At 49.4% G+C, this 484,107-nt stretch overlaps 15 protein-coding genes and 1 long non-coding RNA gene across 23 annotated transcripts; 9 read left to right on the forward strand and 7 right to left on the reverse strand.

Moving 5' to 3' along the window:
- Positions 1-4,528: 4,528 nt before the first annotated feature.
- On the forward strand, positions 4,529-8,026 carry TSPAN33 (tetraspanin 33; the record flags this gene model as incomplete). Its single annotated transcript, XM_080355332.1, has 8 exons — positions 4,529-4,633; positions 5,811-5,868; positions 6,069-6,196; positions 6,307-6,381; positions 6,471-6,566; positions 6,848-6,976; positions 7,473-7,634; positions 7,925-8,026. 8 exons carry the CDS (start codon positions 4,529-4,531, stop codon positions 8,024-8,026), a joined length of 855 nt encoding a protein of 284 aa, XP_080211458.1.
- Positions 8,027-11,897: 3,871 nt separating this feature from the next.
- On the forward strand, positions 11,898-17,855 carry SMO (smoothened, frizzled class receptor; the record flags this gene model as incomplete). The annotated part of the gene is made up of 12 exons (XM_080349473.1): positions 11,898-12,156; positions 13,586-13,791; positions 14,621-14,830; positions 14,908-15,080; positions 15,257-15,476; positions 15,581-15,704; positions 15,789-15,881; positions 16,094-16,202; positions 16,396-16,581; positions 16,788-16,936; positions 17,026-17,160; positions 17,317-17,855. The coding sequence occupies 12 exons, from the start codon at positions 11,898-11,900 to the stop codon at positions 17,853-17,855; spliced, it is 2,403 nt and encodes an 800-aa protein (XP_080205599.1).
- A 6,683-nt stretch (positions 17,856-24,538) lies between these two features.
- On the forward strand, positions 24,539-127,854 carry AHCYL2 (adenosylhomocysteinase like 2; the record flags this gene model as incomplete). The annotated part of the gene is made up of 17 exons (XM_080356905.1): positions 24,539-24,955; positions 95,969-96,077; positions 103,759-103,902; positions 104,551-104,651; positions 105,823-105,925; positions 106,890-106,984; positions 113,465-113,571; positions 115,827-115,943; positions 119,607-119,670; positions 120,811-120,899; positions 122,379-122,449; positions 122,587-122,681; positions 123,973-124,071; positions 124,502-124,570; positions 124,656-124,734; positions 125,470-125,590; positions 126,841-127,854. The coding sequence occupies 17 exons, from the start codon at positions 24,539-24,541 to the stop codon at positions 126,845-126,847; spliced, it is 1,887 nt and encodes a 628-aa protein (XP_080213031.1). The 3' UTR covers positions 126,848-127,854.
- Positions 127,855-132,340: 4,486 nt separating this feature from the next.
- On the forward strand, positions 132,341-159,551 carry STRIP2 (striatin interacting protein 2; the record flags this gene model as incomplete). The annotated part of the gene is made up of 21 exons (XM_080363363.1): positions 132,341-132,469; positions 133,835-133,904; positions 135,301-135,375; positions 135,455-135,589; positions 135,754-135,874; positions 138,860-138,928; positions 139,625-139,731; positions 139,849-139,976; positions 140,633-140,821; positions 141,962-142,185; positions 143,855-143,920; positions 144,566-144,629; positions 146,069-146,140; positions 146,423-146,497; positions 147,505-147,602; positions 148,131-148,257; positions 149,938-150,038; positions 152,420-152,486; positions 155,177-155,281; positions 156,300-156,504; positions 159,301-159,551. 21 exons carry the CDS (start codon positions 132,341-132,343, stop codon positions 159,549-159,551), a joined length of 2,478 nt encoding a protein of 825 aa, XP_080219489.1.
- An 18,877-nt stretch (positions 159,552-178,428) lies between these two features.
- LOC308043048 lies at positions 178,429-181,583 on the reverse strand. The gene is made up of 3 exons (XR_013922440.1): positions 181,349-181,583; positions 180,094-180,917; positions 178,429-178,737 (listed from the first exon to the last, which is right to left on the reverse strand). It is a non-coding gene; the product is annotated as an uncharacterized lncRNA (long non-coding RNA).
- Positions 181,584-182,978: 1,395 nt separating this feature from the next.
- NRF1 (nuclear respiratory factor 1) lies at positions 182,979-255,229 on the forward strand. 4 transcript variants are annotated; one of them, XR_013922439.1, is made up of 12 exons: positions 182,979-183,171; positions 201,217-201,445; positions 203,586-203,700; positions 206,914-207,040; positions 207,590-207,730; positions 214,291-214,449; positions 215,433-215,627; positions 217,835-217,936; positions 220,673-220,830; positions 223,980-224,104; positions 244,844-245,015; positions 245,383-245,452. XR_013922439.1 is itself a non-coding variant. In XM_080348864.1 (12 exons), the coding sequence occupies exons 2-12, from the start codon at positions 201,223-201,225 to the stop codon at positions 253,648-253,650; spliced, it is 1,566 nt and encodes a 521-aa protein (XP_080204990.1). In that variant the 5' UTR covers positions 182,979-183,171; positions 201,217-201,222; the 3' UTR covers positions 253,651-255,229. The 4 variants fall into 4 exon arrangements, 3 of the variants coding, with proteins under 3 accessions (XP_080204990.1, XP_080204991.1, XP_080204992.1); XM_080348864.1 differs by lacking the exons at positions 244,844-245,015; positions 245,383-245,452 and adding exons at positions 239,146-239,202; positions 253,487-255,229; XM_080348865.1 differs by lacking the exons at positions 244,844-245,015; positions 245,383-245,452 and adding exons at positions 239,146-239,202; positions 253,487-255,229 and having other exon boundaries at positions 206,914-207,037.
- A 14,720-nt stretch (positions 255,230-269,949) lies between these two features.
- Positions 269,950-322,363, reverse strand: UBE2H (ubiquitin conjugating enzyme E2 H). Of its 3 annotated transcripts, none has more exons than XM_080346024.1 (7): positions 322,087-322,363; positions 295,704-295,780; positions 295,013-295,087; positions 285,159-285,198; positions 283,636-283,688; positions 278,986-279,114; positions 269,950-271,192 (listed from the first exon to the last, which is right to left on the reverse strand). In XM_080346024.1, exons 1-7 carry the CDS (start codon positions 322,137-322,139, stop codon positions 271,107-271,109), a joined length of 513 nt encoding a protein of 170 aa, XP_080202150.1. In that variant the 5' UTR covers positions 322,140-322,363; the 3' UTR covers positions 269,950-271,106. The 3 variants fall into 3 exon arrangements, with proteins under 3 accessions (XP_080202150.1, XP_080202149.1, XP_080202151.1); XM_080346023.1 differs by lacking the exon at positions 269,950-271,192 and adding an exon at positions 271,281-273,625; XM_080346025.1 differs by lacking the exon at positions 269,950-271,192 and adding an exon at positions 275,997-276,118.
- Positions 322,364-324,646: 2,283 nt separating this feature from the next.
- On the reverse strand, positions 324,647-341,844 carry ZC3HC1 (zinc finger C3HC-type containing 1). 2 transcript variants are annotated; one of them, XM_080360936.1, is made up of 10 exons: positions 341,462-341,844; positions 336,717-336,828; positions 336,387-336,537; positions 333,806-333,889; positions 333,097-333,224; positions 330,707-330,864; positions 329,359-329,584; positions 327,931-328,137; positions 327,075-327,284; positions 324,647-325,291 (listed from the first exon to the last, which is right to left on the reverse strand). In XM_080360936.1, the coding sequence occupies exons 1-10, from the start codon at positions 341,587-341,589 to the stop codon at positions 325,223-325,225; spliced, it is 1,473 nt and encodes a 490-aa protein (XP_080217062.1). In that variant the 5' UTR covers positions 341,590-341,844; the 3' UTR covers positions 324,647-325,222. The 2 variants fall into 2 exon arrangements, with proteins under 2 accessions (XP_080217062.1, XP_080217063.1); XM_080360937.1 differs by lacking the exon at positions 324,647-325,291 and having other exon boundaries at positions 327,096-327,252.
- A 208-nt stretch (positions 341,845-342,052) lies between these two features.
- Positions 342,053-368,287, forward strand: KLHDC10 (kelch domain containing 10). 2 transcript variants are annotated; one of them, XR_013922451.1, is made up of 10 exons: positions 342,053-342,172; positions 357,525-357,746; positions 358,253-358,407; positions 359,992-360,140; positions 360,605-360,689; positions 361,541-361,607; positions 362,172-362,219; positions 364,140-364,279; positions 366,560-367,370; positions 368,159-368,256. XR_013922451.1 is itself a non-coding variant. In XM_080349144.1 (9 exons), exons 1-9 carry the CDS (start codon positions 342,058-342,060, stop codon positions 366,767-366,769), a joined length of 1,191 nt encoding a protein of 396 aa, XP_080205270.1. In that variant the 5' UTR covers positions 342,053-342,057; the 3' UTR covers positions 366,770-368,287. The 2 variants fall into 2 exon arrangements, 1 of the variants encoding a protein (XP_080205270.1); XM_080349144.1 differs by having other exon boundaries at positions 366,560-368,287.
- Positions 368,288-370,218: 1,931 nt separating this feature from the next.
- On the reverse strand, positions 370,219-375,170 carry LOC308049955 (uncharacterized protein; the record flags this gene model as incomplete). Its single annotated transcript, XM_080359854.1, has 19 exons — positions 370,219-370,292; positions 370,662-370,770; positions 371,040-371,118; positions 371,405-371,499; positions 371,705-371,853; positions 371,947-372,059; positions 372,281-372,318; positions 372,457-372,575; positions 372,667-372,766; positions 372,962-373,145; positions 373,225-373,366; positions 373,460-373,562; positions 373,648-373,833; positions 373,984-374,121; positions 374,212-374,279; positions 374,400-374,516; positions 374,606-374,714; positions 374,808-374,929; positions 375,011-375,170. The coding sequence occupies 19 exons, from the start codon at positions 375,168-375,170 to the stop codon at positions 370,219-370,221; spliced, it is 2,205 nt and encodes a 734-aa protein (XP_080215980.1).
- A 3,130-nt stretch (positions 375,171-378,300) lies between these two features.
- Positions 378,301-392,047, reverse strand: TMEM209 (transmembrane protein 209). Its single transcript, XM_080357544.1, has 15 exons — positions 391,952-392,047; positions 389,736-389,875; positions 389,566-389,624; positions 388,685-388,816; positions 387,424-387,662; positions 386,888-387,092; positions 386,093-386,268; positions 385,354-385,425; positions 384,302-384,398; positions 382,354-382,479; positions 381,821-381,918; positions 380,173-380,287; positions 379,974-380,071; positions 379,471-379,544; positions 378,301-379,391 (listed from the first exon to the last, which is right to left on the reverse strand). Exons 2-15 carry the CDS (start codon positions 389,870-389,872, stop codon positions 379,337-379,339), a joined length of 1,683 nt encoding a protein of 560 aa, XP_080213670.1. The 5' UTR covers positions 389,873-389,875; positions 391,952-392,047; the 3' UTR covers positions 378,301-379,336.
- Positions 392,048-400,242: 8,195 nt separating this feature from the next.
- On the forward strand, positions 400,243-409,081 carry LOC308048150 (carboxypeptidase A2-like; the record flags this gene model as incomplete). The annotated part of the gene is made up of 11 exons (XM_080357082.1): positions 400,243-400,325; positions 401,902-401,983; positions 402,805-402,939; positions 403,805-403,903; positions 404,525-404,626; positions 404,768-404,869; positions 405,507-405,617; positions 405,934-406,024; positions 406,415-406,614; positions 407,936-408,020; positions 408,894-409,081. The coding sequence occupies exons 1-11, from the start codon at positions 400,261-400,263 to the stop codon at positions 409,079-409,081; spliced, it is 1,260 nt and encodes a 419-aa protein (XP_080213208.1). The 5' UTR covers positions 400,243-400,260.
- A 3,314-nt stretch (positions 409,082-412,395) lies between these two features.
- LOC308049984 (carboxypeptidase A2-like) lies at positions 412,396-422,773 on the forward strand (the record flags this gene model as incomplete). Its single annotated transcript, XM_080359891.1, has 21 exons — positions 412,396-412,460; positions 412,890-412,971; positions 413,856-413,990; positions 414,135-414,233; positions 415,214-415,315; positions 415,390-415,491; positions 415,708-415,818; positions 416,378-416,468; positions 416,600-416,799; positions 417,101-417,185; positions 417,267-417,447; positions 419,130-419,211; positions 419,422-419,556; positions 419,634-419,735; positions 419,880-419,981; positions 420,059-420,160; positions 420,282-420,392; positions 420,615-420,705; positions 421,071-421,270; positions 422,383-422,467; positions 422,586-422,773. 21 exons carry the CDS (start codon positions 412,396-412,398, stop codon positions 422,771-422,773), a joined length of 2,451 nt encoding a protein of 816 aa, XP_080216017.1.
- Positions 422,774-426,604: 3,831 nt separating this feature from the next.
- Positions 426,605-436,977, reverse strand: CEP41 (centrosomal protein 41; the record flags this gene model as incomplete). The annotated part of the gene is made up of 11 exons (XM_080361164.1): positions 436,879-436,977; positions 436,061-436,124; positions 435,186-435,233; positions 431,560-431,621; positions 430,579-430,648; positions 429,980-430,115; positions 428,883-429,034; positions 428,544-428,611; positions 427,866-427,980; positions 427,473-427,688; positions 426,605-426,753 (listed from the first exon to the last, which is right to left on the reverse strand). The coding sequence occupies exons 1-11, from the start codon at positions 436,909-436,911 to the stop codon at positions 426,605-426,607; spliced, it is 1,113 nt and encodes a 370-aa protein (XP_080217290.1). The 5' UTR covers positions 436,912-436,977.
- A 2,149-nt stretch (positions 436,978-439,126) lies between these two features.
- MEST (mesoderm specific transcript) lies at positions 439,127-445,740 on the forward strand (the record flags this gene model as incomplete). Its single annotated transcript, XM_080363938.1, has 11 exons — positions 439,127-439,280; positions 439,886-439,965; positions 441,142-441,219; positions 441,614-441,750; positions 442,096-442,154; positions 442,338-442,378; positions 442,758-442,828; positions 443,536-443,637; positions 444,509-444,585; positions 445,098-445,161; positions 445,623-445,740. The coding sequence occupies 11 exons, from the start codon at positions 439,127-439,129 to the stop codon at positions 445,738-445,740; spliced, it is 981 nt and encodes a 326-aa protein (XP_080220064.1).
- A 976-nt stretch (positions 445,741-446,716) lies between these two features.
- COPG2 (COPI coat complex subunit gamma 2) lies at positions 446,717-471,496 on the reverse strand. The gene is made up of 24 exons (XM_080348497.1): positions 471,424-471,496; positions 469,412-469,464; positions 468,650-468,730; positions 468,024-468,095; positions 466,824-466,903; positions 465,907-465,982; positions 465,386-465,478; positions 464,204-464,290; positions 462,647-462,804; positions 461,313-461,446; positions 460,578-460,645; positions 459,881-460,069; positions 457,818-457,913; positions 456,848-457,091; positions 455,789-455,864; positions 454,308-454,411; positions 453,296-453,421; positions 452,595-452,657; positions 452,334-452,473; positions 450,783-450,954; positions 449,722-449,819; positions 448,903-449,041; positions 448,460-448,558; positions 446,717-447,291 (listed from the first exon to the last, which is right to left on the reverse strand). Exons 1-24 carry the CDS (start codon positions 471,458-471,460, stop codon positions 447,161-447,163), a joined length of 2,616 nt encoding a protein of 871 aa, XP_080204623.1. The 5' UTR covers positions 471,461-471,496; the 3' UTR covers positions 446,717-447,160.
- Between the last annotated feature and the right edge of the window lie 12,611 nt (positions 471,497-484,107).

The following is a 484,107-nucleotide window of genomic DNA, read 5'->3' on the forward strand; positions in this document are numbered from 1 at the left end:
CACCTCGTTCCTCATCCCAGAGTCAAACCCAATGCGGGGCCAACCAGGAGTTCCAGATGAAGAAGAGCTTGGGGGGAAAACTCCTTTAATTTCCTTTCCCTCTCATAATCATTAACATATAACAATTAGGTCGTGTTTACTAATGACAACGCTCGTTACCTTCTCCTGGGGTTGGATCATCCAACCTACCATGCGACTTCTCTGTTGAGTAACAAACCCGGTTGTTGAGTTGCTTCACCCACATTAGATCCCAAATTTGTGTGGTCACCAGAAACCACCCCAGAGCATCCTGGGATCAACCTCGTTAGGTGTAATTACCCCCCAGCACCCCAAATTATCGATTTTCAGGAGTGTTACAACACCCAAGGACACAAATTCCTAATCCCCACCTGCTTTACCCATCACAGGGATTATAGTAATGTATAGTGACCTGTAGTAAAGGAAATACAGATTAATATAGTAATTAATAATAGTAATTACTAATAGCAATCTGTATTATTGCTAGTAATCTGTATTACTACTCTTACTATTAATCTGTATTATTGCCACCAATGTTAATGTTAATAATTACTCATATTAATAGCATTTTATACTATTGTGATAGCAGGCAGTAATAGTCATTAATAGGAATAGTAATTTATAGGAATAGTAATTCCTAACAATAATAATTTCTAGTAATTTTAATACAGAAACTAATGGAAATGAAGCCACCAAGCCCTTGCGTCTGGTGGGATCCACGACCGCGTGATATATAAAAATAGTTATCTATAGATTTTTTAGATATTTATAGTTATATATTGATATTTAGATATTTATAGTTATAAATGGATATTTAGCTATCTATAGTTATCCATGAAAATTTAGATACGTATCGTTACATATGGATACGTATGTATTTATAGTTACATATTGATATTTTGATATTTGTAGTTATACATTGATATTTCTATTTGGGTACAGGCAACAGTTCACACATCTACACTGACGCCACCAGCTGGAATTCAGTAATAACTTGCAATATCAATACATTTGCTTTATATATATATATATATGTATATACACATATATATATATACACTTTCCTAGTGGCAATTATTTAGTAACTTGGTAGGTAGATAGATAGAATATTATTCTATTATAATTCTATTCTGTTTCTAGTCTAGTGTAGTCTAGTCTAGTATATTACAATATATTACATTACAGTATATGATAGTACATTCTCTATATTATATTAATAATATCAATTTTGGATATAATAAAATATATGGACTAATTATATTTTTTACATAATATAAACCACATGATTATTGTATCTTCTGTAAATAATATAAAATTGTACAAATATCAGCCATCCGGGGGTGGGGGGTCTCGAACCACCGACCCACTGGGTGGCGCTGTCGCTGTCTGGGCCGGGCTGGCCCCGCCCACAGGCACGCCCCTCCAATGGACACGCTCCTTCACTCGACGCGCCCATTAACACGCCCCACACGGCGTGGACACGCCCCCTCGTGACCACGCCCCTTTGTCACGTGTCCCGACCGTGTTCCGCACAGCGGAGCTGCCGAGGGTCGGAGGGGACACTCGTGTGTGTCCCCTCCCTGTTCCCTGTCACTACCCCCTCTTTGTCCCCACCCTGCCCCTGTCCTCGCCAGCAGCTCCCGCCCCTGTCCCCACGCGTGTCCCCGCACGGTGGTGGCATCTGGCTGGGGGCTGCCAGGGAAGGACACGTGCCCCCCACCCGTAAGTGCGGTGACACCCGTGTCCCCCCACTCGTGTCCCACATCCCGTTAATTCCACTGCTGGAGGCTGCTGGTGGCACATAGGATGGGGACAGCAGAGTGACATTAGGGGTCCCCTGTCCCCAAATGCCCCATCTCCTGCCCAGCTGCGGGATTTGGGGACGTCCCTTGGCCATTGTCCCTTTCTTGGGGGGCTGCTGGGGGGAACCAGGGTTGGGGTCCCCCTGCCAGGGTCACACCGTGGTCAAGGGGACAGGAGGGACGAGCAGGCAGGAAGGGGGTGGGACATGTAGGCAGGGGACAGCAGAGGCAGCGGGGTGTCCCCTGGGACCCCCAGGTCAGGGGGAACAGTAGCACGACCCCCGATGGAGGAAGATGTAGACGGGTGTCACCTCAACCATGGGGACATGTCCATAGGGGGACATCCATGGGGACACGTGCATGGAGACACATCGCGTAGATCGATGTATAGATCTGATTGATGAACATATAGATCCGGTGGGTGGATGGACAGATCTGATGGGTCAACGGGTAGATCCGGTGGGTGGATGGACAGATCTGATGAGTCAATGGATAGATCCAGTGCGTGGATGGACAGATCTGATGGGTCAATGTGTAGATTCAGTGGATGGATGAATAGATCTGATGGGTCAACAGGTAGATCCAGTGGGTGGATGGATAGATCTGATGGGTCAACGGGTAGATCCAGTGGGTGGATGGATAGATCTGATGGGTCAATGCGTAGATCTGGTGGGTGGACATGCGGATCTCACACCCAAACGTATAAATCTGGTGGCTGCACACATAGATCTGATGGGTGGGCATAAAACCGATGGGTAGACATGTCGATCTGATGGGTGGACGTACAGATTTGATGGGTAGACACATGGATCTACGGGCAGACATGTAGATCTGATGGCTGGACACAGATTTCACACCTGGACGTACAGATCTGGTGGATGGACACGTAGATCTGATGGGTGGTTGTGTGGCTCTGATGGGCGGAGGTACAGATCTCATGGCTGGACTTCTAGATCTGGTGGGTGGATACGTGGATCTGATGGGTAGACATGTAGATCTGATGAGGGACATCTAGGTCTGACGGCTGGACACAGATCTGGTGGATGGACATAGAGATGTGACAGGTGGACACACAGATCTGACGGCTGGACATATAGATTTGGTGGGCGGACATATAAATCTGGTGGGACACACACAAATCTGGTGGGTGGACATAGAGATAGGACAGACAGACACATAGATTTGAGAGGAGGACCATCCATGGACCAACATGGGCACTTTCTTCTTCATAGATGAGGCAGCAGCGCTTGTGTGGGACCAGGGAACGTCCAACCCCACCAAGAGCTCTTGGGCTGCCTGAGGTGGCTTCTCTGGAGACCCAGAAACATCAACCACAGCATTTTTGGGACCACGGGAGCTTCTTGCAGCAGCACCCAAAGCAAACACCTCCCTGGGTGGTGGGACCTGTTGAGTGGTGGCACCTCGGTGTCCCCAGAAGCAAGTTGGGGATTTTTGGTTTCAGTTCTTCTTCCTGAAGTTCTCGCCTTGTTTCAGGAAGGGCTGTGTCAGCGCCGGCAGCTGCTCCCCGGGGGTTTCCAGCCTTGATGAACCTCGCACGGGAGAGAAATGATAATAAATATAATAATAAATGGATTAAATATAGTAACAACCACAGGGTGGTGGTCCCCGCAAACAAAGGGGACCTGTCCCCTCAATGGGATGGCCAGGCCGCGGTGATGGGACAGCTCTTGCCTCTCCCACACCAGCCACGAAAAACAAAAGAGTGACGCACAAATTCAGAAGAAAATTAGAATTTGAGGTTTGGATCCGATTCCCCGCGTTGAGCTGGTAATTAACGCAAATGAGGCGAGCAGATGGAACATGGAGGGGGGAGTGTTGTGGTAGAGGAAGGTTCCATCCTCCTCCTCCTCTTCGGAGGTCACACTGGACACCTGAAAATAAAGAGGAAAACAAAGAAATCCACCAAAGTGTCCCTTTTTTTTACGCAGCTTGCAGATTTTTGCAGCCGAGAGGGAAACGGCAGAGGCTTTGGGCTCTCACTTCCCTGTGTTGTGAGGCCACTGCCTGTTTTGCCCGATTTCAGCAAATTTGGTGTCATAGATGCTCGTTTTGGAGTGATTTCTGCAAATTTGGTGCTATGGCAGCTCCCTTTTGGGGAACAGCCAAATCGCTCCAGTTGAGCGTGTTTGAGGGACAACGGCTCTCCCATGTCCCTGCTGTCCCCTTGTGTCCCTCCCAAGGGCTGTCACTGAAGGCAGAAATCAATTATACATTACAATTGTAATTATAAAATGCAACTGTTCCCCCCATCATCACCCCAGGGCTGGGGGTCTCTGGGGCAGGGACAGCACGATTCGGGCAGTTTTGGGGAAGCGGCGCTGCGGGGTCATCCGGGAGGGATTCTCCGCCCTGGCTCATCGTGTGGCTGGAAAAGTGGGTGCGCTGGCCCTTTAAGGCGGCGCGGCGCCGCGAACAGGTGCGGCGGGGACACACGGCGCTCGGAGGGGAGGAGAAAGCGGCGGATGAGCGACGGGGCGCGCCACCAATGGGAAGGCAGAGTGAGACAGACCGACCAATGAGCGAAGGAAGGGGGTTGGACTCTGCCTGGCTGAGCGGCGCTCACTGCGGGGATGCGAAGTGGGGTCGGGTGACTCCGTGACCGGCTCGGTTGGGCTCGGCTCGGTTCGGCCAGGCTCGGCACCATTCGGCTGAGCTCGGCTCGGCTCGGCTGAGCTCGGCCCGGGGCCATGGCGAGGCGGGCGGCGGGCGGCCTCGGTCCCCATGGGGACGATTTCTCCTTCGTCAGCCCGGTGGTGAAGTACGTGCTCTTCTTCTTCAACATGCTCTTCTGGGTGAGTGACAGCGGGACCCCCACCCCCGGGAAGGACACCGGCGACCCCTCCGTCCCTGGGGGGGACACTGGGGGCCCCCCCTATGCCCGGAAACCCACCGGCAACCTGCCATCCCAGGGGCTCGCTGGGGACCCCGGGCTGGCCCGTCCCTGACCCCACTGGGACCTCACATCCTCGGACCACCCCACCCTCCAGGGTTCATCGGGACCCCCCGGATGCTGGGAACCCCCCCTCCATCCCCGGAGCCCACATCCCCGGGGGTTCCGCGGGACACCCCATCCCTGACCCCCCCCAAGACCCCCAGACAACCCCCATCATCCTCAGGACCTCACTGGGACACCCTTTTATTGCCCCCCATACCTGAAGACTTTTGGGGTACCCATACTCCTGGTGTCACCTCTGGGTGTCCCCTGCCCCCCCCCCCCCCCCACCTGTTGCTTCCCATCCCCAAACTCGCCCTTTGGGGTATCACAGCCCTTTGGGGTGTCCCCCTGCTGCCACCCAGGGCAGGGACACTGGGAGCCCCCGAGTATGGGGGTGACACATGTGGGGGACCCACCCACCAGGTGCCATTGTCACCCAAATGATGGCCTCTGGGCCCGATTCTGACTCTGTGCAGGTGACAACCCTGCAGAATGGGGGGGGACACACAGACCCCTCTCGTCCCCAGCCCATCCCCAGGGACACCTCCTGGACGGGAGATACGATTTCCCATGTTTTGGGGTCTTTTTGGATTTTCTTTAATGTTTTTGAGCATTTTTTAAAGTTTGGGGGTGAATTTTTTTAATGGTTGGGGGGGGTACTTTTTTTTTATGCTTTGGGTACTTTTTGAGGGTCAGAATTTTTTTAGAGGGCTGTTTCCCTATTTAAAATCATGTTTTTGAGGAAGTTTCTCATTTCCGACAATCTACATCCCCAGGTTCAACCACCCGCAGTGTGGGAGGGCTGTTGCGGACAGGGGTGACAGAGGTGGGGACATGCCGGTGCCATTGGCGGTGGGGACATGCCGGTGCCATTGGCGGTGGGCTTTGTCCCCACCTGTGACACTAAAGCACCATGACCTGGCTCTGTAGAGGGGTGATGAGGGGAAACTGAGGCAGTGGGTCTGTCTCTGGTGCCGGGACACCCCGAGTGGGAAGTGGGGGGTCACAGGTTTTCCCCCCATCCCGCTCTGCAGATGATCTCGATGGTGATGGTGGCGGTGGGGGTCTACGCGCGGCTGCTGAAGCACGCAGGTGAGGTTGGGGGACCTGGGCGGGGGACACAGTGAGTGTCACACCCCCTAGTGCCCCCCAGCCCGGCTGGGGGAGAGTGGGATCGATCCTGAGCTGGCACCACAGTGGGGGTGCCCATGAGGGGGTGATGGTGTGGGCTGCCCTGTCCCCCCGGGGATGTGGGGTGCTGGGGGGGCTGCCGGTGACACTCGCTGCGGCAGAGGCGGCGATGGCCTGCCTGGCGGTGGACCCTGCCATCTTGCTGGTCGTGGTGGGCGTCCTCACCTTCCTCATCACCTTCTGCGGCTGCGTCGGCTCCTTGCGGGAGAACATCTGTCTGCTGCAGACGGTGAGTCCTCGGGGACGGCGGGTTCCTTTGGAGTGTCCCGCCCACCCCGGCGTGGGACCACGGTGTCTCTGCTGTGGTCCGCCCCGCCATCACCTTCCTCTCTCCCACAGTTCTCCATCTGCCTGACCATCATCTTCCTCCTGCAGCTGGCAGCCGGCGTGCTGGGCTTCGTTTTCTCCGATAAGGTATTGCTGTAGGGAGAGAGCAGCGGGGGGCTGGATGACCCCCAGCCTGTCCTGTTGGGTGACAACCTCGTTGATGTCCCACTCCGCAGGCTCGTGGGAAGGTCAGCGAGATCATCAACGGTGCCATCGTGCATTACCGGGATGACCTTGACCTGCAGAACCTCATCGACTTTGGGCAGAAGGAGGTGTGGGGTTGACACAGGGGGCCAGGATCTCCTCTGTTGGACAAGGACGTGTGGGTCAGGCTTGGGGGATCTTGGGTCTTGCTTTAAATCCGTGGGCTCCTCCAGGATTTGACGTTTGTGGTGATGCCCTGGTTGGGGAGAGAAAAAGGGGGAGAGTGGAAATGGCTGTCGCTCTCTTGTCATGAAGTCCACGGTCCTGTGTCCCGTTGTCACACCACCCCTGTCACCCCCTTGCCGCAGGACCAGGGTCCACACTGAGTGCCCTGTCCCCTTCCCCACAGTTCAGCTGCTGCGGGGGTGTCTCCTACAAGGACTGGTCGCAGAACATGTACTTCAACTGCACCACCACCAACCCCAGCCGCGAGCGCTGCTCTGTGCCCTTCTCCTGCTGCCTGCAGGATGACGGCGAGGTGAGGATGGCGTCCTTGGGGACACCAGGTGTCCTCAGGTGACCCACACTCTGCACCCTGTTCCTCGGGGCTGGGCTGAGCCTGGAGTTCCCTCCCCAAGAGACGGGACCCACCACTGGCAATGTATAGAACCCTACACCACCCTCTGGGTTTGAGGATCCCTAGCTGGCGGTGCTGCAGCGGGGCTGGGGTGAATTCCCTCTTCATGGGACAGTGGGGGGGGCTTTTTGCAGGCAGGCAGGGACCCTTGGCAATCCCCCACCCAGGTATTGTCCCTTTTGGGTGCTGAGGGTGTTCAGGGAGCCCAGCGCAGGATGGATGGGGCTGGGGACACCAAGGATGGGTTGGCCCAAAGGAAGGGGACACCCTGAATGGTGCCAAAGGCAGGGCTCCTGTTACCCCACAGCTGCCCCCCAAGAGGCGGGGACCCCCTCCCCCCCCAGCCTGGTGCATTTTGTGACCAGCCTCTCTGTGTCCTGTCCCCCCCTTGTCCCAGGCTGTCATCAACACCATGTGCGGGCAGGGCATGCAGGCCATGAGCTACCTGGAGGCCAGTGCCTTCATCTACACCAACGGCTGCATCGACAAGCTGGTCAACTGGATCCACAGCAACCTCTTCCTGCTGGGCGGCATCGCTCTGGGGCTGGCTGTCCCCCAGGTAACCAGGACTGTGTCCCCTGGGGACTCAGGGGGTGAAGGGACCGTCCTGCAGCTCTGCTTTGCTCGCTGTGTCATCTGGGAGATGCCTTAATGATGAGTCTAATTGTAACCCCGGGGGAGTCACGGCAGGATTTGGGGTGCGGTGTAAATATTAGGCACATTGTTGCCTGGAGATGTGTAAACCACTTGTAGGATGGTGGGGTGATGCTGCCTGGTGTCCCTCAGCACCCTCCTTTCCTTCTCTTCCTCATCCTTTCCTCTTCTTCCTCTTCCTCCCCTCTCTTGCAGCTGGTGGGCATCCTGCTGGCTCAGATCCTCATCAACCAGATCAGAGACCAAATCAAGCTGCAGCTCTACAACCAGCAACACCGGGCAGACCCTTGGTACTGAGCCCCGGCACATCGCGGCAGCGCCGGTGTCCATCCCCGTGGCACAGGAGGAGCCGGGACTTCAGTGATGGTTTTGCCAAATCCCGGATCTGTGGGAAGGGCTGGAGGGGCTTTGCTGGAGAAGAGGGAGGTTGGAGCGGGACTATGGCTGCCTGAATCCGTGTGGTGGCTGCCCTCCTGTGGGGTGGGACGCACGGGGACTTTGTGGCTTTGGCAGCCGGTGCGAGAGCCGGGCTGTGCCGTGCTGCCTGGCGGACTGAGCCACCCCGTGAACTGCTGTGTGTCCGTCTGTCCTGGAGGACTGAGAGCTGGTGCGCAGGTTGTGCGTGAAGCAGGTTTGCACTTGGACACGCTTCCCATCTCTTGTGCTGTAGGTGGGTGTCCGTCCATCTGTCCGTCCTCTCCTCATCCACGCACTGAGCTGCCTTCACCCGAGGCTGGGCTGGCTCCAAATTGGGGACCTGCCCCCTGTCCATGGGCACTGCAGCCCCTGCCTGGTGGGGACAGACACTTCTGGAACCATTGCTGGCATGTCCACCCTGGAAGAAGGAACAGGAAGGTGAGGACCCCACATTATCTGAGGGTGGGGGTCCCATCTCTGCCTTGGGGGGCTTGAACCCCTCCACAGGGTGCTGAGCTCCGTGTGGAGGGAGGGAAAGATGCTGTCCCCTCTCATGTGGGGACAGTGTCATGAGATTTCCCTTTGCTTTCATGGAGAATAAAGAGAGATAAGGCTGGACCCTGTGGTCCCTGCTGCGTAGTGGGGGGGCTGCTTAATCGGGGGGGGAGGCGGTGGGGGCAACACCATGGGGGCAATGCCATGGCTCGGTGGGGACAGTGTCAAATCCAGCCCCTTCTCGTGCAGTGCCCCCCGATCTCAACAGCACAGTGCTGGGGGGCCCCCCAAAAAATGGGGGAAGGGGGCAGCACAACCAGCTGGTAGAGAATCCCCCAGCAAGGAAAATTTGGAGGGGTGTTCTCTGCCCTGCTCTGGGGCGCGGGTGACTTTGGGCAAGGCGGGGGACCTGAATTCCACCCCAGGAAAGAGTCCACAAGATTTTGGGGTGCCCTGAGCTGGCGGAGGGGTGGCACCGCTGCCTCCCCAGCATTGCAGGTCCCAGGCTCGCTGCCGCTTTTCGGAGCTGTCGCAAATTGTGGGTGGAGGATTTTTTTCCTCCTCGGGCTGGGTGGTCCCCCCGCCGCGGAGGGAGTCGGGACGTGGCCCAGCGCCGGCTCTTTGTGTGCGGCCGGGAGGCACCGGGGAAACCTCCTTCTGCTGATTTTGGTCCCCCCCATCCAGCTTTTGGCCAGAGGGGGAAAGGGTTGTTGGGGACCAAGGTGACCCTGGCTGTCCCCGGTCCCCTCCAGCATCCCCGGGCTGGGTACTCTGGGAAAACTACCCCAAACTGTCCCCTCTGTGCCCCAAAAAGTGACTTTTCCCCTCCCTCCCCAAATATTTCTTCCCCTAAAATGCAACTTCAGAAAGTCCCACCCCAAAAAACAACAGCTCTCCCCCCAAAAATGCTTCTTTTTCCCCAAAAAGCAACTTCACCTCCCCAAATGTGACTCCTCACCCCAAAGAGGAATTTCTCACCCCAAAAGCACTCACTAGGCTAAAGAATAAATCTCCCCATAGTAAGTTATTTTTCCTCCTCCCAAATTACTTTTCTCCCCAAAACTTCTCCTCCAAACGTCTACTTCTCCCCCAAAAAGCAAGTTCTCTCCCAAAAGCAGCTTCTCCCCCCAAAAGTGACTGAAAAGCAACTTTTCTCCCTTCAAAAGTAACATTTGTCACCCAAAAGTAAACTCCCCTCCTCCAAAAGTAACTCCCCCTCAAAACAAGTAACTTTGCTCCTTAAAGAAATAACTTTTCTTTGCAAAAAAGCAACTTTTCTCCCCTTAGAAGTGACTCTTGTGCCCAAGAAACAACTTCTCCCCCCCTAAAAGTTTTGTCCCCCCAAAAGTTACCCCTCAAAAAAGTGACTTTCCCCCCCCAAAAAGCAACTTTCCCCAAAAAAGTGACTTCTCTTCCCCTAAAAGAAGTGACTTTTATTGCCAAATACAAATTTTGTCTCCCAATAAAGTACTTTTTGTCCCCCCAAAATGACTTTTTCCTCCCCAAAGTGGCTTCTCTTCCCCAAATGCAACTTTTCTCCTCCAAAAATCAACTTTTCCTCCTCCAAAAGAAACTTCTCTCTCCTAAAAAACACACTTTTCTCTCCCAATAAAGTGCCTTTTGTTCCCAACAAGCAACCTTGGTTCCCATAAATTCACTTCTCTTCCCCAAAAGCAACTTTTCTCACCCGAAAAGCGACTCTTCCTTCCCAAAAAGTAACTTTCCTCCTGCAAAAAAGTGACTTGCCCCCATCCAGCTTTCCCTAAAAGTGATTTATCTCCCTACACCCCAACTTTTTTCCTCCAATAAAAGGAACTTCTCTGCTCAAAAAGCAATTTTCCCCCCAAAAAGTAACTTTTTGCTCCCCACAAGAACTTTTATTCCCCCCAAATCCGACTCCTCTCCCTCAAAAAGCCACTTTCCCCCCGCAAATCTCTCCAATCTCCCCCCTCAAATCCAACTTCTGTCTGAAAAAAACAACCTTTCTCCTCCAAAAACGCGGCTCCTCCCCTTTCCAAAGCATCATTTCCCCTCCCAAAAGCCACTTCTCCCTCCCTAAAACCAACTTTCCCTTCACAAAACCCAACATTTTCCCCCCCAAAAACAACTTTTCCCCTCCTCCAGCAGCCCCCCCCCCCCCCCCTTCGGGATAACACTCCTCAATCCCCCCCTTTCCTCCTCAAAACCCCAGCTTTTCTCCTCAAAACCCCGACTTTCTCCTCAAAAACTCAACCCCTTCCTGCCCGCTCGAAAAAAAAGTAACTTTTTCCTCACAAAAAGCTACTTTTCTCCTCAGGAGCGAGCTATCCCCTTTCCTTGTTACCTCCCGTTTTCCTCCTCAAAACCCCCACTTTCCGCCTCAAAATCCCCACTTTCCGCCTCAAAAACTCATCCCCTCCCTGCCCGCTCGAAAAAAAGTAACTTTTTCCTCACAAAAAAGCTACTTTTCTCCTCAGGAGCGCGTGAGCCCGCTTTCCTCCTCAAAATCCCCACTTTTCTGCTTAAAACCGCGACTTTTCTCCTCAAAACCCCAACTTTTCTCCGCAAACCCCCCACTTCCCTTCTCTAAAACTCATCCCCTCCCTGCCCACTCGAAAAAAAGGGAACTTTTTCCTCACAAAAAGCTACTTTTCTCCTCAGGAGCGAGCTATCCCCTTTTCCTTCTCAACTCCCCCTTTACACCCCGACTTTTCTCCTCAAAACCTCCAGTTTTCTCCTCAAAACCCCCACTTTCCTCCTCAAAAACTCATCCCCTCCCTGCCCGCTCGAAAAAAAGGGAACTTTTTCCTCACAAAAAGCTACTTTTCTCCTCAGGAGTGAGCTATCCCCTTTTCCTTCTCAACTCCCCCTTTACACCCCGACTTTTCTCCTCAAAACCTCCACTTTTCTCCTCAAAACCTCCAGTTTTCTCCTCAAAACCCCCACTTTCCTCCTCAAAAACTCATCCCCTCCGTGCCCGCTCGAAAAAAAGTAACCTTTTCCTCACAAAAAGCTACTTTTCTCCTCAGCGAAGGGCTGCCCCCCCCCCCCCCCGCGCCCCGCGCCGCGTCTCCTCAGCCCGCCCCGGCGGGGGGCGCGGGGCCGGGCCGCGCTGAGGGAGGAGGAGGAGGGGGGGGAAGAAGAAGAAGAAGAAGGAGAAGAGGAGGAGGAGAAGGCGGGGAAGCGGCCCCGCTCCGCTCCTCGGCGAGCTCAACAAAGGGCCGTCGGGGCATGGCCGGGGCCGGGGCCGGGCCGCCCGCCTAGCGCCGGGTGCGGGATGGCGCTGCAGGGCGGCGGGTGGCGGTGGGCGCTGGCGCTGGGGATGGCGCTGGCCCTGGGCGGCCGCCGCTGCCCCGCCGCCCCGCTCCTCAACGCCTCGGCCGTTCCCGAGCGCTGCCGCCGCCCCGCGTCCTGCGAGCGGCTCCGCTACGGCGCCTGCCTGGGCTCCGCGCTGCCTTACGCCGCCACCTCCACGTTGCTGGCGACCGATTCGGCTTCGCAGGAGGAGGCGCACGGAAAACTGCTGCTCTGGTCCGGTACGGCCCGGGGGGAGCGGGGAGGGGGACACGGCAGTTCGGGAAAGGCCCGGGACGGGGGGGCTGGGGCATTAGAGGGGGGGACGGGGTGGGTACGGTATGCAAAACTGGATAGTAAGGGCCTGGGGGTGGGTACAGTATGGAAAACTGTATAGTAATGAACTGGGGATCGATACAGTAGAGAAAACTGTGTAGTAAGGGATTAGGGATGGGTACAGTATAGAAAACTATGTAGTAAGGGCCTGGGGGTGGGTACACTATAGAAAACTCTATAGTAAGGGACTGGGGGTCAGTATAGTACAGAAAACTGTATAGTAAAGAACTGGGGATCAATACAGTACAGAAAACTGTATAGTAAGGAACTGGGGATCAATACAGTATAGAAAACTGTATAGTAAGGAACTGGGGATCGATACAGTAGAGAAAACTTTGTAGTAAGGGATTAGAGATGGATACAGTATAGAAAACTATATAGTAAGGGCCTGGAGGTGGGTACAGTATAGAAAACTCTATAGTAAGGGACTGGGGTTCAGTACAGTACAGAAAACTGTATAGTAAGGAACACGGGATCAATACAGTATAGAAAACTGTATAGTAAAGAACTGGGGATCGATACAGTAGAGAAAACTGTATAGTAAGGGATTATGGATGGGTGCAGTATAGAAAACTGTATAGTAAGGGCCTGGGGATGGGTACACTATAGAAAACTCTATAGTAAGGGACTGGGGTTCAGTACAGTACAGAAAACTGTATAGTAAGGAATTGGGGATTGATACAGTAAACTGTATAGTAAGGAACTGGGGATAGATACAGTAGAGAAAACTCTATAGTAAGGGATTATGGATGGGTGCAGTATAGAAAACTGTATAGTAAAGGCCTGAGGGTGGGTACAGTATAGAAAACTGTATAGTAAGGAACTGGGGGTCAGTACAGTACAGAAAACTATATAGTAAGGAACTGGGGATCAATACAGTATAGGAAACTGTATAGTAAGGCACTGGGGGAGGGTACAGTATAGAAAACAGTATAGTAAGGGATTTGGAATGGGTACAGCATAGAAAACTGTATAGTAAGGGACTGGTGGAAGGTACAGCATAGAAAACTGTATAGTAAGGGAACAGGGATGGATACAGTATAGAAAACTATAGTAAGGGACTGGAGATGAATACAGTATAGAAAACTGGACAGCAGGGGCCTGGGGATCGATACAGTATAGAAAGCTGTGGTAAAGGACTGGGGATGGGTACAGTATAGAGGGGGAGCAGTATAGCAGGGCCCTGGGAGTGGACATCACACCCCAGAGGCGCTATAGGGGGGTCTGGGTGCCACATGTGCCCAATTGCAGGGGCAGATGGTGCCGGTGCTCCCCACAGCCGGGGTCTGCCCTGTGTCCCCATGCAGCCAGGGGGTGACACCGCTGTCCCCGCAGGCCTGCGCAACGCGCCGCGCTGCTGGGACGTCATCCAGCCGCTGCTCTGCGCCGTCTACATGCCCAAGTGTGAGGACGGGCAGGTGGAGCTGCCCAGCCAGACGCTCTGCCAGGCCACCCGCGCGCCCTGCACCATCGTGGAGCGCGAGCGCGGCTGGCCCGACTTCCTCAAGTGCACCACCGACCGCTTCCCCGAAGGATGCCCGGTACGGGGGGACACGGGGGGGGCGCGCAGTCACAGGGTGGTTGGGGTTGAAGGAACCTCTGGAGATCATCCAGTCCAACACACCTGCTAACGCAGGGTCACAGAGCAGGTCACACAGGTCGGTCCAGGGGGTTTGAATGTCTCAGAGGAGGAGACTCCACACCTGCTCTGGGCAGCCTGGGCCGGGCTCTGGCACCTCCAGCAAACAAGTTTCTCCTTGTGTTCCAATGGACCCTCCTGTGTTTCAGTCTGTGCCTGTTGCCCCTCACCCTGGCCTTGTGCACCACTGAACAGAGTCTGGTCCATCCTCTGACACCCACCCTGACATATTGATCCCATTGATCACATCCCTCTCAGCTTCTCTTCAGCTCAGCAGCCCCAGCTCTCTCAGTGTCTCCTCATCACAAAGATGCTCCAGACCCCTCACCATCTTTGTGTCCCGCTGCTGGACTCCCTCCAGTAATTCTTTGTCCTTTTTAAACTGGGGAGCCCAGAACTGGACACCAAACTCCAGATGTGGCCTCCCCAGGGCAGAGCAGAGGGGGAGGAACAACCTCTCTGACCTGCTGGTCATACTTTTCCTAACACACCCCAGGGACTGATGGCCTCTTGGCCACAGGGGCACAGTGGTGACTCACGGTCAACCTGTCGTTGACCAGAACTCCCAAGTCCTTCTCTGAAGAGCTGCTTTCCAGCAGGTCCCAGGAGCTCCAAATCCCCACGGGGCAGCGGGAGTGGGGACACACTGGCCGTGGGGGACCAATGTCCACCTTTGGCTATGGGGGTGTCTCCTCCTCCTCCTCCTCACATCTTCTCTTCTCCTCCGGCAGAACGAGGTGCAGAACATCAAGTTCAACAGCTCGGGGCAGTGCGAGGCGCCGCTGGTGCGGACAGACAACCCCAAGAGCTGGTACGAGGACGTGGAGGGTTGTGGCATCCAGTGCCAGAACCCGCTCTTCACTGAGAAGGAGCACCGCGAGATGCACGTCTACATCGCCGCCTTCAGCTCCGTCACCATCTTCTGCACCTTCTTCACCTTGGTGAGACACGAGAGGGACATGGGGAGGTGTCCCCAAAAGAGGACTGGGCACCAAGGTGTCCCTTTCTCCCACACCAGGCCACATTTGTCGCTGACTGGAGGAACTCCAACCGCTACCCTGCTGTCATCCTCTTCTACATCAACGCCTGCTTCTTCGTGGGCAGCATCGGCTGGTTGGCGCAGTTCATGGACGGTGCCCGCGATGAGATTGTGTGCCGGGCCGATGGCACCATGCGGCTGGGGGAACCCACGTACGTGTCACCTTTGTCCCCATCCCACCACGGCCTCGTGCCAAGAGGTGTCCCCAGTATCACGGAGGGCTCTTGGGAGCGTGGAGGATGCTCTACTCTTGGGGTAGGAAGATTGTCTTCCTCCTGGTGTCCTCTCATGGAGGTTGGTGACACTCCTGTCTGGTGTCCTCCCGTAGCTCCAACGAGACACTCTCCTGCGTCATCATCTTTGTCATCGTGTACTACTCGCTGATGTCGGGTGTCATCTGGTTCGTCATGCTGACCTACGCCTGGCACACGTCCTTCAAGGCGCTGGGCACCACCTACCAGCCGCTGCTGGGCAAGACCTCCTACTTCCACCTCATCACCTGGTCCATCCCCTTCGTCCTCACCGTGGCCATCCTGGCCGTGGCGCAGGTAACGGGGTCACCAGCCCATGTCCTGGTGGTTCCCTGCCAGGGTGACGTGTGTGGGGAGGGGTGGCTGCAGCCAGCTGACCCCTCTGTCCCCAACTCTGCCAGGTGGATGGTGACTCCGTCAGCGGCATCTGCTTTGTGGGGTACAAGAACTACCGCTACCGGGCCGGCTTTGTGCTGGCGCCCATCGGGCTCGTCCTCATTGTGGGCGGCTATTTCCTCATCCAGGGTAGGTGTGGGCTCTCCCTGGCCTGGGGACACGGGTACCGTGGTGTCCCCAACCCACCCTGACCACCCCATCCCTCCACCACAGGGGTCATGACGCTCTTCTCCATCAAAAGCAACCACCCCGGGCTGCTGAGCGAGAAGGCGGCCAGCAAGATCAACGAGACCATGCTGCGGCTGGGTGAGCGGGCTCCATCGGCACCGCTCCCTTTGGAATTTGGGTGGGATTGGGGACATTTTGTCCCCTGAACCCAGAAAGCCCCATCTCACCTTCTCAGGGGTGGCTGCAGTGGGGGACAAAGTATAGTGACAGTGGCACAGCCCCTGTGCAGTGTCTTTGTCCTGGTGTCACTGGGGTCTGGCTAAACCAGGGATGTCCCGCTTTTCTTCCAGGCATCTTCGGCTTCTTGGCCTTCGGCTTCGTCTTCATCACTTTTGGCTGCCACTTCTACGACTTCTTCAACCAGGCAGAGTGGGAGCGCAGCTTCCGGGAATACGTCCTGTGAGTGGGACAGGGTGGGGACAGGAGGGCGGCGGGGACGCTGGTGACATCCCAGCATCTCACGTTCAGCAGGGGTTGTTGCAGAGCGGAGAGCCCCATGTCCCCCACCAGCGTTGCCACCACATCTCGGCCCCATCACGGGGTGTTGTGTGTCCCCCTGCTCAGGGGCACCATCCTGCCTCTGTCCTGACAGGTGTGAGGCCAATGTGACCATTGCCACGCAGACCAACAAGCCCATCCCGGACTGTGAGATCAAGAACCGTCCGAGTCTGCTTGTGGAGAAGATCAACCTCTTCGCCATGTTCGGCACCGGCATCTCCATGAGCACCTGGGTCTGGACCAAGGCCACCCTCCTCATCTGGAAACGCACCTGGTGCAGGTGAGACCCCAGGGATGTCACTCCAGTTCTGTGTCACCCTTCCTGCCGCATCCAACATCCTGAGGTGTTGGAGGTTGTCCCCAGGTTCTTGCCCATCAGCTCAATGAGTTATGGGCTTGCAGTAGATCGGTTTTGGAAAGGGATCGTGTGTCCCGTGTGTCCCCTGTGCCACGCTGTGTCCCTGCTCTGACCTGCCATGTCCCCAGGCTGACGGGGCAGAGTGATGACCAGCCCAAGAGGATCAAGAAGAGCAAGATGATCGCAAAAGCCTTCTCCAAGCGCAAGGAGCTGCTGCACGACCCGGGCCGGGAGTTGTCCTTCAGCATGCGCACCGTGTCACACGACGGCCCCGTGGGTACGTGCCTGCGGGACAGGGGTCACCTCTGCAGCACCCTGCTGTCCCCACGTCCCCGCTTTGACCAGGCTCCGTCATTGTTGTTGCAGCCGGGTTAGCGTTTGACATCAACGAGCCGTCGGCTGATGTGTCCTCGGCCTGGGCCCAGCATGTCACCAAGATGGTGGCCAGGAGAGGAGCCATCCTGCCCCAGGACATCTCCGTGACACCCGTGGCGACACCTGGCAAGTCCTTGGGGACCATGTGGGCACCTCGGGGGGGACAAGCCAGGCTGAGGGGTGTTGGGGATGTGTGGGGAAGCACAGCCAGGGGGCTGGCGCTGGCGGGGGGTGCAGGGCAGGATGCAGCCCCCCTCACCCGCCCTGTTCCGTGTCCCTCAGTGCCACCGGAGGAGAGGGCCACCCTCTGGGTGGTGGAGGCCGACGTCTCCCCTGAGCTGCAGAAGCGCAGTGGCCGCAAGAAGAAGCGGAGGAAGAAGAAGAAAGAGGTGTGCCCGAGCCCCGAGCGCTGCCTTGGGGACCCCGCAGCCCCCCTGGCCCCCAGCACCGTCCCTCGGCTGCCCCGCCTGCCCCCCCAGCCCTGCCTGGTGGCCTTTGTCCCCGATGTCCCCCCGGGGCCCTGCCAGCCTGAAGCCACCTTCGCCAGGGAACCGTGGGACGGCCGCCGCAGAGCCAACGTCTTCCACCTCATCAGCAACCCCTTCTGCCCCGAGAGCGGGTCCCCGGAGGAGGAGCACCCCGGCCCCAGCAGCGGGCACCGGCAGCACAACGGGGGTCCCCGCTGGCCCCCCGACCCAGCGCCCCTGCCCCGTGCCCAAGGGGGTATGAGGACTCCAGGCCGACGGGCTGGCTTGGCCCCCATCCACTCGCGGACCAACCTGGTGGATGCCGAGCTGCTGGACGCCGACTCGGACTTTTAAGCCTGGCAGGACGTTACGAGGGGACAGGGACACCTGGGGTGAGACCCGAAGCCTCGTCCCACACAAGGGGACACCGAACGCCGCCCTGTCCCGCTGGGACCAGTCCCGAGTGTCTCTCCGGCCCAGCCACGGCTGATTTCTCCCCTCAGAGGACAGCGTTTCTCCCCACATCACCCGGACAGACTCGATGCACGTTCCAGACTGCTGGTAGAAAGGTTTTGGGGTCCCCCCGGCATCACTGGGAGAAGAGAAACAGGGTGTTGGTGGAACAAACCCCACCCAGGTCCTGCAAGGAGTTAAGGACAAGGGGGCCGCTGCTTTTGCCACTGACAGGAGCAAGTGGCTCCCCCGGGACAGCGGGTGAGCGCAGCTCAGGGTAGATTTTGAGCTTTGTCCCACGTTTTGGGGTGCTGGGACCTGCTGGCACCCCTCACTCACCCCCTGCCCCCCCCCATGGCTAGACGGTACGTAGAGCTTCCAAACACTTGTGCCAATAGGGGTTTTTTATTGTTAAGTTTCAAATCTTTGTGTGATACACCGAGACGTGACGGCCGGGCACGGCCTCGCTCGGGCGCTGCGGCCGAGAGCGGGATGAGCCGACCCCCCGGCACAGGGGTGGCACCGGCATGCCCGGGGTGCACCCGTTTGTCTGGGTACACCCGTATTTCTTCAGGGCTCCCAAAGTGCCTCCCAGCTCCCCAGAGAGCTGAACCAGACCCAAAAAGGAGGGTTGGTGGGATGACGGTCAGAAAAACAGGTGCTCTCTGAGCCACCATGCAAAACAATAATCAAACTTTAAAAACTTGGGGTGCACAAGGCGAACCAGGGTCACCTTTGCTGTCTGGGTGCAACAACCCTTGGAGTAAAGCTTTTTATAATCTTTATTAAGAAAAAATAACCCCGAATTACAGTGAATCCGGCTGAACCCTGAGGCAGGAGTTACTCCCGTCCCTGCTGGGTTTTATCTGCCTGTTATCCCTCTATACATGTCTATTGAATCCTGGTAGGCTCCTGGCTCTCCCGCTATCCCGGTGACAACCACGGGTTAATTTTTGCTGTATAAAGGAAAATCGTGCTGTATCAGTATTAAATTTGCCAAGTTTCCGTTGCCAGCGGCTGCCCGGGGCTTTTTGGGGAGTTATCGAGCGCGGGGAAACATCGGGAGGTTTGTCCTTTCTCGTAAAAGGGCTCCAACTGCTTTAAAACGGCTTTAAACTGCTTTAAAAAACTGCCTTAAAACCTCATCCTGGCTGTTTGACCTGCAGAGCGCAGGTGTGAGGGGACAGAAATGCCTGTGGGTGCTATGGGGACTGTTTGGGGGACATTCAATGGGTTTTGGCAGCAAAGTGGGGGTGTCTGGGGGGGCCCTTTGCCAGCAGATGGCACTACGGGGCTAAATATCCCCAAACCCGCTGTGGGGTGGCCCCCAATTTTGGGGACCGCTGTGTGGATGACGATTTGGAAAGCGTTGTGTTTTATTTTGCTGGGGAGCGAGGCGCACGGGTGCCTGGTTATGTATCCTCTGAAATTTGGGTGGAATTGGCTGGTGAAAATGGCATTTCCCTGCTGGTTTTTGGTGAGTAGGACGCACCAACCTCACTCCACTGCAGGTGGAGTAAAGGCTAGTTCATCTGGGGTGAAACAAAATGTTTATCTGTCTTTATTTTATTTTTGTGGGCTGCTGCTTCTAAAAGAAAAATCCACCGAAGCAGCTGATCCTAAATGATATGTTATTTTGCAACAAAAACCTAAATATTTAATTTTGGAAATGACAGGAGACATTCTGACCCTGTCACATCCCTTTTGTTTTCTCCCTTTGATTTGGTACATGGGCACAAACCCCCCAATTTTTAAGGAAGACAAAAGGGAAACACCCCGTCTCCCTCCCGAGGAGCTCAAGGTGGAACCAGCGCTTTGCTCTAGTGGGGAAAATGAGAAGCAACCAGCAAACCCCACCATTTAAACGGGGTTATGATTAAAACCTCCTGGTAAAAAGGGATGAAACGCCCGTCACGGGATAAATTCAGCGCAAATTCTCTGCCCGGAGCATCCTGCCCTGGCACCGGGCAGGGAGAACCCAGGACACCCAGAAGTGTCACCAGCGTGGGTGCTCGTGGTGTCGGGTGCTGCTCAGGGTCAGGGTCTGCAGGGAAATCAGAATAAGAATTGAGAATAAGAATTAGGAATAAGAATTAGGAATAAGAAGGTGGGGCGGTGCCTTTGCTTCACCTCTCCCACCATTTCAGCTCCAGGGGATTTTCCTGTGGGCATGGGATGGGGACACGGGGACACAGGGACATGGGGACATGGGTGATGCAGCAGCTGCCAGCCCCACCGTGCGAAACCACAGCCAGGAAACCACGGATTGGAGCAGTGAAAGCCGTGTGGTTACCCGCAGCCGCGCTCACGTGTGCGACAGAGCGGGGACAGTTTATTAGGGACAGGGACAAAGCCAAATAGGGTCCTCAGCACCGTCGTGCTGAGATTCGGGACAATCCTGCCCCCCCGGCCGTGTCCCCTCAGCCTTTCCCCAAGAGCATCTTTTCCCTCCAGCTCCTTCAGCACCAGGTTATAAAGCCCCGAGGGACAAATCTCCCTTTGGTGACGCAAGTGTCACCCGCTCAGCTCCTCGGCTGGCAAAACCCAATTAATTTCCCCACTGAGTATCCTCAGGAAAGAAAGGGAAGAGCTCAAGTGCTCACACGGAAATACCATCCTCTTACTTATTATTCTTTTCCCTTTTGGTGAGGTGCAATATTTCAGGCTCCACTTGACATGAGCCTTTTCCGCTTCCCCCCGCCTGCCCTCCCGTGGGGAAACAGCTTTTAATTACCTTCCAGGTATTATTTTAAACGGATTTCCTAAGGAAACGAGGCTCATAGGATTGCACGGGTCTGTCTGTCTGTCTCTCAGGCTGCATATTTGTAGATAATATTGCAAAGATTTTGTGAAAATTGAGCACGGGGAGAGGAATTTCTGGTGCGCAGGCGCCCCTGTCCCTGCTGTCCTGCGTTTAACTGGCTTGGGGAGGAGATAAAAAGGTGGAGGGTCACACGTCTCTCCAATCACCCCCAAAAACGTTCATCTGGGCAAGGCAGGGCGGTTTCGAGGAATCCAGATCATATTGGCTTTGAATCTATTGAACCGCTCGCCCCAGGGGACAAATGTCGGCGCTATCTGGGCGTCTGGTGGCTTTTACCATAATTAAATGAGTGAAGAAGTACGATAGCACGAGGCCAGTCGCAGGGACGTGGCCAGAACAAATCAATAGCTGCAGTAAAATCGGATTTATCGTATCAAATGTCCAAATGCCATTAGGCGGGGACGGGCTGAATCATCTGAACTTCATATCTGTAGTACGGGAGGTACAATCAGAAGGGTTATTATAGGGTAGTATCGATTTCTAGTTTGGAATTGTATGTATCATGGCAAGATGACGAGTGTGTCTGTCTGTCAGCTTACAGGAGGGTATTAGAGTCTTAGAGAATTGAAAAACTTCCATATAAATCTCTTTTATTTTCCATTCCTGGTGTCTGGAAGGCTGTTCTGTCCCTGTTCATGGAGGTGAACACGCTTCATGCGCGGCTGGATGGAGAGTTTGGAGGGTGTTGGTCTGTGCTCCCAAATAACAAGCGACTGGATGAAAGGAAACGGCCTCAAGTTGCGCCAGGGGAGGTTGAGGTTGGATATGGGAACAATTTCTTCCCCAAAGGGCTGTGGGGCATTGGAACAGGCTGCCCAGGGCAGTGCTGGAGTCACCATCCCTGGAGGGCTGGACAGACGGACATGAGGTTCTCAGGACACGAGGCAGTGCTGGGGTGGGGAACGGTTGAACTCCATGATCTTGAGGGGCTTTTCCAACCGAAATGATTCTGTGATTCTGGGCAATTCAGCAATTCATGAGCCGAATGGCTCAGCCACGTTCAATTTTGCAGCTGGTTTTGGTGGGGAAAACCCCAGGTTTTGTTTGTGCAAGACCGAAGCGGGGCTGTCTGCACCACAGCAAACCCACATCCTGGGTTTTACCCTCGTCCTGGATTTTCCTCCCCTCTCTGGTTTTCATGTGCCAGGGAAGCGAAGAGGACAGAGACAACTATGAAATGAGTGACACAGGTGTCTAATCTTGCTCTTCCCTCACCTTTGGGCTATGATATGATCTTTTTGGGGATCTATTTACACTGGTTCCCAGGCCTCTTACAGCTCTGGGAGAGACAGCACCTACTTTATTCCTTTTCTGGCTTAATTTTGTTGTTTGTGGTCATTGTCGGTGCAAGAAATCAGGCTCCTGTGCAGACCTACATGCGGACGCAGCTCTCAAGGGCAAGACTTGTGCCTTTCCGTGGCTGCTTTCTGCTCGCTGCCCGTCTCCTGCCGCTCTCGCCGCGCTCCAGATGTGCAGCACGGGGAAGGAACCAGCCCCAAAATCTCTCGTAGGCACCTCTGGCGCTGCTCTCACAGAGCCCCGATTGTTCGAACCACTCGATCCTCCCTCACCAAACGGCCTCTCCCTTCCTCTCCTGATATCCGTTGTTTTTCCAGATAAATCGTCAGCGTAGGACATTGCTCCAGTTTGCTGGATCGCTGGCGAGCTGCGATATCGTCTGTTTGCTGAACGGTTTGTGCTCCGATGTGACGGAGGCAGGTCCGATTAGTGCCGGGGCGTTTGGGTGCACTGAGATCACTATGCGACCTTTTTTTGAGGAAAGCATCATCTCTTTTGGTACCAAGGTGAAGATGGTGCGCTGAGCCGGGTGGGCGATGCACGGCTGGGGTGCGCGGAGCGCAAAGGACCAAGCTCAGCGTCAGGATTTTGCCCGAGCAGCAGATTCCTCAGTGGTTTTTATTTTACTTGTCAGAGTGTGGGATCCGCGGCACCTGGAGACGATAACATCTGGAGGATTCCTGCCCCGGGCATCGGCGCTGCCGAGCGGGACAAGTCCCGTTTTGCCGTAGAACCGTCGTGCTGCTGGGGCTTTGCACGGAGCCTGCCCTTGTCTTGCGACTGCAAAAACACGCAGCGGGTATAGAAGGGGAGGGATGTTCATCGGCTACAACTTCAAATCCCTCCCACAGCAGCTTTCAAAGGGTTTTGCTTTCAAAGGCCCCTTCTGAGGCTGAAATCTCCCCTGCAACTGAGCCTTCTGATCCCAGGGAGAGGCAGAAATGTGCTGTGAAACCCGTGCGTGGATTTTGATTTCGCTTCACTATGGAAATTGCGTTAGTTCAGCGAAGCTGGGACTTATCCCCACACACAAAGTGATGCGGTTCTTTTCCTTTAACCCCAACCCCCCTCACACATTCCTCCCGTCCTCGCTGCCCCTGGTGCCGCGTTGCCTTTGGAGCCCAATAAATGCTTTACAGCCCTTTCTCTCCTCTCCTCTGTCCCAAGCGTTTTCCAGTCCAGCTGCCACCCTGGCATATAATGAAACCGCTTTTCCTCCTGTCCCCAGTGAGTCTTTACCAACGTGGTGTTGCCATCAGCTGCTGATTCGGCTCTTCCTCTCCAAGCGTGAAATCCTCCTTCGGCTTCTCCAGTTTTGTTGCCCCTCTGCCCCGGTCGCTCCTTTGCCTCCTGATTTTGGGTGGTTTTTGGTGGGCTCCTCCTCTGCTCCCACTGTAGCTCAGCTCATCCCAATCACGGAGCTCACCCGGGGCTTGTGAGCGCGAACTTGGGAATCAGAAACTCTGCTGGCCATCGCAATCTTGCTGATTGTTTCATCCTGCACGTTTCTCACTTCTGGTGGATCCTGAACCTCAGCTCAATCTTGCAGGATTTTGTACCTCTCCACATCCCTCGCTTGGCCCATCACATCCCTTGTGGCATCGAGAAACTGCCCGTTTGTCCCCAACAGGCCCAACGACATCGAACGAGACAGGAACGTTGTGCTATTTATTTTCACAGCCTCAAACACGCTTGACCTGTGCCTAATAGTGATAATAATAACTTAAAAAAATAAGCAAACAACCAAAAGCAAGGATGCGTCTGAATTCCCCTTCCCTAAGAGGAGGCTTTCCTGAGGAACTGGGTTTAGACAAACACGTCCCATTCCTGGCTTTTGTCTGCGCTGAAGAAAGGCTGACGCACGAAGCGGCTCTGGGCTGGCAGAACCTGGCAGGACAGCAAGTTTCTGGGCTTTTAGATGTTGTGCTGGCCTTGCCAGAACATGTCAGCTCCTCTTTTTCAAGGGTTTTGCTCGCGGAGGTGCAGCAGCCCCGGGAGAGCGGCCTGGCACAGACCCTGGCGCTGGGAGGTGCTCCGAGCGCTGCGGACAGTGCACAAAACAACAAAAATTCCACTAAAGCGTGAAAAAAACCAAAAGTTCTCCACAGGGAAGGAGCTCAAGTGCTGCACGGCCTGTCCCGAAGCGCTGGAGGCCGCACGGCCCGGGCGCGGCCCCGGCCGGGCCTGACGGGGCTTCGTCCCCCCCGCCACTCGGCGCCTCAGCCGCGCGGGCGGGACAAAGCGCGGCCCCGCCGGACTACACTTCCCAGAATGCCCCGCGGCGGGCCGCGGTAGGAGGGGCGTGGGCGGGGCGGCGCAAAGGCTGCCGGGAGTTGTAGTCGCGGCGGGGCGGCGGGCGGGCGGACTTCACGTCCCGGCTTGCCCCGCGGCGCTGAGGGGGCGGTGGCGGGGGAGGGGCGGGCGGTCCCTGAGGGAGCCGGAGGCGGCGGCGGCAGCGGCGATGTCGGTGCAGGTGGCAGCGCCGGCCGTGGAGCTGAAGGAGCTGAGCGGCCCCATGGATAAGGCGGCGGGGCCGTCGTGTGAGCCGGTGACCGCTCGCCCTCCCGGGCACAGCGTGGCCGCGGCCCCCTGCTCGCTGCCGGCCGCCGAGCGTGAGGCGGCCCCGGCGTCCTCCTCCTCCTCCTGCGGCGGCGGCGGCGGCGAGCGGCCTCCGCTGAGCGGCTGCCCCGGGCTGTCCGCCGCCGCCGCGGTACCGCCGGGCGCCGCCAAGGTGCCGCAGGCTTCGGCCATGAAGCGGAGCGACCCGCATCACCCCCAGCACCGGCACCGCGACGGCGGCGACAGCGGCGGCGCCGCGGCCGAGGCGCTCATCAGCCCCGACGGCACCGTCACCGAGGCGCCGCGCACCGTCAAGAAGGTAACGGGCAGAGGAAGGGGGGCGGGCCGGGGGCGAGCACACGCCCTCGGGCGTGGGGACCCGTCACCGCTTTGTGCGGGGACCCCAGACCCCCGTGGGGACATTCGCGGGGAACACGTTCACCCCACCAGGGAGGGGGAACGGGCCCGGTGCTTGGGGGCAAGACGCTGCGTCCAGCCGGGTGGGGACCGGCCCGGCGTGGGCTGCCCCGTGCCTGTGTGTTGGTGTGTCCCGGGGGCTGTCGTGGGGCTTCTCCCCTGGCCGTGGGGCAGCTGCCGGGGCCGTGGGGCTTCTCCCCTGGCCTTGGGGCTTCTCCCCTGGCCGTGGGGCTTCTCCCCTGGCCATGGGGCAGCTGCCGGGGCTGTGGGGCTTCTTCCCTGGCCGTGGGGCAGCTGCCGGGGCCGTGGGGCTTCTCCCCTGGCCATGGGGCAGCTGCCATGCCCTGGCTGTGTTCTGGGGACAGTTCTTTGGCATCGTGGGGTCCCATCCACTCCTGGTGTCCCCCTGCAGTGTGCTAAGTGTGGGGTGAACACACACACTGTGGATGTGCCCACGGACACGTGTGACCAGCGTGGTCCTGCCCCGTGGGTCTGTGTCAGCCACACGTGTACCCGGAGCTGTGCTCGCTTGCACGCTCGTGTGCACCCAGGTGTGTGGGTACCCGCTGGATGTGTGCATATGCACCCGCTTCCACACACCCGGGCCCGTGGGGCGTTCGCAGGAAATGCGGGTGCCACGTATGTGAGCTCCAGGGTGTGTGTGGGTTCACATCGGGTTCACGTCCCCAGGGTTATCTGCTCGCTCGGAAATAGGGATAATCAGCAGATAAAAACGATGCCCGTCCCGTTGGTGTGGGAGTGATAATGGGGTGTACCTGGTGCCCGCTGTGTGTGTCTGGGTGTATCGCTGGGTGCACACCCAGGGTGGGTCTGCGCAGGGTGTCCCGTTCTCAGGGGTGCCCCTGGCACGGTCTTTGCCCATCGAGGAAGGACACAGACCACAGTCTACGCAGTGAATGTGTGCTGGGAGTTCACCTGTGGATGTGGCATGTATGTGCCATGACTGTCCTGTGAGCATGTCCGAGCGTGCGTCTGCCCTGTGGGTGTGCGGCACGCGCCCATACGTACCCCCTAGATGCATATGTTTTTCAGGTATATATCCCCCCAAGGTATTAATATATATGCACATACAGGAGCACCCGTAGCTGGTTATCCATGTGTTCGCAACTGCTTTTGTACTTACATGTGAATAGGCAGGCATAGATGTAGCTATACATCCACTTGCGTATATATGAACTCATATGTGCGGAGGTAAGTATGCAGATACAGAGGTGGGTGTGCTACCCTACATCCTGGTATGTGTACAAACATGCATATAGATGCGTACACACATACAGGTGTCTACACGCATGTGTGACATATACTTTTCACATGCAAGGGAAGTATACCTGCTAGTTTACATGGTTAAATATCTACAGTGTCTATATGTGTCTATAGCTGCACAAACGCTGACAGAGGTATATATGCACTAAGGTACACCTGCTTTCCTTGGATGCCTATGTATGGGTGCAAAGCAGCACCCGTGTGGACATAGGCACCTGTATGTTACGTGTGCTTGTACCTTTGCACATCTGCCCACACCCAGTCATACAGATGTAAACATCCTTATAGACGTAAATGCATTCAGACACAAACAGACAGCCCCATATGTGTCACCTATAGACATCCCCATTCCTTTGCATACACAGATTATGCATGTACCAGTGTCCACCTATAGATGCACCTACATCCGCTCTGTGACTTGTTCATGTAGATACATGTGTGCGTTATACATGTCCCTCCAGTGGATGCACCCATGGACAAAATACTCCCCATAAGGGGGGGATATGTGTACTTTCCTATAGATACAGCCTCCTATAGATACACAGGGCCCCCTCCTTGGATGGCTGTAGAGAAACACACCTTTTCCACAGAGATTCCGGAATTCTTGGTGCCTAGCACCCTTCCCTTCGGAAATCTCTGGAGAAGGAGTTCTCCCCCACGACACAAGAGCCTTTTGGGGAATGGAGGGGAAGGAGTGTCCCGGTCACGAGGGGAACCTCCTCATGCGTTAAACTCGGGTGAAGACTTTATCTCCATATTGCTGGACTTCCTCACTCCTTCATGTTGCTGTGATATTTCCTCTCTCTTCAGAAGGCCCAGGATGAGGGAGTTTGTTCCCATAACCGTGGTGTCCCTGAAACTGGAGTCTCTCCTAGAGACTGTGGGAAGCGGCGTGTCCCTGTAAGGTGAACGTCTGCCCGAGAACAGGGGCTGGATCAAGGGCTCCATCATCCCTTAGAAATACCTCCTGGAGGGGTCCAGTTCCTCCCTAAAGGACATTTTTCTGCTAAGATTGTGACTCTGTCCCCAGTGTCTGGAGCCCTGTCCGTTTGATATCCTAATCCCATCTCAATTTTTAGAGACCCTCAGGGTATCCGTATCCTCAAGTGTGCTTGATGCTTCTAAACTCCTCCCTTATTCCCCTCCTTTCTCTCTTTTTTTTGTTAAACAACATAAAGATGTTTTTCCTTACACCTTCTCCTGAAGTCCAGCTCCTGTCACAGCGTCAGACGCCACATTTGCATCACTAAGTCTACAAGGGGAATATTGATGGTGGGTGATGGGATCGTTATCTGAAAACAGCTTGAAGGAACCTACATCTCTCTCGCTGAATACTCCTCAGAGTGCCAGAGGATGCTTTGTAAGAATTTGTTTAGGAGCTGACAATCTGTCTGGTTGCTAAAGGCAGCGAGATGTGTTGATGGAGGGTATCTGGGAGTACATACTGTTCCTTCTCCTTCTTTTCCCCCCATACTCTTGTTTTCCAGTGACTTCAGTGCGTACGTTCCAGAGATTCAAGATGTTTACACACTCCAGATTTACAAACCCGGAGTCCTTTCCGCCGTTTCTTAGGAAGTCGTGTCATTTAGATAAAACACCAGATTTGGGAGCTGTAAGGATTGTTCCCGGTCCTGTGGTTGAAAAATTGGGCACGCGGAGCTGAAGCATCTGGTGAAGGGTTTAGTACAAAAATAAGTCTAAAAGAAGCAGATAAAATTTTTAGTCGAATCCAATAGAATTTTGCTTTAGGACCTGAAATAAAGGTAAAGGTCTGTTAAAATAGATAAGCAAGATCATGTCAAATTTGTAGTGAAAACAATTAAACTGTAGTTCTTCACAGAACTTTCCTGGAATAAAAATATCTTGGTAGTTTTTTCTTGACTGGGTTCTATATTAAAAATATTGTTTTCTTTCCTTTTTGTTTTTTTCATTTCCTTGAAATTTTACCATGTGTTCCTGCCACCAAATGTTTGTTTTGTAGTTTTGACACGAGCACAATAGTTCTTGGTGAATCGCCGCGGCTGTTCTTTCCTTCAATACCTCTCTCCTTTTGGAATGTATTTTACATTGCTTTAGTGTTTTACTTATTCCTGTCTGCCTTTAGATGTGCTAATTAATGTTTCACCCTGGTAGGGTGGGGATGGTACATGTGCCCAGACTGGCAAGTGTTAATGACATTGCGTGTTTGTGTTTTTATTTATTTGTGCGATTGCTTCATTTTGTTGTGATATTGATGCGTAGACCTGATTCTGCAGCCTCGCGCACCTGCCCGTACAAGAAATGTCGGCGCTCCTGCGAACGCAGAGCTCGAAGTCAAGGCCGCCGGGCTCGTCTTCGCGACACCTGCGGGGGTGGCGCCCGTCAGATCCGGGTGAAGATGTTGGTCACGGTGTTTTTGTTCTCGTCGGGTTCTTGCTGTAGATCCGTGTTCTCACGATGTGGCTGGAAGGCCTCGCTCCTCAGGTGATGTTGGGCTTGGCTTTTCTGGTGAGCTGACTAATTGATGTGGCTGTGACCTTTCTGGGTGTCTACACAGGGGGGTTTAGCTGATCCCTCTTGTCTGGTGTTGCTTCAGAGCTTTCTGCCTTCGAGAAGGGCTGGTGAGCGGGTCTTTGACCTGCGTCTGAGGCCTGGGCTGGTGGCCTTGAACCTCAGGGCTTGTCTGGACCTTCTTCTGCCTCTCACTGCATCTCCTGACCCTCTACCTTCCCCCTCTTGGAATTTCTCAGTATGATTCCAAGATGAGGCAGTTCAGGGAAGCTCAAACTACATAAAATCCCTCACTTTCGGCTGAGTTGGTTGTCCCTTGCGATTCCCTCCACCGTGGGGTGACTCAGGGGATGGTGTTTTGTTCTCCCGGCGCGGGGTGAACCGTGTTCCTGAGCAACAGCCTCAGGTGTCCCGGGCTCAACTTAATCCGTGGATGTGAGTCAAGGCCCTGAGTCACACAAATTGTTTACGCTTTTAGATTTTTAACGGTGTTTTTGGTGATTAGATGATCGCTCATTGGCTTTACCCGGGGGGGCGGACTCTTCTGGTTTGTGTTGTTTCTCAGGGCATTTCTAGATCAAAGTGACTTTGCACAACTTCTGGTGACGTTGTCATTGGCGCGTGGGGTGGGAGCTAGTGAGGGGCTGTAATTAAAGACTGCCAAAGTGATTAGCCTTGTAATGACAGCTCTGCGCCCTTCTTTCGTTGAGAGAAGAACATGTACTTAAACAGATGCACTTCTTGCTTTAATTATTGTTAACTACTTGGCGAGTGAGGCTTAGTAACGGCTCCTACACCACACTGGGCAGTTTGCAGCTACACAATTGCTGTTTAAAGTTTTATATTAAGCATGTACTAATTTACAAAATGAAAGGTTATTTATGTGTTTTTTCGGTCCCCGCCGCTCAGTACCGAAAGCACAGCTCGCTCCTTGGATTTCAAGCTGTGTTCTTCTCTCTTTAGCATCATTAAACTGGCGGTTTTTAGAACTGGAAGGTTTGTCGGTGCTGTTGTCGGTGTTTGATTTGCAGGTTTGTCGGAGCTGTTGGTTCATTTGGAAACGAGCACGGTTGCTTTTCCAGCCCTGGAGTGCCCGTGGCCGTAGAAAACTGTGGCTTTTGTCTGCGGGCAAAGCAGAAAAAGCAGAACATAGAGGTGTCCGGTAACGAGGCCGTATCCTTGGGTAATGTCACCACTTCGGTATAACCTTCCTACAACTCCCGGCTGTAGAATTCTCCGGCGAAGTGATTCCACGGCAATAAATGCCTGGTGCTCAGCAGACTGGCACATTCCCCGACCGGCGGAGGTTTTATTCTGCTGCCGCGGTGAACGACTCTCTTGTGGCTCGTCTAAATGACGGCTCTGACCTTGGCTCCCAGCAGATTTCGTCGCCTGCAGGAAAACGCAGCGTTTTCCTTTGTAAACATCTGTAAATTCCTTGTGATGTCCCCACATCCCTTTGTGGGGCGGGGGGATTTTTCGGCAGATGTGCGTTCCGCTCATGTGTTGGTTTTGATTTTCTCAGTTTCGTTCTAACCCCTGGCGATCGCTTATGCCAGGTAATAATTGTTTCCCCCGAGGCTGAATTCCCAAGCGCTGCTCCTAATGAGCGCAATTTGAATGCTATTTAGGAAAATCTTATCACGGGAGGCTGTATTCTTTTATTATGTATAATAATCTTGGGCCTGTCTCCCGATGAATGTACGTAGGTTAATTCTAGAAGGTGCCTGTGTGTGGCTGCTTGGGGCTGGGTGCACAGATCAATGTGTCAACCTTTGGCATGGAGGCTCGGGAATGGAAGAGAAGATAAAGGAAGACTGGGGGAAAAAGTGATAGAAAATTAATGGCTGTGAATGCGCGATTATAAAACACAACGACGTGGAAGTGAGAAGCTGGGGTGCGGTTCAGGGACCTCAAACTTTGGGGCTATGAGCGGCAACCGTGCGTTTTGCTGGGAGGCTGAGGCACCGGATCCCCGTTGCTTTGCTGGGGAAAAAGAAAAATGCTGAACCACATAATAATCTTTGTGTTTCTGTCTTTCCTGGGGGGACAGAAACCTGGTATTTGAATTTACAAGCAATTAAAAGCGTAGTCTTTGCTTTGGCCCTGACTTGACGCTTGATAGATGAGCGAAGTGAAGCAATTGCGACTTCAGGAGTCATGTTTGACCTTTTCGGGTTTTCTTTTGAACTCTGTCTAGTGAGTTGTAAAACAATGTGATGATTTACCTCGAACAAGGAAGGTAAAACTAAAAAGAAAGGGGTGAGGTAGCTCAGATTAACAGGCAGATTTCCCCATCTGACCAAGCGACCTGCAGCAGTGATGAAATTTGACGAATACTAAAGACTGAAAGAATGGAATGAATTGGAATGAATCCAGATGTTCTATAGAGCTACCACAGTGGTAGGGTACAAAAATACCCGCTTCATTTTCTTCTTTGATATTTATTTTCTTCACTTTTGCAGATTCAAACCAGAGACCCAAGCACAGAGCCCCAGTCACGTGAAGGAAAACTCCTCCCCAAGCGCGATGGTTGACGTGCCGTTAAATCCCCCTGTAGAGAGATGAGCTGTAGGCAAGTTGTTGAATCTGAACGATGGATGGAAGAGACAGAGCCTGAAAAATAAGGTCCAGGCTCTAAATAAAAATACAGAGTGCTGCTCGACTTAACTGCGACGTTCTAGGGCTTCATGTGAGCACCAAACTGGCAGGAATTAAGGATGAAATAAGCTTTAAATTTCTTGCGTAAACCCCTCCATGCTCTTGTCTGCTGTTAAGGGCATTTGTAGCAAAAATATATCCCACTGAAATGCCACAATTTCAGCCTAGGGAAGCCATGATGAAGTTCATCTCTTCCTTTCTTCTCAAGGGGCTACTGATGTTGGTCAGTTTTGTAAATCCAAACATAAGGTGGGGAGTCAAACTGGGTCTTTCTGGGAGCAGCTGCTGGACACAGGCCCTGCAAACAGAAAGGGCAAAATTCACAGTTGTAGTTGCAAGAGCTTCAGTTAGAAGCTGCCTTCTCAAAATTAAGGTGAAATATTGCGGTGAAGTGAGAAGGAGAGGAGGTTTAGTGAATTCTGTTTGCGCCGTGCGGAAGCTCTGTGGGACCTCCAGACAAAGGCCAGGCTGGAAAGTGAAATTCAGTGTGTTTGCTGGATTCAGCAGAAGAATTTCTGGGCTTTAAGCTTAATCCACCTCTGAAGTGGGAGATGTCTGTAAGTGAGAAAATAAGAGTGAGGACCGTGGAACAGTCGTTCTTCAGGGAGCTTTGGAGATCCGAGGTCAAAGATTTTAAGGAAAAAGGATGATTTTATTGTAAGAACACTTCTCAAATCACCATTTTTCCGCTTAAGGCCTTGAAGCAGTAAATGCTGTTGTGCTTGTACCCACTGGTTTTGTGTGAACACCTTTAGAAAATGTTTGTCTTGTTTCTAGTTATATTTTGGGGAGGTGAATATTACCTAATTGTGTTGGTTTGGCATTTTTTGCGTCACAAATTGTGCAACTTTTCCTGCAGGCAGAGCCGTGGGTGAACTATTGGCTTCCTAACACAACTTTGAAACTCCAGATAGTTTGTAGGTGCAGCTCATCTAATCTGTGCTTATTCTGAAATACAGTCCCTGGAGGGAAGGACATTGAGATTGATCAGAAGTTATAACTTCTTGTTCTGCAAAAGTGTACATGAAGCTGATGAAATTGGCCTCCTGATTTACGATGCTCCTACATAAGTATGAGCTTTCATATGATTTGTGCTGTAGAGAGAACCTTTAACTCTTATTTTAATTTATTGTAGTATTATTGGAAAATACATGTATAGCTATATAAATATGTATAGAAGTATTTTTATTCTTTGTTTTTATATAGGATATATTTATTATTAGTAGAAATACACAGAGATGGCTCAGGTTGCTAAAGAGCAGAGGCTCCCGTGTGACTTTGCAGCGGCCTCGGTGACCAGCACTGAACTGACATTTGCAGGGACCTCCCTGAGAATCGAATGACACGGTCGCACTTGCGTTCTGTTCATGTCCGAGGCCAAAGGCTTTTCTGCAAATATAACATCGGGACACCCTGGAGTGAGCAAGGAGAGGTGAGAATTGAGAATTTAACGTTCTTCTGCACCCTCAAAAAAACTCGTCGTAGCGCTGGAACGCTTTGGAAAGTATTGGCCACCTTCTGCAAGACATCACCGCGTCGCCTCAGGTTTGTAGATGGGGATTTGATGCGCTGAAATTAAAAGAAATGGTTAATATATTTGGGTTTTCTGCTGCGAAGTGGAGGAGATCTGAAGCTTTTTCCCCAGACGTGCCATTATTAGGTAGGACCGTTGTTGCAGCCCCCGCTGCCCGCGGCTGGAGCCGCGAGTGCTCAGCGCTTCTCAAAGCTCTGGATCATGAGCCATGGAAAAAAACCAACATGATGATCTTATATTTCATGGCCAGATGTGAGACGTTGACTGAGGGCGTTTTGCCTCGGACATGCCCCAACCGACGCACATGCCGAATTGGTCAGAAATGAGTCATTTAATGGTTTATTCCTTTTTATTTTTTATCCTTTTCTGCCATCCATCCACCTGGAGCTCCGCTCTGTCTGCACCTGCTTGCGCAAACTTGCCCGGAGCGACTCTGGCGAAGAAAAATACAGGATTTAATTACATCGAGCAGCATTTAACTGCGTAACCAAAGCCCCTTGTTCTTCTGGAAATCTCCTGTCTCTGTGTTTCGCAGCTCCCTGATGGGAAGCAAAACATCATTAAGTGTAGAGTCTTGCATCTGGTTAAGAACAACCCCAGGTTCCAGTATAAGTTGGGGAATGAGCTATTAGAGAGCAGCGTAGGGGAAAGGGACCTGGGGGTCCTGGGGACAGCAGGGCGACCATGAGCCAGCACTGGGCCCTTGTGGCCAGGAAGCCAGTGGTACCTGGGGTGGGTTAGAAGGGGGTGGTCAGTAGGTCAGAGAGGTTCTCCTGCCCCTCTGCTCTGCCCTGGGGAGACCACACCTGGAATCTTGTGGCCCCTCAGTTCCAACAGGACAGGGAACTGCTGCAGAGAGTCCAGCGCAGCCACCAAGATGCTGAAGGGAGTGGAGCATCTCCCGTGTGAGGAAAGGCTGAGGGAGCTGGGGCTCTGGAGCTGGACAAGAGGACACTGAGGGGGGACTCATTGCTGGGGATCAATATGGAAAGGGGCAGTGTCAGGAGGATGGAGCCAGGCTCTGCTGGTGACAACCAGGGACAGGACAAGGGGCAATGGGTGCAAACTGGAACACAGGAGGTTCCACTTGAATTTGAGAAGCAACTTGTTTGGGATGAGGGTGGCAGAGCCTGGCCCAGGCTGCCCAGGGGGGTTGTGGAGTCTCCTTCTGTGCAGACATTCCAACCCGCCTGGACACCTTCCTGTGTAACCTCATCTGGGTATTCCTGCTCCATGGGGGGATTGCACTGGATGAGCTTTCCAGGGCCCTTCCAACCCCTGACATCCTGGGGTTCTGTGATTCTGTGATCAGCAACGTCAAACCCTGAAACCGTGTTCCGTCCGCTGATGGTGGAAGGTTTTGCTGAAGGTGGTGGTGTGTCGGTGCCTTAATTTGCAGCCTGTGTGACTTCACGTTGAGTGAACAACCTTCTTACTTTATTTTTGCCGAGCTTTCCAGCCTTGATATTCTAATATTCTATTCTAATATTCTTAATAGATATGTATTTTTAGCATTTTACGATGAGAAATGTTTGAACGCTGCTGCGTGCCGACCTTACTTTAAATTGCAGAGGTAGCATTGTTGGAACTCCAGGTATTTTTTCTTTTAGTTCGTGACAGAGCTTTAAATAGGAGCCGGTTGCATTTTTCATGAGCGTCAGAAAGAGGAAAGTCAGCTGAAAAATGAGCTCGCTCCCCAGAACTGCTGAACCGCTCTTATTGCAGATTTGATCCCCAGAGCACGTATTGAAAAGCAGGAGCAGCACCAACACGCCTTCGTCTGACAATTAGGAAACTTTACTTGGTGAAGCGATCGCCGTCTCATCCCAAAGTTACGCGAGGAAAACCAGGGATGGACGGTTCCCATCAACATGACTCAGGGCCCAATTTAGGCGAATAACTCACTGTGGTTCATGCTGGTATCTGTTCCCAGGAAACTTTCCTTCAAAAAACTTGCTGGCTCCGATTTGCTGTTCTCTCCGTGACTTTGGTGTTTCTGGAGGTGGGGAAATGTGCTTGGATCCTTTTCAGTATCGGCTCAGTTGGGTTTTATTGTTTGCAGAATGCGCTGGCTTGTGTTTGATGTGGATTGTTTTGAAAGCCAACTGTCTGCATTCTGTGCTGAGAGATCGCTGCTGCAATTCCCAGGATTTCACATGCACCGGTTCGGTATTAATCAAAGTGCTTTTCTGTAACACTAAACTGTAATTGTTCTACTTTTGTGTCACTGAATCCCAGTTCAAGCTTTGCTGTCTGCTGGTAGTTTGTCAGATTTGAAGAGCCAATAATATGGATTTTATATTGGAGTAATGTAAAAGTAGTTTCTCTTGAAATTTGGTTCAGGTGCATGAGATCTTGTTACTTTTTTGTGCTTGTAGGAGTACGTTGAGGCCACCACTGACACTTGGCTTCCCGCGACGGAACATGTGATGGAAATGACAACGTTTCTGTGCTGCCTTGGTTTGTCCAGCTTCCCTTTGGCTGCTCCGGAGGCAGCGATGGGTTGTGGAGGCGTTGAACCGAGGTTAAGACCAGGGCCCAAGGAGCAATATTGCAGAGATCCTCAGTGTGTGTATTATTTTTGTCTAATTATGAATGGTGACGAGCCACCCGGCAGGTTCAGGCAAGCAGCCGCAGGAGCCGCAAGCAGATACCTGGTGAACTGGCGCTTCGTTTTGTGCCCCGCATGGGCGCTTGGTTTGTCGTGTGGTGTGGATGCCGAGGAGGTGACAAGTTCACAGGCCTTAGTGACATTTGCTGGAACCGTTTGGGGAACTGATCTTCTGCTAGACTGGGTTTGAGAGTCAAGCCGTGCAGTCGTCATGCAGGTCACGCTAAACCGGAGCAGGGAAATCAATATAAAACCAAACCAAACGACAAACTGAAACTCAACAATGACCAAAAAAAACCCAAACAAAACAAACAAATATTAAAATAAACTAAAAACCCCTGCAACAGGTTGGTCCAAGAGGGAAGCTTTGCTAGGCTCTGGGTTTAGGGGCGAGTTTTTCTGTTGGTCAGGCAGTGTTTCTCTTTGCCAACTTAAGCCTGGACTCCAGCCCATGCTCAGCCTGCAAACCTGTTAGGAACGGATTATCTTTCGAATCGCGCTGGCCTGAAAATGGAGCGAATCTCAAGACATTATCGTGGTTGGTGTCAAATCCTGTGTTTTGTTATTTCTGTGCACATTAGAAGATGCTTAATTCTTTAATTCAGAAGGGGAGCGAAGACGCCAAGAGCAGAGAGCAAGTATTCATTGTGGGTTTGTCTTTTTTATTAATGTGTCACAGTAATTTAATGTGTGATTTTAAGATTTTTCTTTTTTTGTGAGGAAAAGTAGGGATTAATACTTGGAGCTTTAGGGTGAACCTATGTTGGTCTTTAGCATTTTGGAAGAGGCAGGAGGACAATGACTCGTCTTCAAGAAGGATGGATTTAGTACTTTCGTTTGACCTTGGTGGTTGGATGCAACGTCCCAGCTCCTTTCAGTAACGTTAGTGGAAATGGATCTTTTGTGGTAGATACTGCGACAGTGTTGCCTGAGTGTGCTCTGGCTCCTCTCGCGCTCTGTGTCCGCGCTTCACGTGTCCTTCAAAAGGAAAGAGAGTCTGGGAGAGCCCATCAGGGCAGGAACAACTAGACCTTGCCAGCCTCCTGATCTCTTCTCCTTGAGGAGTCAGTGTCTCGGTCTCATCCTTGGTACCGACCCCCCCCAGACATTTGTTAGTCTAGAAATGGCTTGTTTGGAACAGCATGTTCCGTATTGACTTTGAGCTTTGAAGGAGGTTGGTGTGAACATCTGCAAACCTGCCGTTTGTCCTTCTTTGTGGTCTTGTGTGGAGGCCAACAGAAGGGTGACAATGGCAGGGTGTTCGTATGCTCAAACCCCTTATCATAGGGGGAACGGGAATAGAATGATTTTTGTTGGAAGAGGCCCCCAAGATCGAGTCCAACCATTAACCCAGCCCTGTCCCTGCCCTGAGAACCTCATGTCCGTCTGTCCAGCCCTCCAGGGCTGGTGACTCCAGCACTGCCCTGGGCAGCCTGTTCCAATGCCCCACAGCCCTTTGGGGAAGAAATTGTTCCCACATCCAACCTCAACCTCCCCTGGCGCAACTTGAGGCCGTTTCCTCTGCTCGTGGCGCTTGTTCCTGGGGAGCAGAGCCCGACTCCCCTGGCTCCAAGCTCCTTTCAGGCAGTTCAGAGATCAGAAGGTCTCCCCTCAGCTCCTGTTCTCCAGCTGAACCCCCAGGTCCCTCAGCCGCTCCATCACATTGTGCTCCAGCCCCTCACCAGCTCCGTTCCCTTCTCTCCACTCGCTCCAGCACCTCAAGCCCTTTCTTGGCGTGAGGGGCCCAGAACTGCCCCAGGATTGGCGGTTTGGCCTCCCCAGGTCCCAGCACAGGGACGGTCACTGCCCTGGGCCTGCTGGCCACACCAGTACTGGTCCCAGCCAGGATGCTGGTGGCCTCTTGGCCACCTGGGCACACGCTGGCTCATGTTCAGCCGCTGGCGCCAACACCCCCAGCTCCTTTTCCAGCCGCTCTTCCCCAGCTGCAGCGTCCATGGGGTTGTTGTGACCCAAGTGCAGGACCCGGCACTTGACCTTGGTGACCCTCAGACAATTGGCCTCAGCCTGTTGATCCAGATCCCTCTGTGGAGCCTCCTGCCCTCAGCAGATCAACACTCCCACCCAGCTTGGTGCTGTCTGCAACCTCTCTGAGGGTGCACTCGATCCCCTCATCCAGATCATTGATAAAGACACTAAACAGAACTGGCCCCAGTACTGATCCCTGGGGGCGCCTGGAAGCCGCGTTATCCTGCAGTTTGCTCTGCTGGTGCACTCAGGACTCATTTTCACCTGTTTGTGATGCAGGAGTGTAAAACTGAAGGAGATGGAGTATGGAGCCTGGAAGTCTCGGCTTGGAAAGGAGCAGGTGGCCAATGCGGTTGGTATCCGGGTCTGGACAGAGATTTTGTAGCAGAACCTGTGGCCCTGGGGTGTTTGTGTCAGAAGGACTGAGATTTCAGCTTGTACCGTCTCTTTCCCTGCTTCCCCATCAGTGTTTATTAAGCTATTTCCTTCAGTGCCCATGGTCTTCAGGGCTCAGGGCTGCTGTGAAGGCCAAACAAGCAGGAATTTCTTGTCATAAACCAGTGACTTGTTCATCTTGCATCCTTCTGCACAGGTTTCCTTTTTCTCCATCCAGATCAAACATTAAAAGTCATCGTATCTTACCTGTTAGAGCCAGAAGTGATTTTGTACACGGCCAGGAATGAGAGATTCCTCTCTATGGAGTGACAAAGCACAAGCAACATGCCGGAGCCCTGTGCCAATATTGGCTTTTCCCCTCTGCTTCTGCTCTATTAGCACCGCTGGGATCTGCTCCTCGTGCTCTGATGGATGTTGAGATCTAAGCTGCTGCCACTTAGAGTGATGACAGGAGAGCTGCAGCTCAGAAGGTATTTTAGACTCTTTTAAACTGAAATACCTGCAGTCATATGTGGAAAATCTCATTTCAAGCTTAAATAGAAGAGTCAAATGGGTATTTTTTTACCACCTGAGCTTTCTTGCCATCATCGTTATTTCCTAATGTAAGCGTGAAGTTTAACTGGCGGGGTTAAAAACTCTGGAGTGGAGAATAACCAAGCAGCAAAATAAATAGCAAAAGCAGCACTGAATACCAGCCTGTCCTTGGGTTTTGTTCATCATCCTGCTGTTTTTTCAGGAGCTGAGGGCCACGAATGCAAGCTGCAATCCTCAAAGGGAGACACAAAGTAAGAAGGAAGGAAAAGATAAGTAATTTATCACGCAATCCGCTTTGTATCAATGAATTTAGGGATGTCTACATTGGAAGGTACACTAAACAAATGTGGGTGTCAAGTCACAATCCATTTGGCGATGGAGTCGTGATGGTTCTTTTACCTAGAAAACACAATTAGGTGGTGTTGGACGTGGTCGGCCTGTTCCTTCACACGCAGGAGGCGAGTTGATTAGTTTGAGCTTAATTACACACAAATTCAGATTTCAAGCATTTTAGCTAAACGAACCTTGGGTTGAATTTTGAAGAAAAATCAAACATTCTTACCCAAAGTAAAATATGTTGTAGATGTTCCAGGGAACAAGGAGCATTTTATTGATGAGTCCTTGGAAGATCTCGTTGCGTAACAGTCCCCAAATCCATGCGTTTCTCCCCAGTCTGTCCCAGGGTTTCTCTCAGATGGTGTCACGGTCCGTTCGGCGATGGACTCGTGATGGTTCTTTTACCTGGATCTCTGAGTGCAAAATTAAGGTGACCAAAATGCCAAGGGGTTATAATTCAATCAAGCAGTGTTACTTTATTGATTTGCCCGTAAAGCGGCACACGATAGAGACAGAGTAAGAAAAGAGAGGGGAAAGAAACAGGGAAAGTAAAGGAAAAGGTGAGAAATGAGGTTGCGTTCCTCACCATCCAGTTCCAGAAGCTCCCTCTGGTCTCCGGTCCCGTGCAGTCCGGCCGCTCCTCCGTCGTGGTTCGGGATCCTGTGGCGGGAAGATCTTCACCGGTGTCCATTCTGGAGTCACCTTGTATGCTTCTTCACCCCCCTGCTCCCATTGTTTCAGCCCAGTCTCCGCCGTCACTTTGCAACCCAGGCTTAACTGCGCAGGCTCAAAGGATTCACGCTTTCTTTTGCCAACGCTTACGTGTGCAGCATTCAGGGTCTTTCTCTGGTCCATTGGGTGAGCTCAGGCCCCTTGGCGAGCTCTGGACATGCTCCTTTTCGTTGGCCGTTGTTTGGGGGAGCAGGTGAGGGACACGTGTGACTGAGGCTGCAGGTGAGAACACATTCTTCTGGACGGCAGCTCTTGTCCCTGGGTCGAAGAGACCCTCATAACAACAGCTTTCCAGAGGCTGGTTTGGCTGGAGAAGCAGGCAAAGTCCACAGCACGAGCCACCCGCTATCGGAGAAACAGTGCAACACAACGCTTCTGCTTGGGCCTCTCTCCAGGTCATTGTCCATCTGTTCTTTTGGTCAGGGCTTCAGTTCTCTAAGTTCTTGATGGCGATGTTCAGGCAAATACTGCTCCATCTTCGGACCGACTCTCACAAGCTTCTGCATCTGCTTTATCACTAGTGAAATATCACAAACTGGACAAAATTCTCCTTCTGCTTCTCCTTTTGAAGCTGCTGCAGGTCCGTGGCTTCGCAGAAAACTGGCTGCAGGGCCATCGCCAAAGGTCACATTTTACTGCTCCTCGCTTTTCTTTTGGGAAAAATCCTGGATTTTGGACGTTTAAGGTTGGGTGAGAGAAACGTCACCTCTTCTGCACACGACCAGGGAGAGAAACGGAGCTTCATCCTGTTGTGCCTTGGAAAGCGCCCATATGGACGTTAGTTGAGGAGAAATCCCGGAGGTTAGGAAGGAGGGAAAAATTAAATGAAGAAGAAAATAGTTCCTATTTTAATAGGGAGAAATAATTACATGGGTCTTTACTCTCCTTAAGCGAGCAGTGGGTGGGTGGCTGTGGGAAGCCTCAGTCTTCCAAAATTCACCTGAAGCCCAAAAGGAAGATTAGAACAGACTTCAGGCAGTTTCTTAGTCCGGACTAAGGTCGGCTTTGCTTATTACAGCTGTGCTTAAATTGCAGGAGTCTTTTCCAAACCATTTCGGACAGTGGTCGAAGAAGAAACGTTTTACAGTCTCCTGCAGCTCCTCCTGCAGCTCCTGGGCTCTCGTGCCGAACTTTCCAGGCTTGATACTCCAGGATTGTCGTGTCGTTTATTCTCCCAATAACTAGGGGTAATTCTTTTCTGCCTTGATACGATCTCATTGTACTTTATTTTTCCTTTAGAAGAAAATTGAGGGGGACCATGAACAAAATAGTATTTAATTGTGGTTCTGCTCTGGCTTGGGCTCATCCAGAACTTCCACATTAAAGAGTGATGAGCGCTTGCTGGAAAGAAACCACAGAAGCAGCACTTCCCTGAGCAAAACAGGGGGTTTGTTTGGGTTCTTAAAAACCTTTTTGCATCAACATCCTCTACAATAATCCAGGCTTTTAAGTTGGTTTAAATTGGCTTATTCAGCGCTAATGTTATGCAAGATTCCTGATTAGCGGCGTGGAGTTGGAAGTTGTGAGACTACTTGGAGCACGATGGAATTAAAGTCACCGTGGCAACCATTAGAATTAAAATAGGCTTCCTTGGGCCGCGCTCCCGGCATTATGTGGAGCATTCGGGGCGACCACGCTGGTTTTTCGAGGGTGTCTTTTGTGAGGCCTCGGCCTCACCGATCCATCAACTCCTCCAGATTCCTTTTTCCCTGCAATATTTCAGCATTCGGGTCCAGCGTGCACCAAACCGCTCGAGTTTTTCTGAGTAACCGTGATCGTGCAAATGTGGGTTCACGGCGCTCGTCTCGCTGAATGGCTCCGTTCGGTAATGCAGAGAATCGGTGCCTAGAATTCAGGCTCATTGTACCAACTCCTGGCTCTTGTGAGAATGCGGAATTCAGAGTGTGCGTCAGTGCTGGTGTTTCGGTGAGTTTGGCAGCGGCTGCTCCGGCGTTTGTGCCGCTGGGAGGCAGAGGAGCAGCACGAGGGGCTGTGAACTCTAGTGCCAAAGCTGGGCTGAAAACCTGCTGTATGGATTTTCTGAGAACCTTGGGGTATTGAGCCATTGTGGTGTTCAAAACCCAAAGCTTTTTTCCTATATTTCTAAGTGAAAAACCACCCCGAGGTTTCTCTTGTTCACTCGCTCATTCAGCTTTTTCTCCGCTGACTAATATTTCTCGCAGGTGATTCCTTGATTCATTTTTAAATGTTCTTCCATGTGTGGAACAGCTAGTTTGCTCTTCTGCCCAAAACAGGTGATCCTCAAAGGAATCATTGCAAGTCGCATCTGAAAATGACGCTCTGGCCTGGCTGTGGATGCGAGGACACGGCCCCATCACCTGCAGGCTCCTGTTCTTCTCTCGGCAACTCTAATCCTGATGGGCATAAAGAAACTATAAGGACACGCTAACGCAGCCGTCAGCACTGGGAGTTGCTTTCCGCACACTTTATGTTGTAAATACCTTTCGGACAGACTGTAGCCCGTGATGTTTAACCTGAATACCAGGTTGATGCAGCAGGAGGAGAAAGAAAAGGAGGGGGGAAATAATGGAAACGGGTTTGAAATCTTGCGTGGAATTCTCTTGAGAGGTGGAGGAGAAGTCCAGAAACTCCATCTGTGTCGCGAAGGCTGTTTGAGCAGGAGCTGCTGGGTTTAGTGAAAGGATAAAACAATAAAGTTGGTGAGGAGGAGGAGGGAGGTTGGAATAGACCCCTGGGGAGTCTTCAGAGAACAATTTTGAACTGAGAAGTGATAAAGGAAGGAGTGATGGGCTGTAGATTTATGTTTTCATGGATTTTTTTATGTCATGGATATCAAAAGCACTGGGTTGCCCGGGAAGCTGTGGCTTAGAGTAGCTTCTTATCGATGACATTCCTGGTGGGATGTGCTGCCATCTGCACCTTCCAGCTTCAGTTTCGGGACACCCGGTAAAGAAATTCCGCTGTAAAATAGTGTGAGGTTGAACGTGGAGCAGCCGGAGATCTGCAGTGGTGCAAGAAACCTTTGGAAGGGAGCTGAGCACAGGAACACAAGAAGCATTTTGAACACAAGAAGCATTTTGAACACAAGAAGCATTTTGAACACAAGAAGCATTTTCCCTTGGAGCAGGTGTGTGTGGAATGCAAAGAAGCATCTTCAGAGGTCAGCGCGTCCTTCAGCGCAGCGTTAACAAAGAGCGGAGCAGATTGAGTGGGTGCCAAGTGGGGCTTTTCGAAATGGAAACAAAACCCGAAGCTTCGGTCTGGGCAGGTTGTGTCTCTGCTCAGCTGGTTTGTCAAACTGTTTCTGTGGTTACCGAACAAACCAGCTCTTTGCTGCGGGGCTGCAGATGAGGATTTATATCACAGTATCACAGTATGTTTGGGATTGGAAGGGACCTCAAAAGATCATCCAGTCCAATCCCCCTGCTGGAGCAGGAACACCCAGGTGAGGTCGCACAGGAACATGTCCAGGTGGGTTTTGAATGTCTCCAGAGAAGGAGACTCCACAACCCCCCTGGGCAGCCTATTCCAGTGTCTGTCACCCTCACTGAGAAGAAGCTTTTTCTCAAATTTAAGTGGAACCTCTTGTGTTCCAGCTTGATCCCATTACCCTTGTCCTATCGTTGGTTGTCACCGAGAAGAGCCTGGCTCCATCCTCATGGCACTCACCCTTTATATATTTGTAAACATTAATAAGGTTCCCCCTTAGTCTCCTCTTCTCCAAACTAAAGAGCCCCAGCTCCCTCAGCCTTTCCTCACACGGGAGATGCTCCACTCCCTTCAGCATCTTTGTTGCCCTGCGCTGGACTCTCTGCAGCAGTTCCCTGTCCTGCTGGAACTGAGGGGCCACAACTGGACACAATATTCCAGATGTGGTCTCACCAGGGCGGAGTAGAGGGACAGGAGAACCTCTCTGACCTACTGACCACCCCCTTCTAACCCACCCCAGGTCCCATTGGCTTCGTGGCCACAAGGGCCCAGTGCTGGCTCATGGTCATCCTGTTGTCCACCAGGACCCCCAGGTCCCTTTCCCCTACGCCGCTCTCTAATATGTAATTTCCCAACCTATACTGGAACCTGGGGCTGTTCCTGCCCAGATGCAGGACTCTACACTTTCCTTTGTTAAATTTCATTAGGTTATTCCCTGCCCAACTCTCCAGCCTGTCCAGGTCTCTGATGGCAGCACAGCTTCCAGTGTCACCACTCCTCCCAGCTTGGTATTATCAGCAAACTTGCTGACAGTCACTCTATTCCCTCGTTCAAATCGTTAATGAATATATTGAATAATACTGGCCCCAGCACTGCACTATGTACTGGCCTCCAACTGGACTCCGCACCATTGACTACCACTCTCTGGCTTCTCTCCTTAAGCCAGTTTGCAACCCACCTCACTACTCTATTGTCCAGCCCACACCTCCTCAGTTTAGCTGTGAGGATGCTGTGGGAGACTGTGTCAAAGGCTTTACCGAAGTCAAGGTGACCACATCCACCGCTCTGCCATCATCCATCCACCTTGTCACATTCTCATAAAGGCTATGAGGTTGGTCAAGCATGACTTACCCTTGGTAAAGCCGTGCTGACTGCCCCTAATAACCCTCTTATCCTTGATATGCCTTGAGATGGCACCAAGGACAAGCTGTTCCATTACTTTCCCAGGGACAGAGGTGAGGCTGACCGGTCTATAATTACCCGGGTCCTCTCTCTTGCCCTAATGCGAGTTTTTGCCCTATATGCGAGTTTAGAGACCTCCAGGTACCTCCCAATGGTCCAAACTGCTTTCTGCCCGCGGGAAAAGAGGAACAAAAGAGAAGCAAGTGGATGTTTGTGAAGGGATCCGCTTGGGATGGTTCATTCTTCATCACCAGCAGGCATGGAAGGGTTGGAGTGTCCGTTCCTACTGGCTTTCACAAAGAAACCCCCACTTGTCACTATTTTTCTGCTGATTCTCGAGCCTTGAACGCGGCTCCGAGAGCCTTTTGTTTCCGCGGAGCTGGATCACCTCGTGAGACGCTGCACCAGGCGGGTTTTGCTGCGCTTAGTCCTTCGCCGTGGTGTAAAACTCGATGTGCGAGCAGAGGGTCTCACCCAAGCGGCAGAGACAAAAAGAACACGTTTCGGGAGGGAAACCTTCACTCATTTCTGGGGTAGGAAAAGGCTTTCAGAAGTGGGGGATTAGGGAAGAGAAAATCTTCGTGTGACTCACCCAACTTAGCTATTTTGTGGTTTTAAGACGGCCTTGGCTGAATTGCTTTAGCTCTCCATACCTTCCTCTTATTTAGCAAGTGAGACAATCCCAGTTATCTCTCAGAAGCAGGTCTGAATGTTTATCACGTGCTGGGTTTGTATGGCACTGTTTGTGCTCACAAGACGGATGGGACCAAAAGCCACTGGATGCTCGAGGAGAACTTCTCAGCCGGTGTCCTGCCGCGGCTCCTCGTGCCGTTCCAGCTCCGTCTCCTGAAACGCTCGTGTCTCTGCTGAATTATTCCCTGCTCCGGATCGCGTCCGGCTTCTGGACACCAACCCAAGGGTTCTCCCTCCCATGTTCTTCCACTGACCCTACAGACCCCACACAAGCTTCATTTCTGACCATCCGGAGAGTTCAAGGGAAGGCTGAATGTATCCCAAGGGGTTAGGAAAGATTTGGGCATGGAGGGAGTTTTCTCCCACCCGCACCGTGTTCCGCAATATCTTTGAGCTTTTAGAAAGGAACAACCCCCATGAAAAAGGATTTAATTAGTTCTAAAGCAGTTTTCTTTTCTTTCTTTAAATTGGTGATGACTCAGACATCCATAAAAGCGCCTGGCATCCATCTCCAGCTCTGAAGTTCTGAAATTTATTGCCTATAAATGTAATTTTTGTGGGGCTCTCTTCAAGCGGCCTCGGTTCCTTGGAGACGGCGCCTGGCCTGTGGAATACACGGTGCCGTACGCAGCTTTGCTGGGAGGATTAAAGGGTTTCATGCCCTTTGATTAGAGAGGATGGTGCCCAGACACTGTCCGCAGGCTTTGGGGTTAGAATGGTTATCTTCTCACCGCAGGAAAGATGCTCCTGGGCAACTCAATGCCGAGAACCTTCTGCGCTTTCCTTTGGAATTTTCCTTGACTTTTTATTTTGAATATAAACAAGCTGAAACGTTTTCTGGTTTCTCTGCAGCAGCTGCAGCAAAATGACCACAAGTGAGTCACTGGGCCGCCTGAGCACGTGGAGCATTTGCAGTGAGCGTTCGTCATGATGCAGCTTCCACGTTACATTTTCTGTCGTCTCGTCTGACTTTAGAGAGAATTGAGCGGGTTATAGGACACGGGAAAAGCTGCTTCTCTGCTCAATCACATGAAAAGTCCAACAAAAGTGTAGTTTTAGGAACGTGGACGAGGGAAGGGCTGGAGTTCAGACGTTAATGCTGTGCTTTTTGGATGTGAGTTTTGAATACTCATCTCCATGTGGCAAAAGTGAGTAGGTGTGTGTGGACCTGCTGAACTTCCTGCCGAAACGGAGCCCAGACAATGGGCTTTTTATACTGTCGGGATTCTGAGCTGCTTTTTTCCCTCTTGTTTATTTGTTCTTTGTTTCCCGCTCGTTGTCGTTTGTCCGAGGGAGCGGTTGATTAAAGGGACGCTTTGGGCTCGTTGTTGAGCGAGAGGGAGGGAGCCTGGCTCTGCATTCACACACTCGACCACAGGCCTGCGGCGAGTGGAATTTAGTTTAAAATGAAAAAAAACCCTTTAAATTCATCCTTCATCCAGGAGATGAAAGGGTATGGATTGTATCATGAGCTTGTCTTTGAGATCAGATCAGTTCTGCTCTTTCCATGGTTTGTCTGGACTTCCTCAGCTTGGGAATAAGTTTGTTTCTATGTATTCCTTATTTTTGATTTTTTCAGGCATGGCAGGAGATAAACATCCTTTTGACCTTTGCGAAGCGTTTCGATGCGTTTCAGCCTCTAACTGTCCATTCCTTGCCCTTGCTGAGGGTGTCGTGAACGAGTGGATGTGTCTTGGCCACTCTAACTTACCCCAGCGCTTTAAATTGACATCACCAATATTTTATAAGAACTTAACGTGCTGTTGAAGCGCTGGCCGAGTCTCTGGTGGGAATGGTGACCTCGGGTGGAAATCTGGGTCTAAAAACCATTGGTTTGTGTTGGTAAGAACCTTCTTCCCTCTTTGTCTTCAAGTTGGGCAAGACCGTTGGGTCATCTCAATGAGTTAGTGCTGCCCAAAGGAGATCTCCCTCGTCCTTTGGTGCTTCCACACCCTCCTTGCTCCTTCGTTGCACTAGGAAGCCTCGCAAAAAATGTTGGACAAGTTGAATGGGTTCGGAAAAGGATCTGTCGGATGCAGAACAGTTGCCACATGGTCAAGAGAAGAGGAGGAGGGAGAGGAATCTTTCCCTTTGGTGCCACGGAGCGGCTGGATTGGATGGCGCAGCCTCACAACTTCATCCACTGTCTTGATTTACGGTATCCCTGAAGTAATTGATGCTGATCTTTATGGTTTCCCCGCTCGCGTCTCCCTAAGTGTCAGCGAATTAGGAAAGCGACTCTCATCAATGAAATGAGGACGGCGGGTCCTGGACAAATCCATTCGAGTTGTGCCAGAAGGAATTGGGAAAATATCCCGGGCAAATGTCAGTTTTGAAATAGCGGGTATTCCTTATCACACGGTGTCCTTTGGCCTCTTCTTCCTGGACAAGTTCGGCCGTGTCTGGGTTCTGAGGTGGCTTTTTAATGCGCATGAAGTCCTGGAAGTGTCAAACTTCGCTGTCTTTACTCACTTTCTGAGGAGGTTTTGACCAGAGGAAAAGAAATGTGATAGGACATATTTCAGAAACAAATAAAATAGAACAAGAGCAGAAAACCACTTTAAAAGCAGCTTTGGAGCACATCACAATACATCAGGGTGGAACTTGAGTCAATCGCTGGAAAGATTTTGATCCCGTGTTTGTTCTGAGGCTTTCACTGATCTGGTTGCTTTAGGTCATTTTCTCCGTGTAAGGTGTATCTAGGTTATCAAATATCTACAGCAGGTGGAAGGAGCGCCCGAAGAGACTCGTGCACGTCCCACCAGGTCAGACGGAATAGCGGCTGCATATTTGAGCTTTTATTTTAATGCCGCTAAGGTTTGCATCGTCATTTCTCAGCCGGGACCGTGCTCGTATTCAGCAGTCACGTTGTCTGTGATTTTGGATACACGGGTGGCTACTTGAATATAGACACAGCATGTCTAATATTTGGGTCTTAAAGTAACTTTGAGCTGATTTAAGGTGGAGTAGGTGCCTTAAATTTTTGTTGGGGGGTAGTGGGAGTTGGGATGGGAGATCCAGAGCTTCGGAGCCTTTGGGGACCTGACTTCCCAAGGAACTGGGAGAACAGGGTCAAGGTGTCCGACCCAAAGATCTGGGTTGTATCCACTCCCAGCTCAGGAACCGCCTCAACCAGCTGCCTCACCCCAGGGAATAAGATCCATTTAGATCCCTGGAGCCCATTTCTCATGAATACGGAGCGGTGGAAGGGAGCGAAGTGCAGGAACACATTTGGGTGTTATTGCTCCGTTTGAAACGCCAAGGAATGCCTAAATTTAACACTGTTCCCTTCACAGCGGATGGACAAGATTCCTCAGCGAGAAGCGGCTTCTCGAAGGAGAATTATCCTCAGTTAGGAGACAGGAGGAGCCAAGGTCACCCCCAAGTGTCTCTGCTCGGGGTTGAACCAGCACAGTCTATGGATAGAAACCGTAGGAATTACATGGTTAAAACCCCCTTGGAAAACGATCAGGAATTGTGTGCAAAGCACAGGGGTGGACTCAAAATGTGTATATGAGAACAGGGTTGAAGTGGCTGGATGGAAACCACCTTAATAAACGACTTCATGCTGATTTTCCTCTATTTTCCCCTACTTCTTCCATACATATTCTTCATGTCCAAGACAATAGTGTTGCTGAGGTGTTAGCGCAGCCCTAATCTCATTGTAGTGTCCTGAGTCCCAGACATCACCTCCTGATACCCCAAAATTACATTTTCCCCTCTTGGTCAGGCTGGCTATGGCCTGACCATCTTCTTATCGATCTTTTCATAGTGTCTTAATCTGATTTTTCTTTTATTTTTAGAAAAAAACATACGTTCTTAGCCGTCAAAAGGCAATTTCTGCTTCTAGTGGTCTGGGCTTTACTCCTTGTACTTTTGGAGCCCTTAGTACCGGCTGATTTTGATGTTGATTTTTTAGTCTTTGGCCTTATCAGGATCAGCAATTAAAGTGCCATTGGCGCTTATCAAATGAATATTTGTCGTTAAGATGGAATTTAATGCTTTACATGATTCTAAAGTCTCCAGATAAAAGTTGCCACCAACCCAAGAGATGATTTTTTAAAGATACTCCACGCTGGGAATAACCCATATCATCCATTTTTCCATAAATCCCCCAATGGTTCCCCAGTTATTTTATTCACCTGTGGATTTCTAAAGCTTCTTGTTGGATTTATTTGCAAATATTGGTTATTATCATTAATTATTGTTAGAAGAGCCCGTGGAGCAATTAGCCAAGACAAAGCCTTTGCTTTTCCTTCTCTGGACATAAATGATTTTCCAATTAGGAGCGAGTCTGCTGGGGCTCACAGCGGGTTTGTGGGTGATCAACGCTCCTGCTTCTTGAAACTTGCAGTGATTTATGAAAATAAACCCTAAAAAAGGTGATTGCCCAAGTCTTGGGCCCAACAGCATCTTCTCGGTCGCACAAAACACAGCGAGATAATAGTCCTGGTGTTGTGGCAGATTCATTATGAGACATTTGTCTTCACACGCAGCCCTAACAGCCTTTGGGGTCGTTACAATTTCATTAAAGTGATGAGGAGGAGTGAAGGGGATATTTGATTTGGAGCGGGGGGTTCAGGATGCTCCGCAAGATGTGGCACCGGCTGCTTCAATGCCAGCCCACCCAAACCAAGTTAGTCGAATTTGGAGTATCGAAAGCCTGGGAACGCAATTATTATTATTATCATTATTGTCTGGAAATAAGCACGTGACGGGTTCCCGGAGCAAACGCCTCCATCTGCGGCCTCAGGAAACAGGAATCGTGTTCCCAGAGCCAACTGGATGCTGAAATGCTGGAGGTTTGGGCGCGGGTGGCGCTGCTGGAGATGGACACGGGGTGCCAGGAGCACCAGATTCTCTGCCCTTAGCGAGTGCTTATTTCCCAATTTAGGGAAAATATGTAAGTTCCCCCAACAGAAGCATTGTAGGAAGGCGCTGGCGTGGGGAAGAGGTGCTGTTACAGGGGCAGCTGGTAAGGAATTGCAGCCACGAGTGGCGTGTCTGGTGGGTCCGCTCTTTTTTTCCTCCCACTCTTTTTTTCCTCCTCCTTTTTTCCTTCTTCCTCTTTTTCTTTCCTCCTTCCTCCTTTTTTTTCCTCCTTCACCCTTTTTTCCTCCTTTTCCTTCCATCCTCCTTCTTTTCCTTCCTTCCTTCTCCTTTTCCTTCTTTCCTTTCTCCTCCTTTTCCTTCCTTCCCTTCCTTCTCTTCCCTTCCTTCTCTTCCCTTCCTTCTCTTCCCTTCCTTCTCTTCCCTTCCTTCTCTTCCCTTCCTTCTCTTCCCTTCCTTCGCTTCCCTTCCTTTCCCTTCCTTTCCCTTCCTTTCCTTTCCTTTCCCTTCCTTTCCCTTCCTTCCCCTTCCTTCCCCTTCCTTCCTTCCCTTTCCTTCCCCTTCCTTCCCTCCTTCCTTCCCTCCTTCCTTCCCCTTCCTTCCCTCCTTCCTTCCTTCTCCTTCCTTCTCCTTCCTTCTCCTTCCTTCTCCTTCCTTCTCCTTCCTTCTCCTTCCTTCTCCTTCCTTCTCCTTCCTTCTCTTTCCTCCTCCTTCCTTCTCCTTCCTTCCTTCCCTCCTTCCTTCCCTCCTTCCTTCTCCTTCCTTCTCCTTCCTTCTCCTTCCTTCTCCTTCCTTCTCTTTCCTCCTCCTTCCTTCTCCTCCTTCCTTCTCCTCCGTCCTTCTCCTCCTTCCTTCTCCTCCTTCCTTCTCCTCCTTCCTTCTCCTCCTTCCTTCTTCTCCTTCCTTCCCCCTTGTTTTTTTTCCTCCTCCTCCTTTTTCCTTCCTCCTCCTTTCCTTCCTCCTCCCTTTCTTCCTCCCCCTTTCCTTCCTCCTCCTTTCCCTCCTGCACTTCCACTGTCTGGAGCCTGGCGATGTTCCTCTCTCCCCTCTGTCCCCGTCCCCGCCGATGTTGGATGTTCGGCCAAGCGCCGCCCTTCGCGTTCCTGAGACGTTGGACTTTGCCAAACTTGAGGAGGGAACGGAGGAGCAGCCCCTCCAGCCTCTGATGTGAGCAGCTTTGGGTGCTCGCAGCAGCACGTCGCGCAACGGGCCTTCTCTGCGGCTTGAGCCGCTTCAGCTACAGCTGCTTTATTGCTCTGGCAGGTCCTTCAGACACATATTTTTGGGAGGTTTGTCACTTTGTTCCAGCAGCATCTGCTGCTTCGCTCTCTGCTCTGACGGTCCCGTCTGTGTTTCCACTGCAAAGCCCGGCTCCACGAGTCTCTAAACACGCTGTAAACGTTCTTTTAGAAGAAATTAGGCATCTCTTCTCGTGCCGGGTTCCCGCTCGCTCTGCAGCCGCTGTTGTACACGCTGGCTGTGTATCTGCCCTCCAGGTTGGGTTGGTAGAACCCGGAGCTGAAGCTCTCATGAAAATCAGCTTTGCGAAAACCGTTAGGTGAGTAGCTGGATAAAACAACCCCAAACTGTCTTCAAAGCATCAGCCCGTGATACCTGCGCCCCCCAACAGGACAGACCCGAGAAGCACAGAGCCCCGGAACCAAATTCTTCCCTAGAATACAGCCAGGAAAGCTTTTGAGGCCTTAAAAAGGGCCAGAAATGGAAGATCTGACCCCAAATTGCAGCTTGGTCCTGCCTGTTGTGGAGCGACGCGTGTGAATGCTCAGAATCCCAACAGCCAAGCCGGTTATCTGTAGTAAATAACACAGCACAACGGCCTGTTGATTGCCTTTTTAAAGGATAAACCTCTATTTAAATACGTAATAATCCTTCTTCATGGGCTTTGGCCACTTTTCTTCGGTAACAAAAATACATTGAAAGGATAAATAACAAAACCTCGAGCAACGGAGTGAAAAGTCAACCTGGAGAGAGGATGTGAATGAAGATAGAAAGGCCAATGAGTTTAATGTTTATTTTCTACCTGCTTCGTAGCAGCTGATTTTCTTTGAATGAATCTCATGCTGATGAGCCGGGGGTTTCTCCAATGTTCATTTCTTTCCTACATCTTTCCAGCAAACTCTGCGTCAGCATAAACTTTGTGTCTTGGAATGGTGCAAACACAAAAAAAGGCCAGAAATGTGCTGGTTTTTAACTCTGGGGTTATTTAACCGCAGCAGAATTGGTAATATCACCTGCTTTAAGAAATCTTGGCCGTAGGGTGGAGGTGACTGTGTTGTGAGCCTGGAAACGGCGTCGCTGGGGGGGTTGGAGTGTTGAGTTTTTAATAAACGTTGAATAATTGCTGCAAAGCTCAGGGATGTGGCGATTTCCATCCTGCGGCACCCATAGTTTGGCTGGGGAAAGGGAAGAAGCGCTTAAGCGCTGCCTCTGTGTTCTAAGGGCAGGGAAAAATGTAATGAAATATAACCAGGGAAAGTGTAGAGTCTTGAATCTGGGTAGGAACAAGCCCAGCTGAGGTTACACAGGAAGGTGTCCAGGCGGGTTGGAATGTCTGCACAGAAGGAGACTCCACAACCCCCCTGGGCAGCCTGGGCCAGACTCTGACACCCTCACCCCAACAAGTTGCTTCTCAAATTCAAGTGGAACCTCTTGTGTTCCAGTTTGTACCCATTACCCCTTGTCCTACCATTGGTTGTCACCGAGAAGAGCCTGGCTCCATCCTCCTGACACTCACCCTTTATATATCTGTAAACATGAGTGAGTCCCCCCTCAGTGTCCTCTTGTCCAGCTCCAGAGCCCCAGCTCCCTCAGCCTTTCCTCACACGGGAGATGCTCCACTCCCTGCAGCATCTTGGTGGCTGCGCTGGACTCTCTCCAGCAGTTCCCTGTCCTGCTGGAACTGAGGGGCCACAACTGGACACAAGATTCCAGGTGTGGTCTCCCCAGGGCAGAGCAGAGGGGCAGGAGAACCTCTCTGACCTACTGACCACCCCCTTCTAACCCACCCCAGGTCCCATTGGCTTCCTGGCCACAAGGGCCCAGTGCTGGTTCATGGTCACCCTGCTGTCCCCAGGACCCCCAGCTCCCTTTCCCCTACGCTGCTCTCTAACAGGTCATTCCCCAACTTACACTGGAACCTGGGGCTGTTCCTGCCCAGATTGAAGACTCTACACTTGCCCTTGTTCTATTTCATTAAACTTTTCCCTGCCCAGCTCTCCAGCCTGTCCAGGTCTCTGATGGCAGCACAGCTTCCAGTGTCACCACTGCTCCCAGCTTGGTGTCACCAGCAAACTGGCTGATAGTCACTCTATTCCCTCATCTTTTTCACCTCTAAAAAGCATAGAAAACCAGAGCAGATGAACAGGGTGTGCTCTGGATAGGAAAACTCTTTGGGTTGTCTTTATTTTTCCAGGGCGGTTCTCATTTCATCCCACGGAGGCTCATTTAGGGCCCAGCGTCACCCCAGCTCTCGCTTTAACTATTAGAGGGAGAAGATTGTGCAAGATCTCACTGTCCATCGTATTTTATTTGAGGAAAAGCCCCTGCAGTGGACAAGGTATTATCCTGTATTAGCTCCATGCCAGAAAACACCATTTATCACTGTGAGTGTGATGAATCCGCAGTTCTGGGTTCACCAAAGACTGTTCGGTAAACGTTTCGCATCCATACGATACATTGGAGGTGATGAATCGGGGCTTAGAGCGCGGAGGCTGCGTGAGCTGCATTTGTTTCGGCATTTCAGCAGTGTTAACCCTTTCAAAAGGCTACTTGACGCTGTGCTGGGTTTTTGGGAAAATAATAGCAGAATAAGCCACGGAATATATACACAAGTGATGTTTCTAATGCGGCAAAACCCGAGGCTTCAGTAATTTTTCCTCTCATTGCTATCAGCCAGCAGGTTTTATGATATTTGGCCACAAAACCTCATCCCTCGGCGGGCCCAGCTGGTGCAGGAACGCCGTCTGCTCTGAGAGCGCCGACTTTGCTTATCAGCTCCCTATCAAACATCACATCGGATGTAGGGTCTCGATCCTTTTCTTCAGCGTGCTCCCCAGCCCGGTGCCGGCGTGTCTGAAGTTCTGCCTGGGATTCTTCGAGGAGTATTTGATGGGATTTGGTACCATCAATCCTTTTGTTGGAGAAGACCATGTGGGGGACTTATTTGGTATCTGGGTTTGTGCTGTTAAAACCCCATTAAAACCCCACTCGTGCACCTACACAGCAGCATCTGGATTACAGAACCACCCTATAGCACAACTGTGGTGCTAAAGGCAGATGAAGATGAAAACAAACTCGGTGGACAATACTAATATTATTGGCAAGTGCGTAACTCGAGTGACAAACACATTTTGAGATTCTGTGAGTAGTGTGTTAATTATTCATTAAGACTTAGAATCATAGAATTGTTTTGGTTGGGAAAGACCCTTAAGATAATCAAGTCCAAGTATAACCCACCCCAGCACTGCCCCATGTCCTGAGAACCTCATGTCCGTCTGTCCAGCCCTCCAGGGCTGGTGACTCCAGCACTGCCCTGGGCAGCCTGTTCCAATGCCCCACAGCCCTTTGGGGAAGAAATTGTTCCCACATCCAACCTCACCCTCCCCTGGCGCAACTTGAGGCCGTTTCCTCTGCTCCTGGGGCTGCTTTGCTGGGAGGTGCCAGAGCCCGGCCCAGGCTGCCCAGAGCGGCTGTGGGGTCTCCTCCTCTGAGCCATTCCAACCCCCTGGACCGACGTGTGTGATCTGCTCCGTGACCCTGCGTGAGCAGCTGGGTTGGACTGGATGGTCTCCATAGGTCCCTTCAACCTCAACCAGCCTGGGATTCTGTGATTCCCTTTTTGCCGGGAGAAAATTGAGAAATCAACATTTTTGCTTTCACTCCCATTCTATCATCCAAAGATTTTTTTAAATGTATTTATTTAAATCAGTCGTGGCGAAAATACGGTTGTTGCTTCTGCGTTTCGTAGCGATGACTTTAAGCAAATCCCCCTTGAGGGAAAGGGCTCACTTGGTGTTACCCAACTCACCCCGTTGGTTTCTCAACAGCTTTGGCAGCGCAAGCAGAGCGAGGATGTGGATTAACGGGAATTGCTCTAATTGATGCTTGTTTTACAGCGATGGATTAAAAAGGTGTTGGATTTCACCTGCTCACCTTGTGGGGATATTGTGGTAGAACCTTTGAGCACCGAGACGCAGAATCTCCTCCATAAACGTAACTTGTGGGCACGTTCTTAAGCACCAACCTCTCCTAAATAACCCTTTGCGTGTTCCCGTGCCTTAACCATAAAACTTGCCCTTTGCTATAGAATAGTTTAATATTTTTAAAAGCATTTATGTTTTTTTTTAATGTGGCAACAAAGAGCACATTCAAAAGGATAATTGAGCTGAAACGCGGGCAGCGAGATCGTTATCTACAAACACGAATAAACGGCTTTAGGAAGGATTTGCTTCTTCATTAACTTTGAAATCTGCTTGTGATACTTTGCAGTTTTGCTTCTGCTGGTTGGCAAAAGGCAGCGCTTGGAGGCGTAGCCCACGGTGCTCTCCTGCTCCTCGCCTCAATCCACTTCAGATTAACCAAAGGAAAACCGTAAAGTCGAATAGATTTTGTGTCCGCTGTAGCAAACATCTGACACCTGTCAGAATTCAGGACGTGAAGTGCCGTTGGAACAAGTTTCGCGAAGCCTTTTAGCGCTTTGTCCTGGTCTGAGGATCCAGAGTATAAAAGGAAGGTGTAAAAAGCAGCTTCTCCTCTAGCACTTTGTAGAATTGTTCAGTATCTGAAAAGGTGGCACATCTGCTGAACCCCAGAACATGTCGTGTTGAAGGGACCCGTGAGGTCAGCGGCTCCAGCTCCCATGCAGTGGCTTGGCCAGTGACACCAGCGCTTGAGCTCTTCTGCATTTAAGTCACTTTTGATGAAGGTAAAGCAAATTTTAAAGTGCATTGGCTGTTCCCAGTTGTAACTTAACAACTCTAGCACTACACCATGGCCCTGGGAACCTCATCTAAATGCCTTTTCAACCTTCCAGGAATGGTGATGGAGTCTGCCCTGCACTGCCCTGGGCAGCCTGTTCCAATGCCCCACAGCCCTTTGGGGAAGAAATTGTTCCCACATCCAACCTCAACCTCCCCTGGCGCAACTTGAGGCCGTTTCTCTTGTGCCGTCACTTGTTCTATGAGAGCAGAGACAATTAAGGGCTGCTTTTCACTTTAACTCAAGACGTTATTTGTGTTACTGTGCTAAACCATCTGGACAAAACACCTTTGTGGAGTGAAAATTAAATGTGTGAAGTGTGGCTGGAAGTCAGGGGTTCACCGGGGTGCGGGAGATAAGGCTGTGGATGAACAACGGCCAGTAGCAAGGATCCGAGTCTGAAAAGTCACCTGGACCTGTGAATCCTTCCCCCTTTTTTTTAGTCAAGAGAAATGAGGAGGAAATGAGCTGGCGAAGAGAGAATCCAGGTGAGCTTTGGGCTGGCTAAGAAGTGCCTTTCTTTCCGTACTCCAAGCATCTTTACGATATTTTGCCTACTAGTAAAAACTGTGGCTGGAAAACCTCTTTTCAAGTTATTGGTCCAAGTAAGAAATGGTTCTTCATCAGGTGGGGAAGACAAAGTCAGTCTGGGTCTTGAACATCAACTGATTTTTAGGGTGAGGCTGGAGGTGAGTGCTCAGAGGCCCCTCAAACTCTCTTTTCCAGAGATGGAATGGAGCGCGGCTCTAGGACAGGGAACGCCTCTCGGGTAATGAGAAAACACCCAGAGAAGATGAACTGTCACAACCAGCTTTTGATATTCCCCATATGTGTGTGTGTAGAGTTTGGGGTCTGGATTATAGCCCATTCCTACGATTTGAGTGCCTTGGACAAACCACAAATGTGTTTTGTTAAAGGATTTGGCCAATTTCATTATGCTTCTCAATATAGAAGTAGTAGTTTCACATTGTGGTGGATCCTAAAGACTTAAGCTGATGTAAGAACCTTGCACTGGGTGTAAATGCGGGTGATGAGGCGTTCAGGACGTGACCAAAGCCTGGGCTGGTTTTTTTGGGCTGACAACAAGTGGAGTTTTTGCACCAAACTTTACCAACCTGGTGCTGCGAGTGGCTGGTAAAGGTCTCGCTGCAGCCCCATCCAATGAACCAGAGCTCGGAGCGAGGTGTAATTAAGAGCTGCTGTAATTAGCTCTGAACTGCCCACGCCCAGGGTTCCTCTCCACAAATCACCAACAATGGGGGGGAGAAGCGGTTTGAGCTGCTTTGGCAGGGAAGCGTTGAGGCTGCTGATTAGTTGTGTATTAAGTTTTAAAAGTCACTCTAGTGCTGCTTCATTTTTTCCAATTAGATAAAATCTGGAAATACCTTTGCAGCTTGGCTTTGTTCACAGCTCTTAAATAATAAATCAGCGCCGCTATTGTTAAACAATGGTTGTTACTGTTCCTTTCCTCCAAAGATTAGGACACCAGCTGTTTAAGCTGCTTTTAGGCTCTGTGCGAAGCCAGAGGAGGGAACGGGCACCTTGTTCCCTGCAAGGTGGGTTCTCTCTGTGCTTTTGAACAGGTGACTTGGCTCAGGTGCTGAAATCCCTTCCGAAAACGCAGCCCTAAGTTCTGGGGATCCTTCCACAGAATGGACGTGATAATCCCAGCTCCCGAAATACGGACGAATGCAGCTTGGTGGAAATGCTGGGAGAAGCTGTGGGAGGGGAACGTGCTGTATTCTTGCATGAACCTCATGCAATTGCTGCTATAATGAGTGCTTTCAAGTGAAATGGTAGGATTCCTTTTCCTTTTGGCTTCAGCTTCGCCATGGTTTGCATCTAAAGACCGTCTAATTCATCTCATTTGCTCCTGGCGTCTACCAGCTGCCTTGTTGCTGTAAACAATACACGATTGTTTTTTTAATGTATCTATAATTTTGAAAAGAATGAGCATGAATGCGAGCTTGACGTTGAACTCAGTTCATGTCGGCGTTTTGGGGGCAAATCTTTAATCTGGCTCAGTCCAGTTTATATGAAAAGCCCAATCCCAGATTTTGAAAGGGCTCCTTATAAAAGGGCCGTATATATTTGTAAATGGAAACACTGCAAAGGGTTGTGAGCTCAAAGTGCCTTTTATCATCTGCCGTAGCACCAGGGAAATTGGGTGGATTCTTTTGATTTCGTTTGCTCGATTTAAGCTCTCGGACAATAATTGACATGCAGCAAGTTGGCTTCTCTATCTGCCCGTGTCTAATGAAGTTCACCTAAGAATAAATTCAAGAAAACCTGGCAGCTTTTATACCAATATACCCCAAATAATCTGCCGGAACTCCCGCTGTGCACACTGGCTTCCCTGGAACCATTTGTTGATATACTCAACCTGATTTAATTAAACCTCTGACCTGGGGGTTCTGCAGATTTGAAGGGAATTGCGTCCACGTTCCTATTTACGATGTGTCTTAACTGTCTTTTGTGATATCTCTATTCACCGCATTTAAATTCAGCTTCTAATATTGCATAAGCAGAACCACATCCAGGTAGGGCCAGTGGTTTCCCGGGTGGTTTGAGCTGATAGAAGTGTCGCCTATCATGGGTCCATCATCTGAGGTCTCTGGTGGGATCTCAACTGAGCTCAAGTATCTCATTGTACTGTTCTTGGCACAGATCTTCCAGATTTTGATACAAGTTTCTGAAATAATAAAATCATAGAATCATTGAATAGTTTGGGTTGGAAGGGACCTTCAAAGGTCACCCAGTGCCACCCCTGCTGTGGGCAGGGACATCTGCACCAGCTCAGGTTGAGGTTGGGTTGAGGATGAGGTTGGGTTGGGGAGGTTGAGTTCATAGAATCACAGAACAGTTTGGGTTGGACAGGACTTTCAAGGCTCCCCCAGTGCCACCCGTGCCATGAGCAGGGACATCTTCACCAGCTCAGGTTGAGGAGGTTGAGGTGGGGTTGAAGTTGGGTCCAGGAGGTTGAAGAGGTTGAGGTTGCGTGCGGGAGGTTGAGTTGAAGAGGCTGAGGTTGGGTTTGTAGCATCTTGGAAGGGTTTGTGTTGAAGGGACCTTCCCAGCTCATCCTGTCCCACCCCTGCTATGAGCAGGGACATCTTCAGCAGCTCAGATTGAGGAGGTTGAGGTGGGGTTGAAGTTGGGCCAAGGAGGTTGAAGAGGTTGAGGTTGAGTGGGGGAGGTTCAGTTGAAGAGGTTGAGGTCTAGTACGGGAGGTTGGGTTGAGGTTGGATTTGTAGCATCTTGGAAGGGTTTGTGTTGAAGGGACCTTCCCAGCTCCCCCAGCCCCCCCTGCCATGAGCAGGGACATCTTCAGCAGCTCAGGTTGCTCAGAGCCCTGTCCAGCCTGGCCTGGGATGTCTCCAGGGATGGTTCATCCACCTCTCTGGGTGGCTGATGCCCCATCATAGAATCACGGAATGCTTTGGGATGGAAGGGACCTTGAAGATCCGTGTGTGTTGAGATGCTTCTGCGCTTCCCTCCTAGAGATGGAAGAACATTTTGAGGGCCATGAGCTACATTTACGTCAGTTTTCATCTAAAATATTTACGTAGCGGTATTTGCGTAGAACTCTTGCCTTGTTTCCTGTATTACAGATAGTTCAGCCTTTCTCTTTTTTAACTTGGAGACCTCGAATGACTCCGCGAGTCTTTTATCCCAAGTGCAAACATTAGTCGAGCCAATAAATGTCAGGTGCATTCTATTCTCACGAAAATTATAGACAGAAACTTGCTGGGGTTCCAAATGGCTCCGCTATTAACCTTTTTGCGCAGAGGCAGTCGCGATTGTCTCTTCCCACATTCTCCATTAACTTGGGCTTTTCACTAGGCTCCTATTTCTTTTTCTATTGAAGCCCACCCACACCTGCTCCTGGAGGCTTTTCCTTCCATTATCTTGGTGGGTTATGTTGAAATGCCTGGACTTTCTTTGTCAGAGCCGGCGTTACTGAGAAATGTTGCTCTGTTAAATGGCTCCTTTCCATTTTGCTGCTGCCGTAGTGATTAAATCCCGTTTCCCAGCGAGCTCTCAAGAGACGCCGCTCAAGGTGGTGACGGATGTGACGGTCAACTCGTGATCCCTCGTGTCACCGCGTGCAAAGGGCTGAGGTTCACAACAAGCCCTGAAAACTCCCAAAGATTTGCGTTTTCTTGCAAAAATATCCCTTTATTGCCACAAAATATGAAGAACAGAGCAATTTGGACAAGAGGAAGTTTAGCTGTCCATTAAAAGCAGAGATGGGGTCTTGAAATCTATTGATAGTGCTTAAACAGATGCTGTTTGTCGAGGAAATCCGGAACACGTGTCAGGCTGTGTGACAGGAACCAAGGCGGAACCCACGGGACGGTGAAACTCATTACAATTATCAAAGGAAACCTCTAATAATTGTAGGAGCAGTCGAATGAAAACACATCCAAAAATAAGGGAAGAAAAAGGCGCTTTTGTTCAGTGACATGAGGTTTTAAATGTTGAGGGTGGGGAAAACGATGGGTATGTTTGTTGTGATCAGGGTTTGTATTTTAACATTAGTGAGGGTAACATGCCCTATTGGAAAAGTAAACCATGTTCAGCATCAGGTGTTTAAGGCTGTAAAGGATGTGCTGAGTTTTATTCTGTTTTGGTTGATTTTGTTTCAGTTATTGTCCCTCAGCAGCTCGAACAAAGCACTCTGGCACCGCCACTTATACATGTATTCACAACTAATGGAAGCGAGAGACACTTGTAGTGATTAGTGCTTGAGAAAGCGTCATTGTGCGGGCAGATGAGGAACATTTCTCAAGCTTTTCATGTCGGGCACGTGGACTCCGAAAGACTCTTCCCCTCCTCCTCCTCCTCGGGAAAGGTTTTGCCAGAGGAAGGTGCAGACGAATTGATTGCTGGAACTGTTGTGGTTTATTAAACTACCAAACTGTACATTTTTCACAGCCTGACAGCTTGTTCCCTGGTGTGTATTTAAGACATCCCTTTAGCTGTGATCCTGAAAGAGCTCTTTTTTAGAGATTTTGAGGTGATGCACTTGGATCACAACAACCCCGCTGGGGAAGAGCGACTGGAAAAGGAGCTGGGGGTGTTGGTGACAGTGGCTGAACATGAGCCAGCGTGTGCCCAGGTGGCCAAGAGGCCACCAGCATCCTGGCTGGGACCAGCACTGGTGTGGCCAGCAGGCCCAGGGCAGTGACCGTCCCTGTGCTGGGACCTGGGGAGGCCAAACCGCCAATGCTGGGGGCAGTTCTGGGCCCCTCACGCCAAGAAAGGCCTTGAGGTGCTGGAGCGAGTGGAGAGAAGGGAACGGAGCTGGTGAGGGGCTGGAGCACAATGTGATGGAGCGGCTGAGGGACCTGGGGGGTTCAGCTGGAGAACAGGAGCTGAGGGGAGACCTTCTGATCTCTGAACTGCCTGAAAGGAGCTTGGAGCCAGGGGGGTCGGGCTCTGCTCCCCAGGAACAAGCGCCAGGAGCAGAGGAAACGGCCTCAAGTTGCGCCAGGGGAGGTTGAGGTTGGATGTGGGAACAATTTCTTCCCCAAAGGGCTGTGGGGCATTGGAACAGGCTGCCCAGGGCAGTGCTGGAGTCACCATCCCTGGAGGGCTGGACAGACGGACATGAGGTTCTCAGGACATGGGGCAGTGCTGGGGTGGGTTATACTTGGACTCCATGACCTTGAGGGGCTTTTGCAACCAAGATGACTGGATGCTTCTAAGAGGGGCTGATGCATTTGGGGTGTTTCCATAGGGCTGTGGTGGGAGATCTGTTGCTCCCCACAGGCTGAGCTCAGCAGCAGCGAGCGGCATTGCTCGTTTTCCTCCCGGTTTGGTGATTTTCGGAGAAGCACGGCTGTCACCGAGCCGCTGCCGCACAGGAGTCGCCTCCTGTCACCCCTCTGCAAAACACCAACATTTAGCACAAGAAGATCCCTCCAGTTATTCCATCGATCCACCCATTTAATCCATAAGACCCGAAATTCTAAAAGCCTTAAAATGATGGAGGTTTCAGAATTCTATGCTTATATAAAATACCCACATTATTTTTTTTTTTTAAGAGACAAGAATCTGGAGGATTTTGGCCGGATAAAGCAGCAGCAGCTGCGTACAGGTTTTTTTTCTTAAATATTCTAGTTAATATCCCGTTCTCACGCAGAATGTGACTAATGCTGCAGCTCTTGCCATGCATGTTAATTCGCCGTGTTCCTGTGCGCTGTTCCCAAATCCGCCGCTGTTATAAAGGCTCCAGATCCCACCAGGGACTGAAAATGTTCCCCCAAACGTCTCAGGGCATGATGCTTGATCCAGGGATGTCGATATTTTATTTTGGCCGTGTGTCAGCATGAGCTACTTCAGGAATAATCTACTCCAGAAATCACTTTTGTTCATTTTGATTAAATCACATTAGGAACATCCCAGCAATATTTCCCTGGGCAGACTGCAGAGACTAAGATTTATTGGTTAAGAACCAATATGTGAAGCACCTGTTTGATTTTTGTAGTGATTTCTTGTCATAATTCTATATGCATTAGTAGATAGGGGGGACAGAACCCAGATTGGAGGCGACTGCGGAATTAGGGAAAGCTCTGGAAAAGGACTCAAAATTCTTCCGCTGAAAAGCAAGATGTGCAGAACCAGTGAAGCTTTGCTTATTATCTTTATTATTATTGCTATTTTTATTTTATGCGTTTAGTTTTAAGTGGGTATAAAAGCTGAAAATAGCTTCAGATGTGAATATATTCAGAGTATTTTGCGTCTCGCGAGGGCTTTTAAGTCTGACTGTTGCTCTCTTGGGGGTGTGAGAACAGCACAAAGCCTTTGGTGTTTCACATCACTTGATCCCCTTGTATGTTCAACCAAGTGTAGGATATTTCTGCTGCATGGAGTGTTAGGGGAATTACCTACAAGAGCCAGAAGAGCTCTACTGATGTATTTTTTTCCAAGCGTGTAATGCAGCCGTCCCGTGTTGACGTGTGGAAATGGATCCTTGGGGTCATGCACCCGCTGCGATGGGCAGCGAGATCTCAATCCGCCCGACGCTCCCAGGAGCCGAAATAACAGCGGCAGCACCTGATTGAGCCGGAACTGTCTTGGGGACGTCTGAATTCCAGGAGCCACCTTCATGCCGTACGTTCCTTAGACAAACAGGTTCCATGGGGACTTTGTTTTTCACTTTGAGAGTCTTGATGCATTGCAGAAGGTGACTACAGGAAAGGAAATGTATTATTGTATTGATAGTACACTTGCTTTTTTAGAGTCAATAGCCTAGTACAGTTGGTTTTAACTTCAGTCAGAATGGTTTGGGTTGGAAGGACCTTCCCAGCTCCTCCAGTGCCACCCCTGCCATGGGCAGGGACTTCTGCACCAGCTCAGGTTGAGATTGGGTTGAGGATGAGGTTGGGTTGGGGAGGTTGAGGTTGAGTTCATAGAATCACAGAGGAGTTTGGGTTGGAAAGGACATTCAAGGCTCCCCCAGTGCCACCCCTGCCACGAGCAGGGACATCTGCACCAGCTCGGGTTGAGGTGGGATTGAAGTTGGGCCAAGGAGATCTAAGAGGTTGAGGTTGAGTGGGGCAGATTGAGTTGAAGAGGTTGAGGTTGAGTTTGTAGCATCTTGGAAGGGTTTGGGTTGGAAAGACCTTCAAAGCTCCCCCAGTGCCCCCCTGCCATGACAGGGACATCTTCAGCAGCTCCGGGTGCTCATAGCCCCCTCCAGCCTGGCCTGGGATGTCTCCAGGGATGGTTCATCCACCACCTCTCTGGCCAACCTGGGCCAGGCTCTCACCACCCTCAGGGCCAACAGTTTCTCCTGAATCTCCGCTTTTAGTTTAAACCCATCACCCCTTGTCCTGTCACAACAGGCCCTGCTCAAAAGTCTGTCCCCATCTTTCTTATGATTCCCTTTAAGTACTGCAAGGAGTGCTAGATGACGACTTTTTCTTCTCACCTGCCTTGAAATAAAGTTGGGGATAAAGCATGAAAACCACGTTAAAATGAAAGGGGGCTGTCAAAGCTCTTGTGCTTGTGGTGGTGCCACTGCGGGCAGAGCGCTCCTGCTCGTGGTTCTGATCAGAGGCTTTGACTGTAAGTTTGTGTCTGGCCTAAAAATTGGGAAATTCCCCATCCTGGAGACATCCCAGGCCAGGCTGGACGGGGCTCTGAGCAACCTGGGCTGGTGCAAATGTCCCTGCTCATGGCAGGGGGGACTGGGAGAGCTGGGGAGGTCCCTTGAGCACAAAGCTTTCTATGATTCTATGAACTCGACCTCAAGCTCCTCAACCCAGCTTCATCCTCAACCCAGCCTCAACCTGAGCTGCTGAACATGTCCCTGCTCATGGCAAGGGTGGCACTGGGAGAGCCTTCAATGTCCCTTCCAGCCCAAACCCTTCTATGATTCTATGAACCCAACCTCAACCTCTTCAACTCAACCTCCCCCACTCAATCTCAACCTCTTAGACCTCTTTGACCCAACTTCAGCCCCAGCTCAACCTGAGCTGGTGCAGATGTCCCTGCTCGTGGCAGAGGTGGCACTGGGGGAGCCTTGAATGTCCTTTCCAACCCAAACCCTTCTGTGATTCTATGAACTCAACCTCAACCTCCCCAACCCAACCTCATCCTCAACCCAACCTCAACCTGAGCTGGTGCAGATGTCCCTGCCCATGGCAGGGGCGGCACTGGGGGAGCTGGGAAGGTCCCTCCAACCCAAACTATTCCATCATTCTCAGGTTCATTGATGCTAAAGGATCAGGAAACACCAATGCAGCAAAGGGTTGTATTTTTCTGATGATTAAGCCACTTGTGTTTTGAGGAAAATGTTTCTGAATCAGTGGTTCGTTAAAACCAACGCTTAGCGCCCGGTATGTTTTCCAGCAGCAATCTCCGCTGCAGAACTCAAACCCATCGCTGGCGCACGTGGCTCAATCCGCCCCACAGCCGTGAAACGTTCGTGTCTGAGGATCTCTGCCAGCTCAACGCCCACTCAATTCCTGCCCCTTTTCCCGGGCAAACCCTTGGGAAGAACCGCCCGGCGCTGAGTTCCCGGTTTGGGCAGCGAGGAGAACGCGTTGTCCCGTGAGGCAGAAAGACGAGGCAGCGATTGCTCCTCCGCTCGCAGCCTTTATTTGAACAACAATAGAGAAAATCCATCGCAATTGTGATGAGAACACACGCTTTAGCGTCTTGCTCCAGTAAACCTGTAGTAGCTGCGTCTTTTAACCAGAAATCCTGTGCGGTGCTGTATTTCCCGATAAAAATAATCACGAGGTGAACTCTTTAACACATCAGCAACTCCTCAGATTACAACTTCAGCACCTTGTTTGACCCGCCAACCTCGTGGCAAGGATTTCAGTGACAATTTTGGGTTCTGTGACCCGTATTTGGAGAGGACGCGAACAACCATGAGATGGGACCGGAGGGACTGCAGGGCAGGAACAGGCTCCTTTCATTCAGAATTTCATTTTCCTCTTTCATCCTTTTTCTGCTCTGCGGATCCTGCTGCCCAGTGATACCATCTTGGGAGTTCATTGACATTCAACAAAAAAAGAGACAATTTTCCAAACCCAGCTGTGAAATGTTGTGTATCGCTCAGCTGGAGCAGCGTGAGTTTGCTCGGAGCTTTCCGACGAGGATATTATCTCATTTCAACCTTATAGGTGTTAATTTCCACTGCTGGCCAGAAAACTTCTCTCCTGGCCTTAGAAACTTTGCATTTTAGCTTGATTTTGAGTTTCGTTTTAGTTTGGTTTTTAGTTTAATTTGGGTTTGATTTTCACACAGAATCCCAGAATGTCAGGGGTTGAAGGGCCCTGGAAAGCTCATCCAGTGCAATCCCCCCATGGAGCAGGAACACCCAGATGAGGTTACACAGGAAGGTGTCCAGGCGGGTTGGAATGTCTGCACAGAAGGAGACTCCACAACCCCCCTGGGCAGCCTGGTCCCCAGCCTGGGGAGACCACACCTGGAATCTTGTGTCCAGCTGTGGCCCCTCAGTTCCAGCAGGACAGGGAACTGCTGCAGAGAGTCCAGCGCAGCCACCAAGATGCTGCAGGGAGTGGAGCATCTCCCATGTGAGGAAAGGCTGAGGGAGCTGGGGCTCTGGAGCTGGACAAGAGGAGACTGAGGGGGGACTCATTCCTGGGGATCAATATATAAAGGGTGAGTGTCAGGAGGATGGAGCCAGGCTCTGCTGGTGACAACCAGGGACAGGACAAGGGGCAATGGGTGCAAACTGGAACACAGGAGGTTCCATTTGAAGCAACTTGTTGGGGTGAGGGTGTCAGAGCCTGGCCCAGGCTGCCCAGGGGGTTGTGGAGTCTCCTTCTGTGCAGACATTCCAACCCGCCTGGACACCTTCCTGTGTAACCTCATCTGGGTGTTCCTGCTCCGTGGGGGGATTGCACTGGATGAGCTTTCCAGGGCCCTTCCAACCCCTCACATTCCAGGATCCTGTGATTCTTGGACACAAGGGGCGATGGCACATGGACGTGGGTGAGGTACCGGTGCCTGCCCACCCGCGGGGATTATCACCGGTTAAACCACGGGAGCGCAGGTTAAACAGCTTAAAAATGTCATTAGAGCTCCCTTAAGCCAATTATTGCACCTGTGTTAATTGTGCGTGGCGACAGTGGCGTTTGGGAAACACAAGACAGTGTTTGCAGTGGCTGAATGCGGAATATCCCGTTGTTTCATTCAAGATTTACAGCGCCGACGTCTCATCTTGCAGGGGGTGTCCCCTTGCGCCGTCTATAATAAACGCCGTTTATGGTTTATTCATTTTTCACGGGCAGTATTAGTGCCTGAGCTCTGCCATCGCATCTGCTTGTCACTCTGGCAGTGAGTCCTTGCTTAAAAATCAGCTGCACCCGCCGCGTTTGGAGCATCTGCCAGAGGCCACACTTGTCCTTCTTTGGGTAAATATATATATATATATATATATATGTATATTAAAATCTGCATTATGGCAACCAGAACAAGCAAGAGTCATCCTGTTGCTGCTTCAGTGAGATTCTCTGTGTTCCAAAGAACAAACCCTGTCCAGCCCCAGGAACCCAAACTGGGTTGTGTTGGGACAGCAGAAACTCACTGAATTTGCTGGCCAGTCCTCCCGTGGGGGGCAATTAAAGCTGTGCTATAATGACGGTAATTGGACGGGGAGAAAGGAGAAGGGGTAAAGGGGCTGCTGGCAAAACAGGGGTGCAAAGATAAATCTGCAGTTTCTCTTTAATTGATAGAAGGGCTTTATTAACAAGAAGAAAAACCTTCGGGTGTTTTGCTGTGGAAAGGTAAAAATCACAGAATCATAGAGTAGTTTGCATTTGTTATTTGTATAGATATATATTTACGTGTATTTCTCTCCAAATCAATTTGCCATTCTCCAAATATGGATGAAAGAAGGTTTCTCATTAAATTATGATGCTTCTTTCCGAGTTCGCAGTGAATTTCCCATCTCAAGTGCCCGGCGTGGGATCCAACACAGAGCCCACCTACCAAATAACATCATATTAAACCGCCCGAGCGTCCCGCTTGCAGAGCAAGGCGAGTTAGTAATCCCTCATTAGTCTAATTTTAAGGATCTCACTTGTATTTAAACCTTCTTCTTGATCCTTTAATACAGACAAAGAATTCCTAATGGACTTACCTGCGCTTCTGATTTCTATGGTGATTTAATGCTGGATTTATTAATTTGGCCGGAGGTTTTTGCAGCACTGGGTGAGTCAGAGCTCTCGTTGGCTACACGCTCTTTGTAACGGCTCCTTCGTAACTGGAAGTAGAGAGAACACAAGAAGTAGAGAGAACACACCTGCATGTTCAGCTCGGCTCCAGGTAGATCTTTTGTTAATGTAACTGAGTGTGAGTTGGGGGGTCAAACTGAGTCAAACAGGAGATTTCAGCGAGCTGAATCTTCGCTGCCTTTGCGTCCTGGACGATGAGAGGTATTGATAGGAAATCAACATTTACAATTAAACAATAAAACAAATTCAAATCCCTATGGACTCAACAGAACGGTGCTGCTGGGTTGTTTTCCAGAGCGCTGCAGCCGTCTCAAAAAGAAGCGCGTGAAGCTGGTTATCAAAAGAATTAATTTGCTATCAAAGGTGTATTTTTAATCCCGACAATGAAACTGGAATTCAGATGGATTTGGACGTTGCTAAATGATGAAAACGCATCAATTGACGGGTGTTAATAGCACTCGATTTCACTGATTAACCTGGAGAAAGTACAAAGGATACAAGGTTGTTTCATTTATAACTGTTTGCATCCCTCTCAGAACACGTTTATTCTAACAACTGGGGTTTGTTTGATTTTTTGTCCCAAATAACTTGGAGTTTATGCTTCAAATTTGGATTGTACTCCATTCCAACCTGATCTTCTTTTATGATCAGGTGACTCAGCTGGTGGATGAGGGGAAAGCCGTGGATGTGGTCTGTCTGGACTTCAGCAAGGCCTTTGACACTGTCTCCCATCATATACTCCTGCAAAAGCTGGGAGCCCGTGGCTTGGACAAGTGCACTCTACGCTGGGTTAAGAACTGGCTGGAGGGCCCCGAGAGTGCTGGTGAATGGGGCTGCATCCAGCTGGTGGCCAGTGCTGTCCCCCAGGGGTCAGGGTTGGCTCCGGTCCTGTTTAACATCTTTATTGACGATTTAGATGAGGGGATTGAGACCATCATCAGCAAATTTGCTGATGACACCAAGTTGGGAGGGAGTGTGGAGCTGCTGGAAGGCAGGAGGGCTCTGCAGAGGGATCTGGATAGACTGGAAAAATGGGCTGATTCCGATGGGATGAAGTTCAATAAGGCCAAGTGCCGGGTGCTGCACTTTGGTCACAACAACCCCCTGCAGCGCTCCAGGCTGGGCACAGAGTGGCTGGAGAGCAGCCAGGCAGAAAGGGACCTGGGGGGACTAATTGACAGGAAGCTCAACATGAGCCATCAGTGTGCCCAGGTGGCCAAGAAGGCCAGTGGTGTCCTGTCCTGTATCCAAACCAGCGTGGTGAGCAGGACAAGGGCAGTGATCCTTCCCCTGTGCTCTGCATTGGGGAGGCCACACCTGGAGTATTGTGTTCAGTTCTGGGCCCCTCAGCTCAGGAAAGAGATTGAAGTGCTGGAGCGGGTCCAGAGAAGAGCAACAAGGCTGGGGAAGGGACTTGAACACAAGCCCTATGGGGAGAGGCTGAGGGAGCTGGGCTTGTTCAGTCTGGAGAAGAGGAGGCTTAGAGGTGAGCTCAGCACTCTCTAGAACTACCTGAAGGGCAGTTGTAGCCAGGTGGGGATTGGGCTCTTCTCCCAGGCATCAGCAATAGGACAAGGGGCCATGGGCTTCAACTCTGCCAGGGGAAATTGAGGCTGGAGATTAGAAAGCAATTCTGTGCAGAGAGAGTGGTCAGGCATTGGAATGGCTGCCCAGGGAGGTGCTGGACTCACCGGCCCTGGAGGTTTTAAAACTGAGATTGGACATGGCACTTAGTGCCATGATCTGGTCAATGGACTGGAGTTGGACCAAGGGTTGGACTGGATGATCTCTGAGGGCTTTTCCAACCCAGTCCATTCCGTGATTCTGTGATTCTTTACAGCTGCCTCTTAGGGACCCTTGTCTGAGAGTGCGGTGACAAGGGAATGTCATTAGGATTGGTCTACAGAAGGTGAAATGCAATTAATGACCCACGTGGCTAATTCCTCTGATGGAGTATTTTGCCCTTAATGGCACAACAAAATTCCACCTGCCAAAAGCGACTCTGTAGGTTGGATTAGAACTTTGCTTCCGGGTTAAAATAACTTGAATTATATTGTAATTTCTGCAGGTTAAGGAGGCGCCGAGTGATGGTTCTATTAGGAGCAGTTAATAGCCAGGGATTTCTGTAGGACACAATAACGGGATGATGAGTCTATAGCGTTGGTAATGTGTTTTTTGCAAATAGCTTTATTTCTGATCACGGCACTGACCCCTCGGGGCGTCCCAGGAACCTCGTGGCATGTTCAGGCACCGAACAACGTCCCTAATGCCAAGAGCCTGGTTTTGCTGAGGTTACTGAGAATGGCAGAGCCAGGGAGAAAAATCATAATTGGGATTCACCTTCAGGGTAAGCACTCAAGGGAATTGCCCAAGGAGATGTCCAGGAGCCATACATAGGTCTATAAACTCAGTTTAGGTGCTAAACAGAGCTCAGGCCTCATGTCTGGTTGGTTTAACACCCATTAAAGGCAGCAAACGAGTTTGAGAGTCTAAATGCGTCGAGACGGTTCAAATTCAGACCCTGGGAAAGCGGAGAGCTGAAATGCATCCTCTAGGCCCCGCGCTGGTAATCCCCACGTGCTCCGGGAGCGCTTAATCAGGCTTAGGAAAGAAAGGCTCTTAAACTGGGGTGGGCTCCAGGCTTTCGGTGGGGTAAAAACCCAAAGAGCATCTTGCCTGGAAAAAGTGAGCAGCAAAAAAGCAGCGGCCTGCCCGGGCTACGCAAGGACACGGGCATAAACCCACCTCATTTGGGGTAGAATTCAGATAAGCATTGGTTTTTATTTAGCAAAATTTGAATTAAAGTGTTTATTACTCAGTGAGGCATTCCTGTATGTAAATTTATTAGCAAAACCACAATATTATATGAGCAAATGTGTTTCTTCTCCTCACTCCAGCCGTTGTTGATCCTGCTCTTGGATGTCCTGCACTCCAGTTGCTTTTTGCCTTGGAAGGACAAACGGACGCCTGGAGAAAAGTGGCATTTGTGGTCAGGAATCTTAAATCTCTGATTTGGAGGCTTTTTCTTTTCTATTTGAGGCGCTGGAACTTTCTTCTCATGGGAAAGCGGAAAGTCAGGGGGACACGGCCCATTGTGACGTATCCGAGGGGCTGCCTTGCTGATTACACCAAGGGCTGCTGATTAAAGCTTTGCTCGTTAACTTCATTTTCCCTCGTTGGCTGATGGCAGAGCCGGAGTGAATCTGCCCTCAGAAACCCCGTCTGCTGCCGCCGTCCCGCGGGGACGGTTCCATGTGTGATTCTGATTTATTCGACTTAGCTTTATGTTGATTTATATGCAACACTGCAGGCTGGGGAAGAGCAGCTGGAAAAGGAGCTGGGGGTGTTGGTGCCAGCGGCTGAACATGAGCCAGCGTGTGCCCAGGTGGCCAAGAGGCCACCAGCATCCTGGCTGGTGCCAGCACTGGTGTGGCCAGCAGGCCCAGGGCAGTGACCGTCCCTGTGCTGGGACCTGGGGAGGCCAAACCACCAATGCTGGGGGGCAGTTCTGGGCCCCTCATGCCAAGAAAGGCCTTGAGGTGCTGGAGCGAGTGGAGAGAAGGGAACGGAGCTGGTGAGGGGCTGGAGCACAATGTGATGGAGCGGCTGAGGGACCTGGGGGGTTCAGCTGGAGAACAGGAGCTGAGGGGAGACCTTCTGATCTCTGAGCTGCCTGAAAGGAGCTTGGAGCCAGGGGGGTCGGGCTCTGCTCCCCAGGAACAAGCGCCAGGAGCAGAGGAAACGGCCTCAAGTTGCGCCAGGGGAGGTTGAGGTTGGATGTGGGAACAATTTCTTCCCCAAAGGGCTGTGGGGCATTGGAACAGGCTGCCCAGGGCAGTGCTGGAGTCACCAGCCCTGGAGGGCTGGACAGATGGACATGAGGTTCTCAGGACATGGGGCAGGGTTCGGGTTATGGTTGCACTTGATCATCTTAAGGGTCTTTTCCAACCAAAATGATTATATGATTCTATATCCACCCATTGACACACAGAGACAGGAACAAATAAGACTTACTAACCTGACAAAGAGGCTTTTCCGTCTCATATCCCCAAGTTCTGGGCTCAATGTTGGGTCGGGACGCGGGTTTTTATCAGCTTGGGGTCTGTTCCCCGCACTCAGATTTTCCAGGATGTTCCCTCTGTCCTTATCTACTGCATCCATGTGCATTGTTTCCAAATGTACAGCTCGCTAGTTCTGACTGCAGTCACCAGTTCCGCTCCTGGTTAGCGCTGGGGCACTCGGTGAGGCAGCGAGATTCAGACAGCCCAGGAGGCTTTAAAAATTGAATTATTTCTTTAATGTCATTGTATTTTTTATCTTACTTTTCATTTCTTAACCTTCTTTTCCCCACCAAACATTTTAGCCTGTAGAAAATGTCCAGATCTCTCCCAAGTTGACGTTCCTGATTCTTGTCCAAATGGTACGATCCTGTGGCAGCGTTAAATACAGGTTGCAGAAAGCTTTAAAAGCTCTGCCGGCGAGGGCTCAATAAACATGGATGAGCTTTAATCTGCCCATTGCTCTTTCGGATCACCTGGCAAAAGGACCTTTTCTATACCATTAATAAGACTCTCTTGTTAGAAGATATTTTAGTGAGACCTAATGCCGTGGGAAAGGTGCTGTACGTTGTCCTTACACCTATGGTGTCCTTACACCTGCATGATTCTTACAGCTACGTGGTCCTTACACCTACGTGGTCCTTACACCTACGTTGTCCTTACACCTACATGGTCCTTACACCTACATGGTCCTTACACCTACGTTGTCCTTACACCTACATGGTCCTTACACCTACGTGGTCCTTACACCTACATGGTCCTTACACCTACATGGTTCTTACACCTACATTGTCCTTACACCTACATTGTCCTTACACCTACATGGTCCCTATACCTACGTGGTCCTTACACCTACGTTGTCCTTACACCTACGTAGTCCTTATACCTACGTTGTCCTTACACCTACATGGTCCTTACACCTACATGGTCCTTACACCTACGTGGTCCTTACACCTACATGGTCCTTACACCTACATTGTCCTTACACCTACATTGTCCTTACACCTACATGGTCCCTATACCTACGTGGTCCTTACACCTACGTTGTCCTTACACCTACGTGGTTCTTACACCTACGTAGTCCTTATACCTACGTTGTCCTTACACCTACATGGTCCTTACACCTACGTTGTCCTTACACCTACATTGTCCTTACACCTACATAGTCCTTATACCTACGTTGTCCTTACACCTACATGGTCCTTACACCTACATGGTTCTTACACCTACGTGGTCCTTATACCTACGTTGTCCTTACACCTACATGGTCCTTACACCTACATGATCCTTACACCTATGTGGTCCTTACATCTATGTGGTCCTTATACCTACGTTGTCCTTACACCCACATGGCCCTTACACCTACGTGGTTCTTACACCTACGTGGTCCTTATACCTACGTTGTCCTTACACCTACATGGTCCTTACACCTAGGTGGTCCTTACACCTATGTGATCCTTACACCTACGTTGTCCTTATACCCTACATAGTCCTTATACCTATGTTGTCCTTACACCTACATGGTCCTTACACCTATGTGGTCCTTACACCTCCTTCCACAAGGGGCTACTGAGCTGTTACTCTGTCCCCAAAATATTGTGAATCCTTGCCTTTCTATTCTAATGAACCACTCTCCCGACAGCCTACTGGTCGCTGTGGCTGGACCATCCCACACGGGCGCCTTTTCAAGTAGAAATCATCTTAGAGTTGGACTTTAAGCCCAGAAAGCAAGCTTAGACTAAAGCTTTCACACTTCATTTACATTTGCGTCTGTGCCGAAATACCGAATTTGACGCTGTGGTTTCATGAAGTTGTTCTCACGGTGGGCAGAACTGGAAGTGGTCTGCGCCCCTTTTAACTTAAAAACACGCATTTGTGCACTACAGACGTATTGATTAAATAACCATTAGTGTCAGGCTGCTGAGTGTATAAGGGATTACAGTAAAAAATGGGTAAGTTGGTCCAGTAAAACCTTTTGTTCGGCTTTTCAAAGGATCCACATTCTGACAGGTCAGTAACCAGACCTGTGGCTCCACAAATAAACTGCAGGTTGGTCCCGAAACCACATGAGAGGCCATGCAAGAAATTAGACGTACGTGGAATGACCGGAGTATATGTTATATACTCAAGTATAACACTCCGAGCACCATGCTTTAAAGAGCAAAACCCAAACCTTTTTCATTTGCCTAAAACTGTGCTCAGAAGCAAGTAGGAGCACAAGAGATTGCAAGGTACTGCTATTAACTGGTTATTTTATATATATATATATATATACAAACATAATATGCAATGGCTGCTGCTATATATATAATATACATAATGGTGGCTGCTAAAGGCTTCATATTTTGTCTGTATCTGAAGACTATAAAATAATAATCCTATAAAATAATCCCGATGCAGAGGAGCGGTGACGAGAACCTTCCTGCAGATTGCACCCGTATTTTAAATGTAGGGAATGAAAGCGCCAAAGGTGTTTAATGGAGTAGAGACTGGGGACAAACAAAGTGATTCAGATGGATGAAACATGAAGATAGCAGAAATTATTTGGCAAGTTCGCAAAGAACTGGTCAGTCTGTCTGGGTGAGTGCATCTAATAGGGTATAATAGGATTTGATTCTTGTTGTTATTACTTTATTCCTCCTTATTTTTTCCCAGTAGCGTTTTTGCTCGGAGCGCTAAGTTCTGGGTTTGTGCAGGGGATGCGCTGGGTTTGCTGTGGTTTCTCTTGTCTCGAAGGAGTCCCCGGTCAATTAAAGTGGGTGCTAATTGCCGAGATGTTGCCTTTCTCCCTCTCCCGTCCTGCTTCTCTTCCTGCCTCGTCTCCCAATTTAACTTTCACAGAAAATGCCCATTTTGAGGGGTTCGGGCCGCTGTTCAAAGCCATGTAAAACCTGCAGTCTGGACTTGAGAATACCTGACCCCTTGCAGTACCACCGAATGGAGACGAGACGCTTCATCGCCACCAACTTGTGGCAATGCGGGCTCTGCGTCTTTAGGACTTTCTTCTGTAGACACCTCTTTTTCTGTAGGTGGATCTAAACTTTAGAATAATTCCCGAATACCTGCTGTTTGCAAGGGAGTAAAGGTGAAAAGTTAGGTTGTGGTTTGGGTTGAAGGGACTTTCAAAGCTCCCCCAGTCCCCCTGCAGTGGGCAGGGACATCTGCACCAGCTCAGGTTGAGGTTGGGTTGAGGATGAGGTTGGGTTGAGGAGCTTGAGTTCATAGAGTCATAGAAGGGTTTGGGTTGGAATGGACATTCAAGGCTCATCCAGTCCCACTCTGCCATGGGCAAGGACATCTGCACCAGCTCAGGTTGAGTCTGGGTTGAAGATGAGGTTGGGTATTGAGGAGGTTGAGGTTGAGTTCATAGAATCACAGAAGGGTTTGGGTTGGAATGGACATGGAGTGGGGGAGGTTGAGTTGAAGAGGTTGAGGTTGGGTTTGAAGAATCTTGGAAGGGTTTGAGTTGGAAGGGATGTTCAAAGCTCCCCAATTCCCCCCCTGCCATGAGCAGGGACATCTGCACCAGCTCAGGGTGCTCAGAGCCCCGTCCAGCCTGGCCTGGGATGTCTCCAGGGATGGTTCATCTACCACGTCTCTGGCCAACCTTGGCCAGGCTCTCACCACCCTCAGGGCAACAATTCCTTCCTCATGTCTGGCCTGAATCTCCCTCCTTTAGTTTAAAACCATCACCCCTTGTCCTGTCACAACAGGCCCCGCTTAAAAGTCTGTCCCATCTTTCTTATGGGCCCCTTTTAGTCCAGAAAGGCCACAATAAGGTCTCCCCAGAGCTTCTGTTCTCCAGCTGAACACCCCAACTCTCTCAGCCTGTCCCCAGCAGAGCTGTTCCAGCCTCGGGTCATTCCTGTGGCTCCTCTGGCCCCTCTCCAGCAGGTCCATGTGTGTCCTGTGCTGAGGACCCAGAGCTGGACCAGCACTGCAGGGGGGTCTCAGCAGAGCGGGGCAGAGGGGCAGGATCCCCCAAACCTGCTGCCCACGCTCCCCACACCCCACAAATGGTTGGATGGACCCACTGCCTCTCTAGAGCTGCTGGTACCACACACGGGCTCCAGTCGCTTTTTCCACCGTAAGAAACGCAGGGAACTGGAAACAAAACTGCAAACAAATGTCAGCACTGGAATTGTTTGGTGTCTCTGTTTTTTAATCGCACTGTTGCCTTCAGAAATGAGTAAATGCCTTTTGTGTTTCATTCATCCCCTCCTCATTAATCTTCTATCTGCTTGTGTTTGTCACCTGTGCACCGGAATGAAACTTGCTGTCGTGACCGCGCTGGTACAACCTCCCTTTCCTTCTCCCACTTTCAAGCCATGTTTTTAAGTACCTCTGTTGGTGATTAGTGGGTTGGTGCCGTTGGTGTTCCCGCAGCTGCCTCTCCTGGGTTTTTGCCATTCCCCTGCCATGCAGCAGCTGTTGTTCAGCTCCAGAACACCCTGAATCCTCAGAAAGCCACATGTGTTGCTACCAAGGTGTTGGGAGAGCAGAACATCCAAATCTAACTTCCCCGTGTGGATTGGGAGTTTTGTATTTGCCTTCCCGGAAGAAAAATAACTGTAAACCACGTAGTTAATTTTGGAGGGGAGGTGGAGTGATGCGCGACTCTTCAGTGCCAAAACCCATCCTCACCCTGGGGAGACGAAACATTTTGCTCTTATGTTTTTCTGCTATACCTGGGAAGGAGCAATTTTGTGTGTTTTAAAAATGAAAGCGAAACAAGAGGTGACCTGTAAACCCAGCGGCTCTGCACCCTTAGGGACCGTCCCCACCTGGCACCTCTTTGCTTGTGGCCTCTTGACACCCCCTCTGCCTCCGGGAAGGTTCCTTGAGTCGCTGCCACCTTGGAAACGCATCCAAAATTTGGTCTTCTCTCCAGACACCTACAAGTCTGGAAAGGCTCCTGTTGTTTTTTTTGGGCTGTAAGGAGAAACGTGACTCGTATTTGGTGCTTTTCCTCCAAGAAGCCGCCAATGGGATTGGATCTGACCAGCGTTCACCTTGCTCGAATAGGATGTGGTGTCGTCGTGGTGAGAAGCATAGATGCAGGATGGCCTCTGTTGGTGCGCGTTGAGTCTCGGCATCTCGCTTGGAGCTTGGCTTTGCCTGCTAAACAAAGAGTTATTTAAAAGCTGGTGATCCCCTGTATAACCCCTGGAAGAGCCGCTCTCCTCCGCTTCAGCCCTTTCTCATTCAAACCTCAACTCATACGGTCGCTTTCTTGTAATTCGTAACATCAGGATCCATTTTTGGCTCACAGAAACTTCCCAGCTCTCGCAGACCTTACCGTTCGTTTTTTATTTGACCGAGAGGATCAGCACGACCGGGCTCATAGGGGTTGGCGAATATTGTGCTGTGGGCAAAGGTGTTGGAGAGGACACCTCCTTCCTGTCAGGGATCCTCCCGGTTTACACCATGTGGATATTTGATTCTTCAAGGAGCACTTCTTCATTCTGACAATGAAAAAATACTTCATTTAAGCTATTCCTGGAATATCTCTTGTGTTTCCTTTACTCCAGAAAGGGGACACATCCAGGCTGGATGGCCGGCGTGACCATGCTACCAGTGGCCTTTTGCCCCAAAGATGATGGAGAAACATCTCGGGCTGTTCCACAGGGACAGGTGCTTGTCTCTGGCTGCTCCACCCAGCTCGTCTGTAATCCCAGCACCAGAGAGATGATATCTTGGAATTATTTATAGCAGGGGTGATGCTGTAATTCAAGAGCAGCAGGAATTCACAGAATCACGGAATCCCAGGATGTCAGGGGTTGAAGGGCCCTGGAAAGCTCATCCAGTGCAATCCCCCCATGGAGCAGGAACACCCAGCTGAGGTTACACAGGAAGGTGTCCAGGCGGGTTGGAATGTCTGCACAGAAGGAGACTCCACAACCCCCTGGGCAGCCTGGGCCAGGCTCTGACACCCTCACCCCAACAAGTTGCTTCTCCTCTTTCAGTGGAACCTCCTGTGTTCCAGTTTGCACCCATTGCCCCTTGTCCTGTCCCTGGTTGTCACCAGCAGAGCCTGGCTCCATCCTCCTGACACTGCCCCTTTCCATATTGATCCCATGAATGAGTCTCCCCTCAGTGTCCTCTTGTCCAGCTCCAGAGCCCCAGCTCCCTCAGCCTTTCCTCACACGGGAGATGCTCCACTCCCTCCAGCATCTTGGTGGCTGCGCTGGACTCTCTGCAGCAGTTCCCTGTCCTGCTGGAACTGAGGGGCCACAACTGGACACAAGATTCCAGGTGTGGTCTCCCCAGGGCAGAGCGGAGGGGCAGGAGAACCTCTCTGACCTACTGACCACCCCCTTCTAACCCACCCCAGGTCCCATTGGCTTCCTGGCCACAAGGGCCCAGTGCTGGCTCATGGTCACCCTGCTGTCCCCAGGACCCCCAGGTCCCTTTCCCCCACGCTGCTCTCTAATAGATCATTCCCCAACTTACACTGGAACCTGGGGCTCATACAGTGCTGCGTTGCCTTCCGCTTGATACCCACAGTTGGCCTGAACCTCATCGTGGTTTCGGATGCAGAAACCCCTGGAGTGTTTGAAGCTTCGTGGGAAAATCAATTTAGAAAACAAAATAAAAATTCCTCTGATGATAAAATCTAGAAGCAGGTTCTGTGAACAGCCTGATTTTGATGTTCGAGCGCCATCAGCAACGCTTCTCAATACTCCTTATTTAAAAAGGAACAGAGAAAATGAGAGCAGAAATTAATTTACCGTGTATTGTATAGCCTGAGAGCCGTCAATGCGCTCGTCTGATTGGCACGGAGCAGCCCACAGTCTTCTCATTCCAGGGTGCTCTGAAACCACGTTTCACCAGAGCAAACTTGTCCTCCTGGTGTCACCGTCTGTTGGTGTCACCCACGTTGTCCAAGGGCTGGGCCGGAGCTCCCGCCTGGGCTGGACAGTCACGGTGTCACCGCATTGAATTAACAGCTGCCCTTGTGCTCTCTGAAAATCCAAGAGGATGGAGAACTCGTTTAGAGCTGGAGGATGAGCAGGTAATGACCTTTATAATTACAGTTATACCATTATAACTAAAACATGATACCAAGAGCTAAACCCGCCTGCGACGCTGGTCCTTGCTGTAAAGCCTGGCCTTAAGTTCCCGCAGACACCCTAATTAAGCTGAGCTGATGGTTCAGGTAATCAACAGCATCATAGATACTCAAAGCTGGGCTGCACGAAGCATGAGACGCAGCTGACGGAGTGGAATCGATTAGCAATAAATCAGTTCCCAGTGAGTATTTGTAATAACTGAGCAGGATGAAGAGCTGACGTGAGCGGATTTCACAGGTGTCGCAGCAAAATCTGAAGGAAAGAGCCTTCCAAATCTAGTTTTGCTTATTATTTAAGAGGATTAATTGTGTGTGTGCTTCAGAAACATCATATCTAGCAGGAAAAACAAGGGAGCACAGCAGGGTGGTGGTGCAGAAACCTCTGCTCGAGTCTTTGAAGAGCTTCTACCGTAGGATGCTCAGCCCATGGCCTGAAGAGTTTGGGCTTCAGTACCATTGGCAGTAAACCGATATTTACACAGGGCGTTTCAAAAAGATGGACCCAATTTCCAAGTCGTTTCAGTTAGAAATTGGCTCCACCTTTTTGAAACACTCCGTATAAAACTGAAAATTGTGCAGAAATTACATAACCCACGGGAAGATGGTTCTGATGTTGCCTTGGCAGAAAGTTTGGAAGTGGGAGAGTTTCTAACTCGCTCGGGAGTTATTATTATTCTGGTTATTTATAATGCTGTAATAACTGGGAGTTGTTCTAAGCGTCTCCCGCTTGGTTGGGTCGCGCCACCATGGGGATTTGAGACAATTTGAATTCAATACCAATTTCAGAACAATGTAACGGAGTTTAAATCTACTCAATAGCAAATACCCAGCTGGGACAGCGAGGGAAGGGGATGTGTCTTGTCTGTAGGCCTGTCCCAGCTGAGCTGGGCCTAAAGCCGTGGATGGGGATGTGCAGGTTTGTGTTCGTGTCCGCTTGGGGACTCCTTATCTCACCTTCATACAACCAAAGCCTTTTCATCTCTTGCCAATCTGCATTGATTTCCCAAGCAGCCGATCACGCCTTCAGGTTGGAAGAAGCTTCTGCAAACACCTGAACTTAAAGCTGTGTGGTCCTCGAACCGCTCCATTTTCTCTCCTTTTTCTTCATAAATCAAGGCTTAAACTTGGGATTTTTGATTCCTCGGGCTCTCGCTCCCCCTCGTGTCTGCACAGGCTTTTGCATCCTTTCATCTTGCATTCATTTCTCCTTACCTTGTTCTTCCAACGTACTTTCAAGGGCTGTCTTGTTTTCACGTCTCTACTACAACAGCTCTCAAGCAAGTCATTGAATTGTACCCAATTTGTCACCAGGAATTCACCACGTATTTTTAAGTCTTCCAGCAATAATTGCTAATTCTTGTTCTTCAGTCAGAGCTTTAGTCCCGTTTCCCTGTATATTCACTGGGGTTTGAGCTGATTTTTTCTCTGCTATGAAACATATCACTGGGCAAAAGTGTGTCCTTGATTCATTGGACCCGACGAGCGTCTCATCTCTCTGAAGGAGGTTTGAACAGCTTTTCCTGGCGCGCGGTGCTCCGCACGGTGCGGCTCTCTGAGCAGCTCAGGGCTGCTAGTTTGAGTTTCTTTTTAATAATAAACGCTGATTTGAGTCGTGTATCTTAGAAACCACCATCAACGGGCAGCTACACGCTGGGGAGTATCAGACAGGATTTATTTCAATGTATTTTCACCGTGCCTTCACCTCCCAAGTGAAGAGAACATGTTAGAGATGAGGAAAACACATCCTTGCTTACTCATTCTGGTCTAAAGCTTCATTTCATCCCAAACTGGATGAGCTGGGAAGGTCCCTTCAACCCAAACCTTTTTATGATTCTATGAACTCAACCTCAGGCTCCTCAACCCAACTTCATCCTCAACTCAACCTCAACCTGAGCTGGTGAAGATGTCCCTGCTCATGGCAGGGGTGGCACTGGGTGACCTTTGAAGGTCCTTCCAACTCAAACCCTTCCAAGATTCTACAAACCAAACATCAACCTCTTCAACTCAACCTCCCCCACTCAACCTCAACCTCTTCAACCTCCTTGGCCCAACTTCAACCCCACCTCAACCTCCTCAACCTGAGCTGGTGAAGATGTCCCTGCTCATGGCAGAGTGGGACTGGATGAGCCTTGAATGTCCTTTCCAACCCAAACCCTTCTATGATTCTATGAACTCAACCTCCTCAACCCAACTTCAACTTGAGCTGGTGAAGGTGTTCCTGCCCATGGCAGGGGTGGCACTGGGTGACCTTTGAATGTCCCTTCCAAACCATTCTATGATTCTATGAACTCAACCTCAGCCTCCTCAACCCAACCTCATCCTCAACCCAACCTCAACCTGAGCTGGTGCAGATGTCCCTGCCCATGGCAGAGTGGGACTGAATGAGCCTTGAATGACCTTCCCAACCTAAGCCCTTCTATGATGCTATGAACTCAACCTCAAGCTCCTCAACTCAACCTCATCTTCAACTAAACCTCAACCTGAGCTGGTGCAGATGTCCCTGCCCATGGTAGGGAGGGCACTGGGTGATCTTTGAAGGTCCCTTCAACCCAAACCCCTCTGTGATTCTGTGCACAGAAGATCCTTCCAATCTGGAAAGGTGATCTTGCCAACAGTGCGAAAATATCACGCCCCAAAATAACAAACTTCTCCTGTTTTCTGCGAATCGACTTAGACAAAATAAATGAATATCTACTCGAGTTTTGCGTGGTGCTCACACAGATTTGAGTTCCACCTTTTTGATTGTTCTCACCTGTGTCTTCCCACCACCCCATCTCAGCCACAAACAGCAAACTTCCCAATTTACAGCATTTAAATTGTTCATGTGGTGAGAGAGCAGAGCAAGGAAGGGACCCTGCGAGCTTCTCCAGGTGAGGTGGGAGCCCGATGGGATGTGTCTACTGGTGCCTCACAAGCCAAGTTCCTTGGTGAAGGGAGGTTTGTGTCAACTATTGCCCCAAATAAAACATGTCGCATGAAGGAGAAGTAAAACAAGGTGATGTTTGTGGGGGCTGATGAGCTGCCGGACGTTCCCAACAGAAAAAGGGCATTTCCTTGAGCATCTCCAGCCAGGCGCTGCCACCCCCCCTTCGCTTCGTCCCGGGCGCCGTGCAGGCGGAAACGCACTAAGAACATACCAAAGTGGGCTCTGGAAGTGATCACGGGTGGCTCATTAATACCTGAGAGCAGAATCCTGCATCATTTGGGGAGGTTTCGGTGAAATTGAAGCCTCAATTCAAGTCTTCAGCACTACAGGGCAGCGAAGGTTTGTGGGCCAGGCTGTGGTGGAGCTGCTGGCGTGGAAAAGCGTCTTTGCAGGAGCAAAGTCCCTTTGCAATCGCTCTGGCTACAAAAACCTTCATTTGTCTTTGCGTTTTGCTCAGCAGAGGGAGCTCCGTCCCCACCAGCCGCTCCATCCCCGCCACTGCGCGATGATATTGATCTACAACATTTATCTGGTTCTGCGGGATGAAGAAGTTCATTTCTAACCACGCTAGGTTGGAAGCTGAAAGCAGTTGAGCATTGGAGGTGTCTGTGTGCTGCTTTGATTGAAGTTGCGTGAATTTTTGGTGGCTCCAAGGACAGTCCTCGCTGCAGGAGACCTGTAGCTTGAAGTACAGGTGTGCGCCTTTGATCTTGCGGCTGTACCGATCGGGGTATCGGCGTTTTGGTGACACAGGGCTAGGGGCATAGGTGGATGGATGGATGGATGGATGGATGGATGGATGGACGGACATCTCCATGCCACGGTGGGGTTGCTCTCTGGGTTTATCATCTCCAACATGGAGCAGAGCCGGGGTTGGCGTGAAATCACGGCTGCAAAACTGGGCTGGACCTGAGCGCTTCACCCGGATATTTGAAGAGAAATGAAGAACTGAGTGAACTTTCGGAGCTGCCCGTGTCACCTGGGCTGACGAGGCTGGTTTGTAACAGGGATCTCAGCTGGGAGAAGATCCAGGGAGCACAAGAGCAGGGGGCTCGGCTGGTGAGCTGGTGCATCCTCCTGCATCTTCCTGCAGCCTCCTGATTCTTCCTGCATCCCGCTGCGTCCTCCTGCATCCTCCTGCATCCCGCTGCATCCTCCTGCATCCTGCTGCGTCCTCCTGCATCCTGCTGCATCCTCCTGCATCCCACTATGTCCTCCTGCATCCTCCTGCATCCCACTGCATCCCGCTGCATCCTCCCACATCCTCCTGCATCCCACTGCGTCCTCCTGCATCCCGCTGCATCCTCCTGCATCCCACCGTGTCCTCCTGCGTCCCACTGCATCCTGCTGCGTCCTCCTGCATCCCACTACGTCCTCCTGCATCCTCCTGCATCCCGCTGCATCCTCCCACATCTTCCTGCATCCTGCTGCATCCTCCTGCATCCTGCTGCATCCTCCTGCATCCCGCTGCATCTTCCTGCATCCCGCTGCGTCCTCCTGCATCCCACTGCATCCTCCCACATCCTCCTGCATCCTGCTGCATCCTCCTGCATCCCACTGCATCTTCCCACATCCTCCCGCATCCCGCTGCATCCTCCCACATCCTCCTGCATCCTCCTGCATCCCGCTGCATCCTCCCACATCCTCCTACATCCTGCTGCATCCTCCTACATCCCGCTGTGTCCTCCCGCATCCTCCTGCATCCTGCTACGTCCTCCTGCATCCTCCCACATCCTCCTGCATCCCATTGCATCCTCCTGCATCCTGCTACGTCCTCCTGCATCCCACTGCCTCCTGCTGCATCCTCCTGCATCCTCCTGCATCTCGCTGCATCCTCCCACATCCTCCTACATCCCGCTGCGTCCTCCCACATCCTTCTGCATCCCATTGCATCCTCCTGCATCCTGCTGCATCCTCCTGCATCCCATTGCATCCTCCTGCATCCTCCTGCATCCCGCTGCATCCTCCCACATCCTCCTGCATCCCGCTGCATCCTCCTGCATCCTCCTGCCAAAAAAATGTGAGTGTAGGGAGTTTCCCCCATGGAGACGTGGGACGGCAACGCCAACGCCGCCACTTTCCACCTGCCTGAGTGGATGGTGAGTTATTTACCTTCGTATTTCCATCCGCACCCAGGGGGCAGATCTGCTGCTGAGTTTCTGGAGGGAGCTTTGGCTCTCGCTGCTCCGCACCAGGATACGCCGGTGTTCAACCCCAACCAGCGTTCATTAACGCCCGATATTAACGAGGGCGCTTAGAATTCCTCCCTCGGCGTTCGCCCCAATTGCAAACGGTCAAGTGACGGGGGGATGGTCCCCATGGGCCGCCCCATCTTGCAGATGCGTTATATTAAAAACTAATCTTTACAGAAATTGGGGAGCAGGGAGGAGGAGTGGGAGGCACTTTGCGATGCGTTCGTCAGGATCAGCGCAGAAAACACCATCTTTTTGTCTGCTTTAATTCTTAGCATCAATTTAGATTCTGTTGTTAGATAAAACCTCTAATATTTAAGATAGGCTTTAGGGCAGCGTACGCTGCTCAGCTTCATTTTGGTGGTTAAAGAAGCGAGAATAGATACTAGAAAACACTAAAATACACTCCGCTTTGCTTCTCTGGTGGAAAGAATTCTCAAAGCAGCTGGAAATATAGTGACATTGCTCCAAATAATCAGGCAGACAAGAGGCTGCGGGTCTGGGGCTGCTCCACGTGTCTCTATGGGGCTGCGCGGGGGCACAAATGGTCACGATTCTTCCAGCGCACTGAAAATCTCTGTCAATATTTGTTGTATCTCCCCAGGATTTTGCGGGTATCTCCATTGCTATGTTCACGGTTGTCACTCTTGCTCGTTCTTCTAAAAATACTTGGATCACTGTAATAAGAGGTTCATATTCTACTCCTGGGAAGCTGTTCTGGCTGCTTTGATCTTGTTCTACAAATAGAGTCCACGCACGGTGATTTGATTCAAGTTTCATCATTCCCCTTGAATATACGACTTGAGGTGCCCCCACTAGCGCTGTCTCAAGCTTTATGGATTTGATTTCTATAAAATTACAGTTTCTTGTTCTGCTTCTCACTTTCTGGTGTTTTACAGACCGCGGTTCTTTCAGCTCCCACCCGGTTATGTCGTATTTATATCAACGGCGAGGAAATTAATGTTGCATGTAAGGGTCGGGACTGATAAACTTTGCATAACGTGCAACTTCGTTTATTGATTGAAATGTGGGTTTTTTTGGTTCTAATTGTAAAAAGTCCAGAATTCTGCTTAAAAACAAGCAATAAACCTCCCCCTAGGGATTCATCCCCCTCTGTCATTTTCTCTTCTATGAATTTAGTGCCGCTGGGGTTGGGACCAGATGACGAAAACTTTCTTTAAATAGATCTTTATTTCTTATGTGCCATTTTCTAGATGGTTTAAACTCCACTATTATACCAAGGGCTTTGGGTTATGTCCTCTAGCAACGTTTTTAATCAGCATATTCACCTGCTTTGCATTTTATGTGGTTCCTCAGGACAACGTGGGGCTGAAAAACCACATTTCAAGTAATAATTAGCCTGAGCTTTCAAAGGCTCATTATCCTTAAGGTCATTATTTCAAGAAGCCTTTTATGTCTTAATGTTCTTACCAAGGTCCTACATTTACTACAGCGAACCTCTTGTTATTAACCAAATATTGAAAAATTATTAATTAATAATAATAATAATAATAATAATGATGATGATGATGATGATAATGATAATAGTTCTGCATTGCGTCTCAGAAGAGCAGGTTGGTTTGGGTTTTGCAGAGCGGCGCCTGAGCCGCGATAGCGATGTGGAGATTTGCAAACCCGCGCGACGCCACAATCAGGAGTTACTGAATCTGCTGCAACCCAAGCTGGACATCCCAATATTTCACTTATTGGGTAAAACACCCCTTGGTTTGTCAAATAATCCACCACTTGGATGTAATATTGACACTGGACAACGTTGTACCCACCGCATCAGGGAGAAATCCGCGGCTGCAGTTGTGGTGACGTTCTCGTCCCGATGAGGATGGGATCAAAATGAGGGGAAATTCTGAACTTTCGGATCTGGACCCTCTGAAATTCCGCAGCCGGTGAGCGCGTGATGCACAAATCCTGTTCTGACTTGGTGTCTTGTTTGGGAAAGTTTCGGCAATTTCAGGTTGCAGAGTTGAGTGATAGTTTAGAGTCTTGAATCGTAATCTATGGGGAGTAAACAGGAGAGACTTTCGCTGGAATGGTCCGTGGTTTTGCCAGGGAAATCTGGTTTTCTTGGCTCGTATCGGAGCATCAAGGGCATGAAGGAGCTGCTGAGCTGCGGGGGATGCTCCTCCAGTATAAATGTATTCGCTGCTAGAGGTGATACCCGTGACGATGGGTATCGTGATGACTCCAGAGACGTTTTCCGTCTCTGACTTCCGAGATCCTGCATTTTTCTAATTACAAAACCCAAGTTGCCCCTTTGTTGCGAGTTGAGGTGATGTGGAAATCACCGTTTCCTCTTTCGCCGACCTTGTTTGGGACTGGGACCAGCAGAGCTGGGGGGACCAAGGGATCTGTCTTAAGCTGGGGGAGAAGGTTCCTCACTTCCTTGTCCTTCCCATTGTCCCCACTGGAGCCGCCCGCTTTAGATCTTGGTTATTTCCTTGTTTCTAAAGGTTTCTCCTTGGCCGCGCTCATCCTGGTCATGCGTTGGATGTTGATGTTGCTGCTGGCTGCAATGGGACCATGCTCTATGTCAATAAGTGCTAAGATGTTGGAAGAGCTTCTTTTAGCTTTATCTCCTGGATTCCTACTACTGTGGCTTATGCTTATTCTTTAAAAAGGATGTAAATTAAGAGTGAGTTTCAGCCATTAAAATGAGCAAGGGCTTGATAGAGAGAAGGGAACGGAGCTGGGGAAGGGGCTGGAAGAGGAGGAGAAGGAGGTTGAGGTTGGATGTGGGGAACAATTTCTTCCCCAAAGGGCTGTGGGGCATTGGAACAGGCTGCCCAGGGCAGTGCTGGAGTCACCAGCCCTGGAGGGTTGGACAGACGGACATGAGGTTCTCAGGGACATGGGGCAGTGACCGTGTTGGGTTAATGGTTGGACTGCATGATCTTGAGGGGCTTTCCCAACCCAAACAGTTCTAGATAGACACGAACTGTGATTTGGTCCTCATTAGCCATCACCTTGGAGGTCTGAGAATCAAAACGGGTCCCAGTCCTAGGAAAAGATAATAAATGGAGGTGTTTGGGGCAGTGATCTGATGTTTGTACCATACACAACCTCAGCCCAGTGCTGACATCGAGAAATATACGGCGCTGGGTGTTTTCAGAGCCCAGCAGATCTGCCACCAGTGTTGGGTCTTCAAGAGGCAATAGCCCTAATTTCTAACACGCTTGGGAATTGCTTTGGCCCAGGTGGGTGACTCTTGGTTCCCATCCTTTCCACCCCAAGTCCTGTAGGTAAAATCAGCCTTAACCTGCTCGTTCTCAAGCTGCTTTTTCAGCAGGAAGACGCTAAAGGGTTAAACGTGTGTGTTAATCCCAGGGTTGGTCTCCGTGTGACCTTTCGGCTGGAGAACTGGAATTTAACCACTTTGAGCTCCAGTTCAAGTTTTGGCTCAGTGAGCAACCTCATCAGGATTACATATTAATTTCAGGCATGCGAAACAATGGAATAAATGGATTTGGACGGTCGTTCTTGATGATCCAGGCTCAGGAGGTGGATTAGGAGAACAGATGCTGCCTGGAACGTTGAAGATTAAGGTCAAAGGCCTCTTCCCGGTTGCGTTTTGGATGCCAACACCTGGTGTCTCTGATACTTCATCCCCTGCTCCACTTTCCCCCATAAAACCAGTCTTGGAAGGTCGAGTGTTGGATGAAACCAACTTTTCCTTCATGAACTGGGATGGGAGGGCAGCAGGAGAAGATTTGGGCTGGGACTTGCAAGGCTGGGCTCTGGTGGGACATCAGAACAGTCATCTTGGTCCCTTCTATTCTACCTATACCAATCTTCACCTTATTAAAAACAAATAAGAAGAGTAAATTAATTCTAACACTTGGCATCACAGACAGATGAGAAGTTTTTCCACTGAGAACAAGGTTTTGCAGGCGGTTTGTCACCCGAATAACCAAGTGGTGGCAGCTCTTGAAGGCCATAGACTTGACCTGCTGGTCAATATGTCAATCAATGGATTTTAATTAGTGCTGTAACTTGCTTTTTATTCCCCACGTTTGGTGCAGGTGGATTTGCAGCCGTTCACGATGACGGGGAACTCATGCGACTTCATTGCGCGGAAAACTCTTGTTTATTCCCTTTGTTCCTTTAGAAGAATAAATCCCCGTGGCTGAGAATAAATTCAAGACGCTCGAACTACGAAAACGCTGCACTCCCAAAGTTTGAAAGCTCCAAGAAGTGAAACGAGTGGTTTCTATTGGGGGGGATTTTATGGGTGGTACAGCATTTGAAGATTTAACAGTTTTTAAGAAGAGTAGAAAATGTTAGGAGCTCATGGCCAAACTGACACAGCGGTTGGGCTCCAACCATCATTAAAAAGCAGACGTTAATCACGCGTGGTTTGTTAAATGATGGGGATAAGCCAGGTTTTACTAGGGTTTGACATGGCTCGCCCTGGTTTTATTTGAAGATTGAGCCAGATTACAAAGGACACACGACTCGCAGAAGATACCTGAGCTCTGCACTTGATTTTTAGCATTTTTATAGAATCGACGTTTCTTAATTTGGTGTCTTAGACTCAGCCTTTACTGCAAACGAAAGGCCCTCTCCTCCCATCCCGTTTCCCATCGCCTTCCTCAGGAAAAGTGCTTGAATTGAATCATCTTGATGTGATAACCTACTGGGAAAAGTCATTTGTGCTTTGGTGGTGGGAGCTTCAAACCCCCTTTCCAGGCTTTCCTCGGCTTACACTGAGCTCAAATAGCTTCTGCCTTAGGATTTCACATGGAAAGTGCCATCAATAATGCTAAAAACTAAAAACTCACCTTGAAAACACAACTTGGGCTTCAGTAGCAATTGAGGCGAATGGTGCTAATCCCAATCTCCAATTTCCTGACCTATTTTCCTATGGGAGATAATACCTATTTCCATTTTCCAGATAATCCCTATTTCAATTTTCCGGATAATCTGTATTCCAGTGACTCTACAGATTCATGAAGTTGGGAATTCCGGGGTTTGTTTTGGTTTGTGTTCTGTTGTTTTGGTTTGGTTTTGGTTTGGGAGTTTTGTTGGTTGGTTGGTTGGTTGGTTGGTTGGTTGGTTGGTTGGTTGGTTGGTTGGTTAGTTGGTTGGTTGGTTGGTTGGTTGGTTGGTTGGTTGGTTGGTTGGTTGATTGGTTGGTTGGTTGGTTGGTTGGTTGGTTGGTTGGTTGGTTGATTGGTTGGTTGGTTGGTTGGTTGATTGGTTGGTTGGTTGGTTGGTTGGTTGGTTGGTTGTGTTGGCTGGTTGTTTTTTCCTCTCACAAAGCGGGTGTTGCTTTCATATACCCAGCAATTTTTGCTCTTTTAGCGGATTCCTTGCAACGTGAAATGCCGTCACGGCTCGTCCGTGTCTGCAGAACCATTCAGACAAACCCCCACAACCAACGTTTCCCTGGCAGCGTTTCCAGTGACAACTATTGAGGAGCAATATCAGATCAGCTCAGTGGTAAACCATTTCTAAAGCGGGTGTGTGTAACAATACGCAGAGCTGGGAGGAGCTTGTTTTGTGTGTATTTAGTTAGAATTGGTGCTGAGGTCAATCAATGGGAATTGTCTTGAGGATGTTGTCAGGGACAAAACTCTTTGGATAACAGCTCCAGGCACTAAATCCAAATTAAAAATAGCCCAGAGAGGTGGTGGATGAACCATCCCTGGAGACATCCCAGGCCAGGCTGGACAGGGCTCTGAGCAGCCTTTGAGCACAAGCCCTATGGGGAGAGGCTGAGGGAGCTGGGCTTGTTTAGTCTGGAGAAGAGGAGGCTTAGAGGTGAGCTCAGCACTCTCTAGAACCACCTGAAGGGCAGTTGTAGCCAGGTGGGGATTGGGCTCTTCTCCCAGGCATCAGCAATAGGACAAGGGGCCATGGGCTTCAACTCTGCCAGGGGAAACTGAGGCTGGAGATTAGAAAGCAATTCTGTGCAGAGAGAGTGATCAGGCATTGGAATGGCTGCCCAGGGAGGTGCTGGACTCACCGGCCCTGGAGGTTTTTAAACTGAGATTGGACGTGGCACTCAGTGCCATGATCTAGTCAATGGGCTGGAGTTGGACCAAGGGTTGGACTGGATGATCTCTGAGGGCTTTTCCAACCCAGTCCATTCTGTGATTCTGTGATTCTGTGAACCTGAGCTGGTGAAGATGTCCCTGCTCATGGCAGGGGGACTAGGGGGGCTGGGAAGGTCCCTTAACCCAAACTGCTCTATGATTCTATGAACTCAACCTCAAGCTCCTCAACCCAACTTCATCCTCAACCCAACCTCAACCTGAGCTGGTGAAGATGTCCCTGCTCATGGCAGGGGGGGAACTGGGGGAGCTTTGAACATCCCTTCAACACAAACCCTTATAAGGTTCTACAAACCCAACCTCAACCTCTTCAACTCAATCTCCCCCACTCAACCTCAACCTCTTCAACCTCTTGACCCAAATTCAACCCCACCTCAACCTGAGCTGGTGCAGATGTCCCTGCTCATGGCAGGGGTGGCACTGGATGAGCTTTAAGGTCCCTTCAACCCAAACTGTTCCATTTTTCCATGATTCTAAGAGAACCAGTCTAACACTGGAACCTCAGGATGGGTGTCGGGTTGGGACCCCTCCAAGGACAGACCTTCTGCACTCGCTGCCCTGGGGGACAGAGCAGGGACCGGCGTAATTAAAAACCACTTTGCCATCTAACAAATACCTTCGTTGTTTTAGTTGCTCATTAGTTAATTTTCTTCTAATGAGGCTCAGTTAACGTAATCACCTGACATTGGGGAAAAGAAAAAAGTGGGGGGGGAGAACCCAAGTTAAAAAGCCTAATTAGCAAGTTAATTATAGCAAGCGGGGAAATGTTCTGGTTACATAAATAAGCTATTGTTGTGCGCACACAGGCCGGGCCACGTTAAAAACCGCCGCAAACTGTCTAGAGGTCACAGCAACGCTGTAATTCAACATGAAACACAAGTAGGGCTTGTTTGCCGGACGCCTCGATAAGTCCCGGGGTCCTTTTCTGCCAGAAAAAGAAAAGGGGGAGTTTGAAAATCCGAGCAGTTTCCCCTCCCGCCATCCCGCAGCCAAAACCAGAGCGGGCAGGACCGGCGTGGGGGAAACTGGGAGCTGTAATGGGGACAGGACCAGGACCAGTGGGTTGGGAGGTGTAATTGGGGTCAGGACTGGGATCAGTGGCTTGAGAGCTGTAATTGGGGGGCAGGACTGGGATCGGTGGGTTGGGAGCTGTAACTGGGGGGCAGGATCAGGTTGGGAGGTGTAATTGGGGAGCAGGACGAGGATCAGTGGGTTGGGAAGTGTAATTGGGGAGCAGGACCGGGATCAGTGGGTTGGGAGCTATAATTGGGGGGCAGGACTGGGATTGGTGGGTTGGGAGATGTAATTGGGGGGCAGGACCAGGTTGGGAGGTGTAATTGGAGGGCAGAACTGGGATCAGTGGTTTGGGAAGTGTAATTGGGGGACAGGACCAGGACCAGCGGGTTGGGAGGTGTAATTGGGGGGCAGGACTGGGATTGGTGGGTTGGGAGGTGTATTGGGGGGCAGGACCAGGACCGGTGGGTTGGGAGGTGTAATTGGGGGGCAGGACCAGGACCAGTGTGTTGGGAGCTGTAATTGGGGGGCAGGACCGGGATCAGTGGTTTGGGAAGTGTAATTGGGGGGCAGGACCAGGACCGGCGGGTTGGGAGGTGTAAATGTGGGGGCAGGACCAGGGCTGGCATGTCGGATAGTATAAATTTGGGGCCAGCCCCTGTCCCGGCGGGAGCCAGCACCGAGAGCTGGCAGTGATGCCGTCATGCCGAACAAGAAGAAATACAATGTGAACGGAGATTCGGGGATTAAACCCCAGGTGAGGACGATCTTTAGCACCATAATATCATTTTTCTATTTAAAAGTACATTAGTTTGTCTCTACCCCTCCCTTTTTTTTCCATCCTTTCCTTGCTATTCCCCTAAATCCCTTATTTCTGGAGCTGCCTGTGTCCTTCCCCTCTCAGAGAAAACCCCCATCTCCGGAGAACTTGATTTTCTCTGGGGAGCAGGAGGTTTGAAAGGGCGAAGCATTGAGCCAAACCTGTTGCTCTGGGGTTGCTCTTTGGAGGAGCCGATGGGTTTGCGAGCAGGGGGTTGCCCTGGAGAACCTGAAACAATGAGAACTGCTCGGTGTAGTAACGTAGAGCAGCTCTTTGTGGTGGAAACCCAGGTCGAAGCGAGACTGAGTCGTTTGAAATGTAATGAGCACGCACCTGCGTTTAGAAGCCGTTAACCCCTTGGATCTCTAAATGTGAGATTTTTCAGCTTGAATTCTATTGTGTTTTTCGGTTGGAGGTTGAAAGCAGCAGCACTTGTGTAGCTCAAGAGCAGGTTGGGCTCTTAAAGTCGAGCAGGTTGGGCTCTTAAAGTCAAGCAGCTGCAGCTCTCAAAGACTTCGTGGTCCCCCCATCGAGCTTTGCCCTCTGCACAGTTGGCTTGTACCTTCAGAGGTGTCTCAGTGTGAGCTGAATGAGTCCAACCTGGAACAAAATAACTGTTTTCATCCCTGTTTTGAACGTCCCCGTCTTCCCAGCCGGGCTGGAACATATCACGTCGTGCCGTCGGTCGCATTGTGCCGTTCACTTGGGATTTAAACCTGAGCTTAGGTCTGGGTGAGCAAGGTCTACTTTGCTCCTTCTGGGTGGATCGAGTTTGCGTTGCTGAGATTTCAACTCAGAAATTCAGACGTGTTGTGGGAACTGGCTTGAGGGAATATCCCTGCTCAGCCTTGAGAAAAGAAGGTCCAGGGGAGTCACCATATTCCAATATTGAAAGGGTGGCTACGAAGAAGATGAAAACTCCCTTTTTACAAGGAATCCCAGGGAAAAGACAAAGAGCAATGCTCTAGATCGGTGCATTTGGCCAAGGAAGATTGGAGCAGATGATCCTTGAGGTCCCATCCCACCTGGTGTTCAATGACTGATTCCCTTTGCATGTCCAAACGATACAAAATCCAGCTCTAAATGAAGGTGGGTACAATCAATGTCTTAAATAAATCAAATGTCAGCATCCTTTCTTGCCTGCTTTCTCTGTTTCTCAAAGGATAAAGCCAAAAGACATCGGTGGATGGTCAGCGTTGGCTAAAACCAGACCTGAGCCTTGAGCTGGTCCCATCCCGACGTTCTCTTCTTGCATTTCCTTCCACCTCTTGGCAGCTCAAGCTAAACCCAGCTTGTGGCAGCGTTTAAAGGGTTTAAACCCTTGAAGGGGCTGAGAGTAGAGTTTAAGTCTAGTTCTAGTTCTGCCTAACTTGGTTCTTGACTTATTTTGCTTTTTGGCGTGTGCTTGCCTCTCAGTCTTGGATGCAGAAGTGCATCAATATTACTGCATCACTTGAAATAGTTGCGTTGAATGTCCTTGAAGAGATGATGCGGGAGGGGAAAATGTGAGTTATAATGTGAATTATTCACCCTTTGTCAAGACTTCCAGTCTCGCTTTGCCGAGAGCGTCATTTCGCACAACTAACCCGGAGCGGCGATGAAGCTGCTCGCCTAACGAGGGCTTTGTTTTAAACGAGAACAAACAATAAAGTTAGTTCAGGCCAACAGCTTCTTAGAAAATGAATTTAAAAAATGGTGTGTGTGTGTGGAGGTCCCACCAGGATCAGAGGTGTTAATCCACAACCCAAGTCTCAACTGTAATATGAGTTTCAGGTGCTTTTTCTCCCTCCCCTGGGCGTCTCCTGAGCCACTGTCGTTCGGTTTAAGATTAGCAGGAAAAAAGCAAAACAAAACCAACAAAAGGGCGTCCAGGTGCTGCTGCAAATCCCCTCCCAGCTCCTTCCCCAGCAGCTCAGGCTCCGAATTCACCAACCTGAGACCCTCATCACCTTTTTCCTTCACTTATTGGCCCAAACCCACCAAGAACCAGCTCTGTGGCATCACCAGCTGTGCCGGCTCCATGGCATCACCAGCTGTACCAGCTCCATGGCATCACCAGCTGTGCCAGCTCCGTGGCATCACCAGCTGTACCAGCTCTGTGGCATCACCAGCTGTGCCAGCTCCGTGGCATCACCAGCTGTACCGGCTCCGTGGCATCACCAGCTGTACCAGCTCTGTGGCATCACCAGCTGTGCCGGCTCCATGGCATCACCAGCTGTACCAGCTCCGTGGCATCACCAGCTGTGCCGGCTCTGTGGCATCACCAGCTGTACCAGCTCCGTGGCATCACCAGCTGTGCCGGCTCCATGGCATCACCAGCTGTACCAGCTCCATGGCATCACCAGCTCTGCCGGCTCCGTGGCATCACCAGCTGTACCAGCTCCATGGCATCACCAGCTGTACCAGCTCCATGGCATCACCAGCTGTGCCGGCTCCGTGGCATCACCAGTGCATCTCAAATGCAACATCAGGTGCTGCTACTTAAACCACTGAGCTCGAATTCCCAGGACAGGATCGAATTCTTCCTGCTTAGATGGCTTCTTTAAACAAAACTAATGTCTCAAAATACCCCAAGGGGTTGGTTAATAGACTCAGTTAATGGCTTTGGGTATTTTGAAGATGTAAATGTTTAACCCCGTTGTACCAGATTGAGTCAGTTCACGCTCGTAGCAAGATTGGAAGTTGGGTTTCCAGTTCCCCTGGGATTTGGCACAAATGGTCAGCGTCAGGCGGCGATGGTTTGGCTTCCAAAGCGATGGGTGCCGGGACTTTACATATTTCCTAAAACTACAAGAGTGTTCTAAATGCTTAAATATGGCCCAGTGGCCACATAAGGAGAAGCGTTAAGACAAGTTCAACCCCAGGTGTGCGTCAACAGAGCACAGAAGGGTTGAGTTCCTACTGGAAAACCACTAATCGTCATCTCTAAGATGTTTACTTTATGTGAAAACCTGAACTTGGGCAGTTTATAGTGAGGAAATACTGATTATTTGGCCTCCTTACTGTTCTTTTCAACCAAAGGCAGGATCAAAACAAAGTTTGGAGAAGGTTCTTGTCCAAACAATGCGTTGGCCAGGGAAGGCGTGAAGCCTGTTCTATAAATACCGATGTTAAAGATCATTTTCCCCATAAAAGTGCCTGGATAGAAGTGACGCCACTTCACTTATCTCGTCTGTGCTCTGCATGTTTTGGAGCCGATCTGAAAATAAATGTTGGTATCTCTTGGCTGGGCGGTTATCGCAGCTGGAACACGGGCAGGGCTGAGCCTGCTTGGGCTGAGCCTGCTTAGGCTGAGCCTGCTTGGGCTCGGCTGCTCTTAAACCCGGCGCTGGGCTTAGGGTTTCACAGACATCCTGGGAAATCTGAAATTACATTCTTTGGGCGTGATTGAGATGGAAATGGACTTGATTTTTCATCTTGGGTCGAGCAGGTGGTTGTTTGTCACCCACGGCAGTTTGTTGTGATGAGATGAGCTCCATTATAAAAGGGAAAATGGAAGATATCAGTGTTCCGTCCATTGGTGTCATAAAAGACGAGTAGATGTGGTGCTTTGGGACATGGTTTAGTGGTGGACTTGGCTGTACTAAGTAACAGTTGGACGTGATGATCTTGAAGGTCTTTTCCAACCTAAAGGATGCTGTGATTCTATGGTCATTGTCAGCGTTGCTGGTAAATGAGAGTTGGTTCCTTCTCCCCACCTTGGGTAATTACATTTTGGCAGTCTGCACATCGCTTCATTTACGTGCCTTATCCTCCATTTCATGCTTTGTTGTATAAAGTTGTGTGCAATAATCTGAATTCCTTGTGTTCTCCAGGTGTCCACGCTCCCAACATCTCCAACAGCCTCGAGCGATGTGTCTGATCTCAAATGTTTCTTAAAAGAAAGCGCAGCTGGGAGCGGCATTCCTGACTTGTTCTCGTTTTTGCTCTTTGTATTTCATACAGCGAACAGGGAGCATCTCGCACGGTCGTGACCATAAACGTGCGGTGGGTCAGTCCCACATCAGCTCTGCAAGCGTTGGGTGGCCCTTTGGGGCGTCTCTTGCCATGAATAACCTGTATTGTTCACATCTTGGAACACTAAGTTTGTGTGTAACCGGGACAGACGTTTTCTGATTTGGGTGGTTAAAAGAGGAGTTTCAAGGTATTTGAAAGACAAGCGTGTCCATGCTGCATCTGCTGGAGGGTCTGAAATGAAACAAAGAGTGCGACTTAGCATACCATACCCCAAATTAAACCACAGAATTGCGATTCAGCCCGTAACTGAGATGGTGCCGGCGCCTGCTCACGGCTTTGGGTTCTTGGGATTAATCAGGCTGTTGGGTTTTTCCGCCTGACTGAACTATTAATTTCTCGTAACAGATCCAGTTTGCTGACCAGAAACAAGAATTCAACAAGCGCCCGACGAAGATCGGCCGCCGCTCGCTGTCGCGCTCCATCTCACAGTCCTCCACTGACAGCTACAGCTCAGGTGGGTCCTCACCGCACCATCACGGGTGAGACGGACAGACGACACGGACCAGGTTCTTCCAGGGTGAAAGTAGTAGATGCCTGTCGAGGGTTAGATTGTGGGATGACAATAAAACCCTGGCAGATGTATTGTTAACCTTACTGTGGACAGGCGATTGGGAGGGAAAGAAGAACAGAGAGAAGAGAGTTGGAAAAAATTAAAGATGTTTTACTAACGCTACTAATAAGAATAGACAAAATAATACAAAATATACAAAACCAATCTTGAAAATCTCAGCAACTGCAGAGCCGGCACCCAAAGTCCTGGACTGGGTTCTGCAGCCAACCGGAGCTGGATTCAGTCTGTCACTGGCCTCAGTTTGCAGGGGTGACTAGCAAGGTCCTCTCCTAATGTTGCCATAAGCAGAAGGGAAAAGGCAAAAAGGGAAAAGGGACGAGATCCTCGTGATCTCCCACTTTTATATGCAGTATTCACGTGAATGGAATGTTATACACAGTTGGTCAGTCTCTTGGTCACTTGTTTCTCATTGCCCCTCTCACGAGATGTCCATCCGTGCTTATCAATAAGTTTGCATTCCATTGCTAGGTTTACCAAAGCATGTGTCTGGTTCTCCAGGAAAATGCAGTTAATATGAAGGCTTTAGCTGACAGGCAAATTCACTAAAAGAGAAACTTGTTTTTAACAAAACCAGGACAATGCCATTTATTGCTACAAGTGCATTTGTATACAGTTCTACCAATTCACGTGTCTCTTCACTGCTGGTTACAAGTTACAGCAGTAACATCTCCTTGGCTCATTTTGCTGTCATCCGTGCTTCTACTCCCTTCTCTCTCTCAACTTGATATCTCCAGATACACCTTTACTCCCATCCTTCTCAAGGGTGAACCTTAATATCTTCAAGGCTGATCTCTGTTCCCATACTCTCTGTCAAGGATTCCACAGACCCACTATAGTTTCCCACACCGCACCTCGTTCCCATTCGTTGTCAGAATTAAAAGTTTAAGCTCATTTTAAAGCAAACTAAAACCTTTACAGTTATGCAAAGTTATGCCTCGTTGTACTCCTGCGTGGAGCAGCGAGTTGGACTCTGAGTGGTTTGGGTCCCTTCCAGTTTGAGATGTTCTATGGTTCTGTGATCAGTGGCCACTCTTAGTGGAGGGTGATCCTGCAGTTTGCAGCAGCTCGAGGGTCTCCCGGTTCTACTGTGTAGCCGGTGGTGTTGGAGGGAAGCCGTGGAAAGAGGGTTGTTGCTTATTTTGCTCATCTTCATGTAGAGCTGGATTGAAAATTTAGTTCCTCTACTGCTCTTAACACCTCTAATCTCTCCTTGTAACCCTCATGTGCCATTGCTGCTGAATTTCCTCCTCTCTTCCCCATCATTTCCTTCCAGGCGCAGCAAACAGTGTTTCTGTTGTGTTTCTGCTTGCCTGTCATTATCCCTTCCCATTCTTCAATAAGTCCATGTGGATCCCACTGTAGGTTTGGACTCACCCATTGCACGTGAAGCTGGAGTCTTTGGAAGAGCACTGGTGACCTGTGAAGGCCACACGTGTCTTCTGGTTTTCCTGCTGGTGTCATAGAATGGTTTGTGTTGAAGGGACCTTCCCAGCTCCCCCAGTTTCCCCCCTGCCATGAGCAGGGACATCTTCACCAGCTCAGGTTGCTCAGAGCCCCGTCCAGCCTGGCCTGGGATGTCTCCAGGGATGGTTCATCCACCACCTCTCTGGCCAACCTGGGCCAGGCTCTCACGACCCTCAGGGCAACAATTTCTCCTTCATGTCCAGCCTGAATCTCCCTCCTTTAGTTTAAACCATCACCTCTTGTCCTGTCACAACAGGCCCTGCTCAAAAGTCTGTCCCCTCTTTCTTATGGGCCCCTTTTAAGTCTGGAAAGGCCGCACTAAGGTCTCCCCGGAGCTTCTGTTCTCCAGCTGAACAGCCCAGCTCTCTCACCTGTCCCCAGCAGAGCTGTTCCAGCCTCGGGTCATTCCCGTGGTTCCTCTGGCCCCTCTCCAGCAGCTCCATGTGTGTCCTGTGCTGAGGGCTCTGGAGCTCGCTCCAAGCTCCTTTCAGGCAGTTCAGAGATCAGAAGGTCTCCCCTCAGCTCCTGTTCTCCAGCTGAACCCCCCAGCTCCCTCAGCCGCTCCATCACACTTGTGCTCCAGCCCCTCACCAGCTCCGTTCCCTTCTCTCCACTCGCTCCAGCACCTCAAGGCCTTTCTTGGCGTGAGGGGCCCAGAACTGCCCCAGGGTTGGCGGTTTGGGCTCCCCAGGTCCCAGCACAGGGACGGTCACTGCTCTGGGCCTGCTGGCCACACCAGTGCTGGTCCCAGCCAGGATGCTGGTGGCCTCTTGGCCACCTGGGCACACGCTGGCTCATGTTCAGCCGCTGGCACCAACACCCGCAGGTCCCGTTTGCTGGCGCTGGTCACTAGAACGCTTTCCTCCAGGCGTGGGTGGGGTGGGGTGGTCACCGTTGTCCTGGCAACACCCAGGTCTCCTCGGCACCTCCCCTGGGAGAACAGGCTCCTCCATTCCTCATGCCTGCCAAGGCCACATGTTCAGGCTTTTCTGGTGGTTTGCATCCAGGCTCACGGTGCAGTACCATCCAAAGCCCTCCCCTCGATGTTCAGGTTGGTGGCCAACGTCTGGCCTTGTGCCAGAGCCGTGGGGAATGAGGGACGTTCACGGTGAGGCTTCAGCACAGCCCTTCGCTTCCCCCCTGTCTGTGACATGGATGCGTTTTTTGGATACTTGGCAGGTCACAGCGTATTTGAGGAGAATCTGGGTAGATATCTGGTAGTTTAAAGCATCAGAAGCCACAAAAACCCAAAGGTGCATCCTACCCTGACCTTCTCATCTGGAGACCTTGTGTAGAACAAGAAATAATTGTGTTTTGGGGTGGATGACGTGCTGTGAGCTACGGTTGGGTTTTGGTTGCAGAGTTGGCTGGCCATGGACAAGTCCCCTTCTGCACACTGAAAGCCCGTGGCCGAAAATCAAATCTGAAGGTTGTCCACCTGCATCTGCTTGGATGAGGGTGTTTTGGGCCAGATCCCACCTGCGTGTGTGGTGTGCAAGAAAGGACAGAGCCCATGGGCTTACACAGGGATGTCCATGTCATCCATGGATGGGTGTGAGCCGAGCTGTGCCACACCAGCCGGCCCCAGCAGCCGACACCAGTCCCGCGCCTGTTTTATGTCCCAGGGTGGGTGTAGGTGACAACTACAGCGGAAGTTGGTGCCCATCTGATAAGTCCTTGTAGGTGTTGACTGTTGAAGCTGTAGGGAACGTCCGTGTTCTTGTGTCAGTCTTGTCATGGTACGTGCCATAACCCGTTGGGAGCAGACAGGATAAATCATAGAATCATATAATTATTTTGGTTGGAAGAGACCCTCAAGATGATGGAGTCCAACCATAACCCACCCTGTCCCTGCCCCATGTCCTGAGAACCTCATGTCCGTCTGTCCAGCCCTCCAGGGCTGGTGACTCCAGCACTGCCCTGGGCAGCCTGTTCCAATGCCCCACAGCCCTTTGGGGAAGAAATTGTTCCCACATCCAAGCTCAACCTCCCCTGGCGCAACTTGAGGCCGTTTCCTCTGCTCCTGGCGCTTGTTCCTGGGGAGCAGAGCCCGACCCCCCTGGCTCCAAGCTCCTTTCAGGCAGTTCAGAGATCAGAAGGTCTCCCCTCAGCTCCTGTTCTCCAGCTGAACCCCCCAGCTCCCTCAGCCGCTCCATCACACTTGTGCTCCAGCCCCTCACCAGCTCCGTTGCTCTTCTTTGGACACTCCAGAGGTTGTAGAGGTGATGGGCATGAGGAAGCAATGAGTGAAACCCAAGTGACTCTTTGCTGAGATGTGGCTGGTGGGAAGGCTGTTGTCCCAGCATCTCTGCCCAAAATGATGACGAGGTGCTGGTGCCATTTGAGTGACACAGGGACGCCTGAATGCGGAAACAGCGTGTCTGTGAACAACCAGGGGTTTCGTGCTCTTCCTGCCCATCAAAACTGGACAAGCTCAGTCAAAATCATCAGCTGGTCTCCAAAATATGTACCATCTGCAAAGGTCAGCATGTGGAGCAGCGTAATCCAAGATGCAAAGTGTCTTAGTGACGCTTTTCTATACGGAATAATGGGAAAAATGAAGGTGGTGAGAGCCTGGCCCAGGTTGGCCAGAGAGGTGGTGGATGAACCGTCCCTGGAGACATCCCAGGCCAGGCTGGACGGGGTCTGAGCAACCTGAGCTGGTGAAGATGTCCCTGCTCATGGCAGGGGGGGAACTGGGGGGCTTTGAATGTCCCTTCAACCCAAACCATCCGTGATTTCATGAAAAATCCTCAGAGACACTGCTACCGCGATCCAGGGAACCCCTCAGCTCGGCTTTGTGGTTGAGAAGACATTTGGGGTTGAAATGGTCGAATCACTTGAATTTCAGCAACTATTCTATCCCTTTCTGCGAAACTCAGGTAGTTCTATTATCTGCCCAAACAAAGATTTTTGGGGAGCAGCTGGTTCCTATTTGAATACTAAAGCACTCTGTTTTTATTACACACATTATGTGGCTGCTGGAATGGGATTAGAACAGTAATATCTTTAATTAAAGGCGATTGACTTCATCCTCTTGCTGTTTCATAACTTTCCAAAGGTTGTGCAGGACAGAAACAGATTTTGTCCTTTTCGCCAGGCTGTAACAGGGGCTGTTTATTTCCAAACCGATGCCAATACCACAGATCTGTGTGGATCCTCATCTAAAATATTAAGCCAAGCTAAACTTTGCTGGGTTTAGGCTCTGAGCTGGGCTTTGCTGGGTTAGGACGTGGGCTGAAGGCGTCTCCTCTTCCCCCCAACATTTTCCTACCATAACAGCGCCCGGGACCTGCTGCTGTTTTCATGTTGAAATAATATAATTTATATTAAAAAGCCACACGGCTCTATGGGGCAACAACCCCGGATATGAAGTTTAATTAATCAACATTCGGATTCTATGGGATGATATTTAGGAGATATCCCGTCAATAAACCGGGTATTTCTAGATCAGAGGTGCTAGGAATCCTTTCCTTTCTGTACTTGTTTTTCATTTTATAGGACAGCAAGGCCAATATTAGTATATATTAGTATGTTTTTATACCACACTGACAATTTAATTACAATAATGCTCTATGCACTCTTATGTGTTATATGTGTGTAACAGTAAAGAACCATTTGCACACTGACAATTTAATTACAATAATGCCATGCGCACCCTTATGTGTTATATGTGTGTAACAGTAAAGAACCATTTGCACACTGACAATTTAATTACAATAATGCTATACGCACTCTTATATGTAACAGTAAAGAACCATTAGCATGTGAAAATCTGGCTACTATCTAGGTGGGTTTTTTTGTTTTAAACCAATTACTTTCAGCCCCCAGAAGCGAGACCTACGGTTTTACAGAACCCTCGGCACAGATTAGCTGTCTTCAAGGAAATAATCCTCCTTTCACTAATCAATCCTTCTAGACCCCTTGATAGACAGGAGCTCGTTATTACATAAGGTGCTCTTTCTGTTACTAAGCCAGGCTCCCGGTCCTCCAAGAGCCGCTGGGGGATTTGCAGATGAATTCAGAGAGCGTTTCCATCGGCGCGTTGTTTGCAGGGTCGGACTTGCCTTTCGCACCCCGCCGAGGACGAAGCCTTTGCGGAGAAATGTCAGCAATGCGATAATTCTCCTCCGTAAGCGGATTAAGGCCCGAGCGGGTCTCGGGGAGCCTGGCACGCTGACAGTGCCAAGCTTCTTTTCATCGGCATCGTTCAAGCTCTACACGGGCACCAGAAGAGAAAGTAACCGGCTCGCTAGGCGCTGCAGGAGAGACAAACCCATGGCTGTGCTTGGGGAGAAGGGTTTAACTCCTTGCTTTGGGTTTTCTGGCATGAAAATGGTTGGGTGAAGGGGTGGTTGGGCTTTACTGCAAGTTCTCGGAAGGGGTTCTTGGTCTCAGTCTTCAGTTGAGGTCTGGACACCTCTGGAAAGCTGCAGCTCTTTGGGAGCGCTGGTGGGTTCCACCATGTCACTCTTGCTAGGACACTGGGTAAGAAGTGCTCACCTTTTGTGTTACCAAATTCCTTTGGCATGGAATTGGAGGGAGAAAGTCAGGAATCCCCACTGACTGTTGGGTGGAACACATCCCTTGGGTGTTTGGTGTAGATCGTTCCCTCTTGGAAGCCGTGCCTGCGAGAGAAACCATCTCACATGTACAGCAACACGTCACCCAAAGCCGGTAGCTGTTGAGGTTGAATATACGATGTTTCCTAGGTAAAGATTCAACCAGCTCTTTTCTGGTCTTGTGGAAGAAAGAGAGCTCGTCATCACAGAATCATAGAATCGTTTTGATTGGAAAAGACCTTTAAGATTGTTGAGTCCAACCGTTAACCCAACATTGCCAAGTCCACCTCTAAACCAAGGCCAAGGGGATTGCTGATGAGAACTGAATACAGTCCACATCTATCACAGAACCATTTGGGTTGGAAAAGCCCCTCAAGATCATGGAGTCCAACCATAACCCAGCCCTGTCCCTGCCCCATGTACTGAGAACCTCATGTCCGTCTGTCCAACCCTCCAGGGACGGTGACTCCACCACCCTGGGCAGCCTGTTCCAATGCCCCACAGCCCTTTGGGGAAGAAATTGTTCCCCACATCCAACCTCAACCTCCTCTGGTTTGTGTGATGCCCTCACATTTGCACATTGTTCCCTAGTGATGCATAATATGGGCCAGCTTCCCTGAGGCTCTCATGGATAGTGCTGTTCTACAAAGGTCATCCTCTTCTGCTGGAACAAATAATTGGATGCCAGGTTCTCATGTTCATTTTAGAAGAACCACACGATCTGGAGAGAAAAGACTTGGATTAAAACTTCAGAAGGAGGAGGAGGAGGAGGTGGTAGGAAGCTCAGCTGAACCAAGAGCTTCACGTTCCAGGTGCTTTGTTTCTGGACAGGAAAGACGAGTGATGTTTTCTAGTTCGTCTCCAAGCTGTCCATGTTGCTTTGACCAGGGTTCTGGTCCTAGAAGATGACAGAGGTCTGGTCTCCCACACTAGAGCACATTCCAGAGGAGAACATGGCACACATGAGCCTCCCCGGCAGCAACTCGTGGCCGTTGCTCTTGTTGAGGAAGGTAGAAATGGAGCAAATCCAAGGGCTGGGAACACCAGTTATAACTGAAGTATTATTAACTAGCAGCCTCCACCATGCTGTTGTTTAAAATTAAATAGGGTCTCCTGTCTTAAATTACAAATCCTAATGTTTTGGAAGTGCTGAAAACATTAATAGGTGTTTCTATTGGCTATTTTAGAGAGGTAAAGGCTTGAGATTTGGGAAGAGAGGTGGGAAAAGGCCGCAGAGGAGCTGCAAAGCATGAGGAGATGAGTCTGTGGAGGACACGGAGATGCTTGAGCTGATTCCCTCCAGCGTGGTGTTGGGTGGAGGTAGATGAGAGTGAGGAGGTCATTGTAGGTAAAAACTGATGGTGGGGAAATGGTGGTTGTGAGGAGAATGGCCCAGCTGAGGATGGAAGAAATTGGCCCATGGACATGGAGAACATCCATGGACACATCCAGCAGATCATTGGCGCCCTTCAGCTGCAGATGGTTTAGGCTTTAGGGAATATTTGGTTGTGTCTCTGACCTTGTTTCTGTTCCTGCAGCCGCCTCGTACACAGACAGCTCTGACGATGAGACCTCCCCCCGCGACAAGCAGCAGAAGAACTCCAAAGGCAGCAGCGACTTCTGTGTGAAGAACATCAAACAGGCGGAGTTTGGGCGCCGGGAGATCGAAATTGCTGAACAAGGTAAACGCGGGCGCGTTCCTCAAGCTCCATGTCATCCTAAGCTGTCTCGTGGGGCTCCTCCTTGCCCCAAATCCTCTTCTCGATGTTCAGGATGTTGGTGATGTCTCAACTCCGTTCTGGTCAGAGATGATAGGGAAATTCTTCTGGATTCGTTGGGGATGCAAAGGAGTTATTGAGTTACACTGTGTAGCTCCAACCAACCGGCTACTGAAGCGCTACTCTAGAGTCAGAAGCATTTTGTTAAAACCAGGAGAAAATATAGAATCCATCAAATAAATTGGGTAACTTTGGTTTGACACGATTGTCTCCAAAAACCCACAGCAAAAGCAACACGGTGTTTAGGTCATTGGAGGGATATTGGAGAGGCTGATCCGAGCAGCGAGTCCCACGGCCTCCTCAGCCTGGAGCAGCTTTTCCTGCAGCCTCACCCGGGCATTCGTGGGTAGAAATTGAAAAATGTGATGATGCTACATCCTAAAGAGATGGGAAAGACCTCAGAGGGTTATCGGGTCCTTTTCATCTGTGTCATGACCTGTTTCATCCCGGTACCAGCCAGCAGGGCGACAAGTGCCGCTGCCTGTTTCTTCCGCGCTCGTCCCTCTGTCTGTCGCGTTGATGGGTTTATCCATTGCTTTATTCTGGTTTCAGAAATGCCGGCGCTGATGGCTTTGAGGAAGAGAGCGCAGGGGGAGAAGCCGCTGGCCGGGGCCAAGATCGTGGGCTGCACGCACATCACGGCGCAGACAGCTGTAAGCTGGAAACTACAGACCGAGACTTTTCATGTCTTAGCCCCTAAAACTGACCCCGAGCAGTTAATATAGAGATACAGTCCCTGCATCCAGCACCTTACACCGAGTATAAAGAGAACTGTCCATTTTATGAACATTTCTAGATAAACAGAGCCTGTGCTTCAGGGCGATGTGATGCTCATACCTATAGATGGTGTGATGATAATTAAGGAAATCAAATTATCTGGATAGTATGAGCAGGAAGAAGGGGGCGTCAGTGGTCAGTGAGGTTACGCAGTTCAGGAGCTGTGGTTTATCTTCCAAATATGGGACAGGAGAGCTTTCTCCTGATTAAATTTAGGACTTTGCTGAGTGCAACCTGCATATATGTCTATTTATATACACCCACATACACATATATGCTGCGTATGGAATATACTGTGAAGTTTTTACTTACTCTATCCATTTTAAATTGTAAAAAAAAAGAAAAAAAAGATTGTAAAATTGTTTCCTGTGCAACTCTGATGCTGCTTAAAACCAACTGCAGATGCCCCAGAAGGTTCCCATAAATAGCAAATAAAAATCCCAGTTGTATGTTGTTCTTTGCATTGTATGTTGCTCTTTGCATTGTATGTTGCTCTTTGCTTTGTATGTCACTCTTTGCATTGTATGTTGTTCTTTGCTTTGTATGTCGCTCTTTGCATTGTATGTCACTCTTTGCATTGTATGTCGCTCTTTGCATTGCATGTCGCTCTTTGCATTGCATGTCTCTCTTTGCATTGTATGTCGCTCTTTGCATTGTATGTCACTCTTTGCATTGTATGTCGCTCTTTGCATTGTATGTCTCTCTTTGCATTGCATGTCGCTCTTTGCATTGCATGTCGCTCTTTGCATTGTATGTCGCTCTTTGCATTGCATGTCGCTCTTTGCATTGCATGTCGCTCTTTGCATTGTATGTCTCTCTTTGCATTGTATATCACTCTTTGCTTTGCATGTCTCTCTTTGCATTGTATGTCGCTCTTTGCATTGCATGTCGCTCTTTGCATTGCATGTCGCTCTTTGCATTGTATGTCACTCTTTGCATTGTATGTTGTTCTTTGCATTGTATGTTGTTCTTTGCATTGTATGTTGCTCTTTGCATTGTATGTCGCTCTTTGCGTTGCTCTTTCTGATGTTTTCTGTTTAAATCCAGGTTCTAATGGAGACTCTGGGCGCGCTGGGCGCCCAGTGCCGATGGGCTGCCTGCAACATCTACTCTACCCTTAACGAAGTGGCCGCTGCCCTCGCCGAGAGCGGTAGGAACCTTCACCCCTTTGTTCTTTCTGCTTACTGTCCAATCATATTTAGCTCATTTACCGTCTCTTATACTTTTCCCTTCATTTTCTTTGATTTAGAATAAACCCGTAGGAGTTGAACAGCACCAGATCAATCCCTTCCATTGGTCTAAAAAGCTTAGGAGGATTTTTCTCCAGAGTGTAAAAGTCTGTAGCACAACTGACAGTGACGCACGTTATTGGCCGCCGGGGCTGTGTGAACATGAAAGTTATTTTGCTAGAAGAAACTAAGCTAAATTTCATTTCGGTTCTAGAAATTTGAGTCATAACTTTGCCTAAAAGGGCTGAAAGAGAGAATTTTCGGGGAACGTAATTCACTAAACAGAGCTGTCCCTGTTGTTGCTCAACTGGGAGATGCCTTAATTCAAATCTTATTATACTGGGTAAGGTCAGGGCTTTGACCATGAGAGCTGGAGACCCAAAAGAAGCCAAACCCACCAGCTGGGCTGTTACCTGCTCTTGCTTACTGAAGCTTAATAATAATTATCATAGAATCATTTTAGTTGGATAAGACCTTTAAGATCATCAAGTCCAACCCTTAACCCATCACTGACAAGTCTACAAATTGCTCATGAGTCAAAATACATTTGGTTCAATTTATGGATAACGTGCCTAACAGGAAGGCAGGTCATCTGACTTGCAGGAAAAGCTTGATTTTGCAAATAAATGTTATTTTTGAGACGGTGTTGCCCTCTCATGTGGTGGACAGAGCTTTTCCTTGGGGGAGAGGAAGAAATGAGGAAGGGTAAAGCTGAGTCCTCTCTGCTGCCTTGTGTGTGTGTCTTCCATGTATCTCTGAAGCTTCTTCTAGAAGGTAGATGTTGAAAAACAATGAGATTGCAAGCACGAGCGCAGTGGTGCGGGGAGCGCGGCCTGCGGAGCGCCCAGCGCACGGGGTTGAGCACCATCTCCCTCTCTGTGCCAGGGTTCCCCGTCTTCGCCTGGAAGGGAGAGTCCGAAGACGACTTCTGGTGGTGCATCGACCGCTGCGTCAACGTCGAAGGGTGGCAGCCCAACATGGTGAGACGCGGCCAGCTCTGAAATGTGCTGGGGCACGGGTGGCTCTCATCTGGAGAGAAGGAAGAGGGTTTAGGGCTGGTCTGTGCTTTCCTCTTGAATTTAGACCTAACTTAGCGGTTAAGGCTTGGTGCTAACACAGCACTTGCCTTCCAAGTGCTTTACAATTAACTACGCAATGCAGGGAATCCATTTATCTCATAGATGTGAAGTCAGGGAGGTGGGTTAAATAACTTCTGCGTGTGGGTCTTGCCTACCAAGCAAGGTGTTGTTTAACGATTTTCTAATTAAGCGTAGTACATTAGTGCATTAGTACAGAGTTTATTGGGTGCTTAATTTGCTTCCAAAGCAGCTTGCTCCAGTTTAAACCAAACTAATTCAATCTAGCCAGGAAAAACCGACTCAAAGTCAGTATGTTCTGAAAAGGCGCTGCATCCATTTTACCATATTTGATTAAATTCACACTTTTGGTCAATGTGATTTTTCTTATCTAGGCCTGTTGTTCCAGAACAAATTGAGGTTTTTAGCTGATTTATGTACGAACACATAACCTGAGGTAACCCAGCTCCACTCTTTGCTGATTTATTCCGCCCTTGTTTCTAGGGAAAACAGAGAAGCCTGAACTAGGTGAGCGGAATAATTTACAGCTGTCAGAAGTGCTGTTTTCATCATGCCTCCGACAGGTTTTGAGCTTATGATCTAAATTAGAGAAAAAGCAATCAAAGGTGGAAGACAGGAGTGCGTCTGTATTGTTTGTTTGCCGGTATCGGCCCGTTTGAGGTGGGTTTTTTGTCCCTCTCGGTCGACAGCTGCTCAATTCCTCACTGTCACCTTCATCAAAAATCCGCCCCCAAGCTACGAGTCTAGACGTGGTTGCTGCTTTCTTCTCCTCTTGGAGGAATAATTTCCCATCCAAAATGTCAGTGATTGAAGAACGTAGCAGAAAATGCATATTGGATCTCCTCAGACCTCTTGATTCTGCGACGCGTCTGTATCTATCGGTGTATTTTCAGACCTGCTTCTGGAGGACAGAAATAATTACTGGGGAGCCCCAAATGCCTCAGATCTAGCGGTTCCTGGAGATTTGCATGCCTAATTTTGGAGGTCCATGGTTTTAGAGGCCAGAAATAGGACGCTGGGCACTGGGTGAAGATCAGGTGTGGAAAGGATCTTCATACAGTTATTTCAGAAGAGAGGAGCTGGCAAAGTTGGGCAAAGAAGCAAGACAAGATTATCCTCTCTGGTACCTCCAGTCTCGGGGCTGAAGCGAGATGAACCTGCTCTGCGCCCTTTGCTCGTGGCAGCTTTTCAGACCGTGCGTCATGTTTTATCTCTCCTGTTGAGACTATTTTCCTCAATATCTCAAATCAAGGAGATAATGTCCTCGGGTTGTAGGACCGAGCCTGAGCTGCTGCCCCTGGCAGCCCATCACCTTGGTATAAATCCAAATTTGACCTCTTTTCATTGAGACGTAGAGTGGTTTGGGTTGAATGCACCTTAAAGACCACTCAGTGCCACTGCCATGGGCAGGGACATCTTCACCAGCTCAGGTTGCCCAAATCCTCATCCAGCTTGACCATGAACCCTTCCAGATATGGGGCATCCACAGCTCCTCTGGGCAGCCCATTCCACGTCTCACCACCCTCAGGGTGAAGAATCGTCTCTTGTCTTCTCGTCTCTTCCCATCAACAAAATACCACCGACACCTTTCAACGTCTTCGATGCTCATTAGCGGTCCTGCGGCGCTTTGAAGGTGTTCTGTGCGGCGCTCCGTGCTGTGGTGCAATCAGAAGAGAAGTGCAATCACTGTTCTACTTCAGAGAAAGCAAAATGGGTCAGATTTGAGCAGGTTTCTGTACGCCACAATGACCCAAAATCAGGGCGTGAAATACACCCAGGAGTTGCTTTGCTGGCCCCACCAGTCCCGTGTCCAGGTAGGCACTGCAAGGCGTGATGGAGCTGAATTGCAAATAAATAGGGGTGTCTTACAGCCCCAAAATCAGAATATTCAATATTTGGGCTTCTGTGTAGCGTTAGTCCATGAGGACAGGTAGCTATGAATACCGAGAGTCTCCAAAAAATAGATACCTTGTGTTTTCTGATGGGAATCACCGACCTTGAGAGGAGTGCTCAGCTTGGACAGGAATGCCTCTTTTTTTCTTATTATTAGTATTTTCTGAAAAATACTGTGTCTGCAGGACTGAGGGTTTGGTTTGGCTTCCTTTATAACAAAAAGTGATCCAGGACCGCGCTGCCAGCGGAGCATTTCAACGCCACCTCTGACCATGCCTTCCCAGCACCTCCTGGTGTTCTCACCACCCCTTTTCTGCAGTGAGTTATTTCCAGCCGTGTTTTGACCTGATCCTGGCTCATTTTAATCAGCTTGTTCTTAGCGAGATCAGCTCCACGGTATCAACTGTTGACCCAACAGAGTTGGAAGGGGACAGGGTGAGATGTTTGTTGGCAGATGGCAACGTGGAATTATTAATTGGAGAGAAAAGCACTGAGAGAAACACCTACTGAGGGGATATGGATACACCTACTGAGGGGATATGGATACACCTACCAAGGGGATATGGATACATCTACCAAGGGGATATGGATATACCTACCGAGGGGATATGGATACACCTACCGAGGGGATATGGATGCATCTACTGAGGGGATAGGGATGCATCTACTGAGGGGATATGGATGCATCTACCAAGGGGATATGGATACACCTACCGAGGGGATATGGATGCATCTACCAAGGGGATATGGATGCATCTACCGAGGGCATATGGATGCATCTACCAAGGGGATATGGATGCATCTACCAAGGGGATATGGATACACCTACCGAGGGGATATGGATACACCTACCAAGGGGATATGGATACACCAGATCAGTCAAAAATCATAACAATTCAGGGTAGAGGAGCAGGATTTGATATCTCCTGGTGCTTGGGTCGGGGCATGGTCACACCTCCAAAAAGAAACGTCCCTGCAGGCTCGGGGTGATGACAGGAAGATGTTTTTACAGGCATGAAGACTCCAGCATCCTCTTCTCTGAGATAAAAGTTCCTCTGCTGACTTGCTGTTTGTTTTTTTTCCGTCTCCTGCCTTCCTAGGAAAAAGAAAACTGCCAGCCCCCAGAATTCTCTTAGAAAGAGGATTATGTGCCCTATTAAATGGGGATTAGTGAAATGAAGACGTCCTGGGAGCCTGGCTGCTGAATGCCCAGCTCGGCTGGCCCAGGGAGCTGCTCAGCCCACTTAACCCTCACCTGCCTCCACTTCAGGTGGATCTGAAGTCCACGGGGACGCCGGGGAGCGGGGTCTGTGTGGAAGACACGTGTTCTACTCTGGTAGGACACCATGTGTTCTCCAGACACTTGTGGAAGAGCAGCTGCTACACGCAGCATTCATCTTCGGTGGAAGATCCTACAATTTAGAGAGAAAAAGGTTGTGATCATAGAATCACAGGCAAGTTTAGGTTGGAAGGGACCTTCAAAGCTCCCCCAGTTCCCCCCTGCCATGAGCAGGGACATCTTCAGCAGCTCGGGTTGCTCAGAGCTCCGTCCAGCCTGGCCTGGGATGTCTCCAGGGATGGTTCATCCACCACCTCTCAGGGCAACTTAATTTTGGTTTCACGGCTGGAGCTGTTATCCGGAGTTCTGTCCCTGACAGCGTGCCCGAGACAATGCCCATGGAGAACCTCAACGCAGCATTTCCAAGCAGCTCTTTGCCCACGCATGACAGAGCGGTGGCTCCGCGCAGCCACCACGTCGTGTCGTGACAAAGCTCGGCAACGTCGTCTTTGTGCCCTCAATGGGGTTTCTGTCACAGGAGCACGGTGGGAGTGTCCAGTTCTTCTTGGTGGCTGCAGACACTGGTGGAGAACTGAAGACATGTACACCAGAGGATCCCTGCTGAGCTCCAGCACTGGCCAGTGAACAGAGGCGCTTCTGCCCGGGTATGACATCTGCATTTTAGGACACCTGCACACCCCACCAGTAGGTTACTAGGACTTGTTTGACAGTCAGAAGTCTTGGACATTGGTGTAGGGAACATGCAAAGAGGAAGAGGAGGAGGATGGTGTAGTCAGAAGTCCTGGATGTTGTTGTGGAGAACATGCAAAGAGGAGGATGATGGTGCAGTCAAAGTCTTTGGTGCTGGTGAAGGGAACATGCAAAGAAGAGGATGATGATGATCACTCCATCAGAAGTCTTTGGTGTTGGTGAGAGGAACATACAAAGAGGAGGATGATGATGATCATTCCATCAGAAGTCTTTGATGTTGGTGTAGGGACCATGAAAAGAGAATGATGATGATGAGGATGATGGTGATGATAATGATGGTGATATTGTTCAGAAGTCTTTGACATTGGCATGGGGAACATACAACGAGGATGATGATGGTGATGGTGATGATGTTGTCAGAAGTCTTTGACGTTGGTGTAGGAAACCTACAATGAGGATGATGATGGTGGTGGTGATGATGCTGTCAGAATTCTTTGACGTTGGCATAGGGAACATACAACAAGGATGATGATGATGATGATGGTGGTGGTGATGATGTTGTCAGAAGTCTTTGACGTTGGTGTAGGGAGCATACAACAAGGATGATGATGATGATAATAACAATATGGGGCAATATGCTCTCGACCAGCATGAGTCCTTGGCATTTCACCTGTCGCCCAGTGAAACCCGCTCCCTGTTTTTTGTTAATTCTGAGTCTAACGGGGGTTGCCACATTTCCCACCTTGCTTGGGCCACCTGAGGCCACCTGGGTGACAAGAGGACTCTGGGAAATGCACCTGCTTGGGTTCTTTTTCCTTTTCTTGTGTCTTCTTTCCCAGACACGCCAGTGGGTCCCTCTCTGAAGCGTTTATTGCTCAGCACTCTCCTTGGGCACATGTTGAGATGCAGCAGGGGATGCCCCGGAGTGCTTGGGACTGGGGCCGCGTTTGTTAAGAGACAAGTACGTAGGACACAAACACCGAGTCTCCAAATAAACTCCACAGTTTATCACTGTTTTCTGCGATTATCGGAGGTTCTGTACTTACAGGGGTAAAAAATAAGCCTTGGTTTAAAGTCTTTGGTTATTCCGGTGACACTATAGAACATCACAAAAATACCCAGATAACATCAACCCACACAAAGGTGTATCTGGACGTGTTGGACTTTCAGCGGTGTTACGATATTCGTGTCCAAAGCCATTACCAGGTATTCCCATATGTTGGATGATTGTAGCACCAGCAGAGAACAGACAAGCTCCGAGACACCTCTTCTCACTGCGAGTTTTAGACTTCTGTGACTCAATTGTTTTCATGTCTGTCCTTTCCAAAACACATTTTCAAAGGGCGCATTTACTTCCTCGTCTTTACTGTTTTTATTAAAGCAGTAAGTCTCAGGCTTTCTCCTCCCCCCTGAAATGTGTCATTAGGAGGAAACGGGTGGCTCAGGAGACTCATGATCTGATAAAGAAGAGTTTTGTAGTTCTGAGGTTGAGGGTCAAAGCCAGAAGAAATGGGCAGACACCCAAAGTTGTTGTGTCTAAGGTTCAGTATTTTTAACACAGTGTTTTATGGTGCAGTTGCGTTATAATTGACATTGGTGGCTCTGCACCCTCCTCCTTCTCCTCCCTCATCCTCCTCCTCCATCCTTCTCCTTCATTCTTCTTCTCCATCCTCCTCCTTCTCCATCCTCCTCCATCCTCTTCCTCCTCCTCCATCCTCCTCCATCCTCTTCCTCCTCCTCCATCCTCCTCCTCCTCCAACCTCCTCCTTCTCCATCCTCCTCCTCTGTCCTCCTCTTCCTTCATCCTTCTCCATCCTCCTCTTTCTCCATCTTCCTCCTCCATCCTCTTTCTTCTCCATCCTTCTCCTCCTCCATCCTCCTCTTCTTCCATCCTCCTCCTCCTCCATCCTCCTCCTTCTCCATCCTTCTCCTTCTCCATCCTCCTCCTTCTCCATCCTCCTCCTCTGTCCTCCTATTCTTTCATCCTCCTTCTCCATCCTCCTCTTTCTCCATACTCGTCCTCCATCCTCTTTCTTCTCCATCCTTCTCCTCCTCCATCCTCCTCCTCCATCCTCCTTCTCCTTCTCCATCCTCCTCTTTCTCCCTCCTCCTCCTCCCTCCTCCATTAGCACTCTCATTAGAAAAGCTGATGACTCTGTGTGGTTCAAAGGCTTTTCCTTCTGTGCTTCTAGGGGATGCGGAGAGAGGAGCTTCCACAGCAATTTTCCATGTTTCCTCTGGCCTTGCCATGAACATCAAGGTCTGTTGGGATTGTCTGACCCGTTCCCTTTCCAGCACAACATCGATGAAGCCACTTTCCTGTTCTGAACAGTCGAGTCCTCTCACTTAAGCTGTCACAATGAGATGCCAAAATATGGGCTTGATTAGGAGTGATTTGAGCCTGTGCTTTATCCCCCTTTGGGGTCAGCAAGCCTCGCTGCATCTCCAGAGCGGTGACCTTGTGGTTCTTTTTCCTACAGATCTTGGATGACGGAGGAGATCTCACTCACTGGATTTACAAGAAATACCCCAACATGTTTAAGAAGATCAAGGGGATAGTGGAGGAGAGTGTGACCGGTGTCCACAGGTACCGGGACAGGCTGCACTGTGAGCGCGGAGATGTTTGCACAAAACACCTCAGGGCACCAGCAACAAAAGATGCCACAGACTCAACTGCATGTTGAACCTCCCTTGTGGTTTTCCTTCAGCTTGGGCTTGGCTTTGCCATAAGAACTGTTTTAAATTTCTCGTCTAGTGAAAGCAACTTGGAACTACTGCTCTGAATTTCAGACAAGGAGCAGAATCACCTACTGCCCATTGGGTGGGTGGGAAAAGTGCACAGGGTCTTGGTTTCCCACCTGGGAAACAGGGACAATGATCATCTCACCTCGTTTTGCAGATGAAAAAAGGAAGGGATGAGGGTGTCACACAAGAAAGGAGGGTCAAAAGCGCCATCCTAAACTACATCTATGGGAAGAAGTGAGATTCGGGAAGAGGAATTGAATCTCTAGTTGGGGTGGGAGTCTGGAAAGGGAAAATATGATGGACTCACATCCATCGACCTGCAGCAGAAGCAGAATTGTGATAGGAGAAGTGGCTCCCAGGGTGCAGAGAGACATCAAAGATGCTCTTCTGGTGGTGTTAATCATATCACGGGTAACAGAAAACATCGGACTGAGGAGAAGAGCAGCAGACTCTGCTCTTTTCTTTATTTTTGCAGGGAGAAAAGCTTGGCTGCGGCGCTCAGAGCTGACCGAGAGTTTGCAGCCAGTGGGGTCAAGAAAAGGACCCGATAACATTTTTAGCATCAGGAATCATTCCCTATTTGGGTGCAAGAGAGGTGCAAGAACAAAGCAGATGTGCAAGAACAAAGCAGATGTGCAAGAATGAAGTGGTCCACAGGCCCAGAGGTGGTTTGTAGAGCCTGACTGAGGGAGCAGGTTCTCCTGCCCAAGCTCTGGAGTGGGAGGTGATTTCCAGATTCTCTTTAGAGCCGCAGTGTAGTGTTTAAATTCATTTGCAGTGGTTTTGGTGCTACCCTGAGCTCAGTGTGTTCTCAGAAGCAGGTCAGGTTGGGGTCTTCTCCAGCCTGATTGCTTCTTGTTCGACATCGTGGTGGTTACACTCCTGCTGCTCTTCAGAGGGATGTTTTACTGCAGGTGTGGTTGCAGCAGCTTCGTGTTGCTGCGAGTCTTACCCTCTGTGGCCATTCCTACTTGAGCTGTAAGAGCTTGATAAGTTACAAGAACCCTCATCTTTTGTGATCTGAAGCAGGATTTGGGGGTTTATCCTTTTGAGGACATCAGAGGGTGGTCGTAGTATCAGCGGTTATGAGGCACATGGCGTCTAGAGCACCTTCTAATCTGCTATTTGACATTTTTGTGAAATGTGTGTTGCCAGCCTGGTGGTTCTTCAGTAGGAGTGGGAAATGGGTACAAATGTCTGGGGAAGGACAAGTGACCAGGTTCCAGTATAAGTTGGGGAATGACCTATTAGAGAGCAGCGTAGGGGAAAGAGACCTGGGGGTCCTGGGGACAGCAGGGTGACCATGAACCAGCACTGGGCCCTTGTGGCCAGGAAGCCAATGGGACCTGGGGTGGGTTAGAAGGGGGTGGTCAGTAGGCCAGAGAGGTTCTCCTGCCCCTCTGCTCTGCCCTGGGGAGACCACACCTGGAATCTTGTGTCCAGCTGTGGCCCCTCAGTTCCAGCAGGACAGGGAACTGCTGCAGAGAGTCCAGCGCAGCCACCAAGATGCTGCAGGGAGTGGAGCATCTCCCGTGTGAGGAAAGGCTGAGGGAGCTGGGGCTCTGGAGCTGGACAAGAGGACACTGAGGGGGGACTCATTGCTGGGGATCAATATGGAAAGGGGCAGTGTCAGGAGGATGGAGCCAGGCTCTGCTGGTGACAACCAGGGACAGGACAAGGGGCAGTGGGTGCAAACTGGAACACAGGAGGTTCCACTGAAAGAGGAGAAGCAACTTGTTGGGGGTGAGGGTGTCAGAGCCTGGCCCAGGCTGCCCAGGGGGTTGTGGAGTCTCCTTCTGTGCAGACATTCCAACCCGCCTGGACACCTTCCTGTGTAACCTCATCTGGGTGTTCCTGCTCCATGGGGGGATTGCACTGGATGAGCTTTCCAGGGCCCTTCCAGTGATTCTGTGATTCTGTGATTCTGTGATTCTGTGTGTTATTTCTCCCAAAATGAGCTCCTGGTAAAAGGTTATTTTTGACCCTCTAGGTGGGCACCGCTTACTCCAACTAAACAAGGTCTCAAGAGCACCCAACAGTAGAGTGTAGGAAAATATTTTTCCATTGATCATCTCTTTCTTCCCGTATTTGTGACAGGCTGTACCAGTTGTCCAAAGCGGGAAAGCTCTGCGTCCCAGCCATGAATGTCAACGACTCGGTCACGAAGCAGAAGTTTGACAACCTGTACTGCTGCAGAGAGTCCATCCTGGACGGGTACGCGCGTGGCCACCCAAACGGGGCCGTGTCCCTTGCTCACGTTGTGTCAGACCCCACGGGGAACTGTCTCAGTGGGTCCCTCCTTCCTGCCACTTTAGGTCATTTTAGATCAATTGATCTGTCAGAGGAGAGCAAAGACCCTTTATCACCTCTGGTCCATGTTATTTCTATCTGCAAGGCATTTTGAGACCGGCTCAGAAGGTCCTAAGACTTATTTGTACAATTGTATGTAAAGCTCTCCAATGCACACCAGAAAACAAACATGGAATCTTCTGTTTGTCGGAGAATACTGGAATAGGTTGGCCAGAGAGGTGGTGGATGAACCATCCCTGGAGACATCCCAGGCCAGGCTGGACGGGGCTCTGAGCAACCTGAGCTGGTGAAGATGTCCCTGCTCATGGCAGGGGGGAAGCTGGGGGAGCTGGGAAGGTCCCTTAACCCAAACTGCTCTATGATTCTAGGAATGATCTTGCAGAGAAGACCTCGGCATCTCTAGAAGTCCAAATTCAGTATTTTTAACTCAGCTACGTGTATGAATGGGACACCACTTAAATTCTGCTACTGCTCCTCTTTTTGTGGAAAGAATGTCTTCTCTTTTCCCAACATCAGGTGGTTTATCAGCCATAGTGATAGAAGGCACTTACATCCCAGTGCCCTTCAAGGGAGCTCAACGAACCTTTGTGCTCTCAGGGTGATGACAGAACGAGATGAAACGGCCTCAAGTTGCGCCAGGGGAGGTTGAGGTTGGATGTGGGAACAATTTCTTCCCCAAAGGGCTGTGGGGCATTGGAACAGGCTGCCCAGGGCAGTGCTGGAGTCACCATCCCTGGAGGATTGGACAGACAGACATGAGGTTCTCAGGACATGGGGCAATGCCAAGGGCAGGTTATGGTTGGACTCTATGAACCTGGAGGCCTTTTCCAACCAAAATGATTCTATGAATCCGTGTTGTCAAGCAACTGCTTCATCACAACCCAGTTTGGCCTTTCTAGTTTCATTTTTTCATCCTTTCGTGTGAATAAACAATAAACCAAAAGAAAGAAAACCAAAGAGGTTGTGGCAGAGCAAGACTTTGTGCTGTAACAGTTACGTGTCTGAAGCGTAGACTTGACTGACTGAACCCCGATCCTGCAGGATTCACAGCCATGTGAGCAAGGAGCCGTGTTTGCGTCCCTCTGTGCTCCCTGTCCCCAGCAGGACGGTGGGACTGGGGGCAGCGCTGCAGCGTCCCCACCGTGCTGTGGTTTTTAGGGTTGGACGGGAATCAGCCGCTGACGAATACGTGGGCACCGGGAACACGATGGATCTTCTGAGACTGTTGGGCTTGAGATGCAGAGTGAAACGCTTGAAGCTGTGATCTAGAGAGGGTGTCAATCTCAGGGATCTTTTTTTTCCTCTCTTCTCTAAAATGTATTCTGATGGAATTGGGTGTTCATGTCCCCACCATCCCTGCTGCCAAATTTTGTCAAAGCCAAGCGAGATTAGGACAAGTTTTACTCTTACAGTTCAGACTATGACATATTATAGTCCCAGCAGACAAGTAAGTGCAGAATCAAGGACAAATTGGACTTTCCAGATGCACATTGATGCTGATGAGATGAACACCGGAGGAAAGCTTGCTCGTGGTGCAGAGGAGGAGCCCTCCATGGAGAAGACTTCGAGAGAATAGACTTTTTATGTGTTGACGACTTGGAGTGGCTTAAAGATTAAAGAAGTCTTGAGATCTGCAGTTCTTGGTTCCTTGCTGACGTAGAAATGTCTCCTGTTTAATCAAGTCCATCTGGCCATTGATGTTCATCTGTGCTACCGCTGCCTTCCATCTGGCAGAGGATCTGGAGACCCAACATAGGTGATCACAGGGTCTCCTCTCACATCTTTTTTCCCAAATTTTGTTGGATTTGTAGTGAAGTGCTTCATTTATCTCCTCAGTTTTGAAATGGACTTCTAGGTAGTGGTCATCTTCGGCCAGGAGAAGTGAAGAAGACTTTGTAAAACCTCTGTGTCCAAATCCAGAGGATGATCTTTAGAACGTGTGCAGGTGCCATGTGAGTTACCGAACCACCCAATATACTTCCCGGGGTGATCTGCAACAGGTGTGGTGTCCAGCTCCATATTTCCATCACTCATTGTTCCAAAAGACTAAATTTTGGGCTCCCTTTCAATGTGATGTTATCCAGCTGTTCCATAACGAGATGTTTTATTATTGTCATTGCAAGGGGTTGGACTAAATGGCCTCTGAAGGTCCTTTCCAGCCCAAATTATGATTCTATGATTGCAGAACCTGACACTAAAGACAGCCAGTGGTTCTTGCTCTTCCTGTCCACCAAAACTGGACAAGTTCAATCAAAATCAGCAGCAGATCTCCAAAATATGTACAACCTGTGAAGCTGAGATGTGGAGCAGCGTAATCCAAGATGCAAAGTGTCGCTAACTGGGCTTTGCTAGAAGTAATAATGAGATAAATGAGGGTGGTGAGAGCCTGGCCCAGGCTGGCCAGAGAGGTGGTGGCTGAACCATCCCTGGAGACATCCCAGGCCAGGCTGGACGGGGTCTGAGCAACCTGAGCTGGTGAAGATGTCCCTGCTCATGGCAGGGGGGGAACTGGGGGAGCTTTGAAGGTCTTTCCAACCCAAACCCTTCCAAGATGCTACAAACCCAACCTCAACCTCTTCAACTCAACCTTCCCCCACTCAACCTCAACCTCTTTAACCTCCTTGACCCAACTTCAACCCCATCTCAACTTCCTCAACCTGAGCTGGTGCAGATGTCCCTGCTCATGGCAGGGGGGGTACTGGGGGAGCTTTGAAGGTCCCTTCAACCCAAACTCTTCTGTGATTCCATGAAAACATCTTGATGAAGTAATTCTTCTAATTAAGTAGCCCTTTTAGCTTTATTACGGCCATGTCTGCTCTGTGGTCATTGGGTTCAAGGCAGCCTCTGTTGTCGGGGGGTCAAGAGTCGCCCCCATATTTTAAGTCTGAGGACTCAACTTTCAGCTCCGTGTTCCATGTGCAGCAGTTGCTGTCAGTGGCTCAGAAACATTTAAAATCTTTACAAAAATCTTCTTTATCCTGTTGTCTTCACCTGTGATGTCTGACGGGCCTTATGGGGAGGTACGCTGGCACTGAAGTTCGGCCCAGGCATCTCAAACTGGGCCAAGAGAAATCCGAGCGGAGATGCGATTAAATCTGCTGTGGTTTTGATCGAAATTCGGTGGGAAATGTAAGGGAATTTCACCTTCCCTGCGCTGCTAACCTATTTACTCGTGTGCTAAAAATAGCCCGGAATGTAGGACACTCTTGGGGGGAAACCAGAAGGAAAGCGAGTGGAAAGGAGAGCTGTGCTTGTGGGATTCTGGCAGTGAATTACCACCTTCCTGCTCCTCTGTAGTTGTTTCTGAGGGGGAATTAGACTTAAAAAAAAGAGAAATTAAGAAAATAATATTTATTGAAAACATTTTAAATATTTCTGGAGTGCTAAACCAACCAGATCCCACAAAAAAACACAACAAAAAGGGATCCAAACCCCAAACCCTTCCCCTTTGTTGCATTTCACTGGTAGCACCCACCCTTATAGAAGGAAAAAGGCATTTTTTTAGGTGCCCTTTGGGTCTTTTCTGCACACAGAATTGATTTTTTTTCTTTCCTTTTTATTTTTTAGCCTTAAAAGAACAACAGACATGATGTTTGGAGGAAAGCAGGTGGTGGTTTGTGGCTACGGGGAGGTAAGAGCTTCGTGATCCCCAGGCGGGCGCTGTGCGTGGAATCAGCGCGTCCCTTGCACGGCTGTGTCCCCGGGCTCCTCCGTCCTGCTGCCCGTTCTGTGCATCCGCAGGCGGCTTCAGACCCGGCGCTTTTACCAAAACCAAAGATTTTCTTCATTTCCAGTATATTTCTTTAGTATGAAACAAACACCAAACCTGAATCTTAAAACGCATGACTGTTAAATAGTCTTAATATCTTTCAATATTCAGATGCTAATACATCATATATTAATACTATGCTTATCTATTATATCTATATATAATTTATCTAGTATATTTACACGTCATATTTCTATTACATATTATATTCTCTATAATATAATATGAACATATCCAGATGCTGAGCCCTGCAGATGTTCTGTGCAGCCGCAGTGTTGCATGCTGAATGGTCGCCAAAACCCATCAATTAATTTTGGCTCACCCCTGTGATTTCACCCCAAAATGGAATCATCATCCTCTCTCAAGGATGGGGATATTCACCCCTCGGCAGTTCTTGTCGGGACCAGTTAACGCCAGTTACGATGGGCTGTGCTGCAGGGGCTGTACTGGGACTCTTCTTTTCCAAAGAGCTGCAATCGGACAATTTACTCCTATGAAATCACATTTTTGGGAAAGCTTGGTCATCGAACCATTCCTGAGGGCGGCACCCTGTATGCTGTGTAAAGGTTAAAGCTCGTTAACCATTGGAGATTAAACCATTAAGCTTCCTAAATAGAGTAAAGGTTACAAGAGGCTCTTCAGCCCGCCCTGAGATAAGCGTAATCTCTCATTGTGCTGGGACGGGGACTGAAATTAGAAACACTTCTATATTTCTCAGTACCTCTCTCAGCTAAGCTTGGCCTAACCAGGTCCTAGTTTACTCCACATTCAGGAGTTTCATGCACCCCAAAATTGAGAACGGACAACCAGAGCTGTGGGGCATTGGAACAGGCTGCCCAGGGCAGTGCTGGAGTCACCATCCTGGAGGGCTGGACAGACGGACATGAGGTTCTCAGGACAAGGGGCAGGGACAGGGCTAGGTTATGGTTGGACTCCATGATTTGAGTGTCTTTCCCAACCCAAATGATCGGGTGATTCTCCGATTCTCTTCTCCCTCCCCAGGTTGGAAAGGGCTGCTGCGCTGCTCTGAAGGCCATGGGCTCCATAGTGTATGTCACAGAGATCGATCCCATCTGTGCCCTGCAGGCCTGGTAAGCAGTTTGCAACAAGCCCAGCTGCTTCTTTAGGCTTTTTTTTTTAATTATTACTTTTCCCAGGAGAACCACAACTCAGCAACGGTCCCTCCAGCCAGGAAAGGCTTCCTGCACTAAAGCATCACCCAATTTATCTATATCCCACGTCCCAGTCTGCATCATCGTAACCACAGTGGCCAAGACTTCAACGATATGGCTTAAAAGAGTTTAACAACATGGCTTGAAAGAGTTTAATGATCTGGCTTGAAAGAATTTACCATGATGGCTCGAAAGATTTACATTATGTGGCTCGTAAGGGTGTTGGGCGTGAACTGCGGCCTTTGGAGAGCAAAGTCGGGCTTTACTGCGCTGTGTCCACACCTCACCCAAAGAGTGTTTTGGTTTTTGTGTCACTTTTGCTTCACGAACCTCTCCTTGCTAACACCAGGAGCCTGACACAGGGCTGAACACACACGGCTCTCCCCTTGCATGGACACCTTGTAATTATACCCATCATTATACTTGTTTCCTGCAAATAAAGGTGGTTTTGGTGCAGAGATGCGGCTTCCACATCCCGAGGTGCGTGATGGGACGTGGCTGGGAATGCAGAGTCCCAAAAACACCCGCAGCCTTATTAAACCCGCAGCCTCTTCCTAACAGCAAGCTATCACAGTGAGAAAACTAATGAGCCCTGCTTAATTAGCAGAGCTGATCAACTTTCGGTTTGCTTGGTGACCTTCACAAGAGGCACATCCAGAACCCGCGTCCTTAATTGTGAATTTGGTTGTTTGCGGCGACCGCTTCCCTGACTCTGCACAGGGAGCTTGCGGTGGAGGAGACAAAATTGCAGTAAATGGGACATACAGCAGAAAAAATCATCTCTTTTTTTAGTAACTATGATTTTGCAGCTTGCAAGAGTCACCGAAATAAGGACTGTCAACAAATCCCAAAAAACCCTGCCCTCGTTAGCCGATGTGCTGAACACACCTTGCTCGGTGCGCTCAGGAAAGACTTGCTGAGAGCTCAGCGCTTGGAAGGGTTGTGTAGCTGCCTAAATATGGGTTGGAAATGTAATGGTAGAGATCTGTAGGCTGGGGGTGATTCGGGTTGCTTTTTAAGATGATCTAAATGCACCCCAGGAAGGATCCTGCAGCAGGAGGGAGTATCTGCATCTCTGGGTGCGCTTTGCAGGAGTAGCGGTTTTAAAAAGATCCGTCTTGACTGCAAATCGAGATTTGCAGATGTGGAGCTGTTGACAGAAAATGTGAAACCCCCCAAATCTCCTCTCACTTCTCCCCCAACAGTCCCAAATCCTCCAGGTTGACTCCAGAAACCCTCCTGATGGTTTGGGGTACGTGGTCCTTTGCGTGCTGCTGCTTTCCAGCCAGGTCTTAAAATGAGTTAAAATGAGTATCTAAGAATCACGTGATGGGGTTTATTTTCTATTTTTGTCATGTTTTTGCTGCTTCTCAGACTTTTTCCCCCTTTTCCTCTTAGCATGGATGGATTCCGGCTGGTGAAACTCAATGAAGTCATCAGACAAGTTGATATTGTCATCACCTGCACAGGTAACGTGGTCCCCGAGAGGGGAGGACGGGTCGTTGGGGATGTGCACCCATAACGGGCCCGTCTTTTCCCAAAGGAAAAGGCGAAAGGATGGGGAAAGCAAAGACGGGTATTAGTGACGGGTATCGCTGTCTGGCAGGTAACAAGAACGTGGTGACGAGGGAACATCTGGATCGGATGAAGAACAGCTGCATCGTCTGCAACATGGGGCACTCCAACACCGAGATTGACGTGGTGAGCACAGGGACATGTGTCGGGAGCGGGGGTGGCACCGGGGGGGCGACGGGGATTTTGAGACCTTCTGGCAGCCTTGTCTGATCCGTCCTCCTTGAGCAAACATCCGGGAGGAGACAAAATAATCCATCGCTCCCCATGTCTCAGCAGATGCTGCCAGACATGTCATTGACACTCCTGTGATCCCAAAGGATGCCAGGGAGCCAAACAGCCCCAGCTTCCAGCGTAGTGTCTGGTGTCAGAGAATCATAGAATGGTTTGGGTTGGAGGGACCTTCAAAGCTCCCCCAGTTCCTGCTGCCATGAGCAGGGACATCTTCACCAGCTCAGGGTGCTCAGACCCCGTCCAGCCTGGCCTGGGATGTCTCCAGGGATGGTTCAGCCACCACCTCTCTGGCCAACCTGGGCCAGGCTCTCACCACCCTCAGGGCAACAATTCCTTCCTCATGTCTGGCCTGAATCTCCCTCCTGTAGTTTAAACCCATCACCCCTTGTCCTGTCACAACAGGCCCCGCTCAAAAGTCTGTCCCCATCTTTCTTATGGGCCCCTTTTAAGCACTGAAAGGCCACACTAAGGTCTCCCCGGAGCTTCTGTTCTCCAGCTGAACACCCCAACTCTCTCAGCCTGTCCTCCCAGCAGAGCTGTTCCAGCCTCGAGTCATTCCTGTGGCTCCTCTGGCCCCTCTCCAGCAGCTCCATGTGTGTCCTGTGCTGAGGACCCAGAGCTGGACCAGCGTAGTGTCTGGTGTCCACCAGCCTCATTCCTTCCCCTAGAAAGCCGGTGAATCGCCCTCTGCAGCCCGATCCCTCTGCTTTTGTGTTATTTTACCATGAAGACCCAGCCAAGAGTTCAGTTTGGTGCAGCTCAGCCCCACCGAGCTTTACCAACCAGCACTGAAATCGGCTCGTTGGTGCTTAGAGCTGAGTACAAAACTAGGGAGTCCTGTCTCAAGGAGAATTTCTTGGCCAAATCCACGTGTTTAAAGCCTTTTTCTGTGCTGGACCGAAGCGACAGCGGCCATGCAGAGTTGAGTTGGTGACCACGAATCCTCTTCAGCCAGAAGAGCTCGAACAATAGTTGTTGCTGGAGCTTTGATGTATTGTAATCATAAAAATAGCTCCAGGTTATGATTCATAAAGCTTTCATTGGTCTGTGGTTGCAACCGGACCCGAAGGAAACTATAAACCCAGGACGGTGTCACCGAGTTGTTTCCTCTTTTCATTCCTATTATGTAGCTTCTGTTTTTTTGACCTTTTTCCAGTGCGTTAACCATTTTACCGCTGTGTTTCAGGCGAGCCTGCGTACTCCTGAGCTCACCTGGGAGAGGGTGAGGTCCCAGGTGGACCACGTCATCTGGCCAGACGGGAAGAGAATTGTCCTCCTGGCCGAGGTGAGTTTTAGGCAAAAGAGCAGGAATTTACCACCTGTTCTGTGCTTGTGGAGGAAGAACACGAGGCTGGATGAGCGGTGGAGCTGAAGTATGTCCAGAAATTGCCTCCTTGGGCCTCGGCAGCTCAAGGGTCTCTCTGGTTGAGAGGTTTGGTGTGACCCTGGTGTGGCCCATGAGTTACTGGAAGGCGGAAAAGCTCTTGTGTTTTTCTTTACCCATCTCCAGAGTGCAGCGTATTTAATCATATTTTAACTTCTAAATAGTTTTACTGAGCTATAGGAACAACCAGGATCTTGGGATTCAAGCGCACATGGTAAATGTTGTGTCATCCCAGCAGGGACTCACCTCACCCGTGGTTCTTGTATCTGCTGTAGGGCTATAAGCTGGTTTTTGTGCCGTGTTGAGATAACAGCCGCTTTTTGCTCCCCAGGGCCGCCTGCTGAACCTGAGCTGCTCCACTGTCCCCACCTTCGTCTTGTCCATCACGGCCACCACGCAGGCGAGTAGCGTTTGTGCTGAGCCCAGAGCAGCGTCTCGCTCCGTAACGCGCAGCAGTTACTGACCTAAGTGTCTTCTCCATCCAGGCTTTGGCTTTGATAGAGCTGTACAACGCTCCCGAAGGCCGCTACAAACAAGACGTGTACTTGCTGCCTAAGAAAATGGGTAAAGATGGACTCATTGCTTTTTTGGTTTGGAGATGGAGCAGGTGGGAGGTTTTGCCGGGCTGGGCTGAGGACGCAGGGGGTGTCGCAGCCTCCTGTGCTCTCGTGTTTGCGGCTCTGCCAAGCTCAGGGTTTTCCAGCAGCTCCTTCTCGCTGGGTCTGGGCTGTTGGCTCAATCGGACGCGTTGTTTCTCCGTCCCACCTGGGGAAAACAGGCTGATGCGCTTGGCCGAGTGCGGGAGTCGCTCCGCACTGATGCTGGGGATTTTCACATCGGGCTGCGAGGACACGTGGTCCCAGCTCTGCCAGCACAGCCCTCTCCTGGGGACACCGCTTTACTGACCACACTTTTGCTGCAAAACTGGACTTTTTTTGGCGTTAATGGCATTATTTGAAACCAGATGCAGCTTGTCCCCAAGCTTGGGCATTAGGTGTGACCTACCAGCAATGTCCCACGATCCTGCAGCAATGAATCACCCGCGCTTGCCCGAGGGAGAGTGTGCCAAGCAGCAGCCCCAGGCGAAGGGTATTTCAGAGCAAGGCTTTCCCCTGCAGCCCAAAATAGACGAGAACTTGGGTTTTCCTCAATCAGCATGAAACATAATCCCACAATTTTGCAGCAAAGGCGTGAAGAGCGGTGCCTTTCCCACCTTGGCCTTTAGGGATGTGGAGGGAACCAGGAGGGGACTCGTTATCTTCCTCTTCCCCATACTAACGAGGCTTGAAATCGTTTCAGACGAGTACGTGGCCAGCCTTCACCTCCCGACCTTCGACGCCCACCTGACAGAACTCACGGACGAACAAGCAAAATACCTGGGACTGAATAAGAACGGACCTTTCAAACCAAACTACTACAGGTGCTGCTCCTCAACCTCTGTCTTTCTTCTTTCCTGAGCGTGGGGTACACGTTGGGGGGCACAGAAGGGATGGGGTTTAATCCTCTGAGAAGATACCAAACACTATCTGATTGTTCCCATTGCCACGTAGAAAGCGGCCCAGCCGGGCAGGGGACAGCAAAGCACCTGATAGTACACGAGCTCCTGCGCTCTCCTCCTCTAGAGCCAGCCCCCCAAAAATAATCATAATTATCAATATAAGCCCCTGGATCGCTGCCCTTTCCAGGGTTGTGTTTGTGGCCAACACCGCGATGCATTTTTTTACCACGAAAATGAAATGGCTTTGCACAACACAGATCAGCCTGGGCAGGTTGAAGCCCAGATCGTTTATTTGCACAAAAGGTGTTTTCTTGGCCTGTGGGTCTTCAGCGCTTACACAAGAGCAACACTGCTCCAAAACCCTCCGGTTTTGGGGTTTGGTGGGTTTTGCTGGGTCCTGAGCTGTTTTCCTGTGTTACGTGCAAGGTTACGGTGCTGCCACGTGGTGGAATTTCCCCGGTTCCATTTTCTTTGCCTGGTCTCAGTGTCCTTGTGGCTTGTCCCGCAGGTGCGGATGCGCTCGCACAGCTGCAGCTCGGCGTCCCGCAGGGATTTAAGCCTCCAGATACAAAAAGCAAAGAGTACAATTTACCCAAATGCCCTATTTTGCTGTGCGTGTCGAGCAGGAGGTGAGAGGAGATCTCCAGGTGCACGGAGCCTCTTTTCCTGCCTATAACACGCAATTACACTTCATCCTGTGCAGCTCAACGGGCTTGCATCGTTAAAGCAAGCACATCTTACGTGTGGCTTCATTTGTGATATAAATCAATCTCCTTTTCGTTCCAGGCCTAATGGGACCCTTCCCATATTCCCATATTCCCATATTCCACCAGTTTAAGCCAGGCTTTGTTGTTTAAGGCATTTGCTCTTGCAGCTTCGGTGCATCCTCCCCAGTTTCTGAGCCACAAACTCAGCTCAGTCCCTGAATCAATCGGGAAATGTTGAATTTTCCCCTTTCCATACTTGAAATGAAAAGCAGCGTTTGAGCGGCGAGGGCATGCGACTAAATACAATGTGCTATTTGTGGGGGAGGAGATGAGGACCGAGTCCCTTTCTAAATAATTAATGTTCTTGGTGTCTCCCCTCCCAAAACACACCCTGTTGGCGCTGGGGGGTCTTCGCGTCCCTTCCCCAGCACTCACCAAACCCTCATTTGCTCTTTCTTTCCCCAGATATTAAGTTCCTGCCGCTGTATCCTAGAGAATCGTGAGGAACAAGAACCCAAGTCTTTTCTCAACTACTGTACAGGATCAAACAGCGTAAGCTTCCTTAAGTTAGAGCCGGGCTTGCTCACATCGTAGACAGTGTGTTTAGGTTATTTATTTATTAAATTAGGATACTGTCCATGCGGCCTCTGCCACTGGTGTTTGTGCTGCCGCGGGACTGCGAGACGGTGGATTTCTCTCCGTTCGTTTCATTTTTCTCTTCGGGTTGTTCTTTTCTTGGGGCTGGGAGGGTGAGGAAGGCGGGGAAGACGCTGCAATCGAATCACTGAGATGGACCTGGGATCGTTTAGCACCGGTGATCCGACATGCAGGACAGGAGCGGCGGGATCCAGCGTGGAGGGCGCGCATTGCTGTCGGTTGTCGTCGCGTCCCGTCGGGCGGAGCAGCGTCGTGGGAGCCGCCTGGCTTCGCTTTTCTCGTGCCATTAGACAACGCAGCAAGGAAACCTCGTTTGCTCCAAGCGCTGCCGACCGGCCGGTGGTCAATCTCACCGGAGAAACCTTGTCGTCCCGCCGAGCTGCCCACGGGATGGTGGACTCGGTCGCTGACCTTGGCCTTAGCGCTGTAACGAAGGATCCGCTCGTTAGCGTCGGCGCGGCGGGAGCCGGGAGCGCAGAGGTGGCGATGGTGGGATAGGAGTCACCACCGCGCTCTTCGTCACGGCTCCGCGGTGTTTTCCTGCTGCTCTTGTTCCGAGTGCCAACCTCCTACAGTTCAACCAAAGTCCTGATCGCGGTGGGGCCGTGGTGGGACAGCCCCGCGGCCTCGCCAAAAACGCTGCTTGCGCACTGGGGAGCCATTCAAACCCAAGTGGAGCTCGTTGGCCGCCCCGGCTGGAGGACCCGTGTCCAGCTGGTCTTTCTCCAGCTGAAATTTCAGCCCTCATTGGAAATCCGTGGAGTTTTATTTTCTAGTAATATTTGTATTGTTAAAATCTCAGAATCCCCTTTGAGTGTTTGAGACGAACGCCGGAGCGATCCCCACAGCAGCGTTGCGCGCGGGGGAGGATTCAGCATCACTAAAACCCTTTAATCACCTCAAATCTCGATGCGTCAGAGCCGACGGAGAACAAATTTACCGTAGTTTCTTGTTTTAGCCCAGGATGTCCCACCCGAACGCTGCGGACAGCACGGCGCGCTCGCAACGTGACTTCCCAAGTCTCCGTGTCTCATCAGAGTCGCTTTTATGGTCCATGTGGAGAGCCTGGTCCTTCTGAAGTAAAACTGCTCGACCCCATGAGCACAAAAGCCTTTGTCCTGTGGCTGCTGCTTTGGTACCCGAGTCCCTCATCAGCTACAGATCCTTGTTTCATCCTCACGGACTTCTTGACCATGATGGAAAAGCTCTTGTGTGGCATCTCGTTAGTGCACAAGAAAGGAAAAGCTTTGGAATTATGGTCTTGGTGGCCAAGTCCTTCTCATGGCTCTTGATGGTCTGAAGTCAGCTTGACCACACGCCGTTCATCTTCAGAGCGAACGTTCTTGTATGCTTGCTTACTCCAAGTTTCTCTTTCAGATTTCTCAAAGGCTTGAGGTAAGACCTTGAGAAGACTTGGAGAAGACTGTAGGGCTTTGAGAAGATTTTGAGGAGACCTTGAGAAGGCTTAGAGAAGACTTTGAGGAGACATCAAGAAGACCTTGAGGAGACCTAAGGGCTTTGAGAAAGCTGTCGAGAGACCTGAGAGCTTTGAGAAGACTTTGAGGAGACCTTGAGAAGGCTTTGAGAAGAACTTATGGCTTTGATAAGACTTCAGGGAGACCTTGAGAAGACCATAGGGCTTTGAGGAGACTTTGAGAAGACCTTAGGACTTTGAGAAGGTTTTCAGGAGACCCGGGGGCTTGGAGAAGACTTTGAGGAGACCTCAAGGAGACTTTGAGAAGAACCTGAGGAAACCTTGAGAAGACCTTGAGGAGACCTTGAGAAGACGTTAAGAAGGCTTTTAGAAGACCTTAGGGCTTTGAGAAGACATTGAGGAGACCTTGAGAAGGCTTTGAGAAGACTTCAGGGAGACCTTGAGAAGACCTTAGGCCTTTGAGAAGGGTTTCAGGAGACCTGAGGGCTTTAAGGAGACCTTGAGGAGACCTTAGGGCTTTGAGAAGACTTTGAGGAGACCTTGAGAAGACTATGAGAAGGCTTGAGAAGACTTCAGGGAGACCTTGAGAAGACCTTATGGCTTTGGGAAGACTTTGAGGAGACCTTAGGGCTTTGAGAAGGCTTTGGGAAAACCTTAGGGCTTTGAGAAGGCTTTTGGGAGACCTGAGGGTGTCGAGGAGACCTTGAGGAGACCTTAGGGCTTTGAGAAGACTTTGAGGAGACCTTGAGAAGACTATGGGGAGACCTTGAGAAGAACTTAGGGCTTTGGGAAGACTTTGAGGAGACCTTAGGCCTTTGAGAAGACTTTGAGGAGACCTTGAGAAGACTATGGGGAGAGCTTGAAAAGACTATGAGGAGACCTTAGGGCTTGGAGAAGACTATGAGGAGACCTTGAGAAGACCTCAGGGCTTTGGGAAGACTTTGAGAAGACCTTAGTTCTTTGAGAAGGGTTTCAGGAGACTGAAGGGCTTCGAGGAGACCTTGAGGAGACCTTAGGGCTTTGAGAACACTTCACCATGGACTGATCACTGACCATAAACTTTAAACCATCTCCACTCCCTCACAAATCTTACCCAGATCCTGCGAGTTTTGGGAAGAGCCCTCCGAGCTCTCTGAAACGCCCCATTGGGTCTTTCCCGCGCTGGAGACCCTCGCTCTGCGTCAACTCAGGTCTCGTTGTCCACGGTGACGTCCCGCCCTGGTCACGGGGAAACGCGACCGCGGGGCCACGCTGAGCAAAAACACCTTTTCTTTGGGAAAACGGGCGTCCCGAGCGCAGCCCCCCAGGAAACCCCGTCCGTCCCGCCCGCCCCGCCAGCCCGGTGTCAACCCATTTTATCCTCCAGGTAGATAGGATCAATAATATAATAATAATAAATAATAATAATGGAATCCCGAGTGGCTTTTCCCACCTGGATTTTTAAAGCTCTTTCCCATGTCGTTCTGCTTCTCTGTCAGCTTTTCCGCTCGCTTGGCTTCTTCCTAATCGATCTGGAATCATATCCTGTGATCATCTCTAAATTAAACGTGTAATGGGTTGGTTTGGGGGTTTCTTTTCTTTTTTTTTTTTAATGTAACACATTTTTAAAGAATTAAGGAAAAAAAAAAAGGAGGTTTAGGTAACACCAGCAAAATCATATAAGGAAATTAATGATGTTCTGAACTTTAGGAATGATCAGACAGAACCTGCCATCAGCCTGCAGCGAGGAAACCAGAGCTCTGCAAACATAACATTTCCAAAGGATGTTTTAAATATTAATGTCTGAGTGATTGTATTAGATCAGCAATAAAGACTCTGTAATCAAAACAAATAAAACGTGGAAAATTCAGAGTCTCCGCAGCGTCTTTGGGGTCCTGGGGACAGCAGGGTGACCATGAGCCAGCACTGGGCCCTTGTGGCCAGGAAGCCAATGGGACCTGGGGTGGGTTAGAAGGGGGTGGTGAGTAGGTCAGAGAGGTTCTCCTGCCCCTCTGCTCTGCCCTGGGGAGACCACACCTGGAATCTTGTGTCCAGTTGTGGCCCCTCAGTTCCAGCAGGACAGGGAACTGCTGCAGAGAGTCCAGCGCAGCCACCAAGATGCTGAAGGGAGTGGAGCATCTCCCGTGTGAGGAAAGGCTGAGGGAGCTGGGGCTCTGGAGCTGGACAAGAGGACACTGAGGGGGGACTCATTCCTGGGGATCAATATGGAAAGGGGCAGTGTCAGGAGGATGGAGCCAGGCTCTGCTGGTGACAACCAGGGACAGGACAAGGGGCAGTGGGTGCAAACTGGAACACAGGAGGTTCCACTTAAATTTGAGAAGCAACTTGTTGGGGTGAGGGTGTCAGAGCCTGGCCCAGGCTGCCCAGGGGGTTGTGGAGTCTCCTTCTGTGCAGACATTCCAACCCGCCTGGACACCTTCCTGTGTAACCTCATCTGGGTGTTCCTGCTCCATGGGGGGATTGCACTGGATGAGCTTTCCAGGGCCCCTCAACCCCTGACACTCTGGGGTTCTGTGATTCTGTGGTCAGGTGGGGATGTTTTGGGGCTGGGGGGACTGGGGGGGCGTGGGATGGGACACCCGGGGGTTTGTACAAAGCCCTGGGGAATGTGCTCCGGTGGCCGCGGGTTGTTTGGGCTCCGGTGACTGTTTTTGCTTCTTGTCCTTGGGGAAAATGGGCAAGTGGTGCCAAAAAGTTCCCGTTATCACTTCTGCTCTGGGCAGCCAGAGAAACACCGACCCAGAGGGTTTGTTGTTCCGGCTCTGGGGAGGGATGTGGGATGTGGGATGTGGGATGTGGGACACGAGTGGGGTCGGGATGGGACCTGTTCGGTTACCCCCAGAGTGGCCGTCCCCCCATTTTGAGTGGAGAGGAGTGAGGAGGGGACATGGCATCTCACCCACCCCCAGGAGCTGGGTTTTAACCCAAATTGTACCGGGGGGTTGGACAACCCGACTCAGTACGGGGGGGCTCAGGGATGGGACCCTCGGCCCCTGCCTGGGGGGGCAGCTGCAGCCCCCCAGGTGCCAGCAGGACCCGGCGCCCTCATGGCCACCCACCTGCACCCTCAGAGCCCCCCGGGACACCCCTGTTCTCGTCACCCCCAGGGACACCCCGTTGACCCCCTCCTATATCCCCAGGGACACCCCCGGCCCCCCCCCCCCCCCCCCTCCATTTCTTGCTCCCACCACCCCCCAAGGGCACCTCATCACCCTGGGGCACCCCGTGCCGCCCAAACCTGTCACCTCCAGGCACACACCATGTGTCCCCCCCCAGCACTCCCCATCCCGAGGGTACCCCCGGGTTACCCCAAATCTCCCTCCCTGCACCCCATTATCTCAGGGTCTCCCCCCGTCCCCATCACCCCCGGGTTACCCCAAACCCTCTCCCTGCACCCCTTTATCTCAGGGTGTCCCCCCGTCCCCATCACCCCTGGGTTACCCAACCCCAAACCCCCTCCCTGCACCCCATTACCTAGGGGACCCACCCCCTTTATTACCCCAAAACTCCCCCCTCCCTGCACCCCATTTTCCTGGGGAGTCCCCCATCACCCCCGGGTTACCCCAAACCCCCTCCCTGCACCCCTTTATCTCAGGGTGTCCCCCCGTCCCCATCACCCCTGGGTTACCCAACCCCAAACCCCCTCCCTGCACCCCATTACTGGAGACCCCGCTCCCCATCGCCCCCCGGGATCCCCCCTCCCCACCCCGAGGCCCCTCTGGCCCCGCCCCCTGCCCAATAGCAGGGTGGGGGCGTGTCCTCCAGCCCCGCCCCTCTGAGCAGCTGGCCAATGGACGCGGCGGGGGCGTGGCCGGGGGCGGGGCGCGGTGTCCGGCCCACACGTGTTCGGTGGCGCCGCGGAGCGGGCAGCGCATGGAGGCGGCGGGCGGAGCGGCCCCGGCCCCGGGCCGGGCTCGGCCGGGCCAGCCCCAGCCGCCCGCTCCCCCGCAGCCCCAGCCCAAGAGCCGGGAGCTCTTCAGGAGCCAGCGGAAGGAGTCCGAGGTAAGTGACACCCCCCGGGCGCTCCCTGTGGCCGCTGCTCGGGGTCGGCAGGGGGACCCTCCGTGGGGTGCGGGGTCCCTGCCGCGGGGGTTGGGGAGGGTCCCGGCCCTGGGGGTGCCCCCGCTGCCCTGGGGGTTTGTGGGGTCCTGCGGGTGCCCAGCCTGGAGGGGGGTTTCCCGGGAAACTTCCCCCTGGCGCTGACACCCCCTCCCCGAGAGCTGGCAGCAGGATTTTGGGGTCCCAAGTGGGTTCACCCACATCCTCCAGCCACCCACTCACCCCCCTCACCAGGGGCTGGGGCCGCAGTCCCCTCTGCCGCCCTTCACCCCTCCCGCCCCAAAACCACTAAACCCCCGCTGGCTGCGTTGCTGCTGCTGCTCTGCCTCGGTGCACCCACCAAATTTGTGGGTACTGGGCTGGGGAAGCAGGACCGGGCTCAGGTCACCAGGATCTGTCTGGGACTGATGTCCCCGGCCACCAGAAAGGGATTCCCCCGTGGGCACCGGGTGGGAAGAAGCTGCAGCTCCCCAGGGAGCTGACCCAAAATAGGTCCCTCTTTGCTGCGAGACGGTTCCCCCCGCAAGCCCTACCCGTGAATTTGGGGTCTGCGTTTCCCTCCTGGCTCCGAGAGCAGCCGCTCGGCCTGGCCAAGCGGATTAACGCCGCACGCGCTTCGCCGAATTCCTGCTGGGCTTTGGCTCCCGAACCGCTGCAGAAACCGGGGGAGAAACAAGCGCTTCGGGCTGAGCCCGGGGCTGCGCGTCCTCTGGGCTCATCAATATTAATTGCGACGATGCGCGTCGGTTCTGAGATGCGGGGACTTGGGATGAGAAATGATGTGACTTCGGTTGATGCTCCGTCCGCGTGTTGCCTCCCCGGGGCTGGCGGCGCGATGCCGCGTTGGGTCTCGTCTGGCCGCTCCGGCATCATCCTCCGGAGGAGTTTCATGCTCCAGTTCCTCGTCCGCAGGGGAGGAGGGGGGAGATCCACAACCCTATGGGCTTCAAAAAGCGAAGCGCGGCCACTAAAACAGCTGGATCTGGGATGCAGGGACAGAGCACAGGGAGGTTTTGCATCCTCCCGGGTGCTTTTGCTTCAAACCAGCCCCAGAGTTTGTTTTGAAGCGTATGTGCGGCTTCAAAATGCATCAAGTATTCCCTGGCGCTTTGAGTCCTGCTGCTGCTTTCCCCGGGACTCAAGAGACGCTGGTTTTACCCTCGCTTCCCAAATTTGCGCCATTTTAAAGCAGCATCGTGCGGACGTCCCTGCAGACCCGTGTCGAGATCACCCTGGAGGAGTTTAACACAAGATTGGGGACACGCAGGGACATGCCAGCCCCCCGTGACCCCAACTCGCTCTCCGCAGGGCTCGGTGGATTGTCCCAACCTGGAGTTCGAATACGGCGATGCCGACGGCCACGACGCCGAGTTAGCAGGTGAAACGGAGCTTGGGAGATGTGTTGCTATTTATACGTGTCCGTTGGGGCGGAAAAACAAAACCAAAGATCCCTTTGGGAGGCGGGGGATGGATATCGAGTGGTATCATCCTTGCCCTAATAGAGCAAGAGGGGTTTATTAATAGAGAGCCACTCGCTCTCTGGGAATGAGCAGAAGGGCCGCGCGGGGACGGGTGACGTGTCACAGCCCGGCCTGGGAGGTGTCACCCGTTATTGTGGGTGTCACGATGGCTCGAGTCCTCGTCCTATATCTCCCGACTGCGGCCGCTTCTTTGCGGTCCTGAGCGCAGCAAAAGGGTCACTTTTAGCTGTTTGTGGCTCAGCTGGCCTGGGTAAAGCACATTTTTGCTTCGAGGGAGCCTTCCTCTTCCCTTGCAGGACCAATTCAGGCCCCCATGGGGCTGCTCAGCACCGTAGGACTTGTAGGGATTATATAGGCACAGGCACAACATTGTGTCTCTCCAAGTCCAGCCCCTGTTTCAGGTCCCAAGCTCTCCGAGCTGCTGGGTGTGAAATCGGTGCAGGTCTCACCCGGGGCTCCTGCCGTCCCTCCCTTTGCAAACTGCATTAAACGGGACACAAAATTACCCCCTAAAAGAAAAAAAGGCTATGGAATTGCAAATACAGCTCAAGCACCATCGCTGTGAGCAGGAGCTGAGAACAGCCCAGCCTGGGCACGGGGTGAGAATCAGAATTGGTTTGGGTGGAAAAGCCCCTCGAGATCATGGAGTCCAACCATAACCCACCCCAGCACTGCCCCGTGTCCTGAGAACCTCATGTCCGTCTGTCCAGCCCTCCAGGGCTGGTGACTCCAGCACTGCCCTGGGCAGCCTGTTCCAATGCCCCACAGCCCTTTGGGGAAGAAATTGTTCCCACATCCAACCTCAACCTCCCCTGGCGCAACTTGAGGCCGTTTCCTCTGCTCCTGGCGCTTGTTCCTGGGGAGCAGAGACAAATGATGAATTTGGCAGCACTAGGCGGTTCCAAGATGCCGCTTGGAGCTCCGGACGAGCTCAGGGCTGAGTTTAGATCTCTGGGGATGTCTCTTCGGGTGTGCAGGGATGTTCCAGAGCCCCGTGAGGAATTTGGCCTCAAGTTGCGCCAGGGGAGGTTGAGGTTGGATGTGGGAACAATTTCTTCCCCAAAGGACTGTGGGGCATTGGAACAGGCTGCCCAGGGCAGTGCTGGAGTCACCAGCCCTGGAGGGCTGGACAGACGGACATGAGGTTCTCAGGACATGGGGCAGTGCTGGGGTGGGTTATGGTTGGACTCCATGATCTCGAGGGTCTTTTCCAACCAAAATGATTCTCCGAGAGGGGTGAAACCTCCCCCAGGGTCCCTGCTGACCCCATTCTATAATCCCTTTCTCCACCAGAGCTGTACAGCTACACCGAGGAGCCCGAGCTCAGCACCAACAGGAGATGCTTCGAGGAGGATTTTCGCGCTCAAGGTACGAGCTGTGGGCTCAGCCCCCAGAGGGGAGCGGGACCCCGGGGAGGCACCGGCTGGCTGTCGTGTCCCCTTCGCAGCGCAGGGCAGGACGTGGCTGGAGCTGGACGCGGCTCAGCACAAAGCCTACGTGATGCGCCTGCTGGACGCGCTGGACGTGGTCAACAGGGACAAGCGGCTCCAAGTAGCACGGGCCATCCTCTACCTGGCCCAGGGTAAGGACCACAGCACCACATCTGGATGCGGCTTCACCTCGGGGTTTGGAGAAGCTTTCTCCTGGGGTCTGTGCAAAGAAGCTCCTTCCCCGGATGGCCCCGTGTGCTCCAGGGGTTCAGAGGCAGCTCTCCCCAAACCGAATCCTCCCTTCGGGCCTCTCCAGGTGTCTTTGGAGACTGTGATAATGATGGTGATGTCCTGCACTGGTCTCGGCACAACAGCTTCCTCCTGTACCGCCTGGGAACCTTCACCGCCTTCCTGGAGCTCCTCAACATGGAGATCGAGTGAGAGGCCCCCACACCCCTCACCCTCCTGGTCCTCTTCCTCTTATTCTTTCTCCTCACCCTCCTCTTCTTCATCTTCTTTCTCCCCATCCTCCTTACCCTCCATCTTCTTTCTCCCATCTTCCTCACTCTCTTCTTATGTCCTACTCACCCTTCCTCACCCTACTCTTCTTCACCTTCTTTCTCCTCATCCTCCTCACCTTCTTCTTCCTTCTTTCTCCCCCAATCCTCCTCATTCTCTTCTTCCATCCTCCTCACCTTCCTCACCCTCCTCTTCTTCATCTTCTTTTCCCCATCCTCTTCATTCTCTTCTTCCATCCTCCTCTCCCTCCTCTTCTTCATCTTCTTTCTCCACATCCTCCTCACCCTCATCCTTTTCAGCTCCTTTCTCCCTATCCTACTCACCTTCATTCTCTTTCTCCCCATCTTCAATCTCTTCTTCCATCCTCCTCACCTTCCTCACCCTCCTCTTCTTCACCTTCTTTCTCCTCATCCTCCTCTCCTTCCTCCTTCTTCTTTCTCCTACCCATCCTCCTCATTCTCTTCTTCCATCCTCCTCACCTTCCTCTTCATCTTCTTTCTCCACATCCTCCTCACCCTCATCCTTTTCAGCCCCTTTCTCCCTATCCTACTCACCTTCATTCTCTTTCTCATCTTCAGTCTCTTCTTCCATCCTCCTCACCTTCCTCACCCTCCTCTTCTTCATCTTCTTTCTCCCCATGCTCTTCAATCTCTTCTTCCATCCTCCTCACCCTCCTCTTCTTCACCTTCTTTCTCCTCATCCTCCTCACCTTCCTCCTTCTTCTTTCTCCTACCCATCCTCCTCATTCTCTTCTTCCATCCTCCTCACCTTCCTCACCTTCCTCTTCTTCATCTTCTTTCTCCACATCCTCCTCACCCTCATCCTTTTCAGCTCCTTTCTCCCTATCCTATTCACCTTCATTCTCTTTCTCCTCATCTTCAATCTCTTCTTCCATCCTCCTCACCCTTCTTCACCCTCCTCTTCTTCACCTTCTTTCTCCTCATCCTCCTCACCTTCCTCCTTCTTCTTTCTCCCCCCCATCCTCCTCATTCTCTTCTTCCATCCTCCTCACCTTCCTCACCCTCCTCTTCTTTATCCCCATTGTCTTCATTCTCTTCTTCCATCCTCCTCACCTTCCTCTTCTTCATCTTTCTCCACATCCTCCTCACCCTCATCCTTTTCAGCTCCTTTCTCCCTATCCTACTCACCCTCATCCTCTTTCTCCCCATCCTCACTCTCTTCTTACATCCTACTCACCCTCCTCTTCTTCATCTTTTTTTAATCCCCATCCTCCTCACTCTTTTATTACATCCTCCTTGCCTTCTTTACCCTCCTCCTTCTTCTTTCTCCCCATCTTCCTCACTCTCATGTCCCACTCACCCTTCCTCACCCTCCTCTTCTTCACCTTCTTTCTCCACACCCTCCTCACTCTCATCCTTTTCAGCTCCTTTCTCCCTATCCTACTCACCTTCATTCTCTTTCTCATCTTCAGTCTCTTCTTCCATCCTCCTCACCTTCCTCACCCTCCTCTTCTTCATCTTCTTTCTCCTCATCCTCCTCACCTTCCTCCTTCTTCTTTCTCCCCCGCGTCCTCCTCATTCTCTTCTTCCATCCTCCTCACCTTCCTCACCCTCCTCTTCTTCATCTTCTTTCTCCCCATGCTCTTCACTCTCTTCTTCCATCCTCCTCACCCTCCTCTTCTTCATCTTCTTTTCCCCATCCTCTTCATTCTCTTCTTCCATCCTCCTCACCTTCCTCTTCTTCATCTTCTTTCTCCACATCCTCCTCACCCTCATCCTTTTCAGCTCCTTTCTCCCTATCCTACTCACCTTCATTCTCTTTCTCCCCATCTTCAATCTCTTCTTCCATCCTCCTCACCTTCCTCACCCTCCTCTTCTTCACCTTCTTTCTCCTCATCCTCCTCACCTTCCTCCTTCTTCTTTCTCCTACCCATCCTCCTCATTCTCTTCTTCCATCCTCCTCACCTTCCTCACCTTCCTCTTCTTCATCTTCTTTCTCCACATCCTCTTCACCCTCATCCTTTTCAGCTCCTTTCTCCCTATCCTACTCACCTTCATTCTCTTTCTCATCTTCAGTCTCTTCTTCCATCCTCCTCACCTTCCTCACCCTCTTCTTCTTCATCTTCTTTCTCCCCATCCTCCTCACCTTCCTCCTTCTTCTTTCTCCCCCCCATCCTCCTCATTCTCTTCTTCCATCCTCCTCACCTTCCTCACCCTCCTCTTCTTCATCTTCTTTCTCCCCATCCTCCTCATTCTCTTCTTCCATCCTCCTCACCCTCTTCTTCCTCATCTTCTTTCTCCTCATCGTCTTCACTCTCTTCTTCCATCCTCCTCACCTTCCTCTTCTTCATCTTCTTTCTCCACATCCTCCTCACCCTCATCCTTTTCAGCTCCTTTCTCCCTATCCTACTCACCTTCATTCTCTTTCTCCTCATCTTCAATCTCTTCCATCCTACTCACCTTCCTCACCCTCCTCTTCTTCACCTTCTTTCTCCTCATCCTCCTCACCTTCCTCCTTCTTCTTTCTCCTACCCATCCTCCTCATTCTCTTCTTCCATCCTCCTCACCTTCCTCACCTTCCTCTTCTTCATCTTCTTTCTCCCCATGCTCCTCACTCTCTTCTTCCATCCTCCTCACCCTCCTCTTCTTCATCTTCTTTTCCCCATCCTCTTCATTCTCTTCTTGCATCCTCCTCACCTTCCTCACCTTCCTCTTCTTTCTCCACACCCTCCTCACCCTCATCCTTTTCAGCTCCTTTCTCCCTATCCTACTCACCTTCATGCTCTTTCTCCCCATCTTCAATCTCTTCTTCCATCCTCCTCACCTTCCTCACCCTCCTCTTCTTCATCTTCTTTTCCCCATCCTCTTCATTCTCTTCTTCCATCTTCCATCCTCCTCACCCTCCTCTTCTTCACCGCGCTGAGCGCGTCCCCTTGCCCGCAGCAACAGCCAGGCCTGCAGCAGCGCGCTGAGGAAGCCGGCCGTCTCGCTGGCCGACAGCACCGAGCTCAGGTACCTCCTCTTTTCCTCCCTAAATGTCGAACTTTGATTGCGGGGTGACAATAAAACCGGGGCAGATGTATTGTTAACCCCCTTTTTTCCCCCCTTCAGCCCCTCCCTCTGCCCCGTTCCCACTCAGCACAGGCGATCGGGAGGGAAAGAAGGGCAGAGAGAAAAGAGTTGGAAACAGTAAAAATGTTTAACTAATGCTACTGATAAAATAGAGAAAATAATACAAAATATACAAAACCAATCTTGAAAATCTCAGCAGCTGCAGAGCCGGCACCCAAAGTCCTGGACTGGACTCTGCAGCCAAGCGGAGCTGGATTCAGTCTGTCACTGGCCTCAGTTTGCAGGGGTGACTTGCAAGGTCCTCTCCTAATGTCGCCATAAGGAAAAGGGACGAGATCCTCGTGATCTCGCACTTTTGTATGAAGTATCACGGGAATGGGATGGAATACTCAGTTGGTCAGTTTCAGTTCACCGCTGGTTGCTCCTCGCGGGATGTGCATCCGTCCTTATCAGCCCAGCGACCTCGCGTTCCGTTGCCATGTCTACCAAAACATGTATCTGGCTTTCAGTAAGGAGATTTTAGCTGAGAGTAACACACCAGGACACTAACACATTGGGTGAAGCTGTGGGACAACCGCTGAGGACAAAGTGTCCTCCGCCTGGCAGTGTCACCTCCCTGTCATGCTGTCCCCACAGGGTGCTGCTCAGCGTCATGTACCTGATGGTGGAGAACATCCGTGTGGAGCGGGAGGAGGATCCCCCCGAGTGGAAAACCTACCGGGAGACCTTCAGGATGGAGCTGAGTGAGCCACAATGTTCATTGTGCCCTAACGAGGTCCCTTCGTTGTGCTGGACCCGCGCGGAGACCCCGGGGATGGGGGAGCTGCTTGGAACCCGCTCTTGGTCCCTCTCTCCGCCAGGTTTCCCTGTGCACACTGACGAGCCGTTTGCTCTTCTGCTCTTCACGATGGTGACCAAGTTCTGCAGTGGCCACGCTCCACACTTCCCCCTGAAGAAGGTCCTGCTCCTGCTCTGGAAGGTGCTTCTGGTGGGTGAACACCTTTCCTTTTTCCAGAAACCGGTCATTTTGGGAACAGTGCTGATGCAGCCAGAACATTCCCCACCATTCAGTCCAACCATAACAAGGTTATTTAGGATGACGCAGGAGGCTGACACAAGGTGAAGAGCTTCTTCTGGGGTGAGGGTTAATGGGGTTAATGTCATTCATGGGGAGCAATATGGAAAGGGGGAGTGTCAGGAGGATGGAGCCAGGCTCTTCTGGGTGACAACCAGTGACAGGACAAGGGGCAATGGGTGCAAACTGGAACACAGGAGGTTCCACTGAAAGAGGAGAAGCAACTTGTTGGGGTGAGGGTGGCAGAGCCTGGCCCAGGCTGCCCAGGGGGTTGTGGAGTCTCCTTCTGTGCAGACATTCCAACCCGCCTGGACACCTTCCTGTGTAACCTCATCTGGGTGTTCCTGCTCCATGGGGGGATTGCACTGGATGAGCTTTCCAGGGCCCTTCAACCCCTGACATTGTGACTCTGTGAGGGTGGGCTGAGCCACGCAGAGGACACGGGGTGGGGAAGATGAATGAAGCCATGACGTGGTTTCATCATCCTGACGGCCCTGAAAGCCCAGAGGAACCAGGGGTCCAGGAGGGTGTCCGCTCCCCGCTCTCTCACCCGTCTCGTTGGTCCCTAGTTCACGCTGGGCGGATTCGAAGCCCTGCAGGCCATGAAGGTGCGGAGGCGCGAGGAGCTGGGGCTGCCGCCGCTGCCCGAGGACAGCATCCAGGTGATGCGCAGCATGCGCGCCGCCTCGCCGCCCACCTACTCCATCGAGCTGGTGGAGCAGCAGCAGCAGCAGAAGCGTGGGCACCGCAGCCGCAGGGTAAGAGCAGGTTCATCCTCCCAGCACGTGGCCCAGACGCTTTTCCAATAGGGACCATTGTCTGTTCAAGGAGGCAACTTGTGCTCGGGGGCGTGTTTCCCTTCCCCACAAGTGCTTGTGTGTTTTCCAGTTTCATAGAATCATAGAACAGTTTGGGTTGAAGGGACCTCCCCAGCTCCCCCAGTTCCTGCTGCCATGAGCAGGGACATCTTCACCAGCTCAGGTTGCTCAGACCCCGTCCAGCCTGGCCTGGGATGTTTCCAGGGATGGTTCATCCACCACCTCTCTGGCCAACCTGGGCCAGGCTCTCACCACCCTCAGGGCAACAATTCCTTCCTCATGTCTGGTCTGAATCTCCCTCCTTTATTTTAAAACCCTCACCCCTTGTCCTATCGTAACAGGCGCTTCTAAACACTCTGTCCCCATCTTTCTTATGGGCCCCTTTTAGTCCAGAAAGGCCGCACTAAGGTCTCCTGGAGCTTCTGTTCTCCAGCTGAACACCCCAACTCTCTCACTTGTCCCCAGCAGAGCTGTTCCAGCCTCGGATCATTCCTGTGGCTCCTCTGGCCCCTCTCCAGCAGGTCCATGTGTGTCCTGTGCTGAGGACCCAGAGCTGGCCCAGCACTGCAGGGGGGTCTCAGCAGAGCGGGGCAGAGGGGCAGGATCCCCCAAACCTGCTGCCCATGGGGCTGGTGACACAGCCCAGGATACAGTTGGATTTCTGGGCTGTGAGTGCACATTGACAGGTCATGGCCAGTTTTCCATCCCCCAGTATCAGTTGCAGCAAATCAGCCCCACGACACATTTGATAGCGAAGAAGTGAAATGACTTCCTGACCCTATGGCCAAGGGCTGATAAGGAGCAAACTGCTCACAGCAAGTTTGTCCTCTTGGAGTTGTTGTGCTACGATCAGAGGATGAAAACTCCTCTTTTGCTAGGAAAGAGATCTTGGATGGTAGCTCCAGAAGTTAAGATGGAAAGTGGGGTCATATCTCCTACAGCAGCAAGGTTGTTCCTTGCCCAGACTTTGGTGGCAACAGCTAGGAGGGAAATCCTCACCGGGGGAACATCTGGGAGCCTGATCTTTCCAGGAGGGAAATGAAATCCATGGAGTGACTTGAATTTCTCCTTCTGCTGCAGCCCCTGGTGAAGCAAGACAGCTTGGATATCTACAACGAGAGAGACCCCTTCAAGAATGACGAAGCAGGAGTTGACGAAGAGGAGAACGATGACGTGGACAGCGGGATCGAGGGGGAACTGGACCTGATGGAGCGGGACGCAATTATCCCCACTGTGCCTGCTCAGCGCCCACCTATTGAAAGGGTGTCGTTCCCCAAGGGGCTCCCCTGGGCCCCCAAAGTCAGGTAAATCCAGCTGGTTTCATCGCCATCCTCCCTAGTCCTGCCTCCCCTGGAGCTCATTGCAGGTTGAACATCACTCTGTGGCAAGTTTGGTGGCCTCTGGCCAGTTGAATTGAAGTGGCTCCACTTCTTTTTTTAGTTTTGATTGGTCCTTTCTGGACTGGGTTTAGCTGAGCGCTTCCCCAGGCTTTACAAACCAAGCGCGGCCAATAAGTGGCAATCCCAATTTGGACAACCCGGGCTGTACTGGGAGGAGGCCGGTGCTGGTGGGAGCAGGGTCAGCGTTCCCAGCCGGCACCGGTGGGGAAGGGTCCAGACTAATCATCCTGGGAGCTGGTTAATGACATTGCCGCCTGCTTTTCGGGTGGGACTCGTGTGTTGCCAGACGAAGCCTTCTTGAATGGCCTTGCTCCAAGGCGAGAAATGGGAGCAAACCATCTGAGGATAAAGAAGTTGGTGCCTTCCCTTCTTAAAAGCAGCTCTGCTACATGTGGCGTAGGGGAAGGATTAGGAAAATAGGGTGAAATCCTCTGTCCCCTTCCCTCTAATCCTTGTGAGGGGTGTTTTTGCTGTTGATCTGAACACATCTGATGGAGCACAAGTGTGATGGAGCAGCTGAGGGACCTGGGGGTTCAGCTGGAGAACAGGAGCTGAGGGGAGACCTTCTGATCTCTGACCTGCCTGAAAGGAGCTTGGAGCCAGGGGGGTCGGGCTCTGCTCCCCAGGAACAAGTGCCAGGAGCAGAGGAAACGGCCTCAAGTTGCGCCAGGGGAGGCTGAGGTTGGATGTGGGGAACAATTTCTTCCCCAAAGGGCTGTGGGGCATTGGAACAGGCTGCCCAGGGCAGTGCTGGAGTCACCAGCCCTGGAGGGTTGGACAGACGGACATGAGGTTCTTAGGGACATGGTTTAGTGCTAGAGTTGGGTTATGGTTGGACTCAATCATCCTGAGGGTCTCTTCCAACCAAATCGATTCTGAATTTAATCCATTATCGTTAAATCAGAGGAGCGAGTACCTTTTCCATGAGGGAACAGTGACAGGGTTAAGCGTGTCTACGCAGAACACTCCTCCCGGGGACACGGCAAGAAGCGCTTTCCCACGTGTGTCTCCACGCACGCAGTGTGTTCGTACTCCGCATAACCTAACGCTCTCAGCTTCAAAATCAAACCATGCTTGTTTTTCTTGGCTGGTGCCTGGAAATCCAGCTGGGTTTCCTTCTGCCCTGGCTCACGGTTCACGTCCTACTTGTCGTGCTGAGACCCCGAGCAGTTCTCATGCAAGACGTGCAGGGTGGACAAGGCGCCAGCTTTGCGCTCTCGGAGCAGCACGTGCTCCGCCAGACTGCAGAGACGACATTTGTTCGCTCCAAGCGAGCAGATGCTGTTGAAGCTGCATATGCTGGGAGCACAGAAGGTGGATAAAAAGGTGCTGGTGGTCGGGAACTCCTCTCTATTTATTCTCACACTCCCATGGAGCTGCACAGCAAATACAGATGGTTTTGGTTCACGTTGCTCCCAACCAACGGGCCAACTGCTATGAAGACCTCTAGAAATCAACCCTCGAAAGCTCAAAGGTTCTTGCTGCTGTCCTTTCTGAGCGATGTACATTGCGAGCTGCTCTATGTCTATTTTCCAACCTTCTCCTTGTTTTTGTTTCTCTGCTGCTCCATCAGGCAGAAAGACATCGAGCATTTCCTGGAAGCGAGCAGGAACAAATTCATCGGCTTCACGCTGGGACAGTGAGTGTTATGTGTGCGGGTCCAGCAAAGCCTGGCTCATAGCTCCTACCTGTGCAGTTTAACTGGTGGGAGCTGTCACAGACCTTAGGCTTTCTCAACTAAACCAGCCTAAGGCGTGCTTGGGACGATGCGGCGCAGCGCTGCATTCTGCTGGGGCTCCAGCAGTGCACTCGGTGTTACAAAAACATATTCTTGGAGATTCTGGTCTCTAAGGACCTCTTTCTATTAAAAATCAGGCCTAGCCCAGAATAAGTGACCCCTGGCTCAAGCCAGAGACTGGTCTGGGGTGGGAGGGAGTTGGAACAATCTGGTATCCACAGCAAATGACCCAGTTTGTGAATGAATCAAGCTGCGGGTGCGGAGTCATCCTGGCACGGGGCATGTTCATTTTTAGACGCGGTGCTGGGCTCACGCTGGCTCCACACAGACACCTGATGTCACCCCTGTTTTTCACCCTGGTTTCACGCCTCCCTTGTGCAGGTTTTGCTGGGGAGAGGGTGGGTCATGCCAACACCTCCCAATTCCTGACCCAAATGGGGTGCGTTATGCAGATTCAGTAAACTACAGGCTCCCTCTGTATAGCGTGGAAGTGTTAAACCGCATCTTCTTCCCAACCTTGTACTTACCGTCTTTCATCGCCCACAGAGACACCGAAACCCTGATAGGGCTGCCCCGGCCCATCCATGAGAGCGTGAAGACACTGAAGCAGGTAAGATGGTGTCTCCTGTATCCAAACCGGCGTGGTCAGCAGGACAAGGGCAGTGACCCTTCCCCTGTGCTCTGCATTGGGGAGGCCACACCTGGAGTGTTGTGTTCAGTTCTGGGCCCCTCAGCTCAGGAAAGAGATTGAAGTGCTGGAGCGGGTCCAGAGAAGAGCAACAAGGCTGGGGAAGGGACTTGAACACAAGCCCTATGGGGAGAGGCTGAGGGAGCTGGGCTTGTTTAGTCTGGAGAAGAGGAGGCTTAGAGCTGAGCTCAGCACTCTCTAGAACTACCTGAAGGGCAGTTGTAGCCAGGTGGGGATTGGGCTCTTCTCCCAGGCATCAGCAATAGGACAAGGGGCCATGGGCTTCAACTCTGCCAGGGGAAATTGAGGCTGGAGATTAGAAAGCAATTCTGTGCAGAGAGTGGTCAGGCATTGGAATGGCTGCCCAGGGAGGTGCTGGACTCACCGGCCCTGGAGGTTTTAAAACTGAGATTGGCCATGGCACTTAGTGCCATGATCTAGTCAATGGACTGGAGTTGGACCAAGGGTTGGACTGGATGATCTCTGAGGGCTTTTCCAACCCAGTCCATTCTGTGATTCTGATTCCACCATCTTGGGTGGATGCAGCAGCCCAGAAAGCCTTTGGGTGGCAGGCAGCTTGTCCAACCTCAGCCCTTGCTGGATTTGCTCCCTGGTACCCAGCCGATGCTCTGGGGTGGGACTGGAGCCACGGACATCTCATGGAAGCGTGGAAATCTTTGGCCAAGATCACCAGGGCCATGGGGGGATTGTAGAGCATCGTCTCATACACATAAATTGTGTGATACAGCTTTTATACAAGTTTGAAGCTCCTCAGGTGTAAGTTCCCAGCCCACAGTAAATGTTTCACGTGAGTTTTAGTCTTCTGCGCCTCTTCAGCTGTTGTGCAGCAGCCCCTTCAGTCTGAGCTCTTGCTGTCTCTGTCCTGAGAAGTCAATCTGATACATCCAGTCAAGGTCTGAACAGCTCGAGAGGGGCTGGATATGCACCTCAGGTGTGGGATCCTCATGTCTGACCTCCAGGTGAAACAGTTACTGGAGGGAGTAAGAGGGTCCCTTCTTGTTAGTTGTCACAGGAACACCTTCTGGAGCTTCTTGTAGGAACTGGGGGGAAAAATGGAAAACTGAGCCTATCTGAGGTCTGGATTGCCTTTTGGAGGCGATCGTCCCTCTCCATTTACTTACAGACTGCTCCTAGGAGTAGGTGGTTATAATCAAAAGCACGATGTGTGAGGAACTTCAGGGGCAGAGGGATGTCCCAGACAAAGATGAGTTCTCCATGTACCTACTGTATCCTGTACACCTCACTCAAATACTACCGGAATCAGCGACTGTTGTCATGGCCGACTGTGTTTCGTCCTTCGTTTGTGATATTGCTCCGCCTGTGTCTGTGTATTTTGGCAGCACAAGTACGTTTCCATCTCAGACGTCCAGATCAAGAACGAGGAGGAGCTGGAGAAGTGTCCCATGTCTCTGGTAAGAAGTAGCTGCACCCCATCACCAGATGGATGTGTAGAAGATTTCCAAGGTGTTATAGAAACCTTAACATTCTCCGTGACCCTTAGGACACACCTTGGATGCTCTGTTTTTTTCTAGAAGTCCGTATCTTGATCAGTGGAGAAAGAGCTGGCGCTTCCATGCAGCTGTGCCCATCATTAAGTCCTCAGGCTGGGTTTTGTGGGGTGACTGACCCATCTCAAGTGTGTGGACTGGAGATACTTATTTTTTTGCCTTATTTCTAATGTTTCTCTGTGCTAGGGGGAAGAGGAAGTCCAAGAAACCCCTTGTGAGGTCTTGTATCGAGCAATGTTGTACAATCTCCCCCAGTATATGGTAAGCCCCCGTTTCTTAAAGAAGAGCTTTTGAGTGGGGAATGTTGCGGATTCGTGAGCTGCATGAGGCTGCTGGGGTGTGTTCAGGGCTTCAATGGTGAGATTTTTGGTGGGAATCCAGAGCAGAGTTGGGTGGAAAGCACAGTCCAAGAGGAGGGATTCAGAGGATCACAGGGTGTAGATACCCAGGGTCACAATCAAATGGTTGGAGACAGGACAGTGGTTGGAAAACAAGACGTGTGTGGAGGATTTGGGAACAAGGAACAAAGTCCTGTACATTGGTGGGAGCTCAAAACTGGCTCCTGCCCTCCGGACAGCAAGGGGAACCACTTGGGGATGGTCCCATGTTGTCTCTTGAGCTGTGTGAGCTACTGTATTTACCAACAAGCTGTTGCACACTGACACAGGAACCTTCACTTCTGACCTCAACCTGTGGTCTTCTCTGGTCCCTTGAGCCTTTGTCCTTCTTGCCACAATTAACTTTCTGCTATGATATCATGCTGATCTCCAAGCGTGACAACTTGCTGGGCCAGGAACCAAACTAAACCATCATCGTGCTTTATGTAGCTCGGCAAACAAGGTGATAACACCTTCAGGTCTCTGCCCACCTGGCTGTGATCTCAACAGCTGTTGAAACGGTGGAGAGACTGTAGGTTACGACCTTCCTTACAGGACATCCCTTGCAGCCTTCCCGTGAGATTTAGCTGCATTGGGCGAGGCTTTGAGCAACCTGGTCTGGTGGAAGGTGTCCCTGTCCATGGCAGGGGGTTGGGACTGGATGATCTTGAAGGTCCCTTCCAACCCAAACCATTCCCCACACTTGGCCTGTCTGTCCATGGTATAAAAGCAGAGGTTGAGCCTTGGCATAGTCAATCCATCATGGTGAGCAAAGCTTGGGCTGGTAAAACCTTATAGAGTTGGCTTCAAGTTGTCCAGTTTCAGCAAGTGAAGGAGAAGGAAGGGGTGTCCCTCCTGGGAGCATCCCATCACACCTGGCCTCCCCTGCAGATCGCTTTGCTGAAGATCCTCCTTGCTGCAGCGCCCACCTCCAAAGCCAAGACCGACTCCATCAACATCCTGGCGGACGTGTTGCCCGAAGAGATGCCGTAAGTCCTTGAGGAGGTGGCCACCAGCCATCCCAGCTTTGCCACAAAGTCTTGGACCGAGCAGGAGGGTTGGGGTTTGCCAATAGGTTCGGTGGGCTCCAGATTTGGGGAAATCTCTTTGGAGAGGTGCAAGCTACTGTTGCTACCAGGGCAGAGCGGTGAAACCAAGGATGTGATGCTGCATTTTCAGGAGTGGAACAATTTGAGCGCAGTCAGTGGCCACTGTGCTCTGCTGGCTAAGGGATACAAATCATAAAATCATGCTAATTGATATAAATCATAAAGAAGCATGAGCATATGGCAGGTGTTCTTCATAACACTCCCCCAGGACTGCTGGCGGAGGGCAACCAGCTTTTTTTTCCCCTTTTTTAATGCACTTTGGTGTCACCAAACAGGAGGGGATGGAAATGGGAGTCCCAGAGGGGAGCGAAAGTCCCTGTTTCTGCAGAGCCTGTCCAGATGAATAAGGACCCAAGAGTCCCTTAGTCCCCCTTGCTCCCATCCCCACCTTCTTTCCCTCCAACCCAGCGTCACCGTCCTCCAGAGCATGAAACTGGGGATCGACGTGAACAGACACAAGGAGATCATCGTGAAGAGCATCTCGGCTTCGCTGCTGCTGCTCCTCAAGCACTTCAAGCTGAACCACATCTACCAGGTGAGCGTAGAGAAGAGGTTGACCATCGCCAAGCTGGTCCTAAAGCCGGGGTGTCCTGATAGACCCTCTCCTAAAAGACATCTCCAGGAAGGGGTTCCACGAGGAGGAGCAGATCGCTTTTCCGTAGCTGCAGGCCAGGATTTGGGTAGGGTTACTCAGGCAGGGATAACCCACCTGCGGTGTATCTCTGACTGTATTTCATCAGGATGGTTTCCACTCACCTGGGAAGAGTTTTCAGGCTTCTGGAAAAATTCATACTGTGGTCGATCAGGTTGAAATTTAGGAAGCAGCACGAGCCTCCGCTGGTAAAAGGGGGTGAGGAAAGATCCTCTTTAGCTCCGTCTCCTCTCCAGTGGCCAGAAATAGTGCTGGGTACGACCTCTCGAGGTCAACCAGTCCTCGGTCCCTCCGCCGATCGAGTTCTTGGGGCTCCGGTTTCAGCAGAGCCTGGAGATCTGGCTCCTAGACGCAATCCGGTTTCTCGTTTCATCTGCGCGGCACCAATCGAACCGGCCACACGTGAGGTTTTCCCTGGTTAAAAACCACAGGGACTGATTTGAGCTGTGGCCTGGGCCCAGTTCTCCACTCGTTCTGCAAGTCCAGCAATTAGCGCTTTGTCATTTTTGATTTCTTTTAAAGGTTTCAGCACGCTACAAATCCATCTGTGTTATGCAGCCCACTGGTATTTATTTGTGCATAAATATAAATCCATTTATTGGATGGGATAAAAAGAAACAACCCCCCCCATTTTTACAAGCCCACATTTGCTCTGGGTCCCCCCATGTCCCTTCACTAATTTTTCCAGCTTCACCCCCAGAACGGCTCCTCTCATTTCTTCCTCCATTGCCGTCTGTTGTTACATCTGCAAACAGCTGTGGGGTTTTCTCCCCCAGTCCTGTTTTATGTCTGATTTCAGACCTGCACACCAACGCAGATCGTGGCGGGGTTTGATACCTTTTTTTGGTCTCGGTTCTGTTGAGATTGGGCATTTCTTACAGCAACAGAGAAACTCCATCAAATTATTGCAGTTCAGCATTGTCTTGGGTCAGATCCTATATATTAATAACACATTAGTTGCTGGCAGCTGCATTTTGAAGCAGTGAGAGCATCTCAGTTCCAGGTAGTGGGGACTCACAACTAACAGCGATGGGATGGGGTAGGATATTGCTGCTATCTGCGTCTGTCTCTTTAAAGAACAGCAGAGGTTTGTTGTATTACACAGCTGTACACACCCAGACCATTTAATGTTTAGAGGGGGAGAGGAATTAAAAGCATATATTAAGGTAAGGTATTTTTCAGTCAAAATTAGAGAAGGGACTGGGCTTAGCGTGTGACAGCAATAGGAATTATTGTGTTTTCTCATGTAATAGCTCCATCTCCTCCTTCCCTCTTCCCCATACATTGTTTTGCCACAGGTTTTATTTTGAAAAGCTGGGTGCTTTTCAAATGGCATTAGATGCAGCTATTCCTAAAAGGTTTGCATGTCTACTCTGTGGAAACAGAGTTTTCCAGCTGGTGGGAGCTGCTGTATACGATGCAAACCTTGTACAGCAGAGTTCTGCGAGGGGAAGACGGTCTGGAGCAAACCATCGAGACCGCTTTGCTTTGGGCTGGAGGTGGGTTTCTGTTCCCAGATGGTGGTTCCAGCTAACGTTGACCCATTTCACTTCTCTTCCTCAGTTTGAGTACGTGTCCCAACATTTGGTGTTCGCCAACTGCATCCCACTGATCCTGAAGTTCTTCAACCAAAACATCATGTCTTATATCACTGCCAAAAACAGGTATGGCCGCTTCTCGGGGAGAGAGAGGTGATGGGGCAGGGAGGTTTGTCCATGAGCCAGCACTGGGCCCTTGTGGCCAGGAAGCCAGTGGGACCTGGGGTGGGTTAGAAGGGGGTGGTCAGTAGGTCAGAGAGGTTCTCCTGCCCCTCTGCTCTGCCCTGGGGAGACCACACCTGGAATCTTGTGTCCAGCTGTGGCCCCTCAGTTCCAGCAGGACAGGGAACTGCTGCAGAGAGTCCAGCGCAGCCACCAAGATGCTGGAGGGAGTGGAGCATCTCCCGTGTGAGGAAAGGCTGAGGGAGCTGGGGCTCTGGAGCTGGACAAGAGGACACTGAGGGGGGACTCATTCATGGGATCAATATGGAAAGGGGCAGTGTCAGGAGGATGGAGCCAGGCTCTGCTGGTGACAACCAGGGACAGGACAAGGGGCAATGGGTGCAAACTGGAACACAGGAGGTTCCACTTGAATATGAGAAGCAACTTGTTGGGGTGAGGGTGTCAGAGCCTGGCCCAGGCTGCCCAGGGGGTTGTGGAGTCTCCTTCTGTGCAGACATTCCAACCCGCCTGGACACCTTCCTGTGTAACCTCATCTGGGTGTTCCTGCTCCATGGGGAGATTGCACTGGATGAGCTTTCCAGGGCCCTTCCAACCCCTGACATTCTGGGATCCTGTGATGAGGAACCCTGAGTGGTGGGACCGAGCGAGCGCTGATCCCACGTGTGGCTTTGGGGCGGCACGTTCTCCATTACAGGAACAGCTGGAGGGCAGCAAATCCCTTCTGCTTAATGAGAAAAACTGGACGGGGGGTTCCGAACCTCTCACCAGACTACTGAAATACACAGACACCCATTTCCCTTGCTGGCAGGCTTGTTTTCATCATTACGTGAACTCCTGGAAAGTGGTCCTGTGCCACCAGGCACCTGTGGGTCACAGCTTCCAAGATCCTGGATGGGGTAGAGTCTTGGAGCTCTTTTCTGCTTTTTCTAGCTACAATTCAGCTTTCCTGAGTCCCTCAGGTTTTGCACAGCCTTTCAGTTCTACTCTGAGCAAGGCACCAGCCCTGTTCTGAGCCTGCGTGGGGACCGGCTGGGTCACCACACGTCGGCGTAAGGACTGAAAGAGCACAACTCATTCACACCCCGGTGGGCTGGGTAGCATTTCCCCGTTTGGAGGGAGGCACCGCAGGGGATGTTGCTGTTAGAGCGATGAAAAGATCCTTTTTGTTGCTTTTTGATGCTCTTTTAGATGCTTTGTGTTGCTGTTGAGCCCCGCGGAGGGCTGGTCTCCCTCCTGCACGGGGCGGTTGTGCAGGGGTGAGAAGGCACGCATGGAATAAAACAGAAAGTAATATATTAATTCTCTTCCTGATCAACATTTCCACTTTTGCTCCTGTGCTTTGAAGGCACATAAGGGAGGAGGAAACGTAGGCGAGGAGAACACAGCTCTGCTTTCCGATGGAGGTTTCACAGGCAGGTTTGAAACGAGCTTTGCAGCTGGATGCTCCAATCTGGGGAGGTTTAACTACCCAGTCTGATACTGGTTTTTCAGACGTGCTGAACATCAGATGCTGCCCTGCAGAATTTTTGTTGCATTCAGACATATAGACCCCAGTCCAGCGATGCTGCAATGGGAAACATCAGAAGTGATGCCGGTGCAACAACAACTTGTGGCAAATGGGCTTCCAGTTTGTGCGTTACGATGGGTAGGAACCAGCGAGGAGCATCTGTCCTTGTGGTCAGACAAGCCCTTTGTGGGGCAAACGCTTTAAAAACGCCTGGTTTAGGGGATGTCCTGACCTTGAGTGTTTATCCTAGATGATCTTGGGCTCGGGGATGGTCACAAGTCAGCTTGTTGCTCAGCAGCTGGATTTAACAACAAAAATAGCGAGTGAGAGGGAATACAAGAACTGAAGTTGCATGATAGTGCACGCTTTGGTTTAGGTCAGCGCTTGTCTCGGGGCACGGATAGCATCAGTATATGTACGTTTTATCTATCTATCTATCTATCTATCTATGTATCTATCTATGTATATATGTATATACACTTTAAAAAAATTATGATTGCCTACTTGTAGAAAGGTAATAGGCCAGGAGGGCATCTTGGAAATGCCCTAGTTTTGAATCGTCTTGCTGGTAATCAGCCGTCTCCGTTTTAACCGAAGATCCATTTTGGTTTTTGGTTTTCCCTTTTTAAAAACATACATATGAATAACTAATCCGTTGTGTCTTAATGGACCCAAACCCTTCGAGCTCTTCCTAATGCGCTCGGGCTGTGCTGCGAGGCCGAAAGGAATCGATGTGCATAATCATATAGGTCATCTTAAAAGTTACTTGAATATTTAGCTGGTTCTTAACAAGTCTCTTCTTTCCTGTATCCCCCAGCATCTCCGTTCTGGATTATCCACACTGCACGGTCTATGATTTGCCCGAGCTCACTGCGGAAAGCCTGGTAAGCAGCACAGAAATGGCCCTTGTAACCGGTATTGCTGTGTGCCAGTGGGCGAGGAAACCTTTCCCAAACCGACCCCAAACCTTCCCAAAATTAGACCTATTTTTTCCCCCTCCAGACTTAAAAGTTCCTCCTGTGGTTATTCTGACTCACTATCGTTGTGCTCTCCATAAAAATAGTTGGGTTTAGAGTTTTCCCTTTTGCTTCTCCAAACGAGGGACCCTGCGTTTAAAAAGGATTCACCCAGAGGCCGTCGCTTCCCAGGTTTAAATTGCTCTGAGCATCCACGTTTGTAAGATGCTGGTAGATGAAGGAATGAACCAAATTCCCTGCGGAGCGGAGCCAGAGGATTCTGGAGACTGGCCAGCGCTGGGTGGATTTACAGACGTTAATGATGAGACATTAATGCTGGCAGGTTGATAAATGCAGTAATTCAAATGCAGAGTGAGCTGGACTCGGACAGGGCGCAGAACAGGGACGAGCTTTGGGGTTCACAGAGGGATTAAAAGGGAGACCCTTAATGATGCAGAGGTGATCTCATGTGTCCTGGATACTAAAATCTTAATTTTATATCATTTTCCTTAGCTTTATAAAGGTTGAAATCACTGAAATAAAGCGAAAAGTTTTCCCTGCTTTCCCCAAGCCAAAGCTGCTCACAAGTCCCTCCAAGGCTGGGGTCAAACTGGTTTTATTGCCTCTGCACCCACAGCATTTCCAATCCGCCGCTGGGATGCAAATTCCTACAGTGAGTTGATTACAGCAGATCAATTTGATATAAAAACCCGCTGTGGGGTGCGTGTGGGTGGGCGTGGGATGGTCACGCGTGGCCAGTGTCCCCGCTCCGTCCTCCGCTGCTGTCCCACGTGTTTATGAGGTTCTTAGGGACAGTGTTGGGTTAACGCTTGGACTCAATGATCCTGAGGGTCTTTTCCAACCAAAATGAAGTGATGATTTCTCCTTTTCGGTGCCTGCTCAGGGTGACAGCTCCTGGATGTCACCCCCCTCCTTATCACCGGGATCGGGCCCTCGGTTTGTGCTGGTCCATGGGCTACTTGCCAAAGGCTGGGTGACCATCCAGCCCTGCCGGGTTCCGCATCCTGGCCCAATGGGGACATCTAGTGACACATCGCCGAGCGCTCCGATGGCTCTTGCTAATCCTTATGCTCACGCTAAGCTCGGTGGCTGTAGAAGACAGAAAATGTTAGGGAAAGTGTTCCCAGTTACCCCTTCCCAGTAGGGTCTGGTCCCCAGTTTGCATTAAATGACAGCATCTCATCGCTTTCCTCCAGCGGACACGGGTGTTGGCCTCACCGGAGACTAATTTAATTACCAAATATGCAGAAACAAACTCACGTGTTTGTCTTTGGGAGGATACCCATGAGTGAGGATGTCATAGGAATGGGGAGGGTAACAGGAGACGGGGACAAAAGGAGGATTAAAGTCGGTTTATCCTGCTCCCCCCTTCCATAAATCTGATGGAAAGACTCTGTGGCTTGAAGCTGTAGAGACAACATCAGGTTGGTGACAAGCAGAAATCCAGCTGCCTATGAAATGGGTATCGCCTTCTCTACTGGGATTTTTTTGGAAAAACTACTCGGTGCAGAGGGAGTGGGTGAGAACTGGGCACTGATATGAAGCTGCATGAGCACTGGTCCTGAGCTGCTACCCCCAGAGCATCCGTGAGAGCCTTGGGGACATCTCGGTGACATCGTGGTGACATCTGCGCTGGGTGTGCAGGAGCTTCCAGCGCAGACGCAGCCTCTACGGCCAGAAAAGTGCATTTGCTCCGAGTGGCTTTTACCCAATCCCGCAATTCAATAAATCAGAAACACTTTATGGTCTCTAAAACTTACACGTACCGTGGGATTTTTACAGAAATTACAGGTTCGGTGCTCGGTTTTAAGAACAAAGGTGGGATTTTCTTGGGTAAATGTAGTTTTGAAGCTGGATTAGACCCCCTAGGGATGCCCAGAGCCTGGATGGTGCAACACAGTTTTCTCCAGGAGCCGTTAAGGCCGGAGCCGCCTCTAAGTGGTTTATAAATTAAGCAGCACTTATTTCCACTCTCCTCCCCTAATAGGTTATTTGTGGGACGCTTCTGCTGCGCTCAGTGCTCTTCAGACATAAAGCAAGTTACTGTAGTGGTGGAATTACTGCTCAAATGCACCATGGGCAATATTTACGCAAGCTGGAGGTGCTTATGTTTAATTAATATTTAAAATATCAGCTGCACTTAAGCCAGAGGGGATCTTTGTTACACAAAAGTCTCGTCCTCCTGATACCAATGCTGCTGTTTGTCATCCTCCGTTGTTACGTGATTTCCTTTTATTTGTCTGTAATATGTCTTCTAAGCATGTGGTAATTTGTGAATTAATTAATATAATTAAGAAATAACTGTTTTCTAAGCAGCGGTGGTCACCAGGCTGTGATTTGCTCTCTGCCTGTAAACAACGAATACAAATCTACCACAATAAATATTTCCTGTGAGGGAACGACGTGATTTCTCTCAGCTCTTCCTCTAAGCCTAAACGCCGATTAAAATGCTGTTTGCAGAATGGTTTTCCCCAGAATCTGTTGGATTCTGAGCAGCACGACGCCAACAGCTCTGCTGCTCCATTGGAAGTCAGAGTAGTGCAGGCAGTAAGAATACAGATTTTCGTGGCGGTGACGCTTTTCTTTCCCCATTGCAGGAAGCCGGAGACAACAACCAGTTCTGCTGGAGGAATTTGTTCTCCTGCATTAACCTGCTGAGGATCCTCAACAAGCTGACCAAGTGGAAGCACTCGAGGACGATGGTAAGGTGACGCCCGTCTCGCCGTCATGCTCAGAATTTCTTCTGGGGCTTCTCCTTCTTTATAACCCGCCCATTTTCCTTTCACGGATTGAGCCTTAAATGCAGAAATACTTATTCTTCTGCAAATAGTGCTTATTTTTATGATCCGCAAGCCCTGTGCAGCAAGCGTTGAATGCTCCTGTTTACCTACTTGGGGTTTGCACCCTACGTGGCCCAGGTTTAGTGCCCCGAGCTGCACTTGTGTGTCTTTATTCCCTCCATTTTTGCGCCCTTAGCTGCAGTAGCAAACACTTTGAATACGCTTAACAAATTAGGATATTGGTTAGCAAAACAGATTAACACCACCTCCTTAGCATTGTCCATTTTAGCAGATGTTGATTCAATTAGACATGCTACGCTTCAAAATCCTGCAATCGCAGCGCAAGGACATGGTTGTGAAGACTTTGACGGGATGTGTTGCATGAGCTTGTCTGATATCCTGAATCCATTCACAAAGCAATTAGAAGGTTAGATGATATGGCCAAGAAATTAACCTATGAAGACTGAGGTTTAGATGAATGGTTGGGGTATTACAGGATGGATTAAGGATTTAATAAAAAATGGTCTAGTTCTGGTGATGGTTGTATTAGTAATACAAGCTTGTCGTTTGTATCTTACAATGTACAGGAGAAAAATCCACGAAAGGTCTATAGCTAGTTGAAAAATAAAAAGGGGGAATTGTGGGGGACTATGGGGGTCCATGGATTCCCTGATGGAGGGTATGGGAACAGAAACTGACCTTGAAGATATTAAGGTGTACCCGTGAGGAAGAAGGGAATCAAAGAGTAACATTGATGAGAGCAAAATTAGCCAATGATACATTAATGCCTGTAACCAACAGCAAAAAGACACTTGAGCTGGTAAAGATTATAAAAAGGCATTGTGGCAATAAATGGAGTCTGCTGTTTGTGCATATGTCTATGTCATTTGTCCGTCTTGATCGCAACACGTTGCGTTAATTCGCGCTGATTTCTTGGCAGATGCTGGTGGTGTTTAAGTCGGCCCCAATCCTGAAGCGCGCTCTGAAGGTGAAGCAGGCCATGATGCAGCTCTACGTCCTCAAACTGCTCAAAATCCAGACCAAGTACCTGGGGCGCCAATGGAGAAAGAGCAACATGAAAACCATGTCCGCCATTTACCAGAAGGTGCGGCACCGCATGAACGACGACTGGGCCTACGGCAACGGTGAGCGGGGCCGGGGGGATCCTCATTAGTGTTCGTCAATATGGAAAGGGGCAGTGTCAGGAGGATGGAGCCAGGCTCTGCTGGTGACAACCAGGGACAGGACAAGGGGCAATGGGTGCAAACTGGAACACAGGAGGTTCCACTGAAAGAGGAGAAGCAACTTGTTGGGGTGAGGGTGGCAGAGCCTGGCCCAGGCTGCCCAGGGGGTTGTGGAGTCTCCTTCTGTGCAGACATTCCAACCCGCCTGGACACCTTCCTGTGTAACCTCATCTGGGTGTTCCTGCTCCATGGGGGGATTGCACTGGATGAGCTTTCCAGGGCCCTTCAACCCCTGACATTTTGTGACTCTGTGATTCTCTCCATGCAGAGCTGTAAGTGGCACACATGGTGCAGGGGGGTGACATTTTTTGGCCCTTAAACTTGTTTGGATCAGTATTGGGGATTTTTTATGAAGCTTTATGTCACCGTTCAGCAGCGTCAGGAGGGATCAGAGAGTCATAGAATGGTTTGGGTTGGAAAAGATCTTTAAGATCAAGTCCAACCATAACCCACCCTGTCCCTGCCCCAAGTCCTGAGAACCTCATGTCCGTCTGTCCAGCCCTCCAGGGCTGGTGACTCCAGCGCTGCCTTGGGCAGCCTGTTCCAATGCCCCACAGCCCTGTGGGGAAGAAATTGTTCCCACATCCAACCTCAGCCTCCCCTGGCGCAACTTGAGGCCGTTTCCTCTGCTCCTGGCGCTTGTTCCTGGGGAGCAGAGCCCGACCCCCCTGGCTCCAAGCTCCTTTCAGGCAGTTGTATAGGGTGAGAAGGTCACTGATTGCTGAGGAAAGGTGGCAATAATTGGATCAGGATGCTCCATCAGGGTCAGCTCCATCTCCACCAAGCCCAGGGCTGCTCTTTCCCATTCCCAAATCACTTTTGCCATCAAGCCACCCAGTTGTCCTGGTATCTGCACCACACATGTGTGTTTAGGGTGGTCGTGGAGTGAAACTCTGACCGACGGCTCCACAGCTCACACCTGAGAAACAACAGCGGTTACAACCCAGCAGTGCGGATACTCCGAACCCACCAGCTGGAGCCCAGACGAGATGTTCCAGTCTGTTTAAATAGCTCTTCTGGGTCTAAATCTGTATTTTTTTAGGTGTCACAAAGCTTCTGATGTTGCCCATGTGTGAATCCACAGGATTCATGAGACCACGTCCTCTTATTCCCTTGTAAGGATGCTCAGTTGCTGCAAGAACTCACCCAAGCTTAGGACAAGAAGAGAAAGTATTAAAATACCTTTTTGCCTTAATAATACAGTCCTAAATTTTTGCTCAGGGTGTATTTTCTTTGTAATGAGGATTAATTAGAGAAATTGGGTAGCATTCCTGTTTCAAAAGAAAACGGGGCAGGAAGTAAAAGCCTAATGTTAACTTTTCACAAGGGGGAAAGGCATTATAATCATGTTAGGGTGTTTAATTCCATCTGTAAAAGATATAATCTATTTTTTTGAAGACTTCTATGCTCTTGATAGTCGTGACGCTAATTCAGAAGAACAAAAAGCTAGACTTGATATTTTAAATTTCACTTTAGGGCTAGTGGCGTTCCCCAAAGAAACAAAGAGCTGCAAGATGGGACTTTTCCTTTTGTTTACAGGGATTTCTGTCCTGCTTTTCTCGGCACGTTGGCTGTTCCCTGTGGGATTAAATATGGCAGTGGAGGGGTTTTTGTGGCACTAACGGCATAAAGCCATGGGACGCCTTGGGTGACTTAAATAGCTTGAGCACTACGTGCTCCAAAACAAGACAACTACCTACATCACCTGCCCTAGAGCGAGATTTTGCCATAAAACCTGAATTTTTAAGCCAAATGTGAAGGATAAATTGGTGTGTGTGTCCCAATTTCCCCAACAAGAGTTAATCAGCAACATGATGACGCGCCCACCTGCACAATCCGCCACTCAGAGGCTGCATCCTGAGCCGGACAGTTCACCAGGAGACGTGATCTGGAGTTTTCCTAGTGTATTAGTTTTATCTTTGTGTATCTGGATTGATACCCAGCTCGGACCTTTCACTCCCTTGAGCGCTGCTGAGCTTGGTCGTCGATGGAGGTTTTTAAACTGAGATTGGACATGACGCTTAGTGCCATGATCTAGTAAACAAACTAGAGCTGGACCAAGGGTTGGACTCGATGATCTCTGAGGTCTTTTCCAACCCAGTCGATTCTGTGATTCTGTGTGAATTCACTGACCATTATGGAGCAAATGACTGTTTTGTATGGATTTACAGCTCATATTTTTGATGTTATATGTTTAAATAATATCAAATATTTAAAATATCGAGGTTGTTATGCCAGTTATTAGCTTTTCAACATCATTCATAATTAAATTTGTCCAAATTTGTAAAACTTTTTCGGTAGCTCATAATAAGTTGGCCAGGTTTTAGGCACGTGCATTAAATCTTAATCTCTGCTTCAGCCATCCAGGGAGATTTTCAGTAAAACTGTGGGGACTTTCAGAAAAAAGCAGGAGCTTGATAATAATAGAGTCTTTAAAATGCTGCAGAGCTGAAACAATTGTATTTCTATAGGAAGCTTTTTGCCTGCCTAAGTAACAAGGGATTTTAATGTATTTCATTTGAATACCTTAAATTAAAATGCATACATTGATTAGGAGTAGTAACTAGGAGTAATTGACTGGCCGATGCTAAAGTCAATTCAGGCACGTGGTAGCTGTAAAATCTTCGTCCTTTCTTTAGATCAAACCTTATCAGAGTGACTTGTTCCTACAAGACTTTGGCTTCTCCTTCCATGCAGATATTGATGCCAGACCGTGGGATTTCCAGGCTGAGGAATGCACCCTGAGAGCCAACATCGAGGCCTTCAACAGCCGCCGCTACGACAGAGCTCAGGACTCGGAGTTCGCGCCGGTGGACAACTGCCTGCAGAGCGTGCTGGGCCAGCGGCTGGAGCTCCCCGAGGACTTCCACTACTCCTACGAGCTCTGGCTGGAGCGGGAGGTGTTTTCCCAGCCCATTCGCTGGGAGGAACTGCTGCAGTACCAGTGAGAGCGACACCTTCGCCTGCCGCTGCTCCCACCGCAATGAACACTCAAGGTGCTACAGACAGAAGATTCCTTGAGATCTGGGTGTTCTTAAGCATGGCTGGAAGAAAAATACTGGTCCAAGGAGAGCAAATGTCTTTATATCAACCCTGCATATTCAACTTTTTGGAGGTCACCCCTTCCCTGTGACTTCTTGGAGGCCAGATTGTACCAACAGACCTGCACAGAGGCCACGGACCAGGTTCCAGTGTCACACAAGCGGCAGTGACAAGAGTGAGTGTATCTGGCACAGGTCGAGCTCAGCGCCCACGTCTGTCTCTTGGCTCAGTTCACACGTATAATTTTGTTGGAAGTGCATCTCGCAAGGTTTTCCTCTCTCCCACATGCTCTGTGCTGAATTTGTTTCCATTTATTCCATTATGGCTGCTTGATGATGCGCTTCCAACACCCTCCTGCCACGAACAAGCTGCCCCGCTTCCCTAACGAAGCAGAAAAGAAGAAATACGTGGCACGTTGTCAACCAGAGGTGACCGATTGACTCAGCCAAAGGAGGTGACATTACCTCTTGTCCCTGGTATCGCTGCTGGGATTACACAACCCATTGAGATGCTCACCAAGGATAATAACCCATAACCTTTTCACCGCCCCCCTTTCCGCTCCGTTCACTCACCATTTATATCAGATTAAAATGATGGGTACGCTATGTGGTCTTTACAGCTGTAGAAGAGGTTGATTGCCACGTTTTTCTTCACCTGGTTGTTTCAGAAGGATAATTACTGCAGCGTTAGGTTTCTTCAGTGCCTTTCTAAGCCTGGAGGAGACAGTAAATGCCACATTAAGCGACTTTTACACAGATTTTTGGTTATTTGGGGGAGTGTTGGTGTCAAGTCTTAAAGCAGGGGGGAAAAGTGCTTTGGGTAATAATTTGATGCCACCATATGAGGAAAAAGCAGACGCTGTGGGCCGTGGCTTGCAGGATGAATAGTGTATTAGGCTTTTGGCAAAGCAGCATGTTATTAATAATGTAGTGTAGGTAAGCACTTCGGCCGTGCTGTTATCGATAAATCGAGCACACGAGAGATAAAAGCGCACGTATGTGTTATGGCAGGATTTGTGCTTATTGCTGTGGAATTGAACCCAGGACGTTTCCTTCACGTGGTTTGCCAAAGGCGTTCTTCAAAGAAACAGCGTCAGTAAACCCACTCACCTTTCTCAATGCGCTTCTGAGCAAAATAAACCGGAGCGACTTTTAAAGCACGTTCATTTACTTCAGCTTTTTTGCTTCCTGCGCCTTAATTTAAATGTTTCCTTTGCTACGTGTTTTTAAAGGGCAAAACCATCCCTGACGAACCGATCCATAAACTCAGCTCTGAGCCCTGTGCATCTCCACTCTGCTGAGCAAAATCCTGCCGCACGACATACTTTGGATGTTCTGTTCCCTTATATCTATAGAAATCAAAGAAGGAAAAGCAGAATTAGGGGCTGTAGATGTCTTCGCAGTGTTTGTGCTCATTAAAAAGTTGTTTTAAAGTAAATTAAAGCAAGCAGTAAGGCGTGAAATACGGACACACAATCTATGGTGGAAGCGCAGTGCTGCCTTTGGGGATCCCAGAACTGGGAGAGCTCTGTAGCTCCGGACAAAGCATTTCAGCGTCTGTATTTAGTTCCTTCTGGAAAATGGCATCTAGCATCTCCCTGCTGGTTGTATGTAAAGATTAAATAGACACACATAAATAAATTAACAACCCCCAAGTGGAGCTGGCAGACATCCAAAGGGGCTGTTGAGTATTTCAGTAGTAGGAATGCAGTATAAATGCTCCAATTTTCAACATATGCTCAGATTCTGCCCTGGGGAGACCACACCTGGAATCTTGTGTCCAGCTGTGGCGCCTCAGTTCCAGCAGGACAGGGAACTGCTGCAGAGAGTCCAGCGCAGCCACCAAGATGCTGAAGGGAGTGGAGCATCTCCCGTGTGAGGAAAGGCTGAGGGAGCTGGGGCTCTGGAGCTGGACAAGAGGACACTGAGGGGGGACTCATTCCTGGGGATCAATATGGAAAGGGGGAGCGTCAGGAGGATGGAGCCAGGCTCTGCTGGTGACAACCAGGGACAGGACAAGGGGCAATGGGTACAAACTGTAACACAGGAGGTTCCACTTAAATTTGAGAGGAAACTTGTTGGGGGTGAGGGTGGCAGAGCCTGGCCCAGGCTGCCCAGGGGGTTGTGGAGTCTCCTTCTGTGCAAACATTCCAACCCGCCTGGACACCTTCCTGTGTAACCTCATCTGGGTGTTCCTGCTCCATGGGGGGATTGCACTGGATGAGCTTTCCAGGGCCCTTCCAACCCCTGACATCCTGGGGTTCTGTGATTCACAGCCCAGGACTGGCTGGAAAGCTCAGGATTCTCTCGGGGGTGTTTTACCTCGTGTTTCCCCCCGGGTTGTTCAGCTGTTCCTCTGTGTGTTGTCACATCTCCTGACACAAGTGGTGTTCTTTATTTTCTGGTTAACCATATTACACCCCCCGTTGTATGATTCCTCCAACCCTTATGATTCCCCTACAACTGAGTGTGAATGTAAAGGAAATACTATCAGTGCATCCAAATTCTTTTACTCTAAATGAGCTAAGGCGGTGGAGGTAAGTGCTTCTTCAAAGAATCAAAAACTTCAAAAAGCCATTGGTATTTGCCTCAAAACTTCTTTCCCCCCCAAAGCATCTCTTTCCCACAACGTTTATGTGGGGAAAAAATAACCAGTACACACAGAATGTTCGTTTGTCTGTATTTTGTATTTAAATCGTGCTTCATAGAAGGTTTCCACAGCTTTTCAGTGGCTTCTTTTTACTGAGGCACAGAACAGCAATACCAATTGGTACCAGGATGTCTGGGTGGTAAAGGATGGTGTAAACTGTTACCTTTGAGTTGTATTTATTTCTGCCAGCACTACAAGTTCTGCTTCCTGGAGAACCCCTGGGTAAAATAGTAACTAGGGGAATGTGCACCTTTTAACTTAAAATACTTGGGTCTCATCATTTATTTATCACACAGACTGTATTCCTGTTGAGATGTGTGACGTTTAATGAGAGTTTTGTATGGAAAACACAGGTTTTAGTTCACACTAATAAAACCTCTGGCCTCAGTACGGACTGAACTGGACTGGCCTAAATGCCACTTTAGCAGGAATAGAGGGAACCTCTATTTTAATGTTGATTGCACCTGCAAACAGATGTGGGTGACTCAGAAGAGCTCTAGAAGCTCTAGAAGAGCTCTCAGAAGAGCTAGGAGACAGCAATGATGAAATAATCATTTTGATAGAGAGCAAGAAAGTTTCAGAGCAAAGTTTGGGGTGGTTTCTGTACGGCCGAAGCAACATCTGTTCTCTTACCCCAACGTGGCTGTTGTTTCCGAACGCTCGCAGGGTCTCAGTTTCTGTCCTCATTGATGCATGCAGAGATTTCTTTCTCTTTTTCTCAGCTTACAGGTGGTTGCTGAAAGTTCCGCTGGGGTTCAGTTGTTTTCTTCAGGAGCTCAGTGCAGACTGTTCCTTTTTTAGTCTTGTTTCCTAGGGATATAAGACCCGTGCGACTGCGCTATTGGTTTCTCAGTCTTCTGTAAGCGGCTTTCAAATTGTTCAGCTAATTTCACACAAATCTGAGTGAAGGATAAAAGGCCTCAAGAATATGAAGTTCCTTTCAGTGTTGTGAAAGTTGGCAGCAAGGCAGTGACTGTATAACTCCCCAGCTCTGCCTTTCATTCCATAGCTAACAGAACAACTTGTTACACAAGTTATATATTATTAATTTGTCAGAGTGAGGAACATCAGATATTATTTATTCTCGCTCTGTTAAAAGGGCCATAACCTAAAATCCCTCCTTTTGTGAATATTTTCATAAAAATGATGACACTGAGCTGTCCTGACAGTTTCCAGAGCTAACGCTCTCTTTATTTATCCAGTCGCGACTACCACAGTGACTTTATGAGGCCGGGTTTATTACCCTCTTAGTTTGCAGAAGCTTCCCTTAATTATTTATCAAAACCTTGCCTGTGTAAACAGGAGCTTGTTTTGTGGCCATGTCCAAGCATCTTCACAAAATGCAGCACTTGACTGCACAGGCTGGTTTTTGTCTCCTTGATCCAACATTTCGGACACTCTTGTCACCGCTGGAATTCTTTGTAGCCTCGATAGTTGGTATAATGTGGTCTCTTGACAGTTGTTTTCACTAAAAGGCGATCACAAGTATCATTATGATTGCTTCTTTTATGCCGTGCGGCTTGTTGATAAAAATCACACTAAATAGTTTTCCCCTAAACACAGTAAAAATCAAATATCTGACCATCTTTCTGGCTCCTCCTGGCAGTGATGGAGATTTTGGGGCTTATTACAAATACAAAGTTCCATCTCACGCAATTATAATAATTAAGAAGCATTTGGCTGTGGCTTTGAATGCTGAGATGTGGTTGTTAGAAGGTACGTGGACTTGGTAAAGGAGCTTTATTAATACTGATAAAAGAGCGAACATATTTGGCTATGAATGCACAAGTACTGAAGGAGGACAACATTGCAGCGGTGGAAATGTTTGCAGGGACATGGTTTCAGCATGAAAATAGAAATGGATGTAGAGAATGAGCCAGATTGGTGGGTAGAGTAAAATGAGGTTTAATGAAGACTGATCAGAACTCCCAGAAATGAGAACAAAACAAAAGCCCAATTAAACATGAAGAGAAATAAAGGCACCAATGAAAGACAGAGGTGGTCAGGAGGAGGTGTTTGAAGGAAAATAATTATCGGAAGGACACGCTGCTGGGAAAGCAACAACCCCAGGTTCCAGTATAAGTTGGGGAATGACCTATTAGAAGTGTAGGGGAAAGAGAGGTGGGGGACCTGGGGACAGCAGGGTGACAATGAGCCAGCACTGGGCCCTTGTGGCCAGGAAGCCAATGGGACCTGGGGTGGGTTAGAAGGGGGTGGTCAGTAGGTCAGAGAGGTTCTCCTGCCCCTCTGCTCTGCCCTGGGGAGACCACACCTGGAATCTTGTGTCCAGCTGTGGCCCCTCAGTTCCAGCAGGACAGGGAACTGCTGCAGAGAGTCCAGCGCAGCCACCAAGATGCTGCAGGGAGTGGAGCATCTCCCGTGTGAGGAAAGGCTGAGGGAGCTGGGGCTCTGGAGCTGGACAAGAGGACACTGAGGGGGGACTCATTGCTGGGGATCAATATGGAAAGGGGCAGTGTCAGGAGGATGGAGCCAGGCTCTGCTGGTGACAACCAGGGACAGGACAAGGGGCAATGGGTGCAAACTGGAACACAGGAGGTTCCACTGAAAGAGGAGAAGCAACTTGTTGGGGTGAGGGTGTCAGAGCCTGGCCCAGGCTGCCCAGGGGGTTGTGGAGTCTCCTTCTCTGCAGACATTCCAACCCGCCTGGACACCTTCCTGTGTAACCTCATCTGGGTGTTCCTGCTCCATGGGGGGAGTGCACTGGATGAGCTTTCCAGGGCCCTTCAACCCCTGACATTCTGGGGTTCTGTGAAGATGTTTTGAAAAGCAATTTTGAAAGTGGGAAGCATTAGACTTATTCGCCTTGAGCAGAGAGGGGTTGAGCTAATGGAAAACACCATTCTGTCTTTGCAAGGTGATGTGTTTGGGTGCCGGACCAGCCGAGTGCCGTCACCATGAATATGATGCAGACCTCTTTCTCAACCCAGTGAACAAACTTCTCTGTTGTAATCTGGAAATGTGACATGTTTTCAAGCACAAGCTATAAGGCAGCGTAAAAAACGTATGTTTCCGCTTGTTTTACTTATCACGGATATTTTTCTATAGAAAATACTGTAATTTTTGCTCTCCTTACTGTTCTCTGTTGCCATGAGTGGGATCCAGGAGAATGTGCTGTTCAGGGGAATTGCTTTGTGATCAGTGAGGAATATTGAACTTCATCGAGCCTAATGAGCTTTAAAATACGGCAAAGCACATCCTACGGGCAGATAAAACAAAGAAATACACTTAATAGCAGAGTCAGTTATACTGTTAAGCGACATTCTTTATTTTATCAGCACTGGGGAGGGCTGGGATCACCGTCCATCAGGGCTCCAAAGGCTGGATGTTCTTGTGTTGCTTATACTCACATAATTATTACATATGCATTACAATTTTTGGAAATTTTGACATAAATCTATACTAAGAAATAATTGATGATGTTAGTTATAATTGTTTCGTTTCTTCCTTACAATACAACTGTTAATAATTAGTTGAATATAAACTAATCACTCTGCTTCTAAATAATGTGTCACTTAATCTTCTGTCTCCCTCTTGTCATGCAGAAGGATCTAAAACTTGAAAAAAATCATTTTGCAGGTGGTCAGAAAGCGTTTATCTCATGTCACTGGGTTAACGATGGGTATGTCTTTTGTAACTTCATCACAGCGTACACTAATTTGGCAGCTTCTCCTCACAGAGAGCACATTTTGAGAGCTTAATGTTTGGGATAAAAATAGGCCCACGATCTAGGCAGAGCCATGGTCGTGTGGGGGTTTGGCAGCAGCATAATTATGAGCTCCGGCTGATGATTTACACTTGTGCTTTTTGATTTTAGCACTTTGGGAGTGAGAGCCTGGTGCTGAGGGATGCAGAACAGACACCCCTCTCCCATCCTTTCGCTTTTTGCCCACAAATAACAAGAATATTAATGTAATAGCCTTCCGAACGCCAATCTTTCTCATAACCTCCCCTCCTCCCATAACGTCCCCTCCTCCTCTCCACCCTAAGTTGTTGTGGTACTTTTTACTTCCTTCCCTATGACTTTTCGCTTTGGTTTTTTTGGCAGTGGGTGGTGCAGGTTCTTTTGTGCTATTTTTGTCCCTTTTTTGTGTTTTTTTGGAGGGCGGGACGGCGGCGACAAAAACTCCCCTCAGCCCCGGAAACCCTTTTCCCGCCCTTTTCCTGAGGCGGCCGTTGAGACCGCAACGGGCAGCGCGCGCGCCCGCCTCGGCAGCTGATTGGGGGAGAGGCGGTGCGTCGGTGCGTGTCCCCGCCCCTTTCGGCTTCACTGCCTTCCACTGCGCATGCGTAGGGTGTGTTGCTATGACAACGCGACGCGGGAAGTAACCAGGGAGGTCGTGCCTGGCGGCGGCTGCCGTGAGGGGAGTTTGCAACCGGTCAGCGGCCCCGGCCCCGCTGCAGGTACTGCGGTGTCTTTTGAGGTGGAGAGTGTGGGGGAAGCCCTGTACAGCTTCGTTTCTTCAGCCGTGGAGACAGGTGAGGTCCTGCCTGTGCTACGCGGGATGGGGCGGGGCGCTGAGGTGGGTCTGGAGCAGCCGGGTGAGCTCAGGTGCCTTTTGCAGGTCGCTGACACCGAGTTGAGCTTCAGGTTTTCGTTTCCCCCTGTCTAGTGTTGTGTTGTTAGAGAAAAACTCAACAAAAGGCTCAAGAGTCCTGGAATCTTGGCAGTTAGTGCATGACTTGATAGGTGGTTGTCTGCAAAGAAACACTTTTAGGGATGACACACCTCGACATGTTTGTGCAAGGGACTAACTTTACCTAATTCTGTTCTTTTCCCCCTTTAACTCTAGGGGGGATGATACTGATACGTTGCACAGTATGTAACCCTCTGCGCGATTCTGTGTAAATCCACACAGTGCTGGCCGGTCTCCACTCAGTAACAGGACATGGTAAGACAGATTTTATTCTTTTGAAGTGTATTGATACTTATTTTTAAGAAAATTGAGTTAATATCCAGAAGGTTCCTTCCCAAGGCTGTGGGACATAAACTGACCTGCCCGAATTCACGTTGTGTGCAAGTGTGCACCTGATTCTGATATTTTAGCTTTTCTTGCTGCTCGTGGCTACAGGCTGTAAAATTTTTGCACATATCTTACAAAGCCTCAAATCTTATCGCTTGTGGGTGAATGAAAATACTGCACAAACGTGGATTTCCCAGTACTTTTGAAGAGTGTTCAGATGTCCCACTGGATCGTACTTTAAAAACTCAAAAGAGTTTTACACTTTTTTGCACTTTTTTTTTGCATTTTTTTAAATTCCAAAGAGTTTTGTGCTCACAATATCTGCTAGAGACCCCGCTGGGAGTGTGTGGAGGGTGTGATTCAGGTAATTGGCTGAAAAACCTGACATAAGCATCTGTTAATCTGTGAGGTGTGCACATTCCAGCACACGATGCGTTCAATGAATTCTGCCCAATGGATTCTACAGAAAACACTTGTCACCGCCTCTAATACATGTCTATGTAGTTTGCAGTCTGCGTGACTGTTTAGGAAACAACTTGCACTCTGTATTTTCTGTCTGTCTTTTTTTCCTTGTGTGGATAGCGAGTCTGTGTGTTTTCTATAGAAATCTTGACTTTTTCGGTACATATTCCTTCACATTGTGTTGCTGGCTGATTCTGGAGATTGTACCCCTGACTGTTCTCATACCTCAGAGCACAAATGTTTGTCTCTCTTAGGCTTAACAGTACAGAGCTGTAAAGACACTCCTTAGAATCGATACCACAAAAACTATTCTACGTATACTTCCCCTAGTTTAAGCCCAGCTGATAGTGACATGTGGCCTTTCTGGCTGTATCTGTGCTAATTCTTTCCAATGAGTTGCTAGGATCTGTTTAATTCCAGTGTGCAAAGCCAGGAAAGTAACACAAACTGATGGGCAGGATGGGTGAGGAAACAATCCAGGGAGTGAATGAGACTCTGGCACATCCATCTCCAAGGCAAGAGGGTGTTCAGGCACCAGCCCTAATCAGCTGGAGGTCACAGGAGCATTGTTTTGGCAACACCTCCTTCCTACATATAGAACAGCAGAGCTGCTCTTTAGATTCGTGTTACCGCTAATGGTAGAAGAACAACTATATTGCAGCGCCTCAAAAAGGCCACAGCTGTAGGAAGGAGACTTGCTTTTCAGGCTTATGATCCACCCGCAGGCCACGAACACACAACATAGGCTTAGTTTACTTCAGGATTGTATCAGTGCATTAATTAAAAAACCAATTGAAAAGAATGGATGATTTCCATTTTGCGCAGAGAGAAGCGCAGGGGAACACTAACGAGCCGTGTCGGATGACTTTCAAGGTTCTTATAGCCTACAGAGCAAATATGGCTTTGGTGGAAGTTTTAATGCTTGTGAGTCATATATAAAATCACCACAAAGTACAGGAGCCTGTGGTGTGAGGGGCTCTGGGCTAAGCCTGCAAGCCAGGACTAAGATGTAATGAAACAGCTGTTCTGGGATATCTTAAGATGTGTAAGACAATAAACATGTCGGATGAGAGGAAATGGCCTCAAGATGCGCCAAGGGAAGGTTCAGATTGGATATTAGGAAAGATTTCTTTCATGGAAGGGGTTGTAAAGCACTGGAACAGGCTGCTCAGGGCAGTGGTGGAGTCACCATCCCTGGAGGGCTTGAACTGAAATATAGATGAGGATCTTAGGGACACCGTTTAGCACTAGATTCAGGTTATGGTTTGACTTGATGATCTTAAGGCTCTCCTCCTACCAAAGTGATTCTATAATTCTATGACTGAGTGGTTTTGTGGTCATTTTCTCTCTGCAGGCAGGTAAAAGCAAACCCAAGCGTGGCAAAGGCAGAGGGTCCAAAAAGAAAGGGCAGAAGGGGACGAAGGGAGTGGATATCTTCAGCCCGGCTGCCATGCTCAACGCACACTACGTCTGCCACAATGTGCCCGCCTTCCTGGAGCTGCGGGGCTTTCCCTGGCCTGGCTCCACCAAAAAGAAGAGGAAGCAAAAAAAGTAACTGGAAAGCAAAGCTTTTGGTGCAAACCAAGCTCCCGAGCGAGGAAGAGACTCTCTTGCAACTTAGACTCATACTGACCCCTCCGCTGGTTAGCTCAAATATTTTACCGTAAACGCTGTTGTGTCCATACAAAGACACTCTTATTATAGCTCAAGCACGGGGTGACAAATGGTGACACTGTGCCATTGTAGTTTCAGCTGTGGCCCTTAGCCATCCAGTTGTGTGTGGAATAAATCGTTGCCCCTCAGCAGTCGGAAGGGTTTGTGGTGGGGTTTGCTTTACCCGCTGTCATTTTTTTACGGGTGGGACGTGCTCCCCAAAAGCGCTGTTGGACCTCCAGCTGCTTTAAACTTGAGCTCAGAAAGTGGATACCATGGTAAGATTGACAGCGTTAAGTATGATTTCTGTAACACCAGTTTATCTGTGTGGGAATCACCCACTCTCTGGGTCAACAGAGACACGCGATGCCATCTAAAGGAAATGGTTACATTTGGGCAGATACGCAGAACTTGACGTTCCAGCGAATTAGCACCAGCTCTCCTTTGGCTGTAGTGAAATCTGGAGCTCTGCCCTAGATATTGTCAGCGATGCTGTTAAGAGTTGGAGGTGATGATGAATCCCCGCCCCCAGGTCTCCTGTTCAAAGTCTTCAGTCTTAGTTTGAACATCCTGGCTAAAGACCACAAGCTTTGTGGTACCGTTCGGAGTTATTTTTCTCCATTTCCTCCATGTTTTTAGTGCAGCCCTTGGTAAACCTTACTGCTGGGTTTCAGTACTTGAAAGGAGCTTATAAAATGGGGACAGACTTTTTAGAAGGGTGTGTTATGACAGGACAAGGGGTGATGGTTTTAAACTAAAGGGGGGAGATTCAGGCTGGACATGAGGAAGAAATTGTTGCCCTGAGGGTGGTGAGAGCCTGGCCCAGGTTGGCCAGAGAGGTGGTGGATGAACCATCCCTGGAGACATCCCAGGCCAGGCTGGACGGGGTCTGAGCAACCTGAGCTGCTGAAGATGTCCCTGCTCATGGCAGGGGGGGAACTGGATGGTTTTGAAGGTCCCTTCAACCCAAACTGTTCTATGATTCTATGAAATTATGAGGCAACATGTCAAGCAAAGCTGTACATCTCTCCCAGATCCTTGTACTGACTAACAGGATTTGGTGGAGTGACTGGGAGGGGTGAGGGATGTGTCCTGAACGGGAAGGAATACAAAAAGGTTGGTATTTTGGAGAAAGAATTAGGAATAGAGACTCAGCAAGGGGCTAGAGCTACTGCAAGGGGAGATGTCCCAGTTCTGCGGGACACCCGCGGGACTGTGAGCTCCCCAGACAGCTCTCACCAAGCCCCGCTGTGATGCACAGGAAATATCACATCAGAATTTCAGTTGGTTTCTCGGGACTGAAACATCTATGGTGCTGATCGAGGCCATTTCTGATTGACTGAACTGCAGGAGGAGGTGCAGAATCTTCCTGGCTTCCAGGTAACGTTATGTTATGGATAACAGAACAATTATAATGTGATCAACCCAAACCAGTAAAGGCCCATAAAGCCTTGTGTTGTTTCTCCGGCTTAAAATGTTCCTCCTATCAGGAGTACTTGACTAGGTCAAATAGTAGTTTTGTGGCATTGCTGTAGGCCAGCTACCATCATTATGGAGGCTACTGCACTGCACCGAGTTTGTTTCATCTCCACGTTAAGAAAACCAAGGTCGGTAATCCCGTTTCCTTGCTAATTAGTCTGTAGTTGGCATGTTCTGCTGAATCAGATGCGGTTTGCAGTACCAGTTTGTTCTATGTTGAGCATCGACGTGTCTTCCTCAGCATTTCCTCATGTTCTTGCTTCCCCATCACCCACCAGGAAGTCTCTGGTCACGGCACATACTTGCAAATATTTCCCCCAAGTATTGGCATTCTAAAGCAAGAGATCTCTTGCGACCTCTGTATAGAGAGCTTTAAGAGACAGATATTTCCAAGCACCGAAGTGGGATCTGCTTAAAATCCCAAGGCCGCCCCGCACCATTGCGGTTGGTTTGGGTTTGGGTCAGTTTGCAGGAGCAGTTCAAGTCCCATCTCCCTGAGATGAAGAAGCGCGTTGCACAGCAGTTGCACGCAGGAGCAGGTGTTTGGGGAAGCAACTTCCTTCTGGGCAACTTGTTCTCCAGCGCCGCGTCGCAGCGGTTTCCGCCGAAGCAGCTGTTATCTGATCCCACGGTTACACGTAAGCAAACCCATTTTACATCGGTGACAGACCGGAGCGACAATGATTTCGAGACTCCGGAGTTTTAGCGTGCGAAAGTTGCTGGAACAAATAGTGAAATATCACAATGTGTTCTCTCTTTGAAATAAAACAAATCTGATTCGTGCCTGGTGAGACTGAGCGCACCAGATGGCGACCAGTGAAGTGCAAAGGACAAAGACTCTGCTTTCTAGTGCATCTGAAAAGTTGTCATTCATTTCTTTGACAACAGATGAGAAAACTCGTCCAACCATCCCGAATTGAAAAATGAAACACTTTTTTTCCCCTTGCCTTTTTCCCTTTTACCTCTCTCCTGCCTCGATCTATCCCAATTTTGCATGTAATTCAGGCTCCCTGGTGGTTAATAAAGACCAACAGACGTCTCTAAAGAAGAGTTTGGGCTTCAAATGGCTCAGTTCTCTATTTAATGTGTCATTTCATTGCCACAGCTGTGCTGCCGACTTCTAAGGGACAATCTTTGGCTCAAGCGGATGTGACTTTATGGGGAGTCCCCTTTCCCGCGGGGTGACATTTGCAGGTATTTCTGGTTTATCACAACCTACAAGAGTCCGATTCTTCGATGGGCTCTTCTGCCTGCTGGGGTGCAGAGCTTGTCAGCTGAGTTCATGATGAATAAAGCCCGTTCTGCTCAAATCCATCCAGAATCCTTTAAGGGGAAACTGCAAGTTGGAGAAGCCCTTTGCTTCATGGGCACAGTGCAAAGGAACTTTGAGGCATTATGTGCATTACTCTTGCAGGGAGTTACATTTTTCTAGTGCTTGGAGTTATATTTTTGTAGTACTTGGGCTCCCTTTGGGTTCTCTATTACTGAGCAGTCGTGCTTTGGGGACACGAGGTTCACGTGTCCTGTAGGGACTTGGACACCAAAGTCCCGCTGCTAAAAATACGCTGGATGTCGATGTGCACGTTGGTGGGTGGGGAGGGGAGAGTCACAGGATGCTTATGGGATGTGAGTGATGGCTATATATATATATATAAAGTTTAAAAACAGGTATTATTCACCACATTTGGTATTAGAATATTTCAAGCTGTGTATCAACAGTCTCCCCCCTTTACTCTTTCCTTCGGTCAGCATTTCTGTATTGCCTGGTATCCCTTATTTTTTACACTAAGAAAAGCACCGTGGATCTTTAGGATACATAAAGCTTGTATCTTTATGTCTCATTTCTCATTTTAGGAAATGCCCTGGCTGTTATTTCCCAACTTCAGGGGGTGATACCCGAGAGCTCTTTTCCTTATAACTGGTGTCTCCATAACGAAGAGGTTACTATGGTGAATTTTCAAAGAAAAACTTTCACCCAAAACGTATATTAGAAGTTGGCACTAAGTAGTGTCAGCAGAAGCAAATAAAACACAGTTTTCAGTAGGTTTACTCCTGTTAACTAGTTTTTCAATATCGTGGTTCCCCACTGACCTTTCTTATGTCCTCCAGGAAGGTGAAAGTCCAATTTTACTCTCTTTATAGAAGCCTCTCTTTCAAGCTTTCTGTTTATTAAAAGAAAATGCACAAGTCATTTCCCCCCCTCTCTTTTCCCAGAAATTGTACAAAAGACCAGAAGGAACAACAGACTCCAACTTACAGAACGTTGCTCTCTGCGAGGCGCCGTCCGGCCACCACGACACCCGCAAGTATCGGGGTTTTCCATTTCGGATGCTGGGATGGTTTCGTTACATCCTAGTGCGTTATTCACGATATAATGACCCAGTTGCTGGTAGTTTGCTAAAGACACTCAGTGAGTTTGGGAGTCCTGCTTCGGGCAGATGCTTTTGAGGATCCCTTTAGAAGAAGCTTCTAGTGCCTTCCCACCCCAACAACCTTGGGGTTGAGAATCCTGGGGAGAAAATACCTTTTTCCTTTAATTTTCTTGGTTAGGCTGCACATAATTTTGTTAAAAGTAAGAACTCTAATTTTAAAATGAAACAGAGTCCTTTAAGGATGCAGCGTTCCTTCTAGGCTATTGCTATATGACTTAGGAGAAACAGACAAAGGGATTTACTGTTAAGGTCTGATATATTTACGACTAAGCTGAAGTAAATTGAGTATGAAATCCTTTTTATGCAAACGATTGGCTTAGTGTCAGCATTTCTACCTGTAATCGGCACTAAAAGAGAGAAATGTTTAGGAAAAATGAGGAAAATATTTAACGCAACACATGGTTATAACGTCTTCCTTGGAATGGCCATTATTATATGCCATGAAGGGAGTAGTTCGCTTGAACCAAATGCTTTAAAAGTTCACCTGTAATTACTGCTGAACGTTAGAATATTTTTTAATATTGAAATCGCAAGTGATAGGCCAAGTGCTCTTATAATCTAAAAGACCCAAATGAACCTTTTTAATGTTGGCGGGTAGACTGGAGTACAGGGATTCTGGGACAAGAGCAAAAGTAATGCTGTCTAGTGCAAGCTGAAAATGAGATTTACCCTCACAAAATATTTCTTCTCTCTCAGGGTGATTCGAGCAGGTTATACATCTCTTGAGGGCTCCTTTTCCATGTCACTTAACAGGAGGTGTCTTGGGTGAAGTACAGAAGATAACCACGGCGATGAGTTCTCCGTGAACACTGACATGTGGAATCAGGAGCCATGAGGTTTGAATTCCAGTTGGGTTGGTTAAGTAAGGGGGTTTTTCTGGAGTTTTCTCAGCAGTGATATGGTCAACACACCTAAAAGAGACTTAAAACATGGGTCATCTCACCTTGCTTTGCACGTCTAAGCCGGATCTTGTCATGCTGGGCTGTCCTTACAGATAAAAGGAGATGGGAAACGGGCACGTGAGGCACGGCCGCTGCTGGACCCGAAAGCCTGATGTTTGTCACACTTTTGGCAAGCCACTCATTCCTTAAAGTATTTCATTCCTGGAAAAATTAATGCATTATCTACAACTTTTTTCACCTCTCTTGGTCTGAAAAAAACGTTTGTAGAATAAATCGGCCCCCAGTTCGTCATCGGATGGACGTACTGTCATAGTACATGATGTAGCGCTTTGCATGTTGAATAGACAGTTACAACTACTTGGATTGCTCGTTGCGTGGCAGGAACCATCAGGCTCCCTTTTCGTTTGCAGAAAATGTTGTCTGTGGTATCTTCTGTGGGTTTCTTCTTGACAGCAGTTCAAAATGTCATGCGAGTTGAAGCTGCAATATGCTGGAGACAATGTCTGTTCTGCGTCATTTGCTTTTGATGATCCTGGGAGCTTCCCATCCTTGATTGAATGAATCCTTCACTGGCAATGGTTGTGGAGGAGCAAGTGGGAATGCTCTGCATGTGGAAGATTATTTTCCATCAGAGAAGAGGAGGGGCCTGTTGAGAATATCTATTTCATGTCTGTAGAGTTTGATTGGGTTGTAAACACGTTTTATCAAGGCCCAAAGGCAGAAGTGAGGGCTGGATGATGTAGATGAATGGTGTCATGTTCCTAGTTTTCTTAAACTGACCTTTCTGTGGAAAATGAGTTATTAATATCTTGCAACATCGGTTGCTTCAGAAGAGAGCTTCCTAACTATGGTTGGTGTTGGTGTAAAGCTTCTGACGTGACTTGCAATTTGTTTATTGGCACAATGCTTGGAGAAATGAAAGGAAGAAAAAGCCAGCCCTTATGAAATCACTGCTTTTTCTAACGCTGTTGATAGTATTGCCTCCTCTAGCAATCTCGATTTTTTAATCTCACCTTGTGAGAGGCAGGCAAAGCTTTATGGCAATGTAAAGCTGAAGCTCCCAGACCAAGTGAACAGGCGTTTTCTGCTGTGGTGTACGGCAGCTTTCCACGCATGAGGCTCTTTGTCTCATTCCAGTATAACCGTGAGCTCGCCGTGGTGTCCCACTCCTCTCAAATGGTAGGGCCCGAAATGGTGTCCTTGAAAGCAAGAGTCCTTCTTCTGTCACCTGTTGCTTTGGCTCCTTAGATACTTTATCCAGGAAGCCCAGCACCTTCCAAAAATAGATATAGTATTTTGGGAGTATCTGATAATTATAGCTTGCCCTTTGGGAACTGCCCAAGCAGTAGCTCTGTTTTCTTAGAAATTACACCTTTTTATTGGTTCCTCGTCCTTTCCCATTGCCTTATGGTTGTATCATTTCGGTTGCCATCATCAGAAAGCAGATAGTAGAATAAGAAAAGTTTCAAGCTCTTATACTGGTAGTTGATACTTTGCTCTTCTTGCCTGAGCCATAACCCACAGCTCCTGACCGTGTTTACAACGATCTCTTACGAAGTGAGGATTATTCTGTCTCCTTTTTCTTAAAATTCCTTGCTTTCAGCTCTTCAGGGTAAGAAAGTGCACTACTTTCAGCCTTTCATTCCTTTGTTGCATTTTTAAAACCTGTTCTACTTGTTGCTTTCCTCTGTGCTTCACAATGCTCCTGCTTCATCAGCACAAGGTGACAATTAACACCTCCGACGTGCAGATTTTCTTCTCACATGTTGCTACACGAGAGCCATAAAACCGAGACTCAGGGGATTAATTTTCCCCTAAATCTAAATGTCTGCATCTGGACTAGTCTTGATTCACAGAGTAAGAGCAGGATGTGATTCCTCTGATTAAATGTATGTGGAAGATTAAAGCAGCCCTGAGTTTCTTGTTTAGGGACAGGAACTTCTAGTGAGACCTGTCCCACGTTTAGACAAGGTTCTTAGGGACATGGTTTAGTGCTCGAGTTAGGTTATGGTTGGACTCGATGATCCTGAGGGTTTCTTTCAACTGAAATGATGATTCTATGATTCTATACCCACCGTGATATATAAGACTTTCCTGAAAAAGCAAATTCAGATTTAGTGTGGATACAGAAATGTAAGTTCCTCACAAAGTGAGGAGTCCAGGGAAACCAAGATGGCTGTGGTTTGTGTGTTCTAGAATCAGAGAATCATAGAATAGTTTGGGTTGGAAGGGACCTTTAAGGGCCATCTACTCCAGCCCCCAGTGATGAGCAGGGACATCTTCAACTCCATTCGTTTTTCTCATTTTTTCCCCAAATAAAACATAAGCCAGGCAGCTGGAGCCTGTTCGCAATGCCGCGGGCTGAAAGTTGCATGGAGAACAGAAATTGCTGTTGAATCTCTTGCTGTGCTGCAGCAGTGATATCTCTGATGCTTTTCCCATCCCTTAATCCTGATGTTTAGTATCTTATGGGAAGTAAGAGTTGTCTAAAGATTGGGATTTGAAACTGAAGATCTGGAAATGTGGATCCCCCTTTTGTGAACGGCAGTTCCTAAAGAATTTGGGGTAAAGGCTGTAAAAAGGAGTATCAGAAAACTTAAAAACTTCTGTGACTGGTGTCTTGAACGATGAGGGTAAAACTGCGTGAGATGTTCTCTCTGTCTAATCTTCCGTTCAGAGGAAACCAGCCCGCCGGCGCCTTTTGGGCACCTCTCTTCAGAGAGCAAAAATACCTCCTGACTTCAGTGCAGCGCTATCTTAGACGTGGCGGAGTGGAGCAGAGCGAGACGGCTCCTTGGCGAGGAAGCGCAGTCGTCTTGAGCTTATCGCTCCTGCGCAGTTGTAAACTCAGCCCTGCTAATAATAGCCGAGTGGGACTGTGTTCAGACGGCTGACCCAGCTGGGGGAAAACCGCCTTGCTGTTATGCAGTTTAGGCGAAAACTGCCTTGAGAAACAAAGAAAAACACATCATAAATATCCAGCTCGGTGTAATCACTCTTCAGTGGCTGCTGGGGGAATTGATTTCCTTAAGAAAAGCAGATTGGGCCTGAAGGAATATCTCGCAATGAGCGGATTCGCAGCCCTGTGCAAAAGGCGTTGCAGCAGCACGTTATTTGGAAGGACTGTATGCTACGGTCTGGGTTAAGAAAGTGGCAGCTGGTTTAAGGAAGTGTCACCCCAGCTTGCTGGAGCAGCGCTGGCCCAGTCCCACAATTTAGAACTGGGCTTATCTAGCAGTAGCGCAGAGCTAGTACGGGACAAGCCTCAGCATGGAAAGGGCTGTGGGGCATTGGAACAGGCTGCCCAGGGCAGTGCTGGAGTCACCATCCCTGGAGGGGTTTAAAAGGTGTTTAGACAAGGTTCTTAGGGACATGGGTTAGTGCTAGAGTTGGTTAGCTTATGGTTGGACTCGATGATCCTGAGGGTCTCTTCCAACCAAAACAATTCTATGATTCTATATTATCTTCAGGCTCTTTGCTTTGTCCCATGTTGCACTGTAACCCTGGACAACTTTAGATGCTTTTCATACCCTGTGCAGAAAAACACAAAGATCAGCGTATGCAGAACTTAAACGACATTTGAGCTGAAAACATGCAAGGAGTGTCTTTATATACAGTAGCACAAAGGTGAAGAGCTAGGTACAAGGATCTAAATTGAAGAGACGGGATATTGAGATGAAAGACCAGAAATCTGTATTTGCAGGGCCCTGACAGGCTCTGGGAGATGCTGCAGGAACCCACTATCCTACCAGGAGCAGCTCTACGGAGTGATTGCACCTGTGAAGATTTTGGTGATTACACAAACTATAACAGCGCTTTTAATCACAAGAATCCACCCAAAACTCAGACTCAGCTTTGGGCTAATCTGGCTCCAGAAAAGCTGTGGCAGCCAGAGCCCAATCAAGGCTACTTATAACAAACCCATTGCATTATCAACATTCTCCCGAGTACTGAAAACCAGCCTGCCTCTTTATAAGCCGTGCAAATCTGCTTTATTGGACGTTATTGAACAATCCACGTTGCAAAGACTCATATTAAAGGAAAGAAATTGATGCATTTCTTTAAATCTGAAAAAGAGGGAGAGAAGGAAACAGCTGAGCAGCTGCGTTTGCAGCCTTCACCCCTTCAGTCTGCACTGCAAATGTTTAAAAACTGCTCAGTCAGTTCAGCTAAATCATCAGGGTGTTTCATTTACAGCATAGTGGGTGAATCACTTGGGATAAAGATGAATAAAAGCTCCATATGAAAGAAAAAAGACCCAGCCACTTTTTCTCCCCTGATGATCCAAGATACCAAGCGGCTGGGGTTCCACCTCTTCCGTCGCTCGCAAGCACAGGCAGCCAAGAAGTCCCAATGGGCAGCAGATGTTGTAACTCGCAGGCAGCTCGGATGTTTTGTGGCAAGCAGACCCTGCAGAGAATTGCTGCCAGGAACGTGTCTTCTGCTGCATGACCACGTGCGGCTCCTTCATCTCCAGCACGCCAGAGATCATCTAAGCCCAGGAAGGTATGAGATTCTTGTTTGTTGTAATGTCTGCTGCCATAAAATAAGCAAGAGTTGGTGTGTTTAGGAAGTCTTTTTGGAGAAATGTTCCTTCTCTCCACATTGGCTTAGCTGACCCGAGCAACGTGTTGGACTGACCTGGTCTACAAGATGTGCTAAATGCGCTACTAAGGGCATGTGTCTCTTCCCCCTATGAAAATGTAATTTCTGTTTGTGGTCCTTAAAGGTCAATAGTACATTTTCACACTTGCACACGTGGTTGTAACACAGACACCCTCCCACAGAAGAAAAGTCTTCACTGGAGTTAGGGGTCTTGTGCACAGACCCAACCGTGGCACCTGAAAACACACAAATCCTGTGACCCAAGGCTGGTGGCACTTTCTGGCCAAAGGCCAAAGGCCACTTAAAACTGTTGGTAATAACCCACCCACGTTACAAAGCAGCGCCAGCTAATGGACCCAGACACCCTGTTCCCCTTGTGCTTTCCCGTGCATCTTTTCCTAAGCAATCCTTCCTTGTTACTCATCTGTTTTATGCTCTGTCCCAGAAGTCACCAACCAAAGACAAGGTGATCTGCCAAAACACCCTGTCCAGTGTTCTGACCTCTCTCCCACTGCCTCACAGCACCTGAGCTGACACATCCAGCTGGTAACTTATCACATTGTTCTCATGTTATTCCTTCCACATTTTCTCTTCCCAGGCCCGGGATGTGGACAGGTGAACCCTTCCGGGCCTGCCCTGTCACCAGAGCTCCTTTCCGCTCCGTGCATCGCTGTTCCTTCCCCAAATGCTGGATATATGTCCTGACCAGCCCGTGACAACCCCATGGGTGCATGGGCCAGGCTCCCTACCCTTCTGCTGGCCAAATGGACATTTGTAGGCGTAGATAGTCTTTTCCCAATCCTTTTCATACAGGATTATGCCTCTGTGACACAACACAGCCTGTACCTCCATGAGAACCTGGGGAGACATGCTGATGCTCGTTTCAAAGAGAAAGAGTTTGCTCGTACTGGGAAATGTTGCCTCTCTGGAGGACCTCTCTGGTACATCCCAAATGAACATCCATGCTGTTTCCTGTTGAGAGGCTTTGGTCCGGTCTCCTCCCTTCTCCCCTCTCCCCTCTCCCCTATCTCCTCTCTCCTCTCCTTCTCCTCTCCCCTCTCCCCTCTCCCCTCTCCTCTCCCCTTCCCTCTCTCTTCTTTCTCTTTTCTCTCTCTCCTCCCTAAAAGCACTTTGAGAGGGGTGGAAAGAAAAATAAGCATGTGCACCAGCCACAGTCCCAGCACACTGAACAGCCACTGACTCATAAACGTGCACTTCCACAAGCCCGCAGTTCGCTCTGCCCATTCCAAACCCATTAGCAACATGTGGTTTGAAAATACACACCTGGATGGGATGGTGAGACGTCATGTCATCCTTCCCTCTCCCTGAGGCAGGAGCAACTCTAGCTACAGCATTCCTGAGTGGTATTTTGTCTGACCTGTTCTTAAAACCTCCAATGGGAGAGACTCCAGAGTGTCCCAAAGCTTTTCCAGCATTATCACATCCTACCATTATGAAATTTTCGTGGTGGCTCACCAAAATTGACCTTCCCGTGATGTACCAGGGCGTGATCTTCCTCCTGCAGAGATCCTGCGTCACCGTGGGTCACACCAGGCCTCTCGGGTGGCACGGTCCCAGGTCTCAGTGCTTGCGACACTGCTCCAAAACTGCCGATTAGCACGGGGGAATCCCGCTGCTGTTACAGCCCGCACCAGCTGCCTCCTTGGCAAGGCACCCGGAGCAGCGAGCCCCGGCCAAAACACCTTCGCAGCTCCGCAGCAAAAGTCACAATCATCTCAGCAATTGTCGTAAGTCATTATTTGGCTTTGATCCACATTTTGTACCTACAGGAGGCCAACGACAGAAATCCAGAGCATCCAAAACTCAGAGTGATTAAGTCTAAGACAACATGAGAAAAGCAGGGGCGTTGTTTTCCCCACAACGCGCACATGGCAGCTAAGATTCCCAAAAAATGCAGGAGCACCATGGAAGCGACTCTGCAGAGCGGACAGTCAGTCCCGAGCTGACCTGATGCGGGTGCCAGTCACCTCAGATGGCTCTGCAGGCCAGGGACACCAATTTGCGTTTGTTTTCCACGCCATGCTTTCCATATTCTTGCATCTTCAGTGGGTATAGTATGGTCATCGCGTCCTGCTCTAAGAAGTCATCTGCTTGTAAAGAGACAAAAAATCAGTGGCTGTGCTTCATGTCACCTATGGGATGAAGTTATTTCTGTATTTTCTGTATTTGCCTATCGTTAAATTTGCAGAATGCAGTGAGCTGGCACACACATCCCCTTTTACAGGGGCTTGTGCCGCATCCTTTGAGGGAAGTTGTAAAATCCCAGTGGTGGATATTAGTATAATGACAAAAATGTTATCATTTTTAGTACAATGACATTTCTACTAGGAGCAGAGGGTAGGCTGATGTCCTGAAGTAAAACAAATTACATACATTCTATGCCAACAAAAATAAAGTTATGATTGCCCTACTGAATTTTTGACCCACCAGATCTTGAGCACAGAGTGCACAATAAACACATCAGATCCTTAATGAGGGAATATTATCGAAAATATTTCGCTTGCCAGCCTGCTCTTACCAAGCTGCTGTTAACTTTTCTCCTAGCTGTATTTCCCATGTTGTTCTTTAGGTGTGGAGAAAACATCTTAAACTTGACAGTTTTGGTTCAACAGACTTCACGTCCCATCTTAAGCCTCCCTCCTACAAAATACAGATTTATATTTGGTTTTATTTCCGCTGCCTCGTTTTCCTGCTGGGTTTTAAATCCTTCTCCTTCATATTTCAGGTTCCTCCTGAAAGTCCAGGGGCAGCCTTTGAATGCGAAAACCTTCTTCTGTGATCCTAATAGATGTCTTGGAGCCCTAATGCAGCAATAAAAGAAATTATTAGTGTCCATATACCACGAAGGGTAATTAATAGGGCTAAGCCGAATTCATTTTATCAGTACCCACCGGGTGGTGCCGGAAACAAGAGGCTTTGTGGCCCGTGTTTGTGTTCAGGGTACAAAGCAGGTGGTCGGGCTGCCAAGGCTCTTTTCACTGTTTATTTTCCACGTGGAAGGGAACCAAGATGCTTTACGGAGCAGCCCCAGCTGTCTCGAGCCGGCGGCGGGTTAAGATTTACAGCTACAAACAGATGGCCCCGCACACACCAGCCAACCTCCTGACGTCTTGGTTTGATCTTTTCTATCTTATTTTATGTTTTTTAACCCAGATTAGCTCAGCAACGTGGTTTCTCCCACCCCAAAACCACCAGGGCTGCACGTGGCACTAGAACTGAAACGGAGAAATAAACTTAAGAGCAGAGTCCATGATACTGTTAAGCGACGTTCTTTATTTTATCAGCGCTGGGATCACCCTCCATCAGGGCTCCAAAGGCTGGATGCTCTTGCATTGCTTATATTCACATAATTATTACATATGCACTACAATTTTTGAAAATTTTGACATACATATATACTAAGAAATAACTGATGTTAGTTATAATTGTTTAGTTACTTACATCTATTAATTATTAGTTAAATATAAACTAAGGTTGGACATGGCACTTAGTGCCATGATCTAGTCAATGGGCTGGAGTTGGACCAAGGGTTGGACTCGATGATCTCTGAGGTCTTTTCCAACCCAGTCAATCCTGTGATTCTGTGAGCACTCTGCTTCTAAACAATGTATTGCTTAATCTTCTGTCTCCCTCTTGTCATGCAGAAGGATCTAAAACTTGAAAAATATCCCTTCGTCTTGCAGGTGGTCAGAAAGCACTTATCTGATGTCAATGGGTTAACGATGGGTACATCTTTCATAACTTAATCACAGTGTACACTAATTTGGCAGCTTCTCTTCAGTACAGGCAGGAAATCCATTGACGAGCAGCGGGCTGGGATGTTTTTAAATACTTTTTCCACAGAAAAGCGCGCTTGGGACCGCAGCGCGGGCCCGATCCCCCCGCAGCTCCCCGCTGAAGGGGAGAACGGGCGCGACCTCCCCAAGATGGCGCCGATGGCGCCGCCGCCCTCTCTGCCCCTCCGCGCCCGCACTCCCTGCAGGGGCCGCGCGCCGCGACCTCCCCAACATGGCGCCGCCGGCCGGCCGCCCGCTCCCGCCGCCGCCTCCTCCCTCGCCCCGCCGCCGCCCCGACCTCCCGCACATGGCGCCGCCGCCGCCCTCGCCCTCCTCATCATGGCGGCGGCGCCGGGCTATGACGCCATACGTCCTCCTCCCCCCCTCTCTCCCTCTCTCCCCCGGCCTCCTCCCGCCGCCGCCGCCGCCGCCGGTCCCCGCCTCTCCCGCTCGCCATTGCGGCGGCTCAGGGCGAGCCGCGCCGCGTCCCCGCTCGCCTCCCTCCCCGGCCGCCGCCCGGCAGAGGCTCCACGGCGCAGGCCCGCCGCAGCGCAGCCGCTCTGAGGTGAGTGTCCTACCGCGCAATCTCCCAGCTCCTCCAGCCCCGGCGCAGCCGCAGCAACGCGGGGGCCCCCGCCGGCCGCTCAGGCACCCCCGGCTCCGGCTCCCGCGCCTCCCCTCAGCGCCGCCGCGGGGCCGCCTAGGCCGCGCTAGGCCCCGCCGGGGCGGGCAGAGCGTGGCGGCCCGCGGGCCTCTCCCGCCCGGCCATGGAGGAAGGGGGGGGCTGGCGGCGGGGCGGCGGCCGCGGGGCCTGCGGGGCGCCGGGGGCCTCTCCCGGCCGCGGCTGAGGGAGCCCGGGGGGACCGAGCGCCCCCCGCCGGGGGGGCAGCGGGGACGGGGAGGGAGGAGAAGGGGGAAGGGAAAGGGGAGGGCGGGTGCGAGCCGGGCCGGGCCCACGCGTCTGGCCGGGGCGGACGAGGCGGCGGGAGCAGGAGCAGGTTCCTCCGGGCCGCGCCGGGGAGGGAACTTGGGTCGCGGCCGCAGCCATTTGCGGGGCTCCTTCCTTCTCCCTTTCATTCCCCCGCTCCCCCCTTTTCTTTTTTTAATTACCTTTTTATTTTCCTGACTGCAAATGGATGCCTTGTGGCAGCACCGCTGCCCTTTTGTATACGACCCGGGGAGCAGGGCAGTGACTTTAAATGCTGTTAATCACTCAAGTTGTTGTTTTTTTGGTTTTTTCCCCATCTAATATCCCCAAAAGGTCAAATAAGTCCTGTCTCTTTGTTCTTGGGTTATACAACATCTGGCTCAGGAGAGACCTGCTTTGTCGCTGAGGTGCTCAGGACCTCGTTGGTGTAAATAATAATTACAGGGCAGAAGTATTTGCCTCAAAAGCCTTTATATGTCTGAGTTTACTGAGTCGTAGCTTTTTGGCAGCTACAGATAATTTTCATAGCGTGGGGAGATGTTTTCTGTGCATGTCTTCAAGATTTGGATCTCTGCTCGATTTTTTGGGGTGTTTCCCCCCTGCACTGGAACCATCTTCCTTATTTCCACAATCCAGGGGTTTTACCTTAGGAAGGGCTGTTCTGCTTTTTGGCTCCGATGCGCTACCCTTGCTGCAGTGCAGACGCAGTTTTAGACCCTCTTCATGTGTCCTGGACACTCTGAGGGGATTTTCAGTGTTGTGGTGGCTCTGTGCACTCATTTTTACAGAGTTTCCTTGGTGACATCATGGCAACTTGTGTCCCCCCGTTAGCAGCAGCGTTACCTTGTCTTCTACTCCATCTGCATCGCAGCTGCTCATTTTTAAAACCTGTTTTATTGAACTTCTAATGTTGGGGAAGTAGACGAGGGAGAAACTTTATAAGTTAGATATTTGTGTCTATGGTAGAAGTGGGAGCAACAGTTTTTGTTGTCGAGGGGGAAGGAGGAAATGTGTGACAGCGATGGTAACTTGGGAAAGGTCAGGGTGACACTGGGTTTCTTTAGAGTTTTGTCCATCTTGGATAAGTACTTAGTGTTTAATTAAACCAGCTCATGTAGTTTCCTACGTGTCTTTACTATTTTATAGAGTATCGCAGTTGGTTTTTATTGTATTTTACTGTATCGCGGTTGTTTTGCAGAAACCACATGTCATGTATGTGCAGGCTTTACCGTGAGAGGCGTGGGCTCTTACCATAAATACAGCGAGCTGGGGAACCCTCTGTCTGCTCCAGCGCGTGGTTTGTGCGGTTCTTACAGTTTCATATACTGCACTGGCATCTGCGTTTGACAAAGTGTGTGGCCCGACGTACGTTCGCGTTCCGTAGGTGGGATGAAGCGCAGGTCTCGTAAAGCGTCGCTCCTTGGCAGCCGGTGTTTTCGATGTGATTTTTGGCGCGGAGCGGCGAAAGCGCCGCCTTTCTGGTTAATGGAAATTTTTCCGCGGACCCCGTTAACTCGCGGCGTTTCGCACCTTCTGTGCCGCGCGAATGCTTCTCTGGAGGTAACTTGGCTTGTCTGCTCCGTGGAACATGTGTGTGATTTATCCTGATGCACGTTTATGCTGCGGATGTGGATCGTGCTGTCCCAGCTGTGCTGCTCAGGGTGCTAGAAGAAGAAATACCCTGAACCTAAAAGTAAATAAACCATCCTGGCAAAAACCAGCTGTAGCAGCGAGAGCCCTTCTCCATAGCTCCATCGCGAGAACATGTGGCATAAACTTGCTCATAGAGATTAAAATACGGTGAGCAAAGGCCACTTTGCTTCTGAGTAAGTTTGGCCGTGTGGGGTTTTACACGCTGTCATAATTACGCTTCAATTAATTGTCTCAGCTTTCCTGGACGAAAGCCCCGCGACCGATGGGCTGCGCAGGTGGCACCATTCAGACCGCAGGTATTTTGGTGTGAGGACTGTTGGAATTTCGTAAGTTCTCTATCGCTCAAGAGCCTGAATCATCTTTTCTTAGACTTAAAGCAGCCAGTTTCACTTCTGGCAAGCTCAAGCCTGGAAGGTTTCAGCCTCGTAAGTGAAATTAAAGAAGCACAAATGGCTACGGGAGCACTGGGGGTCGCCTTTAGTGTAAATTTTGCTTCTAGGCTGCATCAGATCAAACTTGTGCTGCCACGTGCATGCACATGCACTGGGAATATTTCCATTTACCGCTTCCACCTGCTCTTCATTGACCAACTGAGGGAGATTTCCAGCCAGCTTCTCAGTCTCTTGAAGGCTTTGGGAATTATGACTTTTTTGCCTTACCATCCTACAATCTGGAAAAGTGTCCCCTAGGAAGGAAGCAGAGTCCGGTGTCTCTGCTGTGCTCCTGTGTCCCTTTTACCAAGAAAATCTTAATTCAGACTTTTATGGGTGAGAATGCTCCGTGCTGTCAGTGGGAATTGGTTTGTGTCAATGATATTCAGTGCAAGGAATACTGTAAAATTTAGCCTTGAGCTTTATCTTATGCTGCTTCTGAAGTAGATCCATAGGAAAATAAAAATATAGCTAAGATTTTTTGTATTACTGATTACCCGCTGATTACTGACTTATTTAATACTCAAGTTATTAAATAAAGTGATTTAAAAATACACACTTTGGTCTTTTAAAATGACTTATACTGCATGGTGGGGATCAGTCTTCTCCGATGTAGTAGTTCCAGTAGTAGAAAGATGGAAAACAGTGCTGAGGTGGCACTTGAAGCAGATCCTTGTTGTGACTCATGATGAACTTCGTTAGCGCTTTGATGTGCAGCCATTTGTTAAGCACGCTTGTCTAAAATCCGGACTGGCTCCAGCTAATTGTAAATCAAAACTAAGAATAAAAGGTTGCATTTATTCCAGTTTAGTTTTCACGCTTGTCCTGCTGAAAGTCTCCCAAACCACTGAAGATGCTCCGTGGGAAGGAGTAAGTGACAGGTAGCACGATTTCTCGGCTGTGTTTTTTTGTGGTTAAAGGTAATTTATGGTGTTAACTGCAGTTGTTTGTGAAAGGATCCGTTTACCAGTTTCTCACGTTCCCACTGTTGAATGCAGATACTTCGCCCTGCCCCAATGTGTTTATCACTTGCGTTAGTGAGGGACCCTGGGTGTCAGCTATCGTGAATCTCTTCATCGTCTCGTTTTGCGTGTGAAATCCAAACTAGATGAATATATCCCAGCAACCTCCTTGTTTTTCAAGTAATGCAAACCATAAAATGTTGAGCATTATGAGCATCTTCTCCTTTTTTTCCTTCCACCTGCAACTTAAGCTTCCACCAGCACCTCTTGGCCACTTTCCAACATAAAGGCTGTAGCGTTAGCACTGGACTATGGAGAAAGGTTTGAAGGTCCGGAGTCATGCAGGAGCTTCTTGCCTGTCCAGCCTAAACCTGGACCACCCAGGAACTGTCCTGTGTTGGGGAAAATTCAGGTGTATTGTGGATCTGCTGCATCAGTTGCAATGAGGTTCAATAGTTGGGATGTTTGGCTGATTCTGGTCCTGTTGCTTTTGATTTATCCCCAAAAATTGTCATTGAACCAGTTGCCCATCAAATGTTGGGAAGGTTGGCTGAAGTTGTTCATCCCCATGCGATGTCTCAACTCATGAGGAAACATCGGAGCCTGTTATCCTTTGGGAATAGTGGAGTTTGTGTTAATAACTAGGAGCAGACCTTGTGTTCTCAGCGGGGTGTTAGTAAGGGGAGACCTGGGGGTAGGACCAAGTCCCACATTGTTTGGAGGTCGTCCAATGCCTTTAACTTATGGGCAGGACTTGTGTGGGAGGCCGGTCTGGTTTGGTGGTAGATAAATTGCCTGCCAGACTCCACAGAGTCCCTTCTGTTGACAGATAGAAAATGGGGACATGGAGGCTTTTTTTGGTAGGAGTGATAGGTGTCCTGATGCGCTTTGACGTTTTGATGTCAATGAAATACTGTGGTTTTGTTAATTTTTCTCTTCAAGTAAGATATAGCTATAAAAGACTCTCAAGATGCTTTGGGTGGAAGGTGTATTCCATAGGATTGACAAGTCCAGCGTCTCCTTTTCCTTCTGTTTTTCATCCTTTAGAGACCATACAGCATATTTTTGGGCGAGGGGATGAAAGTGGGTGTCTTCACAGTACTGAGTGTAGGGAGCTGCATTCCCTTCTTGGTCCTGGGCTTCCTTGCTCACATTATTTTTTGTTGGGTGTTAATTACTTTCTGCCTGTGTAAGGCAGATGTGTGAATTATTTTATCCATTTGCTGTGTTGTCTATAAATAATCAATGGGCTGCTCAGACTGGCAGCGACTGGGAGGGTAACTCAACTTTTTTTCTTAGAAAACTCATCCGACTTCAAATACATCAGCACAAGAACATGAAAGCATATTTTCATTTCTAGAACGTGCTTCTTGCTCGGACCCGGGGTGATCAAGAAATACATCCGAAAGAAACCAAGTCCCTCCCACCGTTTATTACATAACCAGCTAATTAATCAAATGGGGATGACTTCGAGGCTTGGAAAACTTCCCTGTAGTCTGGGTCAAAAATACTTGCGATCCCACACCCCCAGAGCCTCCACGCTTTATTTACCTTGCAACATCCTCTGTGTAAATGAATTCTTTTCCCCATAAGTTTAATTTTGCCGTCAGCCAGTGGAGGCTCCTGCTGCTGCTCCTGCTGCCGCTTTCTTGGGCACAAAGAAAATCCCTTAATTCCCTTTTGAAAGAGAAGAGACTTCTAATAGTACTGCTCCCCTTCTTCCCTAGAAAAGCTGATTTGAAGCTCTTCTCATAGTTACTTTGGGTGGCAAGTTGGTTTTTTTCCTGGCTTATTATTTCTACGTAGTCAGTATTAATGGCGATTGGCAGGTAAAGCGGTTAATTTGGCCTCTTGCTTGAGGAGGAGATGGTTTATATTCCCGTGACAGCTGTAATATTTAAACCCCGATAATGAGAAGCACATGTAGATGGAGGTGGTGGGGAAAAACTGCGAAAGACATCTAAAATACAAAACTGTAGCAGTAAATAAAGCCTCACGGTGCATTTTCAGTGGATCAGATGCACGGTTGTGCGTTGCAGGAGCTCCAAAAACATTGTATTCCCATGGGATTGGCGTGTTGTGCTGGAAAAGCAGGAAAAGCCCCACTTGAGCGCTGACTTAAGGTGGGTCAGGCCTGGAAAGCCACGATTGCTCCACCTTGGATGTTCACATGCGTGGGAGGGTTGAGATTCTGGTGGAATATTGCTCCTGTCAGCCCTCCTCACCCAAACTAGGAGGGAAATAACTACTTAGTAAGAAGAGTATTAGTGGATGTACTCATGTGTGTGATTGTTATAACCCTGCTTCATCTTTTAACAGATCACTCGCGTTTGACAGTTGAGTTTTGCCTTTACCTGAGTGCTGAGCAGGACACTGGGAGAGCACAGTGGCCTCTTCAACAGCCTCTTTGTCAATTCTAGACACAAAAATACTCAAACCAGTTTTAAATCCAGCGTGCAGGTACTTAAGCAACTCACAGACAAATCCCTTTGATCTAATTGGGCTGTAGATGCACTGCTTTTTTTCCCCTAAAAACTACCCATCTTAATCCCGCACAAACGCAGCTGCAAATGCAACACGTGCTGGATTTCCTCGCGCACCTCGTGCCTCATTTACAGAGGTGACGCTTTCCCTTTTCAGAGCCTTTGCTTGCTAGTTTCCAGTGGTTTTTCTTCCCTTCATCTGCAATCTTTTGCAGGGCAGATGGGTTCTTGAACCTCAGGAAACCTTTGGGAACCTTTGGGAGGGAACTGTCCTTTCCTTTTATCCAGCTCCATGTGCTATGGGGAGCAGATATCCTGTTTTTGGTGGCACTGAACCGAGCCGCGCTGGCCCCTGTCACCTCAGGTGCCCTAAAGGGCACAGCAGCGCAACCGGAATCCCCAAATTCTTCCCCATGTAGTTGGTGTCAGTGGCTGCTGCAGACCTGCGAATGCACAACCTCTCCTCTTAAACAGCATAGGGAAAAACCCCAACAAACCAGACTTAAGCCGAATAAGATCTTGAAAATAAATGTTATTACAGTATGTATTTTGCCTACAGATTTGGGTTTTTTTTTTGTTAAGACAGCATGGCCTGGGTTCTTCATCTTTTTGTTTGCTCACAACATAGAGAGCTGCAGTATATAGGTGAGGGAAAGACTGTGGGTGTTGTGTACTTAGACTGCAGTGAAGCCTTTGAAACTGTATCCCACAACATGTGGAGAAGCTGCAGCTGGTGGCCTGGATGCTGTATCTGCAATGGGTAAAGAACTGGCTTGGAGAACCAGGCCAAAGAGTTGTGGTGAACAGGGCCAAATCCAGTTGATCATGCGCGGTGTCCCCAGGGCTCAGTGTTGGGATCAGTTCTGTTTAATCTCTTTATCAATGATCTGGATGAGGGGATCGAGTGCACCCTTAGTAAGTTTGGAGGCAACACCAAGCTGAGTGGGAGTGTTCATCTGAGGGCAGGAGGCTCCACAGAGGGATCTGGATTGATGGGCTGAGGCCAATTGTCTGAGGGTCACCAAGGCCAAGTGCCGGGTCCTGCACTTGGGTCACAACAACCCCATGGACGCTGCAGCTGGGGAAGAGCGGCTGGAAAAGGAGCTGGGGGTGTTGGTGCCAGCGGCTGAACATGAGCCAGCGTGTGCACAGGTGGCCAAGAGGCCACCAGCATCCTGGCTGGTGCCAGCACTGGTGTGGCCAGCAGGCCCAGGGCAGTGACCGTCCCTGTGCTGGGACCTGGGGAGCCCAAACCGCCAATGCTGGGGCAGTTCTGGGCCCCTCACGCCAAGAAAAGCCTTGAGGTGCTGGAGCGAGTGGAGAGAAGGGAACGGAGCTGGTGAGGGGCTGGAGCACAATGTGATGGAGCGGCTGAGGGACCTGGGGGGTTCAGCTGGAGAACAGGAGCTGAGGGGAGACCTTCTGATATCTGAACTGCCTGAAAGGAGCTTGGAGCCAGGGGGGTCGGGCTCTGCTCCCCAGGAACAAGCGCCAGGAGCAGAGGAAACGGCCTCAAGTTGCGTCAGGGGAGGTTGAGGTTGGATGTGGGAACAATTTCTTCCCCAAAGGGCTGTGGGGCATTGGAACAGGCTGCCCAGGGCAGTGCTGGAGTCACCAGCCCTGGAGGGCTTTGAAAGGCGTTTAGATGAGTTTCTCAGGGATGTGGTTTAGTGCTGGAGTTGGTTAGCGTATGGTTGGACTCAATGATCCTGAGAGTCTTTTCCAATCAAAATGATTCTATGTATTGCGGGATCAAAGGGCAAATGAATTGAAAGGACAAAAGTATAGATTCTTAAGAAGAAAGGTATTATTTTTGTTTTATTTTGTGGTCTGGGACAACTTGTCACGCTTAGTTCGTTACCTGGGACCTTCTGCGCACACAGGTTGAATTCCTGCTGGTATTCCTCATATCTTCACCCAGTTACAGTGTCACCATCCCTCCTAAAACCAGCTCCAGTCATACTGGTGTAACCCACCTTGGCTTTAGCCTCAACCAGCCTGTATTAAGCACCTCCCTGAAGACTCTATCATTAACACAACCATCAAGGAGGGGTGGGCCAGGCTTGCCATTTTCGGGTGGAAATTAGCTAATTAAATGTGGTTAGGGCTATGTCCTTTGCCACTTGCTAATCTGGTTGAATTAACGTGACATGAGGACCGAATCCTTCAGGACTTCACACCTCTAGAGGAGACCGTGCTGTGTCGCGTCGCCACCCTCTCGCTTGCACCCCGCGGTAAAACACGCTTCTATTGTATTTTTCTGTGGTAGTCCAGCATAACCACTAATCCCCTCCATAAAAGAGGATTAGAACCGAGAACATTTGCACCTTAATGCGCCCAGGCTGGGCCGCGCTCGGTGTTTTAGGCAGTGATCCTATTGGGGCGAGGGCCGCTCCGTTGTGCGGTGCCAGGAATGCTGTCAGCGATGGGCAAACGGCAGCTTATTAGGTTAGTAATTCTTAAAACCCCACTTTGCCTGTTAATTAGAAAAGCCGCGTCGAGATGCCTCACTTGCTTCACACTGTTCAAGTGGCTTCTGGGCTGTGCAGATCGAAGTAAAAGAATTTGAAATTGGGAGTTCTGTGTGGTTCTTGAAAGAAAATGAAACAGTTTTTAACTTATGCGAATCGCTTAAAATTTGAAAAGATGGATTTTTAAACAGCGGAGTCATAAATATATGAATTGAAGCTGCAAAAAGGCCGTGCTGCGAATTGTATTGTACATCATTAAATGAACGTCCTAGCGCATGACCAACAGGTGGCTTTCAGCAGAAATTTCAGCAGCAAATGGGAGGTTTTATTCCTAATAAATATGTGTAAAGTCCTATCTGTTTATTCTCCATACTTAGAGCGTGTGAGGTTTTTCCTGCGGTGTGATGTGTTTGCTCTTTTACGCGAGATACCGGTAAAAATCATGTTAATAGGAGGACTTTTGGTTTAGTTTTCTAGAATCAATCTTATTTTAGGTCTTGTCACGCTGAGGCTTGTGGCGCAGGGAATTGTTTCCCATCCTAATGAAAAGGATCATTATACTAATCTTATGCCACGGGAGGACGCTGTGGAATGAGAGCTGGTTTCTGGAGTTTCCTCTTGAGTTACAGCGTCTCCGCCAACACGCGACAACCGTCCACACGTCACCGTGAGCTGGTGTAAAATAAGATGTTCGCTTCAGTCCTGATAGGAGAGGTGTAAACCAACGGGTCTTATCTTGCCCTTGTGCGGGGGATCGGGTGTCGCTGCGGGCAGGAGGCGACGTCTCAAAACCCTGGAAAGTCAGGCCCAGCTCAGACCTTGTGGGGCGTCCAGGGTGACACAGGCTTCACCAGCAATAAAGCCGGGTTTTCTTGGATTGAGGTGTAGGCCAGCAGATTCTCTTCATGAGTAAAGGAAGGCCATGGAAAAATAGGATTTTAGGGTTTAAATGTGCGTTTTAAACGAGTTGTCATAATTAAGATATTCATCGGTCTTGTCTCTGGGGAACAGCGTTGTTTCCTTATCAAACCTGCAGTGGTAGTTCCCTCTAGGCACAAGGACAGTGTCACATTTATCCTGAAGGTGAATTAACAATATTTAACCAGTGAGAGAAGCCAATGCAACCTGACAGGTGAACCATCATGGAAAACGCCAAATCTCTGCTAGCGGGACTCAAACCACCTGCGGGGAAGGACGTGAACATCCTCTTTCATCTCTCCCTATGGAGGAAAGAGCAGGACAAGTTCTGGGTCTCTTGTCGGTACATAGCACAGATGAGTGATGGAGATGGGGGCTTTCCCTTGTGCTTTGGGTTGGAAGCCGCACTCGCGGGAGCCCGTGCAGTTGTGGTTGGCTGCTATAGACCTCCTGCCAGCTCGAGATTTCACCTGGAAGTGGTTTCTGAATCAGCACCACCAGGAAACACTGCGAGCGAGCTCTGTGCCCATGCGAGTCGAGCCTGGCTGGGGATAGACGCCTTTGCATGAGATCTTCCAGCCCGGATCACAGTATCACAGTATGTTTGGGATTGGAAGGGACCTCAAAAGATCATCCAGTCCAATCCCCCTGCTGGAGCAGGAACGCCCAAGTGAGGTCGCACAGGAACATGTCCAGGCGGGTTTTGAATGTCTGCAGAGAAGGAGACTCCACAACCCCCCTGGGCAGCCTGTTCCAGGCTCTGCCACCCTTACTGAGAAGAAGTTTTTTCTCAAATTTAAGTGGAACCTCTTGTGTTCCAGCTTGATCCCATTACCCCTTGTCCTATCATTGTTTGCCACCGAGAAGAGCCTGGCTCCATCCTCATGGCACTCACCCTTTATATATTTATAAACATTAATAAGGTCACCCCTCAGTCTCCTCTTCTCCAAACTAAAGCGCCCCAGCTCCCTCAGCCTTTCCTCATAAGGGAGGTGCTCCACTCCCTTAATCATCTTTGTTGCCCTACGCTGGACCCTCTCCAGCAGTTCCCTGTCCTGCTGGAACTGAGGGGCCCAGAACTGGACACAAGATTCCAGGTGTGGTCTCCCCAGGGCAGAGCAGAGGGGCAGGAGAACCTCTCTGACCTACTGACCACCCCCTTCTAACCCACCCCAGGTCCCATTGGCTTCCTGGCCACAAGGGCCCAGTGCTGGCTCATGGTCATCCTGTTGTCCACCAGGACCCCCAGGTCCCTTTCCCCTACACTGCTCTCTAATATGTAATTTCCCAAACTATACTGGAACCTGGGGTTGTTCCTGCCCAGATGCAGTGAACGGATAAGGCATCTTACCTCCCATCCTGGGAGGCACCAAAACTGGACAATTTCTGGCTGTTGTGATTGGAGGGGAGACAAAAGTCTCTCAAGACTTAACGAGGTTTGACGAACAGCAGTGATTTCGTGGCTCCTCGTGAAAATCATGGTGTGTGATCTCTTGGTTTGTGTCGCCGTCGTTTCCGAATGCGGTTAGTTCTCCTTGGTTAGTATAACCATTGAAACCTGGTTGGAAACCAACTGTATCAGGATGTATTTACTTGCTTTAAAAAACCTGTAGAGGGCTTTGTGCCAGAAGAGCAAAAAGCGGTACCAGACAATTTCAAAGGTATAATTACACTCAAACAGGATTTGATTTTATTAGGAAATAGCAAATGATTTATTTCTTGCTGGATCAGTTTTCCCTTACAAATTATTCCAGGCTGCCTTTGCAGGAAATTTGGATGCACAGCCGGAAGTTTGAAATAGCTTTTAAAATAAAACATGTACTAAGTGCATAGGAAGTGCTTTTTAATCTGATGGTGTATGTGAAGTGTGAAACCTGGTTAACTGTAAAAAAACCTCATCGTGTGGTGTCGCACCCATGAAGAAGCTGCGTTTAGTGAGTAAGAACCACGGCTCCCCTCTGGGTTAGAAAGGGAAGGCAAACCAAGCAGCAAACAGCTAAATCCTGCTTTACAAACTCATTTTCTAGCAGAGATGCTGATGTACGCGGCCGAACGCCACCGGAGGGCGGCAAGAAGGGGCTTAGCAGGCGGTGGAGCTGCTGCGTGAGAATTAACACACCCGGATCACAGGATCCCTGTTGATTAACCCTCCGCAATCGCCCCCGAGAACAAAAGTGCCAGTGTGATGTTGGCTGTTTAATGCAACACAAACGACTTATTTACAACAGAGGCTTGAATCCATTAAGGGTGTATTAAACTCCAGATGCTTGTCAACTTTACGAAAAGAATGGGAGAAAGGGAGGAAGTATCGCACATTTTCTTGAGAAATTGCAGCTTGCCAGCAGCGTTTTGTTGAAGTTAAAACCATGAAGAGGGCGACCGGCTTGAATGATGAGACGGAATATGATATTTTTTCCCATTTTTTAGATTTTTACACTGGTTTCAAGACTGTGCTGAATTCTGGTGTGGAGTAGGGTTGTCAATAAAGAGTTGGTACTGACTGTGGTGTGGGGATTGAACAGAAAATGGGTTGGGAAAGGTAAACCAGGAGTGTTTCTGTTCCTTTGAAACAAATTAGGAAATAGGGCTGGGGGATTAGTCTGCAGAGCGGATATGTAGAATTTGCCTTCTCAAGTAAGTCATCAAAATTACTTAATGTTAGAAAAATAAATAAATTAAAACCCCCCAGGAACATCTGATGTTCCCTGAGCCAACAGAGCAACCACAACATTGCCTTGTCTCTTCGTTCCTGCTTATTTACAGCGTGCCGAACACAACGCTGTTATAAACCCAAAGCGTTTGCAGGCCATGGAGCTTCGTCAGTGCCCTGCTCTTTGTGTTTCGGTGAGTCCCTCACTGGTTAACAGGTTGGTTTATACCTTTCTAAACAACCTGTCTGTGATGTGGACACCAACCTGCACCTCCACATGCACCGTTGTAGGTTTAGGTGTTGACCCCCCGATGTTTCGGTGGGAGGAGGAGGATGCGGAGAAGCTCGATGCAACCTGGTTGATTCTTTTCGGAAACATGAGCTGATGGAAGATTATCACCTCTTTTTTTTTCAGTAGTTACCGTGGCTTCCCACAGCATCTGGTTTGCTCCTGTATAATCTAAATTTAAGGTCTTTTTAGCAATTGAAGGGTAACTCTTCAGAGGACGTCAGGTGGGTCGTGTAATGCAGCCTTTCTCCTGAGCGTTGTTGCTGGAAGAGAAGAGGGTTGATGAGCTGAGCAGCCTCAAACGAGTACGGGGACAGTACCCTGAGCTTGGTTAATGTATCTATTCAACTAATTGGCTCTGATCACTGATCAAGTGGATTCTGGAAAAGGATGTGTGTCTATTAGTCTTCTGTCTTTCCTCCTGTGTCATTTCTAAATCCTTGTATCACTGTAGGCTTGAGATTTTCCACCCGATGAGGCTGGTTCCTCTGGGCACCAACACTGTGCAGAGGCTGGGATGGGATTTCATACCTCCCAAAACCTTTGGTTGGTAAATGTTGTGCTGTTCTACGCCGAGCAGGTTACGTGGGGGCTGACCTCTCTGTTTGCTACTGGGGATTTGCTAATTCTTACATTTTAGTTATAAAATATCACACCTGTGTGGATGTGGTTGCGGGATACAGGTGAACTCTTCCCTTCTGGTGTTCTGCTCGCAGTGACTCTCTCTTGATACGAAAATATGAAGCGTGAATTCTGACAACCAGGATTATTTGTGAATACAGAGCTCTTCATTTAACAAAGGAGCAAGTTTGGTAAGGAAGACAATCTGGTGGCCTTGTGGGCTGTGTGGCACTGGCTTACCAAGAGACATTTGCCCGTTGAGTGGGCTCTGAAGTGTCCAAGCAGAAGGAATATCTGGTTGCACAACTGGACCATGAGAACTTCATCTTAGGTGTTTGGGATGTTAACGAGGCTGTTAGCTGTTCCCCCCCTGTTTCAGAACGGTAGGATCATAGAATCACAGGATGGTTTTGGTTCAGAGGGACCTTTGAAGATCATCTTGTCCACCCACCATGAGCAGGGACATCCTCACCAGCTCAGGTTGCTCAGAGCCCCGTCCAGCCTGGCCTGGGATGTCTCCAGGGATGGTTCATCCACAGCTTCCCTGGACAACCTGTTCCTGTGTCTCACCACCCTCAGCATAAAGAATTTCTTCCTTAAATCTGATTTTTTTTCTTTAATAATTATTATTAGTCTGAGCAAGGTTTCAGATGAATTAGGCATTGTGTGGGATGTGTTCATAAAAATGACCACATGACTTAAAGTGCTGGGGTTTAGTGAATGGTTGGACTCGATGATCCTGAGGGTCTCTTCCAAGCAAAATGATTTGATGAGTGTATGCGATAAATGCTCCTCTCCGAGTTCAGACTCTCAGGGAGCAACGTCCTCTGCTTCTGCAGCATCTGAGGTCCAACCGCTTCAGCGCTCTGAAGGACAAAAATAAGTCCAGAGCCTGTCTAGGAGAGTTTTTCCAGCTGTGCCGCTGTACCTCAGCATTTTTTCTGGGGTGGACATTTTATTTTTGGCTCAGTATAAATCACCCATTGAAGCAACATTAAACTGAGTGGTGGTGCTAGAGGATGATTCCTCTGGTAGGATAACCCATGTGGTTTTTTATTGGTTATCTCTTTACATCCACAGCACAGATTACACTGAGCAGAGAAGACCTTCACTTAAATTTAATGTCGAATTTAGAGGTTTTATGTTCCGTTTCCGTTGTTTTCGGCTGGTTTTGGTGGTCTGGCTTCTGCTATTTTGGCGTGTTTTGCTCCTCCCGCATCTGGTTTTCTTCCAGCAATGGTGTCAAGAGCCATTGATCATAGTTGACAGGACATCAAAGGAACCTCTGAAACCATCATGAAGCAACTCCACTGTGTGATGAGAGGGACTTTATCCTCATACTTTCATTTCAAGCACTTTAAATGACTTTAAAAATACTTCTGGCCGTCATCCAAGGCTTCTGGACTAAGCAACAGGAACGTCTCTGCAGGCATCATCGTGTCATTAGGGTTTCCTTATAGCTGAAAGCGTTGTGGTTTCTGAAGGAAAACAGGAAGGATGGAACGATGTGGAACAATTAATTAATCATGAACAACTTTCCTTTTGTCCCCTGTGCCTGAATCCCTCTTCAAATCCAAGTGCGGACCCTTCGGGTGTGCAACAGATGCTTTTCTGTTGGGGCAACAACAGCATCAAGAGGTTGGTCATAACCAGCAGAAACTGCCCATCGAGGTGTTTACACAAAGTATCAGGAATCTTTGGGAAAAAATGGAATATATAACTAACAACGCAAGGTCTCAACACTCAAAGATAAGGCCCTTCGGTGGAGGCACCTGGGCATTTTCCGAGGGGAAAATGTGCAGGTATGAAAACAGAGCAGAAGCTGGAAAAGTAGAAAAGCAGAGCTCAGGTTAAACTAGAATTAATCCGAATTACAACTTGGAAATGAATTAGTATAGCTTGTGATGCTGTTGTGTGCACAGTTGGGTAGGCTGGGCCCATTACTGAAGAGCTGTAGTAGTTAATGACGTTTTTTCCAGCTTAGTTCTGCTTCTCTATCCGCAGAAAGCTCAAGAGTGAGGAAATCTGGTAGTGCCAGCGAGGAACAAAGTGTCCTGACTTGGGACGGGAGGCGGTGGAGAGCTGAGCTTGATACTGATTATTCAAGTCGTTACTTATCACTTACTGCTAAAAATACCCAAATTCAACCAGGTGCCGAGCGCCAAAGCAGGACGCGTGCCCATAAAAACGGCGTTAAATGCGCCTGTGTTTCAATGTGTATCGTTGCCCAGGAGGGTATTGATGTTCCTTACTCAGCTGTCCATGTGCTGACTCAGAAATGCGGAGTTTTGCTCTGCTACCGAATTTATTGTTAAAAACATCATTTTTCTTGTCACGGAGCTCAGGCTGCCTTGGATCCAATGGGTTCCCTTTGGTGTCCGAAGCATCCGCTGTCTTGCAGTTGTGTCTCCTGATGAGCTAAAAGGGTACGATACTCTCAGTTATATTCTGATAGGACTTTCCTGTGGGTAAATACATCTTTTGTTTTAACGGAAAGCGCTTAAAATGGTATTGCTTCATTGAGAAAAGCAGTGGTGCATTGTCAGGAAAAGCACAGGAGCTTGGGAAAAGTCTGCCTTGCTGAGCTAGTTTTTCCCCTGTCCCTTTCCCCTGTCCCTTTCCCCTCTCCCAAGGTCATTGAGTCCAACTGTTCCCCCAGCCCTGTCCCTTTCCCCATGTCCTGAGAACCTCATGTCCGTCTGTCCAGCCCTCCAGGGCTGGTGACTCCAGCACTGCCCTGGGCAGCCTGTTCCAATGCCCCACAGCCCTTTGGGGAAGAAATTGTTCCCCACATCCAAGCTCAACCTCCCCTGGCGCAACTTGAGGCCGTTTCCTCTGCTCGTGGCGCTTGTTCCTGGGGAGCAGAGCCCGACCCCCCTGGCTCCAAGCTCCTTTCAGGCAGTTCAGAGATCAGAAGGTCTCCCCTCAGCTCCTGTTCTCCAGCTGAACTCCCCAGGTCCCTCAGCCGCTCCATCACACTTGTGCTCCAGCCCCTCACCAGCTCCGTTCCCTTCTCTCCACTCGCTCCAGCGATGGGATGTGGTGTTGGGAAGCTGATCTGTTGGGCAAAGAGCAGCTGTCCTGCTGCCCACAACCATTTTGGGGATAACACAGTATTTTCAGAAATCTCTGCTGGCTGGGCAAGTCCAGACGGGGTGATGGATCACAACCACCGTAGGGCAAGACTAGCGCCGTTTGGTGGTTTTAACATATGTGGAATTGTTCTCATGGTTATGACAGTTTTGACTCTGTACAGAACAGACTTCTTTGGCTTGTTCCATGTCTCCTTTCAATATCTTAATCTTGTTGCTACATCAGAAGCTTCTCATCCCCTGCTTGACAATGCACCAGCCTTCAGCATTTGAACACGAAGCTTTCTCTTAGTGCTTTCTGGGGAATATTTTTCCTTGCGTTTGAAGTGCAGCTTTTTTTTCCCTCTAGAATCAGATGTGCTTAAGTAAAACATGGAAAATGGGTCCTATTTTAAGGACGGGACTCTCCAAAATAATTCCATCCCTATTTTTGGTACCTTCAAGTTGGAACTGCCTTTGGAAGAGTTGTTCCATAAATGTCCGTAACGTTCAGTTCGCTGAGTTGCAGAGGACATGTAGAAACAAGCCTTTAGAAAACAAGCTCTCTTGCCCTATCTCCATTAGTTGTTTCTTTTTTGTGTGACTATTGGTCAGTTTGGTCAAAATAATCCTCTTGACAAAGAGGGTCTGGGTGCCGGTGTCTCGTCAGTCCTGCCCTGATTTCCATGGTTTGCTCAGCAGGAAGGTGGGGTTTGCATGTGGTAGATGCCCAGTGATTATTTTTCGGGCTGAGGATTTTGTGATGCTGTTTGTTTGCAAAGTGTCGTGTATTTGTGGGAAACAGGAGCTATTGAAAGCCTTTGAAGGACAAAACTGTGTGTGATGTTACTTGGCCATGTATCTGACACGCCTCCGTGGTCTTCATCCATGCTTTTGTCTCTCTCCTTCTGATAAACCAAACAGGTTCCCATGAAGAAGGTGCCAATCAAGAGCTTTAAATTCCATGGCTGCACTTACAGGGTCAGAATTTGCTGGGTATCTTTTATCATTCCCTACAGCTGATCATCTCTTTCCTTCTGCTGATGGTTTTGGGGAGTCCCGTTCTGAGGGTTAATGCACTGATCCTTCTAATGTGATTTGAAAATACGTAAGGACGTGCTTTTCCTCACCCGCAAATGTATGGTGGACGCGCACTGAAAATCTCAGCGTAGCTCCTGTCTTGTTCCTTCTACGCAAGATTTATGTTCATGGCGTGTGGTCCTGTGCCCTGCTGACTGTGTAAGCAGCTACTTCGCTCCGTGGTTTACCACTAGATGCATTAAATAAATACACTTTGTATAATATTTGTGCTCAGATTGTAATGATTTTGCCTGCTTCCGGACTCTAAGCAAATAATGCAACAAAAGTGGTCTGTAGAATGCAACTTGCTGCCAGCAAATTTCTGTCCTGGCATCCTCGTGTGTGTCCTGAGCTACTGAGGCTGGAGGAGGGAGATTGTGTATTGAGCATCTTCCCTGGAAACTGGTTTTTGAAGGGGCAAAAAGAAGCGCCAGCTTTGATCAGGCCTCTTAATATGTAGTCAGTGAGGGGTACATAATCTTGGGGTTACAAGGTCACAGAATCACAGAATGGACTGGGTTGGAAAAGCCCTCAGAGATCATCCAGTCCAACCCTTGGTCCAACTCCAGCCCATTGACTAGATCATGGCACTAAGTGCCATGTCCAGTCTCAGTTTAAAAACCTCCAGGGCCGGTGAGTCCAGGACCTCCCTGGGCAGCCATTCCAATGCCTGACCACTCTCTGCACAGAATTGCTTTCTAATCTCCAGCCTCAATTTCCCCTGGCAGAGTTGAAGCCCATGGCCCCTTGTCCTATTGCTAACTGCTTGGGACCTGTTCTCCAGCAATGCTGGTTGTCTCTGGGGGCTTTGCCGTGTTGTTTGGAAGTGCAGATTTTTCAGAACTCTCAAACATCATCTTCTGGATGCTGGTGTAGTTGTTTTTCCCCTCTCGTAGAAGACCAGTGCCACCAGGGGAGGTAATTTTAGTTTCTTGTTCCCTCTTGCTCACGGTCTGCTCACCTGGCTGGCTCACAAACCTTTGCTGCCCTCCCATCAATGTCAGTAACACTCGTCCTGTAATTTTATGATATTTTTGTCTCCTCTGACTGCAGCTATTGATGGAAGAACACGGGGTGACCCAAACAGAGCACATGGCCACCATCGAGGCCCACGCAGTGGCCCAGCAGGTGCAGCAGGTCCATGTGGCCACCTACACGGAGCACGGCATGCTGAGCGCCGACGAGGACTCGCCGTCTTCGCCAGAGGACACCTCCTACGATGACTCCGACATCCTCAACTCCACGGCTGCCGACGAGGTCACTGCCCACCTGGCTGCGGCAGGTAAAGTCAGCGGGATCACAGAGTCACACACGGGTTGGGGTTGAAGGGACCTCTGGACATCATCCAGTCCAACACACCTGCTCACGCAGGGTCACCAGAGCAGGTCACACAGGTCGGCCCAAGCGGGTTTGAATGTCTCAGAGAAGGAGACTCCACACCCACTCTGGGCAGCCTGGGCCGGGCTCTGGCACTTCCCAGCAAACAAGTTTCTATTTATATTCAGATGGAACCTCCTGTGTTTCAGTCTGTGCCCAGTAAATGTCTGGCGTCGTTCGCCTAATGTAGCATTTGTGCAGAGGTAGCAAAGAGCACTTGGGGGTGATGGGTGATCTTGTCACCCGATGGGATGCTCCGGATCCTTCTGCTCTGCCCTGGGGAGACCACACCTGGAATCTTGTGTCCAGCTGTGGCCCCTGAGTTCCAGCAGGACAGGGAACTGCTGCAGAGAGTCCAGCGCAGCCACCAAGATGCTGAAGGGAGTGGAGCATCTCCCGTGTGAGGAAAGGCTGAGGGAGCTGGGGCGCTGGAGCTGGACAAGAGGACACTGAGGGAGGACCTCATTCATGTTTACAGATATATAAAGGGTGAGTGTCAGGAGGATGGAGCCAGGCTCTTCTCGGTGACAACCAGTGACAGGACAAGGGGCAATGGGTGCAAACTGGAACACAGGAGGTTCCACTTGAATATGAGAAGCAACTTGTTCCTGGTGAGGATGGCAGAGCCTGGCCCAGGCTGCCCAGGGGGTTGTGGAGTCTCCTTCTGTGCAGACATTCCAACCCGCCTGGACACCTTCCTGTGTAACCTCATCTGGGTGTTCCTGCTCCATGGGGGGATTGCACTGGATGAGCTTTCCAGGGCCCTTCCAACCCCTCACATTCTGGGATTCTGTGATTATTGCCCTGGCTCTGAATAGCGTTTCTTTGCAAGGTCTGCTGGCCGCTTAAATCTTGCGACACCGTATTTGTGTGTAATACAGAGGTGCTGGGAATAAGAGAACTGGTTTGTACAATAAAAAGGTCCCTGGTAAATGCTGCCTCAAAAAACAAAACTAAAATACAGAATATGTCAAGTCACCGTTATTCTTTTTGCACGAGCACAGGATGGTTAGAGCAGTATGCAGCAGTGCTGGTAGCGCTCAGGTTGGTTGTTACTGATTAACATAACAAAATCTGGCTCTGTAGTGTCAGCCAGAGCTCTGTCCATTACCACGTCCCGTCTCTCAGAGCAGCTGCCTAGAGAAATCGTATCCTCGGATGCTGCTTTCATTATCATCTACCAGCTTCAGTAGCTTAGGGCTTCTGATCCAGGAGCTGCAACTTTGTTGAACATGAAAATATGGTGATTTTTCTGGCCCTGATGTGATCTTTCACCTGTGAAACAGAAACTACACACAGAGCAACCCAAGTCTGCTTGGGAGTCGAAGGCAAGTCCTTGAACCTGCATTAGAGACCACCAGGGCTTTTGGACTCTGCATTTCTTTCTGGAGATCACAAATAGAAGCACAATCCACTGCATGTTCCTCAGTTTACATCCAATTAACTTAATGAAACTTCCCCTTACACAGACCCTGTGTCTGGGGTTTGACACGAAAGCTGCCCTGCCATGGTCCCCACTATTCTATTGTAGGATCCTGCTGAGAACTCTGGATTTTCAATGTATTTCGCATTAAAACTGGTCCTTAATCCCCGGGGAAAGCCCCAGACTCCTGCTGCTGCACTTGAGGTGTCCGAGCAGGATTCATGGCGTTGTACGTGGGATCTTCTCTCCTGCCACCAGGTTCTCCTCGATTGCAGTCAGTTATTTAAAGTTTTGGTGTACTTGAGAGTTTATTTGGTGTGTTTGGAAGATAAAACACATAGAGATGTGATTCTAAGGAAAAGTCTGGACTGAAATACGTGACTTTCACCTGGGACTGAGCCGGGACTTGCCAGTCTTAGGTATGGAGCCTTTTGATAACATGTCTCCGATGCTGGAGAGGAGGGATCCAAACTGCTGGGGAGCTCAGTGGGTCACCCAGTCTGGTGGGGAGACCCTTGAGCCCTTGGGACCGAGCCCTGGTTGGGGGGACAATGGCAATGTCCTTTCTGGCCAGTTCCTGAGCTGCATGTGTCAATTCACCCTTTGTGGGTTGATTTTTCAGGCCCTGTGGGGATGGCAGCAGCCGCTGCCGTGGCAACGGGTAAGAAACGAAAGCGACCACACGTTTTTGAATCCAACCCGTCAATCCGCAAAAGGCAGCAGACGCGTTTGCTACGGTAAGGACTCCATCTGCCTCCGGTGTCGCGGGTGGGAGACCCTGTGCTGGCCACAAGTTGTCCAACATGGGGATGTTCTTTGAGGACCTTTTCTGGAACCCAAGAGCTTTTAGTTTGTGTAAATGGGTTAAACTGCAGCTCTGCTCATCTTTAATGTGATATTATGATCACTAGAACTGATGTGACCATTCTGTTTTAACCCCAGCTGCTCACAAGTTAAATCTATCGTGGTACCATTGCCTTGCAAGATGTTCATGGTGCCTTTAACAGCCTGAGAATCACTGAATAGTTTGGGTTGGACCTTAAAGGTCATCTAGTCCAACCCCCCTGTGATGAGCAGGGTCATCTTAACTAAATCAGATTGCTCAGAGCCCTGTCACTTCTAGTCTTCCACATTCTTTTTCTAGTGTTCTTTCTTACTGTATTTTAAATTTTCCCTTTTCGTCACTATTGCTTTTTTGTCGCTACTGTTGTTTAACCTGTCCCCTCCAGAGCCACCGCAATCTCTGCTCATTCAGAATCTATGCTCTTATTTCTAAAAGGCAAAGAAATCTAAAGATTACATTTAATGTGTTACAGGGTCTATTATCCTCTGTCTGATGTTCATGCACATTTTATTAGCATTACAACAAACTCCACACATACCAGAAGTGGTGTGCGTACAGCACAGACCAACAGTCTTGTATCCAAACACCTTTAATTGTCTTTTCATTATGTTTTTGGTGTGTAAGTCCAATTAACAGCCAGAACTTTTCACCACTTGAACTCTCCCGTTGACACTGACTAATGCACAATACAACATGACCAAAACATGACACGCTGCTTTTAATAGTGATACTTTGCAGGCAGATTGAATGACTTAGTGTCCATCAGGAGCTACAGCTGTATCCCAGCTCTGCAGTGGCACAAAGAATTTATCTACCTAACGAAAAAAGTCTTTTCTGCACTATGAAATGGTCCTATAAATAAATCTGGTGCATGTGAACCTGTATTTCCACCGCCAGCCGAGCCTGTTGTGCGAGCTCTGCGCTGCAGACTGACCCAGCCTGTAGTGCACGGTGTGGGGAGAATAACCTGCCAGAGCCAAAACATTTTCTTTACGTTTAGAAGCTTGTTGTGTAGGCACCGAAGTGCCGTAGCCCTTCAGGTGCCGCGTTCCGGGTGCTCTGAGGCCGCCTGCCTGCCTGATGGCCACCGAGGAGCGGCAACCGCACGGGCTTTCCAACAGCCCAGAGACGTCACCTGCAGTTCCATCTGCAGGGAAACATCTCTAAATATTGCCTGCTGCTATTTAGGGCAACAAAGATGCTGAAGGGAGTGGAGCATCTCCTGGGTGAGGAAAGGCTGAGGGAGCTGGGGCTCTGGAGCTGGACAAGAGGACACCGAGGGGGGACTCATTCATGTTTACAGATATATAAAGGGCAAGTGTCAGGAGGATGGAGCCAGGCTCTTCTGGTGACAACCAGTGACAGGACAAGGGGCAATGGGTACAAACTGGAACACGAGAGGTTCCACTTAAATGTGAGAAGCAACTTGTTGGGGTGAGGGTGGCAGAGCCTGGCCCAGGCTGCCCAGGGGGGTTGTGGAGTCTCCTTCTGTGCAGACATTCCAACCCGCCTGGACACCTTCCTGTGTAACCTCATCTGGGTGTTCCTGCTCCATGGGGGGATTGCACTGGATGAGCTTTCCAGGGCCCTTCCAACCCCTCACATTCTGGGATTTATTCAGAGGAGAACATCAGGCAGGGAAAGACCCTGCACCACAACTCTTCACTTTTAGTGGAACCATGACTTCATTACAGGACCCAAAGCATGATATTTCTGCATGAGATTTTAATAGGTGTTGGAACAAGGCAATTTTTGCTTTTTAAACCAATTTGAGAATAACTGGGTTATTGCGCAAGAGATGGAGTATTTGTCACGCCATTAATTTGCATCATTGAAATAGTGATGGCCAGAGTTTCCATCTTTCCTCCCTCTCTCCTTTTCTAACTTGTGTAAAGTTGATGAAGAATGAAGTTTGCTTCATTATTCTGCTTCCCCATCTGCCAAGTTCCACAACACCCATTGCACATGATCAAACTGGAACAAACTGGGGCAGCGTTAGTGTTAAATAATATTCCCTGGGGGTGGACTCCCTTTCTGTTAGAGCTTCATTCTGGTTTTCCCTCCTTGTCCAGCTCTGCTGACCCAGCCATATTTATTGCAACATTTCTGAAGAGCAAATTCTTTTATTTCTTGAAACATGAATAATGTATGTTTTTTAAAACTCCTGTTTAAGGGAATTCTGACTTCTCCCTTCATGCAACTACTTCATTTTACTACACGCGAGTTACTGACAAAGTGCAGCAGTTTTTTGCGCTCTGATAATTGTGACGTGTTTGTGCTTGGTGTTTACACCGAATCCAGAGGGAAGCTCCAGGTTCTGATTCTGGGATCCCTGCGGAGCTGCTGGTGGTGTTGGTGCTTTTTGGCACTGCGGCTGCTGCTCAAAGCAGCTTCCGAAATGACCAGGACAGGTACTGAACCGCCACCTGATGGAGCGCTCAGGTTATCCGGTGATAACCGCTACTCTCTCTTGCTTCATTAGTTTCTGACACATTCTCCTGTGTTGCTTAAAAGCGAATGGAAGGCGGAAAGTATGTGATGTGATTTTCTTCCCACAGAGAGATGGTTCTGAAGGGACTTGCTGGTGTGGCCGGTGCCGGTGCTGAGCTGTTGCAATATTTCTGGCTCTTACCTGTCGTGTAGTTGTCAGTTTAACGCTTACGGGGCTGGTTTGAGCAGGACTTCGGTACTGGAGAATTGCAGTGGATGTAAAATAATACCCTGTGTTTGCAATCCTGCTGAATCATTCAAGTTCTCTACCTTACAAGTTTTGTATTGCTAATAAATACACTTAGATGGTGACAGAGCGATGTGCAGATTTTGCCGTCGTAGCTTTGCTGCTCTGGTGATTTCTTTACTTTTTACATGAATGGAAAAAGGAGAGAAGGGACAACAATTGACATTTGAGCTGCTGGGCGAGCTTGGGGAAGGCAGCAGGCCCGCGGAGCCGAGGAACAAGTCGGATACGCGGCTGATCCGACCAGCTGAGGCTCCGTTTCTCACCTGCTTTGTGAATGAGCAACGTTAAGAACGGGGATTCACAATGCCCAGGGTTGTGTTCTCACAGGGCTCGCAGCTCATAGCTGTTGGCTGCTTTGTGTTGCAGGAAGCTCCGCGCCACGCTGGATGAATACACCACCCGAGTGGGGCAGCAGGCCATCGTTCTCTGCATCTCACCCTCCAAACCCAACCCTGTCTTTAAAGTATTCGGTGCTGCACCCTTGGAGAACGTGGTAGGTGTCTGTAGGAAAAGCTGGGTGATAAATCAGTCGCCTTCTCTGCGGCTTTCAAGGCAGCCTCGCAAGCCTGGTAGTGAGCCAAAGTCCTATCTAAAACCCCGGGAGGAGGATTTCTGGTTGTATACAGAGTGGTACTGAGGTCCTGCCTTCTCTGCATGAACGGTTGCTCAGCACATCTCACCAGGGCTGAATATCCTGCATTAAACATTAAGAGTCAGAGGGAGCAGGTATTGCTGAGCTGTCTGAACTCAGCTCCACTGTCCATGCTCTTACCTCGCTGCACACCGGACGGTAAACTGAGCAGATCCTCACTGTGATAAATCTTGCTTCAGAACTTTCAGTCCTGTTAATATTTCCACTTGCCAGCGTTACTTGATGTTTCATCATCGAAACGGCCACGTCTTTGGGCCCAGTGGGTGTTTTTTTCTTGCTCGCTGCTCCTGCTCCGCGGCCCCTTGGGGAAGGCGGCCGGCCCCGCGTCCTTGCCCTCACCTCTCCTGGTGCTCCTTACCTTGTTTACCTGAGCTTAACGATTCCCCACAGGTACGCAAGTACAAGAGCATGATTCTGGAGGACCTGGAGTCGGCGCTAGCGGAACACGCTCCTACGCCTCAGGAGGTTAACTCCGAGTTACCGCCCCTCACCATCGACGGCATCCCCGTCTCGGTGGACAAGATGACCCAGGTAAGCGGCCAGATGTGGCAGAACCGGAGAGATTTGGCATCTTGCTGTCACATCCTGTTATTTTGCAGTGGAGCTTATGTCTGCATCTCTAGGGGATGCATTCAATCTCCTCTTTCCCGTGGGACTGTAGCAGCTCAGGTAGTAGTTAGATGTGAAGCTTTGTTATTTGGGCTTATTTTCCACGTGAAACAGTAGAAATGCTGGTAAGGATTAGAGCTCAGGCTGCTGGGGGCGTTCCCTATTGAGCTGTTTTTGTCACCTCGTGTCATCTATGGACAGGGAAGATACTTGTTCCATACCTTACAGTGATTTTTAGGAAGGTCGCTCCTGGAGTAGAGTTTGGCCTTATGTTCCTTGGACCTTTTTGTGTGCTCTCGTTCGTTCCCTCCTTGATTTTCTGCTGCGGATTGGAGCAGAGGGGATCTTGCTTTCTCCATATCTTGTTTAACTCCAGATCAGACCCTGAGTGAGATATTTCTGGTGGAGACAGGGGGGACTTCCCTTTGTCTCCAGGTCCAGCCCTGTGTTAACCTCCTCATTGCTGGGAGAAAGAGGAGAGGACCCCCTAGGGGACCTTCCTTGGTGTAGGAGGGATCATCTCTAGGGACATTTCTGCTCAAAACACCATTTCCATTACTTAGGTGGAATCAGATGAGCTCGCAGTTCAAATAAAATTATACAAAGAAATCTCCTGTACCTTGGCTGGTAACAGATCGTGTTCCTAATCTGTGCCAACATAAGACAAAAGCTTAGTCACTGGATTTTTAAGTCATTTTTAAGTGATTAAGCTGAGTAGCATCCTCGGGCAGTGCGAGTAGCGACGTTGGAGGTGCCTGTACCCACAGCACGTGGGCTCTGAGAAACACGCAAAGGCAACGAGCTGGTACTGAAGTGCCAGAAAGAAATGGGAGAGGAACGAGTGTGGAGGAACGAAATCAGGACATGAGGTTCTTGCAATCCAGTAACGCATCTGAGAAACTTGTCTGGCTTGCAGCGCGCAGAATATGTGCACGTATAAAAAGACCAGTATCAAGATCTGTGAGTTTTTGGCTGTTGGTGTTGCACGCACCTTCAAAGCAGCAATAACAGTGCCAAGCTCTCACTTCAGAGAAGCCCCCGGCTGGATTTATAATGCATATTGTTTATTTATTGTGATAAGAGTCGGAAATGAAATATTTTAACATCAAAGGTCACTTAAGTGTTTTCTGCTTCTATTTTATGGATAAAACACTAATAGCCATAGAATTCTATGGTTAAAATGGTAATACTTTTCACGTTAAGCTAAAAATAAGGTTGGCTTTTTTCTTCCAAATGTGGCATGGCCTCCGTCTTGAGGAAACCTCGCACACGTTGCCCTGGGGTTGGATTGCTCCGTGTCTCCACGTGGGAAGCAGCTCTCCATTCTGAGTTTGGGGTATTTTTCCCGCATGTGCAACACTCCTGTGTCCCCCAGAGTTCCTTACGGCTCTGTTAAACAACAAATGGTTGTTCTTTGTGTTCTGCAGGGCCTTTGGTCAGCACGCGTGCAAACTGCAGATGCAGCAGCGTAACAATGTAAAGCCTCTTATTTGAAGTCCTCTTGTGCTGTGTTATGGTAAAACAAGTATCTTAGGAGCAGCTCTTGTCTTTTTAGTGCGATGTGCTAACTCAAAACAGTCTTGTGAAGGTTTCTCCTAAGCTATATGGACAGAACCCCTGCTCTTCGTGCCCCGTTTGGCCGACCATCGCTGTCCCAGTTAGCCCAGCTTCAGTTTCCCCATAAATTATACAGAAATGATATTTTATAAATGTCTTTAAACATTTTTTTTGAGATCCTGGAATGACCTCAGGCCACTGGAGGACACAGCCCTGGATTGAACGGACAGGTCTGCAGACTCCTGCATGGATTTTCACAACCCAGCAGGTCTCCTTGGAAAATTTTCAAGGAGTAAAACAGGGCATGTGGTGTTTAGGAGATTATTTTGTTACTGAAATCCTCCAGCTGCTCTAGATGGGGTGTTTCAAAAAGATGGACCCCATTTGAAATCACTATATCTCTGCAACCACGAACCGCCCGTGAACGAAACTCTTACAGTCTGTGGAGGGAACATAGAGCATTTCTAAAAAGGTTACTAAAACTTGAGAACTCGTTTGGAAATTTATGTGTAATTGTAACCATGTTGGGTCCATCTTTGTGAAACACCCTGTTTTTCCAGACTTGGGGGGCAAACTTTAAATAGAATGGAAACACATATATGCTGATCGCGATAAGGACACCATGCTGGTTTTGGTTTTGGGGGTTCTTTTGCCATTTGAAATACATTAGTTTGAGAGCGTGGATGGCAACTCTGACTCCCACATCACTGCAACCTGTTGTGCTGCTGGAGATGCCACCGTTTGTTTGTAGGAACCTTGATTCGCAGAGCTGTCAATATCCTTTGTTAACAAGAAATGAGCTTTTTTGACTAAGTTTCACAAAGCCCTGTGGGAAACCGAAATATTTGTCAGTATAAACTGGGCAGCACAATTAAAAGGTGTGTGACAGGGAGGGGAAAAACGAGGCCTCTGCTTCCAGCATCTCCTCAACAAGGAGATGAAAATAACTCCTTTTAATTGCTCTGCTTCCCTTGTGGTCTTGAGGGAAATAAAGCCTTCGCTAGCCTGAGCAAAGATGCGAATGGAGAGCGTCACCCACTTTGTGCAGAGCAAACCAATGTTTTGCGGTGGGGCTTTTACCCCGCAGCTGTTACACAGAGAAATCTCATTGTTTTATGGACTTTGGCTACGTTGACTCTACACGTCAGAGCTGAGTTTGCCGTTAAACTCGCTCTCGCTGATATGATTTAGGAGTCAGATTGGGCAGCGCTGAGGTCAATGCTACGGTCGGCTCTCATTGAGGTCACTAGAGTTTGTTTATGCTTTTCTGAACAGGTGATTTGTGCTTTAATCTGACTTTTTTTTTTAAACTTAATGTGCCCTTATGACTTGCAGGCTGCTTATACAAGCCACCAAAGTTGATCTGGGCCTCTCAAAAATCATCTTGATGTCTGTTTGCGTGCTGCCCTGCAAAAAGCTTTAGCACAAACAGCAGATATCTTGATGTGCATGATAGTTTGTATGTAGGAGAAGCCAGGTGCTGGAAGACGGTCACTAAACTCAGTTTGTGGCTGTCAGGTCCTCTCCATGGAGGGGCAGGGGCCATCCTGCAGTGCTGGACCCCATCGCTGGGCCTTGCTGGTGCTCCCTTCTGGTCCCGGTCAGAGGTGGGATGTGGGGACCGGCAGCTGCCGGCTGGCACAACATTTAAGCTCAGAGTCTGCATCGTGCCTCGAATCCTGGGGGCAGATTTGGGCCCCTCACCTCAGGGCTCAAAATGGCGGCGCCAGGGGCAGCAGAATCACCTCAGGGCTCAAGAAATCACCTCAGGGGTGGAGCACAAGTGTGATGGAGCGGCTGAGGGACCTGGGAGGTTCAGCTGGAGAACAGGAGCTGAGGGGAGACCTTCTGATCTCTGAACTGCCTGAAAGGAGCTTGGAGCCAGGGGGGTCGGGCTCTGCTCCCCAGGAACAAGCGCCAGGAGCAGAGGAAACGGCCTCAAGTTGCGCCAGGGGAGGTTGAGGTTGGATGTGGGAACAATTTCTTCCCCAAAGGGCTGTGGGGCATTGGAACAGGCTGCCCAGGGCAGTGCTGGAGTCACCAGCCCTGGAGGGCTGGACAGATGGATATGAAGTTCTCAGGGACATGGGGCAGGGACAGGGTGGGTTATGGTTGGACTTGATGACCTTGAGGGTCTCTTCCAACCCAAATGATTGTGCGATTCCAGCAAGAACAAGCAGCCATGTCCAGCACTCAGATCTCCAAACCCTGCTGGGTGGCGATCCTGAGCGACACAGCCCGGTCCCCGGCTCTGCCCCTCTGGAACATGAGAGCAAGTCACTCATTCTTATGACTTAACCATGGTTGCAGAGTGGAAGACAAGAAATATTTGCATAAAGAGTAAATCCATGAGCAGACACTTCCATGGGGAAACCCACAGCACCTCCTGCTTTTTGCACTGCTGGCCAGGTGGTTAATTTTAGGTTTGATTCTTGTGGCCGGGCATGAACTGCTGTGTTTGCTGAGTGACAGCGCTTCTTGTTGAGGACACCCAGGCTGACCCTGCGTCTTATCTTTGCCGTGATGAATTTATGACGTCGGCAAACCTGCTCTGGTCCTGCTGCAGAGAGCACCCGCCAGCGAGACCGCGCGCGGTGCGGCCGGGGACACGCGGGTTGTCACAGCAGGAAACCCATGGTGACAGCTTGGTCACGGCCTTGACAGGTGCCTGGCGTTTTAATCTGGATGTTTAAACTTTTAAACTTAAAGATTATTGAGACTAAAATCGGCTGTTGCAAAAAGAGCCAGTGAAGAGAATACCTGGGGGCTTTGTTGCAATTGCCGCTTTGCTCTCTTGCACTTTGAGGTGCAGCCGAGCCCTGGGTGGACTCGACTTTGCTTTTCCCAGGTGCTGCTTTTTGGAGATCCTGAGGCTGAGCTGTGCGACAGGTAGAAAATTCCCAGCAAGCGTTTTGCTCCCTTTTAAAAACCACTTTCCTTAGCAAGGTGTAAACCTTAAGATCGGAGCGTTTCTGGACTCTCCGCACACAGGACAACTTGTTATTCCCAGCTCTGGGGTGCAGTTGTCTCTGCTTTGGGCCATTGCAGATGGTAAAATCAGGATTAGCTCCTTACCACTAACACTTGAGTTTAACAAATGTTAAGAAACATTTCTTAAAGTTTCTCTCAAAACAATTATAGGAGCCTTTCCAAAGCTGCTGCTTCTGTAAATCAGAGTGAACTGCTGGGTTTTTTGCTTTAGCAGAGGTTTGATTTTCGGGTGGTTCGTGGCTGGAGTAGCAGAATGAAGTGGTTGCACCCTGAGAGCTGCAGGGTCTTTGTCTTGGTGCCGTAGCCTGTGCTGCCGGAGTGAGACCTCGTTACAGCACTAATTAGAGAAGTCCTCGCGTGGAGCAGGTTGTAACGCCGCTGCTGATTGTCTCCCTGGCGGATTAAAGCCAAACCCTCCTGAACAAGTGCCTTGAGTAGCCTGAGCCGCTGAACTCCCTGGGACCAGTAATTAATCCAGCTGGTAACAAGGAGCGTGGCTTGTGATCACAATTCGGCAAAGGAGCTTTTAACTGTTTTTGCACCAGAGCCATTAGGAATTGGAATAAATGGGGACTGGGGAGCATTTCAGCGCTGGGCCTGCGGTGGAAGGTGCATCATGGACAGGCTGGACCTGGGCTGGGAAAAAAGGCACCCAAGTGATTTATTTTGGTGTGCTCCCATTTGTAAATGACAGAGCTTTTCTGAGGTGGTTCAGGATGTCCATGGGGTGGGGGAACTGAAATGCAGCTCTGAGCAAGAGAGATTCTTCTAGGGTGTGCAGCAGATACACTATATGGCCTCACACATCTACTGGATTTTTATTGCCATAAAGTCCCCAGCCGCTGCTGCAAACTGCATGTAATGTAGTAAATGTAGTAAATACAAAGAAATTGTTTTCTTTTTACCAGAGCACACTTCAATTTTTCTATTTAGCTGTGTAAACCGGGGCCCGTGTTACATCTCCCAGCTGGGCTCTGGCTTTGAGGAGCGGTCCTGTGTCCAAAAAAGCATCCACAGATCCCAGTGCCTTTAGCATCGTTCTTAGTGGCCTTAGGCATTTTTGCAGAGACCACGGGGACAACCCGCAGTCTGTGAAAGGGTGGAGGGAGATGTTCTTAAACACAGCTATTTAGCTTTAAGTTAATAAGGTTTTCTCCACTGTATGTGGTCGTGAGCTCTGCTTCTCTTCCCGAACCAGCCTTTTCCTGAGGCCGAGCCCCTAGTACAACCCCCAAAAGTTTCATAAAACCCTCTGAGTTTTGTATTGTCTTGGATAACACTGCGGATATGACTTGCTCTTCATGGCAAATCTGCTCAATTTGCTTTATAAATCTATTTTTAAGGTACTATCTCCTGCTGGTAAAGGTGGTCACTAGTTGACCAGTGTTTGTGTGCGCTAAGAAGTAATACCAGGTTGAAAGGTGTCCCCACTCTGACAAAATATTAAAATAGATCCAGAAAATTAGTCCAGTGTGTGTTTTATTCTGCAGGGGTAGAGAAATGTATGTGTGATACTGTGTTTTTTACAGCCAAGCGGCTCGCTGAAGCTCCATCCTCATCGCAGCATCTCTGTAAAACGTACGTCAGCTCACATCTCAGTTCCTGTGGGGACGCTGAGTGTGGTTGTTTTCTGTACGGTAGCGTTTGAACCATGAATATTGTGTTAATACAGTGTGTGTTTGTACCTTATTGTTGCAATTGGCTGATGTAATTTTAGTTTTGCTTTTCCACGTGCTGCTCAGCTGTTCTCAGCTCAGTCTTGGGAGAAGACAGTAAAGTATTTCATCATTTTCTTTAGGCATTGAGGCCTCTTCCAGTTGACGGTTCCAACAGGATGGGACTTAAATGTAATAATTCTGGTACTTTTGAGGTGTATAGTACAGAGATATGAATTCAGGAAACAACCTTCAACTCTCATATGCCGTTTGTTCCAGGCACAGCTACGAGCTTTCATCCCCGAGATGCTGAAGTATTCCACGGGTCGTGGGAAGCCAGGCTGGGGCAAGGAAAGCTGCAAACCCATCTGGTGGCCTGAGGACATTCCTTGGGCCAACGTTCGGAGCGACGTCCGCACAGACGAGCAGAAGCAGCGGGTGCGTATCTCTCATGTCGTGGGGCCAAACCTCGAATCCTGGGGGACAGTTCTGGGCCCTTCACGCCAAGAAAGGCCTTGAGGTGCTGGAGCAAGTGGAGAGAAGGGAACGGAGCTGGTGAGGGGCTGGAGCACAAGTGTGATGGAGCGGCTGAGGGACCTGGGGGTTCAGCTGGAGAACAGGAGCTGAGGGGAGACCTTCTGATCTCTGAACTGCCTGAAAGGAGCTTGGAGCCAGGGGGGTCGGGCTCTGCTCCCCAGGAACAAGCGCCAGGAGCAGAGGAAATGGCCTACCCAGTCTAAGACAAGTCTGCTCTCTGAATATGTAGGTCACTTAGTGCAGAGTCTGCTTCACAGCCTCTTGAAGCCTTTGAAGGGATTCTGTCCCGTCCTGAGCAGCAGGGACCTTTGTACTGAGAGGGAGGTGGTCAAAAATGTGCTGTGAAGCCAGGAAAAATGAGAGAACTGGGTGAAAAAGTCTTGGATATCAGTTGCAGATGATGTTTCTACCAGCCCGTCACAGAGGTAACCAAAGAAAGTCCAGCAAGGGGCAGGACCTGTGCAGGCTGATGTGGGTCTGGTGGGGAGGGGTGCCCAGCGAGGCTGGGAATGGTGCTGTAGCACACGGTGCTTTCCTACATGGGTTTTCTACTTGTCAGCCCCAATTCCTTCCTTAGAATTCCTTGAAAGCCAGTGAAACATTTCACTGAGAAACTTTCCTTTCCCTTGCCCAGCTGCGCCTGTTCTGTGTCTGTACGCAGAAATTCAGTCGCTCTCCAAAGCGGTTTCTGAGTCTTGGGGAAAGTGGGGGATGAGAAGAGAGGAATTAGGTATTTGGGGCCTTTTTTTGGTTCGAGAATTTGTTGAAAACCACCCAATAAAGCCCAGTAAAGATAAGCAGGCAAATCGTAACAGCGGAAGCACTGCAGTTGTTCAGAATGTTTCCTTACGCTGACTCTTTGCTCTTTTTGATTCTGCTGGTAGGTGTCATGGACCCAAGCGTTGCGGACGATTGTGAAGAACTGCTACAAGCAGCACGGGCGTGAAGACCTGCTCTACGCGTTCGAGGATCAGCAAACACAGCAGACAACGACCACACACAGTATAGCACACCTGGTGCCCTCACAAACCGTGGTACAAACCTTCAGTAACCCCGATGGCACCGTCTCCCTCATCCAGGTGAGTGAAAATCTCCAGCTTAGAAGCTTAGAATCATAGACTAGTTTGGGTTGGAAGGGACCTTCCCAGCTCCCCCCGGTTCCCCCCATGCCATGAGCAGGGACATCTTCAGCAGCTCAGGTTGCTCAGAGCCCCGTCCAGCCTGGCCTGGGATGTCTCCAGGGATGGTTCATCCACCACCTCTCTGGCCAACCTGGGCCAGGCTCTCACCGCCCTCAGGGCAACAATTTCTTCCTCACGTCCAGCCTGAATCTCCCTCCTTTAGTTTAAAACCATCACCCCTTGTCCTATCACAACAGGTCCTGCTCAAAAGTCTGTCCCCATCTTTCTTATGGGTCCCTTTCCAGACTTAAAAGTCTGGAAAAGCTGCACTAAGGTCTCCTTGGGGCTTCTGTTCTCCAGCTGAACACCCCAACTCTCTCAGCGTGTCCCCAGCAGGGCTGTTCCAGTCTCGGGTCATTCCTGTGGCTCCTCTGGCCCCTCTCCAGCAGGTCCATGTGTGTCCTGTGCTGAGGACCCAGAGCTGGCCCAGCACTGCAGGGGGGTCTCAGCAGAGCGGGGCAGAGGGGCAGGATCCCCTCCCTGACCTGCTGCCCACGCTGCTGGTCACACAGCCCAGGATACGGTTGATTTCTGGGCTGCAAGCGCACGTTGCCAGCTCATGTTCCATCTTTCACCCCTCAGCACCCCAGTTCCTTCTCCCGGGGGCTGCTCCCCATCCCTCCATCCCCAGCCTGGGTCAATAGTGGGGCTTGACATGACCCATGTTCAGGACCTTGCACTTGGCCTTGTTAAACCTCACGAGATTCACATGGGCCCAGTTCTCCAGCTTGTCCATTCCCATCATGGCAGGCTTGGGATCAAGTTGCCGCATCAGGGAGGTGGTTTAGAGCAAACTCCTTTTGGTAGCTTGACTTGTCCTTCAGGAATTTTGTCTTTATCTGTGTTTCTTAGCCTGCAGGCGCGTTTACCCAATGCTCCCACCCAAAGAACCAGTCTTGTCCTCTCTCTTCCCCACTCCCATCCCTCGTTCTCCTGTTATGGCAGTACAAGCATTTCTGTAGCTATTTGGTCAAGGGATCTGAACTGAGTTTAATGAACCCATTTATAAAAAGTACAATTAATGATGTGGCCACACAATGCCTGTGGTGGCAATGGGATGGAGTGATGGGAGGAGAAGTGGCGGGGCCGCCTTTCCTTAATGGCAGGAAACAGCTTAATCTGTGGCATGAGGTATTTCTGTGCCCCATGTTCTTCATCTTACACTGCAAGCACAATATATACATCACACACCCCAAATATATTTATCCTCGTGACGCTCCCTGGGGTAACGATGCTTCTGTACCATGGTACAGAGGGGGATTCGGGGCAGAAGGGGCCGCGTTCAGGCTCAGTGGTTCTGCAGTTCTCCATGCAATCCTTGTTGGGGGGAGCAGGTTCTGGCAGCTCAGGAATATCAGAAATTTAAGTCCTTTCTTGAAACTTCCCGAAAGCTCCTCGTGGGTGTGGGATTTGAGCCTCGGTTTCCCCCGTGTCCCTGCCCCCAAACCACCTCTGCCCTCGTGCTGAACTGACCCATGGTTTGTCCCTCTTGAACATCATGTTTTCAGTGCAGTCCCAAACATCATTCTCTGTTGATTGTTCTCACCTCACAACCATGAAGGTAAAAACATGTTTGATTTTGTTTGTGTGTTTTCTTTTTCCCCACACAAAAGCTTTTCAGAGGTCGTTACTCACCAGGCTGGTTCTGTTTGCTCACCTGCTAACGTACATTTGCCCTTTGACTAGCGTTTTTTGAGGTGCTGGGCACCTGAGATCCCATTGACTTCCATATGTTTCTATTTAATTCTCCTTAGAAACAAAGCCGCACATCTCCCTACCTTTGTCTTTTCCCAGCTGTTAAATGGGGAAAAGGTAATTTCCAAAGGCGATGGGATGTTGAGGGTGAACTGGAGGTGCCTGGAGATGAGAGACCCAGTGAATGGGAGCATTATAAATAGTAATTGATGTGCAGGGTGTTCTGATCCAGGACCATTCGGTGGTTGTATTTTCTGTGAGCTCTGCAATTACTGTTATTAGTAATTATTATTCTCTGTGGATGCGATGCTTTTTAATATAAGAGCATTTGAGCATCCCTTTGTCTGAATTCTGTGGAGGTTTTCCTGCACTAACCAACGTGTCCAACGGTGTTTTGTTGCTTTCCGCAGGTTGGCACCGGCGCTACCGTTGCCACGCTGGCCGATGCCTCAGAGCTGCCCACCACAGTGACCGTCGCACAAGTCAATTATTCTGCGGTGACTGATGGCGAGGTGAGGACCTGGGTCGTGTTCATGAGGCACAGACCAGAACTATCCTATCTGAACTTCTGTAAACTTCAATATTTACTAGAATTATGTGGTCCCAGGAGACACCAAGCCTTGCTTGGTGCTGTGTTAAGGGTTGACATACATCTGAATGTAAGAATCTATAAAATTTCGTGTAGAAAGTGCTGAACTGTTGTCATTTTAACTCAGAACTGCACAAATGCAATTATGGTGGAAGCCTGGAGATGAGAGACCCAGTGAATGGGAGCATTATTTATAATGATTGATGTGCGGGGTGTTCTGATTTGGACCATTCGGTGGTCGTATTTTCTGTGAGCTCTGCAATTACTGTTATTAGTAATTATTATTCTCTGTGGGTGCGATGCTTTTTAATATGAGCATTTGAGCATCCCTTTGTCTGAATTTCCTCCTTTCCATATTTCATACTTACATATTATTTATTTTGTTGTTTGGACCTGATGATCTTAAAGGTCTTTTCCAACCAAAATGATTCTATGATCTGCTGTAGCAGAGACTTAACAACATACGCACGTACACGTTTGTGTTTTCATATCGAATAACCGTTCTGTGGGTGCTTGGTTGTCAGTTCGGAGTTGGGGGCGATGCCTGGGGTGTTCTGAGCCGGTGGATCCAAAGGATATTGCAGGGCTGTGGGCGAATCCGTTGACCTCTGGATGAAATGGGGCTGTTCCCTTTGCCGCAGCTTTTGGGGAGGTTTGCAGGTAAATCCCAGAGAGAGCTGGATAAACGCACAGCAGTGCAGAGACAGCAGGAGGTACCGTGGAGTTACTGTTCCGCTTACTGCGAAAGTTTCCTCTGCTTTGCGACATTGCAAAGTTGTTTCTGTCGAGGATCAATCAGACCATTTCAACCCTTAAATCTGAACACTCAAATTTGCAAACATTTATTTTCCCACTTTTTTTTTTAATTGAGTAGTAACGATTTTATTGTGTGTGTTTAAGGAACATTCATTCAAGACCACAAATGTACTTTTACCCTCTTTTCTGCCACGCAACCCGCGTTCAAACCAGGCTGCAGGTCGCTTCGTGCCCCTTTGCACGCCGGAATTTCTGGCCGCACAGTGTGCACGGGGGTGACGCGGTCAGGGCGGCTCTGCCTGGATTGTGCTTTCGCAGCGAGAGGTGGCAGCACAGAACAGCTTTGCTCCGCTCCAGACCTCGTTTCCACCTCAGACCCGTAATAAACGGGCTCCGGGGCCGTGATCTTGAAACTTTCCTTTCCCTTGTCCAGCTGTGCCCATTCTGGGTTTTCAGGAGCCGGTTGTATCTCTTGAGATCAGAAAGAAATTTTTCAAAGGCACAAGTAGAGATCAGGGGAACACACGCATCTAATTCCTAACATGAAAGGAATATCTGAGCATTACCTTGGACAAAATAAACTTGCTTTGGGGTTGGGTGCTGTTTCTCTGCACACACAGACCCACAGCTTGCCGGCAGCCTCTTTGGGGGTGTTTTTGTCCCGCTATCTCTTGATTTGAGATACCTTGGAGTTAACGGATGTGTTTATAGGATGCTTATCAGCGCGGAGCAGGGCTGCTCACAAACTCAGTCAGACTCTCTTCAAATCTTTACCGTCTGCAAGTTCTTCCTCTCTGGGCGCTCAAACTGGGTTGCGTCTTTCCTAGAAGATGTTGTGTTCTCTAAAATGAGCTTCCTTTCTCCTTTTTGCAATGCTCACTGCTTCCTCCCTGCTTTGGATCCTTTTGCCCAGGTGCAGCTCTGGGCACAGGACAATGAAGGTGCATTGAACGTTAGGATGGTTAGAAAACTGTGCTGAGCACCTGTGCAAATGCTGGAAAACCAGATTGGCGGCTGCTGAGGAGTGTGTGATAGAAGATGTGAGTGAAAGCACAACAGCGTCCTCCGCTTCTTTAGGTTATTTGGTCCAATGCATATTTCTAGTTCACATCCTGGTGGATTTTGTGGCTGTATACTCGTTATCTTGTGAGCTGTGAACTCCCAAATGGAGAAACGTGGGCAAGGTGGAAAACGAGCAACCGAGCCTGAACTTCAAGTGATATGAGACCTGTCTGCGTAAAGGTCTGAAGTAAGGGAATTGAAAGTACCCGAAATAGATGAACATTTTCCATCTGATGCCTTTTGTTATCAAGTATATTGCTGCAACACAAAGAAATTCCAGTTGGCTCAAACACACCCAAGTTCACAATTGCTGTACCAATAAATCCTGAATGCGAGCACGGACTTTTCTCCAAAATGACAGCGGATGAGTGCAGAGAAATGGAAACAGGGGGACAAGCACAGCCTGTTTCCCTGGAGGACGTGATCCACGTTGGGTTTCCAGCACCGCAGAAATGCAGCTGTTTAATATAATGAAGCGCCCAGGCTGATCTGAACACACCAGTGACCAGCACTGTCCCCTTTTGTGGCAAAGGTGGCCGGACAAGAGGGATTTGTGGGAGATCGAGGAGCTTCGCAGATATTTATGGGTTGCTCTTTCCACGTGCGTGAAAAGATGTTTGGAGGTTGAACATGTGGAGAACAGCAACTAAAACCATGGGCTCACTGGAGAAACTCACTCCAGTGATGTGCTCAGGTGCTCCCTCCCTTTTTTTCTCCAGAGTACATGCAGGATTCTGCAAAAACCTCTTGGAATTCTATGGCACTTCCACTTTAGGAAGCAACCGTGCGTTCCTGGGATAACATCCTACCCTAAGGCCTTTCTTTGTGTTTTTCCCCGTAGGTGGAGCAGAACTGGGCAACGCTACAGGGGGGTGAGATGACCATCCAGACGACGCAGGCATCAGAGGCCACGCAGGCGGTGGCATCATTAGCAGAAGCAGCGGTGGCAGCATCTCAGGAGATGCAACAAGGAGCAACTGTTACCATGGCACTCAACAGGTACGGCGGAGAGATGGCGGCTTTTCACTTTAGCGATGCAAAAACCACTGTGGGAAGTCCTAGTAGGGACTTTCCCGTAGCAAATTCCTGTGTCCAGGTGTCTGCAGGACAGTTTGTGATCTCCACTGTAACCACAGAAGAACACTGACATGGAAATTTCCTGAAAGAGGAAAAGAGAGGTAGTAACTCTACCCTGTAAATGATCTTATTTGTACAGCAAGGGTCCAGTTACAGAAGTGAGCTTGCCAAGCAAGTAAGAGTCATGATGTGCTAATAGCACCTGTTAAACATTCTGATCTGGGTCTCCCTCGGTATTATTAATGGTTTCTTACTAAAAGACACAGCGTTGGCCCCAGCGACATGGGAAGTTTCACACTGCTGAGGTGTAGACAAAATATTTTCCTCATCCAGATCAGGATTTTGGTCTAGAAGCAGCTGTGGGTTAGGACAAGGCACAAGTCCCCCCAGCTGATGGTCAGAGCAAAGCTCTAAGACCTTTTTTATACACAAATGACTAAATGACTCCCCTTGATCTTGGGGGCATTCAGCATCTTGCTTCCAAATTGCTGTTGCAGTTGAATCACAAACACACCCAGAACTGTTTCTTCTCTTTGTGCTCCAGATTCAGGTCCATAGTTATGTTCTTTTGTACTACCATGTGAGGTTGGTTAAGTAGGCTTTTTACTAATAATTTCACTGTAAAATTGCCTTTTTAAAACCAGTGAACTTTTTAGGACACCGTAAGAAGAACAGCTAAAGTCACTAGGCGTGGAATTGCAGGAAAAAACCCATCTCTTGGAATCCAACTTGCAGGATTTTATCCTGTACATTTCCAGGCAATAGGTTTTTCTGTGGGTTTTTCTTGACTAGAACATCAGTGGGCTTTTGATTTTCATTTCGTCCCATCGCTACTAGTTTTAGGTCTGAAGTTCACAACGAGCTGTTCCTTTTCCTGTATTAGCTTAAGCAATTATGAATCCTTAATAAAGAGAAAGGTTGGACCAGATGATCCTTGTGGTCCCTTCCAAGCTGGTATTTTATGATTCTGTGATCTCGGAATCCTGTGGGTGACGCGACCTCTGTCAGGTTTGAGAATGGGAAGTGTTAGACCTCTAGTTAAAGAGGACAAAGTGGAGGTGGGTAATGAATCCATTGATTTGAAGCAGTTGATGTTTGTGGAGCGTGCTGGAACTGGAAAAAGCTTTTATGCTGCAGATCCGTGATTATTTTCAGGGATGCAGCCATGCAAGTAGATACAAATAAATGCTGCGTGAAGTCGGGGAAGCAGGGTTACACCAGTAAATTAAATGGTTTATCCCATGGTTGCTGTGTTGTAGTCGGTTTTCCTGCAGTGTAATTTCCTCCACGTAGCTGTAGGTTTGGAAGAGAGATGAGCCAAAGGGGAAAAAGACAGAACAAGAAAATATTCTGGTTCAGTGACAGTTTTTTAGGAGCTACTCTGAGAGACAGAGGGGCTGGTTAGAAATGGAGATACACCCTGTGTGAATACAGCTGGAAAGCGAACAGCATCTAAGCACAAAATCAGGAAAGAGAAAAAATGAGTGGGAACTTGAGTCAATTGTTGTACACAGAATGAGCAGCATAGTAAGGAAAAGCACGCTAGGGGAAGCTCCTGGGTTGCTTCTTCAATCTCTTTTTCTGCAAGAAGCGCTAAAGAAAACAAGAAAACACCTACTTTTTTAGTTCATTACGGTCAGAAAGGGTAGGAGATTCAGCTGCAGGAAGGAGGTGCCTTTGGAATAATTGTGTGATGAGCTGTAGGTCTCCAGAGGTAGGTAAAAGGTAACCAAAAGGTCTGGAGAAACCTGGACAGCTGCTGAAGGATGCTGTGCAGCTAAATGGCAAATAAAATAAGATGTTAGTACATGCAAAATTATACATATGCAGTGAAATATCTCCTGTGAGGAGCTAGTGGTGCTACCTGTTACCATTCAGAAAGCATTCAGGGCTCTACCCTCCAAGAATGTTTTGTTGCTGCTGAGCAGATATAGTCAAAAGTTGAATATTAGGAATTATAGGGAAAGGCACAGCGAGCAAGCCAGGATTAGGCCCTTGGACTAACTCACGGTGTGGCTACGTCTTGAATAACGTGAGAAATGGTCACTCCACTCCAACAGATGTCTCATATTTAGAAAAATCTAGAAAGGATGAGCATGATCAGAAGCCAGAAGGAGTCCTTGCACAGTGAGTGGACTATGGCTCTTCCGTTTGGGAAAGACATTACTGGAGGTCTATGAAATCATGAGGAAAGTGGTTCTTTTCTGTTCCTCACGATGCCAGCCGTGAGGGCTGCGCAGCCACACCGAGGTGGTGCTTTTTGGGGTACCGGAATGCAATTTTTCTTCCTGCGGCATCTAATGAAACGTGGAACTCGTTGCTACAGGATGTTTTGGAAGCGAAAAAGTTTAAATGGATTTCCAAGAGGATTAAACAAATCAAACCTGATGGTCCAGATGCAGCCTGTGATGTAGGAAATCAATACCTGACCGATGGTTGGAAGCTCAGAGGGTGTTGGAAGGCACGGATCATCCACACCCCTTCCTAAATATCTGAGATGGGCTGTTCTCCCAGCAGGGCTGCTGCGCGAGGACCTTTGGCCTGAGCAATTGAGGAATACCGTGCTAAGCTACCAATCACTCCTTAAAAAGAATTATTAAACCACTTGGCTGGGGGGAAATACTCCTTCTTGGCTAAATACAGAGTTGCCGATGTGATCCTGGTAATGAAAAACCTCAGTTTCAGTGCAGGGTGAACTGGCTGGATCAGTAAGGACAGATAGAGCTCTGTCACATTGGGGGTCTCTACAGATTTCAGTGCCAAAAGAATCAGTTTTGTACCAGAAACTTACTTTGATTGCCCAAAAGCTTTTGGTAAAGTCCCAAGCAAAAGGTTATGAAGGTAAGAAGGCGGCGCTGTTCCAACTAAGAGATCTACAAGCTGAAAAAAGCAGCTTATTTCCATGTATTCCTCTTCCACTGGAGATTTCCTGCTCTGGATAACTTCATCTGGGCCCAGGGAGAATCCTGCCTTTCTGGATTTGTTCTCTTGACCTGGTTAAAACGGCTGCTCCTGGAGTTATTTGTTTCTTTGATGTATTTAATTCCTCTTTCTCCTTCTCTGTGCCACAGTGAAGCAGCTGCCCACGCGGTCGCCACGCTCGCCGAAGCCACTCTGCAAGGCGGAGGACAAATCGTCCTGTCGGGTGAAACCGCAGCAGCAGTCGGAGCACTTACCGGAGTCCAAGATGCCAATGGTAAGGCCGCCAGAAAGTTTTTACTCTGTCTGCATTTACTCTTTGCTCTTAGCCAGGGTTTTTTTCTCTCTTTCACTTGAAGTCAAGTTTTTGGTAGTTAAACTGTTCTGCCTCACTGCAGATGGTCACTGAGGAGGTTGTGACTTAAAGCCCGAATAAAATGGTAGCACTAACCTCTTGTTTAATGCCGTGGTGCTGGTGGCTCTGCTCTTTTCCTCCTTCTGCCAACTTGCTATTGAGCTTTAATTTGGGGTGGGAAGACTGTTCCCAACTCTGTATCTGTACGGTGCCCATCTCAGGGAGCACCAGATTTCTCAATGAATGCAACTAGTCGGTGCTGTAATAAATCATCTCCAAAATGCTTCACTGTGAAGCGGCAGAGTACGACCAACGTTTTATTACAGACTCATTTCCTTCCTTCCTTCCTCAAGATTTATTTTGGATGTTTGCTGGCTGCTCTTGAGCAACTGTCGCTCTTCTGCTCGGTGACGCCCTCCAGTCATCCCTCCGCCGTCGGCCTTGGGTTTTATGCCTCCTGCTTTATTTTCCATCTTGCCACCATGGTCAATAATTCAGATCTCGGGATTCTCTGTAGTATTTCTCACCTATTACCTGGATGTCTCTTCTAACGAGTCTGGTGACTTAGTTATTCCAACTAAGCTCGTAGTGAAAAAAACAGTTTGTAGAAATGAGTTCACAAGGCGATACTGGAGTGTGAACGTGTCTAGTTGGTGCTCACCCACTACCTCCAGTTGCCCTGTTCTTTTGCCTGATGCCTTTACCGTGCTTTCCCAGTTCAGAGATGGAACTCACTGGTTATTTCGATTATCACAGTATCATACAGTATCACAGTATGTTTGGGATTGGAAGGGACCTCAAAAGGTCATCTAGTCCAATCCCCCCCTGGAGCAGGAACACCCAGATGAGGTTACACAGGAAGGTGTCCAGACGGGTTGGAATGTCTGCAGAGAAGGAGACTCCACAACCTCCCTGGGCAGCCTGTTCCAGTGTCTGTCACCCTCACTGAGAAGTTTCTTCTCAAATTTAAGTGGAACCTCTTGTGTTCCAGCTTGATCCCATTACCCCTTGTCCTATCATTGTTTGCCACCGAGTAGAGCCTGGCTCCATCCTTCTTTAGATATTTATAAACATTAATAAGGTCACCCCTCAGTCTCCTCTTCTCCAAGCTAAAGAGCCCCAGCTCCCTCAGCCTTTCCTCACACGGGAGATGCTCCACTCCCTTAATCATCTTTTTTGCCCTGCGCTGGACTCTCTGCAGCAGTTCCCTGTCCTGCTGGAACTGAGGGGCCACAACTGGACACAATATTCCAGGTGTGGTCTCACCAGGGCAGAGTAGAGGGGCAGGAGAACCTCTCTCGATCTACTAACCACCCCCCTTCTAATACACCCCAGGATGCCATAGGCCTTCCTGGCCAAATGGAAGGAGTTGTGTCAAAATAAGCTTAAAAAGGATGCAAAGTGTGAAGTTGTAAAGAAATGTTGTCTAAGGATGGGGCTATTTGGATGCTGATTGTCAAAGGGGGAACGAGCACGTGCGGTTGGGTGGCAGCGCGATGACGTCTTGCCTTGACACTTTGCTCGTAAAGCAGAAATCTGGCGAGATGAGACCTCAAGTTTGGCTTCCATCAAAATCTCATCTCATAGGGAACGCACGCGTTTTAAAACATCGATATTTAGTTTGTGGAGAAAACGAGGCAGGAGAGGGCAGAGTAATTGTAGCCGGGGTGTTGGACTGTCTGCGCCTTGCTGTGGAGTCAGCCAGCCTGAAGAGGGAGCAGAAATGAAGTGAAAACCCTGTCCTGGGAGCGGGGAACGCGTCTGATACCGAGAGGGACGAGCTGGGTTGTGTTGTATTCCGCTCTGCCGGCCACCGGGCGGGAGGGGGATGAGTGATGTGTGTTGATCGAAGGCAGGATCTGCCCCTGGATGCTCAAAACCAGCAACTAATCAGATTTATAAAAGCATGTTAGTGTCCTTTAGCAGATCGGCACCCCTGATTCCTTTTGGTTTGCTTCCAAAATGCTTTCATGGTCTGGATTCCTTTGGATGCTTCTCCTAAACAACTCTCCTCCTCCACACCCATCCTGAGTCACTCTACCTCCCTCACCCAGCATTAATATCATTTTAATGTAGGCTGGGCTTTCTTTTTTTCCTTTTATTTCTGTTTTTTCTTGCAGCAGAGTTGGCAATCAGCTGGGATTTAGAGTGCATTAAGGGGAGAGACTGCGGCATTCTCCTCTTGTGCAAACCCTCGCCCGCGGCCCCTCGCCTCGTTCCCACTCTTCTTCGATTTGCTCTAATCTCCGGTGGTATTAAGGGGAAGGGCTTTTGTCAGCGCGCTGGCCCTCGGAAGCGCCATGCTGTTAGTTTTATTACGTAACCAGCTAATATATCTCCCTTAGGGACGGAGGGAGATGCTGGTATCCATTCCCGCTGTCTCTGTCTGGAGATGGAGAGCAGATGGATTTTTGGCGTTGGCACCGTCGCCAAGGATTTATCTGCTCCCTCCGTACCCCGAAGCCCAGGGTGCGAGCGTGAGCCCGACGCCGGCGCTTGGTTATTTGATGCAGTGGGGACAAACCTGTCTGTGTGTCCTCCTGTCGGGAGGAGAGGAAATGGGGAGTGATTTCGTGTAATTGGTTGCAGGAAGAAGGAAAAAATGACTGTCAGAGCCATAATGGTATTAACCAGCAAATTCTATTGCTTGCAAAGTCTTCATTTGCTGATATTTCCAATAAACGCTTCTCTCTAGGAATGCTTTTACCTTTCCGTAGGGTATTCTGATTTTTTAATGATTTCAATCCCTTACATGCACCAGTTTGCCTGGAAGGGATATAATTTACGCCCATCTTATTGATAAGGAAACAAATTTACTCCCGTCTTATTGATAGGGAAACCGAGACAGTAATTAAATTTACTTGAGGTGTTTAACTTGAGGTGTTTTACTTGAGGTAAGGTGTTTTGTTCCTGATTTTAGCCATTAGATGGAATTATCCTCTTTTTTTAGTCTTTTGTTTCTTGATGTGGTGTTTTCCTCGTTCATTCTCTGCCATGTCAATAATAATTGATACAAGAGAACCGAGGTGGCTAAAAAGGGACAATTTCTGTGTGTCCGTGGAGCTGGGACTGAATTCGGTCTTGCAGGGAGGAGGGAGCCCAGGAGCTGAACTGCAAAAGGGCTGCGGATAATCTTGTGATCGGTTACATTTATAGCGAAGGGAAATAAGATCTCCTCCTCCCATGCAGTGTCAAACTCGCTAAGTGCATTATGGTTTTCTTGCTACTCTAAAGCATCTGCTCCGAGTCGGGATGCTGGAACCGATGACCCCACGGTTTGAGCCTCAGATGTTTTGCTCTTAAGTGGCTGGCGTTAAAGCAAAGTAATATTCATAGCAAGCCAAGGGGATCGTAGCAGCACCAGTTTCTGAAGTCGGTTGCAAACTGAAAATGCTCCGGTAAGAGGAAACTCTGCACTCTGAGGCTGATTCCTGGGTGCGCTACGGGCCGGAGCTGGAGCCGTCCCAGCCCCATGGAGCTGGAGAAGAGAAACTCGATCGGCGTTGGGAAGGAGGTGACGGTGCCAGCCTGCGGCCCGGAGCATCCTCACACTGCAGCCTTTTTGTTTGACATCGATCCGATCCGGGCGCTTGAAAGCAGCTTGGGCTACAGGCTTCCTGGCTTCATCTTTAAATATTGATGAAGCCTTTGTGCCTGCGCGGGGCCGTAGCGATGCGCAGCGCTGCCTGTGAAGGACGGGTCGGTTTAATGGCCTCAGTGTCGTCACAAGCCTGGGGTTATTGTGGTTTTGTGCGGCATTTTGAAGGCAAAGAGGGGTGGTGTGCTCAAAGCTCCAGCTGGGATTCCAAAACAGGGCATGGAAGCAGCCACAGCAGAAAGAGCTGCTGTTGGGAAGAGGAGAAGCGGCACTGGAAGGTGTGAAATCAAGCTGTGATCGGGGAATTGATGTATCAGAGCCACGATAAGCACAGCCAGAGACTCGCTGGCTCCTTGCTTGTCCACCTCGATCCTCACGTGCGGCGACTGCTGCTCTTTTTCCTGACGCCAAAGCAGGTTTTACTGATTTATCTCCTCCCTGTGCTGCTGGAGATGCTCCTGGGAGCACCGATGTGCCTGCTGGTGGCACGGCAGCCGTACAGGTGGGCACCACGCGTTGCCTACAGCGAGTCCTCCCCTTCTCCAACCCCTTAGTCATCCAAAAAACCCAAACCCAGCTCTCCATACAGCCAGAGGGAGCCGTGCTTATGAGCCAGGATTATCGAGTTGTGATGGAAGCCCGGGGAGAGCATTAGGACTCTGACGTGGGCAAAGGGGGATTAGCAAGATCTCTGCTTTCGCAAACAGAGGAAATAAGGCGTCAGTACAGGAGTTAGCGTAGGATACGCACCAGTTAGCGTAGGATAAACGAACCTATAGCGGCATTTAGGGTGACGGGCAACTTGTGTATGGAAGAGTTGTTCCGGTTGGTGATTTCTGTATCAGAAGTGGTTTAAATGCTGAAAAAAAGCCTTCAGCCCTGGGTGAGGTTGCTGAGCTTCCCACATCAAATCAACAAAGGTGTCAGGTGGAAATGTGTCTCCACCCTCGGCTGCGCAGATGGGAGACGGGGAACCCTCCTCTCGGCAGCAGAGACCTCCGGGCCTGGAGCGGGATTGCCAGTCCCGGCGGGTTCCGCAGCGGCTCTTTAGAGTTAAAAACACATCCAGGAGGGCAAGGCAGGACTCAGGATCCCGTTCTCTGCGCTGTGCATGTCTCCTAGAGAGCGTGAAGGCAGAGGGAGATACATCAGGCAAACCCAGCGAAGGGAACTGCCTGTTGGTGCTTTCGGATGCCTCGGGACGGGGAGGTTTGGCACATAGATCTGCTGGTAACTGGTGATATTTTTGCATGAGTAAAAAAGAAGCTTGGGGGGGGGCTTGGAGGCTGATCTGCTGCAAATGTCAGTCTTTAAAATAAATCTTTTTTTTCCTGTTGGATCTCCTTTTTTAGGGAAGATGGAGCCAAATGAGTCGCTAGCAACTTGGCAAAGCGCAGATGAGCTTGCTTGCATCCAAGTGGACAGGAAGGAAAGAGTCAAGCTTTTTGTAGGGCCTTCCCAGTGGGAACAGAGTATTTTAATGAAGTATTGCCCTGAAACAGGTATGATTTCATCCCAATCTGAAAAAGAAGTGAGGAAAATCATTTTTGCAGATGTGTTTCTTACAACAGGGGAGAAGAGGTGAGTGGCAGCCAGCGAGGAGAGCTGAAGCAGATGAGTGAGTCCCTGGGTGCGTGCGCTGAGCATGGAACAGGGAGAGGTGTTTCCTAGAGGATGAATTACTGTGCATAAATGAATTATTGTCAGCAAGGAGGCCGTGATGTGCTCAGAGTAATATACATTAGCACAAACCTCAGTTAAAACGAGCTTATTCTATGCCAAGCATGGAGCTGCTCAACCTTTCCCAGCACAAGGGCCGAAGTATTTCCAAGACCCAGGATCGCTGCTCCGTTCACGCTGAACCTCACCAGGATTTCTGCTCATTTTGGCACAGCGTGCCTTGCCGCTTTAAACCCATCGTGACGGCTCTCGTGCTCTTTACGGCTGTCCTGCATTACTCTTGGGCGCTAATCTTGAGCAGCGCCGGCGGTGCGCTCGGCTCAGGCTGTTCTTCTGACGCTGGAGCTGTGCGGCTTTGCTTTGACATCTTGGGACTGATGACGAGGCAGCCGCCGCTGACGATTAGGATTTGTCTGCCCACCAACCAGGGCTAAAAATAGCGGCTCAGACAAGTCCCTCTTGTACTGGGTCGCTGACCAGATTTTCCCTTCGATCCAACTCACCAGGGGCTACCGACACCATCGTGCTGTTGTGTTACGTGAAGGCAGCTTCGCAAAACACCCGGCAGGGACAGTTTGTTGGGTTGTTTGAGTAGAGTTGGAGGTAGATGCCAAGGCACTTGGATGCTGGTGGCTTTAGGGCTTCCCTTGGCTCATTGAGTGACCTTGGTAAGTCCCTTGATGGAGAAACAGAAAGGTGATTTCGGGGTACAGTTTGGCTTTTGGGGTAGGGAAGCTTATGGGCTCTGTCATTTTATTTCCTTGGGGGAGAACTGTTTATGTGATGAGCACTCGTGATGTACGCAGAGCAGCGGAGGAGCGCAAGGAGAGTCTCCTGGGGGGTTTTGCGCTGCCATTCTGTGTCCAAGTCTCACATGATGTCTACAGGCTGCTCCTTTAGCTCCAAAACATGCCTTTGAGACTGCAAGGAGAGAAGGCAGCGTCCTGGCTGAACACCAGGGATTACTCAGTTCTTGGCTCAATCTCTTGCTGTCCCCTAAAAGACTCTCACCTTTGCTCCTCAGCGTCTTTGTGGTGGTTTTAGCAACCCCCTAGAAGGGAAACCACCTTCCTTGGGGATGGGAGTCACTGCCAAGTCCTTTACTGTTTGGTCACTTCCAGCGTTTCTTCGAGTCCTGGCGGGTTCAGTGAGTTCCCATCCAGTCAATGAGCCGTTCCCCATCTGGCCTTATCTATGGGCTTCTCGATGACCTTACGGCATCTCCAGCACCTCCCTTGCCCTCCCCAGTTCCCCTCCCCTGGTGAGGTTTGACATCCATTCCTGTTATCAGCAGTTGAGACTTACAGGCTCTCCAGCTGTCACAGCTGATGCTGTCCCGGTTTAAGCACAGCCCATTTACCTTCCACGTGTCCTGACTTAGGGGAAATGGACAGGAGGGCTGGGTCTGTTTAAAAATTAAAGCTGATTACAAGGCATTAACATTACATTTAAAGAAATAGGCGGCAGCTCTCCTCGCTCAGCATAGTTGCAATATGTTCCCTTTTGTTCTGGGCTGAGAGAGGGAGCGGGACTGGCATTGACGCCAGGCTGGGCAGGATTTCTGCTTTATCCGTACATTTAAAAGAGAAGCTGCCTGATGTCTATTGCAATACTTTAAAGCAGTTTTGATCTAAGGCAATTCCCATCTTTGTGATTGTTTCAGAAAGCTTAAGTTCTTTTTGCCAAACTTGAATTTCTCTTGGCAAATTCAGATCTACTGACGCTGTGTTTAACGATCTGCCTTCGGAATTATTGTGTTTGGAAACTCCATAGTTGAGGGATCCAAATCGTTTCACACATGGGTCCTCTTTAGTACCAAAATCCAGCTGTCTCAGGAGCAGCAGTCAGCAAGAAAACTTCTTCTCTTCTTTGCTTCATTGTGGCAAATGGATTTTAGGACCTGAGATCTTCAGGGCTGAGAAGGCGAAGGGACGTGGTTGCTTCATGTGTGGAAGGATGGAACCATGAGCGTGTTGGCTTCCCACCATGCCCTGAGCCAGCTTGGGATAACCAACCATGGCTTTAGGAAAGCACACAGGGTTGGTGTCTTCAATCATCTTCCTTATAGAGCCTTGTTTTCACAAGGGTTTTTCACGGCACCGCTTTCCCCCTCTCCCCTGCAGCAATAACCCTATTTTCTCATTGCATAGAATTGTTACTTTCCCAAGACTGAGCTTCCTTCCCATGGTGACACTTCTTCATGAAAGAGTAAGGAGTTGATCTGGCTGGGAACACTCTGAAAGAATGTTCTGCTTGTCTACAAATTCATTGTGGTTGAACTCGAATCCCTATTTATTTGGTGTATTTGTATGATATTTGTCCAGGTTTCTGTTTCATCATCTCCCAGTCCCTCAATAATCCAGGTGGCTTCAGAAGGAGCTACTCAGTGGAGGACGCTGTCTGAAAAGAAGCCAAGCCTTTTGGGAGGCAAAGTGCTGTATGTGGCATAAATCTGTATTCACTGGATCTTGCTTTTCTCCATCTCTTAATGTGACTTTTCATCTGATATTAAATTCACATTGAGTTCCAGGCATTTGTTTCAATTCATGGAGACAAAGTCCTCGACAACTTGGCTTTGAGAGCCACGCTGCTGAGGCCCTGAGTTGTGTTTGAGAGGGGTTTTTTTTGTTGATAGCGTATCGTGGGGGTTCTTATCTCCCTAATGTATATGCAGCCTGACTGTAAGACTTAGATCTTTGAGAAGGACTTTGGAGTTAAACCAGTTTGTTTGGTTACATCAGTGGTTTTGGGGTGCCTGCAAGAGATGAGTATCCTAATCCTTTGGCAAGCTTTTGTCTAAAAGTGATGAGGTTGAATACAAGCAGGTAAGGAACGGCAGTCAGTGTACTTAGTGTGTTTCTCTAAATACATCTGGAAATATATTTCCCCCGGAAGGAGCTGTTGGGCATTGGAACAGGCTGCCCAGGGCACTGGTGGAGTCACCATCCCTGGAGGGTTGGACAGACGGACATGAGGTTCTGAGGGCCAGGGTCCTCTAGGTGGACTTGGCAGTGTTGGGTCCTCATCTCTGTGTCTGCTCAGCCCCTCCGGGGATGGTGACTCCACCACTGCCCTGGACTCGATGATCTTAAAGGTCTTTTCCAACCAAAATAATTGTATTCTCTTGACCCAGACCAAGGCTTGGTTGGCAGAGCTGTCCCAGTGGAGCTTCTTCATGGAGCTCCTGCCAAATTCCCAAATAGGGTGGTGGGTACTTGTGAACGGACCACAGGCAACATCAAGCTGAGGAAAGCAGATTTCTGCTGGACATACCTATGCTGGCAGAGCTCACCTGTGCGTCTGAGCATTCAAACCTGCAAGTGTTGAACTAGGTGGCTGGTAGATTAAGCTGAAATCAAAACCAGCCTGTGTTTTGCTGCTCCTTCCTTCCTCAGTGCTCCCAGGATGAAGTTCATGTGTGATGGATTCTGCCTGTAATAACAACTCGTTCAAACCTATGCTGAGCATGTGGCAGCCCCTCTGTAGCTTTTTGAACCCTGTGAGACACTGGGTATTGCAGCCCTTCTCTGGAAGACCTTCTGACTTATCAGGAGACAACCAAGGGCAACTTCTTCCTGCTGACGCAATCTCTGCTCATTCTTCCGCTCCTCCAAGCAATTCCAAATGAGAGGTCTCTGCTCACCCTCCTTGCCCGCTGGCTTGGTGAGCTGCTTCCCAGAGCAGAGCAAGGCTTACGTCTTGAGTTCATAGAGTCATAGGACAGTTTGGGTTGAAGGGACCTTCCCAGTTCCCCCAGTTCCTCCCCTGCCATGAGCAGGGACATCTTCAGCAGCTCAGGGTGCTCAGAGCCCCGTCCAGCCTGGCCTGGGATGTCTCCAGGGATGATTCATCCACCACCTCTCTGGGAATCTGGGCCAGGCTCTCACCACCCTCAGGGCCAACAATTTATTCCTCATGTCCAGCCTGAATCTCCCTCTTTTACTTTAAAACCATCGCCTCTTTTCCTGTCACAACAGACCCTGCTCAAAAGTCTGTCCCCATCTTTCTAACGGGCCCCTTTTAAGTCCAGAAAGGCCACAATAAGGTCTCCCCGGAGCTTTTCTTCTCCAGATGGACACCTCAGCTTTCTCAGCCTGTCCTTCCACTGGTCATCTTGGTGACCTCCTTTAGATCCTCTCCAACAGGTCCATGCCTCTCCAAATCGTTGGGCACCGTTTCTTCTGCAGCTGATCCCAACTCACCCCTTGTTGCGTGGGGTAGCGATGGGTGATGGTTCCTGCTCTGGACTCTCTGTAGCATCTTTCAGTGCAGATTTTAGCTTACAAGATGCCTAGCCTGCTTGGAGAAATCGTGTCCCCTCATCCCCATCTCTGGGTGGCTGCTGTGACCGCAGGAGACGCTGGGGATGTCACTGCTGTTTCTCTACCTGTGCCGTGCCACTTTTCCCCATTCTAACATTCAAGGGCTTGGGGAATTGAAGGCGCAGCCTGCGATTACACTGAATCAGGGCAGATGGAAAGGGGCTCTTTAATCCTCCCACCTCCCGGCCAAACTAGGCTGCAATCTGCTGTTTCATGACAGCAGGGCACAGCTCTTGCCTTCCCTCGCAGGTACCGTTTGTCTCTGTGAGCCGGGCTGGATCAGGCCACGCTGGCGGAGCTGCGGAAAATGGTCCTGGGCTTCGAATGGCTAGAGGCTGGTCTGACCTCAGGTCAGTTTGTGAGCTCCAGGCTCTTAATGGCTGTCAGTGGGCGTAGGGTGCAATCTGATCCAAATGGGAAGCTGGCTCAAATCCCAGCAAGCTGTTGTTACTGTGGGAGGCATCTTAGGAAATGAGATGGGGCTTTGTGAGCTTCCCCCCCTCCGCTGCCGCCGGGCACCCCACTGGAAGGAAAAACACCCCGTAAGCTCAGCTACAAGCTGGGGCATCCTGCAGTACAGCTCTTCGGTGCATCGAGGCAGGGTTTGTGTGTCTTTTCATTCTTGAAGCTCGTAGTCTTGTGTATTAGACCCAAGTTGGAGCGACTTTTAGCTTTCTGTTCTCAATCTCCCCTGCTCCGTGCTCCATTTGGGACTGTGTGTTCCCACCTCGCAGCCCCGCGATGCGGAGCAAACATCTCCAAACTGCTCCAGGTGCCGCTTTATTTGAATTTGCCTTCAAAAAGTGCTCAGCCCTTCTTTGAAAACAGCCTCAGCTGCTTTCTAAGCAGGGGCTGACCTCTTGAGTTCCTCTATTGCTTTTTTTCTGAGCGTGTCTGGAGGATGGTTCTGTGACTCTATTTATCCTCTTCCTTGGGTCTCTGTGGCAGGGTCTGATTTTTAAAGCCTAAAAGCACAACCCCATCTGTCTTGTGCCTCTGGGGCATAGTAAAGAGCCCTGTCCTGCAACCACTGAGCCTGTGAGCGATATCTCTTGCAGAAATGTTTTCATTGCCCACCAGACCTGCCTATGGCAGAATGATGAAGGTGGCAGGTTTTCATTCATTGTCCCGAGTGGCCACGCTGAACCTTCAGGCTTCTGTTTTTCCAAGTGAAACTTGTTCCTCTTCATTGACCCCGATGTTCGGGGGTTAGATTTTGGGTTCGAAGACGACGATGTTTCTTGCTTTAGGATTGATTTGCTTACGCTTCGAGGCATCTGCAGGTTACACAAGAGCCTGGGGAGGTGCAGCTCCACCGTGGCATCGCTTGGGTGGCCTTGTCCGAAAGTTTGGTGGGATGCCCTCACCTGTGGACACACAAGGAAGAGAGAAGGTAAATTTGTCGCTGTAAGGGCTGTTCCAGCTTTGCTGGTAAACGGACAACATAAGACTAACCCCCGGGGTCGTCCCTCCTCTCCCCTTTCACTGAATGAGTCCTAATGAGAGCTGGGCAGAGGGCTTGAAGGTAAACCCATTTTTCATTGCCCTCTGACCAGTTGGGAACGCTTTTCCTGGCGCCCCTGGGTTGCAGAGGAGGGTGGTGTGTTTGTCCCTGGAGGCCCCTGTCTCCCAGTGACCTTCTCAGCTCACCAAGACAGCTTGGCTTTGCTGTAAAGCAGCTCATGTGACAGCTGTAATCCGCAGCTCGTAAACAGCTGGGCAGGAAGATTGCAGGGGAATCGCCCTATTTTCCTCGCGTTTCAGAGCCTGGCCGGCCAGCACACGAGAGCGGGATGGTGGCATCTGCTTGCTGCAGGAGGTTGTGTCTCCTCGGCTGCACGAGTCCATCAGCAAGTCGTTGTAGTTGAACAGGAGCTTCTGCAAGTCAACGTGAAGCTGCGAAACAATTTCCAAGAAGAAAAAACAAACAAAAAAGCAATTTCTCCTGAAGTGGTTTCCTCTGAATCTTTTCCAAAAGCAGATGTGGTGTTTCTAAGCATGATTTTGACTTGTTCCTCCCACCCTCCATATCCTTTGTTTTAATTTATTCCCTGATACGTACAAATTCCTCTCTGAATGACACTTTCTGGTGGCTCGCGGGGACCCCCTTCTGCTCCAGGAACACTCGGTCACTGGTGGATTTCTTACCATCTGCCCGCAGAAAGTTAAAGCACACGCTGGAGAAGATATGGGCTCTGAGAAGGGAAAGACTGAGGGAGCACTAACTTGGAATTAGTTTACAATTAATCATGATGTTTGTTATTCCCATACCCAGCTTACACATCGTAGCGAACTTTCCCTCCCTGTGGGTTTGACCCGTTACTGCCACAGATCCCTGAGCTTCCTCATCTATTTTCCCCCCATTATTTTGATCTTTAAACCCTCAAGCATGTCCAAAGGGACGTTCGGTGAGCAGAGACGGGTGCTGATGCGTCGGAGGAGCCAATGACAGCTCAGACTGAGATCCAGAGGTTCCTGCACCATGTAGGCAGCGGCAGCTCTAAACTGCCAACAATTCGCCTCAGTTCCCTCCAGGAAGGAGGTGCCTTTGATCAGGTAGGCAGCAGTTGCTTCGTACCCATGTAATCCCTTGGTTTCTCTACCATCTCTGCCAAAAACCCACCAGTGGCGTGTTTGTGGCTCCAATAACTTGTCCACCAGCAGCCTGAGACAATCCCTGGCTCCATGTAAGCTGCAGAACAGCCTTCAGAAGTGGCCATCTGTTACCGCTGCCCTACGACAGATTTGAGCGCAAGACCTCGCAGTGAAAGGCTCTCTGCTATTCCCCTGAGCTGGCTGATCTCTTCCCTTCCACCCCTTCCCATTAAAACAAAACCAAACCAGAAAAAAAACCCCTTTGTGCTCCCAAGCGTTCGGGGACTCTAATTGGTGTGTGCACAACAGGACCACTACATTTAACCGGTGAACGTATAGCTAATGGAAGCTGAGTTGTTGCTGCTGACATAAATATAGTATGTTCAGCTCCTTTGAAGTCACAGGGATCATCATCGGGAGGATTTGTGTTCAATTATCTCCCATCGGTGGATTTGGCCATTGATTGTTCCTGTTGCTCTAACCTGCAGGTACCTTACGATGTCCTCGGCCAAACCTTGTCAGAGATTTCTGGTACATTTTCTTTGCAAAAAAATGATCCGAGTTGCACTTCCAAGTAGGAATTAAGAGGTTTGGAGTCCCGCTGCAAATTAATGCGACTCTGACGGCTGAGTTTTAGGTTTTCTGCTTGTTTGCTGCTGTCCAAGAGGTGCTTTCTCACTTCTGCTCCAAAGGGACCTGCGGTCTGAGCCACAGCAGCCAGCGAGCAGGACTCTGGTCTGAATCACCCACAGAGATGCAAAGCAGAAGGGATTCTCCAGCCACCACCGCTCCTTTCGCTCTCGGCAAACTGTTTCCGACCTGTTCCGTCCTGCCCCAGGACAAGCTGGTGCACAAGCACTTGATTCTTCTCGCAGTTTTTGTCCGTGCGGGTCCGTGTGTCACGACTCTCCCCTTTGCGGGTCCCTGTGCACCCGGGGTGAGACCTGCAGGGACCAAACACCTGGAGAACCCCTGTTTACTGCAAAGAAAAGGGGCATTTCTCTCCCTGCAGCCATCGTTGCCTTCTCTTGGCGTTCAGAGAGGTTTCCCACCGGCCTGGGTGGCTCAGGCTCTGCCCCGGTGCGCAGCCGTTCGGTGCCTTCAGTCACCAGGCTGGAGTCCAAGCTTTTTTTGTTGTCTTTTTTTCTCATCGACAGATGTGCAGACTTTCAAAGGGAGGAATCTGCCAGAGGCAGTAGCATACCAAAAATAAGTACTTTCAGGAGAGAGAGAGAGACATAGGAACCCATCCCACCTGCCACGCAGCCCGGGCAGTGCAAGATGATGGTATCCGAAAAAAGGAGGAATGTGGACTGTAAAAACTTGCTCTTTACACAATACGTTCCACGTCTGAGTGGTGTATTTGCCGTGATTTATTGCTTACCTTGCTGAGGATGGGCCAGGTCCTACACGGGGGAAAAAGGAGGATGGATCTGTGCCAAATGGTCCCTTATCCAGCAAAACACTTAACGCCGAGTATGTGCTGGTTTGTAGCAGGGATGCTCCTATAGCTAAATTTGAAGGGTATGCTTTGTAAAGAGAAAAAAAGGACTCTTAAGGTGTGTGTCTAGCTCTTGTTTCCCCCCAAGGCAAAAAGAAGAGTGCTTACCTCCCTGTAGCAGTGTGGGAACTAGCGGAAGGTAAAGCTCCAGCAGAGACACCAGAGCTGCAACTTTCCGTACCTGCAAGGTAAAGCTTTGAACGCCTTCCCAAGGCGTTATCCTCCTCCAAAAGCCACGCACCTTGCTTGGCTGGGGGTTCAAGTCACCTCTTGTGGGTTAAGAACAGGACTTCCCCCAGCAAAGAGGTGCAGGGGCTGGGAGGGAACATGGGGGGACAGAACCAGTCGCGTTGGACCTGTTGCTTGGCCGTGAATGTGCGCTCTGTTGTAGGAGAGAGGCTCCTGCTGAAGGAGGCAGGGAAATCCTGGGAAAATAGGTTTTTAGATGAAGCCAGAGACTATCTAGTTACGGATTACCTTACTGCCCGAACAATAGCTGCTCTGTATCTCCGTGCGCTAAACGCTCTGTAGTGTATGCTAATGTCCGTGTTCGCATGCGATCCATCGCGCAGCGTAAACTTGCGAAACTCATTGAGGTTCTGAGTCTGTCGTAGCCTTAAAAACGCGTTTTCCTCCTTCCGACGAGGCCGGGCACCTGGATTTCATGGGCTTTGTAGCCTCGTGCTCTGGGGATATGTAGAAATGCCACTTTGGCAGCCATTTCTGCTTCTCATTCATTCCTCATCCCTCGTTACTCCGTGAATAGTGAAGAGTTTTACTGGAGGTGGCCTCAGCTTCTCCGAGGTGGATTTTACTCCTCTCATGTACGTGCAGCCGTTTCTCATCGGGCCCCTCTGGTCCAATTCATCCATTCAGCTCAATATTTGCAAAATACGGTAGAAATATCTTAAAGTATCTTACACTTGCCTCCCACTTACTCTCCTCCCATTTATGCACGTAATGTTGTATATAGAGGTAGAAATATTTAAGTTGTTCTGCCTTATATTAGGGTGTTCCTCATATATGGACTTTGAATTTTCCCTTCATATGTGGACATGGAATTTTCTACTCATATGCGAACATTGAATTTTCTCGTATTTAGACACTGAATTTTCTTCTCGTATGTGGACGCTGAATTTTTTAATTCACCTAGCAAGCAAAATGATGTATTTCCTATGAATACGTTAATGACCCCGCTTAATTCCCCCCTCCCCAACTGTGGTATTTGGCCTTTGTTCAGCCTTTTACACTTGCATTTTATTGTCAGGCTTCCTAGCAGCAGACTATTCAGGTTGCAAGTGGAGCCTGGCAGAGAGTTCATCAGGTGAGTGGATTTGTGCGGTGCTAGTTTGGAATAACGGGATTGAGCTGTCGTCGGTGCCACTTGTTCCTTTAGGTTCCTGGCTATGTGGTGTTTCTTGGGGTTAAAGGGGTTATATCTACATGTCCTTTGTTTTTCTCCTCCTTTCACACTTTCAAGGGGAACATATCCGGTGTCACACATATATATTTACATCCAGGCATCTTGTAATGGGTGTTTTAGCCTCTAGAGATGCACATGCCTCTGGGTGTGCTAATATCTTACAGCCCAATCCTGTTAACATTCCGCAAGCCGAGCTCGCCCTCCTAATTGTCATTTAAGTAAAGAATTAGCGAGGAGCAGGACGGGGCTGTATTTAATAACACTCCACTCAAGCTATGGTGGTGATGCATGGGGCTGTGGGGATGTTGCGATTTGTAAAATTTGGCTTTTTCAAGGTCTCGGACATGATGCAGAGTTAAAGCAGCAATGCAAAGGAGAGAAAACCCCACAAATATGCTTCCGGCATCCATCAGCTTTAGGAAACCATAAGCCCAATGTTGTAGCAGAAAGCTGAGTAAAGAAGTAAACTGTCCCGTGTGTCACACAGCACGGCAGGGTAGATATTATATACTTTTTAAAGCACTGATATATGGCATATTTTAATTAAGTAAATAATTATTTGGCAGAGTTTCTACAGGAACATCTCTGAGCATCCTTGCAAATCACTGAATATAATTCAGTTCAAATTACTTTTATTTTTAAATGGACTTTTGTCATTCAAGTAATAAAAGATTTTATCAGTTTTAGATTAAAACTGCCTTTATTCTCACAGTAGCCTTTAAGAAAACCGCACAGAAAACACAGGACCTTAAAGGCTGTTTTTAAAGCTAGGATAAGAATGGGTCCTGTTACAAAATGCTTCATCTGGAAGAGCCACGGTGGATGTTAATGGCACAGCAGACAAGTCAGTATTTATGACTAAATATGACAGGGATCCCTCTTAGGTGATGATCCAGAAACTTTAAGGTGCTGTATTGCCCACCTGTCCTCTCATCGGTTTAATATCTTGATTTCTCATAAGAGGAGGAGACTGATTTATTCTTAGATGTTTCCTATCTCCATTTCTGAGAAGCCTGGTGCTGATAACACCTCTCTGCTCCGTCTTTTTGATTAACAGAAAACAGACGGTAAGAAAAGCGAATCCTAACTGGAGCAGACATTAGGGTTTGTTGCATTTTCTCTATTTTTAACTTTGTTTCCTATATACATGATTGACCGTGATAGACTGCTAATCTTATCAGGTGTGCCCTTCACTCCGCAGCAAAGGCAGCTGATCAAGGAGGCTTAGGAGGGTTATTCGCTAAGCTTTCAGCTGTGGAGTCCGGTAAAAAAGCTTTCTTTTCACAGGTAGACACACACACTCCTTGCGTGTTTGTCTCCCCTCCCATGTGCCAAATTGGTTTGGTTTTAGGGTGACGTGCCCTGGGGAACCAGCAATGTTGTGTGAGGTCTGGGTAAGAACTGAGCTGGAGCAAACACGGCTTCATCCTCCTCAGCTGATGTCCAAGTGCTGCTACCAAGCTCTAAATTCACCCTCAAACCCCGTGGAGAGGGAGGGACAGGTGACCTTATGTAGGACACAAGGGCTGGAGGCGTGAAGCGAATCCATGGTCAGCAGACCAGGCTGCTGCTTTGCCTTCTTTCCCAAGCACCCTTCTCATGGGAGTTTTCAGCTACATCCAAAGGAGGATGAAACAGACGACCTGAGTTTTCAGATTAATAATTTCCAATGTTAAAAATAATTGCAAGATTTTCCTCGTTGCAGCTGGAAGACTTCTGGTATGTCAGGAAGGGGCTGCAACAACAGAGGTGCGTGGCAGTTGTGGAGTGTCATAGAATCACAGAATCATTTTGGTTGGAAAATATCTTTAAGATCATCAAGTCCAACCATTAACCCAACCCTGCCAAGTCACCACTACCGCATGTCCCTGAGAACCTCATGTCCGTCTGTCCAACCCTCCAGGGCTGGTGACTCCAGCACTGCCCTGGGCAGCCTGTTCCAATGCCCCACAGCCCTTTGGGGAAGAAATTGTTCCCCACATCCAACCTCAACCTCCCCTGGCACAACTTGAGGCCGTTTCCTCTGCTCCTGGCGCTTGTTCCTGGGGAGCAGAGCCCGACCCCCCTGGCTCCAAGCTCCTTTCAGGCAGGTCAGAGATCAGAAGGTCTCCCCTCAGCTCCTGTTCTCCAGCTGAACCCTCCAGGTCCCTCAGCCGCTCCATCACACTTGTGCTCCAGCCCCTCACCAGCTCCGTTCCCTTCTCTCCACTCGCTCCAGCACCTCAGTGTCATCAGAGGAGATGTTTGTCACCACTATTCGAAGCCAATGGGTCTTTGCTGTGTCAGGGAAGAGTCTTGGGATCAGGCTGCCTCACTGGGGTCCTGCTCTTTCCATGGAAATGCTGGTGCATTTGGAGATAATTCCATGAGCACAGCTGTTCGTTTGTCACTTGATAGGCTGGGTTGTCCCCTCCAGCAACAGAGATTCCTGTAAATCAGGAATCCCAGCCCCAGTGTTCTTGTCTCAAAGTACTGCAGCTTAAAAAACTTCCAAAAAAACCAGCCCCCAAGACTCAAAACCCCCCAAAGCTTTTGAATCATCTCCAGAGATCTTGTTGGTCATTTGACAAGGGAGAGCGTGTCCTCTAGGTCAGCTCTCTGGGATGAAGACTGGGCTTGTGTATTCTCTTGGATTGTATATCGAATTCATTGGGATGTGCAATCACACCTGCCCTGCCATGGTCAGCCGAAAGGAGCCACCAGTAACTGAGAGGTGCCTTTGTGAGGATGGTTCGTCTTCCTCTGCCGTAGAGGAAAAGGTAAAAGACCGAGAAATAAGGGAGATTAAGCCAGAGGTGTTTCAGATCTTGGCTAAGATGTGACCCTTCCCCTCTCGTAGAGAGGAAAACAACAGAAAAGTATCTAAGATGCTGTTGCAATGAGCTGTCCTCTCACAGCTAGAGGAGGAAAGCTGGTCTCCTTCCGGTACTTGGAGATAAAGAAAAAAACAAGCATCAGCTTTAAAACAACACCTTGATGTAAGATCCCAAGCATCTGGCAGTCTTTGCTGAAGCAAAATGTGTGGGAGGAAGAATGACCCATGGAAGCACGGTGTTGCATCCTGGCCTGTGCCTTTCTGATGGTGTAGGGCTGGAGGTCCCAGGTCCACCAGGCTTTGGAGGTCACTGAGACAGCAGGTCCTGTTGCTCTGAATGAGCAGAGAAGGAAAAAGCTCATTGAAACAGAACCAGAAGAGACAAGGGTGAGGAACAAACAAGTCACTGACAATATTAAGCAGGTAGGTCACACTCAGGGACAGTCTGAGAGACTGAGAAGTGATCATAGAATCATAGAATGATTTGAGTTGAAGGGATCTTCAAAGCTCCCTCTGTGCCCCCCCTGCCATGAGCAGGGACATCTGCACCAGCTCAGGGTGCTCAGAGCCCCGTCCAGCCTGGCCTGGGATGTCTCCAGGGATGGTTCATCCACCACCTTTCTGGCCAACCTGGGCCAGGCTCTCACCACCCTCAGGGCCAACAGTTCCTCCTTATGTCTGGCCTGAATCTCCCTCCTTTAGTTTAAAACCATCACCCCTTGTCCTATCACAACAGACCCTGAAAGAGGACGGGCTGGATGCAGGGAAGGAAATGGTGGCTCCAGGGCTGTCCTGACCACATCCTATGCTGTTGTATCTTGTTGCATCTTGTGTTGTCTCCTGTGCTTATCTTCTGTTCTAAGGAAAAGTCAAGACTTTGATGTAACCTACTAGATTGCAACACTGGCTTGAGTTCTCCGTCTGTGAGCGGCCGTGACTCAGCTTTGCTATCGGAACTTCAGGTGCCTTGTTACGTTTCTCTTTGTTGTGGTTTTGGCCAGAATGGCTCTTGAAAAGACAGATGATGGATGATCTTGAGGTACGTTTGCGGCCAGCAAACAGAATAAGGACTGCAGGATAAGGACTATTGTTGGGTGGAACAGTTGTTGTGTTTTGAAAGGAATGGTGTAGAGGATGTATAGGGAAGAGCTATGACTGTTGTGTGCCTAGAAAGTTCTCAGAGCTTAAATCGCTCCATGGGCTTCTTGTGATTTGTCAGTAAGCCATTTCTGATGGTGAAAAGCCTTCTGATTCTCATCTTGTCCTGAGAGGCATCTAATTTGAGTCAGACATTGATGCTCTAGCAGTAGCTGGGGGGAGAAAAAGGGGAAAGACATGCTTATAGAAGACAGTTTTCTTATCTTAAAGTAGGTGCCTGTGTTAAGAGATGTCTTCTGCTTCCTTTGTCACCACTGAGTGTGGTAGGATTCCTGAAATGCTTGATTTCTGCCATTGACTTCGGGTGAAATGCCATCCGTGGTGTCACGTCAACACCTCGTATCTTAAGGGACGTGTTCAGTTTGCGGATGTTTCTCTACGGTTGGAGGATTTTTCAGGGTAACGTGACTTTGAGAGCACTTGTTTTAGCTGGTGTTACATGAACTTGTTACAGAGAATGGGTTTGTTTCTCTGAAAATACATCCTCATGCCCATCGCTCGTCTTTCCCCGCTCTTGAAGGCCTCTGAAAGTCAGTCCAGCAGAAGGGAGGTGGTCAAGATGGTCATTTCTGGAAATCTTGGCAAGCCAGTTTCCCATGCAAAGCAATGTGGATTTAACACAGATCTGTTGGGGAGTTCATGATGTGTATGCTGAGCGGTGCTCTTATGTGATAGCACTAACACCAGGGATTCTCCAGCACTGTCTTGGTGAGGAGGAAAATGGTCTTTACTCCAGGTTTCCGTTCAAGGACACAGTTGCTCTGCAGTTATTTAAGTACTGGTAGCTGTGCCACCTTTATTGTAGGCAACGATACCGGCCGTGTTGCCAGAACACAGATGTGACTGCAAACAGCCGCACAGGGCTGTATAGTTGCATAACTATCCTTTTTAAAACCGGTAGCAGTGAAGTGTAACAGGTCCCTCTTGTTTTGCCATGTTGCTAAAATGAATTATACATGGCTGGGAGAATGAGGTGTATCCCGTGGTTGACTATGAACCAAGAAATAACCTCTAGTGCCAATGATTTGTCCACTATGTCCTAGTGCTGTCTCGGATTTGCTTGTTGGTGATTCTACTGTCAGTGAACCAAAGCTTCTTTATGTAAAATGGAGCCTGCAAAACCTTGTTCATGTACCAGGTTGAAAGGAATTCGTCTTAGGCCGGTCCCTGGTGTACCCAGCGTCAGTCTTACCTGAGTTTAAAACACTTCCAATGATGGAAACTTTGCTCCAGAGCTTCACTAACCTTCTGTTTAGCTTTTTGTCCTCCCTCAAGTATCTAGTGCAGCTTTCCATGCTGCGCTTCTAGTTTGTATCTTATTCTATCCCACTCTGGAAAAGACATCAGGTTATTCCCTACTTACCTGCATCAGTCTTGATGTATTTACAGGCTGTCCTAGATATCAAAGCACACCCGGTGTCCTTTCATTATGCTGCCCACCAAAGGCAAATATTCCATTGTTCAGAAACCCCAGCGATATGTTTCTCTGCTTGATTTTTGTGCGTTAGAATCTGCACGCTGATTATTTTGAATTGCCTACGAGAATTCTTCCATCCTTGTCTCCAAAAGCCGCCTTTGGCTCGGAACGAAACGCAGCGATGAGATGGTATCTGCTGACCCGTGTGTGCTGGGGCCCTGTGGTGCATTCCTGAGCGCAGGAATTTCGGTTGGACTGCTCAGCCCTGTGCCTCCGAAGATGGGGAAAAAGAAGTCACAAGAATATCTACTGCAAAATGCTATGGTAGGGGTCATGCTAAGCAAAGTTTCTTTTTGTTTCCTCTTGGTGGTAGCTGGGAAGACTGAGAAGACTCATCTGAAGGAGGTGGAGGTCAACGGCCAGGAAAGTCCAGTGGAAAAATTCGTAGAATCATAGAATTTCACTCTTTTTAGCCTTTTCCATTGTTGGAGTGAGGACTTTATGGTCTTCAGAGCTCTAGCAGGGGGCTGAGAGATGCTTAAGGCTGCTCATGGTGGTCTCTTGCAGCTCTTGCAGGTGTTCAAAGCAAATGATAAACCAGGCAGCTCTCAACACTCAGCCCCTTTTTAGTGTCCAAGAGGGCAAAGCAAGATGGATCAACTTTGGCATCAGATCTGTTTTCTCTCCTTAGTCCTGAGTGCGTTTCTGGTGCCAGTGGATCCCCAAGAGCTGCAGCTGACCATGACTTCTGATTATTTGGAGTGGGCTGTGGAGTCCTTTTGGGAGGGAACATGCACCTCTCCTTCAAGATCCTGTTTCTTTGTAAGATTATGATGTCGACTAGCTAAAAAACAGACAATACCCTATGCTCTGTTAGGGCTCCAAGGTCATTGTCCATTTTCTATTTTGCCTCATAAAATAAATGCCAAGAGCAAATACTTTTGTGCTGCTTGGTGACTCCAGGCCTGTGCCCCTCACTCCTCCACGCTCAGCACTCAGAGCAGCATTTCTTGTGGCTTCACAGCTTCAACAACCACAAACTCCACTCTCTAAACAGCATCCCTCTTCAATTCCTCTTTCACCAGCGTCCCCAAAGATTTTCAAGGTTTGCACCATCTCCCCTTCCCACTCCTGTGGCCCTGGGCTGGTTTGGTACGTCAGATCAGCATCACCCGAGACTCCTGGCTACCAAATGATAACGATTCTCCATTTGCCTCTTGCTGCTCACAACCCTTCCTTTCCAGAGGCTATTCCCACAGGAGTTTGCTTTGGCAGGAGATCAGCTCTCTGTTGTAGCTGATGCTACCGAAGAAAAGGATTTTGCACTTATTGAAAGAAGAGGAGGCTGGTTCCTTTCTTGAGTTGATGTTCAACATGTGGACGTTGGCTGCTGTTGTCTTGTCTGGTCAATAATGAGTTTGGATCCTGTCTCTTCACCCTCCAGGACTTTGCTCTTGTGTTCCTGCTTGAGCACCAGGCAGAAAACATTACGTGCAAGGTCCTGCCATTCACCTTTTCCACAGTGTAGAGGGTCATGCCAAGACATTCACTGGAGGAGCCCATCTCAACTGAGAAGAGGACATCTCTCAGTGAGTGATTAGCAGCTGAGAGGTCCCTCAAGATGACACACTGTTCAGCTTCTCCCAGCCGTTCTGCATGTCTTTGGGCATTTAACATGAGGATTAAGCTTTCAGAATGAACATTGAATGTCCATACAAGTTGTTGAGACAACTCCTGTCTTGGTATCAGTAAGACCTTTCTACTCAGGGTGTGTTTCAAGGCTTGCAGAACCTGACTGTCCAGCTGTAAACTCACATTGCCACTGTGATGAGAGCACACCAAACATTCACAAGACATGGCAGCAAGGTCCTTCATATCATCTGCTGCCAGGTCATAGAATCATCAAATAGTTTGGGTTGAAGGGACCTTCAAAACCCACCCAAGTCCTCCCCTGTCATGCAGGGACATCTTCACCAGCTCAGGTTGCTCAGAGCCCCGTCCAGCCTGACCTGGGGTGTCTCCAGGGATGGTTCATCCACCACCTTTCTGGGAACCTGGGCCGATGTTTCATCACCCTAACTGTAAAGTATTTCTTCCTCGTGTCTGGCCTGAATCTCCTCTCTTTTAGTTCAAAACCAAAAATTACAACCTGATGCTTACAGATCAGCTTCAGAAAGAGCTTCATCCAAGGTTGCCTTAGACTGTTACAACTTCTTCACTGATGGGACCTTTGTGGTGGTAGGATCTGCGTTGGCATTCCACCCCATCTTCCATCCATGATTGCTTCATACCAGGAATGAGATATCCACTAAATAAGCTTTATCGGATGCAGAACCGTGTGAGATGCTGACAAATGGGTCCTCAGCAGCGATGGGATGAATCGGCAGCCAGGATGGTGTGAACCTCACCTTGTCTGTGGTCAGAGAAGAACCAGTTTGTGGAATTGGAGTGTTGAAGAGTGGATCTGCTTTGCTAGTTAACTCTCTGTGCCCTTTGAGCACCTTAGCAGATGGCCTGAGCCACTTTCAACTACCGGACACCATAGAGGAGATAAAAATGCACCTTGAGGAATGGACTCAGCCTTTGATATTGGGGAAAAAAAGGCCCATCTTGTGTTGCTGAGTAGGACAGTGTTCCAGATCCTGAAGGACTGGGAATGTGCCCAACAGTTGGAGACTCCAGTAGTATATTTTCCTCGTGCTGCATTTGCTTGACTCTCAAGGGTGAAGAGGTGCTAAAGCAGGGCAAAAACTTGGCACCGTAGAATCATTTTGATTGGAAAAGACCCTCAAGATCATGGAGTCCAACCATAACCCACCCCTGGCACTGCCCCGTGTCCTGAGAACCTCATGTCCGTCTGTCCAGCCCTCCAGGGATGGTGACTCCAGCACTGCCCTGGGCAGCCTGTTCCAATGCCCCACAGCCCTTTGGGGAAGAAATTGTTCCTAAATCCAACCTCAACATCCTGGCGCAACTTGAGGCCGTTTCTTCTCATCCTATGACCCCCAGTCTCCTGAGCGTTGGCTGTCCTGGATGTCCAGGGCACTGAATCATCCCACCCACATCACCTTCTCCCCCAAAACCCTTGGTAGTGGTTTAATGCAATCACCAGCAACTTAGGATCAAAATGGTTGATATTATACTGCTGCTGACCTTCCCTCCATGTCAGGTGAGATGTCACTGTCGGCCATCGCGTGACTTTTGGCCTCTGAATCCTTTGACTCTCTGGTCACAGGTAGAGCCTTAACCCTTACCCTTCTTCTGTGAGCTGTAGCCTCTTCTCTGCTGAAACAGCAGGAGTTTCATTATCTCCTGCGGCCTGCCGCAGTCCCATGGTTAAAATGCAGCCGTTAATATTGTCTGACCCGGCATCAGAGTCCAGCCGCAGCCGTGTCGGAGTCAATCGACTCTAATCCTTTGATTCATGGTGGCCACTTCAACCTCAAAAGCCTGCGACAGCTTTCCATCTCCCTTGGCCACCCTTATGTCCTGACCCATTCTCCTCCATGGCCTTCAGGCGATGCTGGTCACGCTATAGCCTTCCTAGCAAAGCCAGCTGATGGTCCACCAAAAAAGCTCTTTCCCTGGCTTGCTGCAGGTAAGTGAGAGACAAGACCTCGGTGCTGGCTCCAGATCCCTGTCTAGATGTTGTCCTTGCGCCTGGGCAGCTGGAGCTGGCTCCTCATCCCTGCTGAGGACAGGAGGTGCTGGTAGGTGGGTGAGGTTGGTGGCCAGGAACAGGTGATGCATGGGGGGACAGAGGTATTTGGGCTTCGTGTCTTGCCCACCGCTCCTTCCAGAGGGGCTTTTTGGGTGGCTTCATGAAGGGGAAGCAACTGCACAGCCCGGCTGCATCTCCTCTCCTGCCGGGAGCCCGTGGCCACGGGCTGTGTCACTCAGTTCATCACCTCTGCTGTTGTCGTTTCCCGGGCAGGAGCCGGTCTGAGCAGCGTGTGGGATCTGATGGGATCCAACGTGATCCCTCTTCCCGTCCCTGTTCCTCACAGAGCACCCCGGCACAGCTTTGCAGATACATACTTTTTTCAAAGACTCGAAAAGTTGTCGGTGGGTTTTTTATTATTATTTTTTTGGTCTAATGGATTTCCTGCTTTTAATACAATTGAAAGGGTCTGAAATCCTTGCTTTAGATTAACATATGCCAGCTAGATTAGGGCTAATCAGGGCGCAGGTCTGAGCAGATGCAGCGCAGGGCCAATCCCAGACCTGATTACGGTATCTCAGTGGTTTAATCGTCTCTCTCCCAAGGGCGATCATCTCCGCTTTAACGCACAGCAGCCTCTCCAGCCCTCTCCTCCTTTGCTTCGTTACCACCCCTGGCAGGAAGGCCCCTACGTCAGATGCTGAGGCGATTTACTTTAATCCCATGCAGAAAGGGATCTGCATGTTGCCGTCTCTCACAGAGACTCCCCTGCCCATCCACGCACTCCAAGATGTGGCCACTCTTGGCCAAACCTTGGGTGATACAAACTCAACCTTTCCTAAGAAAACCTTGCTTGGGTCTTCACATCTCACCATCTTTTGATAGCACCCGTCTTTGGCAGCAGCTCTACCCTGGCCTATGTGCATGTTTTGGTAGCACGGAGGGTTCAGGCTTTTAATGTTGCATGTTCTGTGATCCGTGAGAGTAGTGGGGACTGTGGTCTTTGTGTTGGCCACGAGCAGTGACCATGGTTGGGTCCTCACGTCTCACCATCTTTTGATAGCACCCGTCTTTGGCAGCAGCTCTACCCTGGGTGTGTTTGAACGGGATGGAGGGATCAGGCTCTTAATGTTGCATGTTCACGAGGGTAGTGGGGACTCTGGTCATTGGGTTGGCAGTGGTCAGTGACCACGGTTGGGTCTTTGCATCTCACCGTCTTTTGGTAGCGCCCATCTTTGGCAGCAGCTCTACCTTGGCCAACGTGTGTTTGAACAGGATGGAAGGATCGGGCTTTTAACACCACATGCTCTGTGGTCCATGAGGGTAGTGAGGACTGTGGTCTTCGTGTTGGCCATGGGCAGTGACCACAGTTAGGTCTTCGCATCTCACCATCTTTTGATAGCACCTGTGTTTGGCAGCAGCCCCTACCCTGGCCAAAGCACGCATTTTAACAGCAAAGAGGGATCAGGGTTTTAACATTGTGGTCCATGAGGGTGGTGGCCACTTTGGTCTTTGGGTTGTTCAGTGACCACAGCTGGGACTTCACATCTCACCATCTTTTGAGAGCGCCCATCTTTGGCAGCACTTTGAACCAGATGGAGGGGTTGGGCTCTTAACGCTATGTGCTCTGTGGTCCATGAAGGTAGTGGGCACTCTGGTCTTTGGCTTGGCCATGGTCAGTGACCACGGTTGGGTAATCACATCTCACCATCTTTTGATAGAACCTGTCCTTGGCAGCAGCTCTACCCTGGCCAACATGTGTGTTTGAACAGCACGGAGGGATTGTGCTTTTAACACGTGCTCTGTGGTCCATGAGGGTGGTGGGACTCTGGTCTTCGGCTTGGCCATGGTCAGTGACCACAGTTGGGTAATCACATCTCACCACCTTTTGATAGAACCCATATTTGGTAGCAGCCTCACCCTGGCCAACGTGCATGTTTGAACAGCACAGAGGGATTGGGCTTTTAACACATGCTCTGTGGTCCATGAGAGTGGTGGGACTCTGGTCTTCGGCTTGGCCATGGTCAGTGACCACGGCTGGGTAATCACATCTCACCATCTTTTGATAGAACCCATATTTGGCAGCAGCCTCACCCTGGCCAACGTGCATGTTTGAACAGCACAGAGGGATTGGGCTTTTAACACATGCTCTGTGGTCCATGAGAGTGGTGGGACTCTGGTCTTTGGGTTGGTCATGGGTAGTAGACGGTCATTTGAGAACTTCAGTGGTCTCCTTCGGGTAGAAACCCAAAGGGCTTAGTTGGCTTGTTGTTCTGGAGCGGGGATTTGAGGTGCATCCCAGGCCAGATCTCCAGGTCTGTGCCAGCACCTGCTTCAACCGGGACGTGCTACATTTGCTTGAATTGTCTTACAGGAGATTTTCTTCAAGAGGGCTGAGTGTGAGCTCTCATTTCAGTATTTTGTTGCCTAAAACTCTCATCTGTTACAAAGCACCCTGGGAGCTTTGTACCTTCTCCTGACTCCGCACCGTTCCTAGTTGAGCAGTGTTGAACCATCTCCCTAGGAAAGCAATTCCTTGCTTGGGCTCTGACCTGGACAGACGTGGCCGTAGCCGTTCTGGCACGGGGCAGCTCTTTGGCTGGCGCACCTGAAACTTTCCTACCCCCATGAAGTGCCGTGAGATCCGGAGAGGAGGGATGGCGAAGGGCTGCAAAGCTCCGCCGGGGTCACCCACCTGGTCAGCGCGATTAACTCCTAAGCTTTCCTGTCTGTACAGTAAGTTATCTGAGGACACCGAGCCAAGCGCTGCCGCCTCGTGTTATTAAACGGGCGTCCTTGGCGGGGCAGAGCTCTGCTTTCTGCCGCAGAAACCTGAATCTAAAGAGATTGTCCTGCTCTTTTGGGAAAGCCCGGGTCAGGCACCCGCTGTCTTAAAGGGTTTGAATGCTGGTTTGGGGGCTGCCCATCCTGTGCTGCTGGCTGGAAGGATTTGTTGACCTCTAAAAGCTGGTTGTTCTCCCCAACAAAGATGTGGATCATTTCAGAAATGTCACATACGAGGTAGCGTTGACAGGCTGGCTTGTCTAAACCACACTTTGCCAAGCGTACAGGCAGATAATATCAGAGTAGAAAGGTGACGTTTATAGAGTTGTTTTGGTTGGAAAAGACCTTTTAGATCATTAATCCAATACTACCAAGTCCACCACTGCCCCATGTCCTGAGAACCTCATGTCTGTCCGTCCAACCCTCCAGGGATGGCGACTCCAGCACTGCCCTGGGCAGCCTGTTCCAATGCCCCACAGCCCTTCCAACCTGCAGAATTTCCTATTCCCCTTCCCCTGCCCAGCTCTATTGAGCACCACCAGTGCTCCTTGCTATTTTTTTCCACCTCTTTTCATTATTCACATCACAATATCCTCAGGGGCCTCGTTGTTTTGTTGTCACCTTGGTCGGTGTTACCAGGACTCGCGGTGTTTTGGCACAGCAACGCTTTCCTCCGTGGCCAAAAACGTACCCGAAGCTTTGCCAGCTGCACCCTGGGGACATCTGATCCCTTTCTGTAGCGGGACACCCTTGGGAAAAGATGTTTCTTGCTTTGCAGGACCTATCCCTGACTGGGGAAGGGCTGAGAACTCTGTTTGCTTTCCTTTATCTCTGTTATGTATCATATGTGTATATATATGTGTGTAGGTGCCTATAGCCGGTGCCTGGGCCAGTGTGGCTTGGCTGGGGCTCGCTGGTCGCCTTTTACCCGTCTCGGTGCATCGGTGGGGACGCAGAATGAGCCGGAGGAGGTGACTCGTGTTCGGGAGAGGCCGGTGGCAGGTCCAGGGCTCATGGTCAGGACGAGTGGTCCCTGGTCTGCGCAGCCACAGGCTCCTCGTGTGCCACCAAAGCGGGAAGGCGCTTGAGTGGCGGATAGAGCGACAGGGGACGGAGGAGTCGCAGGGAGGAGAAGCCAAATCTATCGCTTCTTCAGCCCCAGGGTTTCCAGTTCTGGGCAAATCAAGCAGAAAAATGCATTTTGGCGTGTGTTCCTCACCTGTGGGTGACCAACCGCTGCTGGGGTGGCACACTCACAGGTGTGGGAGAAACACGTGGGAGCAATCGCTGCCTTCAGCAGAACACGGCCGGGCAGGGGCCTGCGGTACCATCCCAGCGTCTACTTTGGGTTCCTCCTCCCAAATTTCCTCTTTAACCTTATTCTCTCTCTCTGTGGCCGGACAGCCCCGTGACATGGGCTGAGCCGACCACGCTGACCCAACCGAACCCCATCCCATCCCACCGTGGTGGGTGAGTCTGGCACAGCGAGGCCACCAAGCCACAGATAATTACACTGACATGGACATGTCACAGGATGGTTTGGGTTGAAGGGACCTTCAAAGGTCCACCCAGTTCCTCCTCCTGCCATGAGCAGGGACATCTGCACCAGCTCAGGTTGAGGTGGGGTTGAAGTTGGGTCAAGGAGGTTGAAGAGGTTGAGGTTTGAGTGGGGGAGGTTGAGTTGAAGAGGTGGAGGTTGCATTTGTAGAATCTTGGAAGGGTTTGGGTTGAAGGGACCTTCAAAGGTCCCCCAGTGCCACCTCTGCCATGGGCAGGGACATCTTCACCAGCTCAGGTTGCTCAGAGCCCCGTCCAGCCTGGCCTGGGATGTCTCCAGGGATGGTTCATCCACTGCGTCTCTGGGAACCTGGGCCAGGCTCTCACCACCCTCATCATGAACATTTTCTTCCTTATATCTGAATTTCCCCTTCTTTAGTTTAAAACCATCACCCCTTGTCCTGTTGTAACAGGCCCTACTCAAAAGTCTGTCCCATCTTTCTTATGGGCTCCTTTTAGTCCGGAAAAGCTGCACTAAGGTCCCCCCGGAGCTTCTGTTCTCCAGCTGAACCCCCCAACTCTCAGCCTGTCCTCCCAGCAGAGCTATTCCAGCCTCGGGTCATTCCTGTGGCTCCTCTGGCCCCTCTCCAGCAGGCCCATGTGTGTCCTGTGCTGAGGACCCAGAGCTGGACGCGTTCCATCCCAAGAATCATCTCCCCACATCAAACTCAACCCCGGAGCCCCTGCTGACCCCCCACAACCCGTGGCCACCCCAGCCTTGTCCCTCCTGCCGGTCTCACCCCAATCCCTCGAACCCCACTTCTACTTATGTCTTTGCTTCACCTCTCCGCAGGTCTCGTCCAGATCCCGGTCAGCATGTACCAGACGGTGGTGACCAGCCTGGCCCAAGGCAACGGCCCCGTGCAGGTGGCGATGGCACCCGTGACCACGCGGATAGCGGACAGTGCTGTCACCATGGACGGGCAGGCAGTGGAGGTGGTGACCTTGGAACAGTGACCATGCCCAGAGCCAAGATCATGGTGATTTCTTTCCCTCGTCTCTTACGCGAATGATTTTTTTACGCCTCTCCAGAGATGCAATCAGGTGGCATCGAGTCTCCCGGCTTTGGAAGCAAAGGTTTTGTTAACTTTTTGTTTTGTTTTAAAAAAGGAAAAAAAAAAATAACAAAAAAAACAATGAATCCAAGCAGAGGATGTGTGTGAAGTGCGTTTTTCTAGCGCCACTCTGCTCTCGGAGGAGTGAGAAGCCAAATTGCGACGGGACTTGAAATGCGAGGAGATTTCAAAGCAAAAGGAAACGAAAAGCAGCCCCGTAACCCCCGTTTTCAGGACGAGACGCGGGGGAACACGGACACCGCGGCGGCTCCAGCAGCGTCGCCGGCACCTTCCGCACGGCCGCCCGCACTCGGCCAATGAGGTTTGAAGATTTTAAACGTGGACTTTTATATTAAAAAAAAAAACCTTTAAAAAAATATTAAAAAATCCACCGCGAAACGACCGCAAAATAAAAAACAACCCTAAAAGTTTGGCAAAGGCTCCTCTCCTGGGAAAAAGAAATAAGAATGCATGTGTGACTGCAGGGGGGACACGTCCCGCGCTCCCCCCGCCGGCGCGGCGCCGGCCCCGTGTGCACACTGGAGACCCGCTCTTCTCCGCTCTCGGACGCACCTGCCGTTTCACACCTGGGTTTTGGTTTTCTTTATTATTATTGTTATTGTTATTATTATTATTATTTTCTCCCATTTTTGTGGATCTAGACCCGAGTGGCAACGCTTCTCGAGGGGCTCTGGCTGTGTGTCCCCCGCGCCCCCCCTTGCCAAAGAGCCCGTTCCCCAGGACCCCCCCGTCCTCCCCAAAATGTCCTGTTTTGCAAGCGTCGCTTGAAGGTAACGGGGCAAAGGGGGGTGGTGAGCACAGCCCCTTCCCTTTGGGGGACCCCAGGACCCCCCCAATCCTGCGTCCCCCAGCACAACTCTGGGGCCTTTTCATCCCCGTCACCCCAAATCCTTTCCAAGAGGGTTAAAAAACCCCTTTGGGGGGGCAAATGTTACTGGACTTTCCCATGGGCCAAACCCCGCAGCCTCAGCCCCGCCGCGCGTGCAGTTCTGCATGGTATTTAATTGTTCATTTTTGTTTCTCTTTTGGTTTTAATTATTATTTCCAAGTGGCCATTAACGAAGTTCTCCACGTCTTTGCTCCGCTTGCGAGGAAGTTTTCGGATTCTTGTATTTACTTGTTTTATATGCGAAAAAGAGAAGAAAAAATCCGATGTTCTTTGTATACGTTTCTTCTGTACTTTAGCGAGGGGAGGGCGATCTTTCCATAGAAAAGCAGTCCTGGTTCTCCCGTTTCTTCTCATCATTTCCTTTTTTTAATGATTATTTTTTTATTGTCGTCGTGAAGATGTCGGTGGCTTTTCAAGTCAGTGTTTTTGGGTTGTTTTGGCGATGAAATGATGTTCTTTTAGTCCCGGAGGTTTCCCCCCCCCAAACCCTCCCACACCCCCCAAAACGAAGACAAAGACCAGGCAAGTAGCAGAGCATGGACCCCCCCTTGTTTTCCCAGTGTCTATTATTGCCTCATTCAATAAATTGTTACAAATGTGTCTACCCCTGCGTCCGCCTCTCCTGTTTTTGGGGTATTTTGGGGGGGTTTGGTGTATCCTGCCATCCCACCCTACCCTGGGGGGGGTGTTTTGGGGTTGGGTCCCACCCCCCCACACCAGCTCCGGGATTATTTGGGGACTCTTTACTCTTCCAGCAGCAACCTGGGGGGTGAGTGGAAATCATAGGGGTGAACATCCCCCACAGGGGCTTTTTGGGTTGAATTCTCCCATTTTCAGCTGTAGCACCCACAGCCCACCCAGCGCCATCATCACACTGTCCCCACAAACCGGGGACCCCAAGAAGGAGCAGAGAAGCGCAGCCATGGGTTCCAGCAGCTTTATTGGGTTGCAGGTGAATCCTTTGGGTAAGAAAGAAGAGCGGCGGACGGCTGGAAGGACGGACAGACGGAAGGAAGGGAGGAATGCGGGAGGATGCTCATGGGTATCCTCGGCCAAACCAGGAGCTGGTTCTCAACGTGGCTCAATGTCCTTGGATGTTAAAGATGCCGCTGGGAGGGTGACCGGGGGGGCTCTGGGGACCCTGGGATGTCCCCCGGCAGGGCTGGGGTGCCCCAATGGGACCCCGGATCCAGCAGCAGGGCTGGGGGGGGCGGCTCAGCCCGGCAGACGCTGCCGTGAAGCTTTAATCTTCGTTAATCGGGCTTTAATAAGCAGGTCGGGGCCTCCCGCTGGGGCGGCTCGCGCTCGCCCGGGCGCACCAGCGACATTCGCTTTGTGTCTCCAGGCTTTGGGTGGGGGGTGGATCCTGCTCCCCTCCCCACCTGCGCACTGGGGGCGTCCCCCAGCCATTGAGGACGGTCCCAAAATTTGGGCTCCTGTGCTGGGTTTGCCGCCTCTACCCCCAGCCCCCAATCCCAATGCTGTTCTGCCCAGGATGGATCTGAAATTGCAGGATTTAGCCCCAGATTGCAGGAGTTGACTCTAAATTGCAGGATTTGTCCCCAAATTGCAGGATTTGACCCCAAAAGCGCTGCTGGATGCTCAGGAAGAGCCCGGCTGGGAGGAATGGGGTGGGGGGGTCCACAGGGTGACCCCAACAGGGTGGGGGGGGGGTAATGGGGGTGGAGCCTCTTGGGAGGGGGTGGAGCTTCTTGAGGGGGTGTGGCCTGTTGGGGTGGGACTTGGAAAGGCTGAGCCTATTGGGGGTTAAACCCAGCACTGGGGGGAGGGATGGATGGACAGACAGACAGCCCAGGAGATGGATCAGTGGCTGGTTGGACAGAGAGATGGACTGGTGGGTGGGTGGGTGGATGGATGGATGGATGGACAGACGGTATGATAGATGGAGCAATGGCTGGCAGCCTGGACAGACGGATGGACAGAGGGGGTTGTATGTATGTCTGGGTAGATGGCTGTTTCAACAGCTGGACAGACAGAGGGACGGATGGTCATACAGACGACGGGGCAGTGGATGGATGGATGGATGGAGGTTTGCCCACTGCGTGACCAGACAGATGGATGAATGGAAAGACACATGGACAGCCTGTGCCCCCCCCCACCCCGGGAGGGCGCTGGGCACCTCTGTCCGTCCGTCCCTCCCCGCCCCCCGGCGCAGGGAGGATGATTTGGCCGTGCAGCCTAATCCAGCGTGATCCAATCTCCGCGGGCTTACGCCGAAAAACCCGTAATCACCCAGCGCTGCCCTACATATCCCACCAGCCACAGCCCCCCAGCGCTGGGGGGGCACATCCTGCACCCCAGGGGTGGCGGGGGGTGAAGGGGTGTGCAAAGCCCCCCACCCCGCCTCCTTCCCCCAAATATATCGGCCCAGAGCTGCACCTTTGTGTGATAATCCCTGTCCCCATCCCTCCTGCCCCCAGGGGGACACACGGCAGCTGCCACCACGAGCTGCACCAGCGGTGCCTCAGTTTCCCCCTCTCCCCACAAACGAGGGGCTGGGGTGGGTACAGATCCGGGGCCGGGGGCTGGATCAGGGCTGGATCAGGGCTGGGGGTAGGAACTGGCCACCTAATTCCCCCCCCCGCTGCTCTGCCCACGTCGTGGGGCTGGATCAGCCCTTAACGTCACGCAGGGACACGCTCCAATGACCCCGATATGGCAGCTCCTTGTCCCCCCCGCTCCACAGGGGCACCCTGGGGTGCCAGACCCGCTCCTTTTGGGGGGTGGGCGCTCAGCATCATCATCTCCATAGACAGACACCCACCACATCCCCCCAAATCCACACTGGACCCCATGAGCACCCCCAGACCCTGGGTGGGTGGGTGGGGGTGATGCGCAGGGTGTTCGTCTGCACCCATGGGTGCCGAGGGGGCCCCAAATCCGCAGCGCTCCCCCGGGGCTGTAGTTGGCAAGTCTAGAACCACCGGATCCTGCTATCGCACCAGTGTGAGTTCTACCATTGCCAAAAGCAGCCCCGGGGCCCGGAGCAGCTCAGCCAGGGGCCCTGGCACGGGGACAAGGTGGGGACAAGGTGGGGACATGGGGACAAGGTGGGGACAAGGTGGGGACATGGGGACAAGGTGGGGACACGTGGCTATGCTGCGAGGCCCAGAAAGCTGCAAAAAATAGGAAAAATATGTAAAATTCACCCATTCTGGCAGAAAACTCCATGCACGGCGCCCGAGGATGATATGTGGCTAAACCATGGGGAGATGCCACCACCACGATCCAGGAGGGACAAGAAGTGGGTCTCATCCTCCCCACGATGGCCACCGGGGTGACACGGCCTGGCCGAGATGCTTTGGGCTGGGACACCACGTTGGGACGGACACCCACCCAATGGCACCCGTGGATGGGATGGGGTCTGACGGCCACCCCGCCGTCACCCCAATGATTTCGGGGCGCTTCCCCTTGAAAGCACCAACGCTCCATCCGTCCCCCCCACCCCGGCGCTGCTCTCTCCACCTTCTCCCATATTGGCACTACACATAATTGCTCAAAAGCTACAAATCAAAGCAAAAATGTGCTAGTGCCAAAACGGGCCGGGCGGCGTCGGCGACGGCCCCGTCGGGGCTCGCGGGCCTTTCTCTGCTCTGTTTATGGCCCTATGGTAATTCACTGACCGCGGGGTTGCACAGTGAATTCTACCAGTGCCATACACAGAACAGGAGTAGCGAGCTCGCACCTTTTTCCATCATTTTCCCCCCAAAATCCTCCGTAAGCGAGAGCTGAATGCACCCAATGTGCTTCCCAGTTGGGTTGGTGGAGTGCCGGGGCTTTTTGGGGATGTGTCGCGTTGGACGGGGCCGCGGTGACACCGGGACCCGCGTTGGGTGTCATTTCCAGCCACCGCCTTTGTGGGGATATGGGGGCGTCTCCAAAACCCCCCAATGCCTGCAACCCCCCCAACATAATCACAAATCCCCTGAATGGCTGCAAAACCCCCCCAAAAATGTCACACCTCCCCCTCCCAAAAGGTTGTAAACCCCCTGTTTGCAGCCTCCCCTTGCAAAGCATCCAGATGGCTGCAAACTCCTCAAAATGGTGCAAAGCTCCCCAAAGTCTGCAGCCCCCCCAGATAGCAACCAACCCTGCTGCAAGCCCCCCAAAAAGGTTGCAAGCCCCCTAATTGGTTGCCGTCTCCCCCCACCCCACGACGCTTCCAAACCCACTGGATCGACCTCAGCACAAGGCTGCAAACCCCCTAAATGGCTGCAAGCCCCCCCAAAATCATTGCAAACCACCTCCCCCAGAAGACTGCATGGATGTCTACAGCCCCCCTGCCATGGATGGCTACAAACTCCCCAAAAGGTCGCAAACCTCTCCCTAATATTTTATTGCAAACCTTCCAAATGGTTGCAAACGCTCTAAAAATGGTTGCGACCCCCTTTGGACGGCTGCAACACCCCCAAAAAACATTGCAACCCCCCCAAAATGTTGCAGACTCTCCAAATGGTTGCAACCCCCCCTAGAAGGTTGCAGACCCTCTAGAAGGCTGCAGACCCCCCAGAAGGTTGCAGACCCCCCCAAAAAATCTCATGCAGACCCTCCAGATGGTTGCAAAGCCCCCCCAGTGCTGTGAACCCCCCGGGTGGCCGCGACGCCGTCCCCAGCGGCCATGGCGGAGGAGGAGGAGGAGGAGGAGGAAGGCACAAAGTCTCCTTTGTGTTGGTGAAGCCGAGGCCCCAACGAGCCGAGCGGCCCCGGGATGAGCTCGGGGTGCCCCCAAATCCGGTGGCAGGAGTTGATCCCCCCTCAAGGACGCAGCCACCGACCCCTCGCGTCCCGTCCGGCCTCAAATTTGGGGCTGAAGACGCGCGGCGGCGCTCGCTCGGCTTGGCCGTCCCCTCATCGGGGAGCGTTGCGCATGGAGGGGTTAACGCCGGTGGGGACGGATGTGTCCCCCCCCATCTGCACCCACCTTTTGGGCTCCATCAGCAAAGCCATCGCACCCCGAAAGCCTGGAGGAGCCCCCCAAAGCCCCAAAGGAAGGGGAGTCCCCCAAGGCCGCGGCACCGTCCTCAGCTGGGGGACACCGCCCCGGCGCCGCGGTGGCTTGGGGACATGAGTCCCTGGGGCCTGTGGGTGAGGCCGAACCCGCCGCCATCCTTGGCGTGACTTTGAAAGCGACGGCTTCGCCTAATCCGCGCCGTCGGCCGCCCCGGCACCGCGCCAGGCAGGATCGGGCCCCGCGGCTGCGGGTGCCACATCCCACCCGGTTTGAGGATGGGGTGGCAGCTTTGGGGGGGTGTCACCCCCCCCCTTGTCCCCATCGCCCTGGCTCCGGTGAGGCCGGTGCGGCAGCGCGGGCCGCGGGGCTGAGCCTGCCCCTCTGCAGAGCCGCCGCACCCCGGCTCGTGACGTTGGGAGCTGCCGCATTGCGGATGCTGCTCCCCCCGGGCCCCCCCGGCCCCACTCCCGGCAGCCCCCCCAAGGGCTCTGCCGCAAGGCCCGAGACCTTCGGCACGGGGACGTTGGGGTCCCCTGGTCCCCAAGCACCAGTTAGGTGCCCAATGGGGCAAAATCCCATCCCCAACGCCAAAAGGCCACTGGTGTCAGCTGGTGGCATCAACAGCACCAAGATGGTGCTCGGCCTCTGGCTCTCCAAGGGACAGGGACAGTGGCGGCTCAGAGCCATGGCCACCGCCAATGTCATCCCTGTTGTTGGGTGCAGGGGGGGATGGCGCCCGCCCATGTTTGACACCCCAAATTGCATGGACGCAGGTTCCCCCTCCCTGGGTATCATGGCTGGGGAGAGTCTGGGTGAGGATGGGGACGGGGACGGGGACGGGATGGAGGGACATGGGTGGGAATGGGACTAGATTGGGAACTGAGATGGAGATGGGGATGGGGACAAGGAAGGGGACAGGGACAGAGGGATGGGGACAGAGATGGGGATGAGGGTGGACACGGCAATGGAGACAGGGACTGGAACAGGGATGGGAACGGAGATGGGGACAGGGACAGGACAAAGATGGGGACAGGGATGGAGAGAGGCATGGGGAGAGACGGGGACAAGGGTGGGGACGAGGATAGAGATGGGGACAGAGACAGGAACAGGGATGGGGACAAAGATGGAGATGGGGACGGGAACGTGGTCAGGGACGGAGATGGGAACGAGGACAAGGCTTCAGATGGGGACAGGGACGGAGATGGGGACAGGGACGGAGATGGGGACAGGGACGGAGATGGAGTACCCAGGAGCCCCGTTTTGGGGCTAAACCGGGCAGATTTGTGCTGCAGTGCTGGGGACATCCGCCACAGTTGTCCCAGCACCTGGGGGACCCCCTTCACCCCACAGCACCCCCCAGCTGGGGCAGGACCCCACCCTGCCCCCCCAACAGAGGCTTCAGTGTCCCCAGGCTGGGCTGGGGACCTGCCTGAGCCCCCCCGGGTGCCTCCACCCTCCGAAACCCCGGGGTGGTGGCAAGGGTGACAGGGGGGTGTTTACCCGGGGGTGGGGGGCATGGACACCCCCCCAAAAAGCAGCACCCCTCCCAGGCTGGGGGGTCCCCCTCGGCCGGGCTTTCGTTATGGTCGCTATTTGGTGACACTGGAGCTGCCATCGGGGCTGCAAAGCGGTGACACAACACACCGGGTGGCTGGGGGGGGCACCCTCGAACCCCCAAAATAACACCCCCGAGACCAAGGGGCGTCTGCGGCTGCCGGCGATGGGACCAGACCCTCATTTCGTTGTCACCCGTTTTGCCTCTATGGGATGCGAATGGTGCGACATCCCCCCCCATCCCGGCAACTCCCACCGACGGCAAAGGTTTGGGGGGACCCCGCGAGTTGGGGGGGGGCGCTTGGAGAGAGGAGAAGTTGAGGGGGGCTCTGTCTGAATCGGGGGAGACCTCACGTCGAGGAAAAGCGGGGAGAGGGCAGGACACGCCGCCCGGGGCCCGATCCTGCGTGAGGGGACCAGAGGGAAGCGGGGGGTGACCCTGAGCCCCGGGGGGGTCCCCAGCCGGACCCGACCCCCCCCTCCCCGGGGCCGAGGCGGCCGCACTTACCTCTGCTCCCGGCGCTGCCTCCGCCAAAGCGGGACCCGACGGGAGGGAGCGGGGCGGGGGGGGGGGTCACCCCGGGAATGGGCGGACACGGGACCCTCACTGTCCCCCCAGCGCTCCCCGGGGGGGTCCCCACCGCCGCCCCGGCGCTCGCCCAAGTGGCCGGGGAGCGGCGGCGGCAGCGGCCTTAGCCCGGCCGGGGGGGACCCCCCTGCGGCTCCCAATTGGCCCAGGTGCCCCGGAAGGTGGAGCCGGGCATGGGGCGGGGGGGGTGGAACGGGGAGGGTGGGGGGGGGGGCCGGGCTCACCTTGGGCCACCCTCCATACACACACCCCGCGTACCCCACCCCCGGGGCTGTAGCTCCCCCTGTTACCCCTTCACCCACCTCGGGGCGCTGCTGCTGGGACCCCCCAGTGCTCCCCCAGCGCGGGTGGGGCTCCTAAGCCAAGCAAAAAAGGTCCCCCCCGCCTCTTCCCTTCCCTTAATGGGGTGGGAGGCGGCGCCCGCCCATCACCGCGGCCTCGGGGCGGGCGGCTCCATCCCGGGGGCGGCGGCCGCGTAGGGACCGGGGAAGGGCCGAGCCCTAAACCGGCGGTTCCTTCCCCTTGGGGGGGGATTTTTATAAGCGGGTCCGACCCGACCCGCCCCGGCGCTGCCGTCGGGGCCGCTCACCGGCTGTCGGACACCGGACACCGGCGGCTCCATCCCGGCCGCGCACCTGAGCCGCCCGAGCGCGGCCGATCCGGTTTCCCGCTCCCTAAACTACCCCCCCCAGCGAGGTGGGGGGAGACGAAAAACGATCCCGATCTCCCCCCGCGTAGCTTTTCACACCCCCCCGAGCGCAACCCGAGAGGAGCCGCCGCGCCCGCAGCTGCCGCCGCCCGCCCCGAGGGGACGGGGATGGGCTACGGAGGGGGCGCGACCCCGCTGCTGGTTGTGGGGAGGGGGGGACACCCACACGGCTGGTGTGATGGCCACGGGGGGGCCATGGCTCCCCAGCTGTCCCCGGGCTGATGGAGGGGGCCCCCCGCTTTGCCCGAGCCACGGGTATGACCCACACCGCTGCACCCCCCCAAAAAAAATTACATCCCCTCTCCCCGAAAATTACATTCCCCCCCTCAAATTATCCCTCTTCAATTAAAATTCCCACTCCCCCCAAAAATTATATCCCCTCTCCACTAAAATTACATCCCACCTTCGCAAATCATCCCCCTCCAATTAAATTTCTCCTATCCCCCCAAAATTATACCCCCTCTCCCCTAAAATTACATCCCCCCCCTCCCAAATCATCTCCCTCTGATTAAATTCACACCCCCCCCCCAAAAAAAAGACCCACATAGATGCAAACGAGATATAGATATAGATATAGATATATATATATATATATGGAGGGGAGTCACTGCAGCCCCCCGCTTTGCTCCCCCCTCCCCGGAAAGTGCGTGTGCAGCACTGGGCTCCAGTGCAGCAAACCAGCCCGACCAGTTTGGGGCCGGGCTGCCCGCTGGGACCGGGATCGGGTTCCCATAAGCCGGTGGGAGAAGCTGGTCGGTGCCTCCTGGATTTTTTGGTGTGTGGGGGGGTTAAACCCCCTGGGAAGAGGCGTTTGGGGCTGTGAAGCATGGAGGTTGGGGGGTTGGTGGGGGGCGGCACCCCCAAAAGATGGGGGACGCGAGGAGGAGGAGGAGAAGGCTGGGATGGGGTGAGGGTGCTGGATCTTGGGTGACCATCAGGATGGGGCTGAGCTCCATCTTGATGTCTGCTGCACCCCAAGGGGGTGCTGGAGAAAGGGGGAACCCTGGGTGGTCCCCCAGGATGGGTCCCAAACTCTGGGGTGGTCCCTGAGCTGGGACACACTCTGGGTGGTGTCCAAGGGCACAGGATGGTCCTCAAGCAAGGATGAACCTCAGATAGTCCTCAAGACTTGAGATAGTCCCCAAGACCCCGAGGTGGTCCCCAAGATGCCAGGATGGTTGCCAAGGCACCCCAGGTGGTCTCCATGCCATGGGATGGTCCTCAAAGTCTGGGATTGTCTCCAAGAGCCTGTGGTGGTCCCTGAGACCCTGGGGTGGTCCTCAAGTAGGGATGCACCCTGGATGGCCCCTAGACCCTGGGACAGTCTCCAAGACCCCTGAATGGTCCCCAAAGAGGGGGACACCCCAGATGGTCCTCAAGAACCTGGGATAGTCCCCATGACCTGGAGTGGTCCCCAAGACTCCAGGATTGTTCCCAAGCAGGGAAGCATCTTAGATGGTTCCCAAGTGCAAGGATGGTCCCCAAGAGCCCAAGAAGGCCCTGGAGACTCTGGAATGGTTCCTGAGATTCTGATGTGGTCCCCAAGCAGGGAAGCATCCCAGATGGTCCCCGGAAACCAGGATGATCCCTCAGACCCCAGGATGGTCGCCAAACTGGGGGGAACCTTGATACCTAATGCCCAGGGACGGACCATGAGACCCCAGGGTGGTCTCCAAGCAGGGAGGCACCTTTGGTGGTCCCCATGACCGTTCCCAACACCATGAACGATCCCCAAGGCCCTGGCATGGTCCCCAAGCAAGGAGACACCTGGGATGACCCTCATGCCCACCCTGAGACCCCAGGATGGTCCCCAAGCAGGGAGGCACCTTGGGTGGTCCCCTTGACCATTCCCAACACCATGAATGATCCCCAAGGCCCTGGTATGGTCCCCAAGCAAGGAGGCACCTGGGATGACCCTCATGCCCACCCTGAGACCCCAGGATGGTCCCCAAGAGCTGGAAGGCACCACGGGTGACCTGCATGGTGCAACCCAAGCTCAGCGTGGGACCCCTCGGCGCCAGGCTCATCCCTCTCCCCGGCACCATCGATATTTTGGCTCCACGAAGGTACAGCCAAAATTTCATCGGGGCCTCAGCCCACGTAAACTGAGCGGAGCAAATGGCCCTGTTTAAAAATTTACATCGTCTTCTTTTGTTCCTCAGCCGAATATTTAATGGAGAAGGACGCAGAGGAGGCGCGGGAGAGGCAGAGGGGGGTCGGGCAAAGCCGGCACTGAGACCCGGCGACGCTCGGTGCGGGGGCTCGGCCGGGGCCGGGTTTCTTTCCGCAGCTCCTCATTGGGCTCAGATGGGGATGGAAACGATAATGCAATATTGATGTGGAGGGATGAGGGAACGCAACCCGAGTGCATTAGCCAGCGAGCCCTCCCCGGCACGTTTTACGGCACCGGTGAGGCTGGTGCTGGCAAAATCCACCTCCCGAACTGCGAGATCTTGGCTTAAAAACAGGAGTGAAGGTCAGGGATGGGGAGGTTGGAGCTGCTGTTGATCCCGATGGTGTCACCCTGAGGTGGGATGTGCAGGGATGAGCATCCCACCCTGTTGGGTTGGACCACCCCGGCTTTGCGGGGGTTCTTGGTCCTGGGTGGGTGAGGGTGGAGGTGTCAGGTTCGGCATCACCACACTTAGCTGGGGAGAGGGAAAACGGGGGAGGAAGGAGAGGAGTTGGGGAAAAAGAGCTGCAAATTGGGAAGGGAGGGAGAACTCCTGGCTGCAAATGGGGCAGAAATGAGGAAAACAGAGATTAGTTGTCAGCAAATATGCACCGAGCTGTGAAGTCCTGTGCAGAACCACTCCTGGTCACCTGGGATGTGGTCGGGATGGTGGGTCCTTCTTGGACAAGTGTGGCTGTTGTCCCAGCCCCATCACGCTCGTGTTCCAGCTGGACCACGCGTGTTCACCAGACCCTGACCAGACACGTCCAGCACCGGCCTGAGCTGATGCTCAGGGCCTGGATGAGGCCAGGAGGGAACAAGACTCCTCCCCAAACCCACCTCTGTCCCTCCAGCCCTCCCTGAGGGATGCAGGTGGTTTTGGAGGGGGCCCAGGCATGTCGCGGGGGGTCGGGCGCAGCCGTCTCCCACCAGAGCATCATGCATTAGTAATGGCCACCGATCCGCCGGCGCTGACGGCATTTCTTCCAGCCAGGAGGGAAACAATTCGGGACGTAACCGGAGCCGGTGCGGGGCAGGCGGAGCAGGCTCAGGTGTCCCCCGTGGCCATCGGGGTCACCGTAAGTCTCGGTGCCTGTTTGGGGCTTGGAGTGCACGTCCCCTCTGGATGGTGGTTTTGGCAGTGCTGGTGTCCCTTGGGGTCACATCCAGATGGGTGTGCAGCCCCCTCAGCCAGGGCAGCCCTCAAAGGTTCTTTGGGTGTCAAAGGGGGACGAGGAGCCATTCCTGCAGCGGAAGGTCCTGGTACAAAGCCGGGGGGGGACGGAACATCCCGCTCACCCCGTCAGCAGCCCCAGAGCACTGAGCACCCACTGGCTTGTCCCCCACGTCACAGGGGCTGCGTGGCCATGGGGACGGCACCCAGAGCCCCATGGACATAGTGTGCAGATCCCCACAGGGATGACACCCCAGGCTCTGTGGTGGTGGCAGCAAGAACCTGATGGGAGTTGCACCCAAAGCCCCATGGGGATGGCACCCAGAGTCCCATGGAGAAGGCACCCAGTGTCCCTTGGGCATGGCACCCAGATCTCCAGGGTGATGGCACCCAGATCCTCATGGAGATGGCACCCAGACTTCCACGAGGATGACATCCAGAGTCCTATGGAGAAGGCACCCAGTGTCCCTTAGGCATGGCACCCGGATCTCCATGGTGATGGCACCCAGAGTCCCATGGAGAAGGCACCAGATGTCCCCTGGGCATGGCACCCAGACCTCCATGAGGATGGCACCCAGAGTCCTATGGAGAAGGCACCCAAAGTCCTTTGGACATGGCACCCAGAGCCCTGCAGGGAAGGTGCTCAGAACTCCACAGGGATGTCACCCAGAGCTGTGTGCAGGTGACATCCAGACCCCCATGGAGATGGCACCCAAAGCACTGTGGGATAGCACCCTGAGTCCCCTGGAGATGACACCCAGACCTCCATGTGGATGGCACCCAGATCCCAATGGAAATGGCACCCAAAGCACCATGGAGATGGCACCTGGAGGTGTGTGGAGATGGCACCCAAAACCCTCGAGGATGGCAGCTGAAGCCCTGTGGGGAAGGTCCTCAGATCACCATGGAGATGGCACACAAAGCACCATGGAGATGTCACCCAAAGCCCTGTGGGGATGTCACCCAAAGCCCAGAGGAGATGGCACCCAAAACACAATGGAGATGGCACTCAAAGCCCTGTGGGGATGTCACCCAAAGCACCATGGAGATGTCACCCAAAGCCCTGTGGGGATGTCACCCAAAACACAATGGAGATGGCACCCAAAGCCTATGGGGATGGTACCCAGATCCCCATGGAGGTGGCACCCAGAGGCCCAAGGTGATGGCGCCCAAAGCACCATGGAGATGGCACCCAGAGCCCATGGGGACAGCACCCAGATCCCCATGGAGGTGGCACCCAAAACACTATGGGGATTGCACCCAAAGCCTCATGGGGGTGATACCCAAAGTCCTGAGGGGATGGTACCCAGATCCCCAAGGTGATGGTACCCAAAGCATCATGGGGATGGCACCCAAATCCCCATGGGGTGACACCCAAAGCCCTGAGGGGATAATACCCAGATCCCCAGGGTGATGGTACCGAAAGCCCCATGGGGATGGTACCCAGATCCCCAGGGTGATGGTACCCAAAGCACCATGGGGATGGCACCCAAAGCCCTGTGGGGATGGCATCCAAAGCCTGGGTGGGGGGGGGTGTCCAATGCTCAGCGCTTTGCCCTTCAGTGTCCTTCAGCATCAACACAAACAGAGCATGATGAGGCCTCCAGGTCCTCCCAGGAGCACCGAACAGCACCCACCAGCTGTGGGTCCCTGTCCCCCATGTCACCCCAGCACTGAGCTCCCCAGGCAGCACCCACCTCCTGGGGGGTCTGTGGGAGTGCGGATCGGGCAAAGCTGAGCCCCAAATCCCAAGTGGGGACGGTGGGTGGCAGCTGGGATCCAGGGGACAGAGCAGCCATGGGGCCACATCCAGGGGACAGGGAGGGAGCCCAGCACTGGGGTCAGCTCCACCCTGTACTGGGCAGAGTGGGAGGCCACTGGTGTGGCACGGGGGCCACCTGCTGGGCAGAGGGGACAGTGCCACCCCCCCAGCTGGCACTAAAGGCCACCCCTAATTGGAGGGGACACAGCAGAAAGGGGTGCAGGTCCCCAGGGCAAGGGACAGAGTCCGGAGGGCTGGTGACCCCAGGAGGTGTCACCGGGACAGGGTGTCCCCACCCAGCAGCCCCCGAAGGTGCCCAGGGCTGCCAGGCTGGGTGCTGGCAGCAGGTGGCACTGGCACGACACGGACCTGCCGCCCTGTCCCCAGGCTGGACCCTCGGGTGACAAACAGCAACGGCTGGACCTGGAAGAGTGCGGGAGGAGGAGGATGGAGAGGAAGGTCTCACTCAGCGCCACCAAATTTGGGACAGCAGGCACAGCGAGTTAAAGCAGGTTGAGGACAAGCCACATGCCAGGCTGTTGTCACCTTCCCTGGTCACCTGTGGCCCCCTAAATACCAGCTTGGGGTCCTTGAACTGTCCCCACTCCCCGTTACATCCCCCGTATATGTCATCCAAATCCCCCCATAACATCGAGCCAAAATTAGGCGTGATTATACAGCAAACAGCCACCTCTGCCACAATTACGGGCCACCAAATGGCTCCCACAATGGCCGTGGTGTCACCTGCAACGACTCATCCTGCTGCAAGAAGGAACCTCGGAAGAAATCCACCCTACGAGGGCAGGGTGGATGCCCTGTGGCTGCACTTAGCACCCATTTCCAGCCTAAAACCTCAAAAACCAGCACTGGTGCCTCGGTCGTGGTCACCGGGCATGGACGGACATCACTCGGCCACCTGCACAGAGCTGGAGGAGGAGTCAACTATGCCAAGAACGGCCATCAACGCATTGGGTGTGCACAATAATGGAATCATAGATTGGTTGCGGGTGGAAGGGACCTCTGGAGATCATCCAGTCCAACCAACCTCTGCTCCCACCTCCAGCAGATCATCCATCCAACCCACCACCTCTGCTCCCACCTCCAGCAGATCATCCAGTCCAACCCACCACCTCTGCTCCCACCTCCAGCACATCATCCAGTCCAACCTACAACTTCTGCTCCCACTTCCAGCAGATCATCCGGTCCAACCCACCTCTGCTTCCACCTTCAGCAGATCACCCAGTCCAAGCCACAACTTCTGCTCCCACCTCCAGCAGATCATCCAGTCCAACCCACCTCTGCTCCCACCTCCAGCACATCATCCATCCAACCCACCACCTCTGCTCCCACCTCCAGCAGATATCCAGTCCAACCCATAACCTCTGCTCCCACCTCCAGCAGATCATCCGGTCCAACCCACCTCTGCTCCCACCTCCAGCAGATCATCCAGTCCAACACACCTCTGCTTCCACCTCCAGCAGATCATCCGCTCCAAGCCACAACCTCTGCTCCCACCTCCAGCAGATCATCCAGTCCAAGCGACCTCTGCTCCCACCTCCAGCAAATCATCCAGTCCAACCCACCTCTGCTTCCACCTCCAGCACATCATCCAGTCCAAGCCACAACCTCTGTTCCCACTTCCAGCAGATCATCCAGTCCAACCCACCTCTGCTCTCACCTCCAGCAGATCATCCGGTCCAAGACACAACCTCTGCTCCCACCTCCAGCACATCATCCAGTCCAACCTACAACCTCTGCTCCCACTTCCAGCAGATCATCCGGTCCAACCCACCTCTGCTTCCACCTTCAGCAGATCATCCAGTCCAAGCCACAACTTCTGCTCCCACCTCCAGCAGATCATCCAGTCCAACCCACCTCTGCTCCCACCTCCAGCACATCATCCATCCAACCCACCACCTCTGCTCCCACCTCCAGCAGATATCCAGTCCAACCCATAACCTCTGCTCCCACCTCCAGCAGATCATCCGGTCCAACCCACCTCTGCTCCCACCTCCAGCAGATCATCCAGTCCAACACACCTCTGCTTCCACCTCCAGCAGATCATCTGGTCCAAGACACAACCTCTGCCCCCACCTCCAGCAGATCATCCAGTCCAACCCACAACCTCTGCTCCCACCTCCAGCAGATCATCCAGTCCAACCCACCTCTGCTCCCACCTCCAGCAGATCATCTCCAGGCAGAAGATTCCCTGGAAGGGCTTCAATCTGGTGTAGATGGGTCATGAGTGAAGTCCCGATGGGACGTGGAGTCAACGCTGGAAAGTCCATGGTCTTCCCTGCAAGCCCAAGCTACCAGCCATGAAGCATCAGCCAAGCTTCAAGGTATATACATATTTTATTATTTTTTTAAAAAATGTTTACAGTTCTTGAATTATACACAACTATTGGAGAGGTTATACTCTTAGAGAAGAGGCATTTCTTCATCGGGGTGGTGAATGTGCCCGCTGCATCGACACCGCAAGAAAAAAAGAGGAGAAAATAGAAGCAAAAATAAAGAGGTGACTCAACCAAAGGGCAAAAAACACCCCTGATCTCTTCAAGTATCACACAACAGGTACCAAACCCAGGCGGTCAAGCCACGGCCATTTCTCACGCTGTGAACACCCCGCTCAAGTGCCAGCAGGACTCGAACGAGCACAAAAAGAAGCGAAAAGAAGAGAAAATCATCAAACACCTCCTAGCCTTCCCAAAGGAGGGGCCCGGCTGACAGGGACACCCACCAGGAGGAGACGGGACGGGGCGTCCCGGCTCTCCAGCGCGTTTTGAGGGATGGATGGACACGTGAAGAGAGAGATGGGTTGGGGTTCAAGCATGGAGGCAGGAGGATGAGCGCCAAAGCTCTGCTGGGGGTTGTCCCCACGTCCGGATCCTTCCGCGTTCACCAAACCCACCTGCGGGGCGGGAAAAGCTCATCACGGAGGGTGAGGGTGGCACCAAGTGCCACCAAGGGACACGGCAACTCGGCTTCTCACGTCCCCCAAAAACCTTGATGGCAAAAGGAAGAGTCACAGCAACAGAAGCCAAAGGTTCTTTCCAAAATAGCGGAGAATTCAACCCGGGGTCCAGTGGGTTGGCGGAGAAATTCCCGTCACTCCGACGGTGACACCACCATGACAACAAACCCCTCTAGCTGACCAAAAGAAAGAGCTTTCTCGCTTCGATACGGCTCCACCTTTTCTTCCAGGCTACGTAGGTGTAGTTTAATTTACAAACTGTTTGGGGGGGGAGGGTTATTTTGGGAGAAATATGGAGATTTGGGGAAAAAATAGAGGTGAAAAATGATGGAGGGGAAGCTCATGGGGTGCAAACGCTCCCAACCCATCTCAACCCCTAGAAGCATCTTTAAATGTTTATTCTTTTTTTTAAAAAAAGCAGCATTTTGGCACCTCTGTGCCCAGGTGGGGACTTTAGTGGCACCTCGAGGGGTCTGGGACACATTTTTGGGGCTCTAAAGCCCTCGCGGCCTCACCACTATTTTTGGTGGCAAAGCCCCGTTTAGCAGGAGCTGCGTTGCCCAAAAGGCGGCGGGGGGAACGTACGAGAGGTTGGATGCGCTAAATGGAGCGTCGGGGACGCAACACCTGCAAAAGGAAGGTGGGATGAGGTAATTAGAACACTATCGTTATACAATATTGAAAAAATACAAATTTTTATTGTGATTTTTTGTCGTTTTTTTTTCTTTTTTTTTTTTTTAATCTTTTAAACTGATATCACCACCCAGCACTTAACTCTACTCCTAAGTAGCACCTACAAGTAAAGGTTATAGCACAAGCAAACTGCCGCCTCGGCAGATAAAGCAAATTAAACAAGTGCCAGCAAAACGTGGCCCCTCCCGCCCCAAAGAAATGAGAAAGCAGCGTGCTAGATAAGAGTTAAGTACACCATTACATGTTAAATAGTTAATATTACCCTTCCGACAAGCCACAAATGCTAGATAGAGAACTTCAGCACATCACTAGCAACAGCCCTAACGTTACTGCTTGGAAATTAAAGGAAAAAGGGAGGAAAAAACCCTTTGCTTCATGCCCGTAATGAACGTGAAGGAAATTCTTTGTATAGTTTTTATTAAGGAAAATCATGCTAAAGCAAAGTGGGTTTACGAGGGTTTGGTTTTTTTCCCCCAAAAGAAAGGATAGTAATAAATTGATTGTGCTTTATGAATGAGAAATAGGATTGGAAGCTCCCAACCCCAACGACTCGAAACGTCCTAAAGAAACAACAGTTTTGGGAGAATGACGAAGGTACCAGGCCTGACATTGAAAACTCCGCTCGAGTGTTGCTGGGCTGGGGGAGTTTTCCATGCGCTGTCCTGTAGGTCGCATCACAAATGAAAACGTCGTGTCCAAACCCCCCCCAGAACCTCCCCCCAAAAAATACAGCAGGTAACATTCAGCTTGGTTGGAATCTCCAATGCACAATGATCCGAATTCAAGTATCCCGGCATCCCGGAGAGACATTTACTACATTAGATTTTGTAGATTAAAGCGAACAAACAAATCTCAGCTCACTGAAAGACACCAGAAGAAATCAAATGTTTCAATCCAGAAGCATTCTGGACAAAAAAGAACTTAAAAAAAAGCAATAATAAACCAAACCAGAGCAGATTCACTTGCTTCCTCAATTGGTGCTTTTAGGCTCTTTTTTTATTCATTTTTTTCTTTTTCTAGATCATACTCTTCGTTAACTTTTCAGAAATGTTAATCCTGTTGCACACACACAAGCAGATGGCGACAAAGCTGGTGCAGGAGGGGGAACGGGGGGAAAACCAACAGAAAAAGGCAAATCAAATCAGTGCCGATGGATTCGTGGACTACGGGCAATGGGCCGATCTTGGTGGATCTGAAGCTCTCAGCAAGGCAAATCCATCCGGTCCGAGGACCTTCTGAGGAGATGGAGAGTGTTTGCCAGGTGTTTAACCATATTTCAAGCAAGAAAAGAACCCAAAATAATAATAATTAAAAAAAAAAAAGAAATAAAGCAAACTTGAAGCCATTAAAGGGCAGCAGTTTCCCAACTATGACAGTTTGACTTCACATGTGCTCCAGCTAAATCAAAGCACTGTTCAGCAAGCATCGCTTGTGGTTTACTTCTTGTTTTTCCTCCCAGAAAAGGGACCAGCTCGTAATCCAGACCAAGAAAGTGAATTAACATCCAGGTGAAGGTTTTCCAAAGTCCCCAAAGCGAATAGAGCAGTGGTTGGCAGTCCCTACGGCTCGCCAGGGCAGGCAGGAGTCCACATATAAAAACGGACTTAAAATCCAAGTCAAAACTTTGAAGCGTCAATGCTCTGAATAGCTCCATGCATTTGCACTGCTTTTATTTTGATTAAATGCGACTCCGCGTCAAATATGACCAAAGGTTGACCTGAAGGAGCACCTTTCCTTCCACTGTCTGATCTACACGGCCAGTAGCATCCCCCAAGCTTTTAGACCTCGAGCAAAACGCCGTCCCCACGTTGGCGTCCAAGGTGGTGTCTTTGGAAACAGCGATAAGAAAAGCAAACATCTCTTTTTTTTTTCAATTTTTTCTCATTTTTTGTTGCTAACTCCCTACCTACCGGGGCAGCTGTGGTTTTATTTGTTAGCTGACAGTTCAGTAGCACACAAGTCGACTTGGCCAAATGGAATTTTGAATGCATGCATTCGGGCTGCATATTGCTACCAAAATGGAATGTGGGAATATGCTATGCACCTCGGGTTCGAGAAATGACCAAGAAAAAGAAAAATCAAGATCTAAAGGGTGATATATATATATATATATCAATGCTATTATTCATAAAAACCTTGTTTAGTAATAAAAAAAATTGCTTTGTTTAAATATGAATATTATAGTCTGCTTCTCATGGTTAGGAAATTAGAGTCTCTCTGAAAAGCAGGGTTGCCTCTTCTACTACAACTCCATATCCTGAGCCTCGTCTTCCGAGAAGTCGGACATGGAGCTCTCGGACGAGCTGTCCCTGGTGCCTTCTTCCTGTTCTTTTAGTGCTTCTTCTGTTGCATATTTCTGAATGTATTCTGTAGGTGACAGAAAATAAAATAAAGAGACATATAAGCAGCGTATATTCAACAGGCAGAGGGTGGGTGAGCTACGATAACGGCTGGTTGGGTCACGGCGTGTTTGATGAGCTCCGATGTTTCTCAGACCGGAGGCAGCGTCGTCCATCAACAACCTCAGAGATGTGCAAGACTCTTGAAAACAAGTCTGATCCCAAAGCTTCTACATCAGCACCACGTACATTCATAGCTGGAAAGAACCCAAGTTCTCCCTAGTATGATATATCGCACCTAATAGGAGAGAATTCGATTTACTGCCAAAATTGGAGCTACTACGTTGATCTAGAGAACAAACCTAAAAGCCACTGAGATGTCACCGTTATGTAGCCTGACTTTAAGAAATTTAGCTCTCAGAGCTTAAAATGATAGCACAGAACAACTGTCACTGAAGCCAAGCTGAGAGCGAGACTAAACATCCAGGCTAAACTCTGCATAAGCTGGAGCCAAGCTGAGAGCGAGACTAAACTCCCAAACTAAACTCTGCATAAGCAGAGTTTAAGGAAGGATGGGGAGAGCAGAGCAGAAAACTACAGCACTTTCCGTTTTTAAAATAAAAAGCAAAAGCTTCCTACCCCAGCCCTAAACTAAACACGGGGCTGCCCTGGGCTCTGGTTTTACCCTCGGAACATCCAACAGTGGCCACGGGATGAGCTGGGGACCAGCACGGAGCTCTGGTCACCAACAGAAAAGGTGTCACACAGCGGGGTGCAAACCACACGGGCTCTCAGCACCCAGCTCAGCACCTTGAACTGGAGCCAGGAGGAGCAGGAGGCTGCCCAGCAAGCAGGGAAACTGGTTTTACTGGGATTCCTGCCGGCGGGTGGGGGAACTGCTGCCAACTGTGCCTTGTGTGGCTTCCACGGTCACCTCTGTGCACAGGGACGGAGCAAAAACGCAACGTAAAGCGGAGCAGGTAAGTTAGATTGAGTCTGGGAAGCACTTTGTGGATGCAGGAGGGTCCCGCAGTGTCCCCTCTGAGGTACAAGGTGTCCCCAGCTGCCAGGCTACCTTGAGCGGAGAAATTCTGTTCCTTATACATGTGCAGGATGGAGCAGGGGTGAAAATCTGGCACCAAACTGGGCTAAAGAAGGGGTGCTCGGCCTCAGCTTCCAAACCTCCCTCTTATTTATCTCCTCTTTTCCACCTGACAGCGAGAAAGCGGCTTCACAGCAAGAAGAAGGGATGTAACATCTGTATCCCGACAGCAGATCACACGCTTTGGGAAGGAGGGGTGGATGTCCTCACGCTGCTGGTGGGGAATTCCAGTGGTGAACTTGTTACCTTTCCAGATACGAAGGCACTAAAATATGACAAAGCTTCCTCCAAACAGCAGTATTTAAAGTATCTGAAGAAAGAGGGAATACTGCCATCCTTTTGTGCTCGAAGATGAGCCCCTTTGCGTCCCAGTGCCAGCCCAGCAGCTGTCCCAACTGGATGTTCTTCAGTTCCTCCAGGGAATGAGATCCACAAGGAGCATCTCTCCTCCAGGAGCACAGATTATTGCATTTTATTCCATATCCTATCAGCAGGTGGATGCACGGAAAAGCTGCAGAAGGACATGCCTGACGCCAAATAAGCAAGTGCTACAAGACAGGTTTTAAAGACCAGGCTTTGCAAAGCCTGGTTGTTCTTAAAGAGAGCTCTCCTTCCATCCTTCAGCCTCCTGGAAGAGGAAACACTCAGCAAGAGGTCTGGGGGTTTCTTCCACATTTCTGGAGCTGATGTAAGGACACAGAGCCCAAACTCCTTGTTCCATCCTGGAAAAGCTGTGAGAATGGGCTGGAAGGTGCTTCTGAGTCCATCCTCAGGTCCTGGCTGCTTAGAACTGTGTTCTTGGAAGGCGCTTGCCCGTGTCATTGTGGAGCCTCTGCCCTGTCTGTGTCTCCCATCTGCACCAGAGAACAAGATTTTGGAGTCTGGGGAGCATCTGCCACAAGATGGACACTGCAAAGCGAGAACCGGTGCACCAGACCTAATAGGTTAGAGGTGAGAGGGAGGAACTGAAGGAGGGACCCCAAAAAAGCAGCGTGTCCTCGGAGAATTTGGACAGGAAGGTGGGTGGGCAAGAGATACCGAGCAGAGCTAAGGGGATGGATGGGATGCTGACAAGACGTTGTAGGGGCTGCTCCCTTCCCAAAGCTTTCCAAGGATTCTTCTCCCTCTGGAAAAGGGGTTTTTACCCAGAGAAGTTGTTATTCCTCGCACAGTCCAGCAAAGGGAACCCAAGTTTGCTGGAAGACCTTGGATGACAAAGGCAACGCCTTAGTGGCAACCTCAGAAACACATTCCGTCCGTGTTTACCCCAAACTCACCTAAATAAATGCTGTAGCTGCCACGGGAGTCCCCAGAATAGCAGCCACAAGCCAGTGACCAGGGCAGGAGGAGGCAGAAATTCCCCACCGACGACTTCAAGCGCTCTCTGGGTGATTCAGATACAGAAACCAACTTTTCTTACTGTTAGAAAAGACCTAATTAAGCCTAAATCATTGAAGCGAAAACACAACTTGAAGCACTTCAAGCTTAAAATATCTTCTACCAGGAAAGCTACCAAGCCCCTGAGCTTTCTGAAGGTTTGATCTGAATGCTGAAGTTGTATCTTCAGTCTATGAAAGGAAGAAAATGGAAACATCTAAATACTGGCCAAGTGTCTTCCACCAAAGCCTGTTCAAGAAGGGAAAGTCTTGGTGCGCCTGTTCCTACCAGAGACACATCGCTTTGATTCATCTGGAGCAACAAGAACAAGCGGCTGGTACGAGCCCATGAGCCATCTTGGTGTTTCAAAGGACTCGACTGGAATTTCACCATAAAGGCTTACTTGTTCAGGTCTCGTATCAAGAACCGCAAGAACTACAAACCTTGGGCCGCATCTCTAAGGCTACGCCCATCTCTTCGCTACCGCTATGTCAAACAACTGTTCTGTGCGCTCATAACTAAAAAATGAAGAAAAGCAGCAATTATTTATTTGCGCTACCGAGTTTCCAGAGCCGAGAAGCTGCTACAACAACCCATTCCCATCAATTTTAACGTGTCCAAGGTTATTTTTAAAAACGCTACAATATGAGGAATGACAGCGTTTAGTTCCATCTTCTACTTGTCACGCAAGCCTGGGAGGCCGGACTCTTGGGTATATGGAACACAGAACATGTTGCAAGCACTTAAAACTCCTTCCAGATCATCTTCACAGCCTGTACCTGGTTGTCAGGATGGAAACGGAGGAGCAGAATATTCCATTTAGCCTCCCCGAGGGATGTCCTCAGATCTTGAAGGCCTTGCTGTTGGTTAGCATCAGTTTATTTGCTTTCTTTTCCAGGGTGTATCTTTTTCTTTTTGAAGTCATTCATTAAAGCACAGAGGACACCCAAAGCGTCCCTTGTGTTTGCCCTGGAGATTTTATCTGACAAACTATTTTGCCTGGAAGCTTTGTCATATGAAAAACAGGCAGTGGACTCCAGGACACCGAGCAGGCCGGATCTGCAGGGTGGTTTTTACAATCCTGTCACGCAGTCGTCAGGAGTCAAACAAAGTGGGTTGAATAACTCGGTATTTAAATCACAGCTTCGCTTGGCCTCATTTGTAGTTCCGCCCTCAAACAAGAATTGCAGGTGACGAAGAGTCATTTTGCATCGGAACGAATTGACTCAAGGTTTAACCGCTCCGGAGTGATGTTGCAGAGCTGGTGGAAGGACTCTACCAATAAATACTATGACAAGACCAAGCTTTCACAACACTCCGTTAAGGAAAACGGCTGCTTCACAACGATGATCCTGAGGGTCTCTTCCAACTGAATTGATTCTATGAGACGATTAGATCGTGCCACTTGTGGATGCTCCCCTTGTGGAATGGGCCCTGCAAACCTTCCTGGTAGGGCTCTCATGGACAAACGAGTCTTGTGGTTATTCAATAACCCCCCAAAAATAATCAGGTAGTCATGGTGTCTTAAAAATGTAGCTGAAGACCCAATCTGTAGATTTCCCACCACTGGATTGAATGCTGATTGTGTTCAGTGGATCAGGGGAGAAATAAAGTCCATGGTTTTGGGGCAGCCACCACCTCTCTGGGCAACCTGGGCCAGGCTCTCAGCACCCTCAGTGTACAATATTTCTTCCTCACGTCTGGAAATGTTTAACCTGGGCTCCCCCAGCCAACTTACACACCTGCAAACACATCCTGCTCACAGGATACATCATTTCCTTGCTCTTTGAAGGCACCTTTGAGACGTAAAAGCTCATAACCTCATTCGGTCCTCTAGATTAAACTCCTCCGAGTCTCTCCATCTCTCACCTTAAGACGCATCTTCAAGACAATCTGCCCTTGTTCCACCCTTTGAGACATTACTAAGTGGTTTACAGCTTTCTTAAATCACAGAATCATGGAACACCAGGGACCACAAGGATCATCTGGTTCAACATTTCTTGGCACAAGCCCGGTCTAGACAAGCTGGCCCAGCACCCTGTCCAACTGAACCTGAAACATGGCCAATGTTGGGGAATCCACCACTTCCCTGGGGAGATGATTCCAATCACTGATTGTTCTCATCAGGAAAAATTTCCCTCTTGGTCCAACTGGAATCTCCCATGGAGTAACTTGTACCCGTTACGCCTCATCTTTTCCATGGGACTCCTTGTAAAAAGGGAGTTTTCGTCTTCTTTGTAGCCACCCTTTAAATACCATAACATGGTGCTGAGGTCTCTCTGAACCTTCTTTTCTCAAGCCTGAACAATCCCAGTTCTCTCAGCCTTTCCTAATACAAAGGCAGTCCCTGAACTGGGCACCAGTAAACCTGGGCTTAACTAGGAAGCAGCAGAGAAGGATTACTTGGCATTTACGGCAAATTCGCACTCTGTTACAGTACGAAAGTGCTTCATCACCTTGATTGATCACCTTCATCATTCCTTGATTGCTGCTCTCAGATCACTTTCCAAAGAACTGCTAACGAGCCACTTTCTATCCAGTAATTGTGCAACTGGATGGTCCTGCTTCAGTTCTTGGCCCTTCGGTGCTCACACACATTTTCTTCCAAATTGTTTCTTGGATCTCTCAAAGTTGTGCTGAATCCTAAATCCAGTTCGCTTACAGCCTTCCCTGCTTAGGGTCTGCTAATCAATTTCAAAACCCTTCCCCACATATTGCATAAATCACAGGAGCAGCTCATCCACCCCTTATTTCTGATTATCCCCATTAATTAATAAAACGGATGGTGACTCTATTAGGGGAAGGAATGGGCACGGAAAAACAAACACGCAGCAAGGACCTTCCTCATTCCCCCAGGGTGGAATCACAGTAACGTCACTCACGCCACAACATGTTATTTACACCCTTACCTTTAATTTTCTGTTTGTACTCTTCTGGTCGGTGGAGGTACATGGCTGCAGCGTCACCATTTAGAGGATCTATAGGGTTGGGATAGGCCAGCAGCTGGGGCAGGAACGATTCAAATATATTGGTGAGATCTGCAAGTAAAAGAGATGGTTGTTCATGTCCATAGGCCCAGAGTCAGTCTGATTAATTATCCTGCAAGAGGAGCACGAAGCTTCAAGGGCAAATGTGCTGAAAATCTGGGAACAAGTTAAAATAAAGGAAACTGCGTCGGGGAAAACACAGACAGGGCTGCTAAGAGGTATTGCTGCAGCTCCCCAGGTGACTGCACAAACTGTTTAAAATCCTGATGATGTAGGTATAGATATTTGTGGGTTAAGCAAAAAAGTGAATGGTCACAATTGTCTTGTTTCCCATTGAGGCTCAGCCCTGGTTTTAAAAAAGAGGGGAAAAAGAAAAACAAGCAGCACTGGTGCTTCACCCCTCACTGAATTCTCCTCCTATTCCTGCCTCCTTCTATTAACATCTTCAAATGTGTTATGCTCCATGACTAAATTGACAGATCTCAAGCATAAAGCATCTCCCAAAGTGCTTTAGATGATTGTGTTCATAGAAAGAGCAACCAACAAGTCCCTCCTCCAGCTCAAAACAATTTGTGGAATGTGAAGAGCTCACATTAACACCTTGGTGCCAGCTGGCATCTGTCACTGAATAATCCACAACAGGGAACTCATCTGGTGTCGATGAGTAATTGTGGACACACAAAACCCTCCTCCCACATCCCTGAGACAACAAGGAGCACACTTGAGGAGTGAGGGTGTTCAGAAACAAACCCAGCGTCATCGTTTCTCCTCGAGGGCTTCAGAAGGACCACGTGCACCCACACAGAGCGGAGATTAAACCCCGGGTTGGGGCTTGGTGCCAGGTTTATTCCAGCTACTGGAGAACTGGTGATACAGGCAGACCAGCATTGTCTTTCTCCTGGTGGCAGAGAAATCCTGCCTGCAGATGAGCATCACCAGTCTCTTCCAGCATGGACCAGAGCGGAGCTGTCAGGAGAGAAGCCCAACACCATCTCAGAGCCACCACGTGAGCAGTTGATCATAGAATCATAGACTCATTGAACAGTTTGGGTTGAAGGAACCTTCACAGCTCATCTAGTCCCACCCCTGGCCATGAGCAGGGACATCTTCACCAGCTCAGGTTGAAGAGGTTGAGGTGAGGTTGAAGTTGGGTCAAGAAGGTTGAAGAGGTTGAGGTTGAGTGGGGGAGGTTGAGTTGAAGTGGTTGAGGTTGGGTTTGTAGAATCTTGGAAGGGTTTGGATTGGAAGGGACCTTAAAGATCATCTAGTTCCAAGCCCCTGCCATGAGCAGGGACATCTTCAGCAGCTCAGGTTGCTCAGAGCCCCATCCAGCCTGGCCTGGGATGTCTCCAGGGATGGTTCATCCACCACCTCTCTGGCCAACCTGGGACAGGCTCTCACCACCCTCAGTGTAGCAAATTCCTTGTCTAGCCTTCCTCATCTCAACCTGCCTCTTAGAGGAACCAGCCTGTGTGACTATCCCTGAGCCACCACTGAGCCTTGCGTTGCTACTAAATTCAACGAGATCTGATGGAGGGCAGGGACCTCAAAGCCCTCAGCTTTCTAATACTTTCATCAAAATGGGTGGGCAGGTAGGGAGAGACATCTCCAAGTGCTCTCACAGGATGGCTGGGGTTGGAAGGCACCTCTAGAAGATCACCCAGTCCAACCCACCTGCTACAGCAGGTTCACCCAGAGCAGATCGCACAGGGTCGCGTCCAGGCAGGTTGCGAATGTCCTTGGGTAAACAGCTACTCTGGCTCTGGGCCGCAGCCACAACAAACTCCATCGCCAGCAAAGTTACAGCCTTGGAAGAGTCACACGGTAGATGTAGGCAGATCTTCACCAGCACCTCTGCAGATCTACCAACGGGTGTGTTTTCAGAATGCGCTTTCAGATCTTGCTCAAGAGGACTGAAGAAGATTCGAGGTTTTGTCAGGTCTTCCCTTCTTCATCAACACGTCCAGGACATATGGACACTGCGCTACGACTACCTCAGTCGCATAATTCAGCATAAACCTCCCTGAGGAGGAGGAAAAGCTACAGCTTCATACACTCAAGAGTGCAGGGTTCATTATAGCTGATACTTCATCATTCAACTGCAAAAAATAATGACATTGATTGCTACGGATAGCAACCGCTTAGTCTCTGCTATACAGCGACACCACTAAGAAATTATGTGGTTTTAACCCAAAATCTCTTCCTACTATAGAAGCTTTTGCCCCTTCCAACACTGGCAAAGGACAGTGACAATGTCCTTTGGAGCACAGACGGCTCCTTGACCAGGTGTGCCATGACCAGCATGGCAAGGTGCCACCAGCTGCTTCTAGGATCAACGCAACAGCAACTGCAAAAAGGATCCTAATCCAAAAAGGGACCACAAAAAACCAGTGAGAATGCTCTATAAAAATACTTATTTCCATGGCTTGTCCTGGGTGAATCAATTAACCCTCTTTGGAACTGGGTACGGACACCATCAGCAAGAAGTTGGTCAAGTCTGTCTGTGGAGCAGGCTCAAATAAAGTAGTTGTGGCTGTTAGACAACTAACATCTCCCACACGCTGAGCAAGCAGAGCCCTGGGAGGCCACCGTGGTTCACAGGACACGCTGCAGGGATTTTTAAGAGACCTCAGTAATTTCCTCGTCCTTTCAAATCCCAAAAAGTAACATTGGCTTAGCAGGAACGAGTTGAACATGTGCTGGAAGCCTGACCATAGCGCTGAAGACTTGATACTTGAAGGAGAGGGAATTCAACCGTGACGTTCTCAGGAATGTATTGGTAGCTATTCTGGGTCTCTTCCACCTCAGTTGCTCCTTGACTTATCTGACCCATATCCTCTGCCAGCACAGGGGTGCTCTGGTTTAAAAGGGTGACGTTCCAAACAACGCAGCTGTGCCGAGGAGCATCGGGAAATATTGTTTTCCCCTTTTTATATCGTGGTCAGAAATGGGCCGCCTCCTTTTTTTGACTTAAGGAGGCAAAACCCTGCAAGTGGTGACAGTGGTTTGAGGGTTTGATGAGTTCTGAGCGAAGGGGCCAAGCGAACGGAGTCACTCCCACGTCCTCCCCGCAAATTTGAGGCAAGGGAAGGGAAGTTTGCAATAAGATGACCATCAAATAACGTGATTTCTAACATCGAATTCCACCAGTGACTGTGGAACGTGTTCTGTACACAATGAACACCTGACACCTTCAAGTTGCCTAAAACCTGTCACTGATTTCACAAGAAAAACAAAGATTTTTGCAAGCTTGCTGATATTAATACACCACAAGCATAGGAAATAATAAGCTGGTTTCTTCTACCTTTACGAGCAATAATGATGACAAAACCACAGCAGCACCCATTAGGAAACCTCTCGCACAAAGCCCTCCTGTGGAATTATTTGGAAATAGCGCAGAAACCCTATCCCTGCCGGGCTTCCAAAGCAAAACCCGGCCTAGCAGAGTGCAAAAACCAGCACTAGTTACACCGTGGTTTATTTTCTTTACCTGGCCGTCCCCACAATCTGCATTTAAGGCCGTGGAACAGCAGCACACGTGGCACCGAGCTAGATTTTGCGTGGATTGAACCCCACAGGCTCATCCCCAGCAGATATAGAGGTGTGCTGACACCGCTTTATTCCTTCGTCTGGCATCAGATCCTCCCAGGACACAAACCCACCCTTTTCTTCCATTATCTACGCCACCGGGGTCATGGCTAAGCTGGTCTCGCACAACAAAACCAGGTGAAGTGTATGAAACGCATTTACTACGTGAGGACTTCAGGCGTTCGGACGAGGAGTAAAGTTCACCGAGTTGCTATGGCAATTTCCCGCTCGGGATTCACCAAGTCTTGGTGTTTCCTCACCAATTGTGCTGGTGAGGAAGGTGAAGTAGCTTGTCTCTCTAGCAACGGCTTCAAAGCTTCAGCTTCCACAGGTGAAATTCAGATTATCGTGGAAGAATGTGAAGGATTTGATGTGTACGTTCCTCGAAGCGTAACTGAAGTTCACATTGTTAAAATGCAGCCAACCTAGACTAGATACCCAACTGTACATCTTTAAACAATTTCAGATCTCTCTCTAAATGCCATTTCAACGGGTTTTCAGCTATGAACTCATGGTTTATAGCTCTAAAAAGGAGTTATAGCCAGATGTGAGCTAATGGGAAACACAGAATGGAATGGAACAGGTTTCTGGTTCTGTCTTCTGTATAAATGGGTTCATAGTCCTGTGCACAAAGAACAGCAGCTCAAATACACCTACAAAACGTGAACGAGGAACAAGGTTTCACTTTAGACATGGTCACTCTCTTTCAATGCTGAATTATTTTGCAGTTGCCAGACAACACCAAGCAATGGATTGAGCGATCTTTTGTGAGGTTTATGGGATATTTTCTCCTTTCTGGCATAAAAACGGGTCACAAAAGCATTTTCACAGAAAAATGTTATTTTTGACGTGGCCTTGGCTCAGCGAGGAGCCTAAAACTTCAGTTAAAAAACCCCCAAATCAAGCAAACAAACAAAAAAACCAAACAAGAACAACAAAAGTTGACCAAACTGCCTCCAGTTTTCGGGGAAGTGCGAAACTCACCATAGAGAGCTGTCCAAGTTTGATTAATTACATCTAGACATACAGTTCCCGACCTGAAACACATGGAAAGGATGGAATTAAATGCAGTCACGCTCAAAAATACTCTGCGGATTTCATGTATTTACCCCTTCTCTTCCCTTGCCCCACAGTTTCAGATACGCTACGATTCCCCCCTCTCTTGTGGTTAATAGAGGGGCAGCCTTTAATTACATGAATATATTCTGCACAAAAGAAAGGAAATTGTTACCGTAACATCCGCTTCTATCAAATCGCCTGTTCTGGGTTGATGGGGGTTATTAATTCAAGTCATTGGCGTATTATTGTGAAGCCAAAATACAGTTACGATTAGACAAACCCCTTGGAAGAAAACGCACGTGAGGGATGTACTTGACTTCAGTAAAGCCTTTGACACAGTCTCCACAGCATCCTCGCAGCTAAGTTGAGGAGGGGTGGTCTGGACATTAGAGTAGTGAGGTGGGTTGCAAACTGGCTTAAGGAGAGAAGCCAGAGAGTGGTAGTCAATGGTGCGGAGTCTAGTTGAGGCCAGTATCTAGTGCAGTGCCCCAGGGGGCAGTGCTGGGGCCAATATTATTCAATATATTCATTAACGATTTGGACGAGGGAATAGAGTGGACTATCAGCAAGTTTGCTGATGACACTAAGCTGGGAGGAGTGGTGACACTGGAAGCTGTGCTGCCATCAGAGACCTGGACAGGCTGGAGAGCTGGGCGGGGAATAACCTGATGAAATTTAACAAGGGCAAGTGTAGAGTCTTGAATCTGGGCAGGAACAACCCCAGGTTCAGTGTAAGTTGGGGAATGACCTATTAGAGAGCAGTGTAGGGGAAAGGGACCTGGGGGTCCTGGTGGACAACAGGATGACCATGAGCCAGCACTGGGCCCTTGTGGCCAATAAGCCAATGGTACCTGGGGTGGGTTAGAAGAGGGTGGTCAGTAGGTCAGAGAGGTTCTCCTGCCCCTCTGCTCTGCCCTGGTGAGACCACATCAGGAATATTATGTCCAGTTCCGGGCCCCTCAGTTCCAGCAGGACAGGGAACTGCTGGAGAGAGTCCAGCACAGGGCAACAAAGATGCTGAAGGGAGTGGAGCATCTCCCTTATGAAGAAAGGCTGAGGGAGCTGGGGCTCTTTAGTTTGGAGAAGAGGATACTAAGAGAGGGGACCCTATTAATGTTTATAAATATATAAAGGGTGAGTGCCATGAGGATGGAGCCAGGCTCTTCTTGGTGACAACCAATGATAGGACAAGGGGTAATGGGATCAAGCTGGAACACAAGAGGTTCCACTTAAATTTGAGAAAAAACTTCTCAGTGAGGGTGACAGACACTGGAACAGGCTGCCCGAGGGGGTTGTGGAGTCTCCTTCTCTGGAGACATTCAAGACCCGCCTGGACATGTTCCTGTGCGACCTCACTTAGGCGTTCCTGCTCCAGCAGGGGGATTGGACTAGATGATCTTTTGAGGTCCCTTCCAATCCCAAACATACTGTGATACTGATGTACTTACGCTTCGTCGATGTTGGGATGGAAAATTTTATTCATGAATCCTGTAAAGAGACACAGCGGTAAATAGCAGAAAACAGCCAAAGAATTGGACTAGTTTCAAAGAAATACCAGCTTTCGCTATATACGGCTATATAAACCTTAAAATACGCTGGCAACATTCTGATCTTTGGGTCCTCGGCCATTCCCTTGAAATCCAGCAAAACCCTCTGCTTTCCTATGAAGTTGTAACTTTAATCTACATTCGTAAGATATTCAGGGGCAGGGACTGGTGCACAGAGCTACTATTTCAAATTTTGCATCCATACAGCAAATAATCCATCAGTTGGTACCTCTGGTCTCCTAGAAAATAAACCAGCTCAGGTCTGGAATGAGAAAGTTCATCTTGGCTTCGTCCACATTTCAGACTTGTAGATTTGTTCTAGAATCTCTGTTCTGACTTGCAAAATGGATTCTTAAGAAAAATCCTGCGGTTATTTCACTGCCAAGTGGATCAAATATTCCTATTTTAGCAAACAGCAACTATTGCTTCTGATAAAGGTTTGTAAAGATGGGTAAGAAATTCATGTTGGAGATCTTGACTCGGTTCGTCGTTCGGTACAAGGAGAGATCGCGATTTGAGTGATAAAACGGTTGCCATCTGGGCTAAGAGCCGACATATGGATTTAACTCCCTTCCTTTCCGTGTATTATGACATAAATATCATTTCATGTTGACTCGCCCTGCCTGGATTTCACATAAATACAACGTGAGGCTGAAACGACGCCCGAAGCCAGAAAAACCTCTAAAAGCAGCAGCGAGAACTGCATAAACAAGTCGGCGCTAACAAGTGTCGCTCAGGAAAACCTTGCCATGAGTTAGCTTGAAAAACTGCAGCAGACTTAAAAAGGGAAGCTGTAGTTCCATCAAATATTTACTTGATGGCAGCTCTCACAGGTTGAAATCAGGTCACGGATCCATTATTCTGGCACCGGAGAGCGGCAGCGAGCGCCGATCCTGATTCTAAATCCCGTCTCTCGCTTAGTGAGGGGAAAGCAGTGAAATTTCTGCTAACGCACGATATAAGCGAGGCCAGGGAAGACACCAGGTAACAAGAATAGGACGGTAACGTGTAGACCTGCTGAATTAAATACTCTTCATTCCGGTATCTAAGACACAGATTTAACCCAGCTAGACACAGGCAGCCCTCTGCATTCCCTCATTTTGGCTTTTTTTGGATCATTTTACTGATTTCCTACGACCTTTTAGCAAAGCTGGTTGGACCAGGCTGTGCTGCAAACCCACCCGGAAGGTTTGGGCCAACTCTTCATTCACACACTTCAGCATTTAAGCTGCACTCGATACCCAGAGAGATGAGATGAGATGAGATGAGATTAACTTGGCCGCTCCAGCAGCTCCTGTGCCAGAGATTTGTCATTCTCCATCATTTTCGCAATGAACAATCCCTTCTTTCACATCATCCTTAATCTCAAGCTTTGCAAATGAAACCAAGGGAGGACACAAATATCCTTGCCCCACACTCCTCGTTTCTTAGGCTGTTGCCACATTTTCTTGCAACTCTTCAAGGTGCCCAAAGTCTCATAGACACAAACCACCTCAGCCAAGAGTGGTTCTGTTCTAATCTTTCCTTTTCCTGACCCAGAAATAAGCTTCAATTATTATCTCCTCCTTTATTCGAAATGAAAAGTCACCTGCAGCGATAGAACACTAATGTTGCTCCAATAACATTGCGTCACTCTCTATTTATTTTTACAAATATGAAATATGAAGCGAGCATAAACATCCGTGTAAAAACGCATTTCTAATTTAAAGAGGAAGCCAGGAGTAAAAAATAAAACCAATACTAGGGCAGGTTTATGGGTTTCCTACCACAGTCCTGAACACAACACACCCCAATTAATATATTGTGAACTCCAGGTGAGCACCCCATGAAGAGCTCCAAGGGACAGGCTCTTCATTCTGGGTTCTCACCATGGGCTGGAGGTCACAGTCGTGATTCTGTCCAACATGAGTTTCTGATCCATCTTATCTCCAAATTCTGTGTCCCTTCTACCTAAATGGGGCTTGTCCCAAGGTAGGGGAACCTTTTGAAATCACAGTGATAAGGGAGCAACCGATGCGGAACGACGTCTTGCAGGAGTTTTCCACCTCGTGGCTCCACAGGACAACATGAGGTGCCTTGGGAGTCCTTAGTGTTCCCCAAATTATCCAGGTATTTGGATAAAACCTCCTCTTGGAGGAGAACTTGCTGGCAAAACGTGAAGCTGTAAACACTTAAATTACCATCTTAAACCAACATTCATGCTGGAGAAGCCAATGTTTAAGTGGAATGTGAGCAGCAGAGGGGCTGCAGTCAACCCTTTCCTACAGAGATGTCAAGATCCAGGACGGCCCTTGAAGGTAAAGCAGGACTGCAGAAAATCTGTACGGACAAAAAGCCTTTGGGTGATACCAGAATAAACCCTGTACATCCACAAAGGAGTTACACAACACAAAGGGACACATCTGCTCCAGCGCTCGAAGATGCCAAGACCAATATGCAGATGCTGACCTTCAAAACCGCTGGTATTGCAGCAACAGCCCTGCAGTCATCGCTCCTGGGGTTGACAAAAAAGCTTGGAAGAAAAGCGTGTTTTTCAATTAAAAATCAGCCAAACTGAAAGGCTGTCAATCCTCCTTCATGCTGCAAACACGGGAACGTTCACAAAGCTCCAGCAGCTGGATATATTCCAGCATGAAATTCAAGTTCTCTCGCTACGGTCACGGACCAAGCGTGGATGGGGTCTGAAGAGCTGGGTCCAAGTGCTTCACGCTTTGCCAGCAAGTTCTCCTCCAAGAGGAGGTTTTATCCAAATACCTGGATAATTTGGAGAACGCTGAGGATTCCCAAGGCACCTCATGTCGTCCTGTGGAGCCACGAGGTGGAAAGCTCCTGCAAGATGTCGTTCCACATTGGTTGCTCCCTTATCACTGTGATTTTGAAAGGGTCCCCTACCTTGGGACAAGCCCCATTCAGGTAGAAGAGACGCAGAATTCGGAGAGAAGATGGATCAGAAACTCCTGTTGGACACCACACGAGCTTTCTGCACCCTTGGTTCTTCTCCTCCAGGTCAGGAACCGGCTGCAAAGCAACAAGTGGCACTTCAAAGGTGCCCCATTGCTTATCTGAGCTCAAGGTACAACCACCTTTGGTGAGAAACCCCCAAAAGTGAAGGTGGTTTGGGTGACCCCCAAGGGCTGGGGACGCAGATACCAGCACACAAAGAGCTTCTGTGCAACACAGAGACCTCAAGAGCTGTTTTCCCTCTGCTTTTTTTAACCACCGGCCAACCTACTTAATGGATAAAGATGTCCCAAGTGCTCGTGTGGTGTTGCCAAAGGGCCGGATAAGATTAGTCTAAACCTAATGTTTATTATTTCCCCAAACACCCCAAAGCCTGCAATGGAACGTATATTTATTATTATTACTTTTAAAAATCACTTTGTGCTCATTTCAGGGATTATTGTGTGACTGATTACGAGTCCACCAAGAACCACAGGTTGACAAACCGTGATAGAAAATGCACAAGAGCAAGACCTCAGCCCCAGTCCTCAATTTAGTCCCTATTCCCCTTGTAAACTGGGACAACTGGTTTGGTGCATGGATATTCCCCATTTGAAAGGCACAGATCAGCCCACCTTGGGCTGGCAAATGAAATGATTTCTTTTCTATGAAATGCAGAGGTTAGGAGCCCATTCAGAGCACTAACCGGAGCCAAATACAACGTGGTGTCCTCACCGCGGTGGCATGAGGTGCTGTGTAACATCAGCTCGCTCGCAGCACAACAGTTTATATTACCATACTCCAGTTCTCGGCGCTTTTCAAAACAATACCATAAATAATTCCACGGCGGCTTCACGGGGGGAAGAGCAGGACCGAAAAATATGGCTGGAACTGATGGAAAATAGCAGCAGGGAGATCAACTCCAAACCTCTTGCTTGGGGCGAATCGCCGAGCGGTTCTTGGGAGTGGAAAAGCAGCATCCACAAGTTTCAAGACTGGTGCTAAGAGCAGAAATCTCTGGGAAAAGCTGCCCAATATGAGTTTATCTCATAGCTTGGGTGCACCAGCACCTGCTGCCCAAGCTTCACAGGAGGCAGCAAATCTGTGCCAAGCCAAGCTGGAAACACCGACCCCATTTTGCGAGCCTGTTCCCATTCTCTATAGCAGGGAATCCACAGAGTTGTGCGTCAGCCCGGCGGAAAAACAAGGGTACAAATTACCTTCAGGTGTCTCGTCTTTCCCCTCAAGACAAAGCCGAGCGTGTTGGAAAGAATAAGTATTTTCACACAGCTTATAGGTCAGAATAAGGATTGACACGCAGAGGGAAAAACAAGCTCCGAATGGTCACAGGCGATAAGTGACTCATGAAATTCTAAGTGGCAAAATGTGAGGCGAGGCAGAGAGGAGCTGCAAGTAAAAATAGCGGCAGCAAAATTAAGCACAGGGCCAAGCGAGATCTGTTAAACTCTGGCTGGAGATAAACAGCGTTTCATTCCTGTACCGGCTGCCACAATCTCCCATTATATACATATATATACACGGTGGTCCATATGTTTTGTGTACACACTGGGCATTTTGTTTTGCAAAGCGCTTAGGAGAGGGGTGAAATAGAAACGCGAGATATCTGGGGCGGAGATGGGAGGGAAATGAGAACCGTGTATAAATACACAGGAGTTATTGGAGAAATTGAGGCTCTGAGCATATTAAAGGCAAATTTTGCAGCCTATTTGATTCTCAAGAAAGCAGAGTGATTCGGTGCCAGCCTAATATTTCTGCAGGTTTTAACAATACAATAAATGCCGTGGTGCTTCCAAGTAAGAAAGGCTCCCAGGTTTGTGTATTTATACCGCTCCTATCATCTAAGCAGGGCAGGACATTGAAAATCTGCATTTCCTCCCATGTTTATGGCATCAAAGAGCATTAATCTCCGGCTCTTGACAGGCGTACGCGATGATTAAAATCATACAAAATTTCCACAAAGTGTTCTCGTGACTTGGGAACTCAAAACTACTTCAAGTCCTTCACGATTCCTCTTTGAAAAAGCAGGAACAGACTAGAAAGAAAGTTCCCCTGAAGATATAAAAACCCAGAGGGAAGGGGAAAGCAGCCAGCAGGGTTACTGAAATCATGAACAGCTCAGAACTTATTGTCTAAGAGAGAGCAAAAATGGAACCAAACATCTACAGAGGAATGCTTGGGGTCCTCATAAGCACGTAGATATTTACATTAATTGACAAAAAGCATGAAGAGCAGCAGCGTTCAGAGCTTCAGAAAGCAACTGGGTATTTGTCAGGAGTTTTTGGGTTTGCTCCAATAAACCGCTCAATTTCAGGAGGTTTGTTTTCGAGCCCAAAGATCTGGATATTTAAGGAACACGAGCGGAGTTGGTTCATCTCGATGGGAGCTCTCAAGCCCAGAGCCAACACCATAGCCTCACATTTGGCCCCGTTGAGATTCACGTTCTTCTAGGATGAACATTTCCCTTCTTACTGTATGTTGTGTAGCTCTCATTAGGAAAAATCACCCTGCACCAATTTGCGATCTGTCCGAACACCCAGAAAAGACCAAGCGAGGAACAGGCAGAGCCAGACACACCAGAAAGACGCTGCAGGACGCGATGAGACGCGGGAAGCTCTCCCAGGACCGGCTCTTCGCACGTACATCCAGGATGGTTTAGGTCGTGAAGCAGAGACATTATCAGGAGAGCACTGTCCCTGGGGCAGCATCATTTAAGAGATTACAGCGATAATTACCAACCTGAGAAGGGCAGGAAATAAATGCCACACGTATTCAAGAAGGGAGCTGTGGATGGGACAAGGAAGCGAAGATTTTTGGCAGAAGAGCCACCGCACCGAGCGAAGGATTCTGCTAGAGACCCTCCAAAGTGAAAGGGACCACCACCCATTTCGGGTTTACGAGAAGCTCCGCACATTTCCAGATGACAAATCCAGAACCCGCTCTAAAAACCCCTTATCTTCAGGTTTGTCAGTCGCGCTTTAGAAGAGAAGCCGAGTTTTCATGCACCTTGTACTCAGAGCCGTGCTGGGATAAAAGCAATTCGAACAGATTAGAAAGCAACCATTAGCAGTCATTTCTTGTAGAAGTGGCTTTCTAAAATGCACGGATATGCTTCAAGCCATCATGTTATTTGCTGCAAAAAGCCCAGGCCGTGTTCAAGACTGCATTAAGATTTTCTAAGATGGAAAGAAAATTTCAGCCTTCAGTACAGGAGGAACAAGGAGAGCTGCAAAGACAGCATTTTGGCTTGAAGCTTCGGCATAAAAGTGTGATTTATTAAAGGAAAAGAATCTGCTGGATTCCGTGCTTTATGCGAGGCAGTGACTTACATAGATAGTTTAAACTCGGCGTGTCGTCACCGCGGTGGGAGCTGCACAGTGCTGAGAACAGAAGGGCTGCACACAAGCTCCATGTGTGCTCTAGGTGACCTCCTGTCCATTTACGGGCTCCACCATCTCTAAAATCCCCTGTTTCCACCCCTTTACAGATCAGAGATTGGCACGGCAAATGCCTTCCCTACCAATTCCTACTCCTGTGTGATCCAGAGCCCAAGCTGGCTGAGAACTGTGGGGTGAGGACACTGGTGCTCAATGGAACAGGCAGATGTAGGAGAGAAGAGACTCACAGAAACACTTCGGTTGGAAAAGATCTTTAAGATCACCAAGTCCAACCGTTAACCCGACATTTCTAAGTCCGCCACTAAGCCATGTCCCTGAGAACCTCATTGACACATCGTTTAAACCCCTCCAGGGATGGTGACTCCAGCACTGCCCTGGGCAGCCTGTTCCAATGCCCCACAGCCCTTTGGGGAAGAAATTGTTCCCACATCCAACCTCAACCTCCCCTGGCGCAACTTGAGGCCGTTTCCTCTGCTCCTGGCGCTTGTTCCTGGGGAGCAGAGCCCGACCCCCCTGGCTCCAAGCTCCTTTCAGGCAGTTCAGAGATCAGAAGGTCTCCCCTCAGCTCCTGTTCTCCAGCTGAACCCCCCAGGTCCCTCAGCCGCTCCATCACACTTGTGCTCCAGCCCCTCACCAGCTCCGTTCCCTTCTCTCCACTCGCTCCAGCACCTCAAGGCCTTTCCTGAGCCTTCCGGTGATTTGGGTGGCCCTGGTCCCACCATTTTGTGTGTGAGGTGATCCCGCCACCCCTGGGGCCGCCATTTTGAGCCCTGAAGTGATTCTGGTGCCCCTGGGGTCACCGTTTCATGTTTTGAGGTGATCTTGGTGCCCCTGGTCCCGCCATTTTATGCACTGAGGTGATCCCGCCACCCTGATGCTGCCATTTTGAGCCCTGAGCTGAGGGGCCCAGAACTGCCCCCAGGATTGGCGGTTTGTCCTCCCCAGGTCCCAGCACAGGGACGGTCACTGCCCTGGGCCTGCTGGCCACACCAGTGCTGGCACCAGCCAGGATGCTGGTGGCCTCTTGGCCACCTGGGCACACGCTGGGATCTTGTCTCATTTCCCAGCTGGTGAATGCTCCTGGTTCAGCCAGGACGAAGCTGCCAAAGCCAGCGATATCTGCCTCCCAGAGCAGCGCTGCGGCCATCGGAAGGGACCGAGACGTCACCCAGCCCTGGCTGCCCAGATAAGCTGGGCTGGGGCGGCAGAAATGGGAAACCAGACGAAGAAAAACAAACCTCTTCCTGCAGTCGGCCGGGAGCTTCCCCAGGCCTGAACATTCCCCTTGGCGCTTCCACCCGCCAGTTCTTTCCTTCCCGCGGCAGAGCTGAGCCCAGCTTTGCTAAGCCAGGCTGGCATCGGCTGTTTATTCGACCTGAAACAGCCGCACGCCGCTTTGCCCAGGAGGTAACCAGCACTTCCAAACAGACAGCAGAGCAAGAGCCAGATTTTGGGGAGCTTGGCGAGAGAAAAGGCATTTTCAATGACTCGTAGAGCGAGGGAAGCATGTTAGAAAGCCTGATGAGTCTGGAACACGATAGTCGCAACATAGCGGGTTTAAGCAAGCTGACTGAGGGCAAGCTGCTGTACTGAAGACACCAAAAGCAACGTTAAAAGCGACAAAGTGATTTGAGCAGAAAACAACCTCCTCTACACTCACTGCCCTCCCTGAATTCCCAAGGACAAAGACCATCCTTGTGGTGTCAGTTTGGAAAATACAGCTGGGCCAGCTCTGATCCCAGGCCACCTTTTACTCTCGCCCATCCCAAGCAGCACTAAATAAGCCAAACCACCCAAAGGTCAAGCCTACCACCTTCCATGCCACTAAACGGAGCCTAAATCAACAGCAATACGAGTACACAACAACCTGGTTGATGTTTAGCTGCATAAGCATCGTTGGCTACTGGAAAGAAAGTTTGTTTTAGCATTAAGCCAGCAACCCTGATTTCTGATTCGCACAGGAAAAACATCAGGAGAGAGGAAAATAATCTCGAGTAGACTAGCACCAAAGCAATTAACCACAAGGAAACTGGGTTTTATATGTTTTCGGAGAATTTTCCATAGCAAGGCTGCATTTAAAATTACCAACGTGACAGTACCCTGATCTGCATCGGTTTGCGGTGCTTGAGAAGTGAGGGAAAAACGACCGGCAGCAAATAACATCTCGTAAACGGTCTCTAAACCAAGAGGTTTATAGCGAATTTTAAAGCTGACTCAAGAGGAAGGAAAAAAGGTTTCACATAGCTGCAGCAATACTGAATTATTACTCAGCTGCATGCACATTTCTGTGGTTTAGTTCAAGTTTTTCAACAGCAAAAAAAAAGGGCAGCATCAAAACATCGCTCTTTCCCAAAAGGCACGATCCACATTTGGAACTAGACAGATCATTTCTCACACCAGAGAGAGCTTAAATAGAAGGTGCTCTTAGCCTAAGGGTCTATTTTAAGACAGCAGCCAATACTTATCAATTCCAAATCAGGATGTTGATATTGGAAAGGACCCATCTCGTCTAACCCACATGGCCAAGTTTCCACCCCAGTTCTCCTTGGGCTGTTCTCTCCATTCTTTCGAGTCCTCCGGTGGCTTTGGCCACGAGTGAACTTTTCTGACCGAGGAGTCCCGGAGTGACCAGCGCTCAGTTCATAAACCAGAATAGAGATATTGAAACTTCGTGCATCTGCTCCAGTTTTTCAAGCACCATTGGCTATTTTATTTATAGCTTAAGTGACTGGAATAAAGTCAGGTACCAGAAGACATGCAAGTTAGATCTCCGTTACCCAAGGACAAAGATAGTACGGATACGATCTAAAGAGCTTTTCCTTATCAAACTTATTTGCTCCTGAAGGTTAAACAAGCCAAATCAGTCTGGCCAGCTGCAATTTTTCCGCTGATCGGTTCCTGCTTCTATGTTCTTTCACATTTACATCCCCTAGTCCAAGAGGACAGAGGCTCCTGCTTTGCCTTCCATCCACTTTTGGGCCATAGGTGCCAAAAACTCAGTTCACCCCAAGATTATGAACATGCACTGTGGTCTTTGCTCTCTATATTAAATGAGGTATTTTATATAAACAGGTTTCAGCACTTACTGCGGCATCCTGCACCTTATCCACAAATTGGTATATTGAAAAAGCACGTTAGAGAGACTCAGTTCCTCGATACACTAATGTGTGAGTAAATCCCATTTCCAGCTCTTAACCCTTCAGCCAGAAACACCAACTTTCTCCCTGCTTGGCACATGATAACTGGAAATCTATAGCAAAAGCGTTCTGCAGATTGAAGTTAAGAGCTTATGACAGCACCGAGGGTTGGTGCAACTTCCCCTGCAGCCGTGCTGCGAGGAATAACAACTCTCCTGCATAAACAGTAAAAGGATTTTGACTCAAAGTGATTATTGGTTACCTATAGACGGGGATTTGAAAGGGTATTTATCAGGAAGGTCGACTCTAACTTTCCATACTCCACCTTCATATGGTGCTGCAATGAAAGAAACACAGGTATTAGACACTTCACTCAGGAGAGAATAAATAGAACTACAGCATTAAGTAAAACACATTTTGGAAGAATACTTAGCTCCATCAGGGGGTAAGATCTCATATCAAACCTCCTACAGTAAAAGCCTTTTTCCTGACAAGCAATACATGATTTAAACTGAGACTGCAGAAGATCTCGGCACAAAAGCCTCATTGAAAACCGAGACTTGAGAATAATCTACTTACCTGTAGAGATGTTGCTAAATTAAGGCACGCTGGAAACCTGACTTGCGATCTAGTCGTTAGAAAAGCCGTCTTAATTACAAACCCCGCAAAAATACAGGTGGCTGATACAAAACTTATGAGCCAGGTGTTGAAAAGCTACAGATCAACAAGACATTGTGCAAAGGGAAAACCCAGCTCTGCTCGGCTCCACGGGAGGTGGTTCATCCGCGTTAATCCCCACAGTTCTATCTCTCCGCGGCCCTGAGAGCCCTTTGATTCCTCCCCCCAACTTGCATTTGCTCGTCTCTTTTTCCATGCCAGCAGCGTGTTGTTCCACCGTTCCCCACTGCGAGCCATCGCTTTGTTTTTACAGAAGGGCTGCGCCATGTACTTACTTCCTTGTGGTCCATAAAACTTCACGACGAATTCATTGAGTCCTCCTAAGATCGTGACTTCGTGTTTGCTCTCGATACTGATGCATCAAGTAAAGGAAAACATTTAATCTGGCGAAACAAAACCCATTCACTCAGACGCGAGTAACATGCTGGAAGCTTCTCAACCCAAACAGCAAACCCAAGTATTCAAAACACCCGACAAAGTGATGAATTCAATTCTGAATTCAACCTCGCGTCCATTCGACTTGCAAGACCAAAAAACTCGGCGTCTTTGGAGAGATGGTAGAAGGGTGAGATTATGAGGTGCTATCACAGCTGTATTTTCCAACATTGAAAGGAAAGAATCAAAGGAAAGAATCTTCACTTTGGGGAATACAAATGGAACGGCAAGATATCTTTGTTTCAAGTAAGGCTCGGCTCAGACAATTAACAGGGATGTTTTAGCATCCAAGCTTCTGCTATAAATCAGGGTTAACTGATTGGGAACAATATCCTACAGCAATTACCTCTAATCAATAATCTTTCCACCTTCAGCTCCGAACCACAGAGAGAAGGGGCTAACAGTACAGAATAGCTAATAAAACACCCTTAACATCACAGCAGCAGAAACGCACGGGCTGAGAGGAACTGGAGCCAGGTCTCCCTTTTATAACCAAAATTTTTCGCTTGGATGCAAAAGGTTTTCTGCTTTCGAGGCACTAAACTTGCAGCAGTTACGCCGACCCCCTCGCACCTTCACGGCACTGAGCAAACAGGCACCCGCGCACCTCGGCACACGCTGAAATAGTCCCGACCCAGCAGGAATCCGTCTGGGACCTGCCACTGGTAATAGTTCTCAGCTCGAATCCTCGATCGCACATGATGATCCCTCAAGTCTGATTAGAGTTTGTCACATAAACAACTTGAAAAGAGGCTCCTGTATCTAGAGACACCAATTCAATTCCAGCAGTCTGTGCACACGGAGATCCAGGTCCCATTCACGGGATCCATCAGGATTTATTAGTTCCTCAAGTACGATGACTCCCAGATCAGTTTTCCCACAGTTACAGCTTCGAAAGAGTTTAGACGCCAATAACCCTCTTCCCCTCATTCTCCTGGGGAGGGAGAAAAGTCGACGGCGCTTTGTTTTGGCTCCATAAGTTTTCTTGGTTCAGCATCGGCTGCTCTGCCCCCCGGTGAAATGGGAAATAACGCCCAGGAGCAGCTCACAAAGCACAGATCGATGCCTTAGTGCCCCAAACACAAGCGATTTCTCTGCTAAGAAGCTAAAAAACCATCTCTGGGAAAATCTCCATCCCCACGGGTTTGCGGAGGGTTGGTCAGCACCACTTGCTTCAGATCTGATGCTCGGGGACGCGTCACCAAATCTTTTCGTGTCACCCAGTACCGGTTTTAATTATAGGCTTGACTGAGTTTCAGTTCATTTTCAAATACACACACTAATGTAATGGATAACTAACTAATCCATGTTCCAAAACGTGCTCTTACACAAACCCACCGTGTAGGATGAGGCCCAAGAGTGAGAGGTTTAATACTGAAGTATGTTAACACTGCTTTGCGGATCAGGTTAAAAACAAATGGTTTCACTTAGAACTAAATTAAGTACCGCTTAATAAAAACCAGCTCTCCCAGCCTGATCTTCAGAGCGAGCTCCTGAGCAGCTGCAGCTTAGATGCTCTTTGGCTCCCCAAGTTAATACCGACCATAAATTAAAGCAGAGCTTTCTGCACTTAGACTCAGTCCTAATGTTCTCAAGTTCAAAAAACTATTAGTAAGCAACAGGGTGGCATATTTGATTATTCTCCCTGTTGTGGCAAGGACCTAAAATTCCTCAAATAACCCCAAAACAGCGAGTGAGTTCAGTTCATGAAAGGGATGCGTATTCGGATGCAGATGCTGGGTTTGGGAACATCGTTTATTAACGTGATTAATGTTAACAAGAGTTTGAGGATAGACTGAAAATAAAGAGAAATTCAGCAATCAAGCTGTTGTATTAACAAGGGAACCCTCTTGCAGGACGAGGGCAAAGCCTGTGGGGACAGCAGAAGGGATGTGACACGTTTGGAGGATGGTCCCTCTGGACCACGTTCCCAGAGAAAGCTCCACCACGGCAACATCTCCAAGCACAGAACGTGGGCTCCGACCCAACTATTTCCTCAGCTCAGACAGATTTTTTCCATAAGGCCAAAGTCTCACAATCAAATCCCAAATGAATCCCGTTCCAAACACGCCAGCAATTTATCAGCTGTCTCAGATGCAGTTTGGAGACTCATGAGATTTAAGGCACTGAGCTGTGCTCAGGGCACAACAAATCCCTCTCCTGCCAGATCCCAGCATGGAGAAACGCTCCACGTCTTCCACAAATCACATAGAGCTTCGGGAAGCCCCAGGGAAAGAATCAACAAGAATCCGGACCAAGATTTCCACAATTAAGGGGAGCAGACTGTTCACAGCACCCCCTGCGTGTTTCTCCCAAGGTATCGCATCCGAGATTTCCATCCACCTCTTTCACCGGCTACCGATGTAAATTCGCACAGAGCGCCCAAGGCTTCAAACACACCACCAGCATTTATGGGGAAAAGCACTAACCCCTCACCTTGTTTTAGTCTGTTCTGTCCAGGTAAATTCACAGAACCCCAGAATGTCAGGGGTTGAAGGGCCCTGGAAAGCTCATCCAGTGCAATCCCCCCATGGAGCAGGAACACCCAGATGAGGTTACACAGGAAGGTGTCCAGGCGGGTTGGAATGTCTGCACAGAAGGAGACTCCACAACCCCCCTGGGCAGCCTGGGCCAGGCTCTGACACCCTCACCTCAACAAGTTGCTTCTCAAATTCAAGTGGAACCTCCTGTGTTCCAGTTTGCACCCATTGCCCCTTGTCCTGTCCCTGGTTGTCACCAGCAGAGCCTGGCTCCATCCTTCTGACACTGCCCCTTTCCATATTGATCCCCAGGAATGAGTCCCCCCTCAGTGTCCTCTTGTCCAGCTCCCTCAGCCTTTCCTCACACGGGAGATGCTCCACTCCCTGCAGCATCTTGGTGGCTGCGCTGGACTCTCTCCAGCAGTTCCCTGTCCTGCTGGAACTGAGGGGCCACAACTGGACACAAGATTCCAGGTGTGGTCTCCCCAGGGCAGAGCAGAGGGGCAGGAGAACCTCTCTGACCTACTGACCACCCCCTTCTAACCCACCCCAGGTCCCATTGGCTTCCTGGCCACAAGGGCCCAGTGCTGGCTCATGGTCACCCTGCTGTCCCCAGGACCCCCAGGTCCCTTTCCCCTACACTGCTCTCCAACAGGTCATTCCCCAACTTACACTGGAACCTGGGCCCACACTCCGTCACGTTATTCAGATTTACAGAGCGAAAACGAGCGAGTAATGGATAAAAACTTTAAAGTTCTCAATTCAAATGCAGCGGTTCATACTGGTACAAGCAGCCTTGCCTTGTTTCCACTGCACAAATCTACTCTGTGTCTATAAAGGGTCAAGATTAGAGCTACAAAACCAGCCCATAACACATCACACCTGCTAAAATATTTAGCAAAAACACAACCCAATCCCTTTCAGCTTGTTCCTACCAGTCTGGGTGACTCATGGCCTTGCTGCTTTTATCTCCTCCTCATCTCAGTGTATTAATTTGGCTTTGTGTCAAATACAGCCAGCGAAAAGGAGAAAAGAGCAAAATGTGGATACAAGTCAGGTTTCCAACAGATAAGAAGGTCAAAAGCTTTACCTCAAGACCACAGAAACTGAAAGGGCGTCCTGAGGACCTGAAGACAATTTATCTCTGTTCCAAGAGTGTTTTAATGAGAGTAAATGTCAAAAATATTTAGATGAGGATATGGAAAGCGAGTTTATTTTCAAATATCAGTTCAGAGGGGTTGCTAGGAGAGGGCCAGAAGGGAATTTCCCTGCAGCTGATTACAGACTCCACCTACAGCGTCTGAAACGTGGCAGAAGCGCAAAGGCCAAGGGCGCCACGTATTAGCATGACAGCAACATCCACAGCCTCCTATCAAGATCAAGGCTCCGTTCTTCAGGGTTGAGCTCGTAGGAAATTGGTTCTTGGGATAGAATGAGAAGTGATTGAAAGCATTTTGGTTACTCTGAGTTGGGAAAGACCACACAGAACCTTTCGAATCTGAAGGCAGATTGTTCAAACCATCAGTTGCAAATAGAGCGGCCACTGGAGATTTGCCTGTTCCAGGGTTGAGTTCCCATCGTTCCCACTATTCTAGGGCTGTGTCTCCCCTGTATTTATAATAAGAAAAATAGTTAGGATTCAAATTCACACCCAGATCTCCCAAAACCCCAGACGAACATCACAGCCAACAGATGGCCGCTCTGTTCACAGGGTTCAGTGGTTGTTTCCTGGCAAACATTGAGCCTGAAACAGAAAAAATAAATCCCTTCATTAAGTTTCTTTAACATAAGTTACAAGCTTGGGCAAAGCCGTTTGCCAGCTAAAAATATCGCGCTGAAAATATTTTTACAAGCCTAGTCACAAAAGTGGCCATGACACCCTGTCCCGATGAGGCAGACAAAGCAGAAAGGGAAAAAGAAAGTTGTGTATTTATCTACATGGATCTCAAGACAAGTTGCGAATGGTTCTTGCTTTCTAAGGATCTCTGCCATGTCTTCTCCTACTTACGGAGACTTGGCTACAGTTATTCTTCCAAGAATCTGACCAGAGAAGACATTACAGAATCACAGAATGGACTGAGTTGGAAAAGACCTCAGAGATCATCGAGTCCAACCCTTGGTCCAACTCCAGCCCATTGACTAGATCATGGCACTAAGTGCCATGGCCAATCTCAGTTTAAAAACCTCCAGGGCCGGTGAGTCCAGCACCTCCCTGGGCAGCCATTCCAATGCCTGACCACTCTCTCTGCACAGAATTGTGTTCTAATCTCCAGCCTCAATTTCCCCTGGCAGAGTTGAAGCCCATGGCCCCTTGTCCTATTGCTGATGCCTGGGAGAAGAGCCCAATCCTCACCTGGCTAGAACTGCCCTTCAGGTAGTTCTAGAGAGTGCTGAGCTCACCTCTAAGCCTCCTCTTCTCCAGACTAAACAAGCCCAGCTCCCTCAGCCTCTCCCCATAGGGCTTGTGCTCAAGTCCCTTCCCCAGTCTTGTTGCTCTTCTCTGGACCCTCCAGCACTTCAATCTCTTTCCTGACCTGAGGGCCCAGAACTGAACACAATACTCCAGGTGTGGCCTCCCCAATGCAGAGCACAGGGGAAGGATCACTGCCCTTGTCCTGCTCACCACGCTGGTTTGGATACAGGACAGGATCCCATTGGCCTTCTTGGCCACACTGTTGGCTCATGTTGACATTCTAAATATATACAAAAAAATACATATATATTCAGCTTTGCTACCTGAGCAGCTCAAAACTGATCTTTGAGGCAATAACTCACCACTTGGTGACAAAGGGTGTTTTAAAAAGAACATTAATCCAGTTGAGTTTTCCCTTCACTGATGTGATGGAAGCGGAAAGATGGTCCAGAAAGCCACGTTCTGCTCCTTCAGGCCAGCGGTGTGAATTCTCCTGAAGTGTTTGCAAGCAGAATTTTTGCCACATAAATAACCTCTAATATTAGGACTGATGGTTATTCGTGTTTATTTGCTTACAAAGGCGAGGAGCTCTGTGATTTAGCAAGTCCAGCTCAGCCGTGTTGCTGACCACAAGCCTTCCCGGGCTGCTTTGCCTCCTCTAAACTCCTTCATTTTGTTTCTTATACAAGTTCAAAACCACATCCAGCCCCAGGACTTCAATGCTTTAAGCATCAGGAGTATTTATTCTTATTTTCCCCAAGTAAAAGCCCCTGCTCTTTACTCACATTTTAACTTTCTCCACGCTTCTCTGCAGCACATCAGAAGGACAATTAGAAGCGAAAAAGCTTATAAAGAAACAAGAAAGCTCTTCGAGCAGCAAGAGGCAGCACTTCTTAGTCACCCTGTTTGTTGCAAACTCAAGAACTCCAGGCTAAACTCATTCAGATTATTAAAATCCACTGGTTTTCCCCCAAGCTACTTATTCTCATTGCCACAAAGCACCGCTCACAAGCTCCAGCTTCAAGGAAAGGGGTTTTCTAGCACCAGAAATAGGTTCGTTATTTGCCAAAGACCTCGTGTCGCGCAATTTCGGGTGTTGGGTCTGAATCGTCCCCAAGACGGGGCTGCAGTTTTATATCCACGTCCCTGGGGCGAATCTCCATCTTCATTGGGCTCATGCAGGAAATCCCACAGCTTCGAAAGACACAAAACTCATGAAATCCTGCAGCGTGAAGAAGGACAGCAAGCAGAAAACTCTGAAGACAACCAGATTTCCCAGCCCTACACCCTTCTTATTGCAACAAGGAGCCAGAGACAGCGGCACAAAGAGGTTGTTTCACTCTGGGAAGACGACATCCGCTTATGATCGCAGCTGAAAATGCTCTGGAAGTGAGCGAATAGCAAATAAATAACCAAAACGCAACCTGCGCTTGGTCGCTGAGATTTTATTTCATCGCATGCAAGTGTTTTCTTGTTAGAAATGCTTAAAAAAAGCCCTTCTCACTCACCACTTCTCTACCAGATTTTAACCAACTGAGGTGACAAAGCACAGAAAAAATAGCATTATTAAATTATTCTGCATACACCCTTCACAATTTCACATCAAGGATGGCGAATTTCCCCAAGATAAACACCCACATCACCGGCAGCCCCATCAAAAGGCGCTTTCCAAGCGCAACCAAAAGATGCCTGAAGTGCGATGGGGTTTTTTGGAGCAGCTCCGCTCCGGTTTCATCCCCTTGGAGCTCCCGTTGATTTACCACTAATTCGCGCCAAGAAACTGGAGCAATAATGAAAAGGTGGAAGGAAGCAGACGACATTTTGCATACGAGTTGCCTGCTAGGAACCAATTAGAAACCAAATCAGCATTTTTCTTACACCTCAGGCGTCAAACTTGGTTTTCCCTCATCAGAAGTGAAGTGCTGCAAGAAGACAACGTACATCTCATACCACGCTGGATTGAGTAATACGGCCCCTTTTCCTTCATCGCCCATCCCAAACTCTGTGCTGTTCCCTTGGAAAGCTGTAACTTGTTTAGAAAAAGAGATATGAATAGCAGATATGTATTTTGTCTGTAAACAAATTGGAATAAAGTTTAAAATTGTGTTCTCAAGCTCCCACTGGATGGGTCAGTATTTAATTGCAGCGGCAGCACCGAGAGCTCCTTCACAATCAGGTTAGACGTGAACATCACCAGTGTCATTTTGACAGCACATAACAAGCGCTGATTACTGCACAATTCATTTGCATTTACCAATGAGGAAGAATGCAACGTGTCCAAGTGTCAGGCCCTCGTTTGCCAAAGCATCGTTAGCCAAGCGTGACACGGGACGGAAACACATACCGGCTCAGTGACACCTGATTTGACTCCGTTTCAATGCTGCACATTGGACGAAAACGGCTTGAAACCACTTAAAACCACAACCTCGCTTAGTCAAGGTGAGATTTTTAAACACAAAAGGGACTGGACTTGAGGAAAAGGAGTCGCGATGAAGTTGTGATCGAAACAGCTTAAATGATGCTCCTGTGCACGATGACAATGCGGCGTTGCCTCCGCATTTCTTCAAGTTTCAGTAAAAGAGGACACTCTAAAAACCAGAATTTAAGTGCAATTAGTCTGTAATGGTAAGTAACTGTCAATTAACAAACTCCTTAGATGGATTCTGCCTGTGGACTTTACTGCGGCCTTTTCGGACCTAAACAAGGCCAAGAAGAAAGACGGGGATGGACTTTTGAGCAGGGTCTGTTGCGATAGGACAAGAGGTGATGGTTTTAAACTAAAGGAGGGAGATTCAGGCTAAATTGAAGAATTTTTATGATGATGAGGGTAGTAAAACACCAGCCCAGGTTGGCCAGAGAGGTGGGGGATGCCCCATCCCTGGAGACATCCAGGTTGCTCCAAGCAACCTAAACTGGTGAAGATGTCCCTGCTCATGGCAGGGTCAGCACTGGATGAGCTTTGAAGGTCCCTTCGACCCAAACTATTCTATTCTGTGATTCTATTCTCGCAGAAAGGACTTTAACGCGCAGGGCCGTTATGCAGGAGGTTGTCTGGGATAACCAGAGAAGCAAAAAGGTCCTCAAAATACAACCACACTGGTCTCGTCAAACCCAAAGCTCAAGCCTCCCAGAGTTTAGTCCAAGCTGCTCACCTGGCCTGAACAGGGTGGAAATAATGGGAAACCTCACGCTCTCAGCATCAAGTCAGAAGCCACAGAATAAACTCTGCTGACATTAAAAAGTGGAGGGAAAGTCAAGTCAGACCCAGAATCATGAAAGACAAGAGGAGGAGCAGTTTACATGGCCACACATCTAAGCTAAACCACTAGATATTGTATTTGCGGTGCTACAGCTGCCATCAAGAGAAGTTTGTTACCATGGCAATTGTCCATACTGGTGGGAACGGAGTATTTAATGCACGAATAATCGTCAAACTTTTCAAACAAGTCAGAAATTTCAAGTGCATTTTAAATGAAACATCCAAAGGAGAAAATGAAATCATTTCTTTTTCTAGTTGTGTTGGCAACAGTTGATTTTTAATTTGTGAAGATTCAAATGCCAAAACGCTTCTGAAAGAGAAACCACGGCTGTAAAACCACAGAATCGAGAGCATCACCCCAAACGTGCGCTAAACCCGACACCAAGCCTAAGTTAAAACCGCGTTTCAGGGGCTGTGCCCCATCACGCGATTTACAAGAACACAGCAGGTCTGTTAAAAGCAGTTCACATATTCACATGGTTGGAACGCTTCAATAATTCAGACTTCCCGAAGACATGTATTATTTTAAGATGCGGCCTTTTCCCTCGAGTGGAGTTGGGTTTAGGTTTCTATAGACTTTACCAAAGAGCTTTTTCACCCCAAGAAACCTCCAGAGTCATTTAGAAAGTGCGAACGTGTCGAGGGACCCGAGCACAGCGACACAAACCCCCAAACGTACAAAGCAACAGCTCCTGAGGCTGCAAAGCCCTTGGGACGCGACACGGTTGCGGTCAGAACATAGTAATGCAGGGCAGGTCAGCAGCCGAGCCCTGGAGAGAGCTTTGAGATTTTAGAGAAGAGTTTAACAAGAGGAAGGAGAAAGCGTCAAAGTAAATCTTTTCATTTTGGTAAGTTCAGAGGTATATTCTGTTGAAGATAAGCTTAATTTTAAGATAGTCTGGCGCAGTTACCAGCCCTGGAATCAGCGTCCCCATCATCTTCGCTTCCCTTTAGCAGGATCTTTTCTTGCCTGCAAGGGATGCTGAATTGGGTGGCAGAGACGCATCGAGGGGACGTTGATCGGCTGCGTCGGCTTGAGCTACATCATAACACTGAATGGACAAAGCGTTAAACACAGCAATCCTGAGAATTGTTTTAATTAATGCTTCACATCCAGACTTCTCTCCAACAAAAATCCTGATCTCTCCCTAAAAGAGGCTTCGCACAAACTCAAGATTGAACTATCAAAGCGTCAGGCTGGGGAAAATAACTCATTTAGGACTTGGAATCAGAACGATGTTATCACGACAGCTCTCCATATGGAATTCAGTGGGATTTGTGCTGTTGTGTGTGTATACACGCGGAGGTGAGGCTCACCGCAAAGCGCAGGTTTAGCGCAAAACCCATGGCAACATACCAGGAACTGCTCCCTGCGATAAGCTCGAGGACAAGACGCTTGGTCGCCGTCCCAACCAGGACAAAAGGGGCTGGTGACGTGGCTGGAAAAGAGCCGTGGGGCACCCAGGTTGCTGCGTCGCCTCCGCTCGCTTTAAAACCGGGTCTATGGAAGAGCTTGGCTTTGCTGATCTTTGCTATAAGCCTAAAGGAGCCAGCAGCTGGAGCAAACCCAAACATTGGAGCACAAATAAAAGACAGAGCTGGTCTATAAGCAGCTCTCACACCAAGAAGACTGAGCTATGTACAGCGGAGCGTTGGTTTGCAAATACATGGAAATAACCAAGTATTTCTTGCTCACTGAGGTCACACCTGTACTGGGTGTTTTGGGGCTTTTTTTGTAAACCGCCGCCTTCAGAATTAAGGCAGCGACAACTACTTGAAATGGCACCTAGAGCAAGCTGGGCTTAAACTCTTAAGCAAGACTCAAAGCCCAGGGCAAGCATTTGATAGTGCCAGTGAAAATTAAGCCAAGCTGGTCCTGTTTCAAATATTCAACAATTAACGTCCTGAGCTTATGTGCTTAATATAAAAGAAAATCCTACTAGTGAACTGTCACCTATCTGGGTATTTTCGGTACCAAACAGAACAGCAATAAGTTCTCTCAAGGACAATTTGGGAATTATTTTTCCCTCTGAAGAACAGGGCACAACTGACATTTGTTTCTTACAGAATATTCTGCTCCAACATCTCTGAGCCTTCCTGGGATATTATCAGCCAGTCCTCAAAGAAACGAGCTTCAGAACAAATCTCAGAAACCACCAGGATTTCTATAGCACGGGTGTAGGAAATAAAAGCAAACTCAAATTGAAAATTAAGCTAGAGATTAGAAAAATTCCCTTGACCTCAAGTAACACGGGGGAAAAGCCACCGCGTGGCTTCAATCCAGATTTACCACCATGTAAAAGCCCGATTTAAAGTAACACACGATGCTCTACCAGCCCCAGGTGTTCGTCTCGGGGCACCCGTCGTACCCCGAGGCACCTGTGGGTTTCTGTTCCTTTCAAACTGCTTTATTAGAAATACTTTGTTTTTTCAAGAACAAGTTAAATTCTGCTCTTCTCTCATTCTCAGGTTAACAGAATCCCAGAATGTCAGGGGTTGAAGGGCCCTGGAAAGCTCATCCAGTGCAATCCCCCCATGGAGCAGGAACACCCAGATGAGGTTACACAGGAAGGTGTCCAGGCGGGTTGGAATGTCTGCACAGAAGGAGACTCCACAACCCCCTGGGCAGCCTGGGCCAGGCTCTGACACCCTCACCCCAACAAGTTGCTTCTCAAATTCAAGTGGAACCTCCTGTGTTCCAGTTTGCACCCATTGCCCCTTGTCCTGTCCCTGGTTGTCACCAGCAGAGCCTGGCTCCATCCTCCTGACACTCACCCTTTCCATATTGATCCCCATGAGTGAGTCCCCCCTCAGTGTCCTCTTGTCCAGCTCCAGAGCCCCAGCTCCCTCAGCCTTTCCTCACACGGGAGATGCTCCACTCCCTCCAGCATCTTGGTGGCTGCGCTGGACTCTCTGCAGCAGTTCCCTGTCCTGCTGGAACTGAGGGGCCACAGCTGGACACAAGATTCCAGGTGTGGTCTCCCCAGGGCAGAGCAGAGGGGCAGGAGAACCTCTCTGACCTACTGACCACCCCCTTCTAACCCACCCCAGGTACCACTGGCTTCCTGGCCACAAGGGCCCAGTGCTGCAGGGTTCAGCAGACCATGCACAGGCTGGCTCACTCGCAGGTGGAAAATCATCAGGAGGAGCATCACCCTTGGGGTTCTTTAGTTTTTTGGAGCTTGCACTGATATGTTCATTAACTGTCATTAATAAGTCGGTTGATAACGCACCCACGAACAGCACCGATAGGATTTTACATGCAACGTTGTTTGGTTTCTTTCTAAACCAAAGCAAATGATCTGAAGGACTCTACCCCATATCCGAATCACAGAACCGGTGACGTTACGACAACCAGCACAGACCATACACTGTTTGCTCTCAAACCAAAGCAAATGATCTGAAGGACTCTACCCCATATCCGAATCACAGAACTGGTGACATTACAACAACCAGTACAGACCATACACTGTTTGCTCTCAAACCAAAGCAAAAGCTTAAAAACCCTGGTCCTTCCAGGTCACCCGCAATATAAAAGCACCAAACAGCCCCACGTACCAGGAAACAACAGCTCAGTTTTGCTAAAATAAAAGGCGTAGGAGCTTCCTACGCGTCACAGTTTTGTACACAAACATCCACAACAATCCAATATGCTGCTGTCATCACTATTAAACTAATTATCTTCTTTATTCTTACTATGTAATGAGAGCAGTGGGGCACTGCATCCTATTCAGCGCTTCCTCGGTAGATCCTATAAATAAATCCAACGTCTCAGGGCTGGCTGTAAATAGACAAGAAGCACAAGGCAAATGGTTTTGCCTCCGTTTTCTTCTGTTCAGTCTGTTTGCCCATCAGTATTTAAAGGTTTAGCTTATAAAGATGGGTCTATCACTCAGTTTTCCACCTACCCCAAGTCAGGTTGGGTTCCGCTGTACCCATCAGTTGAGAAAATACCGACAGACGCACGTTTCCAAGGGTCGATATTTGCTGTTTTCATCCATCAAGCCACTAACACCAACTGCAAACACCTTTGTCAGGTTATCACCAAACCACCCGTAAAAAGTTTGCTGCTTTATCAGCCTTGGAAATTTAAGAAATAAGGCTGGTGCTTCAGCAATTCTGCTTGCAACCCGGTGCCTTTTGCACCAACAAGTTAAATACTCGCCTGCTAACAAGTGTTTCTAAAAGTCTCCGGCACTTCCGAGGGGTTTTTTGGCCTTTCCCAAAGGATTAACTGCATAGGGTTTTCCTGAAGTTTAAGGGATAAAGATACATTGTGTTTGAGAGGAAGACATGAAAGAGCCACACTCAAGACAAACAATGACCCCCACACCAGCCTCCTCGTGCGATGCAAAGGCGATTTTTCGGGACACGGCGGAGAGGTTGCCAAGGAAAGAGCCAACAAAGTGTTTGGGGTTTTGTTCAGAGATGTGAATGCACAAGCCATGGACAAAACCACGGCCTGGGTGGCACCGGTGCCCAGAACAGGGGGTGCCCTCACCCCAGGACACCCACCACGCTGCATTCTGCCCTCTCTAATATATCAAATACCTTATTTTTTGGTTCTTTCTCCAGTTTCCAGGCTTTGGAGACGGGGCTGTCGCTCAGCAGCTGCACCAGAAGCACAAGCAAGTTGTCCAGGCTGTTTCCCAAGCGTTGCGGCTTTTTCTAGCAATGCAAAGCTCCAATCTCAGCATCTCACAGGAAGGTTTGGCTTCATTAAAGCCTCCAAAATCCGGCACAAGCGACACCACCGCAATCAGAAGAAGGGAAAAAATGTAAGTTCCTTTATTTTATAACATGACCAGCAGGACAGCTGAGGGTGTTGTTAAAACACAGGAATATATTGTCTTCATTGCTGTGGCCAGTTTTCTCCAAAACAACCTCCGAGCGCATGGAAGGGCTGGGAAATTTCCCTGGAAGGTTTTTTCCTAACTGATCATCTTAAAGCACTTGGAAGTGAAACTTCTTACCCAGCAGAAGCACCAAATCCACATGGAGAGGGGCAGCGGGACCGAGGAGCGAGTTTGGACCCGCCAGATGCAGGAGCTTCACGTTACGGCCTCAAGTTGTGCCAGGGGAGGTTGAGGTTGGATGTGGGGAACAATTTCTTCCCCAAAGGGCTGTGGGGCATTGGAACAGGCTGCCCAGGGCAGTGCTGGAGTCACCATCCCTGGTGTGGTTTAAATGATGTGTCAATGAGGTCCTTAGAAACATGGCTTAGTGCTAGAGTTGGGTTATGATTGGATTTGATGATCCTCAGAGTCTCTTCCAACCGAAGTGATTCTATTCCATGATTCTATGATCATCCAGCCCTTTTGCTTCTGATCCAAGAGCTTGTTCTAGCACATCTGCTCCGGCTTAATTATCCCCCTTCCCTCTCAGCTCCCTAACGAGAGGCGCATCAGTTATCTGGCGACAGGAGCCCAGGGGAGTTTTATAGATGAGCCATCCCAATTTATGCCCACAGTCATTTTCCCGATAGCTGCAGGAAGAACGCTCGCCTCAAGCTTTCCTACAGGAATAACAACACCCCAAGTTTGTTAAAAACACAGTCAATCTAAAACTGAACTTTGCAATCGAGTTTCGCATACATCACCGTCATCTAAGCCACGTTATCAATATAAATTCTACTGTGAGAGCACCGCGATTCCCAGCTTTTAGAGTGTTATTGAGCTTTGGAGAGTGAAGGCAGTGCTTGCTTATAATTAGTTAAATTCAGCTGAGACAGAAGATTCCTTGACATCATCTGCTTGGCTCACCATTAGAGAAGGGACAAAGGAACCCTCCTGCAAGCGCGCTAAAACCTAATTAACGCAGTTGAGTCGTTAGCGGGGTGCAGCTGGCTGCAAAGTGGGCGTTTGAAGGATCTCCTCCTTCAGAGACGAGCCGAGAAAATAAAACGAGCCAAAGCTTACGCCACCGGAGAACAAAAAGCCGAGCGCTGACCTCCGCCAGATGCTCCGAATTACAGGTGACCCCCGGCAGACCCGGCGAGGGTTTCAAAGACGCACGTTTCTCGCAGCCTCCTTTCATAAATCAGAATGAGGCAGACTTGACACACTTTAAAGCCACTTTGGATGATGATATTGCCAATCCACAGAAAACCCCTCAATTAACCAGCATAAATAAACAGAATCCCCAAACAACCGAGGAAGTTAAACTAAAGGACGGCTTGAAACTGCCTGGAAATTTTCCCTTGTGCTGTCAGTAGAACTTATTTTCCACCTTTTTATTTTAGCAGGGATGTGGGGCTTGGATTAAAGGAGGTGGGAACATTCTCTACTCGAGATTTACTTTAAGGTTGAAGAGCAAAGCGCTTTCCCTTTGCCCTAAGTGTTCACATCCCCAAATGGGTGCGGATCTCCGGCAGCAACCCACAGATTTCTGTGCTACGGAGGCAATCGACTGATACATGGGCAACCAAAAACTGGACAAGTGTCTCCTTTTATCTGCCAAGAGCCACTATCGACGCAGACACAACTCAAACCTGTTACTTGCGGAGGGAGAAGCTCCATATTCTATTAGTTGCTCAGCAAACCGCGTGTGCTCTTGCCCACAATTCCATCTCCGCGTGGTGTTATTCAGGCATTTTGCAAACAAACCTCAGTGTCGTCCCCGCTCCATGCGATTCAAAAGGCAAAAAGCAGATGGATGTTTCACCCCTTGTCCTCAGCAGGTTGGAGAAATAGGGACCGGGATGCAAAGCCTCGCGCTTCTGGCTCATACGCTAAATTTAGTCCGGTTTGGTAAGGACCTAAAGGCAGTTGCTGTGGGTTTTTGTGATGGGATGCCGCCCGGTCAGCTCCGTTCGGTTCGGAAGAGAAGAACGCACATGTCGCAAAGTCCTGATGCCATTCGGGTGACTTCAGGGAAAGCAAATACCAAAACCAGTTATCGATTCATGCCGATATACAACGGCTTTGAGCCAAGCGATTTTGGCTTCTGATCCACCCTGTGTCTTGCTGAAGAATTAGGCGAATATCCCCCCCCAAACCCCATGTGTTTTAAATGCTTTTGACCACAAGTTTTGTGCCTTGAGGAAAATAAGCAAGAGAAAACCAACACCAGCGACAAGTCACAGTATTTGTAGAAGGTCAGGTCAGGACTCTCTTCTTTCAAGGGGCTTTTTTTGCTGTTTGAAGCTCCTTGTAAAGGCAAATAAAAGGCCTTCAGTGTTGCAGCACCACATGCCGGACCGTACAGCACCAGATCCCTGGCTATTTGAAATTAAATCGACGGAGCATTATGAAGTTCACCTATCTTCAGACTCGCTTCTTGTGCCTTCCAAGTTTGCGGAAAGCTGGGGAGAATTGCACCCCGAATATCCTCAAGTGTCCTTATTACACCAAACTTCAGGTAGCGGCAAAGAAAGCCGTGATTTTGGAAGCCACCAAGAGGCACCGAGGACAATTTAAGGACCCACTTGCTCCAGAGCTGGACATAAATGGACTGGAGTTGGACCAAGGTTGGACTTGATGATCTCTGAGGTCTTGTCCAACCCAGTCGATTCTGTGATATTCAAATATTATTTAAATAAAACACACCAATACAACCTGTGACCCTGAAGAATCCCATTGCGTTCCAGCCACACCAAGAGGAAGCAAATGGATAAACTGAAGTCCAAACAAAAAGGAAACGACATGAAACGCAATATTCATCAGTACGGGGCTAAATCTTTTGGGTCTAACAAGACAGAGATGCTGGTTCAGACTCAAATCAGCTGGTTATAATCTAAGCTGCCCTCCTACACGATTCCCAACCAAATCCAGTGAAAAACTGCTGGATGAAAATACTTTGGAAAGCCCTAAATCCACATGCACAATGTTGAGAAGAGGCAGCACCTCTACACAACAGCCTCAAATCACCGTTGCTAGAACCCCCACAAAGGCAAAAAACCCACAAAACGCATTTCTTGCTATGACTAAACAGGCTCAACCATGAATCTCTTCCCAACGTGTCACACTGAAGTGATGAAATATTCTTCTGCGCCCCAAATCCCAGCGCAAGAATCATCCTCCAACTTCAATGTATTCTGAGCACCACACTCCTCTCCTAAACAATCCATGCTCTAAATCTGTAAAACTGAGTTTAGCAGCAGAAGATGGGCAGGTGGTTTAATCGCCCGCTGGTCAATAAGCCTCATAGGACTGAATATCAAGTTCATTTTTGTAGGTGAGCAAATGTTCTTATGTCTTTCAGAGCCGTCTCATGGATACAAAGGCTTAACGCTATATTATTGCTAATCGTTTCCATTTTACAATATTGTTTCATTTGGCAAGATGCGAGTCTCAATATTACACTGGTGGAATTCAAGCAGTGACCAACAATTAAAATGAGGTTCGGAGTTTAAATCAAAAGGAGGTTCGGAGTTTAAATCAAAAGGAGGTTCGGAGTTTAAATCAAAAGGAGGTTCGGAGTTTAAACCAAAAGGAGGTTCGGAGTTTAAACCAAAAGGAGGTTCGGAGTTTAAACCAAAAGGGGGTTCGGAGTTTAAACCAAAAGGGGGTTCGGAGTTTAAACCAAAAGGGGGTTCGGAGTTTAAATCAAAATGAGGTTGGGAGTTTAAACCAAAAGGAGGTTCGGAGTTTAAACCAAAAGGAGGTTCGGAGTTTAAACCAAAAGGAGGTTCGGAGTTTAGATCAAAATGAGGTTCGGAGTTTAAACCAAAAGGAGGTTCGGAGTTTAAATGTCTCGCTGAGGCTATGGGAATATATTTCGTGCACCTCACCACAACTCGTGTTTTTAGCCGCTAGCGCTGGGGCTCTTCTCCATGTTTCAAATGTGTAAAAGTAGAGCAAAACCTCCCTCTTCTTGCTCCAAACAAATATTTAAGCTCAGCTTTTCAGGGCAACCTTCTCGTCACAAGTTCATGATGGTGCCCACAAGTGGGAGGCAGCAGGAGCCGTAAGCTCATTCCCAGCTCCAAGAAGGGTGAGTTAACACCTCGTGTTCCTTCCCTTTCAAGGGACGTGGAGTTACGAGGGTCCGAATTCTGACATCTCGCCCTCGGTGTCTCGAAGCCGCGCTCATTGGGGTCCCAGCTCACCCGAATAACCGCGCGCGGGTTCCTCCCCTAGGCCGGGAGTATTAAATGACTTACGATGCCAGGCCTGTTAAACAAAACGCCGATCATTTTGCTTCCCTCATTTCACAAATAGTGTCAGGAGGTGGGTTCAGTAGCACCGAGGAGTAAATCAGTATAATCGTGCTGAGTCACATCGCAGTTAGATTTGGTATTTCCAGGATAAACGCTTCACTCCTAGAAGTTTCTTTATCTCAGCCTTGTTTACTTTACAATCACACAAATTACAGGGTTAAAAAGAGAAGTCACCACCAAAACTTTGGCGGAAATGGGTCTACGATACGTTATTCTCGTCCGAGCATGAAGCAAATACCTTCAAGAAACATCGCGCCGCTACGGAGGAGGTAAAACGGAGGTTTAACACCAGCGCCCTGCGTTCGATTCAGCCGTGTCGGCTTTGGAGATCTGCGGGAGAAGGTCAGTGAGTTTGAATTAATGGTATTAGACGGAAGAAAAACACAACCGGTTTCATTTGCCGTCAGCGGAGAGTGTAACAGAGCGTTAGATTCCATCAGCTTCCCGTGATGAAGATGGTTTGGTTGGATGTATCAGCAGGGAGAAACCTTTCCCCACCCCTAAAAAATATAAAGAAATGAATTTAAAAGGGACTATTCGCCAAACAAAGCAGCTTGGGAACGCACAGACACAAAGGGAAGCTGTGGACTTCATCAGTTACCCACTCTGTGCCACGTTCTGTTCCTCCAGCTTTCAAAAGGTTCCTCTCGGTTTAAATCTGACGCTGAGTTTAAAAAAAGCCGAAAGCGCCCAGCTCAAAATGCACTTAAAACCAAACCTGGTGTCTTTTCAAAATAATAATAATAATAATAATAAAGATTTGGCTTTAAACCATTTGCAGTGGACTGAGCGAGACTTAGAGGAGCAGCATATGCCCTAAAACCAGTATGAGTTTTAACTCTTCAACCGCATCCACACCGGTGATCAAGAACCAAACTACCCCTTTGCAGCACAGTTTTAAAATAGCGTTTAGATCTAGAGACAACTTAAAGAACAAAAGTATTTTTGAGCTCTGCAGACAACCTGAGTTTATGTTCTCATGCAGCTTTTCTATCGAAAAGAACGCGTCATTGGACCTTGGCCCCTGCCCGACGCGTCATTTTGTGGCTCCCGGTCCTGCCACCGCCGAGGCTGAACAAAGCAACACAACCCACCGAGAATGAGCTTCAGTTAATAATTCATCAATCTCTTCAACTTTGCATCTCTTAATCTGCCACCACAGAGGTTACGCAGGGACACGCAGGTCTGCTTTAGCGCCACGCATTGATTTGACCCTTTTGATGCTTGATAGCTGCATAAATACCTGATTCTATTCTAAACCCCATTGGGTTTTAGGCAAAATCTCAGGCTTTCCAGCCTGCCAGAGTCTCTCTCTCCAGCACAAACACACTTAATCTTACCTTTCAACATCCTCCCTTGCTCAGGGGCCAGGAACAGGCAGGCTGGGCATTTTTCAGCCTCTCTAAATACCATTTATTCATTACACATCTCACTACTTCAGCGCCTCTTGTTCGCCTCCGTTTGAATATCATCCATCCCAATATAGTCGAAATAAAAGGTCCACAGACTAGGAAAAAATCAGGTAATCAGGAAGGCAGCAGTGATTTGTACATTTATGATTTACATTTTAAGTCCCCCGGCTTTGCATTATTAGGAAATAATGCAACAATCCAGCTGACAATCAGCTGTCAGCTTTTAAGCTCAGCCTTTCGCAGGGGATGCTGGATGCCTCCAGGGTTAAGCTCGCCTAAAGGGCTGCGACTGTCATAAACGGAGACTTTCCCTAACGAAAACATTAACACAAATTTAAAGCGTTCATTTCTAAGGGTGTATCATGAGAAAACATAAAGCCAGCTACAGCCGGATAGTGCAAAATGTTTCCATCCAGATCTGTACAATCTCAAAGAAAATATCTTACATTTCTTTCTCCTCCAAGGAAAGCAGAACGCAGTGATTTCTGGAAAGCAGCATTTGACCCTCTGAAAAAGGTGGAAAAATGCCTTCCTCACAGCGAATCGTGAATATCTGCAAGTCTACAATGCTTCGGTGTATGCGGATCACGCAGAAAACGCGGGCGGGCTCTGTAATTTGTGGTTTAAACAGGATTAGAGTCGACAGACCACCAAAGCCCGGCTTGAAAAACGAGGGCCGCGGAGCCACCCCTCTACCTGATGCGAAACGTTTAACGCCAAGAAAATGTACTGTGAGTGATTTGGCTTCCCTTGGAAGGCTGAATCAATTTGCTCCGGGGAATAAGTCAAATGATTTAAGACTAGAGGACAGCTCGTGGAAGCTGCAACGGTAAGGAAAAGCATCAAAATATCTTAGTCCTGAATCCAGCACCAGTTTGCAGAGAATCATTAAGCCTAAGAGGCAGCAAAATCACCTTTCTTTCCCCTCTCCAAGAGACTAAATCCACCCACAATCTCAGACAAATCGTTATCAGGGACGCTGCAGAACGAGATGGAGATGGAGGATGAGATGGCGTTGAGAGGCGGGCGGTCGTAAGGCCTAAGAAACCAAGTGGGGACGGCAAAGATTAAGCTGAGATTGTCTTAGTAAACGCTTGGACTTCTCTCCGAGGGCTGAGTAGCATTCAAAGTGCATCGGAATCAGGGAACAAATAATCCTGACCGGCCCAAGAAGGTGGGGAAAATAAATAAAGCAAGCGCGTGGTTCTGGCAGCAATAAAACCAACTCGGACTGTTTCCTCTACCGCATCCATCACGGGGTGTTTGTGAACAGCAAGGGCAGTTTTGGAATCGACAGCGCACGGGCTGCACGGCCGCGTAGAAACCAGAGCCGGCAAGGCCGGATGATTCCTCGGTCACGCGAGCTCTATTTTGGTGAAGGAAAACAAAGAGCGACGCTCCGCGTTCGTTATTCCAGAAATACACAGACAAAATCCGCGGGGACGCGGAGGGAATGAAAGGAGGGGAGCGGAACGCACACAATTAAATGCTCAGCTCCTATACACACATATAGAATATGTAGAATATGTTATTGGGCAATTTCTCATCTTTGCTGTCAGAATAATGTCCAGAACTGCAGGAGAGAAAGCAGAACATTCCGACACCTCTCCCTCGTCACCTCTAATTTAAATAGGCATTAACTATAGTTATTTGGCTGGGACGCTGTGCCTGTCGCTTTAACTGCGGGCACTTTCCTCCCTTAACAACCTGTTATGTGTTTATCCTGGTTATGGCTCTGATTAAATCACAGTTTAAGAAGGGCACCAAGTACCAACAGGTGCTGAGAACACGAAGTTCTGCTGCAACCAGCGATGGCTTTAGATGCACCTCGCTCTTCCAAACTGCCCCATTCCTGCTGCTTTACCTCGCTACAATTAAAATATATGAAAATAATTGAGGAGAAAAGTCTATTAAGGCTCTGAATTGAAGGACTCTCCGCAAAAAGGACCTAGGGAAGGGCAGAGGGCTCTACGAACAGGATCCTGCCCAAGACATTGAAGTTATTTCTCATTGTTCTTGGGTATCTTCCCCTCGCTGATGGGATTTACATGGAGGCAGCAAAACTGGAACCTCCAAGGAATGAGCTGCCCCCACCTCGTCCCACAGCCATCCAGGGATCAGCTCCAAATCCCCCAAAAAAGGCGCTCAACACCTTGTAGGATTCGTTCAGCACCTCGTAGGATTCATTCGACACCTCGTACGTAGGATTCATTTGGCACCTCGTAGGATTCATTTGGCACCTCGTAGGATTCATTCGGCCTCCGGTTTGCTCACCTTGCTCCAGGTCCAACAGGTAGGCACAAGGTAAAAGGGTAATTAAGCACGATTAATTGATGTTCGTCTAAAAACAAGGTAAGAAAACACCGTGCAAAACCCACGCTGTCGGCGAGCTCAGAAGAAGGCGGCAGCACAACGCGGGGCTGAACCTCCTGCTTGACGCTCAGGTAGCAAAGCACCCAGCAACCTCAAGGTTTTGCTGCCAAGCTTTTCATAAAATCGCTTTTTATGTACTTAAAATAAAAGAATGTCATTTTAATGCCAGCGCGCAGTGATAGCCAGAACCGGGACAAAACACAAGCTGTACTTACACCAAGATTAAATGTAATATTTCCCCGGCAAATGAAACAAAGCAGAGCCTCATCGGGGGGGCATCTTGGACTTAATCCTACGTATTAAGACTTGAACAGGGTTTGGGAGATTCGCAGCCGCGCTCGAGGTTCCCAGCGTTGGCTGTCGCTGCCGCTGAGAAATGTGGAGCACGTGGGAGCGCGTTTCCAAACGCTCGTCAGCGTCGCAAGATGTGTCGTGATGACACTTCAAAACAATCACCTACTACCAATTCGAGCCCGTTCGGATCACAGATCTTCACTGGAAAAGGGAAAGAAAAAGATACCAAAACCAGACACAGCAGCAAAAGGAGAGCAGGGACACCATTTTACAACTCAAAGCTGCTTGTTTTACTGAAATCCCGCCTGCCTTTTTTTTGCTTTAAACCGTTACTACAAAGAAACAGCCTCCGCGATTTGTTTAATCAGCATTTAGTAACGTAATGGCAGTTTAGTCTTAAGAACTAGGCGCCTAATCCTAAAGACGACTACCACGCTATTCAGAATACCAAAAATCACCACTTGGAGTCTGGGGAATGAGACGGAGAAATAGTTAAAATTACCCCTATGTAGAGCAACACAAAGGCTTTCTTATTATTTTAAATAGGGGATGTGAAGCTCAAACAGGCGCTTTGCTCCGAGCTGCCTCAACCGAATTCATATTCTACAGTTTCATCTCAATGACCGGCGCAATTATCTGATTAAGCAGGTGCACGGTGCTTTCAGGTCCGTTGGACGAGCCCGACGAGCTTCAATAGCCCCCGTGATCAAACCGTGACGAGGCAACAATGGAATCTACAATACGAATCTACAGCTCCAGCCGAGGGTCCATCCTTTCAGAGGGGTAAAAAACCCCCCAAAATCATCCAGCCACCAGCAAAGCCGCCACATTCAGCTCTAAAAGCAGCAAGATGATACCCCTGGAAGTTGCCATTTAGGCAACAAAGATGATTTATTGTTTTTCCTCTAGTCGGTTTGGTTTTGGTAGAACGATCCGTGGGTTTTAAGCTCTCCTAATGACAGGTAGCAGTATATTGTAAGCAGGGTTTAAAGCGGGTTTTATTTATAAGCTGCAATGTGTGCCGGCATTTCTGAGGGTTTTGGGGGAGCGGGAGGGCTCCCCTGGTTCTGAAACGGGGTTGTCGCCACATCTTTGTGCGTTTTGAAGCACCACCGTGCGATTACCCTCATCCCCAGAGACCTCATTAAAACGGAGCCCCAGAAGTGGAGCAGAAAAGCGTCGCGCGACGTCGGAAAATGTACATTCTGACTCGGAAAAGTTTCCAGAAATGTCTATCCTTTCAAATCAAAATAAAGCAACAACAAAACCCCACCAAACCCTACCAAAACAAGACATTCCAGCACACACGCTCTTCCCCCCGGGGACAGGCCAAAGAGAACAAAGCCACGTGATGGGCCGATTGCTCAACGCGGCTCTTGGAAGGTGTTCAAGTCGGATGATAAGTGCGGCGTTAAGCCTATAACGAACAGAAAAAGGAATTTATCCCAAATGTAAACTGTGTTCTACCCTTTGCCTCAGCCCATCTCAGCGGAGCAAACACGCGGAGTTTCGCGATTACAAAATACTCCGGCAGGTAAACTAAGGAGCTTTGGACCTTTATTCTCCTTGACTCAGGACGAGCCTAAAATTAGAAGGGAGCGCAACGCTCTGTGTATTATGCTTCCCGGTAACTCCGATGCTTGTTACAAACCTTCAGCTTTATAAACTGGTCAGAACATGAAGCTGGGCACTATTTATAATTCCTCTCATGCACGGAACAGGGCGACACTTCCCTTTTCCAGCTCCGATGCTTTAAAAATAGAGCTCGGGGACTACAACCCAGCCAGGAGCATCTACCCACAAAAGGAGGCAAATAAATCAGCGCGAAATAAACTCCCGTCCAAGGGGAGGCTGCAAACGGCTCGTCTTGGAGCGGCCGTCTCGCTCCTCGCTGCAGAACAATAAACCCCAGCTTGGAAGTGGAAAAATTGGGCTGGGGGAGGGTTAGGGGTGCCGGGGTGTGACCCCAAAACGGGTGTAAACACGCCGGCTGGGACACCCCATCAGCTGCCGCTTCGCTCCGCCCCGGCCCCGGTTTCCGGGTAGTAACAGAGCAGCCAATCCGCGGAGCTGCGAGCTCGGCCCGAGGCCTCTTCCCCGAAAAACACGGCTGGGAGGGTGGCAGCTCGCCCCGAAACTCGGGGGGACCGGAGATGGGATCCCTAGCACACCCTGAAGCCCCCCAGGGTAGTGGGGACATGCAGAGGTTTGGCTTTAAGCGCTTCTACCAGCCCAATGAGACATCCCGGTGATTCCAGGCTGCTGGCAAGCAGGTCCCGAGGTGTTTTGGGGGGGCACGGAGCCTCTTTACAAAGCCCTGAGTGCAAGTGGGGTGCAGGCAGGGCCCCCCCACTCTGTGGGTACACAGGAAACGTCAGCAATCACGATGGGGGGCAGCAACCCCCCCAAAATGGGAGGACAGGGCCTGCCCCGGCGTTTGCAAAAACGGGGAGAGAAACAATGAGTGACTCAGAGTTTCAGCGCATTATTAAACGCGGGTTCGACGCATTAACACACGGGGCTTCCCCCCTCCCCACCTTCCGAGGGCCAAGCAACCTCTCCCCTTTCTCCCCCCGCTCACAAAGGAACGTCCACAAAAGGCCACGGACGTGGTAGGATTGAAAATTGGGCTAATAAAAAGCCCCCCGTTCGGCTCCTAAACCTGTCAGAGCAGGAGAAGGCAGCGGTGTTATTCACTCCGCTCGGCACCCCCAAAAGGTAGCCCTTGGCAGGCTGTAAATCCCTGCCATTATTCTCCATCAGAGACACAAAAAGGGAAACTGTAATGAAAATGGCAGCAAAAAGGGGAGGAAAAATAAAATAAAATAAAACCCAACACAACAACAAAACCCTGGAGCCCCGGGGAGGAGCAGCTTTCAAGCACATTCCTTCAGATGAGCCCTTCTCCGGCCACCTCCTCACTCCCACATCTCAAATCAACCCCTTATTTCAAATGGAGCTTCCAGAGATGAGAAATCGGCGTCTTGGGAGCCTGGGCCTAGTGAGCTGAGCTCAAACAGGGCAGGCGAGGCAAGTCAGACAAACAACAGCAAAAAAATAGGCTGGGGAGGGAGAGAGGGAGGAGTGAGGAGTCATCTGACACATCCAACTTCCCAAGTTTGTTGTCCGCAGGACACCGACCGCTCGCCCCTCGAAACGCCGGGAAGGTCGCGCTTCACCGTGGGGTTTCTTTTGTCAGGGGGGGAAATAATAAAAGAGAACAGAGCAGGAACTACCCAGCGTCGGGAGGAATGTCAGATATTCGCGGCTTCCTACCTACTGCCGCTAGAAATACAGAGCGAAGCCACTTGAGAAAAACCTGCTCTTTGTCTCCTAAAACGCTGCGATGGCTGGAGATGTTGGCTACGAACCGAACAAAAAAGGGGGGGGAAAAGAGAGGGGGAGGGGAAACGGGAGAAGCGGTGGATCAGGTTGGGCCTCGGCCCCTCTCCGGCCCAGATCTCCTTCCAGACTATCCCTGAGGAAGATTATTTATCCCCCCCCCCCACAAACACACTAAACAGCTGGAATTCCCGGCCCTCCTGCCCGGTGCGATTAAGCATCGATCACAATTGGCGTTCGGCAGAGTACGACATGTGTGTAACTTTAAACCCCCGGATAAAAATAGCTCCGATTCAAGCCCGATCGGTAGTCATTTCCTATTTGCTTAAAAACAAGGCGAAAAAAAAGAACTATATAAATATATATATATATATATATAAAGAGCAGCTTTGTAGAGAGAAACACGCAGGCTGAACGGCAAACAGAAGTTTCCTTCGATAAGCCGACCTCACGGCACAAACAGGAGCGGTGCTGCTCCTCCCCCCCTCTAAAAAATAAAGAAACCCCCCCAAAAAAACCAACCACAAAATCCAAGTAAGTTTATCTGTTTCTGGAAACTCAATCAGACCCGTTTCTCGACCCCCTTGACACTCATTGCCATCAGACCCAGGTTATGCTGAGGGTGTTCAGGCATGTTCAGGCAATAGAGGTGAAAAACATTTTGGCCACTCTTGTCATTTTTAACCCCTCTCGGTCGCCACCTCATAAACAAAAAAACCAAGCAAATAACAAACCAATCCTAGAATCAAATTCCCAATGATATTTTTCAACGCCACCCACACTCCAGACAGAGAGAACAAGGATTTGCCACCCTGTGAAAGGCCAAGAATAAAGAGAAGGAAGAAAAATATAAACAGATCTAACAAGGAAGGTGGTGGTGGGGGAATAATAAAAATAATAAAGGCTAAACGAGCTGGAGCGTTACATAAATGGGACCTTTCGGGAGATGGGCGCCCTTTGCCCACCCCCCGGTCACCCAGCCGCCCTGGGGGGGGCCCCCCCTGCTCCCCCCAGCCCCAAATTAAATCCCTAAGCCAGCAGCAGAAGGTTCGTGAAGCGCAGGCTGAAATCGGGGAGGAAATAATCAGAATAAACACCACAAAAGCCTTTCTTGGGGCTGTGGCTGCGGGAGCTGCTCTCCCCTTCTCTACCCACCCCCCAAAACTCCGGTCGTTGGGGGGGAGTTTAGCAAGGGGGGGGGCACCTGCAGGGACACCCCGGCTGGGGGGGTGAGGGGGATAAACCCCCCAAAATAAGGGATGGGGGAGGGGGGGTTGAGGCCTCCTCCCTGGTAAGGGGGGGCCCTCACTCCATGCGGGGGGCAAATCCCACCCGCAGCTCTAGGGACGGGCCTAGGCCTGGCCTAAGCAAAGGCCGCCGCCCGGGGGGGGCGACACCGGAGGGGGGTCCCCGGTTCCCCCGCCCCGGTGCAGGCCCGGCCGAGGAGGCGGAACCCCCCCCGGCGGAGGGTGACGGTGCGGGAAGGATACAGCTTGACCACGTCGGTATCCATCCGCCTCTTGCCCGGGCTGGGGGAGGACATGGTGGCCGCGGCCGCCCCCGGTGCTCCGGGCGGGCTGTCAGCGCCGCCGACCGGGGACGCCGGGCACCGAAGGGGAACGGGGGGACCGCCGGGCTCCGAGTCGTTGGGTCCTCCCCCGGCTGCCGCTGTCGCCGCTGTTGTCGCCGCTGTCGCCGCCGCCTCCTCCTGTGGTGCCGCCGGTGCCGCCGCCCGGGCCCCGCTCCGGTCGCCTCTGCCGAAGCCTCTCTCTGGACCCCTGACGTCACTCGCAGTGACCTCACCGCCCCGCAGCGCCGCGATTGGCTGAGGCGGCAACGCCGTGTCGGCCCCGCCCGCCCCGCGGCACGCCGGGAGTTGTAGTGCTGGGGAATGGGGGAGGGAAAAGGCGTAATAGAGGAGCCACGGGTTCGAGACCCCGGTGGGGACAATCGCGAGTGTCAACACCCTGGGGGTGGCGCGGCCACTGTAACACAGAATCCCAGAATGTGAGGGGTTGGAAGGGCCCTGGAAAGCTCATCCAGTGCAATCCCCGCATGGAGCAGGAACACCCAGATGAGGTTACACAGGAAGGTGTCCAGGCGGGTTGGAATGTCTGCACAGAAGGAGACTCCACAACCCCCCTCGGCAGCCTGGGCCAGGCTCTGACACCCTCACACCGAACAAGGTTCTTTTCATATCTAAGTGGAACCTCCTGTGTTCCAGTTTGCACCCATTACCCCTTGTCCTGTCATTGTTTGCCACCGAGAAGAGCCTGGCTCCATCCTCCTGACACTCACCCTTTAGAGATCTGTAAACATGAATGAGGTCACCCCTCAGTGTCCTCTTGTCCAGCTCCAGAGCCCCAGCTCCCTCAGCCTTTCCTCACACGGGAGATGCTCCACTCCCTTCAGCATCTTGGTGGCTGCGCTGGACTCTCTCCAGCAGTTCCCTGTCCTGCTGGAACTGAGGGGCCACAACTGGACAGAAGATTCCAGATGTGGCCTCACCAGTCACCTGGGGAAAGCCACCACTGAACCCAATCCACTCCCCCACGCAGCACGAGTCACCGTCCCAGCTTTCCGGTGTGACACCAGCAAAGCATTTCAGTTTCCCCAACCGGACGGGGCGGGGGAAGCACCTGCCAGCGCCCCGGAGGTGACAGCAGGACGCGTGACCGTGGTGCTAATTGGTGTCCCTCTGTGGCACGGCAGCTCCACGCCCGGGGCGGACACCCCGCATTCCTGACCCCGGCGTCACCCCAAAATTACCCCAACGCTTCCGCCCCATGTGATGAGGAGACACAGCTGAAGAATCCCAAATTCCCTTGGAAAAGCAGTAACTTCACCCCACTAGTGTGCATGTGGGGGGTGATTTCTTCCAATTATGAGCCAATACTCCCCTCTAGCCTCAAGCTGGGCCAGGGCGGGACATAATACACCTGAGGGGGTGCAGATTCACACCCCAGCAGGATTTTGGGCTGGGGGGAAAGGGGAAGGGGTTATATTTGAGCAGAGGAGGTAGAGTTTGGGGGGATAGAGGGTCCCCCATTTTCCCAGTCCTCGTTGTTCCCTGACTGGTTCCAGGCAGCTAGGAGAACAGAATGGGGAAAACCAGGATTTTCTCTGAGTTTCTTTAAATCGTTGTATTTCACCTGTGTCATCTCACAGCTTTGCAATGGGGATAATTTCAGGGCGACAGGGACCATCCTGTCGCTTTTGGGGTGCCTTATGACCACTCATGCAGCACCCAGACCCCCATGTGTGGATGCACAGCAGGTTTAGGGGCTCCTCTCAGCCCTCCAGGGGCCAAAAATTGGGGTGTACCCCACAGCAGGGTGTCCCACCAATGCCCAATCCATCTTCATCCCTTTGGGGGTACCCAAGGGATGTGGGGGGATAACACCCCCATCTCTATCCTGAGTCCCAGCCCAGCAGGGCCATGGGGTGAGGCAGCTCTTCTTTAGGGCCATGGAATTAGGACCCTCTTAGGAATGGAAAGTGACCCACCCAAACTCAAGCCCTGCATGGATGCACCCACAAATTTTGGGGTTCCAGGAGAGCAGGCGTTGCCTTCCTCGGCACAGGATGGCCAGAAAATACCCCAAAGGGGATGAGGGCAAAATGAGACGCAGAAGAAACCCCAGTGTTGGAGCTGGGGAAACTGAGGAAGGGGCTCCTCCCTCCAAAGGGGGCTCCTTTGCTCAAAAGAAAATAATACATTAAAAAAAATACATTTCCTTGTGTCTTCATTCATACCGGTGCAGCTGTGGAGGCCCAAATGTGCCTGGGTTGTCTGTGGAGTCTCAACCCTCCTCAAAGCCCCTTTCCCGATATCCTTGGGGGTGAAGATGACAGATCAGTGTCTCCCTTCTTGGCTTCTTCTACCCTTTCCACAAGGACCAGTCCCTCCCCAGCACCCAGCCTTGTGGCCTCGAGCCATGGGAAGGCCTAATCCACCTCTTCTCGGTTTTTGGCTGCATCCTGGGTGATTTAACACTCTGGGGAGGCTCTCAGCCCCCAAATAAATCTGCTTTGGGCAGTTGATTGATGCTGAGGTATCAAGCCAGGGGCATCTCTGCATGTACAGGGGCTGAGACAACGGCAAAGAGCCCAAATCAGGCAGGGGAAGCGGTGAAACGAGGAGTGGGAACCAGGAGAAGGAGGCAGCCGGACACTGATCCCACAAAGATGAGCATCCAGAGGGATACAGGAGCCACGTGCAAGGTCCAGAGCTTATCCCACCCCGGGAAGAAGGACCATGCCAGCAGTAAGGAAAAAGAAAAAGAAATAAAAACAAAAGAGAAATGTTTATTCCCACCTGGCGTCACTTCCCTGCGCCGCTGGTGGCGAGTCACAGCTGGACAGGACGGTCACCCCGGTGAGGTGACCACGTCTCCTCGTCGGCCCTGCGCGCCCACGGCACGTCCTGGCTCCGCACGGGGCCAAGGGCCACAGCAGCAATTTGTGAAGGCGGGGGGGGCGCTGAGGAGGACAGTGAGGGAGGAGGGGGTCCCAGCGGCTGCTGGGCGCTGTGTTTGGCATGGAGCATCCTCAGTGTCCCCTCCCCAGGGGAACAGAGATGCTGCGGATCTCTGCTCCGTGCTGCCAGCCAGGCGGCAGTTCGGTTCAGGAGGAATTCATGGTCTCCCACTGGCGGAAAATACGGAACACTTTGGAGGACTTGACTGAGAGACTCTGCGGGAGAGAGGAGCAAAGCGAAAACCAGAGGTTAAGGCACCAAAGGTTAAGGGACAGCCCTTAAAAGGGGGCGATAAGATGGGGAAAGACTCTTGAGCAGGGCCTGGAGCAATCAGACAAGGGGCGATGGTTTTAAACTAAAGGAGGGAGCTCTAGGCCAGACACGAGGAAGAAATTGTTGGCCCTGAGGGTGGTGAGAGCCTGGCCCAGGTTGGCCAGAGAGGTGGTGGATGAACCATCCCTGGAGACATCCCAGGCCAGGCTGGACAGGGCTCTGAGCAACCAGAGCTGCTGAAGATGTCCCTGCTCATGGCAGGCGGGGAACTGGGGGAGCTCGGAAGGACCCTTCCAACCCAAATTATTCTACAATTCACCCCAAAACCCCTCAGGACCTGCCCACCAAGTTTGTGAAAAGAAATCATAGAAAAAAACAAAACAAAAAAAACCCCACCAAACCAAACATATGAAATATCCTAATTGGCTCCCAAGACATCAATTTGCTCTTCTTATTTATCATCCCTATTTACCACAACTGGAGGGGGAGAAGAGAAAAGTGCAAGGAGCCAGACAGGACTCCAACCACCCCTCCTCCAGCTGGGTCTCACGCCTCTGACTAACGTCCCATCCCACAGGACCTGCTGGTGCTTTCCCAGCACGTAGCGCAGTTAGAAAGGACAGACCTGTTGGGGACACAACTCACACCAAGTCCCCAAGACAAACGCTGAAGCAAGACTTGCCCAGGGCAGTGGAGTCACCATCCCTGGAGGGTTGGACAGATGGACATGAGGTTCTCAGGGACATGGGGCAGTGCCAGGGGTGGGGGAATGGCTGGACTCGATGATCTTGTGGGTCTTTTCCAACCAAAATCATTCTGTGATTCTACGACTGCTTCACTGGTCCCTGCAGCTCAGCCCCGAGCAAAGCAGGATGGAGCCAGGAGGAGAAATCTGAGCGGATAACGGCGCTCAGGGGGTCTGGGGAAGCAGCAGCAGCTTGGGGATGGGGGCTCTGTCTCAACTCTGCTCCCCAGGCTCTGCAAACCCCCCAGTTCTACAGCTCAGGGCTGCAGGGACAGTCGGGAGCTCTATCGGGACATGAGATGAAACTGGATCTTGGGCAGCGCTGAGCCGCTCGGGACAGGCTGTTATTTATAGCGGCCCTTGAGCAGATCTGTGCACAACGGATCGGTGTAACAGATGAGATCTGGCCAGGGACAGCCTGAGAGAATTGGGGTATTCAGCCTGGAGAAGAGAAGGCTACAGGGAGACCTTATTGAGGCCTTTCCGGACTTAAAAGGGGCCTGTGAGAAAGATGGGGAAAGACTTTTGAGCAGGGCCTGTTGTGACAGGACAAGGGGTGATGGTTTTAAACTAAAGGAGGGAGATTTAGGCCAGATATAAGTAAATTGTTGTACCTGAGGGTGGTGAGAGCCTGGCCCAGGTTGGCCAGAGAGGTGGTGGATGAACCATCCCTGGAGACATCCCAGGCCAGGCTGGACGGGGCTCTGAGCACCCTGAGCTGGTGCAGATGTCCTTGCTCATGGCAGGGGGGGCACTAGGGGAGCTGGGAAGGTCCCTTGCAACCCAAAACTTCTGTGATTCTATGAGATGCTGTCAGCACAGCCGGAGGGGAAGCTGAGACTCTGCAGACACATCTTTGGTCCTTGCCACCCAGCTGGCCCTGCATTTAGCCCAAACAAAGCCCGTCTACCTCGAATTCTGCTCCAGACAAGGAGTGTTTCAAGCACTTGAGTTTGGGGCTGGGGATCCCGCAGACTCACCACAGGCTCCGTCTCAGGCACTCTGTCACATTTTCTGGTGGCGAGGAGCGTGTTCAGTACCACCCGCCAGCCTGGCTCTGCCTTGGCAGGTTCCTTCTCCGTCTGGGCTGTGGGATCTTCCAGGGCTTCTCCTCCCTCCACTGTGTTGACCCATGGACACCAGTCACGATGCTGTGAGCTGGGGTCAAAAAAGCTCCTCAAAGATGTGTCCTGGATGGGGGAGGAGATGACAAATGACCCAATGGCTGGAACAGCTCTGCTGGGAGGACAGGCTGAGAGAGTTGGGGTGTTCAGCCTGGAGAAGAGAAGCTTCGGGGAGACCTTAGTGCGGCCTTTACAGGCTTAAACGGGACCCATAAGAAAGATGGGGACAGACTTCTGAGCAGGGCCTGGTGTGACAGGACAAGGGGTGATGGTTTCAAACTAAAAGAGGGGAGATTCAGGCCAGACATGGGGAGGGAATTGTTGGCCCTGAGGGTGGTGAGAGCCTGGCCCAGGTTGGCCAGAGAGGTGGTGGCTGAACCATCCCTGGAGACATCCCAGGCCAGGCTGGACGGGGCTCTGAGCAACCTGAGCTGCTGAAGATGTCCCTGCTCATGGCAGGGGAAGAACTGGGAGAGCTGTGAATTTCCCTTCCAACCCTAACTATTCTATGATTCTACGACATTGAAGTAGGGCAGCATCAGCATAGTTTAAAACAGACTCCAGTGACAGGACAAAAACCTCTCTGTACTTAAGCACCGGCCTTGAGCTGGCCCAGTGCTGCTCTACAGGGACAACACTGACCCCTGGATCACGAGCACCCTGCCCAGATCCCTCTCCTCCCCATGTAGGCTGTCCCTGTGCCCTCACTCACCGAGCTGCTGGAGGAGCAGAGCCGTGCCCGCTTAGCTCTGCGGAGAGGACTGGACGGCACCTCCGCATTGTCGCTATGTACCATGCTGCGGGTGACAGGGCGGCTCCTCAGCGTGGGGCTGGTCACCTCCAACTCAGCCCGGTCCATGGGGACAGGAGAGTCCCAACCTCGTGAGCGAGAGATGGCCGGAGATGGGCTCTTCTCATGCTGCCAGTGGAGAAAGAACAAGGAATTAATAGAGGTCCTGTGCTCACCAGCATGTCCCTGAAGGGGAGAAGGGGGTCCTGTCCAGCTCAAAGCCTTCTCAGCCACCCAGCAAGAGCTGTGCCACCTTCCCTTCCCACCAGAAGCATCTCAGATGTGTCTAGTTGGATGTGGGTGACAGTAGCATCTGATTCAGAGCACCTCGAGTTGGACAGACATCAGGATCTTGGTTAGAAAAGTCTTTTTTCATGAGGGAGGGAAGGGAAAGGCAGCAGCAACCCACTTTGGCTGTAGGCAACATGCAACAGGAGACATGGTACCAGGATGAGCTTCTTTCAAGCTGGACAACTAAATTACATTGGTCTTGACTCCTGTGTGCTGCTGTATCACCCAGATATCACAAAATGTCCAGTGCAGAGCAACAAAGATGCTGAAGGGAGTGGAGCATCTCCTGTGTGAGGAAAGGCTGAGGGAGCTGGGGCTCTGGAGCTGGACAAGAGGACACTGAGGGGGGACTCATTCCTGGGGATCAATATGGAAAGGGGGAGCATCAGGAGGATGGAGCCAGGCTCTTCTGGTGACAACCAGTGACAGGACAAGGGGCAATGGGTGCAAACTGGAACACAAAAGGTTTCACTTAAATATGAGAAGAAGCTTCTTCCCGGTGAGGGTGACAGAACACTGGCCCAGGCTGCCCAGGGAGGTTGTGGAGTCTCCTTCTGTGCAGACATTCCAACCCGCCTGGACACCTTCCCATGTAACCTCATCTGGGTGTTCCTGCTCCATGGGGGGATTGCACTGGATGAGCTTTCCAGGTCCCTTCCAATCCCTGACACTCCGGGATTCTGTGAATCATTTGGGTTGGAAAAGACCTTTAAGATCATTAAGTCTAACCATTAACCCAAAAATGGCATTGACCCATGTCTTTGAGAACCTCATCTCCGTCTGTCCAGCCCTCCAGGGCTGGTGACTCCAGCACTGCCCTGGGCAGCCTGTTCCAATGCCCCACAGCCCTTTGGGGAGGAAATTGTTCCCCACATCCAACCTCAACCTCCCCTGGCGCAACTTGAGGCCCTTTCCTCTGCTCCTGGCGCTTGTTCCTGGGGAGCAGAGCCCGACCCCCCCTGGCTCCAAGCTCCTTTCAGGCAGTTCAGAGATCAGAAGGTCTCCCCTCAGCTCCTGTTCTCCATCCCAAGCTCACAGGCCGGATGCTCTGGGCCATACCTGCTCGGAGCCTGGAGGGAGCGTGTCTTGGCTCCGTGTGAGCATCCTGCGTGGAGAAGCTGGTAGAAGGGTGCAGCGCTCAGTGGGTGCTGGCGAAGTGCTGCTCGGGCTGCAGGAGTCCAGCTCCGGCCCCGCAGATTCCAGCTGGTGAAAGCCCCACAGTCCCACCTTCCTCATGCAGCGGGAGCAGGTGATCACTGAGAGGTGCACAGAGCCAGACGTGGAGCTGCGGGGAGAGAGACAAGTCATATGAAAAGGTCAGGGAAAAGCCTGGGCCCTTCCCCAGAATCCCAGCTTTCAGAACAGATGCATGTCTTTGGCAGAGCACAGGAATGGTCTCAGTCACAGGTATCTGAGCCAGCACGTTTCAAGAATCATAGAATCACTTTGCTTGGAAAAGACCCTCAAGCTCATCAAGTTCAACTGTTAACCCACCCCCGGCACGATCCCATGTCCCTGAGAACCTCATGTCTGTCTGTCCAACCCTCCAGGGATGGTGACTCCAGCACTGCCCTGGGCAGCCTGTTCCAATGCCCCACAGCCCTTTGGGGAAGAAATTGTTCCCAACATCCAACCTCGACCTCCTCTGGTGCAACCTGAGGACATTTCCTCTCATCCTGGTGCTTGTTCCTTGGGAGAAGAGACCAACACCCTCTATGCTACAACCTCCTTCATTACCCCTCAACTGACGCAGAGACTTACTGCTTCTGTAGCGCTGTGTGCCAAGAAGTAAAACAAGACCATTAAAATCCATCTGTAGTGCTGATTTAAATCGGTTTGGTTAAATTTTGGCTTGCCACAAAGCAGGAACACACTTGGTTATGGTAAATCAGCCACAGGTGTCCCCATCCCACCCAGCCACAGAGGCAGCTCCGCTCTTCCCCACCAGCAGCACTTTTCCAGCCGCTTCCCCTTCAGCAAACTGCCCTCGGCACACACAGCGAGGCTGTTCTGCTCCCAGCACATGCTTTGGGAAGCCACAAACCTTCAGGTCACAAACCTTCCCTCCCTTCCCGCAGGCCTGATGAGCACTGAAAGCATCACTGGGGGTGAAACTTCAGGGACCGACTTCAGCATCTAAATCAGCGACAAGCGGGACAAGCGACAGCTCGGTTGTTTTGGCCTCTTTGCTGTCTCACAGAGACATCTATTTTACCTGAACTAGCTTCGGAGTGGGATTTCTGGAAATCTGTCAATTTTAATGGCTGGAGATCATAATAAAATAGCAAAATGGGGATGTTGAACATTTCACAGGAGGGACACACGCATTCCTCCGGCCTTCAACAGGTTTCACCACAACCGCAAAATGCAGCAGAGACTTAGGATTCAGGGCTATGCCCCCACTCACCTGCAGGTCCAGCCGCACAAAGCCAGGACACAGGCAGGAACGTGAACTTGCAGGATTTCCGTGGTAAACTTCATTGGCAGTTTCTCTCCCTCTGTTTTGTGCTCCAGTTCCTCCCCAATCAGCTGGAGGAGCAGGCTGATCTTTTCCTCTGTCAGGGACTGCAGGACAGAGAAATGTGGCAGAGCTTGTTAAATACGCTGGTTCTACTCACAAATCACATCCTACATGGAGAAAAATCCCTTTTTCATTCCCCAAAGTGGCTAGATGCATGAGCACCCTCAGCAATTCTGCTGTGGTTAACAAGCAAAAGCCACACGGAGCGATGGTTTCCTCCTGCCTTGTGACCATTTGATTCGCATAGAATCATAGAATGGCCTGGGATGTCTCAGGGATGGTTCATCCACCACCTCCCTGGCCAACCTGGGCCAGGCTCTCACCACCCTCAGCGTAACAAATTTCTTCCTCATGTGCGGCCTGAATCTCCTTCCTTTAGTTTCAAACCATCACCCCTTGTCATACCACAGCAGGCCCTGCTCAAAAGTCTGTCCTCATCTTTTATACTAGCCCCTTTTAAGTACAGAAAGGCTCTCCCCATTGCATCGACTCTTGTTTAAGCACCATTTGCTCCCCCAAGGATGTGTGGGAACAGCAAAGCAGGTCACAGCTCCACTGCTCAAAGCAAGCGTGAGCCCGAACAGTGTCCGTCTGTCCCTCTGCTCGCAGGCAGGCAGCAGGGACTGTATTTGCCTGTGCTCAGGAAATTGTGAGCGCTTCTGGGGCCATAGCTGAGACATAGTGAGAAAAGAGACCCCCCCTGAAAGCTGTCGGTCAGGCTCCAGACCTTGCAGCTAGTAAGGAGCTGTGGAGATGTGATACAGCTGTTGGCTCTATGCTGTCTCTTCTTGGGGGGCTCTGATGGGTTTTATAGCTCAGCCAGCCCATGGTGGCAACCATAAAACACCTCTGTGATTCCTGCTGAACAGATTAAGAGTTGCCTGGTTCCTGTACAGCTTCTCACTGCCAAGAGCCATCTGTTTCCTGGTGAGTGAGCGCCCAACGAGCCAGACTTGGCCGGAGTTGAGCAGGACCTGGCCAGGTCCCTACCAGGAGACAATTCCACCCTTGCTATGCTCCAGCCTTTCTTGACGTAGCTCCTGTTCTTCCCCCCTGCCTGCTGAGCATCCTTGCAGAAGAGGCCACCCTATACCACACTTATATGGCTCCAGGGAGACCTTACTGCAACCTTTCTGGACTTAAAAGGGGTTGATAAGAAAGATGGTGACAGACTTTTGAGCAGGGCCTGTTGCAACAGGACAAGGGGTGATGGTTTTAAACTAAAGGAAGGAGATTCAGGCTGGACATGAAGGAGAAATTGTTGGCCTTGAGGGTGGTGAGAGCCTGGCCCGGGTTGGCCAGAGAGGTGGTGGCTGAACCATCCCTGGAGACATCCCAGGCCAGGCTGGACGGGGCTCTGAGCAACCTGAGCTGCTGAAGATGTCCCTGCTCATGGCAGGGGGGGCACTGGGGGAGCTGGGAAGGTCCTTTCAACCCAAACCATTCTACGATTCCATGATTCTATGATTCTGCCCACATCTCTGCACTAGGGCAGCCTCTGGCACCCCAAATTTCTGATTCCACCTACCGCAATGACTGTCTCCATTCTTGTGAGATCCCAGCTAAAGGAGTGATCTGCAAGCTGTCACTTCTCATGGAGCGCTTGGAGGTGACAAACACGTGTGGGAGCTGCCAGGGAGAGCTCCCAGGGAGTCTGTGGGTCCTGAAATCACTTCTTCTGGACACCAGAGAGCACCTGGTGTGCCAGGAAAAGCGCAGAGCGGGAACCGGACACTACACTCACTTATAGAATCACTGAATGGTTGGGTTAGAAGTGACCTTGAAAGCTCATTCAGTCCAAACCCTGCAATGGGGAGGGACACCTTCCACCAGACCAGGTTGCTCAGAGCCTTGTTCAACCCAGCCTTGAACACTCCCAGGGATGGGGCATCCACAGCTTCTCTGGGCAGCATGTCCCAGTGTCTCACATCCTCACAGTGAACACTTCCCATCAGCAACGTCGTGGTGACATGAGCCAGCTGTGCCTGTGCTGGTCAAGGGCTTGCATGGCAGGTGAGCCTTTCCAAACTCAATTTTACATGCTTTTAAAAACACCAGGTGAAACTACCACACGGTGAATGTCCGAGGAGAACGCCAAGGTGATGACAGATCCCTCACAAGCACAAGAAGGGCTGAGCTTTGCCCACCTGACAAGTTGGAGCCTCCAGTTTAAACCTCACAACTGTTTCAGTCCGGGTTTGCGCAGCACAGGCGCGTCCAGAATCATCATCAAGGACTCGAATGCACCCAATCTTGGGGAGTGGAGGGAAACTCACCATGTTCTTCATGTCTTCTGGTCTGAGGGAGGGCAGCTGCAGCTCCAGTTGGCACAGGCTCTGAAAACGGTCCAGGAAATCCTGGAGAAGGGCTCTGGGTTCATCCACCAGCAGCATGGCAAAGCGATCTGGCAGAAAGCAAACACAAGATGTGATCAGCACCATAAGAATCTCTTGGCTTTTCAAAGAAAAGCTAAGCGCAGCTTTTTTTCCTTTGCAACTGCCCTTCCCTGTGCACTGTGGCTTTGAAGATGAGATCTATCACTCTTTGAGCATCCCACCTCATCCAATCTCCCCTGTCCCATCCCAGTTACAACCCAAAAAGCACTTTAACAGCCCTAGACACACTCAAAGATTGAGAGGGGATGGGTACAGCCTGGCATGGGGGTCCAGGAAAATCAGGGTTGCCCAAAGACGGGGGCGGATGCCCCATCCATGGAGACACCCCAGGCCAGGCTGGACGGGACTCTGAGCAACCCGAGCTGGTGAAGATGTCCCTGCTCATGGCAGGGGGGGAACTGGGAAAGCTTTGAAGTTCCCTTCAACCCAAACTATTCTATGAAAAAGGGGACTGTGACAACACTGCCCACTTTGAGAATGTGAAGAGAAATTACAATTTCTACAATGGGCTACAACAGTAGTGACAGAAAGAGAGGAAAAAAAGGACTAAGGGTAGACACGTGTGCTAACTGGGCTCCGAGACACCAACCTGGGCAGGGGCTGTCGGGCCAGAAGCAGAACTTCTCGTGCGCGGTGCACAAAGCCTTCTTCAGCTCCGCACAGCGCTCCTTATCTGCAAGACAAAGCGCATTTTACACCCCTGCAGAGCCACATCCTTAGGGAACAGCTGGGAAAAACCAAAGCAGGAGGGGAAGGCACCAGGCTCCGAGGGTTTCCTGTGGGGGTGACGGATGTCGCCCCAGGCTGTAGGTTGCAAAGCCTGAAGCTTTCACCTCAAACTCATCTCCCTCCCCACCAAAAGGAGCAGTTGCAGCTCCAGCCTCCCTGCAGGCAGCCAGGTTGGCTCACAGGGTTATCTCCACAACCACAGGGCAGTTCCATTTCCTCACAGCCCAAATCCCCTCCCATTCCCAGGCATGGTGACCACAGAGCAGCAGAGACACAGCTCAAGCCAACAACCGGCACAGGAACCAGCTGCTCTTGCCAGTTTTACCTCCTGGGCTGCTGCCAGTCCCCATTCAACTCATCTGACCCCTCCATCCCGGCTATAGGAGCCAAATCACAACCATATCTGGAAATCAAGCTTCCCCCAAAAAAGATTTGTTACCTAATTTAACTTACTCACACCTTTCAGACTCAAAACATTTATTTTTTCAACTTCTTTTTCAAGCTCTTCCTCCAACCTCTGATTATTTTAGATTTTCCCTAAACCAGTGCCATTACCAACAGAATAATTAGGCCAAGGTTTATTTAGAAAAGATAGTCCGAACAAACAGCAGATGTCAATATTCAGAAGGACCCAAAACGAAGCACTAAAGCAGCTCCTCATCACAACCCACGCTTCGTTTGTCAGACATCAGGGTCCTGCTCTCCGCCGCCTTTCAGGGAACAAGAACAGGGATTTGCAGTAAGAAAACTGAGAAGAGGATAACACTTATTTGTGTTGGGGTCATAAATGCAGGTGGGGTCACAGATGCAGGTAAATGGAAGTGAAGGTCTGACAGGTGATAAAGCTCAGGAGTGACACGCCGTGGGAATGAGTGAAGCTGGTGGTGGGTTTGGATAAGGAGAACAGGAGAAAGTTTTACTACTGGTGGTCCAAGGAGTTTAAAAAGGGCAGTGGAGGAATTTATTAAATAAATTACACAATGCAACCACCTGAATGGACTGATTTGGTTACCAACAGCCCACATCAGAAACATTTAGTGGAGAATCAAGGCAGTGGATTAACCATGTGGGAAATTAAACTTCTTTAAAAAGGATGCGAAGATACTTGAGTGCATCCAGAGGGCAACCAAGCTGGCGAAAGGGCTGGAAGAAACATCCCGGGAGGAGCGGCTGGGGACTCAGGGTTTGTCTGGTTTGGAAAATAGGACAAAAGGCAACATCATCGTTCTCCGCAGGTTCCTGAGGAGAGGAAGGGGAGAGTGAGGTGTTGAGCTCTTCTCCCTGCGATCCAGCGACAGGACACACAGAAATGGCTCAGAGCTGTGTCACAGGAGGTTTAGACTTGATATCAGGAAACATTTCTTTACTGAGAGGGTGGTCAAATGCTGCAACAGGCTTCCTAGAGATGTGGTCAATGTCCCAAGTCACTGCTTAAGAGGCATTGGGATAGTGTCCTTAATAACAGGCTTTATCTCTTGGTTAGTCCTGAAGCAGTCAGGCAGTTGGACTAGATCACAGAATTGTTTGGGTTGGAAAAGACCTTTAAGACCATCGAGTCCAACCATTAGCCCACCCCTGGCACTACCCCACGTCCTGAGAACCTCATGTCCGTCTGTCCAACCCTCCAGGGCTGGTGACTCCAGCACTGCCCTGGGCAGCCTGTTCCAATGCCCTACAGCCCTTTGGGGAAGAAATTGTTCCCCATATCCAACCTCAACCTCCCCTGGCGCAACTTGAGGCCGTTTCCTCTGCTCCTGGCGCTTGTTCCTGGGGAGCAGAGCCCGACCCCCCTGGCTCCAAGCTCCTTTCAGGCAGTTCAGAGATCAGAAGGTCTCCCCTCAGCTCCTGTTCTCCAGCTGAACCCCCAGGTCCCTCAGCCGCTCCATCACACTTGTGCTCCAGCCCCTCACCAGCTCCGTTCCCTTCTCTGCACTCGCTCCAGCACCTCAAGGCCTTTCTTGGCATGAGGGGCCCAGATCTGCCCCAGGATTGGCGGTTTGGCCTCCCCAGGTCCCAGCACAGGGACGGTCACTGCCCTGGGCCTGCTGGCCACACCAGTGCTGGTCCCAGCCAGGATGCTGGTGGCCTCTTGGCCACCTGGGCACATGCTGGCTCATGTTCAGCCACTGTCACCAACACCCCCAGCTCCTTTTCCGACGAGAACTTTCCAGCTGCTCTTCCCCAAGCCTGCAGCATTCATGGGGTTGTTGTGACAACCATCACAGGTCCCTTCCAATTGGAACTATTCTATTTTAACCCATCTCCAACAACAGCAGCAAGAAGTTTCAACACGTTCGCACAAACTAATGGAAATCTATTTGACTTGCACTTTATTTTCAGAGACATCCAACACCCAGCACCACCAAGGACAAGACTACGGGAGCCATTTACGCACACAGTGAGTCCCCAGCCCACCCCCTGTAGCCGCAGGACATACGTACACTTGTTGAAGTCGAACGCGAGCTGCAGGCTGATGCAGAGGAAGGCCTGGCAGCTGGAGCACTTCAGCATGTCACACTCCACGTTGACCCAGCCGTACTTGGCGCAAACCAGGGGGGAGAGATCGTGGGGTTTGCCCGCCCACTTCAACGGGTGCTCGCGTTAAGGATAAAACCCCATAAATTACGAGGTGAGCAGTCAAAGGTTTAGCCAGGGTTTATCTGGCCAAAGAAAAACCTCTGAGAAGATGGAATTTGTGGGGAAGTGACAACAAAAGCGTGACAGCAAAGCAGGGAAGAGGACGACTGGAAGCTCAGCGTCAGAAAGGATATGGTGAATGTTTCGACTCTGCTGAAATAAGCTTCCTTGCTAGCTGACTCCAAGGAGAGGGCGTCCATTTGAGAAGAGCCGTTAGCCAACTCTGACCAGTCGGACGTGTCCGTCCTAAAAGGAACAGCAAGTCAGCAAGCTGGGAAGATTTAATGAATAAAAAAATGCACAAACCACTTTCTACCCTCTCGTCCCTCAGCCTTACCCTTCCAAGAACCTTTTCTCCAGAGCTCCCAACCTCGTGAGGTTCAGCAAGGCCAAGTGCAAGGTCCTGCACCTGGGTCAGGGCAACCCCCGGTACCAACCCAGGCTGGGAATGGAGGGATGGGGAGCAGCCCCCAGGAGAGGGAATTGGGGTGCTGAGGAGTGAAAGATGGGACATGAGCCAGCAATGTGTGCTTGCAGCACAGAAGGTAAATTGTATCTTGGGCTGCATCCCCAGCAGCGTGGGCAGCAGGTCAGGGAGGGGATCCTGCCCCTCTGCCCCACTCTGGTGAGACCCCCCTGCAGTGCTGGTCCAGCTCTGGGTCCTCAGCACAGGACACACATGGACCTGCTGGAGAGGGGCCAGAGGAGCCACAGGAATGATCCGAGGCTGGAACAGCTCTGCTGGGAGGACAGGCTGAGAGAGTTGGGGTGTTCAGCTGGAGAACAGAAGATCTGGAGAGACCTTATTGTGGGCTTTCTGGACTAAAAGGAGCCCATAAGAAAGATGGGGACAGACTTTTGAGCAGGGCCTGTTGTGATAGGACAAGGGGTGATGGTTTTAAACTAAAGGAGGGAGATTCAGGCCAGACATGAGGAGGAAATTGTTGGCCCTGAGAGCCTGGCCCAGGTTGGCCAGAGAGGTGGTGGCTGAACCATCCCTGGAGACATCCCAGGCCAGGCTGGACAGGGCTCTGAGCAACCTGAGCTGGTGAAGATGTCCCTGCTCATGGCAGGGGGGGCACTGAGGGAACCTGAAAGGTCCCTTCAATCCAAACTATTCTATGATTCGATGGCTGTGGCCCATCTCTGAAGTCAGGGACACTCCCAACACCAGTTATGCCAGATCCCGGCACTAGCATCTGTGCCCAGAACACCAACCCTGGCCCTTCAGCTTCTCCCCAGTGCTCTTCTTCCGCCCAGTATTTGGGGATGGTTGGATCAAGGGCAAATCATGTCCCTGAGAACACCCACGGTTACTTGGCTTTAGCCAGATATCCTCAAAGCTCAGCCACTCAGTGCCCCCAGAGGTTCTCAGTGTGTGTCCCCCCCACTTCAGAGGTCAGAGGCCCAAGTGCGTGGGTGTGGGGACACCAGAGCTCTCCAGGTCACTGAACTGCCCCTGTGCTCCCAGTGCCCCCCAGTGCTGCGTCCCAGTGCCCATCAGTGCCTCCCACTGCTGCCTCCTAGTGCTTCAGGGTCTCTCGGTTTCTGCTACTGCTGCCCTGTGCCCCTTAGTCTCTCCAGTGCCTCTTAGTTCCTCTGATACTGCCTCCCAGTGCCACCAGCACTGCCTCCCAGTGCTGCTTAGTCTCTCCAGCACTCCCAGTGCCACCAGTACTGCCTCCCAGTGCCCACTGGTGTCACCAGTACTCCCAGTGCTCCTTAGTCCCTCCACTACTGCCTCCCAGTGTCACCAGTACTTCCCAGTGTCTCTTAGTCCCTCCAGTATTGCCTCCCAGTGCCACAAGTACTGCCTCCCCGTGCGCCTTGGTCTTCCCAGTACTCCCAGTCCATCCAGTATTGCCTCTCAGTGCCACCAGTACTACCTCCTAGTGCCCCTTAGTCCCACCAGTACCACCTCCCAGTGTCCATTGGTGTCACCAGTACTCCTAGTGTCTCTCGGTCCCTCTGGTACTGCCTCCCAGTGCCCCTTGGTCTCCCTGGTACTCCCCCCCAGTGTCACCGGTATTACCTCCCAGTACCACTGGTATTGCCTCCCAGTGCCTCCTAGTCCCTCCAGCATTGCCTCCCAGCACCCATCGGTACCACCAGTACTCCCCAGTGTCACCTAGTCCCTCCAGTATTGCCTTCCAGCGCCCATTGGTACCATCAGTAATCCCCAGTGTCACCTAGTCCCTCCAGTATTGCCTTCCAGCGCCCATTGGTACCATCAGTACTCCCCAGTGTCACCTAGTCCCTCCAGTATTGCCTCCCAGCGCCCATTGGTACCACCAGTACTCCCCAGTGTCACCTAGTCCCTCCACTATTGCCTCCCAGTGCCCATTGGTATCACCAGTACTCCCCAGTGTCACCTAGTCCCTCCAGCATTGCCTCCCAGCGCCCATTGGTATCACCAGTACTCCCCAGTGTCACCTAGTCCCTCCAGTATTGCCTCCCAGCGCCCATTGGTACCACCAGTACTCCCCAGTGTCACCTAGTCCCTCCAGTATTGCCTCCCAGCGCCCATTGGTACCACCAGTACTCCCCAGTGTCACCTAGTCCCTCCAGTATTGCCTCCCAGCGCCCATTGGTACCACCAGTACTCCCCAGTGTCACCTAGACCCACCAGTATTGCCTCCCAATACCCATTGGTACCACCAGTACTCCCCAGTGTCACCTAGTCCCTCCAGTATTGCCTCCCAGCGCCCATTGGTACCACCAGTACTCCCCAGTGTCACCTAGACCCACCAGTATTGCCTCCCAATACCCATTGGTACCACCAGTACTCCCCAGTGTCACCTAGTCCCTCCAGCATTGTCTCCCAGCGCCCACTGGTATCACCAGTACTCCCCAGTGTCACCTAGTCCCTCCAGTATTGCCTCCCAGTGCCCATTGGTACCACCAGTACTCCCCAGTGTCACCTAGTCCCTCCACTATTGCCTCCCAGTGCCCATTGGTATCACCAGTACTCCCCAATGTCACCTAGTCCCTCCAGTATTGCCTCCCAATACCCATTGGTACCACCAGTACTCCCCAGTGTCACCTAGTCCCTCCAGTATTGCCTCCCAGCGTCCATTGGTACCACCAGTACTCCCCAGTGTCACCTAGTCCCTCCAGTATTGCCTCCCAGCACCCACTGGTATCACCAGTACTCCCCAGTGTCACCTAGTCCCTCCAGTATTGCCTCCCAGCGCCCACTGGTATCACCAGTACTCCCTAGTGTCACCTAGTCCCTCCAGTATTGCCTCCCAGCGCCCATTGGTACCACCAGTACTCCCCAGAGTCACCTAGTCCCTCCAGTATTGCCTCCCAGCGCCCATTGGTATCACCAGTACTCCCCAGTGTCACCTAGTCCCTCCAGTATTGCCTCCCAGTGCCCATTGGTATCACCAGTACTCCCCAGTGTCACCTAGTCCCTCCAGTATTGCCTCCCAGTGCCCATTGGTACCACCAGTACTCCCCAGTGTCACCTAGTCCCTCCAGTATTGCCTCCCAGCGCCCATTGGTACCACCAGTACTCCCCAGTGTCACCTAGTCCCTCCACTATTGCCTCCCAATACCCATTGGTACCACCAGTACTCCCCAGTGTCACCTAGTCCCTCCAGCATTGCCTCCCAGTGCCCATTGGTACCACCAGTACTCCCCAGTGTCTCCTAGTCCCTCCAGCATTGCCTCCCAATACCCATTGGTACCACCAGTACTCCCCAGTGTCACCTAGTCCCTCCAGTATTGCCTCCCAATACCCATTGGTACCACCAGTACTCCCCAGTGTCACCTAGTCCCTCCAGTATTGCCTCCCAGTGCCCATTGGTACCACCAGTACTCCCCAGTGTCACCTAGTCCCTCCAGTATTGCCTCCCAGTGCCCATTGGTACCACCAGTACTCCCCAGTGTCACCTAGTCCCTCCAGTATTGCCTCCCAGTGCCCATTGGTACCACCAGTACTCCCCAGTGTCACCTAGTCCCTCCAGCATTGCCTCCCAATACCCATTGGTACCACCAGTACTCCCCAGTGTCACCTAGTCCCTCCACTATTGCCTCCCAATACCCATTGGTACCACCAGTACTCCCCAGTGTCACCTAGTCCCTCCAGTATTGCCTCCCAGTGCCCATTGGTACCACCAGTACTCCCCAGTGTCACCTAGTCCCTCCAGTATTGCCTCCCAGTGCCCATTGGTACCACCAGTACTCCCCAGTGTCACCTAGTCCCTCCAGTATTGCCTCCCAGTGCCCATTGGTACCACCAGTACTCCCCAGTGTCACCTAGTCCCTCCAGTATTGCCTCCCAGTGCCCATTGGTACCACCAGTACTCCCCAGTGTCACCTAGTCCCTCCAGTATTGCCTCCCAGTGCCCATTGGTACCACCAGTACTCCCCAGTGTCACCTAGTCCCTCCAGTATTGCCTCCCAGTGCCCATTGGTACCACCAGTACTCCCCAGTGTCACCTAGTCCCTCCAGCATTGCCTCTCAGCGCCCATTGGTACCACCAGTACTCCCCAGTGTCACCTAGTCCCTCCAGTATTGCCTCCCAGTGCCCATTGGTACCACCAGTACTCCCCAGTGTCACCTAGTCCCTCCAGCATTGCCTTCCAATACCCATTGGTACCACCAGTACCATCTCCCAGAGTCGCCCACCTTCCAGTGTTCCCTCGGGCTGCCCAGTCCCTCCCAGTACACCCACCCCAGCGCCCCTTTTCCCAGTACCCCCACAATCACTCCCACTACTCTCCAACACTCTCAACAACTCCTGCCGTCACCCGAGTCTCCCAGTGCCCCCCAATAACTCCCAGCGCCTCTCAACCTTTCCTCCGGCACCACACGCCCGCCCCGCCCCCCTCCGCGCCGGTTCCCGCCGAGCCCCCCGTGCTCCCCGCTCACCCGTCGGGACCGGCGGCCTCAGGGGCGATGCCGCCGTCGATGAGGTCGCGGATCTGCTGGGGGGTGACAGGGGGAGGCCTCCCCCGGGCCCCCCCTCCCGCCGCCGCCCCGGCGCTGGGCGCCGCCATCTTGGTCCCTCAGCCCGTCACTGAGGGAACGGCGCGGGGGAAAAGGGGGGGGGGGGGCGGGAAGAAAACGCGGCCGCGTTCCGGCCCCACCGTGGGGGTGACCACGATCCCAGCAAGTCCTGCGCTGCCTCCTCGTCCCCACGGGGGTGTAACCGGGACGCTGACACCTCCACGGCGGAGCCCCGGGCCCCTCAAACCTCGGGCGCTGCACCCCGCGCCGCTCCCGCTTTCGGCGACCGATTGCTCCAGCCCGTCTCCACAGCGGCGGCGACGAGCAGGCGCGCGATCGATTGCGCGGTGATCCATCGCTCATCCCTCCCCAGCAGCGGCCTTCTCGCCGCCGTCTTCCCCCACCTGCCAAGAAGCCCGCGTTTCATAGGCCGCGTCTGAAGAAGCTCGCCGCTGATTGGGAGCGGGCCTGTCTCTGGCTGCCGCCTGGGCTCGCCCTGAGGAGGAGCTGACGGGGCCATGTCGGCGGCGGACGGTGCCCGGGAGGGCGCCAGGGAGGGCGCGGGCGGAGCGGCGGGTGGTCGCGGCCTCCTCAACCGTTTCGTGCAGCTGCCGGCCGGTCCGCGCTCGGCGGGTGAGTGGCGGTTGGTTCGGGGGGGGGTGACCCCATTGCCGGGTGTGGGGAACCGGGAAACCCCCGCCCGTCATGGGCAGGGGGAGGTTTAGATGAGATATTAGGAACGATTTATTCCCCAAAAGGCTGTGGGGCATTGGGAACAGGCTGCCCAGGGCTGTGCTGGAGTCACCAGCCCTGGAGGGCTGGACAGACGGACATGAGGTTCTCAGGACATGGGACAGTGCCTGGATGGGTTTATGGTTGGACTTGTGGGTCTTTTCCAACCTACAGGATTCTGTAGAGCTGGGATAGGGATGTTGACCTCGTTAATGTTTATAAATATGGAAAGGGTGAGTGTCAGGAGGATGGAGCCAGGCTCCTCTCGGTGACAACCAATGATAGGTCAGCAGGCAGTGGGTACAAACTGGAACACAGGTGGACTCGATGATCTTAAAGGTCTTTTCTAAACAAAATAAGTCATGAGCCAGCACTGGGCCCTTGTGGCCAGGAAGCCAATGGGACCTGGGGTGGATTAGAAGGGGGTGGTCAGTAGGTCAGAGAGGTTCTCCTGCCCCTCTGCTCTGCCCTGGGGAGACCGCACCTGGAATCTTGTGTCCAGTTGTGGCCCCTCAGTTCCAGCAGGACAGGGAACTGCTGGAGAGAGTCCAGCGCAGCCACCAAGATGCTGAAGGGAGTGGAGCATCTCCCGTGTGAGGAAAGGCTGAGGGAGCTGGGGCTCTGGAGCTGGACAAGAGGACACTGAGGGGGGACTCATTCATGTTTACAGCTATCTAAAGGGTGAGTGTCAGGAGGATGGAGCCAGGCTCTTCTCGGAGACAGCCAGTGACAGGACAAGGGGCAATGGGTGCAAACTGGAACACAGGAGGTTCCACTTAAATATGAGAAGGAACTTCTTCATGGTGAGGGTGGCAGAGCCTGGCCCAGGCTGCCCAGGGGGTTGTGGAGTCTCCTTCTGTGCAGACATTCCAACCCGCCTGGACACCTTCCTGTGTAACCTCATCTGGGTGTTCCTGCTCCATGGGGGGATTGCACTGGATGAGCTTTCCAGGTCCCTTCCAATCCCTGACATTCTGGGATTCTGTTGCTGTGGAGGGGCCCAGGACATCCCTGTCCCAACAGCCCCGGGATATGGGAATGCACAGGTACAGATGTGGGCAGTCACAGAATCACACACTGGCTGGGGTAGAAGGGACCTCTGGAGATCATCCAGTACAAGCCCCCTGCTAATGTAGGGTCACCAGAGCAGATCACACAGGATCGTGTCCAGGGGGTTTGAATGTCTCAGAGAAGGAGACTCCACACCCGCTCTGGTCAGCCTGGGCCAGGCTCTGGCACCTCCCAGCAAAGAAGTTTCTTCTCATGTTCAGCTGGTACCCATTTTCAAATGGTTCTCGGCTGTTGAGGAGAGCACACAGTCTCATGGTTGTGGGTTCACCCCTTCCATGACCCCAGGGGACCACAGTTCTTCCCTCCCCAGTGTCAACACTTTGGGGGATGCTGGGATGCCCCAGATGGGCAGCATGTCACCATCCCCATGGACACGGGATGTGGGTGCCCCATGGTCCCCAGGAGGGGCTCAGCCCCATCTCAGTCACCCCAGGACCCTGCGTGGGCCTGGGCTGAAAGGAGGTTGGTGCTTGGAGAGTGTTGGTCTCTGCTCCCAAGGAACAAGTGACAGGATGAGAGGAAACAGCCTCAAGTTTTGCCAGGGGAGGTTGAAGTTGGGTATTAGGAAAAAATTCTTCATGGAAAGGGTTGTGAAGCAGTGGAACAGGCTGCCCAGGGCAGTGGTGGAGTCACCGTCTCTAGAGGAGTTTAAAAGACGCGTAGGCGGGGTTCTCAGGAACATGGGTTAGTGCCAGGCTTGGGTTAATGATGATCTTTACGGTCTCTTCCAACCAAAATGATTCTATGAGTCTATGACAGTCTATGCACCTCCAGTCCTAACGTTTTCGGATTTTGGGCTGGGGTGCCCCACACCTATGGGATAGGTGATCCTGGGAAGGAGTCCAGGCTACCAGACGGCCCTTGGATGAGACATCAGCCCCATCCTGTGCCCTAGGAAAGGTGGTTCTTTGTCTTTTCCACCTTCCTTTGGCAGTGTTGATACGTGAGGGGGTACCCTGTAGTCTCTGGATGTTTGTGTCACCCCAACAGCTGTAGGATATGAGGGGGAGGAGGCTGAGGTTACCCCAAAATCACAGGGTTGGGGCCATCACCCCCGTCCTAATACTGGGAGAGACATGGGACACCCCATGGTTCTATAATGGGTTATTCCCAGTTGATTTGGGGTATCCCCTCCCTTCAAGGGCCCCATGTTGCTGGGGTGCTGCCACCCCACAGGTGGGTACCCCAGACCCAGGACACCCTTTTCTGTCCCCACTGCCCCTGGCCCCACTGATCAGATCCCTTGTGGGGGGACATGAAGCACCCTGGGGGCAGGAGCCTGAGTTTGGTGTGTCCAGAGCACTGACGACAGCTTGGAACAGGCTTCCAGACCATGGTCCCTGTTCCCATCCCTGTCACGATCGGGATCTGCAGCAAAAACACCTCCAAGCCTCACACAAAACCGCTGTGAATTTGCCGAGTGGCTCCACATCTATTTTGGGGCAAATTCTCAACCATATTTCCTTCATTCTGCGATAAGGGCCTTTTTTGGTAACAGAAGGGCTGGTTATCTTTATGTTCCTGAATTTTAATCATTGTTTCGAGCAAACCAGTAGCACATTGTCCTGACATTGTAACGATCCTGCTTTTGGCTTTGGATTAAATCCTGATGTGGAATCCTCCCCTCCGCCACCTACACAGGGGCAGACGCTGCAGCCCCGCGGACAAACTACCCCCATTCAGCTCAGCCTTAGCACTTAAGTCCAGCCTTAGCAAAGCCGAAGCTGACTGTCAGTCTTGCTAAAAAAACTACCTGATGGAAAAATCCCATTTGAGTCAATTGCTGGAGTTTTCTCCCCATTTGACACCTGTTAACATCCTATTTATAGAGCTCCAGCAGCCGCTTTTACGTAACCGTTGAGATAGAGACGAATGTTTTTTAGAGAGGAATATTTTCTTTTGTCCCGCTCCTTCCATTTCCTCCCACCAGCTTTGTTTTCTCACCCGTTCAGTTCTCTTTCCGAGTTTCCAGGAGGTGTTTCTTCATTTTCCCCTCACCTCAGTGCCCTAGCCTCCTTCCATAACACACGCTGTCTCCTTTTAATCCTGTTTTTATAATTAATTACTGTCCTGAAAGCACGCAAAGAGCTCAGAGCGCACTTTGATGTCGGATGTTTTCGCTACGAGCTCTTTAGCTCCTGTGTGTCGTTTGAAGTAGATCTGCGTGATCTCTTTGCTAAACACAAGATCATACACATTAGTTTAGGTGTCGCTTTTGTCACGTTCTCCTTTTTCACCTACTTCTAGAGAAGATTTTAAACTTCTGTCACCTTTTTCACTCTGGAGTATTTTGTTTGCAGGGGGAAATGGTTACGCACGGTGAGCTGGGCCAGGGTTGTGCTGCTCTGTTCCCTTTCTCAAGCGGAGTATTTCCATCGAGGGTTTCTCAATAGTGGCGTTTCTCAAACAGCATCTGCAAAACAGTCTCGTTGGTGGCATAAGAGCTAAAAAAATCAGCGCATTTTTTGTGTTTTCGCTGCCTCGTGATGGGTAAAATTGTATGTTGGATAAGGGAAAGGAAGGAACTATTTTTAGGTGTTTGTAAGCTTTAGAAAGATCTAAACTGTCAAATATAGGTGGTGTGTGATTTGTTCTTCTCCTCATTGGAAATCTTCCTGTCCACATTTAAATTTTATTCAGTGTTTTCATCAGACTCTCGGGGTTAAGTGGATAGAAACGATCTGGAAACCTAAATATATCTTTGCTTCTCGTTTGCTCAGCATTGATGCTCTTGCCTCAAACTATAATTTTCCCAGTGTACCAGTCACGGTTCAAAGTTTCTAACGTGTGTTTCCAAAAAATAATAACAGCGGCAAACCCCAAATATCCCAAATCCCTTTGGAACAAGCCCACAGCCACATTGGATCCCTGGAGAAGCAAAGGTTTGAGGGGTGGAACATCATCCCAGTTTTCCAGCTCCAAAGAGGACGGAGAGTCTCTCATCACAAGGAGCTACGTGGAGGAAACAAGGGGCAATGTGGACAAGTTGAAACAAGGGAGGTTTCATCTCTGTATAAGAAAGACATTTTATACAGTGAGAATAGTCACTGGAACAACTTCCCCAGGGACGTGGTGGAGTCCCCATCACTGGAAGATCTCAAGATGCAACTTGGACAACTGGAGAGGGCGGTGGATAATCCCATCTCAGCTCTTTTACCATGAGAGGTTGGACCAGATGATCTTTCCAGGTCCTTTCTGACCTGGACTATTCTATGGGTCTCATTTTCCAGAATTCCTTCATTGTCATTTCACATTAATTTAAAGAAATAATAATAATCAAGGAGCACTCAATTTTATTAGCACAGAAACACACCGCAATCTGTAATATATATATTTCTGGGGCAAATGTTTCCTCTTTTGCTCTGGTTTCTCAATAAGGACAGTTTACTCATGAGGACTCCTGATTTTATTCTCTGCTCTTGCGTATTTTAAACCTGTTCCTGTTTAACTAAGCACGGGAAATAGAAACAAAAGAATCATTTTAGTTGGAAAAGACCTTTGAGATCATTGAGTCCAACCATTAACCAAGTCCACCTCTAACCCATGTCCCTACCAACAATAAATCACACGCTTGTGGAAACATTGGAAATGCATCATTGCTACAAAGAGGTTTGAAAACAAAAGCCCCTGAGAAGCAGGAGAAAGAAGCAAAACCATTCTGGATGCTGATCCAAACCCAAAAGCTCTCACAGCTGGATGTGAGAATGATCATCCTCTTAGAAACGTTGCTTTAGAGACTTCAGGTATTTGAAAAGCTCTTGGCCGGTGGGTCTTAAACCTTGTTCTGGGTGACACATTCACATCCTGCTCATCCAAATGCTTGTAATTATGTGAGTTACAAACTTCTTTAGTCTGGCTGGTGTGAAGAAGATGAGGCTTTGAAGACCAGAGTCAAAGTCAATATTGACTTGTCCTGTTCTCTCTCAGGAGTCAGCAGCACTTTGGCTTCAGCCCTGGACCTAAATGTCCTTCAAAAGCCTTGCAGAAATCATCAATAGAAAGGGAGATACTGAAACTTGTTATTCTGCATGTTGAAAAACTAGGTAGGAGGGAAAATAATGTTGATACCATCTTTAGAAAGCTTTAAGAAACAATAAGGAGGATGCGTCGGCACACCTGAGCTATCAAAAGCCACACTGTATTAATTAGCTTTACATCCTCTAGTTATTTAGTTTATATTTCCAAAAATAGCGCTTGAAATACAAATTATATTGCTAGTAGTAATACTAACGATATAGCGGCGTGATATAAGTGTTGCCCGGGGATTAGCAGGATTGAAGATCACAGATTGATGGAAAGAACCAGCGTGTTTGGGGCAAGTGAAGAGCCTACACCCTGATAACAGGACAGTCGGTGCGGTTGTGATGCGACGCCCGTAATGTTCCTTTTCCTGTTAGCCCGACGGGGAGAACCTGAAGAAACTGAAAATAAGGAAACGCAGACAATAAGCAGCAAAACTGCTTAAGCTTTATGGGAGCAGGAGGAAGCAAAACTCAGAGGCCAAAGCATCTTGCGGTAGGAGCCAGGGGATTCGAGAGGATATAAAAGACGTGGCCAAAATTTGTCTGTCCTTCTAAATGAAGAACAGCCCAGGAATCGCAGTGAAGACTTGGCAGCTGTCCTGGCCAGATCACGTAGATATACGTGGTGCTTGTGGGTATGAGCATCCAGAACCAGCTCATTTAAAGATTATTTTGAAATCAAATCACCTTCCCCTTCACTAAGATCTCACCTTGAGTTTTGTTGCGCTGATTTCTTGCAGCCCGTGCTTTGTAAATGACCCTGCAGTGGATAAAGTGATTAAATTAGGCTGAGGAAAAATGGGAGATGATCAAAAGTGGTGCTGGGGTTGCTGTTTCGGGAGGTGTTTCAGGGTATCTGGGTATCTGTTGACTATGCTCCAGGAATAAATAAAGCCGTGCTTTATTGCAGGTGGTCTGGAGGAGAGGGAAGAAGGGGCTTGATTTCAAATACTTCAGCAGAGTCATCAAATAACAATTTGAGCTGCACATAAAATGAAGAGCGTTCACGTCTGTACCTGCAATTAGTTTTCATCAGTAAATATAAAACCAGGCCGGCAGTTCTAAGAAGAACGTGTCTCTAGGTGTGAGTCTTTAACCAGAATGAAAATTGAGAATATTCAAACCACCAGCGCTTTGATTGCAGCCCAGGAATCTGCTTTTTCATTCTAGCGATCTCTTTGGGCTGCGTTTTCTTTTGTAGCCTGATCCTTGCTTTTATTTCACTGTTTAAACTGGACGAGATCCTCAACATTGATCTGGTTCAGGTTACCTGATATTCCATCCATCAAATCCCACAAGAAAAATGATCTGGTTTATTCAAGGAATAAACCTGGGAGCTTGTGCAGCATAAGTGCTACAACACAATCTTGAATCCAGGCACTTTCTCTCTGCGCCCTTGGACGGCTGTTCCATCTCGTTTGATAATATTACTCAAGGAACTACGCATTTAATCAGCATTTAATCTTTAATTTTGCAAAGCAGAATTAAGTGGTGGACGCATGCGGTGGCTTCGTTAGGGTTGTGTTGGAGGTGAAAGCTGCCACTTGGATAAATTGGGCTAAATTTGTGCGTTATTGGTGACCTGGTGTGTTTTGCAGCGTGGTTGAGGTGGCGCTCTAATTAATTAGCTTAAAAAAGGTCGTCTAATGTCCGTCATAATGATTTGGATCCGGCCATCATGAGCTTGTGGTTGAGCTGCCGTCATCTTAATAGAAGGTGTTTGGGGTGTTTGAAGCGAAGTTCATTTAGCAATAAGAATCTGTCAACTTTTAAGTGATGTTATCTCACAGTTTTCAAAGTCTTGTTGTATTTAAAGAACTTTGAGGTTTGATGCGTCGGTGAAAAATATGCTGTGTAGGTAGAGTGGTTCTTTCAAATGCGTCTTGGCTGGAAAAAAAACACCAAAAAAAACCCCAAATGGTTGCTTGTGCTTGAGACTTTGCTTTTTTGGATGTTTTATCATGAGCTGGACAAAAGGAAAATAAAACAAAAGCAAGGATTTGCATCTTCCCTGGAGAAAGCCACGTGCTGTATGGAAAATACAGATATTTGAGGTCAGACATGGCCCTGAGATTTGAGTGAAACCTTTCACACTGGCTTTTAATTATTGTTTGTGGCTTTGAGTATCGTTGGAGTGGGTCCAGAGAAGAGCAACAAGGCTGGGGAAGGGACTTGAACACAAGCCCTATGGGGAGAGGCTGAGGGAGCTGGGCTTGTTTAGTCTGGAGAAGAGGAGGCTTAGAGCTGAGCTCAGCACTCTCTAGAACTACCTGAAGGGCAGTTCTAGCCAGGTGGGGATTGGGCTCTTCTCCCAGGCATCAGCAATAGGACAAGGGGCCATGGGCTTCAACTCTGCCAGGGGAAATTGAGGCTGGAGATTAGAAAGCAATTCTGTGCAGAGAGAGTGATCAGGCATTGGAATGGCTGCCCAGGGAGGTGCTGGACTCACCGGCCCTGGAGGTTTTTAAACTGAGATTGGCCATGGCACTTAGTGCCATGATCTAGTCAATGGGCTGGAGTTGGACCAAGGGTTGGACTGGATGATCTCTGAGGTCTTTTCCAACCCAGTCCATTCTGTGATTCTGTGAAAAAGTGAAATAAAAGCAAGGATCAGGCTACAAAAAAAACGCGGCCCAAAGAGATCGCTAGAATGAAAAAGCAGATTCCTGGGCTGCAATCAAAGCGCTGGTGGTTTGAATATTTTCAATTTTCAGTCTGGTTAAAGACTCACACCTAGAGACACGTTCTTCTTAGAACTGCCGGCCTGGTTTTATATTTACTGATGAAAACTAATTGCAGGTACAGACATGAATGCTCTTCATTTTATGCGCAGCTCAAATTGTTACTTGGTGACTCTGCTGAAGTATTTCAAATCAAGCCCCTTCTTCCCTCTCCTCCAGACCACCTGCAATAAAGCATGGGTTTATTTATTCCTGGAGCATAATCAACAGATACCCAGACCTGGCCTGAAACACCTCCCAAAACAGCAACCCCAGCACCACTTTTGATCACCTCCCTTTGCTTCTCAGCCTATTTTAATCTCTGAGGTCTTCTCCAACACAATTGATTCTGTGATTCTGTTAGCTGTGTATTCCAAACAGAATCGACACCTCTCCCTAATTTCTGGTGCCTTTATCATATGCGATATCTTTAAACAGCCAAATGAACAAGCAGTAAAACGATTGTGTGAAACAAGCAGTACATGGGAAAGACAAAAATGCTGCATTGTCAGGATCTTTCCATCATTCTGAGTCTTCAGCGATCCTTTAAGGCTGAAGGAATGGAGGCAAAGCATAAAATCAGCACTTGTGTCTTGGCATCTGTTCATCCGACCCTGCAAAAGGATCTTATTTTGCAGCCTTAGCAAGAAACAGCACGTGATAGAGTTTAGAAACGAGGCGTCGCGAAGCTGGAAAGTCGTTGCATTTGCATCTACAAAGCAATAACCCACAGGAAAGGGTGTGTTTTTACAAGAGAAATACCTTTATTTAGCCCTTCCCCTGCAATTTCTGCTCTCTGCAGCCAAATCTCTTTTTGGTTGCTGCGGTGACAGAAGATCTTGACCTGTTTTCATTTCCAGAGTTGCTTTTTAAGCCTAAGGTTGATTGCTTCACTTCCCTCATCTCCTTCGCTCCTGCCACGGCAGCACCCTGAGGTTCGTTTAAAGGACAACAGAGTCCAAAACAAGGTTTTAGCACTCCAAAAGTGACTTGAATACAGGTTCAGATATCAGTTGAGGAAAATTATTAAGGGGCAACAACTAATACAACAGGAGTTCCACAGTGTGCATGCACGTGGCTTCACCAAAAACAATGCTGGAGCCGTCCATGAGTCTGGGAAGAGTCCACACTTGCCTGAACACGGTGTGGGATTATTTTAAAGAGATACACGTACTCGTATTGAGTACGGAAAGCATACACTTGCGATTCTGTGAGGGTAGATTTCTAATACACTCACAATCCTGCGAGGAGAAATACACGTGCAAATGTGCACGGAATATTACACGTGCTTATGTGGAAGCACGAGAGGAAAATACACTCGCAATTAGACGAGGGAATAATTTATACACATGCTCGTATTGGGCACGGAAAGTATAAATACATGTGCAAATGTGCACGGAAAGTAGATACACTTGCAATCCTGCAAGGAGCAGTTTTACTCACCCCCGCGGTGGCACGGCAAGCGGAGTCTCCATCCCGGGGAGGCTCTCAGCGGCAGCATCTCGCTCGTGCTCCAAGAGATCCGTGACAAAGGGCAGAGTCCTGGTGAGAACTCCACTTTTTATAGGCTGATCAGACCTGACTGTAGGCATTCCAGAAGCTTCTCTGCACCCCCACACTGGCTGTGGGTGCCCCTGAGGCTTCCAAACATCCCCCATGCTGGCCGCGGGCGCCCAGTGGCTCCGTGGTGCCTCGGCACTCCCTTCGCCTTTCTCTTAACAGCCCTGGCCAGGGTGCTCTGGGGCCAAAAAGAAGAGGTCAGCCTCAAGCAGCAGAGAGAGAGGGAGATGTGTCTACTCCTTCCATGAAGAAGGAGGGAAGGGGAGAGAGCGGGTTTGCATTCTGCCACAGCTCCCAAAGAATCTAAGAATCATTATTATTTCCGCTGCAGGTTGCTTTGACTGCTCATCCTCATACCTGCCCCTGGCCATGGATTATTCTCCTTTGTTCTTTCTACGTACAGGTTTCTGAGCAGATGATGGAGCAGCTCAGACCTTTGGGCTCTTCTTCCCTAGGACGGTTGGGAAAGGGAGGTGGCGGTTGTGGATTTACCACCTCGAGCAAACCCATAAAGCGTGGTAGCGATAAGGGAAAACTCCCTTAAAAAGTAGAATTCAGTCCTGCAGAACCTGATGGCGTAGGCAAAACCTCACGGTCCGCCAAGAGCTTCTTCTGGATTAATAGATATATGTGGGGTTTGGTTTGTTGGTTGGTTGTGGGTTTTTGGAGGTTTTTCTAGCAGCATGGTCATGCTCAGAAAAAGGATGGTTTTAGGCAGAATGTCAAAACAACTTCACATTCAACTCATTCATTGCTTATTTCTAAGAAATTAATTCAGCTCATTAGACCTTTTTCCCCTTGGTTTTATTTCTTTTTAAAGCCAGCTGGTTAGCTACTAACTCAAATAGCAGGTACTCCCCTCTTGTTTAACCCAGGTGACACCAGTGTGGGTTATTTTTATCCTGCGGTCATAAAAGGACAATAATCGAATGGAAAGAAAACACCTTTGTTCTCCAAATCTTATCTTTTTGCAGCATTTGAAGCGCCTCTCACCTTCCGTTTGTGCTGCACGGGGTTCGGCGCAGCCGCTTGGTGCTTCACGGTTTGATTTTCTTCTTCCAGAGCTTTATTATAGAGCTACTGAAAAATAGGAGAGAAATCTGGGAGACCTGACTTGTCCAGGCGTGCTGGTGGTTTTTATCTGCTCTGTAACTTCCACTGATACCCAAGGATTTTGGAGGTTTGTTTTGTTTTCCAGGCTTTCCATAGATTTCTGTAGCTGTCAAGGTCCCGTACTTGGAATTTAATAAACTTTTAAGCCTGTGTTAGTCAGAATGGGAACAATGTTTATGGTGCAATTCAGCTTTGTCTTCCCCGTAAGAGAGATGTTTTGGGCATCCATTCTGGAGAATTACACTTTTCACCTCTAAAATAAAGGGTTTCTTTCAATTAATGACATCTCTTTTTTTCTCCTCTTTCTTGCTATAGGTCTATTCTGTATTCAAAGATTTTGGAGAGGCTGAAAACAAACGTCTCGCACATCATTTGCTGGGCTGTGTCACGTCAGGAAACTTGGGAACAGATATTCCTGCTGATTTTTTGCTTCCTTTCCTTTCGTTCTAATCAAAGCTCTTGCGGGAGATGTATTCAATTAGGAATCCACTTGAACAAAGTCCATCCAAGCTGCTCCCTCTGAAATCACTCACTTGAAAAGGGTGAATTTAACGGGTTGTTAACAGATTGGTGCATAGCAATGAGTTTCTATCAGGTGGCTTAGTCTGAAATTAGGACTTTGCTTAATTATGTCTATGTCGCAGTGTTTCACAGAATCCCAGAATGTCAGGGGTTGGAAAGGCCCTGGAAAGCTCATCCAGTGCAATCCCCCCTTGGAGCAGGAACACCCAGATGAGGTTACACAGGAAGGTGTCCAGGCGGGTTGGAATGTCTGCAGAGGAGACTCCACAACCTCCCTGGGCAGCCTGGGCCAGGCTCTGCCACCCTCACTGAGAAGAAGTTTCTTCTCAAATTTAAGTGGAACCTCATGTGTTCCAGTTTGCACCCATTGCCCCTTGTCCTATCATTGTTTGTCACCCAGAAGAGCCTGGCTCCATCCTCCTGACACTCACTCTTTACATATTGATCCCCATGAATGAGGTCACCCCTCAGTGTCCTCTTGTCCAGCTCCAGAGCCCCAGCTCCCTCAGCCTTTCCTCACACGGGAGATGCTCCACTCCCTTCAGCATCTTTGTTTCAACTTCATTCTGTTCGTGGAGCTGCTTATTCTCTGGAAGTTTTATTGTTCCCGTCTCTCTTCCCATCCTTCCTTCCTACTTCGCTTTTGGGTATTAAACTGGGCGAGTAAGCGCGTTCCAAATTATATCCATCCGCTTCAAGCCAACTTTCTATACGTAGGTTTACGACCTATTTCCCACAGATCCATCTTGGCTCAATACATTGTGCTGCTACTTTCCATGTCCAGCATCAAAGAATTTGTCACGGCGCCCGGTGACTTGGAATATTTCACAGTGATGGTGCCTTGTGGTGCTTCATCTTTGGCTTTTCGTTAATCCGGGCCAGTTTCAGCTCTGGGGGAGATGGGTTTGCTAATTAGAGTAGGAGCTCAGCAAACCCTTGCGTGTTCCACATTCCTGCACCATCTAAAGTTTGTGCTTGTGCGGTGGGCTCGTCCTGCGCCACTGATGCTGGAGCAAAAGCAGATCCAGAAGCTGCATGAAGAATTTCAGTAGGAGATGTGAATTATCTGATAAAACATCATTAAATGGAAACGCGCTCTTTGTTGGAGGTACAAGTCATGGAGCTTGGCTGCTAGAGACACTAATCTCAATTAACTCTTGAATAGATTCAGCTTTTACAGGTCTCCTCTTTAAAAAGGTGCAACTAGAGGAATCTTTTCCTTGAGATCTTCTCCTGAAGCAAATTAAGGTCACTCCAGTGAACAGAAGAGTTTGGTGACAGTTCAACTCGGTTCATTGATACATTGGCAAGTGCGCTTGCATGGGTGACTTAGAACATAGTCTGTTTTCCTGTTTGATGGGTAGATACGTCACCTTCTCTTGGCTTTAGCAAGCAGGAGGATTTAGCCCATTGAGAAGGTGTGAGTGAAGAGCGAAGCTCAAAACCAACTGGCTGGAAACATGAAGCCTTTGGAGAAAAGTCGGTCCTTCCGCGTGGAGCCAACGCAGGTGGGATCTGCTTCAATAGAGCTAAAAATCTGTTATTCTTAAGCAGAGCAAAATGAAATTTCATGTGTTTGTGGCCTTGAGCTTTTGGAGTTGTTGGCAAAAGTGGTGGGAGCTGGTGGCAGATGTGGTTTGATGGTCCTTTCACATCGTCTCGCTTGGGTACCTGCAAGTATCTGATGGACACCAGCTCCAGCTTCTGATGCTCTTTCCGTGTCTTGAAAATATCTTGGCAAAAAATGATGTTTTAAAAATAAGAGGTGGGTTTTTAGGTTAATAGGAAGAAGTAAAACCAACTGGGCTGTGTATGGGCTTAACCTACCCAGCTTGTTATCTCCAAGACCTGTGTGCGTCAGATATTGATCCCTTTCTGTTGAAACATAACAATTCTGGGGATTTACGGCAAAGTTGTGCGTCTTCCCTTTTTAATTTAGAGCGGTGAATAACAGAGGTGGCCTCCTTGATTATTTTTTTAATTAATTTTCTTTGAATTTACCTCTTTGTTGGCTTGATACAAAACTCAGTGTTATTCTCTCTGGAAAATTCTCATGGCAGGTATTACAACTAGAGGGAAAATAGGATCTGGAGTTGATGGAATATATGAACTCCTAATTCTTTAACACCTTTTAAATTTGACGGGTGATTGAATTAAATCCCCAACCTCCTGCAAAATGTGTGTGTTGGTGCTCCCTGGAATTGAGCTCCCGTTTCAGTTCTTTCAGGTCTATTTTTTGGAGGTTTTCAAGGCAAACACAGAAGAAGAAACAAGGAGGACGAGCCCGTTTTTTCCTCTATAGGCTGCAGAGAGGTGGGGATGCTTCTCAACCACCGTTTTGTTCACAGATCTCCAAGATCAGATGAATTTCTCTCTACAATCATCCCTGATTATGAGTCTGAACAATCACCTTGATTGTAAATACCTGTATTGTCAGTGAGCCCACTTAGGAATAACGAATCCACCTCTTCGGATGAAAAAAGATCCGACCCTAAAAGGGTTGAAAATAAAAAGCCAAAAGGGATGGATGTTTCTCTTTCCCTTTGTGAATCACCTCTAAAATATGTAATATTTGTTTAACCATTTAGTCCAGCACCGAGACCATTAAATTCTCGGCTGCCGCTATTAAGACATGTAAAATCCACCCTCTTGTGTGCGAATGTCCAATGGCACCGTGTTGTCTCAGCAACCAGGGCAAAAATTGCAGATTTTGCTGCTAATTCCATAACTTTCCCCTATTTTTCAGCCAGTGCTTGTTAGCTTTCTACATGGCGACTGCTGCCAGACACAATTATTACTGGAAACAACCCAAATCCGTCAAAATTTAACCACAAGGAGCTTGTCTGAACCCTGTAGAGCGGCTTAATTTTGTACAAGAGTTGGAGCTTAAAGCGGCAGCGAACGGGTGACGTGATTAAGCAAAGCAGCTTGTGCTGAGTTGAAATTCATTATTCAGCCTGGACAAATCATTTATTTCACCTTTCCTGGAGGAAAGACGCTTGATGCCTCATTTGTTATTGCTCCGCGTGTCTGATAATTGTAACAGGCTCTAAGAAGAAACCACAACAGCTCTTCATTAGATGCTTCTCTAGGTCCTGTAAGGTCCAAAAAGCTGTGAGAGCAGCTGGGTGAGGAAAATCACTGGATTTTTGGGGTGAGGAGTCTTCAGGGATCGTCTTTTGGCGTAAAAACCCTCTATCGTCAACTGAACCGAAGCGGGACTGTCTTGAGGTGCAACAAGCAGAGGGTTTGCTTGAGGTCACACATCAAAATGCTACATTTTAGGGGACTGTTATGTATCCTCCTTCTCAAGGTGAGGCTTAGAGTTCCTCTCACTGTTGTATTGCGTAAAACAACCCCAATTTTCGAAGCCTGGTTTAGCCAGCCTGAGATGTCCCATGTGTCTCACAACCAGCTCCTTGTTGACCTGATTGTTTTCTGCTCCTTTTCTCTTCCTCACTCTTTACACGTCTCATTGAAGAAAAATCCACCTTTGGCTCTTGCCGGGCATCAAATTCAGAATTACTTTTTAATCACTTGTCAGCTTCAATTGCTGTTGGCCAACGATAATATCGCTGCGTAGATTTTCCTGGATGGAATTGGTCTTTCTGCCTGTTCCAGTTGAGTTCTGAGCTGGAATTGCCCTCCCCGCTTGTATTTAGTTAGTTTATTATTTAGTTTCTTATTTATTGAGTTTTGAGGAAAAAAGGTGTTGCAAATGCCTTTATCTACAAGCAGATTTTATTTGCTGTATCAAACCCGCCTTGCTTAATATTTGGGCAGCCCGAGGTGAAAGAGCCTCATTGAGATAAATGATGGCAGGAGCAGAAGAGAAGAAACAAGGAGAAGGTTTGTGTAGGAGGGAGAGAAATTGTTATTTTCCTTCTTTGTTCCCATAGGGCAGCTTTAAATATACACATTTTGGAACCGTTTCCTGAGTGAAATCTGCCGTACAGAGCGACAGAAGGGGGGGAATTGGTAAGATAGCTCAGAAATAGCTTTTATGGAAGGATCGCCATGTGGGAGGATTGTTGTGTGTTGACACTTCAAGCAGGTGTGGTCCAGGGACATGATGAGACGGCGAGAGATTCTCCCCATTCCTGCTCAGAGAGGTGGATCTGTCATCACAGACCCGTTTCTTCTTGGCCGCAAACATCTTTTGTTGGAGAATCACCACACCACGTGTATTCCTGACCCTCCAACAAACTCACCTGCTGAATCTCTTTTACCTTCTCTTTGCCGTAGGCCATCGATCGCCCCCAGCAAGAAGCGGCCATCGTTGCGTGGCGGATAATGCCAACTTGTACGTGTTCGGAGGCTACAATCCTGACTACGACGAGTCCGGCGGGCCAGAGAATGAAGACTACCCACTCTTCAGGGAGCTCTGGCGATACAACTTCGCTACAGACACCTGGCATCAGATGGGCACTGAGGGCTACATGCCCAGGGAACTGGCTTCCATGTCACGTACGTATGGAAATTCAATTCCTACGCGCCTCTTTGGGAAGCTATTTTAATCGCTGTCCCTGGTGGAATGTCAAACTGGGCAGGATCCGGGAAATCTGGATCCTGTTTCCAACTCTTCTGCAAGTTTGGGTTGGTTTGGTGTATTTTTCGCTCGGGGTTGAGGCAGAGGGGAAGAAAAACAATCAAATATAAGAGATAGTCTTCAGGTATTTAGCTCGATAGTTGCAAGGCACCTGCGCTTTCAGCAGCGAGGTGCCAAGTGCAGACATCATAGAGCATCCAAAAATAGATCTCTTTGTTCCCTAGCCATTTTTAAAAGTAAGCCTTTGGTTACCATGGTTTTAGCTTGCATTCTTTCTCTTTTAGAGCATTTCAAATGCATAGTGTGAATCGTAAGATATTTGAACAATATTGAACGCTCGCTGCCTACTGTCTCCGGAGCGGAGTCGCTCTGTTTCACTGCGTCTCACAGCAACGAGGATCTCTGCTCTGTCTCTCTCTCCTAGTTGTATTACATGGCAACAACCTCCTCGTGTTCGGGGGCACCGGGATCCCCTTTGGGGAAAGCAATGGCAACGACGTCCACGTCTGCAATGTCAAGTACAAAAGATGGGCTCTGCTCAGCTGCCGAGGAAAGAAACCCAATCGAATCTACGGCCAGGTACAAAGGATGCTCCTCATTGAGGCACTTTGAGTGCGTCTGCGCTGTGGGGTCCCAAAAAAAAGGGGCCAGAGCACGGAGATCTTTTCTCTGCTGGTAACCAGAGTTGTGCTCCGCGTACATAAGAGTAAGGAAAGGCGGGTAACATTCATAAAGAAATAGAGCCCTCTTGGTTCTTTGAGATTTCAAAGGAAAGGAATAGTTTCCTTGTAGTTAGAAAAGCTGGAATTTGTTAACTGAATGCCAGCTGCGGTTGAATGAAAAGGTATGTTTGATTTAAGGAGCGGTTGGTACTTTCTGGAGTTGCTTTCTAACCTCCTTAAAGCCTTTAAAACCCCAAACTATAAATGAAAGCAAGAGTTTAGTAGGTTTTATCTGCATTAGAATAGCATCTTTTAAAACTGCCTATAATGGCTTGGACGAGCATGGTGCACAAAAGAATAGATTCGCTCACAGGAGGAGTGCTGGCTTTTGCTGTGCTTTCCGATATTGCCAAGGTATTTGTAGCGAAGACGTTTAAAACTCATCTGCTTTCCCATTGAGATGTGCGCCTAACACTTGAGGAGGGCAGATTGTCTTCCCATTGTCCTTTTGGGCTGGAGTTGGCCTTTGGCAAGCAGGCAGTTGGGAGCAGGAGCCACGTCTCTGCATCAGGGAAGGTGGCCTCAGCACCTTCGCAGTTCCCGTGGGCTGATAGTCCGTGTGCTTTGGAATTGCAAAATAGGTTAGACTCGAATATAATAGAATCGTTTTGGTTGGAAAAGACCTTTAAGATCATCAAGTCCAACTGTTACCTCAACACTGCCAAGTCTTCCTCTGCCCCATGTCCCTGAGAACCTCGTCTCCATGTCTGTCCAGCCCTCCAGGGCTGGTGACTCCAGCACTGCCCTGGGCAGCCTGTTCCAATGCCCCACAGCCCTTTGGGGAAGAAATTGTTCCCCACATCCAACCTCAACCTCCCCTGGCGCAACTTGAGGCCGTTTCCTCTGCTCCTGGCACTTGTTCCTGGGGAGCAGAGCCTGACCCCCCCTGGCTCCAAGCTCCTTTCAGGCAGTTCAGAGATCAGAAGGTCTCCCCTCAGCTCCTGTTCTCCAGCTGAACCCCCCAGGTCCCTCAGCCGCTCCATCACACTTGTGCTCCAGCCCCTTCCCCGGCCTCGTGATCCATTGTGTTTGGAGCGTTTTCTGTTGCACTCAATCCCTTGGATGGCTGATAGCTGGTTTATAAGATTCTCCATATCAGTATCTATAAGGTCAGTGTGGAACAGTTTCAGGCGAATTGTGCTTTGCTTTGAGCTCCTGCTTCACAGATCCATCTTCTCTGATGCCTGAAACTCAGCAGCTCTACTTCTAAGTCCTCACCTTGTGACCACAGAGTTACTTTCCATTCCTCCAGACCCTCCTAGCCCTCTTTTTTGTTTATCATCTTTATTCGCCCTTCATATTCCTCCTGAACGCATCATTCTGTACGTTGTAGGTAGCGTTTCGCAAGCAGCATTTTGCTTTGGGACGGCAGGATTTCTCTCTCTTTCCTACACTGGTGTCACACGTCCTTTCTAACTGGTTTCTCTGTGTCACCTTCCAGGCCATGGCCATCATCAATGGTTGTCTCTACGTGTTTGGAGGAACAACTGGTTACATTTACAGTACCGACCTGCATAAGCTGGACCTAAACACAAGAGAGTGGATCCAGCTGAAACCAAACAACATGTCCTGTGACATGCCGGAGGAGAGGTGAGAAGCTGGCCAGTCTCAGAGAGCTTTTATACTGGGAAATCACCACGTTTACTGGGAATGAGAAGCTGAGGGAGCACGGACAGGCTTCTGGGCAGGTTTTTGGCCGTGAACCTTGCACATCCAGTGCTCCAGCAGGAAGAAGGGAGATCAATCAGTGACCATCTTAGTGAGAGAAGGAACTGGAGTATTTATGGCCATCGTGGCTCTCCCTAAATTGTTGTACTTCGCATCTGTGATGCTCTGCTCTCAGAAAATGCCTTTCAGGCTTCTGAGATGCTGCTTAGATTGCTCATGAAAGCTTCCACATCTTCTGAAAGCTCCCGGCCTGAGCAATACAGCACAACCAGGCTCACAGTGTCTGCTTAAACCACTCACATTTGGTTGTGTTTACCAGAACGCTTTGCCGTTGCTCACCTGCACCGATTTCTTGTGCTGCTAAATGTCCTTCTTTGCACCTTCAGGTACAGACATGAAATCGCACATGATGGTCAACGGATTTACATCTTGGGAGGTGGAACTTCCTGGACGGCTTATTCCTTAGATAAGGTGAGACGATCAGAAACCGTGACATTTTCTGCAGTGAAGCGTAACCGGCACCATCTCTTCATCTGGTTTTGCGTGGAGAGATGGTATAAAATAAATAACTAGGAGCAGATTGTTCTATTTATGTAAAAACTGCTGCTGCTACAAACGCGTCCTGTTGACTTACAAACGGTGCATCTGTGGTACCCGCCAATCTGCCAAACAGCTTCATTTCAGTCGATCTGTTCGCAAAGATTCTCCTTTAAAAACACTGAGGACGTGTTTCTAAATGTTGTATTTGTGCCAAAACATGAAAGCGAAGGAATTCCTTGATGGTGAATTCAGATGTTGACATGGTGAATCTTCTCCTTTATTCCTATGCTTTCATTTCCTTGCAAACATTTTTCTCCACTATAGTTTGGAGAGGGAAGAGTGAATTCATCTTGAATGCCAAAATGATAAATGAGGAGACTTTAAATAGTGCTCCACTTCCAAAAGAGTTGAAATTGCCATAGTTTGTGAGTTTTATCTCGCCATTCTCCGCATTTTTTTCTCCTTATGTGCAGTACGAGATAGATACTTGTAAATACTTCAGAGAACTGGAGGGTGTGGGGTTTAATTGTTCTAACCTCTTAAAATCAGGATTCTTTTTCTTCAGCTGTGGGGCTCAAATGGCAAAGCCTGAGGTGAAAGCTTTATTAACCTGGTACTCTTTTTAAGGTGATTTGATACCTGCTTCGTCACTGGCTATGTCACTGGCTTTTGGTTTTACCCTCAATTAAAAAAAGGTGTTATTTATAGTGGCTCCGTGGGTCAGAGCCTGTAACCGCGTCACCGTAGCACAAAGAACTAACAACTCCTCTTTCTCCCTCCAGATCCACGCGTACAACCTTGAAACCAACACCTGGGAGGAAATTGCCACAAAACCTCACGAGAAAGTCGGTAAGTCCGGAATTTCACGCGTCTTCCCCTGAAAACGAGTGGCTAAGATGCAGTTTTCTGGCCGGCTGGAGGTATTTTTCATAACCTTGTTGCGCAGGACGTGATTTTAATGCTGGATTTGAGGTCCTGCTCGTTTGGAGCTTTAGCAGTGAGGACTAAGCCGTCTGAAGCATATTTAGCAATTTGGCTTCTCTCGCTGGGTGGGGAAGGTGATAGTGGTTGGCTCTGCTCCCAGAAGAAGATCCACACATCATCTCTCCTCTCTCTGAAGGACCACGCGCCGGCCTGCTTAGCAGCAGCATTTTCCCTGCAAAACTATCTATCTGCTGCTTTTCACCAAGCTGGAGTGTGAGGAACGAGATTCCACCACATCCAGTAGGAGACAAACCTTTTGAAACAGCCAGTTGCTAAAGAAAAGATGTTATACATGTGAATGTAGTAAAGTAGAAGCCCCTTGTAAATTAAGAATTACTCCTATTCATGATTATATGTTGAGATATAAGTACTGCCTGCCTAGACACTTTAAAACAACCACAGTTGATACTTATTTTTGATTCTCCTCAGGTTTCCCAGCAGCCAGAAGATGCCATAGCTGCGTCCAGATAAAAAATGGTAAGATCTGCCTCTTGAAAATCGGTGTATGGTACACAAACTAGCAATGACAAGCCTGAGGGACACTGGCCTCCGAGAGATGTGTGAGAGAGCTGCAGGGCACACGTGTCTTTTCTGGACAAGGATTTCTCGGTAACAGGCCTTAAGCTGCCCACTTGGCACCACTTTCCATACGAGGGATCGTGTTGCTGTAGGCAGATTCACTCCTGCGCTGCACTGTCGCTCTCTGGAATTCTGCAGTATTTTATGCAACACGTAAATCTCACGTGGCCACTTCAGTGTGAAATATCGTGTATTTTAGCCATGAGTGGCCACTGTGCTTTGCAATGTGTTGGTTACAAGCTCCTGAACAGGTATGAATGATGCTCCTGCTGCCGCTCGCTGACCTCTAAGCTTTACGGTTTGCTGTGAAACACAAAGTGGGGCCAAGTCCTGGAAGTCAAGTTCTTCAGGCACAAGATTGTTCAAGGATTTCTTGGGTAGGGGATCCTTTTTGTGGTGTTTCAAATTTGAGGTGCTCATACGGAGTGGATTATGAGGCAATAGCAGAGTTTGCACGTGAGTCTTTCCAAGGGGCTGGACTAGATGACCCTTCCAACCCAAATTATTCTGTGATTCCATGATGCTTTAGTAAGTGGGGGCCGTTTTATATGTTAGGAGCTTCCCAGAGCTTAGCAGAGCCCTTTTTTTTCCACTTTGATCATCCAAATGTTCTTTCTTGCTTAAGTGACCAGCTTAGAGAGGGCTCTGCATGTGCAATTACCCACAATTTTAAATGGTAGAATGTTCCTTCAACCAGACTTGGATCTCTTCCGTAGCCTCGTCCTCCAGGATCACATTCACCTAAACGTGATACAACCCAAATTGCTTGTAATGGACAGAAGTAGCAGTTGCAATATTGATCCTTCATTTCCAAACTCATCAGATCGATTTCTGAACGCAGTATGTTAAAGGGTAGAGTGATACACCTGATTATATTCCTTAGGGGTGCTAATCGTGCCAATAAAAGTGAGGGAAAGGCTGGGACGTGCTTCCAGTCGCCTTCCTCAGCAGGACAAGCCTCTGAGTTGAGAAGATGGGCAAAGGCAGGAACAAGGACCTGCCCCTGGCAGGCAGCAGCATGAGGAGCTGGAGCCGTGGCTGCTCTTTAGGGGTTTAAAACCACAAGAATTGTATCAAACGCAGGTGCCCGTGTGTGTGTGTCTGCTCTGGTGAGACCCCCCTGCAGTGCTGGTCCAGCTCTGGGTCCTCAGCACAGGACACACATGGACCTGCTGGAGAGGGGCCGGAGGAGCCACAGGAATGATCCAAGGCTGGAACAGCTCTGCTGGGAGGACAAGCTGAGAGAGTTGGGGTGTTCAGCTGGAGAACAGAAGCTCTGGGGAGACCTTAGTGCAGCCTTTCCATACTAAAAGGGGCCCATAAGAAAGATGGTGTCAGACTTCTGAGCAGGGCCTGTTGTGATAGGACAAGAGGTGATGGTTTTAAACTAAAGGAGGGAGATTCAGGCCAGACATGAAGGAGAAATTGTTGGCCCTGAGGGTGGTGAGAGCCTGGCCCAGGTTGGCCAGAGAGGTGGTGGCTGAACCATCCCTGGAGACATCCCAGGCCAGGCTGGACGGGGCTCTGAGCAACCTGAGCTGGTGCAGATGTCCCTGCTCATGGCAGGGGGGGAACTGGGGGAGCTTTGAAGGTCCCTCCAAGCCAAACCACTCATTGATTCTCCAGGCAGCCTCTGTGGTTATGACCAGTACAGCGATTGATTTGGGAGGTACCAAGAGCTTGCATTGAGGTAAAATAATTGTTGATCCTAAATCCATTTTGGAAAGCCGCTCGCTGCCTTCAGCCACCACGTGTTCAGCAATCAGCGGATGAAGGACGGCTGGGCCCGTAAGCACTGGGGGGTCTCCTCTCTTACAGATGTGTTCGTTTGTGGAGGCTACAATGGAGAAGTGATTCTGGGAGACGTTTGGAAGCTGAATCTGCAGACTTTCCAGTGGGTCAAGCTCCCCGCTGCCATGCCGGAGCCGGTGTATTTCCACTGCGCTGCCGTCACACCCGTAAGTGCCTCATTTCTTTCCTACGTAGCTGAAGTTCAAGCCCTTCACCCAAACGTTCCGACGGTTGCGTGGGCTGCAAACAGCTGAACTGATGTCACCAAGGAGGTGACCACTGGATGCAGCATAATCAGGGAGCCCGAGGGCTGGTGTGAGGTCACTTTAGTGACACCTTTTACTCCTACGGCTGGTTAGAGCGGCCGCGCTCGGCCTGTGCTGCTTTCTACAAGCACCACTGTAGAATTTCAGCTTTTAATTTTCAGCTCCAAGGAGAAATTCCCCATGTGAACAGCAATTCCTGTTTACAAAAGGGAAAAAAAAGCACAAATAATCCCCCGAGTAAACTGGTTTTAGCCTCATGAGAACAGCCTCAATTGAAAGATGAGCAGGTGAGCTTTGGAATTACTGGAGCTTTTTGCTGTAACTAGAAGATGAGACCTGTGGCTGATAAATAACAGGCAGCAAAAAATGGCTTTAGCTGTGGCTTCAGCCTCCATCAGCTGATTGTCCCCTTTGGGCAGCGATCGGGTTCTTTGGTTCTAAGAGCAAGTGTCACCTCAGTTGGAGATTGTTATAAATACAACTTTGGGAAAGGGAGAAAGGTGTTTCTCAAGCAGGTGGGTGCCTGGACAGCAGGAATTCCCTTTTTTGCCTGTATATTGAAGAAATGGCACTTTCAAAATAGAGCAACAGCTGAGCTTTTCCCCTCTCTTTGCATTCCCGTGATTCCTGGAGGGTTTTGCTGAGCCAGTGGGGATGCAGCATGTCATTACTTTAGCTGAAAGTAAAGGAACAGCTTATCCTTGGTGCCATCTCAAGGCACATCAAGGATAAGAGGGTTATTAGGGGCAGTCAGCATGGCTTCACCAAGGGTAAGTCATGTTGACCAACCTCATAGTCTTTATGAGAATGTAACAGGGTGGATGGATGATGGCAGAGCGGTGGATGTGGTCACCTTGACTTCAGTAAAGCCTTTGACACAGTCTCCATAGCATCCTCACGGCTAAGTTGAGGAGGTGTGGTCTGGACATTAGAGTAGTGAGGTGGGTTGCAAACTGGCTTAAGGAGAGAAGCCAGAGAGTGGTAGTCAATGGTGCGGAGTCTAGTTGAGGCCAGTATCTAGTGCAGTGCCTCAGGGGGCAGTGCTGGGGCCGGTATTATTCAATATATTCATCAACGATTTAGACGAGGGAATAGAGTGCACTATCAGCAAGTTTGCTGATGACACCAAGCTGGGAGGAGCGGCTGACACGCCAGAGGCTGTGCTGCCATCAGAGACCTGGACAGGCTGGAGAGCTGGGCGGGGAATAACCTGATGAAATTTAACAAGGGAAAGTGTAGAGTCCTGAATCTGGGCAGGAACAACCCCAGGTTCCAGTATAGGTTGGGAAATTACATATTAGAGAGCAGTGTAGGGGAAAGGGACCTGGGGGTTCTGGTGGACAGCAGGATGACCATGAGCCAGCACTGGGCCCTTGTGACCAAGAAGCCAATGGTACCTGGGGTGTATTACAAGGGAGGTGGTTAGCAGATCGAGAGAGGTCCTCTTTCCCCTCTACTCTGCTCTGGTGAGACCACATCTGGAATATTGTGTCCAGTTGTGGCCCCTCAGTTCCAGCAGGACAGGGAACTGCTGGAGAGAGTCCAGCATAGGGCAACAAAGATGCTGAAGGGAGTGGAGCATCTCCCGTGTGAGGAAAGGCTGAGGGAGCTGGGGCTCTTTAGTTTGGAGAAGAGGAGACTGAGGGGTGACCTTATTAATGTTTATAAATATATAAAGGGTGAGTGTCAGGAGGATGGAGCCAGGCTCTTCTCGGTGGCAAACAATGATAGGACAAGGGGTAATGGGATCAAGCTGGAACACAAGAGGTTCCACTTAAATATGAGAAGAAACTTGTTGGGGGTGAGGGTGGCAGAGCCTGGCCCAGGCTGCCCAGGGGGGTTGCGGAGTCTCCTTCTCTGGAGACATTCAAAACCCGCCTGGACATGTTCCTGTGCGACCTCACTTAGGCGTTCCTGCTCCAGCAGGGGGATTGGACTAGATGACCTTTTGAGGTCCCTTCCAATCCCAAACATACTGTGATACTGTGAAACATGAGTATGACTGGTGACACTCCTGTTATCGCCACACAAAGGTGCGTGAGATGCTGAATCTCACTCTCTAATTCTCACAACTGAGAATCCAGAGAAGCAAATCCTCATTTTTCTGGCTGTGTCGCTCCTCAGCACCTTCTGGTTTGTTCTATGCTCCATGTAACTGTTCTTCCCCCATTTCCCACACAGGCCGGCTGCATGTACGTTCACGGAGGGGTGGTGAACATCCACGAAAACAAACGGACTGGCTCGCTCTTTAAAATGTGGCTGGTGGTGCCCAGCCTGCTGGAACTGTCCTGGGAGAAGCTGCTGGAGTATTTCCCCCACTTAGCGACTCTCTCCAGATCTCAGCTTTTGCACCTCGGACTGACGCAGGGACTCGTTGAGCGACTAAAATGAGAACATCCCACACTACGATCAAGAAGCCCCGTCCCACCCGCCCCTATTTATAGATACCGTGGATGATCTTGCGAAGAACGTGGAGGAGCCCGCTCAGCGCCTTACTCAGCAAATACATCGATGCCTTTCTAGAAATTTTTACGTTGTCGAAAAGCCACTTTTTATTTATGGAGCTCTCAATTACACCTTTAATCAGATACACTCTGGGACTGATCCGTAACTTCCAACCATCAAAGCGTCATCAGCACACGCTTGCGACTTAATTGGGGAGGGTGGGGAGCTTAGCGAATGTCTGAGTCCACGCTCGCATGTGGTGCATTCTTAGTATTTTCACCAGGTGTACGTAACAGAACATTCAGCGCAGAAAACAACCTGTTCTTAAGCTTTGGGTGATGCTCATCCCCATAACATATAAAAACTGAGAAATCCTGCCACTCAAAGGCTTTGCGTGTATTTCACGGGTGCGTTCCCGTCTCATTGAGCTTCACAAGACGGCTGGAACGTCGTGGCGAGCGAAGCTTCTGCCCTTGCAGCTTTTTTCTGGCACGGTTGATTGGAAACACCCCATGTCTGCGTTCCTCACCTTCTCATATATGGAAAGGTTTGCTGGGAAGGTGGCTTAGAAGTGACCACTACTGTGTAGTTTACTCAGAGTGGCAATGGGGAAGGGAAATGTTTTCCTGGAGCTTTTTTAACCCTTTCTGCTCACTCTGAATGAGCTACTTGCAAATAATCCCCCATAGATTTCAGAGCCGTCTTTATGTTGCACAACATCCAATGTGCAGATCTCTATGTTCCTCCAGGGGTGGGGGGTTTTACCATGGGCCTTATCCCAGGAAACACAGCAGCAAAAGAAAAAGGGAGAGGAAACATCTCTCACAGAGATGTTTGTCTGTCTGTCTCATCTTACTTAATATACTGTGACATATGTAAGTGACCACCGAACCCTGAGCGGCTCCACTTAACCGGCATAAATCTGCGCTAAATCCTTTTCCTTTGGAGACCATTTTTAAGTGCCTTTTTAATTTTGTTTTAAAATCAGCTTTGCCCACTACCTTCCCCTTCCATCAAAGGCAAAGCTTTGACTCTGGGGTTTTAATTTGATGTTAAGAGGTGGCATTTCTGTTTAAATAAACCATAGCACAGTCTTGTTATTAGTCTGCACAGCACTGGCTGATCAAGTCACTGTTCCCCCTCTGTAGGAGCTGAAGTTTTAGCACTTACCCCAAGATTAAGCTTCCCCTGCTCTTAGTGACATTTTTTCCCTCTTCTGGACCATCAGTTGCTTTTATTTTGTTGCAAAAGCCCAGAATAATAAGTGTTGGCTGGAGAAGGTGGTGGCAGGTGGTTGTAGCTCTTGGATCCATCCCCTCCCTTGTACCTTTGCAGGACACGCAGTTTATGGGCTGTGCTTAACTTTACACCTTCTGGACTCAAGCTTTGCTGGGACTTTTCTACTGGAACAACCAAGTCCTACATGCGCTGGTTCTTCCATTGCCTACTCTACTGTCAAGAGCATCTCCCATCAGCACCAAGGCAAAATTAAAACCATCCAAGCCTGGACCTCTGATCAAGTGGATTCTTTAGTGTCTTCTCTGCTCTGGCAGTTTTATGGGGACAAAGAGGAGCTTCTTTCTCCCTGATGTGACCACAGGGAATAAGGGGGTGGGTGTTACAGAATCACAAAATAATTTGGGTTTGAAGAGACCTTTAGGATCATCAAATCAAATCATAACCCAGCCCTGGCCCTGCCCCACGTCCCTGAGAACCTCATGTCCGTCTGTCCAACCCTCCAGGGATGGCGACTCCAGCACTGCCCTGGGCAGCCTGTTCCAATGCCCCACAGCCCTTTGGGGAAGAAATTGTTCCCCACATCCAACCTCAACTTCCCCTGGCGCAACTTGAGGCCGTTTCCTCTGCTCCTGGTGCTTGTTCCTGGGGAGCAGAGCCCGACCCCCCTGGCTCCAAGCTCCTTTCAGGCAGTTCAGAGATCAGAAGGTCTCCCCTCAGCTCCTGTTCTCCAGCTGAACCCCCCAGGTCCCTCAGCCGCTCCATCACATTGTGCTCCAGCCCCTCACCAGCTCCGTTCCCTTCTCTCCACTCGCTCCAGCACCTCAAGGCCTTTCTTGGCGTGAGGGACCCAGAACTGCCCCCTCCTGCCCTGTGCCCTTGAATCCATCTCCAACCATCAGCCAACTCCAGATCCTCACCCAGAATCTCCCCAAATTAACAGCCCACTGATGCTACACTAAGAAAAATTAAAAGCTTAATAAAGCAGTATCATTAATTGCTAATGAGCAGTTTTGTGAAGGAGGGGGATCCCAGGCCATTGCCCACCTTACTCTGGGCTTTCTGAAGTCCAGTCCTGCTTATCCATTGACTACAGGACCTTTCAGAGTCTGATGTTCACATTGCCAGCAGCAACCAGTCCCTGGTTTTTATGCCAAATTAATTCCCCACAATTCTGGGGAGGGAGAAGGGACAGAAGCGCAATGTTGTGTTTATGCATCTGTCAGTATTTTCCTTTTTTTGTTGTTTTAAATCTGATAATCAGCCCAAGCCACCTGCTCCATCTCTCACCTCACCCACTGGTGTTTGCAGAAGGAGATGAGCAGATGTGTCCCACCTCGTACCCTGCAAACAGCACCAGGAGCATCCCTGACCCTTCCTAAGACCTCAGAGAAGGGCTGACCCAGGACAATCAGCCAAAAACGGGCTGGAAACAAAGAGCTGGAGCTTGGGGAGGGTCATGGAGAATATCTGGAGCCCACAGCACCTCACCTGTCCCCACATGAGGGTGGTGGATCTCACCTGGCACCTGTAGAGGACATGGAGTCCAGTCCTGCTCCACTCCCAGGTACGGTGGCTCCAACTGAGGCATGTCTGCTACCCAACACCCCCAAAAACCATCACTAACCCAGGTGGTGGGCATGGAGGGGCCCAGAAAGGTGACCAAAGGTTCATTGAAGGAGAAACAAGCTTGTTTCTGATTTGTACAAAACTGTTTTAATGACAAAACAGCTGCAAAATACTCTTGGTGCATTTCTAGTACCATCAAGAAGCTCTTTGAGATCCCCAGGGTCACCCACTGCCTGGAAGCACAAGAGCTTCTCAGGCACCTTCTCCCAGTGCAGCACATCCCCAGGGAGGGGTCTGTCGTGAAGAACACACTGAAACCCCTTCCAGACCCTCCACTAAGGACAATTTTCCTTCCAACCACACACCTGTGGGCTGGAAATACCTCCACAAAGTGCTCTGGCCTTGAGGCTCCTTCTTGGTTCAGGTGGCCACCACCCTTCCCATCACTGAAGCCCCGTTGCCATTCCAAGGAGCTTCAACAAACGGTGTTTTCAGCCTGGAACCAGCCTGGCTGAGTCCCTGAGACACCAGATAACACCTCAACAGGCACCAAACCCAACTCAAAGGTTGGAGAAACCAGAATTGGAACCTCAGCAACCACTGGGCGACGGGGCGAAGAAGTACACAGCCAGGAGGATGAAGTAGACCATCACCAGCACCGTGCCTAGGGCAGACAGAGCAGGTTGGAGAGGGTTACTCCTTGGAGAACGGGGAAAAGTTGCTTTTAAGACCTTCTGGTGCGGTCTGGACCAGCTCACCATAGAGGACTTGCAAGGTCCTCTGCAAAATCTCACTCAAGATGGGTTCAAAATTCCCTCTTGAGGATGGAAAGGGAGCAATCCCTTGGGTGGCATCTCCAGCACCTCCAAGATGGTCAACCAACACCTCAGAATTGCTCAAGCCACCACAACATCAAGAGTTGCGGGAAGCAAATGACCCCAGGGCTGTCACCAGGAGACCCCCCACCCACTCCATTAGCAGAGGGAAGGTGGGGACACCAAGTCTCACAGCAGCCCCACGGGTGAGCAGTCACCTTGGAAGTAGTCACATTTGCCATCCATGAAGATGTAGTTCATGAGCACCACGCTGAACATGCTGGCGTAGACGTGGAGGTCGCTGAAGACAAGCGTGAAGTTGGTCGGCTGCAAGGTAGAGAAGATTTGGGATTTATGGCCAAGCAAAGACAACCCTCCACCAACTGAGGTTGTGGGCTTGCATGTCACCCCTTGAACCCCCATGGCCACAGGTCCCCGGGGCTGGGGACAGCATCACCCAAGGGAGGAGACATCTGACCCCACTTTGCCCTGTACTGAGCAGAGAAGACCCGGAATGGTGGCTGTGCCCTTGGAGTGTTGCGTGTCCCTAGCCGTGCTGGGGGCGGTCACCCAGGGGCTGTCCTGGGTCTACTCACGTAGAAGATGGTGAAGAGCACCAGGATGGGGATCTGGAGCATGCAGACCTGGACGGCGATGCAGTTCCCAATCTCAATGCTGGGGAGGACAGAGGGACATCAGAGCTGGCATGTGCCAGGTCTCCAGCAGCCCGTGGGTTGAGAACAAACCAAACCCGGGGAACCAAACAATGGAGCCCAACCTGGTTCTGGTCCCATTTCTTGGGTGGCTTTAAGTTCTCTCAAGGACAAGCTGGCAAGGATGTGTCCCACCAGTGCCATGGAGCTGGGCAGCCCATCACTAGCACCAAGACACAGCTATGGGATGGGGACAGAGACCAAGCTGGAGGAGGACACCCCAAAACTCATCCTTCAAGCCATCTCACCTCAAGCTCAAGTTGTTCTGCAGCGCGAACTGGATGCCGTTGACAATCTCTGGCAGCTCCGGGACCATCGCCAGCACGGTGACACCAATGAAGTACTGCAGGGAAGAGGGGACATCAGCAGATGTGTGGACCACATCCCACCCTGGGCAACGCACAGCTCCTCAATGCATCACAGCATCTGTCTCCCAAGCTTTTGAGGCTCAGCCCTGCAGCCAGGTCAGGTTCCCATCCCTGGAGGACACATCTTGGTCCCCATGGCCACGCAACCTGGGTCACCACCATCCCTGTCCCCACACTCACCTGTGAGATGGTGGAGTTGGTGAGGATGGGGCTGATGTGCTCCGTGGCCAGGTCAGCACAGGCCGACATGCAGAGGGTGGAGAGGAGCAGGATGACCAGGGCCCGCCAGCGAGACCAGTGGACCACAGCGCTGTGGTGGTGGCCGGGCACTGGGGGAAGAGCAGAGACATGATGGGACACCCCAGGGATATGAGAAGAGCCAGCCCTGCAGCAAGGACATCCCACAATTTGGGGACACTCACTGTGACAGTCGCTGATGTGGATGTCATAGATGTGCGAGTGAGTTTTCAGGGTGAAGAAGAGGCCGATGAGGTAGGCAGCGGGGAGCAGGAGGGACACGGTGTACACCAGGGGTCTGTGGGACACAGGTGACACATTTAGTGCCACCAAGGTCTGGCATGGAGACCCCAGTGGGGTTCCCTGCACCATCTATTGATGGAGGAGATGGGGGCACGGGATTGGGGCCCTTCATAGCGGTGAAGAGGGGACCTGGGAGGGACACAGGGCCACAACACAGCCTGGGAGGTGCCACCACACTATGGGGACAGCCCTGTCCCCACCCCAGCTGACACTCACTGGACGTGGCTGTAGTAGAGGGTGCCGTTGTTGTCCATCTGCAGAGAGAGAACCTGTCAACGGGGATGCAGGGGTCAAGGGACAGCCCCAATGCCACCAGCAAGAGCAGGAGCCAGGTGGGCTCGGAGCATCCCCGACCCCAAATGCCAACAGTTGGGGTCCGTGTCCCCACTCACCAGGTCAAAGTGACAGTTGTGGCAGAGGTAGTGGCCCAGCGGGTTCTGGGTGACATTGTGGCACTCGCCACACACCAGCTTCCCATACACCTTGGAGAAGAGCGTCGGGGCAAAGACACCTGTGGGGATGGAGGGACAGGGGGTGGGTACCCAGGCTGGTGGGACCCCCCCACACACACAGAGCTGGGGACACCCCTGTCCCCAACTCACCTCCCACGGAGAGGAAGAGCAGGGCCGAGCTGACGCCCGCCGAGCGGCTGTTGAACCGTTGCTCCTGGTGCCGGATGCCCCCGATCACCATGCACAGACCCTGGGGGATGGACAATCAGAGAAGAGTTGGGGTTGGAAGGGACCTTCAAAGGTCATCTAGTCCAACACCCAAAAAAGGGGAGAGAAGGGGCGCAGAGGGCAACTCATCCTCCCAAAAATCTCCATCAGCACTTGGCTTGCAGCGTCCTCCCAGCTCTCTGCAGAGACCGGGTGCTCTTGTGCCACCGTGGCTCACCGGGACAAAGAGGACGCAGCCCACCAGCGTCCCCGTCAACGCCGACTTGACGATCTCGGCGTAGCAGTGGTTGCCCTCGCGGGAGCCCTTGATGAGCGCCGTGATGTAGAAGGTGAGCTCCGTGATGGAGCCGAACGTGGCGTTCACCACCGCTCCCACCGCAAAGTTGCTCTGGGCTGAGATGCTGGAGGAGAAGGAGGGTGTGAGCAGGGCTGGCACATGTCCCCAACTTGCCACCAAGTGTCCTCCTTGTCACCGCTCACCTGGCGATGGCCATCCCAATGTAGTAGGAGAGGGGCATGATGGAGAGCAAGGCCAATGTGAACTTGACAGGGGAGCTGGTCAGGTGGTTGTGACTGTCCACATAACCCAGCACCAGTGTCACCAGCACCAGCGGCAGCAGGTCTGGGGTGGCCAGTCAAGGAGATGACTGAGGTGGGGTGGGATTTGGGGTCAGCGCCCCCCACCCCACTCCCCTCCAACCCAACAAAAGGATACTGACAGCAAAGACATTGATGCCATCCACGGCATATTTGTAGTAGTAAGGGTTGAGGGCACGGTAGCAGCAGAGAATCACCTCCCCCTCCAGCGGGACCTCCGTCTGCAGAGGGACAAGTGGGTGACGCTGCTCCAAGCACCCCCCCCCACCCCAAAAACCACCCTCAGCCCCCCCCGGAGACACCCACCATCCTCAGACGCCGGACGAGCACCCGCTTGGGGGGCAGCAGCAGGACACGGGTGACGGCGCGGGCACTCAGCTTGGCCACGGGAATGAGGACGACCAGGAGCCACGCGGTGACACACGCCAGCCCGTGGGCCAGCGCCAGCACCGGGTAACCCAGGCACAGCCACGCCGCGGTGCCAGCATGCCGCTGCCAATGGGTGCTCACCTTTAGGGTTTGCCCACCCCAAAACACCCACTGCGGGGGAGCGGAGGCACCCGTGGGTGCCATCCCCACCACAACGGGTGTGCCCGTGCCTGGGGAAGGGGAGGGTGACACCGTGGCCAGCATGGGGCTCACCCAGTATCCGGTGTTAATGCAGCACCGCAGATGCCAGCGCCGCGGCACACGGCCACCGAGCAGGGCTGAGCTCTCCCCTGCGCCGCTCGCGTCCCCGCCGCTCTCCGACGTACCCAGCACCTGGTGGGATTTGGGGACCTGGGAGACATGGGGGGGCATGTTAGGGTGTGGCAATGGGACACCCCAGTTTATCCCCAAGTGGGGTCTGAATTCGGGGCGCACCGTTACCTCCACTTTCTGGATCACTTTGCCAAAGGGCCAGAGGAAATAGCTGGCCAGGTCCCAGCAGAGCCGCCCTGCGGGGACACAAGTGTCAGCGCTGTTGGGGACACAAGTGTCCCCTCCAGCTACAGGGGATCCAGGAGACCCACAGCACCCCCAGTCCTTTGCATGAGGGTCCCAAACTTGTGACTGACCATAAGGAGCCCCCACAACGGTGACAAACATCACAGCAGCCACGAGGATGTAGAGGACCGAGAGCCACCAGCCAAAGAGCAGGAGGTAGAGGACGTTCCCAAACGTCACTGTGGACCCTGCGGGAGAGGAGGGGTGCGGTCATTGTCACCTGCACCACCCCAAATCCACGCTGCCACCACACAGGGGTGTCCCCAAGGTCACCCACCTCCAGGACCCCGGATGACATTGAGGTCAGAGTAGAGCTCCTTGACAATCTCCGATCGGTCCTCCCAGGGCCGCGCCGTCACGTGGCTCTTCCATTTCTTGAAGCCAAACTGCACAGAAACGTTATTTTTGGGGTGAGAAAACTCACTAGAACCCCCCAGGAGCACCCATGGGTGCCCCCACCCCATGCCACAGCCACCCACCTTGTAGTTGTTGGAGAGCTTGTTGGCCTCCACAGCATTTTCGGCTGTCAGGGTGGTTTTCAGCACGCAGCTCTCGCAGACCTCCTCTGAGTGCTGCTGGCAGCAGGACGGAGGGGACACGGCTGCAGGAGAGATGGGGGTGACACAGTGTACAGGACCCTCCCCCCGGAATGCTGCGCCCAGCCCGTCCCTGGCAAACCTACCTGGGGGGACATGGGGACAGTACAGGTGGCAGCCCAGGTCACCCTGCAGGTTGTTGATGGCAGCACAGTGCCGGTCGCAGAGGGAGCCGCGGCGGGGGCCGTCAATGTCACCCTGGGGCTCGGTGGCCTTGGGGACATCTGTTGGGGAGACTGGGGTCATGCTGGGGCTGCATCCTGCCCGGGGTCAGCACCACAGGACACCCATGTGCTGCTGTACTGGGGGGACACCCTGGCCCCCAAAGCCCACAGGGGACACACAGAGCACCTGCGGGGGAGCCCCAGTGTGATGCTCAGGAGGGGGGACCCCCTGGTGCCCGGGATGTGGGGGGACACCCCCAGTGTCCAGCGTGATACTCAAGAGGGGGGACCCCCTGGTGCCCAGGATGTTGGGGGACACCCCCAATGTCCAGCATGATGCTCAGGAGGGGGGACCCCCCAGTGCCTGGGATGTGAGGGACACCCCCAGTGTCCAGCGTGATGCTCAGGAGGGAGGACCCTTGGTGCCCAGGATATGGGGGGATACCCCCAGCGCCCAGTGTGATGCTCAGGAGGGGGGACCCCCTGGTGCCTGGGGGTGACACCCCAGTACCCAATATGATACTTAGGAAGAGGTACCCCCAGTACCAGAGGAAGCAGGAACACCCTAGTGCCCAGTGTTATATTTGGAATGGGGGGACATCCTGGTGCCCAGAATGGGGAGGGGGACAGACAAATGGGGAGGGGGACAGACAAATGGGGAGGGGGACAGACAAATGGGGAGGGGGACAGACAAATGGGGAGGGGGACAGACAAATGGGGAGGGGGACAGACAAATGGGGAGGGGGACAGACACCACAGTGCCCTCTATACTGCTCAGGAAGGGGAAACCCCCCCTACCCAGAACAGTGGGACCCCCCGCACAGCGCCTGGGGTGACGCTCAGGTGGGGGCTGACACCCCTGGTATCCACAATATGGGGGACCGCCCCAGTATCGTGGTTAGGAGGGGGGACTCTCTGGTGCCTAGGATACAGGGACCCCTCAGCTCACCGGGCGCGTCCTGCGAGCAGCAGCAGCGGCGGCGGCGGCCGGACTCACCCTCGCCGGTCATAGTGGGGGCAGCGGCGGTTCCGGGGGCGGCGGTGCCGGTGCGGCCCGACCCGCCGGTATTTAACGGGCGGGGACGGGCATGCGCGGGGCCCCCCCGGGAGCCGCCCCCTCCCCATTGCTCCACGGGACCGACCCGCCTCCGCCGGGGGTGGGATGTGCGGGGGACGCGGGGGGCGTGGGCATGCGGGGTGTGCGAGGCTGGGCTGCGTGGGAACGGGGGGATGTGGTATATTGGGGTGCACAGGAACCGGGGTGCGTGATGTATAGGGGTGCACAGAGACGAGGATGCACAAGTATTGCGGGGTCCGTGGGGATCAGGGTGCGTGGGAATGGGGTTGTGCGGGGATGTGGGGTGCATGGCCCTGAGGTGCGTGGGAACGGGGGGGTGTGGTATATTGTTGTGCACAGGAAACAGGGTGTGCAATATATGGGGATGCATAGGGATCCGGGGTGCGTGGGGATGTGGGGCGCACGGGGCTGGGGTGTGTCAGAACGTAGGGGGGTGGTTTATTGGGGTGCACAAGAACCGGGGTGCACGGTGTATGGGGGATGCACGGGGATGGGGATGCACAGGTATCTGGGGTGCATGGGAACAGGGATGCACGATGTATGGGGGTGCACAGAGATGTGGGGTGCGTGGGGATGTGGGGTGTGTGAGACTGGGGTGCGTGGGAATGGGGGAGTGGTATATTGGGGTGCACAGGACCAGGGTGTGTGATGTATGGGGGTGCACAGGGATGGGTATGCACAGGGATCCAGGGTGCACGGGGATTTGGGGTGCGTGGCCCTGGGGTGTGCAGGAACGGGAGGGGGTGGTATATTGGGGTGCACAAGAACTAGAGTGCATGGTGTATGGGGGATGCCCAGGTATCGGGTGTGTGGGAACAGGGGTGCACAGGGACCAGGGTGTGCGATGTATGGGGGTGCACGGAGACAGGGATGCACAGCTATGCGGGGTGCATGGGAATCGAGGGGGTGTGGTATATCAAGATGCGCAAGGAGCAGGGTGTGCAATGTATGGGGGTGCACAGGGACCAGGCTGCGAGATGTATGGGGGTGCATGGGGATCTGGTGTGTGTGGGGATCGGGGTGCATGGGGATGTGGGGTGCGTGGGGACAGGGGGTTGTGGTATATCGGGGTGCACAAGGACCAGGGTGCACGGTGTATGGGTGTGCACAGAAACCATGGTGCACAGTGTGTGAGGGTACAGAATTTGGGTACGCAGGAATGTGGGGTGACAGGGCTCTGTGCTGGGAGTGGGGTGCAGGGGGAGCTGGGTGTGCGGTGTGTTGGGGTGCAGAGAGACCTGGGTGCATGAGAATCTGGGGTGCTCAGGGAGCCAGGTGCACCATGTATTGGGGTACACAACAAATTGGGGTGCACAGGGATTGAGGTGCATGATATATTGATGTATACAATGTATTGGGGTGCAGAGGGAGCAGGATGCAGAGTTATTGGGGTGCGCAACATATTGGGCGCACAGGGACTGGGGTGCACGGTATATTGAAGTGCACAATGTATTGGGGTGCAGAGGGAGCGGGGGACACTGTATTGGGGTACAATGTATTGGAGTAGACAGGGAACAGGGTACATGGTGTACTGGGGTGCACAGGAAATGTGGTGCATGGTATATTGGGGTGCACAACAAATCGGGGTGCAGAGGGACCAGGGTGCACAGTGTATTGGGGTGCACAATGTACTGGGGTGCACAGGGAGCTGGGTTTATTTGGGTACACAATATATTGGGGTGCAGAGGGACTGCGGCACAGTCTATTGGGGTACATCATGTATTGGGGTGCACAGGGACCAGGGTTCATGGTATTTTATTTATCGGGGTGCACAGGGACCCTGGTGCCCCCAGGGGTGCTCTGTGGGATTGGCTTTTCTCAATAAACACCCATTTTTGGGTCAAAACAAGAGTGTTTCTGTGCTTGAAGCGTCTTTAGCACTTGAGTGCGATGGAGCTCGCGGAGTGAAAGGACACAGGGAGAGCCCCGCTCTGCAAGACTCGCGGTCAAGCTCAGTTAAACCCGGTTCTTGCACATCCCTCCCTGGCACATCCATGGGTTTAGTGACACTGAACCCAGGCAAAAAACCAACCATCCAAACAAGCGTTTTGTGACAAAACAAACTCATTTAATCTGGGAATCAAAGGAGCTGTTTTGTCACCTCGTGCCTCCCCGGGGGGGACGGAGTCGCCAGAAACGGTTATTTCACACCAAAAAAAAGAGATAAAACCGAGCGCCCCCGGCCTGAGCACGGCACAAATTCTTTTCCCTCCCATCGATGCATGCAGTAAAAAAATAGGTTCATTATATCACAAATATATCACAAAACACTCGGTGTTCTTGTACCCGGTTACAACCTGGTATAATTCTCACACCTCCTATGTTTGTGGTTTACAACAGGGGGACGGTTTGTCACCAAGACGCAGCGTGGGGACAAGTGACATCCTCATCTTCAGCACCTCAGGGTTTAGGGATTTTTACCCTCCTTTAAAAAAAATAACTCTACATGTGCTTCTAAACCCCTTATTTGTCACAATTTACAGCAGATGTTCCCCCCTCCATCGCAAGATTGACAAAAGGGGATGGAATTCATATTTTGTTCGAAAAAATAAGAATAAAGGAATAAAAATACGAATTAAAATCATATTTGCTGAAACCGGCGAATCAAAGGTGGTTTTCTCTTCCCTTCCCACCTGTAGCACGGACCCCAACACATCCAGCGGGGCAGAAAATCCCATTATGCCAAGAGCAAGGGATCAAAAAAAATCACCTTTTTCTTGTTATATGTAATAAAATGAACCAAAATTAGTCCAAACTTTTAAACTTGGCTTTTCTCGTGCTTATCTGGAATTTCTTGGGTCCTGAATTTGGCCAAATTGTTGTATTTTCCCACTTGCGGCTGGGCCCTCAAACACACTTGGAGTTTAGTCCTGAGATTAGTTAAGCTCAGTTAAGTGGTGATGACACCAATGGATTTGTAGAACAGAAAAAGGCTTTTTAAAACCAAGATTTGTCCGAGTGAGGAGCCGGAAGGAGAAAACCCACCCGGTGTTCATAAGTTGGAGCTTTTTGGCAAAGAAACATTAAATATCACCATAAAAACCGCGCGGGAATTACAAGCGCTTCACGTTGGCCCACAAAGCGGAGCTTAAATTATCCCCTCTTGTAGTAAATTCATGTTTAACGTAACACAACGCAACGATGCAGCTCAGTTTGTCCCGCTGGAGAGGTTATTCTCCAAAAATCCAGAGCACGTTGACTCCCGACAAACCGAGATTGACGCGTCTGCGAAAATAAAGCGATTTTAATGGCGTTCGCGCCGTGGTGGTTTCAGTTTGAAAAGCTCAGAATTTCGGGTACTTACCCCAGCATCCCGGATTCTTTGGTCTTTATGATGTACAGGAACATGAGCAAGGTGTGGAACATGTTGTTTCTGCCCTGAATCCATAGGAAAAAAGAACAGTTTCAAAATCAAACAGCAATATTTTGGGTAGAATACAGCAAGATATCGTGAAATAGCATTTACATGGCGGGTTATTCTCAAAAGCAGAACTTTTCCCCTTGAATTCCTACATAAGCTCCGGCCTTAGGGGGTGACACCGCACATCAGGGCGTTTTATTTTAAATATTTATTATTTTAAAATAAGTTGTCAGAATATTATTTAAATAAACAGCCAGAAAATAAAGAAGAGGACCCTCCTGGCTACGTATGTATGTATTTTAAATAGATACTAAAGCTGTTTAGTAGCAATCAAGTCGCGGTCAAAGATCAAATTAATGGTTATTATGTGTAAATAGTCAAGAAATGTGGTTAGTTCCCAAAAATAGAATGAAAAACTGATGATTTTGCAGCAGCAGGAGCAGAACCTTGGGCAGGTTGTAGACGTGGCGCTGGTAGATCAGCTCGTAATGGGGCGGGTTGATGCTGCTCTGGTAGATGCAAAAGACGTTTTCGTTTGAAGTGTCTGTGGAGAAAATAATTACAAATAATTAAAAAAATTAAAACATTTCCAAAGCACTGATGGGATCCAAAAGGTGAAGAGCAGCAAAATTTGAGGGTCGGTACCTGGTTTATCCGGCGTCTGCAGGAAGTGTTGGGATGTGAAGGTTTTGCCGTCGGGATATTTGGGGTGAGGCGGCAGCCTGGAGTCGAGATAAGTGCAGAAAACGTGCATGATGATCTGGGGAAAGAAAAACTCACCTTAGTTTTGCGCCCTTCAAAACCTAGCAGCTTTTTGGTGTAATCTCAGATGGTATTTGATAGTCTGTGCTCACAACATTGACTTAAGCCCTTTAAATTTAGGACCCGGAGGCAGTTTAAGACCAGAAACCGCCCAGTTTTAGCGTTGAGTTCTGGGCTAGTGGTGAGGATTTGGCTGAGAAGCGCAAGTGAAATCAAGCGATGGTTTTGCAGACATTAAATTTATGGAGCAAATTTCTACTTTCTCCTCAAAAAAAGGGAAATAAAAACCACCCTAAAAATCTGAGCTGGCCAAGAGTCTTATTCATTCCATTTTGAAATCAAGTCCTAGAACAAACACCCAAAAAACCACAGCACAACCTATGTGTGTTTTAACCTTTTGTGGAGATATTTTACCCCCAAATTTGCTGTAATCTGATCATTTCTATGTTCTTGATATGCAGCATGATCTGGTTTGGAGGCAAAATAAAAGGTTTATGGGGCTAAATGCCAAAAGCCTCAAGTTTGGGAGATGCACCTTGGAAATCACAGCGGTGCGACTAAAACAATGCTAAATTGTATAGCTATTTTTTAATTGCCTTGAGCAAGTTAACGTCAAAAGTTCATGTTTATATTAATCTTTTATATGAGAAATTTATTCTTAGAATTCTTAAAAGCTGGTTTGGATTAAAAAAAAATTAATTCCAGGCTGTCTCATGACCTTTAAAGATTTTGGAGCCGCTCACCCTATCGAGATACTAAGAGCTGCTTCGCAGCCACAAAATACTATATATTTCATAATAAAATAATATATATTTAAGAACGAAATAATAATATTTAATCACCTTCGCAAATAGAAAAAATCAAATCCTGTTTCAAGACTGATTTTGTGCAATTTCAGCTTCCAAGCAACTGAATCTCAGCTTTGTCAGCAAAGTTGTGAAGCTCTGACGTTCAGATTTTTAGTCTCTCAAGTAACCAAAAATCTATTTACAGGGGGGAAAAAACCAATAATTCAACCTACTTTCAGATACATAATTCAGCTGAAGACTCACACTGGAAAGCCTGAATTGTTCTATGGTCTTCCTTTTAATTATTTTAATTACTTCACATGAATTTTCAAGTCGTCATACGCACCAAGGCGCTGATTCTCCTGCCCTTTCAGATCAAGCATCACGAGTCTTCTCTCAAGCAACAGCTTCAGATTTCTCACAAAATATGAAATTAAACAGCAGTTCTGCTGCTCAATCTGCATTTTCCCCTCTATAGTTATGGGACAGATGTTTCAGAGGAGTCTAAGTAAAAGCCCAGCCTAAGACTAAGATACACAACTGCATTTTTGTCATCTACGCAACATCTGATCCCGTTCACCTTATTCCTCACCAACTAGAGCGGGATTATCTGTGTAAGGGATGCAAAGATGATTTTACTGCGCTCCTCAAAAGACTTTATTATTATTATTTCCCCTTCCAAAATCTCCACCAAAAGCAAACCCGCTTTAAGCTGTCGTATCGGGACGTCTTTGAAATCTTACAGAGGAGTCGGTGGGCAAGTCGGTGTCCCACTTGCGGCCTTTGAAATCGCCTCCTCTGTTCCATCGGAACGAACTCATGCATCCTCCCTGAGACAGCTCTGAAAGCAACAAGATTTATTCTTATTTATCATTTTTTAGTATTTCTGGGGCTAGGAGTGGTATTTTATGCTGGTTTCAGGGGCTTCACGCACATACAAAACAGGAGAAATTCAACTAATGAAATGCTTGTAAAAATATTAATACGGGGAGGTAAATTGACAAGGTAATTTCTATTTGTAGTTAATAAAGGGATTCAATCCAGCGCTTTGCACCTCAAGCACGCAGAAAATGGGAAATAAGGCTCTTAAAAACATTCCCAAAGTTACAGCCATCACTACAAAAAGGGAAAGATATGAAGAAACGTCTCTCTAAGCAGCTCTTACCCTGCCACGACCCTTCAAACGTCTCCACTGAAGGAACATCCGACGCCACCAACATTTGACTTCGGTAACAGAAGCGTTTTAAAATCACAACAGTGACACCACACCACGTACCTTTGATCCTTTCCACCAAATACTCCTGGTTTGGTGTGAGATCCAAATACTGCACGATAGCGTTGAGGGTTGGAATGAGCGGAGCTTTAACGAGCGCTGCCTGCTTCAGACTGCTGATGCTGGCTTCTGCAACACAACGAGAGCGGCGCAGGTCACCATGAGCTCTCCTTTTTGGCGCACCGTTCAAAGTCCTAAAATATTTCATATTTAGCCTTTCTCCAAGGCTTTCAACACAGTTTCCCATGGGAAACGGGTGTGTTATGGTCTAGGTAAGTTGTTTCTGCGGTGGGTGGGGAACTGGGTGACAGGAACCAAGAGGGTGGTGGCAAATGGCTCCTTTTCCAACTGGCAACTTGTCATATCCCCCAGGGATCAATATTGGGCCCAACACTGTTTAACATCTTCATGAGTGATCTGGGTGATGGGATCAAGCGTACCGGGATGAAGTTTGCTGATAATACCTGGCAGGATGACCGGGAGAGGCTGGGAGAATTGGGCTAAAAAGAACCTTATGAAGTTCAGCACCATGTTCTTAGAATCACAGAACAGTTTGGGTTGAAAGGATCTTCAAAGCTCAACCAGTCCAAGCCCTGTCATGCAGGGACATCTTCACCAGCTCAGGTTGCTCAGAGCCCCGTCCAGCCTGGCCTGGGATGTCTCCAGGGATGGTTCATCCACCACCTTTCTGGCCAACCTGGGTCAGGCTCTCTCTACCCTCAGCATATTTCTTCCTCATGTCTGGCCTGAATTTCCCCTCTTTTAGTTTAAAACCATCCCCCCTTGTCCTGTTGTAACACGCCCTGCTCAAAAGTCTCTTGCAATATTGAAAATGTTTGTTCTGATATCTAAAGGGTGGCTACAAACAAGACGACGAGTCCCTTTGTACAAGGAGTCTCATGGAAAAGATGAGGGGCAATGAGCACAAGTTACTCCTGGGGAGATAATGATTTAGCACAAGAGGGAAATTCAGGAGAAAAATCGGCCATTGGAATAATTTCCCCAGGGAAGTGGTAGATTCCCCAACATTGGCCACGTTTCAGGTTCAGCTGGACAGGGTGCTGCGCCAGCTTGTTTAGACCAGGCTTGTGTCAAGAAAGGTTGGACCAGATGATCCTTGAAGTCCCTTCCAACCTGGGATTTGATGATTCTATGAACATGTGACACTGCCCCAACCACTCATTGCAATTCCAATGAAATAAAGGTCTGCTTTACATCCCAGAATATAAAAGCTACAAGGAACCACTCTGAAGAGTAATGAGGTGCAGATGATGCCAGCACTGATCAGTTTTTCTACAGGCATCACAACAGATGAAGTGCTTGAGGAGACACCAACAACAAACAGCCCCGCAAAAGGTGGATTTAGAATTGCAGAATCATATGAATTTAATTTAAATGCAGCATATCAAATGCACTTCTTAGTTAAGGACATATAAATTTGAAGCAACAAGAAGAGCATGGCCTTCAGATTTGTATCATGTCATGAAAAAGAGAACTCCAGTACATCAGAGTTAAAACAACATAGTTCTTTCAGAAAGTGGCTGATTTTAAGGGCAATTGTGGAAAAGCACAATAGCATTGGAGACAGTGAGACTTCATGGGGAGACACTGAGAATTTATAGCACATTTATCTCGGAAACGTTTTACGACAGTAACCAATGATAATTTGAGCCCGTAATTCCCCAGCAATAAGTTTAAGAGGAAAAAAAAGAGCTTGATGACTTTTCTACGAGACAAGCATCAGTGTGACTTCAATATTTCCACAAGTCTTATGAAGAACCTTTCCAGCTTCATGAAACGCATGACATGGAATAAAGACCACACCAATACCAAGCAGAAATGGAACAAGAATATTTAACACGTCATTTATTTTAGCACCCATCCAACACCCCAGCTAGAGAGCGGCTCTCCATTAACCACCACCAGGAACCCCAAAATTGCCTCATCTTACCTCCAATCTGCAGTTCCGGACACCCCATTCTTCTCAGCTGAGTGCTCACAGACTCGATCTCTTGGACAAGCGGCACTAGAATCGTCTCATTAATCCACTAAGGAAAGAAAAAGGTGAAAATTCAAGAAGTCAGAATGAACAAATTTAAAAAATAAACCCTAGCCCTTAGCTTATATCCTTCTAATCATCACTGTTACAATCACAAAGCAGCTTAATAACAGAAACACTGAAGCCAACCAAGGAGGAAAGTAATTCAATTAGAATACCAAGTTAGGCAGAGTTTAAATGACTCTTTAATACCTTCTAAAAGGCCAGAAAATTAAGTAAAGGAATCAGGAAAGCAAATCTCTAGAAAGTATCAGATAAAGCTTTTCTGAACAACGTGAAAAGCGGTATTATGGAGCACAGCTCTACAACCATCCAGATAATTTATACTTTGATGGGTCCGCTCCCTCTTACATTTGTTTCAGGAAATCAAGGAGCTGATAAACCCAACGTGTGGGATTTGTATGAGAGGATTTGGGAACTGAGGCAAACTGACCCTGGGTTTAGGAACAGATGTCCAGGAATCTGGTATGGATCTCGTACAGATCTTTGCTTTTCACCAACCTTAATACTTTAAAAAACAATCCCAAAACAAAACACACAAGCAAAACTACATACTTGATGGATGCTATGATTGAAGTGGCAATTAAAAGTTAGATTTACTGATTGTTTTGCCATTGTGTGCAAATAAGTCTCCTCTGCCACAGCAATTCCTATTGATAACATCAAGGCTTTTCTTTTTGCTTTTTATTTATGCTGCTCAGGACTGTCAGAAAGAGTCAAGCTTTGGGTTGGAGTTTTCAGCGCTTTGAGCCCAGCCGAATGAGTTTGAAATGCCACAGAAACATCAATTTAGTGACCTGAGCTGCAAAAGAATAACCAAATCTTGTCATTTCCAACAGCGCAACTCTTCCCCCGCTCCACCGGCACACACAGGACACAAAGGTGCTTTTCCCTTCACTTGTGCTTGTTTCAAAAAACAGGTAAATCCTAAAAATGGAACTTACATTTCTGAACTTCGCGGTCCAGGAATCCATGTGATCAAGGAGCTGTCGGTTCATTGTCACCCGTGCCCAAACCTATGGAAAGGACAATATTAAATACATATAAGAACTTCACAAAATACCAAGCTCTATGACAATTTCTGCTACTGACTACAGCACATAATTCAAATTTCATTTTTCCCCCAAAATTCTTATCTATCTGTATCATTTGACTTTGACAGCAGCTTCACATATGACACTCCCACCCTCTATTCATGCTAAAATCATCTTGCATGAGCCCAAACTCAGTTTTCAGCTCTTTGCTCTATTAGGATAAAATTTGTCTGAATTGTAGATTGATTTAAGAAGAATTTGAATGGGAAACTTTATTATAGGAAATAAAGAAAATTGGTATAATTTAATTCAAGCTGCATGGATTGTATTCCTTTGCATTAGACTTCTTTATGCTTTATACCCTTCAGCCCTTCCACTGGGCTAAACGCAGATGAATTTCAAGTCAATTTTTATATCACAAATGTATTTTATCCAGAGTACACCTTGCTCTCCAAGGGAGAAACCATTTTCCAACTAAAATTTAGAATTTGCAAAGTCAATTTAAAGTGAAGCTGTATGGAGATGGTTAAATGCTGAGGGATTTCTCCCCCTCCAGCATTTTTGATACAGCTCAAATCCAAACCTTTGCATGAAACTGTGTATTTAGAGGCCTGTTTCTCCCTCTTGACCAGGTTCCTGCTGAATTTACCTCTTCTGCGGCCTGTTTTGAGCTCAGATCAGCTTCGTCCTTGTGTGCCGATGGCGCCTGGGACCTGCATGCCAGCTGATACTGGAATTTCCTCAGCATCTGTGCATAGTCTGTCATGGAACGGCTGTAATTCCAAAATGTTGGGCTGCTGGAAGGAGAGCTGGAATCTGAACTTCCTGAAACGACCCAATCATTAAACACTCATGTCATTATTGCCAAGTCATTCTGGAAGCAACAGTACAGGCAATATTCAGTATATTAAGGCTTTAATAAGAGACACGAGCACAAACTGTCACTAATATGTACACTGAAGTCAATCTGCATAAATACAGATTTCACCCTTGATTGTCCCCACACAGGAAAAAAAACGCCTGTGGGTAATTCACCCCTTTTATCTAAAATGCCTTCTCCACAAGATACTCCTCTCACCAAGGTGGTAAAGTCCGTCATCTTGTCATGGTCAACAAACGCCACCGAAAGAATCGATCAGCACACATTCCAATAGGCTGCAACAGCGGCATATATCCTATCCAAAGCAATCATTTGGAGGAAAACTTCCTGAAGCTCCTAAGCCAGAACGATGACACTCTGCCTCACATCCTAATTACTCAGTAGACGATCAAACTGTTTCGCAGCCACCTTTCCCAAGATCACAAGTGACTACTACAAAAGACTTCTGTCTATTTATGAATATGCTGGAATCCTTTGCGACTTTTCTCATCCTCAAAAGTCAACCTCAAATAAAATCAACGCCTTTTCCTTATCAAGCTTTTCTGATCGAACCTGTTTATTTACCTAGTTGAACTCTGTGCTGTTTCTCTTCTTCATTTCGAAGGAAGGTGTCCAGGGACTTGAGGTCTGTCATATAATCTTCTTTGCCAGTAGGAGAATTATACAGAATGGGTGAGGAGCGGTACCGAGACCTCAGCCCGCCGCTTTCCACCGCTCCGATGCTCGCGGGGTACGGTGAGCCGCCAGGAGAGGGGCTGAAGCTGGAAACCTTGAGTGAATAAAGACAAATGGTTGTGTCGTATGAGGAAGACAGAATTGCACCTTGGTTTGTAAACAACATGAATATAAAAGACTCTTGTTTGAGGTTTGGGTTGATTTGGTATTTTTCTTTTTTTGCATTTATATTTTAGTTTCTTTCAAAGCAGCCACTCTAAAAAAAGCATTAAGTGACACTAGGGGAAAAAGGATGAATTATATGACAAATTTACATTTACTTTGCAAGAGGAACGAACACAAATATAGAACTTTGCTCATCTTCGATGGAATCTGGCACAACACACGGATCAAGCTGTACCCTTGAGAGCTGTCTTGGTCATTACCTTATTGTAACTGCTGCCTGGTGAATAAGTTACTGCGCCGCTGTAAGAAGCGTTGTTGCTCGACAGAGCTTGGAGCTGAGGGCTGTACCCTGTGATACAACCGGTAGTAAACTTTGGACTGGCGCTGGGGGAGCGGGACGGGCTGTAACTCAGCACACTTTGACCCTGGATGGGAGGAGAAGCTGTCGAAGACGGGACTTTCTTTGCTGCCAGCTCACGTGGTGGAGTCGTTTGTACAGCTGCAATAACGGAAAATAGAATTAATGTTACGGATGCGGCAGCATCAAACTTTCCTCCTCCTTTTAAAGGTGCAACAGAACAGGTATACAATGTTATCTGAAGGTGATTTTATGCAGATGCTAGAAGGGACACTAGAAAAATCTGACCCCGACAGATTTGAGTCAGAAAACTGACAGAAAAAAAGAAAAGACTGAGACATGTGGCCACAACTCAACACAAATGTACAGCTTCAGATTTCAGTTAAATGTTACCAGGCACCTCACATAACCAGGACAGCTTCTTTAACTTGTTTCATAAGCTACTTCCCTACTTCATGCATCTTTAGTATATTGAATGTCTTAATTTATTTGTGCAAATAAACATAGGAGATCCCTGAACTTCAGTGATACAGCATCATTCCCATCTGCTCCCCATTCTCTAGGGGCAGACTAGCAGGGTGAAAAACTACCATGTTCCCATTTTGCTTTTGGTTTATGTACCTTGTCAGGTTCTGGTGTATTTTAGAACTTTGCTTTGATGTTCTAATGCTTCCTGAGGCGACTGCGCTCTGGGCTGTCATCTTCCAACCTCACATGAAGGTTTGGCTGTCCCTCTGATTTGCTTCTTGATACCCAGCGTGATACTAGCAGGGTATCAAAATGAAATATAAACCTGCACTCTCTGCCTTGCTCCTAGTCCCATGTATAGGTTACAAATTCCTTGTCGAACCTCTAAACATTCAAGCTTTTCCCTGTCCTTCAGCAGCCGCTTGTTGTTTTTCACTGTGTTTCACCTCCACTTCTCCCCACAAACACTCCTCAAATTACTATTTGATGTTGTGAATTTTATAGAATCATAGAATCATTTGGGTTAGAAAACACCTTTAAGGTTTAAGCTGCAGGTAATTTAGTGCATCGCTCATGTCAGACAAGATAATTCAGAACTCACTTTACTAACAAATCCCGCACTTGAGAAAGATATCATCTCGAAACAAAAAAAATAACCAAAAAATAAGATTGCCAGGGATATTTAAGACACTCACCTGCATTCCGCAGCCCCAGCAGGGTCTGCTGGCCGGGACTCATCACCAAGCTTGTTGGTGCCACTGTGTATTTGAAGTACCTCCAGAAATCAAATAAGGCGTTCAGGCTGAACAGAGACGCAAGCGCAAGTTCTAGAAGAAACACAGAAGTTGTTACCACAGCTTGAGCATGAGGAATAAGAAAAGGATATTATTTGCAAAAAACAGGTGGATGCTCATTAAAAACAGGTCACTATTAGTGCCACCAGTACGTACCAATTTGGGCAAGTATCTAAGATTTCTTCACTTTCTTATGCAATTGGAGAGAATTTTCCTTGCTATGTTGAGATTAATTCATATTGCCAAAAATTATTTTTTTAAATGGTTATTTTCCAAAATGGACACAAACTACTGAAGTTTCACAATATTTCTCAACCATTATTTCCCATCAATTCATCTATCACTCATCTCATGATTTTTCTCTCCCCCTTGTTCCTTTTCACCCCCTGTTTGATACAGCTTAAGAGTCTACTCATCTGAAACAAACTTTAATTATTGTGAAATACCACTTTAATTATTGTGAAATGCCATCCACACCCACAGTACAATAGAGTAGTAAAATCTGCAGCGTTCGCCTAAGCCCTACTCCACATGTTAAATAGATTTAATGCACTGAGAATTTCTTCATGCCCTTTCACGATATATTGAAGAAAGTTGTTAACACTTCTCACTAAAAAGGATGAAATTCCAACAGTTTCGAGAGAGACAACAAAAATCAAAACAGTGTTCCTTTACATTTAAAACAGAAAAGAAGTTCACTTAAAAGTGACCCCCCCCCAGCAATAAAATTGACAAGTTAAAAAAGAATCCCTAAAATTAATTGAAACATTGCAGCAACTCACCAATATACCAGAGCGGCCAGTATGTGATGTTGTAATATGAGCTTATGAGTTTTCCAGTCCTGAAAAGAAAAACAAGTTATAATTTTGTAACAATTGAGTCCCTGGAAATATTTAGGGATCAACAAAGTAGATGTTTTGCTTGTTTGAACCAGATGTAACAAGGAACATACATTTCAGTATAGATCATGCCTGCAACAGACACATTCAGGAGTCCCCAGGCCAAGACCACTTTCCGGGCTTCAGTCTCCTTCCTCATCTTGATGGTCCTGTCGATGAGGGAAGTCGCTGGGCTATGTTCTGGGGTCATTGTCTGTAGTAACCAATACAGATAAAACACCAAATCTGTCAAATTTTATATGGTAAGATTCTCAGTTGGCATAAGAGTAAAGACAAAAAGAAGTCATTCAAAACAAACTATGTAAATGGGCTTTACCTTTAGCCTGCATCATGTTTAATGTATTAAAAAAAAACCAAGCAGATTATTTTTACTGGTAAAAATAGGTAATATTTCTTTGATGAACTCTGCTGTCAGCACTGTCATTATTGAGGAACAATTACTCCAGCAAGATGCAAATGAGAGGACAGAGAGATGTTTCAACCTCATTTTTGAAAAAGAACATCCTTCAGAAGCACAAGGCAAAGCTCCTGCCTCCCCAGGCAAAGGAAGCCAGAGGAAGAAAAGGCCCTGCACATCTCTGCAGGTTTTTATTTAAAATCAATGCTCGTTTCAGTAGGTAACAGAGTATTTTCAGACTGTGCAGCCACCTCTTGTAGGCTCAATACATCTCAATACTCTCTGCACACATTGCTGCCTTTACGCCCAGTAACACCTTACATGAAATAAATGATCTTGGTGACTTTTTCTGCTAGTCCTGTCACCAAAATACGCTACCATTCCTTCCTACCACTCCCTTAAAAACTTGTCACGTAATTCTTCACTACATGAGAACACAAATAATTTACTTTTGGGGGGACACAAACTGTACATTACAACCTAAAAACAATATACTCAAAAAGATAAAACCTAAATCACATTGCCTGTTTCTTACTGGTATCATGATTCAAGGGTGAAATCGGGATTACTGGAAGAATTATACAAAACTCAGTTCCCTAGTGCTCTTTTTGGACAGGTTTTTCATACAGTTTGAGCCCTGAGGTTTTCCTTTCCCCACTGACAAAGGCAGCAGCCCCATGCAGAGATCCTCTCCCATTCTATTTATTGAGAAGGGTTGGGTGTGGGGGCTTCACCTCCAGATTGAAATATGTCCTCTCATACAGCCTGCCCTCTTCTACTAAGACATAGTAATGAGGAAAGGCCTCACTTTGACAATCCATAAGGCACTGAGGTCCCCACACTTCCACTTGCCCCAAACCCCCCAGCTCCCTGTGTCCAAAATCTCACAGCACCACAGAATGGTTGGAGCTGGAAGGGACCTCTGAAGATCATCCAGCCCAAACCACCTGCTAACGCAGCGTCACTGGAGCAGATCACACAGGATTGTGTCCAGGCAGGTTTGAATGTCTGCAGAGAAGGAGACTCCACAACCCCTTGGGCAGCCTGGGCCAGGCTCTGCCACCCTCACTGGGAAGAAGTTTCTTCTCATATTTAAATGGAACCTCCTGTGTTCCAGTTTGCACCCCCTACCCCTTGTCCTATTGCTGGCTGTCACCGAACCTGGCTCCATCCTCTTGACACTCACCCTTTACATATTTATAACCATTAATGAAGTCCCCCCTCAGTGTCCTCTTGTCCAGCTCCAGAGCCCCAGCTCCCTCAGCCTTTCCTCACACGGGAGATGCTCCACTCCCTGCAGCATCTTTGTCGCCCTGCGCTGGACTCTCTGCAGCAGTTCCCTGTCCTGCTGGAACTGAGGGGCCACAACTGGACACAAGATTCCAGGTGTGGTCTCCCCAGGGCAGAGCAGAGGGGCAGGAGAACCTCTCTGACCTACTGACCACCCCCTTCTGACCCACCCCAGGTCCCATTGGCTTCCTGGCCACAAGGGCCCAGTGCTGGCTCATGGTCACCCTGCTGTCCCCAGGACCCCCATTTCACTGCTCTCCAACAGGTCATTCCCCAACTTATACTGGAACCTGAGGTTGTTCCTGCCCAGATATAAGACCCCACACGGGCAGCTCCACAGCCCGCACCCCATCACACAGAAAAGAACCGACATGGGTCCCCCACCCTGACCGCTGTCACACGGAGGAGGCCCCGCCATCTCCCCAAGTCCTGATCCATCACCCAGAAGCGGCCCCACAGCCCTGTCACACACGGGTGACCCTGCGCCCCCTGGACCCACTCAGGGCAGCCTCTCCTCAGAGCCCCCCACCCCTACCGTGCTGGCCCGAGGAGCCGGGGGTGCTGGGGGGACAGTCACAGTACCTGCCGCAGGTCTGAGGGCCGGCAGACGCAAGGTGACACACAATTCCCGTCAGAGAGGGCAGGAGTCCCCCCCTTTTCCCGCCCGGTGGGGGTCACACAGCACAGCGATCCCCTCACACACGCGGCCCAAGCCGGCCGCAACGTCTGCGCCTGCGCGAGCGCCGCGACGACGTCACCGCGTACGGCGGGAGGCGGGGCCTGTTGCTATGGGGACAGCGCTCGTTGCCGTGTTTTGGCGGGAAGGGGCGTGTGAGGCGGGCGCCGCGGCCGCCATGTTGGCCGCGCTGTGGGAGGTGCGAAGAAGGAGGGGGTGGGCGGGAGTTGTAGTCGTTACCGCTTAAAAGAATTAATTTAATGAAATATAACGAAGGCAAGTGTATAGTCTTGCATCTGGGTAGGAACAACCGCAGGTTCCAGTGTAAATTGGAGAGCAGCGTAGGGGAAAGGGACCTGGGGGTCCTGGGGACAGCAGGGTGACCATGAGCCAGCACTGGGCCCTTGTGGCCAGGAAGCCAATGGGACCTGGGGTGGGTTAGAAGGGGGTGGTCAGTAGGTCAGAGAGGTTCTCCTGCCCCTCTGCTCTGCCCTGGGGAGACCACACCTGGAATCTTGTGTCCAGTTGTGGCCCCTCAGTTCCAGCAGGACAGGGAACTGCTGCAGAGAGTCCAGCGCAGCCACCCAGATGCTGCAGGGAGTGGAGCATCTCCCGTGTGAGGAAAGGCTGAGGGAGCTGGGGCTCTGGAGCTGGACAAGAGGACGCTGAGGGGTGACCTCATTCATGGGGATCAATATCTAAAGGGTGAGTGTCAGGAGGATGGAGCCAGGCTCTTCTGGGTGACAGCCAGCAATAGGACAAGGGGCAGGGAGTGCAAACTGGAACACAGGAGGTTCCACTTAAATATGAGAAGAAACTTGTTCCTGGTGAGGGTGGCAGAGCCTGGCCCAGGCTGCCCAGGGGGTTGTGGAGTCTCCTTCTGTGCAGACATTCCAACCCGCCTGGACACCTTCCTGTGTAACCTCATCTGGGTGTTCCTGCTCCATGGGGGGATTGCACTGGGTGAGCTTTCCAGGGCCCTTCCAACCCCTGACATTCTGTGATCTTGTCAGCAATTGCTAATTTAAGGAGATGTGAATTTGTAGAATGAAGGGCAATAGGCACAGACTGAAACACAGGAGTGAAGAGAAGCTCCCAAATTAGTGTACACTGTGATTAAGTTACAAAAGACGTGCCCATCTTTGACTGATTGACATGATAAATATAGATGTATATCAACATTTTCAAAAATTGTGATGCATATGTAGTAATTATGTGAATATAAGCAACTCAAGAGCATCCAGTCTTTGGAGTGAAATGAAGAAATAAACTTAACAGCAGAGTCAATTAAACTGTTAAGCGACATTCTTTATCGATGTTGGGGAACACTGGGATCATCCTCTATAAGTGCTCCAGTAACTGTATGCTCTTGTGTTGCTTATATTCATATAATTATTACATATGCATCACAATTTTTGAAAATTTTGGCATACGATACATCCATACTAAGAAATAATTGATGATGCTAGTTATAATTGTTTAGTTTCTTACTTACAATACATCTATTAATTATTAAATATATACTAAGCACTTTGCTTCTAAACAATGTATTACTTAATATTCTGTCTCCCTCTTGTCATGCAGAAGGATCTAAAACTTAAAAATATCCCCTCGTTTTGCAGGTGGTCAGAAAGCATTTATCTCATGCCAGTTGGTTAACGATGGGTACGTCTTTTGTAACTTAATCACTGTATACATTAATTTGGCAGTTTCTCTTCAGGAGCACTTGTGGAGGATGATCCCCAGAGCACCCCAGTGCTGACAAAATAATGAATGTCACTTAACAGTATCGTTGACTCTGCTCTTAAGTTTATTTCTTCGTTTCAGGAGATTCCATCTAAACATGAGGAGAAACTTCTTCCCTTTGAGGTGCCAGAGCCTGGCCCAGGCTGCCCAGAGAGGTTGTGGAGTCTCCTTCTCTGGAGACATTCAAACTCGCCTGGACATGATCCTGTGTGATCTGCTCTGGTGACCCTGTGTTAGCAGGTGGGTTGGACTGGATGATCTCCAGAGGTCTCTTCCGACCCAAACCATCCTACAATTCTCTGTAAATTCTGTCAGTAATTGCTAACCTAAAGATATTTAAATCCTGTCAGCAATTACTAACCCAAAGATATATAAATCAGTGGACCACTTTGGGGTCTGTCCACTCCATTAACAAAAATAAGAGTGATTTGAAGAACTCCTTTATCAGGAGCTCCTGTTGTTGCAGTTTGAACATCCTGGAACCTGCACAATTAGTTGAGTTTATATCTTGAGAGTGTCAGATAAAGTGTCCCTTAGTAGAACTTTGCTCATTATAATACTAAAAATCACACCGACGGGAGCGAAGACCCCTGCCTAAGTGAAGACCCAAACCCACAAACATGCATAGTACAAGAAAACAATTGCATAACCATATATAAATTACTATCCAGTCCTGGAAAGAGGGGTGTAAACCTAGGGCGGTACTACCCCTGTTTCCTCAAAGATAAGTCAGGGTCTTATACAGTTTTTCCTCCAGAAAGTGCTTACCCTGTTTTCCCAAAAATAAGCTCTATGCCAAACATAAGCCCTAACGTGATTTTTCAGGATATTTGAGGATGCTCAAAATATAAGCCCTAGTCCAAAAATAAGCCCTAGTTACAGTTCATTGAAAAAGTCAATTTAAATAGTGTCCAGGCACCTATACATGTAAAAAGTACGCTGTTTCCCCAAAAATAAGACAGGGTCTTATATTAATTTTTGCTCCAAAAGGTGCTTTTTTTTACATCAACGTCTATGAAATCAAGAAAAACATGAAATGGAGGTAATATTGAAGGATGGTTAAAAGCCTAATTTGTTTTTTTGGTCTTGAGGGGTTATTTGAGGATGGGGTGAGTCACCCTTCATCAGTTATAGAAGAAGAAGAGTCTTGTTTTGGTGCGATTCCCAACTTTGACTCAGCTCGAGCGAGAGGAGATGAATCCCACCCAATGTTCCCCAAACACTACGGACCAAGAGGACTTGAGGACACTCTGACCTTCCTCATATCACAACCAAAGGAATTAATGGGCAGAAAAAAGACAATTTAACTATGCCACCGTCCCCATAGCTCCTCAAGTGCTGTTGGCCATTGCTTTGGGGCTTCCTGAGGTGGTTGCCTGGACAATGCGTTGCCAAGCGCTGATCCGAACATAGAAACACTAAGGGACAGCCTGGTGTCCCACATCCAGCGCCGAGGCTCCATGGCTTACCCTTTTTCTTCTCTTTCTCGGTATTACTGGCAGAACAACCCCTTTTCCTCTGGCATTAATCAAAATCCACGTGAGATGGAATATGATGAGGACGAGGAAAACTTTTTGGGGATCGAAGGGAAAACCCTGCTCTGCTTCTGCGCTGGCGTTTTGATTATCTGTCTCATCTGCTGTGCTCGAGTAAGATATTATTTAGTTCTGTGTTTTCTGCTGACACCTTCTGGCCCTTAGCAGAAGGTTATTGTGGGCCTTATACAAAACTTTCTTGCCTAAAAGGCTTTTAGAGCCTTGGAAGTTGTTATTATTTATAACTGTCTCATGGGATGATGTTCACTGTTAGAACTGGTCTTAAATCTCCAGGTTTAGGTAACTCTCCCAGTACCCTTCCCATCCCCTTCTTGTTATTACCAGTTACAATTCATCCGTGTGCTTCCCGTCCTAAACCACAAAGCTACAACACGGATTGTGTGGTATGTTATAAACACGTGTGACTCCGACACGTGAAATCTGGGGACAACCCTGGGAAGATGAAGGTCTTGGTTTCTAATTTAAATAAATCTAAGTGGGAAATCAGTGGTTCCACTGCAGTGTTGCTACAGCTGCAGGTTTTCCAAGAGATCAAAATGAGGGTTTTGCTCCTAAAATGATGCCAGTCACATCTACAAATGTGAGCCATGTATTGAAATCCCTACTCATTCCTTTTCCAGGGCATTCACAACTTGCCTCGTGGGTTAGGAAGGTGGAAATAATCCATTACTTAGAGAAATAATAGTTCTCTCAGCCATAATCCAAAATAAATAGCATTACAACCAATTAACTGTGATCATCACAGATGAGTTGAAGGTGGAGCCCTTTGTCATGTCAGTGTTAAAGATCTGGCTTGAGATGCTGAGAATAGAAACTTTTCTATCCCAAGGTGAAATATTTACAGGATTTCTGGGGAATGTGGCCTTGTTGAGAGTCTCAGCAGAAATGGTGAAGGTGTGAGGGCTCTTCCCTCCTGGCTGCATTTTCCTGGGCTGTGAGAATTAGCATTAAATAAGGAATTAATGTTTATATGTTGTTCTAACAAACGACCTCTGTACAATGTTGATTTTTTTTCCCGAAACAGATTCTCCATAAAGTCCAAGATGAAAGATCATGTCCTGATGAAGAGCAAAGCAATTCAAAAGGTAAAGGTGACTTTTTGAAGCTTATGCGTAGGGCTCAAAAAAGCAGTTTAGAAGGTACCTTGGACCCCATGAGAGAGCAGGAGATGATGCAGAATGTAAGTGGAAATGGCAGAGGGGACAAGAGGGGCAGTAGGAGCACAAGGAGAGCTCAGTCTAGCATAGGTCATCTCCTGTTCTCTCTCCTCCCTTTTCCTACTGAATTGCCAAACACTTTTTTTGAGAGGATGTGAGACAAGTGGAAATTCAAGCCATGGGCTCACTTACTCTTCCCAAACGATAGGAGAGAACTAGCATGGTGCATCTTCATTTTAAGAACTTTTTTTAGATGGAGGCAACAACAGAGCATCCAGACTTTAATGAAAAGGACTGACTCCACCTACATTTTATAAATTTTCAGGCCTTTCTAGTTGGCAAGGGTTTCAATATCCATTCTGTCCCTCCGTCAATGAGAGCACAGGCAAACTGTCTATTGTTCAGCCTGGAGAAAAGAAGCTCCGGGGAGACCTTATTGTGGCCTTTCCATACTTAAAAGGGGCTGATGAGAAAGATGGGGACAGACTTTTGAGCAGGGCCTGTTGCGATATGACAAGAGGTAACGGTTTTAAACTGAAAGAGGGGAGATTCAGGCTGGAATAAAGAATTTTTTTACACTGAGGGTGGTGAGAGCCTGGCCCAGGTTGCCCAGAGAGATGGTGGATGAACCATCCCTGGAGACATCCCAGGCCAGGCTGGACGGGGCTCTGAGCAACCTGAGCTGATGAAGATGTCCCTGCTCATGGCAGGGGGGGCACTGGGGGAGCTTTGAAGGTCCCTTCAACCCAAATCCTTCCAAGATTCTACAAATGCAACCTCCACCTCTTCAACTCAACCTCCCCCACTCAAACCTCAACCTCTTCAACCTCCTTGACCCAACTTCAACCCCACCTCAACCTGAGCTGGTGAAGATGTCCCTGCTCATGGCAGGGGGGGCACTGGGTGAGCTGGGAAGGTGCCTTCAACCCAAACCATTCTACGATTCCATGTCTGTACAGCAATTTTAAGCAAGACAACAAAGTTTGTTTAGATGAAACTCATTTAACCTTTCACTTCTTAGCGTGTCTCCAGGATGTTCATGATTCATTGCACCACAGGCTTTAGTGTGCCTGGGCTCTGAGAATGCTAATTGCCCTGACAGGGTTAATGTGGGGCCCCCACCCATGCACCCTCCGCCCCTTGGTGCCAGCGCTGCATTTAAGCTGAGGCCATTTGTCCTGGTCCTCGTTTGAGCTGCAGTGGGTGCAAAATGGACTCGTAGTGCTTGACATCCTGGCTGTGGACCTGCTGTGTGATTTACCCGAGGATCTGCACTGTGACTGTTCCTGGTCAGTGCCACCAGACCTGCTCTGCTGTCCGGTGGGACCGTTGCTTGTGGTGAGCTCTTTACCCGCTCCTGCCTTGCTGTCACCTTTGGCTTCTGGCTTGCTGTGGTGGTCGACCTCTTCTCTTGCAGCTCCCCAATTTACTCTGGTGTTTTAGGCTCTAAGCTGAACACTATGGAGAGTTCTGGCCTTTGCAGGACTTCACTCATGGGACTTACTTTGTGGTTCAAGGCTGATCTCCAAACCGTGGATCTTGTGGCTACAGCAGGAGGTCGTAGAATAGTTTGGGTTGGAAGAGACCTTCAGAACTCATCTAGTCCAACCCCTCTGCCATGAGCAGGGACATCTTCACCCAGACCAGGTTGCTCAAAGCCCTGTCCAGCCTGGGATGTCTCCAGGGATGAGGCATCTATTAGGAGTGAGTACAAAGGTTTGGGTTTCAATTCAGCTCCTTAATTGTAATGGGTGGAGGCCACAGAAGAGGCTGTTCAGGGCACTCGGAGCTTGTTGGCATACTTTAGCCCCTGACATCATGTTTGGCGGGATCTCTTGGCAGTCTTTAAATCCGTGTGGGATGTAGCATGAGTAATGAAGCGAGTTATAATTGTGCCCTAAAATTAAGTTCTTCCTTCCTGTTTTCAACGAGTGAACCCACAGGAGATGGAGTGGACAGTCTGTAGGGTAATTAGAAAATGTTGAAGCCTGTAGGTGAGGTTTGACTTCAACCAGAATTAATGTAGTGCTGGAAGCAGGAAATTCTCATGATGGTTCCTGTCTCTTAGGATAAACTTGTGTTACCTGATTTACGTCAAGGGGCATGGAGAACTTGTTTCCCAAGGGTTGTTTTAGGTTAAATGTCAAAGACCCAGGGACTTGCAGGAACATACCTGCCTGCAGAACCTATGTTCTCCACAGTCTGCCTCCAGGATACAACAGTTGCAGGATGACTAACTCCTAAATGTCAAAACAGGCAGAATCCCTGCCTGGGGCTCCTTTTGTTCTCACAAAACATGAGGCCTGGCCTTAGAGAAGACTTGCTTGGAGTCATGTGAACCCATGAGACAAAGTCACTGGCACTACTACGGAGGAGTGGGGTGGGAGTGGAGATTGGGGGAGGCTTCCCGGGGAGGTGCTGATGAATGTTGGGAGCGTTATGGGTGCAGTTATCTGGGGATTATTAGAAACTTTGCTTCCTCGGTCTCCTGAGGTTGATCACAGAGTAGCTGAACCGTCTCCCTTCTGTCTCATGTTAGTTCCCAGGAACCACACCTGCAGTTCTTGCAGCAAGGTCAGCACCTGGTTCAGCACCTGGCTCTTCGGCAAAAGCATTTTAAATGAGACGGATGAAAAATGTGTCCAACAGCCCCCCGACTCTACTTGTCATTCTGGGACAACCGCAACCGGGTGTTCCCACAACCAAGAGAGATGGTTCCCAAAGCTCAGCCAGGATGTTGCCCGTCGCCGTTACTCCTTCAGCATAGATAACGACAACTCAAATATCTGGGCACCTTTACAGAAGGTCAAGGAGATGGAGCCTATTCCCCAAGGAGTGAGACATAGACAGAGTCCAGCACAGGAGCAAAGGGACGCAGAGAGCTACTGGTTCAGGGACCAGCCCCATGAACATTGGAAGGCTGAGAGGAACCAGCAGTGTCTGTTCCAGCCTGTGTCACCTCTTCCTGAGAAGGATACCTCATTAGAAGAGGATATCTAGCAAGTCTGTCCAATGAGAAGGGTCTGGCTGCAGAGTTGAGCTCCTCTAAGTTCCTGTTCACTAAAACCTTTTTTCCTGCTCCTACATTACAACTTTCTTGCATGTGAATCTTGCTGCAACCTTTATTTGCTTGGCTGGATCTGTTTGAAACCTGAAGATTGGAGGAATGCTAGTAATTTCAATAAAGAATGGATTTAAACTGTCTGGCTTATATCTGGAAGTGTGTAACTTATATACAAGAGTGAATCTGTAGCATTGCCTTGTCCCACTCTATGAGAGACAACTTGTTTCATAGCGAGTAGGACCTGGAGTTCCTCCTTCAAAATAATCACTCAAATTGAATATTTTTTCTGGAATGAGGTCTTCCTTTTGGCTGCCTCTTTGTAATGAGGAGTGAGCTACTAAAAATCTACAGTGGGAGAAAAACCCATGACCAAGAGTTGAGTGGCAGATCTCCTCACCCTGTTAAGAGTTTGAGTAACATTCAATTTGACTCTATTTTCCTCTGCGCAGAACAACGTGTCAAAGGACACTGCAGAGCTTTGCGGGCAAAGCTTTGAAAACAATTCCTGCCTTACAGGTTTGAATGTGTTGGTGGAAAATCATTCTTTTTCGATGTGAAACGACCTTGTAAGCTCTGATAAATGTGAGAACTAAGTCACATGGAATACAGATACGCTTTATCTGAAAAGGGGTTTCTTAACAAATCCTGTATAAATTCATCTTTGCTAGGCTGAGTTCAACCTCACACCAAACATGAAGCTGATTTTGATCTTCAGTGCCCTCTTCGGGGCTTCCTTGTGCCTGGAAACTTTTGTTGGGTGAGTTATGCTTTGTGGAAGACCTTTCATTTAAGGCTGTGCTATCCAGTTGTTGCTTTTCATGATCTTAACTTTACAAAATCTGCTTGGGGCACATTCTTTGCTTTCTTTTTTGACTGACCTGTCTTGTGGCTTCGGTACTCCAGTGTTTAAAGGAACCTCTCTCTTTAGTTTCATTTGGGTTTCCCAGGGAGAAGGGTCAAGCTGCATTGTTGAACTCCTAAACTCATGTTCACCAAGGTTTTGTTTTGGCTTTGACTGTACTTAGGGAACAATCTCGAGCCTTGATATGGAGCTGAACTTTGCCACAAAGCTTGAGAGTTCAGCTTGAGAGATCTGGTCTGGCACAAAGCTGAGCTGAAAGACCAGAACCTGGCTTGAGGTCACTAGTTTCCCTTTGGTTTTGAAGTTTCTTGTCTCTCTTTAAATGCTTAATCCTCTTCAGAGCCTTTCTGAGCAATTTGAATCATTATTTCCAACCATTATCTGTATGTTGCATTGCAAAATTATCTCCTTCTGGTGTATTTTCTCACAATCTTGAAACTGAGAGGATGATAAAAAAAACATAATAGATACTTGCTGAAATGTAGTAAGTGAGCACTACATTCCAGTGAGTAAATCTGTATTTGAAGATGTAAGAATTAAGAAATAATATACATAATTTACTAAAACTCTGGGATTTGTGAAGCCAGGAGAAACTATTCTGATCATTTAATCTGAGCTCTGGCATAATTTAGACTGGATTCTCATGAATTCATCCTTCAGTCATGTCCAGTAGCTGTGGTTGATGAACCTCATCCCTTCACAGAGGAATCCATTCCAGAAATAAATCTTATGGTGGTGGAGAAACCAATAATAAGTTATTAATGTGGTAAAGTGCTGCCAGTGTTGATTTAACTGGGTCCATCTTAGCTCTGAGTCATCTCTATTTTTCAGTACTGCTTGCCTTCTGTATGCAAATGGTTTCTATGTTTTTAGTGATCTAAAAACTACTCAGACACTGTACGTCGTGATCGCTGGATGTTGGAAAATGCTCAGTCTAAATTAATCACCAAGATTACCTCTAGGACCGGTGGAGCGAGGCACTTCCAGACAGTGATTCATTCCACTTGGAATGGTACAAGTCACCCCCTGATGGTATCAGCTTCTGACAACACAGGGAAGTTTGTCAGCTGTCTTTGACTAAGCTGAAGATTAAATTAATCCCACCTTTAGTGTTTCCTTTGCTCCCCAAACATCTGACCATTCGCAAACTCAAACAGAATATTTCTTGCTCTGCAAGTTGTTGACAAAAAATAAGAGATGCAAGAATGATCCTTGTAAGCAATTAAAAACTCATCCACTTGACATCTTGTTTATGATGAAATATTAAAAATTGCCATTTAACTAGTTAATAATCTGGTGCACATGCAGCAGGTTGTGGGTTGAACTTTGGGGTGACACTAACTCAACGGCATTAAAAAAGCCTGTACTGGCTGGTAACACTCAGCCCACCAAATTAATGATCTTAATAACAAGCTGGTTCAACCAGGCCTTTTTTTGAGACTATTTCTGCAGACTTAATGTTTTATTGCAGGCACCAGGTTCTCCGAATCAAGACAAGAAATGAGGAAGAGGTTAAGCAATTACAGCTTTTGGAATCGTTGGAACACCTTGAGGTACGTTGTTACCACAGCGGCATTTTTTAACGTTTCAGACTGGAGTTGGACTTATCAGGGTCGGACTTTACATCTCATTTGAAAGGTTTGTACCATGCTGTGGCAGCTGCTGTAATAAACTTACTGTCTCAATACATGGTGTTTGATCTGCAAGTTCTAGAACCAGCTTGGAATTCAGGAGTGCTTGCACTCATATTTTTTGCCTGCTGTGTTTCCCGTTATATTTGAACTGAGCTGCTCTTAATCTTTGTACCAAAAAACTTGTCTTTTCAGTGGAGTTGCTAATGTTTTTGTACTTGTCTCCCAGCATGTGGGAGGAATTTATTAAGTTGGAGTCTACGTTCTGTCGAAGCAGGAAAACACACTATAAAATTCTAGGTTATTACTGTTTGTATTGCCATTGGTGATAATTTTTATTATCACTTTCTTTAAAAACATTGATTTGAATAGTATAGAAATTAATTAGAAAAGCCCTACCAGGGGAGAAATGAAACAATGGGTTTCATCTGTAACATGGTAAAGGGGAGAATGGTAAAATAATCATCATACAAGACTAAAATTTCCTCTTGCTTATGTGACTGCAGCTCTGAATTCAGTGTAAATAAAGATCCTCCTCTGTGGATCTTTATTTTGTTCCTCACATTAACTGATACAAGGTCATGGGGAGGCCAAACTAAAGAGTGGAAAGTGCTGCAAACATCATGGGGTGCAATGCTGCAGGAATTGATCAATTTGGGAGAAATCAGCATTTCTAAAGCTTTAGAAGAGCTGTGCGCGGAATGCTTTTCTCACACCAAACCCATTTTCCTTTCTCTTTTCAGCTTGATTTCTGGACAAGTCCCTCCAGCCCTGCTCTCCCTGTGGATCTGCGAATCCCTGCTAACAACGTCCAAGCAGTCAAGGCCTTCCTGGAGTCCCATGGGATCAAGTACTCCATCCTGATCAAAGATCTGCAGGTGGGCAACATCGTTAGCACACGATTAGCTTTTAAATCCTGGGGAAATAAAAGGCGATTCACAATCTGACCTTGTTCATTAATTCATGGACTCTTCTACACTCTGTTTGCCATGAGGTGCCCCCCTTATATCTCATAGAATCACTTCGGTTGGAAGAGACCCTCACGACCCAACCATAACCTAACTCTAGCGCTAAACCACGTCCCATGTAGTCTGTGGATTAATTTCTCAAAGATGATATGTGGATCGCTCTGCAGATGTGATCTGAAAACAAGTTGGACGGTGACATCAATAAACTCACAGGCTCCACAGGGCTCCTGGTGACCCCTGAGGAATTTCATGTGGTGTTTTGGCCTCAGGGGTTTGGGAATTACAACACTGAAGTTACTCAGAATTCAGTAAACTGTGTTACGAGCAGCTCTGGATCATAATCCAAAAGCACCGTGTGAGAGAGAAGTCACCCCCTTGGGTGCTAATCCAACATGTCTTCATGAGCAGTAATCTCAAAATGGCATCTAAAATAGGATTAAGTGAGCCGAAACACTGCCTGTTGGTTGTTGGGTTTTTTTGTTCTTCCTCCAAGCTTTCCAGTGCTATTCTTACCAAGCATTTAAAACATAACGCTGAACGTTTCAGGCCAAACATGAAGGAGAAATTGTTGGCCCTGAGGGTGGTGAGAGCCTGTCCCAGGTTGGCCAGAGAGGTGGTGGATGAACCATCCCTGGAGACATCCCAGGCCAGGCTGGACGGGGCTCTGAGCAACCTGAGCTGCTGAAGATGTCCCTGCTCATGGCAGGGGTGGCACTGGAGGAGCTCTGAAGGTCCCTTCAACCCAAACCATTCTATGGTTTGTCTATCATTCTAGGTTGTCCTAGATCAAGAAAAGCAAGATATGGCCAACAGTCAACAAAAAGAACGCGCCAGCAGCACCTTCAACTATGGAACTTACCACTCCTTAGATGACGTGAGTACCTCAATTTTGGGGGGAGCAGATTCTTTTTTCTGAGCTTTTTTCATGCTATCTTCAATTGAACATCCTGTATTAGGATGTAAAATGTCTTTCCAGCTTCTTTTGGCACATGGTTTTGGTTTTAAATGTATTAATATTGTGGTCAGCACAATGAGCCAACGCTATCTCTGACAGAATGTTGGAACAGGCAAATGTCCATCATATTTTTTTGTAAATACTGCAGAGTTCTGGCAAACCCCTTCCTTCTGATCCTCAAAAGAGATTGAGAATAAACATATCTTGAAGTAGGGAAATATAGGAAAGCCAGTAGCCATCAAGCAGAGCAGAGGGAACTGTATTTTTAAGTTCTTAGAGAGGGTTTTGAATTTGTTCCTGAAATAAGTAGAATTTGACGGTATAGCCGTGCTTCCTTCCTCTTTGTGATGTTCAGAACAGCACTGACTATAGTGACCTAAGGTCAGAAGGGGCTTCAAGAGGCCTTAGTAATGAAGGCAAAATGAGAGAAAAGGAAATTTCATCAGGTTCTACAATAGTTCTGGGCAGTACTGTACATAAATGTAACGTAAATGTCATACATAAATGTAACGTAAGTGTCATAATCGCTTTACATTTCAGATTTATGCAGAACTGGATCATCTTGCCTATGAGTACAGTGACATTGTCAGTAAGTTCGAGATTGGGAGATCCTATGAAAACCGACCTTTGTATGTACTCAAGGTATGACATACATCACAAAATGCGTGCACACGTATGTGTGTACATATACATATGCGTTATAGATACAGTCCAAAGCCTATACGAGATATTATTGACTAAAATATGGCAGTGAGAGCTTTAAAACTTTGTTTCATTTGACAGTTCAGCACCGGAGGAACAAACCGTCGTGCGATCTGGATCGATGCCGGTATCCATTCCCGAGAGTGGGTTACCCAAGCGAGTGCAGTATGGATAGCTAAAAAGGTCACTTCAGCAATGCTGGATTTTTCATTTATCTTGGGAATTCCTCTGACTCTTTAACAGTACAGCACACCTGTATGTGTTTAGCCAGCTGCCTACACAAAGAGTTGAAAAAATGCTGTGTTTTGTTAGAACAGCTGGGCGAAGTTCAGGTGGACATAATGTGAAACTGTCGCAGACTGCAGGGTTGATAGTTACACAAATAACCATGGACTTTTTGAAGATTAGTTTGCTGCTTCGCTCTGCTGACACAGAGGAACACTGGGGGGTTTGTTACCTCCCACTAAAGTGCCAAAACTTGCAGCTCGATATAAATGAATATATAAATTCTGTCGAGAATGACTGAGCCACCAGAGGAGCACAGCACAGTTTTATTCTCCCATCTCAGACTTAGTGCCAGCATTGGCTCATTCTCCAGAGAATATTTTGTTGCATTCTTCCATTAACGTCCTGTCTTCAGAATAAACTAGTAAAATAGATGAATTACTCCATCCAAGCTCCAAATCTAATGAGGAACAGTTATGGCCAGCAGATAATTAATGTTTCTTATCTGCCTGCCCTGAAAGCCAGACTTGCCACTGAACTTATGCAGGGAAGGAATACACTGATAATCATTGTGTGCTGTATTTTCTCTGCTTAGATCGCCTCCAGCTATGGGCAGGATCCATCCATCACCTCTCTGCTGAACAAAATGGACATTTTCCTGCTGACAGTCACAAACCCTGATGGATACGTGTTCACTCACACCACAGTGAGTAAAGCTCTTCCAAGTAAACAATAAAAGTGAGGGAAGTAGGCTCGGAAAGTCCGTTTCTTAATGCTGCAAGCAGGAGTTACAAAAGATTTAAGTATCCAAAAATACTAATTACTTCTCTAACCCAGCTTAACTTGCTGTAAATTCACCAGCCCTTTGATTTTTGTCCATCTCAGCAGTCAGCCCATCAGAAATAACTTTAGGTTCATGCCTGGGATCTCTGCCTGGTGAATGGCGACTATTTCTGGGTGGTGGTTATAACGCAAGGACTAAGATTTGCTCCTTTTCAAAGCCAGAGTGTGTGTTTGTTTAGAATCGCATGTGGCGCAAGACCCGCTCCAGGAATCAAGGCAGCCTGTGCATCGGAGTTGATCCAAACCGGAACTGGGATGCAGGTTTTGGAGGTAGGAATGAAGTTTATGCATTCTGCCTGTCACTAAGAAGAAAGTTCCTTTTCATATTCCTGGATCTTGTTACAAGGGACCAGCAATTGCCTTAACACGAGGCATTCAGAAAGAAAATGGTCAATTAGAATGGTAGCTGTATTTTGTAAAGATAATTTTGTATTGATTAATTGCCAGCGAGCACAAGATGAAGGCAGTAATCTGTATCATCTCAAAGTCCCTTGAGTATTTGTGCTCTATCACTGCAGTTTGAGCGTTTATCAGCAATTAAGGCCTTGCTTTGGCGGAAGAGCTGTTCTTAGGAAAGCCCGGCTTTGTGTTGATCTGCTTTCACCTTCCCTGAATTCCAGTTCTTGCAGGTTTGCCTTTGTTCCCTCTGTGCACCAACAGGTCCTGGCGCCAGTAATAATCCCTGTTCCGAGTCTTACCATGGACCCAGGGCCAACTCTGAGGTGGAAGTTCAATCTGTTGTCAACTTTATTGAAAATCACGGGAACATCCAGGCCTTCATCACCCTCCACAGCTACTCTCAGCTCCTGATGTATCCCTACGGCTATAAATGCACTCAACCAGCAGACTACAAGGAGCTGGTGAGGCTTTAGGACTTGGCTTTAGCTTCCTCTGTTCTGTCCAACTGTCTTTCCACACTCCTGTATGACGGTGAGATATCAGGATACAAACAAGAGGCTGAACTTTGCCGTCTGTAACAATACAGAGTGAACAAAACCCCAGTGCAATGTGGTGCCTTTAAAAGAGAAATTTGATTGTATGCAAACCTGTGCCATGCCCACCCATTCTCAGCCAGTTTTGCTCATCCATTTTTCCTTCTGTAATAATATCTTTGAGGTGATAAGGATGTCACAATAATAATTTAAATAGAAAAGACCTCTGGAGGTCTCTAGTTTAACCCTCTGCTGAAAGCAGGCAGGCTTTGGAGTCAAAGCCAGTTCCAAGGTTGGATTGAGTTGTTTAGGGCCTTGCCCAGCTGACTTTTGATAGAATCATTGAATCATTTAGGTTGGAAGAGACTCTCAAGATCATCAAATCCAACCATAACCCACCCTGTCCCTGCCCCATGTCCCTGCGAACCTCATGTCCGTCTGTCCAGCCCTCCAGGGATGGTGACTCCAGCACTGCCCTGGGCAGCCTGTTCCAATGCCCCACAGCCCTTTGGGGAAGAAATTGGTCCCCAGATCCAACCTCAACCTCCCCTGGCGCAACTTGAGGCCGTTTCCTCTGCTCCTGGCACTTGTTCCTGGGGAGCAGAGCCCGACCCCCCTGGCTCCAAGCTCCTTTCAGGCAGTTGTAGAGAGTGAGGTGTCCCCTCAGCCTCATTTTCTCCATGCTTGATTAATTGTTTTGATTTGTTTTGCTGTTTCTGAAGACAAATCCCACAGTTTCTCCAACCCAACTTCCCCACTGTCACGGGGATTTTCTGTTCCCCTGATACCTAAATACCCTTGTAGCGATTTGTTTGTTGCCACTCGCCCTTTTCCCCTACACCTCCAAGAAAATCCTGGCTCTGTTTTCTCCACAACCACCTGATACTTGGTTGAAGTGAGTACAAAGCCAACCAGTGAAGATCTCCAATTGCCTTGGGTTTTTCTGGTATCTCTTGAACCTGCTCTTGACAAGACAGCCGGTGAGACGACACACTGGGTGGTCAGATACAGAACCTGCTATGATTTAATTCACCTACAATGTCACTTCCCAAAAATGCTGTGGAAACTGTGAGCGCTGTCACTAGTATGAGTGATGAAATCGATTGATTTGGCATTAGTTTATTGGGGGGAGCAAAAGATTGGAGATTTTGTGAAAGATTGTGGAGATATTCCCGAGTGTGGTTCAGATTGGTGCAATCTTAACATTTTGTCTCATTTTCTGACTTGTCCCTCATCATCTCTTCTCCAGGATGCCTTGGGAAGAGCTGCTGCCAGTTCCATCCGGTCCCTGTACGGCACCACATTTACAGTGGGGAGCATTTGCAATACTATCTGTGAGTATTTTACTAGTCTGAGCTTTTCTGGGCTGTCCCAGGGAAACAGTCTCTGTCCTCCCCACAGGGTGTCTCTCAGTCTCCTGGAAGCAGTGGTGACTGTAGAGAAACACCACCAGTCAAACGTCAGAGCCGAGTGTTGGCATAAAAAACTAATATGTGTCCTGCACTAATATAGAAAGAAGAATCATAGAATCACTTTGGTTGGAAAAGACCCTCAAGGTCATTGAGTCCAACTGTTAACCCACCCCTGGCACTACCCCATGTCCCTGAGAACCTCATCTCCATCTGGTCAACCCTCCAGGGATGGTGACTCCAGCACTGCCCTGGGCAGCCTGTTCCAATGCCCCACAGCCCTTTGGGGAAGAAATTGTTCCCACATCCAACCTCAACCTCCCCTGGCGCAACTTGAGGCCGTTTCCTCTGCTCCTGGCGCTTGTTCCTGGGGAGCAGAGCCCGACCCCCTTGGCTCCAAGCTCCTTTCAGGCAGTTCAGAGATCAGAAGGTCTCCCCTCAGCTCCTGTTCTCCAGCTGAACCCCCCAGGTCCCTCAGCCGCTCCATCACACTTGTGCTCCAGCCCCTCACCAGCTCCGTTCCCTTCTCTCCACTCGCTCCAGCACCTCAAGGCCTTTCTTGGCGTGAGGGGCCCAAAACTGCCCCAGGATTGGCAGTTTGGGCTCCCCAGGTCCCAGCGCAGGGACGGTCACTGCCCTGGGCCTGCTGGCCACACCAGTGCTGGTCCCAGCCAGGATGCTGGTGGCCTCTTGGCCACCTGGGCACACGCTGGCTCATGTTCAGCCGCTGTCAACCAGTAGCAGAACTGAAATCAATCCTCTGTTCACCCCTCTGGCTCTTCTCCCTTTCTCTTTCAGACCAAGCAAGTGGGGGCAGCATCGACTGGAGCTATGATTACGGCATCAAATACTCTTTCGCCTTCGAGCTGCGAGACACAGGTCGCTACGGTTTCCTCCTGCCCGCCAGCCAAATTATCCCAACTGCACAGGAGACCTGGCTAGGTCTGCAAAAAATCATGGAGCACGTGCGAGACAATCCCTACTAAAAGCTGGGGTGGGAATCTGCTCTCTGTACAGCAAGGTCATAAATCCTCTTCCCTTGACGTGGTTGTGACAGCACCTGGCTGAATAAAGACGCCGTGTGCGTTCCTCCTACATCTAATACATCTGTGTATAAAAAGCATTTAGCGCTTGTCTTGTTCACTGCATCTCTGTGCACATAGTAGACCTTTTAGAAGACGCAGTTGTCGTCCACCTCAAGGAGACACAGTAGGAACAGTGACAAGGGGAGGATGGAAGATGTGAGCACTCGTGTGGCTGTTGAGATGTCAGAGCGACCTCCGGTGAGGTGAAGTGAGCAGGTTTTTTCCCACCCAGAGAAACAAGAAATCATCTGAGGGTCTTGTATCAGCACGGAAGGTGAGGAGAGATTAAATGTAAGAGCAGAAGGAGGTTCTAGGGAAGGAGGAGACGCTCGTGGCTGCTGCGAACTGTCCTGCCTCGTGCCCTCTGCAGCTCCATCTCTTTTAGTCAATGCAAAATGTATTTTCTCGCTCTTAGCAGCATTTTGTACTTCTGCAAAGCCCCTTGCAGCAGCCACCTCACAACCAGCCCTGTAAGCAGTGCAGAAACTGCGTGACCCTGCCCTACCCTCCAGTACCATCTGGTGGCTGTTTAGAGAGGACAGGGAAGAATTTAGTTCTTCAGCTCCATGTTGCTGCTTTTGTTAATCCTGGAGCTCTGTCAGAGCTCCGTTTTGGGGGCAGAACGGGCTGGTGTGGAGAACCTGACTTCAAGCAATGTAATTCAGGCTGCGAAACTTCACAGGAGGAAATTAAAGGAATTTAATTGCCTTTAATGAGCCTCAGGACACTGCCAAACCACCAACTGCTGGTAAAACGGGGAGGTCTGCTGGCCTCATTTCCCCAAATATTTGTCTTGCTTAGAGGGAGAACGGAGGTAGGAGGTCACCCCCTCTCCTCCTCACTCCCTCAAGAGCCTTCCTCCCTCATTCGGTTGTTCAACCTGCTAATTTCTTGCGGATTAAGAGCAAACAGCTCAGGGCCACGTGCAGGAGCCACTGAGGGATCAGAGATTAGCAATCCCTGCTGCTGTTGTTGGGATTATCAAGTCTAACAGGTTTATCTTGATATCCTGTGGTCCCCTGAGCAGCTGGGGAGTTACTCACTCCTCCGTGAACGTGGCAGGAGAGAAAACACACCTGACACAGCGAGTAAAGTATTAGTTCAGAGTCCAAGGAGGCTTTTCACAGGGAAAAGAAGGTGAAGGTGCAGCTGAGGCTTTGAGAAGAACCACGTGGGTTTGGTTTTGTTTTAAATGGAGATGTTTTCGGAAAGCAAACCTGAGCACAGGGCAGCTGGTGCTCTCTGCTCGTGTCCCCATCCCCTCTCCTTGTGGCCCTGTCTGGTGGCACCTGCTTCCCAAACTGACCCACCCTTCCAAAATCTCATCCTCTAGCTGGTCCTAAAAGCCACAGCTGGCAAAACCCCAAGGTTTTACCCAGGGCACACGGTTGGCTCCTGGATCCAGCTGAGCCGCTGTCACCGGAGCAGGGACCTTATGACAAATGGTGACAGGAGCTGCAGAGCCTGAGGAGCATCACCCTGGCTTTGAAGTTCCCTCCAGATCCTGAGGCCACCTGGGCCTTCTTTTAAGCACATGGCTTGATGACAACTGCGTCCTGTTCTTGGACACCTGGCACCAAGGAGACCTGGAGAAAGACAGATGGAGGCCACGAAGATGGACAGGAGGATGCGTCCCATGATGAGATGCTGAGGGAGATGGGGTGATTTGGCCTGGAGATGGGACAGCTTTGAGGTGGGGGGACCTAACACAGCCCCTTCTGTCTCTATGAAGATGTTATTGAGATAACGGAGCCAAACTCTTCACTACAAAGTGTGATGGGAGAGACATCAGCATCAGATGAAGCAAGATGGACGCAGGAAAATGTTCTTCCAGCAGCAGGACACGTCACCCAAAGGGGCTCCATCCTTGGAGGACTTCAAGACTCAATGTGGAGGGACCTGATCTGCCCCTAGAAGTGATTTGGCTTTGTCCAGAAGGTTGGATACAGACTTCCTGTTGTCTCTTCCCACCTCAACTACCCCATGATCCTGCCTCACTGAGAACCTCTACACCGGCACCACCATCTCACCAGCATCACCAGTTCCACATTATTGAGCCATAACAGACCCCCCCGACCATGGTGCCTACCCCATCGCACATGCTGCTGTTGGCGCAAGCAGAAAGACGACCTGATTTTAATGGGAAAAACCCCCCCAAAACAAATCAAAACAAGAGAAAACACAGAAGATGTCTGCTAAAAAACTGCCCGAGACAACGTCTGCCAGCCTGGGAACCCGGCCCAGGAACACGGAACATCCTTGACAAGAGCAGGTGGGAGCTCGGGGTCATCGTAGATAAGTGTCCAACAAAGACGCTGCTGTAACCTGAGGAACAAAGGCGCTGCTGTAACCTGGGGAACAAAGAAACCACTATAATGAACTGACCTACGACAGCAAAAATCAGCACCGGCTGCTCCAGGAGCCGCTGTCCTGCGCCCACTTGTGCATCTACACTAAAGACGTAAAAATAACTCCCTTTTTACCCCAAACTGAGGCCCTGCAGGGATTAATCCCAGGTGAATATACCTATACAACCCCTTGGACCCTCACTGGGGGTGCCCAACTTGGGCCACCGTGACATCCATCGTCTTTCAAGTGAAACTTCATCCATTGTCAAGTGGCCCCACTCCCGGGAGCGGTTTGATGAACGGCACCGGTAATAATTCGCATGGTATATTTTGAATTTTTTATATATGTATAGGTGTGCATATAAGTGATTAATCATAAATATACATTTATATGCTTGCTTTTCTGCTAGTAATTTTGTAGTAACTTGTAATGCACACTTGCTTTACTAATCATAATTACACTTGACTTATAATAGTAATCTGTAATAAAGCAATTTGTGGAAACGAAGCACCGTGTCCTTGTGTACTCTGGGGTCTTCTGACCCCATTGTTGCCACCGTCACACACCCGTGGGCTGGGTGGTGACTGTGACCACGACCACCAAACCGGGTGCGTGGACACGCGTCTTCCCTGAGCGCCGAGGAGGACGTTATCAGTTCCTCCCTAATTTGGCTGCTCTTTTATTGACTTCGCCAAATCAAGCGGACACTTGGGCTCCTGGGAGCCCTTCCTCTCTGCTCGGTTGCTGCCGGCTGTGTGGGGACAGCAGACGTGGTGTTGGTGAGAAGGTCCCCAAGAGCCCCTGGGGCTGTATATAGGGGGGTATATACGTCCTTGGGGGCTGAGGCTCGTCTGCACCCACTCACCATGAGGATCCTCCTGGTTTTTGCCGCCCTCGTGGCAGCCGCCCGCAGCGAGAAGCTTTTCACGGGGTGAGTCCTGCTGAAAACAGGGGGTGGTGGGTCACCCTGCTTGGAGACAGGGATTGGACTGATATCCAGCCTTGTTCATCCTCCTTTGGGGTCAGTGATGAGGGTAACATCCCAAAGGAGGGAAATCCATCAGCTTTTGATGCATTATTAGTTTAGATTTGATCTGGGGAACAATTTCTTCCCCAAAGGGCTGTGGGGCATTGGAACAGGCTGCCCAGGGCAGTGCTGGAGTCACCATCCCTGGAGGGTTGGACAGACGGACATGAGGTTCTCAGGACATGGGGCAGTGCCAGGGTGGGTTAACGGTTGGACTTGATGATCTCGAGGGTCTTTTCCAACCAAAACGATTTGATGATTCTATGAACAGCTCCTTCCCCACTCATCCTGTAATCCCTCCCCCATGTCCTGATGTCTCTGCTTCCCTTACAGGGACCAGGTTCTCCGCATCACGGCCAGCGATGAGGAGCAGATCACCCAGCTCAGGGCCCTCGGGGAGCAGGCAGAGCTGCAGGTGAGTGCGATGGGGCCTTGAGCTCCCTCCAGCATTAAACAAACCCTGATGACATCCAGGGCTCCCTCCTCCTTTTGGCCCATTCAATTTTCCTTCCCATTTTGGGTACGTTTAATTTATATGTAAATTGAGGACAAGTCTTATGAGGAGCGGCTGAGGGACCTGGGGGGTTCAGCTGGAGAACAGGAGCTGAGGGGAGACCTTCTGATCTCTGAACTGCCTGAAAGGAGCTTGGAGCCAGGGAGGTCGGGCTCTGCTCCCCAGGAACAAGCGCCAGGAACAGAGGAAACGGCCTCAAGTTGCGCCAGGGGAGGTTGAGGTTGGATGTGGGGAACAATTTCTTCCCCAAAGGGCTGTGGGGCATTGGAACAGGCTGCCCAGGGCAGTGCTGGAGTCACCATCCCTGCAGGGCTGGACAGACGGAGATGAGGTTCTCAGGACCTGGGGCAGTGCTGGGGGTGGGTTAACAGTTGGACTCGATGATCTTGAGGGGCTTTTCCAACTAAAATAGTTCTGTGATTCTATTCTATAATCTGCATCACAAAGCTGATGTAAGGAGATACTTCTATTGAATTAAAAAGCAAAACTAGCACACGGCACCCCCAGTGTCTCATCATTTCTGCTCAGATCACAGAAACTCCTCATTCAAAGGGATGTTTGCAACTAAGTGACTTGCAATGAAAAACATTTATGTAGAAGATCCATTGAGGGAGGCAAAGGGACCTTGACCCTTCCTGGTACCCACACACGTCCCCAAACTTGTCCAAAGACCTTTTAAAATCCTTCAGTGGAAACTCTTATGAGAGCCTTTTCGGTGCTGGGGAGCTCAGCAGATGAGCACCAGCACAGGACAGGGCCAAGCTCTCTCCTCTCCTCCACACCAGGTTGACTTTTGGCATCACCCCACCAGCCCTGGCCACCCGGCCGACCTGCGGGTGCCCTTCTCCAGCCTCCCAGCTGTCAAAACCTTCCTGGAGTCCAACAACATCTCCTACAGCATCATGATCGAGGATGTGCAGGTAAGGACTGCGGTGGGGAGCAGCGGCTCAGTCCCAATAGAAGGTCCAAAAAGTTGTAAAACAGGAGGACACAGAAGGAAAACCCAACCCCCTGTGCCTTCCAGCCTGTTTGTAGTTGGTGGTTTTTTTCTTCCTCCTAAACAGGAATTGTTGGACGAGGAAAAGAGAACCATGGTGAAGTCGAGGAGGATAGAGAGGAGCACCAGCACGTTCGATTTTGCCTCTTACCACACAATAGACGAGGTACTTTGCTCTGCAGCACATTCGCTTCATCTCGCTGAGGGTCATGCTCAGCCTGTGCTGTGGTTGGATCCACGTGGTGACATTCGTAGTGGCAGCAAGACCCCCTGGGACATGTCTCTGCTCCTTGGGTGGAGGTTTTAGCTGATCCAGGAGACCGGGCATCCCTCCATGTGCAGCGTGGCCTGTCCCAGCGCCTTCCCACCTCACTGGATCTTGATCTCTAATGACAAGAAAGGCCTTGAGGTGCAGGAGCGAGTGGAGAGAAGGGAACGGAGCTGGTGAGGGGCTGGAGCACAAGTGTGATGGAGCGGCTGAGGGACCTGGGGGGTTCAGCTGGAGAACAGGAGCTGAGGGGAGACCTTCTGAGCTCTGAACTGCCTGAAAGGAGCTTGGAGCCAGGGGGGTCGGGCTCTGCTCCCCAGGAACAAGCGCCAGGAGCAGAGGAAACGGCCTCAAGTTGCGCCAGGGGAGGTTGAGGTTGGATGTGGGGAACAATTTCTTCCCCAAAGGGCTGTGGGGCATTGGAACAGGCTGCCCAGGGCAGTGCTGGAGTCACCATCCCTGGAGGGCTGGACAGACGGACATGAGGTTCTCAGGACATGGGGCAGTGCCAGGGGTGGGTTAACAGTTGGACTTGATGATCTTGAGTGTTTTTTCCAACCAAACTGATTTGATGATCTTCAGCTTCATTTTGGGGGGTCAAACCCTGTTGCTTGGAGCCCGGTGGGTGGCTGATGGAGGTTGTGATGGTGTTGGGGGATCTCTAGGCTTTTTTCCCCCCTCATCATTCATCTGCTTTTGCAAAAACCTTTGCCATATGAACCTCTCTACTTGCACAAAGGTCCAAGCACTTGGTCTTCCTCAGGGAAGAACCTGTTCTTCTCCAGAGGAGCTCTGCATGTTGTGTCTGATGCTGGATACACTAAATATCAAAAGGAAAGTGAGGGTGAGCCTCGTGATTCAGCCCCTGTTCCTTTCAGATCTACAACTGGATGGACATGCTGGTGGAGGATCATCCCAACCTTGTTAGCAAGATCCAGATCGGGCAGAGCTATGAGAACAGACCCCTGCAGGTGCTGAAGGTGGGTACCAGGGTCACCTTCACCTTGCCCAGCCCTGGGAGAATACGAGGCCGAAATCCACTTTCTCCATCCAGTTCAGCACCGGGGGTTCGAATCGTTCGGCCATTTGGTTGGACACTGGCATCCACCCGCGGGAATGGATCACCCAAGCCACCGGCATCTGGACAGCCAACAAGGTAACCACGTGCTCTGGAACACCAGTTCTTACCCCGCCCTGCCATGCTGCTCAGTTGTGTCCCTTGTCCCCAAGGGCTACCGAGCTGGACGGGGCTCTGAGCAACCTGGTCTGGGTGAAGATGTCCCTGCTTGTGGCAGGGGTGGGACTGGATGAGTTTTGAAGGTCCCTTCCAACCCAAACTCTTCTATGATCTCCCACTCTCCTCCCCATGGAGATTGCCAAGGAGTACGGCCAGGACCCCTCTGTCACTGCCATCCTGGACAGCATGGACATCTTCTTTGAGATTGTCACCAATCCTGATGGCTTTGTCTTCACCCACAGCTCTGTGAGTGCAGGGACACTGTGGGGTGTGGGGGACATGTCCCTGCACTTGTCTCCAGCACCCTTGGCTGGTCATGGTTTTTGAGCGGTGAGGAATGACTTCTGAGCAGGGTCTGTTGTGACAGGAAAGGGGTGATGGTTTTAAATTAAAGGAGGGAGATTCAGGCTGGACATGAGGAAGAAACTGTTGGCCCTGAGGGTGGTGAGAGCCTGGCCCAGGTTGGCCAGAGAGGTGGTGGATGGACCATCCCTGGAGACATCCCAGGCCAGGCTGGACGGGGCTCTGAGCAACCTGAGCTGGTGATGTCCCTGCTCATGGCAGGGGGGGAACTGGGGGAGCTTTGAAGGCCCCTTCCAACCCAAACCCTTCCAAGATTCTACAAATGCAACCTCCACCTCTTCAACTCAACCTCCCCTACCCAAACCTCAACCTCTTCAACCTCCTTGACCCAACTTCAACCCCACCTCAACCTGAGCTGGTGAAGATGTCCCTGCTCATGGCAGGGGTGGCACTGGATGAGCTTTGAAGGTCCTTTGCAACCCAAATTATTCTATGATTCTAGGACCGCCTGTGGCGCAAGACAAGGTCCATCAATGCCAGCTCCCCCTGTGTCGGCGTGGACCCCAACCGAAACTGGGATGCTGGCTTTGGAGGTGAGAGCTGGGCCACCAGGTCCCCACATTGGGCATCACTTGTGCCTCAAAGCGTTGAAGTTTCCTGCTAGAGGAGAGATACCCGGGGGCTACAAACCTTTCCTCAGGGACACCTCTCTGCATGGTCCCAGGCCCCGGTGCCAGCAGCGACCCCTGCTCCGAGACCTACCATGGCCCTTACGCCCACTCCGAAAGTGAAGTAAAAGCCCTCGCAGACTTCATCCTTGGCCACGGGAACGTGAAATCAGTCATCTCCATCCACAGCTACTCCCAGATGCTGCTTTTCCCCTACGGCTACAAGACAGCACCCGTGCCCAACCACCAGGAAATGGTGAGATGGCCCCAAAATGTAGATGTGGGGCTGTGAGCACCAGCCTTGCTGGAAAAGTCAGGTCAGATCATCCCAGCACCCTCCCTGCTCCTCCCGTGAGATACAACCTGCACGTTGGAGCCCATCACTTGGTTCTTGGAGGGAGGGCAGTTGCAAGATGTACCTCCCATCCATCAAAAATTAAGGGTGTTTTGGGGAAAAGCAAGAGCAGAAGGGGCTCTAGACCCTGCTGCCCCCTGTTTTCTGTTGCCCAAAGGTCTTGGCCCACCAGTTATCACCACTTGTGGGCTCTTCCTTGCAGAACGAACTGGCTAAAAAGGCGGTGAGCGACTTGGCCGCCGTGTACGGGACAAAATACACCTATGGCAGCATCGCGGAGACCATCTGTAAGTGTCCCTCATCCCGTGGTGTCGTGTCCACCACGAACACTCAGCGTTGGGGTCACATCTCCCCTCTTCTCCCCACAGACGCAGCAGATGGCACCGCCGTCGACTGGGCCTACGACAACGGGGTGAAATATTCCTTCACCTTCGAGCTGAGGGACTCGGGACGTTACGGTTTCCTGCTGCCCAGCTCGCAGATCATCCCCACCGCTACCGAGACCTGGCCGGCGCTGTTGGACATCATGCTCCACGTCCTGGAGCATCCGTACTGAACCTGGTGTTCCCTACAAAATCACTTTGTCTCAATAAATAATGCCGGAGAGTTTAGGGTTTAAGGCTGGCACCTGTATTTTTTCCGTGCTAGATTTCAAAGAAATGGTGAAAAAGGATCCCCAGCCCTACAGGTTTATTCTTCCCCTGTGCCTTTGACCCTGCAAGTTCCCATCTATTGGGGACAACAGCCCTGAAGGACTTGGGAAGGGATGGGTGGTTTTTGGGCAACTTTGTTCCATTGTCACAGTATCACAGTATCACAGTATGTTTGGGATTGGAAGGGACCTCAAAAGATCATCTAGTCCAATCCCCCTGCTGGAGCAGGAACGCCTAGGTGAGGTTGCACAGGAACATGTCCAGGTGGGTCTTGAATGTCTCCAGAGAAGGAGACTCCACAACCCCCCTGGGAAGCCTGTTCCAGTGCTTTGTCACCCTTACTGTCCCTTCCCTGGGGCTGAGAGAGGTGACACCGGGCACCCTCAGGGCCATCGCTGCTGCAAAGCACTTCCAGGTATTTGCTGTTTTATTTTTGCCACCAGGGATGATCGTCACCTGCTCTGACCTCTGTCCTGTGATGGCCTTTAAACCAATTTCCGTGCCAGCAACACCATGGCCACAGTTTAGGCATCCAGCTCGCTGAGCCCCCCCTGCCAAAATTCACAGACAATCATGGAATCATTTTGGTTGGAATACACGTTCAAGATCAAGTTCAACCATTAAGCCACCCCTGTCCCTGCCCCATGTCCCTGAGAACCTCATGTCCGTCTGTCTTAACCCTCCAGGGCTGGTGACTCCAGCACTGCCCTGGGCAGCCTGTTCCAATGCCCCACAGCCCTTTGGGGAAGAAATTGTTCCCACATCCAACCTCAGCCTCCCCTGGCGCAACTTGAGGCCGTTTCCTCTGCTCCTGGCGCTTGTTCCTGGGGAGCAGAGCCCGACCCCCCTGGCTCCAAGCTCCTTTCAGGCAGTTCAGAGATCAGAAGGTCTCCCCTCAGCTCCTGTTCTCCAGCTGAACCCCCCAGGTCCCTCAGCCGCTCCATCACACTTGTGCTCCAGCCCCTTCCCCAGCTTCACCACATCTCACGTTCTTCTCAGCCCAGTTTAACGCTTCTCCTCCTCACAGCTCCGTGGGCAGTGGGATCTTGTCACATCATCAACTCTTGCATCACCAGTGGGTGAGTCTGCAACAGCTCTGGCCGGTTCCCAGGACAAGTTTAGCCAGGACCAGGAGTGCTGCAGATTGGAGGACAGTGGTGTCCAGCCTTTCGTGGTGCCCAACCTTGGCCGGGTCAGCCGGAGCCTTCCCATGGCCCTGGGAAAGGGGACACCTGGGGGTCACCATCCCTATGGGATTTAAGAGGCTTCGGGTTGCTGTTGGGACACAGAACAGGCTCTTTCCAGTGACCATGAGGGTCCTCGTCCTGTTGGCTGCCCTGGTGGCAGTGGCCACCAGCACCGAGACTTTTGTTGGGTAGGGGGTCTGGCTGGCGGGGGGGTGGCCGGGATGGGGATGGTGGCACCGGTTGGGACGGAAGGAGCTGGTTCAGCCCTGAGGGGACAAAGACACCCAGTGCAAATCCCCAGGGTGGGGGGTTGGATGGAGTGGGGGTTAAGCTGGACCTACAGAGGCCAGAGCTTGGCCCCGTGCCCCCCCAGCACCCGCTGATCCCGCAGGCACCAGGTGCTGCGCATCGTCCCCACCACCCATGAGGAGCTGCAGAAGGTGCAGGAGCTGCAAGACCTCGAGGATCTGCAGGTACGGGGTGAAGCGGCGGCGGCGGCTTTTGGGGACACCCCCAAGCCCATGTCACTTACTTTTCAACCCCCCAAGCCACACTGCAAAGCAGGGATGGGGCTGGATGGGGGACAATGGGGACAAACGGGTGATACACAAGTGAGAAGCTGGTGCAGGGGGGGCAGCAAAAGGTCGGATGCAACCCCCGCGTTTTGATTCCTCCCCTTCCAGCTGGATTTCTGGCTGGGACCCCGTGGGCCTGGGCACCCCGTTGATATCCGGGTGCCCCTACCCAGCCTGCAGCCCCTCAAAGCCCACCTGGAGTCCAACGGCATCTCCTACTCCATCATGATCAAGGACGTGCAGGTCAGCGGAGGTGGGGGAGACGTGGGGGTCTCGGGGTGGTGGAGGACGAGGTCTCATCCTGACCCCCCATCACCCAGGCGCTGGTGGACCGTGAGAAGAAGGAGATGCTTCGTACCCGCCGCTGGTTGCCACTTTCCACCAGCACCTTCAACTATGACTCCTACCACACCTTGGCTGAGGTGAGAAAAAGACCCAAGATCCAGGGCGTTTTAGGGGAAAAAATGACATCTTGGAATTGCTCTCGCAAAGCCCTTCGCTCCACGAGCAGCAAGGGCAGCGGATGAGCCAGGCGTGACCCCCCAAACCCTTGTCCCCACCTCCAGATTTATGACTTCATTGACCTGCTGGTGGCTGAGAATCCCAACCTGGTCAGCAAACTTGAGATCGGGCAGTCAACGGAGAATCGGCCCCTCTATGTGCTCAAGGTGAGGATTTGGAGTTCGGGGGGTGGCCAGAGAGGGGACAGGGACAAAGCTGAACCCCCCCATCTCTGCTCTTCCAGTTCAGCAAAGGGGGGACGAACCGTCCAGCCATCTGGATCGACACCGGCATCCACTCCCGAGAATGGGTGACACAAGCCAGCGGCATCTGGTTCGCCAAGAAGGTACCGGCACCTCCTGGCCATGCCTGATGTCCCCAAAGGGCCACGAGGTCCTGCAGCCACTATGGTGGCCAACCCCATGGAGGGACAGTCATCCAGAACCCCAAACCGCCATCCTCTCTAGATTGTCTCAGACCATGAGCAAGATGAAGGTCTGGCCTCCATCCTGAACGAGATGGACATCTTCCTGGAGATCGTCACCAACCCTGATGGCTTCGCCTTCACCCACAGCCAGGTATCACCCCGGCTTTCCTCACCCTCACCATGCTGGATGGGGATGAGGAGCATCTCCATCCTGCACATGGAGGTCTCCAAAAGCTCAAATCCTCCTTGTCTACATTTCCACGGGGTGGGAAGGGAACCACCGGGACCCTTTAGACACCCCAGATGGCAGCCCTGTGCCTGCTAGAGGCTGGTGGAGCTCTGGCCACCAGCTGAGATGGCTCCATCCTTCCAGAACCGCATGTGGAGAAAGACCAGGTCCCGGCACTCGAGCTCCGCTTGCATCGGTGTGGACCCCAACCGCAACTGGGACGCAGGTTTCGGAGGTCAGAGCTCTCCCCTTGCTCCCACGGAGGGGTTCTGCCCCCCAGGTGGAGGTTCTGAGGCCTCTTCTGTCCCAGAAAGATCCACTGGTGTCCCCTGGGGAAGAGATGGGATTTGCTCTTTGTGTCAGAGACGTGGGTTTGGGCTCCACCAGGGCTTTGCCATCCCCTAGTGACCAGCATGGTGGGGACCACAAAAGAAAACCATCATAAAACATCTCGGAGGAGCCCCACGAGGGTTCCTTGAAGGGTGGGAAAAGCTCTTGGGCTTGGAAATAGTAAACACCCTTTGACCTTGTGACTCTCTGAGCCACCCAACTGCCACCAAAGCCACTAAACACCCACGCTGTGCTTTGACGTCCCCACAGGGATCGGCTCCAGCTCGAACCCCTGCTCGGAGACGTACCACGGACCCTACGCCAACTCGGAGCCCGAGGTGAAGGCCATCGTGGACTTCGTGAAGAACCATGGGAACATCAAGGCTTTCATCTCCATCCACAGCTACTCCCAGCTCCTGCTCTACCCCTACGGCTACACCAGCACCCCAGCGCCCGACCACCAGGAACTGGTAGGGTGATTTGGAGGTTTGAAGGGGGGTGGGATGACGTGAGGCTGTTCTTCTCCTACACAGAGGACCAACCTCCATCATAAAATTAGGAGCATTTTCACAGAATCCCAGAATGTCAGGGGTTGGAAGGGCCCTGGAAAGCTCATCCAGTGCAATCCCCCCATGGAGCAGGAATACCCAGATGAGGTTACACAGGAAGGTGTCCAGGCGGGTTGGAATGTCTGCACAGAAGGAGACTCCACAACCCCCTTGGGCAGCCTGGGCCAGGCTCTGCCACCCTCACTGGGAACAAGTTTCTTCTCATATTTGAGTGGAACCTCCTGTGTTCCAGTTTGCACCCATTGCCCCTTGTCCTGTCCCTGGTTGTCACTGAGAAGAGCCTGGCTCCATCCTCCTGACACTCACCCTTTATATATCTGTAACCATGAATGAGGTCACCCCTCAGTGTCCTCTTGTCCAGCTCCAGAGCCCCAGCTCCCTCAGCCTTTCCTCACACGGGAGATGCTCCACTCCCTCCAGCATCTTTGTTGCCCTGCGCTGGACTCTCTGCAGCAGTTCCCTGTCCTGCTGGAACTGAGGGGCCACAACTGGATACAAGATTCCAGGTGTGGTCTCCCCAGGGCAGAGCAGAGGGGCAGGAGAACCTCTCTGACCTACTGACCACCCCCTTCTAACCCACCCCAGGTCCCATTGGCTTCCTGGCCACAAGGGCCCAGTGCTGGCTCATGACTTATTTTGTTTGGTAAAGACCTTTAAGATCATCAAGTCCAACCATAACCCACCCCTGTCCCTGCCCCATGTCCTGAGAACCTCATGTCCGTCTGTCCAGCCCTCCAGGGCTGGTGACTCCAGCACTGCCCTGGGCAGCCTGTTCCAATGCCCCACAGCCCTTTGGGGAAGAAATTGTTGCTAATATTACGCACTGTGGAGGAGACACAAGTTGTGAAGAAGCCCTGGCTCTTCTGCCACCCCGGGGACTCCCTCAGGCCAAGGCTACTGAGCTCTGGCATCATTTTTTGCCAGTGACACAAACAAAAAAACCCTCTCCTGGAGCCTCTATCCTGCAGGTTTTCCCCTTTTCTGTCTCATTTCTCTCTCCTGTGTGTTCCCAGCACCAGATTTCCGAGCAGGCAGTGGCAGCTCTGGCTTCTCTCTATGGCACTGACTTTGAATACGGCAGCATCTACTCCACCATCTGTGAGTAACAGGGGGTAGCGGCGCCCCAAAAATAACCCCAAACCACCCCTTGGCTTAGACAAAAACATCCCGGACGCAAAGTGACTGAATATTTCGTATCCCTCCCGTTGTTTTCCAGACCCAGCGAGCGGCTCGACCGTGGACTGGACGTACAACCAGGGCATCAAATACTCCTTCACCTTCGAGCTGCGGGACACGGGGCGTTACGGGTTCCTCCTCCCGGCCTCTCAGATCGTCCCCACCGCCCAGGAGACGTGGCTGGCGCTCAGGGTCATCATGCAGCATGCGCGGGACCATCCATACTGACCACGATCCGGGGCCGAATCACCTGGATTGGGGGGAAAAAGAGCGAAATAAATAAATATAAAGAAAGATGAGAAATGCTTTTTGTTGGTTTTGCGGCGAAAAGCTTTTTTCGGAGGCTGACTCAGCGCCAACACCCTGTTTCCCCAAAAATAAGCCCTACCCCGAAAATAAGCCCTACCCTGAAAATAAGCCCCAGGGTGATTTTTCAGGATTTTTGAGGATGCTCCAAATATAAGCCCTACTCCAAAAATAAGCCCTACTTACAGTCCATTTAAAAAGTCAATTTAAATAGCGTAAATACATGTGAAAAAGTAAAACTAATCGGCGCTAGAACGCAGCAGGACAGATGTGACAGAATGTGATGACTTGACTGTATTTGAATAAATGTTGGGTTTTTTGTTCAAGAATAAATGTAGATTGTTGTTCATGGAAAAAAAATGAGACATCCCCTGACAATAAGCCCTAACGCATCTTTTGCAGCAAAAATTAATAGAAGACCCTGTCTTATTTTCGGGGGAACGGGGAATAAACAACACGTTGGCCCAGTGGCCCAAAAAGGGGATTAAAAAGGCATGAAAATGGTGTGATGTTAAATAAAAGGAGGTTGTTGGTTTTGCCTTTTCTCTGGTAAAGGTTGGAAGGGGAAGAGGTTCAGTTTGCCACTGAAAAAAGCCAAGTGGAGACCTCAGACATGGCAGCTGTGGGTTCTCATCGTCCCCGGTGCGCCCAGTGGCGCTGGGACATGACGCAATGGGGTTAATGTGGTTTATTTGACGTCTTTTTGTGGTTGAAAGGTCCTTCCTCAGGCCCTCGTTGTTGCTCGGATTTCACATGTGCCGCTCTGCGTTCTCCATGAGCTGTCAAAGCTCAAACTGACGAGAAACACTCATTCCTATGGTGCAATTGAATTTTTATTAAGTAAAACGATTAAAGCTCCCAGACTCTGCAGAGTTCGATTCTACCCACCAAACACCAGCAATTCAAAAGGCCACAAAACATCCAAATCCATCAAGATGATGGGAAAGTAGGTTCAGTTCTTCCTTCGACGCCGCAGACTGGGAGGATCTCAAACAATTCGGACAAGTTCTCCGTTTTCAATGATTTTTAACACAGATTTTACATTTGCCTCCTATGGCTGGAGAGTGGAAATCAGGAATTAAACCCAACCCAACGACCGCTACGCTCATCTGTGTTTAAACATGTATTTTATACATTTCCCAACTGAAAGATCTTCCGAGCACGTAATAAACGTCTCTCTTCACTTCCCCCTTGGGCACGTTCAGCTAAATCAACCCCATGATATTATTTCTCGGACAAGCAGCCCAGACAAGCTCCAAACTCAACTACTCAAGAGATGCCGTTTCATTTGATGTTTTTATTTCACGATGACATAAAACCAGAGGTGCCGTACTCAGGACATCAAGATTTCTGTGATGCTTCAGCACCAAACTCCTTTAAAATCTTTACTTAGCTTTTATTAATTTGATTAGGCCACCTCGTAGCATCGTCACTTCATAATTAAAACCTCAAGAGGCGAGTCAGCTTCCCAAGGCTGCGAGGGAAGAGTGTGGCCACAAGTCAGGTCCCTGTGGCTCCTATTTTGGGCTCATATCATTTAAATAAACGCACTTTTTTCCCTCAAAAAGTGATGCTGTCGTTCCATAGAACCGGTCTGACCTAGGACAAGCTACTTTGTTCAAAATAAATACACCTACAGCAAGAAATCTTCCAGAAATGGGAATTGAGGAGGAAGGTGAGAAAGCAGGAAGACACTGAGGTGCATCTGGCTACCTAAGGACGAGCTGAAATAAGATCTTGAGTTCTTTAATCTTCATACCTGACCAGCCCAACTCTTGTAGTACATACATACAACTCTTATAGTACATATGTACAACTTATAGTACATACATACAACTTATAGTACATACGTACGCAAACACACTCTCTCTGGCAACCCAGGACACATGCAATGGGTTGGAAGGGCCTTTGTGCAATGGGTTGGAAGGGCTGTTTATCCAAATTCAAGCTGGTTTGTACAACTCCAAGCATTCAAGGAGTTATTTTGGGGAAGCCAGGAGCTTTAAGTCACCCCCCTTTAATCAGATTTTTTTCCATTTAAAAATATAGATGTATATTTGAACACACAGGGGCACTCAGCTCTTCATTAAATACATTTTAAAATGCTAGTTATGCCTCGTATCCCTTGATTTTGGCCTCCAGGGGATCCCTATGGGTTTGTGCTGGTCGCATCGCTCGTCTCCAGAGAGAACCAAGGTTACGGGTCGCATCAAAATGACACCATCAGTCCCTGTATCAGCAATTTAAGATCTAAAGACTCGTAGAAACACAATAAACACGCTCAGGGATGTTGAATTTAAACTGTCAAAGTAGAAATTCTGTGCGATTTCTCTCACCTTGTCCTTTGGTTGGAATTATCCCCTGATAACACACACCATGGGCGAACTTTGGGGTCTGCAACTCTCTACCACTGGGTGTTTTCAGATAATTTCTGGGTCATGCAGCTAATACTGGTACAGTGGAAGCACTGATTTGATGAAAATGGTGATATTAATGTTATATTAAATCTTTAGTGACCAGATTCACAGTCCCTGCAAAGTTTTAGGGACATTGGTGAACTAGCGTAAGAAAACTTCCCTTCAGCCACCCAGACCTTAAAACAGCTCCTCCAAAAACACCGGCAAAGGTGTGGGAATAACTTTCCAGCTTCCATCAGGCCCTGGAACTGCTCTTTGCTGCTGCAAAAATACAGTTTAAGTAGCACAAAAGAGTTTTATGAAGCATTTTACCTTCTGCCTCCTCAGCTGGACTCGCAGCTGCTTCAAGGGAATCAATTTGTCAGCAGAAGAACAACCGGCTCTTCAATATATGTCGTATCTTTCCAGCACACTGCTCTAGAAAGTCAAAACATGAGCAAAGCACTGGTGCATAGATGAAATAACAAGAAAAGGGGCATGGCAGATGATTTTGCTTTAAGATATGTCGGTTAAAACGCTGCTCAGATCATTCAGTCTCATTTAGAACAAAAAAACCTCACCATGCAGTAGATCTTTAGAACCACGGCAAGGAACGAAGCAGAAAAAGCACAGTTAGAAGTGAAACCTTCCGGACAATAAGGGAGATCGGAGGGAAAACACGTATTTTCTCCTCTAGCTCACTTTGGAAAACACAGAAGTGTTCCACAAAGTGCCCATGAAGCAAACACGACTGTCAGGTTCCAGTGCCACACCGGGCGTTGTTTCCAAATCTTTATTACAAATACTTCAGTTCATTCACATCAATTAAAAGAAACCAAAAACGTAGGGAATCCTCTCCCCAACACTTTTGTGAGTTGCTGAACGTCTGTATCTCTGCCATAAAACACGGCGGTTTTTGCTTGCAGACGATTTCTGGCTTATTTACCGTCACCCGCGTTCTCCTGTTGGCACAGTTTGCCGTTCCGGGCGCAGTACAGGCAGAGTATTTGTTATAGACACAAGTTTGTCTGAACTATAACATCAGCAGAACTGCTTCTACTGGTCACAGGTTTTACGATGTGTTTCCTCCCTCCCCTATTAAAATCAGTTGTATCAACTCCGAACTGGCTCTGCACCTAATAAAAAAATCAACCTTCCCAAAGCGATCACGCTCCCGCTTCTATAAAACATCAACCGTTTCAGCTCCCTCAGCCTTACCCGAGTTGCCATTTATTCACCACCGCTGCTTTTTTTGGTTATTTTCTCTGCGGAATTCCTAAAATGACAAACGGGCTGCACTGCTCAGGGTTCCCAGAACCCGGACATACGTTTATTCAGTGGAAGAAGACACGACTGCTTATTTCCATGGCTTGTTCTGGAGGCTGCTCTTGCTGAAAGAGCGAGTGGTGAGGGATCCCACGGTGCCAGCGGCGCTAGAGAGGCTGGGGCTGCTCCTCACCGTCGTCACTTTGGAATCACGGCCTGAAGAACCATGGCTAAGACGGCCTGGGGAAAGAATGAAGAGAGCAGAAGTTGTGTGTGTGATGGAGCATGAGGATACATAGATGATTCGCTGTCGCTGGCTCTCCAGCTCTCACTGGAAACATATAGACCAAAAAATAAGTCAGCTGGGGGTTCTAGGCACAGTCTCAACCCAGGTCTAAGAATTTGAAAAACTTACTAATCACTGGGGAAACTTAAAGACATTTAAATATAGCGGGCGGAATGGTATATGCCTGCCATCACTGGGCCCATTTGCCATCATAGAATAGAATCATAGGATGATTTTGGTTGGAAAGACCCTCGAAATCATCGAGTCCAACTGTTAACCCACCCTTGTCACTGCACCATGTCCCTGAGAACCTCATGTCCGTCTGTCCAGCCCTCCAGGGATGGTGACTCCAGCACTGCCCTGGGCAGCCTGTTCCAATGCCCCACAGCCCTTTGGGGAAGAAATTGTTCCCCACATCCAACCTCAACCTCCCCTGGCGCAACTTGAGGCCGTTTCCTCTGCTCCTGGCGCTTGTTCCTGGGGAGCAGAGCCCGACCCCCCTGGCTCCAAGCTCCTTTGTCTGGGATGAGCACAGCCCAGGTTTTGGTGAATTTTCTCAGTTCATTTGGAAAAGAATTCTCTCTGTGCCAGCAGTTTCGTGGAAAGAACACAGCAAAGAGAGAACTGCTGCAGGGCAGAGAAAGCGGCAGCAGCATTTGTCTTGGAGTCTTACTGGCAGTGTCCGAAGGAAGGTGCTGCTCTTCCAGGTAGTGCTTTATCTTTTGTAGGTCGTCTGTGGAAAATCTCCATTTATTTTCAGCAGGCGCGGGTGGTGCTTTGGGAGGGGCCTTTTTCCGGGCGGATCTGGTGGGAGCCACCACGTAGCAACACTCGGGGATTGAGCCGGTGACTAAACCTTCTGGGATCTTCTGCGCAACGACCTTCAGGCCTGCAGACGTACAGACGGCAATTTATCAGCGGCCACCATCAGGGATTTTACCAATCACAATAAAACACCTGGCAGGGCTGAATATCCGTCTCTTTTCAACCTCCAGCTCACACAACCGTTGCTCTTTTGCTCTCGATCGACTTGAGATCTCAGGGAGTCCTGCCCGTCCCCACTTACCTCCAGATAACATGAACACGTTCTCAAAGCCCCTCTCACACATGGTGGTCGCAGCCTGGCTGGCTAATCTCTCATCGTTGTCGTATAAAATGATAATTTTGCCATGGGCGTTTTTCTGATGGGTACAAGAGCTAAGGATTTAGTACCTTTTAGAAAGAAAAAGAGATAGAAACAAATAGGACTGGAGACCGACAGACTCTCTGCTTGATTTGTGAGTATCAGGCAGGATTTTTTTCACTTCATCCACGTTTTAAAACTGATTTCTCAGCAGCTGGAGCTTGCCAGAGGCTGGAAGGGCACAGTCTAATCCCCACTGGACAACAATCCCACCACTTGGTTACTTAATAAGAGGCAACAGCATGAAACAGCTTCATTTACAACCTGCCCTCTACCCTGCAGCCCTCAAGCGAACAACCCAGGAAATTATCAGCCTAATCCTCGCGAATAATCCTCTTTCTGTCCTCCACCTGTCAAGGTGCTGAGAGGAAGCACAGACACTAAATCCAGATGTTGGCAGCGGAGCTGGCGCCGTAAATAACCTCCTCCCCCCCCCCCAGATGTTGTCGGTTAAGCATCGTCCTGGACACAGCAACTGTTTTAGCTCCAGCTGTTTTTGGAAGCCCTCACCAACACCCCTCCTGATTTCTTTTATTCCAGCACTTTATACGTAAAGGATACATATTCCAGAATACTATTGGTATATGGATTCATGGTTCTAGACTGCGTTGCAATAGGGTAGGAATAAGCTGCAGAGGAGAAAAAGGAAATAAAATAAGAGAGAAAAAACATTAGACAAGCTGGAATACAACAGACACGACTTATTAAAGTTTAACAAACTTGAAACCCCACTGAATAAGGGATTAAAATCAGCTCGGTCCTCTCAGCCCTTTCCAGGAAAGGTGGGTGTGCTGGATGAGTGCTGAGAACAAGCTGCACCCAAGTGATGTCCCCCTAATAGCCAAATATACGACACCAGGCGACATGAGGCTGCTGTGGGATTGATTTTGGTCTCCTCACCTCCAACAATGTGACACTGGTCATATTCGTCGCGGTCTCGTACGTCCAGAAGCAGGAAGGGGCAGTCAGGATAGGGCGTCTCTTTTGCCTGAGCATCCACTTTCTTTGGAGCGTCTTTTTCTATATCCAGTTCACCAACGCCGCTTATCACACTGCAAGAGGGGAGAGGAGGTTACGGTGAGAGGTCGCAAATGGAATATTTCCGTACCTCTTCCCCAGGTCAGAGTGGTTTCCCATCAACTGTTCCAATAACAAATTATATCCCAGTACAGCCAGACACCACATAGAAATGGAGAGATTCTATTTCAGGCTTTCCAGTACATCAATATAAAGAAATAAACAGCGTAGAGCTTTGCAATACTATACTCCTCTGGATCAGTCCAGTCCAGGTGTTTTATGTCCTAAATGACGCTGACGTGAGGGAGAATAATTCTAAGAAGCCACCAGCATCGAGATCTCAGCAATAAGACACAGTAAACAGCCGTCAGTTGTCTACATGCCGTGCTAGGCTGAGATTTCCCATCTCATCCCTCGATTGGACACGGCACACAAACAGAAACCTGCAGATACTCGTGGTGGTCACTAAATCGATGGCTTTGATACGCGATGGCCAAGCCTGTCAGGCTTAATTTTTCTGCTCACATCAGGCACAGCAAGGAAAAGGCTGCAAGAAAGCTTCCAGCATCTTCTTCCTATCTCTGACCTCAACTAATTATTTATTTCGTTTAGAATCGGACTCTTACTCTCAATCACACGACAATCCATTAAGATCACCAGGAAGGCACATTACTGAGTTTATCAGAGCAGTTTATAACACGGATTCTTGAACCCAGGGACCTGGATCGAATCCCACAAGCATATTTCTTTGTCAGCCATTCAGACAATCATCAGGTTGTTGGGTTACAGCCACAAATAAAACTCATTCAGATAGGAAAACCTGACAACCCTCTCTCTCACTCACATCCTCAGATCTACAAAAATCAGGCTTTAATGAGAAATACAATATAAAGCCACTTTGTAGCGATTTTAAATCACTAGCCGGATAAATATAATGATTTTCTAAGACAGGAAGAAAATAGTGTATTATTATCAGGCACCTCTGCAGCGTGGACCGATAGGATTCTCCAGCTCCCACGTCGTCTATGAACAGGACCGGACTGGGTGTCCCTTCAGGGCTCCCTTTCCCGTTTGTCTCCGCTGTGACTTCAGCATCTGGAGCTGCAGAATCGCCATCTGGGGAGAGGATGGGGGACAAAGAGTTAAAATGCCACAGGAAATAAAACAAGGAGGTTTTAAGCCTGGGTTCTGTTCTTAGAACAAAGCGCTTCTCTTAGAGACAACCTGATCTCCATCCTCTTACAAAGATGATTGACCCAGAGCCTCATATTAAAAATAATAAAGAGCCGTATGATTTTTAAGGGCTCAAGATCACATTTTAAGAATTCGATTCAAACTTAATTCTTGATGAACGATGTCTAAGAAAATCCTTATTGTAGTAATTCAGTATTTGTGCGCCTTTCTGTTTTCAGAGTATTTCTGTTCTCAAAGTGCAATGGTTGCAAACCGCAGGTTAAATTATACTTCTTCCTCCTGATTAAAAGACTTGCTGAATAATCAGCTGCATCTGTCAGGACACAGTTCACCATGTCAGCGATCTACGGCTCTTCCTCTTTGTGCTTACAATAAATATTGTTACCTTCCAGCTTGTGGATCTCCTCGTTTGGCACTTCTAAGGTTTCATCAGATAGAGAAGCGACCTGGATGACCTGCAGGAAACAAAGGCGAGGGACAAAAACCTTGATACGCATCCATCGGCGTCAGTGAAAGACAGCGGGGATCGGCTTAAGACAAACAATCCCCAAGCCAAAATTACTAATTATCTCAATGCAACTTCTATCGGACTTCAAGGTCATATACGATGCCTGTACTACAAGCGCATCCTTTTATTAAATCAAAATCGTAGCAAAAAAAATATAGGATCAGCCTTAGAATAAAGGAAAACCAGATGTGCCGTGTGGTAATATCAAGTACAAGATTTTTTTCTCTGATATTTATGAAGTTCAGTCACTGGCTGCAACTGAGACATTTCAGACCAGACACGACACTGGTTAAAATCACCCCTGGTTAATTGGGCGAGATGTTCACATCAAATCAGCTCGTTGCACCAGTGAGAGCCGCTGGATTGGTCTTAACAATCCAGTGGAACTAAAAACATGAGTCTGCACAAACCCACTCCCACAATATGTGCAAATTGAACCTCCCTTCCCTTCCCTTCCCTTCCCTTCCCTTCCCTTCCCTTCCCTTCCCTTCCCTTCCCTTCCCTTCCCTTCCCTTCCCTTCCCCTTCCCCTTCCCTTCCCCTTCAGTTTTTACTAATTTATATCTTTTTACTAGTTTTCTTGAACCAACATATAAGCAACACAGCTCCTTATTTTCAGTTAAAATAAATACGCAGAAAGCCTTGAAGTCGCACCCTTCCCAACTACTTTACGCAGCATTTGGCTGCTCTGAAAATATCAGCCTGAGTGATTTGCTTTGATTAAGGGAAATCTGCGCAAGAAGAAGCCGATACAGAAGAATTACACGCTAAGACCATATAATTATATAAGAGGATTTGGACAAAGCAAAAACATTTATAGAAGAGAATTTCCAGAAGCCAGAGAGGGAATGATACGTACCAACTGGGCAAAAGTAGTCACTTTCAGTCTTTTAAACAGTTCGTCCTTTTTATATCTGTAATCTTCAAAAAGACAAGAGGACAATGTAACATTTGAGATCATTCCCAGGTTGGTGTAGAGTCTCTTCTCCGACGCGGCTGCAAACCCGAAGGCTTTGTAAAAGGTTAAAGCAGTTATCAAGGAAGATTTTTGTCCAGATCTAAAGTGGGGAAGGCAGATTTAGGTGCTTTTAGACCCAAATTTGTATTATTTTCTGCTTCTTGTGCTCACTGGGGGAAGGAAACGGTTTCATGGATTTATCACCTTGCCTGCTATGCTCTCAAACCAAAGGGTTTAATTTACCTGAAGTTTTAATTTGTGTAAGTTACAGCAGAATCAGAGCACAGAGACATTTTACCTCAGACTATGTCTTTTTAAAGACTAAGATAATGTGTGTGTTTAATCCGACCCATTAAAACGCTCCGGTTTTTCTTTCTCTGACAAATTCTGATTCTTAAAATGTGGTAAGGTGAATATCTAAAGAAACGGGAATGATGTTTAATGCAGAAAACAGTGGATACCAAGCACCAAATAATCAACACGGAAAAACCAGATTAATTGAATCTTAAGCCTGAAAACAAAGTTTAGGCGGCAAGAAAACAGAGCGGTGTGTTGGAACGGCTGGCAAAGCACCAGAGCAGAGATTAACGGTGCTAAATAAGCAATGACAAGGATGGAAATCTGATTGGGAACAGATAGTTGTGATGCTTAAACAGCAGGAAAAGAGAAGCTTTCCAGGGGGTAACAAAAGGGCGTGTATAGAAGCTCAAACGGGTATCGGCAGGAACATCTTGATGTGAAATAGTCTCCCATGGGATGTAATAGAAGCCTCGTCCTTTGGGGAATTTATGGTGAGAAAGGAGATGGAAAAGGAGGGGGAAAAGAAGAGAAAAAGGTCAATGCTGTACTGGTAGGGAAAGAAGATGAAGAAAATTCCTCCCCATCATGTACCACAGCTGTAAGCGAGTTCTGAATGCAGCTCCAATGAATTTAAGCCTTCTCACAAAATTAAATTGCTCCTCCTTTCTTTTCCTTCCCCTCCCTTACTTGGCTCCACCTCCAAAGCCACAGATTTTGATTTTTAAAATAATAAGGCAAATATTTTGCAATTTTTCTATTACTATTTTAGTAACTGTTGGAGGGTATTCCAAACTGGGTGCTCTCCGGCTGTTCGGTTAATAACAAGAGAACAGGATTTGTATCAAATCCAGCCAGTTAAGCGATGCTAAATCCTCTAAAAACCATCTGTTGAATGGCTGAATCGCTTCACGAAGGGAAGACACAGAAGGGGGAAGGGCTCCCATCCATATCCTTGTAACCACCGCAGCAAAAATTACCACAAAATAATGTATGGAAGCTCTCAAGCTGATGCATGTTTAGGGAAGGAGCCCTAAATAATGTTTATCAAGCTGCAATGCAAGCGCCTATTTGCTACTGAACAACTGAAAAAAGGAGCCTGTCCAAAACACCTTGGTCTGAAGTACAAGACCTGTGGATAAATTAGATTTCAGATCGCCAATTAACACAAAAATGACCCTCGCGGCTCATGCAAAAGCACTTGGTTTCAAGCCTCAAGCTCAGGTTGCTGAAGTCTCCCTTTATAGTTCGGAAATAACAGCAAAAATCATCCTTTTTACACCTGCCTAACACAAAACCCACACGTAGCCCATGTTCACATCAATAAAACTCCCCAGTTATGGGCAAAAAGAGCCCTTCAGTCACATGAAAAGCAAGAAATAAACTTAATTTAGAAGGACAACTAAAAGCAGTAAAGCTTATGCTGGATGTAGAAGCAGAACTGTGGGCAGACTGCTCACACAAAACAGCTGCTGGGTGTTTCCTCCCAGCCCAAGAAAGGCTTATTTAATCCAGAACAAGCTTTTAGGCCCTAGATCTTGCCTTTAGCACCCAGAATTATTTCCAGCAACGAGAAAAACCACAATAAAACCGTGATTACAAAGGCAAGAGCAGCCCAATCTGAACGCTCGCACGAGCATCCCCACTGAGATCGGAACATCCAGAATCACCGTTTCCAACTACAAAAGCAACATGACGTACCCGGTTCTGTCCTGGAAGGTCCATCTGGATTTTCTGCCATGTTTTTTTTGCTTCAGTGAACTGGCCTGAAACTCTAATTATTGTGTATTCAAGGAGATGCTCCTCAGGGCTTCGGAAATGAGTGAAGAGACTTGGTGTCTCTCCTCAAGTCAGTTCTCCAAAGGATAAATCATTGCGGTTCCAGCTCTCTTATCATTTTTTGATTCCGCGGTATTAAATCCCACTCTCTCACATTACACAAGAGACAGAGAGTTGACTGTGCTGGGTATTTAAAAGTCGTGTCCAAACGGTGTCATCTATCCATGAGAAACCAAGGGGGAGAAGTTTCTAAACTGCCTGGGAACAGAAAGCGTCTATTCAACCCAAAAAAGAATGAGAAAGTTTCTCCTGGAGTCCAGAACCACAACGAAACAAAAGAACTTCGGCACGAAACGGAATCAGATTCGCAGCGGAGATTGAAAAGCAGCTCGGCCCACGCAACAAGATTTTCAGCAGAGATAAAAAGCGATGGCAATCCAGTATTGAAATCTTAGTCAGTCAACACAGGATTTTGGAAAACAAGGTCGTTTCTCTTTGGATTTTCCCCAAAGACTTGTGGTGTTTTAAAAAGCAACAAACAAACCAGCAACAAAGAACCATTTTGCACTAAGCTGAGCACAAATATATTTATGTGACGGATGAGTGACTTCCCTGATAATCTGAATCTGAAAAGAACACAGAAATGGGTCTAAGAATTCAAACCAAACATTCAAAATCCTAATTAATGGGAAGGTGTTTTCTTGCACGTCAATAAATGCAGCTCTGGGCTTTAATAGCTTTCCTGGCTCTCCGTGGGAAAATAACCCTGACAGAAGCTGGAAATAAAGATGTAAAATGTTAGTTTTATCAGTAAGAATTTCTTTTAAAGTCTATTTTCAGTGGGAAAAGAGACTGAAGTAAAAATAAGTTAAGCTGTCGTTAGCCTGAATGTCCCAAAGTCTTCAAAACATCGATGTAAAATGTAAAATCAATGAGTTACACAGGAATGAGCTCATCTCTTTCCTGTCCTGGAGTATTCTGATATAAATCCAAATATAGTAAAATTATATAAAAGGAGAAGATCACAAGTCCAACCATAATATAACTAAAAGTGAAATAAAGTCTCAAAAGTTCCGTCTGAGTCTTCCTAGTTAAGTCTGGTCTATTTTTTTTAGTCCAGAGAATTTCTTCCTGCCTGGTTGCCATTCAGTAAGAAAATCTGCACAAAGAAGGATCTGGAAAATCTTCTGGACCTGCCTCCCCGGTTTCTTAAGTTAAATCTGTAAAGCACCACGAGAGACAGAGAAATAAGGCGCAGGAGAGAGCCCGGGTAGAAGCACCTTTGCATCCTATTGCTGCGTTTTTCTACCGTTCATGCCTGTAAATGGTTGTGGGAATCATCGGAGAGGAGATTTCCAAGCAAACCTGGGATTCAAACCAGCTCCTCGACGCTCATTCAGTTTTGAACTAACCCACCGCAAGTTCTGTCCCGCTCCTCTCCAGATACTCACTTCTTTTGATCTCTTCCAACTTCTCGGCGTATTTTGTTAAACTGTTTCCTGTAAGGAGAGAAAAATAATCAGTTAGCTTGTTTCCTCATGAAAATAGAGGCAGCTATAAATCAAAAAGTACATTGATTTTCCTCTTAGTGCTTTTCTGTCTTCAAAAACTCCGCATGGGAGAGGGGAACTCACTGGGAACGCTCATGACCAGAAGGAGCAAAAATCTTCTTCATATACGCACAGTGCTCTTTCAGTTCTTCGACAGAACACGCTTGAGTTTTGTTTTCCGTGATTTTCAGTAAGGGATATAAAAATATCCACAGAACGGTGATATTCCCCAAAAACCAACCTCATGGCATCTTTCCTGTTTACAAGTTCCGCACCAAGGCCACTCTGCTTAAAAGTGTTAAGTAGTTTTGATGATGTTTCAGAAAAGAAAATCATCGTCTTCACAACGTCACGACCTAAAACTCCGTATGTTTCAGGTGAAATCAGGACCTTGGTGTTCAAATCCTGCCTGTGACACGTGGTTTCAAGTGCAACTGCAGCCACACTGTCCCTTCCTCAATGTCTTTGTGTGGATACTACAAATGCAACCGCTATAACAACAAAAATTCCCCAATGACAACCCCCCAAATAATTATTTCTATTCACACCCTTGTCATAATACTACTTTATAAAAGAAAAGCCCATGTATAAAAACTCCAAGGGCAGTAATTTCGATGGGAACCATTGCAACAGAGATCGTCAGATATGTCACAATCGCGACGTGAGTCCTGACACAGTATCAGGGGTAAAGCAGCTCAGGACATAGGAACAGTTAAAACATACAATGTATTTTTGTGCACTCCTACATCTACATTTAGTTGTTTTTTCCCACTTACCAGTATCGAGGCGGGTTTTGATATGTTGATATTTGGGGTTCTGAGGGATGCGCCTGGTTAAATACTGTTTTGAGGAGGAAAAGATGAGAGGAAGTCAATATACAGCCAGGTATTTCTTTTAAAAGTAAAAAAATGTTAACAAAAAAAGGCAACTTAAATAGCTCTAAGAGACAATGAAATGAGAGAGACCACAGGAATCCTCTCAGATGTAGCATTATAGAATCATTTTGGTTAGAAAAGGCCCTCAAGATCATGGAGTCCAACCGTTAACCCACCCCTGGCACTGCCCCATGTCCCTGAGAACATAATTTACACATCATTTAAACCCCTCCAGGGCTGGTGACTCCAGCACTGCCGTGGGCAGCCTGTTCCAATGCCCCACAGCCCTTTCCAGTTAAAGAAGTTTTCCCTAATATACAATTTAAACCTCCGCTGGTGCAACTTGCGGCCGTTTCTCCTCATCCTATCGCTCTGCTCTCACTGAGATCTCTGAATCGCCAACTCGGTATTAAATCTCTGCCAAACCGCCAATTAAAGCCTCAAAAAGGAGAATTTCTCTCGGTTTCTCTCCCCACTCGCAACACACCCGGCAACAGGGGACCAAATAAACCGCCCACCCGCCTTGAGTCACGGCTCTGGAGGCTTCACCAGCCCCCTGAGAGTCCCCAAAGAATCGGTCCCCACATCCCCCAGAGACGCCGCGGCCGCAGGGACCCTCATCCCACATCTGCCTCAGGACATGCGGCCGCCGCTCCCCTGCAGCCCGTGCCCGCCCGCCGGTGGGAGGGTGGCCGAGACGGGGAGGGTCCCTCACGCACCTCAGGGTCCCCGACACTCCTCTTGCTCGACATCTTCCCGTCAGCGGCCGCCAACAACCTTCTCAGCCGGTCCCGCCTTCCCTCACACCCGCCTGCCCACCCGCCTTCTGGTTCTGGCGACCCCACCCCGCAACAACCCCCGCCCCGATTGGCCGCCCGTGGCGCCCGCGGCCAATCAGAAACGCCGCGCTCGGGGGGCGCGCGAGCGGCTGACAGCTCCCGAGCGTCGCCTGGCAACGAGGAGGACGCCGCGGCGGCGCGAGCTGTGACGCGCGGGAAGGAGGGGGGCGGGGCTTCTGCTCCTCCCCTCGAGGGGCGGGGCGGGGCGGCTGGCGCATGCGCGGGGCGGGGCCAGCGCCGTGCAGGCGCGCGGCCGAAGCACCTGAGGCAGGTGAGGCGCGCGCGCGGCGCCCCCGCCCGCCCCGCCGGGCGCGGAGGCTCCGCCCACCGGCGCCGGGAGGCGGGGCCTGCTCCCGTTCTGGGGAAGGGGCGCACGGCGGGGGGGGCGTGGCTTTGCACGGAGGGGGGCGTGGCTTAGCCGAAGGGCGGGGTCTGTTCATGGGGTGTGGCCTCGTTGTGGTGGGCGGAGCTTGTTAACGGGTGTGGCGGGGGGCGGTACTTTGGCGCCCCTCCCCCAGTCTTTGACTGGTCTTTGACCCTCGGATTGGGGCCACATCCCCCTCAGACCTCTGTATGGCCCAAGTTCCCCCTCCACGGGGCCACAACCCCTCTCAAGCCCCCTATGGGTCCCACGTTCCCCCTCAGACCCCAATGGGGCTCCTGTCCCCCCTTGGACTCCCTACAGGGCCCCCGTTCCCCCTTAGACCCCCAATGGGGCCCATGTACCAACTCAGACCTCCCATGGGACCCACATTCCCCTTCAGACCCCCAGTGGGACCCACGTCCCCCCCTCAGACCCTCAATAGAACCCACATCCCCCTTCAGACCCCCAGTGGGACCCACGTCCCCCCCTCAGACCCTCAATAGAACCCACATCCCCCTTCAGACCCCCAGTGGGACCCACGTCCCCCCCTCAGACCCTCAATAGAACCCACATCCCCCTTCAGACCCCCAGTGGGGCCCATGTCCCCCCCTCAGACCCTCAATAGAACCCACATCCCCCCTCAGCCCCCCAGTGGGGCCCATGTCCCCCCTTGGACCTCATATGGGACCCATGTGCCCCCTCAGACCTCCTGTGGGGTCCATGTCCCCCCTTGAACTCCAATGGGGCCCAACTTCCCCCTTGGATTCCCTATGGGGCCCACATCTTCCCATAGCCCCTCAATGGGGCCCATGTACCCCCTTAGACCCCCACTGGTGCCCGTGTCCCTCACTGATCCCCTATGGGTCCCTCAGCCCCTTAATGGGGCCCTTGTCCCCCCTTAGACCCTCAATGGATCCCACATCCCCCCTCAGGCTCCCAATGGGGCCTGATTTCCCCCTTGGACTCCCTATGGGGCCCACATTCCCCCATAGCCCCTCAGTGGGGCCCATGTACCCCCTTAGACCCATCACCTTCACATCAGAGACCCCTCTGTCACGGACCTGTCACCCCAGGGACCTGCAGGTTTTGGGGACACGGGGGTTTTGGGGACATGGGGGTGGGGCAGAGGGATGGGAGATTTTAAGGACATGGGGGTGGGTTAGGAGGACGTGGTGGTTTTGGGGACATGGGCGTGGGTTATGGGGACATGGGGGTGGGTTAGGAGGATGTGGCGGTTTTGGGGACATGGGGGTGGGTTAGGAGGACGTGGCGGTTTTAGGGACATGGGGGTGGGTTATGGGGACATGGGGGTGGGTCAGGAGGACGTGGCGGTTTTGGGGACGTGGGCGTGGGTTAGGGGGACATGGGGGTGGGTTAGGAGAACGTGGTGGTTTCGGGGAAATGGGGGTGGGTTAGGAGGACGTGGTGGTTTTGGGGACATGGGGGTGGGTTATGGGGACATGGGGGTGGGTTAGGAGGACACGGAGGTTTTGGGGACATGGGGGTGGGTTAGGAGGACACGGAGGTTTTGGGGACATGGGGGTGGGTTAGGAGGACGTGGCGGTTTCGGGGACATGGGGGTGGGTTAGGAGGACATGGAGGTTTTGGGGACATGGGGGTGGGTTAGGAGGACGTGGCGGTTTTGGGGACGTGGGCGTGGGTTATGGGGACATGGGGGTGGGTTAGGAGGACATGGAGGTTTTAGGGACACGGAGGCGGGTTATGGGGACATGGAGGGACAAGCTCCTCGCACTCTCCCTCAGGATGAAGGAGTGGTGGGTGCAGGTGGGGCTGCTGCTCGTCCCCCTCCTCGCCATCTACCTGCACATCCCACCGCCCAAGCTGTCCCCAGCTCTCCTCTCCTGGAGATCCTCCGGCCGCTACTTCACCTACAAGGACCAGAACATCTTCTACAGAGGTGACGGGGCTGTGCTGAGCCCTGGGGACACCTCGTCTGTCCCCATGGGGAGCAGGGCGGGGGGCTCTGCTCCTCTTGGTGGCCCCAGGGATGTCCCCAAGGCCAGGGTGATGGCAAATTCCTTCCAAAATATAACGGCGTCTTTGGGGGCCGCTGCGTGGATCCAGTTTCAGTGTGACTGTTCGTTATCAACACCTTTTAAACGGGTGAAACCACAAGCGTTGGTTTTTGTGCAGTGTTGGTAGTACCTTGGTGTTCGTGAGGAACGATCCCAAAAGGTCACAGCAAGGAAAAAGTACTGAAAGACTTTTCTCCTGGAGCCACAATTACCTGTTGTAGCAATTTAGAGGCAGCTGTGATTAATTTGTGCTAAATAAAGCCCTAATTTGCATCAAGTAGCTGGTACTGGAGGATCATCTGGCTGGGTTTCCAAAGCCACGTTGGCACCTGGAAGCCACGGTGCAAATCGAACCTGCGCTTGGTTTTTGGGACCAGGGGACACTGTGGGGCTGGTTGGGCTCCCAGCAATGTGTGTCTTACAGAAAAGGAAATTTGGGGAGAAAAAAGCAAAATGCTGACCCTGAGGTGCCTCATTCTCTCCCCAGATTCGACCGGTGCCGTCGGCAGCTCGGACATCATCATCCTCCTGCATGGCTTCCCAACCTCCAGCTATGACTGGTGCAAGGTGAGGGGAGCGAATACACAGGGGGGTTGGACGGTGACACCAAATTCTGTGGTTTCTCCCTCCCTAAGGATGAGCAGATGGACATGGGTGGTGGCTCATGCTCCAGAGGATTTTTATAGAATCGTTTGGTTGGAAAAGACCCTCAAGATCAAGGTCCAACCATTAACCCAACCCTAGCAGTAACCCGTGTCCCTAAGAACGTAATTTACACGTCATTTAAACCCCTCTAGGGATGGTGACTCCAGCACTGCCCTGGGCAGCCTGTTCCAATGCCCCACAGCCCTTTGGGGAAGAAATTGCTTCCCAGAATCACAGAATCGACTGGGTTGGAAAAGACCTCAGAGATCATCAAGTCCAACCCTTGGTCCAACTCTAGTCTGTTTACTAGATCGTGGCACTAAGTGCCATGTCCAACCTCACTTTAAAAACCTCCAGGGCCGGTGAGTCCAGCACCTCCCTGGGCAGCCATTCCAATGCCTGACCACTCTCTCTGTAAAGAATTTCTTCCTAATATCCAGCCTAAATTTCCCCTGGCAGAGTTGAAGCCCATGCCCCTTGTCCTATTGCTGATGCCTGGGAGAAGAGCCCAATCCCCACCTGGCTAGAACTGCTCTTCAGGTAGTTATAGAGAGTGATGAGGTCACCTCTAAGCCTCCTCTTCTCCAGACTAAACTAAACCCAGATCCAACCTCAACGTCCCCGGGCGCAACTTGAGGCTGTTTCTTTGTGTCCCCGTCTCCCCTCAGCTCCTGTTCTCCAGCTGAACCCCCCAGGTCCCTCAGCCGCTCCATCACACTTGTGCTCCAGCCCCTCACCAGTTCTGTTCCCTTCTCTCCACTCGCTCCAGCACCTCAAGCTCTTCATTTTCTTCTGGAATCTCCAGGAGATCAGCCCTGTTCCTCACCTGACACCTTGCACAGGATCCAAACTCTTTTCACATCGCCCTTTCCCAACCCAAAGCAGGAGGAAAAGAGCCACAACTATTTCTTAGCTGGTTCTGGGAGTGGTCTTGTTTATTGGGAAATTTCAACCTCCTGCAGTTTTCTTGGAGCTGGAAGTTCATATTTGGGGGAGTGGAGGGGAGTGTGTCCATCCATGGCTGTGCATCGCCACAAACTTCTCCTCTCTCTGCTCCCATCAGTTGTTGGTTTTTATTTGAATTAACTTCTCTTCCAGATTTGGGAAGGGCTGACCCAGCGGTTTCACAGGGTGATTGCTCTGGATTTTGTCGGGTTTGGTTTCAGTGACAAGCCTGTAAGTAGCCTGGCAAGGGGATTTTTGCAGTTGCTTTTGCCCCAGAGGTTGTTCTGTCACAACAGAATCCCCAGAAAATTGGCATTTGCAGCCTCAGAAACGGAATAAGACACTAAAATAGCAGAAGAAGTGGGGAAGGTGTGTGGTGGAGATCAGCTCTGTCACCATCTTGCTTTGGGTTTGATGTGACTCCAAAGCAAAGACCCTTTGGGGCATGAGCAGCGCTCCAGTGGGCTTGTGGACGTAGCTGCTGGCCTGGGACATCCCAACTGCTCCATCCGGGCTCACAAACTTCTGGTTTCCACCACGTATTCCTCAATTTGGGTGTTTATTCTGCAATTTTTGGGCTCGAAGTGGGTTCTCACTGTGGCTCCTCTCCTGGTTTGCTTTGCAGAGGCCCCATCGCTACTCCATCTTCGAGCAAGCCAGCATCGTGGAGAGGCTGGTGCGTCACCTTGGCCTCCGCCGGCAGAGGATTAACCTCCTGTCCCATGATTACGGGGACACGGTCGCGCAGGAGCTGCTCCACAGGTCACTGCAACCCCTGATGCTCTGGCTGCTCTTTGTGGTCCCCGTCAAGATGATTTCCAGCAGATAAGTGGAAGGACGTAGAGCAGAACCCCCTTTCCCTGGACCTACAGCCGTAACGGAGGCTGGGAGGCCTCAGGGCACATCCTGAGTAGGCAGATCCAAGGTTTCCATCCCTTATTTCTTAGCTGGCAGGATGTTTAACTTCTCTCCTGAGCTCCTTATCGAACCGGGAACACCAGGGGAGCAGAGATGATCTGACACTTAATTTGCCCTGCTGGTCAGTCATTTCTCAGAGCCTGTAGAAGGTCTAGTGTTGTGTTTCACCTTCTTCTCTTCTGTCTCCAGGTATGAACACAATAAAACTGGAAGCATCTTGATCAACAGCCTCTGTTTATCCAACGGAGGTGAGGTTTACCCTGCATAGTGGGATGGGGATCCACAGGATGGCCCAAGCAGATTGTAATTTTGGTGCTGTAATTAAGCGTCAGTCCTCAGGCTGCATTTGCGGCACCGCAAAGGGGAGAGACTGGGAGATGCGGAACAAAATGCTTGTAGCATTACAACTCTGTTCTTTGCTGTCCTTCCAGGGATTTTCCCCGAAACGCACTACCCCCGCTTCATCCAGAAGGTGAGCTGCCACCCGCTCCGGTTGTACTGAATTGCTCCTCGAGCAGAAAGCTGACTCTGTGGGTTTGGGGTTTTACCTGACTCAAAGACCTGCTGCTTTCCCCGCTTCAGTTACGGCACCTGAGCTGCTCACAGGTGTTAGGGGCCGTGGGGAGGAGCTGGGGATGTCAGGATGCGGCTCATCCCAAACATCCCGATTAATCATCCCTTGATATCTTGCTGTTGAGCGCTCACGTACATCTCAGTGTTACCGAGTGTCAGGGCTGAACTGGGAAATTTCTGCGGTACAGGAAGCTGGGGGGGAAAAAACCCTCTGGAGAGACAGGATTTACCCCTCTGTATGATACTGAGTGGTGCTGTCTCTTTTCCTTCTGCTCAAGCTCCTCAAGGATGGAGGTTTTCTGTCTCCCGTCATCATGCGGCTGATGAACTTCTTTCTCTTCTCCAGAGGGTGAGTCGGGCTGGGCACAGGCTGTACAGGGGGTGTGAGACAATCTAGGAGTTAGTGTAGCGGATTTTTAGTAGGTGAGTGGAACCCCCAGTGCTATCCCAGGAGAAATTTGCCCCTGGATGTGAATGAGTTTGATCCTCTGGGCTGTTCCCTCTCCAGCAAAAGCACCAGGGGAGGTTGAGGTTGGATGTGGGGAACAATTCCTTCCCCAAAGGGCTGTGGGGCATTGGAACAGGCTGCCCAGGGCAGTGCTGGAGTCACCAGCCCTGGAGGGTTGGACAGACAGACATGAGGTTCTCAGGGACATGGGGTGGGTTATGGTTGGATGTGATGATCTTGAGGGGCTTTTCCAGCCAAAATGATTCTATAATTCTAATAATAAACCACACGGCCTTTCACTGTATGCCGAAATCTTTCTTTCCCATGTTAGGCTTCATGTGCTACAGTGGCGATGGAAACCCCGGCCACACAATCACACAGATACTTTCATCAGATGTTACAAACCCTCTTTTTTTCCCAAAAAAAACTCCTAAACTGGCCACTATGTCCAGCACTGGTTGCCTGTGGGGGATGACTTGTAGTGCTGTGCTGGCACCCACATATTTTACAGTGGAAGCTGGAAGCACTCAACTGGATTTGGGTTTTTTTTGAGCTATATGATAACGTGGCTGCTGTTGAGCTGCTCTGGATTCTGTTTTGTTTTCCAGGCTTGGAGCAGTTTTTGGGCCGTACACGCAGCCTTCGCAGGCAGAGTACTGGGATATGTGGACGGCGGTGCGGACTAACGATGGCAACCTCGTTGTGGACAGGTTTGTCACCGTTAATTGCCGCGCAAGCTTAGTTTTACGCCCGTGCCGCCCTTGTGTTGCGGGCAGAGCTGCGCCGCAGCTCAGAGCTTAGCACAGCTCAGGCAGGTCCCTGCACATTGGCTCCCGGGAGCCTCCAGCTTATTTTGGGATCTGGGATCATCATTGTGTCCCAAAAAAGAGCTGGGGTGCAATGTAGGAGCAGGGATTCTTGCTGGGATGATGCGAGGCAGGTAAATGACGTCTGGAGTCAGGAGGATCTGATCCTGCACATGGTTGGAGGACACTCTGGAGCTGTACGATGTGAGGTTTTTTTTTAATATTTGGAAAATAGGGGCTTAAATTTATGGGGTTTTGTTAAGATAATGAGGGATACTTGCCCAAATCCGGCAACACAGCCGATATGCTGCCCAGCTGGCGACTCTTGTCACGGCCAATCCTGGCAACGTCACCTTTCCCTGCAGCGCAGTGGTGATGGGAATCTCAGTGCCAAAATATCTCCTGCTTCTCAAATGTCACACGGCAGAGTATCCGTTTATTTCTTTAGCATAGCGTCCCATCCTTGGGAGGCTTTTTATAACCCAATTGACTCAAACCTGCTGTTTAAATTGGGAGTCCCAGCCCCTGGGAGCTGTGCTGAAGAAAGGATGGGAGGCCAAGACAGGCTGAGGAGCTTTTAGCTGTTCACATTTCCACTGTGCGCTTTATCTTCTGCGTTGCTCTGTGCTCAGTAGTTCAGCATCGACTCCTCTTCTGCGGGGCACTGCGATGGTTTCAGAGCCGCTGCAATGCCCACAAGCTTCTGCGTCGCAATTTCCAGGCTCTACAGCACCTCGAGGCACCATCTGCTGCGTAACAATAGGTTTATTTTCAGTATTTTGCAGTATATAAACCAGAGGAAGAAGCACAGAGAGCGCTGGGTTGGGGCTTTGATGGCCACCTCTGTGCCACGTGAGTAGGAATCAGTTTTCCTTGATTTACCTTTGGGAATCATTCCGCTTCCCTGCTGGCACTCATTGTGGGAGCCTCTCGTTATTTTGACGAGGACAATGCGGCTCAAATCTGGTCAGTAGCATCACAAACGTCCCTGCTCGAGTTTAAGGCTCCGTTTGCTAAGGTAAGAGCAAAACATTTGTTCTATTAAGAGGAAAGTCTCCTTTAGGGGCTGGTTCGGCCTCTTGGTTTCTCCAGCTGCTGCCCCAGAGAAGCTGAGGTGCTTTTCAAGTTCAAGAGAAGTTGCAACCACTCCAAGGAAAGGTGTGATGGTTGGAGGAGGATTTTTGGGGGCTGAACTTGACCCCAGGGCAGAGAAAAAAGAGCCTTTTGGCATTTATTTACTCAATGTTCTGCTAAAAGCCTCCCAGGCTCCGCAGTGGGGTGAACGTGTCTCCAGCCCACCTCCTTGGCTTGTTTTTGGGATGTCCTTGGGTACAGAAGCTCTGCCTGTGCTTCTTTTTTTGCAGTGCATCTCATCTACGGGCCCCTGGACCCTGTGAATCCACATCCAGAGTTTCTTCAGCTTTACAAGTAAGAAAATAAACTCCACCAAGCAACTGGAGTTTCATTTTGAGGGAGGTTTTGTCTCAGGGCTTTCTTTCCGTTTCCTTTTCATGGAGGCTGGGTTTAATTCCCACTCAGAATTTGCGTAGCCAGGTGATCTGGTAGGAACCTTCTGCAGTTTAGAAATCGCTTCCCCATTTTAAAGCATCGAAGTCACAATTCGCAGTCAAATCAATCACAGATTTGAGAACCACATCACACAGGGCTAAGTTTTATCACAAAGTAGTCTTCTCCAAACTAACATGAAGTAAATCCAGCACTTGGAAGAGTGGTCAACTGGAGCTACTAACAGCTTTTTTGGCCCAAAACAATGTTACAGGCACAATCCCAACTGTGCAGGAGTATTGCCCTTCTCACCAGTAGCATCTGGCTGGTTTCAGGCTGGGCTTAAGTTCCTGTGCTTAAGCCTTGCTGCGTTTTTCCAACAGGAAGGTGCTTCCCACGTCCACAGTGTCGGTGCTGGATGATCACATCAGCCACTATCCACAGCTGGAGGATCCCATGGGCTTCCTGAATGCTTATCTGAACTTCATCAACTCCTTCTGAGCTGCTGCAGCTCAGTTCTTGCTCTCTGTTTACGAGTCAGGCTTTGGTGGCAGGAAAAACCTTGTTTGTTTCTTTTTTAAAGTCTCCAAATCCAACACTTTGCACTAACGCCCTAATCTTTGGCTGCCAAACTGCTGCATTTATGCAGTTAAATCCTTTAAGGACCAGAAAAAGATGAGTCTGCAGGGAAGCACAGACAGAACTGGCAACCAAAATGGATATTGGTCTTTGGAGTGGATATTGGTTTTTTGAGTTGCTGCACAGGCAGTTTAAATTCTATCCTTACACTAAATACAGCAGGAGAACTGGATCTGTAATCCCCTAAAGTAAAGGCAATGATGCTTTTAGGCACCATAATTGTCCTTGGTAATCTCTTTTTAATGACCAGTTACTCAAAAGCAAGCTCTTAACCTCCATTTTTTTAACAGTTCAACAAGCAGAGCCACTCACTGACACTACACCCTTGGGACTGTCTCAGAGTTTTCCTCAAGCTCAGCTTAACACTCAGTTCTACCAAAGCAGGATTGGGCCTGTTTTACTAAAACAAGCTGAATATGCAATACTGGCACTAGGAAAAGCCAAGGTGTTCTGAGCATGTTCCAGCCACAGGGATTGGGACACGTCTTTAAATTAGCATTAAAATAATAGTCCTTCCTTACTCACCCTGACTTGACGACAAAAGAAAACACCAGTTTATCAGCACAGAGATGTAGAAATTCCCTGACACGAAAAATCACCGCGAGGTTCCTCCTTCCTGACTTTTTATACAGGATATTACACGTTTTTGAGCCCAGAAGAGGCTGCACTGTTGTTTGGTATTAGCTGACATAAGGCTCAAAGAATTGAATATGCCTCTCTCTTTGTACACTGATTATTTTCTATGTGGAACAGAGGAGATAATCATCAAGAAATGGTAAATGTGCAGGTTTTGTGTGTTTTTTGACTGCTTGGGTTTGAAATTTAATAGCATCCCTTTAGGAATAAGGGGATTCTGCTGAGTAAACAGCCATTATGGGCTACTTTTTCTGTAATGACGAAAACAGAATTAGAACAAGAAATGTCTATTTTATTAACAGTAATTCATATGAATTCAATCACTTGGACCAGTGTTTATTTTCTGTTAATAAAAATCAGGTTGGACAAAAGTCTGATTCCATTTTCTTACCACCTGCACCTGTTACCTTCCCTGCTCTACTGCAAGCAGCCAGAGATGCAATAAGTTAGACAGGAATGTGAGTGACAATGAGGAAAGGGACACAGGAAAGGCTCAGTACCAGCCACTACTGTAACATCATACAAAATATTTACCAAATTGAGGAATAAAAACTACATGCAGAAGAACAGACAGGCTGCTTGACAGCCGGTAAATACCCAACCGGTGCTTGCAAAGGGTTTCACCGCAGTTGATCCGCTGGAAAGCTCAGCCTACAGAAGCCAGGATGACATCCACAGGCGTTTCTTCCTTGCTGCGAACTGTCACCTGCATAGTCACACCGTCTCCTAGCGCCAACCTGGACCTGACCAGCACATCGCAGCCGCCTCTGTATACACCTGAGGACAAAAAAACCCATGAGAGATGACTTTAAGAGAGGCTCAGTGATCTAGTCCTAACCCAGGAGCCAACAACCTGGTGGGTATAAGGCAGTTTGAGTGTATGGCCTCTGAACTGCCTGAAAGGAGCTTGGAGCCAGGGGGCAGTCGGGCTCTGCTCCCCAGGAACAAGCACCAGGAGCAGAGGAAACGGCCTCAAGTTGCGCCAGGGGAGGTTGAGGTTGGATCTGAGGAACAATTTCTTCCCCAAAGGGCTGTGGGTCATTGGAACAGGCTGCCCAGGGCAGTGCTGGAGTCACCAGCCCTGGAGGGGTTTAAATGACATGTAAATTATGTTATTAGAGACAGCGCTGCGTTAACGACTGGACTCGATCTTAAAGGTCTTTTCCAACCAAAACGATTCTGTAACAGATACTGTCCTAATTAAACAGAGTCAGCAAGTGCTGCTGGAAGATGAGGTTGATTTAAATACGTAGAAACCAGACAGGGGGTAACTGAAGCTCACATGGCAACACATATTGTCATTTTGTCACAGAGACACAGTCCACTGCCGTTAAGGAAGGAACAGTCCTCCTACAGTTCTATTAGAGCGCTTGAAGTGGAGTTTCTGGAGGTAATTCAGGCTGCAGGATGAGCTGACTCCTGCCCCACTTCCATGTCACTGTCACTCTGCAGACCTGGTGGTCCCAATTCTTCCTCTTGAAATAAATTGAGATCCGACCCTTCTGTCCAAACTCTGTGTGCCCTGTTCATTGCAGTTTTGCTTTAACAACCTCAATAAAGTTTTGTAGAGCACTTCCAGGGATCACCCAAAATTGTGAACCCGGAGCACAGTCACCGAACAACAAGTTGTGAGTACTGCAGGAAGTGTCTTTTGTGACTTGAAAGGAAGATGGTCTTAAAAACCCCATTCTGAGAGAAAAACTGGCAAGGAATTGAGTTAGGTGTCTGCTCTGGAAGTTCTTAATTCAAAGGATTCACTACTGTTCCGTCCTTTCTAAGAGACGCAGAACCTGGCCTGAGTACACCCACAACAGCAGGCACCAAATTAGCTTTCTATAGAGAAAAACTCTCTAGACAAGAGCGGAATCTCCTAACCCATTTCCCTTCATTTAATAAAGATCTTTGGGGACAGGGAAACATCAAGTACAAGAGCATGAATACTCACCAGCTAAGTAGAGCGTGTGAGAATTTTTGTTCTCTGGCACTTTATCTGATCTCTCACAGGGCTGCATGCCCAAGAACTTGATGATGTTATTGACGGCTTCTGCGTTCAGAGATCAAAGAAGAGAATTACTTCCAAGTTGGTGCCAAGCTTTCCATAAGAACTAGTTTGCAATTAAACGTTCTCTAAACACCCACGTGGCTTTACCATTTCCATTCAACCCCACCAACACACCTTGTGTTCCTTTTGCTGTCTTAACAACCAAGGAACACACCCCTCCTTTCAACCACACTTGCCAAGCTTCCCCTCGCTATAATCCCAACGTTACAACACAAATCTGTGTTGCTGCGACATAATGTCACCAAATTCTCCTCCTACCGCACTAAATATACCCCCAGCATGGCAGATTTACTGGGTCACCGATAAACGACGAGAGATCATCTCACCGTCAAGGGTTTTAATGGAACTAAGGGCAAAGGTTTCTTCTTTCTCAAAGTCGTCTCCCACTTCTTCCCAAGCAGCTGCGAAGTTCGGCTTTAAAACCTTCTGAATATGATCGGACACAGTCACCTCCAGATCTTCCAACTGAAAGCAAAGCAAAGGAGATTTTTTCAGCTGCCAGTTTACAGAAACGATCCTCATCTTAGAAAGAAAAGACAAAGAGAGCAGCGTTTTGCCAAGACAGCTCTGGCATGCCTGGTTTTAATTTGAGGAGAAGTGCATAATGACAGCAGTCACTTCTGGTGGTGATTTGTAAAGCTTAAAAATATTTACACAAAAATATTTATGAGACTAAATGAGTGCAGAAAACAGGGCAAACGCTTTGTGAGTCAAAGCCCATTCCAGCCCTTACCGGGCATCTGAGGAGACTTTCTCAGAGTCCAGAAGGAGCTTTTACTTCCTTCAAACCCAAAAGACAAGCACTTCCCTGAGGTCTGACCTGTATTTCAGTGACTGGTAACACAAACACAACAAAAAGAAGTGCAAATGCTTGGGGTGGAGAGAAAGATTGGGCCAAAGTTCTGAAAAACAGACAAGGGAAGTTACTCCTTTCTTCCTGTTAGTCCCCACAAATCCCATCTCCACAGGGCACTATGCTATTGGCAGACACAAGGTTTTGGGGAAGCATCTAACGCAACAAGCTGCTGTATTTTGGAAATGGTATTTCAGTCAAACCTGCTGTTCTACGGCCTTCAAATCCAAAAAGCGACCATCAACCCAATGGCCACGTGTGTTCAGAATTACCATGACAGTCCTGAACTTACCACATACTCATCATCGTAGCCGTCTTCTTCTGGCACGCCCGTGTTTGGGTCACAGTCTCGAACGGTGAATCTCATTGTGCAACTGAAAGTACAAGCAACTGGGAAGAGGAAAAATAAAGAAAAACAAAGGTATAGATCAGCGGTGCAGCTTATTCTGCTTGAGCCCTCGCTTCCCAAGACGGGACTGGAAAGAACGCGCATTGGCTTTGCCCCAGAAGATACGACAAGGTCATAGCTGGAGCACTTTTCACTTTAAATTTCCCCTTAGACTCTAAGCTGAGGAACACAAAGGGATTTTGGGGGACAAATATGCCAGGGCCACGGTGTAACAAGCACAGGTTCACTGTGGAGTTCTGCAGCACCATTCAGGCTGGATTTGCTACCAGGAGAAACTCCAGCAGGGTTTCCAACAAGTGGATTATGACCCAAAACCACAGTTCAAAGAACTCAGACTAGTTCGAATCTTCTCTGGTGTATTAAAGTGATAATCAAGAAATCGACCCGTTGACGAGCTGAGTTGTATTAAACCAATTACAAAATCGATGGAGTTTAAGCATGAATAATAAAAGCAAGAAAGGGAAGTTTTACGCCCAAGAAAATCACTCATTCGCAAATTTCATAGTCTAATTCTTTAAAGAGAGGAAAAATTGCATTAACCAGATATGTAGAAGGCCAAACTACCTTTTTTTCCCCTATTTATATTTTCCTTTATCAATTCTGTTCCTGACTACCATCAGCAAACACCCATGTTTTCAAAAGTGGTCCTTTCAACTCAAGGTAATAAATTCATTTTCCTGTATTACTTGCACACTCTTAAACATCCCATTTTTAATCATGAATAGCATTGATTAAAGTGTACGTATACAATTTGTAAAAAGCATGTATGCTATTTTGCACTAACTCATTTTCTACATAAAAACCAGCAAGTGTGACACACGAGCAAAAAGCTGATGCTAGAAGCTCAGTGTGCACTTGCAAATCCCACACCCCGAACATTTTATATTCTCAAAAACCTTTATTTGAGGGATTTGTCGCTCAAAACTCCTCCCTCCCAGTGGTACCTGCAGTGGGGTCATCCTGGGGAATCTGGACAAGGGTGTAACACATGCCGGGCTGGTTATAGGTCAGGTTGGGCGCAGGGATGCAACAAATCACGTCATAAGCGTCTGACGGCTCCATCTGCACAGTGACTCTCTCCAGTAGCTGATCATTTAACGTGTTTGTGCAGTCAAACTGCAGAAGAATAGATGGAAAAGGACTTGAGCATAGCAGAAATATTTCTGGTTTGACTGAAAATGAGTTAATTTTCTTTCTTTTTCACAGCTAGCACAGTCATTACTTGGACTTAATTTGACAACAAGCAGATAACACCCCAGCACAGAGTTAATGTTTTTAATTGCTCTGGTCTGAGAGCCAAGGACACTCTCAGCTCTGCCTGCAGGCGTGAGGCAGCGAGAAATTGGGGATGGATGGGGCAGAGCTTGATCAATACCCAGACTGATCTATAAGAGTATTCCAGCCCATTAGTGTCATGCTGCAGATTTAAGGAGAGTCAGGACCTTCCTTGTGGATGGGTCTTGATAGATAAAGATTTGTTGCTGAATTAGTCAGGCTCAAAGGTATCTCAAGGCCACTTCGAGAACAGAGTCTGCTGTGAGAAAGAGGGGCGTTCCTCAATCACCGGGGTCCTGGCGTGGCGTGAATCATCGGACGTATCATCAGTGAGAGTCCAGAGCATGGACAGCCCACGATACTCATTTAACGAATCCATGCTTGGAGCGTGGACGCGTGATTAGAATATAGTTACGTATATAAGGAGACTTGTTTCTGTAATAAATGGCTTAGCGTGATTCACATTGAATCGACTTGTTTTGCTTGGTCCTTATCCCGCTCTACACTTCCTCTCTCTCTCGCTGGGGTGTTCTTGCTCTTTCTTTTGGCATTTCTTGCTCTGGATTTTTTGCTCTTCTTGTCAGAGCTGTGAGGGTTTGGATTAGAATGTTTCATTTGGCTTTTTGCCATTTTGCAGAGGCCTCTGAGCCTTTCTGCCTTTTTCCTTTTTGTTTTTACTCTTTGTCTGGGATCAGCTTTGGGACCAGGTGCTGCTTCCTGGGACTGGCTGCTCAGCGTGTTCAGGAGGAACTGCCTCGTGTATCTTTTATTTCTATTATATATTTACTAGTAGTGTATTAGTATTATGTTATTTTATTAGACACTGTTTATCTCAATCAAGTTTCTCCCTTCCCTTTTGATTTTCTGCGCTATTGGGGATGGATGGGGAAGGGGTGAGCGGGCAGCTGTCGTGGTTATATTGCCAGCTTGAGTTAAACCACGACACCAAGTCAGCTACAATGTGCCCCAGCATCTTTTTATCAAGCCTGTTGTTCTCACTAAACAGCTTTCCCCTCTAATTTTACTACAATTCTTTAACAGCTGGGATCGCAACCCCCATCTGTTTTTTATTCTTGAAGCAAACAGCACACACACCCTCTCAACTCTACTTTGCAAATCCCTCAAGAGAGAAGTTGTCATCTCCAAGCCACCGTTTATGCTACACCCCGGTATCATTACGGGCCAACTCCTGTTGCACCCTGGCACATAACTTCTCTTACCTGGAAAACGATGTGATTTGTGAACACGTGTTTAATACAACGAACAAAATACTCCGTTTCTGCTTCTGTGAGCTGCACCGGTTCCGAGGACTTGAATAATGGACCCAAGCTCTTAAACTCTGGAATGGCTGCCAGTTGTTCTGCACGGAAAGGAAAAGGTGACAGACACTGAGCGAAAGGCTCGTTCCTCACTCTCGCTTGACCTGCAGCAAATCCTCCCAATGCTTCAAGCGCTGGAGACCCACTGGTCTCCTCTCATACCTTGAAATATATCCTGACGTGAAGGTGCAACTTTCTCAGGCTTGCTGGTCACTAGGGGAATCTCTGTGAAGAAAAAAGCAAAGATGTGCTGTCAACTGCATCACGCAGGAGTTTTAAGTGTCTTTATATCTCCACTAAAAAATCCTTAACTTGTGGTGTTCCACACATTCTGCTACAAACCATTGCCCCCTTGGATCCTTACATACACTGATAGATCTTTTCTGCTAAGCAATGTTGGGTTGTAAGGAGAGATGTTTGAGTAATAACGAACTACATGTTAGTCCAGAATAGCCAGAAAAAATAACAGCTGGAAGGAGAAAAAGGACAAAAAAAACCCCCAATACTTTCTTAAAAATTTGTGCAGAGTCAAAAGTTGTGCAAGATGATGGCAGGAAACCAGGGAAGTGACTAAGCGCTTCTGGGATGTTCTTTTTTCAAACACCTACAAACTAATAAATCCTGCTGATGTTACAAACTCCCCGCTCATAACGAGGTCAGCAGAACAAATAATGACTCTGTGGCCAAGGCGTTGTCTTCCTTTATCTGTGAATATCAGGCAGGCGTATGACCTGTAACCTGTACAGAATCCACCTGACCCACCTTTGGTCTTAGCCCGACCCCGTTTCCAGACATCAAGTATCATTACAGCAAGCAAAATGCTTATAGCTTTGCCTACAGCTTATTTAAATAAAGTCCGTTACCTGCTTTCTGTTCAAAGATCGGTGCGGTAGCCAGTGGAACTGTTTTCATATCAAAAGGCTTGTCAGAAGGCTCCAGTGTGTATTGGTGCAGGGCTTTCTCCATCCCCGGAACAGAGACGGTCAACCCTGCAAAGCAGAAGCATGGGCAGAAAATGTTAATTTTATTAAAAATATCTAAGGTTTACAGGCACTACAGGTTCACAAATAAACAGTGTGAATTTTAGATATCACACTGCACCAAAAGATGCCGGTCTGAAAAGAAACCAAACAACAAACCCCAAACCAAACTTTATCTGTGTCTCAGTTACCTTCGTCTTGAGATATAAGTCAAGATGATTATTTAAAGAGATTTTCTCTCTAGCTATTGGCTCAGGCTGCAGAGAAAACAACTCTTGTGGGGAATCTCAAGTTTACAGATAGATATGGTTTGGACTTTAGCTAATAAAAACATTGGTAAAAGCACTTTCATTTCTCAGTGAACACAAAGTACTTCGAGATACTGTATGGAATTAAAAAACCTGCTCTGAAGATGACACAGGAAGTTGCCATTCCAGAGGGTATTTTCGTATAAACAGTTCACTCGAGAAAAGTCCTCTTGCAATAGCCTTCAATATATTAAATTCTCTATTTGCATGAACTTTCAACCACAGACCACAAAATACTTTTGTAACCAACCCTGGCAAGATGCGTCATCCCCATTTTGTAAGGGAGAAGATGGAGCAAAGGCGATGAAAATTATCCCAAGTGAAGGAAGAGGTGATGATAAAAAAAGCCCAACCCATATTCCTGCTCCATTTCCTAGAAAATCCTTTCCATATTTTGTTAACTTTGCCATTCTCAGCACAAATACTTCACAGGAAAGCACTAAGGCCAGAAAAACCCCACAGTTCTGTTCTTTCTGGTTATTCTGACCTAAGTTACGGTACAGAAAACTATTATTTGGGCAACAAAGCTCGTCTGTAACGTAGAATGTGAAATAACAGCTCAGATTTCTTTCCTTTCTACCACTGACCGTTAAAAATATAGGCAGCGTTCAGCGCGATCTGTCTCTGCTGCAGGACGTTCAAGTAGAACGTGGCTCTGTCCCGAACTTCGTCATCGCTGTCCATCATGCACCTGTTTTGGGGACAAGAGGACAGCTCAGGACATCACAAGGGACATGTTAAAAATGGCACTGACCAAATCAGACCCAATACCACAATGACAGCCTGCGCTCCCTCAATTCATTTTCAAATCATGCAAAAAAAAGTGTTCATATGCCATAGTAGCTAAAGTTTAGCTTGTAGTTTATGTGCAAGCGTCACATCAGAAAACTAAGATGAAGGGAGATGTGCATGTGAATTGTTAACACCGTGCACACTCGCTGGGTTATAAAATATACACCTGCATTTTAGGGCTAATAATTCTGATGGACACCATATGATTGTACTCTTTGTTTTTTAAACAGCATTCTTTAACAATAGAACAAAAGCAGAAGAAATAGAGAGATTATAAAAACAAACATGTTAAAGATGCTTTCTATTTCAGACTGGAAAAAATAGCTGTGTGCTCAAGTATTAACCCAGTTTTTCAGTTATGGTGGTTTATAATGAGATTTTCTCCCCCTCCTGGCAACTTCCCTCCCTCCTCACATTGCTCAAGTCAGTTCTGGCAGTTTTAATTCATAGAATTGTTTAGATTGGAAAAGGCCTTCAAGACCATCCAGTCCAACTGTTAAGTCGTTATTCACTTGCATATACACCGATGCATTCTCCCTGAAGTATTTCATAATTTGAATTATTTCTCTCACTACAGAAGTCAGACCTGGCACAGGTTTGCAATACAGTGCTATAGAAATGAAGAACATGACATTTATGGTATAGACAATTTCAGGAGGCTGGATGGTCTTAAAGAGACACATGAATCTGAAATCACTACTCAACTTTACACAAAAGTTAATTATGAGTAACATGGAAATATATTTTCTCAGACCTGATTACCATCTCAGAAGAGTTTGGGCTGGAAGGGACCTTAAAGATCATCCAGTTCCACCCCTGCCATGAACAGGGACATCTTCAGCAGCTCAGGGTGCTCAGAGCCCCATCCAGCCTGGCCTGGGATGTCTCCAGGGACAGTTCATCCACCACCTCTCTGGCCAACCTGGGCCAGGCTCCCACCACCCTCATCGTGAGGAATTCCTTCCCTAAATCTCATCTAAATCCACCCCCTTTCAGTTTAAAGCATCACCTCTTGTCCTATCACTACCTGCCCTTGTAAGAAGTCTCCTTCCAGCTTCCTATTCCTATCAGATGTTTTCACAACTAATCACATCTTTCATTTGCTTATCTCCAACAGGGGCAGGATGGAAGGGAGGCAGCCAGCCACCTCCCGACTCCTCTACTGGTATGTTGTGACAATCCTAGTGCGCATTCTGACCTGATCTGACTCAGGCTCTTCCGTGGAGCCAAAGCGCCTGGTGTCACCAACAAGCTCGGCACAGCCGCAGCCACTCACCTCTGCAAAAGCACCAAGATGCTCGGAAGAAGATTCTCATTCTGGGCACCAAACTTCGCTAACGCACTCACAGCGGCTAAAGAAGAAAAAGAGGAGAGATCAGAGGTGCTCAAGCTATAAGCAAACACGTTCTTACAGTCACAATTCAAAGCACTAGCTGTAGTGTTGTCCTCAAGTTCCAATTTACACAGCTTTTCACTTGCACACCATAAACCTTTTAGTGGTTTGGAAAGACTAAACTATTTCCATGTTTTCAAATGGAAATTAGTTTGCATCAGGGATTAACAGAACAAGATCAGTTTAACAGCCCCGCAAATCTGTTCTGAAAGAACTCTCTAAAAGGAAAGTTTAGTTCAAGCTTCATGGCTCATTCCAGTTGTTGACCCCTCTGCCATTACCTGTTGCTCATTCCCCCAATAAATCTGTTTTTCACACACAGGGGTGACACGTAACCAGTGGTGACAAAGGCCAGACTGCACCCAGTGACTTCACAAGGAGCTGAAACCCTTCAGCAACTGCTTAGAGCTGCCTGTCCAAAGTAATTTAATCTTAGCTCAGCACTGGCTTGAAGAAATTCCACATGTAGGAGAAAGGTCTAAAAGAAAGTGCAAGCTTTATGGCCTGGGTGGTTAAAAGAGTCCATATTTTTACAACGACAAAGTTTCTACACAGTGTACACTCTTCGGGGGATGCTTTTCAGGTCCCAATTAGGAAACTGTGACTAAAAAACCTGTCACCAAAAATCAATCTGGACCATCGTGTACTTGTGAGCTTGTTTTGCTTCCTCCCTCCCAGTAGCACCTTCCCTTCGACATGCAGGAGATGAAGCTGATGCTGCTAACCCTCCAATGCCATATCCCAAATATGAAAACAGAATCAACACTCTACAGAGTTTGTTGTAAAGGCTCCGCAGGATGGAAGTATCAGTCTGTGACACGCTTCCAAGGAGGAAACCCGGTTACATGGAGGGGATATTTCCATATAAAATGGTAATTTTCAGCCCCAAGATTTCTTGGTGAGCTCAGACATGAAACAGTCAAGAATTTGAGCTGAACTTACCAGCCCTCACAGCCTCGTTCTCCAGCACCACCCTGTTGAATATGAAGCGGATGTACTTGGATGGGGATGGAGTCCTCGGCCCCTCTTTCCCCAGCAGATGCAGGATCTTTGTGGCGAGGACGGTATGTTCGCAGTCTTCAATGAATTCGCAGAGGTGAGCCAAGCCAGATTCCTTACTCTCAGGATTCTCCTCGATGATGCTGATGATACAGTCCACAATGGCTCGCTTGTACTCAAAGCCACCCTGCGAAAGGAAAATCAAGGACAATGACCCAGCAGGCAGAGCTCAGATTGCAGTGCTGCTCCATTCCCCTCACGCTTCAATTATCTCTTTCCATTGAGAAAAAGAAGCATTTGCACATAAAGAGGAGGCATGCTGGATGAGCTAACAGGGTCTTCCTAGCTTCCCCTGACCCAAAAAGGTACAACTCATGCAAAAAAAGGCCTCGAGGTGCTGGAGTGAGTTGAGAGAAGGGAACGGAGCTGGTGAGGGGCTGGAGCACAAGTGTGATGGAGCGGCTGAGGGACCTGGGGGGTTCAGCTGGAGAACAGGAGCTGAGGGGAGACTTTCTGATCTCTGAACTGCCTGAAAGGAGCTTGGAGCCAGGCGGGGTCGGGCTCTGCTCCCCAGGAACAAGCGCCAGGAGCAGAGGAAACGGCCTCAAGTTGCGCCAGGGGAGGTTGAGGTTGGATCTTGGGAACAATTTCTTCCCCAAAGGGCTGTGGGGCATTGGAACAGGCTGCCCAGGGCAGCCTGGAGGGGTTTAAATGACGTGTAAATTATGTTCTTGGGGACACGGATTAGTGCCACTTTTGGGATAATGATTAGACTCTATGATCTTAAGGGTCTTTTCCAACCACAATGATTCTATGATTGCTGTGTACGCCCTGATTCAAGACAGAAGAGACCCTCCACACTAGCTGTCAGAGCTGCCTGCTCATAACTACACAAAGACAGTTTCATACATACATCATCCCTGAGCATGTTGGAGAGGAAAGTCATCATGACGCTGTGTTTCCGAGGGTACTTCTGACACAAAGCACTGATGGCCTGTACTACCACTACCTGCAAAACAACAAAGAACGTTAGTCACGTGCATTGATTTTTCTATTAAAAAATATACAAGCTTCTTGCTATCTCGAGTTGTCACCTTGATAGATTGAATTCATGTACAAGAAGGATAAAAAATCAGGTGGTGGACTCTCAGCATGGGTGTGTTAACAACCTCGTGCTGCTACAGGGACTGTAATTTAGGAGGGACTATCTTAATTCAAAGGCTTCCCCTCATTTCATCTGCCAAGTGATAATCCTGACCTAATTCTAACTTAACTAGTTACATTTTGCCATTAAAACTCTTTGCAATTTTAAACTTGTCTAATACTTATTTCATTTTCTCATCAAAACAAGAACTTAAGACCATTCTATGCAACCAGACAATGACTTTGTAGACACACTCAAGGCAACTCCACGGTGTAAAAGGGATGAGTACAAGTGAACTACCACCCTTAACCAAGTTATTATCTGAGTTCATAGTGCCTAAACTCAACAAATAAGGTAGAAATTTACAGTTCATGCTATTTCCTAATGATGCATCAGACTGAAGTGATATACACTCATTTAGAACTGTTTAAATTGCACTTCTCCAAAGGCAGCACAAATTTTTGCAGGATACTGCACAGGAGTCAGGAATCCACCAAAAGACATTTTTCCTTCCTTGGAGCAGTGGGAGGAAATGACACAGTATATTTAAGTTTAAAGCAGGGGACTACACCTTCTACCTTGACTTCAGGAAAGCCTTTGACACAGTCTCCCACAGCATCCTCACAGCTAAACTGAGGAGGGGTGGTCTGGACAATAGAGTAGTGAGGTGGGTTGCAAACTGGCTTAAAGAGAGAAGCCAGAGAGTGGTAGTCAATGGTGCGGAGTCTAGTTGAGGCCAGTATCTAGTGCAGTGCCCTAGGGGGCAGTGCTGGGGCCAATATTATTCAATATATTCATTAATAATTTAGACGAGGGAATAGAGTGCACTATCAGCAAGTTTGCTGGTGACACCAAGCTGGGAGGAGTGGTGACACTGGAAGCTGTGCTGCCATCAGAGACCTGGACAGGCTGGAGAGCTGGGCGGGGAATAACCTAATGAAATTTAACAAGGGAAAGTGTAGAGTCCTGCATCTGGGCAGGAACAACCCCAGGTTCAAGTATAGGTTGGGAAATTACATATTAGAGAGCAGTGTAGGGGAAAGAGACCTGGGGGTCCTGGTGGACAACAGGATGACCGTGAGCCAGCACTGGGCCCTTGTGACCAGGAAGGCCAATGGCATCCTGGGGTGGATTAGAAGGGGGGTGGTTACTAGATCGAGAGAGGTTCTCCTGCCCCTCTACTCTGCCCTGGTGAGACCAGACCTGGAATATTGTGTCCAGTTCTGGGCCCCTCAGTTCCAGCAGGACAGGGAACTGCTGGAGAGGGTCCAGTGTAGGGCAACGAAGATGATTAAGGGAGTGGAGCATCTCCCTTATGAAGAAAGGCTGAGGGAGTTGGGGCTCTTTAGTTTGGAGAAGAGGAGACTGAGGGGTGACCTCATTAATGTTTATAAATATATAAAGGGTGAGTGCCATGAGGATGGAGTCAGGCTCTTCTCGGTGACAACCAATGATAGGACAAGGGGTAATGGGTTCAAACTGGAACACAAGAGGTTCCACTTAAATTTGAGAAAAAACTTCTTCTCAGTAAGGGTGACAGACACTGGCCCAGGCTGCCCAGGGGGCTTGTGGAGTCTCCTTCTCTGGAGACATTCAAGACCCACCTGGACATGTTCCTGTGCGACCTCACCTGGGCGTTCCTGCTCCAGCAGGGGGATTGGACTAGATGATCTTTTGAGGTCCCTTCCAATCCCAAACATACTGTGATACTGTAATTTCAAGCTGGTTTTGCTTTAAGTCACCGAAGGATCAACAAACAGGAAAAGCTTCATAAAGACAAGAATGGGAGAAAAACCTGCAGCTGGAAAGAGCAGAGGCCTCCAATGCCACACCTTAAACTCATCCGATATCTCTGACACGAAGGAAGAGATCTGTTTCATGAGCCTGTCTACACTGCTCTCGCTGCCCGTCTTCAGCAGCGTGGTGATGGCGAGGGTCGCGATGCTGCGGTTGGAGTCGGTGATGAGGTTCTCCAGGTCCAGGTTGCAGGCAGTGACCGCAGATGGATGCTTCATGGCCACCTGTAAAGAACGTGATGCCAAATTATATGGGAGGAATAACATCCTACAACTCAAAGCTTTTGACATGGCAAGGATTAAAGCCCCTTTTGTTTCAGCGTTTCAAATCAACTCTCTTAAGTTCCAGCTCACGGGTTTGACAGTCACAAACTGCTTCTGTTGCAGCGTAAAACTTCAAAATCAATATGTTATTTCCTTCACACACACCTTATTCATGCTTTTTTGCGGTATGAAATATCTGGGACTCTGCTTCCTCACAGCTGGAAGCTCACAAGTTATCCAGCTACAGCTTGTTATAGCCCCATGGTCCAGAAATCAGCAAACGTAGCTCAAGCACTGAAAAGGCTTCTGTCACAGCAAGAAATTTGGCCTGGAAAAGCCAATTCTCCAACACAGAGTATTTCCAAATACAGTTATCACAAAAGCAGTTGCTCTACTTTAGGCACTGAAGTCTGGCTTCCTCTGATACTCAGAGATTTATGCTTGTTTAGAAGGTTTTGGAAGCACTCACTTTATTAAGGGTCCGTACAGCTGCGTATCTCAAGACGGGTTTGGGAGAACTACAGAAGAGCTGCAGCACTGAAAACAGAAAGAACATAATAATCAAGAGAAATAATTCGCAGTAAAATGTTACAGAGTAGGGACTATTTAAACTGGTTAAAAGAAAACTGCACCTCTAAGCAGCACTTATGTGTGGGGAGAAGAAGGTAGGAGCCATGACAACCAGATCAAATGAGGAAAGGGGAATCGCCTTGTGCCAGCACTTGGATATTTAGAGGTGCCAATAGTTTAGTCAAAATTTACCGCAGGAGAAAACCAAGTACGGTCTCTTTCAAAGAAAGGCTGCAGAAGAAAACCTCATGTATCCACATTCAACTACATGCTGCTGAACGTTTGTGCAGCTCTATACATAATTTATCACTAGCTTCACAAGCAAGTTAAAAATAACCTCCTGTTTTCCATCTTATATCAATAATAGGTGGTTTGTGTAGCCATCTCTGGCATGTTTGTGCTTTCAAGTTCTCTGCCTTCCCTCCCACCCCAATTTCCTGCAGCTGGAAGAAGTCAAGTATCAACCTGTGTCACCTCTTGTGCCCATTTGCTAGAGCTCTAGATGAAATAGGGGAAAAGAGATCAATGTGCTCAGGATCTAAAAGTCACCTAACTTGGGGAATGTAATGTACTGATGTGCTTTACCACCCTTTCTTTCAGCTGCATCAGCGGCACAAAGGATTTCGTGACCGACCTGAAACAGCGGGCGCCAGTTCCCTGGCTGTGCAGTTTGGGAGATGGATGATGGCAGAAGCAGCTTCGTAAATCACCATTTCGTGTTTATTCCGCAGACAGCTCTCGATGAAGTCAAACAGCGGACTTTCGTGGCTACAAACCAGAAGATATTTCACAGCATGGTGCCGAATTACTGTCATATTCCTCAACTCACACTTGAGTTCTAAACTTTGTATTTATTTTCTATTCATCTTTATCTTATTCAAGCTAGAACTGCTGCACTCTAGAAACACATATTTTATTATTAATCAGCTATCACGCACCACTAACAAAAATTTCCACTGATAAATTAACCTCCTGATAAAATTCTTTTCTTGGGTATCTATACCCTCCTCTGCCAGCGTGAGATCAGAATAAAATAGATTGTTTTATTTATATCCCCACAACACAGGCAGATCCTTATTGCATTTGAAATACATCTAACTAGACAAAGTACAAAACCTCTCCAGACATTATTCGGCAGTTTTAATCCTACCCTCAGCCAATTTTTGGTGGTGGTGGTGCCAAAACAAAACTCCAAAACCCACCACACAACTGCCATACGTAGCACCACTCAGTTCAGTCCAGCATTCTGCTTCTACCTGCTTTTAGTTTTAACACTACAGTTCTGGTTTTGTGTAGATTTCCACAAACTATATGAAAAAAAGAGAGCGAATTTCGTAGGTAATGTTTACTTCAAATTGTAATTACACAGAATCCCAGAATGTCAGGGGTTGGAAGGGACCTGGAAAGCTCATCCAGTGCAATCCCCCCATGGAGCAGGAACACCCAGATGAGGTTACACAAGAAGGCGTCCAGGTGGGTTGGAATGTCTGCAGAGAAGGAGACTCCACAACCTCCCTGGGCAGCCTGGGCCTGTGTTCTGTCACCCTCACCAAGAAGAAGTCTCTTCTCCTCTTTCAGTGGAACCTTTTGTGTTCCAGTTTGCACCCATTGCCCCTTGTCCTGTCCCTGGTTGTCACCAGAAGAGCCTGGCTCCATCCTCCTGACACTGCCCCTTTCCACATTGATCCCCATGAATGAGTCCCCCCTCAGTGTCCTCTTGTCCAGCTCCAGAGCCCCAGCTCCCTCAGCCTTTCCTCACACGGGAGATGCTCCACTCCCTTCAGCATCTTTGTTGCCCTGCGCTGGACTCTCTCCAGCAGTTCCCTGTCCTGCTGGAACTGAGGGGCCACAACTGGACACAATATTCCAGATGTGGTCTCACCAGGGCAGAGTAGAAGAGAAGGAGAACCTCTCTCGACCTACTAACCACCCCCCTTCTAATTAGTTTTGTAATTCACACACTCTTACCCTTCCTCAGATTCCTTCAGGAGTTTGCTTGCAATTCGGATCAGCATGCAGTACGCGAACTGGGATTTCAGTCCAGATTTAGTGAACTTATTCAACATCTTGGAAACCGCAAGGCGATCGTTTTTTCTGAGGTGATAGAGCAGCCCCAAAGCATGATACTAGGAAATCAGAAAGAGATGGGCAGCTATTGAGTACATGCTGCAGCTGGGAAAGGCCGAAATACCTTCTCACCTCTATGCTCCAGGTTTTCTGACAAGTTACAAAGATCTGTAGTAATTTTTTCACTTTCCTGTCTTCCACAAGACAGCCTCAACATATTTCTGAGGCTCAAAAGAGCTGTGAAGTTAGTTTACTCTCTTTTCTCCCCGCATTAAATGTCACAACTTCAAAGGCTTCACCTTATTAAATTATACTGCACAATGACACTTGCATTTCTCGTACACTCAACATCCAAGACACCCCAAGGACTTTAAATGACAACTGACCTTACAAAACTCGAGACATTTATGGTGAAAGTAAAACCAAACATTTCTAGTTGCTTGCCAAATTGTTTTGGGTTCTTTTGCCATAAGACTGATTCACAGTCAGGCTTAATGAGGCTGCTAATTGGGCAAGAACAAAGCTGATTTTCCAGACTCATTTCTGATCCGCAACACTGGCTGAATTTACATAATACTTTCATTTCCACAGATGTTTGGAACATTTGTGCAAAGATTTTGCTAATATGGGCATCTTACTGATATTCGGCCTCATCTCCGCAGTCCTGCAGCAACTTGCAAGTTTTACGAAGGCCAAGACAAGAGATGCTGCTGGTTCTGAGAGGTAGTCAGATAATTTCTTAAGCTTTTTGAAAACAGAATCAAAGCCCTTCTGCAAAAACTGCTGTGAAACAGCCAGGGACATCCCAGCAACCAGAAGGTTGGTGGGGAAAGGGTTTGGACGAAAGAGCCAGCTTTTAATTAAGAATCTTGCACTGGAATTGTTAGTAGCAGAACCAGTTTTACAAAATGTTCCTGAAAGGATGAATCAGTTTTGTAAACTGTCCCTGAAAGGATGTTCAAGCATATCGCGTTCAAGTATACTCTTATCTTAACAACCTAGCTTTTATCTTAGCCTAAATACGCATAGAGTGAGGAGAAGTACATGCAGTATTTCCGGAGGTTGAACAAAGGACACTGCACATGATCAAAATAGTTCCAAGATGTTGCAATTGATGTTGCAATCAATGTCGAGTAACCGTTACGTATCTTAATGAATATATGAATATGTACGTGAATGGACTGTATAAATACTGTGTAACTTAAACTGACCAGCGAAGCCAGCTTTGGGTGCAAACCCCTGGTTTCCCAGCGCTGAAATAAAGCATCGCATGTAACTACGTCCATGGTTATGTGTCCTGATTGCTAACAGAATCATGAAGAAACTTGTGCTTTTTTGAAACAGTTATGTCGTTTCCCTCAAGTCACAATTCTTGTTTATAAAAGAATAAGTGAAAAAGGAAAACCAGTTACTTTTCTAAGGTCAAGAGCTTCCTGGGGCAACCACGCTCCAACGTACCTGCACCATGACATTGTCACTAGAAGCTGCTTCTTGTGCTTCGTTGATCCACCGTTTGACTACATCATAACTGATCCTCATCATGTGCTGGAAGAAGCCACAAATTGAGACTGTAGATGAACTAACAGTCAAAGCACAGTGAACATGAGCCTTGTTATCAGTTTTTAAGTTTAAAGACTTGGAGACAATCTATGGCTTTGCTGCATACAACAGGTAACAAGGAATAACTCACAAATGTCATTTATACGGATGCATTTGTTTCAATAAAGAGAAAAGTAACTCAGAGAGGTTTTATGTTCAAGTAGAACTGAAAACAATATCAGGACAATTCACCTGCCTATGGTTAGTCCAGCAGGAAGGCTTCAGTTGTCAATACTAAATCAGCTTTGTTTGCACCCTCATACAGGCTCTACTCCATCAGCTGTATCTCTCATCTCCTGCTCTGCCTCCTCCACTTACCAATACAGCCAGATTCTTTATCCTATGCACCTATAAACCATCTTTTTCCTCACATTTCAGTCTCAGACTACCATGTTTTCACTTGTATTCTCCTCTTTAAGTTAAACACTAACCTAACAAGATATTTTCCAGCCTTTTCTCTTAAGAAGTGAGAGAAAAACACTGAGCTTCTTCATCTTGCTCTCTTGCTACATACTAGCAAAAATAATCTTGAATTGCAGCCTTATCAGGGCAGCAATTTAATGGATTTGCTTTTTGCAGAGCACAACGCGGACTGCTTTGTCTGGTATAGAAACCATACATTCTGTCACAGTCATTACCTCTCCCACAGCACAGAACAGGTTTCTTACTCTCAAACTGATAAGCATCTTCCCATCATTGGCGTGCTTGACTTTCCAAAGCAGACAAGGCCCCTCCCCAGAGAAATTAATGTTCTACAGTAACTGCATAGATGACTGAGCACTTTGCACTTAAAAATTATTACAATTGTTATCCTCTAAAACAACAGATTAAGGAAGGAGTTTAAGAACACAAAGTCTGCCTCAAAGAAAGCAAAGTCCATTGGTACTACTTTTTATTTTCCACTGAGGAGATAAAGAAGAGTCACATCAAAGATGAAGAAATAACACAATATAAAGGGCAAGCAAAGCTACACATGCAGCAGACCAGCCTTCCAGCCACAATACAACGCGCTGATTTACAATCATCTGCTGCGTTACTTACTAGGGAAGACACCAGTGCAGAACTGGACACACTGGGGACTTTGTCCACGATGGCTTGTTTCATGTATCGCTCAATGGCTTGTAACATCGTACCCTACGAAAGGGAAATCGAAAAGCGTTGATAACTCTGGAGGCAGAGCAGAAAAGCAGCATAAGACAAAAATGTGTGGACCGCGTATCCAAAAGGCCCTCAGAAAAAAAGCCTTGAGCTAATTCTGAAAACATGTCGTTCTGCAAGGGAGACACAAGTATCAGGTGCTCAGTCCTGAAGGTTCAGTGACACAAAGTTTACAGCAAAGCCATCTCAGATCAGCAACTAGAACTCCAAAGCTCCTGCCTTGTAACTCCATGTTTACAATGCGACAGCTTCAGAGTTCCTCACACTTGCAGAGGGTTCTGAGCACTCCTCCATAAAGCAGCAGTGCCATCACTACTAGGAGAATACACCTGGCAAGAGAGTTGTTTTTCTAGCTTAAATGCACTCGTCAGCTCTCTCACGATAGCGATGTGATCTGTACTTACATCGGTGATCCTGCAGAGCGCTCGGATGGCCGGGCCTCGGTAGACGTCTTCCTTCCCCGTCATGTCTTTGGTTAGACTAAAATAATCAAAGTCACCTTGTTAATACTTCTTAATATCTCGATGTCTTGGTCCTTTTGTGACATTCCCCTCATTTAGCTGCTCTTCAGGCTGTTACCACATAACTGCAAAGCTCTAGCATGGGCTACAAACAACTTCTTAATAATTAGCTATTTAAAATTTATTAACAGATTCTGTAGAAATGCAGAATATCACAAAATGTATAGTCTGTAACATTGCTTTGCCATAGGGTTGGTTTATTTAACTCAGCAATTTTCCTTCCTTGTGTGGTTGTTCTTTTTACCACATAAAATTTTTGCTTAGATAACAAGCAAATTTCAGTTTGGTGAATAGCTTAAAAAAATACAAAATAAAACAATCACTTAGCATATGCCACAGATGCAACTTTTGCTCTTGAAACAACTGCAATGTCTATTGTATAGTAAAAAATATTGACAGTTCAGCTGGTGGAGCGAACTGAGCTTTGCTCTGTGACAGTGAAGTGAAACACAAGTCAAAGCCTTGATATTCACAAAACCATCAAGCACCTATAATTAAAAAACAAACCGAACAACAGTAACAAAAAACCAAACACCAACACAAACAACAGAAAAACAAAGTAGTAACTGATTGATAAACTGCAGTCAAGCCTCCTCCTTTTTTAGAAAAGCTTAATAACACAGTAGGAAGAAATTCACATTTTGTATGGTGACAAACAGTCCATATCATGGAGCAATTTGTTTTCCCGTGGTATATCCCTTATAAAGCATAATTCCAGAAAGCAAACAGCTACAACAAACACATTAAGATGCAGCTACTCGTTTCAGAGCTCCAATATTGTTTTCCGTAGGTTCTACTACCTGCTTGTGACAATGATGACGTCCTCAGAAATATTGGCCATCTCCTTGATAGTGAGGTAACACATTCTTCTAAGGGTTTGCTGCAAAAGTGTATTGCAGAAAACCATTAAACCCAACAGCAATTATGAATAAACACTTTCTAGAAGTTTTAAAAGTTAAATAAACTTTTAAATAAAATAGTCTCTTCCCCACATCTATACAAAGTCATAGTGCATAAGTAAAACCATGGTGGATAAATGGGTAACAGACTTATCAATCAAACCAGGAGAAGAGCAACAGATGTATGTCTTATAATATGATATGACTAAAAAAACATATTTAAAAAAAGCTACATATTAATTATGAAAGTGATACATCTTGTCTGTATGCAGAAGCCTCACAATCAGTTAAAAGCTTTAAAACCAAATTCCTCTGATCTATTTATTATTGTAGAAGAAAACCAGAAATATGCAAAAAGCACTGGTACTTTTATCCTCTGAAAGCAAATGACGTATTTCCATTTTAAAAAAACCCCTACTTTATAAAATGTGGATATGAGAAAAGCCCCAAACACTCCATACTCTTGAAATTTTCATTCCATTTTTAAATAGTCAACACGTGCGACTTTCCCCAGCCACATCGCCAAATATCTGAAATGCCGGTTCATTTTTAACAAAAATCAGTGAGATTCATCGCATGAAGTACAAGTCTCAGAGTTCTTACACTCTTTGCAAAAGAGATCAGAGGACTTTACATTAGCGAAAGTCCAAAGTTTAATCCAGCATTTTTTGGATGTTCTCAGTCCTTCACTCCACTCTAATTCATGAACAGAGCAAGCTGTTCTAGGAAATATCAGCATTTGATCTACAGGCAACTTTTACGTTCTATTTTGATTTTAAGCAGATGGGGATTATTTGCAAGTATAATAAACAGTCATAAAACGATACTGATTTGTATATTAAGGCTTGCTGTCATTATTCACAATCTTTACAACAGTAATTCAACTCAGAAAAAAATACCACTGAAAACTACGTGCAGAAGTAACCATGTGTTATTATCCAGTCATTTGTTCCCAAACCATGAATTGCCTTCAGCAAGTACTTTGCAGAGCTTGTTCTCTGAGGTATTTGCCTCCCACATCCCAATACCCAACCGTTGTGTAATTCCTGCAAATTCAGACAAAAGCAGGGAGGCAGCCAGTGGAAAATACTTGGCACTTACATCATTCGATTGAAATAATCTGGTCATTGCAAAAAATGCTTCTGTGGCTTCAGTGGTTCCAAAGTGCTCACCCTGAAAATAACATAAAAGAAGCGAGAGAAAAGTCACCATCATTATCCCCCTTTCAGCCCCCACTTAAAATTCCTACTCACACATGAAGAATCATTTTCTAACTGATCATAACTCTATGTTAAATATTGCCTGACATGCAAGAAAACCTATCTATGGAGATACCAAAAGAAAATATTCCTTATTGTGCTTCCAACTTCCCCCCAAACAGAAAGACACGTTCCAATTCATCATCTCCTGGCTTATGTTCTCACCTCAGTTATTTAGTTCTCAAGCACAAGTGGCTCTTTAATTGCACAGTGAACACAGAGCAGCCAGCAGCTCTCACTTGGCACTCAGAAAAGAAAAAGCCTTAAAAGCTTCAGTGACACAAACCTTAGCGGCAAATTTGGAAGGGAAAACTTAATACGACAACAAAAATACTCCATTTCTTATCTCTTTAAAAGCTGCCTCCCAAGTCTTATGGGAAGAGGTATAAAATGTCTTTCACGCTGAAAGTTTTCAGAAATTAGTGTCAGGAATGTTCACTCTGGGTGGGAAGAATTGGTAAGAGTTACCTGGTTCAGCAAGTAAAGGATCTTGGTAAGGATGTGCAGGCATCTCCGTGGATTTATAGGGGTCTCATTAAAGATACGTGCCTGTAAACACACCATAAACACTGTATTAAGATACGTGCCTGTAAACACTGTATAAATACTGTATTACATTGTATTTTGTATTTGTACATTGTATAAATACTGTATTACATTGTGTAAACACCATAAATACTGTATTACATTGTAACCCAAAAATAATAATTTCTGGTTTACCTTAAAACATATATTTGTTTCCAACTAAGTATCTTATAATTTTTTTCACTTTAAAAATGTGTTCCAGAGAATAAATTCCTGTCATTCAGCTCCTGCATGTTCAGTTTGCTGGAGGGCAGCAACCTGAACAAAGGACAACTAGTAAAAATACTTCCAAACCAATTATTCCCATAGTATCTGTAGTCCAAACACTACTTAGAACTAGTCTGTAGGAACACAAAATTGAAATTATTAAGCTCCTACTTATAACTCTTTGCATGCACCAAAATTCACTGTTATTTAAGCGCATCTTCACCTCACCACTTGCAATAATCCTTGGAGTATACAAAGAGAAGCAGGAAGATCCTAATTATACATAAACCCCTCAGAGAGTAATTTCACGTGCACTTTATTTACATTTTATGAATTCAGCCATTCACATTTCCTGAGAGCTGCACTGTAAAACTTCCTTAAACTGCTAATACCAGAGAAAAAGAGAAGTAAACAGCATTATACTATGATTATTCATACCTCCTGAAGCACAGCACTCTTCTCCAAATGCTGGAAAGGATTAGAGCCGCTACCTGAGGAAGAAAAGAGACCTTTGCGGTGCAGGAAATGCATTTGTCACAAAAAAAACCCCAACCAACAAAATGGAACATGCAAGAATAGCCCCATAGTCCCCCTCTTTTTATTCCTTTAGGCACAGAACGCACTGAACACATTAAGACAAAGCTGCTGCTCAGGATCTGAAATAGAAATATATCGATCAATAAACCACTAATATGGGCTACTTGGCAAACTCCAAAAAGTCTGGCTGCTGTATATCACAAAGTTGTTCACACTAAACTATCTCCATACTGTACTTCTCAGCTTTTTAACAGCCAGATCCAGCTGTTGAGAGGTATTTATTATTGGAGGTGACGCTTCTCTGTCAGCAGCACAAAGATATGAGCCTTTGAATCCACATTCACAGTGAAATTGCCTCAGAGCTCCCATTATATACATGTAAAACCCTCCAAACCCTCACTACAGTTTCTGACCCTCACCCTCCAGCAATTATTTTTCATTTTCTGTTCATTCATCCTTCAGTTCTCATATCCCAAGCAAAAGGAGACTGAGAATGAAATGAAACCCAACCCAGCTGGGCACATACAACAGAAAATTCAAGATGGCATCAGTTACTACAGGCAACCTGAGCTTAATTTCCAGATGATTCTGTGGAGCAAAGCTGTGCAGGTGATGGCTTCATTCACCACATCTATGCTTGATATGATGATGTATATCTTTTCCTGGCAAGCACTTGAGCACGACTGCTCCTGACAGAGTCTGAACCACAAGGTGTGGGGACAACTTCTGCCCCATTAAAGGGCTGAGGTGCAGAACTCAATCAAGCTCAGCAAGCACCATTTCTCATAGAGCTCTGAGTTGGAAGGGACCCACAAAGATCAGCGAGTCCAACTCCTGTCCCTGCACAGGACACTTCAAAATTCACACCATGAGTCTGAGGACGTTGTCCAGTCCCTTCTTGAACACTGTCAGGCTTGGGGCTGTGACACAGAATCACAGAATATCAGGGATTGGAAGGGCCCTGGAAAGCTCACCCAGTGCAATCCCCCCATGGAGCAGGAACACCCAGATGAGGTTACACAGGAAGGTGTCCAGGCAGGTTGGAATGTCTGCACAGAAGGAGACTCCACAACCCGCCTGGGCAGCCTGGGCCAGGCTCTGCCACCCTCACCAGGAAGAAGTTTCTTCTCAAATTTAAGTGGAACCTCCTGTATTCCAGTTTGGACCCATTGCCCCTTGTCCTGTCACTGGTTGTCACCAGAAGAGCCTGGCTCCATCCTCCTGACACTCACCCTTTACATACTGATCACCATGAATGAGGTGACCCCTCAGTCTCCTCTTCTCCAAGCTCAAGAGCCCCAGCTCCCTGGGGAGCCTGCTCCAGTGTCCAGCACCCTCTGGGTGAAGAACCTTTCACTATGTCCAACCTGACCCTCCCCTGGCACATCTTCCCGTCATTCCCTCGGGTTCCGTCGTTGGTCACGAAAGAGTTCGGTGTCTGTCCCTCCTCCTCCCCTTGTGAGGAAGCTGCAGCCGCCATGAGGTCTCCCCTCAGTCTCTTCTCCAGGCTGAACAAACGCAGTGACTTCAGCCGTTCCTCATATCTCTTCCTTTCCAAACCCTCCACCAGCTTCGCAGCCTCTTCTGGACACTCTCCAGTAGCTTTATCTCCTCACGGAAAGGGCGGGAAGAGCCCGCCCGCTGCGGCGCCCAGGGCGGCGAGGAACTGCTTCCCACCCCCGGGCCCTGCAGCCCACGGACCATCCCGAAGAGCCAGAGGAGGCTCTGGGGGAGCCCGGGACACGGGGCAGCAGGCGGGAGCTCCTCTCTCAGCGGCTTTTCCCGCCGCTCCCCTCAGCGGCCGGTACAGGCCGCGCCGGGCGGCCTAACGCTCGCTCCCCCTCAGGGCGCTGCCACCACGCCCGCCCCTGAGCCCGCCCCCCGCTCCCTCCCCGCCGCCACCAGCCCCGTACCGGACTCCTCGTCCTTCTTGTCAAACTTCTTAATCATGTCGCCGCCGGTCGCCCCCCCGCTTCCCTTGGAGCCGCAGCGCTCCCGCCGGAAGGCCCGCCCCCCTTCCTCAATCTCCGCGATCTGATTGGGCCGCAGCGCTGTCACTCAACCCCGGACGCGCTTCGGGCCGTTGAGCGCCTTCCGTCTCTCCAAGCCACGCCCTCTCCGTGCTGCTGGGGGTGTGTGGGGGGGCGTCTTAAAGGAGCCGCGGCACCATTTTGTGCGGGGTGTGTAAAATCCTGGGATCACTTTGCTTGTGAAACGAAGAAATAAACAGCAGGGTCGATTAAACTGTTAAGCGACTTCATTTTGTCGGCGCTGGGGAACACTGGGATCATCCTCCCCAAGTACTGCAAAGACTGGATGCTCTTGTGTTGCTTATATTCACATAATTATTACATACGCATTACAATTTTTGAAAATTTTGACATACAATACATCTACACTAAGAAATAATTCATGATGTTAGTTATAACTGTTTAGTTTCTTACTTACATCTATTATTAGTTAAATATAAACTAAGCACTCTGCTTCTAAACAACATATCACTTAATCTTCTGTCTCTCTCCTGTCATGCAGAAGGATCTAAAACTTGAAAAATACCCCTTGTTTTGCAGGTGGTCAGAAATCATTTATCATGTTGGTTAATGGTGGGCACGTCTTTTGTAACTTAATCACGGTATGAATTAATTTGGCAGCTTCTCTTGGGTTGGAAGAGACCCTCAAGATCATTGAGTCCTGGGAATTTAGCATTCATTGTTGATATGATGAACTGTTACTCCTTGGAGCTCATATTCTGGTTGTTTCACATAAAAATGTGCTGTCCAGCATCTCACTTTCCCCCATCCTGGTTCCCAAAGCTTCTCCCCCTGCCTCCACCATCACCCCCAACACACAATATTGTATGTGGCATGAGACCATCTCGATCTCCACCCAACCATCTCCCTTGTCCTCCAGTGTATTCAAGATCCCCTTCCACCACCTTCCCTGTCTTCCTACACGTTCTTACATCAAAAAATACATTTCTTACCGCCACTGAATTTATCTTTTGTAAGTCTGAGTATTATCCATTAGTCCCTTCAGCTTTATTTCCCATTTACAAGCGTCTCACCGATTGCTCTGTCACCTTCTTCATGTGGTCTCTATGTGCTGTGAGACACTTGCCAAGCTCACCTGCTGGGCCATCTGCTTAATGTGGGTTTTCTTGATTTGTTCTTAATCGTAAATAAATGCAATTTTGTTGCTCCTCTTCTCCAAATATCTATTTGTTGTCTATACCATGCATTTGCTGTCTAGAACTCATCGAGCAGGCAACAATTACAATACCAGTAAAGCTAAGTTTGCTATCAAAACCATCCAGCATAGCAAAACGCTCCCAATGAGCTTGATTTATACAATAAAACACATCATTTCCCCTCAAATACTGAATTAAACATGCAGCTTAAGTTGTCATTAGCCTTGCTGTTTGTGGCTTCCTTCTTTCTAGGCCACTCCTTCTCGGCATGGAATAAATAAAGGAGTTTCTGGACCCCCTTCAGATGAAAGGCCAAGACAAATTCTTCTCATGACCTTTCCAGGAGAGCAATTTGATGGTCTCATGTTTGTGGTGACAAAAGGAGATGGCTGGGAAGCAACCAGAGCATGGTGTTCCACAGCTGCCCAAGAGCTTAAAATTCATAATCCAATGAACAAATGAGTAGAAAAACAACCATGAATCTGTTTGGAAGCCCCAGTGGTCACTGGTTGGCCATCAGCCAAGCAACTGGAACCGTCCGAGCTCCATCGTGGTGGCAGATCTTTATTTATCTGGTTTGATATCCCAGGAAATATCAGATGGACCAGCCTCAAAGTGTCCCACCTGCTATCAGGTCCCTGGTCATTGCAATAACGAAGAAGATGAGCAATTACACACGATTTGTTGCGAGAGCAGCTCTCATTTTAATCTCTGAAAAATTAAACTGGTTTAGATGTTGTCACGGTCCCTTTGGCGATGGACTCGTGATGGTTCTTTTACCTTGATCTCAGAGCACAAAATTAAGGCGACCAAAATGCCAAGGGGTTATAACTCAATCAAGCAGTGTTACTTTATTAATTTGCCCGTAAAGCGGCACACGATAGAGACAGAGTAAGAAAGAGAATAGGGAAAAGAAACAGGGAAAAGTAAAGATGAGAAATGAGGTTGCGTTTCTCACCATCCAGTTCCAGAAGCTCCCTCTGGTCTCCGGTCCCGTGCAGTCCGGCCGCTCCTCCGTCGTGGTTCGGGATCCTCTGGTGGGAAGATCTTCACTGATGTCCATTCTGGAGTCACCTTGTATGCTTCTTCACCCCCCTGCTCCCATTGTTTCAGCCCAGTCTGCCTTGATTTTGCAACCCAGGCTTAACTGCGCAGGCTCGAAGGATTCACGCTTTCTTTTGCCAACGCTTACGTGTCCAGCATTCAGGGTCTTTCTCTGGTCCATTGGGTGAGCTCAGGACCTCTGGCGAGCTTCTGGACATGCTCCTTGTTATTGGCCATTGTTTGGGGGAGCAGGTGAGGGACACGTGTGACTGAGGCTGCAGGTGAGAACACATTCTTCTGGACGGCAGCTCTTGTCCCTGGGTCAAAGAGACCCTCATAACAACAGCTTTCCAGAGGCTGGTTTGGCTGGAGAAGCAGGCAAAGTCCACACAGCAGCCATTGTTAGCAGGAGCCCGCCCGTATCGGAGAAACAGTGCAACACAATGCTTCTCCTTGGGCCTCTCTCCAAGCCATTGTCCACCTGTTCTTTCGGTCAGGGCTTCAGTTCTCTAAGTTCTTGATGGCAATGTTCAGGCAAATACTGCTCCGTCTTCAGACCGACTCTCACAGATGTTTAGCACAGGTCTACTGGTTTGGATGAAACGCTTCTCTCTAATCCCATCCACAGGCAATACGGTGAAGTGACCGGCTGGTTCTGTGGGTGAAGTTGTGTCTGTAAGGACTTCTGTTGTCTGACACTGGGCTGTGTTATGTGGCTTTTCCTTCCGGAGCTTCTGGGTTTAGTACTTTCTCCTTTTGGTGCCACGAGACCTCTGCACCATTCCTGAGAAATACACGCTCTCCTCCAACATCTTCCGAGAGTTTTTCTATATCCCTGAGTTTTGAAAATTGCTGTTCTCTACATTTCCTTGAGTTCATATCATCTGCAAAGCGGGATCACCAGTACTGTCTGTCAGTTCGCAGGGAACAGGCTTGTTTTTCAATTGCATAATGAATGCAGACGAATGACACTCAACATTTTTAATTCTATTTTTCCATGCAATCCAACAAAGACAAATTCAGACAAGCTGCATTCTTTCAGCCAAAGGTTTGAATGACTATTTAAATATGATTAATTTGTCCAAATCTCCTGGGACCATCCTTGTTTTCATGTCTCCTACAGTCTCCCACAGGCAAAAATTCAAGTGGTGTCTGTTTGTTCCAGTGTGTTGCAATAAAAGTTGTTTGCTTTACTCCTCTTAGCAGCATAAACACAAAACCCAAGCAGAGCTCCTTGGTCTCTGAAATTAGGGAGGGTAGAGGACGTTTTTGTTTCCCTACATGCTGCTGTTGGAATCTAAGAGGTGGTGTTAACCCATTAATAGGATATTATGGAGCGAGAGAAAGAAGCAAGTCCTTGCCGTCTACCTACGTGTTTATATAGTTTGAATATTTGAAAGAACTATTTGAGATCTTCCACAAACTGAGACCATACAATGTAATGTATCTGCTCTCCTGTTTATGGGGAAACGTCAAGTCACAGTGAATCTTGATTCTTGTCCTAAAATCCCACTCCTGCAAAATGTGATGATACTGGTTCTTTTCCAGAGCCCACTGTACCTCCAGCAGCAAAATCCCTTTTAATTAGATTTTTGCTAATGGTGTTAATCCATTGAATGCCTAAGTGTGTCTCTTAAAACACAAATTATTCCATTTTGTGAAAGATTTGGGCAACGTTCCTTCTGCAAGGTGGGAGCTTGTAGGTGGTTACCATTAGCTCCTGCGGTTCTTCCCATGAATGAAGAAGAAATCAAGGACTCTCTTCTCTATTAATTATATCTCATAATTTAAGAAAATGATGCTTGAAGGGGCAGTTTCAAGCCAGCCCAAGCTTTGTAGATCTAAATCTCAACATCAGCTGAATACCAGCCTCCAAAGGAATTGAAGCAAACTGGATTATATGGGATTATCTATATTGTCGATGTGTAAATCTGGTGTAGAGCGACTCTCTGAGCTGCAGGGATGTGGTTTTAACCCTCAATTTAGGTAACGTAGGAAAATAACTTGAAATGTTATAGATCTCAAGAAAGACTACATGCTCCAAAATGTAATATTTGAGTTTAATTCTTTATGTCTAGCAAAATATGATAAATTCACATCCATGGTGTATGTGCGTGAGCATTCATCTTCTGAAAACAATCCCGCGTCTTTGCATCTTATTGAAAGCAATTGAAAACAAGTCAAAAAAGTGAGTAATTCACAAGACTGAGCTCTTCACCATGACCAATAACTTATTCCTAACACATAAACTCTTCCAATATCATTTTTCTAGAGTGATTACTCTGAGGCTCAGGTTTTCTAATTGCACTGTAATCACATCTGCGTGAAATTACCCCGAGAAGAAAAAAATTTGCATTCATTTGTAATGAATATTAACATTTTAATTTTTATCCATGCACTGTAAGTATCTCTTGGTTTCAAACAAGACATCTCCTTCCAGAAAGTACAGATTCATGAAAAATACGTCCAGTCTGGTTCTTTTCCCAAACAACTCTTCCTTTCTACTACTCTTTTCATCCCTTGTCTGAAACATGGTGCTCTGCACCAGTTCATCGCTTCATCTCTGAATTTAATACATTAATGTGGCTTCAAGCCAAGGACTTAACTCTGAATTCTTCATTACTGGGGGTGTGGAGGGTCTTCATTTCATCCTCTTCGGCCAGTTCTGGTGGCAGCACTTTTTGGTTGTCCCGCAGGTGTTCAAGCTCTGCAGATGTGTTTGAGATGTGTTTGAGACGTGTTTGAGATGTGTTTGAGATGTGTTTGAGATGTTTACCATCTCCCCACCTCTCTCGAGCTTCTCTGCTCCTGGATCCTTTGCCCCATCCCAAAAACACAGCGAAGACTTTTCTTGGGCAGGAAGGACGTGCTTCTCAGTTGGACGCTTTCCTGTGCTTTATGTGAAGAAAATGTGGGCTTTTTTGTATCTTGATAATACTAAAAGGATTAATAAGAAAAGGGGGAAGGTGTAAAAACAATATACAGAGACACAAACACAGTGGAGTAACACGGAATCATAGAATCATTTTGGTTGGAAGAGACCCTCAAGATCATCGAGTCCAACCATAACCCACCTCTTGCATTACCCCATGTCCCTGAGAACCTCATCTCTGTCTGTCCAACCCTCCAGGGATGGTGACTCCAGCACTGCCCTGGGCAGCCTGTTCCAATGCCCCACAGCCCTTTGGGGAAGAAATTGTTCCCCACATCCAACCTCAACCTCCCATGGCACAACTTGAGGCCATTTCCTCTCGTCCTGGTGTTTGTTCCTTGGGAGCAGAGACCAACGTCATGAGGGCAAAGATGAGAAACAATTTTGATGGGCTGTCGAGATACTGCAGGCAACCTCAAATTTTGTGAGTGACGAGACCCTCGGGTCCTGGATTTTGGGGGAGTTGATGAAACTGCAGATTGGGAGGGGAAGAGGATCAGGAAGGAAAAAAAGGAGGAATAGCCAGAAGAGTGTGTACAAGGGGCCAGTTGGGTGTAAATCAGGGCTGCTCACTGTGCTTGTCTGATCCAACCCTGCTCCTGGTCACCACAATCTGTCTTCTTATCAAATGCTTTCTTAATTAGCTCTCTGCAGAATCTCACATCTCAAGGGATGCAATATGTTCAAACAAGTTTGCTCTTTCAGAAGAAATCCCTTTCCTTAACCCCTCCAGCTGTTTGCTTTCTTTTTTGTTGACTCTAGTGGCAAGTTTTATCTCCTATGTGCTTCTCTGGATCTATGAAGAAGCCCCTGACTCTGCCCAGCTGCTCAGGTTTAGCATCCTGGAAACCCTTTTCACCAATACTTTGTATTTTTATTGCCATACTTGTACATTATTTAAATTGTTATGCACTAAACATAAATCTGATGAGGTCACGGTTACGTCTCTGATGTTCCTCAGGATCTTTTTAAGCCTCTTCTGAACCGTGGCATGGAGGAAGGATACGAATATACTGTATGGAATTTTTAATAACTATTTAGGTAACGAGTCAGCTCATGGGCTACTCCATCCTCCTTACTTGCGTACCACTACATCTCAAAAAACATGGTATAGAGAGAATCACCCATAAATACCAAGCTACAGGATTTATTAAGTTAGAGGACAAGTTTAATATATGGTTTCTGATGACATTAAATCAACAGCTGATTAACAAAGTGACTTAAAGCAGTTCAATGGGATTTGTTGTAATCAAAACAGTGACTTGATGACAGATTTGATGATGTCAAGGGTCACGCTATGCTTGGACATATTAATCCATAGATATTTGAATATATCCACGCACACCAACCTATAGCTTTGAGCATACGTATGTGAAATATATGTGGAGATAGAGTTAAAATTTGCCTCTTGAGTCAAGCAAATTACTCACTTTGTAGCACTGGCATTTCTTAATGGGTGATTTGTTGAGACTGGAGAAATCTGTCCTCACTCACACCTTTGCGGCATCGGTTGGTCATGATATGTGTCCAAGGGATGTCCCAGCTCGGAAGGAGATGTTTGCTGCGATCCATGAAAGCTCCAAGGGCCTCACTTTGGAATTGCTCTTCATAAGGTCATGAGAAGGTTGGCTTTAGTCAGTATTTTTCCACTATATCACAGTATCACAGTATGTTTGGGATTGGAAGGGACCTCAAAAGATCATCTAGTCCAATCCCCCTGCTGGAGCAGGAACGCCCAGGTGAGGTCGCACAGGAACATGTCCAGGTGGGTCTTGAATGTCTCCAGAGAAGGAGACTCCACAACCCCCCTGGGCAGCCTGTTCCAGTGCTCTGTCACCCTTACTGAGAAGAAGTTTTTTCTCAAATTAAATTTATAGCCACTCTCAATATTCTGGTGATGTCCAGAACTCTCCAGATCACATAATTCTGGTATTTTTACACTTGGGCTGTGTCCCTGGTACCGAATTGTCACAAGGGACTGATGGTTTCCACCTTTCCAGGGCAGAAAGGGGTTTCTTTTCCCATACGGGAAGAACATGGAGGGTTGTGCCTTTGTGTCTTGACTTATTGCACTTGTGCTTCTGTTTTCCAATTTCATTGCACTTGCACAATGGGAATTGTTCTCCCCAGATCATATCTGACCTGCTCTGGTAGTTGAGTGGCCCAGGAGACATGGGATGGGTTGCAATCACCACAGAATATTCATTTTCTTATGCCAAAGAAAGGAAAAACGAGTCACCCTGAGGACAAAAGGGACGATAACAGGACCTCAGCCACAGCCCCCAGCCAGGGAGGACACCAGGGACAAAGTGGCCAGGGAGGGGACATGTGGCCATCGCTGGTGATGGCTGCTCATGGGACCCAAAGATGGAGTTCAAGGGACAGTGAGGTGACCAGGGAAGGGTGAGGTGGGAGGGGCTGAAGAGAGGTGACCATGGGACATAGGGATGGGGACATGGGACGTGGTCATGTCTTGTAGCCTAGGGGACCAAAGGGACCTGGTTATGGGTGGTGGCAGTGGGACATCTCAAAGCCAAGGGGACAAGGTGGCCATGGGAGACGGGTACGTGGGATGGGACATACAGGTGTGTCCACATGTCAAAGCCCAAGGGAGAAGGCGGACCAGAAGGAGGTGGACGTGGGACACGGGGACAAGGTGATGGGACATGGGGACAAAGTGATGGAACATGGGGACGTGGCCACACTTCAAAGCCCAGGGGACAAAGGGGACAAAAAGGGACCATGGGACACAGGGAGGAGGCTGTAGGACATGAGGAAATGAGCATGGGACATGTGGAGGTGGCCATGGGGACACAGTGGTGGGATAGGGGGACACCGGGTGACACAACCTGCCTGTAATTTGTTACGCTTTCTAGCAGCGACAAATGACATTATGCACATTTATTTTTAACCCTGGGGAAATGAAAAAGGAAAGAAGCCCCATGGGACAGACATTGATGTGCTCCTAGAAAGTGATGGTAGGAACACCCATACAAATCTTCCATTCTCCTTTTCGTTATCAGAGAATAAAAAAAAACATAAAAGCAAAACCAAAACATGAGCAGAATTCATTTTGCTTTAAGATAAATCCTCTGGGGATGCCATTTGTAGGCAAAAGGGGATGTGTCCAAGCCTCCAGCTGCAAATTCTACAGCCTCATGTTTCGTCAGCGGCTGCGATTGTGGTTATTTGTTCCAGGATAAGTAACTTGTCTCCTAGGATCTGATTTAATAATATTAAGGCTTGTGAGAGAAGTCAATCAGTTCTCTTTGAGAAAAGACTTCTCGCCAAAGACCTTAAAAAGCAAGAACTGCAGTTCCCACAAGGCAGGAAACCCAGAAAAGGCAGGAAAAAACCCTTTTGTGGTTACATCAGTGCTTCCCACTCAACTCCCATCGCTCCAAATGGAAAAAAGAGATGAATTTCCCCCCCCAAAAAAATCCCATTGGAGATCCCCTGTGAGCCCCCGAGCTGCGCACACTCCACCCAGCTCCAAATGGATTCCTCAGCAATAAAGTCACACTTTGGAAACTTCAACGTGGAGCAATTTCTCTCATCAAGCTCAAAAACAGCTTTTGGAAAGGCAGGATCCTCTCTGACCAGAGGCCACAAACACAACAAAGGCTCATAGCCTTCATTGGGGTGCTCCTCTGGGCAGCAAAACCACCCTGTTTCCACCAATTCTACCAACTTAACCTCCAGAAGATGAAGTTTTCAATGTGTAAAAGCTGTGGCAAGCATAAATGCAGTGTATTTCAGCTTTGAGTAGAAAATGGCTTTGCCTACAATGCTAAGCACCATATCTTCTCCTTCTTCTTCTTCTTCTTCTCCTTCTTCTTCTTCTTCTCCGTTTTCTTCATCTTCTTTGTCTTCTTCCTCATCTTTATCTTCGTCTCCATGTTCTTAATCTTCTTCTTCTCCTTCATCATCATCTTCCTCTTCTTCCTTGTCTTCTTCTTCTCGTCCTTTATCTTTATCTCCTTCTTCTGTCTTCATCTCCATCTTCTTTGTCTTCTTAATCTTTGTCTTCTTTGTCTTCTTCTTCTCCTCCTTCTCTTTCTCCTTCCCCTTCTCCTCCTTCATATTTGTTTTCTTCTCCTCCTCCTCCTTCATCTTCTTTATCTCCTTCTTTATCGTCTTCTTCATCATGTCTTCTTCATCTTAATTTTCATCTTCATCTTTCTATTATTATTATTATTATTATTATTATTATTATTATTATCATTACTATTGAACATGTTTAGCTTTTACAACTAATCTGAAATACCCATAGGAAAGTGAACCCAAAGGAACATTTTTGCCCAGGAAGGAGAGAGCTCCGAATCCCTGGTGCTGGCATCTTGAAACAAGCAGTTTGTCTCTCTTTAAAGACACTGGACTGATCTCTAGTCCTGGCCTAGAATCCAGCTTCTCTCACCCCCAAAATCTCCACTTAAAGAGTTGTAGTCAATAACACAACCCTTCTACATGCCACATCCAAGGAGAAACAAGCAGAACTCCTCAACCACTTCTGCCCAACCTTCCCAAAGCAACACAAGGCAAGAAGGTGACAGAGAGCTCAGCCCAAAAATTGCTTCTCAGATGTTCGAAGCGACTGAAAACAAACAATTCTTAAATTGTTCATTTGGATGCAGGATGGCGAAGCCCTTTGAAAACACAGAAGATGTGCTCAGACCTTGGTTATCTCCATGTTCCACCATGAGAGTTGCTTTAGGGTCATATCTTGGTGCATGGGACAGGGACAAGGTGGGAAAGATCCTTTGATGCCACATGTAGGGGGACAGTGCATAAAGGGCTCCCCGAGATGAGGACTGGGCAGGACTCAGTGGGGTGATGAATCATAGAATGATCTTGGTTGGAAAAGACCCTCAAGATCATGGAGTCCAACCATTAACCCAACCCTGGCACTAACCCACGTCCCTGAGAATCTCGTCTGGAAATCAGCACCCACAGGCATTCAGTAGCTCTGATTTTTTGTATAAAGGTATCACAATTCTCCAGTTCGACCCTCTCATGCATAATTTTGCTTATCTTCTTGAAGATTAGGAGCTATAGGGTTTGTTTTCACCAACATCACAAAAATCCTCACCCAGAAAGAGTTATGACATGGTTGGATCTTACATGGCTTTTGAAGGAACGCTTGGGAAGAAGGATAAAGTCTCACAGACCGTATTTTCTTTACCAAATCCCAGTATCATTATCATCAGCTATTTCTTGCGCAAGCCGATTGTGAACTCTGACCTCTTGATTGCTTTTCATAAAGCACATCTTGTGAAATCTCAACCTGTCCAGAGTACATTGATTATAGCATGTGCCTAATCAAGAGCAATTAACCAAGATTCCCAAGGCTCGGTGTGTATCACTTAACTGGTGTATAACTGGTGCAGCATTTTCATCTGCGTGGCCCTGATTGTTTCTGGGCACAAGCCTCCGGCGTATGGACCTTGTTCTCAAGGTTTAGTCTCCTATGTTGCTCTTTCTAAAATACACCTGCAGCCTGTGGAGGTCCATAGTGGAGCAGATACCCAACTGCAGCCCATGGAGGCCCATGGTGGAACAGATACCTACCTGCAGCTCATGGAGGTCCACGGTGGAGTAGATACCCACCTGTGGCCCATGTAAGTCCATGGTGGAGCAGATACCAACCTGTGGCTCATAGAGGTCCATGGTGGAACAGATACCCACCTGCGGCTCATGGAAGTCCATGGTGGAGCAGATACCAACCTGTGGCTCATGGAGGTCTATGGTGGAGCAGATACCCACTTGCAGCCCAGGGAGGTCCATGGTGGAGCAGATACCCACCTGCAGCCCATGGAGGTCCATGGTGGAGCAGATACCCACCTGCAGCTCATGGAGGTCCATGGTGGAGCAGATACCGACCTGTGGCCCATGGAGGTCCATGGTGGAGCAGATACCCACTTGCAGCCCACGGAGGTCCATGGTAGAGCAGATACCCACCTGCAGCCCATGGAGGTCCATGGTGGAGCAGATACCCACCTGCGGCCCATGGAAGTCCATGGTGGAGCCCAATGGAAGTTGTGACCCCACAGAAGCCCACACTGGAGCAGACTCCTGGCAGGACCTTTGGACCCATGGAGAGGAGCCCAGGCTGGAGCAGGTTTGCTGGACTCCTGACCGCATGGAGGATCCACACTGGAGCAGTTCATGAAGAACTGCAGCCTGTGGGAAAGACTCACGTTGGAGAGCTCCATAGAGGACTGTGTCCCATGGGAGGAACCCAATGGTGGAGCAGGGGAAGAGTGTGAGAACAGAGACAACCTGTGATGAACTGACCACAAACCCCATTCCTGTCCCCCTGCACCGCTCCCAGGGAGAAGGTAGAGAATTTGGGAGTGAAGTTAAGCCTCGGAGGAAGGGATGGATGGGGGGAAGGGGTTTTAACATTTGGTTTTAGTTCTCTGATTTGATTGATATTTTATTTTCTCCCCAAGCAGAGTCTGTTTTCCCCACGACGGTACTTGCTGAGGGATTTCCCTGCCTTTATCCCACCCCATGAGCCTTTCATTGTGCTTTCTTTCCCCCATCCAGCTGAGGAGCGACTGACAGAGCAGCTTTGCTGGGGACCTGGTGTAGGTGGACCACACCTTGCTATAGCTCCCTGTAGGAAACCATCATCTTGCCAATATAACAGGCTCAGGCAGGATCTCTCAGAAATGTAGATTTTATTAACGATTTTGCAGACCTGTGTGTCCTACCTAATGGTAAGCACATGGAATAGGGCAAAAAGCCGGTGCCTATATCACCTTAATCTCAGCCGCAAATTCCCCAGGGGTTGGTTCTGCAGGGTTTACAGACTGCGCAGATTACCTGTCTCATTCATCTAATTCTGCCAACTCCTTCCCCTTATTGATCTATTTAAAGTGCAAATTCCCAGCTCTCTGGCTACTCTTCTCCCTAGCTTAACTTTTAAAATACAGTAATCAGTTTGCATTCTGGGATTAGTTCGAAGTGACTTAGTTTTACATTAAGGATTCATAGCCTGGTGTCTCTCAGTCCTCCCCCCCGCGCTGGGGTCAGGCGCCAGGTCCCCAGGTGTACAATCAACATTTGTCCTTTAATGGCTCCTTACACTCCTCCCCCCACCAGGAATTGCATCCCCGGGAACTGAAGCCCCTCCCCATTATTGTATCCCACCCCCAGGTATTCCATCTCACCCCCCAGTATCACATCCCCACCACAAGGTATTGCATCCCCCCCCGTTGTTGCATCCTCCTCCCGTTACTGCATCCCATCCCCAGGTATTCCATCTCACCCCCTGGGTATTGCATCCCCCTCCTCCCCCTCCCGGTATTGCATTCCCCCCTCCAGTACTGCAACTCCCCCCGGTATTGCATCCTTCCCTACAGGTTCGGCATCCCACCCCCAGGTATTGCATCCTCCCCTGGTATCGTATCTCACTCCCTGGTATCGTAT

The sequence above is a fragment of the Nesoenas mayeri genome, assembly GCF_963082525.1.
Source record: "Nesoenas mayeri genome assembly, chromosome: 1".
Taxonomy (NCBI): domain Eukaryota; kingdom Metazoa; phylum Chordata; class Aves; order Columbiformes; family Columbidae; genus Nesoenas; species Nesoenas mayeri.

What these genes read in the sequence shown, in the direction of transcription:
- NRF1 (XM_080348864.1), top strand. Translation starts at nt 201,223, where the DNA reads ATGGAAGAACACGGGGTGACCCAAACAGAGCACATGGCCACCATCGAG. An exon ending in CAGACGAGCAGAAGCAGCGG is followed by an intron (nt 214,450 to 215,432) that starts GTGCGTATCTCT and finishes TTCTGCTGGTAG; the next exon opens with GTGTCATGGACCCAAGCGTT. An exon ending in GTTACCATGGCACTCAACAG is followed by an intron (nt 220,831 to 223,979) that starts GTACGGCGGAGA and finishes TCTGTGCCACAG; the next exon opens with TGAAGCAGCTGCCCACGCGG.
- UBE2H (XM_080346023.1), bottom strand. Translation starts at nt 322,139, where the DNA reads ATGTCCTCCCCCAGCCCGGGCAAGAGGCGGATGGATACCGACGTGGTC. An exon ending in CATCCCAACATCGACGAAGC is followed by an intron (nt 283,689 to 285,158) that starts GTAAGTACATCA and finishes CATGTGTTTCAG; the next exon opens with GTCGGGAACTGTATGTCTAG. An exon ending in AACTTGGACAGCTCTCTATG is followed by an intron (nt 279,115 to 283,635) that starts GTGAGTTTCGCA and finishes TTTTACTTGCAG; the next exon opens with ATCTCACCAATATATTTGAA.
- ZC3HC1 (XM_080360936.1), bottom strand. Translation starts at nt 341,589, where the DNA reads ATGGCGGCGCCCAGCGCCGGGGCGGCGGCGGGAGGGGGGGCCCGGGGG. An exon ending in GCCCGACAGCCCCTGCCCAG is followed by an intron (nt 333,225 to 333,805) that starts GTTGGTGTCTCG and finishes GCTTTCTGCCAG; the next exon opens with ATCGCTTTGCCATGCTGCTG. An exon ending in CAGAAGACATGAAGAACATG is followed by an intron (nt 330,865 to 333,096) that starts GTGAGTTTCCCT and finishes TCTGTCCTGCAG; the next exon opens with TCCCTGACAGAGGAAAAGAT.
- KLHDC10 (XM_080349144.1), top strand. Translation starts at nt 342,058, where the DNA reads ATGTCGGCGGCGGACGGTGCCCGGGAGGGCGCCAGGGAGGGCGCGGGC. An exon ending in CCAATCGAATCTACGGCCAG is followed by an intron (nt 358,408 to 359,991) that starts GTACAAAGGATG and finishes GTCACCTTCCAG; the next exon opens with GCCATGGCCATCATCAATGG. An exon ending in CGGCTTATTCCTTAGATAAG is followed by an intron (nt 360,690 to 361,540) that starts GTGAGACGATCA and finishes TTCTCCCTCCAG; the next exon opens with ATCCACGCGTACAACCTTGA.
- TMEM209 (XM_080357544.1), bottom strand. Translation starts at nt 389,872, where the DNA reads ATGACCCCAGAACATAGCCCAGCGACTTCCCTCATCGACAGGACCATC. An exon ending in GCTGGGGCTGCGGAATGCAG is followed by an intron (nt 387,663 to 388,684) that starts GTGAGTGTCTTA and finishes CCGTTATTGCAG; the next exon opens with CTGTACAAACGACTCCACCA. An exon ending in CAGGCAGCAGTTACAATAAG is followed by an intron (nt 387,093 to 387,423) that starts GTAATGACCAAG and finishes TATTCACTCAAG; the next exon opens with GTTTCCAGCTTCAGCCCCTC.
- COPG2 (XM_080348497.1), bottom strand. Translation starts at nt 471,460, where the DNA reads ATGATTAAGAAGTTTGACAAGAAGGACGAGGAGTCCG. An exon ending in TCCTTTACTTGCTGAACCAG is followed by an intron (nt 468,096 to 468,649) that starts GTAACTCTTACC and finishes TGTTATTTTCAG; the next exon opens with GGTGAGCACTTTGGAACCAC. An exon ending in GATTATTTCAATCGAATGAT is followed by an intron (nt 466,904 to 468,023) that starts GTAAGTGCCAAG and finishes ACACTTTTGCAG; the next exon opens with CAAACCCTTAGAAGAATGTG.